At 42.4% G+C, this 576,716-nt stretch overlaps 1 protein-coding gene across 6 annotated transcripts; it reads right to left on the reverse strand.

The window, feature by feature from the left end:
• Positions 1–58,336: 58,336 nt before the first annotated feature.
• Positions 58,337–465,450, reverse strand: COL11A1 (collagen type XI alpha 1 chain). Of its 6 annotated transcripts, XM_085601921.1 has the most exons (68): positions 464,996–465,450; positions 430,739–430,906; positions 401,490–401,703; positions 381,328–381,490; positions 339,471–339,599; positions 328,028–328,144; positions 327,620–327,775; positions 327,307–327,417; positions 319,726–319,980; positions 309,742–309,804; positions 308,885–308,926; positions 307,365–307,427; positions 305,317–305,391; positions 302,021–302,104; positions 294,122–294,178; positions 280,993–281,046; positions 279,967–280,020; positions 279,805–279,858; positions 272,392–272,445; positions 265,477–265,530; positions 265,312–265,356; positions 260,160–260,213; positions 260,015–260,059; positions 258,941–258,994; positions 256,107–256,151; positions 247,208–247,261; positions 243,246–243,290; positions 239,865–239,918; positions 239,739–239,783; positions 211,547–211,600; positions 209,145–209,252; positions 207,338–207,391; positions 201,915–201,968; positions 196,344–196,388; positions 195,339–195,392; positions 195,163–195,207; positions 189,784–189,837; positions 188,008–188,061; positions 181,317–181,370; positions 178,948–179,055; positions 178,621–178,710; positions 177,876–177,929; positions 162,238–162,345; positions 159,258–159,365; positions 148,991–149,044; positions 146,727–146,780; positions 141,977–142,084; positions 136,497–136,550; positions 136,005–136,058; positions 135,855–135,908; positions 126,768–126,821; positions 126,373–126,480; positions 123,081–123,134; positions 122,437–122,490; positions 119,435–119,488; positions 106,829–106,882; positions 105,350–105,457; positions 105,207–105,260; positions 98,511–98,564; positions 96,849–96,956; positions 95,761–95,814; positions 95,641–95,676; positions 95,481–95,534; positions 92,519–92,768; positions 71,110–71,222; positions 68,183–68,251; positions 66,278–66,511; positions 58,337–59,842 (listed from the first exon to the last, which is right to left on the reverse strand). In XM_085601921.1, exons 1-68 carry the CDS (start codon positions 465,111–465,113, stop codon positions 59,696–59,698), a joined length of 5,607 nt encoding a protein of 1,868 aa, XP_085458047.1. In that variant the 5' UTR covers positions 465,114–465,450; the 3' UTR covers positions 58,337–59,695. The 6 variants fall into 6 exon arrangements, with proteins under 6 accessions (XP_085458047.1, XP_085458042.1, XP_085458043.1 ...); XM_085601916.1 differs by lacking the exon at positions 328,028–328,144 and having other exon boundaries at positions 464,996–465,425; XM_085601917.1 differs by lacking the exon at positions 327,620–327,775 and having other exon boundaries at positions 464,996–465,423.
• Positions 465,451–576,716: the final 111,266 nt, after the last annotated feature.

The raw sequence follows: 576,716 nt of genomic DNA on the forward strand, positions 1-576,716 counted from the left end.
TGATACAGGTTTTGTGACGAAAGTACTGTCACGTGTATTGTGTTTGATTCAATATGTTATTACGTCAGGGTGGGGCACGTTTTTGTGATGAATCTGCTGTATTGGGAGTGTCATCCTTTTTCTGATTGGACGGTAGGAGTGACGCAGCTACAGACAGGTAAGTGCGAATCTTTTATTCCTTTTTAGGTTCATTCTAAAATTACTTTGACGATAATTAGAATGTTGGAGAGTTATCGATGCTGTAATTTTTGGGGATGTGTTCACTTTTTTAAGGTTGTATGTTAGGCGGTTAATTTCTTTGGAATACAGGATTTGTAACGGAAGTACAGTCACGTGTATTGTGTGCAATTCAATATTTGCGTACGGTGAGGGTGGGGCACGTTTTTGGGTTGGATCTGATGTGGTGGGAGTGGCACTCTTTTCTAGATCTCACGGTAGGCGGGCGCAGCTACAGACAGCTAAATTGAATTATTAGAAACGTAATATGTTCAATGTAAAATTGCGTTTACTTTGATTGTAATGCTTGGGAGTTATCATAAGGGCACGTTTTTTAACATAATCTGCTATTGGGGGAGAGTGACAGTCTTTTGCAGATCGCATGGTAGGTGCTACGCAGTTATAAACGGGTCACTTGAAGTTTGTTCACCAATTGTAGGCATTACCTCAGGTTGTTATTGTAATAAATTACTTTCTGTTTGTTTTCCAGGTATGCCTCTCTCTGGCCCGTTCCCGGGAACCAACGTGCTTGCACTGCTTTCCATGGGTATGTATAATGCGTTTGCCGCCTCTGTAGTAAAGCATCTTGTCTGTCCCTTATCTAACGCTTGTATTTTTACTTTTTTTTTCACAGGGATTCACCGGGCCGATCCGTCCTTGGGAAGCGTCATGCAAAGATTACTTCAGCCGGTATGTATGCTGGTGTTTGCGGATCTTTCATAAGACATCTTGTCTGATTCGTATTTCACTAAGACATTTTTTGGGGGGGTTTTACAGGGACTTCCGCGGGCCTGACTATCCCGGGCAGCATCGTGCTTTAGGACCTTTACTCTGTAGGTATTAATCTTTTGGCGGGTCTAAGGTAAGGCATCTAAAGGTAAGTCTGTTTACTTATTTTCGTATTTTGCCTGTATTTAGAATGTTTTGTGTTCGTAAAGGAGGTTTAAGCTTTACAGCGCATTTGCGGTGAATTCTCTTTGATAAAAACTTTGAACGCGGTCAGACAGGTTGGAGCCGCGTTTCCTTTTGCTGGATCGCTATCTGTCTCATGCATGCTTTCACATTCAATTCACCAGGAATTCACACCTCCTCGCTAACGATAGCACACACTCTCAGGCAGACATTCCTTTCATCCAAGGAAGACCACCACCCAAACATTAGCATACGGCTAGACAACAAGAAGATTTCACACGCGTGCTGTTCGTAAACAAGTGTTACTTCTCTATTGTTATTCATTTCAAGTAACTCCCCTTTCCTCCGGTTTGACTGTACTTAAACTCGAAGAGCAGCCATTCGAAAACATTGCTTGGTTCCAGGTCATCCAGTACGAGCTAAACTATCTCTATTCCGAAAAGGTAAGCCACTTTATTTGTATTGCCGTTTTGTAAATATACGCATTGAACGTTTTGTATCGTGTTTTGCTAATGTAAAGTGCTGGTGTTTTACTATGTTAACCTTAGCCAACATGTTGGGCGCTTTTATTGTTAGCAAAGTCCGCTCAGTATCTTGATGCCTTTAAATTTTCAAAACCGCGCTTTTATTTACTATCGGCAACGGGAAAATTGACTAACTTATATTGGGCAGCATTTAGAAGGGGCACGCACCCCATATAACCTTAATGTTTATGCTTTTTCCGGGATTATTATATACATTACGGGGCCGCTTCGCCATCGTTTGGTATCTTGCTCCCTTTAATTGTCAATGCCGCGATTACTTGCATTTTAAAAAGAAAAACACTTGCTGATAAATATTTGACGGAATTTGTGAGGACCACGCACACACACCACATTACCTTGCATGCTTTTTGTGTCCGCCGCTATTAATAAATACATTACGGTACCGATTGGCTAGCGTTTCCCGTGTATTGCATACTTAGTGAAGCGCTCTCTGCATAATACACTTTTCCATGCTTTACATTTCAGACTTGCTATTGTTGTCAGGGATCGTACATTTATTAATTAAAATACAACTTGAAATGCCTTTTGCTTTCGAATCTATGGTTACATTTTTGAGATCCTTTATATTAAATACGCTTCATTTCTCTTTTCCTCGACCTGAACTGGAACAGCAGCCATTCTAGACATTACGTGGTTCATCCGGTACGAAGTATACTATCTCTATTGCAAAAAGGTAAGCAAATTCAATTGTATTGCCCTTTTTAAAATAAACTCAACGAACGTTTTCTATCGTGGATTGCTAATGACAAGTACAGTAAATTTCCAATGTTGACCTTTGCAAACATGTTATATGCTTTATTTATTAGCAAAGTTCACTGAGTGTCTTTATGGCTTTAAATTTTCAAAGCCGCACTTTTAGTTAAAAGCTGCAACGAAAAGATTTACTAGCATATGTTAGGCAGAATTTACAAGGGACACGCACACACACCACATTACATTAATGTTTTACCTTTCGCCGCGATTTATATATACATTACGGTACCGGCTCGCCATCGTTTGGTATCTTGCTGACTTTAAGTTTCGAAGCCGCGATTACAATCGTTGAAAAGAAATCACTTGCTAGGAAAGATTTAACACGGTTTATAAGGAGCACGCACGCACACCACGTTATTTTGCAGTTTTTGGGTGTTTGCCACTCTTACTATACACATTACGGTACGCGTGTTTTGCATACTTTGTGAGGCGCACACTGCATTACAAACGTTTCCCTGGATTGCATTGCACACTTGCTCTGTTGTCCAAAATCGTACAATTATTACTTAAAATACTACTTACAATGCATTTGCCTTTCGAATAGATGGCTAGATTTCAGAAAACATTTGAACTAACTCCCTTTTATTTCTCTTTTCCTTGACCTAAACTGGGAGAGCAGACATTCAAGACATTTCGTGGGTCATCCAGTACGACCAAAACGATCTCTATTGCTAAAAGGTAAGCAGCTTCTATTGTATTTCCGTTTACACAATGAACTCACTGAACGTTTTCTGTCGTGTTTGGCTAATGACAAGTGCAGTGGTTTTGCGATCTCAACCTTTGGCAACATGTTAGGCGCTTTGTAGTTACCACAGTGCGCTTCGTATCTGAATGCATTTAAACTTCCGACCCGCGCTTTTTTGTTTGTCAAGTTTGCAATAAAATATTTGGTGAGCGTAGATTGGGCAGAATTTAGAAGGGACACACATAGACAGCACATAACCTGGATGCTTTTGGCTTTCGCCGGTATTTCGGTATACATTACGGTACCGCTTCGCCATCGTTGGGTATCCTGCTTATTTTGATTTGTAAGCGTAACGTTTAGATGCCATCATTTTGTTTTTAGCTTAAAACCGAACAGCTTTCGAAACATATTAGGCCAACTTTAACGAATGCACATGCAGTACATTGACTTGCTCTTTTTGCTTGCACCACTAATGCTAGCCTTATTACGGTAACGTTTTGATTTAGTTTGCCACTTATTTCATCCTCACTGAAACACTCTATGCATAAGATACTTTAACATCGATTGCATTGCAAATTTGCGACTGTTGCCAGTCAACTGCAATTATATGCTAGTATACAATTTTCGCACCCGAGGAATATTAATGCGCTTGATACTTTTTACATGTCTTACGACTGTTTTACTTTTGTTGGCAAAATGTGTTTTCTGATGCGAAACATTTATGTGAAATGTTTTCATATGCATGCCTCCTTTTGGAAATGACTTTTGGCCTATGATTGCAGTTATGGTGCGCGCATTCTATAGATTTGGGTTTATTTCGATTCGTTTGGCTTGACATTTGAATACATTTACCATGTTCCGGTTGGGATTCTTTGCATATGCTTTTAAGGTACATTGTTTACGTATAGGTACCGTCTAAAACGCGTCTTTACCTTACTTAAATCTCTAACGCTTCTATGCTAATGTAACCAACTGAAACAAGTGTGTGATGAGGGGGGCGAAAAGGGGGGGAGGGGGGTTAACCTTATACTAGCGGTGCCATTTTGTCATGTGCACTAATGCTAGCCTTATTACGGTAACGTTTGGCTTTAGTTTGCCACTTATTTCCTCCTCACTGAAACACTCTATGCATAAGATACTTTAACATCGATTGCATTGCAAATTTGCGACTGTTGCAAGTCATCTGCAATTATATGCTATTATACAAATTTCGCACCAGTGGAATATTAATGCGCTTGCTACTTTTTACATGTCTTACGACTGTTTTACTTTTGTTGGAAAAATGTGTTTTGTGATGCGAAACATTTATGTGAAATGCTTTCATGTGCATGCCTCCTTTTGGAACTGACTTTTGGCCTATGATTGCACTTATGGTGCGCGCATTCTATAGATTTGGCTTTATTTCTATTCGTTTTTCTTGACATTTGAATACATTTACCATCTTCCGGTTGGAATTTTTTGCATATGCTTTCAAGGTGCATTGTTTACGTATAGGTACCGTCTAAAACGCGTCTTTACCTTACTTAAATCTCTAAGGCTTCTATGCTAATGGAACCAACTGAAACAAGTGTGTGATGAGGGGGGCGAAAAGGGGGGGAGGGGGGTTAAGCTTATACTAGCAGTGACATTTTGTCATGTGATGTTTGTTAGACTTTTGGAGGGGGTGGGAGGGGTTTCACAAAGTACGCTAGCGGGACGAGGTATCCTTTTCTAAATTATTTCATCGCTCCTCGAAGGTTACTTAATTTTAGTGTTTGCTGTACAAACATTGGCGTTCATGTATGTATTACCCGCAGTAATGCAGATACTACTGTGCAATTGTTTTTGGGGAATCACGCGTTGGAAAAAAATGAATTTTTTCATTCAGAACATATGGTTCATAGCTTAAAAATGCCATGCACTGTTTGGCATACATCTCTGCTGCCTTTATCTTCAATACTAACCTTTAATATTTGTATACTACATAAATTACTCCTCTCGCTACTCCTTTATGTTTATTACACACTTTATCTTCTTTAATCTTCTCTTTGTTTTCCATGATTTTTCATAATTTACAACTAAAAGTTGACAATAGCTAATGATGAGAAAGTGAGCATGCAGGTGAGAACCAATCTGCTAACTCAAATGGTGTGACTGACATGAGGCTTTGCAAACGTTTTGTACAAGTTTTACCTTTTGCTATTCCTATTTTCAGCAGTAATAGCGCACACTTTCCACCATGCATTTCACATCATGCATTCTCCAAAACACACGCTACACCACACACTCTTTAGCGCACATTGAAATTCACTCTCTTCTATCCACTCTCTACAGCACACTCATTGTGTGACTTAGTGAGTGTAACTTAGCGCGTGTAACTTAGTGCGTGTAACTTAGCGCAGGTAACTTAGCGCGGGTAACTTAGCGCGGGTAACTTAGCGCGTGTAACTTAGCGCGTGTAACTTAGCGCGTGTAACTTAGCGCATGTGACGCTCTGTTGCACGCGCTCTGTTGCACGCGCTCTGTTGCACGCGCTCTGTTGCACGCGCTCTGTTGCGCGCGCTCTGTTGCGCGCGCTCTGTTGCGCGCGGTCTGTTGCGTGCGCTTTGTTGCACGCACTGTGTCACACGCTCTCATGCACTATCATTTCACATACTCTTTAGCATACTACTTTTTGTACACATTTTTATATACATCCCCTCAACATGCACCACAGCAAATTTACATCTCTAATGCCTTTATCTTCACTACTATCCTTTATTATTTGTACACTGCATACATTATTCTTGCTCCTGTCGCTACTCCTTTATGTATGCTACACTATGCCTCTTCTTTATACTCCTCTTTGTTTCCCTTGCTTTTCTCATACTTTCAAACTATAAGTTGACAATAGCTGATGATGAGAAAGTGAGCATGCAGGTGAGAACCAATCTGCAAACTCCAATGGTGTTACTTACGTGAGGCTCTGACAACTTTTTCTGATTTTTTTTCATTTTCCTATCCCTGTTTTCAACAGTAATTGCTCACACTCCACACCATGCATTTTTCACCATGCATTCTCAAAAACACACTTCACACCACACAGTCTTTAGCACACATTCTCATTTACACTCTTTTATCCACTCTCTACAGTACACTCATTGTGTAACTTACCACATGTGGCTTAGCGCAGGTAACTTAGCGCATGTAACTTAGCGCATATGACAGCATGGTGCATATACTCTGTAGCACGCAGTTTAGTTACAGCCTCTATGGCACTCTCTGTACTACCAGCTCTTTACCACAGGCTCTCTGCCACACACTGTATGCCACACACTTTTCGACATGCTATCTTTTGGCAGGCGCTTTCACATACTACCTACTGTACACATTGTAATACACATCTCCTCTACATGCAGCATAGCTAATGCTTCCAACTACTACCATTATTATCCTCCTATCCTTTACTATCAGTCAAACACTACACACACTACTTTTACTGCTCAAAACTACTTCTTCATGTACAGTACATACTGTCTCTTCTTTATTCACACTTTCTATTCCCTTCTTTTTGGACACTTTCAGCCTATTTGTCAAAAAAAAATAATAAACAGAAAGTGAGCATGCACGTGACAACCAATCTGCACAATGCAATGGTGTTACTTATGTCACGCACTGTCAACTTTGTGGGCAACTATTTTCTTTAGCTAGCTGTGTTTTCACCATTAATACACTATTTTTTGATGCACACTCTTTCCCAAGCCCTCTTTTCCGCGCACTTTCCCACGCCCTCTTTCCCGCGCCCTCCTCCCCGCGCCGTCTTCCCCGCGCCCTCTTCCACACGTAGTCTCAATACACATACTTTACTGCACACCATTTTTAGCACACCTCTTAAATATCGTAGCTAATACTAGCTTTTTTTACTACATGCATAGCCCAAACAGCACCATACATCTCTAATGCCTTTATCTTCACTACTATCCTTTATTATTTGTGCACTGCATACATTACTCTTGCTCCTGTCGCTACTCCTTTATGTATACTACACTCTGCCTCTTCTTTATACTCCTCTTTGTTTCCCCTTGCTTTTCTCATACTTTCAAACTATAAGTTGACAATAGCTGATGATGAAAAAGTGAGCATGCAGGTGAGAACCAATCTGCAAACTCCAATGGTGTTACTTACGTGAGGCTCTGTCAACTTTTTCTGAAATTTTTTCTTTCTCCTATCCCTGTTTTCAACAGTAATTGCTCACACTCCACACCATGCATTTTGCACCATGCATTCTCAAAAACACACTTCACACCACACACTCTTTAGCACACACTCTCATTTACACTCTTTTATCCACTCTCTACAGTACTCTCATTGTGTAACTTACCACATGTGGCTTAGCGCAGGTAACTTAGCGCAGGTAAATTAGCGCATGTAACTTAGTGCATATGACAGCATGGTGCATATACTCTGTAGCACGCAGTTTAGTTACAGCCTCTATGGCACTCTCTGTACTACCAGCTCTTTACCACAGGCTCTCTGCCACACACTGTATGCCACACACTTTTCTACATGCTATCTTTTGGCAGGCGCTTTCACATACTACCTACTGTACACATTGCAATACACATCTCCTCTACATGCTGCATAGCTAATGCTTCCAACTACTACCTTTATTATCCTCCTATCCTTTACTATCAGTCAAACACTACACACAATACTTTTACTGCTCAAAACTACTTTTTCATGTATACTACATACTGTCTCTTCTTTATTCTCACCTTTTTTTCCACTTCTTTTTGGACACTTTCAGCCTATTTGTCAAAAAAAACAAATAAACAGAAAGTGAACATGCACGTGACAACCAATCTGCACAATGCAATGGTGTTACTTATGTAACGCACTGTCAACTTTGTGGGCAATTTTTCTTTAGCTAACTCAGTGTTTTCACCATTAATACACTATTTATTTATGCGCACTCTTTCCCGTGCCCTCTTTCCCGCGCCCTCTTTCCCGTGCCCTCTTTCCCGCACCCTCTTTCCCGCGCCCTCTTTCCCGCGCCCTCTTTCCCGTGCCCTCTTTCCCGCGCCCTCTTTCCCGCGCCCTCTTTCCCGCGCCCTCTTTCCCGCGCCCTCTTTCCCGCGCCCTCTTTCCCGCGCCCTCTTTCCCGCGCCCTCTTTCCCGCGCCCTCTTTCCCGCGCCCTCTTCCCCGCGCCCTCTTCCCTGCACCCTCTTCCCCGCGCCCTCTTCCCCGCGCCCTCTTTCCCGCGCCCTCTTTCCCGTGCCCTCTTTCCCGCGCCCTCTTTCCCGCGCCCTCTTTCCCGCGCCCTCTTTCCCGCGCCCTCTTTCCCGCGCCCTCTTTCCCGCGCCCTCTTTCCCGCGCCCTCTTTCCCGCGCCCTCTTTCCCGCGCCCTCTTTCCAGCGCCCTCCTTCCCGCGCCCTCCTTCCCGCGCCCTCCTCCCCGCGCCCTCCTCCCCACGCCCTCTTCCACACGTACTCTCAATACACATACTTTACTGCACACCATTTGTAGCACACCTCTTAAACATCGTAGCTAATGCTAGCTTTTTTTAATAGATGTATAGCCCAAACAGCACCATACATTTGGGGAAAGTGCTCCATGTAGGCATCTCCACCGTAGCACCCCAGAACGATGAAGCCCTGTAAACAAACAAAGATACACAGTTAGTTACAAAACATACAATATGCCTTACCTAAGTCCCGCAAACAACACCATACTTACAAAGGAAAAGCCTCCCTGCATGCCGCCGCACTGGAACGACCCTCACTGCTGAAGACCTGTAACGAAACAGAAAAAAAAAAAGAGTTACTTACAATATGCCTTACCTAAGTCCCACAAACAGCACCATACTTACCGAGGAAAGCACTCCCTGCACGCCGCTGCACCGGAATGACCCACACCGCTTAAGCTCGAGAAACAAAAAGTTAGATAAAAAGCAAGCAAACAACAAAACAGCCAAAAAACATAGCACATTGCTTGCCATACTGCTTCATGAAGAATTTGCCTCACAGCCATAAACATAAGCCGGAAAAGGCCAAAGATAAAATAGAAGAAACATGCCCACCATCAAATATGGGTCCGGCTGGGCAAAAGAGAAAAGTGGCAAAAAAAGACACCCATGATTCTGAAGAGCGTGGGGCAGGCTGAGGGAAACTTCCTCAACAAATGCTTGCTATGGGAAAGGGGAGAGAAAAGAGTTGGGCCCAAAAAAACAATACATAGATGGCTGTGCACAATCAAATAATGTATTATTGATTTTAAAGAATTTAGCAACATGGGAAGTTTGCATGGAGTACTTAAATTCACGATTGAATGAAGCAGTGTGTATGTGTAGGTTTATGTAAATGCCTGTGTGACATCGTGAAAATGTGAATATAAACCACATTTGGCATTAGCTGTTGATGGGGAAGTAAGCATGCACATGCCAAACAATCGGAAAACTCGAATGGTGTTAATAACATGAGGCGCTGGCAAATTTTACGTTAGAGCAGTTGAATTTATTAGATAGCAATATAGTTTAGTTTTCTACAAACAGTCTTGCGTTTGCACTGTTTACCATACAATCTTTAACATGCACTCTTTAACATGCTATATTGTACAGAATACAATTTAAAGCGCACTTTTTTAGAGACACCTCCTCTACATATATCATACTTAATGCCTACATTAAGACTACTGTTGGTCGTTAGACGCGCCTCTTTTTAATCCTTTCTTTGGGGAACTTTCAAGCTATATGCTGCCGAATTTTAACAATGAAGAAGTGAAGATACAAGTAAAGTATTTGGCAAACCTCAATAGTGTTACTGACATTAAACACTCAACAGTACCAGGGGATTTGGACTTTGCCTATGTCAATTTTTCCAGCAATAATATACTTTAATCCTCTACAAACACTCTTTTGCACGCACACTGTTGTACGCGCTCTATTGCACGCGCTCTGTTGCACGCACTCTGTTGCATGCACTTCTTAAATGCTCTCTGCCATACGCTCTATCATGCACTATGCTTTTACATACTCTTTACCATACTACCTGTTGCACACCTTTTTAAGTACATCTCCTCAACATACACCACATCTAATGCTTACATCACTACTGACCTTTATCCTCAACACTATCCTTTACAATTTAACACTACATACATTACTCTTACTCCTCTCGCTACTCCTTAACGTAAAAGACACACTGCCTCTTCTTTATTCTCCTCTTTGTTTTCGTTTCTTTTTCATATTTTAAACCTAAACGTTGACAATAGCTGATGATGAGAAAGTGAGCATGCAGGTGAGAACCAATGTGCAAACTACAATGGCGTTACTTACGCGATGCTCTGTCAACTTTTTATACAATTATTTCCTTTTACTAACCCTGTTTTCAACAGAAATTGCGCACACACCACAGCATGCATTTTACACCATGCATTCTCCAAAACACACTCCACAACACACACTCTTTAGTACACATTCTCATTCACACTCTTTTAGCCACTCTCTACAGTACTCTCATTGTGTAACTTGACACATGTGGCTTAGCAACTGTGACTTAGCGCAGGTAACTTAGCGCGTGTAACTTAGCGCATATGACAACATGGTGCATATACTCTGTAGCACGCACTATATTTACAGCCTCTATGGCACTATCTGTACTACCAGCTGTTCACCACAGCCTCTCTGCCACACGCTCTATGCAACCCACTTTCCTACACGCTGTCTTTTGGCATACACTTTAACATACTACCTATTGTGCAAATTGTAATACACATCTCCTCTACATGCACCCTAGCTAATGCTTATAACTCTACTACCTTTATTATCCTCCTATCCTTTACTATCAGGCAAACACTACACACACTACTCTTACTGCTCTTTCTACTCCATGTATACTACATACTGTCTCTTCTTTATTCTCACTTTATTTTCCCCTACATTTTTGACACTTTCAGCCTATTTGTTGGCAATAACTAATTTTGAGAAAGTGAGCATGCACATGACAACCAATCTGCACAATGCAATGATGTTACTTATGTAAGGCACTGTCAACTTTTTGGGAAAGTTTTTCCTTTACGTAGCTCAGTGTTTTCACCATTAATAGACTATTTCTTTATGCACCCTCTTCCCCGCACCCTCTTCCCCGCCCCCTCTTCCCCGCCCCCTCTTTCCCCGCGCCCTTTTTCCCGCGCCCTCTTTCCCGCGTCCTCTTTCCCGCAATCTCTTCCCCGCCCCCTCTTCCCCGCCTCCTCTTTCCCCGCCCCCTCTTTCCCGCCCCCTCTTTCCCCGCCCCCTCTTTCCCCGCCCCCTCTTTCCCCGCCCCCTCTTTCCCCGCCCACTCTTTCCCCGCCCCCTCTTTCCCCGCCCCCTCTTTCCCCGCGCCCTCTTTCCACGCGCCCTCTTTCCACGCGCCCTCTTTCCACGCGCCCTCTTTCCACGCGCCCTCTTTCCACGCGCCCTCTTTCCACGCGCCCTCTTTCCACGCGCCCTCTTTCCACGCACACTCTTTCCACGCACACTCTTTCCACGCACACTCTTTCCACGCACACTCTTTCCACGCGCCCTCTTTCCTTTGCCATGCACTCTGTTGCATGCATGCGCTCTCTTGCACGCGCTCTGTTGCACGCGCTCTGTTGCACGCGCTCTGTTGCACACACTCTGTTGCACACACTCTGTTGCACACACTCTGTTGCACACACTCTGTTGCACACACTCTTTTGCACATACTCTTTTGCACACACTCTTTTGCACACACTCTTTTGCACACACTCTGTTGCATGCACTTCTTAAATGCTCTCTGCCACACACACTCTCATGCACTATGATTTTACATAATCTTTAGCATACTACCTGTTGCACACATTTTTAGGTACATCTTCTCAACATGCACCACAGCTAATGCTTACATCTCCACTCTCTTTATCCTCACTACTATCCTTTAAAATTGTACTGTACATACATTACTCTTACTCCTCTTGCTACTCCTTGACGTATGACACACTGCCTCTTCTTTACTCTCCTCTTTGTTTTCCTGGCTTTTTCAAACTTTGAACATTTAAGTTGACAATAGCTGATGATGAGAAAGTGAGCATGCAGGTGAGCACCAATCTGCAAACTCCAATGGGGTTACTTACGTGAGGCTCTGTCAACTTTTTCTCAAAGTTTTTCAGTTTCCTATCCCTGTTTTTAATTGTAATAGCACACACTGCTTTTTACACCATGCATTCTCTATTATACATTCTGTACCACACATTCTTTAGCACACATTCTCATTCACACTCTTTTAGCCACTCTCTACAGTACTCTCATTGTGTAACTTGACACATGTGGCTTAGCAACTGTGACTTAGCGCAGGTAACTTAGCGCGTGTAACTTAGCGCATATAACAACATGGTGCATATACTCTATAGCACGCACTATATTTACAGCCTCTATGGCACTCTCTGTACTACCAGCTCTTTACCACAGCCTCTCTGCCACACGCTCTATGCAATACTACACGCTGTCTTTTGGTATGCACTTTAACATACTAGCTACTGTGCAAATTATAATACACATCTCCTCTACATGCACCCTAGCTAATGCTTACAACTCTACTACCTTTATTATCCTCCTAGCCTTTACTATCAAGCCAACACTACACACACTACTCTTACTGCTCTTTCTACTCCATGTATACTACATACTGGCTCTTCTTTATTCTCACTTTATTTTCCGCCAAATTTTTCACACTTCCAGCCTATTTGTTGGCAATAACTAATGATGAGAAAGTCAGAATGCACATGACAACCAATCTGCACAATGCAATGATGTTACTTATGTAAGGCACTGTCAAATTTTTAAGAAGGTTTATCCTTTAGATAGCTCAGTGTTTGCGCCATTAATAGACTATTTCTTTATGCACCCTCTTTCCCCGCGCCCTCTTTCCCCGCGCCCTCTTTCCCTGCGCCCTCTTTCCCTGCGCCCTCTTTCCCCGCGCCCTCTTTCCCCGCGCCCTCTTTCCCCGCGCCCTCTTTCCCCGCGCTCTCTTTCCCCGCGCCCTCTTTCCCCGCGCCCTCTTTCCCCGCGCCCTCTTTCCACGCGCCCTCTTTCCACGCGCCCTCTTTCCACGCGCCCTCTTTCCACGCGCCCTCTTTCCTTTCCATGCGCTCTGTTGCATGCGCTCTATTGCACGCGCTCTGTTGCACACTCTCATGCACTATGATTATACATAATGTTTACCATACTACCTGTTGCTCGCATTTTTATGTACATCTTCACAACATGCACCAGAGCTAATGGTTACATCTCTACTGTCTTTATCCTCACTACTATCCTTTAAAATTGTACTGTACATACATTACTCTTACTCCACTCGCTACTCCTTGACGTATAACACACTGCCTCTTCTTTACTCTCCTCTTTGTTTACCTAGCTTTTTTCAAACTTTAAACCTTTAAGTTGACAATAGCTGATGATGCGAAAGTGAGCATGCAGGTGAGAACCAATCTGCAAACTCCAATGGGGTTACTTACGTGAGGCTCTGTCAACTTTTTCTCAAAGTTTTTCAGTTTGCTGTCCCTGTTTTCAACTGTAATAGCACACACTGGCCACAATGCTTTTTACACCATGCATTCTCTATTACACATTCTGTACCACACACTCTTTAGCATACATTCTCATTCACAATTTCTTCCATCTACTCTTTACAGCACACACATTCTGTGACTTTACACATGTGGCATAACACGTGTTACTTTGCGCCTCTGCCTTAGCCCCTGTACCTTAGCGCATGCGCCAATATGTTGCATAATTCCGTGCTGCAGACTACCATGGGATGAATTATGTGAAGCACTGACAAGTTTTATTGCCTTTGTTTTTGTACCGTACTGTTTGTCTTTCTTAATGAAACTATTTAAATATTATACTCTAAGAAAAACACTCTACTACTCTTTTCTTCACATTCTGCTACACATTCTCGATGTACACTTTTTGGCTACACATTGTCTACACTATGCTACATTTTACAACACTTTTTCAACCATACTCGACAGAAACCTTACACTACAAACCATCTCCATATTATTACATCTGTATTGCTCTTTGGGATACAATTTCTACTTGTGTTTTCCCTCCATTACATCTACCAACTTTATGAGCCATGCAAAAATTACTTAATTTCGTTACTATTGACAACTTACTGTATATTACTATGCTAAATCAACATTAATACTTGTTTTTATTCTTCCATAGATAACTGTGAGAAGTTGCGCATTTTTTCAAGGCATCAAGGTGAAAGTATCTTAATTTATTGTTGATACACCAGCCTGTGGTTTATCAAATCAGTTGGGATCATTAGAATATATATATATATATATATATATATATATTTTGAAACATACTCATTGTTTTCAGCATGCATAATCTCGGTTAACGATACCTATAGGCTGTTGAGAAAGTCTAGTGCTTACAAATCCGTAAACATCATTCACAGACTATTTAAGAAACACTGACCTTTGCTTAAAGCACAACATTCGTGGAAACACTACAAGCGTATAGAAACACACAACAAATGCATGCTTAGAAGACACTTCTATTCATTTTAGAATCCTATGCATATAGCATAAATTTAATAAAGTATACATCTAACCTATCTCACCGAAATTAGTTTGCTGAACAGCATCTATTTATTACTTACTGTTATTAGCAGCACAAGGGAAGTTGCATGAACCTTGTATAGCTATACAAATAAATAGTAACTACTCAGAAAAGTTAGAAAGTGTATATAAATTTTAATATATGCTAGTTAGCATTATACTTGTATAGAAGCATACAGATATATAGTCCATACAAGAAACTTACAACACTAAAATACAGCATCCAAAGAACGCTACAATACAAACCTATAATAGGTAGTTTAATACTGGCAGTTTATTTGAACAATATTTTGGTGTCGCTATTAATATCATGGAAATACTGCAGGCAGCTTATCATCAAGGGCATAACAAATTTTCTCCTACTTCGCGGGGCAAACAATGTTTGCCAAACAGCACATTCGCAATCATACACAATAGCTACAAACCTGCTAATACATGGACTGTAGAAGATTTACATGCCATTATGGACTTAGGGGATGCTTTATATATAGATATGCATTCCATAAATCAAGAACAGCTTATGCATCCTGATGATTTACCAAATTATATCCAACACAATGACACTATCTATTCGCTTAAGCTTAAACAACCTTCTTATGGGGATATACTGAAACAGTTTGACCCATCTTCGCCAAATATGCAAACAGTATTGAGAGCTGCACTCAATTTGCATTGCGGTGTTTTACTTTGCATGGATATGTATGTTATAGCTATTATGCACAGTGAAAATTCATACTTTGTATTTGACTCGCATAGCCGCGACACCACAGGAATGCCTCACCCAAATGGGACATGTATTACCATACAAATATCATTTGAAGGGCTTATACAGTACATAACAAATCTGGCATATAGTCTAAAGCGACCCAATAGTAATTACCTACCATATGAATTAACTCCAATAGATATAATTCCAATTAAAAAAGATTCACTACATAAGGCAATGCTCATAGCAGAGAAAAATGCAAGTGCCATATTACACAAGCATATTTATGTGCATTCTACTAAAGCATGTACAGATTTATTCACACACACATTAAGAACTCGCATACAAAATGAAAGAGATTGCCTCCAAAGATCAAAGGCAGGTACTCTTCAGCCATCAGCATCATTAGCTAGTGATCAGCATATTCCCCCCTCACAAAATTGCATTGTGCCTATAACAGCTGCACAACTGACGCTACCTACCTGCACTAGCATAGATACAACAGAATATGCAAGTAACTCACATAATACTCCGACATACGCAAATATACTTAGAAATACACTTAGACACAACACAAGAGTCACGAGTTGTGATACAAAAAACATACAGACACAAAACATCACAGGCTCAACAAGTGATTTGCATAATAACGCATATATACAAAGCTCCCATCCTACAAACAAACATAACACTCAGGGTAACAAAATACTTAGCCCAAAAAATAACACCAAGACTATATTGTCAAAAATGCATATTAACATCAGGAACAACATAGAACAAACTTTTTGGCCACAAACACAACAACATATAAATGTCGTATATAGTACAGACAAACAGCAAACACAAACAAATCTTACACTACCATCAAGGTGTACACAATCTATACAAAATAGTCTATTTGCTATTCTACATAACTACTGTAAACCCGCACATAGTTGGGATAGTCAAGACTTGCAATCTATTATGGGACTTGGAAATGCACTATATATTGAAATGCAGTCAATTAATAAAGAAAATTGTATGCAACCACAATATTTACCCAATTACATAGAGCACAATGACGTTATATATGCAATTAAGCAAAAAAAGAGCATAACGTTGGAGGAAAAGCAAACAGAAATGCAAAATGCAAGGCTTTTGAGAACCCTTACTTCAATGCATTTGAACAGTGGTATATTGATTTGTTTTAATGCATACACTATTTCAATATTCAAAACGATTCATGCATACTTTGTATTTAATTCAAATAGCCAAAATGAGGAGATAATACCTCCTGCTAAGGGGACCTCTATTGCTTTACAAATCAAATCACCTGAGCAGGTTATTGGTTACATCAGAACGTTGGCTCTCCAGAACAAAGTACCACATTCGTTAAGTTTTAGTTTATACTTCACTCCAGTTACAGTACGCAAAATTAGCAAATTGTCACTTGAGACAACACAAAGAAAACATAGAGAGAAAAAAGTTACACCTATAAGAGACATGTATATCCATACTACTAAGTTAACTCTACATGCCTCTATACATATCACACCTATAGAGTTACAACTAGAAAATACAATTACAGAAACACTCGACAGCGATAGGCAAATGCATACAGAGAATTCCACAACCACAAGTCATATTGAATCTATCATAGCTATTAACAATCCCAATCCAATAACAAACACATTTACACATAATGCTGGGATACACAATGAACCAAATGCAATAGAAGTACAACCAAATAACTGTAACAGAAAAAGATTGCATGAACAAGAAACAGAAAATACACTTAATGCCACAAATATAACATCTTTGACAAATGCCACAATTAGTTCTTTCCATGCACAAATTAAATATGGCCCAGAGTATGCTTGCACTATTTGCAATCAGTTGTGGCATAAACAAAGTTTGCAAACAACGCACAAGTTAAAAAAAAGGGCTAAATTCATAGAATGTAACATTAGTCAATATCAAACAGAAGATATATGCCGGACATGTTACAACTATATTGCCAAGGACAAAATACCACCATGTTCTTTCTATAATGGGATGACATTTCCTGATATCCCACCTGAATTACACTTGCATAATTTAGAAGAGAGATTAGTATCGCCAAGAATACCTTTTTTACAAATCAGAACGCTGCCGCGAGGCTTCCAAAAATCTCTCTCAGGTGCAGTAGTTAACGTTCCTGCCGATGTTATGACAACTGTAACTGTTTTACCAAGACAAATTAATGATAACATGACGATTCCAATAAAATTAAAACGCAAATTAAGCTATAAATCCTATACCCATTTCGAAAATGTAAGGCCAAACAAAGTAAAGCGTGCAGCTCTATATTTAGCAACTACTAGCAGTATGTTCCAAGAATATGGAGTCACTGTTAATAAAGATTGGGAATATACACCAGAGAATATGCCACCTTGTAATGACACTTCTGATGCAAACAATACATCAGATTCATCAGACAACATTGCAGCTGGGAATTTAGATACTATGCTAACTAATGAAACTATAACTACAGAAAGCATTAACATTATTAACTTGGCACCTGCAGAATATAACACACCAAGGGGTCTATATGAAGACAAAGATTCTGAATATTTAGCTTTCCCCACTATTTTTTGTGGGAAGCGAAGGCCAACAAACAAAGAAAGGCATGTACCAATACATTACAGTACAATATGTCAATGGGAATTAAGAAGTTATGATTTAAGAGTAGCAAACTCCATGACAAATGTTTTCTTCAAATTGAAAAAGTTGCATATTAAGCAAATACAGAGCAAAATATACATCTCACTTAGAAAATATTTTACCAATGGTAACATTATTACAGCAAAAGACATCAAACAAAAATTAGATAGCATTTTCCAATTTAATGAGGGATATAAAATACTAAAAACAATACGTGGCTCACCACCATATTGGGAGCAATGCAAAAAAGACTTATTTGCTATGATAAGACAATTAGGGATACCAACATTTTTTTTAACATTATCAGCAGCAGAAACTAAATGGTATCATTTAATCAACATACTATTACGCACTGAGAAAAAAAAAGAATGTACAGAAGAAGAATTCAAAAAAATGTCATGGGAGGAAAAATGCAAATTAATACAGAGAAATCCCATTACTTGTGCCCGACATTTTGACTTTCAAGTTAGAAAATTCTTTAATTGTATATTACTGCATAAAAGTAACCCAATTGGCAAGGTGATAGATTACTTTTATAGAGTAGAATTTCAACAAAGAGGATCACCACATATACATGCTATAATATGGATTGAAAGAGCTCCACAGTATGAAACTTCAGAAGTTACTACTGTTACAGCTTTTATAGATAAATATATAACCTGTGCAAAACAACAAGATACAAATATCGAGCCTTTATTGCCACTACAAAAGCATGGACATACCAAAAATTGTCGTATTAAACATAAAAGAACATGCAAATACCAGTACCCAAAATATCCAATGCCAGAAACTTTTATACTGGAACCATTACCACTAGACAAAACTGATCAAGAGCTCTTACAGAAAATCGAACTAATCCACCTAACTATGAACACGCAAGAGTTCTCACATTATTCCTTTGAACAGTTTTTAGATACAATGAAACTAGATCTAAGTCAATATGTTAGATGTATACGCTGCATTATAGAAAAAAATACAATTTTCCTAAAAAGAACACCAGCTGAATGCTTTATTAATAACTACAATACGACAATTTTACAAGCATGGCAAGCAAACATTGATATACAATACATCTTAGACGCATATGCATGTGCCGTATATATAGTATCATATATTAGTAAATCACAGCGTGGAATGAGCAAGTTGATTGCACAAGCAGCAAAAGAAGTTTATCACAATCCAAGCATAAAAGAGCAGCTTAAGCATATAGGTAACAAATTCCTAAACTGTACAGAAATAAGCGCGCAAGAAGCAGCCTATCTTATACTTCAAATTCCTTTACGCAAAAGTTCTAGATCGTATGTTTTCATTAATACAAGCCCTCCAGAAAAGCGTACCTACTTATTAAAAGACATTGAGACTATAAATTTGTTACCTGATACATCCAATCAAATACAATATGATAATGTAATAGTAAAGTACAGCAAACGTCCTACAGATTTGGAAACGTGTACATTAGCTGACTATGCATCTATGTATCATGGAAATCATAAAAATAGAAAGCAGAAAAATGCAACAGACCATGATAATTTCCTCACCGAAAACAACTTTTATAGCTCGGATGAGGAAGAACTTGAAATTAATATACCAAATAAAACTGCAGAAACAGATTATACAAAGCGGGAAAAACAAAAAATAATTCGGTATTGCAGGTTTAATAAAAAAAATGACCCTGAAAATTATTACAGAGAATTGCTAATGCTTTATTATCCCTGGAGAGTAGAAAATCAAATCATTGGTAATAAGGAAACATATTATGAAAAATACCTAGAACTTCAAAATATAGTTGACGCTAATCATACTAAGTATAATAGGCATAATACCCCTTTAACACCTAATGCCAATGGAGACTGTACATTGGACGCATTACTTATACCTCCAATGGATATAGAAACTGACGAAAACATTTGTCCTGAAGTTCAAACAAATGAACCACTATTATATGACTTATCATTTGATTTAGGCATTAGAAGTACAAGTAATGATGAACTTTTAACCAATAATATAATGCCGGATGACCAATATCACAGTTTGATGCAAAATCTTACAGATGAGCAACTTAACTTTATATACCATCACTTGCATTGGATAAAAACCAAAGAAACACCTTGCTATACGTTTTGCACAGGTGGTGCAGGAGTAGGGAAAAGCTTCCTTATAACAGCCCTTTACCAAACATTACTACGCTATTACAATACCAAAGCAGGGGAAAATCCTGATAACATTTATGTATTGCTTACAGCTCCAACAGGCAAAGCAGCACATAACATCCATGGTAAAACGCTACATAGTACATTCAAAATACCAGTTTCGCAATCGCTGTCTCATAAACCACTCACTCATGAGAACAGGAGTGCACTTCAAAATGAATTATTGCATCTTAAATTGCTGATAATTGATGAAATATCAATGGTAGGGGCAAATCTTTTCAATTTTATACATAACAGGTTACAAGAAATTAAAATGTCCAAACTCCCTTTTGGTGGGATATCCATATTAGCTATTGGAGATTTTTATCAGTTAAAACCAGTATTTGACACATACATATTTGAAAATTCTAGGCATTCATACAGACCAGTAAGTACAAATTTATGGCAAACACACTTTAAGTTGTTTGAATTAACAAAAATTATGAGACAGCTAAACGACTTACCATTTGCTCAGTTACTAAATAGATTAAGAGAAGGAAAACAAACTAATGACGATATTATACAAATACAAACACGCGAGCAAGACCCACCCCAAAACATTACCAAAACCATCCCTTATATAATGGCAACAAACAAAGAGGTTAATAATATTAATAATGAAGTTTTGTTACAACATATAACAAAATACCCTGTATACACATCAACCGCAATAGATACAGTTGCATCTGACCTAAGCGAAATTGTAAAAAAAAAAATACTAATGCAATTACCTGCAGATGCAACTAAGACCATGGGCCTGCCATTTATATTGCATATTGCATTAAAATTACGATACGATCTAACATGCAATATCAATGTTAACGATGGCTTAACAAATGGTGCAACAGGTATAGTTGAATTAGTAGAAACTATCAATAGCATTCCAAATGTGATATGGATTCTTTTTGATAAAGAAAATGTTGGCAAATTAACAAGACAGGAAAATAGGCACATATATCACAGTAACATTTCACCTCATTGGACACCAATTCATGTTATCTCTAGACATTTTCAATTTACACAAAAATTTATAACAATAATACGCAAGCAATTCCCACTACGCCAATCATCTGCACGTACTATACATAGAACACAAGGAGAAACTATTGAACCACTTTACATCCATTTTAACAATAGTAAAATACATCATTTGCATTATGTTGCTTTAAGCAGAGCAAAATCATTAGAAAACATATATATTAAAAACTTTAAGCAGGACAAAATAGTTGTCCACCCAAAGGTTCATGAAGAAATGGCCCGCTTAAGGACAGATATGCTATTAGAAATATCAGTACCACAATTATGTAATTATCTGCTAAACTTTAATGTTATTGTACACAACATACGTTCACTACAAAAAAATCACAAAGCTATACAAGCCGACACAAATATCATGAAGGCAGATATTATATGTCTCAATGAAATAAACACAACTAGGGAAGGGAACAGTCATTCATTATATATTGACCACTATCATCTGATGCTATTTGATAAATTCCATAATCAAAATACCAAGCATGGGATTGCTGTTTATTACAAGAAAAATATTTGCCTTTTGCCAATTTATGAAACACAGCACGAAATTGACATTTTACATTTTACTTTATTTATAAAGAATTGTGATTACTTATTTGTGATAATATACAGGCCACCACATGTACAACTACAAAAACTTTTTCAAGTGTTAACTAGCGTATTGAGCTTTTACCCAAACTACAAATATATAATAATGGGCGACTTCAACATAGATTTAGCACAAGTATCACATAATGCAACACTACTTTTAGAATACATGCGAAACCAATTTCAATGTCACCAAAAAATACAAAACTACACAACAGACTACAATTCAACCTTAGACCATATATATGTTAATGAAGAGATAACTCACTTTGGTATACTAGAGTCCTACTATAGCGATCACAAAGCATTATGGGTAGCTATTTAATAGACTGAAATTATCAATTTGTATGTTATTTTGCTTTAGGAATTTCCTTTCTTTACATGCTAGATTCAGAAGGTCTACTTACATTATTTGTCTCGTTGCAGATGATTTCTATACAAGAAATTAAGGAAACCAAACACGAGGAAAGCAAACCGTATCAAAAAGCAATACGAGCAAACATAGTCAAATGCTCTGCAAAAACGCACTACAAAAACGCTAAGCAAGAAAATAAGATTTTATTCCACATTGCTCTTGCTGATGAAAGTGGGTCCATTAAAGGAACTTGCTACAATGACGATTTTTTCAAGCTAACAAAAGAAGGGAATGGACTTATAATTCGGAATTTTATAAACAAGAACAATGTCATCATCTTAACGAAACAAACAAAGATTTCGAGAATGCCACCATTAACGCTCCCGGAAACAATAACCCAAGAAGCAGTATATTTGCTACAGCCGCCTGCACCCCCAGTTTCTCCAATAAAAACTATAAGAAAAGCTAATTTACGGACATTGATGAGCATATTAGGGACAATATCAGAGGTACGTATCATAAAAAAATTAAGGTGCTTAACTATTGCATGTAGTAGTCTGTAAACTTACATACTATCAGCAACACTATCTGCCACACACACTTTGTAATCACACTCTTCAAACCACTATACCATACATTCAAAACCCATTTAGTAACTGCAACTCTTTAAAACACACACTATTAGCAGCACACTTTACTATAAACTATATACAACACTTACTCCAACACACATACTATCTACAAACATTTCAAGTAATAGCTGTTGCTTACTCCTTTTACACACACCACAAGGTTACAAATAGTTAAAAACGGACACTCTCCATCTCATTCATTGCTACTTAAACTTTGCCAATACTCTGTAGTACAATCTACTACAAGCATACAACAATTTTTTATAGAGAAATAACATCTAAAGGCTATATTTAGGACTAATCGATGTAGAAACTCAAATAGAATACACAACATTGCTGCTAATAGCACTATACTTACTGCACAACACATACAATATTCTAGCAACTCTACTCGCTCATTTTACAATCTAAATTATATTTAACTAATATAATTTACGAAAAAAAACATTAACATCTGTAAAAATACACATCGGACACTAAATGCACTGTAAAGTGTTGATTACATGGAACAGTCCCACAAGTTTCAAACATGTAAAGTATTTTTACTATTTATTTCAAACACTTGTAAAAATGATAGCTATACAAAATATCATCATCTACTCTTTTATGTGCACTCTCCTACAAATTATATCATATATATACTTCCATACAAAAGTCTCTAACGCACACTCTCTAACATACACACTGTAGCACACACTATTACACAACTAATACACCACAACAATCAACAAACTTTTCACTCGCATGTTCTCTCCAATAAACAAAGATACAGCACAAGTGTATACTATCTATGCAAGAACCAATAACAATGATTGTTTATCAAATTTGACAGGAGGAAGAAACAAAAACTGTATTCATTGGAGGGCAAGAAACAAAACTAAAATCAATAACAGTAAACGATGCAACAGACTCAGTGAAAATAACACTGTGGAGGGACGCAGCAGACTTTCCCATCGAACTTGGGAGCTACATAAAAATAACCCATCTGACAGTGCATGAATTTAACAACGAAAAAATATTAAATTCTACTCGGAATACACAATTGCAAGTAAGTACAAAGTAAAAATACAATGCGCAAAAACAAAAAATGTATTCTTTGCAAAGAAATTACTTACACATCTAGAACAGAAGACTCATTAAATTCACCATTTTTATATCACACGTAGTAACATCAGTTGCTCTTTTTTCAGCATACAATTTGGAATTCTACACATAAATCTCATACACATAGATGAAACACCAAAATACTATATCGCCTTTAAATACATGCATATACATTCATACAAAACACTCTCGAAATATCACAAACAACTTTTCTGTTTACCTTTCCTACAGCTCAACACCTAACGACAAACTTCAAAACATGTAGGTCAATACATTGCAAATCATACTACACCTTTCATTATAATTATTTGGCACACATTTTAAAATGCTAGTCCATAACCATGCCATATAAACTATTTTTGTCCATATCTACACCTTACCTACAAACACATGGAAACATAAAATATCTTACTTTATATATAGCACTAACTTACTATTAGAATAGCACCAGAATCATACATTACTACATCTCAAGCAAAACAACATCCAACTCTCTATCTATGTCTATATTTACCTTTTTGGAATACATACTAATCAAAAAGTGCCTTAAATGCACTTTTCGATTTTACATTACCTATTACTTAACTTGGAGTTTATTTGCACTCTCTCACTACTTTCCTGTGCATATTCGAATTCTATTGCAAATTTTTCACAAAATGTGCCATATAAACATACATTTCTATAAATATCTGACACCTTTACATCATCTTGCACTACATTTAGAAACACTCTGCATCAAAAACAATACAACACCGCCTTCATAAATTCCATAGGTAAGAACACATAAGTACGCACTTTGGGTCTTTGCCTTCAACTACATTTTTCACATTCTATGAACCGCGCTGAACAAATGCAATTCACAGAAAAATCTTGGAGAAATTCCTTCAGCATCTAAAGAAATTTTTTATTTCTCTGAAAAGCACGTTAAAATATAGAAAAAAAAAAAAAAAGTAAAAAATGGGTTTTATAACTGATGTTTTTTTCTATTTGCAGAAAATTGAGCCACCCCAAGAACAACTGCAGATAACTATATATGGACTCGAAAATACAACTCAGGAAAAAAGCACCATTACCATACAAATTCAAGATAATGAACATTTAAAATCGGTACAAATAAGCAATGCGCTTTTAATGGACCACCTACAAATTCCAGCAGATATTGAGGACTTTTCAGAGGCTCTTATGCCACATCTACCGAAAACACTAAATATAATATTTCAAAATGAACACATTGTCGAAATTCTTGACGAAGATTAAATTATGCAATCTGCAAAAATATAACTACTTTTGTAACTTTGAATAAAATGGATACATACAAAATAAATATTTTAGTTAATAAAAATCTTAAATCACATTTGACTTACTGTTTATTTTTTCTACGAAATAATGTTTGATATGTACTTGCATGTATTTATATGCGCCATTCGGATAAATAATTACACAATGACTTATGTATACATTTGGCAAAAATTGGGTACTAGTATTACTAAAAAAAAAATATATATAATTTCTAAATATTACTTAATGCACTTGGATAAGGATAATTACTCCTCCATTTAGAATATAGAACGTCCTATTCAAACCTTTCTCTTCACAACTAATAGTACACTATGTAAACAGTAGGTCACCCAACAATACTACTAGTGTTAAAGTTACAGCTATTCGAATTGCTAATAACATTATGGTTTGCTTATCTTTAGAAAACAGTACAAAAAAAACATTAGTATTTACTGTATCAATAGCTAACTCAATATATGTGTAGCTAACTCTGTCTGTAAGTACAAAGGCAATAAATATTGCATTTAACACTTATTAAGGTATTAACATTGGAAATAACAATACCTTTTGTTTAAATGTTTTAACAACAAAAACTTACCCAAAAACAATGTCATAAACAATGCCAATAGCTCTAACTTTACTAATGCCGAGACCATTGCATTGTAAATGCTTGTTCTTTGTTGGAGCTGCCCTGAACAGTAGGAAGATCCGAAGATTAACAAGAGTGGTAGAAGCTGTGACAAATCAGACTGCTGCTGCTCTTGGGAATCTTACGGAGGAATTGCAAATTACTAGAATTGTTGCATTGCAGAATCGTATGGTATTAGACGTTATGCTAGCTGACAGAGGAGGAGCATGTAAAATTATTGGAAGTAGCTGTTGTGTGTTTATCCCTGATCATACGCCATCAGTTTATAATGCCATCAATAAACTGCATAAAATTGCAGCTGAGATCCATACAGAAAACGGCACTTGGTCCTTTTCTGGATGGTTTTGGGCGTTAATTACTGCCTGGGGATGGAAGGTTCTAACTGGTCTCTGCATTATTGTAGCGGTTCTGTTTTCGTGCTGTATCTGCGTTCAATGTGGTCCCTTGCTCTGCTCATTATGTGTATCATTCTGTATCCCTGATAAGAAAGCTATTGCCGATGTTGCTCACCAAAAACGTTTAGCTAAAGAAGTTGAAGAAATGATGACAATTGACATACATGATGATTATCCTAACAAACCGGATGTCTTCAGTAAATGCTGAAAGGGTCGTCTGTTGTAAATTGAAACGACGATGTGATTAAGCATTTACTAAAGACATTAATTCCCTTCTCTAGATCATGTTTTCTCCGTTATGTTGACCGAAGTTCGGACTCCATTTTGTATTGTTATGCTTCCACGTGTTCCCCACGAGAAGAGTCCAACCTCTGTGTTAGTTGCTTTTGTAATCTGCCTAGTAACAGTCTATAAATAGCTCCTTTGTCCTTCTGGCACATGCCCAGACTTGACCACATCTGTTATCAGTTAGCCTTGCTTGACCATGTTTTCGCGGGCCCAAGGAGTGTGTTAGCTCCGCCCACATATTGATTCAGTATTGAAAATGACCATAAATGGTAATGTTCTTCGGCCTCATGTTGTATCCACCCACTTATGAGCCCCTCTATTGTGTATAAAAGGGGACCATGTACGTAAGTTCTTTGTGCTACTCTATGCAATACTGAAGAGTGTTGTGTGGATTGTAGGACCACCCTTAAGGGTTAATAAATGCTGTCTTTGTACTTTGCAGTTTCCGTGCCAACTTCCTTATAGATTCCATTACAGGAGAGCGAACCCTTGTGTCCTGCGGGCCTAGCTGGGGCCTGTATTCATCAGCTGTGCCTTCCCTCCACAATGCTGGCTCCACCTCCTGTGGTGTGTCTGATGTCTCTGCCCTGCACTCTGAAAGGAAAGAAGGAGTCATGTACACAAAGTGCTCCAGAACTGACCAGAACTGGTTTGGACTAGGCAAAGGCCTCTCTGCCTTCAGAGAACAAAGGAAAACTTAGTATAAATATTGGGTCCCCAACCCAAGAACTTTAGGTCACTTTGGGAAACAAGAAGAAACCTTTGCTGAGGAGTGGAACCAGAAGAAACTGAGGAGAGACTATCCCTAAGCTGAAGTGCTGCTTGGGGGATTGGTCTGCAGTGGTTGACTGACTGCCAACGAAAGGAGAAAGGACTTTGTGTACATTTTCATTCAACTTGTGTAAGGATCTCCAAGAGCTTGGAAAAGAGCTTGCCTCCTGCTGAAGTCTCAGGGACAAAAGACTTAAACCCCCAGCTCCCCAGAGTTCTTTGGAAGTGCCTGCTGCTGTTTTGGGCCTTCTGAGGGACTGCGTGTCGCAAGGAGGTGGAAGTGCGACTCACGGAGAAGAAGCGTGTCGCCGTCGCAGCCACTGCCGTTGCATCCCGGAACAAGGGTGACGCCGCTGTAGCTGACGCATTGCACCGCATCACGAGAAGTGTCCTGCAACACCAAAGAAGCGTGCCGCCGTCGCAGCCACTGGAGCTGTCGCATTGCACCGCATTGAGAGAAGTGTCTCGCATCGAAGAAGAAGGGTGTCGCCGTTGCAGCCGCTGCCATCGCATCTTGGATGTCGCCGCTGTAGCTGTCGCATTGCAATGCATCAAGAAATGTGCCTCGCATCCACGGAGAAGCGTGCCGCCGTCGGAGCTGCTGCCGTCGCCTAGAGCGGAAGCGCCTCGCAACGTCAGAGAAGAGTGCCGCCGCCAAGGCCTCTGTTATCGCATCACGGAACAATGGTGTCGCTGCTGCAGCTGACACTTCGAGACGAGTCTTCTCGCAACATTGGAGAAGCGTGCCACATCAGGAAGATCTTCACGTCTTTATTTCTTTGCACCAAACTTTCATTGCGTCACCATCATTGCAACACTTTCGTTGCCCTGCGTGTCACATGTAAAGGTACATTGACTCAAAGTGGCGCATTTAAGATCTAAGAGAGTACTGAGATAAAACTATCATTTTTAAGTACCAGTATTGTGGATTTTTGTTGGTTATGGTCTTGTGTTAAATCTATATAAAGAATACTTATTTTTGATATAAAACTTGTGTAGTGTCCATCTGTAGTGTTGTCACTTGATTAGTATGTGTTCACAAATGCTTTACACACTGCCTGTCTGCTCATGCCAAGCTACCAAGGGGGTGAGCAGGGGTTATTTTAGGAGTGTACCCCCTTACCCTGACTAGCGGCAAGGGTCCCTATTTGTCACAAGTACCTACCTGTGCCAACTAGAGACCCCTAAATTTAGCAATCCTTAACATTGTTATCTGAGAAAAAAACAAAAGACACTGTATAGTGAAAGGTGTAGAGACGGATTAAAAACAACTTATTAGAGATAAGCATTACCAAACCCAAACCTCTCAGAGAGAGGAGGGTGGGATAATGTTAGCCTCCGTTTGTCTTTAATGAAATCAAGATTCTCTCTGCATAATTATTGGAGAATAGTCATTTCATTACAAGACCGGAGGCTACCATTATGCATGTTTAAAGCCATGTAGAGCTACACTGCTAACATGCTCTATTGGCCTCAAGTAAAACTTTTGAGAAAGTACCTGCGTTAGACCAATCTGCAGCTTCAAGTATTTTGTGCAGGGATCCCCCAGCCCAAAATACTTTGCTAGCCATTGCACCCCTAGAGGAGTGAGTTCCAAACCTAGAGAGATCAACGCCAGCATCATGCATAAACAAACAGACCCATCTGGCAAAGGTCGCAGAGGAAACAGGTCTGAAAGGACTAACATATGATAAGAGAAGTGCCAACAGGTCTAAACGTTGAAATCTTATTTTCATAACACTTCATACAGTTCACAACATACAGTTTTTCGCACTCATGAGAAAAAGGGTAGAAGATAGACTCTGACATTGTTTTGGTTCTTTTCCAAATATCAAAATGAACGCCATCAGAGGAGTAAAACCTATTAGAAAGGACCAGGGCTTTTATGTCAGAGACACTTCTAAAGGAAATTAAACACAAAAGAGTCGCCAATTTCATGGAGATTCTTTTAAGGGATAGTAAGTCAATAAGCCAAGAAAGGAAGAGATTAAAGATAAGGTTAACATCCCAAAGGGATTCGTAATGAGCCTTGGGAGGTCTCCTTAACCTAATACCATTCATCATGCTTTTGATTAGGGGCTGCTACCAATAGCAAGGTTATTAATCAGGGAATGACCCAAAGAGAATGCTGATCTGTAGCAATTGATGGTTTTGAAAGAAAGACCTGAATCGAAGAGATGGGCAAGATAATTAGCTACCTGTTGTAGAGGGCACTGAACGGGATCCAAATCCCTTTCCAGGCACCAACAAGACCACTTTCTCCCAACACTCTTGTATCTTTTTCTGGTTCCTGGTGCCCATAAATCTTGCAGTAGGCTCTTAGCCTCTCCCGAAAGGTACATAGAATATCTGCCTGAATCCCTGATATCCTCCAAACAAGAAGGTTCATCCTCCCTTCTCGGACCAAAGGGTGTTCTTCTCCATCCGGACCCTGGAATAGGCCTAAGGATGATGGGATCAGCCGCGGTAAATCCACCGCTAATTCCATTACCCCGGGAAATAAAACCTGGGATCTCCAAAAGGGAGTTACAAGAATGATGGAGCACTTTCCACAGTAATCTCTGAATCATTGAGAAGGCGGGAAAAGCGTAACCCTTGATCCCCTCCCAAGACTGGAGAAAGGCATCTACCCCCGACGCATTCGGGTCTGGCTTCCAACTGAAGTATTGCTGGACTTGGTGAGTTAGTCTGCTGGCAAACATGAATTGGGCCCCAAAGCTTTTGGATCATGGAAAAGGCTTCGGGATTCAATTTCCAGTCGCTGGAATCGTGGAGAAAATGAGAATTCCAATCTGCTCTCAGAGTCTGAGTTCCCATAATGAATTCCGCCCTGAGAGAGATCTTTTGATACCAACAAAAATACCGTATGCGCTTGGCAATATTCAAGAGATTCTTGGATCTTGCACCCCCTAGGCGATTTATGTAAGAGACAGCCGAGAAATTGTCTAAGCAGATTAGGGGTATTTGATTTCTTTAGTAACTTTTTGAAGCTCATAAGCACGTTCAAGGCTGCTTGCATCTCCAGAGAGTTTATGTGAAGGTATTGCTCCTCTAAGGACCACCTCCCCCCGGTGTCTAAATTGTTTAATCGAGCACCCCAACCACGGTTGCTTGCATCTGATTCTAGGGTAAAATCTGGGGCGTTTCCGAAAATAGCTTTCCCATTCCATGCTTGAAGGTTTTTCAGCCACCAGTGAAGATCTTCTCGGGCGTCCTCCGAGAGGGGCAGTGAGTCTTCGTACCACAGGCCTTTTCTCTGGCCCAGAGCTTTTAGTCTTTGCAGGCCCCTGTAATGAAGGGGACTGGGAGAAATGGCCTGGATAGAGGACGAGAGGAGACCCAAGACCCTGGCTAGGTCTTTCAGATGGATAGAATCTTTTGAAAGAACAAGTGAGATGTGTTTTTTTATCTTAGTAACCTTCTTGTGGGGAAGGATTAGGTTGGAAAGAATAGTATTTACCTTGAAACCAAGGATATCCAACTCTTGTGTCGGAACCATATTAGATTTTTCCAAATTTGTGATGAAGCCTAGGTCCCGAAGGAGGTCTACGGTTATTTGTAGATGTTTCTGTAGTTCTAACTCGTCCTGGGACATAATGAGGATATAGTCTAGGGAGATTATTAGGCGAACCCCTCTCTCCCTGAGGTAGCTGACCACTAGCCGCAGGACCTTGGTGAAGCACCAAGGTAAGGAGTAAAGGCCAAAGGGGAGACACTAGAACTGATAAAGAGTTCCTTTCCATGTGAACCAAAGATAGTCCTCGTCCATGGGTCTCGTAAAATAGGCATCCTTGAGGCCCCGTTTTACAAGCCAATCCTTGGCTTGCAAAATGTCCCTCAAATGATGGATACCCTCCATCCTGAAGTGTCTGTACATTAGGAACATGTTTAAATATTTCAGATTTATGACGGGTTGCCAACCCTTGTCCTTTTTTGGACTAGAATGATGGTACTTAAAAAACCTTTTGAAATTTCTGATAAGGAGACTTTTATAATGGCCCCTTTGTCTAGCATTTGAGATATTTCCAGCTCTATCAGTTTCAAATTTTTCTTGTCTGGAGTCATCTCCCTTGGGATTTTTGCTTCGGACGGCTCTTCCCAAAAATCTATCTTGAACCCCACTACAGTTTCCAAGACCCACGGGTCTTGAGTAATTCAATACCAGTTGTGAGCAAAATGCTTCAGTTTCCCTGCCACCTTCAAGGCTAAGGGGGATTTTGGGCTTACCTTGATAGGATTGGCTGGAGGATCTTGATCTACCGCCATGGGCTCTTGAACCCCTTCCTCTCTGGGGGTAGAAGTTGGAGTTTGTACGGTAGCCTCTATAGGGGCGTGAGCCTCTTTCGTCTGGTGTGTAAAACTGGGACCTGAAGGAGCCGCGGCTGACAGGTTGTCCCCTCCTGTCAGCCCTTCCAAAAAGTGGTCGTCCCCCAAAAACTCTGCACATATTAAATTGTGCCTTGATGAAGGCGTTGAAGGTGGACAGGTACTTGCCCAAGGATTTAACAAAGTTATCACCGAATAAAAGCCCTTTTGCGTCGCACATGTCCTCCTTGGCAGATAGATCTGCAAGCTTAGGGTTCATTCTGAGGAGGACCGCCTTCCTCCGTTCGGTGATCAAATTGGCATTGGCATTTCCAACTAAACAAATGGCCCGTTGGGACAATCCTCGTATAAGTTCGGTATTGACCGATGTATTGTTGGATCTAGCCTCTTCGGTCATGTTGAGGATTTTGGACAGGGGTCCAAGAACGTCAAGAAGCTTGTCCTGACATTGTTTCTGGCATTTTTCAATTCCCTTCCTGGGTTCATCCCCGATTTGAAAAGAAAGGTGATAAGCTCGGGATCAAGATTGGTGGTGCTGTAAATCTTGTCCTCCTAAGAGGGGAGAGGACACTCGTTCCGCAGCAGGTTACGTGTCTTCCTATCCAGTGGTTTCCTCACTCACTTGGATACGTATTTACCCACATGATCCATGAGCCACCATTCGGTGCTGTGAGGGTGGCGGATGGCAGTAGGATTAAACATTTTCTAGCCGAGGGGGTCTTTGACAGAAAAAGATGAGGTGGAAGGATGGTCTAAGTCCTCATCAAGATCCTCATGGATATCTGGATCGAAAATAAACTTGTCCATGTCCTCATAGTCTGTACTTTGCTGATTAAATAGTAAGGAATCGTCAGTGAAATATTTTGTCCCGTAAAGGGTACCGCGTTCTATAATGCTGCTACGAGCACCTCCTCTCACTGTCCCAAGGAACTGGGCCCTCTCTATTGTGCTGCCATGAGCACCAACAGATTTTGTAGCGTGAGGGCTACCAATCTCTATTGCATGGGTGAATGCCTCTTTCATGTGTTTTCTTTTTTGGGGTACCTTAATCCTTTTTGGGGGACCAGAGGTAGAGGGGGAGTACCCGTCCAAAAGAGAAAAATAAATTCCCTCGACAGGGGACAGCCTCTTCCTCTTAGACAGAGCAGCGTCAACTGCTTCCCTGACGGAAGATTTAAGGGGCATATTTACAAGATGGCGATAGAAAATTATCGCCGTTTTTGCGGCCGTTTTCAGCTGAGAAGCTGCGATAATTTTATCGCCTAATTAGCAAGGTCCCGCTAACGCGTGAAACCTTGCATTAGCGCACGAATTCTTAACGCCCAGCTTTGCATCTCTAATGAGATGCAAAGTGGGCGTTCCTGACCTGACATGACAGGAGAAATGTCGCTAAGCGACATTTCTCCTATCATCAAGCCCCACGCTATGAAGCATAGCGGCAGGAAAAATAGCGATAACTCCTGTTATCGCTACTTTCCTTACGCCTGCTTCAGGACTGACTTAGCCATGATATCCTATGGAAGGTGGATATCATTGCTAAGTTTGTGGGGTCCTATCAACAAGCTAACGACAAATTTCGTGAGATTATCGCTGGGTTTCCAGCGATAATCTCACGTTAGGCAGTTAGCACTAGGATTTTTATCGCTTTTGAGATAAGCGTTGCTAATAGCACGCTATCTCAGCGATAAAAATCCACGCTAGCCGACGATAATTATCCTAGTGCTAAGTGCGCTTAGCGATGATTATCGCCGGTTGTTTCTGATATGCCCCCAAGCTCTTCCCCAATAAGCCTTTTCAGGCTATCTCTCAAAAGCTCCTTAGGGGGCTGTTGAGGGACATTTGCATCAGGGTCCATTTTAGAGTAGGTTAAAATGAGGTACAGTAATAGTCACAGTAGTGCAGGTAAGCACTCAAGATAAGTTGTGGTACAGTATATATATATCTTAATCAGTAAAAGGCCTTTATAAGGCTTACTCACAGAAGTGCCAGTAAAGCACTCAAGATCGGTGTCAACTTTGTTTGCAAGGCAGATTCCTCTGGCAGTATGAAAATTCGAGAGCAGGGTGAGAAGAGGCCAGCAGGTGGCAATCTTGCTCTAAATATTGAGTTTTGTTGAAAAAGAAGTGGGAAGAAGGAGGCTCCGGCTCGGTCAGGCACCGTTACGCTCTCGAGATTAGGAGGCGGAACAAAGGCAACCCGACGCCGAGCCGGAGGGGAGCATTACATGGTGCGCATCAATTGAAGCTATAAAGGCACGCTCTAGCGTCTGTCAACAGGTTGCTAGGAGACGCAGGAGTCAAAATGCGCAAGCTCCGGTTCGTTCCCAGTTTTTATTCTCTTTTTTTTGTTTTTACTGACGCTCGTAAGCTAAAGTGAATAAAAGGCAGAAAAACAACAAAAACAACTAAACGGGCTTAAAGTGGTAGAGAAGCCCAAGTGCCCGCAACTGCTCGCATGAGTATTACGAGCAGAGGGGTTTGATTAAGCAGACAAGACACACTTACCTGGATAAGGATTGCGAAGGATTGCGAAATGATCGGAAGGCATAAAATTAACTAAGAGACCATTCCCGGCCATAAATTGGACAGGGGAGTGCTGAGGATAAAAAGGGGGGTTAGCATTGGCCGGATAAGGGACACAAGTCCAATACATAGATCAAACAGTACATTCCTAGAAATGTAAAACTAAAAGATATCAATTAAATAATTATCAAATAAGAACAATTAAGTAAAAGTCATGCCACAAAAGAAAAAAATGTACTTAGCTGTGTCAGAGCAGTGAACAAAAGAGGAAGATTGGAGCGTGCACTGTCTCCTTGTTATGTTGCTAATGTTCTACTTATTGTGATGTAATTACATTCTTTAAAGGGCTGCATGTTTGGGCAGCAAATAAAAGTATTTGCATAATGGTAGCCTCCGGTCTTGTAATAAAATGACCTGACAAAGCAGACAGAAGTGCTAAGCGCTGCAAAGGAGGAATAAAGGTCCAAGGTTGTACAACTCAGAGAACAATTGTTCACCTGCCAAAAGATGAGACTGACCGTGTGACCCAAGACTTCTTCAGCGGACATGGATAAGAACCTTATGAGAAAATAATGAAATGCAACAAGAACTAAATTGTATGGACTGTCAAACATTATGTCATGTTAATGGATGTAGAACAATGAGTATGCAAAAATGTTAATGAAATCACGGTGATGTGATACACCAACCCCCAAACCGACCAATGGAAAGGCAGATCCTGTGAATTGTTTCAACTAATGTAGGTTGTACATGTAGGTTTAAGGGCACAACTGGGGTGCCTTTGGGGGTGTGGTTTAAGCATAGGTCGGATGGAAAGAGATAGATGGGAGATTTGTCGCTGTTGGTCGGTTTTCAGAAGGGTCCAGCTGTTCCTGTCCCTGTCCTGTTCCTGGTTCTTGGGAACTTTGGGGCATATTAACAAGCCAGGCGATAAAATTATCGCCGCTTTAGCGGCAGAAAACTGCTGCTAAAACAGCGATAATGGGATTGATAATATACTCTATGGAATTCCAATTGAAGCCCATGTTAGATGTCCTTCACATCTAACATGGGTTTCAATTGGAATTCCATAGAGCATATTATCAAGCCCATTATCGCCGTTTTAGCAGCAGTTTTCTGCCGTTAAAGCGGCGATAATTTTATCGCCTGGCTTTTTAATATGCCCCAAAGTTCCCTAACTTTATTTCAGGTGACCACCACTATCTCCTTGGCCAGGGGGGTGGTATTTCACAGATCCTTTGAGTTTGTATTATTTTTCTGACTCGTACTATGCATAATTAATTGCAAATGTATTTTTGTCTCTGAAACTTGTGCCTCTTCATCCATCCACTCCATCATATGTATATTGTTTTGCATTATTTTTGCTGAAACTTATGTCTCTTCATCTATCCACTTCTTCGTATGCATATCGTATAATTGACGATGAGTATGACACTGTTTGCATTTTGCTGAATTTGTTTCATTCCCTTTGTGATGTATGCAATGAGCATTAATTATACACCTGAGATAAAATTTATGAACCTCACCAAGAATCTGTGATTATTTAGCTAGTTAGACAGTTAGATAGTCCTATTATTACCATTAACTACTCAACTAATTGGTCCATCGACCAAGAAGAAAGAGTGTTGATATATTGATTGAATTGTATATTTAGAATTATTAAACATGAATCTGTGAAGGAAACAATGTTTCACGTCATTAAAACTTGACCCCCAGCGCAACAGTGATTTGTGTGTTGGGTGAATGTGTATGGGCCATTTGTATGAAATATCAATGAATATCAATCCCTGATAAGGTGTAGCGCTGGATCACTTTTCTCCCAAGGTTATTATGTGGATGTGAATGAAAAATTGGATCCTTGCTATGTATAAATCTGACAGAGCAGCTATCAAGTAAATGTATTGAGATCTAACACATTTAGCATGAATAGGTGTGCAAGACATAGCTGTGCACTCTTTCTTCTTGTTTTTACCCTTGCAGTATAGCCCTTCATGGTGATTTTTAGAGCCCAAAGACAAATCATGAACATTTAATTAGTGTGGAAGGTCTATAAGATCCGCCCCTTTGGAGACAATATGATGATAACCCTGATTAAAGCGATGAGCTTTTAACCAGTGGTGTTGGAGGAGCTAGATCAATTCAAAGCTGCCTCTGGCTTTAGAGTTAAAAAACTAGAGGGCATATTTGCAAGCCCCTCTCACCATGGGAATGTCACTTTTTGTGACGTTTCCGTTGTGATAGGGGCTTCGCCTTATTACAAGGCAGCGTTAAGCCACTTAACGTGGCTTAACTCTGCTTTGTAAATAAGGCCCCCTTTCACGCTACGCTTAGCGTGAAATGGGTGGGTAGTGGGTGTTGTGGTCGGCGTTCCACTGCAAACCCCATTTTGATGTTGCCCCCTATTTACAAGGCCAGTGTAAATAGGAGGCAATGCCAAAATTAAGACCAGGGAAAAACGGGTCTTAACTTGGCGAAACAAGGAGAAATGCTTTATTTCTCCTCGTTTTTGCTATTCCCATATGTGCTGCCTTGTGCAAAATACATGGAAAAAGCAAAACGCCTTGGATTTTTTATGTGTAGGAAGCTGACCCTTCCAGCACACAAACAATCTTTAAAAAATATTACATTTTGTAACTTCCATGTGTGCCACATTAAGCAGCAGACATAGAAGTGACAACATGGCATTTCAAGATTGTTTATGTGCAGGAAGGGGGACCTTCCTGTACATAAACAATCTTCCCCAGCACACAGACACCCTTGCCCTATGATGCAAGGGGGTCTGTGTTGGCTCTACACTACTAAGTGTAGCGCCAGTACAAAGGGAAACACAAGGCTGCACCATATTCTTGTTAATGGAACTATATGTTTGGTGGGCTTCAGACCTGCTTATTTGTGGCAGATTTTCATTCCACCAAATCATAAAAGACGCCATATTTGATGTTTGCTAACAGTTCTAATTATTGCAAAGATCTATTGCCAACAAAGCTCAGAGGAGAAGCACAACCAATGCAACTGGTAAGAATATGGTATTATAAGGATTGCAAAGAGCAAATGTTCCCAATGTTTTATAAATAAAGATCCTGTTTGAAAAAATACAGGATTCTATCTCTTACAAACAAAATGGAATTATTTTTGTCTTCTGGTTAAAGTAAATGATGTTTGGCAACCTAGCAGTTCACAAACTCTTAAATGGAGCAGGGGAAAGAAGCCACAGTATTATCAACAGTGTCAATGGTACAATCAAACCAGAATAAAAGAGTCTTGGGGGCATATCCTCAAGGACCTTTTGCTGATCTATCGGCACTTTAGCGCTGCAAAAGTAGCGATAGATTTATAGCCCTATTCCCAAGCTGGTGCAAACTGCGGACATCACCAGTTTTCCAGCGATAGCTGCCGCAAAAAACATCGCCACGGATGAGAGCGACAACTAAAGCTAATGATATGCAGAGTAGGCATTCCCGTGCAAAAACACATAAAAACACCACTTTGCGACATTATCAACGACCAGCCAGATCTGTGATGCGATCCAAAAACAGGCGATAAGGCGCGTTAGCAGCAGGTAACACCTGCCTTTTACTGGTGTTAAGCAGGATGACAACCTGCAGTATGAAAGGGAGCCCAGCCCAGAGCCACATCTGAAGACCAACACATGTGGTGGAGCCACTGATCATGCAGCTCGGACACCCAAGAGGGTCACGACACCCACCGCCACCACCCCCAGGACCCCCCCTCGGACCAACCCCCTGCCGGACTACCACCTAGGTAGCGCAGAACAAGACAGCAGACGTTCCTAAAACTCACCAGCCTTAGAGACTCACCGCCAGAGGATGCCATTGTCCACTACAGGCTCAAAAGGACAACCATCCTCTGCATCCTGACCCACATTGCCCACAAGCTGACAATACCAGCACAGCGGAGAAACAACATCCCTCCGCAGACAAAGCTGCTGGCTGTGCCGCACCTGTTGGCCCCTGGTACCTCCCAACCAACAACTGCCAGAGTCGGAGGAGTCTCACAGCCAGCCCTATCAAACTTCCTCACACATGTCCTGGATGCATGTCCACAAAAGCAACGGTGGGCCCCTGTATCTGCAACACACGCTAGTCAAACTCCATAGTGTTCCTGCACAACCAACCCCAATGCCAGCCGTTGCTTGACGCCTCTGTGCCCCAGATTCAAGATTGTAGTCATTGAAATGGGGGTGCGCCAGGTCATGAAGTCCAGTAGTCAACAGTAGTGTAAAAACAGTTATTTATTACAAATACATAAATCAACAATATGAAAAACTCAGCCAAAGCATTCCATTCCCAATGGGAAACTTCATCAGGGCAACGTGTAGATTCAATTAACTGCATATGCTGCGGGAACTCCCCAATACAATTCCATATTCTGAAAGTCAACATTCAGAAACCTGTTGGATAAATGGTGACAATGGTCAGGCGTACGTATAATCACAAACATAATCTGGTACAGTGCATTGCACTTGGACAGACCGGAATGCTCACAGGTATGATTCATCCTGCATAAAAAGACTGTAACAGAAGTTTGCGTGGTTGTAGCATTCGTAGGAAAGAAAAGGAAGGTTACGACCACACAAACTTCTGCTACAATCTTTTTATGCATGAATTATCCTACCTGTAAGCATCACAGTTTGCATCAGCTTGATACCCCTGCACCTTCACTTCCCCAACACTGCGCAGGAACAGCTGGAGACCAAGCAAGAGAACTACGCCATAGCCGCTTTCCCGCACGTGTTGGGGGCAATTGACTGCACACATGTACTACTTGTGTCCCCTGCCGACACTGCACACAATCACCGCAACAGAAATCACACACATTCCATCAATGTGCAGGCAAATCTGGACCACATGGGCCTGTACACCAATGTCGTCGCAAACTTCCCAGGCAGTGTGCATGATTCCTACATCTTCAGCAAGTCCATCACCAACCAGCGCTTTGAGGATGGCACCTATGGAAATGCACTGCTCGTCAGTAAGTACCAACTGAACACACCACACACCTCAACTCCACAATCATACAACTCACAACTGTGGGAATGCACACGTTACAAAATCACATACAACATGCCAATCAACATGACCAACTACCAGATAAAACAACACAATTAACTGTGGTAACCGTGGCCAGCCAAGTAGACAAACCATCCATGGCATGGCACCTCTGCCACACAATTGCAGAATGTTCGGAGTGGTGGGAACAAGTATGTGCGAAGAAGGCAAGTGACCCATCAATGAGAATGTACACAATGCCAAGTGGGGTGGTGATGTGCTGAACAGACTTCAGTATGTTGAGCACAGACATGTCCATGTGGACATATACTGCTGGTGTTTGTAGTGTAGTGGACAGCGGACGCAAACAGGTCACCTCAGGCAATGTGGAAGACCTTGGACATGTAGCTTCATCCCCCGCCCTGTAAGCATGAGCGGAGTGGCCTTGGCCGGCATATGTCATAAATACATAGCCCCGGGCTCTGGGCGTGGTTCAGTTCCAGGATGGCCACCAAAGTGACTACTATATGTGTCTCTGTGTCCACCATATCCTGTCCATAGGCCTAGACACTCGTGGCCGACCACTTTCAACGGCCATATTTACACTGGAGACAAGGTGGCTACGTCCCCAGCCAACCCGCCCACATCTCGTCATCGCATGCAGGGTCGTGTCTGCCAGGGCACCGCCCCCCCACCCAGCCACGAGCCCGCTGCCATGACTGGTGGTGCCTGCACGATCCTTTGCACCTGCTGCACCCCAAGCCCTAGTTCCCAGACCCGCCACAGCACAGTGATGACTGGCCGTCCCTGCACACCCAGGTCTCAATGCTCACCTGGCACCACCGGTGTGTCTCCAAGAGGGCCCACCATGTGCCAGTGCAACCTGCTCAGCCGATCGCTGAATTCAGCGCCGCAGGCCCCTAGCGCACCCTGCGGCAACGCACGGCGGAGTCATGTGTGTACTCACTGCTGCCTTCGGCGTACACTGTGGTCCAGCAGGGCTCTTAATTCAAATCGAATCTTGACTGGCAGGACGGCGTAATGAGGCCTACCCATCATCGCAGGCTGCACACACGCTCAGCTCTTCAGGTGCCCCTACCTCAGTGCACCGCAAGTCATCGTCCCATGGCGGTAGGCCCGTGCTGGCCGCAGTGCAACCGGTGCCACCAATTCTGTGCAACGCAACTCATCGTCCCGTGGCGGTAGGCCCCTGCCAGCCGCAGTGCATCAGGTGCCACCAACTCTGTGCAACGCAAATCATCGTCCCGTGGCAGTAGGCCCGTGCCGGCCGAAGTGCAACGGGTGCCACCAACCCAGTGCGCCACAGGTCATGAACCCTTTATGATTGAGTCTAGTGGTGCAGACGCCATCATGTCACCTCTGGCAGTGGGGAATGTGATGTGTTAGGCCAATTTTATTGGTAGTGTCACATGCCCTGTGACGCATGTGCTGGATGGGTGTAGTGTGGTTGTAAACCAGCCCTCAGGGAGTGGCTGTGGCATGCTCACAACTAAACCAGTGATCAGTAGTTCACTACTGGGAAGACCTGGGACATGTAGCTTTGTCGTCCCCCCCTGTAAGCATGAGCGGAGTGGGCTGGGCTGGCACATGCCAGTGTAGCGTAGGGGTGTGAACAATGAGCCTGGGGCTCTGGGCGTGGTTCAGTTCTGTGCTGGACAAGTACGTAACTAATGCGTGTGTCTCTGTTGTAGTGTCAGCGCCACCCGGACCACAATCGGCAATGTTGAACCCTGTGACTCAAGTCCCAAAACATGAGCAACATGGACGTAAGGAGGAATCACTGACCCTACATACATCCATAATTTCATACTTGAATGATCATAGACATGACACACCTGTGTGAATTTGAATGTTTATTCACATTCAGTGGAGTGTAGAAGCTGGAGCAGTACAGGGCCATGCAAACCCCACTTTACATTGTTGCCCCGTGGATGGCCAGCCAGAGTCCTTTAGGGAATGACAAGTTCATCGGAAGAGGAAGAGTTCAGTCCGCAGTCTAATTGCTGTGTCCTTGGTAACCAAACAGAATATGGCAGTCCATGTCGAGGTCCAAGGTGAGTGCCGCAGAGCGTATCGGGGAACAGTGGAAGGTGATGATGCAGAGGGCAGAATCAAGCAGGAAAAGGCCATATGGCGGAGATGAATTCTACTGCGTCCTTCTTACCACTGAGGCAAATTCATCTGCATCTTCGATCTCTGATGTATCATGTGCCTCACATATGGGTGGTGGTGTTTTGTCTGCATCACTATGTGGCAGTGACACATCAGTGGCCAGAGGTGGTATGTCTGCCGCACTGTGTTGCACTGACACTTCAGGGGGCGGAGATGTGGATGGAGTGGTAGTAGCAGCATTCATCTGCTCCAGGCTTTGCGGCAGCAATGCCATGATGAGGGTCTGCAGGGCATGGAAGAACCCAGCTACCTCTCACTGGTGTGCAGACGTGGCAGCCGCTCTTTCTGCTTGCTTCCGCTCCATGTTCTCCATGATCCTCAGCATGTGTCCCAACTCCCGGTTGACATCGCTGGAGCCACTCTGACTAGACAGTTGTCCTTGTCTCAGTCAGGACTCCAGCGATGTCAGCGATGGATCACTGGAGAACATGAAGTGGACTGTGTGTGTCCGTTAGGAACTGTGAGTGGTCCCTGATGGGACTTAGACACCCACGTATGGCATCTAGTTTGGCTGCCATGAGGTCGAACCCCACCCACACCTGTTGAGCCATCTTCTCCAGGCACCCCAACACACGGCGTGTGAAGGCCATGTGTTGTTCGTGGGGATCCTGGGAGGCAGCCGTGGTGGTGGGTGCTACCTGCTGTTTGGTCTGTGCAGGGGGTGAGGCCTCCTCAATGCAGCTTGGCTGCCCTGCTCCTGGAGGTGAGGTGCCAAGGCTGTCCATGATCTCTTGGAGGGCGTCGGTGTCGATGTTGGAGAGGTCCTCTTCGTCATCAGTGGAGATGTTCGGTCTGCTCTGCAGGAGGTGTTGATTTTCCCTCTGCAATGTGAAGGGGAGATGCAGTTTAACATTGTGTTCACATGTATGTTGACGCATTATACAAGTTTACATAGAGACGGCATGACAATGTACATTGTGATTGTTTGGGAGGAGCTGCCTATTTGATGCGAGACAGTGGACATTTCGACAACATCGCGGATGTGTGTTTGTACTTGTACATTATCATATCACAGTTTCCTGCTATGCCAAATATAGGCCAGTTTCTACAGATAAGCAGCACCGGTTGTGTCCTCTGTTCTGTTGTGAACGTGTTGCCGTTTGTACCACATTGCTGTCAATGTTGATGTGCTCTGCATGTTATGTGTGTGTGCTGCATTTTGGGAGAGTGGTCGCTGCAGCTCTGATTTTTCTGCCCCTTATACCTTTTAGGCGGTGTGACTTTGAATTCTGTGCTTATACAGTGCTGAGATGTTGCATACTTTGGTACATAGGGCACTTGGTGGGATTTGGGAGTCTGGGGCATGGTTTGTACGCAGATGTGTTGTTGACGTCAGGGGTTGTTTACGCACTTGGATGTGTCAGAGTGTGACCTGCCCCTTTACAGATGTGGTCCACACTCAGCCACCTCAGTGTTGTGGTATGCAACATGTCATGATCTAAGTACTGCAGCAATGCTAATCGTCATGCAGTGTCACTTGCATTGTCAGTTTTCAAAAAAGCAAATGTGCACCACTAAGTAAATAAGACAAGAAATAACTGGTCTACATCCATAAAGTGTTTCTTTAGATTCTTCTTTCATTCACACAAATTCTCCCCTCTGGGCACATTGTCGATGGGGGCCTACTTGCTGTTTCTAGGTGTGCTGCAGTGTGCCAAGGGGATCAGACACATGATCCAGAGTCATTGTGGGTTTGCACTGTGCTATACTTTATTGTGCATGTGTGCCATTGTACCCATCTCCCCCCTCCCCCCAGTCCCTAGTCGTTACTCACCCTGTTGCTGTTGTGTCAGGTCATGTTGAGCAATGTCCGGTCCCCAAACTCCTGTCACCGTCTCCACATTGATGACTGTGGACACCATTTCTTCCATCTCATCCAGCTCCTCCTGTGGCTCTGGACTCCCACCTCAAGTCTGCATTGCTGCCTTCTGGTTGTTGCCGAGTTTCTGCTTGGTTTTGTGCTTCACATCATTCCAGCACCTATTGACCTCTTCCATTGTCCTCCTCAGCACTCCGACTGTATTCAACTTGTCCACAATGGACTGCCATATTCCATTTTTTGTTGCCAATTACACAGTGGCGGTGACGAACAGTAGTTGATGGTGTTCTATCACCTCCGTTATCAGGATTCTGTTTTCCTGCGGACTGAACCGTGTCTTCTTCTTCTTGTTCTCCTTGCCCTTCCCTGACCCCGAGGTCCCAGGCTGGTCCTCCGTGGGGCTTGTGGGGTTCTGGTTGTCATCTGTACTTGCTCCAGCTATCTCCATTGTGCTTCGCAGTTGTTTTGGTTTTGTTTGTGTTTTTTTTTCTTCTACTTTTGCAGTGATTTTTCCCGCCTGATGTTTGTGAATTGCAGGCCTGGCGCAGATTTTCGCAGATTTTTTTATCGCGGTTGGCCACATCACAACTTTTTTCACATTTGAGTCTCGATTTTTATCACCTGGTGATTTTATCGCAGACATTTGACGCGTTATTGGGAATCTATCGCAAGTTACCGCCGTGTTGTGAATAGGACCTTAAAACAGAGTAATTTTCCCGCAATAGACGGCGATATGAAACATTGTGTTAGCCTATTTTGGCGATGATTATCGCACATTCTTGAGAATATCCCCCTTGGAAATTATACTTGCAAGTACCGGGTACAGTGGAGATATGATGACCTGAAAGGCACACAGAGGCAAGAGTCCTGGAATGCACCAGAAAGATCTCGGGAACTGGCCAGTTGATTGTATGAATGCCAAACAACCACAAAACAGCAGATCATAGGGATTTTTGATGACCATGATAAAAATAGGAAAAGTTGGTTTAAATAAGAGAGTGCTTGCAAGACTGAGTCACCACCATCACAAAACACTTGCAGTGTTTGATCTCTTTGCAGCTGATCTCCATCACTGATAAATGGTACAAGAACCATAGATAAGGGACACAATGGGATCAAGTGATCTTTAGGCTCTTTGTAGCTTTGGCAGGGTGGAGACATCCAGACTGGGCAGGAGCAGCAGGGCAGCCAAGCCGTCCTTCAGCATACTCAAGGCTTGGCCCCAGTCCGGAAAAAGTGGGAAGCATTTCATTTCTACACTCTTTTATGCAGTTCAAGAGCAAGGCATCCCCACCAAAAAAGGTCTCATTCCGCGAAAAGATCAGTGAGATGCTGGATCGCTCCTGTTTATCTTCACAAAGGTAAACAGATGGCAGAAGCCCCGCTCAGGCGGTCACTTCGGGGCACTCTGCAGACCGGCCGGCTCCCAATGCTCCAGTCTCTCTCCCACAGCACCGAACCAATGACTACCTTAACTTCATTTACGAACTTCCCTACACCGGCTATGGAGGCTTCATACCCTACAGCACCGAGCTACCCCACTTCCCATAGTTGGCGCCCAGCACAAGCTCAAGAACAGCCCCAGGCTCCAGCACGCTGCCTTCTCCCACCATCACCCAGGCTTCTACCCCTACGGCCATCACTAGCTTGGGAATCCCTCCAGGCCCTCTATCACTGTCCGTGAATGCAACAGCACCCCGAAGGCCTGGCTGAATGAGCACAGCAAAATCCCCAGCAACGGTGAGAAGATCTTGCTCTGTACATATGTGATATATTTTCGTCCAACCATAATCGTTGAACTTTTCTTAAAATGTAATCTTGAGTGAATTTGAAACTTGTATATATGTAACTCTAACCAATAGTATCTGTAGTAGAAGTATGTACTTGCTACCGCTCTTTTGTGAGTTTATCTGTTTCGTATCTTTTATGTAATTCCTGTACTCTGAAGTCCTTATGTAATGTTACTGGTTCTATTGTAAAGTGCTCATACACCTTCGGGTAAAGTTTGCGCTATATAAAAATGCATAAATAAATAAGCAAAAATTACAATCCCTGAAAAGGGCATTCCACAAATCCAAAGGGGCTGCCCATCAGTCTGCGGTCAGGATTCCTCTAGACTAACTGAAACAAAAACCGTGGGGGTGAGATTGTCCGTTGCTGAGAGCAGCCTTTTTCCTCCACCTTGGAACTTTCATTCACACAGTGTGGTAAATTCTCACAGTCACTTAAACTTAACTCCTCGAAAAGTAGTGCACTGTTTGTCATTGTGAACCTTTACCACAGCTCATGTACTCTAATGAAGAAGGGTTGACCAATGTAAATGATGACTGGTGAATGAATGGTCTGAGTGACTCAGAGGTTGTATTGAGTGACATTGGTGATTCCACTCATATGGTGGCACGAGTGGCTTGGTATAAATGGTTTTATAGGTGAGTTTAAGAGCAACTTGGTGCAAGTGACTGAAGTGTTGTGTTATGAGTGGTGTTGCAAACAACAGTGGCGAGTGGTACTGCAAGCGAGAGAGTTATGTTAAGTGTCTCAATTGAATATGCTGCAAGTGTGTGCTGTTGTGTGAGATAGAGACTGAGTGCTGCAAGTGGCCATGGGTACTTGAGTGGTGTGAGCGAATGTGGGTACATGCTGTAGCAATGGATAATCCTAAAAAAGCCTCTCTAGCCTGTACATATGTGTTAAGTTCTGTGGCATGTTTAGGTAGCAGTACTGATGGCGTGTCTGTTTCTGAGTGCTCTGTGTGATGTGGGGGAGCTATGCCACCTTTCCTTTGCATATATTCTCCCCGGCCATTATTTTTTTACCTTCAGTGAGCTTCATAATGAGGCGAGCTCACAGGAGGTACACATGTTTGCAGACTATGAGATACTGGCGCTGTCGTCTTATGTCAAGAGGCACCCAAATTTCACCTCACTTTGCTGCTCCATCTTCACGTGCTATAGGAAGCAGATGGTGATGGCGGCATAAGATTATATATACTTAGGCACATAGGGGCAAATTATCAAGCCAGGCGATAACATTATCGCCGCTTTTGCGGCAGAAAACTGCCGCTAAAACGGCGATAATGGGCTCGATAATATGCCCTATGGAATTCCAATTGAAACCCATGTTAAATGTGAAGGACGTCTAACATGGGCTTCAATTGGAATTCTATTGAGCGTATTATCAAGCCCATTATCGCCGTTTTAGCGGCAGTTTTTTGCCGCTAAAGCGGCGATAATTGTATCGCCTGGCTTGATAATATGCCCCATATGACTTATTATATGACCTCTTGTAGGGGGACTGGGGTTCCCTACTAAATACTACGGGCTTTCCCTTCTTGATGTGTGGTACATTTTTGGAAGCATCCAAAAATGTTGTCTGTTTCTTTGCGTGTTATAGGGCTGCGGATGTAGAATCCTTAATTAATAAAAGATTATCTTTTAGTTGCACATAATGGAGGAACAGTAAAAAACTGTCTAACTCCTTGCATTACTGGCTGAAATCCGTTACATTGCAAAAAAAGTAAAAAATAATCTAATGCCATTATTTATAGTATGGAGGAGCGGGAGTATTGCAGTACATTCGTGGTGCGTCATGGTTCCGTGCTCTATTTCGATTCGGGTTAGGTGCCAGCTTCATACTGACAGAGGCTCTGTTAGGTCCATGTGACATGTGTGCAAACATCTGGCCTGGAGACCCTTCTGCTAAAAAGGGGAAAAGGTCACAGCTATTGTATTAGTTGTTCACCCCAATTTATGGCAGTGTAACTGTAACTCATTTTCTCTCCTCATTTCTGCCAGGCTTCGTGGCAGACAGGGAAAGGGAAAATGTAGACAGGCCCCCAAATGCGGGGAGAAATCTCCCTGCATGTGGGGGGCGTTTCAGTTTTTTTACGTAGAAAACAAACTCTCACTTTGGTAGTATACTTTCTCCACACCAAAAATGTAGCCGACCCAATGCTTGTAACATGGTTTCGACTCAGAAACCTTCAGTGCAGTAAAAAGATCTGCTGCAAAAGTAGCTCCCTTCACTTCCCTGTTTTCTACATCAGCAAGGGTCTTTCTGTATAAGGCTGCTAATGATACTTCACCAGGTTGGTGGAGCGCTTGGTAGACCAGTGGACCATTCACCAGGATCTAACGTAGCCTCTAAATAATTTTAGATTAAATTCCATTGAACTCTAAATCAAAACTTCATAGCTTCCAACTAGTCAAAGCCTGTAAGAAGTTGGATGACATGACATTAGGCTAGTTAGCAGATATGCATTGACACACAGAAGCAAAAACCTATGCTCACATGACCTCAACAAACAACAATTTGACAGACACATCCAAACACACGTCTAAATAACCTCGTTGACTGTGAGAAAATTACTATTTCGGAGGGGATGTCCTTAACTACTTAATAAGAGGCTAGCTTTAAGCTTTTAACACAATTCACTGACAACGTTCTTCTCGACCTCAGGTACTTACAGCTCAAGAAGGATTTTGTCCCTAGAGAAATGTGTGACAGGTAATAATGGTAGCAAACAAAAATACAGCCAAAAAATATATGAAGTTCCCAGACAAATTTGGAAACATCAAAAAAACTTTAAAACAACAACTTGGTCCAGCACTCTATATTACAGCTTCTCACGTTATATCACATGGTTATACAAAAACATTGATTCAGAAGGTTTTATTCCAATTCTTCTTTATTCGCATACTCTTCCTCACAACAAGATAAAACCAGAGTCAACGTGTTTCTTCCTCTCTGACTTCTTCAGGGCAAGGGAAAAAGGTGTTGGCCTTTTTTTGAAGATGCTGTCTGTAACATACAATCCATTTTTCAAAGTAATGCTGAAAAGACCTTTTCAAGGTAAAATCTCTTCCTAGGTAAGTTTCTATCTTCCTGATAACCAGTCTTCTGTTTAGTTAAGAATGTTAGCCAAGGTCTGGCATAAGGTAATGGGTGTTATCCCATTCCAACTTTCAGAATGGTAGCGTGTAGCAAGCGTTGTATTCGTAAACCATCTTGAATAATACCTGCTGAATCAATGTTTTTGTATAACCATGTGATATAATGTGAGAAACTGTAATATAGAGTGCTGGACCAAATTGGTGTTGTGATATTTGTGGTTTCTTTTTAATCATTGGAGGTTTAAGGGTATTGAGCCTCAAGTCCTATGCATCAAAGGAGCAAATGCAATACATGACCTTACTATAGTGATAAGTGCAGTCTCAAATTGCCTCATACCCTGTGCTTTTGTTTTTTTATCAAAAAAACTTTAATACACAAAACTGCTAAAACGGAATTAAAGTGAATATGAGATATGATTTTTTTAAAGAACATGTCTAAAATGTCCATGTCAATGCCCATCACCAAAAAGGAACACCAAAACAGTCACACTATAGTTAGAAGCTGTTCTGCCTCACAGAGAGGGAGAATTGCGAGAAAGAATCAGTTATTTCCATGCTGGTATGCTCCAATGCTTCCAATCATCCTGGTACTCATCAATTGGATTCCATTGACTTCTTCAAGCCTAATACAGATCTCCCTGTCACTGTTTCTTAATCATTCACTCAAAAATAATTTGAATGCTTTGTATATGCGACAGGATCTCTCCAGTCTCTAGGACCTCAACTACTATTCACACCCTGTTCTGTTGAGCTTTCGTATTTTGTTTGATCATTCTCCATACTTTTCATTCATACCTGTAGGTGGTGTATTTAAACACTGCAGCCCACATCTGACATTTAACTTTCACAACAGTCATACATTTTCTGCGTCAACATACCATGGTCGTACTGGAAAGTTATAAAAGTCAGTTGAGTGCCGCCAGAGTTACGTCATGAGACTGAGCATGTGTACAGTGGCACTGAATGGCAGTGTCACCGTGCAGAGTCAAAGTGCCAATAAAAACCCGTCCTTGGCCTTCCAAATGTTTTATTTCGTTGAGAATTATTAGGTTCAAGGCCTGTGCGTCTGGGGATGATTTTCATAAAAATGCTTCTCTTGTTTTCATTAGATGTAATTCCTTCTTTCCGCTCAGGGGTGGATTATACTGTGTGGAACTTTGTATATCAGAAAGCTATGAATATTATAACCCATATTAGCAGATATCTCTGAACTTTCTTATCCATGCAAGTGAGCTTGGCCAACCCCAGACGTCTCAGAGAAGTGCACCGATGCAAATAATGAAATGTGTTGATTTGGCAATGAGTGGGGGATAAAAAATGTTGTCTCATCTTCTCACTCATTCCCTGATATATTCAACTGGATTCCGTTTCTTATGTGATAGTTATTGGGGCAGTGTGATGTATTTGGCATGGCTCAATTCCCATTATGCATTTGAGTTTGGCACAGGGATTTTCTTTTGATGCTGGTCATTCTGTAGAACCCCTCCTAAAGTAACAGGATTTCTTTAGAGGGTCTACTGTATCAGATAAGAATATGATAGTACAATTAGGCTGTTGGGATGATAGTTGCCATATCTGAGTTAGTGTTTTGCCAACAGGCACTGCAGTGGCACCCTCTGCATAAGGCATGTAGGAAAACTAACCAACATTAGGTTGAAATTGATAGTAAATCTTCTAGGGACTTGGGGGCATATGTATCAAGCAAATTTTTAGTCGCAAACGCTGCGATTCGCAAAATAAAGCGTTTGCGATTAAAAATTCGCAAAATGGGATGTATTAGGCAACATCCCAACGCAAAATTAAGGAATAGCTAATTTAGCGATTTCTTAAGTTTGCGTAAGCATTTAAGAAATCGCAAATTGCGATTTCTTAAATGAAATGTAACACTCACCAAAGGATTGCGATTAATCCTTAAGAAATCGCAAATTACCACCAACTACTAGTTGGTGTTAATTTGCGATTTCTTTTAAAAATGCACGTTTTGTAATTTTACAAAGGGCCACGTGACGCACATACATGCCCTTAGGGCATGTATGTGCGCCATATGACCACACATGCTAATTTCAGGGGTGTATCAGGGTGTCATCTTGACACCCTTGCACTTTTGAAATTATTCTCAAATTGCGATTAGCAAATTGCGATTCGCAATTTGAGAATTACTTCCCATACATTCCTATGGGTCTCCTGGCCCATAGGAATGAATGGGCAGGTATTCCTTAATTGCGATTTCGCAATTTGCTAATCGCAATTAAGGAATTTTAAGAAATCGCAAAAAGTTTGCAATTTTTTAAATACATCCCGTTTTGCAATTCTCAAATAGCGATTCCTTAAAAATCGCTATTTGAGAATCGCAAATGGTGATGTTGATACATATGCCCCTTGGTCTTTGCCGTGTACAGAGATCAGGTCTAGGGGTTGATTTATGGAGTTGGAACAGAATTCCAGCTTCATAATAGACATTCTCTCCTCCACCTGCCTCTTGCTTTGTTTCAACAAATGTTAGATCCTTTGCCTCTTTTTTCCCATTCCAGTTACTCATTTATGTCTTTTGCATCTTACATTCACTCCTTTTCGACCTGCTTATGCATCTGACGGAGGCTTATCACTATGCCAGCAATAATTTCAAAGTAGCCACATGCTGCAGAAAGCCACAACTAGCATGGAGCCAAGGGGCCATGGTAATATCATGGCAGACCCTCCAGCTCTGAACGGAGCCCTATAGCTTGCAGCCAACTGGGAATATTCTAGAGTGACAGATTTGTCAATCCAGTCCTGTTATATGCAATGACAGAAGACTGTAATTTGACTTGGTGCAAACTCTATAGCCAGCATTCAATTGGTGAGATCATCAAACACAGTGATATATCAGATTTGGGCTCCTACACTGGCGTCTTTCATTAGCACAGGGAAACACAGTGGTAGCATTCTTATTGCAAACATCACACCTTTCTGAGAAAAATTCATTTTAAACCAGTAGTAATAGCCAAGGTGTTTTGCGATCAAAAGGTTCAATAACATCTTTGATACATATCTTTTTCAAAGTCAGGCCACTGTTTTCATCTGGTAATCTGAGGAATGCTGATTGAAGTTTAAAACGGTGTGTCTCATATGGCCAGGGGATTTTGTTAAAAAAGAAAAGAAAAAAAGGGTTTCCGGTCTCTGTAATAGATTGGTGTATCCAGATTTTAAAGTTTGTGTAAGGAAACGGGCTTTTTGAAGGTTCAACCCCACTCTTTGCCCCCATTTTGACTACCAGGCGCTGGTATAATGGCTTTGAAATGCCCTGAGCCCTGCTAAACAGGAGTGCAGGTGCTCTAACCCTTTTTGAAATGGTGCTTATTTAATTGGCATAGCCTAACTTATTTGTAAATACCTAGTGTATGGTACCAGCCTTACACAGGACCTATAAATTAGAGTGTCCCCCAGGGACTGCAGCACTTGTTGTGCCACCTTGAGTGTAAAAAGGTAAAACATGGCTCGCAGTCTGCCAGTACAGACTGGAAGAGCAGCTTTAACCTGCTAACTCGACTTTGCCATTTAAGGTAATGGCAAAGCCCAAACCTCCCTTTTTGATAAATGAAGTCACCCCTAAAGTAGTCTCTAAAGCAGGGTGCTGTATGTTAAAAGGTGGAACATGAGCTTTTACATGCTCCAACAGTAAAAACCCTAAATTGTCATTTCTACTGCGGAAAGGCTAAGAGCCCCATTGGCAATTTTGAGTTGCAGGCTGGCACCCCGGCCCTGCTAAAGGCTGAATGCAGCTACTAGGGTTAGTACTGTTTGGTATCAAAAGTCTCAGAGCCTAAATCCGAGGTAATGATTAAATCGAATTTAATGTCACTGGTGGGCAAAGTGCTACTTTAGAAAGTGCCACCTTAGTTGTCCTAGGATTACAATGCCTGTTTATTGATGCACACTGAGCTTATCCTGCAGACAGCTTTCTGCCCTCATGGGGAAAGGTACTCATTACTCCCAGAATAGGGGCCTACATGAGAGAGAGGTGTTACCTCCCTCCTGCAGGAACCCACACAAGTTTTAGGCCAAAAGACAAGCTACAAAGGAGAAACTGCCTTTGAAGGGCAAATGGGTAACACATAGGACAGGGAAGTGGTCATCAGGAGGGAGGGAACCTGGTAGCCCATTGGCTACCAACCACATGCTTCCCCAGGGGGAATTATCTGAAGATAAATGGGGCAACCTTGGCATCAAGAACTCAGATCTTGACTGACTGCACCTGCCCTGCTGCACCGTGGGGCCTGCAAAGAGAGGCTTCACCATCCAAGACTGCACCCATGGCACCTGCTAGCCAGCGAGGAAGATGGACTGTACCTGTCATGCCCTGCTCAAAGAGAGGCTGTTTCCAGAGCCCAGTGAAGGCAAGAGACTCCCAGGGCCAGCTGGCTAACCTCCCGTTAGCAGTACAGGAACACAACAGCTGAAGAAATCAGATTGGGCAAGTCGTCAGTTTTAAGTCTTCAAGCCGCTACCACTGCTGCCATGCAGCACTAAGCACCAAGACCTGACACACAGATTTGCTAATTAGTTTGCCAAACCTGGGATGCTACCGGAGAGCTGCTGGAACCCTCAGAAGGTGAGTTATCAACCCAGGCAGGATTGGCCTGTGACTGCGACCCAAGACGAATGGTCGTCCAGTAGAAATTGGACTTTGGCCAGACCGGGAAAGACGTTGTGGGATGTGAATCCTGCAACCAGGAACCCCATTCCATCTTTATGGGCTGAGGAATCCCTGCAGGAAGACCCCTGTCTACTTCATCTCATTCACAGTATCCTCAGAGCATCTTCAGGATCCTTCACCCCTTGCATCAGGACCACTCCATAGGAATCCATTGTAACATAGATACAGTGCCTGAAACCACTGAGAAACTGCTTCTCCTGTGGAGGTAACTGTTTCTAAGGACCTTGCTGGTGCCCCTGACTACCTCCTGGTTGGTGTTGGTCACCCCAAGTACTTCTAACCAACCACATTGACACTTTCCTAAGTTTTGTTTGAGAACGTTTCTATTTGTCAAACTGGTTGAATTTGCCAAGGCATGTTCACAGTCAAGTGAATATGCTTTGATTTATTCATTCTTGTAAAATCCATATTTCCAGAACCCTACAGTGAATATTTTTCATTCTAGTTTCTAAAAATCTTATAAATCTTATAAACAAACATTCTATTTTTATAAATTTGGGTCAGATTTCGTGAGTGTTGTGGCAATTTCTTCTTTAATTGTTTTGGTGCTGTTTAAATGCTTTTCACTTGCTCCTCTGTGTAAGCCTTGCTACTCAATGCCACAGCTACCCAGGGTTGAGCTGAGGGTTTGATAGATGGAATCTCAGGTTCTTAAAGTTCGTAAGCATAGTACATGGTGAGGTTGCACAACCACACCATATAATACACCCCATGTCCTCACAGTTTGGGCCTGTTTGGTTGGGCTGTCAAGGCAATTGGTGTATTTAATGTTTTTATGCTTCAATGGCTCCCATATTTTCGATTGACATATAATATAATAGGAACATTGGCTACTTTGAAGTCAGAAAAATAGCATCATTCAAAACAAAGTTGTCTGTTTGTACGCAACACTTTATTATTTTAACTGAAAATATACAAAATGTAATACTCCTTTTAAAAAATGAATAGGATATGCACAGTTTATAAACTGACTTTCTATACTTAGGTCTTTTCTACAACTGTCCTGAGAAATGCTGGTATGTGTGGTCTTTCCTGTTACAAAAAAATACTAGAATTCTAAGATTTGTGGGAAACACCACACTCCGCAATTTTCTCCTGGTACATTTTTGTAAGTTAAACCTGCTGAAGTTTACTGATGGAAAATACCTGGGCAATCTATACAATGTACATGCTATGCCCCTTTTACAAGGGTAAATTCAGATGAGGTGATCATTATCACAGCTGTTAAATTTCTATCCTCAGGGTGTTGGATAATATCAGATCTGATAATTATTGCATCCTTAGCTCATCACTAAGAACCTGAGGGCCTCAAATAGGGTTTTGTAGAGATGAAGAAATTGGTACTCATCCTGCTCAGAAAAGGTGCAGTTTCCTCATTCCAATTACAGGTTGGGGGACCACAAATTTACTGTCAGCAGAGCCTTGCTGACTTCAAGGATGGTAACACCTGATCCAGAAGTTTGTCCAAAACAAGGCCGTTGGCAATAGTGAGTGTCATTCTTCCTTATTAAGAGTGGGATGACAATTGCTCCTTTTTATTTCGCCCAGTCCGCATTGGAGACATGGCAGGAATGGGAATGGCATAAAATCTTAAGTAGCCCTCATACACAGGAAAAAACCTCCCTATAAGCGGAAGCTATTGACTTTCGTTCAAAGAAAACACATTTTCTCTACCGGAATTAGTTTTCTCCGTAATGAAATTGCTGATTGGGCGCTTTAAATATAGTTGCTACTTGGCCCACCGTCTAAAGTATGAAGGAAGCCACTGTTGTGGAGGCTTTCTTCACTGCTTAGGGATTTCTCCCTGATGGGGGGGAGGGGAAGGTCTCTAAATATGACAGACTGTCCTCTGGCAGGATGGCTTAGGTTATGATACCTGCCACCCTAAGGATTGTATGATCCATCTCCAAAGGTGTAAATAAGGACCTTAGTTTTAAATAGACAACAAAGATATAAAAAATAATTAGGTTTGTGCGGAGTTCGTGGAGTTCAGCGTAAGTGACTGAAAACTCTGCCGTGCCACGCAGATTTCCACAAGCATTGGAGTGCGTTGGTTCATGCCATTTGCGCTGATTTTAGCACTGGGCATTTGTCCTGCAATGGACAATCAGTGCGAATGGCTCCATGTGCAGTGCAAGAGGGCGCTGCTTCTTTCTGCCGCTGGAATAGATGTTGTACTTGAGCGGCAGCTTCCTCAACGTGAACGGAAGGTTTCTCAAAGCGAGCGGTCGTGACCATCCGCGACAGCCCACTTTGAGAAATCTCGCTGGGAGGTGGTCTAACATTCGATTTTTCTTGCTTGTGCTTGCCAACTTAATATTGGTGAGAGAGGAAAAAACTCTGCTTCATGAAGCAGACTTTTTTGGAACTCTGAGTGCTCTGCGGAGTGCGGAAACTTTGCAAACTCACCGAACGGAGCAGAGTTCACCATCCAGACCTAAAAATAATGTCAATATCAAAATTTTGCTTGACTTCTGAAAATAAAATGTGTTTGCTTTGTCTCATTTCCTTTAGTGCTCATAAACCCTATCTTTCAAAATGTGGGACAGCAGCATTTGCACTGATATATGTTGTGTTTCTAAAAACAAAAAAGATTAACTCATCGTGAGAAGCTGAAGTAAAAATATCTGATCTCTAAAAAAGTTTTTTTTCAGATCTGTCAACAACTTGCACATAAGCTGTACCAGTCCCAATGGAAAGCACATCTTAAGGTACATATGCAAAAGAAACAATTGATGGACGGAATGCTAGACAATGCAAACATTCACCCCCAGTCACAAAGATCATTCTTTTGCTCACCACACCACCCCAGTTTGGACCCAGCCATATGCAAATCAGTCTTGACCCTGTTCCTTATGGGAACAGTCCAGCCCGAACTGCCAAGCCAGGTCCTCCCTGGACCGGAAACAAGCGTCCTGGGACCGGTTTCAGGGCATCACCCTTCATCAGCCAGGCTAGCTTGTATCCAGTGGTGTAGTGAGCACGGGACCCACGTCTGAGCATACCCTTCTCACTTAGGGTGGCATATGCAAAAGAAACAATTAATGGCCGGAATGCTAGACAATGCAAACATCCATGCCCAGTCACAAAGATCTGGGTTTAATCCATCATTCTTTTGCTCACCACACCACCCCAGTTTGGACCCAGCTCTATGCCTATCCGACTTAACCCTGTTCCTCGTGGGAACAGTCCAGCCCGGACTGCCAAGCCAGGTCCTTCCTGGACCGGAAACAAGCATTCTGGGACCGGCTTCAGGGCAGTTCGAGCTGGACTGTTCCCACAAGGAACAGGGTCAAGACAGGGTCAAGACTGATTTGCATATGACTGGGTCCAAACTGTGGTGGTGTGGTGAGCAAAAGAATGATGGATTAAACCCAGATCTTTGTGACAGGGGGTGAATGTTTCCGTTGTCCAGCATTCCGTCCATCAATTGTTTCTTTTGCATATGTAGCCCTAAGTGGTAAGGGTATGCCCAGACATGGGTCCCGTGCTCAATACACCACTGGATTCAAGCTAGCCTGGCTGATGAAGGGTGAAGACCTGAAACCGGTCCCAGGATGCTTGTTTCCGGTCCAGGGAGGACCTGGCTTGGCAGTTCGGGCTGGACTGTTCCCACAAGGAACAGGGTCAAGACTGATTTGCATATGGCTGGGTCCAAACTGGGGTGGTGTGGTGAGCAAAAGAATGAGATTAAACCCAGATCTTTTTGACTGGGGGTGAATGTTTGCCTTGTCCAGCATTCCGTCCATCAATTGTTTCTTTTGCATACATCTTATGGTACAACATTTTGGGTGAAGCATGTGTGTCTGACTGCTCCATCACAATGACTTTCATGATTGATCACTAGATTTTGGGAATAATAACTTTCCAGCAGAAATAGACCAGAGAATTGCTGTGTAGAAGAAATAAATAAATATGTAGTGTGCATCCAAGACTTACTAACAGCCTCCTCTCGACACTTGTTGGGAATCATGGAACTAAGGGCAAACTTATGATGAAAGTAAAACAATTAAGGACCTGATTTTGAGTTTGGCAGATGGGTTACTCTGTCACAAACGTGGCCGTTATCCTATCTGCCTTATTACAAGTGCCACAGAATAAAAAGTACTTGTAACAAGGCAGACGAGATATCCACCATGTTTGTAATGGAGTAATCCATTCACCAAATTCGAAATCAGGCCTTTAATCTTTTACCAGACATCTTTAGAATATGTGCCTCAGTGGTGTGTGGACATAAAGGGAGAGGGCCAACGTACATTTTTTATTGCCCAATTGATATAACGAGGATTCCATATTTTATCACGTAGCCAACACATTCATAACTAAAAAAGAGCAGCTTTCCATTACCTTACTCTTTTAAAGGCCTCCTGGTTGCTAATCTATGATTTACAACGTACATACCAACTTAAATAGTACATTGCAGTCAAACACACAACCAACCAAGAACAGCTGTTCATAACCTGCTTAAGAGGCCTCCTTATTAAATACCCACTTGCATTACCTGACCATCGTCTGACCAGTGTGTAATAGAAGCATATTTGAAAGAGAAGTTGTAGCCTTTTGAGAGGATTCCTTCTAGACACACCCACACCCACACACACACTCTCTCGATATCTCTCACTCTCAACCCCTGAGAATTACAGCTCTACTCTAAAAGCGTCATTACGTACTCCGTACTGATATACTTACCCATATTAGAACATTGGAATGTTGGGAGCTCCACTGAAAAAATGGAGTGCTCCAGGCTTCTAATGGCTGGTAGAGGCCGGGAGCATCAACATTGCAATGTTTAACAAAGGCCTCACAGAGCCTGAGGGGATTTCCATCCCCTCGGGCACCGTGTGGCCTTTGTTTTATTTTGTTAGAACATTCTACCCTCTAGTAGTGTAATGTTCTAATAGCCTTAGAGCCCTCCGGGGTGGGTTCTGCCAGCCATTAAAGACCCTCTCCCTTGTTAAAGGCTCGAGCTGACACTGGAGCAGGCCTTTAATGGCTGGTAGTGCCCGCTATGGTGGGTTCTAAGTCTATAATATAAACAGCATCCAGTGCTTTGAAGTATCTGTTGAGTGACTTGATTGGCACAACATAGACCACTAAAAAGAACAAATTCTGGTGCACTTGAAATTTTTTCTCTTTCTTTCAAAATGGGGTCAGTATACAGGAACCAGTTTGTGCCGCTGTTTCTGCATTCCTGTTACCAATAAGAAACATTGTGTGCAGTTGCATGTGAACCTAAGGAGTAAGCGATATGTTTTAAAATATTATGGTTATCTTACCATGAAGAAACAGAATTAACGTCCCAGTTAGACAAGACTTGACTTTATTTGTAAACTTTGTATTTCCTCTTTGAGGTGACAGGTACAGGTTTTGGTGTGAAAATAAAGAAAATCAGAGACAACACAAGGGGCACTTTCAGTCTAAATTGCACACGCATGTTCTTTCAAGTTCAAACACCAGTTGCAAATGAGCCAGCAGAAAAAAGAACCAATAAATTTACAAGTGATAAGAAAGAGAAACAAACATTTATTTTCAAGTCTCAAATATATTATGAAAAATAATTACAAAACGGATTTGTGTTGTAAAATAGAAATGTCATCTCTTGCTTCAAAAATTTAGAGTGAGGCTCAAATAATTTCTTTAATTCGGATGTAAATGGTATTGGTTACTTCGGCCTGAAACCGAATTTTGTAGTTAGCAGTCCCCCCTTAAGTGTTGCTTTGCAACTTGGTAGAATCACATGACCTAGACAACTTATTTGTCACTGGCTGTCATTTGGCATCATAAAATATTTCATATTAATGGGAAGGTCATATATCGATAGACATTTGCAATGGGCTCTGGCATCCAGTCGAGGAATTGCTTCCCCCTTCGTTAGTTAAACAAATCTAAGTAAATACTGCACAATTCCATAAATAATTGATAAAAATCCAGTTTTAATATTTATATGGATCAAATAAGCATATTAAAAGCAAATTCAAAGCGATACAAAAAGGGAAGCTGCATGTCTAGCTATTTACTTTACATAAACGTAGACAAATATATCTCATACATAACTATCTTTTTTTTAATACAAATTTCCCCCACCCAAAAATATAAAATTATTGATTTTAGGTATGTACAGTTTTTTTTAGGAGGTCCTGGAATCTGAGAAATATCTGAGGTATAGCACCGTGGAAAACTGCACCATAGCAGGTGCGTTTCCTTGCATACACTTGAAAAAAGCGTCATATCATTTGCAGCATTCAGTTTGCTGTCCAGGGTCTTCCAGAATTGCCACCTGAGCATTTGTTGTTGACTGCAAATAAAAGAGCTCTTCAAAATCAATATATACAACGGGAGTTTATTAGAACCGAGCAATGGAGTACGTGCCATCCAAAATGGCCGCCTACCTTTTTTATAATACACAAACAGCATTCACTGACAGCAAGTCTGCAGTTAATGGAAATAGCCAGATGCATTCCAGAGACACATGCAAGTTTGGGAGACGGACACACAATAGAAGTATAGTACACAGAATAATTACAGTTTGTTTAACGCGCCTTCTTAGCACCACTTTGTTGTAATTGAAGGAGCGCCATGACATTCATTCGTACAGCACCAAATGAATCCAAAAAGGGGGTGATCACAAAATAAACCCTATGTTGTCTTCCTTTGCCACAGCGTTTGATATCCTTCATGATTTGCCAAATAAGTTTAAGTCATGTGATTCTGGCCCTACAAGGGCAACACGTATTTTCTATTTATTGCATACACAGCAAGACTGATGCTCTACACCATCCTTATTGAAACCTTGCAGGTGGCATGAAGTGGGCTGGTGGCGCCAAGGCACAATTGGCTTCTTGGCCTGTCCTTTGCTTTAATATTATCCAAGGAAGCATGCAGGGCCTACTTCAAAGCCAAATTTCTGATTCTGGTCCCCAAAGTCATTGATCATGACATCAGCAATGGGCAGTTGGTCAATTTTAATTGTGTTGATTTCAATCACAGTCCTTCCGTATCCTTTTCTCGTCTGCAAAGGAAGAAACAAAAACACGTTACAACAATCCCCATTCTTTGTATGTAATCTGGTTTTCACTTCCAATATCTGCATCTCTAAACATTGGGTCTTCAACAGCAGCTATATCCCCCATTAAAAAGAAATTCAATCCTCTTACATCAGTAGCTCATTTGTAATACTTTCCAAATTCACAAATGTAGACAATTCTATCTGCTGTACTGCAAGAAACTCTTGTTTTTGACCGCCAATGGGGCCTGAGGACTGCCAACCTAAGATAAGAACTTCCTATGTGTTACGTGCACCCCTCTGTGGGGTCCAGGCTAGCCTACCAAGACACCAGGGGCCGTATTACAGTCAGTGCCCCAGGGTTGCAACGTGCACTTGTTTTCTGTGCCTCCAGGCACTGTTGCATTACTGAAGAGCTGTGGCCCTTCTGTAATAGTGATAGCACCAGCACACATACAGCACCAGCTCTGGCTTAAGAGGGTTTTTCATCATATGCATGTGGGCATAACCTCTGCACTTGTGCCTTGATATGAACTTGGACACAGAGGCAAAGAGGCCATCAGGAAGTGCACTGGCTGTGTACTAAAAAGAGGTGGTGCACAGTCTGTGTACCCCCAGAAAGTGCACCACTGGAAAGGCAAAAGGGGGGCTCCTGGATCGAACAGACATTCACATGGTGGGGGGGCCACAGTCACCACTGCCCCTGCTCGCGATTAAATCGCTCTCCTGCACAGTGAACTAAGGAATTACGGCTTCAAGCTGCCTCTCTGCCTTTCACTAATGTCATAGGACAGGCACAATTTCACTGCTTCCCTGAGGGCAGCACATTGTTGGTAGTATGGCACACTGCCCCAGTCTTCACCAAGTGTTCCTTGTTAAAGGTGCACCACATCTCAGACTGGGTAGTGCACCCTAACATAGTCACTGGTTGGCATGGAGAGATGTGGGTCTTCTCTGTAGTGTAAATACATGTCAGGCAGCTCTACAGATGATTAGTGTATGTTTAGGTCCAGTGCTATCCCAAAAACAGAAGCCAGTCCTTAATCAGGAATTAAGCTGAGTGGTGGGAGCTGAGTGGATAAGGAAAAGCATGACTAAGTGGCCTAAGGTAACACGCTTTACACTCTAATTGGCCATGACAGTTGTCATCTTTTCATCCAGGGGTAGGGAAGTAAGGACAGCATTACTCATTATATTAAGAAACATTTCTACTATAGCCACAGGGGCTCACTTCATCTTTCCTTGAGGCTCTCTGTCCTTAACCCGCTCAGGAATTTTAAAAGGATGTCATTCGAGGCCTTGCAGCAGAAGATATTCAATGTGTGGGTCAGCTCACACCACCACGATTGAGGAGTCACTTAGCTGACATGCTCGTATGGACAATCTAACCAGTGCATACCAGTAAAGGAAATGTAGTTTGGATTTAGTGATGGTAGGAGAGGAGATATGAAAGAGGCATTTGCCATAAGCCTCCAACAATAACATTTGGAGAGTTGTGGCTTTGTGAGCAGAGAGATGAGCAGCCACAGCCTGAGGTATAAGAGGTCCTGCCTCTACGTAAATACCTGCTAAAAAGATAAAAGTTCAGACAATCACATCAGGATATTTAGAGCCTACTAGTCTGAGGACAGCTGTTGTCTCCTTAGGGTAGAACTTGACTCCTGTAGATTCCAAAGGAGCGAAGGGCCTGAGAAGGTCATGATCTGTGTGTATCAATCGCCTGTGGAGTAATTCAGAGATGAATGGAAGTTGAAGAAAGATTGAGCATTCTCGTGGTGGCAGCTAGTGGAAGAGGCTTGTTTTTCTGAAGACTGTATGACCCTGGAGGGAATTTTGTATTCAAAATGTCTATGGGCTGAGAAAAGCCGGATAAGGACCGTTCGATAAGCATCGGAAGATGTCTGCTATTGCGTATGCTGAAAGCATCTTGTTTGTATATTCCAGGGATAAAATTATTTTTGAAACATTAGACCAATGAGCTGGCATGGAAACTTAGGAACCACATCTGAAGGAAATAAACTACAAGAAGAAAATGGAAAAGACACTCTCCATATGTTGGCACTGGCAGGCAGGTTTCAACTACTGAGGAGTGACTCTCCACAGATCAATCAGCATGTGTGTGAGGGTTGAGACTCACTCGGAATCCCAGGCAAACATACCTGACACCCTGCCATCCTACGGAGGCTGTTTTTATTAACAGACATTCTGGAGTTTGTTGTTATGCACAATGGCTACTTCAACCACAAATTAGTTTCTATCAGGTTTAATGACATTTCTTTAAAGCTTATAAATACCTTATTGATGTTCAATATATTTGTTTTTTTCTCATTAAACATCTTGCTTAACTTGGTACTTATTTGATTTTTTGCTAAACTCACACACAGTGCTTTGTGTGCTTCTCTGGCAACTGCCTTGAGTCTTTGGTTTGCCACCTAATGTGGCCAGGGTTATAACAAGTGAAACCTCTTTACCACACATGAGTTTCCGAACGTTTCCTCCACAAAACAGCGTGGAGACGGATTTACTCCTCCCATTGACAGGGGTAAATCTCAAATCATATCCAATGTGTGAAGGAGCCTTGCATGGTACATGAATACCAATTAAGTCACATTCAATGGTGTTTACATACAATTCAAGGCATTCCAGTCCCAGAATGCACACTTCTTCCACCTGAGAGAAGAGTTAATCTCAAGTAACTGTACACCACAGAAAATTGATGAAGTTATGTAAGTTCATGTTTTATGATTTGACACTGTGGGCCCGATTCACAGAACTAACTTAGGACAAAATCCTAAACTTACTACCATTTTGGTATTCACAGAAGGCACTTACTCATTTTGGTATTCACAGAAGGCACTTACTCATTTCGGTATTCACAGAAGTTAGGAGTCCTAACTTTAGGACTCCTAAATGCCTTCTGTGAATACCGAAAGTCTTAAAATTAGGATTTTTCTCAGTTTCGTAGTAGTATAGTTAGGACTCCTAACTTTAGGACTCGTAAATGCCTTCTGTGAATACCGAAAGTCTTAAAATAAGGATTTTTCTCAATTTAGTAGTAGTAAAGTTAGGACTCCTAACTTTAGGACTCCTAAATGCCTTCTGTGAATACCGAAAGCCTTAAAATTAGGATTTTTCTCAGTTTAGTAGTAGTATAGTTAGGACTCCTAAGTTTAGGACTCCTAAATGCCTTCTGTGAATACCAAAAGTCTTAAAATTAGGATTTTTCTCAATTTAGTAGTAGTAAAGTTAGGACTCCTAACTATAGGACTCCTAAATGCCTTCTGTGAATACCGAAAGCCTTAAAATTAGGATTTTTCTCAGTTTAGTAGTATAAAGTTAGGAGTCCTAACTTTAGGACTCCTGAACTGAGAAAAATCCTAATTTTAAGACTTTCGGTATTCACAGAAGGCATTTAGGAGTCCTAAACTTAGTACTCCTAACTTCTGTGAATACCGAAATGAGTAAGTGCCTTCTGTGAATACCAAAATGAGTAAGTGCCTTCTGTGAATACGAAAATGGTAGTAAGTTTAGGATTTTGTCTTAAGTTAGTTCTGTGAATCGGGCCCTGTAATTTTGCACTTGTGAATCATGCACAAATGGCTTTCATATTGAAATCGTCTACCTTAGCTACTAAAACGTGCCAGAAACATTCACCAGAGTACATTAAAATGCAAATGAGGAGGTGATGAAAATGGGAAAGTTTCTTTAGAAAAATAATAGTGTAAAACGCTGTTAGGGTTATAAACCCTTTCATGGACAAGGCAGGATGCAATTTACTTTTCATGAAGCTTCTCAAAAGCAGTGAGCACATTACTGCTCTATAGATTTATTGTGGATCACAAGGGCAATGGAGTGAAGATGTGTAATGGCGGTAATTTGCACTGCCCACATCATACTTTTATTTGATGTAAATAGCACTAAAATCTTCCTTTTATGAAGTTTAATTATATGATTTTCATTGACAAGATATGAAATAAAAGCAGCAGGTCATGGTCCTCTCTTACGTTTTATATTTATAGGTGCACTTTCTGCATGGTGCCTAATGCACCTTGAAATACATCTACACTGTTCAATGTTAGTTCATCAGAGAAATAGCTTGGATATAATGTGGAGTGTGCAGATGCCCTCAGTGACTAAGGGGCCTATTTACAAGGGAATGGGGAGGGTGGTATTAAGCACAAAATGCTAATGCCACCACACTCTGCCATTCCGAAACACAGTGATGCGCCGTATTTATAAAGATAAGATGCATCCCTGCTTTTTCCCTAGCGCTGGCGCTTAATTCAGCTGCCTAGGCCTGGGTTGAGGGAAATTTCTTTATGTCCCTTCCTGCACATAAACAATCACAAATGGTGATTTGTAACTTCTATGTGTGCAGCAGTTTGCAGCACACATAGAAGATGCAAATTGTAATTTTTTAATGATTATTTATGTGCAGGAAAGGACACCTTCTTACACATAAACAATAATTTATGGCCTTTTGCTGTTCACAGCAAAAACGAGGAGAAATAAAGCATTTCGCCTCATTTAGCCATGATAAGACCGGTTTTTGCCTGGCCTTAATTTAGGAGCTGCCTCCTATTTATGCCACCCTTGTAAAGAGGGGGCAGCATCAAAATCAATGGGTGTTGAGGCGGAATGCCCACCACAAAACCTATTGCCCACCCCTTTCACGCTAAGTATAGCATGAAAGGGTGCCTTATTTACAAGGTGGCTCTAAGTGGCTTAACGCTGCCTTGTAAATAAGGAGAAGCCCCTGTCGCCACAGGAACGTTGGTAAAAGTGATATTCGTGTGACGAAAGGGGCTTGTAAATATGCTCCTAAGTGAGCAGAATATTGATTAGGGAGATTAACAGCTAAATCTTACCAAGTGTCTACACTAGTAAGCTAGTCAGGCACTTCTATTAAGCAGCATCCGTAGCGTGACACCTGGACACTAAATGATTGCTAAAATTCGAAAAGTGGAGGAGTAATCCGATTCGCAAAAGGCTATTTTGCCTCCAATGCACTCAAATGCTCATGCTGTTGTTACTAGGAGGTGCAGTATTGAAATCACTTGGGTGCCTACATTGTAGCTCATTCACGCATCCTACCCCAAATGCTAAACAAGGTACAGGGCCGGACTGGCTGTAACGGGCACCGGGATATTCCCCGGTGCGCCGCACAGGTGGGGGCCGGTTTTGGGCCCCTGGAGGCCGTTTTTGCTACAGGGCCGTTTTTGCAGCATAGCTGCAAAATCGGCCCTGTAACAAAATCGGCCGAGAACCGGCCATGGCAAAGAGCTTGCTGGCACCCTCCACCCCCCCCAGGGGGAGGGGAGCCGGCCGAGCACCTTGCCAGGGCCGGTTGTGGTTCCCAGTCCGGCCCTGACAAGGTATTCCCACCAGTGGCAGAACAAAAGCACCCTGCAGCCCCCGTAGTGTTTCTTACTAGCACTCCCCCCCCCCCTCCTTCCGCTCCCAGGGCCGGTCGAGCAGCAATCTGGCAGGGCTGGTTGCTGTCCCCAGTCCGGCCTTGCCCAGGCCAGTATGAGCATTCCAGCAGCCGCACCGGCTGCTGGAAGCTTCAGCTGAAAATGCTACACTTTAAATTGTCCCAAGAATTCAAACTATGAGGATAATTTACAAGCCCCCTGTGCCGCCGGTGCAACACTTTTAATATGGGAAAAAGGGAGGTACCAGCGGCGCAAGGGGCTTGTAAATAAGCCCCTATGGCTTATGTCTTCAGTCTCGCAAGGAGCGAAATTTAAAACAGGAAATCTTGGAACTCAAATATTCATTCTTAAACTTTTATAAAAAATCGATAAAAGCTCATGCCATCCATACTGTAAAACTGTTCCTCCAGATTATTAATGGGCTCGATTAAGGAGCAATCATTTTGTACCAATCGATCTGTGCAAATGTAGGTGCAAAACTGAGGCAAAATTGCCCGACGCCAGCTCAAAGTTTCGAAATGTGGGTGCATTTAATGTGTTTCGGCCCCGATTTTTTCTCTTCTGTTCCCATCTACTGACGTGCCATCTCCGTATTGCTGCAAATACTAATAACAGAACAGGCTCTCTTAAAACGGCTTTTATGTGTACTTTTACAACCCCCATCGTTAAATGCCAACACATGCCCGGCTTCGTTCCCGACTTTTATTCCTGTCTAAATTGGTCTTCAAAACATTTTATGCTTTGGTTACACAAGGAATACATTACTGACTCGGCAGTACAAAGTCAACTCGGGGCTTTTTAGGGCCACTCTAGCGATTTCCTAAGCTGATGCTTTTCACGGATTTCTGAAATGTGAAGGGTAGAGTTTTTAAAACTTGTCTAAATGGAAAAACGAGTTTTCTATATCCACTTAGCTAAACCTTCAGATCTTTTCAGAGTACCATGGGGCCTTTCAGCGGATGTGACAAGCTGGAGAAAATAAAAAAGTGTCTGCGTTAATACTTACCGCGCAGCCGTCATGCAGGGCTTTGATGTAGGGATTATTGTCATACGCCATTTCTTCATCGTTTGACCCCAGGAACCGCAGCGCTTTGTCGTAGTTGTCGGCTGTCGCGTCGTGCCAAGCCACTGACAGGTGACAGTTGTAAGTGAAGTTTTGTCTTGCCGAGGCACTCAGGAGTTTAAGGAATGTCATTTGCACGCTATCAATCGAATTTCCCTCAACATCCACGTATGAGAGCTGAAAATAAACGTAAAGGGGTCAAGCCTTTGTACATCCTACGCCGGAAGGAACGCTACATAGCAGACGCACAATTTGTGTCAAATGTATACATTTCTGTGAGCTTTAAAAAGTTATAATTGTATAAATATATTGCAATCTAAAATACAGCTTTCCTGTAGTAAAAAGAGACTTTTCCTATTTACCCCTGATCGACATTGTTCAAGACACTCAAACATGGCGACCATAAGAGCTGTTTTTGCCCAACCCCTGGTTAAAGGCTAAAACTCAAGGCAAAACAATGGTCCACATAATGAGGGAAAGGGGCTGTTATCATCTGTTAAACATGGCAATCCATTTTCAATTTGACTTTAAGACTCATCCTCCCACCTCAAACCCATAATGCAGGCGTACACACATCTTTTCCGCTCTGCGATCTGGATCTTAATGGGACTTAGAATGTATGCTATCAAATAAGCATTATTGCCCAGAGCTACAGGCAATAGTGACTGTTTTTCGCCTGCCCTTGCGACTCGGGCGCAGAATGAGGGGATTTAGTGACTTGTTGTTATTGGCACAGAGGTGAGGGCAATGTGGCTCTTAATACCTCTCCCAAGAGTCATGAAGAAAAGTGTATGACTGTGTGGAGTCAGAACAGCATGTCCTTGCTTCTTTCTGCAGTAATAAATGGAGAGAAACAGGATCTATGCAGAAAAGAAACGCTTGGCTTCCTCAGCCCAGTGCTCTGGTTGTACCATCATCCTTGAAGCAAGCAATCATCAAGAAGGCCAGCCTGAGCCCAAACTGGTAGAGCCCAAACAGCACACCCGAGGGATGTTGGGAGCTGGCCATGAGCAGGACTATAACAAAAGTCATAGTATGCAAATAAAGGATCAGCTGGCCCTGTGCAGGCACATAACAGTACCAATAGCATACCAAATAGGATTCTGATTGGCTGGACAGCTACCAACGATGTATTCCATGTGTTCCAGGTGCTAATAGTAATTAATGCCTTTATTCGTAATCTTAATCCTGACATTTCATTCTGGAAGCCATTTAACACTCCACGCTTTAGCACGTTAATGCTTTATATTCACCGGTGCTCAATCTTAGCCATTTTTTCCGGAGAGAGATTTCAAGGGACAACTATATATCTCCTATTCCATGCAGATCCTGAACCCATCTGTAGAAATGAGGACACGCATTTTATTGTGCAGCCCCATACCTATCAGCTTTTAGGCTGAAAAGAAACATGCTTAGATCCAAGGAGCAGGATCTCTACTCTGCTTCCTTCCCTGTCCATGACGGCAGACAGACAACTACAAAATCCAGACAGAAACAAGCTTGCTATAAAGTCCTTCAGTACCTATCAAGAAACATCAGTGCTGTAATGTGCTGCAGTCGCATCATCAATCGTTGTATTCTCCTTCATTACATTATCGTGGTGTATTCTCAAAAAAGTCTGGACTTTTATGTTTTAATTGACCTAAATGCGCCTGCTGCAACTCTTGCTTGGATGAAAAGGGCTATTTATTTGTGACATAACCCCTACAGGGCAAATTCAGTCAAATTGAAGAACAGGAGCGTTGGTCACTCAACATCATACGAGCCTTATACATGTTTATTAATGACATAGAGTTGTTCACTCAATCACATGCAATGGAGGAGAGCATTAGTGAAGACTTATCTTACCAGTTTCCCTCTCTTAAATTCACTAAACCAAGTCCCTGGGTTTTCTTTTGGCCACGATGATATTCTGACCTGTGTGGAAATACATTTCTAAGTACATTTCTACATACAATATCAACGACATGCATCCACATCCTATGTAGACATAGGAAGAAATATAATTCAATTTGTTTACATTGCAAATGCCTTATATGAGAAATCACAGCCATTTTAAAGACTTTGCCAGTATGGAAGCGAAAAAAAAGCAAGTGGAAAGAATGATGTGTTTTACTGAAATTCGTTTCAAATGAGTTCATACAGGTGCAAAACAATTAACAGAAAAAGTGAATCTAGGCGTTACGACCTAGTTGAATTAATCTTCCCATCTCACGCCTCAAAAACACTTCAGACAAACTACCCAGACATGCGTGTAATTGGATTCAGTCCTTTGTTGGAGAATACAGATTTGCTCTATACATGGTCATCATTCACAATATTTATACCCTGCTGAGTACTGGTTGTTGCTGTATGTCCCCTTGGAATGGACGAAAGGTGTAGGGATCAAATGTTATAAATGATGCAGTCCTTGGCTGCCTTGGTCTTGTGGAAGACATCAGATTCACCTCAAAGGCAGCGGCGACTCCTTCGCTAAGGCGGGCAAGCGTCGCCCACTGCTCTCCGAGCAGTTCAAAAAGAAAATGATAATAACGCAACGTTATTATTTTATTTTTCCTACTGCAGTGGCTCAGTTTGTTTCATGCTAGCGGGGCTGGGTTCCGTGACACCAGAGCACTGCAGGTGGGGGTAGTGGTGGCATTCTCCAAGTGCGCATGATGGTTTGTCAGGCCGTCTTGGGCCGGCCAAACAGTCATGTGCACTTGGCATGTTCTCCACCGGCGTGGGTGGAGGACATGCCCAGGCTCCCACTCCCTCTCTGAGCACCGAACCACAGTGTTCAGACCAATCACAACACTGATTGGCTTAGGAATGACTGGGATCCCGGGTGTTTACTGCTGCCAGTTCTCAAGATAGGAAGAAGATGAAGAGATCGGAGGAGAGGGGGCGGCCAGCCGTACCCAGGTAAGTGGTTATTTTTGTCTTTTTCATTTCCCCACCCCCAAGCCCCACCCGTCCTCCTGCCCTACCACCCCCATCCGGTAGCAGCTGCTACTGTTCAAAGGCTAGAGATGACCACCAACACACATTTGTCGGCCATGCGTGGTGTGGCATCTTACTAGGTGGTGTCCCACCAGCTTAACATCATTTGGCCCAGATTCAGAAAGGTTTAGCATCAGGTTAGCGCTGCTTTTGAAATGCTAACCTGACACTAAACCTATTTGTGGATTAACAAACCAAAGCTAATTGGTATAAGCGTCGGTTTGAATGGAAAAGTAACGCAAAGCAGCTCAAAACTGTGCTTTGCATTACTTTATGTCAAGGATGGTTACATGGGTGGTACGTGGGTGTTCCCATGCTACCACCCATACGTTTTGATGCTAAACCCTATCTACTAACATTAGTAGACAAGGTTTAGCGCCAAAAATTAACGTTGCTTTAAAGCAGGCGTTAAAAGGAGACATTTTTTCATTTCTCCAGTATTTTCTGACTGTGCATGCATGCTGCACTGTGTAGCACATATACAAAATAGGAAAAGCTTTCAAGTGTGTCTATGCATAGTATTTTGTACAAGAAGGGTACCCGTCCTGTATAAAACCTAAGCTAGACTCAGGCACGCATCCTAGCACTATGACAGTAAGGTGTATGCCTAGCACACGGCAGCTGAAATCAGCGCCCGCGCTGGGGGGAGGGGAGGAGAGTGCCATATCTCTGTGAATATGGTGCTCTCCTGCTCCCTCCCTATCATGTAATGCAGTGCAGCCTCTTTGGGGGCTGCACTGTGTCCCATGACAGTTTTCCGAATCTGGGCCTCTATGTGTAGCAAGTGCGCAGTGGAGTAGTTGCTTAAAGGTGAGTAAAGCTTGGCATGTAAGGAATTTTTCTACACCAGTGTAATCGTGTAACCTCATATAACTCCCAAATTTTGCATTAAGCAAAATGTGAAAAATATTTCTTCATTTTACATAACATAACATTTTGCGTGAAGATCACCCAAGGGAGAATAGTTTCAGTACAAGATGTCTTGCCCGGAGAGATTTTCTCTTTGAACTATTCGCCAACTGTTATCTCATGTGGTATTTTTATGCAACGTATACCCTTGTAGAGAGAATTTGCATGAGATACTGTCAAAATATATCTCAAATAATATGCGTAGTATTATACATATTTTGCATTAAAACAACACATTTCTCAAACCCCTCGGTAAGAGAACGGGTTATGTTTTACATGAAGAGCGCTAGTTAATGCCAGCTAGATATGCTGGAAAAAATATATAAGGTAGGTATTTTGGGAGCACTGTGCATTGGGGTGAAGGCTGTGACAGAATTTCTGAATCAGACAGCCATTTTAGGCCTACTTAAGCATAGAAATATGAAAAGGATTTGAGGCCATATTATCAAGGAACGGCGATAACATTATCGCCGCTTTAGCGGCAGGAAACTGCAGCTAAAGCGGCGATAATGGGCTTGATAATATGCCATTGAGAATTCCCATAGAAGCCCAGGTTCTGGTGTGAACATGGGCTTCTATGGGAATTTCATAGGGCATATTATCAAGCCCATTATCGCCGCTTTAGCGGCAGTTTCCTGCCGCTAAAGCGGCGATAATGTTATCGCCGTTCCTTGATAATATGGCCTCAAATCCTTTTCATATTTCTATATAATGTTAGCACATCATCTAAAAGCTCCTTTGAAGCAAGCATGCAAAATACCGTGCTGTAGGGCGACCATGAATAGAGATAAACGAACCGATCAGTGTATAATTAGCTTGATTTGTTCCTGTGCAAACATTGCAAAGACTTTATGGCAGCTCGCCCAGTACAAATTCATACTTACTCCTTCTGACTTCTTGTCAGCATAGACGCAAGTTTCCCCACCGGAGGTGAAATTGCAGTAAACCTTGAAGGAATCTCCCGAACAACCCTGGTTAGGATCAATCCAATATTCACCTAGAGGGGCATTAGCAGACATGGTTCATTAGGTTCTGTGGCTTAAGTAAAGAATACCATCTCTTCCGCAAGAAGAGAACTATCTGTTCTGAAATTAGCCTTAAACTAGATTATAATTTGCAGTTAACCTCCAGTGACACATTGCTCTGTTATACTCACATACATTAACAGGAAAAAGAAACAAGTAGTGGCAAAGCCAAGAGGTCTGGCTTTGGGCACCAGCCTTCTGGCAATTCTTTTTTGTTTCTGATAGTCTTTGAAAAAATTTATTGTTTGGGAATATACCTGGCCCTCATGAAGCTAAAAAGGAACCATTTACTACAAGTAAAAGTCTTTTTTTTGGTCTCAAAAACACACACCACGATAGTACTCCCTGTCACACAGGGAACTACGATGTGTATAGACGCCTGCCTTGTGAAAGGATGGCATGCCTTAACTCATAGTGAAGTCAGCCAAGAGCTGAAGTGGGTTGATACCTTGAACCTTAATGCGTGTTGGTGTGGGTGAAAGAAAAATGTGAATGATAACAACCACAGAATAATGGAACACATCATTTTAGTAAACTCAAAATGTCTTGGCGAACACAGACCTAAAAAAGTCAATCAGTCTGGCTTTGGGTGCAAGCCTCTTTGGCAAAGAAAAAAAGTAAAAAGGGGATAACTTAATACAGAACAGATTCAAATGGACACAGACTGGTATGCTATGAAACAGCATCAATCAAAAAGCAAAACACTCCAAATTGAATTTACAAGAGCTTTGGTAGGAGATGGGATCTGATAAAGATGAAATGTGCATCAGAAGTGTCCTGCTATAACATCAGGATCTTAATAAAAAGGTAACACAAAAATCATTATAAAGTAAAACAAAAACCACTGACACTGAAGGGAACTAGCTTTGTGTGGATGAGCTCCCAGCAAAATACAGCTACTCAAAGTTCAGTTAACCAGTGGCTTAAAAGGATAACTCACTTCCCCATGCTATATGATGTAGTGGGTAGAAGCAAATGGGAATGACACAAAAACAGCTGTGCCGAGAGCTGGCTAAAAGCCCCTATATGTAAGTATATTATACACATTCTAGTAAACTCAAAAGATCTTGGCTAGCGTCAGACCTAAAAAGTACTGTATTTCAGTAAAATGCTGCGTCAAGTCAATAAAGAGTGGAACAGAAAGAGCAAGGTGTTACTTTTTACTACTATATTTATTACTATACCTATCACAATTGTAGGAAGCTGGCGTTTTGTATATGGGGGATCACAATGAGGTACACTGTGTAAAAAGTCCAGGAAAACCCCAATTGATTTACAGAGGCATAAAAGATTACCTAAATGCTTTCTTTTTGGGAGGCTGGGTGAGCAGTTAGGCTTATCAGAGGATAGTGCCAAGTATGTATTGCACACACAAAGGCAGTAAGTGAAACGCACACTCAATAAAGAAATCAGACACCAATTCATAAAAATAACACAGATTATTATATGAATTTAGATACCAAGATTATCAGAATCAGGTATGTACTTTTTGAGATATGAATTCTTATAGGTTTTCAAAAGTTCGCACTTAATACAATTTCTGGAGCAGTAATGATATCCTATGGGGGAAACACATATACTGCATTGTCAGTGACTTATGGGACCCTTCTCCTGGACTTAAGGTGAGTATGGGGCAAGGTCCAATCCAACACCAACAGGTCACCTCGGGCAGCACAGGGGCACCCGGGTGCAGAGGTGTGTTTCAGCGTTTGGTGCTCCATTCACTTCAATAAAGAACAGTCTGGTTGAAAAGAGGCTACATGCTGGGGCTGGGGGGCCAGCCTAGGTGAACCCACAGGGGGTCTCAGTCCTTGAGATGCTTGAGCACATAGGAACACCATTGGTCCACTTTTGCTCGGGCTATGGGGCTCGGGTGCAGTGGTGCTTTTAGGCGTTGAGTTTGTGCTGCAGGAGACACCCACAGTTGAGAGGACCTGTACAAAGGGGATGCAGGCGGTGATTGGGAGTTCCGTCAAGGCAAACCCAAGGGTGGGCTCAGCCTTTGAGGGTATCAGGGCCCCGTTGGCACCATCACCCACCTCAGACACGAGCTGTGGGGCGCGGGTGCAGAGGTACTTTGAGGTGTCGTGTGACTGCAGTCGGAAACTCTCTCTTTGTCTTGGTTCTGCAGAAAAGGGGCAAACAGGACAGCTGAGCAACTCTTGATATGGGTCTCACTTTCCCTGAAGTCCCTCGATGTACAGGTCGTTCTTCCTCGGTGTTGGTGTCTGGGCTGGACACAACAAGACTTGGTTGTTGCAAGGGGTCATGTACCATAGGGATTGGTATTGTGCTTCTCCAGTCAGTCCTGGCATTCCCACACTTGGAGGGAGTATGGAGCTGACCTGTGGGAGCACAATGGCCTCTTCCTGAGTGGCTGCAGTGTCAAGTGGAGTGGTGTGGCTCACTGGTTAGAGGCAGCAGACCCGGAAGCAGAGGACGGCCCGGGACCAGGGTTCAATTCCCGACGCGGCAGGGTCGTCGACCAGGGCCAGCGGACTCGATAATTCTCGCTCCGGTGCCTACTCTAACCAGGGATCACTCTGGGCATTAGCTTGCCTCATCTCCACAACAGCCCCCCACATTCACCGGGGATGCCTGGTTTCACCTTGGAGATACCCTGGAGGGACCATCTCACAGGAATAACCAGGACGGGTTCCCCAGTGGTCTACAGCGCCACGACGCCTCAGGGCAGCAGTGCGCTTTACAAGACACATACATTTACATTTAGTCCCGGTGCCCTGCAGGATGGTGAACCGGATCTTACTTCTTTGGTGCCTTTGGCTGCAGGAGAATAGCTCCCCTACTCCAAGGGAGTTCTCTGGTAATTTGCGAAGCACTGAGAGCTCTCCGGGTTGCTGGGAATCTGCACAAGATGAGACATTTTCTCCACTAGGATCCAGTGCAGCAGGCAGGCTGACAGGGTTGGTGCCAAGTCAGTAGTTGCTCCTTTGTTCTTGTGTCAGCAATATTCTTTGTCCACTACTTTTTTGTGTCAATTGAATTGAGGTCCTGACATCAAGGGTGCCACCTAAATACTGTATTTAGGGGTGTTACAGGGAGTGTCAGGTAATAGCCAATGGGCTACCTACCTTTAGGGTGACTACATCCTCTATGTGAACACTTCCTGTAGGGGGTGGGTAGAACCCTGACCCAGAGGACCTAATTTCACCAAAAACCAAGATGGTGGAATTGTCCTGGTCATCTTCGCTTCAGGTAGCCCACCTTAGGGTTGGTAATAGCCTGAGGGCGAACACAGCTCCTAACTAGCTAATTTTCTGATTTGTCCTGTTGCCAACTGGGCCCTGGGCAGAGGGTGGCATTTCTCCTGTCTGAGGGAAGCCATGGTCACATATCAAAGTCAGTGGAGGCATTTAAAGCCTCCTGCCTTGATATGCTGATTTCTAATCATCCTGATTGGAGGAGGTGATAACACCTCCTGCAAGAGCAGGCATTGTTTCTGACCTCAGACAGCGTGGGCTCTCAACAGGGGCGTAACACAGGCCCCCGCAGCCCCCACGGTGCGGGGGGGCCCAAGCTCCAGGGGGCCCCCTCAGCACAGCACTCTTGCCGGGGAGCTCTTGATTGAGCCTGGAAGGGGCCCCTTCACGTTCCTTGCAGGGAGGCCCCCTCAAGTTTCGTTACGCCAGTGGCTCTCACCTACAGGGGGTCAGAGATGTATCTGTGGTGGCAGGCTGGACAGGACAGTCAGCCAGTACACTAGAGGTCAGTAGGTTTTCTGGGGATACCTTCAAGGTGTCCTCTGGGTACATTTATTAATCAATTCCTCAGTGGAATTAGTGTGGGTTTATAAATACAATGTGTTTGATACCAAACACCATAGTTACTGTGATGCCATTATGTAGCTGGGAAACTCATTTTGACAAGTGCCCAGTACATACCTTAAGATGGCTTCCCTGTTCACTTGTACTGTCAGAAATTGAACTGGCCAGCACATGGGCATATCTACGTAGTCCTGCAGACATGTCTTCACATGTAATATAATGCGCCTTGTCTTATGGCTGTAAGGCCTGTTGTAGGGGTGACTTACAAATATTGCATGTAGTTCTAGGAAACATGGCTCACAAGATGCGTGCCATGTTGTGTTTTCCCTTTTTAGAGCACCTTGTCACACAGCCTACTGTGGAAATCTGATTGAGTTTGGCGCTGCGTCCCTTAGAGTGGAACAAGATAGGCGGCAGCTCCTCGGGGCCCTCTTTACTACCTATGCCCTAGGTACCAGGGACATCTATTAGGGTTCAACAGAGGTGCTAAAGGCCTGGTCAGTTGAGGATCAATTGACCAGTTACCTTTATTTGGGGAAAGAACATTGCAATGGGGACCTGGTTAGCAGGAGGAACCCAGTGCACTGCAGTCAAAGTTGCATCAAATACCAGGTAAAAAGTGTGGGGACTACTTCAACAGTTTTCTACACTATTACACTGTCTTATTTAATTTAGTGTGCACGTATAATGTGTAGCAATTACTTGCCAATTGTATCTCTGTGCAGTTGATCGTGGGCTGGTATAAATATACTTTTATCAGTTAGGGTGGATGAATAAATGTGATTTAAGTAGCTTGTGTAAGAAACAGTGATGTCCGGTGCTTTGAAAGTATAATGGCAAGGAGTTCCATCGTTGGGCACATGCATGTAAGATGAAAGTCACCGTTTTCCATCAATAAAATCTTTGAAGGTGACTTGCTGATTGAAGATAGGATTTGAGCGTCTTCTTTATACACTTTTGTGTCACAAAATGAGGGCCCCTATTGTGAAACGCTGAGTGGACCTCAGAGATTGACTTGGTTTAGCTTCTTGCGTCATCAAGCACTAATGCGAAGAGATGGAGGTACAACTGGGTGGATTAAGCGGTACTCGAACAGATCCTGCTTGCACCCTGTGATGTTTATTCAGACGCATTAGAAGCATGCTTTTATCATACTAGAGCCTACATTTTGCCAGAGTGAGAATATAAAACAAACCGAGAGAAATGCTGGCATTCAAAGGTATGTTTTAGCGTTTACAAGTGAAACCAACAATTCTGAACCACACCATTCGCATTGTGTGGAATGTGCTTTTTATCAATGTATTAAACTGAATTGCCTTGTCCTGGGCGTGAAGCGAACATGACTTATTATTGCTTCTGTTTCTTTTTTTTTTAAATCTAGCACATTGTGGCCTCTGATGATAATGTTTTAACAAGTTCTCCTCTAAGCCTCTCACCTCCCTCACTGCCAAGACGTCCGAGATACTACACTGTTGGACTGGACTGGTGATGTACGGGTCACATCACTTACCCATTCATTCACTAACCACTTGCTTTCACCACACCGGACAGGCAGCCCAAGCATGCAGGTGAAGGACGCAGAGTTTAATGGGGTCTTCCCATCGCAGTTCACTTGTTTAGTCATGAGCCTAAGCCTGGAAACTGCCTTTTGCCTAAACCATAGCCCACTGCATCATTTAACCTTTCTTTAAACCAAGAGGAATTCTTCTTCACATGCAGGATTTGATTTATATAATTAATTTACAACGTTTTAGCTAATTCGCAAAAAGTGGCGAATTGTTAAAGTATGCCAAAAACATTCGTGCATTTTTTTTAACTGCTATTTTATGTTATTGATTCTGCATTCTGGTTGTGTTTTTTACTGTGGCTGTTTGGGCTTATCTTCTCTTTTGCGCTCTCCCCACACCCAACGTTTTTCACAGTATTCCTCTATTTGGAGGGTAGTAACTCTACCCACTTAGCTGTTTAGCTTTTCTTTCCATACTGAGCATGTGCAGAAGTTCCTCAAAACATATGAGGCCATCCACTGAGGGACTGCGCAGTGGGGACGCGCCGATGGAGTGCCGACACAACCCCAAAGGCATGCCAAAGGCAGCACCGCCATAGAACAACTTCCTTCTGCTGCCGCCTCTCCAGAATTAGGTCATGCAGGAGACAAACACAGCAAATTACAAAATTATGAGGACTGAGAGAACCGGTTGTCCTGGGGAGGTGTGCAATTATCATCATAATTCTGACCTTTAAATTCTGCCTTTCCAAAACCCTGGCTCTCTACCTGGGAAAAACCTGGCGATTTCTTTGCACTGGAAGCATACATCTGTGCGGCTAATTCTGATATCTCATGAACCTAACTCTGCCATTTTAAGCTTCACCATCTATCAAATTGTTGGGTAATCCAACTATTAAGCATGGCAATATTATTGTCCTTTGGGGTCTTAGGTCTGGCTGAAATATTTTGCTGCAGTCAACGCAGCAGATCTTGAACTCCACTCACAACACCCAAAGCCCGACATGACACTGGACTGCTCGTGTCCAGGCCAGATCACATGGGTCATCTTCTGAAGCTCATATGTAGTACAGACAACTTGAGCACATTTAAAACAATCTCCCTGGTTACATCATCTTGTAATTACATCCAAACTCATTTTCCCCAAGTACCACTGAGTATATTTCTTGGGCCCTCCCTCTGTCAATATGTCTATCGGTATCTGGCTATAGGCCTGCCTATTTATAGCTCAATGAGCCGAACATTCATTGCTGCAACTAAGTAGTGATCTGCAAATCACATGTTTGAATCTAAGTATGGCCAACTCAGCCTTTCATCAAACAGGGAGAGTCTAACATCCGTTATTTGCAGCACTCACAAATGGCAGAAGAATGAGCTGAAGCATTATATTAATATCTCTATCGCTGTATCTTTCTAGCTAGCCCTCTCTTTTCTGTCTCTTTCTGCATCTGTCCATGTTTATCTACCTACCTATTTGTCCTTCCCCTCTTATCTCTATTCTAGTTGCCCGTCTGTCTCTTACTGTCCAGCTCCTCTCTTTGAGTGTCACGTTCTCTGACCCTCTTAGTCTTGCTTTCTCTCCCTGCCCTCTTCTTGTGCCCCTTGCTCTATCTTTCTAAATCCAAGTTTGTTTAAAACATAATCTTTCCCAGTCTCTGAGGGGACACGCTTCCATCTTGTGCACAATTTGTATTGTACGCTCATCAGCTGGAACCGAAGTGTATTCTGGGCACAATCGTACCTCTAATTCTGGGTACAATCTGAATTCAATCTCTCCAGGCATAGCAGTCTATGCCTACAAAAACAACCCAGGCTACATTGGACTGTGCCCAGGTTCATCGGGCAGCTGACCAATCAGAGTGTTGTGGTGACAGATCAGTCAATCATGTGGCACGAAGGGTAGGGCTGAGCATTTGTCATCATGAAAGCCCCAAGCATGGTGCTGAGAAATTGCGTTTGAGCAGTCGGAAGAAACAAATTCCCTGGTTAGTGATCTGTACTCACGAGGCCACCTTGAATGACGTTAGAGATTCGAATGAAGTTGTCATTGAACAACGGTCTCCCAGCATATAGGTCTCCTTATTGATGGGAGAATTTCTTGCCACCGTCCCAACTAAAACTAAACCTGGTCTCCTCTAGCTTCAACCGGCTGTCCTTCCACCCAGGCTTCAGGAGCAACCTGGTGCCACTTGTGTGATGCATGTTTGCAGTCGAATACAGCCGATCGGGCCATTTCTGACCATAAAAATGCTTTTACACATGTACATAACACAAATAGCGATTCAGTAACATGTTACCGAATCACAATTTGTGTTTGCAATTTGGTATTTTTGTAAGGCGCATGTTTAGTGCGTCCCTTTAAAATACTGAATCTGAATGAGATTTATAAATGTTTTGCGACCTAATTACGGTTGCAAAAGATTCATATTTAACTGACTCATTGAAGGAGGTGGGAACCCATTTGAAAATGGGAAGGGATCCCCAGGGGACCCCTTCCCCTTTGAGAATTGAAAACAAATACAAAAATGAAAAACAAGTATGGCAGTGATCCTACGGACCACTGCCTGCTCTTACAAATATGAAACTGCAAAGTTTTATTTTTAGTTTTAAACGCATCCCGTTTTAATTTAAGTAAAGCAGGAAAACATGGTGCATAAAAAAAAAAATGATTGCTTTATAAGCAATCACAGACATGGTGGTCTGCTGACCTTAGCAGGCCACCATCCCTGTGATGGCTACGATTCCTAATGGATTTCAAATTGCGACCTACCTCATTAATATGCATGAGGTGGGTCTATTTGCGACACACTAGGATTCGCTAATGAAACAGAAAAGAGTTTCATACATTAGGAACACTGATTTCCTAATTGTGATCCTGAGATAATCGTAATTAGGAAATCGGTGTTCCTAATGTTAGTAGAACTGGCTCCTGGATCTGAAACATGGCAGTTCAGCTATTTCACCACAGCCTCTCACACCTCCTCCACAGTTGGTTTTGAGGTGAGATGTCCAATTCCAGATTGGGTACTTTGAGTTTGTGCCTTGCCCTGACTGCCCGAGTCTTAAAGGGCTGGCCCCTCCTCACACCAAAGATTCGCGAGATCATGCTCGGGAAAACTAAGTGCAACGGTGGAATGGAGAAGCTGTGACAGAAATAGCAAAGCTACCCCGAGCTAGCCTTAGTCAACACCTGCTGGGGTTCTGTTTGCACACATGTATGGCTACACTGTATTTTGCCTCTTTCTTAGAAAACTTTCAGAATTCCACCGGGATGTGAATATGGAAGAGAGACATGCAGCATTTGGGCACAAGAGGAATGAAGCAAAAGGGGCACTTTGGGCCATTGGAGGTAGTGCCCGTGGAAAGGAGACACCTAAATAGGTGACTGCTGGGGCACACCAAGAGGCCATGGGGGGGGGATTACAGTGAAAACACAACGCCAGCCAGTGCCCCCCTCCATCATTTAACAGGACATCAGGCCGGGGGGGCGGGGGGGCTAACTCCTGAGTCATGGTGTGATTTACAGTGACGCCATCAACACAGCAAAGGGCATTTGATGTCATTTCTCGTGATGTCATCATTATGCTAATCATTATGCTAATGAATAATTGTGTGCTCTGAAAAATCATACCTTATTCTCATCACAGAATTTTGGCAAGTGTATCACATTGAGGCTCATCTAAAACCGAAATACCAATTACAAATGTAATTGCCTGATGCACTAATTAAAAATTCTCCAATTAGTAATGAGTACCCACAAATTATCTCCAGTGGGGAATAGTTCAGTCTTTCAAATAAATGCAGCACACTCTATGAACGCGGCATGCTCAGTGCTCCCGCCCCTCACTTATTTTCTTCCATACTTGTTTTGTAGATCTTCAAACTCGCCAAAAACATCATTTCTTTGTGCTGCAGAGATCTGAATTTGCCATTAATGGAAAAGAAGGATCTACAGAATGCACATCAATTCTGATTACTCTGGCATGGCAGAAGGGAACTCCCGAAACCGAGCGGGATTCAATATTCACAATTTTAGGCACTATTCCTAGGAATGCAGTTTCCATTTAGAGAAACAATAATCTAACTTTACAGTCGGCCATTTAAAGCACTTGTTTTGACCACTGTCAGATCAAGTAGGCACCTACATTCAATTTACTCTTTAACTTACACATTGTATTTTGACGAGAAGGTACATCTCACAATTTGAATACAATTCCGAAATGTTCAAACATCATGTGAAGAGATTATGTTTGCACCTTCATAGACATAATGCATATCACTAGCTCCGAGGGATTAAGTGGATTAAGTACAAAGTCCTGCACACTGTCCACATGGACTACTGACATAATAGACTAGGCCTGGATCTAATAATAATTGCGCTGGCAATTTTGTTTTTGAAATTTCGCATTTCTCTATTAAATATAATTATTTCCACATGAGAGGCGCAGAAATGATATTGCCGAGAGACATTTTTTTGCTTGAACAAGTCTCCTGCCGGTATCCTGCAAAACATTCCAACCCAGAGTACCATGCTGCTGAGGAAAAATTCACATGATATACCAACCCCACATTTCAAGCAAAAAGCGTAATGTTGCAAAATTGTGATGGAGGTTTATAAAATTCTGCTGGAATAAATACACAGATTTACCCATCGTTATAACTGACATGCTTACCCTCCAAAGCTAACATCACACTATGCACTTAGCGGGACACCTCATTAGCCAACAATCCATGGGGAGGCAGAAATAGGGAGGAAGGCTTTTGCCACTTTTGGGCCCTCAGGCTCATGAATGTACTACATGTATGCAAATTACTTGCGTGTGGAAAAGGTTTAAAAAGTGAAATGTTCCAGATAGCCTACATTTGAAGAAAGAACATCAGGATGGTGCTCTATTTTAATTGAGTTCTAACACAGGACAACATCCAGACGTATTTCTCATTCTTAGTACTCTGATGTTACTAAAAGTCAAGATACAGAGCCATCCAAATCTCATTAATACGTTATGAATTGCTTCAGTGGGGGACTGTTTAATTCAATAGTTATGATTAATTTCTATTGCTGCACATAATAATTAGCACCCATGGCACTTTAAGAATGAGACAGAGACCTTACTGTATACTATTATATTTTTACATTTGTATAGTACGTCATATTCATGATGAGGGTACGAAGTGACCAAATTACATCGGTATCCGGGTGTCCTTTCAGAGTGCATGATTGGAAGGATGTTAGATGTGGCTTGCCCCATGCGGGAAATGCTGATTGACATGCGTGAGTGTTAGACCTGGCATCATTGGCATGAGTCTCTCCTCCATTTTTTTCTGTTTGCCTCCTCTGTTTACGATGTTTTTGCTGGATTATTGCTTTGGGCACTGTGCCACTGCTGATCAGTGCCACAGTGCAAGTGCTCCCTATGTTAAATTGTTACATTGATTGGTGTTACCATGATTGGCTTGGTTGACTTACTGTTCAGACCCTAGTCTAGTGCACTGCGTGTGCCAAGGGCGTGTAAGTTAACTGCTGCTGGTGGGCTTGCAGCACTGGTTGTGCCACCCACAGAAGCAGCGTGTAAAATGTGTCTCAGGCCTGCCACCGCAGCGCCTGCGTGCAGTCCCTGACTGCCATGTCGACTTGGTAAGGAAACCTACTTACCAGTCTCTAAACCTTCACTTTGCCACATTTCAGACACCTCTATGGTAGGCCCTAGGGCAGGGTGCATTGTGGTAAAAGGTAGGTCATGCCCTGATGTGTGTGGCATGACCTAATAGTGAATTACAGCCATTTTCGTGTTTCACTATTGAAGGGCTACCTGCCTCCAATAGGCCAGACTGGGCAGACTGATTATTAACTCCATTATAATCTATCTGACTCAGGGAGCATGGTAGCATGTCGAGTTTAGTATCCCTGAACTCAGAATTTAATAACACACCCTTTAGGATGGATGGTTTTTAAATTCTATGTTTGAAAATAGCACTTTTAGAAAGTGGCTATTTTCTTGTCCAACTATCTACCGGTCTCTGCTGGTTTGGTGTGTGTGTCAGGGGCTGGGTGGCTCCAGAGGTCTGAGTGAGTCAGTGTGGGGTGAATGGGGCGTTTACACATAGAGTGAGGGAAGAGTAGCCTGCCCTGCCTGACACAATACTGGCTCCGCCTCCTGCTGGGCGACTGATAGCCCTGCTCCTGCCAGTGACAATACTGGCTCCGCCTCCTGCTGGGCGGCTGAGGACTCTGCCCTGCTCAGTGAATAGGCCAGGTGCCTCTGCCTGGCAACACCCACAACAAACCTGAGCTGGTGGGAATCTCCCTGCTTGGACAAAGGGAACAAAGGGAAAAAGGGGTATAAGAGAAGGACCCCTGAACCAAGAACTCAGATCACTTCTGACAAGGAAACCTGTACCAAGGACAAGAAGCCTGCTGATCTAAGGACTTGCCTCCCCTTTCTGCCAGAGTGCTGTTTTGCTGTGGAGGAACCTGAAAGCTGCTTCTTTATTTTTGCCAAGGAACAAGGAGAGAGGAACTTGGTGTGTACTCTCTGAACACTTGCTAGGAAATCTCCAAGGACTGGAAGAGTGCCAGTCTCCTGTTGAAGTCACAGGGCCAAAGGACTTCACCATCTACTGAATTGCTGAATTGCTGGAAAGTGTTGTTTCCAGTACACAAGGGAAAATCTGCAGTCTCGACGCCAGCAGCAACGCCAGTGAGCAGTGGGTATCGGCCCCGGCTCCAAGTGACCCCGTCTCGACGCCGGTATCGACGCCAGTGAGGAGTGAGTATCGGCTCTACCTCCAAGCGACCCCGTCCCGACGCCGCTGCTGACCGCATCGACTCAACGCCCTTCTCGACACCGTGAGCGCTACTCCGGCCCGACATCCCTCGACACCGCTGCGGATTGACCCGACTCCAAGGCACGATCGACGCCGACCTCGACGCCGACATCTCGACGCCGTGGATCATCGTTTTCTTCGTTTCTCAAGGTACTGTACTTGTGGGGTCTGTTGCAACTCCAGGCTCGACGTAGCGCTCCTCGCGGTCGACGCCGAACCTTGGGAATCTTGTAGACTCGACGTCGTGTGACTCCTGTAGGGGTTACATTGTTGCCAAAGAACTGTGCTCAGAAGAATACTTTGCTAAAGAACTATTTGCCAAGAAGAAACCTTACTTGAACTATTATTTTCCTTCCAAAGAGTATTTATTAAGACTGTGGTATATTTTTGTCGTTATTTGGTCTTGTGCTAAGCCTTATATAAAAATACTATTTTTTTATAATAACTTCTGTGTCGTGTCCATCTGTAGTGTATTCACTTTATTACTGTATGTGGTCATAAATGCTTAACACACGGCCTCTGAGATAAGCCTGTCTGCTCTGCCAAGCTACCAAGGGGGTAGCAGGGGTTATCTGAGTGTGTAATCCCCTTTCCCTGACTAGAGTTGGTTGGTCCCTATTTGTCAAAAGTGTATACCTCTGCCAACTAGAGACCGCCGGTTCTAACATTGGTGGTCAGCGGTGGGATTGAACTTTGCATTTATGACTCATGTGTAGTGATTAGTGTACGCTACATAGTGAAAGCAGACCATAACGCAGCCACAGTCTGTTTGGTAGGATATTCTATTTTTGTTCTCCGCTTTCCTGGAGCTTATTTTTTTTAAACACTGCCAGTTTTGACCATGGAGAATGCCGGAGCTACTACACCTGTGGAGATTGTTGTGGGGGAATTTGATAAGGAGAAGATAGATTCCTACACGCTAAAAGATCTAAAAGGATTTTGCAAGCAGTTTAAAGTTCCTACCACAGGTGTCTCAAAGAAAGAGGGCTTCCTCAAAGCGCTGAAGGCCTGGTTAGAGGCCAGAAATCCCTCTGATCCGGTGGTGGTACCGGAAGAGGAAGAAGAAGAGGAAGAGGAAGAGCCCACAGGTGGGCCAGTGTCATCCCCAGGCAGTAGTGCATCCTCTAGGAGCCTTTCCCCCGAAGAATTAGAAGACAGGGAGAAGGAGAGGGGGTACAAGTTGGAAATGGCAAAACTTAAATTAGGAGGGCAGTTGGAATTAGAGAATGCAAGAAGCAAGAGAGAAGCTGAAATGGAGAGCAAAAGATTAGATTTTGAGAGAGAGAAATTAGCGTTTGAACGTGAGAAGATGGTGAGGGAGATGGAGCTTAAAACTAAGAGTTTAGAGTTGAATCCCTCTGGTGGCAGCACTCCATCTGTGCCTGCAGAAAGTAGGTTTTATTTTCCTAAAGATGTGATCAAAGATTACAGTAAGAATGAAGATATTAGCCAATGGTTTAAAGCGTATGAGTTAGCATTGTTGGCCCACCGGGTCCCTGAGAAGGATTGGGGAACGGGGTTGTGGAGCCGCTTTACAAACGAGGGGAGAGATACCTTGTTGAGCCTTCTTGCTGAGGATAGGATGTCTTATACTCATATGAAAGATGCTTTAATGCTGAGATATGGCTTAACTCCAGAAAAGTACAGACTAACCTTTAGAGAATGTAAGAAGTTGCCTGGTACTACGTGGGTTGAATATGTGTCTTTTTTCTGCAGAACCATGGATGGTTGGATAAAGGGTAGCAAGGTTGATAGTTATGATGCTCTTTATGATTTGTTTGCTTGGGAGCACTTGTCTAATAACTGTTTTCCAGATCTACGCCAGCACCTTGTTGATAGCAAGCTATCTAACCCTAGAAAACTTGCTGAGGAGGCGGACCGCTGGGTCAGTACCAGGGTCCACAAGGGTCCAGTGGGAGACTCAGCCAAAGGTGGGCAGGATCCCCAGCAGAAGAGTGGGGGGGACAGGGGTAAACAGAGGGAGTTTCAGAAAGGGCCCCAAAGTAGTCCCCAAGGGAACCAAGGGAAGGGTTCCCAGCCTCCCCCTGTAAAGAAGCCAGAGGCCCCGACAGGTAAACCTGTTCACAGGGGCCCCATGACCTACTATGCCTGTAAGCAGGTGGGACACCGTTATTATGATCCCCAGTGTCCCATGAAGGATTCGAATGCACCGCCGCGTGCACCCCCTCGTCAGGTAGCGAGTGTAGCCCTGGGAGGGGATGAGATGGGTGCCCCCGGTGGGTGGGGTCCCGCAGAAATGTCCCTGGTCTCTTTAGGAGACGTGGAAATGGTCCCTCCAACCCCTCTGCCTAGTAACACTAAGAAATATAGGCAGTGGGTGACCATTAATGGCCATAGGGTGGAAGCTCTCAGAGACACCGGAGCGAGTGTGACAGCTGTCAAGTGTCACTTGGTGTCCAGAGAGCAGGTAGTCCCTCATGCATTCTACCCCGTTGTAGCTGCTGACAACTCACAGAGTCAGTGTGAGGTAGCTCAAGTTCCCTTTGAGTGGGGGGGGGGTCTCAGGTACTCTTCAGGTTGCTGTGAGGCCCGCCATGCCTGTTGATTGTCTCCTGGGCAATGATTTGGAGGACTCCCCTTGGGCTAAGGTGGAGAGAAAAGCGCATCTGGAAATGTTGGGTCTGCCTGAGTGGGTGTGTGCGACCACCCGGTCCATGTCAGTTAGTAAAGGTGTTGATGGGGGCCCGGAGCCTGAAAGTATGGCCCAGGTCCCAACCGTGAAGAGAAGAGGCAGGGGGCGCGGGAAACCGTCCCCCATCGTTCCCGCGGTCCAGGAGGGAGCAGACCCTGAGGGGGATGCCCTGGAACCGACAGGAGAACAAGTGGCCGAACTGGGAGACCTGCCCGAGCTGACCCATTGGCAGCAGGATGGTGGTCCCTCCAGGGAGGAATTTTGTGCTGAACAGAAAGTGTGCCCTTCTCTTGTGGGTATGAGGCAGCAGGCCTCAGCCCAAACGACAGGTGATCAGTCAGGATCACATTGGGTCTACTGGGAGAACGACCTCCTGTATAGCGAGCCTAAGGCTGCTGAACCTGGGTCAGCCCGTGTGCTGGTGGTACCCCAGCGCTTCAGAGCCTTCCTACTGGGGTTGGCTCATGACGTTCCGTTAGCTGGACATCTGGGGCAGGACAAGACCTATGACAGGCTTGTCACCCATTTTTATTGGCCCCAGATGAGAAGGGATTCAGATATCCATTGTAGGACCTGCCAAACTTGCCAGGCAAGTGGGAAAAGTGGGCGGAAGCAGAAGGCTCCCCTCCAACCTTTTCCCGTCGTCAGTACCCCCTTTGAGCGAGTGGGAATTGACATTGTGGGGCCACTGGACCCCAAGACAGCCATGGGCAACAGGTTTATCCTGGTCTTGGTGGACCATGCCACCCGGTACCCGGAAGCCATCCCTCTCCGCACAGTGACGGCCCCCGTGGTGGGACGGGCACTGATGGGTGTTTTCTCCCGCATGGGGTTCCCCAGAGAGGTGGTGTCAGACCGGGGCACCAACTTCATTTCGAATTATATGAAGTCTCTGTGGAAGGAGTGTGGGGTAACCTACAAGTTTACCACTCCTTACCACCCTCAAGGTAATGGGCTGGTTGAGAGATTCAACCGGACGCTAAAAGGCATGATCATGGGTCTTAAAGAACCAATGAGGCGTAAATGGGACGTCCTCTTGCCATGCCTGCTGTTTGCTTACCGTGAGGTGCCACAAAAGTCTCTAGGGTTCAGCCCCTTTGAGCTCTTGTATGGTCACCCGGTAAGAGGACCTTTGAGTCTGGTCAAAGAAGGCTGGGAGCAATCTCCCAGGAAACCTCCCCAGGATGTATATAGTTACATGCTGGCCTTTCGGAACCAGACTCGGCGCTTCAGAGATCTTGCTCAGGCAAATCTGGAGGCCAGCCAGGAAGAGATGAAGCGGTGGTACGATCAGAATGCCACTCTGGTTGAGCTTCAACCTGGTCAGAAAGTTTGGGTCATGGCCCCTGTGGAACCTTGTGCGCTCAAGGACAGGTGGACCGGACCATTTGAGGTTGTGGAGAAAAAGAGCGATGTCACCTACTTGGTGGACTTGAAGTCTCCCAGGAACCCCTTAAGGGTCCTGCATGTCAACCGGTTAAAGCCCCACTTAGAAAGGTCCGAAGTGGGCATGCTCCTTGCCACAGATGCTGGGATGGAGGAGGAGAGTGAGCCTCTTCCTGACCTCCTGTGTGCAAAAGAAAAAGATGGGTCAGTGGATGGTGTTGTCCTCTCTGACACACTGACCCCTGAGCAGCAGCAAGATTGTCGCCATCTGTTGGTACAATTCCCTGATCTGTTCTCCTTAAACCCTGGTGTCACTCAGTGGTGTGTCCATGATGTGGACACTGGGGACAGCACTCCTGTGAGGCACAAGGCCTACAGGGTGACTGAAAAGGTCAGAGCATATATCAAGGAGGAGGTCTCCAAGATGTTTGCCTTAGGGGTGGTTGAGTCCTCTAGCAGTCCTTGGGCCAGCCCAGTGGTCTTGGTCCCAAAGGCTGCAGCGCCTGGTGCTTCACCAGAACTTCGGTTCTGTGTGGATTACCGAGGACTCAATTCGGTCACCAAGACTGACGCGCACCCCATCCCCAGAGCTGATGAGCTCATCGATCGGTTGGGGGCTGCCCGGTACCTTAGTACGTTTGATCTAACGTCTGGGTACTGGCAGATCGCCTTGACTGATGGGGCAAAAGAGAGGTCTGCATTCTCCACACCAGATGGGCACTACCAGTTCCGTGTGATGCCCTTTGGGATGAAGAATGCCCCTGCCACATTCCAGAGGTTGGTTAACCAGGTATTGGCCGGGCTGGAAGATTTCAGCGCCGCCTACCTGGACGATATAGCAGTGTTCAGCGCCAGCTGGGAGGAACACTTGCGCCACCTCCAGGAAGTGTTGTTGGCCCTGCGCAGAGCAGGCCTCACAATCAAGGCTAGTAAGTGCCAGATTGGGCAGGGTTCAGTGGTGTACTTGGGGCACCAAGTAGGGAGCGGCAAGGTGGCCCCCCTGCAACCCAAGATAGATACCATCCTGGCTTGAGAACCGCCCAAAACCCAGACTCAGGTGAGAGCCTTCTTGGGTCTCACGGGTTACTACAGGAGGTTTGTCAAGGGGTATGGCAACATTGTGCACCCCTTGACCTCGCTGACTTCCAGGAAGCAGCCGAGACTTGTGATCTGGACTGACGCCTGTCAGAACGCCTTTGACACCCTGAAAACTGCAATGTGTACAGCACCGGTCCTCCAGGCACCCGACTTTTCAAAAGAATTCATTGTCCAGACAGACGCTTCAGAGCATGGTGTGGGGGCTGTTCTAGCACAGATGAATGAGGAGGGCCGAGACTTACCTGTAGCCTTCATCAGCCGGAGGTTACTTCCCAGGGAACAAAGGTGGAGTGCGATAGAGCGTGAGGCATTTGCTGTGGTCTGGGCGCTGAAGAAGCTAAGACCCTACCTGTTTGGGACTCACTTCCGGGTTCAGACAGACCACAGGCCCCTCAGATGGTTAATGCAGATGAGGGGTGAGAACCCAAAACTGTTGTGGTGGTCCATTTCCCTACAGGGGATGGACTTTACGGTGGAACACCGCCCTGGTACAGATCACGCCAATGCTGATGGTCTGTCCAGATTTTTCCGCCTTAGTGATGAGGACTCCCTGGGTGAAGGGTAGTTCTCCCCACATTTCAGCTGGAGGGGACACGTGTTAGACCTGGCATCATTGGCATGAGTCTCTCCTCCATTTTTTTCTGTTTGCCTCCTCTGTTTACGATGTTTTTGCTGGATTATTGCTTTGGGCACTGTGCCACTGCTGATCAGTGCCACAGTGCAAGTGCTCCCTATGTTAAATTGTTACATTGATTGGTGTTACCATGATTGGCTTGGTTGACTTACTGTTCAGACCCTAGTCTAGTGCACTGCGTGTGCCAAGGGCGTGTAAGTTAACTGCTGCTGGTGGGCTTGCAGCACTGGTTGTGCCACCCACAGAAGCAGCGTGTAAAATGTGTCTCAGGCCTGCCACCGCAGCGCCTGCGTGCAGTCCCTGACTGCCATGTCGACTTGGTAAGGAAACCTACTTACCAGTCTCTAAACCTTCACTTTGCCACATTTCAGACACCTCTATGGTAGGCCCTAGGGCAGGGTGCATTGTGGTAAAAGGTAGGTCATGCCCTGATGTGTGTGGCATGACCTAATAGTGAATTACAGCCATTTTCGTGTTTCACTATTGAAGGGCTACCTGCCTCCAATAGGCCAGACTGGGCAGACTGATTATTAACTCCATTATAATCTATCTGACTCAGGGAGCATGGTAGCATGTCGAGTTTAGTATCCCTGAACTCAGAATTTAATAACACACCCTTTAGGATGGATGGTTTTTAAATTCTATGTTTGAAAATAGCACTTTTAGAAAGTGGCTATTTTCTTGTCCAACTATCTACCGGTCTCTGCTGGTTTGGTGTGTGTGTCAGGGGCTGGGTGGCTCCAGAGGTCTGAGTGAGTCAGTGTGGGGTGAATGGGGCGTTTACACATAGAGTGAGGGAAGAGTAGCCTGCCCTGCCTGACACAATACTGGCTCCGCCTCCTGCTGGGCGACTGATAGCCCTGCTCCTGCCTGTGACAATACTGGCTCCGCCTCCTGCTGGGCGGCTGAGGACTCTGCCCTGCTCAGTGAATAGGCCAGGTGCCTCTGCCTGGCAACACCCACAACAAACCTGAGCTGGTGGGAATCTCCCTGCTTGGACAAAGGGAACAAAGGGAAAAAGGGGTATAAGAGAAGGACCCCTGAACCAAGAACTCAGATCACTTCTGACAAGGAAACCTGTACCAAGGACAAGAAGCCTGCTGATCTAAGGACTTGCCTCCCCTTTCTGCCAGAGTGCTGTTTTGATGTAGAGGAACCTGAAAGCTGCTTCTTTATTTTTGCCAAGGAACAATGAGAGAGGAACTTGGTGTGTACTCTCTGAACACTTGCTAGGAAATCTCCAAGGACTGGAAGAGTGCCAGTCTCCTGTTGAAGTCACAGGGCCAAAGGACTTCACCATCTACTGAATTGCTGAATTGCTGGAAAGTGTTGTTTCCAGTACACAAGGGAAAATCTGCAGTCTCGACGCCAGCAGCAACGCCAGTGAGCAGTGGGTATCGGCCCCGGCTCCAAGTGACCCCGTCTCGATGCCGGTATCGACGCCAGTGAGGAGTGAGTATCGGCTCTACCTCCAAGCGACCCCGTCCCGACGCCGCTGCTGACCGCATCGACTCGACGCCCTTCTCGACGCTGTGAGCGCTACTCCGGCCCGACATCCCTCGACACCGCTGCGGATTGACCCGACTCCGAGGCACGATCGACGCCGACCTCGACGCCGACATCTCGACGCCGTGGATCATCGTTTTCTTCGTTTCTCAAGGTACTGTACTTGTGGGGTCTGTTGCAACTCCAGGCTCGACGTAGCGCTCCTCGCGGTCGACGCCGAACCTTGGGAATCTTGTAGACTCGACGTCGTGTGACTCCTGTAGGGGTTACATTGTTGCCAAAGAACTGTGCTCAGAAGAATACTTTGCTAAAGAACTATTTGCCAAGAAGAAACCTTACTTGAACTATTATTTTCCTTCCAAAGAGTATTTATTAAGACTGTGGTATATTTTTGTCGTTATTTGGTCTTGTGCTAAGCCTTATATAAAAATACTATTTTTTTATAATAACTTCTGTGTCGTGTCCATCTGTAGTGTATTCACTTTATTACTGTATGTGGTCATAAATGCTTAACACACGGCCTCTGAGATAAGCCTGTCTGCTCTGCCAAGCTACCAAGGGGGTAGCAGGGGTTATCTGAGTGTGTAATCCCCTTTCCCTGACTAGAGTTGGTTGGTCCCTATTTGTCAGAAGTGTATACCTCTGCCAACTAGAGACCGCCGGTTCTAACAGTGAGGTTGAGAAACTTGCTTCAATCATGATGTGGCATAAATCATGATACATAAACATGATTGTTGTGTAGGACTCTGAGGAAAGATATCCATACATACTTACCAATTTAAATGTATGGATCTTTGTATCTTCTGGTTATAATATTGGAAAGAACCATATTTTAATAGTTCCAAGAAATGAAGATGGTTCCCAATTCCCATTATTTGAGCAGGCACAGCGTTCCAAAATTTGACTAACTGGACAAAGAAGGAGACACTACCGATTTTTTTAAATGGAGGTCCCGACATTAAGGGGGCAAGCCTTGAGCACAATTCTTTAGCTTGATGAGAGCGATGGAGTTTTGGTTGAAGTAAGAGTGGTCTAGTCCTGTGGAAGGATTGATGAGCTACACACAATGCTTTATGCGTGATTCGTCTGGCCACTTGGGAGCAATATTTAGATATGTCAACAGGTGTGGCATAGATTCTCGTTGGAAGGTTAAGAAGAGCAAGAAAGTATCCTGACAATTTTCCTCTTACTAATTCCAGTTCATATTTGCGATGTGTTTACCAGAAGTACCGGAAAGTATTTATTGGATGTATTCATAGAATTTTCAGTAAAAGTCAGCAATGGAGCTGTATGCTAGTCGATTTGTGGGTTGATACCAATTGAATTTTACTCAATTTGTTAAAGATAGCCTTTTGAGCAAAAAAAGATTCGGTAAGTAAGCATTTGAGGGACAATATGAACCAAACAGATTTGACAATCTGCTGAGGCCCAGAACTTTAGTTAAAGAGTTGAGACTTAAATCTGAGTCTGAAACTTTGCTGTCCACTGGCTTCATAAAACCTTGCAGGAACCACTACAAACACAGCTAAAAACATGTCAGCACAGCCACATATGCTACTACACAACCAGACAATTATTTTAAACTGTGCTTTCTCTCTCTCTCTTTTTCACTATCGCCTACCCAGAAGCCTGATTATGCATAATAGACTCCATAATCTAGAAAACGCGTAATCAATTGTCTAAGATAACCAACATGGAATGTCTTTGATTAATAACAGAAATAACCACCTAACAGCATTTTTGAGCAATTAAATATTACACTGAACGGTAATTGGTTTGTTTTGATCGGGATCACTCACTGTCATGTAAAACAAGGTTCACTCTATGAAAATACCTCCAACCAAATGCAAATTAATATAATGATAACAACATACCGTCTGGGAATTCTGGATGACAAAGCTGCAAGTCTTTGCATGTCCTGGCTGGGTTATTCTGTGTGCCCATTGGATATTTCATGCTCTCAATATCTTGTTTCAGAGAGTTCAGGGAGCCAAAGATCTCCTCCATGTCATCAGTATAATCAAGAATGTTATCTGCTGCATCAGCCTGCATGTCATCAGAAGACCGTCTTGTTTTCTTTGGCGATTGGATAGGCAGAGGCTGGATAATTTCCCCAGGGGGACCCTAAAAAGGAATTTGGGCATTTAAAATGCCATGCATTAGTCGATTTGACACATAATGTCTTTTGATTTTGTGATTTAGAAATCAAATGTGCATAATATGTTTTCTTTAGTTTTATATAGAACTGGCTAGACCCGAGGGTATCAGAGAGCTTTACAAGAGATGTGAATAAGTCCAATCGAACTACATGTGAAGATTCATGTGGGTCAAGTCAAGAAATGGTATAGCAATACAACAGTACAGTAGTGGTGTTAGCAAAAATTTTAATTCTGAATGAGTCTTGTGAGTGCTTAATATTTGGTCCCTTTTGCAAAATACAGGCTTTATTTTTGTTCCTAATTCCTAATTCCAGAAGTGGGTATTTGTAGGATTTTTTTCTTTTTCTGTATGGCCATCCTTTTTTGGGTACTATGTTTGATGGAATTATGACTTTTTGCACTGTCACACTACTATGCAGATCCATAGTGTTTGCATATTGACTTTAACATTGGTTTTACTCAATAGGTATACTTAACATTTTTGTAAGGCCATAAAAGATGGCACAGAAAATGTACCAATGGCATGGACAGTAGATGTCATATGTGAGCTGCAGTGTGTATTTGCATCAAAGGGAAATTGTCTTTGACATGTAATACAAACTATTTTATATCTATGTATAAGTCACCTCTAAAATGTAACTTGTAAGTCTATAGGGCTGAGTGCTTAATGTATAAAAATTAACACACTACAGATTTGATATAGCGTGTCCCCACAATGACTGAATGTGCACATGTTGGTTTCACTCTGCAGGTTTAGCTTCTCTATGAACAGTCCTAAGCACATAAAATATCTTTAATTTTTATCTTGACTTGGGAAAATATTAGTGAAATGAACCACAGTTTATTTTGTTTTGAAAATCTAATTTAATGATGAAATCAGATTTGTGAGAACTTTAGTGCAATAGTTTTTTATGCTGCCTGAGTCAAAACTGGCTTAGTACCAGTTTTGTCACTCTTCTTACTTGCAGAGGCTCAATATATATTTCAGACTGTATTTAACAACCCTTTACTCAAAGGGAAATAGCATGGCATCTGAGCTCAGGATTTCAGGGATCTTACAATTACTGGCCCCTTTACAGGAAATAACCATCTGAGAGGGGAATAGGAACAGGAACAGTTTGCAGAAAAAGTGCAGCCTTCCCACTACTTCTTTTGACTCAGAGAGCCCAAATGAGACTTACAGGATTTTGTCCAATTCATCCGCAGGTTCTTCCTAGACACTTTGTGGCTCTTGGCCCTTAGCTTGGGATGGAGCTAATCTAAATAGGTGGATGGCTTAGGGGGAGAGAGAGAGGGAGGGACAGAGAATGAGAAAGAGAGAAAGAAAGAGAGAGAGAGAGAGACTTCCAATGGATGAAGGAGTTAGAAATGTGGATTTTGGATATAGGGCTTCTGAGAATTTGGTACACTAAAGCACAGCAAAAGAGTTGCAAAAGAAGGTGAAAATAGGGTTGAAAAGTAGACAGGATTGGGTAAGGGAAATCACTGACTGGTGCAATCCTAGATCTGGTAACTCTATACCTGAAGAAGAAAATCCTGCTGGAAGAAAGAGACATATGGACTCCTAATTCTTGCTATCACCATGGGGCGGGAACTGCTAAATAAAAGTAACTCTTTAGTCACGCTCCTAGTGAGTTTGTTTGTTATTCAGTCCAAGCAGTCTGCTATTCTCGATATATATATATATATATATATATATATATATATATATATATATATATATATATATATATATATATATATAGAGAGAGAGAGAGAGAGAGAGGGGGGGGGGATATGTATATATATATACAGATAGATAGATAGATAGATAGATAGATAGATAGATAGATAGATAGATAGATAGATAGATAGATAGATAGATAGATAGATGGATGGATGGATAGATAGATAGATAGATAGATAGATAGATAGATAGATAGATAGATAGATAGATAGATAGATAGATAGATAGATAGATAGATAGATAGATAGATAGATAGATAGATAGATAGATAGATAGATAGATAGATAGATAGATAGATAGATAGATAGATAGATAGATAGATAGATAGATAGATAGATAGATAGATAGATAGATAGATAGATAGCGATAATTTTCCAAGTAAGTAATAACCAAGCATCCACCATTAAATGCTTGCCTCCAGGAATGCTGATTTCAGCCAAGTTCATTAAATAGATTGTGGTCCTCCACCAACAACTGAACAGACCATTCTTTTCTAATGTATTGTTGACTGATTGCTATTCATAGTTTTTGGGTTCTTTTCAAAATTGTCCATTGTTATGCTCCTAATTTCTATAACTTTATTGCACTGAACATCAGTTTCCGACCTCATTATTTAAAAGCCGGTCTTCTCAATATTGCTACATTTTCACCATAAATTTCAGCTGGTCTATTCACAAGCATTTTGAATTTTTGTGAGATAGCCCTACCATATTTACTCTCCATTATCTTTGTGTAATATCTTCCTTTTTTTCACACTATATTATTACTGTTAGAAACGTAATCCGTATATTTGTTACATCTTAAAACATTCCCAAATCTAAGCTTTTCTGCTTTATTTGTTGAGCTGTCTTTTTTTAGACCAACATTAATATTAAATTCTAAAATATGTCACTTAGTTGCCCAATAACACAACTGTCACATAGAAGGCTGTTTTCATACTCTCATACTTACAGGAGGACCAGGAGGACCAGGTAAGCCACCATCACCCTTTTGACCGGAAGGACCCTACAAGCAATGTAAAGATTATATTACGATCACTCATAAATGTCAACCAACATGTGCCTAAACATCGAGAAGCATTGCATACATTTTGCTAATTGAAAATACTCACTGTTGATCCCTTTACACCTTTTGGACCTTGAGGACCCTACAAAGATATAAAAAAAATAATCTGTTGCTATAACTTTTCATTGTATAATACACTCACATGATTATCTGTGGGGTTACTTACAGGTAAACCTGGAGGACCTGGTGGACCAAGAGGGCCAGCTGCACCACCAATACCCTAAATAAAGATAAACACAAGAAAATGTACTTAAATTTCTTTGGAAATTATATCAAAACTGTTAAATATATTAAGACAGTGATCTTTTCATGTTGTCTGTAAAAGTACGCATTAAAGAGTCTAGCATCTGAGGAGACAGTAAGATTTTTTGGTATTGGAGAGAAACTGTGAAGTTCATGAAAATCTATACCAAGCTTAATGTTGAACACAAAATGCTCCACAAAGTGCTGGCTAGATAAGCAGTTGGGTAATTTCCATCAACATCATAAAGAAAAGTAATTTTCCCTTTTCATATATGTGGTTTTACAATTCATTTACTATGCCACAAAGTATCGTTACACTTTTTGTGAGGCATAAAGTGCCGTAGAAAGTCTACTCAATCTTGGTAACCTCCAGGAAGGACTACTGCCAGGTAATTAAGGGTTTTGAGCAAAGAGTGTTACTTCTCTTTGTTGAAGGTGTTAACGACCTTTACTCTCAGTGTTAATGGTGATTAAGTAACTCCTCAGCAGTTGCAGTAAGTTGCTAGTGGCTCACCCCACATTATGGGTCTGAGTCAAAAGTGAGGGGACATAATATGTGAACAGGCGATTAACAGTTGTTAATACAGCTAACACTACTAGGATAGGGTGCCTCATTTCACACCAGCCAATAAATACACCGACTGGCACTATCTGCTTCATATAACAACAGAAGCTGGAATGCAAGCAGTGACTGTAATTAGTGCCAGCATTCTAAGCATATTGAGTGGTTGAGACAATCTGAGCACTCAGTACAATTCTTTCAAGCGTGAACTACTTTTGTTCCAGGGAAATAGAACTCTCAAAATGAATCCATGTCAACACATTCTAGTCTAGGTCATCAGTTTCCTTACCCCTGAAGAACCGACTGTCCGAATTGGTCGATACAGAGTTAGTCCTTGATAGATAGAGTTCACTATTGTATTTATTAAATCATATTATAAAATAATCCTATTTTCTTGAAAGATATGCATTTTAGTTAAGTATTAATGGAACAAGGTATGATTTACTTACACCGTCACCTTTAGCACCATGTGCTCCCTGCAAACCGGGAAGTCCTCTGTCACCCTTTTCACCCTGCTCACCGGGTGGTCCAATCAGACCAATCAAACCTGGATGTCCCTAGAAAAAGGAAGGATTGCGACAAGTTTGAATAATGGTTTAGCAAAGAGGATCTTTGTTTCTCTGCAATGAAAGTTGATTTATATGTTTTCTTCAGTTCAGTAGTGTATATTCTTGCACACACATATCAGCCACATACAATCATAAATCTGTAGTTAATACACTTGTAGAATACCCTACATTTCTTCACGCACAGGTTTGTCCACACCTCATCTGGATAACGCCTGTGATGAAGAAATGCAAACGTTTCCATGTGTCTTCGTGTGCACACACAGACACACACACACACACACCTACCTACCTCCCCCATTTGCAGGAAAAGTTCAAATTCCACTTTTTATTAGCTCTGCATAGTCTAGTTACATGGAGAAATAACTAAGTATTTACTCGCCGAGTCCTTGCTAAAAGCACATTATTGTGGAAAACAACTTGTCCCTTACTCACAAAGCCTGTTTAATTAGTTTTCATTTCTCTGCATAGATATCATTTGTGGTGTTCTGCTTCTAGCACAACACCTCTCTTTATGGGTTCTAAACTGTAAAAAGCCAGCATTCAGTAAGCAGAGTATGGCTCTGGAATAGCACAGCATGATTACCTATTCAGAAAACTGCTCAGGCCTCCCTTTTGTTCTGCTAACATATCTGGGTAGCTGGCTGTATGCCAGACTTCCTAAAAGCAGCACCATAATTACATATACATGACGCTAGCACTCTTTACACGGACTCCTGCAGCCATGCTGTGAAAAATGATGTTATAATATCTGATATCAGGGAAGGCTCAGACTTTATGAACACTCATGCCGTTCTCAAAGTGCAAAAGAATTTCAATATTTTATATTTTCAGGAATAAATAGTAACGGAAGAGCTAAATTATTCCTCAATAAAGCTTCGTTCAAGAAAACAAGTGTCATAAATAGTTTTCAGTTTTTTTCTTTAGTGCTCACATGAATACTGATTTTGTTGTACATGTATCCCAGTATTCATTTATTCAAGCGAAAACATGTCTTTCGCGGGTTCCTTGCTAGCATGTTTTGCTTATGGTCTTCAAAGTATACTGACAATACAAGTGAACATAACTTGCCCATTGACATCAGTTTGCCTATACCATGTTGTTTCTGAACACGAAAAGCGAGTAAAAGCTTTTTAGGTTTGGGTTTTTACAGCACAGCCATTGGAATTGAGGTTAAAAAAATATATAAACGGGAGTTCAATCCACCCCTTTTAACTATTGGTTTTCTTTGACTGGCCTCTTTCCGCCTTTGGCTTGAGACTTTGTCGATCAGATCATGGCTCAGACAAGTGGACTATGCTTCTCTCACCTAATTTTATTGGCTGCATGGATGTATTCTTCCACTTCTGCTTGAGTGCTTTTATAGAAGTGCTTGCGGGACTACTTTGAAACTATAGCCCTCACTGTGCGTTCCATGAACCTCTCTCCTGTGGGTCTTGCTATAATGTGCTAGCTCTATAGATGTCAGCAAATTAAATACAGCCCTAAAGGCTTTTCCAAAAGTGGTTGATCAAATTTAACAGTTTACATAAAAGAGTTACCTACCTTCTCTCCTTTAGTACCTGGATCGCCCTTCAGTCCAGGCAGGCCGGGTGGACCCTACAAACAAAACAAATAACAAATGCACTTTAAAAGTCATATAATATTCAGTTATGTGAATGTAACAATTAAAACACTACAGCACTGATTACGAATCAAGCAGAATTACTGTATGGAATTCTGGTCTGTCTGATAATATGACTTGATGAGTGTTCCCACACTATAACCAATTTTACTGTCCTGCAATGCCAGCAAGTAAAACTACATGAAGCTGTGGCTGCAACAGCAGCCAAGCCTTGCCTCACCAACCAACCAAACCAACACTTTTCTCTCGCTAAAGGGGAATTTAAATGCTCTCCAGTGCTAGAACTATTATTCCTAGTTGCCCTCTCCACTTTCCCTACCTCTCTTCCTCCCACCCTGCCCCACACAGAAGCCACTGCACACATTTACCACCCGCTAAATGCAGGTGATAAATGAGTGTGTTTAGTCCCTCGGTATAAGGATTACTATGCAGCATATTGCGTGATAATTTCATATCTGCATTCTGAGGAGACCAATTTGTAATAGGTGGAATTTCATGTATAGATCATTGAAAATAACAGTAATTCTGATCGCTGGGATTCTCAGCAAGGAATTCCACCTCACTTGTAATCAGAGCCTTAGGTGCCCGGTACAAGAAGGACAGTTTTTGGCTGAGAATTCCACCTACCCTGATCTATTGATGCAGTGGGAATCAGAAATCCAAGGAAGAGTGCTTACCCGTCATTACAAATTAGTGGGGCATAAGACGGAGGAATCAGTATTTATCACCAATTCCCCCATTTTTGTTTCATTCAACTTTTTACTATGAGATATTACCTGCATCCGCATGTGAAGTCTGAAGGTGAAAAACTCAGATTATAGTGTTCTTATTACCACCATTCTGGAGATCATCAGGGCACTCATTTTAAGATGTCAAGTAAGGCTAAACAAATGGAAAAAAGCGAACAAACTGCTCCTCCTACAAAAAGTACGTATGGCTCACTAAATGTTGAAAATTGAAAACTAGAGAATCATTGCAGACAAAAAATCAATGTTGCGTCCCTTTTGAAGGATGGTTGGAGTACATATTGTAAGGGGAGATCGTAATTAAGGTTTTTATGAGGTAATTTTATATTTGTTTCAAGAACTCCACAGAATATCTGTGCTTCCTGATCTTAACCTAGAATGGCTTTGTCTAAAAAGAAGCTGGGTGGAAGTTGACACAGCTGCTTTAAACAGCAAGGTCTTATGGATAGATCAAATTCTTCAGCATTTTATTCTCTGTGAATCCAGAATTTGGTTCTGTCTGTAGCATAATGATGACCACCCTTCTTCAATAAATTAATCAATAATGACTTGGAATGCGTGGCTAATCACATGTGAGGGTATCAAGGTGCTGCTGATCTTAGTACAGAGGGTCAGTCGAACAGCCAGCCAACTAGCCCTTGAAGTCACTCTGGTAGTCCTAGGTTTGAGAAGTGAAACAGGACTCAAGCAACAGAGCAGGCCTCTCAGGTTTAAGGCAGGCTTTAGGCAGCAAAGCAGTCCTTCCAGGTACAGCAAAGCCGTCTTCTGAAGTACTCAGCAGGCCACAGCAGCAGGAAGTCCTCTGAGGTTTCTTCCACAGGTCCAGAAAGTGAACTGAAGAGTGAGTCGGAGGGTCCAATTTTTATACGTGGGTCTTCTTTGAAGTAGGAGAAGTTTATGGAGAATTCCCTTTGAAGTGCTTGATGTTTCCAAATTCCCCTGCCCTGGCTGTCTGCATGAAGATTGCAGGGGTGACAACTCCTTTGCATGAAGGCAAGGCACAGCCTATTCAGTTGAAAGTGGGATCATGCCCATCTCTCCATTACACCCATCCTGCCTGTGATGGCCCAACCAGGCACGCCTAATCCTTGAATTCTATGGCTCTCTAGCAGGAAAAAACTGTCAAGTGTACCCAGTCATTTGACCCAGGAACAGGCTTCAGGCACCAAATAGCTAGGGCAGGAAAATGGCAACTTTCAAAAAGTGGTGTTTTCAAAATTGTATCTTAAAATCCGAGTTTTTCATTACAAAGGAATTTTAAATGCAATTACTCAGACACCAAACCTTAAACCTTCACCTGTTCTCATTCAAAAACTAGCTGTGGCCTAAAGGCTAGAGTGGTAAACCTAGAAGCTGGGGAACTAGGTTCAAGTCTCGCATGGGATGCTCAGCATCATGTGATTCTGAGCATATCACTTAATCTCCCCATGCCTAACAAAATGAATGTGTCCATTTGTAATGCAACTGGTGCTCATGTAAAGCACTCTGATACCTTTGGGTCACGTTCTTGCTATAGAAAACTACCCCTGGAAAAAAATGTAATAAGTCAACCAAAGGTTATGAAACGGCAGAGATAGGCCTCATAGTAGAGAAAAGCACATTTTGGTGTTTTTCTCTACCATCACATTTGAAACTTAAAAGTACTTGTCCATCTTTTTAATTGCAATGCACCCTGCTTAATAGGATACCTAGGGCCTACCTTAGGGGTGACATATGAAATAAAGGGGGAGTGTAAGGCATGGCAAGGGAGTTATACTTCCAGGTTGAACTGGCAGTTTAGAACTGCATTCAGGCTGCAGTGGCAGGCCTTTTCCATGTTTTAAGGGGCTACTTGAATGGGTGTCACAATCAGTGTTGCAGGCCCACTACTAGCATTTAATTTACAGGCCCCGGGTATATGATATACCAGTTTATTAGGGACTTACAAGTAAATTAAAACCAGGTGTAAGCCAACTTTACCATGTGAGAGAGCAAGCACAAGTACTTCAGCACTGGTTAACAGAGTCCTAAAGCCAACAAAAGCAAATTCATAAAAAATAGGAGCTTGAAGGCAAAGAGTTTGGGGGAAGACCATCCTAAGACTGACAGGTTGAACAGCCCTGAAGCAGTAGCAGTCTGTCTATTTTCCTAATTAGACTTGAGTGGCAGTAAGAATAGTTTATTGCTGCTGCAAAGTAAAACTTAAGCTGTTTTTTTTCAGTTTGATTGATTTGCTCGAGCAAAGTTTAAAAAAATGATGCAAAGTTGTGACTTACAGAAATTCACAACTTTCTATACCGCATACTGTCACAACAATATTAAACCCAATTGCTGTTGCTTGACTTGATTGTTATTATGATGTGTGGCATTATCTGACTCCTACGTTTAGAGCAAAAACTACGACAATACGTCCTTAACAATAAAAAGTAATCAGCCTGCCTTGTGATAGCATCACACTGGGTGTGCATAAAACATTTCTTATCCATATTTACACCATGATTTAATAAATAGTTATCATTAGGGGAGGCTTTGGAGCTTAGGCTGTTAGCCCAATTTTGTGAGTTATGGATGTATCGGGACCCTGTGTTCAACACTGCCATGAAATACTTATTTTAGAGATTAAAATGAAATGTCAGTATATAAGGCACATGTTATTCATCTTTATATTCCCACATATTGCTCCATGTATTTATATCCAACATTCCAAAATCAGAGAGAGTGGTCCTACTTGCCAAAGGGACAGGACACCAAGATAGAGACTTCTGTCAAAGACAAGATCCCTTTGGGCTCTTTTTTAAAAGCATACAGAAACTCCTTACTTCCATCCACTCAAGGCCCAATCACCAGCACCCAATAGAAACCAAAAACGTAATATAAATTCTATAATATACTTTTAATATTTTAGGATCCTCATCAATTCAAAATATATACAGAGAGATTAAAAAACATATGTATCATCAATACACAGTGTTAAAAACAATGAATCCACAATCAAATGTGAGAATTCCTCCAGCTACAAACTCATCAAAAAACCTGATAAATCCAATAGCCACTGCAACATTGACAAATAAGTAACATGCAACACTTTTCTCCAAGTATGGAGTCAGTGCAAATAAAACTGAAAATGAACTGCAATGCCACTGTACTTAAATAAGAAATCGCAATGTAATGCGGACTCACTCACAACATTAAAAAACCTTAGCAGCAAAAAGTTTAGCGAAAGCACAGAAGAAATTATAAAGTGTACGTTTTGTGTGCCTCATACTAAAGTGTTAGGGGTGTGAGGTTAATGGGAGAAAGACGTTGGCAACTCCAGGAAGAGGACAAGTTTGAAGTGATGGCAACCTCCTGACCTTGGCACATATTCAAAGGTGTCTCATCTCCTCGAGTACACAATATCAATCTTAGCAGTCTGCTTTCATTTCCATAATGACTAATAATTAAATACAAAGACCAGAAAAGATCCATAATTCATGAAGAAGGGGGAATATTAAAACAATGAAGCATTGTTTTTAAGCACCAAAATGTCTGATTTATATATAAATATATGGATACAGAAATGCCTCACTCAAGGAAAAGTCAACTACTAAACCAAATAATCATGCGATGCTTTTTTCATTCTGTAGGTGAAATATGGTTTAATTTAATGTGATGAAAATGCAATGCTGTTCTGTAGCCACCGAGTCTCATCAAAATTCAATACTTTAAAAGATGATATGGAATTATTCAGCCATCAGCAAGGTGGGCATACACAAGGCAGCTCATGTCTTAAATGGAGATTGTTTATAGGGAGGGAACCTTATAAATAAAAACAGAGACAGTAGAAAAGTGATGTAGAGAGAGGCAGACTGATAGATAGATTCAGAAAGACGGAGGTAAACAGACTTAAAGACGCGCAGGTATAAAAATATACAGGCAGACCACTAGAGATTAGTATAGCTGTAAATGCATTCATGCAGATAGAGACTAATAAAGCTATGGGTTGACACATTTGATGGATATTAAGAAGATAGGTCAATAAATATGGATTATAGTAATAACTTGTGTTCAGCGTACTATACCACATGTTCCCATTTCTTAGCATTGTGAATGTAAATTGAAAAAGGTGCAGATAAGCACATAGTTAGCGACAGATTCAGATATTGCATGCAGATAGATGGGTAGATGAAGATAAATGGCTATTATTATGCTTCATAAATATAAAGATCCAGACATGGTGCTACATGCTGTTAAATGAATGTAAAAGACACACACATTTGTCTTAGGTGAAAATCTGACACTCAATAACTCGCTGGATCTAAAGATCTCCATATCGAACCCACGTCTGAGGACGTGGAACCATATGCACGTTTCCACGCAGCAGCATCACTATCAATGTTTCACTGCTACTTGATATGGGCCTTTAACAAGGGAGCAGGCCTTTAGCGGCTGGTATAGCCCAACCATGGCGGGCTATAAAGCTATTTGAACATTCGGCCCCATCAGGGCAGAATGTTCTAATTAGTAAAACAAATGCCTCAAGGAGTCCGAGGGGGTTGAAATCAGAATTTGATCACAGCTGGTGCTGTGAATGTTCTACAACTAACAGCCGTGTGAAGGGCCATGGATGTTAGCTTTTGAACTATCGCAACAAGATCTGTGAACAAGGGCTGAAGTCAGCCCTTGGCTCTCCCCTGGCTTGGCTGGACTGCTTTCTGTAGTTCAGTCAAGCCAGGGACACCAAAGAGCTGAGAAGCATTCACCCCTTCTTCCATCTGGAGTCCTCGTACCACTGAGCTGCAGATGGAGGGAAGGGTGAAGGCTGCGTGTGTCCTCCTGCATGGCCTCTGCCTTTCTTCTTCCTCTGCCTAATTAATATATTTTGGAGAGGCAGGGGAAGAGAAAGGCAGGGGCTGTGTATTAGGACACTGAAATGTTGAAGCAGCAGCTCATAAAGGCTGCTCCAATGTTCCAATCATTGGTGTGATATTTATTAGGCCTGGGCAAAAATTTCGTTCCGTTCGCGGAAATTGCGATATTTTGACATTTTTGCGTTCCGCGGAGAGCGCGAAGATGTCAAAAATTCCGGTTTCCGCAGCTTGGCGATAATTTGTTTCTTGCTCGCGCTGTAAAATGATACATTCTCGCGCGCGCGCGATCGCCTTACCTGATTCCCTGCGTTCGCCGACAAGTTTTCTTGATCCGGTCGCGTTCTCCATGAGATGTTGTATTGTTTTTAGCCATTTGCGCTGTCTCGCGACAGTTCGCGCCCGCAGTGACGTCATGCGTCGCGCGATCACGTCTTTCTTCTCGCGATCATGCACCGCGAGAACAACTCAAAACAAGATGGCCGCGCCCGCAAGCAGCCACATGGGTAAGTTGGCGACCCGCAACCATGCAGAAAATCGCGCGAACATGCCGGAAAAAACCTTCCGCATCTTCGCGATATTTCTGCTTGTTTGCGATAATTTTAAACATTCTCGCGATAATTTGCGAAGGTTAATTCCGCAAATTCCGCCCACCCCTAATATTTATCACACATGATGAAATAAGACATCACCGACTCTGAATTTCTTGAGGGTGTTCTATCCAGCAAAGGGAGTGAGTGAAGACGGAACAAGGTAGACGCCTTAAGGTTAGGAATGTAGCAAAGTTTGGCTTGGTGAATCAGACATAACCTTTGTTAGTTATTGGTAATGCTCCAAGCCAGAGCATTTTACAGTGAATAATTACATTTGAGGTGGAATGGAATGGGGTGATGGAGACTATTTTAAGGCTGCATAATTGCTATGTCATGCAACTTCAACAGTTACGTTTCTTTGTATTCTTAAATTAAAATGCGCTATTATGTTGGGTAGATGTTTCAGCAATCTGGGTTTACTGGAAGACAATACTGGGAGAAATTGTACTTACCATAGGACCAGGTGGACCATCCTGGCCTGAAGCACCAGGTAGACCTTGTTCTCCCTATGGAAACACATCACACATATTTGTTAAGTGCAAGATACTCTTCATGTTAGAAGAAAATATATTTTAAATATGAATTAAGCACTCACCACTGGGCCAGGAATACCCCGAAGACCTTCTGGACCCGGTTTTCCTGAGGGACCTTGAGCCCCGACTGGTCCTGTTTTGCCTGGGGGTCCTTCAGAGCCAGGCTCTCCCTATGAGAATATAAGTTCCATTAATAAGCAATTTGTAAACCTGGATATGTTTGAACTGGCTGACAAACCTCACCAAAAGAAATCTATTAATGGTTAGAAACTAGTTCACCTACAGATTCAAACAATTCAGACCAGTCTTTATGCCCAGAATGTGTGTCAACTTTCAGATTGTGTGCCCCTGGGGCACTTTGGTATTACAGCAAGGGCTGCAGATGCTTGCATAGTCCCGTCTGTAATTTAGTAGTGCCTCAAAGCCAATTGGAAGGTGTTATTCTCTCATTTGTATAGGGGCATGGTCCTATGCAAATGGGGAAACCCTTTGCATCAGTGCCATAATAGAGATGTGGGTACAGAGGCAAAGAGGCCTCAGCAGTTTCCCTGATTGTGTGCTGCAGAGATTGCACACTGTGCACCCCTCCAAAGGTGCCCCATGTGAGCGGTCATGACATCCCGGAATCCCCAAAGCATACCCTTGTAGGTAGTGTACCGTCCCTCACCGTACCCGCCCACATGTTGATTCTATGCCCCATCCTCCGAACGAGGCCAGATCATCTGGAAGTGAAAGGCAGAGTCTCAGTTGAAATTGTGGCTCTGCTTTTCACAGATACTCTTCACCGCAGGTGTGACGTGTCGGAATTTGCACTTGCACTGAAGTGCGAACCTTTTCTTTTGTATTTGAGGACAATGTGCCTGTCTGCACCAGGGACACAAAGTTAAGGGATACATAGAATGTGCACCAAATCAGTAATACAACTCCATGAGATTGAGCGCCTACTGGTGAAAAAAGTTGAAAAATAATGAGACCCTCCTGGTTGTCTTCAGTGGCTACTGATGCAGAGATGAACATTATAAATGGCTCTCTGCAAAGGACACCGAGGGTATCATGACTTGTCCTCTGATTTAGACTTTTCAACTTATTTTACGACAGATATATCTCAGTTCAAGACCATACGTCATTCACAGAATGTCTTCTCCATGTTCTATAATTTTCAACGTGTCTTTTGAATGCTCTCTCTGTTTTGGCAGCAACTTTAAATTGTCTGCCATTTTGAACCCATCATCTGGACAGCCATCTTCAGTTCTAACCAGCAGCGAAGGCCTGCCAATTTCCCTATGAATCTCTCGCACTGTAACATGGCAGTCAAAGAAACTGTGTGTAAATAATAAGTTCTCAAAATATGAAAACATAGGATGGCTGAGACTAGCATGTTATTTGTGTCATTAGTAGCACAGCAATTTCTCCATGTGTAAAAAAAAAAAATACATTAAGCCATTTAATGTCAAACCTGTTGACAAGCTGTGCAGAACATGATCACATTAAACCATTTAGTCACAAATGTTTTGATTTGCTGCGCCCTCTCCTAACTGTACCTTTGTGCCCTTTTCACCTTGCCTTCCTTCTGCTCCAGCGGCTCCATTAGGACCCTATGGAATTCAAATAAAAAATAGATTAAGGTGAGATTTGATCTGCTAATTCTTCAAAGGAACAGTTTGCTTTGATGTATCAACTTGGCATGAGGATATATTATATAAAATGACATTATTTTGCTAATTAAAGTTTTCGCACGAGTTTTTGTGGAACATTCTGGCACTCTGCCCTGAACTCTATGTACAAGACGGGCGGAGGTTGAGAACACTTTAACCATTCTTCCCTTTCCCACTCTGCTTCCAGAGCTCAGGGATTATTCCGCGCTCACCTGCATACGCACATCACCGGTGTTGGATTGGAAGTGATGCTACGGTGGCCTCTAAGAGCCGCATTTATTTTGCAATATTTTCTCGTTAAAAGGTATTGCTACAAGATTACCCTCAATATTTGACTCTGCGCTATAAACTGAAAGGATTTTGATCATAGCTGGGTGACGATATACATGAGCTCAACAAAATATTGCTTTTGTGTGCCGAAAGACCTCAAATCTCCTGTTCACTAACTATATTTCAGCACCTTGTCACTTCTGCTCTATGTACATTATTTCCTACTTAGCCCCAGCCAATCACTGTCATGTTCCGCCTTCAATGTGAAGTATTTTCTATTGAGAAACATGTGTTTACTCCCTTTCATGTTGACCCAATAGTGGACCTGTTCAACCTGGGCGCAGTCTACAGTAAATCTGACAAAGAATCTTCATATATTTAGGCCTCATCCTTAAGTTCTTGTTTGTCTGCCTCCCCTACCCGTCCCTTTTATGTGAGTCATCCATATTTATATTAATATTCCATGTATACATTTTTTTCTGTGCATAATTTCTATATGGAAGAAGGAAACGTATAGTTTTCTGTTATTGTTTTAAGTGGGTTGTTGTGCATGTTAAGTACGTTTAGAATATTGGTGTATGTTTAAAACACTGCATATGAATTCATTAATGTTCACATTCGGTGCTTCCACTAAGACATCACCAACAGGTATATATAATTTACACCTGAAACCTACAAGGCAAGGGTGAGGTTTGAGGCATGCAATAGATAAGGGCAGTATGTCGATAGGATTGGCTGAAAAAGCAGTTAACAAAGAACTCTAGTAATAGAAAGTGACCCCTAGATGAAAAAGGGTGTTAATACAAACTACTGTTTCAGTGTTTCTGAACGTAATCAACCCCAAATCCTTTGCCATCACTGATTTCATTTTTCACTAAAATTCCTCAGTGAGCAGACTTATCGCTCAAGACAGCAGGCATTCTACAGCCTTGCAATATTTTTATTTAGACACATCTTTAATTTCCCTCATTTAGACCTACATACTGGACTGTTTCTCCTCCATGCCTTTGCCCTTATGTTACGTTATGTTATTGTTATATTTATTTATACAGAACTCATAATCAGCAGTTTATTTGGATGAAACGCATAATAAAAATCACATACCTTGAAAAAAGGTGGAAGAACAAAAGAAAAGGAAGGAGGGAAAGGATAAGCCCCGTGTGGTGCAGGCCAAAGGGATACAGAGTTACTAACCAAAAAGCCAGGGTTTCAGACCTTTAAGAATTTAAGTATATTTGGCTAATGATCATAGATAGTCAATTCCAAGTCTGGGCGCTCACTACAGAGAAGGCTCCGTCGCCAAAGGTTGGCATTCTAGTCTTTTGGCCATCCAGCAGGAAGAGTTCGGTGCAGGAAAAAGTGCACTAAGGATTGTACCAGCTGAATTACCCTCATGTCGCTCTTTTTTAGTTCTCTTTAATTATCCCACTTTTACTCAAAAGAAGCCATGGTCAGTTCATAAGCTGAAAGTGCATGACTGCTAAAATGAATAATAATAATACGAAATGCTCATTCTCCTAGAGGAATGGAGACCAAGTATCAATTAACAGATCTAACCCTCTGTGATCCAAAATAATTGATAAATTGAATGAATCATGATTGCTCTAGAAAGGGGGGTGAGGCCATTCATAAAACCCGCCAGTAATGCTTTAAGCAACAAGACCTCAAAAGAGCAGCTCTCTTTGAAATGGTTGCTGGCCAGGCGCAGATGGTTCATCTGCATAGAAAGCTTCCTAATTGTTATTAATCCCCCCTCCTACTCTTGAGTTGTAGTGTCTGCTGAATTTTAAGTGGCATTGGGGAATCGAGAAGCATCCCCCTCGTGGGCAGCTCTATTTGCAGTTCACTTTGTTTACAATTTGCATTGGCTGAACATTCATCCAATTTAACGTTGCTCGTGGGTACGAGATGGATGCATATAAAAGGCGCGCGCTCAGCTCAGGGAGGTGTTTAACTTTGCTCGGTTATAGCAGTTTGTTCCATTGTCGAGCTCTGTGCTGTCATTAAAACGTTAAACGATACAACTCAAGCCACAGTCTGCTTTTTAGAGGCTCTTACATTGTGCTTAACACTATGGCAATATCAAGGCATAAAAATGAAATGACATTAAGTTCAGATTCCTTGTTCGTTCACCAAACATGTTGAGAAAACAGAACTAACTGAAGAAAAAAGTACCTCCTTTTCCAACCAGTATGCAACTTGTGCCTGGAATTTGTTGGTTTATGCTTGTATTTTCGGTATAACATTTTCGCCTTTATTTCATTACAGGAAGGAGGTTTTGTAACTAATGCTATTGTTATTAATGTTATTATTATCATCAAAAAAAACCTTAACAACGGAATAGTAATAATAATATGCCTTGTTGTATTTCCTGTGGTACTTTTACTGTTTCTTTGCATTAAAAATAGGTGGTGTTCCCATTACTGAAAGAATGGAAAGTTCACCTTGTTAATATTTCAAACTCCTGACCCGCTGGTCACAGCAGATGTCAGTGGGCAGCATTTATCTCATAACACAATCCTGCCAGCATTCTCCTTTACTTCAACAACACAAGTTGTATAAAGGACCGCTTCGAAACATATTACCTTCACATTATTTATTATGTGTTCCAAAACGTAGCATGCTCTCATTTTATTCAAGCTGGACCTAAGTTTTAGATTACAGGATATCGTAGCTTACATTTGTGTTTGATTTTACTCATCACAAAAAACCCTTTACTTCCTCTACAGGAGAATCTCATATATTAGCATTAGAGCTAGAACGAGTATATCATTTGAATGGTTTGTAGTCTGTATAATGCAAAACACTCTTTCCACTGGCTGTCAGGAGGTACCCTTTCATAACTGCAGTGCCGTCTGAAAAGCAAGCACTGGCAAAGTCAATGCATCAGGCCTGAGTGCATGCTTGTTGTACACAGTCTTAGCCACAGAGAGGATCAATTACTACCAGCCATTTCATTGTAGGGTAAGAATGACCACATCAGTTTCCTTCTGCAACCCAGCCCTTCATCCAAATACCCATAGGCCCTAGTCACACAAGACGCACCCTGATGCCAACCTTAAGAACTCCTAAGAGGCGCCCCTACAGTAGGCTAGTCGCCTGTACCTAGATTACAATGACCAGTGCCAGGTGGGTACCAATGATGAAGCATGCCACCCATTGGGTGAGTGAGGGCTTTTCGTCCTGAACAGAAAAGTACCCATGTATGTTTTTTACAGCTACAGAGAAGTTCTACTTTTTAGTACCGAGTACTTTTTATACTTTAGATTAACTGAAGGGTGTTCCCCCTTGCTTTCTCTTTTCCTCTTTCCTTATTTGTGATATGATGAAGTCCGCATCACTGACACTTAATTCTCAGTGTGTGTGCATCTGCAATTTGCCATTGCTTGTATTGCAGTGTTCATGTCCCTAGCTTACAGCTGTCGTTAGCAAGATACTAACTATGCAGAGCATAATGTTACATGAGGAGCTCGGCAGATGTTCCTCAATCCACAATCATAATGTGTGGGACCAGCTGCGAGTACTTTGACGAGCAGATTTAGATCTGTGGTCTTGGTCACTCTAATCCTGTGTGAAGACCATCAACGTTGGCCATTGAAGTAGGCTTGATTGTTTGTAGTTTGAGGTGCACAGGGGAAAAAACAGCAAGGTTGCTTCTACCTATCCATCTCCAGGGACCTCCCATCCCTAGAGAATAGAATTTTTAGAACACTCAAAAATAACTGATGACATTAAATTAAAATAATATAAGGGCCTTTTTTTTAACATAACAATGCTATCCTTTAAGAGGGGAGGGAATTACACAAACACAATATTCAACGTCATAGCTTAAGGCAGTACTTCCATGGAGTCAGAATCAGTGGGAGGTAAGTTGCTGGGTGGATGGGCAATCAGCATCCTCTCTACACATCCAGTCAGTTGTGGCGACTGTAGAACTGCAGCTGAAAGCCAAGTTAGAGGCAGCAGTAGAAGTGAGGCAAGGTGCAATACCTGACCAGAGGCAGCAACCTGCACAGAGTGCCGCCTGTCATTGTCTTCATTGCAACTGATAAAGCGCTGAGAAGTCGTGGGCGGGGACTAATTACAGCACTATTTAATGTGGAGAGGAGGTGGAAGGGCGACAGGCAGTGATTTCACCTGGCATTTGTGAGAACTCTTTGTTATCAACTGAAAGGGCTTCCTTTTACTACTTGCAGGGTCGTGGAGAGAGGAGATGGGCGCTCTGAAACTGCAACAACGCTGTTTCTTATACATAAACACTAGCTGCTTGTAAAAAGTTATTATAAGCTAATGGCGAGAACATGTTCTTATTACAGATGTGTTCTAGTATCAAAAAGTGCCTTCAATAACAAAATAATTCCCGCATATTTATAGGAAAGAGAATATCACAGTTTATAATGCCATAGGGATACTGCATTTTGAAATACATCATTCATGCTTCTTTGTTATAACACTAAATATGAACTTGTAGTTTTTCTGATTGTTCTATTGGTCTTCAGCTGTGTTTTACTATCACCAACGTTGAAACTGGTGCAATCTATTGTTTTATTATTGGTAGAATATTTTTCGAACAAGATTTCTAAACAAAATGTGCCTATTCTATATGACATTCTCCCCCCCAAAATTGCATTTTAGATCTTTGGGGACAAAGTATAAAGGCAGATCTATATTACAATATCTGGGGAAACTAGACTTTGATAATGAGCTGCCACTGTATTTTTCATGCTGACAGAACGTTTTGTATCTGTAGAATCCCTAGGAAAGAGCAATTATTCCAAAGCATTAACATAGATCACAGGTTCTGTAAGTGCTGAAAATGACAACTTTATTTTGTTTTCTCTGTAGGAATGATTGTATTTCTGTATGGATTTTTCACCACTATCATAAAGAGTGCTCAATCAATATTCTATTAAAACCTACTCCTATAAGTCTTTTAGAAAAAACTGTGAAAGGAAGAAAAAAATGTTTCCTGAAAATGGGTTCTAATGCATCAACTCGATTAATTGAGAAATAGTAATTTCATTGTCTGCATCCTATATTACACAACTGCGTACTTTAGAGGTCCATTGGTGTTGCTAGAATGCAGGTTATAAAAAAAAAATTGTTGGAAATGTCTGTGATTTACAGCCATGTAAATGTGCTTCCGATATCAATGTGGGGATTTACGACTTTCTCTGGGGTTTACTTCAGGCGGTGCAGCTCCTGACTTCTAGACATATGTTCAGTATGGGCACAAAATAAATGTAATATGTGTCTACTATTGATGGGTTCCACCTTTTATCTACGTCTGTTGTGTTTTAATATTTACGTATTTATTTATTGGGTTTTATGAAGCGCCATTCTCTGCCTTCTGCCATTTTTCTGTCTCCTGCCACGGCAGAGTATTCGTAACCGCTACTGTTTTCATTGGAAGCGGCAAGTACGTCATTGCCCAGTTCTAGAGTGCGCGAGGGAACATGTTTTTAATCATACGAGCAGCACCATGAGAGAAAATTATGATCATTCATTAATTAGCATTCTGAATTTCAATGATTCAATTTAACCTGGTTAGATATTGGAAACGAATGCTTCCTTCGGTTGGCAGGGAGCAAGAATCCATAAGTGTAATTAATATTCAATTGATTATTCTTAAATGCTGAATACTTTTCAGGCCCTTAGTTTCAATGATGTATAATTAAATAACTCCTAGTTTTAATGATCTCTAATTAATTAACAATAGCTGCTCAGCCTATTTCACAGCAGGGAGAAACAGATTTTGCTCCCTTTTCTTAAGAAATTAGAGGGAGTCATGTTATTGACTGCTGGAAGTTATTCATGGCTGGGACAGAAATAGATTTTCTTTGGATGTTTCTTTCAATGTCTACGATTCTGAAAATGTGAGCATTAGTAACAGCTGAAAGCTAGTGTGACATTGGACCCCCAAAAAATTAGAGGATAATTTCTGAGTGTGTCTCTCAGATAGATTTGCACATTGCCACAGTTTGGCCTTGAAGGGGTGTGGAAAAGCCACCTTGTCAGTGCCATCAAGGTCAAAAGGGAACTGGTGTTTTCATAACTGTAAGGAGGCTGGCTATTAAACCGGCCAGCTATTACTTGCAGCGTGGCCAGGAGCTGAGACAGGATATCAGCATCTTGCACAAACCTTATTCTACACAATTTCTTTTACTGTTTATAGAGTAAAGGAGGCCCATTTTGTGAAAGATTTCAAGTCTCTGGTTTGCTTTGCTGTTCCTTGGAGATGTGGATTTATCCACCAGTTATTTATTTAGTCAAGAGTTTTTTAAGTGTTGTGTGTTGTCATTCTATATTTCAGAGTGCCAATAAATGTGCTGAGTAATCACATCTGCAATTTTTCATGTAAGACCTCTGGGATTTGTATCACAAAAAGTGCCCGTGGGGTAATTTCTGTAATGTTCTCTACGAATAAACTGCCAAAGAAGGAATTGGATTTTTCAGAGCAAAGTAACAACCCTGACGAACAGGGAGTTTTCTCCCTACCCATGACGTCAACTGAATGATTTCCCTGCCTGGAACCACCATGCCTCACGTTCCAAGATGGCTACCAGATGCTTCCACTCATGTGCATACACGGGTAGATGTTTCTAGGTGTTTCTGTCATGTGTATAAGACCTAAAAATAAGATAGCATTCTTAAAAGACAAGGTAGTGTAATGTTCTCCTTTTTTTCCTAAAAAACAAATGCTACGTTCATCTAACAAAAATGGAATCTCCCTACATTAGTGTTTTGTTTTTTCTAGTTCTTTTTCAACTGACACAATTGAATGTATATTGTGTGCAGTGCATCTACAAAAGAGAGGACTTGATTTTCAGTTTGTCAGCCAAGGAACACTGTCACAAAACTGGCAGAGTAGCCTGTCCACCACATTGTACCTCTGCCCTCTCTATTGTGAAGTGGGAAGGCTGTCATGTTTCTGACTGCAGTTCCCACACTGGCTCTACCATTGGAACCCAATTGCCCGACTGAGTAGGGGCTATCGGTGTAGATGCATCAGACCATCCACCTTATTCACAGCAATGTATTTTTAGCTAAGTTCGGAACTGCCAGGGAAACCCTAGTGGTCCCAAACTGAAAAATCCTCCCAGGAAGTCAGTGTCATTTATTTTTTATTTTTCACTTTCAGTGTTAGTTTTTTGGAAATAAATATGTTTGGTGAGTGGCCATCTAAAACATGGTGGCCACGCAGCAAACATTCAGAGCCTTCAGAGGGGACATTGAGACAGCGGCTCCCCTAAAGTTAAAAGATCCCCACAAGGCCGGTGGACATATCAGAATAGGGTGGGAAGTAGTGACTTTGTCACCCTGATGGACATCAAGCAGACCTCCATATTTAAAATCAGGTCCATAGTCTATTGATTTAGTAGTTATTTTCTGCATGGTCCTATCACCTACTAGCAATGCAACCTTTTGGCGTCCCCTGATCCTTATAGACGCAATTTAGGACCAATACCTCTCCTTGTCTCAATTTGTCTAATTATACATTATCAGCAATGTTATATTGAATAATATACAATCTGTTCATATTTCTTTTTTTATCAAGTTCTGAATGACTTATGAATATTCTGTTATGTTTACTCTTGTATTCCTCGACAACGTTATTTGTGCACCTCCCAGACACCTCATTGGTACAAAAACGGAGCAACTAAAAAGAAATAAAAATAATTCACAACCATTTGCCTCTGATTATTTTCCTGTGGAAAGGGTAACACAATATTCTTTAAGACTTAAATAATAAATAACACTTTGCAGCAATATTCAGTGAATCAGATGCCTAACTTTCTTTTTTTCACCAGCACTACTGTAGTTGTTTTTCATAAAAGATTGTTTCAGCACTGTTGTACTCTATGTAACATATTTGAATATTGAAACATTATTTTTTTCACTGACATGTATGCCATAGCTAAAATGCTGAATTTGTATTGTTTGTGAAGGCTTTATAATAAATGAGTTTGCGTACATGTTCAGTTTAGTTGCAAAGTTTAATCTCCTTTAACAAACAGTACAAAGTGTTTGTTTCTTAGCACACTAATTAATCACCATTAGAAGATAAACATTAGAGGTCCATTTGTATGTTTTCTTCAATGGACACTATGATAGATATGCTGCACGTTAAGTAAGTAAATAGATGTTCTTGTGAAATGCACAAACCAATTATGCATGCTATTTTATGCCCATGAAGGGGCAATTTAACACATACGCTTAAACAGCTGCCTACTGAAATTTAATGATGACATTGGTTTTAAAAAGTGTAAAACCAGCATCTAATTGCTCTCAGGGGCAGTGCTAAATGTTGATCTGTCTACAGCAATGTTTTGTTCTGGCATTGATGAATGGCATTGTTAATGGGAAAGGCTTACATAACCAGTGAAAGGATGCAGTAGTCACTGTAATGCAAGTAGCTGCTAGTGCTAATGTGCTGAAAAAGGAGATCCAAAACTAATCTTTATGGTCACTGTTTAGCATTCTACTTTTCAAAGGTTTAATTTTCCTGGTAAGATGTTGGAAAATGAATTCTGCCTTTGGGTAGCAGGGAGCAAAAGAATCCGTGTGTGTAATTAATATTCGATTGATTATTCTTCAATGCTGATTAAGTACTTTTCAGACCCTTAGTTTTAAGTATGTCTAATTAATTAGCAATAGTGACTGAGGAGTGAACAATCAATATGCTAGAGTGTTGTAGCCACTTTCTTTAATATAGATTAAAAATTAAATTAATCATATATGGTACTAAACTGATCAGCACTAATGTGTCTTTGATAGAAAAGAAGACTCTTGCCAAGGCTTTGGTCAGTAATGTGAGCACACTTACATTCCTATGCACTAACACTGAAATGTGTTGTTTAAGGATGTGTGTAGGTAGCTGGCTCTTTATGTGATATATCAAAAATCTATTATACCATGTAAAGAGTCCAGGTGTTGCCTTAAGCGTGGACAGGGGCTTGCTATGCAGTCGCAAAGTGCTCTGCTAGGGGGTAGTGTGGTCAAGCAATTTTAGGCTTAACACAGAGGAGGGTAAGATATTTGCAAATACACACTATGATCAATTAATGACACACACGGCTCAGGAAGGAGATCTATGCCACTTTATAAAAACAGCAAATATCTTTATATATGTTTAGGCATCAGAGGAAAATCGTTCAGGTAAGTACATTGTAAAATATAAATTTGTTTCACTTCAAAAAGTGAACACATTGCAATTTTTAAGTTCTGCAATGTTATCCTATGGAAGGAAGAAACATTTCTGCAAACAGGTACAGTGACTTACGGGTCCAATCTCCAGGAGTTAAGGTGAATGTTGGACAAGGTCCACGGAAGCACCAGAAGTACACCACCAGTGGCATGAGTGTGGCCAGGTGCAGGGTGCAAAATAGCATCAGGAGCCCATTGTTATTCTGTGGAGATTGGGCTCTGTGCATAGAGGCTGCAGGCTCTGGCTAGATGGCCAGCCTGGCTGAACCAACAGGGGTGCTCAGGCCTCACAATGCTCAGGGACATAGCAACACTTTGGGTCCTCTTCCCTACGTCCCTTGGAGTACAGGTGCAGCAGTGTCCTTAATCGTCAGATTTTTCCTTACTGTAGCAGTCACAGTAGAAAGGATCTGCGTGCAGAATCTTCAGGCGACATCGTAGGGTCCACAAAGGGTGAAATCATGATGGACTCAGGCTCTGGAGAGGGACCTTGATGACACCACTTTGACTTGGAGTGGCGGGTGCCGTGGTTGCTTCAGGTGTCGAGGTTTAGCGGTTCTGGAGTCCGCTGAGTCCTTTCTTTTGGAGTAGCTGCGAGATGCAGTTAGAGTTCCTCAGTCCCATTGGAGGTCTTGGTTCTTTATTGAAGGCAGGCAGCCATCCAGATTTTCTGGCATTAACAACTGCAGGACCAGTCGACTTTGACTCAGTTTTGCAAGGGATCCAGACAGACAGGCCGGCAGGGTCGGTACTAGGTCAGCTGCCTCTTCTTGCTTCTCTACTTTTGTGACTCTTCAGTGTCCTCTCTCTTCTTACGTCATCAGGATCCACTTCTCTGGTGCCACAGACTCCCCTAAATACTGAATTTAGGGGCAATAGGGGAGTGACCCTTGGGATCAAATTAGCCCCCCTAACGGATAGTACTAGCCTGGAGGTGCACGCCTACCTGACTAGCTAATTTACCCACCTTTCAGGTGCCAAAGGGGCCCTGGTCAAAGGGGTTGGCTTCCGCTCCAGTGAGAAGGAGTCAGATTTGCATTTCAAAGGTGGCAGCCCATTGAGGCTTGCTGCCCAAGGAACTAACCAGCAGGTCATCCTTCACTCTCTTCCTAGACAGCTTTTGTTCTGGGTCTCCTGAGAGCAGAGGCTCTCACCAAAGGAGGCCAGAACAGTGTCACTGGTGTCAGGCTGTCAGGAACCAGTCAGCAAGCACACCATAGGGTGGTAGGTTTTGAGGGGGCATCTCTAAGGTGCCCCCTGGGTGCATGTATTGGTAAATTCATCACTAAAATCAGCGTGGGATTACCAATATGACGTGTTTGATACCAATCATCACTATTTTTAGGAACTTGTTTTCACCTGTGTCCAGCACATGTTTTAAAATGGCTTCCCTGTCCATTTGCACTGGCAGTAATAGGACTGACCCGCACAGGGGCATATCTATTCATAAAGGCATGCACTCACATGTAATATTCTGCACCCTGACTTGGGGCTGTCAGGTCTGCCCTAGGGGTGACTTACAAATATCACATGCAGTGTTAGAGCACATGGCACACAGAGTATTTTCTTTTTAGCCTGCACCAAAACACGCAGACTGCAATGGCAGTCTTGCATGTGCTTGGTGAGGAGTCCCATTGGGTGGCACATTTCGTGCCAGCCCTTAGTGACCCTCTTTAGTACCTCAGGCCCTAGATACCAAAGTGCGATTTACTAGGGACTTAAAGAAGGTGCTAAAGGTTTTGCCAATTGGGGGAACAATTGTACACGTTTAGGAAAGATCTCTGGCACTGGGGATCTGGTGAGCAGGAACCCTGCGCCCTTTCAGTCAAAATCACATCACTAACCAGGCAAAAAGTGGGGGTGACCATGTCAAACAGGGGCACTTTACTACAGTGTGTGATGTAAATGATGAGAAGCAAAGGGAAATATTGGTGAGTGCATCAAGTGACGGCCAGAGTAACATTGCAGGTCATTCAGTTGTGAACTCTCTCACCTATATTGATGACTGATACTTCTTTGTCTCTGAAGGGTATTTCCTTATGCAAGTATATGTGAAATTGTATGTAAAATTCATGAAGTTAAGTTTCGTCATTCCCTACATTTGAAGAATTTAAGCCTTTTAAGTATGAGAATGGTTTATAAAAATATTTTTGTGTGTAGTAGATCTTCTGTTGTTTATTTCACAATATGCCATAATATCTGGAATTCGCTTGATGGAATTAATATTGATGTTTATTTCAATTTTAATTGCTAAATCTTCAAACTAAAAAAAGAACTGTTGGTCAATTCACCATCGGTTTTGGGCACCTAAGCTCAAAATAATACTAAACAAAATTTTTAATAGAGGTATGGATAGTCACAGAATCAGAATTGCTGATGTATTCATGTTTAACATTGTATTTGTGAATTTAGAAAGTACATCAATATGGTGGCATTTAAACATTCATAAATGTAATAATAGGAATATTTTTGTGGGTGTTGGTTGGTGGCTCAACATTTTACTCATAGCTATTCAACAATAATTGGCAAATAGTGTCTCACCCTGCAAATGTATGCACGTTTACTCTAATAAAGGGTTGAAATAAGTGTGTTTACAGGATTTAAATGGAGATGTAGCTATCCATACTAAGGGATTTGCTGCTGCCAACATTTCGCCATGGGGAAACAATACAATTCATGATGAAGAAATAAAAAATGCTACAGTGTGTTAATGCATGTTTTCATTACAGTCTCGTCGTCACAAATTTCCACCCAGTAAATTCTGCATGCATGATGATTACTAATGTGAGTCCTTATGGAAAATTATGACTATCATAGTTTTCTGAAGTACTCCTGAAATTCCTTGAGAATTCAAAAAAATTCAGACTTTTACTCGAAACATAGGGCAAATGCATTTCTAGTTGAGAAATTGGAACCAAGTGATTTATCTGTGAATATATAAACAAGTGTGCCGTCAACATTTCCTACTTCTCCCTGAGCCAATATTTAACAGTAAAATACAAATTCATTTCTTACTCTCTTGCCCGGAGGACCAGGTGGACCAGCCTCACCAGAAGGACCAGGAGGGCCCTGCAAAATTAAAGAAATAATTAATTAATCATGCTTGAATATGGTGCACATAAAATTATAATTTACTACTCTTTCCTAAAATATTTCTCTACAGACAATACTGTAAATAGGCTTAATAATTCATAGTTCCTTACTTTCCAACATTTCACAGCATTAAGTTCAATTTGATATTTAATGTCAGTGACAAATTGATTTTGGGCTGGCCAAAGAACAGGTGATGCTTAAAGGAGTTAATATTATATTTTATCCACAGCAACACAGCATTTTGTACGTGGGATTACATATGTTCTATGTTTTTGAATGATTGAGGTCATTGGTAATGCATCATTAATACATACAGCTTCATATGCTTTGCAAGCCCTGTTATTTCCCTGAGCTTGTATTAATGAGACACTCAGTAACAGTATATTTGGGTTAATAACAGGGTTAATACCAGTCACTTGTATTGGAGGACCTTTGCAGATGAGGCATCAGAAGACACCAAGAAGAGTGAATGCTGGAGTTTTACTTAATTAGCAGCACCACCAAGATATCATCAAGAGTTTAAAAAGACAAAGATGAAGTAATCCCATCATCTTCCTACCCAAAGAATCACTAGGATAACCAATAATCGTAAGACAAGTGTGGGGAAATAATGGGGATTAATCAGGATACTCAATTTGAGGGCCTTAGCAGTTGAGGTATATGATTACACCAACGGGGGAATGCTGGGGTTAATTCCAAAGAGCATTTTTCAGGCAGGTGCCATTGCTATTAAAATATCATCAAGAACACATGCACTCTAGTAAAAAAAAAAGGATTAGATATTTTTATGAGATAAGACTATTACGAATATTGAATTCCTGAGTATTGGCATCATTGTCCTCTAAAGTTGCATGAAGGTGTTTTCTCTGGGGTCAAAGTTCTCAGTGAACTATCTATCAGTCTTCAGAAAATGTATTTCTTCAAAAGCAATAATTAGTAAGGGTCATTTTGCTAGTAGTACATCAGGTCCAATGCATGCGAAAAAAGAGTGCCATGTTACATTTTAAATAAGGTTAAGAAGATTGGATCACCTCAAACATTGATCAGATCAATCATAACGGGATCTGCAAACACCATTTCAGGAGAGTTGGCTTCATGTCAACAATACAAGTCAATTCAGAAGACATGGAGCAGCGAGTATGACCATCAGGTTTTACAACTAGCAAATTGTATCTAATGTACAACTGTGTCTCAGACACTGTGATTTCCAAATGGGTTGCAGGGGACCTAACTCATTATTATTCATGAGGATCTTCACAATTTACGACACACTTGGAATGGTGGGCACTCACAGGGATGGAGGCCTGCTGGCTTCAGCAGACCACCATGTCTGTAAGCTTTTTAAAGAGGGTTTTTTTTAATGCAGCATGTTTTCCTTAAAGGAAAATGGGATGCATTTAAAAAATAATAATGAAAAGTTAAAAAAAGAAATCTTTACAGTGGACAGTGGTACGTGGGGCCACTGTCTGCTCTGATGAAATGTTGGCACCCCATTTGCTAATGGCTTACCACCATTTTGAAATTGGTGGTAATATGCAAATGTTTTGTGACTGCATTACCAGGCGCAAAACATTCATACTTACCAGTGTGACTCCCTATTAGGAAGGGACGCCCTTTACACACCTCTTCCTAATAACGACTTGCAAACCTTAGTTTGCGAGTCGGTAATAGGTGACCGACTCGTAAAATAGGCTTGTTACATAGGAAAATGCATTTTACTGGTCACAAATTGCATCATGGGCCATTTGCGACTTGTAAAATGAATCGCACATCTGGCCTTTAAAGTAAACTGTACTCTTTTATGTGCGAAGAATAATCTCCAGAGTCCTGACTTTAACTTTCTGATTTTTTTAAAATGTCTGTAGATTGTTTAAGGGCAATGAAGTGAATGGTGTGAAATGACTAGAAATAGGTCAAATCATTTGGCATTGAATATATTGTGTTTTCAATGTGTTTATCACACTGGTAACTCAGTGAAATGCCATTCCTAATTCAAAGAACAATCCTAACAGAAAAGAAAGACACTTGAGGAATACCAACAATTGTATGCAGGGTTTGTTCATTCCAGTGAGTAAAAGAACATAAACACTATGTTCAACAAAGAACAGGGGAAGAAGGATATTGAAGTTCCTTTGAAATCTTGCATTAATGCAAAAGATATTCTCATAGGTATATTTATTTGAGCATTCTGTGCACAAGTACATTTAAGCATGCTTTGTTAGCAGTAGAGCAGAGTTTAGATGCAGGATGGGTAGAACATTTTAAAATGAACCCAGGAATTATTTCTTTTAATAACTATTTTGATTTTTTAATGACCCTTGGTTGAATTATTTTCATTTGATTGTCGAATGTAGCAGGAAAGCAGCTCAGGCACAACACAGGATGAGAAAATATCATAAGGAATAAGAATGGGTAAGAAGTAGTGGAAATGCGATTCTGATGAGGATGTAAGACCCTTGTATACTGTGCCTTATTGAGTTTGAACCACCAGTCTGTGAAATTGTTTCAACTTCTACTGAGGTACACAGCTTTCCCTCAGGAAAAATGGGGCATAGTTTATTGAAATTATGCCATATAGAATGATTACCACTGTAATACGTCCAATGCTATTATAGTGTAAGATACACTCCATTAGTTCCCACTGCTAGGAAACATGTATGTCTCTGTCCTGTAAAGGGCAATACGTTTTGGTTGTTATCAATACAACAAACAAAAAAGATCTTGGTGCAAACAAATTGTTTATATATTCCAATTATTGAATTAATTTCCCTCTCTTCGAATGATTAAAGAGTGCCTCAATCTGTTGTAAAGCTTTAAAACTTGATTATGCTAAATTATGCTATCAAGGGTGTGTTATTTAAAACATGACTAGGTTGTATTCATTTATCACATCATGACACAATCATGTGAGTTTGAGTACTTACAGGCTGGCCAGGCTCCCCATCTTCACCCTTGTCACCGGACAACCCATCTTGTCCCTAGAAAATGAAAGGAAATCATATTTGAGAATTTAGTTCTTTTGCTTTCAAATATCATCTCATACATGCAAAGGAATGCATTTCCCTGATATGGAAGAACAAATTCATTTATCTGAATCTCCCCATGAGGCAGAGGAAATGGAGCAGCTCAATGAAGAATCATAAACAATATTTCTAGAAAAATAAAATGCTAATGTTCTCTCATTTAATTCGCAATAGTGGAAATAAGCTTTCACAACAAGAGTATCTATGTAATTACAACCTTCTCTGGAGTCATGGGAAAATGGGTACCTGGACAGACAAATAAAAATCTCTCTTCTCTATGCCAGAATTTCTTGGGAAACATCATGTTAATTGTTGCTCATTATAGTCAAAATTGGAACAGACATGCTTACTTTTTGAGTGAAAAATTATGTAAAAATAGAAAAGAAGACTGTAGTTTTAGTTCTGAATATGAGCAGCTCCCTATTTAAAAGGCCCTCAAATCATTTTATTTTTGTTTTATTTCTAATACTGCAAATTGATTATAATCAACACATCATTTTATTTCAGTTTCAATTATTGAACTTAGATGGATTCCACAAACTTACACCAGGACCAGGTTCTCCAGAAGGACCAGGATCACCAGGAAAGCCAACTGGACCCTAAAGACATAGGCAAAGAAAGTAGGTAAATAACATTATTTACATATGTGTAAGCAGTGTCCATAATATAGCAATCCATAATACATCTATGTGTTTAGGAATTAAGTAATTGATTACAAATAAAAAAAAAAACATATAGATAGCATCCACACCTGTGATACAAATGACTGTAATTTCACAACATGTTAAAATATTGTTTGGGGGATAATGGCTTATATGTGATTTATTGTGGAAGTGCCTCCAGAGAAGTTTTCTTTTGATGTTTCAGACTCTATATAATTTTACCCCATCCTATATCAGTACAGAGCATTTTTAAAGCTATTCAGAGAACCCTTTTCAAAGGGGGAATGGGGGCCTTTATTTGCAATATTTAATATTAACATTTTTGCTGGAAATGTTGCTCAGGGATATTTCCTGAGATCGTCTTTCGGTCAAGCAATGCAGTTTGAGGAAATCACCTATCTCTGTAAAGAGATGTAATTTAAGGATGTGACACAATTCAGTTGGGATCATCAGCAGCAACATGTATGCATTTGTTTGGTTTACCTCTTAAACATCCATGCTTTGCAAGGGTTATATGTAACTTTTTCAGTGCATTACAGAAAGGAAGCAGAAAGCAAGAAGTATAAGACAATCGGTCTATAAGCTCAAGGTACTCAGAATAATCGTGATGTACTTTAAGGAATGTGGCATTGGTTGTGGATAAGGGAAGAGGTCTGTCCAGTTGAATACCAAGTAGTATTAGGTAGCTTTTTCAGGTTAATGTCACAGAAATATCATTTGGATTGAGGATTTAGTCTCAGTAGGGGAATGTTCCAGTGATCAAGTGGCAACATAAAATACTATGTCATATATCATTCAGTACATTTGGTGGATATTGTAGGCATGTTATAATATTAGTAGAGGGAGGGCATAAGTTTGGGTTTGGTTTAGAGGTTGGATAGCAGCATACTCTTTTGCAAACAGTACCCTGTCTGCTACACCCCAGGCTTCATTTAGACTCAGGGGGACCATAAGTATTATATCAACAGAGACCTGTCGGCACCACCAACAGAAAACGTCCTCCAACAGCCTGACAAAGTAGGGGCTTTTAGAGGAAGGATTTTACACTGCCCATCCCATTTAGGTTCGATAGTATAAGATATGTTTTCACTCTCCGTCACCATCAGAAAAAACCTGGTGGTAAGGCAAAGGAACAAAGCAATAATGACTCAAACACACAGGGAGACAACTCCCAGAGTGTGTAAGCAATTAGTTTTTTATAAAACAATCTCCTGCTTTGGGAGTTTGTTGTTGAAAAACAATAAACCTTTGAAAAGTTTGGCGGGCAGCCATTATGACTGAGGGCACTGTCCATCAAAACTTTCCAATATTCACAAGAATCACCCTGATGGCTGTTCCCTTCAATCTAGAGAGTTATCTGCTGGTGCAGCAGATGACTATAAATTTGGCATGTGGACATCCCGTGAGATTGTGTAGAAGCCCTCCACCATCTCAATAGAGTAAACTCCATCTGCCAAATTATAAATCAAGCCCTTAGTATGGCAGAGTTAGGGAAGTTAAGGCTATGGATTTATCTTATTACTAGTGTAATGGCATTATAGAGGAACCTGTTGCATATGATGAGACAGCTTGTCATTAGAGAACGGCCATGAGAGGATTGAAAAGGTGGAACATGTTGTCAGTGTCCAATCTGAAGACATATTCCAGGGGTTGACAGGAGAAAAGCAGACATATTGTGAGATACATGATCCTCTATGTGTCCTTTTTGGGTTTAATATGTATTAATATGTGGTCTTCCAATAGCAGATGGTATAGAGATAGCCTGTTACATATGCCTATGTTTGGGCAATAAATGAGGTGAGGGAGAAGAGACAGTATATACGCCCATCTGAGGAAATGTTGTCATGTTTATGTAAGGTGAGTGGGGTAGAATGAGCACTTAAAGGGAGGGATATATTTGTAAAAGATGTGAATGGCCCGGGGGAGCAACAAAGAACCAAATAAAGTTGATCAATATAACAGGAGTATAACCTGATACATTTCTGGGTGAGTGATGCTTATACTTAACAAGGATGCCAAGAGTATGCAATGGTTGACTGTATAAAAGATTTACATAGATTTCAAATGATGAAGGAGGGTAGGGGATTGTGATGGGGAGTGGTATGAAGCCCAAAATATGCAGAGGCACTCACATCAGCTTGTGGTCTTCTCAAGCCTGACTGCAGGGTATTACAGATGGTATAGTAAATAGTGGTGCAGTCAATGGTAATTATTGAAGTAAGGAGGGGATTGTGTCACTCTTGAATTAATTAGGTAGACTTCAGTGAGTTGTAAGCAGTATAATAAGTGAGCTAAATGGAGGGTTACAGACAGGTAGATCACTGTATAGAGTTGTACAGAATGACCATCTCCTTGTTCCAATTGATTACTGACTCTGTAAACACTTACAACATTTTACGTTACATATGACACACTATATTTTCACAACCCTAAACAAACCCTATATTATAATCTGAGTCTTAACAAAACAATGGAAAGTGGGATGTAGCAGATTGTTTATTTTCTGTACCCCTTTAAAAAAACTCAGTATTGCATTTTCTAATGTTGATTTTTAGTGATATTGGTTGCTGTTGTCCCTCTTACATACAAAGAGCGCAAACACCTAAATAACCTATGGCTCCTCTCAATGGAGGAGTGGTAAGTGTAATTCTCTTGTCCTTAGTGACAGACGTCATATGCTTGAATAATATTGTAATCCAGCCCTGACCCTGACTAAAAGAAACATGCAGCAATTACTTCATCACTAAATGATAATCTGTCAGTTTCAACATCCTTAGCAATAACCAGCCTGTCCACTCCTGTCAGCTCTCCATCAAATATTCTGTGTTCAGTGAGCAAGTCAAGGAGCATAACATGGCTGATAACCTTTTACAAAACTAGAAGTCACCCTGTAGACAAAATCAGAAGAACACATTCTACACTTGCAAATATCGGCGAAGACTTTCTTTCTAATGGTGAAGAACATCATCCTGCAGATGTAATATTTGCCGTATTTATGGGCTCTTACAGGGATCAACTATATGACAATGATGTCCCTCACAGCTTCTAAATAAATATTCATTGACAAATACAAAATATATATTTGATTCAGTATCTTATTGATGTGAGAGCTTGTGTGTGGGCGGAGGTATGTGTGCATGATTGTCTTTAGATATGTGTGATCTTGTTCACTTACTGGATTTCCTTTGGGACCATCTTCACCAGGGGGTCCCTTGGGACCAGCAGGTCCAGCAGCTCCAGGTGGACCAGCCTCCCCTTTCTCTCCTCTTTCGCCTTTAGGGCCCTGCAAAATATAAATAATAAATAATGTATCAAAGTTTGCGACAAAACAAAATGTGGAACATTGATCATGCACTTCATGGTTTCTTACAAGTAAAATTTTGATTGTATCATAATAATCCTACTATAACATTTTCTGATTGCAAATCAGTTGCATTAATTATTTTACAAATAAGAATAATAGCAACACAAATGAAAAAAGAAGCACCGGAAATGCATTTATAAAAGCACTTCCATTTCTAATATCTTACATTTTAGCACCCATTTCAATTGCCAGTGCTGCATACTTACACCAATGCCCGTTTCTCCTGGAGGTCCTGGATTACCAGCTTCACCTGCCTCACCCTGATGGGAAAACATTAGATTGAATTAGTATCTAATCAATACATATGTTTTGTTTCCTTTCATCATTGCTATTATTTTAAACCTATTTCCAGATTCTGGATTTTGAAGTAATGGAAAGATTGATTGTGAAGGACCTACATGGGATATTTCAACAGCATAGAAGCACAAACGAATACAAATATGATTAAAGAACTCTAGATTTTAACTTCACAATTTAATTTATTAAGGAGCACGTTTGTCTTTGTAAGGTTCTCTAGAGGATTAACCCCTTCGATGCTCATGACGGAACGGTTCCGTCATGAGCATCGGTTGAGCTGTGCTCATGACGGAACCGTTCCGTCATGACCACGCCCGCGCTAGAACCCTTCAGCACCGCGGGGGAATCCGCGCAGCGCTGAAGGGGTTAAACACTCAAATCACATCATGTAAAGATCTTTTAAATGCACTGAATTGTGTGAATTCAGGTAGAGCTGTGAGCTACGAGAGAGTTTTGACTCTTCAGTATGTTTCCATTTGCAATGTGATCCTGTTCCCAAAAACACGTAGGAAAATTCTACATTATGATCCAAGGGATTGCACATTGAAATTGCAGTCCAAACAAAAAATTAAATGTTGAACCTTTTCAAATATTAACCCAGAGGAATATTTTTGTGATCCCTCTTGTGTCAAACAGGTGAAGGATTGGATTGCACTATATGCACATTTTCAGGTCCTTCGGAGATGTCTGAACAGGCTCCCTCATGTCTGCGGATAGTGTTCACCTATAATAACACAATCTTGCTTATCATGAAAGTAATTAACGTGGTAGGCAATTGAATGTCTAAATTATATACAGGAATAAATATGTTCCTTCAGAAATATGTTAAATGTGCAGTTGCAATTCTTTGGAGTATGAAAACCTTTTTCCTTGTACCATTTGCCATCCTATGTATAATTATCATTGGATTTAGTCAAATCTATTGCAACTTTCACTCATGTAAAGAGACTGTGTTGGAAACATTAGTTTCGTCCATATTATGTATCTAGTGCTATGATTGCTCAGAGGCCATCATTTTGAACATCAAAAGAACTTCAATGGAAAATGTGAGATTGTGTGTGGTTACAACTTTTATCGTTTACAATGTAATGCAAAGTTACACAGGTGCACAACCTTATACAACTATATGGTATTCTCCAGGTTTTCGTAAGGACATATTTTGTTGTTTTTATGCTTTCATTTAGGGATTTTTACAAAGAGATATTATTCACTGTATTCACATGGGTCTCATGAGACAACAATAAATTAGATTTGGGGTTCAATGTGCTAACAGTGCCCTAGCTGGAAGAGAAGGCATATTTGAGAGATTTTTCCTAGCTTATGAAATTCCATGGAGAGTTGTGTTTCTCATTTATTAATGGCATGACACTTGCGCTATGGGCCTGGCTTGGGAATTGATGATCACTGACATGTATGAGACAGTTTGTGCTGGACTGAGCTTGGAAGATTGTTTCCAAATATTTGCATCAGAGTTTCTGATTGTTGTAAAATTAAACAATGGAGAGTGGGTTGATGAATGCCTTGATAAAACATTGTCACCTTTTTTTAAATTTACTAATTAAACCATCTTAATTCACGTTATACATAAGCAAGCTGTGACACTCACATTGACTCCTCATTAGCAGCAATTTGATGAACTAGGAAGTGTTAAGCAATATCCTAATCTTTGTTTTGTTCCATCTATTACTAACAATTCTCATGGTTGTACAATGCAAATCAGAAGCTAAAAATTATGAGGATTTGCCTCTTATTGGTTGAGAATCTACGTGTCTCTTATAGGTGCATTTCACTTTCTCGGAAAGCTTTTAAAACATGCAAGAGAAGTAATAAAGCCTTACAATCCTTACAGGGAGGCTTATTCGTATGAGTAAGAATCATAAAGCAAAGATGGAGGGTTGTCCTTTGAGGGGGTATATCATGAAAATATCTTAAACCTACTCAGTGTTGGAGTGAGTGTAGTGATTGGGAAAAAAAGCATATCCAAGAAGATTCCATATTGGGGAACTAAATTTGGTAAATTCAGTGTACTCCAAAAATATAACAAACATGGACTCGTAGAATAGATGTTGTATGGTTTGAAATTGCGGGGTGGAGGGGCACATTACCAATATAAACCAATTGTGGTGCAATGGTAGAGATAAACCCACTAAATAATCAGCTTACTGACCAACCCTGCCATGAATAATAAGTGACTCACAGCATGTCTCATAGGATGTAATGTTACGGTGAAGCAGGGATCATGTGATATTGGAGAGAGTTGTTTAGAATTATTTTTCAGTTTTTCTCCTATAGAATGAATTCCATGTGCCACCGAAGATATTGTGCATTAGAGCACATAACTAGACATGCAGCTTACTAGTAACTTGTGAAAAAGAAAAAGGTTTACTTGCGAATCTATTCAAAATGGTAAATCTGTGTGCATATTTATATGTGATGCTCTCCTTAGTCATAGGAGATACAACTCTGAACTGCATAATTTGCTGACTCTTACTTTTATTACCTTATGGGCAAAGTCACAACACAAAAGAATTGAATGAAACGTTTAGTCTTGTGAAGTTTCAGCTACAGTGTTAGTCTGCTCACTAATATTTAGCTATGGTGTGCCTTGCTTGCCTCTGCTGTTTTTTCCAGTCAATTGTGTGAAATGTAACCACGCTTTACACAGAAGGTGTTTTGAGGGTGAGCTCAAAATGTAATTCTACAAAGTTTTTCCTTAAGTAACTACCAATTTCAGGTCCCTATAACTGTGTCAAATGTTAGCAGATTGGAACCTCAATTTGACTACTTGATGGGATTGGCAATTTGCATCTGAATGTGAAATTTAGTTACAATTTCCAAAACCATTATAATGTATGTGAGGGAAATACATTTCTCATGCACATCATACTTTATTATGTGATTGCTTGCAACTCAACAAGTTTAGAATCAATCAACATCATATTTTAATTTAACTAAGTCACTAGCGAGTAGTGTGCCATTACCTATAATGTGGTGAAAGTAGGTTTTATAATTTTTGGGACATTTTAATAAAAATCTAATTTATGGTTAATGGTTCATCTCGTCCTATTATCCTATTAACCCCTGCTAAACAGATTCTAACTATCAACACTAAGTTGAAAATATGACCCCTCACCATGATCCTTTTGCTGATGTAACATGTCAGTCATTGTTACCTCAAATTGCATGCAATTTATTTAAAGCTTTTTTAATGTATTCATTTAGTACCACTTATAAAAACGTCTTCTGAATAGTTGCTGACTATTTTCCCATTTTAATACTGCAAGACTGTTAGTTCCAACCTGTAAACTACCCCTTTTGCTAGTTTAGTTCTTCACCTCCATGTTTTTAGAACTCAATTGTGAGTGAACCTCCTAAATGGAGTGTCACTCAGTATGTGCTCTGTTAAAATGGTTGTGCTCAGTGACTGCAAGTACACATCTTTTAATATAAGGTGTGCTGCTCCCCAACCTGGTTAACGGGCTTTGTGCTGTGCCATTGATGTGACATTTTGTATATTTCTCTGGATCCCGAGAACATACATATTAACAGTTTGGATCAATATCCATCCTTTATCTGCTTTGACTTTTTAAATATTTCCCTGAACCCTCCTAGACTGGATTTGTATTTTTAACTATCCTATTATGTCATTTTAATTACTCTGTTTGCTAGCTCACAATTCCTCAATCATAACTTTATTTCACATTTAAAAAATGCATAAACGTACATAGGGTTTCATTTCATTAAGTTAATACAACACTAAAAACATATATTTTAAAAGGGCATCCAATTTGTATCAAGTAAATCATCCTTTCGTTAAAATCTTTAAAATATTTCACAAATGCTTATCAAATATTATGCTCCTGAGTTAAATGGCATCCATTGCCCTGGGTGATAGATAACATATATACAGCAAGATTTAATCACTTAAATATTACGTAGCAGCAAAGTATAAATAGACCTATCTAACTGTTTGAGGCACACATGATTACATCCATCTATTTCCAATAATGTCAAGTCAAGATAATGTTATATTGGCAATCTTCCTAGTTTTTAGATCAGCTTGTAAAAATGGTGTTTCTAATTGTAAAAGAACTGGACATGCTGAGGACTGATTAGTCAGAGTCAGCTTACGCAAAAGCGGCACAATAAACCTTTTCCTCTCTGTCAAGTATAAGGCACAGAAAAACAGGATATGGGAGATTGTTTGTTTCGGTAAGCCATCAAAAGGACATACAGGTAGATGGTTTAGTGAATATGTGTTTTATGGGAAGCCCAACATTAAGGGAACGTAATTTAATCTAAATCTTGTCAGTCAATAATGGTGCTGAGAATTCACAACAAAAGAAAGATAAGAAAATTGACCATGTAGCATAAGAAGTAGAGCCTGATAAGTAATTACTGTGCTTTTTGTTATATTCCTTTCTCTATCTTATCTGTTCACTTTTCGCTAAAAAGAGCTCTTTCACTCTTAATTTAGGATAGGTACGCAGCTGCTTGGAGTTTCATACAGATCCTCCAGTCCAATAGAAATAAGGTCTTTCTGACATAAGTTAACCAGGGGATAGTTGCGGAATTATCAAGTTTCATAATATCTCCTATGATGTGCTGAATAAGTTGGACCGTGTCTCTTTTTCAAATTGATAGCCACAGCATTAGCGGGGACATTTTGATCATATCACTAATGTACCGCAATCCTAATTCGTTATGAACAATAACTTTGCTGTAAGTACCTGGAATTGACAATAGCCTTTTGGCAAAGTTATCTCCAATAATTTGTAATTCTTCTAATTGTGTGGTTCCCCATATTGCAGCCCCATATGTGTCGACAGAGATTGTTTTTGCTAAATAAACTTTAATCAATTTCTCGATTGGTTTACTGCTCAAATTTATTGCAAATTTAAATAGGGCGCCTATGCTTTTTGTCATAAGAATCGCCATATTTGACACTATCTCACTCCATTTTAAGTTTGAATCAAATCGAATGCCTAAATAAACAACATTTTCCACACATTCTATGATTTTTCCCTCTATGTGAAGCTTCCTCAGTCTTTTCTTATCCCCAACAACTGTCAAAATGAAGGTCTTTGTTATATTCACTTGCAAATCTAAATCTGACATAAAGGCGAATATGTTGTTATACAACTTTGTGGGCCAACGGTGTTCTAGCCATCAATACTGCATCATCTGCTTATAGCAGGATTGGAAGAAGTGTACAAGCGGTATGAGGAACGTCATTACTTTTCTCAACCATAAACTTATTTAATTTATTTGTATACAAAGAGAAAAGTAATGGGGTGAGGACACACCCCTTCCTTACTCCTTTCTTAATTTTAAAAGGCTTAATGCACTCCCTCTGCTTTCCAAAGCATACCATTGCTACTGCCTGGGCATAAAGTTGTCTAATAAATAAAATTATCCCTGCATCAACTTCCATGGCCTCCATAATGGACCATAATTTATTGTGGGACATGCAGTAAAAAGCCGCTAAAAGATCCATGAAGACTGTGTGGAGTTGGCCTTCCTTTGCTATTGCATATTTAGATGCTATTAGGGTTAAATTCAGGCACTCACTAAGTGTCCCCGTGCCCTTTCGGAATCCATATTGGACCTCAGCAAAGATGCTTTTATCCTCTGGCCATTTTTCCAATCGATTGAGCAAAATTCTGCCTGTTAATTTTGCTGAACTGTCTATTAGAGGGATAGGGCAATAGTTAGCTGGGTTTGAAACATTCCCCTTCTTATATACCTGAATGATCACTGATAGCTTCCATGAGGGTAAAGGACCTGTTTTACTAATTTCATTAAATACAATTGTCAGCAGGGGAGGCCACAGGGTCCTATTAGCAAGAAAAAGATCTACTGGGACCCCATCCTTCATGGCTGAGGACTGGGAAAGAGCGAGTTCTATTTCTTTAATTCCAAAAATCAGCATGGGTGTTTCCTCTTGATCTAGATTATTGGCTTGCCCCTCGTTTTGAAGATTGTCTGTAAATAAGTTACCCAACGAGTCTAGTAATTGACCCCCCTCCTCCTGCAGGAAAGGGGAGTTAACCACCTTCCAAAATGCTCTGCTATCCTGGTAATTGATGCTTGCATTAAGTTCTCCCACACTTCTGCTTTGAGCTCATTCTTTTTTTTTATTCCGGCTAGCTTGTATGCCGTCCTACAGCCACTAATTAGATTTTAGTTCTTGGTTTGGTTTCTATTGCTTTTTTAAGATTAACCGCCGCTAGAGAACAGTTCATATCAAATCACCTATTTGGGTCAGAACTTTTTAGGAGTGGGTACAATTAAATGGAGTCGCGTGCATTCCAAGATCTTTACAAATGCTTAGATTGCCTGTTCTTCATTTGCTAGTGGGTCTAAACATAACAAAACCTCATTTTTATTGTTTAATACAATGTCACTAAGTAAGGTGTTCACCTCACCTTTATTCCATCTTAGAGTATACCCAGTCTTCCTATGTAGTATTGGTTTTAGGTCACGTTTGTCATTCCTTCTCTTATACTCTCCCCATTGGAATCTATAGGCCATTAGTGCATGGTCACTAAGACCTGTCATCATAACCTTTGTTTTTTTCGAGATACCAGTAAGAGTATCAGAGGAGATTATATAGTTAATAGAGGAACATGTCCCTGCCCTACAAAAGGTAGGGTCCAGCTCACCAGTACATACATTTAATTTATTTCTAATTTCAAGCTGCCAAGAGACCAGTAATTTGTTTAGGGCATTACCAGAACCTACATGATGTCTAATTTCCTCTCCATAATGTTCCATTATCCCGCCTAACTGGGGCTCAACTCTAGGGTGTCTGTTTGCATTAAAATCATCTACCCAGAGTTCGCAATTCAAATTTGTTCCTTAAACAATAGGATAATTTGGCAGAATTAGCTCACTCCTACACAAATAGGGGGCAGGGGAGGAATCACCATAAGATGATTAGCTACTTCCCTCTCACAAGTCTGGGAACATTATTCTCACAGAGACAAAGGGAGAACAGGCAGAAATCTGGCAACAGTCCTAACAGGGGTTCCCTTTGAAATATCGGATGCAAGAATTCAGTTTTGGAGGAATAGAGTCAGGCAAAGGATAGGTCTTCCAAACCCTTGGTTTATGCTGCCATTTTGAAGCTCACAATGCTGTGTAGGGTGGTGGACCAGCCTATGGGCTGTACCTGGAAATTATCAGTTTTTGGTAGAAGGGTGATGTGAATTCTCTAAACTGGGTAGGAGCACTCAAGAGCATGAATGTCTATTATGGATAGATCACGACAATATCCACCTTTGCTGCTTGTGGTCTCAAGAGTTTTAAGGCAGCAAATGGAACAAGAAGTAAATTGTGCTTTGTGTTTTTTTTGTCTTTCATTATTACTTCATACTCTTCCTCTAAACCTGAGCAAGAATACTATAGACGGGGCAGCGTGTCAAACAAGTGATGTCATATAGGTCAGAGAGTGTACGGTATTAATTCTGATACCCTTGTCATTCAGATGTTTTCACATCCATGGCAAATTTAATACATATATACACATAGTATATATACATAATCAGTATGGGCATTCACTGCAGTAAGCTTTACATGTAGTCTGAGTCATCTGTTATATGAATGAAAGTATTTTTATAATCTATAATCTATCATATCTAATGTCTGTATTTGTGACTGTCCTAATTTGTAACTGCCAATGATTTGGAAAACCATTATCTTTGTAAAAAGACGAAGATTTGTTTCATGAAGGGTGCCCTTTAATGAGCACATTACCCCAGGCTGTCTTACTTGGAAGGCTGAAAAAGAAAATTCTATCTTCCAATAATTACAATGGTATATCTTGTCATTACAAAAATTCTGCACCCTCTAAAAGAACCAAACCAACCATCCTGAGCACAAACTAGATTTTGTCCATCATGGAAGATTGAGACCTTTTCATATATTTTTTTAAGTAAATTGTACGCGACAATTATGAGCGATCTTGGTCTGACCTAGTGTGTAACTTTTCTGTGATCTACGAATGAGCCTTCAGTTAATTAAGTGTAGAACTTATCAATATGAATTATTGTTCATGGTATGTTAAAGATAACATGATCAAAGAACACATAAAATGCAGTTAGTATGTTCAAAATGGAATCTGACTATAAAAAGCTATGAAAAACTAGTGAATGAAGTAAACATTCTGAATACAAATGCTCTTCACAAACCAATCAGTGTTGCACAGTGGCGGACCGAACCTTGAGGGGCCCTTCCTGCAAGGTACATGGTGGGGCCACTCTGGGCTCAATCAGGAGCTCTCTGGCCAGAGTGCTGTGCTGAGGGGGCCCCCTGCAGCTTTGGGGCCCCCGCACTGAAGGGGATGTGGGGGTTTGTGTTACGCCTCTGGTGTTGCACATGCAGAGAAATAAGATGCACAGAGAACTTTGAAGAGCATGTGATGGTGTGACGTTGTGACTTGAGGCACAAATACCACCTGGACTCCATTATGTAGGATTTGCATATGTATATGACTTTGGAAATATCTAAATAACTTAATGCAAGTATTTTCAAAGTAAATGCACTAACCCTAATGGGAAATTGCAGGACCATTCTCAATCTAAAGGTCCTACGATGATACAGTTAATCTCTTAATCATTAAGCTCCACATTATAAGTGATGCTGAAAAACAAAATCAAGCCATTCTGTACTCACGCTTACTTATATTACAGATTCCCATACTTGTTGCTTGTGGAATTATCATATTGTTGCAAGATTACTCCTTGAGGGAATTGGAATTAACTGAGCAAATCAGCGATTCCACACCAATGTCTGCGTTTTTCCTATATTCTAATGAGATTTATACAGACATATTCCAACAGGATTTTCTGGGTGAAATGTGTCTATGGAAACATCTGAGGGGGCAGCCATACCACATTGTATAAGTCATGTGAGCAGTAATCGTGTGAATCGGTATTGTAAGCAAAATTAATTAAACTTCTAACTAGATTATTAATTTGCATAATTCAACGTACCTTCTCCCCAACACCTCCTTGTGAGCCAATTGAACCTGGGGGTCCTTGAGGGCCCTGAAACAAATATTATATTAGAAATGAGAAGTTCTCATGTGCAATCTAAACATGTTAAATGATATCCATTTCAAAGTAGCCGAATGTGTGTCTTACATCAGCTCCATTTGGACCTTGGGGACCTCTGGGGCCAGGAGGACCAGGAGGACCCTGTCAACAAGAATGAAAAATGACAAAAGAAATTGCATTAGATATATAGTGTCAAACACGACAAAGTAATGAACATACAAGAACATAGTACCCAAATTATAAAATATCACCAGTCAGCAAAATATCTGTCTATAGGTACGAAGTAATTAATCAGTAGCTTCACCCTTTTTAAAATATGAAATAATGCTACAATTAAAGGTATCCTAGCTTTTAATTTAGTTTTCCACTTTGCCAGGTGACTAAATGTTGAGTTCAATTTTAAGCCTGTTTTCAAATAATCGTTTGTTGTTACATTAAAACAATGGCATGCAATGAAATGGGGAAAATTTGGAACCTGCACAGATATTTTCAAATGAAATAAAAATAATATTTTAGACTGATGCATGTATAATTATTCACCAAAAATATCGAACATTTATTCTAAATCACTGTTCTTACCATTGGTCCAACATCACCATTTTCACCCTTTTCACCGGGTGGGCCAGGCAGACCCTGATGAAACATAAAACAAACAGGTTATTTTCCTTTGCTACATACAGCTTGATTACTAACAACAGGTGTGTACCATTTCAATGTAGGGGTAATAATGAACATAATATTTTGGGGAATGCAATTCAATGATGTAGGACATGTGTTGGTTTCAGTGATTAACATTTTATATAGAGGGCACAGAGTCCAAACCTGATGAATTCATATTGCTTCTTTGAAAGGTTGACATGGACTTTCTAATAACGTATTATGGCTTTTGAATGAAAATATTTAATATTGGGTTTTGTCTTTAGTTCTTCTTCATTTTTCAGATGACTGTCAATAAAGTGTGCACTATTAGGGGATATATGTGTAATCATGCATGTGCTGCACCCACTATCCTGACGAGCAAGGTACGATAGTTGTATCTCTCTCTGCTGCTTATGTTACAAAGAGAAGGAAGGGTGATGATGAGGTTCAAAAGGAAATTCATGGTTTCAGTTGTAGATTAACCTAATTATTAGAATATTTTAGCTTTTTTTGTATCTACACAGGTTCATACAAAATAAAGCTTGTCTTGAAAATAAGGAAATTAACGTGGAGATGAATTCTTCATTCTATGGGGCCCATTGAGATGTTGGTGGGACCTACATCGATGTCCCGTCGGTCACCGACATCTCTAACCGCAGTCAGACCACCATGTTAGGATGCGGTCAGACCGACACATCAGGATGCGGTCAGTCAGATGGCACTGGCCCAGGGACCGACCAAAAGCTTCAACGGGTTCAAGGAGCCTGTCGGGTGGTCGGTCCAATGGCATTCCCCACAATGGAGGCCGTGCCTTTCTCAGGCACCAACTTGGGGATTAAGATCCACTTTTCTGCCAGCCATTCCATGTTGGTTCTTCTGATGTGAAAAGGCTGGCCGAAAGGTTTTTTGGGGGCCCCAAGCTATGGGACATGGGGGGCACCTTTTGTATCCCCCTAAACATCCCTGAATCATGTGGCAGGCACCGCATTGTGCCTGCCAAAGGGTGCAAAGACGTTTACAAACTTTCCTATTGGCATGATTCCAACTGCCTCCATGGCTGTCAGATTGTTATTTTGATAGTGGAACCGCAGACTGCCTGTCGGCCGCTCCCATTTCCACAACAGTGGCGGTCGGACGCTCGTCTGACCACTATTGTAATCGGCCCCTTAGCATCATAATTTAAGACTAGTAATCTTTGTTCATAAATTCTTCTCCTATATTTGTCACACAATGTATGTTATAAATGCCAAAAAAAATGGGAGATTGTATTGCACCATTTATAACTTTGGATATTTGGATACAAGGAGATTTAACATATCCATATACATATGGAGGAGGTGAAAAGAATCGATAGTCAAGAAAGAGGTGAAATATTTCTTAGAACTATGGGGCATATATTATCAAGAAACAGAGTTAAAATTATCGCCGCTTGAGCTGCAGAAAACCGCCGCTAAAGCGGCGATAATGGGCTTGTTAGTATGCCCTTGAGAATTCCCATAGAAGCCCATGTTTTGGTGACAATTTGGCATCTATTGGAATTCTCAAGTGCATATTATCAAGCCCATTATCGCCGCTTTAACAGCAGTTTTCTGCCGCTAAAGCGGAGATAATTTTAACTCCATACTTGATAATATGCCCCCAAGTGTGATACCGGAACAAGGCAATGTTAGACAGACAGGAAGGGTACAAAGGAGCTTTTCAATTGCATTATTCTAATCTAGTCTATTCTATTCTTGAAGACTTGTATAGTGCATGACTACCCGTAGGTCTCACAGCGCTGCCATAGACACTGTGGATGGTCAGAAATAAAACTGATGGAGAGTTTCAAATGCCAGAAAGCCAGGTCTTCAAAGCCTTGCACAAAGGAATCTCACACTTCTGTTGGCGCAGTTCCAGAGATAGAGTGTTCCAAAGTCTGGGGGCCAAAAAGGAAGTGGATCAGCCACCCCCAGGGGGATCTGCAAATCCTGGGAACCTTCATTAGGTGGCCTACCGAAGATCAGAGAGATATGGGAAGGCAAAAGATGTAAACAAAGATGGGTCCTTTTTGTTGACTGGCCTGTGCATGATGCATAGGGTCTTAAGAGACAGAATGTAAGAAACTTCACATACACCTGAAATTAGTATCAATGCTTATGTGACACATGTAGATAGATTTAAGTAAACAATATGAAAGAATGGACAGGTGTAACCTTGGATATGCAAAGGAATAGGTTGTGGAATCAGCGGAATCTTCCAGCAAAAGTCACTGGCAAAAGAAGATTTATTTTGCAGACAAGAAAAATGAGTGGAAGGATGACTAGGCTGTGTGTTAGGAGGATGTGTAAGCAGACTTCATTCAGAAGCTTCAACACCCAAGAGCAGGGTTTGGAAGGGGAAGCTACTGCATAGGACATTGGATGTGCAAACATAGATTGTGGTAAGGAAAATAGACATCTTTGGGCAGACAGAGGTAGGGAGTTGACGTTTGGACACATACAAAGTGGGTAAGCTGTAAAAGGTCAGATGCATATAGCTGTGGAAGAGTATACATGACAGCAGAATATACACAATGCAGAAAAGGGTTTAGAAGGGAAGGCACAGGTGTATGTCAAAACGTGATGGGAATGTATTGTTTCAACATGCAGGAAGAGTAGCCATTTCTGGGGCCACAGCATTGCTGAAATCTGTCTGTCTTATCTGTGATTTGTAACCTAAAAAGTTTGAAGAAGAAGGTTGCATGATTTGATTTTGGAGTCTACGATCGTCAGAAAATGTATGCCATCATTACAACGAAGTAACAACATACTTATTCTGCTTAGATCCTGATGTTGCATAATCGTAAAGAGTGTGTTCTCAAATAATGATGACAGAAAATATCACTGATCATGCTTTATTGTAAAATACATCATCCTGTATCTACAGAGTTTGCAGTGGGTTGGTGTTTTATTTTTTTGCTTAGTAGCTCCGCGATGATTCTCACCTTGAATGACTTTGTGAAAGTTGAGAAATGTCATTCTAAGTCAATATCGTTTCATGTGAAGCCTGCTAAATAAATAATTACTGGGTTTGGCTCTGTTCTTGCTATTAAAGTGGCGACTATTTATCCTGTCTGCCATCGTATCTGATTGAGACACAGCCAGCACTCTGAGCATGAGGCATTTTCTTCAAGGCTGCACATTTTTCATCACACTAATTTCAAATTGGTTGGAATGAGGGAACTTTTTATATTTTGCTCTAATGCATTTCTATATCTAATACTGAGTAAGATTGACCAGGTATATACTTTTCAACAAATCAAAAAATCAGGAATTAAAAGTTGATGCCATACTACTATTACATATATACTATATACATCTTTTTGCAATTAATCTATTGTAGAGTCCCCAGTCATGAACTAAAAAATATATTTCTTTTACTTTTAGGGCCATATGTTTGAGGCCTTTTTGCAATTGAAAACTATGTGATTCACAAAATAACAATATGCGGCTGCAAAAAGACTTTCTGGTATGTTTAACTACATTTTGTGAGTTGGAAAAATATTCTCAACTCACAAAATGGGTTTATCAACCCATGCCAAATTGAAATTAGGAAGTGGTGTGAAAGGGGCATTCCTTACTAATTGCAACCCAGTATTTTATGTCTCAATTGTTTGCAACTGCAATTGTAGTTCTGAACTAGTTACTGACACCTCAATGGAGGTGGTAACTGATTCATTAAGGAGAAGAGGCCCTCTTGGGCACCTTCTCCTTTGTGAGTCAGATCAGCAGCATAAGAGGGGGCGTGCAATGGTCCAGGAAACACTCCCCCCCAAATTTTCTCATATGCAAAGCTTTTTTTAAAAACTGTATGGGTTCTTTTAAGAAGTTTTCAGGGTATTTTAAAGGTGTGTACCATGCATGTTTCTATAGGCCCTGCCTGTATTTCTCCTAATGAGATTGACAATCAAGGCCACTTATTAGAGACTCTGGGGCTCATTACGATGTCGGGCGGAAAGACTCCGCCCGACACCCACTCAGAATCGGGACTGACTGACTTGCTGTTGGCTGTTCCGGCCACCGGATTATGATGCGACCGAACACTCTTCAGTTGGAGTCCCATTGTTCGCTATGGGAGCTCGTGTTCCACCTGACAACCGGCTGTAACACTGGCTCCTTTGGGGAAATGGTATTTTTGCAGAGAACCCTGCACCCTGTTGCAGGCACCCCATGGTGCCTGCCACACAGTGCAAGGTTTAACAGCGGGGTCCCTTAGACTCCGTTGGGTATCAACCAAAGTCTTCAGGGCCAAGGAGGCCCTGCCAGGGGACCTCAAAGTCACTTTTCCGACAGCGTTTCCATGTCAGACATGCCGACGCAAAAAGGCTGTTGGAAAACGACATCGTAATCCCTTGGGCGGAAATGCTGTCCATAGGGGTGTACGAAGCGGTTCCGACCAAGAACATCGTAATCCGGCTGTTTGAATGTAAACTGACTGATTCGGTCAGAAGGGCTCTAACGCGGTCAAGGAGATTCAAACTGTCAGGAGAAGGCACCATAGTCGGCCCCTCTGGGTTTTGTCATCATCAGAGTTAGGCTCTGATTTCAAAGGTCATCCAAAGTGAACCCATTTTGTGATAGTGGTGATTGCCCTCCATAACAAGGCTCTGTGGTGGAGCGCAATTTCTAGTGTGTCAATCAGGACATTTCCTGGGGATGATTACTGACTACTGACTCTTCTGTAAAGTGCATGTTCATTCTCCTATACGGGGTTCCTTGCCCTTCACTTTTTTTGGAAAATAGACTGATATTTTTCCTACTACAAGCATTACTGACACCTGTGTTACTGGTAATTTCTAGGGTGGCGAGTATGTGGTCCGTTATGAGATGACCCTGATTTCCTATTAAGAAATGTGGAATTACTGTATTTGTCAATCTGATTCCTATACTTCCTCCTTTTGCTCTAGACTTTTATTGGGAGACTTTGACTACTCTCAGCAATAACATTTTCAGGAGAATGTTAGTAATCTGCCGTTTTCTTGCAGATATCATAATTCTGATGTGGCTAGTAACTGCTGCTACGATTCCCTTGTGATTAGGTGGCCATAATATCAAAAGCTGTAATATTTATCAAAATGTCTAACCAACTCATTACTGTTTGCTAAGAGAAGGTTTTACTTTAGGTATCTAGCAAGGCAAGGTACAAAAGTATATGGCATTCATATCTGGTTTGTTTTGTGGATTGTTTCTACTACAGAAACACACATATGAATTAGTGCATTATCAGGAATTCCAATATTACATAAATTCTTATGAGAACTTTCCTGCTGAAGCAACCTGATACTCATAAGAGATATATATTTTTATTGTACAGTTAATATTACAAATAATGTATCACTGTGAACGGAAGAAATGTAATAATGCAAGAAATGTGCACATCTACCAAACAGTGAAAAAGCTTACTTGAAGTCCAATGGGGCCAGGAGGACCTGGGAATCCACGTGAACCCTCGTCACCTTTCTGTCCAAACATTCCTTGCTGGCCTCTTGGACCAGGTTCTCCATCAGATCCCTACAAATCGTATCCCAAAAAATTATGGTACGTCAATACAAATTCCATAGCAAGAGAACATGCTTCATTGACATAAAGAAAACAAGAGACTAACATGAATATCTTAAAAAATGAGACCAAATAAACCTTCATCATAAATTGGTCCAAACATTAAGGTGATGTTTAAAAATGGGACAACCTGTGCCAACTAATAATACTATTATGCCGTCAGATATATTACACTTTCAGTGCTTTAAAATGATGATCCTTTAGTCATTCTATCAAGCATGCAATGGAATTCTTTACTGTCTTTCTGAAATGTGTAAACTACTATCACTTTAACATGAGTTAGCAATGTTCTTAAAAATGTTGGCTCATCCAAGCAATGGAAAATTAAATGTGCATATTTCAGTAGAGCATTTATTCTGTTTTCTACCACTAGTGATTTTCAATATGGCTTCAAAAGTGTTCAATATGACCAATCTGATCTGATAGCAAATGAGGCTACTCTGTCAATTGTTCCTACTGATTTAACTTTGTTGCGTCTCCATTGCATGAACACTTTGTGAAATAACCTCCACAAATTCCTATTACAAGGTTGCATGTCAGTTTGAAATATTTGGGTTCATTGTTAAAAATGGAGAATTCATATATTAAATAAAAACGTAGTGGTCGAAAGGTGGCTCATTTGCAAGTACTGTATTATCAGAAAATGCTGCGTGTCTGCACTCTGCTGTCAAGTCTTGCACCACAGTTACAGAGGGTGACTCTGGGTACTCCTCACAACAGGCTATCAATTATAGGGGATTGGCTTGGTTGCTGTGATATTGACCCTCTGGTGTGGCAGGGCACTAAGTGTCCCACATAACTCAGGGAGTCTGTGGCCCTATTTGAATGTCTACTTCTAATCAGGCCAACAGAAACCAGAACACGAAAACAAGGGCCAGTAGCCAAGTGCCCCCAGGGTGGGCCTAAAGATTCCAATAGAACTATGAGTGATGAATGATATGAATGAAGCATACGTTTTATGAAGTTTGTGCACACCCATGCAAAAAGACAGACATGGGATATATAGCAAATAAAGGCATGTCATACTGTGGCAGTAAAGTAATCTCTCCAGGTGCAACACATACACTGTCTTAAATGTTAACAGTGGTTGAAACTGAAATTCTAAATAGTATTGATCACTTGGGTGAAACACTACAGACCACCACTGAACAGATCCAGTGGAAGATCCGAAGCACAATATTTTCTAACATTCACAATCCTAAATATCTATAGCACAAATAAAGTATACTTTACAAATTACTTTGGATTTGTGAAGCACTTATGTTGTGCAAATCAATAAATGTGAAATAGCTACTTTTAATCAGCCTGTCATAGAAGATGTGAAGATTTAATGTCCCAAAAGTTTTCTATCATTGCAGCAAGATAGTGTGATATTCCAAAAAAACATAAATGTTAGATTATAAATAAGATGTAATCTTGTAATTGCTTTTCAATAAGGACAACTGCTCATTACCCATCATCATCCTTATTGTTATTCATCTTCTTATTAATACTACTACTTCTAATAATAATAATAATAATAATAATATCTGCAGTCTAGTTCTTCATAATCATTATTTGAACATTGCGTGCCATTCTATTTAACTATATTTTGCACTTGGTTGGCGATTCTGTTTAGGCATGGCATTGTGCCATTTGTCAGTCAGAATCTTTGGCATGTTTTGAAATGTAATCACTTCATGAACATATTGAATGCAATATGCCAAAAGGTTGGCAAGTATGAATCTTTATGTGTGAAATATTCTGATGTTAAATAAAGGAACATATGTTGTTGTTTTTCTTGAGCAATACAAGAAGATCTCTTGTAGTGTACACATTTTAATGTCCGTTACATTTGTTTTAGGGTTTCATGTTGACATCATTGGATAAAAGTGCAGTTTAGTAATAAATGTTCACCTTACTATCAAATCACTTTAAAATTCTTCTTTAAGTGGAATTCTCCCATTTCAACATAGTTTGTGAGCATTTGCTTTTGGAATGCGTATGCGATATGTAAAATCCACAACAGCCTGGAAAAGTGTTTTGTCTTTCTTCTATTGGAAAATAGATTTAGAAGTCTGGAATTTTGTTCATCTGGATTGGTTGGGTATTCAACCACAACTTTCCTCAAGTTACATATTGTGTATTTGTGCATACAAGTCGGAAAAGCAAATGGACTCAGCACTGTAATCCAATTTAGGCTCAGGCTTCACATCCACAGTTAAAAATTAATAGTGCTACCAGTCGACTACAGAATTGAAATATCTCTCATTTTGCCACAGTGATCAATCTCTTAGACTTGAACCTATCCCAGTCAGTATTTCTAATGATTTCTGAGACATCAGGGACTCTACGACAGTCTCAGAAGATCTCTCTTCAGTAAATTCTTCAACACCAGGAACCCTTTCTTCCACAAAACTGCTCGATCATCAGTTTCGGCATTCCAGACACATGATGTACAAGGTTACACAGTGCTCAATCATCCATATTATGCCGTTTGATTAGTCCACAGTTAAAGGAACCTCCTCCTCCTGAATTTTAAAACTTGTTGGATCTGTATTAGTTCTTACAAGAGCTTTGAAATGCTCCTAATATTGTTGATGTTTTTCTTAAACACATCTGAGGCAAACACACTAATTCTTTGATCTCTTTTTAATGTACTGTACAAATTTTAAGTCAGTGAAATTGTTTCTGTAGCGCCTGCTGCTGTACAAATGAATTTATTATTACACCACTTAAATTGAACATTTTCTGCATTTCCTCATGAGTGAATGAGGGCATACGGTGCAACTGTTTTTCCAAAGCACCTGTGGGCCACCACACCTGAAATTCAACCTCAACAGTATTCGACTGATTTCTAAAAATTCAGATCCTTTCATCCACGTTTGCACATGGACATTTGCCTCATGCATAAAGAGGCCTTTGAATACAAATATTTGTGAAAATCACAATTGTGTGTAGACAGGCCATGCTCAAACACTTGTGATTATCCATAAAAATGTTTGATGAAGAGTACGAAAACGCCTTTCTTCAAAATTCTTGACTGGCCAGAATAAACAATTAGGTATTTCATAGAACTAACTCTATGCACCCTAAAATATACATATGTACCAACTGGTGGCAGAGATTCCAGAATATGAGGTGAAAGCAAGTGGAATGCTCTGCCATTAACAATAATACATAAGTCAACCGTAGTAGGTTCAGAGATCTGGCAGTATTTATATGTGGATAAGAATGTAATATTGGTCTTCACGGTTGTTTCTTCTTTTCCGTTGTCACCAGTAACATATGGTTACATGAGCAAAATAAGTAAAACCTGACACAAAATTGCATTGTGATGCTATTTTTTATATTTAGTTCTTCAGTCTTTCTCTCCACTGTTTGTCCTCTCATGCGCACTTTCAGTAGAAAATGGACTGAATTATCATAACTACTACAAAAAAATAAGAATAGAAATTTGAAAGCCTAAAAAAGTAAGAGTGGATAAACAATGATATAAAAGGCAATCAAAGTTGCTGACACCTTATACTGTCCGACTAAGTATTACACTCTGTACATATTGGAAACACATCTTGGGAGGATCCGGATGACTTTTTGGGCACTATGACTTTATTGCTGATGGCACATCATTTTGGTGCATTTGTGGTTTCAAATTTTGTGTGGTAATACCAATGCCATCAGAGTGATAGCTCTACTTGGGCTATACAATGGTTTAGAATTAGGCCCTTTGAGGTTTACAGACTCTTTTATAATTGTAAACCTCTCTTAGAGGAGAGGTGTCCAAAATAGATTCGGGCCGATCTATGCTAGACTTTCAGGATATTTATATAAGATAGGCAATTAATCTACATACAATCGATTATATATCCAATGGTTATCCTCAAAATGTTGCATACATCTTGGTTCCGTTAACCTACATTGGACTCCCCTGTCTTAGAATGATGACAGTAATGGATTAGAAACCGCACTTCCCAAATATAAAAAAAAAACACTGAAAGTAGAAATATCTTTATATACATAGATACTTGTATTTGTCAAGTTTCCAACAAATTATCAACCCATTCTCAAATTCTTTAATGTTGGGGGAAAACATTTAAATACTATGTTTGTTAACCATTAACTAGTGCTCTTTTTAAACAAAGATACAAAGGGACTTATTTTGTGGCTATTTTTTCTAATAATCTTTACTAATCTTGTGACTTTATTTCTCTAGGGATCCCAAACGTCAGCGAGTGCATAAAAGGCTCTCTAGCAAGAAATGATTGGTGGCAAAAATGGCAATGCAAAAGTATCTATTTCATTCTCATAACAAGCTTTTGTTGGAGGTCATGGCTTTCTTTATAAGAAAGCTGTTCTGTATAGCTGGCAAATTGTATCAAATACAAATCTAATTCTAAAAAAGGTACAATAATACATGCTTCTCTCTGGCAACACAAAACACACCCGTTCAAATGTACAAGAAGACATAATATCAGATATTCACAACTATATGCATGTATTTTATTAGTAACATGGTGAGTAATACACTGAAACACTTGATCATAAATAAAACATTTGTGCCATTTCTTCATGTTAACAAATTAAGAAATTAGTAAAAACAAATATTATTACTTACAGCTGGACCAGGGGCACCAACTGGACCTTGCAGACCTGGTGGACCAGGGGGGCCCTTAAAGAGAGAATAATGTTACTGTAGAAAACATTTTAAAAGCCAGCATTTCAGGAGATCATATGGTTTATTTTCTAGCTGTGTTGGCCATTACGACATGTCTCCTCTGAGAACACTGTAGTCAAAAGCCTTTTGCCTTTCGCCAGTCAACCTTCCAGTTTGTTTAATGCTCAAAGATGGTCTTCCCCTATGTTATGATTCAATTTATGACTGACATTTTTTCAGAGCATGTCTCTTTCATATTACCACAGAATGATTACAGATTTGGGCTATGGGTTTATGGATATATTTTAGTGAATCATATTGCATTTAAAATCCAATGAAATGTTACAAGGTCCCACTCAAGACAAATGGATGTGTAATAGTTCTACCCTTGCCAGTACCATTCAAATTAGTTAGTCTTGGGTGCACATAATATAAACCGTGGACAGCCGACTTTTTCTCGCCATATATCTATATATTTATTTATTTACAGAGCTGTATACTAAGGTGCCTTTGTGTGTGTTGAATTATGGTCCTATAATTGTAAGTGCTTTCTTCAGGATTCTACTCCAATGTACAGCTACGTACGAGCTCTTGTGGACCAGGAAGAAGTTTTAAAGAAGAACATTTGGTTCTTTAGCCAATGAAAAATGTTATTATGTTGACAGACTTGCAAGAACTATATAATGCTCTTTTGACATTCTGAAATCAGAAACTAGAATGGGCAAAGTATGCATAAATAGTGCCCAATTGTTTTTCACTTGTATTTTTGATTCACCACAAACATTTATAGTTAATTTTGTTGATTACATCTTTGACAACTAGAAAATTATGTCTGGGTTCTAGGTAGGCATTATATAAAGATGGCGGATATGACCATGTCTACAGTGAGCAAGGACATACATTGCAAGTACGAATAATAGCCTTCATCCCATGAAAAATAAGTGCAACACATTTGATTTTCAAATGGCCAAATGGCATTGGAAAATATTTCAGACGGGATCCTGCATTTTGGTACTTTACATTGTTTGTGTATAGAGTAATTATTAGGGTTCATTTGTGTAATACAACAGAAACATATCTATTAAGTGATCTGCATTATATCAAGGAGCAGGGCACTAGGAGATAGACCAACACTACCATTATGACTGGGACTGATGGCTCTGCAAGGGGGGTAAGGGATGCTCTGCTTCTTCATAAAATCATGAAAAGAGGCACGCATTTCCCTAGGCCCTCTGTATGTAATCTCAATTGTGTTAGTGGCTCCAGGCACTAAATTGTGGAAAATCACCACGCTAATGCACCAGTACAATGTACATGCTTGTGCATTTCCTGCTGCAAATCAGGCCATATTAGCAAAGTACAGCATGTGCAGAAAAACTTGTGTAAATGAGGCACCAGCGGCACTTTAATTAATCTAGATCTATTTACTGGATCCTTTGCTCCAAGCAACACCCACGAATAATTATAATATTAAAAGGCAGAGGAACTTTAAACATGAATGGCCAGATTAGTCAGCTGTTACAGTTAGTCAATAACTACCAGATGTAATCTATTTTGAGACATTCCAGAATGGAGTAGTTGTAATTTCTCGAGAATAATAATGTAAAGAGAGTTACTGCAACCAACATCAATGATTTAATACATTGAAAAAAGTCACCCTCGTTAATTGCAAATTATAGAAGTAAATAACGTTTTACAGAGATTATCTAAATTTCTTCTGCAACCAGGAACACATTATTTTCCTCACACAAACCCAGTGTGTGTTTCCATTTGTCTATGTAAAGGCCAGTTCTTATTGATTCTAATCAAAATAATTTAATAATGCACAAGTCAAGAAATTAAATTTTTACTGCCGCTGCCTCTAGCCCAGACTGGCCATTATACCACTATGCCATTTTCCCAGTGGGCTCTAGGCAAGGGGGTGCTTTTAGAGCAAGGGCTGCCATTACCCCATCAATGAACTCACATGTGACCTACAGATGTTTTCTTGGAGCTGATTTTGCATTCCATTCTAGCGTTGCACCAACCCACAATCTCACAGCAGTTCAGAAACATTAAGTCTCACACCCAAAATAAAATGCAGCCACAGGTGGTGTTTTATCAATTCACTTGGAAAATGCATTCTTGTTGTATACACAAATTATGCAGATTCAAAGTGCATGCTAATATCATCACCTCATTACATCTAAACCAAACACAACAAAATATATAAGATTCAAACTTACTTGTTCTCCTTTGTCTGCTTTACTGCCTTTTTGACCAGGCTCACCAATTTCTCCCTGTAATTGGAAGACAGAGGTTAAAACTCTTTTTCAGAACATCCCGCCTTCCATTTAACTGTAGTCAATATCCAAGTATCTTCAAATGTCACCTTTCACATGATTAGCCCGGTTTCTTTAATAGTGTTGCTTCAAGTGTAAAGGCCTTAGGGGGTGTTTCTGCATCGATCAATCAGTTTGCGTTGACAGATTAATCCCGGTATTGACTCCTACGCTGGGAGTGACATGGCCTGGCTTTGAAGTAAACTACTGCTGAGTTTTAAATAAAGAGACTGGGCTAGTGTCATGTCATCTGCAGTGTGCACTGCTAATCACAGTACCTTAGTTTATGTACTAATTTGAAAGAACAGAACTAGGACGATGTTTCTCCTTCCTGCTTGTTGTCAGATATAACTCAGCATACATTATTCAATGCAAATGTCAGAATTCTTAGCTAAGAATAGCATAAAAAAGCAAGCATCTCTTTCTCTTCTCGTTTGAACATTGGTGATTGCTGGAAATTAAAACGTGCTGCTATTAGAAATTTAGCGCCCGGGTTTAGAATTTGACATGGGCATAACACAGGCCCCTGCAGCCCCCGCAGTGCGGGAGGGGGGGGGGCGAGCTGCAGGGGGCCCCCTCAGCACAGTACTCATGCCTGAGAGATCCAGATTAAATCCATAACGGGGGCCCCTCTGTGTTCCTTGCAGCAGGCCCCCTCAACTTTTGTTACACCACTGAATTTGGGGACGGGGTACTCCTGATTCCTCTCCCTTTGAACGATATCCTATATGCTGTATTACAAGTGCATAATAATCTATAGCACATGTACTGTGGTGGACGGTTTATTTGTCAGTGTGTGGCAGAATAACTGGTCTGCCAAACTCTAAATCAGACCCCTTTCTTTTATGTTAATAGCTTTGAGAAAATGAAATATATATGTTACTCTGTTAGTTGTTTCATGACTGTTTTTCTAAGCAGAAGATCGGGTTTTGATTCCATTTATTCTTGGGCTCATCTACGAATCAAATGTTTCCTGTAGCTGGCAACACAGAGCAGGGTAATGTCAGATGTGAATATTTCTCTGGATCCCTTCCTTTTTCTTGGCCCAGGTCATATGATAGAGGTGTGCATAATTCATGTAACTTTCTTTCACATACTTTTGTGAAATTTCAAAATAATTACACAAAATTACATGTAATTATATGAAATCCATAATTTAGCTCTATTTTGTAGTGTGAAATGCATTAATGTGTCAATTTTTGACATAAGGACAAGGATCAGCCTTGAACAATAGCACAAAAAGCACAACTGCTGTGAACAGCAGCGGCTCACATTCTGGATGTTCACTGTTTTCTAAGCTTTCACACTATAATGTTGCCATGGCGCAATGATTACATAATGGACATAATAACATAATTTGGGGAATTTCCTAAGCGTAACACGGAATTCCCAAAATTATGCCCGCATAATTATCAATACGTCTGTGGCTACTAAAATGTTTTCCTTGTGGTGTCTTGAGCAGAGTAGTCTCTCATTGATGAAGAAGGATTGGAAAGCAACCTATAAATATTCAGAATAATCAATGGTAAGGGAATTAAAATGCATTGAAAACCTTGGGATTTTGATAATCAAGGGGCAATCTGAAGGTAATATATTTCTTTTCATAGTAGGAGAGGACTACAATTTTGCAAGGAAACACTTGGATGGAAGATATAAAATCTCACTGTTTAGCAGATGGAAACAATAGTTTACAGGTAACTGATAATAGCTCTAATGAAATGAATTGAAATGAACTGTAACCACTCGAGATTCTCCAGACATATCAATTTTGTTTGTCCTAATTGTAAAAACCAAGGGTAGTACTTCTGCTGTTTTTGCTGTATGCAATTCTTCAAGATATCAAACTTTTAACATTTCTTTAAAAAAGAAACTGTACTGCACATTTATTCAGCAAATTTCTAAGAGTGAGAACTGCAAATAAAACAAGCAAGGTGAAATAAAGATAATTATAACAATTGTGTAGCCTCAGCAGTAACTCAGGAATTCCTTTGTGCTGCATGGGGATGTTGTGGGAACAGCTGTCGGATCTGAACTAGCTTTGTGAAACAAGTTGCAAATTAATTGCAGGTTGTGCCCTTAATGACTCCTCGTGTGACTTGTATTTCTTGCTTGATTTTGAAGTTAGTGGAAGTGCTACATGTTGAATCCACACATGATCTCCCCCTGCCATGTTACACCTACTTCACCTTCAATGTTAGCTGAGTGCTTTTTTGATAAATCGCTTTTTAGTGAGACATCTTTGAAGGTCTTTGGTGAAAGTTTGTTTCACCCGGTCCACAAATATAGCAATCAAAAGGTTTTACCTGCAGCGTTATGTTAAAATGATTTGCAAAGCGCTCGAATACCCTGAGGTGTCTTGGCACTGCTTCACCAGAACTGAAAACTCACACTGACCTAATAGGTTCTTTTTAATGGTCAAAAAGCCATGTTTTCAGAGATGTTGGGATAGGCCAGAAGTCTGAAATCAATTTAATGTTAATAGTAAGGGCATTCCAAAATTTGAATGAGTTTAAAAAAATGCTTCTTCCACCCCAAGAAGTATGTCTAAAATTAGGAACAATGAAATAAGCAGTGCAGCTGTCTCATTAGACAATACCAGATAAAACTCTGTTTCAGGTGTTTTAGTCCTGTACCATGGAGTGTCTTGTAGGTAATGCATTGTGCCTTGAGTGTGCTTAAAGCTTGTCTGGCTGGGATGCCCAGTAGCATATGCGTTGCTGAATTCTGAAGGACCAGAAGTTTAGAAAGGAACAGCTGTTGGATGATACAGGCTGTTACAATAATCTAGTTTGGACATGACTTTGGCTGTTATGTTTGTTTTCCATAAGGTCTCAGAAAGATAAGGGAGAATTTTCTTTATAATTTTGATGGCGTAGTAGGTAGAAGAGATGACGGCCTTAACCTGGTTGCCTTATGTCAACTTGCTGTGCACCTGAAATCCCAAGTTTTTACTTTCTTTGCTGGTTCCGGAAGATAGCTCAGTTCATGCAGTCACCACCTGGGGGACCAGAAGAAGGTATAAATGCCAAAGACGATAACTTCTGTTTTTCCTGAATTTAGTTTGAGGCAATTTGAGCTCATCCATTCACTGATGGCCAGCATGCAGTTGCTGAATCTGATGTTGGTGTTCTCTGTGTTACTAACTAAGGAAATGACAATCTGAATGTTATATGCATAAGAAGTGATAGAAAAACCAAAGGATTTGATCAGAGTTGTCAGAGGAGTAACGTACACGTCACATAAGGTAGCACTCAATGATGACCCTTGTGGAACTCTGCCAGGCAGAGAAAAGAGGTCAGATTCAAAATCTACAGTTGCAACTGATTGTTGTCACTCACTCATAAAAGAACTTAGGAGTTCTAACACTTTTCCTTTGACTACTATGTTAGTGAGACGATCAATCAAAGTTTTATGATTGACTGTTTCGAAAGTCACTGGGAGATCCAGCAAAATCAGTGCAGCTTTCCCCACTTTATTGAGGGTTGCTCTGGTCTCTTTGACGGTAACAATCAGTGTGGTTTCTGTACTGTGCCCACTTCAGAACCCAAACTAAGTTTGGTCAAGGAGTTGGTTGTTATGTATAAAAGCGGAGAGTTGCTAATTCATTTGTTTCTCTATTATTTTAACAGGGAAGGGTATCCTAGAAATAGAGCAATAGCTATTGGAATCCTGAAGGTTTGAGCTTGATTTTTTTATTAAAGGTAGTATGGTCACTTTTTCCTTTGTTTTAGGAATTCATTGGTGTTGAACAGATTGTCATCAGTTGATCAGGAATAATCCTTGTAGCCTTTTTGACAATGGCCGGGGGACAGGGATTTGTGGCGAGCATGATTTCACAGAATTTATGTGCTTGGCTACCTGTTCGATTTTATGAGGGTCCTTATGTTAAGAGTGACCTGCAGTGGTGTCAACTGACTCAGACTTCGTGTGGGTATGAACATTATTAAAAATCACTTCTACTTTATTAAGGAAGAACTTGGCTAGTATATTACAGAATGATTGGATATTTTCTGCCAAATTAGTCCCAGGTGGGGAGCAAAGTTTGTTGACTGTCAGTAATCGCTCCTTTGCAGAATTTTTGGCTAGCTCAATCTTATGTGTGAAATAGTGTGATTTTCCTTCCACTATTAATGCCTTGTATTCTGTGAGTTGTTGTTTATATTTTTCTTTTTCCAAGTGCATTCCTCATATACGTTCTTGTCTCTTACATTTATGGAGGATCTTAGTTTGACTGAAAACCAGGGTGCAGGTTATTTCCCTCCAAGGTACTTAATCTGCTTCGCAGGAGCCAGGGCTGAAACTGTTGAGCAGAGCCAGTTTGAATAACCAATAACTAGTTCTTCTATGTCACAAGTTTTAGGAAGTTGATGTTCCGTTAGATGCTGGTTTAGTTGTTGGGCCTGGAATGTGTGCCAAGCTTGGTGTGTTTGACATGTATGGGGCCTTGTAGACTTGATACTAATTTGAGCCGGCTTTAGATTGAAGAGAATTGCTCTGTGGTCAGACTATGTTAATAGTAAAATATTTAAGATATCTAAATAAGAATTATTTGCAAAATACCACCAACTGGATGCCCTGTCAAGTGGGTGGAGGCATTGACCATTTGGGTGAGACCAACACAGGCCTTCATCTCTGTTAAGGACTCAGTGTCTTTCTCTGTTATGACCTCCAAATAAAAACTGAAATCACCTAGAATGGTGTATTCTGGGTGGCGAAGACACCATTCTAGGAGAGTGGCAGCCTCCTGTATGAACTTGCTTCTAGGACCCAGAGGGCGATAAATGAGCATTCCTCTGCTGGTCTGGGTATTGGATAGTTCGATACTGCGAGTGCTGCACCCTCTAAGAAAGGAGCTGGTTGAAAAGAGGCTTGCATATGATCACTTTAGAGCATGGCAAGACCCCCGCCCCTTTTCTTCTCTATCTAATCTGAAAAGAGCATATCCAGTGGGAATAGCTGAGACTAGGTCAGAACCAGAGGCCTGATTTGTCTAAGTACATTGACAAAGATAATGTCTAAATTCTAGGCATCAATAAGGTCAGCAAACTAAGGATAAGAATACACTTGCTCCACAGAGGGGTGTGTGCCTCACTGGATGCATGCTGGAGACTGCTCATACTGATGATCTCAGTCAACAGGTTGCAATTAGGACGAGTTAGACTCACGCTTTTTGTAAGTGCAGTAGGGGAACATTTTGAGGAAGTATTGTCCTTACTTGTGCGGTTCAGTCTTATAAGAGCGTTGTGGGCGTACTTTCTCTTTTGCACTTTTTAGGAGCTGAGAACTTCAGAGGAACTTGCACTACATGCGGTCTGGGTCTGGAAGGGTGCAGACGGGCTTGCCTTTGGTGCACTCGCTGCAAGCATCCACTGTGTGGACGTCCTGGTATAAATGTTTAAATTTCCCACAAAGTGCGGGGGTGGCTACAGTTGACACCTATTACAGGAATGTGTCTAACCAGTGGGCAACTAAAAACACGTAACTGGGCTCCAGTGACCCCTTCAGTCCTTCAGTAGGCTCCATTACAGAGAGTTGATACTGGTAAAGTAAAGAGTTAACTTAATAAAACGTGTGAAAGATAAAATCATGAAATTAACAAACTAGGAAACAAACCATCTTTCAGATGGCACCCGACTAACAGGAATCAGGTAACTCCAAAAAAGGCATGTTTGTGCCGACAGGGAAAGAAAGGGCGCAGTCAAGTTAGATCCCCGATATGAAGCTGCATGGACACGCTGCAATAGATGTATAAATAGCCAGTGAACTGCGGGGAGGATGTGGCTGCAGTTGACACCTTTAACAGGCATGGGTCTAATCGGTGGGCAACTAAAAACACATAACTGGGGTCCAGCAACCCATTCAGTCCAACGGTCAGTTCCCCAACCGAAGTCTGATACTGGTAAAACAAAGATTTAACTTAATAAAATGAGTGAAAGATAAAATCATGAACTGAATAAAATAGGGAACAACCCCTCTTTATGATGGCACCCATCTAACGGGAGCCAGGTAACTCCACAAAAGGCAAGTTTGTGCATACAAGGAAAAGAAAAGGTGCAGTCAGGTCAGATCTCCAATATGAAGCTGCGTGGATCCGCTGACATAGATGTTTAAATAACCCGCCAACCGCGTAGGGTGTGTGGCTTAAGTTGACGCGTATTGCAGGCGTGTGTCCAACCAGTGGCAACTAAAAGCACATAACTGGGGTCCAGCACCCCTTCAGTTCTTCGGTAGGCTTCCCTACCCTGGGCTGATACTGGTAAATTAAAGCTTTAACTAAATAAAACGTGTGAAACCCTACCAATGTCATTCAACAGGTTTACATGTTCTTTCAGTGTTGCTGAAGGTTTCCAGGGAGCAAACTTGAAAGCATTGGCCTGTTTGGCAACAAATCCTCTGTATGTTCTAAATAGGTGTGACTTTTTGAAGTTGACTCTTGAAAAGATGAATAAATCCCTACCGTCTCAGATTACATTCTAGAGCATCCAGGCAAAAGGTTATTTCTACTCAAGGGCATAATCCAAGATGTCTTCAGGCAAGGTTCTTTTGGCTTTTGACTGCCAGAAGTGGATTTAATTTCTGCTTGAGCACAGTTTAGAGGCAGTGCTCATCAAAGTGATGACGTAAGACAGTAGCTGATAGATTGGAAATTATCTGGAAGTTACGGGGCACATACAAGGAGATAGGTAGACATTATATTTCAGAACGGCGATAGGTGTGGTTGACGCTACAATATTTGGGAGAACTCCATGGGCAAGTATTTGAGGAATGCAAATGAATAACTGACAGTCATAATGAGCTCACTTGAAATTACTGCATGAATTAAACTGGTCATTCCAGGTCACCTTTTATATAGAATTTTATTTTATGCAAAATTGTGGAGGTCACATTGCAGGATGATACATATATTGTTGGAAATTTCAACACCTTGGATCATACTGAAAGTTAGCGCTGGAAATATCCTGGTAAGGTAAGGTCTAATCTATATTCACTGAGTGACCTTAAAAAAAAAAATTATAAAGTGGACAAGCACCGAGGGAAATCGTTAGAAGAAGCATCTTTGCTGAATTCAGAGATGATGAAAGTGGTACCTGAGGAGAAGATAATATGTCCATTATGCAACTAGCGGAAAACGTTTACCTGGAAATGTTGATCATTCCTTCATTTTGTGAGAGATTTGTGACAGATTGAGCACGCAGCCATGAAGCAAAAGCTTGGGTGCTTAAAATGATGAGAGGTGTTCTGACAAATTGAGGTGATACTTGCACAGTGTGAGGCCTGCCAGAATGGGTGAACACGTTCTTGTGGTTGACTACTGTGGTAAATAATGTGTCTAAATAAAAAAGGGCTCAAATGGAACTACTAATAGGATAATGTGCAGATGTCCCATTGTAAAACATCATAATGATTTTATTCTTGTTTAATGTTTGCTTAGTGAGTGTTTACAGTAAAAACTCAATTCAATTCATTGCACAGCTTAAAAGATTACACCATCAACTCAATTGAAAATTGCAAAGGCATGAGGGTTTTAATAAGTATATTTGGAGCAGGGGTCTCCAACCTTTTCTGTAGTGAGGGCTACTTCTGCTCAAGGAAAGTCTTCCCGAGCTACTAGCAAATACTATACCTGTAAAATAGTGACTACACTATGACCACCCAAAGCAAGATTTTCAGTAGTTACCACCCAAGTATACCAAGTGCGGTTACCAGCAGATATGCTGGGAAAAAGTTCTTCAATATTAAATGCCTCCCCTTGACTTATGAAGTAATATTCAAATCTTGACATGCCCAGTGGCACAAAGGACATAAGCACAGCAGTACGTCTCCCCAGCTCAGCTTGAATTATCATTCACCAGTTTCTGAAAATGCACATTTTTCCTATCTAATACTACTTTCCACTGTGGGCAAACAAACTTAATTTTCCAGAAGAAACCCCATTTTTGAAAACTAAAACTGCCTTTAAAATATCTGTTTTCAGTTTTTGAGAAATGCACAGTCTCAAAACATCAGCTTGTCATTATCATCATGTACTCCCATGTGCAAATGCCTACTACTTTGAATTCCCAGGTATTAGTCATATGCCATGGATGCTCACCATTGGTATAGGAAACAATGGTCCTAGACTTCTTTAAAGCTACAATTCAGTTATGAAAAACATTCATTAGTCAAAGGGCATGAAGGTAATTTATATCCTCTGCAGACGGGCCTTCCTCAGGACGGGGGGAGGGGAGGCAACCTAGGGTGAGGTACAGTGAAGATACAGCCCCTGAGGAAGACCCGCCTGCAGAGGACATAAATTACCCTCAATGCACCAGGGTCGAAACATCGACACTCTTCCCCAGTGGGCCTGCACCTGATATCATCCCAGCCTGCCTTTTCACAGATGAATGTTCTCTGTGCATCATCAGAAAATCATGAAATATATATTTGTAATTCCATAAGGGACTGGCCTATCTGTAAAAGTGGTGCCACTATGAACCACGACCAGTTTCACTAAGGATACCACAATGTGTAATTGATTGGTTATTGAATTTGCCTTTTGGATTCCTCTCCTTTATATCTGTCGTACCTCACGAGCACTTTCCTTTTTAACACTCCTCTTGGAGCAACCTCTGATGGTACACTGTTCACACACATGTTGTAACTGTTAAAGGAGGGACTGCAACATGGTCAATCTCCTTGTGGCTTAATTATATTGAGATTGGATACAGACTGTCATGTAGCAGGTCCTATAAGCTGGCACAGTGTGTGTTTGAGTATTAGTATGAGTTACTGTGATAAGTTTGGCTGTCTGTCACTCTGAGGGTCTTGAGATGATCAGTGCTGCCTTCTTTAATAGGCACCTACTCTGAAATTGATACTTGGCTTGACTTCACCTCAGAGAGCTACTTTGAAGGTACTGGCGAGCTACCAGTAGCTCCCGAGCTACTCGTTGGAGACCCCTGATTTGGAGGTAAAAGTTGCTGATTGGAACTAATATAAAAATAAATGTTACTGAAAATGGTTGCTGTTTGCGCGTGGTTATTCAGAGTCATATTTGATTCAATTTAGAATGCATTCCTTTGCTTAGGGCCAAGATTTACAGGGCCAGCCCATAGTTTCACTCCTTCAGGGCTTGTCCCCATTGGGTTTCCTATGTGTGCCCAGTTGGAGGCGATCAGTGCAGGGTGTTGCTTCTGAACAGGACCTGCACAGAAATAACACAATTCTGGGCTGTAGTGGATACAACTTTGTTTGCTGACATGCCTTGGCTGCATTCTCCAAAGCTTGTGTTCTTCCTGTTACATGATATGGTTACAATACAAAGAATAATAAGTGATTGCCTGATGTTCTTACGTCACTGACAGAGAAGGTGGAACTAGGCTGGGGGGTCAGCCTCCATTAAATTTCAGATGGGGACCACTGCCTCCTACCACCCGTGTCAGAATTGTGACACACGTTTAGCTGGCACAAGTCATTTAAAGCAACCAATGCTCTGGAGGAACATATATGCTGCTTTAAAGTTGTGAACACATGAAAAGGCTTAATTCTCTCCATTTAGCTTGAAATTTGAGGTTACGTTTGTAGGATGAAAAATAAAACTATGTTTATTTTTGGAGAATATGAAAATCGTTCATTGTTTTTGTATCGTGTGTGTGAGTTTAGGACCCTGCATGCCATGTAACATGAGGAAGCGAATTTCTGGAGGTGTGAAAACAAATACGGTTGTGCTTCGAGTGCAGAACTTTGCCCACAAGTTTTAACAAATATGTGAAATTAACGATGGCATTTGTTAATTCAGTAGTTTAAACAGCTGTTTATTGGCAATATGAACACCTCCAATAACGAGACATGGTTAAATCTTCAGTGGGTATTACATTGTACTTTTAGCAGATGACAGGGCATTGAAAGTATCAGGCTGAAAGACTTAGTCAAGTACTTCTTCACTTCAATGTTTGTAAACTAGGTCAGTGCTGGAACTGTTGATTTAATGATCCATTTATTTACGACATATTGAATGTCCTGTCAGTCTAACCAAGCAATGCCTGAATCGCTCCCTACCACCTAAGTGTCAAAGGACTGCTGCTATACTGTCCGATTCTTTAATGAGATGGACGGATGACCATTCAGAAAAAAAGAAAGAATGCAGTGAAAATAACACAAATATTGACGAATTCCATGAAATACAATATACCTTGTCACCGTCTTCTCCTGGAGGTCCCTGTGGACCCGCAGGACCAGGAAGTCCTACAGGACCTTGTACTCCATCCCGTCCAGCTGGACCTTGAGGACCTTTTTCGCCCTGATATGAAGAAAGATAACATTGAGATGTTTTATAATGTTGTGAAGGTTCTGGATGAGACAGTCCATACACTTTCATTTATTCTACATTGTGCATAGTATAGCAACATTTGAGGAGCAACAAGCTATCTAGAAAAAACACTAGAAAGAACGCTAATTTACGATTTCAGAATATATTATTATTCAGTAGTTGTGATCGTTTTATGCATTTAGGTAAAATATTTCCAAATGTGTCCTTATTTGATACACAACTAAAACTGTATTGTAGTTCTTGGCATCACTTAACACAATTTTATTTTCCATCTACGACAATAACACGGTCTATTCGCTAAGTGTGTGTATGTGTATGTAGGTCAACAAAGCAAATATGGGACTACCTGTTAACACAGCCAACAAGAACATAGGTAGTTTCACATTCATCAAATAGCGTTGGAAAAATACCATATCATAACACCAGTGAAATGTACCTGTACATTCCCTAATATCATGCAGGCTTCTTGTTTGATAAGATAGGCCTGATGAAAAGTATATTTATTTTACCTGGTCTCATAGAACACTTTCATTATTCAGTTTGGGCAAGCTGCATGAAAGGCCTTTCCTAATGTGGTCAGTTTGTGCATGCACACATTCACAAACCATGTTTGGATCCAGTTACCAATCCCAGAGGAGCAGCAGTCACAGAATGGACAACATGCCTTATTCAAGGAGAGAGGCATCGAAACAAGTGACTCCTACATCCCTTTTCCCCTGGCAGCCCAGATCTAATGAAGAGCTTCCACGGAGAAAGGCACTATGCAGGCAGGGGACAAAGCTGTCCTCTATCTACATTGAAGACCTGGTAGTCTACCACTCATAAATGTCAAAAGTGATCTCTACCCCTCATTTTGCATAGAAACATAAATCTGAGCCCTAATATGTTCCAGGCCTTTAAGGTGAAACTTGTCAGCACAACTCCCTTGTGGGATGTGGATATGAGGCAGTAGTCAGTTCAGTACTTAATTTGTAAAAAAGGAAAATGATAGTCACAGCACAACTGCTAACCATCACACTCCTACAAATGTGACAGTTCGGACTATTTCAGGCCCCTAAAGCTATAAAAATGGATTGGACGGAAGGTAAAAGTCATTATTGATGTATATTGAATTGATAATTAACTATTGCTCTGGTCATATTAGCCAGACAGTGCCACAGTGTGGAAAACTGTCACAAGCACCAGTGTTGACAAATAAGTGCCAGAGCTGAGCACTGGAAACCATCAGCTCAAATTAAGCACTGAGTCAGTTGACATCAATGTGCCTCATCTTGCTGTTCCATGGCTTGTGGGCGGGTTGGTATAATAGAGCAAATGGCGACGCCCTCCCTTGGTTTTACAAGCAGGGCTGGGTAGCATGGGTGGGCACAAATAGTCTTACCACTGCTGCAACCCTTTTGTAAATTTAAACTAGCTCCAAAGGTGGCAGCTGTTCATAGTGAACAGGGATTTTGTCAATCACAAATGATCACCATCTTTTCTACTGATAAGGGTCCATCGTTCTTTATTTTGTGCATGCTTGGCAAGCACCTTGTGTTTCAATGGATAAAAATTAATTAAATATTGATGAAATGTAATCACTACATTAGATGATCTTTTATATACTTCTACCGCATTTGGACAATTTTGCTGGCAAATTTCACTTTCTTAGGCTTTTTTAAAGGCTTCTGACTCAAGGATGTAACTCATATTCAAACAATAGAGAAAAATATATAAATAAAATTGTGTTCAATTTTATTTCAAGCAAATGATTAGACTGAAAAATTAAAGAGGTCACAAATGAACAAGCAATTACTGTCCACTGTAAAAGTCAGCAGAATGTATGAATACAGGTATTTGTCATATGGGTTCTGCTATGTAAATATAAACATGCCAGGTTACAGATGCAACGCTGCCTCTTTGGCATCCAATACAAAACTGTGTATTCTATTTCATAAATTATTTAATGAGCAATGCATTAAATTCATTATATACTGGGTTGGAACCCTGTGTTTAATAGATAAACTTTATGTTTATTGGAATTATTTTGGAAAAGGGGACATCAAATTAAATATGATATTGCTGAGAATAGGGCCCGATTCACAGAACCAACTTAAGCCAAAATCCTAAACTTACTACCATTTTGGTATTCACAGAAGGCACTTACTCATTTTGGTATTCACAGAAGGCACTTACTCATCAATGAGTAAGTGCCTTCTGTGAATACCAAAATGAGTAAGTGTACTTACTCATTTTGGTATTCAAAATGGTAGTAAGTTTAGGATTTTGTCTTAAATCAGTTCTGTGAATCAGGCCCATAGATTTGAAGCATTTGGATGAGTCACAGTGGTAAAAATAATAGACATATAACTAGACATTATCGAGGCAGACTACACTGAAAACATAGATTAGACTAGTGGCACTGTGCTAGAAAAATTGATATTTAAATGTTTAATATGGGAACCAATTCCCCCACCATTGCAAATGAGAAGATTGCAAACTACCAAGGGATTCCGTGACCTTATAAAAAGGAAACATAAACTGCTTGTTGAAGGTCGAAAAACTCCAAATTCATATACTACTTAGTCACAAGATTTGGTTTGTATAATTTATTATACCTCCACATCTCTGGTAAAGAGAACATTTATGTGCTCCATATGGTGATGCTTTGCTCAATGGTCTAATATCATAGCTGTATAAATATGACAACCTCTGGAGATATTACAGTCCATTTGTGATATACCTTTCTTAAAGCAGACTAATTGAAGTGTTGCAACTAGTTCATTTTATGATACCTTTTTACCATTTTATTTGTGCATTATGCTAGAAATTTTTAAAAAACAAACTTCCAAAAATTACATACCGGAGCTCCCTTCTCGCCAGCTGGGCCAGGAGGACCTTGAGGACCAGGACGACCAGGTAGACCGATTGGACCAGCAGTTCCCGCAGCTCCTCGTTCACCAGCAGCCCCCTACAAACAAAAAGTAATTATCAGGACCAAATACACTTTCTTTTTTGTTTCTTTTTTTTATTGAGCAGAAACATACATTGACCAATACACTGATACACAAAGTTAATTTCATAATTGTACACCATTAATTTAAGTATTTGAATCTTCTTTTAACACAAACTGTTATGCCATCAAGGCTGTCCATTCATTTGTTGTCTAAAGTGCAATGTGCAGCTGAAATTCAATCTTTCATATTATATAATGCTTCTCATTTAAAACATTAAAACAATATAAAGTGTTGTCAATAAAATAATTTGTTTTATCTCCAATAAAGTGCATTTTCCTGTCATCTTTCCCAGTTTGCTCTAAATCTTCATAAAGTGAATTGTGCTCAAATAAACCAACCTATAAATACTTTGATACCTTTACCCTTGTCGACTTTCTATCTCATCCATATATTTCCATACGGAAATGTATCTTTTAGTAGCTCTGACCCTTTTGCAATAAGCTTCTTCAAATTTCTTATTTGAGTAATTTTTTTCAACCATTCTAGATATGTTAGAGATCCTGCCCATTTTTAAGAAGGGAGATCGCTCTTGCCTGGGAAACTATCGCCCAATCAGCCTTATTGACTCTGTACAAAAAATCATTGCACGAATGATCCTAGCAAGAATACAGGTTTGGATTGAGCAGGAGGACATCATCTCCCCCTTACAGGCTGGTTTTAGACCTCGTACCAGCACTATTGATCAGGCGTTTAAGTTCCAACTTATCGTCTGGAAAACAGTCTATCTCTGTGGTGGTACCCTTTATGCGGCCTTGGTAGATCTTCGGTCAGCATTTGACCTTGTTAATAGGACCAAACTCTGGGGGGCTTTAGCGGCATTGGGAATGCCTCAGGATCTTTTGAATCTAGTCATTAGGCTGCATGACAATAATTTCGCACAGGTCCGCTGGGGGAACCAAGGACAGGTCACTGATAGATTTAAGGTTGGTAGGGGTGTCAGGCAGGGGTGCGTCCTCGCGCCCACTCTATTTTTGTTATTTATAAATAGAGTGGTGCAGTATTTTGATTTAACACCTACAGACGCCCCCACGTTGGGTGGCACTAAAATTCCGCTCCTCATGTTTGCCGATGACACCCTGCTTCTTTCCCAGGCTTTGTCAGGCTTACAAGCAGCTTTGAATGTATTTTCTAATTTTTGCTGTGATTTTGACCTGTTAGTTAATGTTTCCAAAACCAAATACATGGTTTTTAACAAAGGACGATGTGTGAAAGGTCGTGTGTTCATGAATAATGATACACTTGAACGCACCAATATCATGACCTATTTGGGGGTAGTTTTTGAAAATAAGCTGAACTGGGGACCGCAAATCAATGCCCTCTTTCTTAAATTTGCACAGCTCTCTGGGTGTCTGGTAAAAGAACAAAGGCAATCCCAGACCAAAATGATTGGTCCCCCCATTAAAATTTATAATTCCAGGATCAACTCAGCGATCCTATATGGTGCTGAACTTTGGGGCCTTGCTAACCTTTCCCCTCTGGTTAAGGCGCAATATAAATTCCTTAGGAAGCTCACTGGTCTCCCCTGCTCCTCTCCTGTGACACCGCTCCTATTGGACCTCGGTTGTCATTCCTTTGATGATATGGCCAGATTTTGACCTCTGGCCTACTGGAGGAGATTATGGACGGTCCCAGAATTGGCCCCATATGCTAAGGCATTCATGGATGTCCGCTCTATCCTGGGAGCAGGTAACATCCATTGGTTTAGACAGATGAGCCAACTTTTGGACTCTATGGGTCTAGGCTCCCTTTGGACGAATCCGGCTACCAATCCTTTTCCCCCCAAAAAGTTGTATAAAAGTCTCTATTGGACAATGGTGCACCAAAAACAACAATCCCTAGTCTCTGCTGTGTCCTTGTCAGGCAGGTTTTTCGAGTTTAAAAATGCACCGCTCCTCAAAGCTTATTGGGATATCATCACAAGACCCAGTGACAGGAAACTCTACCACCAATTTAGGGTGGGCACTCTTCCAACTAATTTATTTACTAAAAAATGGAAGGGGAACTCCAGCGATTCATGTAGCTGGTGTTCTGATTGTGTTGACTCAGTAGGCCATATATTTTTTGCTTGCCCGGCTTATGCCGCTCCCCGGGCTAAATGGCTTAAACCCATTTGCCGTACACTGGGAACTAGATTAGGGTATGTAGCACTAAGAATACTGAGAACTGAAACTCGTGAATGTGTCGTAGTTGCTGTGGCCAAATTCTTGGGTTGGGCTTGGGTCATTCGATATAGGAGTTTTTAGATCAATGTAATTGTTTTTCTGATTTTATCTGTGCCCCTGATTCTATGTTATTACTCTTTCCGATTGTAATTCTTGTTCTTTTTAACAATGTCTTTTTTGATGAAATATTCGATAAATAAAGACAAATGAAATGAAATGTTAGTAGTTTTGTTGTCCTCCAGTTCTGGAGAATCAGGGAGTGTGCCACCAGGGAAATAATTACTACGGAAATTTCTTCTGCTCTCTTCATCGTCTGAGTTTGTCTCTGCTTTGATAAACCAAGAAGTTTTATTTCAGCCTCAGGTTCCAGTCTTATTTGCAAGCCATGGTTAAGCGCAGTGCAAACTTTCACTCAGAACTGTCTCAATATCGGGCATGTAAAAAAAACCATGAAGCCAGCCTCCCTCATCTAATCGCTGACAGCGACAGAATGTATTCTCGACTTCTGGAAGCATCTTGTGGAGCGCTTTAGGAGTGAAATATGCCATCCAGTGTGATATAAATGACATTCTTTTTCAAAATTTGAAGCTCTTAATGCCTTGCTGCTGCATTGCGAAATAACTTGCCAATCAAGATCACCAAAATGCTTTCATATTAAAGACTGAAAATATTTCAAATTCATAAATATGCTTTGAGCAGCGAGTTTGAAAAATTAGATGACCTAAGGTACCTGGTTCGCTAAAACCATGATTAAACAGGAACAAAAGCTTACTGGCTGTCAGGTCCTTACTCACTAACCTTGAGATAGTCAATCAAAAAATGAGGGGTTCTTTACAAATTGAATGACAGCAGGACCAAATATTAGCACTATACAGTTTTACTATACACTATCAATCCTTTTGGGCAGTTGCATTATGCTAAATGACCGGTCAGATAAAAATGTTTGGAGCTCCTAATATTTGTTCTGTGTGTGGTGTAACCAGAAGTCTTCCTTCACTTTGAACTGCATCAGGACTAAACAACTCAAGAGCATTTTAATAGCTTGAAAAAGGTTCCTAAGCTCAGGAAAAGAGTAACAAAGAAGGGAACAGTAAGAAAGAGGGTCAATAAAATCCTTCTTCTGAAAGTGCAAAGCCTCAAAATTTGACTTTAGACAATAGGCAGTTACACTATCAAAATGTTTAATGCATGTCCCTGTTGTATTGTAAAGGTTTAAGTCTTGACTGAGGATCTTCAGTATATAAAAATGGCAAAGCAATGCAGCGGTGTGAATCAATTTTTTTAACTATTGTATATATTTAATCGAATATAGGAGAGCGTTTACAGGGTCTGACTTCCATATAAAAATATATATATATTACTGTGTGCTTAGATCTGTGAAAGAAATTCACAGAGTATCTTTTTAGAATTTCTTTTGAATGCTTCTTTTGTAAATCAATTATTTTTGTTTTCTTTTATTGCATTTGTCATAGTTCTGGTTAAATGTCAATCAATAGTTTATTTGAGGGGCAAGGGTCTAATTACTCATCATAGAGGAGCCTATTCAGAAACTGTATTTTGTAATATGTTTTGTAATACTAGAAAAGTGCTACAAATGTACTACAAGATGACATTCACAAACCTATTTGCAGAGTTTCTACCCCTGTCTCCCTTAACTTTTTTTGTACTAAATGTGGGAGGAACAGGTGTGAGTGGTAGAAAAATGATGAATACTTACTACTAAAGAGAGGGAAATAGGGATTAAAGGGGAATAAGGAGTGGTTTAGGGAGGATCACCGAGGATTTTAAGGAGGGATCTCTGCCCACCCACAAAAGAATAAGTATATTTCTATTCACAAGCTGCATTTCTAAAGTTTCTACAGCAAGCAAGCTTTTGGCTTTGTCAGTATGTTTTAAACATGTTGCATACCAGTGTGGCTGCTGTTGAGCATGACTAAATGGTAGTAGAGTAAAGAAGAGTCGCGTGGAGTGGAGTGTTGTAAAGTAGAGTGGAGTGTTATGAAGTGGTTTGGAGTGGAGAAGAGTGGTGTAGAGTTTAGTGGCGTGGAGTGGCATGGAGTGGCATGGAGGGAGTAGAGTATTGTAGTGAGGAAGGGTGTAAAATGGAATATAGTTGAGCGCCTTTCAGTGTTGTCTTTAATAATTTACAGGGCTCTGGTCCTGTGCACCTGCAACAGAGCCTAAGGAGATACACACCAGGGTGGTGTCTCCTCTCAGCCTCAGCTAACCTTCTTTGCATCACAAGATTTCTCAAAACAAAACAAGGCAGTGAGACTTTATAGTTAAGGCAGCTCAATTTTGGAACATGCTTCCTACTGCCCTCAGATCCTCTACTGACCTACTTTGAAGGAAGGCTCTGAAGAACTGGCTATGCCCAAAGTAATCAACTGACTGCGCTTGTCTTTACCCTTCACTGCTGTCTCTGTATAGGTGAATGTGTGCAGCGCCAGGATACCTGTATAGTGACTGTTGCACTAAGTAAATACATGAAATAAATAAATAGAGTGTCAGAGTGGAGTAAAGTGACATAAAGTTGCATAAGGTGTTGCGGAGCGGTGTAGAGCAGAATACAATGGTGTAGAGGGTGTTGTGTAGAGTGGAGTAGAGTGTTGTAGAGTACAGCAATGTAGAGCAGAGTACATTATCATAAAAAAGAGCGGCATATAGAGGAGTACTGTAGGAGAGTATAAAGGCACAGAGGGGGGAGGGTTTTAGAGTTGAGCAACCTAGAGTAGAGTGGAATGGCATAGAGATGAGTGGCATAAAGTGGAGTGGAGTGGGGTAGAATGGAGTAGTGTGTCATGGAATAGAGTGGAGTAAAGTTGCATTGGAAAGGCATCGAGGAAGTTAGATAGCGTGTTGTAGAGCAGGGTAGTGTTGTAGAGTGGAGTGGAGTGTTGTAGAGTGGAGTACAGTGGAGTAGAGTTTAATGGAGTAGAGAATCATAGATGGAACATTGTACAGTGTATTGACATATAATGGAGTGACATAGAGTGGCCTAGAGTGAAGTGGCATAAAGTACAGTGGTGCAGAGTAGATTGGCATAGAGTGTAGTGTCACAGAGTGTAGTGGGATAGAGTGCAGTATAGTGGCACAGATTTGAGTGGTGTAGAGTAGAGTGCAGTGGCAAAGAGTAGAGTGCAGTAACAAAGAGTAGAGTGGTGCGGAGAGCAGTGGCATAGAGTACAACAGAGTCAAGAAGAGTCCTGTGACATAGGGATTAATAGGGCAGAGTGGCGTAGCTTGCAGTGGTACAGAGTAGAGAGGCATTGAGTTCAGTGGCCGAGAGTGCACTTTTCCAGAGAAGAGTGACATAGAGTGCAGAGGTGTAGAGGGGAGTGGTGCATAATAGAGCGGCATAGACTACAGTGGTGCAGAGTAAGAGTGGCATAACAGGCAGTAGTGTAGAGTGTTGCAGAGTAGTGGCATCGAGTGCAGTGGTGCAGAGTGTCGTAGTTTAGATTAGAGTGGCATAGACAGTGGCATTGAGTAGAGTGGTGCAGAGTAGCATAGTGCATTGTAGAGTGCAGTGGTGTAGAGTGGTGCAGAGTGGAGTAGTCGGGCATTGAGTGCAGTGGAATAGAGTAAATTGTTTCAGAGTAGAATGATTTGGCATACAGTGGAGTGGTGCAGGGTAGAGTGCAGTAACATACAGTAGTGGAGTAAAGCACACTGGCATAGAGTGGTGTAAAATGGAGTAGCACAGAGTGGAGCAGAGTGACGTAGAATGGCATAGAGTGCAGTGGCATATAGTAGATTGTTTCAAAGTAGAATTAAGTGGTGTAGAGTGGAGTAGTGCAGTGTAGAGTAGAGTGGTGCAGGATAGAGTGTACTGGCATAGAGTAGTGACATAGACTGCACCAGCTTAGAATGCAGTGTTGCAGAGTAGAGAGGCATAGTGTAGAGTGCAGCAGAGGAGAGTGGAGTGGAATAGACAAGACTGGTGGATAGTGCAGTGGCGAAGAGTACATAGTAGAGTGCATTGTCATAATATAGATAGGTTCAAATTAAAGTAGAGAAGCAAGGAGCGAAGTAGCATAAAGTATCACACCTGATGGTGGTGTTGTTTCAGTAGAACATGTTCACTGATTACATTGTTGACAACACACACACCCACCAAATAGTATAAAAACTATGTTTTGACATAGGCAGGATATTTAATGATGTAGTGTAAATAATGTAGTTGGATTTTCAAGCTCCTGTTTGTAGTTTTAGGGAAATCAGTAGTCTGTAATGTCTGGGCTATTGCTCAATAAGTGTAGTTGTATAGGCTTCACCTTTTGGTTTGCCAATGCATGTTATTATTGAACAAGTTACCTACCTTCGGTAATGCCTTATCTGGTACCGTAGGTAAGTAACGTGTTCATCTGACCTTGAGCCACAGATTCCTTACCTTAGAATAGATACCCAAGCAATACCTCCTTGAAGGTGGGTTTGCAAACCAATTTCATTAGAGGAAGTCATGCAGGACTGAACGGGTAAAGTGCCAATATCTACAGACCTGACTGTCCAGACCGAAGTTTTTAGCAAATATGTGCAGGGAAGTCCACGTTACTGCCTGGGAGATGTCCAGGACGAGAACACCACAAGCTAACACAGTTGTGGCAGCTTTAGCGCTGATGCAATGAGCATGCAAACATTCAGGGGGCTGCTTCTTATCCAATGCATAGCCGATTTTGGTGCAGAGAAGGATCCATTGTTCTTTTGTACATCCCGCTCTTCCCTTGCTCCGACATACACCAAAAAGAGTAGGTTATCTACCCGGAGCTCTGGTGTGTGGTCAAGGTAGAATGACATTGCACTGTTTGGGTCCAGACTGTGAAGTCGTTCCTCCTATTTGGAAGGGTGAGGCGGAGGAAAAAAGTAGGCAGAGCACTGGATTGGCCTACATGAAATGGAGTGACAACTTTCGGAAAAAGGAAGCTCTCGTATGAAGCAACATCTTGTCTGGGTAGATGTTAAGATAAGGAGGCTTGGATGACAAGGCCTGAAACTCATTGACTCGCCAGGCAGATGTTTTTGCTACCAGGAAGGATGTCTTGATGGTAACTCGCCTGAGAGGACAGTTATGTAAGAGCTCGAACAGACCACCTATCAGGAATGTCAGGACCAGATTACGGTCCCACCAAGGCATAATTACAATAAAGGGAGGATATGGTGCATACCCTCAAAAACCTATGTACAATAGTGGATTGGAAAAGGGAAGATTGGTCTGGCAACCGAAGAAAAGCAGTGCTTGCAGAAAGATATCCCTTAACAGTGTGCAGAGCAGAGCGCTACTAGGCAAGGTAAAGGACGAACAGGAGAACATGAGAAAGGGGGCAGAAAGGGGGATCAATTTATCTTTCTGTACATCATACCACAAATTTCCCCTAAAGGCAGGAGTAAACTGTCTTGGTGTTGGGACACCTGGCTGCCAAAATAGCATTACAGTCTTTGGAGGGAGGTTTAAAGCTGTCAACTGTTGCTGGTCAATGCCCACGCAAGAAGGTGGGGCATCGACAGGATTGGGTGAGGGGCTCTCCTTTGCTGTTGTGACAGTAGATCCTCCTGAAGGGGCAGCCTGATCGCAGGACGGATGGCCATGCTGAACAGATGTAGATGCCAGACTCCTCATGTTGAATTTGGAGCCACAAAGATGACTTGGGCTCGGTCGTTCCTTATCTTCCTGAGAACTCTTGGCATGAGTGCTATGGACAAAAAGGCATACAAGAGGCCTGAGCTCCACTCGAGATGAGAAGTGTCTCTGAGCAAGAGCCACCTTGGAAACCCCAGCACGCAGAACTGCTGACATTATGCATTCTCATTGGTGGTGCACAAATCTAACCAAGGTTCTCCCCACTGCTGAAAGAGACCTTGCACCGCCTCCGGGTAGAGAAGCCATTTATGATCCGTGAGGCATTGTTGACTGAGTTTATCAATTCAGAGAACTCGCCAGATGTTGCACCACCAGAGATATATCCTGCTGTTCCAGCCAAGTCCAGAGATGCAGGGCCTCTTGACAAAGGATTCAGGATCCCACACTGCCCTGTTTGTTGCAGTACCATATGGCAGGAGTGTTGTCTATGAACAGCTACACTAGCCTTCCCTGGATGGAGGGTAGTAAGGCTTTCAATGCCAATCGGATCACTTAGAGCTCCAACATGTTGTTGTGGAGTTTCGATTCTCTCAGAGGTCAGAGTCCTCTGATCTCCACCTCCCCCAGATGGCCACCCCAGCCCAGAATATATGCATCTATCACTGCTGTAAGATCTGGTTGGGGAAGGGACAAGGGTCTGCAGCTGACTCAATCACCGTTCACTAACTACCACTGTAAGACACTCCCTCCACTGTAAATCATGTCAGAGGGATTCCCCTGATGCTGCACCAACTGGACCTTCAGGTACCACTGCAGGACCTGCATATGCCAAACAAAATGTGTCCCCAGCAGGATTAGGGAGGCCATGAGAGCCAGCAGCCTCAGAGTCTGTCTCACCAAAATCCAGGACAGAGGCTGAAACCATGGTATCATAGCCTGAATGTCCTGGATATGTCATTCAGCAGGATAGGCCCAAAACTGCACTGTGTCCAGAACAGCTTGGATGAAAGGAAGCATCTGAGAGGGAGTCAGGTGTTTCTTTGGCATGTTGTGTGCCATAGTGAAGTTGGAAGATGACAGACTAGGGTGAAGTCGCCTTCAACAGCCAGGCTTTGAGATTTTGGAAGACTAGCCCTCATGATCTCCGAAGATGATCTGCAACCACCACCATCACGTGGTGATGACCAGAGGGGTGCTGATGAGGCCAAAGAGGAGCCCAGTGATCTGAAAATGCTTGTGGTCCACTGAGAACCACAGATAATGCCTGTGTGGCAGGCAAGACAGGAATGTGGAAATATGTGTCCTGCAAGTCCAACACTTCCATCCCGTCTCCTTGGTCCAGGGCAGATAGGATTGAGCTTCTCAATTTTGAGCAAGAAGTTGGGAGAGCCCAGGTCTAGGATAAGATGAAGGCCTGCGTCCTTCTTGGGCACCAGAAAGTAGTGGAAATAGTAGCCCCTTCAGACAAACTGCAAAACTCACCTGTCTGATGTCATGGACTGCCAGTGGGGGAGGTGATGGTGAATGCTGCTGCCCCTTGGGTGCCCATGATGGTAAATGGGTAGATTAGGAGGGTTTGGAGGCTGCAGCTAGTGGGAAGGTGGTGGACAGACCCGAGCGCTGGCCACCATTCCACAGGGTTGGTAGTTATTGTGTCCTCAGCCATGCAGGGGCTGGAAAGCATGCTTGCTGTGGTACCTGGGTGGATAAGGATATGACTGCATGCCCCTTTCATGGCCATTAAAGGAGCAAAAGGTGAATTGAGGGTGATGAGGGGCCATGGAGAGGCCCAAGGACCTGGCTGTAGCCCTACTGTACTTAAAGCACTCCAGCGGCAAATCCGCTTTGTCTCCGAAGATATGGAAGCCATCAAATGTCTGACATCCCCTGAAAAGCCAGTAGTCCTCACCCAGGCATGGCATTGCAGGGCCATTGTTGATGAAACTGCTCTACCTAGTGAGACGGTGGGATCCAGTCCATAGCGAACGGCGAATTAGCTGCATCCCTCCCATCGGCAACAGCCTGGGAGAACACAGCCCAGGCCTCCACCTGTCAAACCGTATCATACAAGGTGTGGAAATAGTGGCCCAGAACGCATGCAGTGTTCAGTGACAGCAATGCCAGGGTGGTGGAAAAATATCTTCTTGCCTAAATTGTCCAGCCTCTTGGATTCCCAATCCGGTGGGGTGTGGTGGTTGGGAATGCACCAGAATTTACATAAGTGGAGGCTTGAGCCACCAAGCTCTCTGGGGTAGTGTGTTCCGTGAGGAATTTTGGGTCCCCAGGAGCAGGGCAGTGGCGGCGGGCAACAGTCCTGTTCACAGCAGCCCCTGTGCTGGGCTTGTACAAGGTCCCAAGCATGACATCATTAAGTGTTTTATTAAATAGAAGAAGCAGTCTGGAAGGGGACATTCCCGGCTGGAGCACATGCGTCAGGACATTAGTCTTGACTGCCATGAGGGCAAGCTAAGGTCCAGGACCTCAGCTGTCCTCTTCACCACTATTGTGAATGATGCTCCCGGCTCCATTGCCTTGGTGGGGGAGAAAGTATGCCAATATCTGCAGAGTTATCCAGTCCCCTGGTTTCACCCAGGTACTCACACCAGTTCAAGGAATCATAAGGCTGATATTCCTCAGGGCCCCATGACCCCTTCCATTCTTTCACGAATCCTAGCCCATAGGAGTAGGGCTCAGTGTCCTGTCTGGATGGCATGGCTCCAGTCGGCACCGGAGCTGCCATCAGACGATGCGCCTCTGGCTCCGTGTTGGTGTTGGGAATGGGGATGGTGCCGCTGCTGGGTGCTGAGAGGGTCAGCTTTGGGGCCGATGCCAGGGAAGGTCAACATGGCATGACTAGCACCGATCTAGATCCATCTGTGGATCCTTGGGGCACAACTGGTGCTGAAGCCGCCAGTGTGTAAACCAGTAGAACCCGCAAAGCCAAATGTGTGCCAAAGGGAACAGGCAACTCATATATGAGGTACATGGCCTCATAAAATTCTTGTATTTGAGGACAGGTCATTCCGACTCCCAGAAAATGCGGGGAGGTGCAAAGTTGCCCCAGGCACTGGCTAAACCACAGAGCCAGGCCGCGAGAGACGTTCCTTTGTCTCTTCGGCCGATGGATGAAGTGAAGTTAAAGAACGCTTTGACTTCTTTTTTTTTCTGTGGGACAGAGATTTACCAAATGGCTAGATGACTTCTAGTGGGATGACATTCACTTGAAGGTCAAATCTAGCAAAAGCAGACACAGCTTTGATAGAAAAACCTCTACATCAATATTTGATGATGCAGGATGTGCATGTAAACCTCTTCCCTGCAAACCTGCTTTAAGGGTTATGTTGCAGCCTCGGAAACTGAAGCATAGGAGGAGCATGAGCAGGCTAAATGGGGAGAGTAATCTGCATTTCCCTTGGCTTCCTATAAGCGCCCTCACTTTGAAGTCACAGAAAAAAAGTAAACACCAGCTGCCTCAGAAGATGGAGCCTGACATTTGACCTTTGTGTTTAAATGCACAGTAAATGAGACAAGATAAGAACAAGATTTAAAGGTCTGTTTACAGAAAGAGAGATCTCGGAAGAATACAGTAAACATGGTTTGGGCAAGGGAAGGGGCAAACTCAAGCTGGACTGCCTAAAATAAATAAAGTCATCAAATAGAAAGCAAAGAAATGTTAGTCACAAACCACAAGGACAGTGGTAAGGAATGGGCAGGATGCATCCGCAGAGACCTTTTCTGAATGTTCCCAAAATGCCTTCAGCAAACCAGACAGCTATGGTGTCTAGTAGGCTTTGACCTGAAAAGGGACCCGATTCAGAAGTATATGACTCTGGCTCAGAGTTAAAGCAAGACCAGCACCACAGTTGGCCAGCCACTGGCATCGTAACACGCTCCTATGGAAAATAATGAAAGTAGAGACTTAAAAAAAATGCCCATAGGAAGTAATGTTTAAATAAATTATAATAAATGATATCAAATAGTAACACATATGATTTTAAGGTATACAAACAAGCAAAAAAATATTTTATATTGTATAATATTTAACAGATGTTTCATTTTAAAATTAATGTTAGATTACATTTAAATGAAATGAAAATAAAGTAACTACTCTATATTTTCTGTCAACTGTATCATATGGAGAACTCTGCAGTTGGGGTGGACATCTCCATATGGTACGGTAAAGGTAAAGGTTCCCTATACTTTATCATTAGGAGATGTCCACAGTTGGGGGCAGAGAGACAAAAATGGTAAAAGGGAACATTTATAAAATATGGAAAAGGTTAGTAGAAATAGTTTTATGTTAAATATGATTGTCAATTATTTTTATATAATTAAAGACATGCTAAAGCATTAATAACTTAATTTTGAATAAAATGTATAATTACTCTAAATGTACTAAATGAAATGTTTTTTGCTGAGGTTTAGATTAAAAAATACATTCCCACCTAAAGTAAAAATGATAATATGGTTTAATAATTATTAAACGTGGTGGTACAGAATTAATGAAAAGTAATTTTATTATATATCATTAAAATTAAATCTTATATTCAGATTTAAAATACAAAGCAAAAACATGGTATAATTGAATAAATATGTTTTATTTTATACTTGTTTAACATTAACTTATATTTATTAATAGTTTTAATTATTTAGAATAGTTATTTTAATGTAACTTTATTTTCCACTGGCCTTTACTTTAAATCCTATTTTCTATGCGAGGGTGTTTCAGTACCAATAGTTGGCCATTTGTGTTGCTGGACATACTACTTTTTTTTGTTGGAGGTAGTAACTTAAACTCATAAGTTTGGCTCCAAACCAGGGGTGTGAAGTGTACATTTACATGTTTGAGTAATTTTGTGACTAGCCAAAAGTTAGGAAGTTACTGAAAAGTGTTAGATTAACTGACACATGTAAATTATACACAAGTGTAAATTACCTTTGTGACTAGCTCCTCAAGTGTCCAAAGGATGTGTTGATCATGCATGCATAGAAGGAGTTATACTGCAGAATACTATAGTTAAAAATAAAATCTACACCTCAGCCCCAGTTCCAGGCTGGAATTAGGAAGAACATGTTCTCAGCACTTTGATAGGCCACAGTGTCTGAGAGTATCTCAGCATAATTGTGTTTAAATAAGCGCTTTTCCCTGATAAATGTTGACAGTATTTTGCGGTTAAATCAGTTTTAAAAACAGCAGAGTATGACAATGAGTGCATTACTCTTGTGTTTACACATGGATCAGAGCTTATCGCTTTAATTTTGGACTAAATGAGATAATGATATAATAATAACAATAATAATATTAATATTAATAATAATAATAATGATGATTTAAAAAATAGAAACACATATACATATTTGGACATGTGCAGAGTTTGATATGATATTGTTGAGTGTGAAGAGGGGCCATCACTCACAGGAACCCAGGTCCAGGGCTCCATTACTTGGTCAGCATGGTGTCAACAAAAACATTTTGCAAAATGCATCAGTAGCATTAGTTTGAGTTGCATGTTGAGTGCAATGTGTCTGTATACCTGCAGAGCTGCAAATACTTTTTTTTATGATAGGCCTAAAATTGGCCTAGCCCTTTGTAGTGATTAGTCAGGTCACTGCTGCCTACTTTAGGAATGTCCTTGATTAAATCAGACCCATGAGGGAATGGTTAATAAAATGTTAATACTGTAAAAATTAATTAAAAATTAAAGGGAACTTAAATTTTCAACAAAGTAAATTAAAAGGTATGCATGAGATCAACAACAGGATATGATTATGGTGTTGGTTGTCTCGCTGGGTGGATAGTAACACGGAGGTCTGAGCACGCAAATAATGCATTGTTGCAGACGTTCTGGAGGTTACCAATAGTGAAATTTGGAATGGGGAAGAAAAACACAAATACAACTTCACAATTGAAGATGCCTGCTAAGCAAAAGGAATGAAGTACAGTGTAAGATCAAGTGGTTTGTTTGACCTGAAGGACCACATCTTGGCTTGCATTATGTATAAATAAATTACAGTGCAAAAGTGTACCAAACGGCAACTACCAGGATAATGTTGCAAAAGTGCTTCAATGACAAAAATATGTTTCATTCATCAATGAAGGAACCGTTATCGGTAGGACTGAAAAACAGCAGATTTTCATAAGACAGAATGAGAGTAGGACTAAAGTTAGCAACAAAGGTTGCGTGCTGCTCGATAAGCCTAGTTATCTCATGATGAAAGGCTCCCTGAAGAAGGACCTTGAAGGTACTTCAGAAATGATTAAACAAGCTACTGTGAAGACATAGTAGTAAGTGGAGAAAATAACAAGAAGGATGAGCAAAGAATCTGAAGAAGGAACAAGTAAGCATCAGTAAATCCAGGATGGAACTTAGTATTAGATTACAAGTAATCCCCTGGGATCCTTTAATAAAATGGGGACTATTGTATGAAACGGGCGGCTTCACTTTAATTTCTGCATTTCATTGATGTATTCTAGACCATTTACATAGACTTATTACTTCAGATTTGTCATTGCAAGTTCAGCCCTGAAAGAACCCGTAGTTATTTCACTGGTGGTGAACAACATGTGCAAAGTTACTCCAGTACTTCGAAAAATTAGCTTGGTAAAAATTCCTGTTTCTGTCCAAAGTGGCAACTGGCCACTGAGAATGAGGGAAAATTATTACTTAAATGTTGCCACACACCAGTTGAATACAAACAAGCATTGGCAAAGCCAATAGGTCTCGCCCTTGGGACATATTGGCTTTTTAAGTGTTTCTAGCCAGCTGTCTATTATGGCATGGCTTTAAAAGAAAAACATTGATGACGTGACCTGCAGTCTTTTTTTATGCACACACACAAAATGATTCAAGCCCTTTTCTTCATTTTGTTTTCTTATGTGAGTTGGTTTAGTGAACAAATAGAATAAATAGCATGGCCGGTAGGGGAATGCAAAATGGAGGGGTCAGGAAGCCACAAAGAGGGGTAGTGGTCATGTGCAAACTTACAAAAAGGAGCGAGGAGGGGCAAAGCAACACAGAGTGTGGATGTGAGGGGGCAAGCAACATGGAGGGTGAAACAAAATAAAGGGTGGGGGAGGCTGCAACACTGAAATAGAGTACACATTTTATATATGCAAGATATTTATAGAGTGCATGTAAAGACATTCACTCTAGTTGAGTGCTAAAACAAAAAGAATGTTGCGCCAAATAACGGAGCTGGGGAATGACAGAAGTGCTTTGCCCATGCTCTTGGGGAGTAAAAAAGAGAAAGTGAATGCCACTCACACCAACATATGAAAAACAAGCAAATGAGAGTGAAAATGAAGCCAACCAATGACAGTTACATAAGGCCTCTTACTCCCCTATAAGTAATAATATTTCTTGAAAATGACAGCAAATGAGCTGTCTCGGTGAGACCTAAAAAGTGATGGATAATATGCTTGAATTAATCTCAGTCACCGGTAATTATTTGGGCCCCATTCATATCCAGGAATCTTTCTTTTGGAACAGAACCAAGACTGATTAGCAGAAGGCTGTCTAGATTAACAGAGTGGGTGAAAAAACGATAGTCTGGAATGAAACTGCAATAAAGCATTCCTTTCATCGCCCTGTTGATTTTGCAGTACACAGGAATAGAGAGGCAGCTTTTTAGAAACATGAAAACATTAACATGCTGTTTAATAAAACTGTATGAGAGCCACAATGTAAAATAATTGTGAAGAAAACATGGTTTTGGGGCAAAAAAGAATAATGAGATTACTTACGAGTGGGCCAGGGGGACCCTGTGGGCCTTCTCCTCCTTTGAGTCCAGCAGCACCCTGCAAAATTAATTGTATTTAACACATTGAAATTAAGCAGTTTCTTTAAATTTTGATTAAATATACTATACTTTTTATTCTTTGATAACATTTTGATCATTAATGATTAGAACACACATGAAACTTTGAATATTAGCCCCTCATTCTTAGAGGGACAGAAATATGAGGCAAAAAAATATTAGCTGTTCCATTACTACAAAATTAAGATATTAGCCCTGCAAATTCTGAATCCAAATTTTAGCTGTTAGAATTGCAATAATGTGGACTTTCACTGCTATAAACTGGTACAAAACCACAATATTATACTTTCTAAACTGTTTTAGATAACTAATTTCAGGTGATACATTTGCGGGTAACTCAGAAAGTCAATGTGTCGCAAAATCTGGATGTGAATACTTTCAATATTATAGCAAGATTCAGAATGAGTGTCTTTGAGAAGCATTGATGGAAACTAATTTTAAGACAATATATTTACCATTATTTAAATACAGTCTTTCTATGTGGCTGATTTGAAAGTAGTCTTTTTGGTAGCAACATATGTGCTAACAAAACAATACTGATTAGACACACTATTTTCCAACTCTCTTTTTTTGTTTATGGAGCCCAATAGTGATTTACTGAGAAGCACACTTATAAATGTCAGTAGAGGTAAGGATTCTGTGAGGGAGAGAGCATTCAAGCATGTCTGTACCTGAGCTCCTGGGAGACCTCTTTCTCCTGGGAAACCACGGAGTCCAGCAGGTCCATCTTTTCCAGATACACCTTGAGGACCTGGATCACCCTATGAGAATGATGACAATATGGTTATGAGAGGATATTTCCACAAGTCACCAGTACAATAGATTAATATTGACATTTATTAACCAGTTTTTTTGTTAAATTGAGTGATAAAAGCAGGATAATCTTCCAAAGCACCTTCTAGTGAAAATAATTAATACAGTGTAAAAATAATAATAATTGTTTACTTTTAAGAAACATGACCATTTTATGTCATTCTATGTACTATTTGAAACCTTACCTTTGCTCCTTCCTTTCCTGCAGAACCAGGCAGACCTTGTTCGCCAGGTGGGCCGGGAGGACCTGGATGGCCTCTTTCACCAATTGGGCCAGTTTCCCCAGTAGGGCCCTAAACACAAAAGACATAATCAGCAGTCAATGGACAGCGGTATGGACACTGTGATGTTTACTGTCTGGTCTGACAGAGATTGCCAATGAGTGTAAAACACAGTGCTTTAATACTCATTGTCTAGTTCCAAGCTAAAAAATAGAAAATAGAAATAGTGCACAAACAATTACTTCTGTCAACAAATAGGCACTAACTAAAATTCAATAAGTAGACTCCATCATCTGATATTGCACCCAACACAATAATATGTATTGTAATGCACAGCAAAAGATAACATGTGGTATCCTGTATAAAGAAATAAAACAAGAGATTGCAATGCCGTAAGTCTTGCATTCATGAAATGCCAAGCTATTGGTTTGCAAATGAATAAGAAATGAGATGTCCGCCTGCCTTTATTTTTTTATTTATTGACTTTTGTAGCAATGGCAGCACGCTGCGCTTTAGGTTTCTGATGTTTAAACCTAAAGCGTGGCGTACTGCCATTGCTAAAAATGTCAATAAATAGAAAAAAAAGTTGTGCGCCCACCTTTTTGTTTCTGTTTATGTGCTATTGTAGCAAACGTGACCCGCCACGCTTTAGCTTTAGATGTTTAAAGCTAAAGTGCAGCTACCACCATTGCTATAAATGTAAATAACTGGAGAAGAAATGCAGCATCCACCCGCCTGCTTTATGTTATTTATTGACTTTTGTAGCAAGGGTGTCACACTGTGCTTTACCCTTAGCTGTTTAAAGCTAAAGTGTGGCATGCCGCCTTTGTCACAAAGGTCAATGCAGTGTTGTGCAGAGGGGAAGGGCATGTTGCAGGAAGGACGGCAGCAACAAGAGGGAGGGGGTGCGAGCGAGGAGGCAACAGATGGCCAACCAAAAGAAAAACAATTGGTGATGTTCTCTGGGAGGGAACCAAGCACCCAAAGGTGGCACAGATGGATAGTATTGACCCACCAGAGTGTAGGAATTTAGAAAGGCAGCCCAACTAACCAACCAGAAGCACTTAGAGTGTTGAATGCCCATATCCTGAATACAACATGTCTCAAAGAGACAGCTCAATTGTTGCCAAGGCGAGAAGTAAAAGAATCACTGGTTGCAAAATACATCTTGGAATTGCTTGATCTAGCGTGTAACAAGATTGCTTTAAAATAACTTGAAAAACCTAATGCACCTTTTCATATAAAAGTTGTCATTAGTTGGAATAATTAAAAACGGTTAATATGTTATATTTATATCTATCGATAATCTCATTTCGGTGGTGAATGGAAGAGGATCTATCACCAGGGAAATTACTTTCCAAGCGAAAAAAAAGAGAAAAGTTAAAACACAGCCGCATCTTATTTGGGAGTGTGTACAGTTAGAAACTCTGGTGACTTGCAACTTTACTTAAAGTTTATAAATTTTAAAGCTTTTGATGTTTTAACAGACGGGCAGTGCTTTGGTGTCCTTTTCTGATTAGGTAAACTGTTCTGACTGCCATATTGGGCTACAGGTAGCAGTTGATAAACCTTGACTACTGATCCGTAGCCACGTTGAAGAATTCCCCCATCACCATAATGTTCACAATCACAATGCTCCTGAGTGACAGCTTTGTTTAGTCACTGCCCTCGTGACTAGTTAAAGCACAGAATGATAATACAAAGGGACATTTCCCATGCTTGTAGCACTATTCAGGCTCCACACACACACTGCTCAGTCTAATGCAATAGAATGTGCTGTCCTTCATGACCAGAACATCCTGAAATTGGAAGTCATTGTCAACAGAGGGATGGGTGACCTAAACTTTGTGTCAGGTGAATTCAGACATAGTCAGGAAATTTTGACCGATTTCACAAATGGGAAAGTGTCCTACCTTTACATGACGACTTTGGCCAAGGATTTAGCTTTGCACACCCGTAATCTCATTACTAACTGTAAACTACTACACTTTTCATGAGTGGAACACACATTCATTTAGAGTTAAGGTTATGCAAGTTAAGTTTAATCAAGGATTGCATTCCTTAATGTGTGGACCCTTGGGGATTTTTGATAATCAAAAAGGGTAACTTTATAAAAACGATAAGTGTACAGTTATTACAATCAGTCTTTTTCAGTGGCTCACACCTGCAAAAAGCAGTTTTAGACACTTGCATAGAAATGCTGGAATAGAAATCAGAAAGCACAAGAGAATGTAAATAAGCTTGACTGTACCACAACTTTCATGTTTGAAATATATTTTGAATATTTATAAACACACAACATCATACTGGCTAGGACTTGATGAAAATTGTACCTGTGGACCAACAACACCACCTGGACCTGGAGGGCCAGTTTTGCCTTGGAAACCCTGGAGGTTGAAACACATGATAAATAGTCAGAATTAGTTGCAATTAAAAGATAAGTTTAACAAATCAAATTGTTATTTAGATTAATCAGCTCCTCTGAACCCATTATCAAATGCCAAACATATTAACATTTACTGCAGTTCAAGCATACTAACAAGAGACGTCATTGTATACTATTAGACTTCTTTGAACAATAAATAAGAAATGACACATTTGTGGTAATAAGCAATGTAAATAATCTAATACAATGAAATGGGATTTTCAAAAGCACATCCTTTGTATGTTGCCTAACAGTCATGCTTTTTCAATGTCAATGAGAATGGAACAAGAGAATAACAGTATCCTGTTGCCTCATTTCATCCTCTCCTGCTTCTCCCCCACAGTCCTCTAAGACAACTTTATGTTAATATGAAACTCTATACATCTAATCAACAAAAAACAAAATAGACTCACTAGGGGATTTTAAATCCCCAGGTGTTGACAAATCCATTTCTATAAATGATTTTCGCTTTAGAACTAGTCTATGAAAATGTTCTAGATCTTATATTTTTCACTGCCATACATTTCAGTCACACACTAAATCAGTGATATGAATAATATGAGTAATCGTTGACCAATGTCAATAATAGATGTGCAGAAAATAAACAGTTAAGGTCATGCATGGAAAGTAGGGATGGAGGAGACATTTTGAACGGCCACATCAACATTTATCATGTTCTGCAAACGTTCAGGGACCATATGTGAAAACAGGTGTTCAGGAATTGGAAAAGGTTCAAATGAAAGTCAACAATAGATGGAAGAATTATAAAGAAACCCTCATTAAGTTGGAATTTCTTCTTTGGGAAAAGGTGACTAGAATAGGGGTACACCAGGACCGTAAAGAAGAAGGGATTTAATCAATGTACGGTTAAAAATTCATTCCATTGTGACAATTTACAGAGAGGAATAGACTCCCTTCAAACATACAAGTAAGATTATTTTGTAGAGTAGCAAGGCATTGGTGAGTTGTACCAAAATACTCTTAATGTTAGGGATAGGTAAAGTAAAAAGGTCCTGATTACCATAGCTTGGTTATTTTGCTTTTCTTTGTTAGGACAAGTTTGAAAAAATTAGATTAGACTTTGTGCTACCTATGTGACTTAAGGCCACACTATTTTTCAAATGCCGAAGAACTTCATGAACCTATGCTCAACATATTTTGTGCCTTGCTCTGACTATTTAAATGTGCACAGAGCGTACCCATCAAAGATATGTGATAGGTGGAACTAGTATTTTTCACACATAAATAGTAAATTATAAATAACATATGATTAGTGTCTTGTCATGTGTTAGGCTGTGTCTATGCTTTATCTGCATAAGGATCTGTTTGTTACGCGAATAAATCCCGGTGTAATTTATAGAGAAAGAATGACTAAACCACTCCAATCATTTTATGATATTGTATTTTCACTTTTTGGGCTTTCATTGTACTCAGTAGTTGACAGACTCCCCAGCCTTACCTTTCCATGCATTAACTTAATTTGTTAAGATTTTATCATGTGAGTATTTTCAAGCAAATGCCTGAGTAACTTGCATAATGTAACATACTGGATGTTTTGTTGTCAGAAGGGTTTCCTTATACTTACCAGTCTGGAAGCAGAGGCAAGTAACATTGATACTGTACATTACACAGAAGTAGCTGAAGCATGAATAGCTCCGGCAAAGCTGAAGCGTTTAATCTGGCTGGAAGTAATCAGGTTAGAGAAGCAGCAGGTATGCAGTGGAGCAGAAGTTAAACTGTGAATGTTTACGCGAATAGCTACTAACATTTTCTTTATAAGTCAAAGCAGATAACTCAATTAGTAATTAAAAGCAATAATCTCAATCCGTTAGCATTTCAATATGATACAAATGGTTTAAATGTGAAAAAACATTCATATCTTAACGTTTGCATCATGAACATATCATATTTAATACATGAGGGATTACAGTATGAATAATGATGGGGTCTGCAAAAGGGCTGTGAAACAGAACACATGATTCCTCAGGCAGACACAGCCCATTATTCTAAGTATGCCATGAAAGATATGCCAGTTTATGCTAATCCATGATATGGCAAGATGTGCATTATCCCTGATTCACTACACCTTGGTGAACTTTTAACATTTAAATGCATTGATGGTGTTTTATTAAGCACCAGCCCACTCTCAAATGTTGATGACAAGGTTTGAGAGTGTTTCCGAGAGCTGCTATGTAGGAAAAACAAATTCAGATCCTGAAACATGTTTCCTTTGCTTTCATTTGATAAGATTTGGCGTCCAACTATATCTCGCAGGTGATAAACTGCAGTGTTCTTTTTTAAAGAGATGCTGCCTTTAAATTAGACAAATATCAACTTTTCTAATGCAGTCATAATTATATGCTGCATTGACTGGTCTCGTTGACCTATATCACCTATTAAATTTGCATAAATAATGTTCTAAACAATTAAAACAAATCCTCTCTTGTTTAGTCAACTTTGATCAACAGCAGACCCCTGAACAAATATCTGAGCCAGATTTGATTAAACAAAGAAAATATGAATATGTGGTCACTGTCAATGTGTCTGGTTCACATCTAGTTTCCATTATCATGTATTAAGACAGGTCCAAGGCATGGTGCTTGATTTTATATGAAGTTGACCATCCTTATCATTTATTTGCAGAGTATTTCACGACTAATAGGTCTGCTACATTTTTGCACAAAACTTAATTCACCTGAATTTCTGGTGAATTGCTGTATGTTGGGGCGTGTTAAGAATAATGCACGCTTACTAACATTTTCAGATGCCCTGCAGCGATGGTTAGAACCCTCAAAGCAGGAAGAGTAGTAAAAAGAGCAGCCCAACATTCACCTTCCCTCTTGTCTCTTTGAGACATTTTAGTCTGTCTATTATGTCTATTAAGAAAGAGACATGGGATATGAAGTGCCCATGTCAAAGTTGTGTGACACACGAAATAATGCCTATTAGTATATCACTGGAAGGGCTTGCCGCTTTCTTAAAACTGAAGTATCATATTTTGTTCAAAAAAGCTCTATGTTATTGACTGATTTTTCCTCACAGTAAGCGAATATTCCACTAAAGACTAAATGAACACATTTACTGAATAGATTCATAGCTACCAAAGCATTAGAAAGCCTTTCTGATTATGCCCTGTTTATTAAACCAATTAAAACGACATAAGCAGAAGAAATAAAGTTTAAATAGATGAGTTGATTGCACAAGAGAGTCACACTGAGCGCTTACAATTTCTAAAAAGGCATAGGTCATAATAATTCTAAAGTGCAAAAAAAGCATAACATGAAAATGGGTATTTAGGGCAGCTAATGCATAAATTAAAGCATGGCGTGAAAGTTAGTTGTATTCAAAGCCAAAAAACAGTGACCTTCTAACGGACAGCAACAGAATGAGTGTCATATCACATGGCTGGTTGAGGAATGTCCCACTGCTTGCTTCATAATCAACAAGCAACTGCTGCTGTTTTTGAGCATGAATACATCAATAAATGATTGATTGATTGATTGATTGATTGATTGATTGATTGAATACTGCAAAGTTTTATTTCAGTACGAGAACCACAAATGAATACAAGGGTTGCTTCTGTATAACTTGATAAACCTCTGTCAATTATTTCCAAAGACAGGCTTTATTATGATTCAATAATTAAAGACAGGGCTGTCACTTTGCTTTCCAGTACAATTACTCAGGAACATAGGATCTCATGTGCAAACGTTGCATTTCAATAAAGTTTGTTGCAAATTGCGCACTGATTTTTTGCGAACGCAGTTTTATTTTGCGAACCAACTTATATTCAGCTAAGTCTGCTCACAAAATACTGAACTACATTGTTGCAAAACGACCTACCTAACAAATATTCATTACCAGGTAGCAATTTGCGATCCCCTGCGATTGGCTACAATCACAGGGATGGTGGCCTGCGAGGATTTGGAGACCACCATGACTAGAATTATGTTTAAATAAAGAGATTTTTTTTATGCAGCTCATTTTCCATAAAGGAAACAGGACTCCGTTTAAAAAATAAAAGTTTCCCAGTGGACTACTACCAACGTTTTTTCTAGGAAAAAATTCCTACGTTGTACGTCTTGCGCGTGCGCACGCGCAAGACTTAGAAGGTAGGGTTTTTTGATTGCAGAATGAATCGAGGAGCAGGAAGGAGAGCGGCCAGGCACGGGAGGCAGCAGACATGCAGGTAAGTGCCTTCTTTTTTAATTTTTTAATAATTTAGGAGGGAGGAGTGAGCGGCTGCCTCCGCTCCCCACAGAAGCAGTGTTTTGCCTACCTCCGCTTTCGCAATGGACCGTGGAGTAGGCAAATCTCCGCAAAACTAAGCTGGCGGAGCCGAGTTACCCGCCCAGTGTTACTTTTTTCAAGATTCCCAAAGGGGAAGGGACCCAAAATGTTATGACTCATGAGAAGGCATTTATAAATAAAGAAAGTCCCTTTTCCACTTGCAAACCTGGTGGTTTTGCAAATTGCAGGGATTGCAATCACAAAAACGGCTTTGTACAAGAGACCCATAAATCACTACATTTCTCAGATAGTTGTTGAATTTGATCCCAAACTAAACATTATTTTAATTTCTCATATGAAGGGGCCGTAATTTTTTTTACTAGTGTATATAGATAAGCCACTGAATGGATTGTCATTATTTGTCTTTCTTGGAAGTGTATATTTTAGTATTAAGTATTAACACGCCATTGTTATCTTACACACTGACTTCATGTTCATGCCTTAATAGGAAGAAATCTTTAGAAAACTCTATTATCCCCAATATCCACTCATTTTACCTGAGTCCATTTAATTTGTCTCAAAGCGCCCATAAGTGGATTTGAGGCGTTGTGCCTTGGTACAATACAAATGGTAATATTATGTAAATGAATAAATAGTTATCTATCAAGAATTCTGCTGCATTGTTATTTCTTGGGAAATTAACAGTATGAATTCAGAGAAATTCTCATTAAGATGTATTCATCTGTATTTACCTTTCACTTCTGCCTAGTGCTAAGAATCGTCAGTCTCGTGGTACCATTTCCTGTTGCTATAACAACACCAGGAACTAGTACTACAAGACTGAGTAATTTTAGAGCGAGAGAAAAGTGATAGGTAAATATAAATAAATGCATCCTATGCATATTCAGGGCATATGGCCACTTTATTTGTGGGCATTATCAAATACTGATCAACTACATAAAGCTTTACATGAATTTGGTACCATTAACTGGAAGCAGTAATGCCTTGATTTGGAGACATTATGAAGCTGACATTAGTGAACCAAACTGCCTTACAATATAAAGAGGAAAAATTGCCACCTTGGGATAAAACGGAAATGGTTTCAGAAAAATGTGTTTGGGGAGCATTGTTATTTATTTACAATGAGGAAAAGCATGAGGATTTTTAGAACTTTGGTAGATGGATGTAGGAGAAAATACAGAGTATTTAACATAAAAGGCTAGTACCTTAGGAATAAATGAGCGCATTTTAAAGAAAATTGCATAGTGATCTTTGGGGAAATGAATGAGCAAACTTTGATGGACGCGCTAATTGTTAAAATGTTGTCATTACTTCCTTGGCCTCACATTGCACTTGCTGCCATTACTGACCTTTCATGAATCGTATTTTCATTTTGTGCACCTTATTGGAGCTGTTGACGAATTATCTAAGCATTTGCCTGTGTAGGAATTTAGCTTACACACTCTGCCAAAGATGGTAACCTGCAACTACACAACGTGTCCTCTGGCCTGAATGCTTGTGGAACGTTTAGCCAGGCCATAGAGCAAGGGCGTTCTGTCATTGATCTGTTTTTTAGAGTTCAGAAAATGAACTAGAAAAAGTAATTTTTCCGTATGTGCTGAAGCTTCATTCAGACTATAAAAGACAAAAAATATATCATTTTTTTATTTTTCAAATGGCCATCAACATCGAAGGTGCCGTCTCTGAGCGCTACATGCATGACTATTGATGACGGAAAGCAATGTCATTGATTGGAAGTTTTCTTGAAGCCTTTTTTGAATCGAGAATGGCTATAATGCTTTTTGTGCCTGCAATTTATGGTGCCAGCATGGAGTGGCATGTGCCTTCCAACAGATGCCACCTAGTAAACTCCGACAATCTGCTCAGCCTTCCCGTAGAGTCCCTGCGGACCATGCTCATAGGGTCTTGGCTCTCAGAGCTGGCACGCAGAGCTGCGTTTTGCGCCAACGTGATATGACACTCATGGAGAAGGGCAAGCGATAATGTACATTTGCTGAAATGCCTCCTTCACCTGCTTTAATAGTCTGTTGTTTTGAATTGCATCGCATTCTTATGCTAAGTGCCAGGCTTTCCATTCTGGCACGCAATGAATAGGGTTTTTATCTTGCAGCCTAGGCACAATATTAAGCTGTTTGACACCTGCCCCGCTGAGCTTGAAAAGATGGCTGCTTTCGATAAACAAATTGACTCAGGTACGAAAACATGTATCTCTTTATGCTGCCATTCTGGGCTCAAAGCCTCGAAACATCTTCTCCCACCCGAGCATAAATGTTTACAAAAAGAAGCCCCTCAGTGAGGCGACCAGGTGTGCAACAACTTACATCCAAAGCTTGAACAGATATACTTACAGTTTCTCCTCGCTGCCCAGGGTGGCCAGGCAATCCATCCTTTCCAGGTGGTCCCTGAAATTACAGAGACAAACAGAATTACTCAGAGCTATTCTGGCTAGAAAATGACATTCTATTAGGATAAAAATACGTGAATTAGGTTTCACTCTGAGACATGAATTCATTAACTCTGAACAACATGCAATGTCTTCAATAGACGTTTCAGTCTGGTAAAGTTGTATGTAAGGGGCGATTTCATCAGGCTTAAGAGGAAAACAGATTTTTTAAACAGAGTCTCGATGGGCCCGAGAAAAGAAGTCAGAAATCTGGTCCAGGTGTTGTTACTCCTGCAATAGGGCATATACATGATTTTTTGGGAACTCAAAAATAATTCCAGGAGTGTTGTAGGAATCTGCAAAAATCAAACAGTTTCAAAAATACTAAAATATATAAGTGTTTCTGCATGCAGAACTCATTGGAAGACATGATCATTAGACTGCACATTTGACCCAAACTCTTTTAAGCAGATCTTAAATTTGTTTAAGCCCTGTGATGAGCCTTGGATGTTATAGTTTATATTGTCATAAAATATATATCACACACATGGCACAAGGGTGTGTGTGTTGGTGCATGGCAGCCTAAAGTGCCTCAGCACAGGCAGAGAAGAAATCTGTGCTACTCCTCAGCAGTTGAGGCTCCTCAAGGGAGTGCTGCGGGCGGTGAGGCGGGGCTGAGGAGGGGCAGGGTGGAGGGTAGTAAACTCCGGCATACGGCCGAACAGAGGTAAGTACATAAATAAATTAATAAAACTAATTACATTGCGCACGCTGCAACTCCAAATGGCGATGCAGCACGCGCAATGTAATTCGTTTTATTTAATTATTTATGTACTTACCTCCGTTCAACGGAATGCCGGAGTTTACTTCCCCCCGCCCCGCCCACCGCCCGCAGCACTCCCTCGAGGAGCCGCTACTGCTCCTCAGTAGATATGGCGGTGCCCTCCTCTCCCCCTTTCATACAATGCAGCACAGCATAATTAGTTGCTGCGCTGTTATACTTTGCCACACTATTTTAAAGATGGAGCCTGACTGCCCATTGTTTACTGTAGGCTGCTCTTTTTTTACTTCCTTAGCTACTTTGTCTTTCATTTCAAGCGAGTTTCTTTTGACCTCGCTCACAATCCCAACATCGCCTGAAGGTGCTTTGAACATAGACTTGGTGGTTAATACATTGAACCAGGCGCGGCCGGTATAGGTAAGAGTGCTGGGCGGGGCATGTCATGGTGGAGGGGGAAGTCGACAGATGACTGGATAGGAAAAATAAAATAAATAACTAAATAAAACCACTTACCTTGCGCTCGCCGCATCGGCAATCCGGTGAGCGCAAGGCAAGTGGTTTTATTTATTTCATTTTTCCTATCCCGCCATCTGTCGACTCAGCCACCGCCCCACCCCACCGCTGTTACCTGTACTGGCCACACCTGCAGTGAACACTCACTTTTTCAAAGACATTTCTTCAGATTCTCTCTAAAAACATTCGCCAAGGAAATAATGACCAAACTTTTCATTGTATTTTTCTCTGGGTTTGGTCACATGAAAGAGTTCTTGCTCTGATACCTCAAACGACTAAACCTATTGGGCTCGCTTTCAGTTGAGTAATAACCTAATCAACAAGACGTACTTTATTTGGAATTCAGTAAACCATCCATAAAGTTCCTGGACAATTCATCTGAAAATGTTCAAACAGTGTTATCTGAATTGGGTCATTCAATAAACGCAGGCAGTGCAATATACTTACAGGGGGGCCCTTCGGTCCAGGAAAGCCAACGGGGCCCTGAGGCCCTTGAGGTCCCTAAAATACAAACATATGCAAGGTAAGGACGCAGTTGGCATCGTGCAAACATTAACAGTGTACTTTAGGAACTTAAATATGACCATACATTCAACATGCTGCTTTGTCAGCAATTGTTATTACTAAAATGCATGAGGGGTTATGCTTAATGCCGCCCAGCAAACTAGCCTGTTGCACAGTTTAAGGACTGTCAATAATTTTACCCCCAGCATGTAGCATGGAAATACTCCCAGAAAAGCAAACAGCAATGACGTGGCAGAGCAGTAATATAGAAGCATATAATATACACGATTAGTGTAAGCGCTAACCCTAATTTAGTTGTTTTGCCAAGCGAACTTATGAATGGCCATGACTTGTAGTTCACATGTCTTAAAGTTTACAGGGGGCAAATATTCCAAGCTACCAACAACCAAATTGATGAATGGAGTGCATTTTTTGTACTTCTTCAGCTCTGCAAGACAAAATGTTGGTTTTCAAGAACAGTTGAAACTGCAGTTCGTTCTCGTCGTTTACAGGTGCAACCCTGTGATATTCCAGTGCATGTTTCAGAGATTTTACATTCCAGATTAAGTACCATGGACCTGACGAATGTTGGAACAGTTCTGGCTCTAATTTGTTCATGAGGAGTATTACGAATGCGTTGATTAGTAACATAACAAACATTCAATTACTATTTTCATCCCCAATAATTAACAACGTATTCAGTGCCATTTAGGAGAGACACAATCCATTTTGAAAGCACTTGGATGCGAATTAGCTATGAATTCAGGAATTGTTCTGCTCTCTTGGTCTGTGGGATGATATTAAGCATTGAATGGATGACTTTAAGAAGGCAACTGGGTCAAATGCAAAGGAAAAAGGTTAAACACATTTCATCCGAGTGCTAATGACTTTGCCTACCACAAGCATAACATCGGCAGTGCTAGGAATACATTGGAAATCAAATATTGTGTTTAATTTTACAATGATTAAGAACCTTTTTAGGTGGCACTGTGCAAACCTGCAAAACTTCGGCTGCTCTTAAAAGTAGGTATCTGCTCTAAAACTCAAGCCTGGCAATGCATTCTCTCAAGAAATGTGAATACTACTGGTGGATTTTTTTTATAATTCTTCTCAGTGTTCTCGTGTCCCATTTTATTTAATTGATATCTTAATGTGTGTTTACTAATAGCCAATGTGCTATGTTAGTGTAAAAGTGGGCAGCAACACCAATGACTGCATGGATAACATGTGGACTGAATACAACTGCTCGTCCTGCATTTTGCTATGACACTGTGGTCACAAGCTCTCTCTCAAACCGAGTCTTTGGCAGTGGCATATATCTTGCAGTACCTTCACTATGCCCCTTTTGGTATGGCTTCTAAAGACCTCTGCTGTAACATAACGTGCCAACTGCCCAGCATCACCACAAGCATATCAGCATGAAACTGGCTATTCATTTTAATCTGTAGTCCATACAGACAATTCTTCTCTTTGTCCCCTCCCCTGCCGGCATCTTCACAGCTCAGTTGAACTCCACTGGGGACATTCCTGATTTTGCCTGGCCAATGCAGAAGGTCAGCCAAGCTTTCAAGAGTTGAGCTGTGGGACAGGTGGGTGTGGACTTGCTATTCCTTGGATAGGAGTTGTGTTCCTTAAAGCAATAGGTAGTTTGTTCTCTTGTTCAAACAAGTAAAATGTGCTCTCCATTGGTAAGACATTATATAGTCTATCTTTTATGTCTAGCTATCGCTCACAGTTTGTGATCTATCATTGTCTTTTGCTCAGTGCTGCTTTACATCAATAAGTGATGGACAGATAACACATTGAAGCATATGGTGAGCAGAGTATCCCAGAACAAGGGTGCCACATGCTCTCTGATACACTGGGGCAACATGTGACATTAAAACCCCTGGTCTGTTTCCCTTTCTCATTTTCTCAGGTTTGCGTCTGGTGTAAGCTCCTAAATCTTAGTATGAGTAATGGAATAGGTTGCACGTGGTCAGTGTGGCCAACATTGCTTCTGTCACTACCATTACCTAAAGAGGCCGTTTATTTTAGCATCTGGTGGTTCATAAAGCATCAGGTACCTAGGCCTATTTGGAGTGTGCAAGCAGTGAGGCATTTTTATTGTTTTGTGTGGTACAGTGTCTCAATATCACCTTGTCAGAATGCAGCCTTACTGGGCTCACAGTTCGATCTCTGTATTACTTAGTATTGATATCTGAATGTAGATTCATTTAATTGTATAGAGTTTTGTGCAGAAATTGTATTTGCTTGTACTCTGTATATGTGCAACATATGTACAATCTGAACTTTTGAAATTACCCACAGCTTCTCTCTAATGACTTCACTAGAAATGATAAATACCACCAGCAGAATATAATGGGCTTCAAATATGATTGTATTGTAATTACTTTTTTATGTATTGCATCCAATAAATAACAGTATCCTGAGGTTCATTAGTTATTGGGTGCAATAAATAGTGACAATTTTCCTTGAAAATGTGCTATAATGTGATTTTTATGCCACAAAATGTGCATGCCCCGCTATTTCTTGCCAAGAAAATGCAAGTTTGACCTTCCGTGTTTTGGGTGAAAAATCGGACTGTTTTTTGTCTCTAACGCACTCATTTTCGCATCACCTGTAAAAAAAAGTGCTTTAAATGGGTGTCCCAATTTACCAAGGTGCTAATGTTTCATGCCAAAAAGTGGAAACTACTAGGTTGCTATGTTTCAGCCTGTAATAATAGACGTCCTCTGAGGAGATACAGCTGTACAGTCCTATCCTAAGGCTAGACACCCATAGCCATGAATTCATTTCAATCAGTTTAATTACTTTAAAAAAAGTATCATTTATTTTTACATCAAAAAAGGTTATTGAAATATTTTAGCATAAATTAATATGTATGAATTTAATATTTACATGTGTTAGCATTAAATTAAAAAGTGGTGTTTACTTTTATTTCTCTGACTTCGAAGTGAGAAGATTTATCTGAGAATCTAGGGGTGTGAAAGGAAAGTAGTTTTTTTCTAGCACACAACAAAATGTAAATGACTGTAAATGATCTTTCCAAATATTTCAGAAGATATCAGAATTAGAAAAGCACAAATGAAGCACATTTATTATAATTCTGAAGTGTGCTGGAAACAAATATTTTAATACGATTAAACCAAATCAATACACTAGGTGAGGCCATTTCCACCCAATATCGATTGTGAGCTGTATATGTTTAGCAATAAAACGGTATGTTTGTGCAAATGGAATGGACATTTCAATTGGTAATGTGTTGTCTATAATGGGATAGTACTACCACACCATGCTTACTCTACTCTGCACCACTCCACTCTATTACACTTTACTCCACTCAAGGCCACTGTACACCCCTGCACTCTATGACACTCTCTGTCACTCCACTCTATGCCACTCTACAATACTGTATGCCACTCTAACCCACTCTACACCACTATACCCCATTCTACACCCCTCTACTCCACTCTTTTATGCTTGACTCCACTCTACAACACTTTACTCTACTCTACACTGAACCACTCCACTCTACTCCACTTAATGCCACTCCACTCTACAACACTACATTCTACTCTATGACACTTCACTACACTACACACCACTACACTCTATGACACTCTACGATACAACACTGTTCTCTGCTCCATTCTATGCCACTCCACACTACAAGCCTCTACTCTACTACACTCTAATCCACTGTATGTCTCTCCACTTTACGACACTCTATTCCACTCCTTTCCCTTGCACTATATGCCCCTCCACTCTATGTCACTCTACCCCACACTATGCCACTCCTCTTTGCGACGTTACACCACTCTACGCAACTCCCTCTACATCACTCCATGACACTCTACTCTACAAAACTCTAATAAGCTGTATGCCACTTCACTTTACAACTCTCTATTCCTCTCTATTCCCCTCCACTCTCCACTCCTCCACTCTATGACACTCTACTCAAATCTATGTCACTCCTCTTTATGACACTACTCCACCCTACACAACTCCCTCTACACCACTCCATGCCACTTTACTCCACACTCTATGCCCGTCCACTGCACTCTACTCTACGACACACTGCTCCACCACTTCACTCTATACCACTCCACTCAATACCATCCCACTCTACTCCAATTTATGTCACTTCAATCTATGACACCCTACTCCACTCTATGCCTCTACTTTATGCCTCTCCACTTTACAACACTACACATCACTACACCCCACTCTAATCCACTCTACTCCACTCTTCTCCACTCCACTCTACTCCATGATACTTCACTTTGTGAGTCCCAACTCTATGACACTCCACGACAACCTTCTTGACTCTACCACATTCTACTCAACTGTATGCCACTCCACTCAACAACACTTTCCTCTATGCCACTAACTTTTAGCCATGCTGAACAGCAGCCACACTGGTGTACAACAAGGATAAATCAAATTAGCAAAGCCAACAGTTGCTCTTGCATAGATGAGATCTATTGGCTTTGCCAATGCTTGTTGTTAATAGTAACTATAGAAGTGATGTTTGTGAATAGTAATGGGCTTAGGTTTTTGTGGGTGGGTCCTATCCCCTCTCTCTTCTTAACCCTTCCTAAATCCCTACTTATTCAACCCTAAAATCCTGCCATTGTGGAAAATATTCCCATTGTCAAGCCACCCTTGTGCTCCCACATTTACTATTAAAACATAGACCTAAATGTGCGGAGACCTCTGCAATTGAGGTAGAGATCTTCGCACATAAAAGAAAGGAGAGGAGGAGACATAGACCTCAAGAAGTAGGTTGGTGAATATCATGTTAAGAATATAAGTACTAATATGGCAATGCTACTAAATGTACTCAAAAATGCAGTTTGTGAAAAGACCCCTAAATCTCTTGCAACATATTTGACAAGTAAAGGAAATTCTCAATAATAATTAACAACAATAAAAATTGTTGCTCTTTTAGGAAGTGTCCATTAATTATTCAAGTGTTGGAAGCCAATCCAAACTAAAGAAAAGTGGGTGTGCACATCAAAATATAATATTAGGGCAGTGTCTTTCATACGGTATAGTGAAGAGAAGTCATAAATTAACATAGACAAATATGTATTACATCACACTTGGAGTACAGGCTCAGGATTTTAACTATTAAAATGCAAAATGACAGTGTGCTTAAGTTAAAATCTCATTCAAATCACACAGGTATGAAGCATTTATTTCATGGCATTTACCCCAGGGCAGGCTTGAATGGGGTATGATTATCTACAGTGATAAAAACGCATACTGAAATCAATTCTAACAGCTTTTAAAAGACATGCACTTTTAGTTACTCACACTTTCACCAGGCGGGCCAGGAGGACCATCGTTGCCCGCAGTACCCTAAACAATGATAAACAGACAAAAGGATGGTGAGGTCTATGCACTCTGACCAGTATGATTAATTGAATCATAATATGCTGTCATGTGAGTTCGATCACTATCGCGAGTGTGTATAACTCCATAATATTTACCTTAGGGCCTGGTTTTCCGGTTGGACCTCTTGGACCTCTAGAACCACGTGGACCCTGTAGGTGAGACAAAGCAGTTGGTTACATCTGCACTTTAGCTGTGGATCGTAAACAAGTAATCCAATGTATTAATGAATATCAGAAATGTGGGCTTCCTTACTCATTGTCGTTAAGCGTTAGCTAAGACCTGTTACACAATGTCGAGCAAATCAGTGTCGTGTCATCTACCAGAAGGTTCAGCCGTCCAGAAAATAGCAACACTCAGCACCACCCTGTGAATGCTAACAGGCGAGGGTTTGCCCCTTGCAAATATACTACAATCCCTCCCTCTGCAGTCCTTTGGTGTTATGAGCCTGATGGGAGGGCTTTTACCAATAACATTTTCTATTCTAAATTTCGGACATGTGTCAGTGAGAGACAGGAAGAGCTCATCTGGGGTGTCATGACCTGGGGACTTCTGACATTGTTTGCAACAGGCCCCTTCACTGAGATCCCATGTAGAGACTACTCTGGGGGCGAATGAATAGGACACTTGGCCTGTTTTTCAACTTGCCTGATAGAAGATGGATTACTTTATGTGAGCATTCTCGGCTTTTCAAACAGAATACTATCTGTCCAAGTCAAAGGCTGTTCTTTGTTCACGAAAGATACATTGTTAAAAAAGAACCTCTAGCTTATCATGCTCATTTAGCTTTTGTAATACAGTATTAGGCACTGCATTAAAGTACACATTTCGCCAATGACCTTGGACCATTGCATGAATGACCTTGAACTGACCCCCCTTCAGGTGGCTAGAACTCATGTGGGCTGATAAAAGGAGACGGCAGCTGTCATTGTTTTAACCCTGCACCACTAGTGTTAGTATATTATATCTTCAATAAATCAGCTATTGAAAACACCCACTAAATATCAGTCTAATGGCACTGCCCTGCTCCCGTGCCCTTTGAAGGGCATTGAGGAGGGCAGATCAGCAACTGAAAAGCAAGCACAAAAGAAAATGTTACCCACCGTTGGACCTCGTTGTCCCCTTGGGCCTGGTTTGCCAGCAACACCCTATGGAAGAACATATAATAGTAAACTTAGTGACACAGAAAAATAAATAACACAATATTAATCATTTGCGGAGACGTTCAAGTGCTTCGCTAGCCTGAAGGGTTCACAATTTTATTTTCAAGATTAATGCTCATGAGGCTTCTGTCAACAGAGACACGGGTCGCATAAATGCAGTGGGGCGGGCAGCAATGAATTGCATATACACATTGCAGCATGGGCTATAGATAGGTTTCTAGCAATAGAGCAGTACCACAAATATCAGGATAATTCATATACCAAAGACATTTTATAACATATTCACATGACATCAATCTATATTTAAATGTGAATATAAAAATATGGTAAGATATTACAATAGTGTAGTACTTATGATCCCACAGACATTTTAAGAGCAATCTTAGATGTTAATCTTAGCCAAATTAAGTTGTCTAAGCCCTTTGGCAGAATGACAGGCGAGTCAGCATGCATTCACTTAAGCCTGCACATCAGAAGCGCGCTCGAGTCTTTCAAGCAGACCTCCTCCCTGCCGTCGAAATGCAACTTTAGCAAACCCCCCATGAGCATGTTACTCGGAAAAGAATGCTCTGGGCACTTGTCCTCTAACCAGCTCGAGGAGGCCGCTGCTTCCCTGATCTGCCTTGACAGCGCGCTCCAATGTCACCAAACAACGCGCTGCAGAACTCCAAGCAAGACGTGTGGGACCTGGCTCGCCCTGCGCCCTGCACGGCCAGGCCTCCTCTGCACTGCTGGTTGGGCTTGTCCCTGTGTGCTGCGGTGACCATGAAACGAGAAGAGCTTAGAACTGCCCTTGACGAATGTGTGCAGCTAAAAGGCATTGTAGCTAGAGTTCCCTCAACCACAAAGGTTCACTTTGTGTCGAAAAGGTGCTGGAATAGTGTGTGTGTATGTGTGTGTGTGAAGGTAGTGAGGGTACATGTGGGACCTGGCTCGCCCTGCGCCCTGCACGGCCAGGCCTCCTCTGCACTGCTGGTTGGGCTTGTCCCTGTGTGCTGCGGTGACCATGCAAAGAGAAGAGCTTAGAACTGCCCTTGACGAATGTGTGCAGCTAAAAGGCATTGTAGCTAGAGTTCCCTCAACCACAAAGGTTCACTTTGTGTCGAAAAGGTGCTGGAATAGTGTGTGTGTATGTGTGTGTGTGAAGGTAGTGAGGGTACATGTGGGACCTGGCTCGCCCTGCGCCCTGCACGGCCAGGCCTCCTCTGCACTGCTGGTTGGACGTGCCCCTGTGTGCTGCGGTGACCATGAAACGAGAAGAGCTTAGAACTGCCCTTGACAAATGTGTGCAGCTAAAAGGCATTGGAGCTAGAGTTCCCTCAACCACAAAGGTTCACATTGTGTCGAAAAGGTGCTGGAATAGTGTGTGTGTATGTGTGTGTGTGAAGGTAGTGAGGGTACATGTGGGACCTGGCTCGCCCTGCGCCCTGCACGGCCAGGCCTCCTCTGCACTGCTGGTTGGGCTTGTCCCTGTGTGCTGCGGTGACCATGAAACGAGAAGAGCTTAGAACTGCCCTTGACGAATGTGTGCAGCTAAAAGAGGCATTGAAGCTAGCGTTCCCTCAACCACAAAGGTTCACTTTGTGTCGAAAAGGTGCTGGAATAGTGTGTGTGTATGTGTGTGTGAGGGTAGTGAGGGTACATGGGGAGCGGGCTTTTATATGTAAAAGCGTGCATGTGGGTGAGTGCTTCATGTGGGCGCATGCGTGTCTGTATGAGCGCGGTTGTGGGAATTTAATTCCTTAAAAAGGAAAACGTCTTCATATCCATTGTCTAGAAATTGTTCACGCATGTGCAAGTCATGCATACAAGATGATGAGCAAGCTTCCACAAGATGCTTTTTTCCTACTCGGTGGCGTTTTAGTCTTTTTTAGGCTAGTTCTGCACAACAGTTGCTGTTTGTTGCCACAAGGCAGCCACCCATGAGGAGGGCATGGCTGGATTTCCGGAGTAATAAACATCTAGATTCGCAAATGTTGCCTCGGAATGGAATACAGCTTGGCAGCTTGGTTCGAGGGGAAAAAGGGCAAGCGAGCATGAAAAGAGGAAACGGGAGACAAGGAGACCAGAAGGCTGCTTGAGGCACCATGTCTCGCTGTCTGACTTGGTTAGCTCTCTCCCGGTCTCATGCTCAGGAGAGAAGTGTTTATTTATTTTTTAAAGAAAAATAGCGTGCCGGATTTAAGTTGCTGTATGGAAACGTTTTAGGAGAAGTTGATATTACTAATACCTTTTCAAAACATTACAGAAATTAATTTAAGTTATTCAGCATTCATTTTCTCAATCAATGCAGTACATTCCTTACCAGCATTTAGTCCAAAGGCCTTTGATGCATGAGTTAGTTTAACGCATCCGTCAATGATGGCCTAGGACAGCACAAGTAAAGCATTTCCGACCTGTTTTCCAAAATTGCCTCTTCCTTTAAGCAATGGTGACTGCTCATAAGCTGGAGGAAGTCGTAAAAGTCACTGGGAAAGAGTGAATGTTGTGCCTCAGCAGTGTGGTTTCACATTGGTTAATGAAGACTTTATCAGTTCTGCTTAAGAACAAACCACTGCTTGCCTTGCTCATGGCCTCTCATTGGTCTCAGGTCTGTTTCTACCTCCTTGTTGATGGTCAATGTCTTACCATGACTTCTCATGTGAGTTATGGAAGAACATATGAGTCTGTAATGGAAAGCAGACACAATCTGGATGATATAAAGCCCAGAGTGGCATATAATCATCATTTTTAACTGAGAACTCTATGGTGTGTTTCCTGCTCATATATGGTATTATTCTCATTGATAATATGTTTTCAGATTTTATTTCATTAGGGCTCTTTATATACTTTTTATGCCAATTGGCACTACTCTTCAGAGGTGTAGAGGTGAACGGGACTCAATGAAAATCCCAAACTGAGTGATAGGTTTAATAAAAAAAATAACCCAATGCAAGGTAGCTATCAAAGTAGTTGTGATGCGCTGCCCTAGTGGGAGATAGCAGTGCAGAGCCGTATTTAGTATATGGCCTACTGCGGACCTCTTGCCTTGTGCTGATGCACAGATTGCCTAGTGCCATTCATACACCTTTACACCATGGTCCAAGGGTGTGTGCATGGAGTCTGGCATAGGTTTTGAACTACAAGGGTAATCTTCCGTTGTGAAACCGTTTAGAGAAATGTTAAAACATTTCACCCTTCGATGTGTGCAGTGCACGTGACACATCTGAAATATTAGAAGAAATAAATACATTTCTCCTACTTGACACCTGTCTCAAGGAGCACTGTTATTTATGTAAAGCCTGAAGATACTTAAAGAGCTGGGGCCATATTTACAATGAAAGTGACACAGTGAGGGCCGCACGCCATTTGGCTGCGCCACACTGAGTCACTTACAAAGCACAGGGATGTGACATATTTACAACAGTATGTCGCATCCCTGTGCTTTCCCCTGCGCTAGCTCACAATTGGCTGCCAGGTGGCAGCGTCATGGGTAGATTGTTTTTGTGCAGGAGGGACACCTTCCTGCACAAAAAACAATCAATTTAGGTGAATTTCTCTTTACATGCGTGCTGTAGAATGCAGCACACATTGAAGAGGAAAGAAACTAGCAGAAATGTAAACCTTTCTCCTCATTGCGCCTCGCTACCCTTGGGGTGGCATAGCATTCTGACGCATTTTCAGGTTTACGATTTCTCATAAATCTGGCAATGCATGATAATACATGGGCGTTGCATGGGAACACCCACAGCAACAACCATGTCACGCCCCTTACACACAAAGTGTTGAGTTGGAAGGGGCGATATTTACAAGCACACGTAAAGCCACACAGGGTAGCTTTACGTGTCCTTGTAACTGTGCCGCCCATGTATCATTCAACGTGACGTACCGGCGGCACAAGGGGCTTGTAAATAAGCCCCATGGCTTTGAGCCAGAATCCTTGTGTGGTAGAACTGGCTCACCTAAGTACCATCCATGAACCGCCCCGTTGATGCAAGTTGGCAGATCTTAGCATAAAGCGCCACTTACGCTACTTTCAGGTCAACTTCCTAGCGCAGATTAAGTCGTTTAATGCAGGAAGGTTACTACTTTATCAAGACTTTGCAAAGCTTCAGATCAATGTGTGTGACTTTGCAGCAGTGTAATAGGTCTGCCCCTGAGTGTCTGTACTTCCAGGCCATATCATACCTGACAGCAGTGTGTCAACAGACAGGTGACTCTCCAGTCCCCTGCAGAGTCCACAGGCTCTGTGCAGCATAAGGGGACCAGAATGAAGAAACACAGGGCCTCTCTGTGTGGCGGTATCTTCCACTGAGGCATTGAATCCAGACGGCGGATAGGTGGTAGGGTGTAAATGATGACTCTGTGAGAGCAATTTGTTCCAGTCTGTTATGTTCTACAACATAATAATCTACTCATTGAGTGCCTGCGTTTCTTGAAGTCTATCACTGGACTCTTTATAAATTTTCCAAATTTGGATCTGAGTATATCTAAAAATTCGTCGTAGAGGGTCTCTATCACCGTTTTAATTTTTAACCCCTTCGCTGCGGCGCGAATTCCGCCGCAGCGCTGGGGGGTTTGGGGTCAGCGCGGCGCCGCCATGCTCATGACGGAACCACGCCGTCATGAGTCACGGGTGAGCTGTGCTCATGACGGCGTGGTTCCGTCATGACTCCACCCACTTGCGCTGATCGCCCGCACAGGCGGGGAAACAGCGCCGCGTGGGCGGAGCGGCCGCCAACGGCCGCGGTACAAAAAGGGGTGGTGATGGACGGCCGCAGCATGACGGAACCACTCCGTCATGAGCACACGGCGCCCGTGGCTCATGACGGAGTGGTTCTGTCAAGAGCATGCAAGGGGTTAAACGCCAGGATGTGTATCAAGGAGAACATTTTTTTCGTCTTTTTTAACAAAATAGTCTATCTTTTCTCCCCACCTTCTCTTTCTAGAGAATACTAATAAAATCCCACTCTCTTTCTCCCTTCCCTTGCCTCACCCAAAATAGAGTATGGAAGCACACAGTGGGGCATGAATGTTTGACGATTTCCGCTCAGCGCATATAACATATTAGCCTACATTACATCCACTCAGTTCAATTGCATGCCTTGCCTGTAATAAGTCTGGAATACCATTTAACTAAACGAACACACACAGTCACGCTCAAACATAGTATAAGACACTTGCATGTTTTTACAACCATGTGTGCATTAGCTCTGTCCACCAATCGCATTCACTTGTGCCACATAGCGGTGCAGTGACCTTTCCTGGCTCTACAACTCATTTACAGAATGAATAGAAGCCATGCATATTACATTTTCACCACCTGCGTGGTATAAACAAAGCAGAAGAAAGTCAGGTCTCGTCTTTGCATTTGATAAAATTGAGTTTTTCATTTTGTGCGTAACTCATTTTCCATTATCAAAGGCAGATAATGAAAGGCCTCTGGCGGACCTTGAAGGGCAGGACATGGCAATGCAACTCGTTAACATTTCAATAATAATAAGAGATTTCGTGGAACGCAGCGAGTCGTACCCGAGCACCTTTCTCTCCGTTGGCACCTGGGAATCCTGGGAAACCGGTGGAACCCTGGAGGGAAAAGGAGAGGGAAACAAATTGTGAAATGCAAGCCCTTAAGTTATTCAAAAAGTCACATGCGTCTGACAAAGATTAGCATATTGATGAGGCGGCGCGTGCTCTATCCAGGTCAGAGCAAATAGTCTTTAATATTGTTTTGCGGGCCTGGGGAAAATTAAAGAAAATAGCTTACCATAAAGCTTCAAATCCGGAGTGCATTAAAAACAGCGATAGAATAAGACACATTGGAGAATGTTATTTTATCTCTGAGCAATAAACAGCACAGCTCAAACTTCCATATAGATTGAACCATTAAATGAAATGACAGCTGGTATCAGACGGTGTGTCAATGCGGATCTCATCTTATGCGTAAATTGCAGTATGCCAACATTCTTTGTAATGGTATAATAGTCCTGGTGTAACAGTGTATTTTTTATATTTTCGCTTCTTTAGTGAGACACTATCTCTGTTTCCTCTCAGACAAAAGCTTCTATCATGAAGCCGCAGCGTGCATTAAGGCTCTGTCTTGGACACGTGGAAACAGAATACTGCACCCAATGAAGAATGCCCGATGCTTGGTTTATTCTACAGACCACCCACGGTCTCCTTCTGCACTGTGACCTTTCAGACCACTATCCTGATGAATTTGTTTCACGGCTTTTTTTTCATAGAACCCTGACATGTGATGACCTTAGAGAAAATGGAGGCAGGAAGCCAGCCCTTGACTTTGTTCAATGACAGTGAACAAACCGAGGTAGGTGAATACCTTAGCACATCACAGTAATGTTTTTGTTTGAGTCTGATGTATGAGGCAGAACCTCTCAAGGGGTTCTTCCCAGGGCTTAATCTGTAAAAGAATAAGTGATGCAGCCTAAAGTTCAGCTCAAAAGCCTGTGGACAGAACTTTTGAAAGGCAATAGGTTGAATGCGAAGGCAGCATAGCCCTGATTCCACATCTTGCCTCCTTCATCCACCACCAGACACTCCGTGTCCCTACATCTCACTATTGCAGGCTCTTTTTCACCCTTGCTTTCTTTGTCACCTTTTCAGCGTGTCTCTTCCGCCTCGTGTGCTTTTTGCGCTCTTGCTCTTGGTAAAATCTGATAAGGAAAAGTTAAGTGGTGGTCCCCAAAAATGAGTGCCTCCGGATCTCACCTTTAAACACCGGCTCAAATTAAGCACTGGTTCTGCCCCAAGAGCACAAAGAATAAATGAGGCTTTTAATGCTATAGCTATACGTCAGTGTGAGATAAGCTCACCATATCATTGCAAGATCTACATCCATGCTGCAAGGGGGCTGCATCCTTACTACTATGTGCTGGTGACAAAAATGCCTTCTTGCTCATGATTGTAGCAAGCCACTGTGCGACAGAATCACAAACTACTTCTGTGACTTCTGAGCAGCAAATTTACGCTAGTGAATTCTACTGATTCCTCTGATTTTACGACTGTAAAGTGAACTTAATATATAGAGAAATGAACCTGCATGTAACATTTTCAAATGTCATATATTTAGGACAGGGGCAAGGAGGAGTGAGGTAAACTAGTGGAAAGGTAGCTCTGCCAAAAGCAATGAGTACCCCACAAACGTGTAGTCACAAACATTTTTCAGGTAGTTGTACATCTTAGAAACATACACGTCAAAGGTAAGAGTCGTCTTTTCAGGCTGAAAAAAGGACAGGAACAAAAAGAACATAAAAAAAATTAAAGAGAAAAAAACGTGCTGTGGACCAATGTTGTTTCTTAGGACCCCAGAGGGAATTCTAAGGCAGCTTATTCTTGATGACACGGCATGCCTCTTTCCTCCACTAGCCTCTTCCTTTCTATGTATGTTACTGTTGCATGTATGTACACCCCTGTTTTCTCGCATTTTCACAATTTTCCTATCTTTCGCATATTTTTTTCAATTTTTTCCACCTTTCATTCTGTTGCGCTGAGTGAAAGGCTCAAGGTATAAAAATAAGTTTTGGTCGAGCAGGAATAGGGGGGAGTACCCCCCACCTGCTTTTAACCGTACAAAATAAGCGATGGGAACAAATCCATCTTACATCAATGGATTTATATCTTTAAAAAAAACATAGTTCCCATTAGCAATAATTACTTAGAAATGTCACGTGGGAAAATGCACCTTTCCACACTAATTAGACAAATGGGTTTTAAACCAAAGTGAACTTTTATGAATCGGGATTATTCATGAATATCCGACTTTGGTGGATTTGTAGGAACACTCCCGAGCTGTATTATATAGTGCCTGACTGGTGCAACCACCCCATGACAAAACCATTTGCACCATGGTCGGTGACTGTGTGATATGAACAAGAGCAAGGTCCAGCTATCTGCACCAAGGCAAACAAGACCTAAACTGATATTGACTTTTTTGCATTTGTTCTCATACTAAGAAGCGTAGAAATACGTGTTATCCACTTTCAAATGTGAAAGATGGGGTTATATTTGACACACTATTTTTAATTAAGAAAATAAATTATTTCACTAAAAACAAAGTATCTTTTGCGGACTATGGATTGTGCATTAAAATAATTATGACACACAGACATCGATTTATAAATAAATACAAGTGAGTTCTGCATCTTGTTACACAATCTTTTTTTTTTCTTTCATTTTTGCACTCAAAGAAAAACGTTACTGTGGTTAAAGTAATTTGCACAATTTTGTTCCACAAAGCAGTACACAATGATTTTGCAATCGTATTTTCTCTAGTGCAGAGTTTCCCTAATTTTGCCCCTGCAATTCTTTGCAGATGCCCGGAAGGTCACACATCTACTCAAAGGTAAGAGGAAACGCAAGAGAGTACACCTGTGACTTCCTAATTCAGGGCTTTGTGAATAGAATATGTCAATGGTATTATTCATCCATTTCACATTTTAATAAGATCTCTCGCGCTTACACTATGGGTCTGCGCATTTGGAATGAAACTCTGAAATCCTTTTCATTGAACACAATTTTATATTCAGTCTGGACTATGTGTGGCCTCTCATCCTGGCCTTGCCTCTGCAGTGTATGATGATTGACGAGGCAGACAGACCATGGCTGTCATATCTATTCAATGTCATTTTGCTTATAAGCTAGTAAACAGAAGCCGAGACAGCTGAAACTCCCCCTCATAATCGCATTTATTTATCATACCATGACTCAGACAAGTCCTGTACAATTCATCAGTGCTCACAAAGTGCTTCAGGCCGTAGCGCTCTACGAGCAGATGGATACATTAAATTCTGCTTTGCAACCTCCATATGTATGTGAGTCCCTCAACATATACAGGTGGATGGAAACATTACCTAACGTGTGTGCATCTGTTGCAAACAGATTTACCGAGGAGAATTGATCTGGAGAAACAAGTAGAAGGCACAAACATATGAAGCGTTTATCTAAATGAAAACATCCTAAAGCGAGGAATTTAGGAGTGTGTTGCGTGCAGCTTACACACTCGCTTTATAAACCTGGGATGGTCAGTTTAGATATGGCCTCCAGACGTTTTGTGGGCAAGTTTGGAAAGAAACCTAGACCTCAAATGTTCAATAAGTAGAAGGTGATAGATAAACAACTGCCACCTTGCTGAAGGTTGCCCCTTCTCTCCACTTGTGTTTGTTTTTCATTGGTTTAGCAATGAAAAACGAGTGGTTGAGTAGAATTAGAGGGAAGACTAACGAATGAGGTGCAGAAAATCGCAGGATCATACTAAATATGTGTATGTGTGTGTGCGCGCATGCCATTGGCGTAGCAGGAGAGGCGGGGCAGTCCGCCCTGGGCAGTACGAGTTTTGTGGGCGACGGCCTCCCCGCTCTTATCACACGTGTGGAGGTGTGGTTACTGCTAGTGATACTTGCAGTTGACTGTACAGTGTCGTAGCCCTCAAATGGGGTGTCCTATTTCAGCTATTGTCCTAACTGAGTTAAAACAGATGATTTCAGACATTTTCGAATTCAATGTCATTCAATGTATAACATTTCTGCCATCAACCCCAAACGTTTTACCTGAAGGTATAGTACATCTTCATGATAAGTGGCACATGTGAATTAAGTGCAGATTACATAAGTATTTGTTGCCAGCTTAGTTCATTGGAGATTTGAGTGACATACACTTAATTTGTGACAAGTTTTCCACTGGAGCACAGGGATGAAACGTGCCTGTTCAGCAGGGATGGGGCAGGTTTATAGATTTCGGCTCTCTGGGGAGTCTGATCTCTTAGAGGTGGTCAGATGGGTTCCCACACACTCTTGGGGAGAGGATGTGGTCTGACGGCTAGACTCCCGACTTTGGAGCTGGGAAACCAAGGTTCGAGCCTTGGGTCGACTCCACACCCTGTGATTCTGGGCAAATCACTTAATCTGCCCGTGCTTACAAAAAAAAATGAATGCGTCCTTGTGTAACGTAACTGGCTCTCATGTAAAGCGCTCCAATGCCTTCGGGTCGAGTATGTGCTATATAAATCTGCAAAAAAAAACTCTTGCTTTGTCTTTGCTGGTACAGTGGATGCTTAAGAGAAGTTGAGGAAAGATGTACTCTGATATAGACTATTTTCTCACAGGCTCTATGACAAAGTAGAGTTATATATTTGACATTATGGTTGAGGAAATTGACAATCAAGTTGACCTCCCACTGGTACACGTGCTTCCTTTACATAATGAGGGTCATTGAGTTTAACTTCACCTCTTTGAAGACTTGCTGCAATTTTGTTTCCATAAAGTTAGAAATCCAGCTATTTCGTGACCACTGGCATTCTTGCTACTGCTAGTTGATCAATATAATACTAGTGACTTGATCAAAGATCTTGGGTAATATAGCACGGCCAAGGAAGCCTTAGCTTTCCTTCATCCAAATGGGACATTACATTTCTTCTTAGAAGATACACACTTGCTCAAATTATTCACAATTTTTGTAATTTTATTGATGTGCCCTTTTGAAGAAGCTCCACTGATGTGTGGCAAACATGGCATGCTGTCTTTAGTGGATTGAAATTCAGCATGTCTGTGCTCGGGGTGAGCGAAATCGGTCAGCTTGGGCATTGGGAACAGATGAAAGCTAAGTGTAATTGGGCTCCTGCGTTCTCAAGTGTAAAATACCCACCAAGGAATCAAAAGTTGTTTGAGTGGGTTAAACAATATAAAACACTTTGAAAGTGTAGGTCAGATGGTGATGTGCCCCAGTGGAAATGCAAATGTATTATTTCCATCCTAGCTCTCGGTAGAATTTCAATTGAGGAAACGTACTCTAAAATTCTTTGTTTTGCAAGCTACATGAGCAATGTGATGTTTATTTCTATTCCTCTGGTACCGAGAAAGTGTATTTCATTGAGAGGTTGTTTTTTGAATCACGTAATATTGTCAACAAGAAAAATTTCCAAAAAGAGATAAGAAATGTACCTTTGGACCTTGTCTTCCTGGATATCCTGGCAATCCTGGAACACCTAGTTTGCCCTGCAGGTCAGTAAAAAGAAAGACAATTGTGAAACGCAATTTAATGGGACCACAGGGGAAAAAAATATGCAATATCATTTCCAATGTTTAATTTCTGAGCAGAGTAAACCTTCCTATAATGGAAACAATTATAGAACCATACTACATTAAATGGCCATCGTGCATAATTTTATTGGGTGTAGCACAATCTGTCCTTTGCAGAATACAATCATGCTCAAAGCCAATAATTGCATATATATTGTGCTGCCATTCTCAGGACTCATGGGCACTTCTACTGACAGGAGTATTGCAGGAGCAGTATTGGGCACCATGTTCACAGATGGATGCCTGGCAACACCTGAATGTTGCTCACTACAGAATAAGATGCAGTCTGAGACTTTCTTCTCGCAACCATTCTCGAGGGCCTTCCGACAAATGTGAGGGTCTTGTATGGGTGGATAACCGAAGAGCAAACAGCAAGACCTCCTGTAATTGAAGTGTTTGTTCTGGGGCACCCAAAGTATAGATTCTCAGTCCAGACCCACTAATAAAATTTGTTGTCTGTAAAAAACAGTCAATCAAGACTACACCTTTAGTACTATTAATTATACCTCAGACATGGCCAAATGGAAGCCATTTTATTTCCAGAAATTATATATTCAGAGTGCTTTTTCATTTTTACTCCTCTGTGCCCAAACCTGTACTGGAAAGTTAAAAATAACTTACTTGCATTTCAACATTAATTGTTATAAAACTCCCTGTCAGCTGAGAAGGCAAACATCTACAAATTAAATAGCCCATTTCGATAGACCGCCTCCCGGGGAGCAATCAGGGAGCATGCTTAGATAAAATATTATTGAGGCTCTAGGCTGAGGCACTCTTGAGGCCTTCATGACCATTGGGGAAGAGCTGAATATGGCCTCCGAGATATCTAAAGATAGTATAGTTAGTTATATTGGCTGAGGTGAAGGTGAATGATATACTCCATATAGAGACTCTATTGAGTTGTCCAAGCACTCAGTGAGACAGCATTGGATTATATTAACTATGGGTTTGCAAGAGTTCAAAAGGTTTGTATTAGACCTCTGAATTTTATCATCATTATTTTTTTGCAATTTCCTGTATGTCAAGTCACTTTGAGAAGTTGAATTTGCTTTTAGTTTCCCCAATTCTATTGTTTTACTTAGATGTGAATACTAAAATCAACCTCCATCTGCATTTGACTCATTTTGTTACCCTTTTTCCTTGTCCTAGTTCTTTTATATTATGTAAATGTATGAGTGACCTACCATTACTCTCCCAAGACAATTCCCTAGATAGGAATACTGACATGGATGTTTTGGCAACATTATCCACCAAACCATTTGCTGCACCCACAATCATCTCCTCTCAATCTTGAGACATGTAGAATTCTCATGTTTCTAGTATTCCAAAACCAGGAAAATGTGTTTTTTTTCTTCTGTCTCAATATACCGATAGAAATTTGGTTCCAATTCAATTTAATTGCCAAATTATCAATGACTAAACCACAGCTAGATGGACCGTCAGAAACACATCTAAATTAACAGATAATGCATGCTGACAATGGTCACTTTTTATGTGGTACTTAAATGCCAACGCCAGTGTCAAAAAAATGAAAGCACTTCTATCTTGTGACTTATGGGAGTACATAAATAGATTATCTCTCAGTGTGCTCCCATTAGCTGAACATGTTTTTTTTGTAAATCAGTATATTAATAAGGTACCGTGCATCAAATCATTTTAAATCACTTACCTTTTCCCCAGCAAGACCTGGACCACCAGCATCTCCAGTTGGGCCGGCTCTACCTTTAGGGCCCTCAGGACCATCTTCACCTCGTGGACCAAGTGTTCCAAGTTCACCCTTAAAAACACAACAGTGATCACCAACATCAGCTAAACCTACTCTTCAAGCAGGGTATATTAAGATAGGTTACTTAATATAGTAATGTCTTTATTTCAGACAACAGACACATAAATAAAACAGACCTACATATTCAGTAAGCACGGGTCATGTCTTAACTTGACAAAGCTAGTAGATCCTCTTATGCTTCATTGTGCAAGCCTTACATTGCCTTCATGCGCTCAAAACAAAGTAAAACGTTGACCTTTCATACAATAACAAAGAATAGAACTCATCTTCTTGAAATGTGAAATTAGAAATTGACCAGGCATTGTTATGTACCTACAAGCTACAACTAAAATGTATTAACTTGTACAGTAAGGAGTCTTTGTTTATGGAACATGCATAGAGTGTTCTAAAATGGTAGAGTTAACGTTATTCTTGAGATGAATACCTTATTTCCTTTTCATCTAAATAATTTCATATGTAGGCCGATAGCATCATATAACTGAGGCTTTCCTCCCTATACGAGCTGTATAAAATTAGTGTATTATAATTTTTCTGCACCAGTTATAGAACTGAATCTTATAAAAATATACTTGCCTTTTAGTTTCAGGCTATGGCACCTTAAAATACCTGAAGGGATTCAATGTATTACATAAATACTCTGATCTAGATAAAGAAGAACAGGTGGGGTCGGTTACCTGGTATAAAATTCCTCTGTTATGTTGGACTCTTGCTTAAACATGGATCTTTTTATTTGGAAATATAATTTTGAGCTCCTTGCTCTCGTATATTAAGCATCTACAACACTCATTTTATTGTGCTAGACCTAGCATTGCCCACTATGGTCTTGCAATTTAAATTATGCTTAGTTTTGTATCACTTGTTTGAGAACTGACATCATCTTCTGTGTGTTATTGTAATAAGGTGTACAGGAGATAAGGAGAAAATGTGAAGATGCATTACAAAGCTCCTTCCGGGCGAAACTCTTCTCTTATTATTCATACCATGAAGTTAGCATAGGCCCTAAGCTGCTCGCCTCTGCGTTTGTTGTTGATGGTTCTATAAATTACATTCATAATTTTGTTTCATGTTTAGAAGGTGTTACAGGCCAGGCAAAGCACCGTTTCTAAGATTGTTTAATATGCAGACTGGCAAAGACAAGTTCAGGTTAAGTAACTTTCAGGATATACCCAATGTACAAGATAACATTAAGTAATAGAGTTTTCTTGCTTGTGCAGTCCAGATCTTAGATGTAACCACCACCTCTCTTCTGGAATTTCCAGTGTAACTTAGACCTGGCATTTTATCTTATCTATGATTGTGAGCACTCATTCTTATAAATGATTGAGCCGGTATGGAGCTTAACCTGTCTTCAGTCAGTGTTCATGTATCTTCTAGGGTAATATGTTATGATCTTTAAAATAATAAGCTTAGTTCTACATTTATTATGCATTACTGCCAGAGAAAATTAAAAAAATGGTAATGGCAATACATGCCCAGTATAATACAATATAATATTTCAGTCTAGAAAGCTTTCTGTAGCAACTCTTTATTTTGTCCACCAGTCTGTTATTTCTCAGTAAAATACATGAACCTAGAAGTAATAGTTGTTCTGTAGATGGATGATTGCTAACAGATGAATAAGCTCTGCCCAAATTGTCTGTAAGACATCTCCCATGCCTACATCATCGACTCCATTGAGACATTATCTCTTTAGTATTGTGTGCTACTATTTAGTAACCATCCAGATTCACAGCAGCTGGCATCAATATCGAGATTGAATTTTGGCTTAAATTGGAAAATGTGCATCAAGTGATCCATCCTCCTAATACCAGTTCTAGTTTGTTTGTGAATTCCATTTACAGAAAGCACTGGTGTTCTTCGGTTGCTCTGATACAAGTGTAACCATCAATGAGCGAGCTGTATCTAAGTGACACTCTGCGTATACTACATATCAATGTAAATGAAGGTTATGAATGACAGGTCAAATATATTCCCAGACAGTAAACCACATTCCTTAGGAAAATGAACGTTGAAACGTGAAAATATGCATAATTTATCTAAACTTGACAAATCAAGGTCCAATCTATTGACTGGTCTCTTTAATGCCTGTTTATGAGATAGATCAGGGGTGCACCAAGGTGCAAAAATACTTTCCACACATAAGCAGACAGCACATATCATAGTTTTCACTACAACCATTGGTTCAATGCTTTCATAAATCGTTGAGTATGTACTGCTATATTTTGGACCCTGAATCAAATAGTTGGGTCGGGTAAATATAAAATATATCAGCTTGTTTCACTTACCCTGTCTCCTTTAATGCCCATATCTCCTTTAAATCCTGGGAAACCGTCTTCACCCTGTAAAAATTGTAAATTAAAACAGAATTGTTGTGTTTGAAATATATATATATCTAGTATGTACACAAGATGACTCTTATTAAATCAATGTTGCAGAAAGTAGGATTAAAAGTGCATGTAAAGAGGATGGTTATAAGGGCACACAAACATAGGCATTGTAGAAGAGATCAATAATACTATGTGTTCCTATATAATTATTTGTAAATATGAGCAATGGAAAGAATACCCAAAGTAGTGAAAGCCATTTTTATATTAGGTAACTATCAATGGTGAATGTTAAAACATTAGACTGGGAATACCTCGTGACTAGGGTGACATTGATCTGCTTAGGATCTCAAACAAACGTGGAATTGTTTCAAATTCACAAAACGATGCCACCTTTTAAACACTTGTAGAGGTAAACTATACATTAACAAAAAGTACTGTGCATTTTTGTAGTAGGAAAGGGAACTACATCACCTCAAATGTTCTGGGGGTGAAGGAGAAGAGGTTTCTCAAGAGGGAAAGTAAATGTTCTAGTGGAGAATGAAGGAACAATACAGTTCTAATGCACTGTTCCTTCTAATCTTAACCAAACATATTGTTCAGGGCAGATTTCCAATTGGCTTTGGATGAGGGTTTCCAGGAATGTCCTTTGGAATCCAAGATTGGCATATTGGCCTGGAAGCCATAAACAATTGGTGAATGTTGAGAAAATTGAAAATCTATGAATAGAGTAGACCTGTCTTCACTTACATTTATAATTTATGTGCTTGCTATGCCCTTAGCAATCTGCACAAAGTGATGCAGAAAAGAAGAACATGGATCTGGGGTCAATTCTTTCTATGGGCAGAGTATTGGTGCTTTCTAGGGGGATTGTATTAGGCATGTGTCTGGTGAAAGGATTGCTAATGTTTTGGAGGATCCTTAAATCGTTCTCTGATAAACTACAAGGTAGAAAATTATAGAATTTTAAGGCAAACAGTTCAGACACATGAGCATTCCTGGATAGTGCATGTTTGGTACATAGTAGTGCAAAATGTTATACAAAGGGTATAGAGTCATAAAATTAAATGCATATATAAATTATGTGTGTATTTTAAAGGCTTGTTGGCCAATCAATAGGCATGACTTGTAACTCACTTCTAAAATGGTAGTAAGTGAAAGGCTTGCAGGCATACATGAGTGAATATAGCACATTCTCTGTAATGCTTGTGCTGGTAGGAGAGCACTCTTTGTCTTACGTCATTCAACATAGCTTCACACTACTTCACTCTTTGTGGCATGTGAGCAGACAACAGTTGTTTAGCTGTCTCTGTCGTCTGCAATTGTAATGGTGCTTTGTGAGCATACATATCAGACTTCCCCCAAGGGCAGAACTCTCATAATAGTAAACACAACTAACAATTTGATACAGTTGCCAACTACTGAGAAACACATGATTGATTACAGGGAAAAAAATATATTTTCTTTGATGATTTCTGAGTAATGCCAACATATTTACCAATAATAAATACACATGTGAATAATGTTCCAGAAGATATACAATGTTATCCATGATAAGAATTCTTTTAATGACATGGAATCAATTAAAATGACATTGGATATTTAAAGTGTCTCACCTGTCAAACTAAAATAATTCAGCAATCCCCACTGAGAACTATAAATGAGAAGATGACTTTGGGTACAACATAGATTAGAAACTCAGTGGAAATGCAACAATGGAAAATGTGACTTTTCCATTGCTTGTCAATGAATGTATATCCAGTTCAGTTTTCCATGTTCTTGGACTACAGACTATTTGTGTACATATAGGAAACTGATGACAGTGGAAAATAAGAGGAGTGTGTGCAGTAGAGGCCGCTACCAGATGGGGTGGTGTGCAGTGGGGGTTAATTAACAAAACAAAAAAACACACTTACCTTCCTCGCCTCCCCTGCATCCTCTTCTTTTCTGCTGCCCGGCCGTTAGCAGTTAGCACCCGGCACACAGGCTCCTCTGATTGGTCTGAGCGCTGTGGATTGGCGCTGAGACTGGAACAGGAGCCTGTGCATGTTCCTGACCAGTCTGTGTAATGCAGCCTGGTAGGATCATGCAAAGTGCGCATGAACTGTTTGGTAAGCCATGGAGAGTCATCCAGACAGTTCATGCACACTTTGGGAGTGCAAGCCACTCCTCCCCTGCTCTAGCCAGCCCTGCCCAGCCCCACATAGGCCACTGATTGCATGCAATTGGAAAAATAAAATACCAATAACAATACATTATTGTCATTTTATTTTTCCTTTTTTGCGCAGAGGGGCAAAGCTCCTCCACCTTAGAGAAGAAGCCGCCACTGATTGTGTGGTGAGTTTGTAGGATATGATTAGACCAGGAACCTTTAATGTCTTGAAGTATGTGGTTGCCTTGGAAAATATATATCGAGGGGACTGGAAGAATAAAGAGTACATTAAAAGACTTGAGAGGGTGATGGCAAATATCCTGCGAAACAGAATGATGAGTGTAAATCTAAGGAGAAGAACGCCCCAGGGCGTAAACATGTTTACTGGAATACTTTAAATTATGCCAGTAGTTATACTGCATGAGGTTATGTCAGCTGGTAGTATGTGGTAAAGAAGAAAACAAATAATTATTCTTTACAATTGGTTAGATTACAAACCTAGGGCACAAATGTTGATTGAGGTAAGTTGTTTGGCTATTAAGTTGCAGGTGAGTAAAAGGTGATTGCATGGAAAAAGATCAACACATTTTTATATTTTATGAGAGTACAAATGGGAAATAAGTATAAAGGATGGAACAGCATAAAGAGTGGAAGGATCATCTACTTTCTGAGAGACTTCTGCATGCCCCTGTTAGAGCATGTTGCCAAAAAATGAATCTATATCGGACAAAGAATTAACACAGGTGAGCAAAGTTAATATCATTCTCAACAACAGTGAGAAGCATGATGTATGAGGGTTTAAATAAGTGGGCTTTTTTTTACAAGTGACCAACATATAGTAGCTTGTTTCTATGGACTCACATTCTGATAGATAAGGAAATCACTCAATTGAAATACAAATTGATTTACTTGCAATAAAACGCTTTCACCAAGCACATAAGCTAAGATTAAGCCTAAGTCATTAAGCATATAAGCTAAGATTGAAACCCAACCACTAGACTAGGTGTTGTCTCATGGCTGAGTAGGAAAGAGTATGCTGAATGATAACTGTGTTTCAGGCAGCCCCAATTTCATGTGTAGTCAGATACACTAAGGGCCAGGTTTATGAAAAAGTCACGCAATGCAGTAAAACAACCTGCTGCATTGCTCTGGTTAATAGGGAGATAGCAGGAATATGCCATATCTACTACAATATGACGCATTCCTGCTCTTTCCTTGCACCGGCGCACTGAGTGCTGCCTAGAGTCAATGCAGACACACTTGCACCATGGGGCAAGGGTGCCTGTGTTACAAACAGCATTGTTTTTGTGGATGGAGGAAGGCACATCTTCCTACACAAAATCAATCAGTTGACGCATTTTCCTCTTTCTGCATGTGCTTCAGAATGTAGCAAAAATGGAAAGAGGAAATAATGAGGAGAAACTCGTTACACCTCTGTTGGGAAGGTGTAAGGTTTTAACGCATTCTCAGGTTTACAAGTCTTTCTAAATTTGGGAATGCACCAAAATCCATGGGTGGATGCATGGGAATGCCCATGCTCCACCAATGGAAAGTCTTCCTAATGCAGAGTAATGCTAGATTTGTGCTACCTTGAGCTACTCTGGATTGACTAAGCCATGCAGAGCCACACAAGGTGGTTTTGCATAATTAGTAAATCTCAAGTAAGCCCGAGGGTAACGCAAGGGCTTTGCAAATCTGTCTCTACAGGCAGGTGAAAGTGAAAGTTTTCCCTTGTGTGGTAAGTGTAATTTTTGAGAAAACTGTGCAATTTTCATAAAAGTTACTAATAATATATGAAATCCATTTAATTGGTCAGTCTGAGTAAAAATTGTTCCTTTACATAAATGCCATGCAAGATACAAGAGGGAGGCTGGTTCAACTAGCAAATGTCTCATGGCCATGACACAGATCAGTTTCATAGTTCTTGCAAGACATTTTCTGCGACTTTCTCTGAGGGTGAAAATTATGCCAAAAAATGCGTAACTGAGAGAAAAAAAATAGCACTAGACATACAAGTCCTAAAAATGTGAAAATATTCAAGATTGGTCTGCCATAAACAAATTCATCTGGGCCTGTCAGGAACCATGATAGGATTATCACCGGGTTACTTTACTTTTTCATCTGCAGGGTAGATTCATAGTGTTATCGTAATTAACAGATGAGAAATGGCAGAGTGAGCATCAGCTCTTCATCTGACAGTTTAATGCACGGTAGCTGCAATGTGATGAATAGTATGAGATACAGATTTATGGGACTGTGATTTCAAAATTAGATAATACGAAATCTCTTGCTTCCAACTTTCCATTCAGTTCTCATGCTTGGCAGACACAGGCATCTGTTTCCGCTTACTTTAGTTTGTTATAGTCTGGGTACGGAACAGCTGTTTGTAATATCAACAAGTCACTGTGAATGTTTTTCTACTGCATTTGGCTGGCGGTCAACTTCATTATGCAAATTTCATCTGCGATGCATTCTGCTGGTGGTGTTGATTCTCCACTCAGGTTTGCATTCAGCGAGTATGTTCTCCTGATTCATGAAAAAGGCAGGTGGACAAATATCTCTCATATGCCTAGCCTCGACATTAGAGAATGTATCATATGACTTTGAACAATCACATCTTCTCATCCTGCAGACTGCGGAACTAGTTTGCACTCTTATGTCGATTTAATAATGCTGTGTGTGATACTGGCATTTGGTGCTATATTTTGGCATGAAATGCATCCATGCGTCCATTTTGGATGCTAGGGGCTGTATTATGGAAATTGCCCCGGGAGAGTAGCAGGCATGTGCACCCGCTTTGCGCGTCCCAGGGCACTTTGGTATTACAGAAAGGACCAGAGATGATTGTGTGGCCTTTCTGTAATACAGATAGCCCTGGTGCACAAATAGCGCCAGCACTATCACCAGAGGCCGTATTATTGACATGGGTGCAGAAACAAAGACGCTATCAGGAGGCGCACTGTCAGTGTGCCACAGTGAACCCTCTGATGGCAGCCCCCTGGAAGGGGTAAAGAGGGCTCAATGGACTCCCTAGACATCCCCTTGCAGGCAGGTGCAGGATCTCCCTCCCAGCCGCGGCCCGTGGAGGGAGTTCCGTGGGGCGGTAAGGCGGGGTGGGGGAGGGGCAGGGTGGGGGGTTCTAAAAACCGGAATATGGATAATTACAGGTAAGTAAACAATTAAATGAATAAAACGAATTTCGTAGCGCACGCTGCATCGCAAAATGCGATGCGGCGAGCGCTCTGAAATTCGTTTTATTTATTTAATTGTTTACTTACCTGTAATTATCCATATTCCGGTTTTTAGAACCCCCCACCCTGCCCCTCCCCCGCCCCGCCTTACCGCCCCACGGAACTCCCTCCACGGGCCGCGGCTGCTCCCTCCCCTCTTAAAAGTGCAGGGGGGTTGCAGACTGCACAGGGAAACACAAGGCAGCTGCTTCAAAACCGGTCTGTCTTTTACTTGAATGCACTACCCCAGGGTAGCACAACTTCGCAGCTGCCCTATGGACAGCACATTCAATGTAATAGGGCACAATTTATCAGTTTGCCCCTGGCACAACTGTTTTACGGTAAAGTGTGCCCTATGTATAGGAGGGCCCCAGGCCTCATTTTACACTCCAAGAAATTGTGCTAAAAATACAAGTGATGCAAGCAGAGACTGCTTGTGCTCTGGTCATTCCCTCTCTTCTTGTGTGCTTGCACAATTTTGTTTCTGCAAAAATAATAGGGTCATTTCAGGAATTTTGTGTTACAAGCTAAAAAACATTTGCAGAAATTACATGACATTATGCTGCTGTAGTAAATTTTGCCCAGGCCTAGTGAAAACCTGCTTCTAATTCACTGACAGAAAGCACAAGGGAAACCAGGCGGTGTAAGCGGCACAAAGACGACTTGTTCTTGGGGGTGGGGGAAAGGTGTTAGTCGACATGACTTCTCAGCCGCCCTCAAAAATAGTGCCACCTGGGGTGGAGTGCTTCCCCCCTCCCAGCTACGCTACTGGCAGTAGCCACTCATGGCAGCAGGTGAGCAACTGTTGCAGCTGTCATTCATTAACAGCCACCATGGTGGAAGGAGGGTTCTACGTGGGCTGTTGAGGGACCATATTCTTCTGGTGAATGTATGTCGATACTTCGCATACCATTACTTCACATGCTTTTAGTGCGATGTTTTTACTTAGCATAAACCATTATTTCGCAAGTTTTAACTGCGCATGCATTTATAACGCAAATGGTTATAAATGTACTATGGTTTATGCTAATTAAAAACATTGCACTAAAATCATGCTTACACTACACTATCTTACACTACTTAAACACCACTACACTACCCTAAACCCTAATACACTACCCCCTACACGACCTTCCCCCTTCTCCCTGCCTGGACCCTACACTCTAACACTACACTTCGTGACCCCTTCGACACTACCCTAAACCCTAAAACACTACCCTACACTACACAAACACCACACCTACTACCCTAAACCCTAAACCACTCCCCCCAGCATGACCCTGCCCCAACCCCTAAGCCGGTCCCTACACTAAAACACTACCCTACACAAACACCACAACGCTATCCTAAACCCTAAAACACTACCCTACGCTACACTAACACCACATCACTACCCTAAAACCTAATACACTACCCCCTACATGACCTTCCCCCTTCCCCCTGCCTGGACCCTACACTCTAACACTACACTTCATGACCCCCCGACACAACCCTAAAGCCTAAAACACTACCCTACACTACACAAACACCACAACTCTACCCTAAACCCTAAAACACTACCCCCAGCAAGACCCAGCCCCTACCCCCAGTCCTGTCCCTACTCCCAAACACTACCCTGCACAACCCCCCTGACACTACCCTACACCAAAATACACTACTCTACACTACAAAAACACAACTACACTACCCTAAAACCAAAAAGACTACCCCCTGCGCGACCCTCCCCTACCCTTAACCCTAAATACTACACAGCCCCTCTTACCTCTCCCTCCTCGGTTCCTCTCTTCTCCTTCAGCCGTGGTTCCTCTTCTCCGGGCTTCCAGCGTTAGTGGTGCACGTCTTTGTTTACACACAACGATGTTGACAGCCTTTGCTTAGCAAGGGTTACAACGCATGCGATGTTACAACTTGCGGAGTAAAGGCTACACGTTGTAACATCGCATGCGTTGTAACACTTGCGAAGTAATGGTACGCGGACTAACATCCGCGTACTAATGGCTGTTTACCTCTCCTGGTGGCTTATGATTGAGGGGGTCCCTTTTGCATAAGTGGCTGATACAACTAAATGTCACATTTACTCATTATACCACGGCTGCTTCTAATTTCTTTTTTACATCCTCTATATTTGGTTTCTGAAGCTGAGACTCTAGTAAGGATCACGTTGATGAAGGGTGTGCGTAAGAGCTTACTGAAAGCAACGTGCAATATATTTTTCCAAGTGCATTTGGCATTCCATGTAATGGGCTTGTATTTCAAGCTTTAAGTAGTCAAATCTTTCAGTTTTCAGAAGGCCAGCATAAACACTTCTCTGTGGTGAATTTATGGTGCAAGGCTTTCTATCAACAACTGCAGGGGGTCTGAGTCAGAGAGTGCATTCACTTTGCTCTCCATCACCATAAACATGGCACATTAAAGGAGTCATTTAAATGAGCTGAATTGTCTGAAACAAGGGGCTGTTGTGGATTGATTGTGCAGTTCACAGTAATCATAAGTGATAATTTACCACCGGATGAGCTTGTCCCACCAGCATATTCAGACAAACATGTCTATTTAATTAATGTATGCTTCTTACAATGCAGAATTACAGAAGCGGAATTTGGATTTCAAATGTCTCTCTTAAAGTATTGCCCTTCACAATGATAGCATTTTAATATTTAGTATTTAAAGAGTTTGATATGAAAAAAAAAATTCTAACCACAGGTACTATATAAAAATAAGCCACACTTCTAATTTAAATGCTGTTGCCATTATAAAGTTTCTGTTTATGCCCTGTACTACTGAGCCCTGTACTACTGAGCTTAAAACATAAGGCCCCTTATAGGAGCTAAATGCAGGCCTGTGCGGCACATACAGAGCAGGTGGGCCCCCAATCTCCCAACCAGAGGTCTCCCAACCATTCAGGCACCCCCGTTAAGTCGAAGGCCAATGAATATCTTTGGGGTTTTGGGGATTGGGTACTGGGGATTCTGTAGGGGATCCCAATCATTTTGTATTACACCACCACCACTGCCCCCTTCTCAAAGACGTTTTGCTTTAGATATGTGGGACATGCCCTTGAAGTAATCTGATCCTACTCCTAAATTCAAGGAGTAAAAGAGGAGTACGACAGCAGTACTACAAACGTAAGTCACTGATAAAAGTTTATGAACCAGGCTCAATAGGTCTATATATACTGAGAGTTTCTGAGGGTTAGTAACACACTCTTCTTCCAATGATATTCATAATGATGAAGCCTATGGCAATAAAAGTATTTTATATGAGGTGTGCTACAGACAAGAAAGCAGACAACCAAGGTGTGGCTGAATATAGAAAACCTGTTTAAGGGGCACTGGGAAATCCCTTAAGTTGACCTTGGTGAAATAAAGTATTGAACTCATGGCCTCCTGCACTAGGCGTAATGTATTTTTTGACAGTAATTACAGCTGCCTTCAGACATATACCATATACTATCTATAATTTAGAAAACTAAGGGTTAAGACATATTGCACTGATATTGTGTGGCACGTGGAGATCAAAAAAAGTTTTCATAGATGATAATCTCTCAATGAATGAGCATGAAAGCCATCTCCAGGACCTGTTTTGGCCTAATGCAAATGCTTAAAAAAGTCTTTCAATGGACCCCATTACAAACCAGGAAAGCCCTTCTTCAAGGCTTGATAAGTCATATTGACTATGGCAATGCCTTAATGGCAGGAATCAATGAAAACCTCCTAACTAGGCTGCAGATAGTGCAGAACTCAGCTGCATGCTTGGTCTTGAACCTTCCCCCTCGGTCTCCTTCGAAGCCCATCTTCCGTTCTCTCCATTGGCTTCCAATTAAAAAAAAAAATCCTCTTCAAAGTTCTCTGTCTGGTCTGTAAAACTCTCCAAGGTAATGGCCCTCTTTACCTTAGAAACAAACTTCAGTCTTACATCCCGGTCCGCTAGCTTAGATCCAGTGATCTATTACTGCTACGTCCCAAACGTATTCGAACAACTAGGTTTGGTAGTCGCTCTTTTCCCTATCTCCTCCCATATCACTGTAATCGGTTGCCTTTGTCTATCCGTGCATGCCCAGACTTCACTCTTTTTGAAAAACTCCTGGAAACTTTGCTATTCTCCCTATGATTTCTCGCGTACTGTGTAATATCCCAGCTGTAAAGGCGCCTGGAGATCCCCCCAGGGATGATTAGTGCACCTAATAAATTAATAAATATATATATATATGAAAAATGACGGCAGAAGGAATTCTGAGAACTCCCAGTCAACTATGCTGAAAGCACTATCTAATGGACCTGTGGACCCTTTCATTCAATTGAAGGTTCAGAATCCATTAAAGAGCTGTCCTTTTCAGGTAGTAACTCGCGTGCTTTATGCCAGTAGGACCACCTGGGGCTGGGACTAGAATCCCATTTTGTGATCAGACCTTCAGTAAAGTCGGCCTCGTGCTGGCACAGCATGCAACTTTCCTATGGGAGGGAACAATGAACCATCCTCTACCAAGAACCTTCTGGAACATTGATGTTTCACATGGAAGAACAGATGAGTACCAGCCTGGAGCTACCAGAGTGGATACATAGTTAATGTCAGTTTCCTGATTGGTAGCTTTAGGCTCTTAACACCTTCTTTAAAATACACCAATAAGTGACCTGTAGTAGCTGCAGATGTCCCAATTGGCTCTTTTTAGAACTATTGAAAATATATTTTGTGCATGAACATTTTTGGGTGAGTCAGGCACTCTTTGTAGCTTTATTATAATATTGTATTGCTCTTTTTTTCCTGCAGTTTGGTTTTCTTGTGTGGTGACATTTAGGGGCAAATTTACAAGCCCCTTACGCCAGATTTACGCCGCCGTTGCGTCACTTTTGTGCAAAACCAGCGCCATGCTGCGGGCTATTTACAACGTGCCGCATCTAGGGAGATGCGACACGTTGTAAAGCCCTGCGCCACATGTGGGCGTTCCTGCACAGGGGAGATCTACAAGATTTCACTCAGTCACTTTTACGGCCATGCTGCGTCAAAACCCTGCGCCTGCTTGAAGCAGGTGTAAGGATTGACGCAGCATGTTAGGGATAGGGGCACCCCGAGACTTGCTGGAGCTGCGTCGCGCTTGTGACGCAACTCCAGCAATGCGCTGCCTTTCCGCGGGGGTGATGCGACACGCATCTGCCCATCTGTGCGCCACATTGTAAATGTGGCGCATCAGTGGTGGCGCACGGGTGGGCAGATGCGTCGCAACTCTTCTGGCGCATCCCTGCTGATTAGCAGAGATGCACCAGAATTAGTAAATCTGCCCCTACGTGTACAAAATAGATCCTTCATGAAAAACATATAATTAGAAAAAAATATGAAACAGTCCTCAGTGATTCGTTATGAAACCAGTATAAACATATTAAATATTAATTGTTAATTAAAGTTTGCTGATTTTCCACCTTAAATTGGCCAGTTAATACATTATTATTATTGTGGATATTCGTGTATTTGTCACTGTAACATGAGTGCCAGCCGTCTCTATTTGTTTAGAGATTTTAACATAACATGGCTGAATTTGAAATTAAAGTTTAGGATCCTAAAACATACTCTACAACTCTGCCTCCTAATAATAGTATTTATGCTTGGGGTATTATAAAATACCTGAGTGTAAAGCTAAAGTTCATCTATTGTAGGAAACACTGTTTTATTTGGTACATGCTGTAAACAGTCTGCACATGGCTGACAAATAATGGCCTTTTCAGTTGTGTCAAATGCTGTTTGCCCTTGTTTTTTTTCTTAAATTGCCAGGGGCAGACAGAACGAATCCAGGTGGTTTCAAATGATTAACGAAAATGGTGTTTCAGATTGTGTGAAGTTGGTTTCCTGCAGCAATTCATGCCTTTAGTCCCTGGCCACATTCGGTCTCCGCTCGGTGTTTCAAGTTTCAACAGATCCCACAAGCCTGCAGGGGACGGGGGGCTGCATTGGCAGACCCTGCTCAAATTCCTTACAAGTCGCCTGAATGCTGCGACCAGGACACTTCACCGCAGTTAGGGATGTTATACAGACTTGTAGGGAAAACAATCTATCCAGGTTTCCTGCCATGTGTGAGACAAAGCTAAAAATAATGAGGTTTAAAAAGAAGATCCGATTGTCTGCCTTTATCACAGGGGGCTAAATCACATAACCATGTTTTTCAGGGGGTTTTCAATTGTACTAGTAAATTGAGTAGTATTTAATATTATCATTTAGTCACACGAAATCACACATTATTCCTTGCTGCAAATTCCGATATAGTGAAATATTTAGTCCCTCCAGTGCTTAATTTGTAAAAGAAATTAAAAAAAACATGTGTCAAGCCTCTCATCAGAAAGCCACTGCAAACTGCACCATCCATTGCCCCTGGTAGCGCTACAAATTATAGTACCAAACCAACAACTAACCATTAAACTCCTATAAGTGTGACAATTCAGAGTATTCCAGGCCCCCAAAGCTATACGAATAGCTTGGGCGGCAGGTATTAGTCATTTTAACGTATATTGAATTAATAAACAGCTGTTGTGCTCACTCTAAATCAGATAAACAGCGCCACTATGTGGCAGACTGTTATAAGTGCCGGCGCCGAGCACCTGAAACCATCGGCTCAAATTAAGTACTGAGTCCCTCTCAGCCTAACTAGTGTAAGAAAGGGAAAAAGATTTATGTACGGGATGAAACTCCTCTCACTTCTCTCATGGTGAATAGCATTGAAAAATATATTGTGAGAGTACCAAAAACAATCAATAAAAAACACAAGCTCGGAACAAATGGCTTTCTCACATTACCAAAACAAGAAACCTAAAGGCTTATGATAATACAACTGAGGCACACCTGAAACACACAAGTTGTGTGCAATTTGCAAAAACTGGATGTGCCATTCACCGCCAGGCATATCAGAAGTTCTGGCGGGGCCTGGGGAGGCAGACTGAAGCAGGGCCTTTCATAGGCGAAGGACCTGTTTTAAAGTTCTAAAAAAGTTCTCCAAGGAAAGAGGAAACAATAGATTTAGCATCTGCCACCATCTAGTGGCCTTAGTCGCGTTAGCTGCCTCATCATTTAGAAACAGGGCAGCCCTGCTCAAAAATGAATATATATATTTTGCATCATGGGTGCAGGGCCATCACAAAATGCTGGCCTTTGAAAGGGGCTTAGGGGAGTTTCCCACCATGAAAATTTGTCAAACAATGGTGCATTCTACTATACGTTTTGCATTATATATTTGATTGTATTCGTTCATAAAGCAAAGTAAATGATGACCTTACAGTGCAGCAGGATATTGCATCTTTATTGGGGTTCTTCCAAGATTTCCACACTATCATCCTCCAACAGTGCCTCTCATTGCTCCATATCCCCTCTCTCAGAAGTATTTCATTTGTTGTATAGTGCCTCGCATACAAGGGTGGGTTGTTGGAGCATTTTACATCACAGACACATACAGAGGCAATTAATCATTCATGTGTACATCAGTGTACAGAAAATGTTACAGAAGGGAAATGGGACTACACATTGGACAATCTATCCAGGTTTCCTGCCATGTGTGAGACAAAGCTAAAAATAATGAGGTTTAAAAAGAAGATCCGATTGTCTGCCTTTATCACAGGGGGCCAAATCACATAACCATGTTTTTCAGGGGATTTTAAATTGTACTAGTAAATTGAGTAGTATTTAATATTATCATCTAGTCACACGAAATCACACATTATTCCTTGCTGCCAGCAGTGTTTTATCAAATACAAATGTGTCCAATTGCATGCTGCAAATTCCGATATAGTGAAATATTTAGTCCCTCCAGTGCTTAATTTGTAAAAGAAATTAAAAAAAACAAGTGTCAAGCCTATCATCAGAAAGCCACTGCAACCTGCACCATCCATTGCCCCTGGTAGCGCTACAAATTATAGTACCAAGCCAACAACTAACCATTAAACTCCTATAAGTGTTACAATTCAGAGTATTCCAGGCCCCCAAAGCTATATGAATAGCTTGGGCGGCAGGTATTAGTCATTTTAACGTATATTGAATTAATAAACACCTGTTGTGCTCACTCTAAATCAGACAAACAGCGCCACTATGTGGCAGACTGTTATAAGTGCCGGCGCCGAGCACCTGAAACCATCGGCTCAAATTAAGCACTGAGTCCCTCTCAGCCTAACTAGTGTAATAAAGGGAAAAAAGATTTACCTTACGGAATGAAACTCCTCTCACTTCTCTCATGGTGAATAGCATTGAAAAATATATTGTGAGAGTACCAAAAACAATCAATAAAAAACACAAGCTCGGAACAAATGGCTTTCTCACATTACCAAAACAAGAAACCTAAAGGCTTATGATAATACAACTGAGGCACACCTGAAACACACAAGTTGTGTGCAATTTGCAAAAACTGGATGTGCCATTCACCGCCAGGCATATCAGAAGTTCTGGCGGGGCCTGGGGAGGCAGACTGAAGCAGGGCCTTTCATAGGCAAAGGACCTGTTTTAAAGTTCTGAAAAAGTTCTCCAAGGAAAGAGGAAACAATAGATTTAGCATCTGCCACCATCTAGTGGCCTTAGTCGTGTTAGCTGCCTCATCATTTAGAAACAGGGCAGCCCTGCTCAAAAATGAATATATAGCTTTGCATCATGGGTGCAGGGCCATCACAAAATGCTGGCCATTGAAAGGGGCTTAGGGGAGTTTCCCACCATGAAAATTTGCGAAAAAATGGTGCATTCTACTATACGTTTTGCATTATATATTTGATTGTATTCGTTCATAAAGCAAAGTAAATGATGACCTTACAGTGCAGCAGGATATTGCATCTTTATTGGGGTTCTTCCAAGATTTCCACACTATCATCCTCCAACAGTGCCTCTCATTGCTCCATATCCCCTCTCTCAGAAGTATTTCATTTGTTGTATAGTGCCTCGCATACAAGGGTGGGTTGTTGGAGCATTTTACATCACAGACACATACAGAGGCAATTAATCATTCATGTGTAAATCAGTGTACAGAAAATGTTACAGAAGGGAAATGGGACTACAAGGTGTAGGATTCACACATCATCCATTCTGGTGAGCATATTTTACCAGTGCTTGGTTGGGGAGGCACAAAACTCATGATTCAGTAAGTGACACAGTGGTTAGGGCTGACTTTAATAATAAGACGTTATTTCTACCAAAACAAGCTTTTTTTTTAGCAAAATTAGGCTAATAAAAGACTTGGATAAAAAACATAACTTTCTAAAGTAGAGTATGATGGTAAATATGAACTTCACAGTAACAAAAGGATCAGTGTAAGAAAAGCAGTAACCCACTGAGCTATGCACATAAAATACTGTTCTGTGATATGCATAGTACACAATGTTTGCAGCAGGCATATTAACCCTATGCACTAGCTTCCTTGAGCCAAAACTGCCATTAGACAATACTCCAGAGTTATATTGGCACTTTTATTGTTGCCTGAAAAGTGTTGGATATGCAAGGAACTCTGCAGTGCTTTGAAACTGCAACAAAGTGCCCCCAGTAAAAAAAAAGCCGCCCCCACCCTTCCAACCTCCTGGGGAAACGCCTGATGCCTGTACGGCCGGTCCAGCCTTGCACCGCACACATCTAAATTCTGCAAACAGAACACGCTTACAGTGTACGCGCATCTGCACATCTCATTTTCTACCCCATTAATGTAAAATTTCACTTACATGCTCAGTGTGCACTACGTTCTGCAGCAGAACGTGCATGAAATGCACACAGTTCTGAGTAGATCATTTTCTGCCTCACTGCTGCATATTTGTGCAGTACGTGTGGCACATATGTGGTACAGTGATGCACATTTTATTAGGTAGTCTGTGAGTACCTAATGATCTCACTCAGTAGTGCCAAATGGCATTGCACTTCCTTTTTGCTCATTAATTACAATGGCATTTAGGGCAGTGCATACCTCAAACTCTGCCACACATACTAGTGGAAAAGGGTGAAGGCTAATGAACATTGATGCATTTCACATGTACCAAATATCCTGAAATCTGATCGGTGTCCAACAATATAATTACAGCCAAATACACTTGGCGAACCAAATGTACTAAGTGACTGGCAAACCTAGACTCTAGGCAAGCATTTAGAATAATGAACAATTTGAAAGTTCACCTTCTACATCTGTTTCTGTCTTCAAAGTCTAAAGGCTAACTGAACCCTGCGGTATGAAATTCCAACAATAACGTTTATAGGTCTCCTGAGTGCTTGCAGAGTTGGCTGAACAGTCCAAGAAGTGTGAGGCAAAAACCTTCCAAAAAAGTAGAAGCAAGTGGTTTTTGAATCATTTACTTGAAGATGGACATTGATTGGCTCCACTTTGAAAACAAGACAGGTGCCAATTTGATGATGGAAAAGTTTTACTAGGAAACATATGCAAGCATGGCAAGGCAAACGACGTGCACGCAGATGGACTTTTCATCTTCATTTTCTATGCAAATGATGGTTTTCTTAGGGGAGGTAGGAGGAAGCATACGAACACAGTGGGTGGAGGCCATTGATGGATGTGGTAGGAGACTACATTAATAAAGATACTCCCTTCACATAGGGCATGCTGAATGCCTAGGGGCAGATTTACAAGCCCCTTGTGCTGCCAGTATGTCACTTTTTGTGATGCACAGGCAGCACATTTCCTTGCCCCATATTTACAAGGACAGGAAAAGCCAGCCTGCGTGGCTTTTCCTGTCCTTGTAAATTTGGCCCCTTTACATGCAGCACTTTGCGTGAAAGGGGCGTTCCATGGGTGTTGCTGTGGGTGTTCCCACACAACACCCATGGAACTAGACACATTTCCAGATTTACGAGAAATCCTAAACCTGGTAATGCATCAGTTTGCCATGCCACCCTAGGGGTGGCATAGCCAGGCGCAACGAGGAGAAATGTTTTCATTTATGGTTTTTCCTCTTTCAATTTGTGCTGCATTCTACAGCATGCATTGAAAGAGGAAAATGCCTGTAGTGATTGTTTTTGTGCAGGAAGGTGCCACTTCCTGCACAAAAACAATCTCCCCGTGGCGCAGGCATCCTTGCACCATGGTGCAAGGGTGCCTGCCTGCGCTGGCGCATTGCAGCTGTTTGTGCGCCAGCGCAGGGGAGAGCACAGGAATGCCACATGTCATTGTAGATATGTCGCATTCCTGTGCTCTGAATGTGCCGCAGTATGGCGCAGCCAAAGGGCTTGCGGTGCCACGCTGTGGCACATTCTTGTAGATCTGCCCCCTAGTTTCTCAGCAGGAAGGGGTTGTCTAGTAGTTGAACTCAGTGCCTGCATTGGGGGTGTCTTCAAAATAGATCTCGGTTCCAAGTCGAATGGCACAGACTCTTGATGCCAAAGTTCCTTATTTTAGCATTGAGGCCGGGGATCTGGAGTTTGAGGAGTCACCACTCCCAAATGTTGCTTTTTGAGGCTAAGGTCATTAGAAAATGTGGCTTACGCCAACTGTCGAAGTCTTTTTGGAGGATGTTCTGGGCATAAGACTTGGCTCTCTCAAGGTGGTTCCCTGCCGTGGCGCTTAGGCTCTGCTAGAGCTCTGGAGGTTCCCTGCACTGGAGCTTAGGCTCTGCTTGAGGTCGGGCGTTCTAGTGAAGATACTCGGTTTGTGTGGTGTTTGCAAAACTCTAGGAGTTAGTATTTGTCTTGGGTGCGGGTTTTCACCCAGTTCATAAAGATGAATGTTCTCTGAAGCTGGAGTCATTGGAGGATATCTACTCTGAACATACCCAAGCCATTTTAAGAGAGCTGGGCCTGAGTGTAACAGAGGACAACTGTGAGTTCTCTATCCTCTCTACATAGGATACCATTATCCATAAGTCCATATGTTATTTGTAGTACAGCGCCTATTGCATGAGCTCTTTTAACAGATTGCAGGTAATATCTTGGCCCCAGATTGTGCTTTAACATTCTCAACTATTTTATTGATGATTATCGTTTTAGTGGTTCTACATTTCCTGTGTGTAATAAACCTGTCTTTTAAAACATACTGCTCTGACTACAGATGAAAAAGTAATGTGTTTTATTACTCTGTCATGCTATAGTTGACTTTTAAACCTACTGCTATCGCCTGGACTAGGCCTTGACTGCTCGACCTAACTAGTTGTGGACTGTGATATAACCATAGACGTTTAGTGCAGTAGGTCCTAAGACACCATTGATTAATACCTATGCCTGCTAAAAATGCAATATTCTTTATTTCCAAGAAATAAATGTTTACGGAAATATTGCATAGTATTCAATTCATTGACATATATATTTACAGATATCATGAAATCAGCAGCACATGGCACTTAATTAAATCAATTTAACCAGCACATGTCATCGGCCTTTAATGAGTACACAACAGTACAAAAATTGAAATTTCTTCTCACTAAAACTCAGCAGGTGATCTGGAGCCCCTTAGCCCACACATATCAAAACATTTGAAAGAGTAAAAGAATAACTAGCAGCATGCAACTCATTTTGCCAATAGAAAGCATTATAAAATGCAATGTGCAAAACCAAATTGTGGCAATCACAAGGTTCTTGTTCAGTTTGGCCTAACTAACAAAGCCAGATTTCCCATATCAAGACCAGTGTCCTAATCAGGGCATCCTCCTAATAAAGTGGACATCAGGCTACCAGTTCGAGACACATCACTACCAATCTGAGAGGGCTGCTAACACAGGACGGAGACACTAAGAGGTAGAGGGCCTAGCATAAGATGTTATGATTTTGCATAGATATTGGCCAAAGGCAATGGCTACATCCCAAAATCTGAGGCCACATATCAGTGTTTGGCCCATTTCCCTTGACTGTATCGGTCTAGCCTGATGGTGTTCTTTCCCCAACTTTTTGCTTGCTTACCTCCACTTTTCGCTCTATCTTTTTGTTGGCCTTACGACTCTGAGCCCTTTACCACTGCTGACCAGTGCTAAGGTGCATGTGCTTCTCCCCAAAAACATGTTGACATTGGTATATATCTAATTGGCATATGTAGTTTACCTGTAAGTCCCTTGTAAAGGGGTATACCATATACCCAGGGCCTATAATTTAAATGCTACTAGTGGGCCTGCAGCACTGATTGTGCCACTCACACAAGTAGCCTTTCAAACCTGTCTCAGGCCTGCCATTCCAATGCCTGTGTGTGCAGTTTACTGCCACTTCGACTTGGCATTTAAAACCACTTTCCAAGCTTTAAACTCCCCTTTTATTACACATAGGCCACCCCTAAGGTAGGCCCTAGGTAGCCCTATGGGCAAGGTGCTGTGTAATTAAAAACTAGGACATATGCTTTCAAGTTTTATATGTCCTGGTAGTGACACACAGCTGCATTTGTTTTTAGGTTTCACCTGCACAGCACTTGCGCTGTCTTGTAAAATCTATTGTATTTTATATACTTAAAAGGGGCTTACATCCCACCCTTCCTTTTCATTTGCTCCTGTGCTTGAAGCTTATTTTTCCTCTGTTTCTATTGGTTTTCCTGCTGTTCTTTGTGTGCTCTTCCTATCAGCATCCCAATGCACAAGTACTCCTTTTAATCTGCATTGGTCGAACTTCTTTCTTATCTTATCTTATTTGTGAGCAAGCGTGTCAGCACCCCTGTTAGTTCACTTTTCAACATGTAGTTCCTCTCCTTCACACTGTAAAGAGTCTTCCAGACACAATCCAAGATGTTTAGTAATAACTTCAGTCTTAACATTCTTTTGGAACTAATGACATCATAGTGTCATTTACACATTACTACACACACCGCCCTCCTCCCTCTGTCCGTGGTGTCATCACCCTCCCACCTCATCGTTGTTTCATCCACACCCCCGCCCCACCTTCCTCCCGTTCAAAAATACAATTTGCTTGTGATTTATTCAATCGGCACCTCTACACATGCTCTAACAATGCTGCTTCGATATATGTATATAATTCTCTGAAAATGTTATGAAGCGCTCAGACATCTGTAACACATCACTATGTGCGTTCTATGGAAGACATCTGTGGGTAACTACAGTCCCTCACCTGTGCTCTGCCTCTGTTCACGCAGACAAGCTTCACCCTGTTCCTAGCTGGAGGTAATCGACCCTCTGTAGTGCAAAGTAAGCCCGGCGCACACCGGAATGCTCACTTTTGTTTCACCACCCCGCCTTCCTCCCGATCAGAAATAGAATTTGCATGTGATTTATTCAATCACCACTATTTCCATATGCTCTAACTATGCCTCCTCGATATATTCATTCAATTCTACAAATCGTTTATGTAGAGCTCGGACATCTGTAAAAAGGCACTATGTGCGTGCAATGGAAGACATCTGCAGGTAACTACAGCCCCTCACCTGTGTGCTGCCTCTGTTCATGCAGACACTCTTCACGCCGTTCCTAGCTGGAGGTAATCGACCCTCTGTAGCGCAAAGTAAGCCCGGCGCACATCGGAATACTCACTGTTGTTTCACCACCCCGCCTTCCTCCCAATCAGAAATACAATTTGCTTGTAATTTATTCCGTCTGCATTATTTCTGCATGTTCTACCAATGCCGCCTCGATATATGCATACAAATCACCAAAAAGGTTATGTAGCGCTCAGACATCTGTTACAAGGCACTATGTGCATGCTATGGAAGACAGCCGTGGGTAACTATAGCCCCTCAACTGTGCGCTGCCCCTGTTCATCCAGACGCTCTTCACACTGTTCCTAACTGGGCGAAATCAAGCCTCTGTAGTGCAAAGTGAGCCCAGTGCACGCCGGAATGTAGAGATTCACATGTGGGTCCCTCAGAGTAAACACCACAGGAGCCATTGTATGTGCTCTAATCTGGAGGCTGATGCTGTGTTTCCAAGCTAAAAATCAGTGATTCTCTGTGCTTATGGCTAAACTAGCAGAAAAGTATAAGAACAAAGTGAAAATTGAATATTGACTATTGTTCCGGAAAATGCGTTCCTTATCGTCCTTAATCCACTTGTCCCCAAGTAAAAAAAAAACAGCAACCGACAGCAGGAAAGAGTGAAAACCACAGCTTTCTCAAACAAAATAATGCTGCTGCAGTAGGCACATGGATAATTCTGCACTTCTTATTAAAATCAATAAATCGTTTTAGAGACTGCTCATATAGTTTTTTGGTATTTTAATGTGAGGATCAACAAACTTGTTTTCTTGGTTCCATCTTTTTGAAGTGTGCATGTATTGCATCTCTAAATTTCAGCAAGTGTGTCAAACAGAGTGCAATAAACAATGTATAAATAGTACTAAGAAAATAATTGTTAAATATATTTGAAAACTACAACAATGACTATTTAGCATCTTTTACAAATAAAATAATTTAAAATGAGAGCTCGGAAGATATAAGAAATTATTATTAAACAATAATAGTTTTATATGCTTCATCTCCCACAGTGTATTGTTTGAATGGTACTCTCATACTTCATTCATTTGCAATTCATGATATAAAAATGGCATATTATCGCAACCGTTGAGTTTACAACTCTGTGACTGAAGAGCGGGGGATTCTAACATCCCAAATATGTTTTTTTCACCCTTTCAATTTTTACCAGTCAAAATTCAGTTTTTCTTTCTGTGTGCAATTCTATCCTCGTATGCATTTGAGAGAGGAATAGAAGCACAGTAATTCATAAATTGACAAGGAGAATGAAAACTCACAACTGTGACTGCAAAAGTTTAACCAGCTACCAATGCTTTTTATACTGGCCATAAAAATATTTTAAAATAATTACATGTTAATAAATGTTAAATATATTATATCTACCAATCTTGTTTTTAAAAGAATGTCAGTTGACTTTAATTGCAAAAAAATCCAGAATGTATTGCAAATGTATATCTGAAGCACAGGAATGATGAACTGTCACTGATATTCTAAAACAATTGATTTTAGAGTATGGCAAGAATTAGGTCTACACCAGTGTACCAGTGTACTTCCTACAAAAAAAAGAAAGGTCTCACCCTCCTCCGAGTTGCTTATTTGTTGTGTCGGTGATAGCACTTAAAACATAAAAGTTTCTTTCGCACCCAGGACAAATACGTCATGACTTAAAGAACTATTTCATTAAGACTGCATAGGATTTGAGTGCTTTTCCACTACATTTTTTTAGTCTCTCCAACACTTTTAATTGAATCTACTTGTGTCAACACTTATTTCAAGAGTGCTTGTTAGCTGTATGATATTGTTTTTCTATGAAGCCTTTTAACTCATCTTCTTGTAGTATCTGCGGTGCCCCTTTTCACCCCCTAAACCATAACCGTATTCTTATTTGGAGAATGTTGTGGACTGAATTTCATTTTAGTTTAATGTAATCCTCTGCCCTTCAACTAATACCCTGCTTATATTACCACTAGGTACTGCACAATGTATTGCCTTCCTCATTAAACAAGTACTAACATGTTTACGCAGTTTCAGTAACTTATATTGCACAACTACTCACCAAACTAAAACTTACAACAAAAACTTCAAATTAATCACGTAGGTGAAACCTATTGCATTTACCAATGCATGCTCACTACTATGAGGCCTACTCCTTTCATAGGCTAGCATTGGGAATTCCTTCCCATACTTTTAAGATGTAATTTCTGATTAGGAAGGAATAGCTAAATCATGTTTCATATCTTTGGAATGATTATAATAAATTCTCTTTAGTCGTAAAGTTGGATTTGACATTATTATTTTAGAAATGCCACTTTTAGAAAGTGGACATTTCTCTTCTTCGAACTTTGCTCTGTGTGGCTGCAGCCTGTCTCCAGCACACATCTGGGCTGGGTGAGAGCTAAACTTTTTGCATTTGCTCTAGACAGCCACAAACCCATGAAGGTAAGGTTCATCTGCATTCTGAACAATCATCTGCATTCTGATGGGTATTCCTGAGCAGGAAGGTATGGGAGGGGCTGACACTTGCACTTCAATTAGTAGTGTCCTGTCCACACACAAAGCACTGATTCACCCCCCACAGTTAGCCTTGAAGACAAGACTGGTTTGAAAGGGATCATTGTGCACTTCAGAGAGCTCCTTTGAAGCCACCCACTACATCAACTGCACTTTTGGGTTTAAATACTGGGGCTCTGACCCTACCAAATCAGTACATTACTGGACTTGGGAAGAACTCTGCTGAAATAAAGACTGCTGTCCTGTAAGGATTGCCACTTTGCCTTGACTGACAGTTCTGAGGAACTGATTCTCTGCTTTGTTGAGCTGTTTTGCTTGCTGCTGATATCTGCCCTGCTGAGGGCAACGACTGGACCTATCTCACTTAAACCCAGAGTGACAGTAGGGCTTGCTCGTTTTCCTCCTGTCCTCTGAAGTATGAGGGACACAAAAGACTTCATGCAATCCGGCTGGTGCTGCTGGACTCTGCCATCTTGCTACCCTTGCCTGAGGAGCCCCTTCCAGTCCTGGGTCTCAGAAGTGGGTTCTAAGCTGATTTCTGAAGAATTTTGCACATGGCCCTTTGACACCGATTCAGTGGCCGCTCAAGGACAGCGGTTCCACAGAATGTGCGATTTGACGATGACGCTCTGCGTGGCTCGATGATGATGATGCACTGTATTCACTTCAAAGGAGCTTGATGATGATTGCGCAGTTCGACACAGTAAGCTCTCAGCAACAAAACTTTCTCCAGTCAAGGTATTTTTTCAGTGGGGTCTATCTGGGTCCTGTAGCCGACCTGCCCTCCATCATGGTCAGCCTGAACTTTGGATCTGTACTGGTCACTTGCGACCTCAAGTAACCTTTTGACTTCTAGTCACCCATTTTGGTTTATTCTTTAAAAAATCTTATCTTGACTTTTATTTATTTATTGGATTTTAGTTGTTTTGGTCTTGTTTTACTCATTTTGAACCTGTGTGGAGTCTTTTTGTGGTATTTTCATTGTGTTACTTTACACATTGCCTCTTAATTTAAGCCTGCCTGCTTTGTGCCAATCTTCCAGAGGGTGAGCACAGGTGAATTTAAAGTGTGTTTCTAGCTTACCCTGACTAGGATTGTGGTCCCTACTTGGACAGAGTGCAAACCTCTGCCAACTATAGACCCAATTTTTGACAGTATGCCATATTTTTTTTAACATGCAGGAGAATCTTCTTCCTTTCCTCAAGAAAGAATATACAGTCCATCTGCTACATATGCTGTTCATTTTTTCCCCCAATTTTTTTGTTGAGTTTATTGATTTTACATATTTATCACCAGTAATCCGTACATTTTGCTGTAACATGCAGCAACATCATCGTTTATACTTCTTGTATTAACAATGGTTATTACTTCATGTGCATTTGTTCAATAGGTGTGACAGTGTGGCAGTTGTCATGCGTTACATTTGCTTGACCACGCAGCACATGTCCAGTCAAATTGTTCCTCCTGCATGGTTGTCATATAACGGGTAATATATTAAGAACAGTTTTATTCCTGTAAACATGGTGCACTGCATATTCGATAATAACGAGGGGGCGGGGTATAGAACTTGGAGCTGAGTTGAAGTGACTTCATGTATATATTAATGTCTATGCGTGTGCGTGCTGCTGGGTGTGCCCTCATCTATTGTGTGCCGGTAGGCTTTTAGTGGATGTGCACAGTTAGGGACAACTAGTCTAATGCCTGTGAATGGTCTGAGGGCATTGGATGTGTGCGCGGAACACCGGGTCGGGTGTCTGCAGGGGCTGGTCTGGCTGGTCCGCACTAACCTGTAGCACTGCTAAAATCGCCTCCCAGCTTGTGGATATAGGCATTTTCCTGAGGCCTATGGTTTCCTCTTGCCGAATCGCTATGCCTTCGGCTCTAGCCCACACAATAACAGAACGCCTCCAAGCTTGTATTTGCAAGGGATCAGGTGCCTTCCACCTCTTTGTGATTAGTCTCTTAGCCGTCACCATACCCAGGTTTAGGAACCTGAAGTTGGCTTTGGTGGTTCGTGTCCTACGGAACATATGCAGTAGATATGTTGGTCAATCAAAGGGCATCTCTCTATCGGTGCAGGCATTGAGTGTGTCCACCCGCCCCGCTTCAGTATGCGCTCAAACTGGTACAACCCCAGAGCAAGTGTACAAAGTCTGTATCTGTAAGTGCATATCGGAGCCAGGCTGCGTCAGTGCATTGAAAGTATCTGTTGATGTTAGCTAGCGTGAGGTACGCCCTCTGCGTGATGTAGTATTGTATCTGTCTAAATCTCATGTTCCTAGGGATCGGAACTGGGCTGGCTAACACCCGTTCCCATCCTTTGTCTGAAAATTGTCGGCCCAAGTCCTGCTCCCACTTGTGTCTGAGGGCTACATATGCTGTTCACTAACCAGTGATTGCATTAGGTACAAGAGAAAAGGGTCACACATGTTTTCTGCTTGTACAAACACATAGATTCTCACAAAATGGTACCTTAGTGTGAAGGCTCAATATCACTTCTTACTCCCTTTGCTCTTTGATGCATGAAATAATTTAGGGATATGGAACTGCTATCCACTGACTGCCAAACGTTCCCCTTACACTCACCTTGCCATCCCTAGTCTCAGGGGTCTTGATTGCTATGGCAGGATGAAAAGGTTAATGGGTCTCCATACATTCTATGTTTAGCACTTATTGTCCATCCCTTAGCCCCTCAGCAGTAGAAGATTTACAGGACTGCATGTTTTCTATAGTTTGCTCTTCTTGCACATACTCTTGCACATGAGACAAGGGATCAACCCTTTGATGTCATCTGGGAGTAACAGTGTGTGATGGTATTTTCACATTGTCTGTTTGATTGGACTATCTTTCCACTTGATATATTAGGTATAAAACAGAACGTTTTCTTAAAATAACCATCACCCAGCAGGGTTTACCTTGGTGGCATGCTTTATCATAGGGTTCTTCCCTTCTCGCTGTGGAACTGAGCCTGCTGCAGCCGAAGAGTGTGTGGGAGCACTTTGATCATATACTATGAAAAAATACGTATTATATATGCAAAACCCAATTGGTAATGTTTCTTTTAGATATGTATTACACCAGATTTTGGCCTCATGAGCTAAGATGGGTGAAGGGATGCTTTTAGTCAGACTTTCTTCAAAGCTACTTCCTTGCCTGTCTGCTGCTCCACACCAATATTTTTTTATAGTCTTTGAAAATACTCACACAAGAGTTGTTTTCCAATAGGAGTGACACAAGGGATCATTAGGTGGTCCTGATGAAATACCTGGGTGTAGGGCTTGAAACATGTAGACCTTTGAAATACATGCACATAATCGTATGTCTTTCATTTTTTCTCCATTTTGAAGCATACCAGCTAGAAGTAAGAATAAATAATTTTCCCTACTTAGCCAGGCATTTTAAGCTTTTTTTCTCACTAGATAAGACCCTCCCACTCTTATACCTCCCAATTCTTCATAGTATATAATCAAAGTGCTCCCACGTACCCGTAGGTTGTCGCACGCCCCATTCTGCAGTGGCACGGGAAGAACCCTGTGATAAAGCATTCCACCAAGGAAAACCCTGGCGGGAGAGGGTTATTTTTAAAACACGTTTTGTTTTCGACCTAATATAACAAGTGGAAATATAGCCAATCAATCGGACAGACTCTCTTTGGATATTACAGTAAGTATAGAAGGCTGAGTCCTCTGTTTTTTTCTGACCTCTACCTCTCCCTCATTTTGATTGGTATTTTCACTTCATTTAGCAAGTTGTTGAATCGCCATCCTTGGTTCTACACCCCAGCCAGAGCATTTGAAGCAGAAAATGCAGTGAGGATTTCAGGAGTGGGATTGACGGTATGAATGCCTTAGAGATTTGGCAGAGCTCAGAAATAGTTCCCATTGACACCGGATCCCCCAAAAATGGTTTGCTTCCCATGATAAATCCACCAGCAAAGGTTTTTACTCAAATTCCAGTAAACATGTAAAACTTGTGTTGATCTAATTATATAATCAAGCTTTTTTAAACTGGCTTTAACACTGGAGTTCCTACACTTAATAACGCTATAGCTGTACCTTGTTGGTCCGAGATATTTTTCCTTATATGTGGTCGTTTGTTGATTTTAGCCTTTGATTTTGTAAATCGTTTGCTGCTGTGGTCTATAATGCTGAGCATGGGAATGCAAGGAAACAGTATTTTATCGAATGCAGCTAAAGGTACATGGACTTACATTTCACAATTTGCAACTTATTAAGATTCATCACTATTGAGAAATTCCTAAGGGACGTGTTTTTGGGCCCTAATTGTTTAAAATATCCCACATTGGCTTTGAGCTTGTGCTTGATTGAACTTCTCTTTATCCTCCACTTTAAGGCGCTAATATAATCTGAATGCTGTATCACGTATTATTTGCTAAACCTTTTTATGCATTAAAATAAATAATTCCTGAGAGCATTACAGGCAAAGTGTGAATTGTCATCTCCATGACAATTCTAAGGACATCCTGCCTTTCATTCAAAAGACAAGCGAGATACCAGCTAAATGGATGGTCCATAAACCTTCTAAAGTAACCCGAGGAATGATGCTAATGCAGCACATGCAGCTGCAGAAAACATCCAACACATGTCCAATTTCACAGTGTCCTTAAAGGTCATTTTGGTTCAAATAAAGGCCCCGATTTGCTATGATTTTGCACTGGGGGTGGTCACTTTTGTGGTGCAGCCCCAGGGCAAAAATCCTTTATGGCATTTACTAAGCGACACAAAGCCATTTCGCATGGTTTTGCTTGGTTTAGTAAATACAAAGTAATGCAACACCTTGCGGTACTCTGCATTGGGCATGCAATATATGTGTGAAGCATGGTCGTTCCCATGCATCCACTCATGCATTTTGACCTAACAAAGATTTACTAAGACTTGTAAACCTAGGTTTGCACCGAATGGTGACCTATCTGGCAGAGACGTAACCAGGAGAAATATTGCATTCTGCAGCAGAATAGAACGAGGAATATGATATGTCTCTTTGGATTGCTTTGTGCAGGAAGGTATCCTACCTGCACAAAAACAATCCTGCCGGTAATGCAGGCACCCTCACATTATGGTTGGCACACAATGCACCAACACAAGGAGAAAGCAGAAATGCTCATATCTTTGTAAATATAGAGAAGTTCTGCTCTCCCTTTCAGCGAGTCCCCTTGCTTCCCCACTTTGCGTGAAATATTAAAAGTTAAGTAAATATGCCTGCTGGTATTCAACAGTGAAAATTACAGTGTAAGAAACCTAGAAATTATGCGAAATAGAAAAAATCTAATAATCAGGATTGACACAAGATGTTAAAAAAAATGTGCATCCCTAATCGACACTGTACTGTTCTATGGTGAAACGTACTATGCAAAATGAGAAAAAAAATGTTTAGGCTAGAATTTCCTGAGAAAAGTTGTGTCAGCTGTTCAAAAAAACATAAAAGTCATAGAAGTTTCCAAAATAACATAATTTACTGCATGCAGTCTTTGTGATTTTACCAATGTGGTATGCACACAATTGGTAACGGCATAGCAATTCTTAAACAAAACGATGCCTGACACATTGTAAACATACTGAAGGAAATCTCAGCTTAATTTCTTGACTGATGTTGCCTGCACGCGAGTCCTAATTTGACTTTAAGAACTGGCGGTAACAGCACAAATGAACTGGGAGGGGGACGCCCCAGGGAATCACCTGCAACCTCCAAGTTCAAGAGACAGATTTTCACGGATGAAAAATCAGAGGAAGTGGGTGGAGTGTCATGGTCTGCTCGTCAGAATTTAGTTGCCATGGGAAAAGAAAGACAGAGACAGAGCACAACAAAGGTAAAAAAAACATAAGGCCACTCTAAAACACAAACGCAATGCATCACTGTTTAAAGAGAGCAATTCTTGACACACTGACGGTTAACCGATGACGCGCTTACCTTTTCACCTTTGCCGCCTTTAAGACCACGGACCCCATCGGCTCCCTGCACACAGAAAGACGGCAATGTTTGTCATATTAAGATACGAGAGTCATTAATTATGCCTGAATATTGTTTAATACTCACCTTCACCCCGCGAGGGCCAGGATATCCGATCGGACCTTGCGGACCAGAAGGCCCCTACAAATAAAACAAAAACCACACACCATAAGGTAAATTCACTATTTCTGTCGGGCCCAGGCAAGCGTTCATCCATTTCCATTCGGCTGACATCTCTTGCGGACATAAGCGTTATAGCATACAAAACTGACCGACAGTCGTTACATACTGTCCTTGGCGGAATGCCAGCTAGCAAAATAGATGCTGCAACTTAAAGACACCCGGGGAATGAATGCCTACGTGCAATCGTCATCGAGAAGCCTGAACCACAGAAAACGATTCCTGAAGAACCAACATAAGGATAAAAACTCATTGCGGTGGGACAACTCAGCAGTTTCTTAGAAAACCTAGACAGTGCAAGTGGTTACACAGTGGCGCGGTTCCATGACATCTGAACTGTTTTTGGAAAGAACTATGATGCAATGCCTCTATTAAAGGATGTATCAAAATAGAATGTCTATATGAGGCAAAATAAATCAGTGGTGTTCTTTCTGCAATACTGTGATGCTATTATTTCAAGATTATAGGCGCAACATAAAATTGCCATGAAGGAATATAAGATAGTTGGAACCACTAGTCGACAGGACAGAAGGATAGTAATGCGTTCTCTGGAGGGGGCATTGAATTCCGCAGTGCCTCTTTTCAATGTAAAACAGAAAAAATGTATATTTAAGGCAAAGTATATGTTAGTCTAACACAGCCTTATTAAATGGTTGACATAACCCTTTCGAGGCGAACGTTGCTATATAGAACTTGCTATTCAGCTCCAAAGTTATTGTTTTTCATGTAAACTACAAGTTCTGGATGCCCATTATAAGTCTCAAATTTCGACTATTAAAGAATAGTTTATAATAGAAACAAGTACTTCTGTCTGGGTTTATGAGGCACCGATAGGGACCAATCGGTAGTTAGCTCCTGAAATGACGTTCCATGCTGGTGTCTATTCATTTACCTAGGGGCACACGTGAGGCCTTATCGATTATCTACAGTGATGCATAGATCAGAAAACCTTCCCTCCTAAAGAAGGTGCATGATATCTATCTATCTATCTATCTATCTATCTATCTATCTATCTATCTATCTATCTATCTATCTATCTATCTATCTATCTATCTATCTATCTATCTATCTATCTATCTATCTATCTATCTATCTATCTATCTATCTATCTATCTATCTATCTATCTATCTATCTATCTATATCAATTTGCTAAAAAATAAAACAGAGGATAAAGTAGTTAGGTGAGAAAAAATATCTGTTTTTGTTAAAAAAAAACCTTGAAGGTTCACTGACAAAAACAAAGGTTGAAGTAAAATAGTTAGCTGAATATGCCAGCATTAACGTTTTGGAGTTAAAAAAATTCAAAAATTCACCAGTTATAGTTAGCAGAGCTTCACCACTCATGACATATTCTACAACATCATTTATGACATCACTAATCACATCTCAAAAACCTCAGTTTTTTTCAGTGAATTTCTAGGGTTCTATTTTAACACAAAGAAATATTTTATTACCATAAGTAAAGCCAACCCCTGCTGCACACATCCTTCGGCCATGTATAGCAGGTATGTTGGTCACACGGCCATATGTTTTTCAAAGGAGAGAAATCCAATCAACATTCATGCACCCACTCATCAGACTGCCACTCAGACACTGGCACATCCTCTCACAGGCCTACTCTGACAGTAACTCACCCACTCACACACCCATCCACTCATGTGCCCACTCAGAGACCCACACAGAGACTCATGCACTCGCTCACAGACCCGTCCAGACGCTCATGAACCAACTCACAGACTCACAAAGTCACCGATTCACCCATTCATAGAACCACTCACACACTCTCAGACCCACACAGACACTCAGGGACCCACTCAAAGGCCCACACAAACACTCACATACACACTCTCAAAGGTTACAGGTTACAATTAGGAAATAAAAATAAAAAACCTTTGAAATTCACTGAAAAAACACAGGTTACAGGGACGTTATGGTTATAAACAAAATAGCCTGCGCTGGGCTCTGTGGTGTATACTTTCACCCTTAATTGACAAGAAAGGCATAAAGGTTTATTTGTACATTGATTAATGATGCTATTTTGAAAGATAACTTGGGAGGTTACATTTATACGCAATGTATTGCCTTTAATATGTGCATTTAGCCAGTGTAATATGCCTTTACCTATGTCAGGTACTAGGGTGAAAATATTCACCACAACGCCTGGCGAAGAATAAGTCACAAGTCAGACCTTGGGCCATGTGACCAAGACCCGTTGTGGTCAAAACGCATCATCGGTTTGTTTTGTAGATAGGAATAAAGCAAACTATTTGATTCCGCTGGTCTAGAGTGGCTCGATTTCGCCATTACTTGTGGTGAAAACATTTTGTCTGGAATAAATATCTATATATGGAGGTGGCAGGGGAAAGCGAATGGCAGAGGCTGTGTTGCAGGACAAACAGGAGCATTTTCCCTCCCTCCTCCCTAGATCAGAGTCGCTTCGGAAGGAGGGAGGGGCAACGTTGCTCATCTCCTGAGTAGCCCTGGCTTGGCTGAACTACAAAAATGCAGTTCAGCCAAGCCGGGAAGAACCAGGAGCTGACTTCAGTGCCTTTTCACAGCTCTTGCTGTGAATGCTCAAAACCTAAATGCGGTGGCCCTGCGCATGGCTGTTAGCTGTAGAATATTCACAGCAACAGCTGTGCACAAAGGCCTCATGAAGCCTGAGGGGATTTTAACCTGCTCTGGCTCCATGAGGCCTTTGTTCTACTAATTTAAACAGTCTACCCTGATGGGGTACACCCGCCATTAAATGCCCTCACCCTTTTTAAAGGCCCACGTTTTTCGGCTCGGGTCTTTAACGGTAGAGTGGGCCTTTAATGACTGGTATAGCCCGCTACAATGGGCTATGAAGCTACATCAGAACTTTAGAATGTTGAAAGCTCCATTGAAGATAACAGAGTAGCTCAGGGCTACCAATCAGTGGTAGAGGCCTTCTGCTCTAACATTCCAATGTTTGCCTATGTGTCTCCTTTTTTAATTTAGAACATTTTACCCTCATTGGATGAAAGGTTCTTATAGCCTAATAGACCTTCTGCCTTTATTAATACTGGTTGTTAATGGCCCTCTCTCTTGATGCAGGACCTCGCCTGATGCTTGGACCTGTAACCTGGACTCAGGGCCTCTAACAACTGGTATGTCCCTTCACAACGAGCTAGAAGATTATAATGTGGAGTTCAAACTGTTCAAAATGTGCAATAGCGCAGATGAATCACTCAGCTGTTGTAGCAACATATAATAGGAATTCCACTGTATTTGGCGTGATTTGAGCTAACTGGTCTTAAGCTTACCTGGGCACCTTTCTCGCCAGATGGACCTTCTTTTCCAGGATGACCCTAAGCCAAGAAACACATTAAAACATGAGATCAGTATGTGATAATTATCAGAATACATGCTTTTAGAGCGACATTTGATCCACAGCAAAAAACCTTTTCTTGTACCCTGTGTGGAAAATCATGCTCTGCACTGTCTAAGTATGTCCTGGAGACGCATGCGAATGGGCAAAGTTGGCAATTGCCTCTCTCAAGAAGTCCAATACTATCCTAAAAATGTATCAATGGCAACTTGAAAGGAGGGACTGAATTCTTCACCACTACTCACGATGATGCAAATATGTTTAGCTTTTGCCCACATGCATAAGTATCTGTAGAAATGCATTTACTCGTCCTGTGTGTATGTCTATGCCAGTGGTACCCACATACATGTTGCAATAAATCCATAATGTAGCATTTTTCTTCTTGAAGTCTCTGTCAACCACAATACGCTTTCTATGTTCCATCTTCGCCTTTATTGTAAAACATTTATGAGCAAAATTGTATTGTTATACATACAAAGCTCAATAAACATTAAACAAATAAATACATAAATGAATAAATATATTGCCAAATTATCTAAAAACGTATTTTCTATCCCCTGGTGTCCTTACATTTTAGGATCTGAGTGCTCACACTTGCTTAATAACAGAAAGTCATTCAGTCAATCCGACTGTGAAATATGGGTGACTCAATGTTCGATTGAACATAGTTCCAAAGTAGAGTAGTGGGGGTCGATGGTATCTGTTTCCATAACAGGACATAGCTGGGATCCCTTATTGGTATCACTTTATTGACTGATGGGCGTTACATTGGCTTTACTTCTCATTTTTGGCTGTCCTCCTCAGTTATTCTAATGCAGGTTTTAGTACTCCCACCTGATGTTGAAAAAATCATATCGCAGTACTTTGACCTCATGTGCACGCACATACTTTTGTACCCAGGTAGAAGTAAGTGGGAAATACATATTTATTATCTTGAGACTATAAGCCATGATTTTATCGTCACCAATTTGAAGTCCCCTGTCAATTCCTGCTACATGTCAGTAGTGATGCGAAGGCAGTACAATGTGGCTAGGCAGGGTGAGAGAGACCTCTATGATTGCCTAGATTCGTGTTTGACCATCCTTTCTTACCCCCCTTCACTGAAAATGATATCTTATTTTGTTCAATGCGTTTGATTCAAGAAGCACTGCTGACAGGCATTTGTGTTACAACCTACTCCTTAATCAAATAACACACACACACTGCTGAACAGCTGCAGGCTAGTACATACTTTCAGGTGATGTGCACAAATACATGATAACTCATGAGAGAAATGCTCCCACTGACTTCCCATTTCATCACATTGGAATGTTCTTCAATTAATGTACGCCTGGTAATCTAAAAGGCATTTAAAATGTTATGACTGGGGAAAGAAAAGTATACATCTCCCAAAATAAATTAAATTAGAATCCATAAAGGAACGCTTGTAAAAGTATTCACGTTATCTATTTATTTATGTTCATTTGTTCTGAATATTGTTTCCTTTCATATCTGCTAGCATGACGGGAAGCAAAAAGTATCCCCTCTTTTGCAACTACGGCTAACTAAAACGAGGAAATCAGGAATCCGGGCTTCACTTCAGTCTTGAAATACTGAAAAACACTGCCATCCCCTGTATATTGTAAAGTGATGCATTAAAGATCCTTGAAAAGGAAGAAACACAAATATTTCTGAAGGAAACGGCTGATGTTTTAAAATCTTATGCTCAGCAGCTGATCAACAGATTCTGTGCAAAATGTGAAGATTCAATTATTTTGCAGAGTCCATAATAATAACCCTTTCCTACTTTCCTGCTCTTTTCAAGACAAATATCACCAGTGTGAAAACAATCTACACTTCGAAGAAGTCTCTTCTGCTTTAATGTTCCCTGGATCTTTATGATGACAATGGCCACTGACTTTACGACGTATTAGCTCACCTGCCAGTTTACTTATGCATGCATTCAAAATCTTTCCTTCTATCATTGACTTTACATGTTCTTGAATCCTTGCTTAACGGGTTGCTCATTGGCAGTGATGTCACAAAGCTTTGCTGATACCCAGGGAAAAATATTCAAGGGGGAACCCTACTACAAGAATTGTATCGACCTTAGAAGGATGAAAATCTGCATGGGCCTGTCAGGAATCAAATCTGAGCTATGAAGCCTGTACACAGACATAGAGTAGGTAATACTCAGTGCACACACGTAGAAAGAGTGTTTTTAGAAACAGATGAAACACTAGCTTCTCTTGACCCCACCTACAAAAAGGCCTCACAGTCAGTCTCCTTCAGTCACACAGCCTCTACTGAGGATGCAATCACAATGTCAGGGGTAGACCTCGTTTGTCTTCATTTTACTAGCAGAAATTAATCTTCCCATTATATGGTCTGTCCTTGTGAGATCCACCCTTCCTGTGTTTGGTGGCATTCCTCTTCCTGCTTCTGCATGCTCCTCCTACTTCCCATCTTTTTTATGGAAGGACGAATTCCCTTCGAAATAGATTTCAACTAGGAATAAAAAAATTGTAGATAGGGAATGCTTTTGTTTAAATCTGTGTCTAAGTGAATGCCTTTTTTATTGCACTGACTCCATGAGCGAGTAACTCTGTGTGTTTATTCCAAGACAGGATACACTCAATGAGTATTTCACAGTGCACCAAGTGCCCCTGCTTCAATCAAATTCAGAAGAGGCCTTTCATGCCAACCTAAGTACAGTAGAACATGCAACTGAAGCCGCACATTTGTAATTTTGGTACACAGGGGCGGACACCACCCTAATAAATATATTCCATACTAAATAGTTGGGTACAGGTGCTTAAAGACCGGTATGGTGAGGTGTTTGTAGATTTCACTTGGGATTTTTAATACACGCAGACAAAAACACACCCGCACACACACACTCAAAGACACTCTATTGTGTCTGTTTTAAAGGTCTTAAAAATTGTTATTTAGCAAAATATTGAGTTATCAGAACCCCTCACAATCCGCACTTCTCCTTTGTCCTACTACTCCTTCCCTCCTGCTTCTCGTATTATGTGTTTTATCTAGAGTGATTGATGGGAAATCTGAAGCTCACGCCCCCCCCCCACAGAATCTTACTGACCAGGCTACGCCCCTGTTGGTGCACCCATGTTGTTCCTTGGAAAATCTCATGTCAAGGGAAACAACATCAATCAACAACAATCAATGCCCGCTTTACATACTCAAAGCAAACTGGGTCCTCTAACTGCCCGACTGTGCACGTGATTAGTGCCTCATTGTTCCTGGTAATTATTGAAATACGTTTGAAGTATAAATCGTGACCAACATGTGTACAAGGTCATTAAAATGACATTAAAGAGTCTAAAAAGGAGCGAGCTGAAAATCTAGGTGTATTTAACTGATAATGTCCAATGTGAGAATTCCAATAGAAGCCCAGGTTCACACCAGAACACGGGCTTCTATTGGAATTCTCAAGGGCATATTATTAAGCCCATTATCGCCGCTTTAGCGGCAGTTTCCTGCCGGTAATGCGGCGATGATTTTATCGCCGTTCTTGATAATATGCCCCCTGGTGTCTATAATTGTAAAGAAAGCGAATGGTGGGTGGGCACATGGGATACTCACCCGCGGGCAGGGGGGTGGCTAGGCCTAATAAGTGAGTGCTTTAAAGCATTAACAATTTCGGCACAACAGTAGATTATGGTTACTAACAAATGTACCAGGCAATGCAATCCACATAAACCTTCTATGAAAAAAGAATGCATAGTGGCAGACTCCCATTGACACATAGTGTCCTCCTGGTGTCTGAGTTATCAGATGTGCTCTTGATCATGGCCATGGAGGATTGGTTCATTAACATATTCCCTGAGTGCTGACCCAGAATGTACTTGCCTTCTAAGTTGTCATTTCAAAATGTTTACAAGAGAAGCTACTTACAGGGGGGCCATCAGATCCGGCAAGTCCAGGAAGTCCAGGTTTTCCGTGTGGACCCTGAAAATACACAATATGGCTATGTGTTGTTAATTATTAATCCAATAAAAGGAAACATAATACAGTAACCCCCAGGTCATGTTCTTTCATCCCTAATAGCGATTCTAATTCAGGGGACGGCAGTGAAAGATGGCATGTCCTCTGAAAATACACATAAAAGCACTGTATGCATTATAAATGTGAAATACATAATATTACAAGGATTTCCTGTAGTCCTGAATCGGAGAAGGACACTGTAGTTCCAGAAGGGGAATGTCAGACTACGCAGAGAAATAAATAAGACACTTTATTTGTATTTAGTGGTCACAATATTTGCAGCTGCCCAGTCTTTACATGTATTCTTGCAGATAGGAAAGGATATGCACAATCTAATCTTTACAGCAAATAAAATCTAATATGATGATCTGTTATAATTGATTCTAGTTTGGCGTGATTTCATATTTCATTTTATTACATTCTGATCTGGTATTTCCACTACTGACAGCACTTGTCTGCTCTCTTTGCTTTCCAAACCTTCACACTTGACCAACTTTATCTTCTTTTTCCCTCGCTCATTGTCTGCTTTCTACCTTTAACATTATGGTATTTCCTCCTACTCTTAAATTAGTACATCGCTCTGCCCATGTTTGTACCATCCACCATCGCCTACCTGTGGTCCTCAAATCCCATTGTATCTCTGATCTATTTTTCCTTGTACATATAGCCGACATTTTCTCCAGCACTTTCCCATTTTGATCCATCTGCTCACTCCATGGAGCATTTTAGAGTACCATAAACCCTTCTTTCTACATATTACCATGCCTACTGGACTACATCTCTAAATTGTAATTTGCAGTAATGTAGCAAGAATCCTGCTTTCCAAAAGCCTCTCTGGTTCCATCCCTTGCTGCTGCTATCCACCCTATCTCTTAACTTTACAGTCAGAACATCTTAAGTGACTAGTTCATTTCCAGATGTTCTCCCTCATTACACTTCCCACTCAAGTCTGATTTTCATTGTGCTCTCTTCAAAGTGACTATGCTTCAATTTCCATAAAGCACATGGTGATTTGCTAGTCTCTGCAAACATTATTCATTTAATTATGCCCTCAACCTCACTCTACTTATCAGCATTGCTGATCTCCATATCCGCATTGAATTTCTATAATTACGCTGTCCTTAAGTAAATGTTTTTGTTTATACTCCTAACATTTATTTATATTATTCATATACTTGTTTGGCTCGTTATTTCTGCTTTTCCCATGGAGCTCATGATCTCTGTTTTATCATTGACCAATGTCTCATATTTCCTATGCAAATTTCTTCTCTACCCTACATATCTCAACGCTATGAACTTTAAAATGTTTCCATTCTTTAATGTATAAGCCAGCAAATACTTCATTCACATTATTCATTATCTGCCTACTTGTCTTTTTACCATTATCCATCAAATACTTTATTCACATTGATCATTGTCTCTTTACCTGTCTCTTCACCCTCCAGGTGACGGCTCCCCCTTTTTCCTTGCGGATCCATACTATCAAACAAGGGGTTCCACAGGGCTCAGCATTGAGCCCCACGCTGTTCAACCTTTATGTTCAACCGCTAGCAGCTGTGCTAGGAGCAGAGGGCTGACAATAGTATCGTATGCCGACGATACACAGCTGGTAGTGGCACTCTCTGGCAATTCCGTGCAGGATGTTTCCAAGTTTCAGAGCGATCTTGCAGCTATTGCTCAGTGGATGTCGGCCAACTGTTTGCAGCTCAACGCGAGTAAATCTGAAGTCCTGCTGGTTGGGAGAGATGTAGAGTTGTGGAGTGAGCGTTGGTGGCCTACAAGCTTGGGTTATGCTCCACCCCCAAACAGGTGGTAAGAAATGTGGGTGTCTGGGTGGACTCGGCCCTCAACTTTCAGGTCCAAACCAAGAAAGTGGCAGGGACCTGCTTCGGCATTCTGCAGGGGCTCAAACCACTGCTAGGTTACTTTTATCCGTCCACTCAACAGGTCATCATTCAGGCTGCCATTCTGTCCAGATTGGATTATGCCAGCTTGCTCTATTTAGGGATTAATAAATCTGAGACTTTGAGATTACAGAGGGTTCAGAATGCGGCAGTCAGAACTCCTCTTGGCCGTCCAAGAACTTGCTCTACCTCTAGTGCCATCCGCCGACTACACTGGTTGCCTATGGCCAGATGCGTAGAGTTTAAGTCCCTTTGCATCGCTTTTAAAATCTTGAACTCTTCTTCTCCTGGTATTTTGGCCACCCTGCTCTCACCTTATACTCCCTCCCCCCAACTTCGTTCCATGGGCCAACATTTGGCGGGTGTCCTTGGCGTAAGGAGAGTACGGGCTAGTGGGCATTCCTTCTGTACACTGGCAGCCAAACTGTGGAACACATCTCTTTCTATCACTGTAGGGTCCTTTGTTTTTTTATTGGTTCTTCTTTTAGCTGCTATTGGCACTGGGACGCCCCTTTGCTGGGGCAGCTGCGCGCATTATAAGCAATATAACATAACATATTGACCAGTAGTCGACTAAAGAGCATCAACTACCACAAAACTGATCTTGGGTTGCTTATGTTCCAGGTTAGAGAGGACATGGCTTGGCAGGTCAGGCTGGACTGTTCCTATTGAAGCAGGACCAAAGCTGATTTGCATAAAGGTGGGTCTAAACTGAGGTGGCATTGTGGGAAAAAAATAAAAAATGCTGAATTACTATGCAGTTCTGAGTAATTAACCGTTACCAAGAGTAATTCAAGCATCCATTGATTGCTTTTTTGGTTACTTCAGTGTGATGCCTTAAGAACGATGGATATGCCTTGACATGGGTCCCATGCTCACTTTGCCCCCTGAACCAAGGTGCACCCGCCTGAAAAGTCTCAACTAAGGTGAAACCCATCTTAGGTTGATGTGTTCTGGCTCTGAGAGGTCCTGGCTTGGCAGTTCCAGCTGGACTGATCCTACTACTGCAGGACCAAAGCTGATTTGCACATGGCTGGGACTAATGTGAGGTGCCATTGTGGGCAAAAAAGATGGTCTGGAATGTGGCCCAGAGTAATTACTGGTGGCTGAGATTAATTCCACTATTCCATCCATCACTTCTCCGTTCAATTTATTGGCCATAGTTAGTTTCTGTTTAATGGTCCACCTCTGCTATAGCTGCCTCCCTCCGTTGGATCCCCATTTCTTTATGCTTTGCTTTCTATGTAAATGCCATTTCTTTAAATCAACTTATGTATTTGGTCGCTTCTTTCTCTGGCTTCCAATCTCCTTTTACTAATTATACACTTTGCTATTTCCTAAATTCACTCCCTCTGACATTTGCTCCTATTTATTTCATTATAGCTTTAAATCTCATTTGAAACTCTTTATCCTTGATGATGCCTACACCGCCTACTAATCCCCCGAACCATGTATTTCTTTATTTGTCATTTGCATTGCAAGTACTGTTTGAAATTTGTACATTGCTTTGATAACATCAGAATACAAATCCAAGTAACAAAGTTTATAAAGCTATTGTCTTGCACAAAACGTTATCCACCCAGTACACTTAAAAAAATATGTATTAATTGGTAAGTAGTGTCATATATTACAGTTCCCTGAAGGCCATCTGGGAAGCAGAGAATGGTTTGTCTGAAAATTGCCTGCCTACACATAGGAATTAATTGATCAAGACTGTAATCAATTGGTGCTACTAATAAAAAAACATATTTGAAGTCAGTGGCATAGTGAACCCCCTGCTTTCACAGTTTAAGTGGGGGTGAATTATTTACGAGCCTTGTCTGTCTGTAACTGCAGACAGATGCTCTTAAGAAACAATGTCAGGGAAACTGTAACAGAGGAGGAGAGGAGAAAAAGAGGCCCAAATGAGGACATTATGAGGTAAACAGAGGAAAGAGGAAAAGAGTTTGCAGAGGCATAGCTTCCATAGGTGCAGACGTTGCAGTGCCACTGAGGCCCAGAGACCTAAGTGGCCCACTGAACTCTAATTGTTGCTGTATTTTATCATTTAAATACCAGCAGGGGCCAATTTTCCCCGTACAATAAGGGCCACAATACACTGGATATGCTACTGAGACTATGTGTGAGAGAGAGAGAGAGAGAGAGAGAGAGAAAGAGAGAGAGAGAGAGAGAGAGAGAGAGAGAGAGAGAGAGAGAGGGGACTGGAAGGAAGAGTGAAATTTACGACATATAAAAAAACAAACCCTTACAAGAATTAAGACAATATGCATGAAAAAAAGCATGCAAGGGTGAAAGGACTAATGGTTGTAAGTTGAAAACAATATTTGCATGGGTGGGTGAAAGAAGGCCTGGAATGATGAGTGAATGGACAAATGGAAGTCTGGATGGGTGGGTGAATTCATAAAAGTGGGTGAAATGAATGATGGATAGAAAATATCGATGTATGGATGAATAACTGGAAGTGGAACGACAGAACGATTGAAGGAAGAGAGTAATGATGAATGATGAATTGACAGAATGGTAATGGAATGGCAAAACGATATATGTATGGAAACATGAAAAGATTGATAGATGCATGGATGCATGAAAGTCTTGAAGGATGGAGAGATAGTTGGATGGAAGTTGTGATGAAGGGAGCTTATCTAGACTTTGCATGGCTCATTGCTTTGATGACCTGATGGCATTTGAGGTAATGATCAAAGTGAGAGGTGTTTCAAATTTCTGGCTGCTCCATTGTTTGAAGTAATAAACACTAAGAATACATTCTTCTCTTCTGCACTAAGGCTACTGAATAAAGATTTATGGAACATGGCAAATGGTGGCCACATTAAGGGCTGACAGAGCACCAAGTGGCACATATAGGGATCCAGCATGAAATCAGCAAAGACATATTAACAAGATTGGAAGCATTACTCTTCTGCTTAAGGGGATTTGGCAATAACACAACTACCTTGTTTAAATTATTTAAAAATCTAATAGGACATTTGTATAGTCCTGCTGTATTTCAATTGTGTGAGAAAAGTCCAACAAAACATGGAAGTGTTTTAGCCGGATAACCTTGTTCTTTATGGACCAAAAATCAACACTGCTCTGGGATCCTCTTCTTAGCCCTCATCATCTTCAGTTTAAACTGATTTTTCTCACTGGATTTCTTACCATTTTAGCCAATGCTGGGAACTTGCCGCCCTAGCTGTTTGGTTGAAAAAGACCTTAGTGAACATACCAAGAACTTACACAGGCTTTCAGCTCTCCCATTGCTTACCAATGGGTGGTCTTTTCATCATTCTCATTTCCTTGCTAATTTTGTGATGACTTTCCTCGTCCATCTTGTTTTTATTCATCCCCTCCTGCACAGCCTATTTACCCTTTGTCCTTCAAATACTCACTTTTAGGGAACTACATTTTTCTTTTTGGGTAAGGAGGACTCATGAAAGTCCATATGTTTTCCAGCTCTCTCCCTTGTTGGCCTCTTACGTGTGTGCTGCTTGCTCCTATGTACTCTCTCTCTATCTCTATGCTTCATCTCGGCCTGACTACCATGTTCTTCACATTAGCTCACTGATGTGCTTTTCTCCCTCCATCCCGTCATGCTCTAGGATTTTTCTACATTGTATATCTCTCCACTCACCCCTTTGAGTAACTTTGTGTCCATGCCATACTCACTGGGTCCTTTTCTTTAAAGGTTATCTTCCTGGTGTGTAATTTCAGAAAACACTGGACTTTTAATGTAGATTAGTGAGGCTAGCTGGATTTCTAAATGAAGGAATAGGGTTTGGGAACTGATCTCCTTTCTCAAATAGACTTATTAACTGTCATTTAGGATTTTGCTGCTAGGAACTTTGTTTTACAACATAAGATGATTTCCCAGAGCAGGAAATACATCGAACAGTATATAATAAGTGGGTGTGGGCATTACTTAGGGAACAGTTGACCATAAATACCAACAACATGCTCGTTTTTACACAATTTGAACTCCTCCCATGTGTGATTAACTTCCCATTTTACTGGATCTTAGGAAAAAGAGTGTCTGCTACTAAAAATATTCCATGCTTGACTGCTGGAAGACATACTGGTGAGCTGGCCGGCTTGAATGTCTGTGCCCAAGGACACAGTCCAGTGTTGCGCTAAGCCAATCTTTTTCAGAACATGTCTGCAAGTGCCTGAAATTCTGGGAAGCTTAGATGTTCAAGTTCCACAGGAAACAACTGACCAACTGAAAGATTTCACTCTTAACCTATCATTAGGAACGTATTTGCTCCTATGCCAAAATACAACAGACTGGACAAATTTTATGAGTAAGTAAAACCATCTAACTGTGTAAATTCATAGTTTGTGATGGGCATAACTATACTCTTGTAAATTAAGTTTTATGAGCATGTGAATTCAACCCAAGTACCAAAATGCCTTTCGGAATTGGTCCCTGTGACGTCAGTGAAATGATCTCACATTCTGAATCTGAAGGCCCTGATAATTTTGGAAAGAGGAGAGTCACATCGAGGATACAGTGACATTACATTTTTCTTTTATACATATGTTTTATAGTTTAGTCAATTGTGTGATGATGTCTGAAGCAATCCAGAGCCTTTGTCACCAACTGAGATGATGTGGGCTGGTTTCTTCTCATTGTTATCGGACCTACTGACTACATCTTATTAGCGAAGACAAAATATAATCCATTTCGAAACATTGGCCTTGAAAAGGCTACCCTATGATGAAGCATGTCACCCTTGGGTGAGTGAGGGTTCTCGTCTTAACACAGTAGGGTTCCTCAGTTCCTTTTCTCCTCCCCCCTTTTCCCTCACCCTTGTACATAGTGTGAGTTGAAGTATAGTGGAGTTGTATGTTTGGATTGGGTGGCAATAACTCCGACTAGACCCTCCCTTGTGTGAGATATGAAACATTGGCCTTGCCATCCCTCACTTTACACAGGTGACCAGTGGCGATTTTCTTGCGTTTAAATTTTCACTCAACGTGGTAAAGTTCTAGGGCCCAGTTTTCGAAAGACATGTCACATTTACTCCCACAGTTTTACTTGTAAGTTTGGAGCAAATATACCGTATTTTTGAAACTCTTTAAAAGTTTCATGAATACATCTGTAAAGTTGCGAAAGTCAAAGCGTCCCATGAGTCCTTGAATGCAAAAGCATTAACGTACATGTAAATGTATCAGGTGTAAATTATGTATGTGTAAATACATACAGATGTGCATTTGCACTTCAAAACTTTTTGTTGCTTTATTCCTATGTAAGAAAATAAATTCTCCAAGAGAAAATCGCTCCCTTATACCCACACCAATTTTGGGAGCGCTACCTTTCCAAGGGATTCCCTCCATAAAATGCTCACTCCTCTCCCTATCTGATTAACTAATGCTTACAATTTCACCACACTTTTGTAATATCACAAGGAAGTAAATCAATTTCTGAGTGAAAACTCGTATTTTGCAAATTTACACAGATAAAGTACAGTCAATTTGTTCAATTTGGGTGCACAAATGGCTTGAAGAATTGGGGTCCCTGTGGCCTATTCTTGGAACAGAGTAACTTCAGTGACAGTGAGAAAAGCTGAGGCCCCTCTAAGGGAGAATTAGGCTGATGTTTCTAAACCCTTAAAACTGTAGGCGATAAAACACAATAACATTTGAAAGACCCCTGTGGAGGCAGTCATGCCGTTTTCACATTTTTAGCTGTACCTTACATAGGACAAATTTATCAAAGCCAAGGAAATGGTCAAGAACAGGACATTGTAGCATTCTCCTTGCTGAAAACAAAAGCCAAAAATAATAGTGAAACTTTGTTTTTGTTTGAAGAAGAATGGCCATAGTTTTTTCCGCTCTCTTATGAACACTTTTTGACAGATTTCATCCACTCCAAAGCTTTGAATAAACCTCTAAAAAAATATATAAGTATATATGTTGTGTCAAAAAAGTGTGTGCCTGTCAAAATGTGCACTCTGAGATATGGGTCATTCTTTGTGAGTGACTCCATCTAAACCAAGTGGGACTGGGCAGTCGTTGTGAACATGAGCTGAACTAAACAGAGTTGACTTTAATAATTACTGGCAGCTGGAAGGTATGATTGATCGAGGAATGTGGGGCACACATTTAACCATCCTACAGCAGCGGCCCAGGAGGGAGGAAGAGCCGGGCTATAAAAGCGCTCAGTCTTCGGATTCCCCTGGAGCCAAAATATATGAAGCATCAGGAAAAGAAAGTATGCGCTCAAAGGGGCAGTGGAATGAACTACTCAGAAAGGGAACCGCCAACTCTGAGATGATTGAACCGTAGTTTGTAAAAAGCACGTCTCTGCTCACCCCAAAGACCGTGGAGGATGGAGGATAATGCATTATTAATGCACTGAGTACTGGAAAGAAATGGAAAAAGAAAGAAATATGGTGGCAGAAGAAAGAAAAGGAAAATACTGAAAGACAGAAAGACTGAAAAAACAAAATGAAAGAGAAGGAAAGCAGAAAAACACAGGAAACGAGATGATTATCAAACCAAGACGAGATGAATGAAGAGAGACATGCACAGGAAAACAGAATATAGGGATGATGAATGAAGAGAAAAGTACACAGGAAAAGAGAAGAAGAATAGAATGAGTAAAGAAAGACAGGATGAGAAGATATGCATGGGGAAGAGGCAGGCAAAGCAAATCCCCTCATTTAAAAACGTGCTATTCCACTAAATCATATTTAATACGCTTCTCTTCCTGCACTGTATTTTTGGTGTCAGTGTTGCCTTTCTGAATTTTCAAGCAGCATGTATTGTTAATCCTACAGTCATGAGTGCTTCTCTGATCTGTGCTACAGGTAGAAATACATCTCCCTATTTGAAAGCAAAGAGGGCGCATTACCGGAACACTATAGGGGCACTTCACTCAGCATGCATACATTGCACGTATAGCTTACTTTTTCCCCAGGTGGGCCAATGGAGCCTTGAGGACCAGGAAGCCCCTGTTAGGAAAAAAACAATATATTAGAAAGAGCAACCACAAGTGTACTTGCACGTTCAATAATTACAATATAACCTAACTGTAACATCACCGGTCCTGCAATAAACAGACAGTAAGTACCAACATCTGCATGCTGTTCCCCATTTCTGGGTATACATTCAGATTAGGTATGGGTGAAATACCCTCGCAGGAATCAAATCCCCGGAATGTTGCCTGTTTTTTTTTTCTTTTTCATCAGCAGAGTGGAATCGAGACTGACCTGCTGCTCCATGGGCGGCAAAAACACAAAAGGCATGGCTGCTAAATGCAACAAGACAAATACACTGCAGAGCTCATCACAGTGCACTTGAAGGCAACTTCCCCAGCAGGCAAGTGTGTGATCATTGCCTGCCTCAGAAAACCCCTGTCAGGCAGGTGCCACACTCAAGCTTCCCTACTGGAAAATAACTTCCCAAGCAGGCAGGTCTGCGAGCATTGTCTGCCTGCAGCAAACCCTTGTCAGGCAGGTGCCACACTCAAGCTTCCCTACTGGGAAATAACTTCCCAAGCAGGCAGGTCTGCGAGCATTGTCTGCCTGCAGCAAACCCTTGCAAGGCAGGTGCCGCACTCAAGCTTCCCTACTGGGAAGATGACTTCCTCAGCAGGCAAGTCTGTGAGCATTGTCTGCCTCAGCAAACCCCTGTCAGGCAGGTGCCACACTCAAGCTTCCCGACTGGGAAGATGACTTCCTCAGCAGGCAAGTCTGTGAGCATTGCCTGCCTGCAGCAAACGCTTGCTAGGCAGGTACCACACTCAAGCTTCCCTACTGGAAGGCAACTTTCCCAGCAGGCAAGTCTGTGAGCATTGCCTGCCTGCAGCAAACCCCTGTCAGGCAGGTGCCACACTCAAGTTTCCGTACTGGGAAGATGACTTCCTCAGCAGACAAGTCTGTGAGCATTGCCTGACTGCAGCAACCCTTTCCAGGCAGGTGCCACACTCAAGCTTCCCTACTGGGAAGATGACTTCCTCAGCAGGCAAGTCTGTGAGCATTGTCTGCCTGCAGCAAACCCTTGTCAGGTGTCACATTCAAGCTTCCCTACAGGAAGGCAACTTCCCCAGCAGGCAAGTCGATGAGCATTGCCTGCCTGCATCATACCCCTGTCAGGCAGGTGCCACACTCAAGCTTCCCTGCTGGGAAGATGGCTTCCTCAGCAGGCAAGTCTGTGAACATTGTCTGCCTGCAGCAAACCCTTGTCAGGCAGGTGCCACATTCATGCTTACCTACTAGAAGTCAGCTTCCCCAGCAGGCAAGTCTGTGATCATTGTCTGCCTCAGCAAACGACTGTCAGGCAGGTGCCACACTCAAGCTTTCCTAGTGGGAAGATGACTTCCTCAGCAGGCAAGTCTGTGAGCACTGCCTGCCTGCAGCAAACCCCTGTCAGGCAAGTTCTGCAATCAGGCTTCCCTACTGGGAAGATGACTTCCCTAGCAGGCAAGTCTTTGAAAATTGCCTGCCTGCAGCAAACGACTGTCAGGCAGGTGCCAAACTCAAGCTTCCCTACTTGGAAGATGACTTCCTCAGTAGGCAAGTCTGTGAGCACTGCCTGCCTGCAGCAACCCCCTGTCAGGCAAGTACAGCACTCAGGCTTCCCTACTGGGACGATGACTTCCCCAGCAGGCAAGTCTGTGAGCATTGCCTGCCTCAGCAATCCCCTGTCAGGCAAGTACCGCACTCAGGCTTCCCTACTGGGAAGATGACTTCCCCAGCAGGCAAGTCTGTGAGCATTGCCTGCCTCAGCAATCCCCTCTCAGGCAGTTCCCACAATCAATCTTCCCTACTGGGAAGATGAATTCCTCAGCAGGCAAGCCTGTTAGCATTGCCTTCCTGCAGCAAACGACTGTCAGGCAGGTGCCATACTCAAGCTTCCCTACTGGGAAGATGACTTCCTCAGCATGCAAGTCTGTGAGCATTGCCTGCCTGCATCATACCCCTGTCAGGCAAGTTCCGCACTCAGGCTTCCCGACTGGAAGGCAGCAACTCCAGCAGGCAAGTCGATGAGCATTGCCTGCCTGCATCATACCCCTGTCAGGCAGGTGCCACACTCAAGCTTACCTACTGGAAAGCTTCCTTTGTAGAGCGGTGGCATAGCACGGGGAGGGCACGGCGGCCTCGTCCCCCTCCGCCCACTGTTACCTGCAGCCATCGCAGGGCGGCAAAGGCAGGAATCACCAGCACCCCCCACCCCCTGGTTTGATATGGGCCCGCCACGGGCAGCAAACGCAGAGATCGCCAAGGGCGGCTATAGGTCTAGCTACACCACTGTTGAAGAGCAGTGTCAAGGGACAGACATTGTAGTGAACATATTGTGATTGCTATTATGTTCATTTCAAGGGCCTGTCTGTGGTGGTGCTGGGCTGCACAAGTATTCCTCGATCCTTGCATTCTTCAATGTCCTGAACGAAGAATCCTTGTTTTGCAGCGCATTTCCTCTGAACCCAACCCAAGAGAGGTGGATTTGAAAATTTTACAATACCTTTCATCTGCTTACTTTCGTGGGGAAAAAGGGGAACTTTTTTCACATACCCACTTAATTCCGACCCCTGCAGTGTTGGATTTTATCTGGTACGATAAATATTGTACCCTCTTCCGGGAACAATGAAAGCTAGTAATGAGACCCACCAACATACGCAGGTATCTTCATGCTTGTATTTTATCCACTAAACTTGAATTTCGTTACCAATTCTGCCCTCTACCAAGTAAAATAACACATGCTGTTTATGGTTAGAGAAGCAAAAAACTTTTAATCTTACTTGTGGGCCTGGAATTCCTTGTTGGCCAGAGGGCCCAGGTTCACCTTGAGGACCCTAGGGTGAAAAAACAGGCATATTATTGGACACAAATCTCCCAAAATACAGAGGTTTCACTTCTCATGCCTACTACACTTAGATTTAGATTCACAACCGCCTAAAGTGCTTACGTTTGTCGGATCTGTGAATAAGAAGCACTTCATTGCTGTAAATGTTGAATATTTGAGTGCATTCTAGCTCCAGAATGCATCACATTAAGGGAGCAATAATGAATCATCAGTTGTCTCCTCCTGAACTGAGCAAAGAGCTGCAACGCACAGCACTGTGGCTCAGATGTCTTTACTGTGCTCTTCTCCACCGCCCTCACTGCACAAAGCAGCAAAAACTGAACTATCAATCAAGTTTGCATGTTGCTGTGTTTGTTCTCACCACACAAAAGTTGAAGTGTGCTCACCACAACTGAGCTTTGTATTGTGTGGTGATAAACCCTTCTTAGACTATAAAAAAGGAGCCAAGTAGGCCCAAATTTGCAAAGATTTTGCGTATGGATTACATTTAGTTTTTTTGGCACAGCCCTAATGCAGAATCTATTTCGAGATCTACTAAGCCACGCAAAGCACAAAATGTGTGGCTTTGCATGGATTCGAAGAAAAAAAAAGTAGGACAACATAGAACTGCAATGCCGTACCTTGCGCCGTGGAGATCCCGTGATCACCCATGTATTCTGATGCAAACCCATATTTGCTAAAGTCAGTACACATGGGTCTTTGGCCAGAATAGTGTGCCGTCCCGAGGATAGTGTAACGAGGAGAAATATCTTCATTTCTCCTAGTTGCTTCCTCGTTGCATGTGTGCTGCATTGTGCATCTCACATAAAAAGAGGAATAAGTCTTGAAGGCCTCTAAGAATAGTGTCTCTGCATGAAGGCATCGCTTCCTGCACGAAAAATATTATGAGTACCTTTTGCGCAACACAGCACTACATTCTATCTCAGCCCAGAGCAAATTTGATGAAATCTCAGCCTCTAAATCAACGCAATTTATGTAGTAAACTTGTTTTTATTTTTCTTCTACGTGCCATGTTTCCTTTTGGTCCGGGTTGGCCATCTACTCCAGCGACACCCTATAATAAAAGGCATAAAAACAAAAGCATTAGTTAGTCAAAATGTTAAATAAAATATTAAATAAAAAAGTTCTCAAGTGTGCCCTCAAACAATACGTACAGGTTGTCCACTAGGGCCGGGAGATCCTCTTGGTCCAAGCAATCCTCTTTGCCCCTGAAACAAAAAAGAAAGTTTTAAAGTTAAAATGCTGTTGGCAATCATACAATGTCCCTGAAGGAAGTATGGAAGCGTAGGTTTGAATTAAGCAATCAAGACGTCAAACTCCATTGGTATTCATACAAAAATGCTGTTCTTGAAGATCTAAAGTTTCCTACTTACAGGAGGGTGGGGAGGGGGGGGGGTGGGGTTGTGGACTGTGCTTTAGGGAGCTGTGTACTGTAAGACGTGTCCATGAACGAGCCATAAAGGCTGACTTAATAGCGTGACAGATGCCAAAGCACAGATTGTATTCTAATATAAAATTTGCTCTAGGCAAAATGTATCAAACAATGAGTCTAAATTAAATTTAAAAGGAGCTGTGAAGTCAGTATTGAAAACTGTTTTACATTGGACATTTTTTTATTTTGATCTCTTCGTATTATTTAGCAGATATCTCCACCCCATGGGCACAATAAGTATTACATACAAACAACTCGTGAGAATCATTTTTTTCTCACAGTGCTTCCTCGCATACATATTATATTGGAAAGGGAGAAAATAAAAGAAACATTACATTATGGACCGCAGAAAAATAAATATGCATTTTGGCCAGCCTTACCGACCCGTCTAGATGTTATTCCACGGGAGGCAATACTTAGTTAATCTCACACAGTAAAATAGAGTTGATTACTCAAAGTGGATTTTTTTTTTTTTTTTTACATAGTGCTAATTGTCCGAACTCTTCGAGGAGCTCTATTTACAGATGTTCATATTATCCCCCCTCCCCCATTACAGTGTGTTTTTGATCCAATCGCTAGTGTAAAATCAGACGTAAACGGTAGTCGTGCCTCTTTTCACACTATGCCCTCTGAAGTGATTAGCATGTACTGCATGTACTCTTGTGACTTTTGTGAAAAACACCAAAAGGCTCTGCCTGCTGGTAAGTGAAAACCCAAAAAAGGACACTGTGCACGAAAGAAGTCAGTACAGGCGTAAATACAGTTTGTGTATGCTTTGCCTCATTATTGTGCAAATAGGCAAAAATAGGACGCTGACAGCACCAGCAAGCCGGTAGAAAGTGTAACTGTGACCGGGTGCTTTTGTGGTCCAAATTGAGACCTAGAGGAGGAAGACCCTTTTAGTGATTGATATGCATTTAATCAGCCTTGCAATGATCAAAGTCTATGACAGCACTGCAGGCGTTTGAAATGTTAATCTACAGTCTCCCCACAGATCAACGCCTCTGAGGCACTATCCTGCTGGGATACCTTACAAAGTGCATCTTTATGGTAAACAAAGTGCAGTAACCCCTGTTCAAATCAGAAATAAAACAAAGTTGTATGCAAAGTAAAAGCACAACAGTTATATTTGACTAAATAATTGAGTGGTGGTGATTGTATGGGGAGGTTAAATTAATGGCAGGGAAGAGGATGTGTTTAATTTACAGGAGCTGTGTTTTCCCTCCTAAATATTAGGTTTTGATGCCCTTCATAAACTAGGAAAGATTATCAGGATGGCAGCGAAAACACTGTACTGTACCCTGATGCAGTGCACTATATTTTAGTTTGTATTCACTGAAGCAAAATTATTGATTAAAGTTTCCTGCTCTTTTCTAATATAAATAACGATAATTAATTACATGTATTTGCGATATTTTAAAAGTGTGTGCACATTTCTAAAGCTTATACAGACCAGCAGTCTCAAGATACAGTTGAAATGTAAAGTGCTAAATTTCTATCCCACCTTTCCTTCAAAGGAGGCCACTGCTGCTTTAGAAATAAATATAGGCTTGCTGATGTAAAAATGATACTTTGTGCTAATTGGTCCAATTTCCTACAAAGTAGCATTGGTGCTGAAACTAACAATATAGTTAAACAACAAGGGATGTAAAGGAAAAATGCAGGCTAGGAGTGATGTAAATTACTAGTCATCGTGGGAAACTATCAAGCCCCGGTAAGGTTTAAGGGAAGTTCTCATAAAGTACCAATTTGATTTTTACTGCTGTTTTTGCTGGCTTGTTTTTACAGTGAACGGAGAGGGCTCTGCAGAGTAATAACTTTAGCTTTACAGTAGTCATCATAGCTAACACTATGTGCCTGACTATGAATCAGGCAGAGCAGAATTCCTTTCTTGAAGTCAGCGTCACCGGATCAGTCCTGGCCTAGTGTTCAGCGCGCGGCATTGACGTAGAGCCCAATTTTACCAGAAGGTAAGTCCGGCTGGTAAAAATGCATGTGGCTTTGACCGCTCGAACAACCAAGCCTCGACCTCTCCTCCACCTCAATTCTTTTCTCTGTCAAAGAATGCTTTGGAAATGGGAATATTGTGTGGAATACTGCTCAGTAACTCTGTGTTTACGTAGATATTCCACTTTTGGAGCAGATTAACTCATAATATGTGTAAACATGTTCACGGATACCTGTCAGAAACGTAATTCAGGCCACTTGAAATCTTCAGAGCTGTTTACTCCTAACTTGTGTTCAGGGCGTATGTATTACACGTGGACTAGCCTGGTACTCAATTTTATAGGCTCAACAGGATAAGACATACCAATCGTTTTGAATTGTGCCCAAGTAGCTCAAAATCCACACTGACATAACAACTGAGGAGCCTTGTGTGTTAGGATTACAAATACAAACGCAACAGTTGGTAATTTGTCATCTGAAGTGAATAAAAGGCAATACATCTCCTTTTATAAATCTCACTCGGTATATAAACTGAGACTCGTGTTAAAAGTAGCTCAGAATTCCAAATCTGGGTGGAAATGACCAAATGTGAGGTAATACGGCACCCAGTGGCGTAACAAAACTTGAGGGGGGCCCCCCATGCAAAGTACACAGAGGGGGGGTCCCTGGCCCATCACCTACCACTTTTGCTGAAGAGGGCCCCTGGAGCTTGGGGCCCCATCGCAGCACGGGTACTGCGGGGGCCTATGCTACACTATTGAAGGCACCCGCGGTATTTCCCATTACCACATTTTATGAAGTAAAACCTGGTGGTATGTGGGATCACTGACAGAATATCGGTAACAAAAATATCATGTGGGCAGAGCATCATGCCAAAAAATCGAGAAGGCAAGTGCAAATAGGTAAGTATAGATTTACTATTCCTAACTCCACAGCTATGTACCTTGAAGATATATATTTCAAGGTAGATATATGTGGAGTTATATATAGTAAAACTCTCCTTACCTATAGAAACTTACCTTCATGATATTTTTGTCCTTGATTTTATAGTATTGAATTAAAGTCCTCAATATTCTTGACTCAACATCTTGTCCACACAATATTTTTTTTCCAATGTGTTTTGGAGGCAGATGATGGGAGGGAGGTTTGCCCCCCCCTCCACGGTATATTGGGGGAATGGTTCAGCCCTTTTCTAGGCGGGCTATTTTGGGCTGCATGTTTGGCCTATAATTTAAGGCTACTTGTGCCCCATGTATGCTGCCATTTTCCCCCTTTATCCACTCCATTTTTGGTGAGGTCCCCCAGTGGCTGTAGTTTCCCAAATTACTTCACCCCCTTCCCACCCTTGGGTTTTTTCCAGTTTTGTTTCTGTTTATGTCAATTTTTTCCATTTGTTCTCGGCTATCTTGGTTTGCTTTCTGGTGCGCAGCTTTATTTTTCTTGGTTTGTGTTGTCGCTTGAAAGAGGTGTGAGGCGGTGGGTAGGGAAGTTAATATGATCATAGAGCAAAGGTTATTGCTTTCACATCGATGAGTAGGACACTTTGGGGGTGTCAACCAAAAGTTACATTTTGATAAAACAAGAAAAAAAAAATTGTGTTGTGGAATGTAGATCCTTAGATCTTGTTAGAGGTTAGGTTAAGTGGTAGGAGAAGTAAAGGGCAACATATCAAATAGCAGGGTAGGATTTAGGAAGTTGTAGGATAGAGATTTTGAAGGCGGCGGGTACTTTAGCGGTGGGGGTTGAGTGATCTTAGGAATTATCTGTATAGTGAGGTTCAGTTTTGTAAAGGCAGTGGCCTAAGATTTATGTTGTAACTCGCACCTGTTTTCAATAAAGCGGTCTTTTCTGCCTCAAAATTCGACTCTGTGGTACGAGCTGCCCCTTTTCACCCAATGTTTTGTCCAAACACCGAAAACGTGGATAGTGTGTTAATTCTGCACACAGGATTTACTGAAACCCATGGTGTCCTCATGACCGGTTGATATCCTTCATTCAGGATGCTATATTGTTGAGGTGGTGTTTCTTCATAGTTTATGGTGAGGGCTTGAGTACTTTTTCACTGTAGGCTAACAAGAGTACTCACGTCTCTTCACTGCTGCGTACATGTCAATATGATGTTTTTTTACAAAGCAAGCCACAAACGTCATCTTTTACGACAGCTTAATAAAAGCTCAGTAAGGCAATAAAATTGCTTAAACAGGTGGACTATGTTTCCAAGAAGATAGTTTACTACATATATCATCTCCTAGAGCATGCCAGGATCTGCAGAGTTGAAATACATAGAGTCTGGAATGTTCTAAACGCTCTTTCTTTTATTCACAACTCGGACCCGTGTCTTGATGCACAAAAGCATATATATCATTGTGTGTCTCCAGCCATGAGGCCTGTCTTACGAGCCATAAACCAGCAGCAAAAGTCATTCGATGGGGTTTAGGCTCGAAGTGGAGGCAAGAGGGTTTTTTTCTTTCTTTTTACGCCCTTTTGAGAAAATCTGTGTGTGCAGGTTCAGTGCTGTGTGCTTACATTACAGAGGTTGCACATTCCTGGAAAAAGTCAGGAGGGAATGGCATGCTGCGTGTGACTATTGACAGGAACTGTGATTTATCTACTGCAGAGGTCATAGTTGAACTGATGATATGTGTGACCCTGGGCAAGTCACTCTATCGCCTCACGAAAATCAATTGAAACTCTCTGTGAAAACGTTTTGTCAGAGGGTCGCAAAAGATACCCCTAACACTCATTTGATGACAACAAAATTTAAATTGAACTGTAAAGTGCAAAGCCACGTGGAGTGTGATTTTAACTAATCTGCAGTGTTTTTAGGGGTAAAGTACATCATTAGAATGTGACCTCTTTCCCAGCCCCAGACAAACTACTCTATACATTCGCATGCAACTCACTGTCAACATAAAAGCTCTACTTACAGGCTCACCGGGCAGACCTCTTGGCCCAACTTCTCCGTCTTCTCCCTGTGAAGCAAAGCAAGAAGAAAGGAAAGCTGTTCTTGTAAAAACAAGCGTTTCTCAGAAGCAAGGCACATTTATACACTCAAACAGAAGCTAAAAGTCGAAAAGTAATTGTTAACATACCCTTCCTCCGTCCTCACCCGGTGCTCCAGGGGGACCAGATGGGCCTAGTTCTCCCTGCACAAAAAACAAAAGTGTGGTTTTAAAATCCGGCGGTGAGCTCGTTTCACAGATAGGTTAGCAGACCGTGAGCTCAACAGTCAGTGGGCTCCAGTGCAAGTCTGTGTTAGGAAAACAATAAAGCAGACCTGGTTTTTGTTCACGATGATTAAGAACAAACTTAAGTTTCGCTTGCCAACTACATTAGTTTTCAACTTCATTTTTTATTTCATCTGCAAATCAAAATGTTTATACGTTTGGCTGTGGGTTTCATAATTGGGCAGTCCAATTATTAGTATTTGTTTGTTGGCAAAGTTTCCAGTCTAGCACTAAGCCTCGATTACAAGTTGCTCTTTAATTCTAAAGAGGGCGGTAACTCTTGTTAATGGCCCCTCAAGAATTTTCTCTGCAGGAAGTAAAATAGCAGACCCAGTGTCTTTCACCTGGAGTCCCCGGCTGCAGATTCTAGGAGAATCTGAGGAAATACAGCTAATCAGTATTGGAATCACAGCTTCCCCTAACAAATATTCATTTCGAGGTCCCGCTTCTATTTTGCTAGCGACTCCGCCCCCTTTGGGTTACCAGTATTACCCGTACTCTCTGTATCAGTAACTGTGGGGGAGGGGAGATTTGGTTGGTTATGAGGGCCACCGGAATGAGGTCAGGCAGATGAACTTAAAAAGGGGAGGGTCATATGAAGGGAAATAGCATAGTCCCCTCATTTACAATTTCCCTTTGCACACGTAAACATGTGTGCAAAGTGGAGTTGCACATAAGGAAATTATGCCACTGCGGCAGAATATCTACGTCTGCAAATGTAGGGTTGGGGTGGGATGTGGTGAATATATGAGAAAGAGCACAGACAAGAATGTAAGGTTGTGGGGTTTCACACACCATATTTTCTGTAGTTTCCCGTCTTGGGAACAAACACAAAATTATGTCTGTCAAGGGCAGGGTAATACCCAAGGACATTTTAAGGATTTTGGGGAGCCCTTTTCGGAAGTTTTGAGTGTATGATAAAATTTCAGCTCTTTCATGCCCTCTTTGGCCAGCAGGTCACTGACCGTGCACAGCGGCACTAGACCAAATAATTCTAAATGTGTTTACATCCAATATTCAGGGGTGCAGACGTGTGTTTTCAATTTTGTACCACAGCAGCTGCTCACAAATATCACTGAAAATAATTTCTATGACACCCTCCGATTTCTCATATATGAAGTCCTGTTTTGATCTAAAAGAAACTTTTTTATGGAGGTTGCATGTAACATAAACACAGCATTTCGTCTAGTGAATGTCTTGCACAGTGAGCGACAGCATTTTATCTGATCGCATGCACATGGTCAATCGAAAAGGAGTGGGCATTACAGCCAAGGCTGGTGTGGCTGGGCTGCTGATACACTAATGCACTCAGCACACTGTTTGCAAATAGACAAATACACATTCTGGACCACCTTTTTACCTCTTTCAATGACATCACAACCAACAAACCAACACCCGTTGCTTAGAGCTTCAAAATAAATATCCCACACCACAGAAAACAAGCCACTACATGCCCAACCTGCAGCTGCTGGCAAAATGTAGCAAAGAAGGATTAAGCTTCCGCCCTTTCAAAGAGCGACCCCATGCATATAGACAGCATACTAGTAGGCCTTACAAACTTCTATGACTGGATCAGCACCTGCACAACAGCATGGCCCCTCGCAAACAAGGCCAAGCTGCAAGAACACGAACTCAGGCCATCTGGTACTCAAAAGAACTTAAGAATGACCAGACGGCACTGCAAGCAACTGGAATACAGACGGAGATTGAGCCAAGAAGCCACAGACAAGGACAACTTCAAATTCGTCCTGAGATGCTACCACTAGCAAATCTGGAACACCAAGCAGAAGGCCTCAGCAGACCACATCAACCCCAGATCCAATAGCAGCAAATAAATCTTCTATTATCAAGGTCTAAACCACACCCACAGCCACTGCCGAAAACATCATCCCATTGCAAGAATTGGGCAGCAAACTTTCTTTACTTTTTCAGTAACAAAATTGCAGTCATATAATGACAACTCCAAATCTCAGCCTGACCCCAGCAACCTTGCAGCCAATCTGACAATCTTGGATGAAGAGCGCACCATGACCACTTGGAACGCAATCATGCTTCAACAAAGGTTTCACTCAAATCAGCAAAGGCCTCATCTGCAACTCCTCCATCAACATAGTCACATTGGCGGAAGTCTGGAACTATGCTGCTGCCAATCCCATGCTGAAGAAGCCCTTAGCAAAACTGTCCGAGTCCACAAACCACCAAACTGTGTCCCTCCTGCCCTACCCAGCAAAGGTGCTTGAAAGCTATCAACAGATGCCTTATCGAACACCTCATCAACCACTAGCTCCTCGACCCTAGGAGAGTATTCAGTCCCAACCACAGCACAGAGACAGCTCTTGCTGCAGCAACAGATGGCATCTGGATGATCCTTAACAGAGGGGAATCCGCAGCCCTCATTCTACTGGAGCTCCTAGTGGTACTTGACACAGTCTCCTACCACACCATGATCAGATGACTGCACCGGGCAAGCACGCAGGGACCTGCGCTTCCATGGATCGGCATATTCCCAAACGAAAGAACTCAGTCAACCTGCCAACGTTCAACTCCGAAGCATGGTAACTAATCTGCGAAGTACTTCAAGGCTCCTCACTAAGCTCCACCCTTTTCAACATCTAAAAGGCCCGTCTGACTGCGATTATCCTTGCCAGCAACATCAACATCCTCTCCTATGCCACTGACACAGAATTTATAATCTCCCTTTCAGACAATTCCCCCAACAGAAGGAACAAATTTACCACCTCCATGACAGAAGTCGCATCCTGGATGAAGTCCAACTGTCTCAAGTTGAACACCGACAACATAGAAGTGGTGATATTCAGAAATAATGCTTCAATGTGGGACTCCACTTGGTGCCCTACAGATCTCGGACCCAAGCCTTCCGGCCGCAAGCCCACATGCAAGAAACCTCGAGATCATCATTGATAACAAGCTGGACATGTCCATTCAAGACAGCACAGTCACTGCGTCATGCCTCCACATTCTGAGAACGCTGAGATAGATCTACAAGTGTCTCCCAAACAACACCAGGAAGACTGTCACCCAGGCTCTCGTAACCAGCAGGCTGGACTATGAGAACTCTCTCTATGCAGGGATCCCCAGTCATCTCACGAAGAGACCATTGAAAATGCAGCAGCCAGATTTGCGCTCAACCCCCCATGCTGGTTTAAAATAACACCACACATAAGGGAGCTCCACTGGCTCCCAATGCACAAGCGCACACAACTCAAACTCCTCACCCCCACATAAAGGACTACACGATACCTGGCCAGCCTACCGGAATAATAACATTCACTTTCACCAACCTTCCAGATACCTCCACTCAGCCAGCCTCGTACTAGCACACACCCCCATATTCATAAGAACAGATCCGGAGGTTGAACCTTCTCTTACATTATGACTAATGCAGGGAACAACCTTGTACAACACATTAGAGCCACCGCCTCTCTTCTTAAATTCCGCAAGAAGTTGAAAACCTGAGTCTTCAGATAAGTCCTCCCCTCCTGGGGCTAATATCTCACACCTGCACATTGCTAGGATACCTTTCAGGGATATGGTGTGTGCTATACAAAATACATATAACATAACGTAACTTAGTGAGGGATTTGACGTGGTCAAATGTATCCCCAGTATGGTTTACAACTACAAAGAAATGGAGGGCTGTACAACACTGAGGTAACATTGACAAGAGAAGGAGGATGGTGAGAGGGTCAGATAGAGATATCAGCTGGGACCTGCATGGACGACTGAAAAAGGGCCTGGAAGCAGAAAGAGGCATCAAAGGGCAGGGTTTAAGAGTGGCAGGGTGAGGATGAGGAGGTATGCCACAGAGACTATTGTGGCAGAGAGGACAAGGTGCTGCTTGAAAAGATGAGTCCTCCACCATCTGCCTTGAGGTTCTCCTCCTCAACATTTGTTTAAATCTACAGCAAGCTCTGTCTTCAGGCAGACAGCCCATACCATACTCAAACCAAGAAACCCAGGTGTTTGCTTTGGTTGCTTGCCTAAAAATGTGCGCCTGCAAGAGCCAGCCAGCCATACAGACTCTCAAATGTTTGAACAGTTTGGTGTTCTCCATGCGAAGTGACAATGTATTTTAATAAAACACGCAATAACAAAAACCTAGTGTGAACCATCTCCTTGTTTTATACCACCTGCCTTATGCTCATACTTGGGTTTGCATCAAATCAGTCTTTACTGCGGCCCAAGCACCATACATAATGACCTACACATTAACATCCGTCTATTTACTTTTATAATGGCAGTGCATTCCAAGAGTTTATGGACACATGTATATTTATGAGCCATAACAACACAGGCCTGCTTTGATAAGGCAAGCAGTCTGCTGCATCGCGGTTTGCTGGCAGGAAGCCTGGCGATGAAACCTTACTGCGCACTGTCTGCCTGCGAAGTGAGAGAAAGTGCGAGCTGTCTCCCTCTCTTGGTCGCACTCAGACGTTCTCCATTTCATCGTGTGGTTTTCAGGAAATGAATAATGGGCTGATTCACAGACATTTTTCCTAATCATAAATCAGGCCTACAACTGGAAAAAGCAACCGTGCACGCATGCGCACTTCATGAATGAATGTCAGAGGTATTATGGCTGCGCATGCTTGCCAGACATCTCGTAGTTGGTCTAAATCATCTGTACAACACATGCAGGTGAAATCCAGACAGGTGTAAAAAAAAGTGGTATTTTTATATCCTCATTAATCAGCTCAGCTGTGTCTACCAGCAAACCCAATTTCATTATTGTTGTCTGCAAATGATCTTGGTGAGGGGTGTAGCAGATAAACAGATGTTTTAATCTGTGTTTTTTGAGACATGTAACCTGTGCACTAGCGATTTTAAATCTTATGAGGCTGTATCACAGACATTTTAAATGTTGCCAACAACAGCAACCCCCCATTTTCAGAAATATTCCTAAATGTAGAATAAAGGGAACATATATTCCGCTTTTTGCTACGTATGTGCTAAAAATGGATCCAGATTTATAACCCCATTAATTATATTTCAAAGATCAATACAAGGACATATATTTTCTCCAATTCTGATTTTGTAAACACAGCTAAAAAGTGTGAGATCAGTGAGTGCCATTTTACCCCACTGCAAATACTGTTTGCTCCATTCCATATTACACAGGCAGCAAAACAGTGTGAAAAGATGTGCTTTTTGCAGGCAGCAGTATGAACGTTCTGCAAGATCTCTGCTTTTCGATAATCTACCGTCTGAATACTCTTGGCATTATGGATAAGGTGTTAGCATTGGGTTCCTCTTTTCTATCCGATAGGATACAATACAATCAGTTACCTTGGGCAACTACGTATCCCTGTCCTTCACTCTACCATGTGGGGTCCCTCAGGGATCATCTATGAGCCCTACACTTTTTAATGTATACGTATCTGAATTGGCTGCACTAATTAGATCCTTCGGGTTGGCATTAACATACACGCAGACAAAACTCAAATTGTCCTGTCCCTCTGTAAAAATATCATGCTGCCAGTAAAAAGATTTAGGGATTGCATGCTGGCAGTCGACTCATGGATGAGCGTGCACTGCCTCAAGCTTAACTTAACTCAGGAAAAACAGAGATAATCCTGTTCGGCAACTACTCCCCCAGCTGGTCTCAGATTTAGTAGCCGGACGAACTGGGAGCGGTACCTATCCCAGTCCCTAAAGCTAAAAATCTGGGAGTGATGATAGATAAAAGAATGAACTTCAAAGCTCAAGTCAACGCAGTTTCTTTGTCCAGTTTTTTTCTACTCAAGGCGATTAAGAAAATCTTACCTTTGATCCCAGCAGAGAGCAGGAAAACGGTAGTTACATCCTTAGTCCTTTACAAACTGGATTATTGCAATGGGCTCTATCTCAGTATACCCGAGAAGGGGTTACATAAGCTTCAGATGATCCAGAATGCGGCTGCAAGGCTCCTCCTGGGGATCCCCAAATTTCAATCAGTGGGAAAGCACCTTCGGAGATTGCATTGGCTTTCAGTCAAGAGTCGCATTAAGTTCAAGGCCTTATGTATCCCATAAAAGGTGCTGCACGGTACCGGTCCTCAGTTTTTGATGCGGGCACTGCATTGGTACTCTCCAAACAGATGCCTCCGGTCAGAAGGGGTGAAACTGATACTCTCTCAGAGATGTTGTAAGTCTAACTGGGGTGTCAGAAGCTTCACAGTGGGTGCTACGAAGCTCTGGAATTCCCTCCCCATTTTCATTAGCGTCTCCTTTCTTTGACATCATTCAGGAAAGCCCTTAAGACCGGGTTATTCAATGAATAGTGCTCCAGCTCGCTTGAAGGCTGTTAGGGCCAAGACACCGCTTGGTATTCGTGTGCTGTATAAACTTTAATAAGATGACCTAACATAACAATAATTCCAACAATTTACTGAACAAGGATTTGCAATGGTATTTATTATAGATAAAATGACACGTAAGCGCCAATGGTTGTGCCTGCATTTTGCATTTGAAATATGCTGAACTAGCACATTCTAATTTGTTACCATAGAGCAGAGTTATTGGGCAGACAGCCTTCTTTTAAAAGCATAGTTCGCAAGCACTAATACAAGTCTAGTGTCCTTCACAACGTAATGCGCCAAGCAAAAAATAGACATCTATCATCAAATTATATTTTACATATTGACTGAAGTATTAATTTCCTATTCATTCCTCTTTAATTAAGTCATAAGCAGCACAGAGCAGTCAACATAAATTACACTGATAATAATATTGCAATAAGACATCTAAAATAAACATATGTAGATATCATTTTGAAACTTACCCTATGACCTTTCTCGCCAGGTAGGCCAGGAAGGCCATCGAAACCCCTGTCACCCTGTAAAGCAAGAAAGACACATGTAAAGGCAATTTCCTGAGAAATTGAAAAAATATTGGAGATTTCTCTCGTTATCAACATTACAGCAAGTGTTGTCATTAACAGCATATTGCTGAAGAAATTAACATAAAGTGTATGCTGGAAGGTAAATTATGCATTTCACATGATGACCCGTAGGTAAGGTCATGTTTCTTAAAACAATTCTCAAATATAGTATCCTCTATGGCCACGAATCTGAGGGAGAAGAATGACATTTACTACATGACATTTTGCTCCACCTAAATCATTGTGGGTAGGTTTTTCCACACCTGTTTTTTCCAGGTGTGGGAACACCATGAAGAATCTCTTGGGAGTTTCAATACAGCAACAGCCAAGCTTCATTCCCTGTTTTTGGCAGGGGGGTCATAAAATGCTCCCTCGTGGCAGTAAATAAACCTTCCTATTCCCTCTTTTCTCCTCTCACACACTCCTGCATACTCCAGTCCACCCACAGGACACTGCATGCATTCCTCCAGTCAACTCACATGACCCTGCATGCATTCCTCCAGTCCACCCACAGGACCCTGAATGCATTCCTCCAGTCCACCCACAGGACACTGCCTGCATTCCTCCAGTCCACCCACAGGACTCTGGATGCATTCCTCCAGTCCACCCACAGGACCCTGCATGCATTCCTCCAGCTCACCCACAGGACCCTGCATGCATTCCTCCAGTACACCCACAGGACCCTGCATGCATTCCTCCAGCTCACCCACAGGACCCTGCATGCATTCCTCCAGTCCACCCACAGGACCCTGCATGCATTCCTCCAGTCAACCCACAGGACCCTGCATGCAGTCCTCCAGCTCACCTACAGGACCCTGCATGCATTTCTCCAGTCCACCCAGAGGACACTGCATGCATTCCTCCAGTCCACCCACAGGACCCTTCATGCATTCCTCCAGCTCACCCACAGGACCACGCATGCATTACTCCAGTCAACCCACAGGGCCCTGCATGCATTCCTCCAGTCCACCCACAGGACACTGCCTGCATTCCTCCAGTCCACCCACAGGACCCTGCATGCATTTCTCCGGTCCATCCACAGGACCCTGCATGCATTCCTCCAGTCCACCCACAGGACCCTGCGTGCATTCCTCCAGTCCACCCACAGGACCCTGCATGCATTCCTCCAGTCCACCCACAGGACACTACCTGCATTCCTCCAGTCCACCCACAGGACCCTGCATGCATTTCTCCGGTCCATCCACAGGACCCTGCATGCATTCCTTTAGTCCACCCACAGGACCCTGCATGCATTCCTCCAGTCCACCCACAGGACCATGCATGCATTTTTCCAGCTCACCCACAGGACCTTGCATGCATTCCTCCAGTCCACCCACAGGACACTGCCTGCATTCCTCCAGCTCACCCACAGGACCCTGCATGCATTCCTCCAGCTCACCCACAGGACCATGCATGCATTCCTCCAGTCCACCCACAGGACCCTGCATGCATTCCTCCAGCTCACCCACAGGACACTGCCTGCATTCCTCCAGTCCACCCACAGGACCATGCATGCATTCCTCTAGCTCACCCATAGGACACTGCCTGCATTCCCCCAGTCCACCCACAGGGCCCTGCATGCATTCCTCCAGCTCACCCACAGGACCCCGAATACATTCCTCCAGCTCACCCAGAGGACCCTGCATGCATTTCTCCAGCTCACCCACAGGACCTTGCATGCATATACTGCATTACAGGTGGAAGATGCATGCACCAAAACCTCATAGAGTAGGGAATTTTGGGTGGTTTTACAAGCAGAAAATTCGTTTTGGCAAATAGGATATTCCATCACAAAGGTGATAGTTGTCCCAGCCACCATATTACAAATGTATTATTGTCTACGGTGCTTGTAATATGGAGTCTGAATTATGTCTGCCAAGTTTTGACGGAGTATACCGTTATGAATAAAGCCCTAACTCAGACAAGTCAAAAACAAAATCCCATTACCAAGCATTCAAAGATTTCCGTCACAACCAGGAATATCCCTGCAGTTCTTAGTACTGTATATCTATGGAGCAAGTACATCAGGAGGAGCCACAAGTCATTTGGAGCAACAGTCCACCACATGCGCCAATCTATCTGGAGTTGTAATTGGTCAATTTGTGGGTTTCTATGGAGACTCTCTGGTGAATGTCCAGCTGGAGTAATGAGTGTAACGCATTAGGCGAAATGAGTCAACAGCAGGGCTCCACTAGGAGTGCTTAACAATCAATGCTTTAAATCTCCCCTCCATGGGGAGACAAAAAGCAAGTCCCATTGGAGCAAGTCCAATGGGAGCAACCACCACCCCCATACTTGCCGTCGCTTTCATAGTATGGCATCTTGTCACTCAGTTCTCAGAAACCATGAACATCAGAGATTAGGCCCTTCAGAACCCCTCAGTGAAGTGAAACCACTAACAATTGCTAACTAGGACAATGCAATAGCAGAACATCTATGAAAATATATCATCACAGTTACTGCAAAGCTCTTAAGAAGTGTCATTCCACTACTCAGACAATTTCTGAAAAAGTTCAACTGTTGTATCCAATTAGTTCATGTTTTATTTTCTTGTCCACAACAGTGTTCTTTTTAAGATATTTTGCCTTTCTCACCTGAAATATGCTGCAGCTAATGCATTCCTGCGACTCAAAAATTCAAAAGCAAACACCTTATCCAACCCCAGCTACTGAAACTGAGTAGGACTCTGCAATGAAAGAAGCATGGGCCGGATGTACCTAGGATGCATTCCGTCAAATTGATCGCAATTGGTGCAAAACATTTTACCGAATGCATTGGTATTTTACAAACAGTGCCATGTATAAATAGATCGGTTCACAAAATACTGAATAGTAGTGGGTCACAAGTCAGCATATCTCATTATAATAATGTATTGCCATCACAGAGATGGTGGCCTGTTCGGGTCAGCACACCACCATGTCTGTTTAACAAAAGCAATTATTTTTTTAATGCTCCTTGTTTTCGTTATAGTGAAATGGAAAGCATTTTTTTAATGAAAAGCTTCACAAACGTGATTTAGGAGTACACAGTATTCACAAAGGGGAAGATGTACCTTCAGAACCACTTCTCGTTTAGGAATCGCTTACCACGTCCTTTGAGGTAGTGGAAAAATATAAATGTTTTGCAACCAGATTTCAGGTCTAAAACATGAATACATACCATAAGAAATTGGTATTTGGCAGGGACACAAAAAATACGCCCTTTTGAATCCCAATTCGATATGATTTTGTTTTTCCAAATCCATTTAAAGATTCAGAAAAGATTTTTGGAATTGGTAATACATTTTAAAAAGGTTTTTATGGTTCACAAACCCTTCTGATTTACAGAATCTGAGGGTTTGTGAATCATAAAACCCTTTGATCATCTGGATGCAAGCAATCTACTTTCTGTAGAGTTACTCTAGCATACTCAATCTAGAGTTGAGCCCTGTAAACCATCTAGTTTATTTAGAGTTGAGCCCTAGTACAGTTTCAAGTTGGCTTCTTGTTCGCCCCACTCCTATAGATAATCAAACACAAATTAAAATTTCCCCAACGGTTGAAGAAAAACAAGAATCATTACTAGATAGGGATTGGGTTTATTTAAAACAACATCTGGTTATTGTTTTCTATTAGTCAGACAGAAAATCCTTTTGAATAAACGATGTCCACACTCCAGCTCCCACATCCCAACTAAGGACATCTTTTCATTTTCGTCTCAGTGGAGATTAAAAAAGATTCTGAGGTGCTTCTGGTCTATGTATTTTCATGTTCAGTTATTATGAAGCATGGCCCGCCAGAACCTCACGCCTTTTTGTGCGTCTGTTGAGGGTGCCTCAGGCTGGAGACACCCCTGCTGTGAGAAGCATTACTCCACACAAAGGCTATATCTTGAAAGCAGCCAGTAAAGGACAGTTGAAAGAAGTGCCGCCCTACACCAGCTCCGAAACTACTGACAATAGATACACATCTCCAGTCTCCTTTTGTTGTATGAAAGCGGGACTCCTCTGCCTCACTCGTTGATCCTCTAAGTCCACATCCTCTAAGTACAAGGAAGAGAGAGCTCTGCAGAGAACTCAGAGGGTTGCAGTTCAACCAGAGCTGTTGTCTATCTGAAAGTCAACTTCCCGGGGTTGAGTAGAGATCATCTGAGACTGACCCATTACTGGAAGAGGTGCACATCTCTTTCAGCCTGTCTGCTGAGAGAGGTAAGTAGAATGCCAACCCTGTAGGACAAGAAACTGTCCAGAAGGAGTGAGGTGCAGTGGGTTCGCATTGATGGTGTGATTTCTTGAAGAGTCATATATATTCTCCAGTGCACGAGGGCCTACAGTTTCTCCAGGAGTGTTTCCTGGTGATGGCTCATCCTTAGATCATCAAAGCCATGTCTGGGCTGCGATCAGAGCCAGAATCGGCCAGTGCATGGCCATATTGTCCAAAATAAGAACTGCCTTTGCATATTTCTGTTATCCAGTAAAAGATAGGTTTGTGTTTGACCAGAAGGAGATCGGTCAGTACTTGGCTGCAACACAGGAAGGAGATTTGCCTTTGCATGGATGCACTGATCCTGGAGAACTTGCCTGTAGAGAGCCTACCACTCCTGTGCCAGGATCAACCCTTTTGTCATGCAGTGACGTGTAGCAGCATGACCACTAAAGCAACGCCTGCCAGGAAGGCGAGTGGCAGAAACCAGTGAGAAGACCCCCAGACAGATCTGCCAGTGAGCGCACCTCTTTCCAGAAGTGGGCAGGAAATGCATGGGGGTCAATGCTGGATGGCTGCCTGAATGAACTATATGGGAACTAATGTTATTGAGCTGTATGAGACTGAGCACAAATACCTTAAGGGGTGCATCTATATCTGAGCTTTAATCACGCTATTGGCCTAATCCCAAGGGATAATTGCCAAGACCACAGAGGAGAGAACCAGAGAGAGATAGCAAACAGAGGTGCAGGCCTGCCAACCAGTACCCAGGACACTACATTGTGCTTAGGTGTAGTTTTCTATTACAGTGTGAACTAAAGTACTTTTCTTTCTTGAAAGATCAGCATGGGCTTGGCCATTCAGCTATTGAGGTGTTGAGTGATTGCTGCATACTGAGCTTGAGCACCACCAGACTCCCTCCGTGAGAAGCCTGCGACTGTTCATCATCACTACCACTGAGAGTCAAATGCCTGAGGGGTTGTACTTGGCTGACTGTGCAGAGCAATGGTAGGACAGACCCTGGGACTTCAGAAGCAAATGACCTCAGCCCCCTCGGTTTAGGCCCAGTAGCCCCTGCTTGCCCTGTGTCCCCTGAACAGCCTTTGACAGTCACTTTTTGTACGTTTGTCAACCTGCACATATGACTGTGGGTATTTAGCATGATTTTTCTTTTATCGTGTGTATCTTGTATGATCTGCCTTTGAAAGATCGAATAAAGACAATTGAATTGAATTGACTGTGGGTATATACTTTGGTGATAAGTTGGCTTGTAAAGCCTTTCAGTGCACTTTGCAATTCAAGGCTGGTGCATAACAGGTATAGTGGATAACACTGGCCAAAAACAAACGTTTTGGGATGTATTTACACAGGACTAGTATTTTTACTGAGAAAAAAATAGCTGTCAGATATACATCTGAAGGAAATGGTTGAAACAGACACACAAAAGTAGTACAATGCAATCTGATGAAATCTGTTGTGATTAGAATTACTTATATGTTATATACCTATTTCTGTACTTATCTATTTTAGTATGCTATATACACAAGGTGAATATTTATCTTTAATGCCTCATATTTTGTTTCACTTGGTTTGGCCTTGGTTTCCCTTACCTATTCCTTGCCTTGGAACATTCCTTTATCATAATGTTTATTCTTTGAGACAGTTGTCAGTTGATGTGGCACGAGGTTGTGACTAGAATCATTGAACTCCGCTTTGAAACTACTTTCACTATCTTGGAGTAATAACAAAATCAGTTTTAGTGGTACTACTTTCCATAGCTCCTATATCAGTGAGAGAATGTTTAGAAGCCAAGCCCATTGTACATCCTCCAATATCATAGCATGAAACTGCGAAAAGATGTAATGGTGTTTCACGATATTTACATCCTCATTAACTGAACAATACAGTATAGATTGGATGAGGAAGTCTCACCCACACATTTGTGGTGTGCTTCAGCATAGGCAACCTCATCCCACCCTGATAAGATGATAATATTTTGGTGGACTGAACCTCAGTAAGAGAGAGTTCTTGATAGGAAATACTGCATAGTATTGGTAGCCACATTAATATATATACATACCTCAAGGTTAACCCAAAGAGACTTTCCTTTATGGGTGGGTACCAGAGGTATGATTGAAAAGAAAGATGAGAAGCAGATGAATATGGGTATAATGAGCCAAACATCCTTAGTAGTGCCAACATGTTTCAGCTCATCATGTGCCAAGAGATGAGTCAAGGGCCTTCACAAGGATTTTTACCATTAGCTCTACCTAGAGCACTCTTATATGAATAAAAGAATTTCCTACATTTGAAATTGCACTGTGATACCCTAACTACAGGGTTCAACAGGTTTTCTGTCAACCTGGACTGGGCAAAAGTTTTATTCTGTGTAGTTACTAGCACTCTGGTGATCTCGTTTAAGGTCTGTTCAATTAAAGGTCTACTGGACTTGCAGGGGCCAATAAGGACAGGAAATGTTTCTTGCTCTACTTGATCCATTTCAAGTTACCCTTATCTGCCTATCTGTTGGCATCACGCCAGCCACAAACCTCATCCTATTGACGTTCTCCTCCTTTTCAAATAGAATCTCAAACATACATTTATGAAAAAATTAATTAATCATAGTGCCTAAAGTCTTTGAATGAGGTTGCCATCGTGGCCTTTGCCAAGTTAACCACAAAAAGATATGGCACAGAAGCACATTAGCTTTACAAGCAGACCAGTCATCCCCAGCTTTTAAGGAGGTTGGCATGGCACTTTTAACACATCTCCTGGTTAAAAGTGTTTAAAAAACAATACTAAGCTTTCTGATACTCTTTAAAGTACTTTTTAATTTCAAATATGAAAGCGACGCATCCCAAAGTCTGCCAATGTTTCCTCCTTTTCAATCATTTTACACGAATTATAGTGAAAACCAATGCGCACTTTAACTTTTAACGTTTTCTTTTCCTAGCGTGCTCTAACCAACTACCTATCCCCTTCAAAAGAGGTGCTTTCAAAGCAATATTTTTCCTCAAAAATTTTAACTTTGCATTTTATGTGCAACAATAATATGCTACGTTTTCTTAGTTCAGCCTTTCATTGCACGTGTGTTACACAGAGGAGAACACATTAGAAACCTAAAAATACTTACTTTCGATCCCGGTTCTCCTGGCATCCCTCTAGCTCCATCAGCGCCAGAGCGGCCCTAGGGAATAGAAAACATCGCCGTTTAGCTCGCCATGTGCTGCGGGAGGCGTGAAACTGCTGGCCACTGAGAAAGCCTTGTTTCCAAATAGATCTGCGGAACACATACCCTTTTGCCAGCTTTTCCAAGTGGACCAGGGGGGCCTTGAATGCCTCGAGGTCCCTTAATGCAAAGAGAATAACAGTTAGGAATATGTTAAATGCCTTTTTAACGAGTTATTCAAGAAAATAAAACAATTTGAAAAATGATAAAGCACTGTTAAAGGAAATTGATTGCAATTTAAAAAATGGCATGCATATATTTCCAAGCATGAAAATATGGATACATATGTATAGAAAGATATTCTACCTAAAAAAAAGTCAAAAAAATACTATGGACGAAGGGGACTTATTTTGCGTCGCCTGAATATTTTTAATGTGTCGTTTTGCTACTAACCACTGTTTACACTTCGTGATGAATAGTTTTTTTGACATATTTGGAAAAACGGATTTCGTTTGCAATATCCATATTCATTTTTCGCTGAAGCCATACTTTGACGTCCTGGTTTGAAATGTAAGCAATCTAACTGCCAGGAAATCCTACTCATCATTATTCATGGCATTTTTATTTTTAAAAAGGCAACCCGCAACTGTGCTGGTTCTGTTATTAGCAGGATCTAGTCGAACAAAAATATGAATAAATAAATACGTGTAGGGGTGCAAATATTTTCTTAGGCGCTTGCCTTCAGTGCATCTTTCTTCCAACAGCCTGTACTTCTCTTTCCCCACAGGTTGAATTTCATCCCTGCGTTATCATTTTGCCAGTGTTTCCGAGCTTTCTCTTCCTCCTTCTCTTTGCCTTTCTCTCGCTTGCACCGGGTCAAAGTCTAGTGTTGACAATAAGTCTTGGTCCTCAGAAAGGAGCGCCAGTGCCGCCATCTGCAGCATCAGCACCAATAAAACATGGTTAATCCTCCGGGGACAGATTTACAAGCCCCTTGCGCCACTTTTGCGTCACTTTTCCCATGTTAAAAGTGACGCAAAAGTGGCGCAGGGGGCTTGTAAATCTGCCCCCCGGATTTTAGACAACCTAAGAGTGACTTTCAATGCAAATACTAAAGAGAAGACCTAATCAATCATGAACGATGATACACACCTGTGGACCCCCTTCACCGCCATCTCCTTTGGCACCAGGAGCACCAGGTGAGCCCTGTATAAAAATGCAACATAAAAATATATTCATATATTAGCATATGAAGCTTTCTTTAGCTGCACAATATATCCCAGAAAGTGCACTCCAGTTAACTGAAGTGTATTAATAGTCGTACGAACTGCAAACATTAAAACAAATAAAATAAAACTATATTTCAAGCCAGATAGTCCTTAGCAATTCCGAAAAATTAAAATAGACCTTTTACTAGCTAAACATGACCTTGAAAATGCTTTACAGAATATGGCACTCTTTATAAAGATGCTAAAACTACTGTAGTACGTCCTCACCCCAACACCGAGCACCTAATCACCGAGCCAGTGTGTTACAGAACAGCAGCAAATGGCTCCCCAACATTCAGCAACAGTGAATCGTGCTTTAATTGTTTGCTTACTGTGATCACGTGACCAAGAGACATTTGTATTTCTAAAGTGCCCATCAAAGCCGATTCATGAGCCTCATGCCCACCCAGGGCATTTTAGTTTCATGTGGCTAATTACATAAACATTTTCAGGTGGCTCGGGCAGTTGCCAGATTTTTTTGGTCAGGGTGAAGGTTCAGTCAATATGAAGTTATGAGGCATCCTTGACGTTATTTACAGGGGGATCGTGCATCTGCTGTAGGGATGTCTATGGCTTGCAACAGGCTCATTGGGCGGGAAGAGTCTGGAGGTACAGTGGATTAATACATACACTCCAGAGATCTGTGTTTGACTTCATGGCCTCATGTTCATATTCTGTCAGGCTCAGTCAGACTTTCATCCTTCTGAGGTCGATAAAATGACTACCATTGAGTTGGGTAACAATAAACATCTGCTACTTTAGTGCTAAGAGGCCCAGTTGGTGAATGTGCTCCTTACAGTTATGTTATGGTGCTATGTGATGTTCCGAACAGACCCTGGATATTATCTGCGAAGATGTCGTAGCAGATACTCTGACCCGTACTTGTGGGTGATGGCATATTTCTGTGGCCAGTTCCTACATTATAGAGTGTGTCCGCTTATGGACGTGCACAGATATTGAATGGCATTGGCTCAAGGACTGTGTGTTTCTGTTAAACTTAAGTCAACTGAATATTTAGTTGAGGTGTATTCTCTGTTTCGTCTCCTTATGGACAGTGTCAGAATGCTGCTATTGGTGACAATTTCGAGCTCTATAAATACAGGAAAGATATGAACTAATCTTCTTCTGCTACCTGTAGGATATCAGAGAGAGATAGCTCAGTGGGATACTGCAGGTCTTAAAGACATGTTTTCTGCCAGTTTCGTGATAACTCGGCAACACGAGCATTGAGAGGTCAGTTGAACTCACTAAATCTGGTGCCAATGCAGCAAATGGTCTTTTGGCCCTGAATGACAGATTTTGCATTGAGCTCTACAAGGTGAAGCATTACTGCTTTCCCACGCCCAGTGGCATAGACGTCATCAAAGGAACAGCTCACCCTAGTCTTCATATAATGTAGAGGAGGGAAATCAGACTCAGTACACATGAGAGCAAAAACCCTTTGCTAATCATGCATGCGTGCTACTGAAAATGTAGGCAAGATTGGAAATGGGCCTGATGTTGGCGGACCATCAAAGACAGGTATGCCATCTTCCAGTTTTATTGTCTGACTTTTAAGTTAATACCGATCTATCCAGTATTTTAAATATGAGCATGGATATATGCCGTGAAGATGCAAGGGTAGAGATCAGTGATATGAGACCATCAGCAAGTCACTGTCTATCAACATATCAACATGGTCATGGAAGCAAATGCACTATTTAGTATTGCAAGCATGACTATTACCTTATTTTCTCTGGACGGTTATGGTATTCAACAATAGCTCTGTAAGCTCTCCCCTTATTGTGATGCAAGCCTTCTTTTGATTCAGGGTCTGTCTTTCAAAAACGTTCACTGTAGGTTGTAGATTTCCAGTTGGCGGTAATATTTTCAAATAATGGCCCGGGCATTTTGTTAGCTGGTTTGTTTGACTGTCCCCAACCAAAGTATGAACAATTGGAGATCAAGTACAAGCACACTATTTCTGGTTATAGCGGGTTTGGTCGTAAATGTCATTTTTATTGGCATACTATAATGGCCAACTTTGGTTTCAGGACATGTGGATAACTTGCTCAGATTAATCCAAGAAACGATGCAAATTGGTTATACAAGATAATTCAGCTGTGAATTGCATCTCATTAAATTAGTGTCTATATAATAAAATGGAAATGAGTGTTACAAGCAGTTGGTCACAGAACTCTGAGGTGACTTGCAATATCCTTATAATGTTGAATAAGGGGGTATTTTATCCCATATAATATGTGAGCTTTGCTTTGATCTTCTGAAAACACATTAAATGCCCAACAAGTGGGCATGTGTTACCTATAACACCTTCCTTTATTAGCCCAGAGCACTTTGCATTTTGGGATTTTCAATTATGGAAAAAAAAACGTAATGTCCCAAAATGCAATCTATTGCATTCTACAAAAGCAGACGTTGATGATGGTGTGGTACATAAAGTTATGCCCCTTAGCAACTATGCTTGGGCAGCCTCCTGGAATTACCAGCATTGGTCCATCCGAAAAACAAAACTTATTACTTTAATGGGTGAAAGGTAGAGGAGTAAATAAGAAGTTTCTTTAGCTTCCGCCCATGAAAGAAAAGGTTTTCGCTTCTTAGCTGGACCTGCTCCACACATTCCTGCAGGCTGCCTTAAACAGCCTGCATTCCTTTCCAGAGAAAATGAGGGAAGTTATAACATGGCCCCAAGCACTGTCTCTGTGAAGTGACAGTTTATGTAAAAAATAAACTGCTGTTACACACACAGTGCTTGTGCCAACGCGCACCACTTCCTTCAAACTGAGAGAAGGTCGCTCTCCCCCTTGCTCACAGGGACATCACGAGTCACTTGTAATAGCTTATCACGAGTGACTGGGTATATCATGTACATATTATAGGCTCATTCTGACATCAAAACACATCAATAATAAGAAAAGAAAATACAATACGTATTAGGTAGCAGGGCACCGGGCATTTCACCGGTGGGCTGCCAGAGTGGAAGCTGGCTTTAGTCGCCTAGGGGCCCGTTTTTAGGTCTCGCCTAGTGTTGCAGCGCGAATGCTGTGCGATCGCTTTGCGAGGCATGCAGTATATACTGTAGCGTGGAAGCTCCATGGAAGCTTCACCCACTCTCTGCCCATTGGCATTTTTCTTAAATGCTGCCTTCCGATTGATTTGAGGCTTGTTAGTCCCTCCTCATTCATCATTTGTATCCCTCTACGGCTCTTGGCTCCTTTACTCTTAACACTATCTTCTTCCCTGTCTCCCCCTACCCCTCCCTCAGTCTGTGAATTCTTGCCCCCACCCCCCACTCCCGTTCATGCCTCCGTGCCTGCCAGCACTTCAGTTTTCAATGCAATAGGTCTCGCGTAAATGTGAGTCCTATTGCATTGCCAATGTTTGTTTTTTATTTTTGTAAGCACTATTTCTGTAGACGTCACGGTGTGCTTTGCTTATGTTTAGCGCGCCGTGCGCACTTTCACTTTCTAAGCAGCCGGACAATCAAGAGCTTTATTCCTCTTCCGTTCCCTCATTGCAGTTGTTAAAGCCCCTTTCCCACTCCCTCTTCTAGTGTGCATTTCCCCTCATCCTTCAGCTCCCTCTCTCATCTCCCCACCCCTCCTCAGTCTCCTCTCTCTCCGCCGTCCTCTTCCCTCTCCCCCTTCCTCTTCTGTCTTCACGCCTTTCCCCCCTCCCTCGCCAAAGTGATTATGAGCCGGAGGCTTCGGCTGTTAGCTCTGAACCCAGCAGCCCCTGCTCCTCTGCCTGCATGGGAGAGAGGGGCTGAGGGAAGCGGATGAGGACAGGCGGAAGCCAGGGCTGCTGCACCTTCCGTGTCTACAGAGCAGCCGGGGAAGCAACAGGTACAGCCCCTCACAGGGACGGGAACTAGCCCCCCACACTACCCTCGCCAACACAGGTGAGCCCGTTCTTCCCCCGGAGAGGGGCCCACCACCCAACCCTGGCAGGAGACCCTACTGGGAGTCACGAGACCCCCCCACATAACCCTCTAAGTCACCCTCCCACTGAACCCCCAACAGGTACCAGGGAGATCCCTCCATGGGAGCCGGGCCGGCTCTCCTACGGGAGACTCCAATGGAATCCACCAGCAGCTCATTAGGAGATCCGGCACTCATCCCTGCTGCAGACTCCCAGCAGCTGACAGCACCAACCCCAGCAGCTTACAAGTGGAGGTGGTCGTTTTTTAATAGGGTGGTAATGATAACCTTGGCTCAAAGTTCAAGGACCCGCGAGAAAAAAGAGGCAGAGAGAAAATGGTTGTAGGACTTAACATATTTCAGGTGACTTCCGCTGACTGGCCAAAGAGGACACATATGGTACAGCCACCTGTGAAGTCGCAGAGCTGCTCCCCCTCTGCCCTCTCCCCCCCCAAACTCGAACCTTTAAACACACACCTCAAAGAACGCGTGCAGCAAACACTGCATGCAGGCCTATACACTCACACACACACCCATGACACACAGGTCACCTGCCCCTCTCCAAAATGCATATGTGTCAATTTTCTATTTTTAAAGTAACTCGCCGAGTAGAGCTTGACCACAGATACTTTTTGAGGGGTCGCAAAACACTTTGTGAGTGAACTTCCCTCCCTGGGATCGGGTATTTCTAGAATGTGGTTCCAGGCACGGCCTGAGCTGCCCTCCTGCAGGGCTCCTTCAGGTGTTCAACATCTTCAAGTGTGAACGGCTACCCCTGGAGATACGTGTCTTCTATAGGCACAGCATAATTGGAAGCCCTTTTCTATAATGAACAGCATGTCTGCCATTGGTGCCGCACAACTCCGAATCCCCCTATACACAGCTAACCGCTTGCCTGCTACAGATAGCATAGGGTTTAGCTATCAACAGTGCACAAGGTGCAGTTACACTGGGAAAAAGAGTTGTTTATATAGCGTTTGGTTTTAGTACCAAAACTGGAGAGGGGGCGCATTTTACTTGCTAGCATTAGGGCTAACGGCAGCTTTGCTATGTCATTCGGAAGAAAAGAGAAGATGCTGTTGCATTCCCAAAGCATTAACGCTGTCTGTCAGCGAGAAGCACTTTCCGCATACCTGACCCTTCCATATAGACAATAAACGTCCCCTCAAAATATAGCACAGCTCCAATCCTCCCCTAAAGAGAACCACCTGCCAGCTATAAGCACTACACAGACCGAACACACACCTAGAGATTGCTGCCTGCGCGCATTGGGAGTCACATATACACAGGCATTATGCTATAGAGGTAAGTCTCATTTAGAAAACAGCCTGCACGAACACAACTGCCCCAACGCCAGGTTATGTATACTGTGGGTAACACGCAGAGCAGAAGCCCGGGCACAGACTGGTGGCTAGTATGACCAGCTTACATTGGGTGTTGCAACTAGCTTTGGTTGACAGTGCCAACAAGACTGTAGGCACTGTCTGTAAGTACATACAGAAGACACGCAAAAAGGTGAAACTAGTGGAAAATGTGTAAACCATTGACTGGTCGATAGTGTTCGAAGCTCGCGCTGGTGGTGAATTCAGCTGGTGCACTCTCCTTCAAATTTGTGCAAGTCAACAAATTAACCTGGAGAGCCAGCCGAGCCAAGGGTGTGCTATGCCCCCCCAGGCCCGCGGGCGCCTAGACTGGAGCGGGCGGCTGGGGGCTCGTGTGGAGGGCCGCAGTGAGATTTCGGCCGAGCGGTGGAGCTCGGGCCGGGGCACCGGGACATCACTGCTGGCACGCAGAGTGCATCACGCACGCTACAGAGTGAGAGCTGGGACCGTTGGCAAATACTGAGCGGCGCTTGACCTGCGTGGTGGGGGCCCGATCTGTCGCCTAATGAGGGGATATTAAAATAGATTCCTGCTGCATGGGCCACGCAGCTGACGAAGATCTCAGGGACCTGCGCCAAATGTGTGGTTCTGCCTGTGCCTGCATGTGGGCAGGCTGCTGCCGATGAGGGTATTGACGGCGCCTGATAGCATGCTGAGAGGCCATCTGGCTAGCGGAGAGATAGGCGACTGCATGGTGCGGGAGAGGAGCATAACTAAGGAGAGGCAGCTCCCCGGTACAGAAACAGTGGATGTGCTTTCCAGGCTGCGACGCAGGCGGATGCACTAGTGCCTGGCAAGGCGCAATACGGCTGGCCGAGCTGTGCAGACAACCTGGCGTACACGGTCTGTCGAAGCGAGCATAATGGGGAAGGCGGAGGCGCGACAATCCCGACTGCCTTTCAAGCAGAAAAAAGCGAACACGCGCACAGCCGCTGCAGACCAGGATGATACCTCTGCGGAGTCATCGAGCCCCCCTGAAGCCTCCCCTTCTGGAGAATTGAAGGCCATGCTCACGACAATGCAGCAAAGTCTGAAAGCCCTCTCAGGCAAAATGGACACCATGAATACTCGCCTTGACTTTTTGGTGCTGAAGGTTGATAAGCATGATGAACAACTTAAAGAAGCGGAGAAGAGGATCTCCGACATAGAGGACAATGCCACCGACGCGGCTGGACAGCTGTCGCAGATGGACAAGCTGCTGACGGTAATAGCCGCAAAGAATGAGGACGTGGAAGCCCGTAGTCGACGGAATAACATCCGCCTTATTGGGATTCCGGAGACCACTGCCATGGGAAGAATGGAGGACTACGTGGAACGGCTTCTTACCTCTACGCTTGGGGTGGATTCCTTCTTGGCGCACTTAATAGTTGAGCGAGCGCATAGATCATTGGGCCCGCGGCCCCCGGCTGGGGCTCCGCCGAGACCCATAGTGGCTAGGTTGCTTAACTATCGGGATCGCGACGCTGCTCTGAGGAAAGCACGGGATGTCCCGACGCTGCAGTTTGAGGGGAACCAGTTCTCCAGTTATCCGGACTTCACGCTGGCTGTCCAGGAAGCGAGACGAAAATATGTGCCGGTGAAACAGATTTTGCGCAGGGCCAACGTCGAATACGCCCTGCTCTACCCGGCCAAACTGCGCATCCTTCACCACGACCGCACGATTATCTGCACCAACCCGCAACAGGCGGAGGACTTCCTCAAATCCCTGCGACGATCTTCTCCTGCGCAGGCCGGGAGGGACGGTCGCCCAGGATCCTGGTTGCCCATAGCGGATGAATGAGAGTAGAGCATCGCACTTATGCTTGTTCAGTTCAATCCTTGCCCTGGAAGGATTGTGCGTTGTAGGTGTGTCAAGGGTAGAAACATTCTGAAACTATTCTGCGACAGGGTGAACTTTATGAGGCTCTGTTGACTGCTGTCTCATACCCTCTGCCATGTTGAAGCTGCCTGCAGACGAGAGGCCTCACATCTACGGATCCAGGGACAGATAAGTACTACGGGCGGGGGCTAAACTGTTTTGTAGTAATGTTGGCTATATGAGTTTCCCACATGACTAGGCTTGTTATAAGCCATGGTGTCAGGGTCTGATTGGAATACTACGTGGATTGGGCTCGCAGGGATTCATTGTCTTAGGCTCGGGCACCCTCAAACCCTGACCTCCTCCATCCCAGATTAGTTGGGGAGGGTACAGGGAGCCCCCGCTTACTGAGGGGGGGCACGAGGGTTTAAGAGGCACCACAGCGCCCCCACTATGGGCGGTTCCCGATACCTGTAGATAAGTAGCCCTGAAAGTGTTCGGATTTAGAATGTGCTTTCTTCTCAGTTTATGTTATTTTAATCTGTCTGCTATTTATGTTCCGATGCCACTGTTGTGTTATGCATCTGCGCTATGGGTTGGAACAGGGGGGGAGGGATGAGAGATACCGGCGAATTTGGGGTGCTGATGTGGGAGGGTAAACTGGGAGCGAGGGGCATTGGAGAGCCTTACGGGAGAGTGGAAACATGTCATTATAAGTGTGTACGTGAGCGCGCTATTGGAACTACGCAACACTGCAGGCTGACAGCAGGGAATGCATTGCGGGACTGGCCACAGTGGGAGATTGTATTGTGTATTGCGTCTACAGGAATGACCGCCTCGGCTACTAGAACACAAGTATGGCAGACAACCCGCGTAGTTTGTTGAAATTCCTGTGTGGAATGTGCGAGGACTGCGGGACCCTAGGAAGAGAAGGCAGATCCTATCTTATTTAGATCGACGTGATATTAGCATTGCCGCACTGCAGGAAACACACACTGACCCCAGATGTACCTCGGCCTTTGGTAGCAGATGGGCGGCCAATAGGGTATTTTCAGCTTACTTCACGTATGCACGAGGCACGGCAATACTGATCACGTGAGGGACCCCCTTCAGATGCGCGGGAACACGAAGTGACGAGAATGGCAGATTCTGTATGATGTGGGGCACCCTCGGCGCACACTCAGTGGTAATCGTTAGCTATTATGGTCGCAACACGGATAGCCCTGATATTCTGAATGGTTTATGGGGACAGATACTGGACATTGGGGCCACTCACGTGCTGTGGGCGGGGGACTTTAACACGATCTGCGATCCTTCAAAGGACAGGTCTGCACACTTGCCTCAGCACTACACACGCAGCCAGGGTGCCTTGAGAGGGTTACTGGAAGATGGTGGCTTGGTGGATCTGTGGAGACATAGGCACGCAGAGAGGCGAGAGGGAACTTTTCACTCATCCATACATGCGTCCTGGTCGAGACTAGATTATTGGCTTGAGTCCCGGGGAATATGCTCCTGGGTGCGGGACATTGACCATTTGGCCCGGACCCTGTCCGATCATGCTCCGGTGTGCCTCGCCCTGGACATCCCCAGTGTGGCTGCCGGTGCGAGGAGCTGGAGGCTTGCCCCTGAGGCGCTGCTGGACGAGGTATTTAAGACGGAGCTAGGTGAGGTGATAGCTGACTTCTTTGAGCAGAATAGAGGGATGGTGGAGTGGGTGGGGACAATGTGGGAGGCGTTCAAAGCGACAATTTGGGGGGTCTGTATGTCCAAAAGTTTTGGAGTACTGAGGGACATCCGGCGGCGGCTGCGACGACTGGAGGGGGAACTCAAAGAATTAGAGACTACTATCTGGCAGGTGGAATCCGGAGAGGGACAAGCTAGGATGCGGGAGCTACTGACGGATTACTCTGACACGGCAGGCGCGTCGCTATGGAGAGGGCGGCAGACCTGGGAGAGCCCCGGCTCAGGACATTAGACTGCCCCGACATGCTAACTGCATTCTCAAGGTCGAGGATGGGGAAGGGAATTGTTACTATGACAATGTCCGGATTCTGCAGACCTTTACTGATTTCTACGCTGAGCTCTACAGCTCTAAGGGTGTCAACGCTGCCGACTACCCAAGCTTTTTCAGGGACATTACGCTGGGGTACCTAGAGGACAATCAGAGGGAGTTCCTTTGCGCACCATTTTCGAATGACGAACTAAGGGAGACGGTTCTTCAGCTACGGTCTAGGAAAGCACCACGACCGGATGGCCTGCCGTGCGACTTCTTTAAGGCTTACCTCGATCAGCTTGTCCCTGTCCTGCAGGAGGTATATGCTGAGGCACTGGAGACGCAATCGCTACCTCCCACAATGAGAGAGGCTCTTATTGTGTCGATCCTTAACCCAGGGAAACCGGCTAACAAGTTGGGATTCCTACCGTCCCTTGCCCCTCATCAACGTAGATAGCAAAATCCTCATAAAACTGTTAGCTAACCGTCTGAACCTACTGATGGATAAATTGGTCTTACCGGATCAGGCGAGATTTATTCCCGGGAGATCCACTTCCCACAATCTCCGTACCCTCTTTTCGATCATCCATCAGGTGGACCCGCAGTTGCCGTTGGCAGCTGTTTTCTTGGATGCTACCAAGGCGTTTGATTCGGTGGAGTGGGAGTATTTGCGCACGGTACTTCGCTGTATGGGGTTCCTGGTAGGATTCTCCGCATGGATTAAATTGATTTATTCTAGCCCGGTGGCTCACGTGCAAATCAATGGCCACACGTCTAAGGCTATACCGTTGTCGCGGGACACCAGGCAGGGGTGCCCGCTGTCGCCGCTGCTCTTTGCCCTGGCGATGGAGCCATTGGCTGCTAAGGTGCGACAATATCATCAGGAGAAGACCCTGAGATTCGTGTTACGCCCCATCCTGATTTTGTTGTATGCAGATGACGTTACCCTATATGTCAAGGACCCGATGCGCAACCTGGGTCCGCTCCTTCGGGAATTTGCGAGGTTTGGGGGACTCTCTGGCATACATATCAATTGGGCAAAATCGCCGATCCTTCCTCTTACACCGACGGTCATCCCATTTGTGCCTGACTACCCGTTGGAATGGTGCGATGTGTCTGTTCGCTACTTGGGTGGGACTGTTACGTTGGATCGGGAGGAGTTGCTCTGCGAAAATTATGGGCGCGCTATCGTCAAGCTGCGCGACACCATAACGAGATGGATAGCCATGGCCCTGTCCATTGCCGACCGGATTTCGCTGATCAAGATGATAGTGCTCCCCAGGTTCCTGTACTATTTTCTGTGTATCCCCTATTTTCCGGGACGCCCCTTCTTCACTACCTTGCGGACGGAACTCCTGCGGCTGGTATGGGGGGGTAAGCAGCCGCAGATCAAGTGGGAGACGCTGGCCAGTCCCTATGAGACGGGCGGGTTTGAGGTACCTAACTTTGAATTATACTATAGGTGTGCGCAGGCACACTACGCGCATTATTGGTTTAAGGGCCTGAAATATACTGCCCACTTGGCGACGGAGCATTGGCTGGCTGACCCTGTCCCGATAGAGGGAGCACTTTTGCTACAGACTTCGCGGCACGAGCGGGTCCCCACGACTGTGGACTGCACGGTCCGTGCTTGGCAGTGGATTGCGCGCAGGGTGCGAGCCCCAGTGCTATACTCCCCCCGCCTGCCCCTCGTCTTCTATCCCCAACTGTCCCTTCTGCAGGAGGGCATTTTCAAAAAATTCAAGCGGCAACGAGGTCTCCAGACTTGGGGAGACATGTACCCAGGAGGGAAGTTTGCTACGTTGCAACAGATCTGTGACGATCCCCCACCATCCGGCATGGAAACTTTCCTTTATGCTCGCCTAAGGGAGGGGATTCGGGGGTGCACCCCGGGTTACCCACAGGAGCCGCCGGCGCTCTCTCAGCTACACACACTATTGGGGTCAGAGAGCGTATCTCATTTGGTGTCCATCCTTTATAGATCTATCTATGCAGACATGGGCACATCGCAGAGCGATGCCAGGGCCAAATGGGTTCAGGAACTGGGACACGATATCTCGGATCAGGAGTGGCACTATTGTTGTGCGCAGACGGTGAAAGCATCTGCTAGTAGTAGGTTGCGGATCACCCATTTCAAATATCTGCAACGCTACTACTACACCCCCGCTCACCTGCGCCGGTTTGGACTGCGAAAGGACGCCAGATGCGATAGATGTCGAGCAGATGGCGCTGATTTGCTGCATCTGGCCTGGAGCTGCCCGGCTATCCAAGACTATTGGGAACAGGTATTCAGCGCGGTCGGGAAAATGCTGGGCACTGCGCTGCCGCCGTCTCCACTGATGGGTATTCTGGGTTACACGGAGCGGCTACCGGTGACGCACAGGAAATTCGCCTCGCTTTGCTTCCTCCTTGCTAAATGGAGGGTGGCCTGTAGATGGGGCAGGGGAAGGGCTCCTAAGTTTAAGGATTGGCTGGAGACGATGATTTTTTGGCAGGATCAGCTTGTCCTATACTCTGACCTTCTGCCAACGGCGTCCCGACCCTGAGATATATGGGGCCCATTGAAGGGTTACCTGCTGCTGACCCCGTTGGAGGCAGCTGTGGATCCACCTCCCCCCTCACCCGATTAGATGAGCTGCTTGCAACGCTGGTAGGGGGGGCCCGAGAACTGCCCAGAATGCGAGCTGCTACTGTATATGTCGGCCTTAACTTCTGGGCGGGGCGCGCTCTTGACCCCGAGGAAGGTTAGGTCGGGGCACCGGACCGCGAGAAAGAGCGCGCGGCTGTCTGGAGGGGCGGTTGGACTTGCTACTGTGGTCGGGGGGGCTTAGGCATTCTGGTGAGGCTTCCCCTGCTGGACCTGTGCGCTTCAACTGCGGTTGGGGGGCACTGGTCGTCCTTTAGATTGATATAATGCTATAATTATTGTTTCACTCTCACCGTGAGCCTAGTTGGGGCACGTTTGTGTTTCTGTTATGTTTTGCTGTTTTTTTTTTCCAACTAGATGAGGAAGGGACTAATTGTCCCACTAAATAGCGCAGCCTGCGTGGATATTTCCTTGATTATTGACGCGGCCGGCCCTTTTGGGTTGTTGGCGATACGCTGTGTATACCCATGATCCTCTCATACTGAAGCACGCTGCCGGTCTGAGATGGTTGTAGGCATCACTGCTGTGTACAACCCTTATATGCTAAATAAAGATTTTTGAAACTAAAAAAAAAGTATTCAACACAGAAATCCAAAACAGCAATCTTTTCGAAGGTACTCTGTTTCAAATCCTATTCGAATTACCAATTTTCAGGTGATAAAGGAATCTTGCAACATTAAGTTATAGTCACATTCTTGGATTTTACATTAGATTGACTCATACTTTGTCAATTGGATAAAATAGCACGCTAGACCACTGAAGGTGTTTCGGATCCCTGAGAAAAATTGCATTTTCCCATTCCGCCTCTACATTTTCGGTACCACTCATGACGTTTTTAAGTCAAATGATGCCGTCTGCCACCTTATTGTTGCCATTTGCATAGGTGGTAAAGGTGGATGTCTTCTACAGACTACCGCACTTGCCCTGAAACACCTGATTAGTTAACGATGGGAAGTATACATTGTGTGTGTCATTTAAAGTCAGAATTAGCATACTTACATAAACCTAAAATGAATGGCTATTAATGTATATTCAAAGACAGGTTACAGTATTATCATTCCAACAGGGGTGCAACAAACATTGATAAGACGATGGATATACAGATATTTGAAGTATGTTATCCAATCTAAAACGTTATGTAGGAATAACAAACTACAATTTCATTTATCAATTAGAGTAAGATAATAACAAACTGAATCAGTGTCAACTGTCAGTTTCTCGGAGGGTGTGTAGGATTGTAAAGTAGTTATTAGGGTTGCACACTGTTTCAACTTACCACAGGGCCTGATCTCCCAGTAAGTCCCATTGGTCCCGTTGGGCCCCGCATTGCAATCTGTAAAACAATGGCAATTAATCTATGCATATATTTTAAGAGACATCAGTGGTTATATGTCAGACTATTGCTAGCAAAAATATTGTCTGACAGAAATATTGTGTCCTAACTATTGTTTACAAAACTACCCACCGTTGAATGTTCTCTTAGTTACGCAAGTGAGCCCATATTTTTGTAAATGATCCATAGGACACAATATTTCCTATCAGGGATATATAGTTACAATATTGGGATACCATACCAATTTCGATACTGATGTTACTAACATGAGGCAATTGTTACTTTCACATTTAAGCATGTTTAGGATTAATCAAAACATTACAACTGAGATAATTACTTTGTAATTACAATATTTCCCGGCAGGGATATTTGATTACAATATTGTGGTACCATACCAATTTCTATATTAATGTTACTAACATAGGGCAATTGTTACTTTCAGACTTAAGCATGCTTAAGATTATTTAAAAACATTTCAACTGAGACAATTACTTTTATCTGAGATGGCTTAAGTAATTAAACAGGGAAATCTTATAATCAAAATGACTGTGTAGGTGTGGAAGTGTACTTGTAGGTCTGTCCTTTATGATAACTTTAACTTTCTCATGAACCTATAACGTTTAAAAAAAATCATACATAATATACATATATAGAGGTGCTTTTGGTCAGATGGTTTTATCCTTTGGTCTGTTGAACTGTCATTCACCTTTTGCTTTGTCCCATCATAGCATACATCATCGGCTCCTTTCACTTTGAGTGACCACATAAAGCCTTTGCACATTGTTCAAAGCCATCTAAAGATAGCTCCTTTTCTTCATTGGAAACGCTGGTTTAAATTGTAGTTAATTAGCAGCTATTCTTTCCGCACTTTGGGTACCAAGTATGAAAGCAATTTGTTTTCTGGCTCTTTCATTAAAGTTGCTAAAAAGTGGTATTGTAACTGCCTGCTGTTTGAGTCCTTGGTTAGGAGGTGATTTATTATTGTCCTCTTCACAAATAATAATATTTAAATAAATGGCACAACTGAATGGATTTTTAATTAAAAACAGCAAAATAAACAGCTGCATCAGTGAATGTTTTCTTAATTTTAAATGTTTTATTGAAAACATATGGTAGACATGTGTAGATGGAAGCATGTTTTCTTTTCTTTTCTGGTTTGCTATTCTTTTTGGCATATGCTATGGGCTGGTCTGGTCATAGTGGACAATGGGCCTGAGGGATGGGGGCCGTTTTTGTACCACTGCTGCAATATCGGTCCCCTGTAACAAAAGGGGAGCAGTGCTTCTCACTAGCCCCTCCCCATCCCCCGGGTATGGTAAGCAGCAAACTGCCAGGGCTGGTTGCTGTTCCCAGTCCAGCCGTGCATATGCTTGTAATGAAAGAATAATTATTGTGCCAGTTTGCCAGGCCAGATCTATTGGCTTTTTTTTGCTGGTGCTTTTTCTTGTGGCCATCTATTCAACAAGGGAAGATATTCATGGGCCATAAAGTGAGATAACTAAAGTAAATGCCAATAAAGAGTGTTTTGTGGAGGGTCTTTGTAAAGCAAGCTATTCTTTCTCTTTTACTGGATAAACAGTGCATCAATTATTAACACATTATATAAGCTGTGTTAATCAATTTAGCATGAACTTCTATTTGTTGCAGAAAAAGAGCATACTGAAAAGAATGCCTGCTAGTGATAAATTAATATGAATTAAGTGAAAAGCCAACAAAGGGGTCTGTAGTTAGAATATAAATTGGAGGAAGGAACATATCCACACTGCTGTTATCCAATTTTAAAAGGATGTGCCAGTCCTACTGGGAAGAATTTACTGATAGTTTGAATATTTATTTTATTGCAGAGTTCTTCATACTGCACTTCTATAATTTATTTACAGAGTAAATATGAGTGCCCTTTTTACCGACATTCAATAGAGAACCACAGGCATTTGCACCCATCTTTAACACCCCTGTAAGGTACTTTCTTTGAGAGAAGCGACCAATGGAGCTTGTAAGAATCTTTGCCTATACTATGGCAAGAGGGAAAGCCTTCATATGCATTGGACAAGGACCACTGAGATGAGGGAATGCTTGTGTCCCTCTCTCAATGTCTTATTCTTCTTCTAAGAGGAGAGTTAAACAGGCTCATGAGTGGTGCACTAATTGTGTGCCACCTAGGAAGGGGTGCACATTTAATTGCCCACCCAAGAGCACGCCTTGGTTGGGTGGTCAGAACTGACAGGACGTTTTTGGGCATATCCTTATAGACAGCTGGATCTCTGCCTACACATCTTTAAAATTAGGTTGACCATCTTTGAGTGAAAGTTAGACCAGCAATTTGGAACCATCAGCCCATGTTTCAATGCTGTGCTGTCCCCAGAGAAGGCTGGAGTGTATGCTTGCCCTGCGGTCAGCTCATTATTTTTTATATAGTTTATAACCCTTGTCCGCACTGGGCGTATCCATCGTGAATGAGCCCAATGCTTATGTATGCAGGACTTCATTTTATTTGATGCAGGACAGGTTTCCCTATTACCAAATTACAGGATGCTCAGTTTATGGTGCTGGAAAGAAGAATGGTTGAAATGTTCTTGCCATTCGAGCAGTCAGACCAATAAATGTCTACAATGAGTGCTTAACTCAGTAACTAATTTTTCACAATCCTTTCAAAGTAACATCTGAGAGTAATTAATGTATTAAACTATGCAAATTATAGTCCAAACCCTAGAATACCTTAGTCACACCTCTAAATGTCTAATTAATCATGTGCCACATGGCAGAAAATGGGCTTCACTCAAGTACTTTGAATTCATGCTTGTGACACTGTGTGCCATGTTATTCATTATCAATCTTTTTCATGTCTGAAAACAGTTGCAAATCTATATAGGCATAGACAATTATATGCTGACCACTATTTAAAAAGAGGATGTGACTCTAAATCTTCTTAAAGTGGTGCCTATTGAAAAGGAGTCACATTTTTCAAAAGCGCCTTTATTCACAGGGCATGAGTATTACTCTTTCTACTTTTCACATGCTGGATTGTCTCTACCTCTGTTTTCAAGCTTTCTTCTCAGGGCTTGAACGAGCCATGCTACATTTGACATAAACGAGGATCTCCTCCTTCAAAACACTGGTATTTTTTCACATTCAACAAAAATCTTTAACATAAATTAATTTTTACTAGCCCTTGATACTTCTATTTGGTTTATTTCACATATGGAAAGCCACAAACAAATGGTAGTTATTAACTAGTCTAAACCGCACTTCCTACTAAGACTGTTGTGAAGGTTCTCCAGTGACAGGCCTTGTTATAGGTATAATGCTGCTAGAATTGAAGGCAATAAGAATTGTGTTCATTATGTTGGTTTAACTCCCCGTGCTGAGGTATATATTGTTACACTCTGCTCCTCTAATGAGCAAATGTATAGTTTGTATGATTGCACTTGAGGATGTTCTTATTTAAGCAAGTGCTCTCTGAAAATTACAGACACTTTACCATCTAATGTTAGTAAGATGTATATACCAATATCTGTTACAACCATTTAGAATCTATATATTTCCTTTCTTACATATGCATGAAAATATGTATAATATTTCTTTCCAGGATTCCCATGTTGGAACATTTACATTAGTGACCAATCTCTCATGGCGCTCTGCAGAATTCTATCTTTGGATACACAAACATCTATATGGGTGATACATGTGGCAGGCTTTGTTGGATCAAGTAACCTGGGGCAGGGGTGGCCAACATTGATCCTTGCCACATTTTCAGTCTACCCACTGTCCATGTAAAATACCTTCAGATATAATGGTTAAAACTAAATTTATTTTTAGTGGATATCCTGAAATTCCATCAAGGACTCGATCCTTCTAGAAATGAATTGAAATGAAAAAGGGATTTGTAAAGCACACTACAGCCCAAAGGCGTCTAGGCGATAGTCTCAGATAGGTAAGCTGTATAAGAGAAGAGCACAAGATTAGAGGTTAAATAACCATGTTTTAAGTGCCTTACTGAAAGCTAACAGATTGGTAATCCCTTTCAGCATACAAGGTAGAGAGTTCCATAGTCCGGTGGTGCCTACAACAAAGCCTCTGCCACCGCGGTCAGATTTCCTGAATTGCAGCACAATAAGATTGTGTTCGGCAGGGAACCAAAGCGGTCTAGCTGGAACATACCATCGAAAGCAGTTTCTGAAATATTCAGGGCCATTGCCCTGAAGAGATTTGAAAGCAATGCGCAGTGCTTTAAAATCTATACACTTCTTAACTGGAAGATAACTAAGTGCAGAAGAAGCAGATTTATATTTCGGGATACCTAGGAGAAGGCGAGCAGCCACATTCTGTACAATTTGAATTCTAGTCAAGGATTTTCTTCCTGATGTTTATAATCAGGCCATCAGTCAGTAGTCAATCCTTGAATGTACTATGGCAGACATCAATGTTTTTGAAGCTCAGAAGGGAAAAAAGGAAATCTTTTTCTAAGGAATTTTCAGGTGAAAAAAGAGGCTGATGTGACAGCATTAACATTTCTCTCGAAGGATAGGTTATTATTAAAAACTATGCCACAATTCCTTACTCTGTCAACTGGAGTAGGTGAGGATCCTAGTTCCTGTGGCCATCAGGTAGGGGCCCAGAAGGTGGTGGTTTTTCAAAAGTATGACCTCAGTTTTCCTAGAATTAAGTTTTATCCAGTTTGAGGCCATCCATTTTCCCACTTGGAGCAAACAGTCCTGAAAGCGCAAGGCAGTTTCATCAGGGTTGCTGGCTACCGATATCACAGTTTGTGTGTCATCGACGTAGGATACCAAGGTGAATCCATAGGATTTGATCAGTTTGGCCAGCAGGGCCACATAAATATTAAAAAGAGTGAGACTCAGTGATGACCCCTGTGGTACGCTGCATGGTACGGAAAAGTTAGGGGAGAGATAACCTTCCAGAACCACAAACAGCTTATGATTCTCAAGAAAGGTAGTGAGTAGAGATAGTGCAAGACCTTTTATCCCAATAGCTGTGAGACGGTTCAAAAGTGTGCTGTGGTTGACCTTGTCGAACGCTGCTAATAAGTTCAGTAGGTCTATTGCTGCACTGCCTCCTACGATGACCGTTCATCTCACTTGTTCTGAAGCTGTAATCAAGGTGAGTTCAGTGCTATGTTAGCTTCTGAAGATGAACTATATTGACTTAAGACTTCCATGGGTTTCAATAAAAGCTGAAATCTCCACATACATTGCCCTCTAGACATTTTTTGCTGGAAAAGGGAGTCAAGAAAAAGGTCAGTAGCTGTTTGGATCTGAATGGTCCAAACATTTTTTTTTCAGGAGGGGAGAACAGTTGGCAATTTCCAATTATTAGGAAATATATCAAAGGTAAGATTTGTTTAAACATATCCACCAGACAGTTGCCGATAGGGTCTGGGGCTAGGTGCATTACCTTTGTGGAGCAGGGGTCAACTGGTGACCCCAACTTGGTTTGATGAATTAAGTTTGTGAAATTTGCAGCCATAAGTAGCAGGAAAGAAGCAAAAGAGGGGGCACAAAGTGGTTCACTTTCATGACTGGCCGTACATTGCGAAGGAAGGGTTCCAGGGTTCAGGTCAGAGTTCTTCAATGGAACCTTAGCAGGTGTTGCAGCAACTGTTGTCTTCTGTGAGAAATTATTATAAACTATTTTTATTTTATCCTGAAATAACATAGCAATGGAATCACAGAACAATTGACTCACATTGTATTTTTTATTTCTGGCAGCATGACAAGACTTTTTACTGTCAAAAATAGTTCTTTTGTTGAATTTATGGAGGCTTCAATTCTCTTAAAATAAAGGTAGGTTTTCTTAGTTTAAATTGATGCCTTATAAGTTGCTATGGATTGTTTGTACAACTCATTATAAGTAAGGCTATAATTAGTCTTCCACTTTCTTTCCAACCTGCGGCGGCGCTTTTTCTGGAGTCTAAGACCCTCTGTGAGCCAAGGTTGTGAAAGCATGGTTCTGGCCTTATTTCTATTATTTTGTACCGGTGCAATGTTAGGTAAGACCCATACTTTCTATTTTGCCAATTAGGATAAAGCATCCTTATAATTAGCGTCCTCTAAATGAATATTAAAATCACCCAAGATAGTGAAATCTGGTGACTGAACCCCAGTATCCAAAAGTTGGCTCAAATCATGTAAAGAGGCTGTTTTATGACCAGTGGGCCAATAGATAAGTAACCTATCAAACAAATTATTGTTAGTAAGCTGAATTGTGAAGAATAGTGCTTCATGATTGGTAGAGCAATAGTGAGTTCTAATCGTACTTTTCAATGTGCTGCAGTAAATGATGGCTAAACCTCTGCCTTTTTTGTCTGCCTGATCTTATCTTTATATAGAAAATCCTGTGAGAACTGCAATGGCCATTTCTGGGTCTGAGGTATTGTTTGTCCATGAATCCATTATGAAGGCAACGTCAATCTCCTGAGTTTGCACACTCCAGAGTGTGTTTGACTAAAGAGCATTCATTAATTAGTGTAAATGAAAAGTTTTTAAAATGGGTGTTGATTTTAGTGAAGAAGCTTCTCTCAGATTTTTTGAATCAGAGAGGTAAAGCCTCACCTAGAACATTGAAGCATCTCTTCGCAGTTCATGGGGCATGGTGTAGGACCAGGACCATGCTCACCTGGTGTGTTAAAACCATGAAGCTGATTTCTGGAATAGTGCAACTTGGAGCCAGATTCTGCGAATTCTACTGGAAAATGGACATGGTGGCTGGTGCTGAGCATGAGCCAAGCGCAGACGGGTGAAGATGACTTGCCTTAGGCGCGTCTTAGCTGCGCCAGTGGCACATCTGCACCCCAGAGCTCATTAAATAGCTGTCCTGGGCCGATAGTGATGGAGATGGAGCAACTACTAGTGCGCCAACCAAGATGGCAGTCGCAAATGGATAGCAGGTGAGCCACCGAACAAAGCCTAACCTGCTATCAAAAAAGGAGGACTCACATCTCTCCTTGCTTAGACCTGTATTGGTAGGTCTATATTGAACAAGCCTAACCCAAGGTATTTGAACATGTGAATATGCGTGGATTTAAAACAGAGTAAGTAGGGAAATTGAACACAAAAGAGCATGTGCAGATCTACAGGAAAGTGGTCTTCTTGAACATTTTAATGTTTGTTCACAGAATGTCATACCTATCCCCATGGAGTGAAGCCAATGTTCTTTCATAGGGAAGTGTAAATTAGAACAATAATAAATGTGGAACAGATTACAGTGGAATGTGGGACAATGGAAATCATACCATTATTATATAATGCTTACTTAGAATGTAATATTTTTAAGTATTCTGAAATCATGAATCAGTTGATCTTTCCTTTGAATTATGATAACATTTAATGTTAGTCATGCTCATAAATATGGCATATTTTGAAGTCGGATTCTGACAGTATATATCAGAAATCAGGTTAATAGGGTAGTTCTGAATTATGTCCCTTTGATTTTTAAGCATTGTGTAAGAGACAAAGGATTAGTTGATATAAGATGATTTAAATGAAATTTGTAACAAATCATAATAGAGGAAAGGCTGCCTCAAATAAACATGTATATCATTAGAATTCATATTCACCAAATTCAATGGATGACAGTAAAAACATATGAAATCAATTTTAAATTGTACCCCAACCTTCTCATACGAGGTTCACAGTAAAGGCATGAAAGATTTACCAACCCAAATCATGAAAACAATATACCATCCGTCCTACTGCTAAAAATACCGAAATATGTTATGCAGTATCAAGGCAGAACATGACTCCTGGTGTTGTCACAATAAATCTCCTACTTCCCTATAATGTTAATTGAATAGTGTCATAAGTATTATTTACAAGTGATTCTTACCCGTGCCTGTTGAAGGATAGCCTGGGCCTGGGCTTCTTGTGCAGAAACAACTGGACCTTTTTCACCATCACCTCCAAACCGGAACTATAAATAAAAACAATCAATGACATTTTGGATGCTCAAGGTATCTACATTGATGCGCAAACCTTGTTTTACTTAATTTGGCAAACTAAATCTTAAGATATACATAGCACAAAAGATGATTAGGAATTATTCTTTTGAAATATTATTGTGTATAAAATTCACCAGTACTCACACTTAAGATGAGGAAGATATACCTCACAGTTGTTTGATTGCAGTTATGTGTATCTCATGTAGAAACTTTCAACGTACCCATGCAGTCACATTGAATGTATGCATTTAAGAAAACCTCTGTGGTATTTCCAACAGTTTGCTTGAGTTGCAATACAGCTACAACTACAGACTTGAAAAAGGTTAGTCTGTTGTGTTTTTAAAAACAGATTTATGTTGAGTGATGAGTCTGGCAAAGCATGGCAGACATTACATCCACTCTTCAGTAGGAAGACATTGGACAGAAATAGATTAATTTATTTTCCAGTGATTCATTGCCATTGAAATAAAAAACTGGCAGTTATAGAAAAGCACATACATTCTGAAGGCATACAAATAAATAAACCCTGTCATTTTGGAAAATATTATGTAAGAGAAAAGGTGAGTTATACCCATAACATGAAATTATTTCTTTATAAAGAACTGTACACGGAATTACTGATCGTGGACAGTAAAATGGTGCTTACACTCTAGGCCAAAGAAAAACAACAACTGTCCTTTACTGAAGTGTCACTGATGTCTTTTTTAACTTGAGCTTTATAACAATTTGAGTGATGAATGCTGTTTTTAATCGGGTCTTTAAAATACAGTAATGAGCAGGAGTTCCCCTTGACGTTATCTAGAAACATATTAATTGATATGAAAATGGACTTTCAAATTCTAAAATCATTTTGCTGATTATAAAGAATTCCAGTCAAGTACAAATGCTGAGATTATCACCCATGCCACCATTAATATCCAGAGTGGGTAGGCAACAACTGGGAAAATATGGTATAGACATTTATTTCTAGTGATCAAATGGAACACATTATTTTGGACCCATTAGTAGAGTCAAGGAAAACATATTTTGGTTGGAGATTATGGTAGTAGAGGAACCAATATTAAATTACAACACTAACTATGATGGATCATTGAGAAGGAGAGAAAATGGGAGCCTGAAAAAACTTAAGATGACAAAAGCTGATACTCATCAAACCATCTATATTGTGGGTGAAGTGCAAAGAGTGTTATTTAACAAGAACTCCAGATTGTTAAATTTCAAGTGAGGTGAAAGGGATTGAGCATTAGTCAATAAAATAGGGACGGCAATCATTTGACTGGCATTTTCACAACTCAATCAGAATTTGAACATTATTGTAATCACTGACAAATATCAGGAGGACCTGGTTTCTGTCAGCTTATCCATAAACGGTAGAAATAAAAGAATAAGAACCAGATGCATGGTGCCATTAACCAGTCGCACACTATGTGATTCGAATCACAAATTGAGTTCAGAAGGGCCTAACAAATCGCTATTTGTAAGGGGTATGGTTAGGGAGTTCCTTCCAAATGGATATTGGCTAAAGTGTGTATCAATTTTTTGCAACCAAACTCCAGACACAAAACTTGTTCACAGAATGGAAGGGGTCCCCTTGGAGCTCTTCCTTCCCACAAATGTAAAGTAAAACCTTTTTTTGCAACCATTGTCTGCTCTCAAACACATTTTTATAAAGGTTCAGACTTTATTAAAAATAAAGCCCCATTTCTTTTAAGAAAAATGGGCCATTTTAAAAAGTGCCCATAGGCATAGCCATCATCCCTGTGATGGCCACCAATCATAGTGAGTTGCAATTTGTGAACTGCCTCATGTATAATATAAGGTAGCCAGATTGTGATCCACTATGATTTTGAATTTTTTATCTGTTAGTACACAGGTCGGTTTGCAAAGTTCCACACTGGTCACAAAAGTAATGGTTGCAATTTTTGACAAGTATTTTGCATTCGATGTTTCATACATCTGTCCCATAAAGATTGCTACCAAAGGATTTGAATGGAAGGTATACACACTTGGCATCATGATTGTCTTTTTGAATTTCACAAGTGGGAGCACTAGGTTTGGATGATAAAGGTGGCAAACCAGATGATAAACCTCTATCTTTCAAGAAGTAATTGATCTACTTATAGAACCCTATCCCTTCTAAACGTAACCATCTCCAAATGGCAGTGTTGCACAAACACATCTAACAATACCATGGGTGGAAGCAGTGGTGACATAATTCACTAATTTATTCATCTAACCCTAAGGCAGTCTGAAAGAGATCAAGTAAGGAGTTCAATTGTATCAGTTTTCAACCTTCATCCTTAACTACTCACTCCAAGACTTCTCTCACAAATGGCAGGTTTGAGATAGGTCTTTTGTTGGCTGGTTTTAAAGGCTTTCTTTGCTAAAATTAGCATCACAATTGCCTAACTTAACACTATATAGAATGCACAATTAGACAAGAATGATAACCATATAAATTCAAATATAATCGTTATTTATCATATGATACAATAATCATAACATTGAATAGACAGCAATTGATATTTCATTCATTAATTGAAAAAGAATGTTCTTAAAGCAAATTAAAATTATTTCCATGTATTGAAATCGACTTTAAGCAATTCAGTCTCCCCGTCATTCTCATTCCTTAAATCCTTTCTATAGAAGTAAGGTTCATCTTTAGTTTTGAGAGACTGTGGCATACAACTAGCGCTTGTTTATTTTATTGGGTATGACTCCAGTTTGTGAGTGTTGTATAAAAGGTGATGTGAATCATGGTAGGGCAAATGCTTTACTAGTGGAACTATAGCCCATTTTAAGGCTACTGCCCACTTTGCCAGACTATCAAACGCCTACGATGTTTGAAGTTGCAGCAATCTGTACCCCCTTGGTTTTCAGCCATATGAGTCAAGTTCCACATAATGTAGATATTGTTTTGAGCTCAGTTAACTTCTTTAATTGTAAACAGCTCCCCCAGACAAAAGAAACTCAGCAGTTCAAATGATCCCAGAGTTTCTTTGCCTTAAGAAAATTGTGTAGAACATTAAGACAGAAGAAAAGATGTTTAGAAAATACACCAAGTCTATAATGCTTTTTTCTTTGTTTGTTTGTCCTATTTTAAAGATTATGATCTCTTTAAAGGACTAGGAAATCTGATGGCAAATATTGTGAGCAACCATAGTACTGTAGAAATATTACTTACAGGTAACATAAGCATGGTACCGGGTGGGCCAGGCAATCCATCCGCACCTGGAAGACCAGAACGCCCTGGCGGACCCTAGAAATGAGGAAAAAATATGTTTAGATAAGAATCCAAGGCTAGGAAAAGTAAACTTATTTATATTATTTACTGTGTTTGGGCAAATATGAATAGCCTACAAATGGTCACTTTTTGTAGTGCCCATTAAGATGCTTTTTGACAATTCCTTGACTGAGGCACACTACATTTCATCACCAGTTTACAAATCAAGGTGGTAATGTGAAATGTAAACATTTTCTTTTGTTTAAATCTTTAAGTCTTTAAGGTTTGCTGCCACAAAGCATTAACTACTTTTAGCCCTTAAAACAACACCAATTCATAGTTACCATTAAAATGAACTGGTAAAATTCCTTGGCTTAATCACTTTAAAATAAATCAAAAGGGCGGCTAGCTACAGTAGTAAGACGATCGCAAATACACACTTGTCACTCAATTGCAAAAATTATGATCGCCAGTAAGCATAGGGATGGGGCACACTGAGATCCACGCATAGATCTGATTTACACAGGGACGTGCAAAGTCTGTGCCTATCTGCAACTCACTGATCTCAATTGAGTCTTGAAATTACTTAAGATTCATACAGTGAAAGACACAACTATATTTTCTATGTTCATACTTTTGGCAGTACTGAACTGAGTGTTGTCAAAGGGTGTTGCCTTCCTTTCCGCCCGCATTTCTTATGGAATCATTCTAATTGACTTAGCAAAATGATGTGTTAATGACACATTTGGAAAGATCAACTACACAGGGATTGGTTGTTCCCAAGTGCAGTATTGCAGCAGCACTATGCGTCCTATGGGTCAGAATGGAGAATACTTCAGTAATACTGCAATTTTTCCAAATTCTGAGATGTGATGTTAGGAATATTGGTATTTTCTTATACAAGCTGTCAATATTTTCACAAGAAAAAAATCCAGATTACCTCAAAGTTTGCACACAAATCATAATATCTATTTTGTCACAAACTTCTATTTGAGTCCAGATCAGGATCACTGGGCGGCCACTCATGAGTTCCTTGGTGTCATGCTTCCCCTTTCTAAATCTTTTTTGCTGTGGTTCACCCAGCTGAAGTTCATAGTGTTGTAGAACATCTCTTTAAATCCTAGTGTTATGTCCTACCCATAAAACCTGTGTGGTTATGCCCAATTTCAATCTCCTTCCAAAAATAAACAAATGACTAAATACCACTTAAAAAAGTAAAATAGTTTATATAAGTGGGGGAGCCAGGAATAATGTAATAAAATACATTCAATTTAATAAACTCAAAATCAATAAAATTCACCCATTTTCTAAGTCTGCCTGTGGAGCTTAATTGGAGCACAAAAACAACTAAGGGCTACATTTATATCTTGGCAGTAAGCAGACTATGTCACAATGGACACTTATTCCTAGATGTCTCTAAATCATGTTGTCTGTAAATCAAGATGTAGATAATCACTATTTATGGGACATTAAAGCTAGGGGTACTAGTGATGCAATGTGACAGAAATGCAGTGTGGCATTTACACAGCTAGCTATACAGGGTTAGTTTAGTGTTGGTTTTGGGTAATTGTACAGAAGATAAACATATGAGGGTTGACAGTTTGTTAAGGATTTGCAAGATTGAAAATGAAATTCTTCACTGGATATATGAGAGCTGAAACTCTTGCAACATTCCTGAGACTACATGGGTGGGAAATGCTTAGCATACCATTTGCAAACACTACAAGGCTAAGTCCAGACAGATATTCAAACATCTTTTTGAATAATTACAAAGGATACAATGGTTTGATATTGGAAGCAAAGAGAGGTGGAAATGCTACAACTCAAATTATAACAAATTATTTTCTTTATAAAATTGATAACTTGTGGCGTTTTGCTAAAAAAGAGCTGAACAATGTGTCATTGCATGCTGGTCTTAAGGTACATTTAGGTATATATTCTGGAGTTAATTTTTTTGCATTACGGAAAATTGCACTTATAAGTGAAATAAGTGTTAGGTTTCCACTTACCCTTTCACCAGGGTCACCAGAAATGCCAGCGGGTCCTTGCAAACCTGGAGGTCCCGTAAGACCCTAGGAAGAAGAGACATGAAGAAAATCCATACATTAATTTTCCCAAGAATTCACAAAAGCTAAGCAGACATACTAAGAACTGAGAAGTACATACCTTACAGGCTGTAGAAAATGACTTATCTAAATGTTTCACTTCAATAATGGTGCCTCTTTTGTCACAATAAAGTATCTGCACCCAAATGTAACCCATCACCCTTACAATGAGGTTGTCCTATTGCACCAATAATACAATTTAACAATATCACCTTTGGCTGCATTTGAGTCATGATGTGATACATTTTATGGACATTGGCTGCCTTTCGTCTGCCAAACATTTTAGCAATACATAATTTTTTATGTTAATTATTGCATGTGGTGTTTTAGTGTCATTATGCTTTTGAAGGCCACTTTGAAGCTCTTTACATTACAAAACAATATTATGGACCAGATTCTCTGGTACCTTTTGAACATTGTACACATTCTAAACTTGAACTTGAGCTTGAACAAAATGTGATGCCTGTGCACTAATTGGTTTGGATGTACTTATGTTCTGAATGCACAGATGTTGCACCTATGAGATATACCTTGGCATGTGCAATTTTCAGGACATTTTAATTCAAAGTGAGATGTGCTAGAATATGCATCTAGCAATTCAAGTATTCCCTCTGGCAGTCGTTGCATATCACAGCGCTTTCTCAAGAAAAAGCACAAGGGAGGCAGTGGACATAAATGGCTCACAAGTGCACTATAGATGTTACTTCAATAACTATGAGAGAGATAACATACTGAATTACATTCCCACCCCTAACATAGTCCTGGAAATTTAAATCTAAGTGTTAGTGGGAAGAGCCCTTTAAATCCTTTAGCTAATAATTCTACTACTGTGGGCAATGTCAATATTGGGTTGAAAGCTTGCTTACATCATCAGGCTAGCTTCACCATGTCCATATCGCTCATGGGAGGCAATGCCTAACAGAGAAGAGGGTATATTTTGAGTAGCTGGATAGTCAAGAATCCCCTTATCACAGGCCCTGTTGGTCAATTGGGAATTGCAGTGAAAGAAAATGTAGCTACAATATATACGTAGCAAACATTTGACAATATTGATGCAAAAATGTGCACAACACATCAGTGGCGATCATGTGTACTTTGCACTTTGGAGTAGAGATCCTGTAGAGGAAGGGTAGATATCCACTCTATGGAACAAGTGTCCATCCATTCTGGGTGTGTTTAATTTAGAGGCAAATACCTGTTGTAAATATCTGGTGAGCTTATATGCTGCAGACGAATTGTTACTACTACTTTTAATGTGCACAACTGTTATATATTTTGAAACTAAGTTATATTTCTCTACATTGGCATGATTAGAATTTGTATCTGACATGAGCTTTAATGGCTCAGCCAAGTGATTGGCACATGATCATCAATGACATATCTGACAACCAAATATAAGTTAAACTTCGTAAAGTTGCACGTACAACGGGTCCTGGTGCTCCTGGAGGGCCTTCTATAAGCATTCCCTGCAAGAAAAAAACAAGAGATTTAGTGAAATTAAAAGCAAAACTAAAACACCATCATCAATGGAGAGGTTTATGATAAAATTCATATATTTCTTCGTCCAGAGTAGATAATCAAAAACACAGCTATTGGTACTGCGGGGTTTATGATGGCTGTCCCAAAGGATTGATCTTGGTTGATGAAGATAAATTATTTTAATTAATTACATTGAATTTGCAAGGGAAAGCTGTTAGATGCAATATCTGGAAATATGCAGTAGAATGTACAGTCTTTGTTAAGTATGAAATTATGATAAGCTAAATTAATCAAACAGAGTGGCCATCTAAAGCCATGTAACAGTGCTGACATAATAGAGCTACAATTTGGTTTTACTGAAAATCTTTCACTTTCTTCTGTTCTTCAACCTCAGAACTTTTATAAAATCACCAATGAAGTTATCATGATTGCACTTTGTCTAATGATGAAATGCTCTGTACAGCTACATGTACACATAATGAGAAAATACAGCTGAAATTCTAAATAAGAGCTCAACCAGGACAAGTTGGTAACCTGCAAGCCCACGCAGTTGTAGTCTTGCATCTATTTGTATGTGATGTATCTTCGTAACTGACATATGGTAAAAAACAAGATGCAATAATTCAATCTCAAATAACACAACTATTTCGCACAGCATACAAAGCAAAAAGATGCAATTTGTATATAATTTTCAATCTCAATGAATTTTATTGCTTTCATTAATCCTTAAAAATGGTACTAGATTAAATGTGCTGTAAAACATCCTGAGTTTTAGATCCTAGCAAATGACAGATTTACTTACTGGCTCAATAACTGCTGGTTCTCCTTTATCTCCTTTCTCACCATATGCGCCATAACCATTCACCTGGAGTCATAAAAAAAGAACACTTTACCCGCAAATCTTCCTTTCATGATGTATGTAACCAAATCCATTTATAAAGGAACAACAGTTATATAATCAATACATATGTGAAATGTTGAAGTAAATATATGCTCTCAAAATAATACATTAAACTTCCACAGTTTATGAAAGTATTGGGTTAAAATTTGTCTTGTGAATTATGATGTGGATGTGATCTTCTTGTTTTAGAGTTATCTATGTAATACATGATTATACTGTTCATGTCTGGAAAAATAAAGACAATTCCTGTTTGGAAACAAGTGTATCATCGTTCATTTAAAAAATAGTGTGATGTTTGAACCATCTTTTCTGACAATGGAACAGACTACATCATGTGTTGTACTGTACAGGACCGTGGGGTCTTGAAGATCTTATTTACAGGGAAAAATGCTATACATTAGATTTCCCCCATTGTTTTCGCAACTTATCTTATACTTTATTAAACTATTCTAGCCGTACATCTAATGAAATTTGGACAAGATAAAAACAATGGTGATGCACTTGAATGTACACTGCCACATAGGCTCTACTTTTCAGTCACATACTTTTTTGTAATGTTTGGAGCTCCTTGAGGACAGCTTAAGTGACACAATTAAACAATGCAAAATTACATTGTTTGAACTGTAAACTAGAAGGTCTTTATTGTGTAGCATTACATATTGTTGCAGTTTGCCTAGCAGAAGAAAGCATTTCTTAAGCTATCTGTTCATTCTGCATGCAAACTTGATAAGATAAGTGCATAAATTATGCCCTGTAGATATCACTTTCAGTCTAAATTGGTAGTGTCTTTGAAAGTCCTACCTATCAATTCAAGCCACTTTTTATGATATTAAATCTCGAAAGTCAGGGTAATGTGTGTTGTGCATAGTTCTTTAATTCTTGGCTTGAATTCAATGTTATACTTAGGACTGGGTTGTGAACTCAGCTCCATTGGGGGAGTTTGCGGAGCTACAAATACAATCAAATAAGCTACAGTGACTAGATATGGTGCTTTAAAATTGAAAACTAAATTTACGGTGTTGACATAACAAGTAATTGTAGTATTTCATACAATTTCTCTATTTCGTTTTTATCATTTTGCAGTTTTGAAAAGTAAATTGTAATTTGTAACATACTAATTAGATGTTCCCATGCCATATTACTCAATTGTTTGAATAATGATATTTCTTTATATTATGTCCCTATATCATGGTACATGTCATACACAACCACTTACTCTGCAGAAACCATTGGCTTTTACACTAGCATTCTGTCTCCCTCCGTCCATACCAGCTGTTTTTGTTCAATGTCAAGGAGCATTCACTCAACGAAAAGTATGTGGGCATTCACTTTGACCCAGCAGACTGTTAGGCATTTGTAATACAAATCCAATGTCACTGAGGTGAGTAGAGAGAGCTAGTGAGGACTGTGTGTCAAAAACACATTCACAAGGCTATTTCCATTATCAACATTAGCTCAAGGAGGAACTGTTGTGTCAATTGTGTTTGCTTGAGAAAACTTTCTATTCTGAAATTAGTCTTGATTAACTAGATTCTTTTTTCTTGAGATCGTCAAGACTACAGTGTTTGTGTCTCTTGCATGAGAATCCCAATATAGCCTTAAAAGCCCCTGCCAACAATTACAGAAAGGTTAAAAGTTTTGGCCAGGCCTATAAAGAGGGAGAGTGATTTTAACAACTGGTATAGCCTCAGCAGAAGACTATAAGGCTAACAGATAATTCCGTCCACTCATGCTAGAATGTTCCAAATTCTAAAAGAAGAAAGAGGAAGACAAACATTGAAATGTTGGAGCAGCAGGCTTATACCAGTGATTATTAACCCTGAGCCACTTCCTTGTCTTCAAACATACTCCTAATATTACAATCAATGTGCCGGCATATTTCAAACTGAAGCAGTATCAAAGAACACTGAGTTTTTTGGGGTTTTTTTTAGGAAAAAGGATGTAGTGCCATTATAAAGTTTTGGCCCCTAGCTTTAACTTTTTTAACTTTAGAAAGAATCCATACTTGCCAATTGGGTCTGAATATCTGCTGTTAACCATGGCAATGTTTTGTGCATTAGACATGTCAAGAAAACAATATTGGTAGATGACCCTGGTCATTTTATTGCAAATACTGTAAATATATTATGGGTCTCATATATGTAAACTTTGATCATATAAAACAACTGCTTTTATGGGTAAATCATTATCATTTGTGTTCTTCTTTTTAATGATGAAACATTTGTTAAAATGCCTCAGTATCAAAGAAAATTTGCTCTTCATTTCGAAGTGTTCCAGTGCTGCCCGAACACAATAAAACTGAACCTAATGCTAGACCATGATTCTAAATATTTTGATACAAATATGATTGTATTACCTATAGTAATATCATAAATGAATGTTTGTCAGAGTTTGAATTGTAGTGACTAGCACTTGTCAAAGTGGGAATCTTTCATTAGAACTGTAGTTTGAAATTAATGTGTTGCATTTCTTAAACAATAAATTGTTGTAACATATCAGTCCTATCTCAAGTTTTATAAAGATGTCCATACACAAACCTCCATTCTACATAAAACTGCTATAAGGCTATAAGACTATCCTAGATATATGTTTCAAGTCAGGGTACAAGGCCAGGATGCTACATGTACTTGAAGAGGTTTTAAAAATACCAATCTTCAATAGCAACATCACAGTTTAATTGATATGCTAGGACTGAGTACAGCCAGTAAGAGGAAGAACAGTTACAAGAAGTCACACAAAAGAGATTTATTTGGGGGAGAAATATATAAATTGATCAGTTTATGCTTGATCTATGGTATTTAAATACATTCTGTGAAGTGGCATTTCTATATGATTTAAGCAGTTTGGACAATGTTGTATGCTGGCGGAAAATGCCTTAATCATGAGAGCCACTTTTCGTGGAACCAGAATTGGCCTCCAAACGAATGGGAGTTAATTAAATGGACTCAAAAACGGTCAAAGATCACAGAGAATGGGAAATAACTTCCCTCTCAATCCATGTATACCTGCACTGTTCCAATTCAGGGCGTTAAAGAATGTCTTTATGATCCTCAGTCCGAGAGTAGAGCAGGCCACATGGGTTCAGGAGAGGAACACATAAGCAAGAGTGATAGGTACTGGAACTAAATAGAATATTAAGATAAAGCTAAAAAGCTGCAATGTGGACGGTTGGATAACATCATTGAAGTTCGGAGCAAATATCAGTAGACCATTTTATGTTAGCTGAGACATCTAAACTGTAAAGACAAATGAGACACAGGGTGCAATACTGCCACAGATTGTGATTGTGGGTCCATTTCATTGACTCCCTGTCATTTTGAGGCCAATTCTGGTCCAACTAAAATCATTTGAACTGGTGAAGGCATTTTCCACCAAAACTAATGTTGAATAGAATAAACTCTATAGCCACTGAATGAGCATAAACTCTATAGCCACTGAACAAATGTATATTGTTTACAGTCATTAAAGTAAAGGTTAAGGAAAATGTACAAGAGTTATACATTGAGAAAGAACATATTGAAGTAATTGTATATTATAGCCACATTGATTCCTGCCAAATGAGATATGTGTTTTTACATAAGATGTATATGTTTTTATGAAAATGAAAGGATGAAAGGGAGGGGTAGTTGGTATGTTGGATTAATGGGAGTGAGTGTGATGTAGTAGTTTTAGAGAAACACATTTGCTGTAATGTGATCTGCGTGCCAAACAAAAATGAATGTGTCCACCTGTAGTGAAACTTGTGCTCATGTAAAGCGCTCTGATACCCGATTTCTCGGGTCTAGTTCACGCTACATAAAACTCTAAAAAAAGAGAAAAAAAATTACTAATAAGTATATACTGTGAGTATATTTTGAGACAAATTGCAATATTATGATACATATAATAAAATTTAAAGAATCATTAAATAAAAGTGATATGTAAAGAATCAGCTTACTGAGCACAAATAGTTTTTATGACTTAATGCATGAATATGTTATGGCAAGACAGGGTTTTTAGGTCTAGCCGGGCAGCACATGCGCTGCTCTGCGAGGCATGCTGTATTTGAGTATGGACTTGAAGCTCCGCCCACTCTCCGCCCATATTTTGTATTGGCTTTTGTCAGTGTCCTTTGCAAATGCAGACTTCTGATTCGTTAAGAAGCTTGTTAGTCCCTCCTTGGTACTGCCTTGTCTTCATTTGTAACCTCCCATGAGGACAGGCCCTTTTACTTTTGTTGTTACACGGTATGCCTTATTTAGTCTGTAGGCACTATTTTCTTTAATGCATTTCTACTACTGCAGGCATGACATGTTTTCCTGCAACATTCAGCACGCCATGCGCGCTTTCACTTTCCAAGCAGCCCGGGACAATGCCGACCGAGGTCTCATACTTACAAGAGTTTGAGCTATTGGCATTGTAAATGACAATGTCTTTAATTTATGTGTTAATTATCAAAACAGATAAATGAAAGGCATTGTCATTTACAATGCAATAGCTTAAACTCTCGCAATTGCGAGACCTATTGCATTGCAAATGCCTGTTTCTTTGGTAGGTAATCCAATTTTTTTAACCAGTGAGAATGTTGAAAATACATTCTATATTGGATCAAAAATATGAATTGTTCAAATTAAAGGAAGAGGTCTCTTTGTTAGTGATTTAAGAGAGTGAGCAACGTAGAAAGACATTTGTCTGAACACATTTAATATAGTACTGTATCTTTTATAGTCAATGACCACAGCTAAAATGCTTATAAACCTGAGAATTAATTAATTTCTGCACACTATACGTTGTTTGCCTACAAGTCTCCATTATGAACATACACATGATATTGATTGAAATTACTGGTTCTCTTTTAATTACATAACACTAAGTTCAAGATTTACTATGCTCTACGCATTACAGAGTTGCATGAAGCATTGCAGCACTGCATTGTGAGACGGACAACAAATAGTGGGTAAGCTGATTATGCCATTGTTGTCATGGAAAATTGTTATTCTGCATGAAGCTTTGCCTCACACTCTGCACACTCTGCCATAAATGTAAGCTAGCAGTGGCTATTCCAGGATTTCTAATTGTGATACAGCATCTAGTACAAATTCCTAAGTGTAGTGATACGAACAGGGGTAAAATGTGCAATGTGTTATTTGTTTTAAAGTGCATATGTTACATTTGGCTATGGCAACCAATATACTGCTTGATTCATTGGTTGCATCTGATCATCCATCCATCCATCTGATCATCCTGATCACTGCACTTTAGTAGATCTGGATATGTGCCAAAGCCCGTATATTTTGAGCTGTTCCACCCCTCCGTGTCATACATTACGAAGATGGAACAAAGCAGGTTTGGTGCTGCAGAAGGGTCATCTTTTGGCACAGAGGTTTATTCCAGGTGAAATTTGATCATTGCTGCAGTTTGTGCTCTTTGCATTACATTGCACTGAGCACCAGCACAAACCATTAACATTTCTGTCTTATTAGAATTGATTAACTAGACAACTTTCTCTGACAGATTGTGGTCTGCTTCTTATCATATGCTGTTTCCTGATCCTAACCTTACAAAGCAATGCCGTCTTATATGCTCATTTTTATCATATGCCCAGCTTTGAAATATTTGGTATGTAGTTATTGTGTATTTGCATTTTTTCTTTTTTCAGAACTATCTTAAACTGATGATTATATTCTTTATCACCTAAATGTATTGAATTGTGCATATTGATTCTGGCACCATCTACCAACTGTGCCAAGGTCACCACTTGTGTTTGGCTAAGCCATTTATTTAGAGATATCTAGGATATTAACTTGACATAGGGCAACCATATGTCTATATATAGATGCATGTCGGGTGCAATGGATGTTAAGCAGCACAGTAAACCAGTAGTTCCTGTTACACCTCTGCTCTTTCTGTGACTTCCTTACACAGACTATACAGTACTCTGTAGTACATATCATGAAATCATTTGTACGTCATTGGCCTTTAAAAATAAAAGCCAGTTCATTGCTTTTGAATCTGATATTGTAAAAGGATTAGTCATATATAGGTCTTTCTTGAAGAAATGGCTAGATAAAATGATTTTAAAATAATTTTACTATACCCAGTGTATGGACATGTCTTCTATTCTTAATACCTGCGCTACTGAATTCTGTTTAAACAAACTCTGTACTCTGAAAGCCTATATCCTCCCTCCAGCCACTGACTGTGCTCTGAATTGAGCATAAAATGGTGAACTGCTATATAAAAAGCAAATTAATTAAAGTCAAAGAGCCTTCAGCACAATTTTTAGGGTTAACCTAAAGTGATTTTAGGGTATCCACTAGGGAGAGAGCTATTCTTGACTGCATCACTGTTCTTTGGGTCCCCTTCCATTTGCTGATGTGCTCCCTGATCAAGCCTGGGCTCATAGTGCTGGCCACGCAGCCTACCAAACCCAATTTGACCATAGGCTTACTTTGAGAGGCCAACTGCTGCATATTTCAGTCCTCAGATGGCTGTTCAGCAGTGCATGTTCCATAATGGAAACACGTAATAGGCAAAGCTGGCATTCACTGCCTAACATGGAGTACAGCCCATCAGGTTATTCCTCTTTGTGATGCCTTGGTGCAAGAACACACCCTGTGCATACAAATTGATGCCTCTTCGTCAAACTATGGACATCCTTAAGCTTCCTTTGGCTTCGTAGTGCCATACTCATGCTAATTACAGTCTTTAATCATTCCCTTCTTGACTGTCTGACTCCATCCCTCACTTTCACACTTGAACATATGTGCACTTGCTCATTCCGTCGCTATCTAACTCAGTTGCTCACCTCATTTAGTCAATCAGAGTAGTGAGAATCTTTGTTTATGGGCTGGTATAACTGCATTCTTTTCTCATTAAGTTGACAGAAATTATGTTAAAACCCTTGCATATACACATTTGTAAAAACCAGCTACATTGCATAGTCATAATATACCATTTAGCACATTATTATACAGTATAATTGAAAAATTATATTTTTCAATTATTACCTATGTTGAGGGTAACTGTTAGACTTGGCATCTTTTGGCATGTTTCCCCTTCATTTTTGCTTTCTGGCCTCCAGGTTTTTGCTGCGTAGTGTGTCTGCGCACTTTTCTCACTGCTGATCAGTGGTAAAGTGTAAGTGCTCCTGTGGTAAATTGTGTTATGGATTTGTGTTTCCATGATTGGATATTTTATTTACTTGTTAGTCCCTAGTAAAGTGCACTGAGTATGCCAGGGCCTGTGAATCAAATACTACTAGTGGGCCTGCAGCACTGATTGTGCCACCCATGTGAGTAGCCCTGAAAAGGTAACTCAGACCCGCAATTGCGGAGTCTGCGCGCGGTTTGTAACTGCCATGTTGACTTGGCTAGTGCACCCACTTGCCAGTCCCTCACCTTTCATTTTCTTTCATGTCAGCCACCCCTAAGGTAAGCCTAAGGTACCCCAATGGGCCGGGTGCAGTCTATGTGAAAGGTAGGACATGCCCTGCTGTGTGTGGCATGTCCTGATAGCGAATTACGGCCAATTTCATTTTTCGCCATTGCAAGGTTAACTGTTCACCATAGGACAGAATGGGGAGTTTGTTTAGAACATCTTATAAACATAACTGGCACGGGGTATTAGGCAGGGAAATAAAGTTTAGTATGCCTGAACTCAGAATCTAAAGATGCATCTTTTAGTGAAGGTGATTTTTACATTCTGTGTTTGAAAATACTACTTTTAGAAAGTAGGTATGTTCTTACTCAGTCATCCTGTGTGCCTCTGCTGGAATGTGAATTGCCTGTCGGGGTTTTGGATGACAGAAGGCTGGGGAGCAGGAGTGGCTCCAGATAGTCTAGGTGGGTCAAGAAAGGGCTGAAGAGACCTGGGCTTCAATTGGGGAAGGGGGAGGAGATTACCTTGCACCTCAAAGGGCCTTGTCTGCCTCTGACCATGCCGTCTTTACCTCTTGCCAGGAAGTCACACCAGAGAAGGCAGAACTGGTTCTGGCTGGGCACAGACACTCTCTGCCTAAGAGATCAAAGGATTTTGGAATATAATTATTGGGGCCCAGACCCGTGACCCCTGACTTTTAGAACTCTTTTGGACCAAGAAGACTGCCAAGAAGAAGAGCCGGGTAAGCTGTGAGAAGGAACTACCACTTTGCTGTGTGCTTTGCTGTGTTGGCCTACAGTGGCTGCATCTGTCTTGGCCAGTGAAAGAACTGGACTGAACTTTCTGCAATCTACTTTGTGAGTTTCTCCAAGGGCTTGAGGTAGAGGTTTCCCCCTGTTCAAGAAGTCTCAGGAACAGCAAAGACTTCAAGCACTTCTGCCCTCAGCACTGGGGACTCTGTGTTTTGTGCAGCAACAGAAGAACAGCAACCCAACGACGTCTAGGACGCCGCTGCCGACTTCGTGTCCTGAAGGCACCACAGAGGGCACCGCCGCAACACCACACTGTAACCCTAGTCTCACCGACGATAACCACTGACTCCGCCACCGAGCCGCTGCTTGCACCGTGACCTGTAGGTACCACACTCCGCACCGCCTCGCTTCACAATGATGCATTGGTATCCCTGATGATGCCACTCCACGCCAAAATCTACACCGCTGCTTGCACTGTGGTTCAAGGGCGCCCCTCGTAAAGTTACACGACGCACCACCCTCATCCCGCACCGCAGTCTCGGCCTACCGATGACGGCGCCATCGACTCCAGTTCGTCAGCCGATGACAGCGCTTCAGCAACGATGATGCAGCTGCTTGCACCACGATCTGCCAGCACCGCGACGAGCACTGCATTCACTTCGCACCGCGACCCTGGTCTCACTGAGGACACCATCTGACGCCGCCACCGAGCCGCTGCTCACACCGCGACCTGAGGGCACCGCACCGCTGCACTTTGCACAGAAGCACCCGACGCCTGCCGACACCAGTGCTCCTGACTTCAACAGAGAGGAGACCGATCTGCAATGTGTGCGACTTCGAGGGCCCCGACAACTCCTGCACCGACCTCAGGAATCGACGCCTGTGGACATCGTGCTTTTGGAAGCTCATTGAGAGGCCACCGACACCCTGTATTTCTAAAAGGTACTGTTTGCGGGTCTTCCCGACATCGTAGCTGGCCCGCGACAGCGAGGTCAGCCTGGACTGTTTGGATTTGTGTGCTCACAACGCTGTGATAGCCCTGGACAGAGCTATCGACATCAAGGAACTATTTTTCAAGCATATTTTGATAACCGAAGATTTTTAAGTACTGTATTGTGGATTTTTATTGTTTTTGGTCATGTCTTAAGTATACAAAAATATTGAATATTTTTCTAAACTGGTGTGGTGTCCTTTTGTAGTGCTTACACTGTATTACTGTTGGTTATGTGCAAATGCTTTACACACTGCCTCTAAGATAAGCCAGGCTCCTCGTGCCAAGCTACCAAGGGAGTGAGCAGGGGTAATTTTAGGAGTGTAACTCCCTTATCCTGACTAGAGTGGTGGTTTCTGTGCAACTTTGGCACATGCCCTAGCCGACCAAAAATCCCATTTCTAAAAGTAACAAATAGACAATATAAAAAATACTGATGCTACAGATCAAGAGGTTTGACTTTCATGATTTGGGGAGGATTACTTGTTTGGGAGTCACTAACATCCAGAGTGTAAAACAAGTCTAGATATTTCTCTGCAATTATTTCAAAACAAATGATTTTATTTTGTTTAATCAGACTGTAGCGAAGGGAGTAATTATTTATATTAGTTACTGCAAATTGAAATGAACTTGTGCATGTAAGTACTAAATAAACATGAGCATCATTTTGAAGACTGTACTCCCTTAAGTATGTCATGCAGAAAGAAATACAAAGTTATTGTTAAAGAACTGGCAAACACAAATTTTGTTTCAATGTACACAGTGCAGGATTCTCACACTTACGTTTGTTTCTGTGATATCCGTTTCAGCCGGCACGCCAGGGCCAAACTCCTCCTTAGTGGGATTGGTTGGTTTTTCTTCATACTCTTTGTAGTCATAAAAATTATATTCTCCTAACTCTCCATCTACCAAAGGATCAGCCTCTGTTGGGTCTATGACTTTGCTTCCATATTCAGCTTCCTCAACGTTTGTTTTCCCAGAATCATAGTCCTCGCCAGTAACATATTCTTCAGCAAAGGCTTCTTCAACTGGGTTTTGCTATCACATAAGCAGCAAAGGTTGGGTGCATGGGAGGAATATGAGCATTAATGTTAGTCAAAGCAATGTAAGCTTACCATGGTCTGTAATTAAAAAGAAAAGCATCCTTAAAGCACATCATCTTTTAATAATATTCTGAAATACTGATTGTTCAGTCCTTCAAATATATTAATAGATAGAGATGTGCATGCATAGTGATGAATAAATATTTGTATGATATTTATTCACAAACAATCAAAATGAACAGAAGCATTTGATAGTCTTGTACTGGTTCCACACAAAATAGTGTGGGCTTATTCCACAAACAGTACTGGATACTGTATTGTGCACATAAGCCAGCTGTTTCTAAATTCCACATCAAGGTTTGCAGACCTGAGATATGTGGAAATTTAGAATGCTAAGATGCAGCTAGGATGGTGGAAAATTCGTTAACAGATCCGAACTTTCACCTTCCTTTAAGTTAAGGGTCAGAACATGGATGTTATCATAGAAGAGGCACATTAGTGGCTATTTGAAATATTGCAGACAACAGCAAAGTTGTAACTTTGTTGGTGTTTAGAATATTCAGGCAATTTTCCAACTGAGCCTTCACCTCATGAACATACCAGAAACCTCCAGTAAATTCTAATGTAAATGGGTTGGAAAAGTTCTTCTGTTTTTTCAAATAGTGTACTGGTAGAGTTTCTGCACAGAAAAAACATTGTGGGCCATATTATCAAGAACGTCGTTAAAATTATTGCTGCGTTAGCGGCAGGAAACTGCCTCTAAAGTGTTGATAATGGGCTTGATAATATGCTCTTGAGAATTCCAATAAAAGCCCATGTTCTGGTGTAAACATGGGCTTCTATTGGAATTCTCTAGGGCATATTATCAAGTCCATTATCGCCGCTTTAGCGTCAGTTTCCTGCCGCTAAAGCGGTGAAAAGTTTAACACCGTTCTTGATAATATGCCCCTGTATGTGCAAATGCACATTTATACCTTATTTACTCATGCATATTTTTTAGCCAGTGGAAAATGCACCTGAATACATATTGGCCATGAGGTGTAATCATGTAAAACAAGCTGCTGTAGAATACTTTGGAATCCCCAGAAATGTACTCGGCCCTTGCAGGAATACATTTTTTAAGTTTATATAATGGACGTTAGAGAATCCATCCTTCAGCAATTAAATGTGAGTTTTAAAAGTTTCATTAATATGTAAAATATTAATCAACTTTTAGTTGTTTTTTAAAATTATTTTGTTTGTACGTAGGAGCTACAAGAGGTTGTTCTATTTTTGTTAGCATAATAGGTGTTATGCTTATGAATAACACAACCCAAGATAATATCCACCTTTTAAATGCTTTTTTTCAAACATCCAACATCACAAGGCCGTCCAAATGCTGAATTATTTTGTCATTATTAATTTTGGTTCGAACGTTTGAGCATACAGAAAGTAGAACATGTCTAACCACAATGCATTGCTGACAATCTCCTTTAAATTTTGAGTACTGATATGTACAAGTACAATTTGTAAAAGCAAACTATTTCCCTCTTTTCCAGCATCTATTTAATATATTGTTGCAGCTTCTAATGTAATTTAAAAGGAACACAATGCATGATATGAAGACTGTACGACACCCACAATCGAAGTCAGTAGTTACACTGCAGTTGGCTGGCAATTCGTTTTAAAATAACACAATTAAATTAAGTACTATCAGGGTACATTAAAAGTCTTTTGAAGACACCCTCCCTGTGTGTGTATCTAAATGCATTCTATGGTAGTCATTGATGACTTTTGTTTTGCAAAACCAATCAAGGTCACAAATTCCAGAGATATCTAATGCTGCAAAATTATCTGAAAATCATTAGAACTATATCTGTCGTAAGCACAATCTACATGTGTGTTTGTAGTGAAAAGAAGATTTGTATAAGTATGTGTTTACCCGAATATATTTGAGCCAATACTGTATCATTTTTCCATTTTTCATAGTTGTGTTCATTTGCCTGGCTGTATGAATATTTAAAGATTACAATACAGTACATTTTGCTTCTTTCTGGAAGAACATATTTTAAGTGAGCAGGTACACTCTCAGTTTGCACACACTATTGACTCTCTAACAAAAGAAAGCTAGTATAAAAATCTCAAACTCAGTGACTAAAATTCTCCTAAATGTAATCATGAATAATAAAATATATTTAGAAAAAATGAAAAGGTGGTTCTACAGGTTATTATTAAATTGTTGAATGGACCCAAGAAGTAGTCAATGCCATTCCTTTACTTTTCCAAGTGATATGGATGTTGTAATATCAAACTGTTAAGAAGATCTCAAAATTTCAAACATTTTGCCTTTTGCAAAAGTTTGACAAGTGTGAGCTGTCTACTACAGTTATTCTTGATGCTTTTGATTACATTCTTTATGCAAGTTCAGCTTCTGCTCAGAATCTGAATGGGCAAACCAAGGGCACAGGAGGAGACATGGGTGAGATACTTAGTGAGTGGATAGAAAAATAAATAGTACACCTGTCTCCTTATTGAAATGAATATGAGAGATCTCCCATTAACTCTCATATGACGCACTCCAGCTGAGGAGAGGAGTACAGATTTTTCATAATTACCTGGTCAACATCTCACATCTTTTAGAAGTTAAAATTTAACTATCTAACTTTTGTGAAGTATATATGGTTAAAATAGAATATTGAAAGTAACCAGCTGGTACTTTATTTACTCCTAACGTGATTTTATCTTTTAAGATTTCCAAAAATAATGCTCATCTTTCTATAAAGGACACATGGAACAATATGTGATTGATTTACTCTTATGCATTTATTCTTGATTGTAATGAACCTGCATTTAACTAAAATATTGGATAATCATATCTGAAGGGAAATCACAATATTGCCTCTTTTCACAAAAGCAAACATGAAGACAATACAGTTTTTTAATTACGACGTTATCTCACAGGAAACTGTGCCCATACTTAAATAATATTGTCTCTCTCTTCTGTTTGATTGACATTAGTGCATAAGCCAGATGTAGACCTCAGTCACTCATTGCTGTGTTTCTGTAGCATATTAACTATTATTTGGCATAGTTGTAAATGCTACCCTCACCTCAACCCTCACAAGTAGTGTGCCTTAATGTTAATAATTATATTTGATTCTGCAATTTGGAAAAATCTATATCTAAGTCACTTGTGCTTCATTGATCACAGACACTTTACAACAATGGATGCCATTGGATGCCATTGTGACTTCAATTCAATGTCACTTATTATCTGAATCCAAGGGGTGAAAATATTGTGAAAGGTATTCACTATTGCGATTATCTGAGTGGGTGCTAGAGAAACAGAAAAAAGTGTTAAAGCCCTGAAAACTCAAGAAGATAAGGAAGTCATCCTAGCATTGTTTGCAGAAACCTGGTTCTAAAAAATAAAAAACCCAAATAACTTAGATTTAGGATGTTTTTGTTCATGCTCTCATTGAGTTGCCCTCATCAAACTTATTTTCCTAGCAGTTATTATTAAGTGTGTTCATCAAAGAATAATTTTTTCTTTGCATGGTTCAATACAACTAGAATATATTGGTTGACAAATTACAACTAAGCCAAATGTATAATTAGTCATCCAATGTATTTTTATTCTGTGTTGCAATTTACAAACCAATAACGTTTTGATATTCACTGGTACATCTTTAGGGCGGCAATATTTTAGGAACTGTTTATAGTTTATAAAGGCGTAAGAATGGCATGTTTTTGCAAAACATTTGTCTCTCCTGTGCCCATGCATGGTAAAGCAAAGCACTGGAGTAAGGTAGGTTTTCTTCTACCATTAAATAAACCATTTAAAGGCATCAATAAGTAGATTAAAAAAATATCTGACTCAAGTCCTTGCTTCACAATTAATTGTATCTTAACTAAATTGCCAGAAACTGACTTAAAGTTTCTGAACTAAACATAGTGTGTCCCCAAATACAAGAACAGAAAACTTGGACACTGTAAATAACTGAACTCTGTGATTTTAGAATCACAATGTGCTTACTTTTATGTATATGTCAGAGGAAGATGTGAGTCAGTCTGAATACATCATGGAAGACATACATGTGCTTTATCAATTTCTGCACCAATGGACTAATCTAGACATCATTTTAGTGATTATTCATCTTAAACATGTTATACTGACAATAAGAAATAATACAAATATACCAAAAAGCAACAAGGAGGATTTTAATCTTTACCTCTATTTCCCAAATGACACCAATTAAGGAATAAGGGTAAAAAACCGAAGGGCATGGACAGCTGACCACTCCACATGCTAATCGGGAAATATAATTTGAGAAGATAGCAGATATTCTCCTAAATCAATACTTATCTGGTCCAACCCTTTTTAGTCACTTTACAAACCCATACAGGAGACCGTTGTGTTTCTTAACCTACATATATTTTAGTACTTCCGGATGTACCATTTTAATTAATGTCCGACTTAGGAAAAGAAATCTAAATGTGTAAATGGGTTCTGTTTGATGTGACAGCCAATCTTTAAACTTTGTACATGTCAATAGTGATCAGATAAAGGAAAAGGGTTATGTTGTCTATGTTCAGTTTCCCTTTGTGCTTATTTGCCTCCATTATCTAGTTCATGCAACTATGGAGTTGCATGACCAGCACTTTCTGGCAATTATGCAATTCAATTGTACAAAGTGATTTGTGACTGTAACCCAATGTGTTTCACAATGCTAAAATCAAAAACTTTATGTTTTCTGTTTATTCTGACCTATGCTTTTAAACCGCAATACATTTACAGTTATTTTCATTGAATCAACATGAAAACCATGCTTATAGGAGATGACTACCTTTTTGCATGGTTTCAACCCAATTTGTGCCTTATCTGTTTTGCTGAAATTAGAACTCTGTGCGTTTTAAACCTACTAAACAGGAGTAAAGTGCCTGTGCTCCCCCTTCAAACATGCTGGAATTTGTTTAAACCTGATTGACTCAAATAACTTTCCTATAAAACCATAGTATATGATGCAGAATTACCCCCCTGGCATGGGAAGTTATATGCAACCTGTGGACTGCAGCGTCCATTGTGCTCAGCTACAGTGGCAACGGAAACATATCTTCAGGCATGCACTGTGTAGCTTAGCAGCAGCTCGCACCCTGCTGCACAGGCCTGTCATAATTGCGATTTTGAGAGGTAGAAAAACTGGATTTTAAATTTAAAATAAGTCACCCCAAGTGCATATTGCTGCCCACAAGGTAAGGTGCATAATATTTAAGAGTGGAACATATATAAGAACAGAACTATGATATTCCCCCAGTGACTAGGCCTAAAGCAAAGTTTTCATTAGTTGGTCTGTAACTGGCACATAAGAAAAATCAAAGTATTGATTATAATCTTTAAACTGTAATGTTTGACCTGTACCAACTACATAGTCCATCTGCAGACTTATTTTGATATTTAATAGAAATCCAAACTAATGCTGACATTTTATTTTTCTTGACTGGATTAGAAATTTAACTTTTTGAAAGCTACCTTTATTCTGCCTAGAAGTTAATTTGTATTAGCTCTACAGCAACTGCCCAGCATGTACTGTGCCTGACTGAGGTGTGAAAGAGATATGGAAACTGCTCCAAAAGGGGGGTCAATTGTCTGGGTGGGGAGGTGCCCACCTCTGACCAATAGTTGATGCTATGTGTAAATGTGGAATCCCCAAGGACCATCCTCAGATACATACTAGACCTGCAGAAGATCAGAAAAGAATTGGACCTGCTGTCTGTGACATAAGAAGATCCCTGATGGGTTGGGCATCCTCCCTCTTGTACCAATGAGAAGAAGGTTCAGGTGGCTGACCTCCTGTGTTTCTACAGAGACACAGGATACTGCAAGACGCTTTTTCTGAAAATTCCAAGCTCAGTGCAATTGGACCTGGACTTTGCTTTGCTATTAGCTTCTGCCTGACACTCTGAAAGTTCTATGTGCCTTCCCCTGAGGTCCTGTAGCCCTAATAGTGTACTCTTTTGGTTGTTTGGCTACTAGATGAAAGTGTGGAAACTTTTGAGAGCTTTTTCTCCAGAGCTCCAGAATTTCAAAAACATTACCTACAGACACTTTCACAGCAGCAGATTGAATTTTGGCTTTGTCTTTCTCAAATGCCCCCGCACACCTGAAAAATAACTAAGTCCCAGTCTGCGTTGGGACTTGAAACATTTTAAGCATAACATCTCCAAATCTCTAGAGTGACAGTGGGATCAATCTGCTTCAGGTATTCCACTTTTGGTTCCACAGCAGCAGCTACAACTTCAGTGGTGCCCCCCATGGGAAGATTTATCTTCTCAAAAAGTGACAAAGTCTCATTCTGAGCTGGAAACTTAGAAGAAATGTCAACATTTTTCTTCAAAAAAGTGACATCACTTTTTGAAGTGGGACTTATTAATTTCTTCAAACAAAATTAACTTCCATTGTGTTTATAAAATGTTACTTTCTTTTTCTAATTTGGTTAGGGATTTTTGTTGCTTGGTGTTTTTACTTTATTACCATTTTGGTTCTTTATGAATTCTTTGCACATTGCCCTAAGCATATCCTGTGCCATAGCTATCAGGGCGTTGAGCACAGTTTAATTTAGTGACTTGGAGGGTTCGCCTTGACAAGAAGTATTATTATTCCTTGAAGTGAGTAGTCACACAGCCCAAATAATAATCCATATTCGTACAATGTTTATCTAGTTTCTGACAGGGTTACAATATTTACAACACAAGAACCCAAAACAGTTTATTTGACTCAATAGATTTAAAAAACATACTTCACTTCCATATCATATGATGAACAGTACTCAAAATATACAAATGTACTATATTTTGTGCTAACATGCACCAGTGTTTGCAAAACTGGAAGTATCAGAAGCATGTTACTTTCTGGTTGATTTCTTTCCAATTCCAGACTACTAATTCATTTATACCTTTTAACTTGAATCTATTAAATGCAGCTATGACAGTCACAAGCAGTTATTGTATTAAATATGCATAGCTCTGCATTTCAAGGCCTGAAGTGTATGCTGTAGGCAGGAAACAAAGTTTCAAAGCACTTGCAGATGAGTGTTTAACTTTCCACAAGAATAAACTATTTCATTCCTCTTGGAAAAAAAGGAAAATTTAGCATCTACCTTGTTTTGTAGCTGCCAACAGTAATGAGAAGCAATATAATTTCAAGATCTCAAAATCAAAACAACATCTAAAAAGACTGAATAAATCTATAAGTCAAACATCATTAAATGTGACTAGTATGATGACTTAGAGATTTTGAAAAGTAATTCACCTGGATTTGGAGAAATACACTCTTATTCCTTACCTCATTTGGTCCAGTGGTCAAACGGGGAGTCTCTGTCTGATAAGCTTCTGAGATCCCATATTCAGTTTCATCTACATTATACTCTTCCTGGATGTCTTCAACAATGTTGGCCTAACGTCAATCAAAACAGTAATGTTCTATTAATGAGCGTAAAATAAGAAGTAAAATAATGTAGCAGATCAACATAGAGTTAGGTTATAGAATTAGCCAGAGAGGTGCAAATCTAGTGGGGTTAGGGCTATAGACATCTCAAGATCAGAGATCTTCCGCTCATGGGCTAAGAAAGATCTTGATTGCTTTGTGCTACTTTTACCCCTAGTCTGGCTCGTGCTGTAGCTCGATTATTGGCCACGCTTTTCTTCTTCTTAGCTGCAAATGATTCAGATTTTTTGGCTGTGACCTTTTTGGGTGTGTCCTTTGTGCTAGCTGACACTGCCTTCTTCTTCTTTTTGGAATTGGCTTTCTTCTTCTGAAAAATGCGTTGAAAGATGGAATGGAAGACATGAATGTAAGGAAAGGAAAATGCAGAAAGTATGATTGAAGAATCGAGAGCATGGTCAGAATGAAGGTAATCTTCCTTCACTTGCTCCACTACTAAATGAAAATGGATTCATAGAACAGGACTAAGCACAGGGAAAGAGATGAGATGATGAGCGTATGACAGGCCATGCAAACAGTAACAAAAGAACACCACGCAACACACAGCACAGGCTCGTTTTACCTCTGTTGTTGGTATAATCTCTTCAGTTTGTGTGGGTCCCTCTGTTATAAGGTCAGTCTCTTTATAATCTGCTTCACCATATTCATAGTCATATTCGATTAATTCCTCCGGTACATACTATACAACAATAGAGAAATACCAGGCATTTCTATGTTAGTAGCTGCAAACGAAAGTAGTAGATTTGGAACCCTTATTTCCAACATTTACATGTCAGTAAATGTTAAAGGAAATAAGGCAAAATACATAATGACATATCGATTGTCATTCATAAGAAAAGCATGAAACATTCATCATTGGGAATGTTCTATTTTTCTATGTTACTTTAAGTGCATAAGAATTGAAAAGCAAGGAGTGTTATTATAGTTTTAAACAGTTTAGGTTTGTTTTGTGATGAACTTTAATCTGTACGGTTATTTTGAAAATTAATATTCCATAGCACAAATGCATATGCTAGATCTCTTGAAGCTATACATATAGATGTGCCTAAAACTTAAGTAACAATAATTATGTGTAATTGACTTATTCTGTAAGAAAATAATTTCATGCACAAAGATAGAACATTATTAACTGGAGCTGATTCAAATTGTTGAAACTGATGAATGTGTTTCTCAAATTCATGTTGAAATAGACTCGAGGGGCCCAATTCACAGAACTAAATTAAGACAAAATCCTTATCTTACTACTAATGGTATTTACAGAATGCACTTATGACTGTCCTAAGTTTACGTTCTCACTCTGGCCGGAATTTCCGCACCCGGAGTGTAAGCTCCGCACCCAGAGTGGAAGCTCCACACCCGGAGTGGAAACTCCACACCCGGAGCGGAATTTCCACCTTCGGGCCAGAATCTCCGCTTCCGGGCCGGAATACCCACAATCTGGTGTTCATTGACTATATCTGAAGCACTGTGGGTATTCTGGCCTGGAAGCGGAGATTTCGGCCCAATGATGGAAATTCCGCTCCGGGTGTGGAGCTTCCACTTCGGGTGTGGAGCTTACACTCCGGGTGTGAAATCGCGTCCCAAGTGCGAACGTAAACTTAGGACAGTCATAAGTGCATTCTGTGACTACCATTAGTAGTAAGATTAGGATTTTGTCTTAAGTTAGTTCTATGAATCAGGCCCAAGATAGTTGACATGGCCTTCCTGCATATTTTTCCTGCATTGTCATTCAAGGAATTATAGCTGTTGCTTTTTAAAATTGTTTAAGCATATATGAGATTCTTATAATATATTTAATTTATTCTCAAAATACTATTAACTAAGGCAATTAGATATAAAGTGCATTCATAAAACATTTAAAACCAAAATGCAATTCATATAAATACAAATTGCACTACATATGGAGGGGAATTCACTTCGCTCTCTTTTCAAAAGATCTTCAGAGCTTTTTTTAAAGTTTGGTAGAGTGAAAACCCTGCTTTAAATTAACAGGGCCCCCGTTATACCAAGACTATGATCCTACTAGATCATAGTCTAATTCATTCAATTATTACTGGAGACATTAGTCTCCAGTAATAATTGAATGAATTAGAAAAGTAGGATTTCTATTGATAGTTTAGAAGTTCATCATTTTATACTCCATGGATGGAGTAATGCTGATAAGCAAAGAACTCATTACTGACTGAAGCTAGAAAATTCCAGTTGCCCAGTTCAGTAATGTAGTGGTTGAATCTCTTTGAAGGCAGGTCAATATTTTATCTCCACTGTTCAGCCATGGAGGTGAGTCCCATTAATTAGTGCTTATTAATTATCCTTATGGGAACTTAATTTGTGTTAATTGATTTCAGAAGCTATTTTTGCATACCTAATAAACATTTCATTGTTACTCTGCTGTTGTGCAGGTAGGCTCTAAATAAATGTTACTCTCTAAAAAGTCAGGTCATTCGCCACCTGGAGCAAGTGTCGTAGTGCCCCATTTGCCAGGTGAAGGGTGGCTCATTTCCATCAGATGACAAATATGCTGATGGACATATGCCAGCCAACTTCATCTGGATGTATTCCTTTCTCTACTTAACTGAAAAGTACTCAACAAACCTTCTACCTAATTTTCAGTGGGTTTTTGTGTGATGTTTATTCTAGTATTGTAATTCTTATTAAGCATTTCACACCTTGCACAGTGTGATGTTTCTACAATAGCAAGGGGTCATCTGCATTCTAATGCACATCTTGCCACCAGCATGCCAAATGCCAATCACATGCATGGACTGTAATGAGCATTTCCCTAACATGATTTGTTGAAACCAGTGTGACAACATGCATTTACCACAGCTGGATAGGGTAGAAAACATGTGTAACTAATAACCTGCAGAAAGGGGATATAATCTGAGGGCAGAAGAATGCAAGATATGATGCTCTCTTGGCATGTCGCTTATTTGAGAAAGCCACATGTATTGTATTTTGTATGTTTCCATGAAAGTCAGAAAACACATACAAAACATTTGTTTTAAACCATGAGGTTTGTCAAGAGAGATAGGTTATTTATGCAAAGGAAAAAGAAGTTTGATCAATAAGAAGTAATCCTGAACTTTGAAACTATTTCATGACAGCAAAAGAAATAATCCACATTCTTTGTTGTTAATTTTAATATTTCAACGTTCGGGTACATAAAAACTGAGTTAAAGTTAATGGAATGACCAGTAAAAGTAGATATAATACGAGAGGATGACATTACTGACTACTGCATGATACATTATATTGCAATTAAAATTACATCCTTGCACATTACAAATGGGACGGTAGTTTACCAATGTAGCTTGCACCGCAGCGCGGGGACACACTGGCTGAGTGTAACCAGGCGCTTTATAAATGTGCTAATAATAATAATTTTAAAGACAAGATGGTTAACAAACGTTTCCTAATTTGGGTAATCGATAATGGCAATAAAAGCATTGACATAAACATACAATGATTTCAAAACAATTAAAGTGACCATTACTTCCCTTGGAAAATAGCAGATTACTATAATTTATTAACATTTGAGGGAAACAACTAGTTCTTAACTATGCCTGAACTGTCAGTGATGTTGTGAAACTCTTGAAACATGTACTCTATGCAACTAATATTTGACCTTTAAACTGCACCCATAGATGGGTGAATGTTTGGGCATGATCAATGATTATATTTTTGTGTAAGTTTACTACATTTAGGATTCATAATATTTGCTCTTTTCTTGTACACCTGCACTATATGTGCGTATAGTTATGCAATGTGGCATAACAGCGTAATTTTGAGAACCGAGCACAACAAATGTAACACAAATTAACAGAAATTACATTTGGTGTGCTGGTCACTGGTTCCTACCCCAAGGGACTCACTGTCCCACAACAGGAGGATGGGCTGCCACCGATTCTCCTGTGAAACGTGCTGAAAAAAAACCTGTCTCTCTACCACGGTGCAGGGTGTTTGCTGTGCTGGCTTTTGCCCCGAGGGACTCACTGTCCCACAACACATTGCTGCTAAGAAGGAGGGGCTGACACTGATTCCCCTGCCTGTGAAATAGCCCATCCACCTACCGCGGGATGTGTGAGGGTCGCGCCTGGGCAAAGCCCGGGCCAAGGGCAGACGCATCTTGCACCCGTAAGCACCAGAAAGAGGCAGGACTGGCCACCCTCTTGGTCCCTTTATCAAGTTGGTGGTGTTTTCTCTGGTAAGCGCATTGACAGTCTTGATTTTAACCGAGAGCTCTAGCTCTCTGTGGACTGAGCAGGTGGAGAACTCCCTACGGATGCTTGGGCTCAGCAGACGACATTAAGCAGTACCTTCTTGTTTGCTCTACTTTCCCTTTAATCCGTCTGATTATTGTCTCCTATTGTAAATGAGGATGATTTTCATATACAGCCACATGGCTGGGAGCATTATATTAACAAATTATATTCAGTACAACCAGAACTTTTCAAAAGAAAATAGAATGGACAACTCCAACGTAGCTTGGGTACAGGACAGCATGATGCCAGTCACATTCACCATGGAGGAAACCCTTGCAGCTATCATAAGTATGGAAAGGGGGGAGGCACCAGGATTGGATAAAATCCCAGGAGATTTATACAGCTCAGAACCTATTGTCTGGGACTGCATATTAAACTGGATCACGAATGCCATAGCAAGGTGAGTCGAAAATCCAGACACTTGGAAAGGGGCGGAAAGCATCCCCATATATAAAGAAAGGGGGATAAAAGGGACCCAGACAATTACAGAACCATTAGCTTAATAAACAAAACACAAACCTTTTTTTAGCAAAAAGTTACAGGTGTGGAAGGAGGAGAACCACATTTTATCCCAATTACAAGCAGGGTTTAGGGCTCATACGAGTACCCTTTGACCAGGTAATTCGCTTTTTTGCTGTTTTCATGGAAATGGGTTCTAACCAATAAGGGGCACCTATATGTAGTGTTTGTGGACCTCAAATCTGCTTTTGACCGGATACCCCGGAAAAAACTGTGCACTGTATTAAAAAGAATGGGAATGCTCATGGAGCTGTTAAGTTTAGTAACTCGCCTGCAGAATGAGAATTATGCCCAAATAAGTTGGAGTGGAAAAGGTAAGCTAACTGAACATATCGCAGTCTCCCAGGGGGCTCATCAGGGCTGAGTACTAGCCTCCCACCTTATTTACGTTATACATGAATGGGCTTATAAACATGCTGTTTGATTGCAATGGTGATCCCCCCCAAACTCGCAGGTCAGCAAATTCCTGCTCTTCAATTGCAGATGATACGCTGCTTATTTCGAAAACTCCCATGGGCCTACACAACATTTTAAACTGACTCACAGAGGCATGCACGCTCTTGGCTAAGATATAAATGGGCTCAAAATAAAATTCATGACTTTTCCTCCCTATAAGTCATTTAAAGCGACGATTATCTAGCAGTAAGCCTGGCAAATAATCTATGATGGTCAGCTAAGGTGCTAAAGTGCCAAATGACCCTCCAGCATGTGGAGTCAGCAATCATAAAGAAAATTAATTGCTCGGTCCACTGACTGATCAACTCTGTGCTCGAAATATATTGTGGTAGGAGTCTTGGAGCTGCCCTTTATGGTGCAGAACTGTAGGGGACAGCCCAAGCAAAAGGACTGAAAAAAACTGAAAATACATTTAAGAGAGCTATATTATCTTTGCCACAGAGTACTCCACTTGTGCCTTGAATTAGGACTAAAATACATATCACACATTGCCGCATTAAAACCTCTAATCTATTGGGTTAAAATCTGCATGGTGAATTCTCAGATCCCCAACAAACAGGCTGCATTAGAGGTCAAAACACTGGATAAAGAGGAGTAGATCCTTGGTTCAGATATGTTGAGAGTTGATTACTCAAACTGGGCTTGGAAGTGTGGAATAACCCAAGTAACCAGAATAAAGGAATATTAACCAAATTGAAGTCAAGATATTGGGCCTGTACCATGAATAACTGGTTATTCTTAACAGCACATGGCACTTTAACAAATCATTTTATTGACATTAAGTGCACCTTAATGTATGAAGCATTTATGGATCGTATAGACCAGCCTTTGGCAAGGTCCTTGTTTTAAAAATTTAGATATGGGTTTTTACTGGTAAATTCCGTAAAAGCTAAATGGAGGCAAAGCCCAACTACACTACATAAGTAGCCTTGAATCCCTGATATGAACTCCTGTACATTTTAGGAACTGTACACAAGTTGTTATTCTTTTTTTAAGAGCTTAAAAGCACTGGGAATAACTCAATGGAACTAGTTATTGCACTTTACTCTATTCTGCCTCCTCGTCTCCATTACAATAAATGTATTGTATAATATATAATATAGATTATGCAATATATTTTATTGTATTTCTTTTATTGCTTACTGTTTTTATTTTATTGTATGGGTGTACATATGATCATATATTGATTGAATACATTCTACCACTACTACCACTGAAAGTATATTTGATTACTCCAGCATAGCATGAATTGCACCTGGTTGTAGTTAAAATATATTCAGCTTGGCTCCATGGAAGTTTAAACCACACAAATGCTGAACAAATTATCTTCATAAAATGTGAGTTTCTCACACAGTGGACCTGTGTCTCAAGATGATGCACTAAGGCATGTGCCAGATATGGGTAATAAATTGCTGTTTCATAGAATTTTTTTTTCATGAAGACAGACATAGGGTTATTCAGAAAATGTGCATTTGTCAAGTTTTTAATTTCCATAGGAACAAGTAATGTTTTGAATAAGGGTGGGTGGCAAACTCCGCTCTGCAGGAAGAGTTCCCAGAATTTTGGCACTTCCCACTCTGCTTGGAATGCAGAGTTGCAATGCGCATATGCCTGGGTTTAAGCTGGGGTGGCATGGTGAGCAAAAGAACAAGTGATTTAACCCAAATCTCTTGACTAGGGGTGAATATTTGATTTGTTCAGCATTCCATCCATCATTTGTTTGCAGAGCTTTTTTGCCCTAATTCGGATGGGTACGCCCAGGATTGGGTCCCTAGCTCTCTGTGCCACTGGATTCAAGCTAGCCTGGCTGATGAGGGGTGAAACCCTGAAAAGTGTCCCAGGATGCTTGTTTCTGATCCAGGGAGGACCTGGCTTGGCGGTTCGGGCTGGACTGTTCCCATGAAGAGCAGGGTCAAGACTGATTTGCATATGGCTGGGTCCAGGCTAGGGTAACATTATGAGTAAAAGAACGATGGATTTAACCTAGATCTCTTGACTGGGGGTGAATGTTTGATTTGTTTAGCATTCTGTGCATCTTTTGTTTGTGAAGCATGGAGTGCGGAATTTACAAAAACTCTGCCAGCCACAGCGTAGCGGAGTTTACCGGCACCCACCCATTTTTCCCACCCTTTTTACAAACCCTATCACAGCGCACAGGCTAATTCTGGTATTTCCTTTGCACTTCCATGTCTATGTAACACAAAGCAATGAATTCCAGAAGAGAACTATGATTCAGGGCATGCCATGGCCCGGCATGCCGATTTAGCTGCTGCACTCTGTGGGAGTGCGCATGCATTCTCAGACGCGGCAGCAGCATTCTGGCTCCTTTCAGGCACTGCTGGACTGGCTGCTGTAGGGTGAAAAGGCTACTGCTCATGTTGCTAGTGAGTATCCACTTTTCTGTCGTCCAACTTATAGCATTCAGATGCTATGGTTTGTCGGTGTGTTTATGAGTGTCAGGGTGCGCATCCTGGGCTTGCAGAAGGGGAGAAGCTTACAAGGCAGAGCTTGGCTGACAGCCCAGAAGAGGGAAGTAGCACCGCACACTGTCCTGGACATAAAAGTTGCTTCACATGTGCTTCCAAGGTTATGTGTTCATTTAAATCATTCTGCATCATAGTGGCTGCTATTTGAAGCTGTGATCAGTAGTTTCACAATAACTCACTGGGGATATTATATTATATACAATGTGCTGCTGATCCTCATTGCGAGCTTTACTTAGAAATTGATCACAGTTGATTGGGCAGGACAGGTCCACCCAATTGTCGGTCTTTCTATGAGCTGCAGTCATACAGTGCTCGGTTCCTGAGATTTCCAGTTACCACTGCGTGAAATGGGTTAGTTAATTAAGAAACGGGTTAGTTAATTAAACATTCTTCTTCAGTCAGCCAGTCACAATAACTTTATTTTTGCACTCTGGAGCCTTTTGTGTTTTCACTGTATATGGAAGTTTGAGTGAGCATTTACCATGCACACCTGGTGAATGTTTTTCATCAGGGTAAATTGGTAATTGTAATATTAGTTTGAAATATAACCAATGGTAACTTTATTCTTAATTATTATTTTCATTAACCGAGGTTATCCGTGCTGGCTTAGGCCTTACGCTGCTTTCAAATGCCTGAAATGACTCCTCTGATTGATATATTTCTAATTTATTTCACTCTCATACATTTTCTGTTAGAGACGCCTGCCATGTCCCAGCAATGTGACGGGCCTTGAACAACGTCAGACGAGCTGTCAGTGAAAGTAAATCACACAACATTTCTCATGTTATGTGTTCTTTTTCCTGAACGTGGGATGAACAAATACATTCCCTGCTTTTCCTTGTCACTGTCCACTGTACTGATATGAACATCGAGTCAGCTGCTAGCTGCTAAAGCCCTACTGCCAGCAGCTTTTCATATTCAACAGGCAATAGAGCATGTGTCGGTGCCCGCCGGATACCCCTGCCCCTGCTGCACGGACATCCTCCCTCCCCAATCCCTTCTCTTTGGTAGACGACGACGTTGCATTTAAAACCTGGGCGTTTAATGACCCAGCTGCATGTTTTAGGTCTCTTCAGGGGCGTGTCGACTCAAAGCCAATAGCCTTCTGCATAGATGGGAAAATTCTGCTAAACAGACTGTTTCAGTTCCGTAGCTCCACCCATGGGTGGAACTTCGCGGAATCTCTGGGAGAATTTATATCACTCCGTGGAATTTCACAGAGTGAAACTCCGCGAGCTCCGCCCAGGCCTAGTTTTGAATTTCTGACAAAGGTCTTTTCTTTGTTTCTAAAGTCCACCATAGAAACAAAAACTAGTTTGTTATGCAGGACACACTGTTAATGTTTTTAGGAATGGATTAATCACACAATCCTTAAAGTAAGAATTCTACTTAATTTACACCGCGTAGTGTTAAATATGTGTCATGCTTGTTACCTGATGAATAGCGGTGGGAGCCCCCTTTACCACAACAGATTTCTGAACTTACCTCTCAATCATTATGAATATAGCAACTAAGAAGATGGAATAGCCGGCAGGGAAGCATGTCATGAGGAGTATGAATCGGGATACAACATGGCTCGTGGAGAGTGCAGTATGTAGAGAGCAGTATAAATAACAAATGTGAATGAATATGGAGAGGCAGGACTTTTAGTATGAAACACGAAAGCGCATAGAATATGGAGGAGTGTATGTGATGATGCCTTTGGAATAGGAAGGAACATGGACTATGAAGGAGTAGCATGAGCAAAGGAGTATACATATGGGAAGTGCATGAAGTCTGAAGAGGGTGGTACTTGGAGTGGAGAATGAACGGGAAAGAGCATGGAATATGAAAGGGATGGATTTGGAAAAAAGAATTGATGAGAAAGAACCTAAAATGTTAAGTAAACATATGAGGATGAGTACTGATGATGAAGAAGCATTGTCTTTCAAGGGGCTGTATCTAGAGAGGATAATGAAGGTGGAAGGAATATGGAGTATTGAGAGGGCAGATGTGTGTAGAGGAGTTGGAATGGTGAAAAAGCATGAAATATGAAGGAGCAATATGTGGAGACAAGTAATTTTGGGAAAAGGGCATTACATATGAACAGGACTATGTGAGGATGACTGGATGATGAGGGAGCATTTAATATTTGGGGTAGTATGTCAAGTGTTATGAATGGGGAAAGAACATGGAATATGGAGAGAGGAGTAGGTGAAGAGTACTATGAAAAGGTAAAGAGCATGGTATGTAGAGGGGCACTACATGTAAGAAATGGATGAAAAGAGGACTATGAATAGGGAAAATGTGGAATGCCCAGATGGCAAGTCTGTGTATAGAAGTGTGACTGGGGAAACCGTTTATTGTCCAGAAAGGGGAAATATGAATAGGGAATAACCATGGAATATCCACAGTCTGTGGAGAGGGATATGAACAGAAATGCAATATAGTATTGAGAGGAAATCCTATGCGAATAGGACCACAGGACATGTAGCAAGTACACTATGGTAGAGTGTGCATAGTGGAATACCGTGAACAGGAGAATGAATGTGAGTGAAAGATCACAAGATATAAAGGAGATAGATTTGTATAGATGAGCATGAACAGGCAAAGAACACTGTATATACAAGAGGCAGGTCTGTGCTGAGGATTATGATTGTGAAAAGACCTTCTAATATCCAAGGCACAGTCTGCAACCCTTTGAGAAAAGAAGAATAAAATAATATATCCAGAAGGCGGACTGGTGATTTTAATTCTATTCTGGTAATATTAGCTGAATATAATATTTCTCATTCATATTATTACCATTCATATTATTATCATGTCTTTCTTCTCTTAAACCCTACACAAATTCTACTTTTCAAGTGTCGTCTTATATATTTGCTTTGGTTTGCAAATCTGTCAACGTCTACATGGCACCGCTCGCCAACATGGCACCGCTCACCAACATCGTCCGCTCACACAACCTCAACATCGTCTCCTACGCCAATGACACTCAGCTGATCCTCTCTCTCACCAAGAACCCCGCCACCACCAAAACCAACCTCCACGAAGGAATGAAGGCCGTCGCCTACTGGATGCAGAACAGCTGCCTGAAACTTAACTCAGACAAGACACAGGGCCTCATCCTGGGCTCCACCTGGGATGACTCCTGGTGGCCAGCCACCCTGGGAGCTGCACCCACACCCACCAACCACGCACGCAACCTGGGGTTCATCCTGGACTCATCGCTCTCAATGACCAAGCAAGTCAACGCCGACTCCTCCTCCTGCTTCAAAACCCTCCGCATGCTCCACAAGATCTACAGGTGGATCCCCACCGGAAACAGAAGGACGGTCACCCAGGCCCTCGTCAGCAGCAGACTGGACTACGGCAACGCCCTCTATGCAGGAACCACGGCCAAACTCCAGAAAAGACTCCAGCGCATACAGAACGCATCCGCACGCCTCATCCTCGACATTTCCCGCCACACCCACATTACTGCCCACCTGAAAGACCTGCACTGGCTCCCAGTCAACAAAAGGATCACCTTCAAGCTCCTCACCCATGCTCACAAAGCTCTCCACCACGTCGGACCAGCATACCTCAACAAACGTCTCACCTTGTACACCCCGAACCGCCAGCTTCGCTCCTCCGACCTCACCCTCGCCGCTGTCTCACGCATCCGCAGAACCTCCACCGGCAGCAGATCCTTCTCCCACCTCGCCTCCACGTCATGAAACACCCTATCCACACAGCTGTGTCAGACTCAGAACCTGCTGACCTTCAGGAGACTCCTCAAGACCTGGCTGTTCGAGCAGTAGCTGCACCCCCTCCCCCCCTCAGCACCTTAAGACCCTCACGGGTGATTAGTGGGCTTTACAAATGATTGATTGATTGAACCTATATCTGTCTATTCTTCACATGCTTCATCATCAACTGCTCAGATGATCAAAGTTTCACTAGTTACACTGCCCTGAAATTGCTAGCAAGTAGCAAATAATTATATTTAGTTTATTGTCACCTAAATCTAGCCACTGCAAAACATTGCTTTTTATATACCCAAACCAATTTGGGTCCGATTTCTGATGGAAATGTTAACCAAAGACACAAGTGGAGAAGAATAATAAATATAAACAGGGTACGAGAACACAGTGCCTTTAGTTCCATTTTATTTACAAATAATGCACATTGCAGCAGTCAGAATGTACAAAACATAAATCTGTGAAATGCAGAAGAGATGTTAAATGTTTTTTGGATGATCACTGCATGGTACTCACCATTGGGCTGCAAATGCAAAAATACATTATTATCTACTCACTTCATCCACTTCAGGTTCTTGGGCCTGAGCAGTATGAACGACAGGGGAATCACAGTCTCGGATATAATGCTCACAGTAGTCATTGGCTGCTCTGGGATCATCTACGATCAGAAGCTGCTGGATATCACCCTGTTGAAATACAAAGAAAGGAAGCATGTTGAACTGACACTGTCAACAGGAATATTAACTTAAAAATCATTACCTTTAATAAATGTCAATCAAAAATGGTCATATCACTGATGCCCAGATTTATCAAACTTTAACGCATCGCAACATCGCAACGCAGCAAGAAACCTTGGTGGCTTTGTGAAAAGTTGAGAACAGGAATGCCATATTTTTCATTATATGGCACATTCCTATCCTCTCCTTGTGCTGGAACACAATGAGCTTGCTTGCACCCACACAGGCCCTTTTGTGCCTGTGTTTGAAAGGCAGGATAGTTTTTGTGCAGGCAGTGTAGGAAGCTGGCTTTTTGTATGATATTGCCAATGTAAGGATACACCATACAAAAAGTAAAGACGACCCTTATTGGTTCACAGGGTCTATATTAATAATCTCAAGTGCTTTATTTTTCATAGTGTGGTCGAGAAGCTTAGGATTATCAAAGGGTTGTTTTAAGCGTTTATTGTACACACAAATCCAATAAATGAGACACACTCAAGAAGAAACTCGAGACCAATTTAAAAAAATAACACAGGTTTGCATATAATTTTAGACACCTTGGGCCAGATGTACGACCCGCCTACTAGCAAGTCGCAAATTGGGATGCACAACAGTTTCTGAGACACTGTTTGCGATTCCCAATGGGTTCGCAAATTGCATGCCTCATGTATATGAATGAGGCTGTCGCAATTTGCGACCCCATTGGGAATGGCTGGCACTCCGAGGGGTGGTTGCCTGCTAGGGTCAGGAGACCTCCATGCGTGGGACTGCTTTTAAATAAAGCAGTTTTTTTTAAATGCAGCCTGTTTTCCTTAACGGAAAACGGGATGCATTTAAAAAATAAAAATGACATTTTTCAGTTTAATTTTTTAAGGGCAAGAAGTGGTCCTTGGGACCACTGCCTGCCGTTAAAAAATGTTTGTGCATGCATTCACAAATTGGAATGGGTCCCCTGGGAAGGGTGGTAAACTGCAAGTGTTTAGCAACTGCAAACATTCTTACATAGCTTAAGGAGCCGCTATTAGGAAGGGACGCCCTGGGAAGGCCCCTTCCTAATTGTGAGTCGCTAATCCTATTTTGCGAGTCGCAAATTGATTTGTGACTCGAAAAATAGGATTAGTACATGGGCCACAAGTATTTTGCAGGTGCAAATGGGTCTCAATCCCATTTGCGCACGCAAAAAACCTTTGTACATCTGGTCCCAAGATGTTCAGGGTCAGGTAAGTACTTTAGACCTTATGCATTTTTAAAGGTGAAACGGTAGAAAAGCACAACTGCCAGATTGGAGGCATGAGCTTTGAATCGGGTGATGTTATCCTATGGGAGGAAAAGACATGTACTGCATTATTATAGTAGCAAACAGTTGTAGAAGGTACCCTTTAAGGTTTAAGGTGCTTAGGGCACAGGGTTCATGACACCACCAGTGGCTTGGGTTGCACTACCCTGGGTGTCCGGGTGCTGAGGTGCTGGTTGTATTGGTAGCCTCGAGTGCTATGAGGTAAAGTTTAAAGGAACCTGCCAAAACAACAGAGTATGCTAGGGGGGAAATGGGGACAAGTCTGGCAGAACCCAATGTAGGGCTCTGTTCGCAGTGACTCCCAGGCCAAGGGGATGCAGGCAGAAGTCGTGTACTTGGGCTATGAGGCTCAGATGCAGAGGTGCTGGCTGTCTGGCCACATAGCATTGGAGGCGTTCACGGTTCTTGCGGTGCCTGCAGAGGAGGGAAATCAAACACAGCATGCCACTCTCCGCATGGATCGCCTCTCTCCTGAAACAGATACATTTTTGCGGCAGTGGTGTTCAAATTGAACACAAACAAGCCTTGGTGTGTGTCTGTGCCCTGGTAGATAGGATATTGGTTCAGGGCGGTTCCTGGAGGGTCTAGTGTTTTAAAACTGGGAGAGAGAGAGGGATGACCTACTAGAGCCTCAGGGCAAGGCATTGTTTAGCACCAAGTAGTGGTAAACCCGCAGAACTCATGGTGACTGCTTTTCTTTCACAGGTTCACAGTAGACAAATCTAAGTTCCTGGTGTCAGGGGGCCACCTAAATACTGAATTTAGGGGAGTATAGGGGAGTATAATGGGCTACTTATCCGGGGGTTACTACACCCCGTATATGACCACTTCCTCCAGAGAGTGGGAGACACCTGACTTTCACCAAAAACAAGACGGTGAACCTATTCTTCAAGTGTCCACTTCAAGTGGCCCATGTTAGGGGTGTGCCTGATAGTGCAGCACACCTACTGACTAGCTAACCTTCCCGCCTGCCCTGGTGCCAAGAGGGTCAGGGGGTCGCATTCTCCAGGTCTGGAAGAAACCAGGGTCACATATGTAAGGCAGTAGAGGCTTTAAAACCTCTGGCATTGATATGCTAAATCATTAGCCATCCATCTAGAGGAGGTGTTAACACCTCCTACCAGAGCAGGCATTGTTTCTGACCTCTTGGAGCATTGCATCTCTTGGGCAGAGGGTCAGAAACTTGCCTGTAGTAGTACGCTGGAAAAGTCGAGTCAGCCATCAGACTAAAAGACTGGTAGGTTTCAGGGGGTACTTCTAAGGTGCCTTCTGGGTGCATGTCATAATAAATCCAACACTGGCATTAGTGTGGATTTATTAAGACGAGGAGTTTGATACCAAACACCATTATTTTTAGTAAAACTAGCACTCATAATCAGGAACTAAGTGGCTTAATTTGAAAAGAAACATATAAAAAATAAATAACACGAAGTAACATAAATCTGTTTCCAGAGTTACATCTATTGTACTATCTGAAGCAACTCACTAAATAACAGGGCCATGATATGAAACAGACCTACACACAAAAATTAATGTTTCTTTAGATAACTTACAAGCACCCAAACAACCCATTTTGAATACAAATTACGGTAAACTGCATTGTAAATGGAATTTTATAGTGACACTAAATTATGTAGGTGGAAAACTCAATATCCATAGATTAATTGGTTATTTGGGGCAATACAGCAAAAATGGAGATCCAGTTGTGGGCAGTGACACAGCTAATCCTCAAGGTGAACTAACAGAATTAACTTGGGAACAATGACAAATCAATATTCACATTTCTAAGCAAGACTACAGATTCAATTCACATGATTTATCATTCTAGAATTTACAACCCAGCCATCAGAAATTTCGTAAACTCCTAAAAACATGGCTTTTCTAAATTCTGCTCATCTTACATCTTACATCTGAGAGTCTGCTGGCGCTATGAGACCTTCGGGTGATATATGCGCCTTACAAATTCCAATACATAGACATAGACATAGACAAAACATATTTAGTCGCTTTAATATGATTGCTTATTTTTGTGTGTTCAGCGTGTAGACATTTTAGATCATCTACTTTTCTGAATATTTGCTTTCCCAATAACTACTTTGTCTAGTAACAAAGCAACAATTTTGCATAAAGATGTTTGTCATAGTACAGAATGCTGTTTATTTAAATATATTTCAGTGGTGAAATATGCATTGAATGTCTACATTTTTGCCTATGCCATCATATTGTAAGTATGAATGTTTCAATGAAGAAAAACACATATGGTGTAGTAGGAAACAGTATTCACCAGAACTTGTGCACTACATCACAAATGAAGTGAAATATAGAAAATGTATTCTAGAATGCATTTTTTCTTAATTTAAAAGAACAAAAACATAAAATGGCTTTGTGGCTTGTGTGTATCAGGTTCATACAGCTAGTACAGGGTCTTTTGTAAAAGTAAATAATATATTAGGAGGAATCAACATTCAATAAGAAAATAAATTAGCCCAGTATATGTTGCCGAAGTTTACAGTATTTAAATATATAGTGTAGCTTTATACCAAGGCAAATGGCTTTTTTTTATAGCTTATAAATAGGTTTGTTTGTCTTCTACAACCCAAACAGTAAATAACTCTGTGGGATTCATGGAGATTCAGTCTGCACTGATCTCATTGCCAAATTAGTAAACATTTTAAAAGTTAAAAGAGAAACAGTAGCAAATTGATGCTTTTGCTTTGTGAAAATGTACAGAACTTTTATGAATTATAGCTCTTCTGTACAAAGGACGGAAGCATCTATCGAAAAGCAAAAACAAGGAGAAATATTTATCATCAAATTGTGGAAATTTCATCATCGATAGTACTTGGATTTCAGTGTACTATTCATTGTAACGTTTGTGAGAGGACCACTTTTATTTAGTGACTTCATTGGTTGAATTGAAACCATCCAGAAATAACTTTTTTCTATCATGAAACTGCATAAATCTGCAGGTAGATATAGAATATTATATTTCATACTTTGCAGAACTTTATCTAGAAAGCAAAAGAGCTGCATCTGTACCACCAAGAATATGCACTAGAAACACAAAGGAGAGATATCCTAGGGATTCTCTGATACAAATGTAATTGAATTTACAGTTAGTGGAATGTGAGAAAAAAGTATCATTTGATTTGAAAAAGATCAGTGCATGTCTAACATTTTAGAATTTTTGTCGCTTGACAACTTCTGTCACTGCACAGGTATAGCAAAGAGATATGCAATGAGGGGATGGGACTGAGTTCCTCAGAAGAGAGTGAGAGTAGAACAGGCAACACTGATGGAAATAAAACGAATCCCAAAGAGAAATGATATAATGTCATGTACTTCTAACAACTTCACATCACATTAGCCAATCAACAATTTACTCAACGATTTTAAAAGTGATATCCCATGCCTGAATTCATGAAAATCTATTAATGTATTCATTAGTGAACATGGTAATCTCATATTCAATACAAGTATTGAACCACACCAAATAATTAAGAAAATATGCATATGTTATCTATTTTAATAATTTGTGTAGTACAGATCTCATCATATTAACAGCGGGTCATTCACTGCCTTAGAGCTGATGAGGAGCAACAAATACAGTAGCAGTGCATCACTAAATACAGAATACCTTCTTTTCTTGGAGTAGGATCAAAAATGAATTAATATGAGGCTGTATGTCTAATGTCTAGTCAAGTCAAAAGGATTGAGAAGACGTAGGTGTTGAAGACTTTATGGAAGATAGCAGATCGAAATTTATAATAAAGACTGTGGGGAAGTTGTCCCCAGATTCTGTGGAGGAGCAGAGTAAAGCCTGCTTCAAGATTTATGCATTTGTTTTTTTAACTGCTTGCATGCTGATGACGAGCCCAGCTCGTCATGAGGCACAGTGGAGCTGTGCTCATGACGAGCTGGGCTCGTCATAACGGTCACTGCCCCCCCACGCGCGATTAATTCCCCGCCTGTGTGGGAGAATCAATCAGTGGGCGGGGTTGTGACGAGCTCAGCTCGTCATGAGCACAGCTCCACTGTGCACATGATGAGCTGGCTCGTCACGAGCACCGCGACGCCGCGCGCGCCCCCCGCACCGTGGGGGAATTACCCCCACGGCGAAGGGGTTAATTTAATCAGGGCAAGTTAGAAGTTTTCTTTGATTAGCCTCCATCCCCTAGATTGTAGGTTGGTGAGTTTATTTTTAAGACTATGTTTTTTGGATGCCCTTCGGTGACAGAATCACTGTTTGTATAACATTGCTATAAATCTTCTTCATATGACAGAATCAAGTTATTGCCTGATATCACCCTCCATCAATAGCTTAGAGCCAAAAGTAAAACCTTATGACTTTGCTTGATGAACTAGTACTAGTAATTTATTTTATTTCGGCAACCAGGCCATAAAAAGTTTACAAGCATAAAATACAATAGCAGCAAATATATACAACATTATTGCACAAACAGAGATACAGAAAAACAGTTTTAAAAAAAGGAGGGAGCAGCAAGAAGTTAGTTATTATTATTACAATTCATATTCATGTCACTGCTTTGTGCTAGCTCTGTTTCTATTGTTAAAGGAGCGTATGTCCTGTAGTGCAAAGAGCGATTTAAAAGAAGTTTCATATAATTATATATAAAAACATGTGCAAATAGCAGTCTAAAAAGGTTCATATAATTATGTATATATAAAAAATATAAAAAAAGAGAGTGGACTCTAAGTGACCTGCTAGATCTTTCTCTGACAATTTGACTATCAGGGTTAGCAATTATCGAGGGCCTTCTTACTTTGATTCCAGGCACAATCCAAGTACCAAGATACTGCAAAGGCTAGTTGCTCTCTTGATAAGTCTCGCAGTTTCCCAATAGTGTCTCATCCCATACGCTTGCATACAGCTAGCCATTTCTTTCGCGCACTCCCATATAAGGGACAGAAAGACATAAAGTGGTCCTCCGATTCCTCAGTATTAGGGCAATTTGGGCGGAATTAGGAAAGGGAAGGTGCGTTAGCCCATTTTGAGGTGTGAACTCTCAAGGGTAGTAGCCCTCATCTGAATTACACATATAAACATTTGGACTAAAATGGGTACATTCTGTCCCTATAGAGCTCAAAACATGGTACACACCCGCGGTTCAGAAACTGGATTGTCAAGCTACCGTCCTGATAAACTTCCCACGTTTGCAACAGAACTTCCTCCAAATATAGCTGTTCAACTTTCTGTGCATCTCCTTTAGCAATGAACTCAGGGGATGTCCATAATTCATCCAAGCCTATTCTGTGTGATGTTTCTATAATGTTCTTCAGCCATGGGGCACTCTGGTCCCTGTCAAGGCCAAGCAGATCTTTTATGCAATCTCTATATATTCCTAGTTCTTGTGTGTACCATAGTCTAACCCAATATAGCAGAGGTTTTACTAGAACTGTCAGATGAATGGGGTTAAGGGCTAGATCTAATCTCAATGGTGTAAGAGGCGAACTAGGGGTATGTTTAAATAGGGTCTTAATTAACTTGCTTTCAATTTAAGTTAGAGTCTCTGCTGCGTATATCGCTGATGTTACCGCTGAGGCTCAATAATAGTGAAGTCTGGGGATGCAGCTCCTCCTGAGGCTGCCCTGTATTATCTCCCTATTGCAGAGGCTATCTGTTGGAGAATGGTTTTGCTTTCTTTCCAAATGGGGACCCCATGTTTGGCTATCATTTAGCCTCACACCAAGATAGTCAAAATGTGAGACTTTTTCAAGAGGGAGCCCCTCAATAGTCACATTACCTCTGTATTTTTTTATGGTATTAATAGTCATGACTTTGGATGTGGATGGATTTAATTCTAGTCCTCTTTCTTCACAGAAGTTAACAAAAGCATTCAGTTCTGATTGTAGCCCCATGGCCGTTCGCGAAATTAGCAAGGTGCTTCATGAACTATTATCACATGAAAGTGAAGGCTAGAGAAACTAGATTACTAGGGAAGGATCAAATATGATAAGAAAATAAAGAAGACATCAAAGAGAAACTCTGCTATTGTCATTTTTGTTTTAGATAATAGGCAATTTATTTTTCAATGGAGTCCAGAGAGCTTTTAAAGAAGAGGTGTCCACTAGCTACACCAGGTGACATCTGTATATTGAATGAACACTTTGCATCAAATCCCTTGGCGATCTTCTATATATAATGGATATAACAGTAGGTATGATGCAAACATGATAAGCTTAGAGCCACAGATCAATGGAGTCAATGTTTCAAAGCTTCCAAAAAAAGTAGACCTACTAGAGAGCCTCTGCCCTACATCATCCCAAGAGACAAGACATAACACAAAACACACTTGCCCTTTTTGTCAAACAGTGCAGAGAGATCTATCAGAATTAATAGATAAGCAGCTCCATTATCTTAAATTTGAAACCATAATTATGCTCTTCAAGAGTAACATATCTTTAATAAGTTTGGGGCCAGATTGAAAGGTGTTCTGTAGGCTGTGTTTGCCATTATTTTTGAAATGATCAAGACTCTTGGAGTGGAGATGAAGCTTCTAAACTCCAAAGACAAGTGTGTCCAGATTTTAAGGTCAGTGAAATAAGGCTCATATGTGGCTATATTATACTTTCCTTTGTGGGGATGTTTGTGAAGAATTTTCTTCAATGTTTAGCAAATAATGTGCAATTATTGTAACTGATTTTCTCTGAATAAGCAAGTGTAGGGTTCAAAGGTTTGTTCTGTCTTTGATCTTGGAGAAGAGTGCCCTAGGGGGACAAAAAACTGGATTTGAAAGTTACTTGTTTTAATGTGTTGTGCAAGCATGTATGGGATTGTTAGACATTTTAAGAATAGGAGAAATTCCAGAAAGTCTCCATAGTTTTATAGGCATTTTTATAAGGCATATTACCATCTCACTTCTGTATATTTCTGTATCTTCAAGCATATAGGTATAGTTTGTAGCCTTTCAACTCAACTAGTTCCAAATCATGGAGCACAGCCAGGGAACTCCGCTTTAATAAGTACAGTGAATCAATAATGCGCATGACATATAGATTTGTGTCCACTTGGTTTCAAATTTAAGAGAACAACTGAGATATCTTTAAGATTAATATCATTATATTCTCCTTTGAGAAATGTTTTGATTTAGACTGACTAGGGTCATGTTTTGAATGAGTATCCCAGCCGCCAAACTCTAAATCAGTTCTGATGTAGGGAATTTAAGGGACAGCAAGAGGTCTGACCCATGAAACAGCATAGGTTTATTAGCAGTTTGGATGCTAGCAGTGTCTAAAATAGGATTAAGATGTATGTTTAATTTGTGATTGGTAAGTTAGTCAACTTAATTAGATAATGAATAAAGTAAATGTTTTAAGTAATTTAATCAGTTGGATCAATCCATCAGATGTACAGATCAACCATCAGATGTTCAGGTCACCAAGGAATTTCAGTCATAAAAGTGAAGCATTTTGATTCTGATCAACTTATTGTGGTGTCCTGTCAAGATTGGATGGGGAACTGGATAGTGGATAGTGATGGGAAATATGGCAGCACGTGGTTTAGAAAGTAACATTTTAGAGATCTGGAGATGAGTTTGAAGCAATGTAATGATGAAGAGTAGGCAAAGACAAAGTATCGCTGTATAAGTGTGTAATGTGTAGCTCAGAGTGAAGACTTATTTCCACACATACTACTGTAGGCATTAATATTACTGTAAGCAGTTGATTTGGCTGTAATACTTTTTGCTTATTACATTGATTGTAATGTCTATTCACAACTGCATCATGATATAACAGCAAATAGAGTCCCTATCTTCTGGTAATGATGTATATCCTTTGCATGCATGTAAAAAATAGATCTTGCAAGGGATCTCTGATAAGTTGCATGCATCAACCACAGTATTTAGTGTTACAAATATAATGCTATCATCTCATCTGAGTGAATGCTACTGCATTGGATGCAGGGCATGAAAAGTGTTCTTGGTGCATTAATGTACCATATTTTATAATGTGAACTTGAATCATGTATGCTCACACATCTCTGTTGTTGCTTGCTTGATTCTTCACCCTCCCTAACTCACATCAGCACATGCTGGAAGAGGGTGTGATGCCTCATGCTATAATCCTATAGAGCAGATTCCCCAACACTGCTGTGTGTATGTGTGTGTGTGCGTGTTTGTGTACACACACATGTGCATGTGTGCTCATGCTCAGACATGCAAGAAGGTTGCAGACAATGCTGACTGTGGAGGGCATCCAGAGCAAGAGAGGACTTTCAAGACATAATGAGAAAGGCCTCCACCAGGGTGCAGTTGATGTAGACTGCCTCTGTTTTATTAAGTATGCCTCCAGAGTGAGAAGCATTGGCACCAGATCATCCTCAGCATTAGAGAGTGTGCTGCTGAAAGTAAGGGTCATTTGTCTCCGTCTGCAATGCTAAAGTATGTCATATGCACAAACAACAGCACAGTTGAAAGATTGTGCTAGTTTGTGAGCTGAGCGCATATTAAGTGATCTGGGCCAAAAAAGTCCTGTTTTCAATAAAAATGACTATCTGCAAATAAATTATGTTTTTTGATTGTGTTCACAATGGATGATTAAAAAGTAACCAAATATAAACTTAACTCATTTAAATGTGTGCTGCAGTGCTCTGTTTCAACAACAGACTAGCTGATATTCTGATTAACGGAGAACTATGTGAAAGCTCCGTGCCTTCACCTTTATGTTAATCCATATCATATCCTTCCTTTAACTGCCAAAAAACGCTGTCTTTCCAACCACCTATCCAAGCACTAGTCTCTGCTAATCTTGACTTCCTTACTGTTTTAAAACTCCCTGTGTCAATTCTCACTTTTGTGTATTCAATCTACTTGCCCCATCCTCTGGATTGTTTGTCTGTCTCTGATCTATGCAAACACTACATGTTCTATAACTATTCAAATATCACCTCTTCAAGCATGACTACATGCAGAACTGACAGATCTCCATAATGTTCCGACCAATTTTTTTCTACTTATTTGGTGGCATAGTATTCAATCTGAAGTGTATGAAATATATTAAATGCCCATATACTTTATCTCTTTTCATATTTTGCAACAATTCCTTCTAGTGGCAGAATACTAATACAAAAGTGCTTACATTTCATATTTAATAAGTGTTGTTTTTTTTTATTTGTGTCCTCAGTAAATCTATAACTAACTGTATTTTGAAGCACATATTGGCTGTTATGTATGCTTTCTTCTGTCCAGGGTTATACTGAATGGATCCCGTATTATCAGCTGTTTGCCAAAATTTTCCCTCTTGATTTTATGAAGACTCTCAAACCAAACTAAAGTATTCCCTTGGACAAATATTTCATTCGAAGAGCTAAGGACACTGTAGAACTCGTAGGTATGAATATAGACAAAGTACCGTCTAACTCCAAAATCATGCATAACCACATGGAAATCTATGCATTACAAATTGTCTGGTAGTTTATCTGCGATAGTAATGAAATTGGATAGTTTATGTTGGAGAGAACTGGTCCTACTCAGAAAAATGATGAATTGTCAAACAAATGTTACACTTTTTGTAAGACCGAAAACATTGTTTTGTAGCTAAACCTCTGCTGGCTTGGAAAACATTCGGTTAAAGCGATTACAGTTTTCAATGATACCCTGCATGAAATAAACTTAATGTGTCAATTTCCATATTAAAGCACACTACATTTATGTTGAGAGAAAGGAATCAATTTATTAGTGTTCAATTCTATACATAGGACACATTGAAATGCCAACTTAATAGTTTACTTGAGATCTTAACGTACACATACCATGCCAATATTATTTGTCTTTGTGACAATCGCTTTCCTGGGTCACCAGGGCAGTCAGGGGTTTCTGGGCCCCAGTTGTATAAATTGCAGTTGTTCACCACTGGTGTTCTGGTGCTACACTACTACTGAACCCCGTTACTAGATACAGAAGTACTCCTCTACAGCACTTGACTCTCTCAGGATAGCGAGACAGAGTTGTCCAAGGCTTACTCAAGGAGGTGAGGTGGGTTAGACATTCACAATACAGTTAACATCATTATGCCAGATAATAAGATCAATGTCCAGTCAGTGGTTTACTTTATAAAGGTAAAAGTATTTTGATACACACAATAAAAGTATACTACACATAAACATAAGATACACAGTGAAAATGAGATTTCTCTACAACCCTCTTGGCTAGAGTTCTGACCCCAACAAGTAATATATAGCGCCTAGACACTAAGCACTATAAAACACAGTTAACATTGCATCAAACAGACCATGTTGCACAGGATTTCTCTTCAACGCTAGAGACATTAGTACCAATACTTGTAATGCAGTGTTAGGGTTTCACAGTTGGTATCAAGTCAACTGTTCGAGGTCCACCCACTGTCCCATCACCGAATCACTAGAAGTGCCCACCATTCCTTGATGAGGATACTTCTCTGGTAGTGTCAGAGGTCCAGCGAGGGGTGTCTAGTCTCTTGGCACAGTTACTGAAGTCCTACTGGTCTTGGCTGCAGTAGGGTAGTGGATGGCTAGGGTGCCAGACCACCCTGATACCCTCAGATGACACAAAAGAGGTGGTGGCCTGTACTACAGATGCCACTGGTCACAGTCTAAATGCTAATAGCAAGACACTCTTGAGGCCAGTGATAACTGCTACTAGTGCAGGACAAGCAAGGACAAAGCAGGAGACTATGCAAGTCCTGGGGCAGTGACCAAGAATTTAAATGGTAAGCTCTTCAATCGGTCACCCCCAACTATGGAAGTAGTGGAAGGCACATACAAGCTCCCACAGAACAAGGAAGGGGGCAGGAGCAAAGCATTATCACCTTCAATGAACAACATGGACCTTACCTCATCTCCCTCAATGTTGATGTGCAGCATGTTTCCTTATATTGAGCAGCTGGCTGAAGTCTCCTTGTGTTACGAAGGACATAATAGCCTCCACAACCTGACAGCTCTGTCTCTGCTCTGAAGCCCTGACCGAGAAGCTGGAACCCAGGTCCGTCTGTCAGACTGTCAAATTTCTTTCATTGCTAATCTGTCACAGATACTCCTTCTCAAGTTCAAACCCTATCACGGGGTCTGAAAGGCAAAAGGCAATCCAATTTTCTGACTCCCTTTCTGGATTGCTGCTTACTCAGTGACCCCTTATGGGTGCCTCGTCAGAAAAGACAACAGCCTTGAACAACCAACTGGCCGATGGGTTAGACTTTTATCATTCCCTGAGTGGCAGGCTAATTGCATCCTGAGTGACCCTCTAGTTCCGGGGCATATTTGCTGCATATTCATGGCATGATCAATTCCTGTGAAGAGGGTTCTCCAGTCTCTGGGTACCTGTCTGTCCTATCCCCCAGAGAGAAATCTTAGTTAATTCCAGACCAGGAGGCCCTGATCATCACCCAGCAGAAAGGGAAGGGGTTGTCCCAGCAGAAGGAGTCTTAGCTAAATAAAGATGAGAGCAAGTGCCTACCCTAACCCACCAAGCTTTGTCTAAGCAAAGAATATGCAGGGGCACCTACAGCTTGAATGTCCAGCAGAAGAGATACAAGCTCGAAGGACATTAAGCAAAATGGCTCACCATCCTCAATCTTTGAACTCACTAGTTCTCAATACACACATGTCATATAGCAAAGAGGCATAAAGAACCCAGATAATGGACACTGCACAGTCTTCACCAGGAGGGAACTGGTAGGCAGCCCCTCCTAAAGGGTACAGGTCCCCTAGAGTATAGATTAATAGTGGCACCACTCTCAGTCTACCACAGCCTGGGTAAAGAAGGCAGTGCCACTGTCCGCAAAAGAGGGATGCACTATAAATGCCCTCTAGACCTCAGAGCCAAGCTCTAGGGTCTTCATCCATGTAAACAGGAAAACCCTAATGGGACATGTCTGATTGTCATGTTCCCTAAGCTGGACCTCAAGAAAGAGTACTTTCAAATAATCTTGCCATGAGATACACAGAGGACAGGGAAGCATGCTCTCCAGAGCCATGCATAAAACTCCCCGCCCAAACAGCCTTATCATAATCTCTACAGCTATCCATAGTAGCAAGAAAAACTTGATTCCAGTGATTGGGGAATTAGGGAACAGATGTACAATTCTCATTTGAGATCATGGACCATATTACAGTTCACAAAATCACAGGGTTTGCAACCTCAAATGAGATCTTCACATGTGCAAAAGTCAATTTGCAACTCACAAAAGGGCTTTTGTGACTCCTTCCAGATTGTTAATAGCATGACATAAAGAAGTGCACCTGCAAATTAGCAGTTTAGACAGTGATGTATACGTGGTTTGTAAATACAACTGCTATGTCAATCTACAAATTGTACTTATATTTATTTTGAAGCTTATTTTGAAGCTTAGACTAACCATCCAGAGCACAAAACATTATTGAAATATCTAGTGATGGTAGCATGCTAAGCCAAACTTGACCAAAGAAATGTTATCCGTAATTGGGGAAAATCTAGATGTCTAGTCTTCCTTAAGACAGAAATGGTCAAAGTCCTGAATATCAAAAAACTTCGGAGAAGGGATGACAACAATGAGGAAGCAAGAAGACTTTAGTAGCTTGTGCCACTTTGCAATAAGGGTCACCAGACATTAGTTTCAGCTGAAACTCCACATTCTTTTCTGATACAGTAGGGGCATGCAAAAAACACATGTGCTGTGTCAATAATTATATCCTGTGCACATGTGTAGCAGGGATGATGCATCTGTTTTCAACTAAATTAAGCTATCTACATCACATATACTATGTCAAGTTAGTCAATGCTACTGATGGAACAGACAAAATACAGCGTCTATCACTGGTCCATGGTTCTGATGTCTGTACTGAATCAATTGGGTACATGCACTGTGCACAGCATGATTTCTAGACCAAAGGATATTAACTCTTTTAACACAGAATACAGAAACAGGTATAACTCAACCAAACACACAAATTATGAAATATTTTAATTCACAGACAAAAAAAACAAACATTGGCATTTTAAGTTTAGCATATCTCTTTGTTTATTGTGCTATGAATGCATTTACTCTTTTTATCGGCACATATCAGTGCTTCAATTCAGGCCAGCAATCATCCATACTAGGTTATATTTGGTATACTTGTTCTACTCCCTCAAATCAATCAATGGATACCAACTTAATTTTTTACCTTCAGTGTCACTTTCCTTACCTTTTAGAGCTTTTAAAAATGTAAAATGTTCATTTTTTATGTAAATACATTTTATTAAAAGTCTCCAACTATTTAACTTTTTAAACAATCTAGCAATCATTCTAAGTAGGTTTCACTGACCCCAGAGGGTCTGTGGAACTTAGGTTAAGAATGCCTGCTCTAGACCAAAAGCTTGAGTTACAGGACATATCCAGTCAATGTGAAAAATGGTTTTATGATCCGGACCCATAACCAAGATTCTCTAGAGAGATATCATACAACTTGAATGTGTACATAACGGATTTCTCTTTAATCACACTATTAAAGTGTATTTTCTTTTGTGTGTTTTTACCTTGTGTCGTTTTTGGCTGCTACGCTTTTCACTAGTTCAGCTCCCCGGTCCACCACAGCCTTTGTGGCTGATTGTTGTGAAGGGTGCTTGAAACTTTGCCGCCGGAGTCCCCCATTTCCGGTCGGTCTCTCTCACCCGCCTTATTGGTGGGTGGCGGTCTAGTCTTTTTTGCTTCCTGCCTCTACCGGTATTTAACTGGGACATGGCGCGCGAGCGCAGTGGACGCACGCCGGCAGCGCACCAAAGGCGTGCCAAAGGCAAGCCCGTCTGCACCCGTCCGCGCCTGTATGTCACCTCTCACCAGAAATGCTGGCCGGAGCCCTTCAGGACTGCGCACCTATACCAGGGCAGAACTATTGGCAGTTAACTCTATGGTCAAGATATGCAGTGGGCCTCCATTAGGTCCTCTGGAAGGGCCCTTTGGCTGTCTTTGTTGTAGGTATGATTCCCCTATGCCACTGCTTCCCTTACCTCCCCCTCCTCAGCCCAGTTCTCTGGTGCGAATTCTCCATTTGAATGTTCGGTCACTGGCTAAGCATTACTTAGAAATGTATGATCTGGTTATGGAGGAATCTCTGGATGTGTTTTTTCTAACTGAGACCTGGCTTAATGAAGATATGGTGGCTGAACCTAATTTAGCGTTGCCTCCAGGTTATACCATTCTTACTGTTAATAGAGAGTTTAGGGGGGATGGCATTGCGGTCATTTTTAAATCCTGCTGCTCATGCCTATTTGTCAAAGAAGCAATTGAGGGCTGTGAATGTGCGCTTTTTAGTATTACCTTCAGCGCCCATTTGACTATTTCAGGGTTGTTAGTATATCGCCCTCCGGGACCTGCTACGAAATTTAAGTCTGCCCTGATGGAGTCCACCTGCACGCTCGCAATGGGTACAGCCAATTTCAGCATGCTGGGTGACCTTAATCTTCATTTTGATCTTGTGCAAGATAATACAATGTGCAGTCTGCTTGCTGATCTGGCAGCCTGCCAATTAAATCAGTTGGTCCTTGGCGCTACCCATATAGCTGGCCATCTGCTAGACCCATTTTTTCTAATATTCCCCTAGCAACGGTGGAGACACCTAAACCCGTAGGTTGGTCTGACCACTCTCTGATATCCATGTCCTTCCCTGCCCCCGAGCCCCCTGACAAGGCCGTTCAACAGCCCGTCTTTAGACGTCCTTGGCTCAAACTGAGGCTGGAGGATTTCCAAGCACTTCTTGCTGCTAATGCATCGGAACCACACAATGATGCAGATGTGGGCTATAGATCTTTTTGCAATTGGATTGTCCAAGCGTTGGATTCCCTCATTCCAGCTAAATGGTTTAAAGGTCGCACTCTGGACTCTAGCCCATGGTATATTCATTCTCTATCTACATTACGGAAAGCGTGTAAGAAATTAGAACGCGCGTGGAGAAAGGAATCTGACACCGCGGCTAAAAAATGTTATCTGGCCGCTATTCAAAACTATCATAGAACCATTTGTACTGTCCGAGCGACCTATTATGCCAATGAAATTAAGCTAAGCCCTAATCCGGCCAAATGCATTTTTAAGATTTCAAAGACCTCAGAGTAAGGAAAAACTCCTCTACTTCCGTGATTACATCTGAGTAACAGTGTGAGGACCTGGCAACTTTCTTTGTCGATAAAGTAGACACGATCTACCGGTCCTTCCCGTAAGGGTCTCCTCCTCCTGCGGCTCTTTGCGGATCTCCTCCACTGCAATCTTTGGTAGCGATTCCCAGTATCAAGCAGGAAGAGTTCACTCTATTGAGTAGGAAAATTAAATCCGGCTCTCCGGCTGATCCTTTAAAACCTGCCCAGTTCAGGGACTCACTTTCCTTCTTCCTGGCCTCTCTGTGCCAGGTTGTTAACACTTCTTTTTCTACAGCTGTGGTTCCTGGGCCGTGGAAACAGGCGAGGGTATCTCCTATACTTAAAAAACCTTCACTTGACCCGGCAAAACTGGAAAAATGTTGTCCAATATCCTTCCTTCCTTGGGTAGCTAAGATTGCTGAGGCTCATCTTTATAACATATTAATGAGGTTCCTGAATACTAATAACATCTTGGATCCCTCTCAGAATGGTTTCCGCTCCGGTCACAGCACGGAGACCACCCTCCTGGCTGTGACAGAACATCTGCGGACCATTCTCGATTCCGGTCACACGGTGGCACTGATCTTGCTCGAACTTAGTGCCGCATTTGACACGTTTTCGCATGAGATTCTGCTAGAGCGTCTGGAGGAAGCTGGTGTGGTGGGCCTAGCACTAGAATGGTTCAGATCGTTTCTGACAGAGAGATCATTCCGAGTGTCGACCCCCCCCGTTTCTCTCCCATGCTCATTCCATAGGGCTAGGGGTGCCTCAGGGCTCTGCGTTGAGTCCCGTATTGTTTAATTTATATGTTCAGCCTCTTGCAACGGTGGCCAGGAATATGGGCCTCACCATGGTCTCGTATGCAGATAATACGCAGCTGGTGGTGGCCCTTTCTGATGGTTCCATGCAGGATGCTTCTAGGTTTAGGAGTGGCCTGGCTGCCGTTGCAGAATGGATGACCACAAACTGCCTTCAGTTGAACGCAAGTAAAATGGAGGTATTGCTGGTGGGGAAGGACAGGAGTCGCTGGAGTGAGCAATGGTGGCCAACCGCTCTTGGTAGTACTCCCACCCCTAAGTCAGTGGTCAAGAACCTGGGGGTATGGATGGATTCTACCCTCAGTTTTCAAGATCACACAAAAAAGGTTGCTGGTACTTGTTTCGGCCTGCTCCAGGGACTTAGGCCTCTGCTGAGGTTCTTTGACCTGCCTACGCACCAGCTGATTGTTCAATCAGCCATTTTATCCAGACTAGACTATGCTAGTTCGCTCCTTCTTGGGGCTAATCAGGCTGAGGTCATGCGACTGCAGCGTGTTCAAAATGCTGCCGCTAGAGCCCCGCTGGGGCTTCCGCGTAATTGCCCCTCCTCTGGTGCCATCAGGAGGTTACATTGGCTGCCCATGGCCAAGCGGGTCCAATTTAAGTCTCTCTGCTTATCTTTTAAGATCTTGAAGCTTGCGTCGCCCAGCCTCCTAGTTAACCTGCTAGCCCCATATGTTCCAACTCACCAGCTGCACTCTTTGGGACAACTTCTGGTTAGAGTCCCCCGTGTAAAGCGCCTTCGGGCCGGGGGTCGATCCTTTCGTTGCTTGGCAGCCAAGCTATGGAATTCCTTGCCTCCCCAGATCCGTAGTATGGATCGCCTGCTGGACTTTAGGAAAGCTATCAAAACTTTTCTTTTTCCCTCTGCCTAGTCGCTTTTTGTCCTTTTGTATCTTCCTGGATTCTACCTGTTTTGTTTCTTAGCCCTGATCCTTCTGACGCTGGCAGCGCCTCTTTGCTGAGTGTGCTATAAAAACTCAGATAACATATAACATATCATGTAACATAACATAAAGTCAAATAGGAATAAACATTTTGTTTTTATTTTATGTTTTTTTAATAAAGATTAACACAGTGAAGGTGATTTCTGGCTACATAGAATATGATTCTGTTATTAAGTACAGATGGTTTTACATTCAGGAGCTCATTGAAGATAAATAATGTACTAACGTTGTTTAAGCTGACAAGGTATAAAATGTCAATGCACAGCTGTTCTATGCCTCACACGCCGTAAAAAGGGGTGTGGTACAGTACAGCATACTCTTCGAGACCAAGAGTTGTATTTTCATTTCCTAACTCCCCTACGCTCACAGGGAAATCTGGGCAAAAGCAACTACTTTCAGACTAAATCCATTAAATAATTCTAATTCATGGCAGCTCCTGAAAAATTGAAGCAGGCCATTTTAAAGTTAACCATGAGTTGGCTGCTTTAGCCATAGAGACTAAGAAGCCTCTAATTATGGACAGCCAGTGGGTTAATGAGAAAATACAATGTTTTGTAATTTCATTATTGAAAAAGTATATTGATTACACTGAATATGTCAAAGCACAGTTTGTACATAGGGTTTGATTCACATAGGGTTTGATTATGTCTCCATGAGTTCTTGTGATGTATTCCTAATAATTCAGGAGTACTAAAATGTGTAAGTTGGCTCATTGTGTCCAGAATTCACACATGCTTAACACACATCAGGCAGAATTGGATGAGCCTGGCGTAGATGCTAATTCATTAAAGTCAGCAACAGCTAAAGTGACCTTTAAGGCATTAGGCAATTTTATTTTCAAATTGAATCCAATTTTTGACCATGCACATTGTCAACTTTGCATGTTATGATTCAAATAAGAATGTTATTGCATTCCTAACAGCTAGCTCCTTCAATACAAAATGTTCCATATTTTGATGGTTCCAAATGACCATCAACACGTTTTAGAGAATGACGGTCTTAAACCGGAGTCTCCAGTTTGAGAAACTTCTAATAGCGGCTTCATGAATTTTTTTTATTTTATTTTGACTAATAAGGGGAAGTTATCAAACCAGCAATGCTGACTTCTGAACAGCAAAACCATCTTGGCCAAGAATGCTTGAAATATTATGGTTCTCAAAATGGTTCTTTAACCAAATTATACAGGTAGTACTATAATTAATGCTTTCAAAGTTCTATATTAACACTCATCATGCTTTAAATTTCTTAGAAACGGGTCAGCAGATTTGCCACAAGCCACAAAATGATCATTCAATGGGGTAAAAACCTTCTTTACCGACAAGTTTGTTTTAAGTATATTGCACAGGTTTCTGCTCTGTGCATGAATAAAGTTCCTTCTATACTACTAATAGTCAAGTTCAACTTAGTCAGAGCCCTATAACAACATTTAGTAAAACTTTTTTATGGTGGATAAACATTTTTTGAGAAAGATTCAATTGGACCAAAAGCTATTATCAATCAAATAAATGTTTTTCCTATGTAACTGAAACTCTATCATAACTTCACAGTCACTGTCACTGACACTGTTCACATATGTCTTTTTAAAATGAAAAGAAAAAAGTTATATCTCTAACCATGAATTATGATGTCACAAAGGCAATAATTATAATCTAATGAATAGTCGTTATCCCATTCTCTATGCAGAGTACTTCTTGGTGCCCTACACCCTGCAATAGCATACGTAACAAGCAGTTGCTAGAGGAAATTACTGCTTGAAGTAAAACGTCTCCACAGGGTATAATATAGTAAAGCATTCACTTTCACTTGATATTTGATAGACCGTTATTTTAGTAATATATCCTGAATTGTACATCAATGACTTATTTCAGGAGGTGAAAGAAGGAGGGAGTAAATTTAGAGTAGGAATTATTTTAACAATTTTACAGGAACCCAACACAGCAATCTGTGGACTGATATTGGGAAGCATTATTTGAAAAGTGTACCAAATATGAATTCTCCATGCTTACTGCATCATACCTGCACTCCATGCATTGAGCGCAGTGTGCGTAAGAGGTGGTTGATGTTGGATGGTGTGGACAAAATTGATTGTGGCCTGCGGCTGTCTCTATATTTACCACTCTGCACACTGTGGGATTATACATGTGCAGTCGGTGCACACTCACAATCTGTCAGTTACTGCTTCCCCTGGGTGGAACTGTGGAAGTAGAACAAATGGCCCGGCAGTGACTTGGAATTAGATTGATCAAAATGGCTGGGGTAGTTGGAGTGATAAATTGCACATTCTGACCACTGATGCCATTGCAGGGTTAACCTCTTGACCCATGCTTAGTCCCTAAACTGCTTTATATTTTCTTTTGAGGAGAGAGTAGCGAGCACAGGAATGGAAACAACAGAAGGTCCAGCCCCTGCTTTCATGGCCCTGAGACTCAGGATGGCAAGGTTAGTGCCAGGGGCACCAAAGACAAGCCGGGAACAGGATTTAATACTTCTGGTAATTGGTGTCCATGTTCAGGGCGAGCAGCTTCTAGACACTCCTTTGACTTTTTGAAATGGCATCATCTACTTGCACTGGATGTGCCTCTGGGCTAACGAAAAGCATCCCTCATTAATGTGGCAGTAGTCCCGACATATTTTCAATTGTAGGGTCAAGTAAAGGCCCAAAGTACCAAACTCTGCAAATGTAAAATTGTTATTTAGTCATTGTGCTAGTTCTTGGCCCACTATACAATATGTGCTGTAGGCCTTACTTTTTTTTTGATTATATATTGAAAAAGTCAATCACATTAGACAACTTCAGGAGTATAATGGGATTCTGGGTTTCATGAGAAAACACCTAGGAAATTCTAATGATATGTAGTCAGTACTTTAACCCATTCCCACACAAATAATATAGGTTGCAGCCACTGTCAGACACAAGTATAGATAATGGAAAGCACATTATAGTTATAAAGGCTTAAATATTGTCCAAAGTGTGTTAGTTCCCATATTATTTGAATTACCACTTTGTGCCAACATCTTTAAAGAAGCTTGTAACATCCATCCATCACAGCACAAGCATTATCCAAGAGAAAGCATTTCTCATTATTTTTATTTATTTATTTATTTAACAGGTTTTATATAGCGCCGACAAGACCCAGGGGTATCAGAGCGCTTTACAGGAGCTTGAGGCGGAATGGAAATATAACATTTGTAGAATGCAAAAGCAATCAGAACCATTAGAACTAACAAAAAGATTAATCCAGGGGCTATTAACACAGAAATAATGCATGAGCTTGTTTGATCAGTGAATAATTAGGTTAAGGTGGGGGGGTAGAGAAAAGAAAAAGGAAGGGGAAGAAGTTTAGGAGGCGGGAGAATGTGGATGGGGATGGTAGGGATAAGGTCCAGGAAGGAAGGGAGGGGAATAAGGGGGGAGGAGAGCAAGTATCAAGAGGGAGAGAAGTAGGGAGGGGGAATGGGGAGAAGTAAGACATGAGGTCAGAAGAGGAGATCCTGACAGAGAGAAGTTGTGAGAGTGTCAGTGGACAAGACAAGGATTAAGGACCTCAATATTTATTGAGGAGATGCAGTTTTAGCTCCGTTTTGACACTGAGGCCGGAGGGGTTACAACGCAGGTCTTTTGGGAGGCTATTCTAGATGCTAGGAGCATTACTGGAAAAGGAGCGAGATTGAGTGCGTTTCTTATGTAACAGGGGCGGAATGAGAACGAGGGCATTGGTACTTCTCGTTGGTCGGGAACAGCCAGCTTTGTGAAGTTTATCAGAGAGGTACGGCGGGGTGTTTTGATGCAGGTCTTTATGTGTCATGCATGCAATCTTGTAAGAGGATCTGCCTTTGACGTCCAGCCAATTGAAGGCTTTGATGGTAGGGGAGATGTGGTCAAAGCGTATGCAGTCAGAGATAAGCCTGGCAGCTGGGTTAAGCACAGTTTTGAGTGGTGATAAGTGGGCTTTAGGTGTTCCAGCGAGGATAGTGTTACCATAGTCGATTCTCAGCAGGGCCAGTGCTTGGAGCACTGATTTGAAGTCATCAGCAGGAATGAAGGGTTTAATTTTCTTGAGATGGCGGAGAGTGAAGAGAGCTCCTTTGACCGAATTTTTTAAGTGGGAAGTAAGTGTAAGGCTATTGTCAATAGTGATGCCTAAAGATTTAACTGAGTTGGATATGGTGAGCGGGCAGTTGAGAGCATTAAGGTCATGGATCCAGTCCTGGATGGGGAGCAGGTTATTTTTGGGAGAGAAGAGGATGATTTCAGTTTTCTTAGGGTTGAGTTTGAGATGATTATGGTGGAACCATCTTTGGATCTTAGTCAGTGTGTTGTTGAGGTGCAGAACATCAGAGCGGGATTTAATTAATCTTATAGTAAAGTTGCGTGTAGTCGGTATAGAGGTGGTAATTGATTCCTGCTTTTTTAAGAATGAGGGAGAGGGGTTCCATGAAGTGGTTAAAGAGAGGGAGAGAGAATAGAACCTTGGTGAACACCAAGGGAGACAGGTGTGGGGATAGAAAGGCAGTCCAAGATTTTAATTTGCTGAGTTCTGTGTTTGAAAAAGGAGGTGAACCATTTGAGAACAAGACCATTGAGGCCAAAGCGATCTTTAAGAGTGTTAAGTAAGGTAGAGTGGTTAACAGTATCAAATGCAGCAGAGAGGTCGAGGAGAATGAGTAGACAAGATTCGTCCTTGTTGAGGGAGTGATGGATGTCTTCATCTATGGACAGCATGGCGGTTTCTGTACTGCAGCCTTTTCTGAAGCCAGATTGCAGTGAGTCCAGAAGATTGAAAGAGTTGATGTGATTATCCAATTGGAGAAGGGCACATTTTTCAAGGGCTTTGGAGAGCAGAGAGAGGTTAGAGATAGGGTGGAGATTATTTGGGTCGTTAGGATTAGCCTTGGGATTTTGGAGAATGGGAGTGATTTGTCCGAGTTGATGGGAGACAGGGACAGGGACACACCCCGTGGCCAAAGAGGAGTTGATATTAGTGGTCCAGTATGGAGCAATGATATGTTTAAGATCTTTGGTAGGTGAGAATGGAGGGGGTCTTTGGTGCGGGAGGATGGTTTTAGTTTCGTGATGATGTTATAGACTTTGAGTTCAGAAACGGGGTGGAAATTATGCAATGAGGCATTATTTTTTTGCTGAGGGTAGTTGGGATTAGGTTTAGGAGATAGATGTGAGGACTCCAGGTGTATAGTTGGGACGGCAGGAGATTCAGGAGAAATGTTAATGGAAAATGGAGGGTTGGGTGAGAGGATTGATAAATGTTGGCGACTTTTTCCGAGGAGAAGTTTGCAATTTCTTCGCATTTCTCCATTGAGGCCTTCAACTTTGGGGGGGGAGGGGTTGTTTGGTTTTTGATGATGCTGAACAGTTCTCTGGGTCTATTTTTGGTCCGAACAAGTTGGGCACAGAAGAAAGAAGCCTTTTTGTTAAGGATGTGTTTCTTGTAGTTGGACCTAGCAGATCTGAGGAGGGCTAGATTGGAGGGGGAAGGGTATTGCCTCCATGTTCTTTCAATCAATCTAAGAGAGCGTCTTTCGTTGTTGAGATCTGGGTTGAACCAGGATTTGGAAGGGATGTTTCTTTGAGTTTTTAGCTCGGGTGGGGCAATTTGGTCAAGGACCACTGATTTATTAAAATGTTCGGTGAGGTTGTTAGCATTTTGGGAGGGAGGATTGAGCAGAAGTTGAGCTTGGAGTTTAGTCTCCAGTTCGCCAGGGGGGATAAGATGAAAGTTTCTGGTCAGTTTCTTGTGTTTAATGGTTTTTGAGGAGGGTTGTGGCCCTGGTAGAGATCGTGAAGAGAATGAGGTGGTGGTCAGACCAGTCGATGGGGATCAGGTTGAAAAGATGGCCAGATTGTTGTTTGAGATGATGGCGTCAAGAGTGGCCCCTTTGGTGTGAGTTGGGGAATGACAAAGTTGTTTAAGGTCACTAATCTCAAGAAGATTAGTGAGGAGGTTAACTGTGGGGCCCTTAGTATCATTCCAGCGGAGGTTGAAGTCATCAAGGAAGAGGTTTTTAGAGCTGGAAAGAGAAGATTGGGTGAGAAGGTCGGATAGTTCCTCTGCGAAGGGGAGATGGTCACCAGGGGGGTGGTAGATATTATGAAGACAAATTGATGGAGAACCCTTGTATTTAAGTTCCGCTCTAAGGTATTCGAAGGTGGTATGGTCAGAGTTCTTAACAAGAGAGAGTTGTCGTTCATTTTTAACGATTATAGCTAGACCACCTTCTATTCTGTCAGGTCTATCTTTTCTGAGGATGGAATAACCGGGGGAAGGAGAGCAAGTCAAGGATAGAAGTAGAGTGGTCCTTGAGCCAAGTTTCAGTAAGGAAGACGATGTCGATGGCTTCGCTAAGGATTTCAATTGCGTGTCGGACGGCCGATCAGCAGTTAACCAGCATGCAGGCTAGGGGTTTAGGGTAGTTTATGGGGGGCGAGCATGATTGGATAGCGGTACGTTGTGGTGGTGGTCTAGGTGATACGGGAAGGATGGAATTCTGCTAGTCCCCAGGATCACTGGAATGGTTGAGCAAGGGAAGGGAGGGTCGATACTAGGGGGGCAGGGGAGGTAAGGGCTACATAGGTCAAGGGGGTCAGTGGGGGAGGGATTGCTCAAGGCAGCTGTGGGTAGTGTTTAAACATTGAGGGTTAGAGGTGCTTTGTAAGCCAGGGCCAGGGGAATTAGTGCGATTAAGGAGGCTCCCGGAGGAGAGGGAGTTGAGGTCTTTTCTGAGTCCAGTGAGTTCCGCCGACAGGGTTATGAGATAACGTTCAATGTTAGATAGTGTCTGGGTTATGAGAGTGAAAGGGGTGGTGGGTGAGAGGTCGGGAGGGAAAAGAGGATGTTCCGTGTTGGCCATGGAAAGTGGTCTGGAGAGTGGGTGGGGAGGGAGGCCAGGAGGGCAGGAAGTGAGTGATCAGGCTGATGGACGAAGGGATGGCAGTGGGGCTGCAGAGGGCATTCCTAGAATCAGGATACATGTTATGAGATGGAAAGGAGTTGAGAAGAGTGAGAGAAGTCTGAGGAGAGGAAGAAAATTGGTTAGGGGGAGGAAGGCAATATAGAGAGGAGGATATTGGGGTTGGCAGAAGAACCGTAGGGAGTTCGGGGAGTGGGAGTTGGGAGGAAGTGGTGGGGAAAGGGGAGGGATTAGTGGTAGGCGGAGATATGTCATTAGGGAGAGAGTGAGTAAGGGTGACTGTGTATGCTGTTGAGAAGTTTGGAGGAGGGGAGGTCACTAGAGAGGGAGGGTGAGTGGGAGACTGGGGTTGGGGGACTTCAATATCAGTTGGCACAACTGGGGGAGGGAGGGTAAGAGGCAGGGAGGGCAAAAGGTTGTCTTGTGGTTGGGAAGATGAAGTGTAAGGGGGTGGTTTGGATACTAGGAAGGACAAGGTGCTGAAATGTTGTTCAAAGATGGTGCGGTGGTTTTCAGAATCCTGTATGAGGATGTTGCCGGATTTGAAGATGGAGATTTTGATTTCATCGGGGAAGGCAGGGGAAGGGGTGGTAGACAGTTTAAAACCATATGGGATTTTACATGATTTAGTGATGGGGAGGTGGTGTAGGAAGATGCTTTTCCATTTGGAGGGGTGTATGTAGTAGAAGATGTAGTTGGTTTTAATTAGGGAGGTGAGGCTGGTGTAGTTATCGACGAATAACGTTTCATGGTGACAAATTAGTAATTTATGTTTAAAGTTTTTCTTCGCATTTTTGGAAAGGTTAGGGGGGAAAGAATGGTCCATGAGGTGTGACCATGTCTAGTGATGGGGGAGTCCTGTGGTATGAGGGAGTGATTGAGGGGAGGCGTGATGGTTCAACTGCAAAGCATGGGCAGGAAGCTCAGTTACCATGAGAGATAATTGCACATAATGAAAGACCAAGACAAGCTTCATAAACACGTCAGAAATAAGGGAAGAGAGGGAGAACGGAACCAGGAGAAGAGAAGTGGTATAAACAGAGGGGATCAAAAAGTGAGTAACACACAGAAAGATAAATTACAGGGAGAGGACAGTATTGCAATTAACAAGTTTCGACAAGTAAACTCAACGTGTAGCAGGAGGAAAAACTGATAGGGGGAAATGAAGGATCAATGAAAGACAGAGGATGTTAGAGGTGTCAAATCATGAACAAAGTAAGAGAGCAGGAAAGAAATTACAATCACAATACAAAAATAGACAAAATAAGGGAATAGGTAACAGTTACAATCACAGGGAGATTAGGGAGTAAACAACTAAAAATATCAATACAATTGAGCCCTAAGAGTTAAAAACAGCTGTGAGAAAATCATTTGTGAACAATAAAAAACAGTATAAATAAGCACAAAGAGAATACTTGAGCACAAGGAAAGAAAATCCCCTGTGCTGCTTTGGAGGATACTCTGTCAGTAGGCAATGTGTAATACTAACGGAAACTGGGAAATCTAAACGAGGAAGGCCAGTGCAAATAAGGCCCAAAATGTGTTGCAGCTACTCAGATTAAGAGTACAGGAGCAGTCGAACAGCATGGGGGAGACAAAGGGAGGCAAGTTGGGTTTTCAGGGTGGGGCAAGCCATGATCCCCTGGGGTTGATGGACAGACAACAAGTGTAAGGTGCGGCAAGATTGAGGGAGACTGAATGTTGTGCAGTAGGGGGGGATACATCTCACACCCCGAGAGCTGGGAATGCATCATGCAGGAAGTGAGAGGTAACTCACCGTGTTGTGGGTTTGTGGGGACCGCCGTCAGCCATTTTGTGGAGGGAGATCGTATGCATTCTCACCATCTTGTGGAGCCAAAGAATGAACATAAAGTAATGGCCCGAGGAATAAGGAGAAGGGGACGCGAAACAGAAGGCACCTCCACTAGGACGGCGGGGCCAGCTAAACTGGGAGTCAGTGGCGAATACAGTCATAGTGCTCTTTCTGGTGGTGGAGCGAAGGAGTGTCGAAGGGGGAGACTGAAGGAAAGGGAACGGCGAGACAAGAGGCGGATATACACCGCATAGGTGTGTCGATTGGGGGGGAGAGGGGAGAGGCGTCAGCCATAGATCCAGAGCTACCCGTTGGACCAGCCCCAGCGTTTCCGACCGTAGTAAGCCTGTGTGGCTCCGATAGCAGGAGATATCATGCGGCTCACCAGAGCAAATGGGAAATCATCCGAACTGCGGCAGCCATGGGTTGCGACGATTGTTACCTTGGACTCTTTGTAGTTCCGAGCCAGCTCTCAAAGGGGGAGACTGAATGCAGGGCGATTGGCTGGAAGCAGGGCTAAAAAGTGTCAGGCTTCATATCCGATCAGGGACGGTGTCAGTGTGTGGGGGGAGGAGGAGCCAGCACCGGACCGGGATTGGGGTCAATGGGGGCATGGGCTGTGCAATTCGGAGGTGTGGTCCACTCCCAGTAGAATCGACAGTGGGTTGCGTAGAAAGCTCACCAGGGAAGGCCGAGAGCCAGCGGATGATCGTTTCATCAGTGGTCAAGGACCGGGGCAGTCGCCATTTTATGGGTCTGCACGGCTCAGCGTGCAGTGGAGCTGCACCACTGATGTTCGGCCGTGACAGTCTCGATGCTTCAAGGTGGAGGGAGAGTTAACATGCACAGCGCCCAAAGCCCGGGCTCCTTAACGTGAGGTCCAGGCTGGGTGTGGTGGAAAAACGCAGTGTCGCTGCCCGGACTCTACGGCCCAGCCCGTCTGGGACCGTGTTCAGTTCCCACCTATGGCTTCAATAGTAATCTCCTGTGTCGGGAGGCTAGGACCTGAAGGCTTGACACTCAGGGGAGTCAGATTGGGTGATCCAAGCTCACCAAAGGTCAGATCTAGAGACAATCAGTTGGCAAACTGGAGGATTCCCAATTAAGGATTCGGTTGGCACTAGACTTTATGCAGAGCAGCGAGGTGGACCCGGAGCGGGCTCGACAGGTCTTAGAGGATCGATCCCATCGAGACCAGGACCGTTGGCAAACCGGAGGTCACAGGAGTTCGAGGCGGTTAGTTTAAACTTGACGACGGGAGGAGCGGTGGACCCAGGGCGGGATCGATGGGTCTTTGAAGGTCACAGCAAACGGTAAGGGGTTAATCAGTTGATTGATTTGTCCGGTACAGTTGCATAGGAGTCAGGTGGACGACGGGGGGAGCGGTGGACCCAGGGGGGGACGACGGGTCTTTGGAGGTCACAGCAATCGGTAAGGAGTTAATCCGTTGTTGAATTGTCCAGTACTGTAGCATAGGAGTCATGTGTCCGGGTAAACAGGGAATAATTCCCGACTTGGTAATCCCCAACTCAGGAGCTCTTGGGACGAGCTCCTACACGGCGGCCATTTTGCAGGCCTTTTATAGCTTGCACAGTTGAAAACTGGCATGACAGCTTACATCAGGTAGTAACTTGCTTGCTCAAAAATTAAGATGCCCTGAATAGGGCAAAATGAACATGAAATATTGTTTTCTTATAGGCTATGTGTACAATCTTAACAGTAGCTCAAACCATTGGATGATAAGCTGCAATGTGGAATTTGAAGAATAGTAAAATATAATAGGAAGGAAAAATAAGGGATAGAAGTCCCCTCAGCATTATACAATGCTTGTTGTGATGTTTGAATGAGGTAGTACATTTTGCTGTTGAGGTATTACTGCAGATGATTTTACTATTTAACACACTTAGGGATAGATGACGATGGTCGCAATACCTCCTGCCTTTCATTTTGTAAATATTGTTACAATTAAAGTCAGGGTAATTGAGAACAGCAAAGACTGCTCAGTAGAATTGACGAAGATAAGTTAATGAAAGAGATAGTTGTGTCTGGGGATGTTGTTGTGGTCTTCACATAAATAAATACTGGTAAACTACTCCTTTAAATTCAAGTAGAATCTAACACTATTTAAGGTTATATATGTCCTGCTAGTTCTAATGAAAAAACATTCAGTAATAATTTAAACTGTCATTATGACTAAGATAGCGTATACTCGTTTTGGGTTGGTATGCATGTGTTGGTGAAAGAACCCACATCTGATGTCAATTGAAAATACTGGTGGTGTATTTTATGAATGAGCATTAAGGTGTAATCAATTTGAATGTTTATGTATGTGTTGCTGAGGGATATCAAAGAAATTGTCATCCCTGAAAAACAAGTAAATAGAACAACGCCCATAAAAAATAATATTTTCTAACATTTCTGGAATGGTGTCCATCATCTTTGGAGGCAGACAGATCGTTGCACAAAAAGGGGAAGACTATGAATATGAAGAATGATTTGCTTTGGAACAGATTACATTTGCAACAAGAATATAAAACATCTACATATTCCAATTGTATATTATCTAGTCTATCTTGGCAATTTGCAAGGCCATACATACCCGTATGAGTAGCATTTGAAATAACCCCAAAATGGGCACTTAGATGTTCAGCTCTATTGCACATAATACTGCCAAATTAGTGGATCTTATTGCACCCAGTATGTAGGTTTGTCTTTTATTGCCATTGTATTGTTATTTACCACTACTGATCTGTAGGAACTGTGTTGTCTCTCTTTCTTTTTGAGCAGCAGATGTGGGATTTATCCACAGAGGATCGAGGGGTGGTATTGAGGGAATAACAACCTGTGAGACTCAGCTAGTAAGGAACAGTGGGACCTACAGTGTTCCGAATAGAATAATTTCTATCTCTCTATAGAATAAATAGCTACATCTCTCTTATTAGATTTTGGCAATGTTCATTGCCTACAGGTTCTTGCCTTGAGGATGGCATCTCATGTGTAGTAAGCATAACTGATATGCTATGTTGCCTATACATTTTGGCTGTCAATTCATACAAATTCGGGAGGTACTGTGACAATTTGTCTCTTAGTCAAAAAGAGCTTTAAACAATGCAAGCACTTCCATGAGAAATGGCTAAAAGCCATATTTAGAGATTTACGGGTGGGATACCCTGTCACAATATGACAGATACCCTGTGCATCATATTACAAGTGTGGTAGGCTACAATGAACTTGCATTAGGTGACCACGTTTGTCACAGAGTAGCCTATCTGCCAAACACTAAATAAGGCCCATATTTCAAACCAGTAAAATATATCTTCATATGCAATTAAGCTGTAAAAATCTATGAATCCTTTATTGACAGATAAAACAATATTACTTGAGTACCTGATGGAGTAAATCTCCAAACTCAGTGGCCCCTACTCTGTTATTATCAGGTAAGGAACATCAACATCATAGTATTTTAAGATAGCAACTTTAAAGAGAGTCCCACTAATTCATCATACTAGTAAAATGCATTGCTTAAAAATATATAATAGTTTGTTACTACCTTTAATCACACTTGTTCATAGAGACAAAAACTGAAATTTGCAAAGAGAGGACACAAGAATTTCAAGTTATTTATCATGAAGCATGACAAACAAGTTACCAAGGCATGACTCAGTCTATAGTTTCTCCAGCCAACAAGGCACCTTGTCTAAGGCATACCCGCCTGAGGGGCTTTGGGTGGTCTGCTCTCCTACTCATTGTGGTTTTGGCAGGAACAAAACGCACAATATGTTAAACTCACAGTCAAAAAAAGGACAAAAAATTCTCAAGTCGACCGCTTTCTCGGTCTATTAAGTGGTTCGTCAAAAATTGCCCCCCTGTTTTGCAGTCCTGGCCGACATTCCCACTAAAAGCAGAGGATCTCAGCACCATCCCAGCGTTACTCTGTCTAACTTTTAGTTTGTTGGTTTGCAGTTAAACTCCACCTCATCAACTTATCAGTGATCAAATGTTAAAATAGAATCTACAGAGGGCTATCAGACAAGTGGAAAGGCAAGCTTCCATGGGTGGAAATCCATGACACTAACTTTGCCTGATGTTACAGACCATCTCAACGATTCTGCTGCCCCTAAACTAGTTTAATTTAAAATGTTATACTTTTGTGCATAAGGCTGTTCTCATATATGCTCCTTCTTAACTTTCCAACAGGCAAACCTTTACTGGCTAACCAGACTGCAACAATTAGCCTCCCAAAAGAGAGTCACCTGCACCCAGAGAGATATAAGCATTTTAAGGTAAAAATGTTCTGCGTACAATGCTGCTTCATTTGGTACTGCCCCAACTCATCTGGCATGAAGAGTCAGCAATGCCCTGAAAGTGCACCTGCTCTAACAGGCCTTTGCATTACACTCCCTCACTGTTCCCTGGAGCATCAATCCTCCAGGAGAAGATTCAAACTATGAGAATGTGAAGGTACCACACTAATTTGAGAAGCCTTCCTCTCTCCTCCACCTTAGCAATGCCCTTTTAAATGTCCTACAGGTGCCAGGAATGCTATACAGAAAAAAATAATACTACCAATAAATATTCTTCTGAAATAGACTAAAAAGAATGGCTGATGTTTGAAATGTCAGAGGTCATTCATATATTTTCCTCTATGAGTTCTCCCTAATTTACCATGACAGTTTGAGGCCAGAAATATGCCAAGAGTCTCCTACAATGAGATTCATAGTAATGTCTACATGATGCTTGAAATCGTACTTGAATAATATCTGACATTAAAAAAAGAGCAGTGAGAGCGAACCCTGATAGAAATGTTGGGATTAGAGGGGGGTATGGAGGCTTTTATCACCTTTCTTGGTAAGTGTAATATTGTGATAGCTAGAAAACAGATTCCACCTGTATTAGTCAATAGTAATATCAATTAATTTGAAAAGTTAAAACTGATCTAAAAAAGATTGAAACATCCGGATTTGTTGTGTAAACCAATATCAACAGCACTCATTGGTTCCAAATAATATATTCTACACCTCCCAGTGGAAAAGCATGCTTTGCTAGACAATTTATAATGCCTGGAATGGATTACAATGTGAGAGATTCCATGCATGATTAGATGGATCATTGTGCCATGACTCCACATTATTTTGTTAAATTTCTTTCCTTCAAAACACCTGATTGATGCACAATCTTGAAACGTCATTCGGAATTATTTGTGCATTTTTCAACATGTGTAAAACAGCTCTTAAATTAGAATGATCACTAAGTATGTACCAGCCTCTCACACATCTATACCTATCAATGGTTATTGGAGGAAGAGCTATCTAAAAATAAGAGTAACTGCCAAACTTCAAACAGATTGCATTATCTCAAAATATAAAAGAAGAAAATGTTGAAATAGCCCCATCACAGACAAAACATTACAGAATTTATGTCCGGAGGACATATAATATAATAGATATGTTGCCCAGCTTTCTTATACAATAGTGGGCAGACTTAATAAGAAACTGTAAATTTCCACTTGAGCAAGGTAACACGTACTCTTGCAGATATTTACAATCTAAAATTTAATTCACAAAAGCATAAGACACATTGCAGCCAAAGTTAAAAAAACAAAAAACTGTTTGAGACCATTTACTCAAGGAACATGTGGAGAGCAGTAACGTTTAACAACAAAAAACGGTTCTATAAAAAAAGAAAAAATATTTTTCATATCATACTGCAGTACTGGAATTTCAATGCACCATGTTATGCTTGAACATGTATACATCTAAGCATAGTTCCGGTTCTATAGATCACAAACATACAGCCGTTGATTGATGCCTTGTGAGAGATACTGTCCCTGTGATTAGAACTAAAATGACACTATAAATAACTATGGAAGTAATCCCTACTACTCAATACAGCACACCAGTAAATAAAAAACACCAGTTCAAAGGGAACCAAACTATGAAACAAAGCATGAAAGCCAGTACATATTTCAGATCAGCTTACAACTTTGAACATTATTTACATGACTGGAAACATCAGAACAATATCCCACACTTAATTACATCAAACAGTTCCTAATAAATTGCATATGTTGAATTATTTGGATGTGTGCCATGTGCAAAGCCCTTACTGTATGTCTACACATCAGCCCAGACTTTGAAGAGGTCAATTAATATGTGTTTACAAAGTCTGCCAGGCACTTGCTCCCACATAAAAAGCCTGAAGGGTAAACAAAAGGATTATAAACATTTGTTTATTCGAAGTGTGCTTTGTCTATTCTGGAGCTGCAAGAAAAGCTGTTGTTCTTCAAGTTTATTAAATAACTGCATATTAGGAGGCTTCTGTGCTACAGCATATTTAAATGAGGAGTAAGAAATGTATGCATGTATGTGTAAACATTATGTATTTTTCTCAAACTAGAAAAAGCTTACTGCTATGAACAAAGTTACCCTGTGTTGCAACCAGGGTAACGGACAGCTCCTTTGCTAACAAAAATGATTCATTCAGATTGACAATTCATTTAGTTTTGGTAGATGTGAATGTAATGAATCCTTCAAACAAACTCAGAGTTTGACTTCCATAGTCTAGTGAAGAGTTATGTGAAATGAACATTTAATATTATTCCCAAAGTCGAATTCTTCTTGTGTAAAACTAACTTCCAGAAATGCTTGCTATAACAACAAACAAGAATCGCTTTCAAATTTTTGGGAGGGAACATTTGGGCTACAGGAGTTTTTTTTTCATTTTTGAAACTGGTCTTTTCAAAGAGAAATACATTTACCACTTGCAATTTTCAAACACATCTTGGGGCGATTTAGCCAGTAAGAGTTTAAATCCCACAAGGCTAGATTTATATCCTTTTACTGTGAAGGTGTATGTTTGTTAGATACATTTCCTATTTTGGGTCCTAAAATAGTTCAGCACAGCCACTATTCAGTTATCTCAAGCCTTTACAAATAGGGGCCTATTTGAAGAAATTCCGGTTACACCTGTGGTGATAACATACTGAGCCCGATTTACTAAGGTAAACTTACACTTGCACAGTTGTGGCGGAGAACTCTGCACATAAAAAGGTAGGGCAGGCCTATATTTTTATATGCGGAGTCTCCACTACGAGTACAGACTTTTTGCAGTCGTAAATTTACTATTCGTAAAATTCAACTCAGAGTTTGTAAATACCAAAACAATGCAACTTACATAAAAGTGTAAGTTTATCTTTGTGAATCAGGCCCTTTGAGACATGCCAGTCACTCAAGCTTCAATTCTTCTGTTGATGAGGACTACTTCCAGAGTTTTAAAGAGTGAATCTATTTAACTGCACTTCCGGTAACTTTGAGGCCCAAATCTGCTGTAGACATTATGGGTCAAATCCCATCAAGGGAGAACTGAGAAGGCTATGTTGAACTCAGTCTCTGACAAAGTTTTGGCTGACTCATGTTTTAAATATTTGGAAGAACTAGAGCAGTGCTATTATGTCACCATATACAGTGGCAATTGGTTGCTTGTCAAAGGAATATGCAAGGCATGTGCTGCTCGCAGATGGAACTGCAGTCACATTTTTTGACATTCCTAAAACACCAAGCAACGTATTAACGCAATTTAAAGGCTAATATGGGAGATCACAACAAAACTTTCAAAAGAGAGTGCAATACAACAACTACAGTACATTAAAACAAAATGATATAGCAATAATGCAGCACAAAAACACAGCATCACAAAAAACAACAGAACACAAAACCACCACAAGATGCCACACAAAAAATATGCACTATGTTTTTGCCTCACATAACCACCTTCCCAGTTTTGTTTTAATAATACAACAGTAAAAGTTGTTTGGAACAAGCAATGCCTTAACCTGCCAATAAAGACATGAAAAAGCACTATTTAAAAATGTTTTGTGAGCCATATATCTGTCTACCCTCTGTGCACTTCTTCTTCTGGAAACTGTTATTTGAAAGAGGCTATACAATCCAGGCATGCTAGTTTCTTACTGTCCTCAAATATCAGCTTTGCTAATTTGTGAAAGAGCACTATTTTATCGGGGGTGTGAAGGTGTGTGTGTGTTGTTTGTGAATCTGACTTATTTCAAGGCTAGGCTGGAGTTCATGAAAGCCTGGTTTTTCACCATTACGGCTGTAGTAGAATTAAAAGTTTATTTTGTGAATATCAACTGTATTAATCTTATGGGAGTGTGTGTTTTTTATATTAGCATATTCATCCTAAACCCTACCTTTAATCGCATATTATAGTACCGAATTAGTACTACTAGAGTACGACTTGACCTACGCGAAAATGCCTTTTATTTGTGTATCAGGCAATATGTGCTTATGAGAAGAATGAGTTTATCATAAAAAGAAAACAAAATGAAAAAAAATGAATTCTTCAAAAATAAAAAAATAGAATTCCTCTTTTCAAAATGTTATATGTTTAAAGATAATGCCTCATGTTTCTGTACTGAGCATCTGGAAACACATGGCAGCAGTTCTAGAATGTTTGAATTTGGCGTGACATGAATTTTACAAGATGATCATTGGGGAATTGCAAACAGACTGCAACTGTTGTGAATAAGTCCATGCAATTCAGATCTGAGACAGTGCTGCTGTACTCAAGAAATTCACATGTCTGGGATGAAAATATAAGTACTAAGCAAGTGTTTTGCATTTTTCAGAGGTTGCTTTATTGGATTCTCATTCAGAAGTTGGCATGCACACCGCCAGTGCTGGTTCCAATTTGACTATTCAAAATAAATTGTTACTGATTATATGACAGGGACTGAATGTTCCATAAGCACAGAATAATTAGTGACATACTGATAACTCACTATTACTATATAAAAATGTTCCAACTACTGTTCACAGTTATGCCTAGAAGTATCCTATAGATCAAAAATTGCAAACAGATACCCAAGGAGGACTTGATATATCATTAACATTAAAGACCAGGTTCCTGGTTTCCGTTTATGCTGGCACACACCCTTACCAGGTGCACCAAGCGACGATTTGTTTCCAAGTACTTGTTATACAAAAAAATGTGCTCTTTCCTATACATGTGCAAATTCTCTACGTTAGTTATTTCAGGTGGCCGTGGTCTGCCTTTGTAATGAGTGCAAGCAATTGGGTGCGGTTTGTTATGACAAATCAAAGTGATGGAGTTTTGACAGCCCATGAGGTCCTTCAGAAAACCTCCAATGGTGTCCCCTTGAGTACAAATCACCTGTTGCTTCATGCCCTTGAATCTGTAATATGGTTGAGGCTCAAAGCAAATGCATTCCTTGATTTGCATTTGCTACACTGCCATACCTATGATAGAATGCCTTTTTCACATTGGACATGCACAGAATGTGCACTAGTACAATTGTGATGGCCGCTCCTGAATAGAGAAGGATGCTTGGAGTGCAGAAAGCAGGCACACATGCTTGCTGCACTTCCGGCCCCTTACAATCCAACCCCTGCATCATAAAACTTTATGAAATGTAATCAACACGGTGCCCAATCACCTTTCTTTATCCCACTTTGTTAATAAGCATCTCGGGTTGCATACTTTCCTTTTTCGCTCTAATTTCTGTCAGGATTGATTCCACTTTAGTTGGAATATCATCTAAATCTAGACTACTCAGTCTGTAATACTACTCATACCTGTTGGTTCTCATATTGTAAGTTGTTCTTTTTCAAATAGCTATTTTCGGGAGACTTCCTGGCAAACCACTTGGTGAGAACGTTGGACTTCTACTTTTTAAAATTGTTCCTCTCTCATGCGCCAAAACATTACGTTTGTGGACAGTTTTTTTTTCTAATTTGAATGATTATGGCTTTCTTTCGCTATATTTTCCTCCGATTTACTTCCCCTTCCAAACCTATTTAATGTGCAATAAGTTTTCTCTCTCTTTTCTCTATTTCTTTCTAGAGAGCCATCTTGCTTTTTAGAAATATGCGTTTATACAACTCGAACCTGTGGTAGTTAAAAGAGAGTGGCTTAGGACTCAGCACTTCTCAAATCACACTCCCCATGTCAGGGCTGTAGTTAATGCAGGCACCTTTGGAGAAATTTGTATCAGATTTTACACCAAATGTCTGACTCTTCGATGAATACTCCCAGTGATATTCAAGCGACTGTCTCGTCATTTTTCTATCAAACCGAGGGGACTATATAGAGTTTGGTGGATACAGTATGACTGGCAAGAACGGGTTGATGTCCCATCTGCCCTAGGAATAGGATATCCATTTTTGGAGTATTTTCTTCATCGCCCAAATGCAAAACACCTTCTAAGTCACTATCTGTTCACTGAGATGTACAAGAAAAAATATCACATGTAATTATTGAGTAATTGATGTTTTGAAACAAAGTGTGATAGTAGAAAGTATACAGCACCATTCAGTAAAATGTGCAAAATAAACAATGCTATACCTGAGACTTTGTTTAATAATTATCTTAAACATATGTAAAGGATTACATGATCTAACAGGGCTACTTATAAAAGTAAATTTACTATCTCGCAGAACATAACAGGACTTTTTCCAGGTATCACAAAAACCTAATTTCACTCAATATCTGCTTTGCTGCCTCAAAATGGCACACTAGATTCGATAATGTTAAAAACATCCACACAATTTAGCACTTTCTGGTAGGAATAACATTTAACTCTCTCAAAAGGATGGTCCAGTGCACCCTGAACTCATCGCAGAAGTGTTCTCCAACATTGTTATTTTGTAGAATCAACGTGCACCTAAAAGCAGAACATATTTCATGTAGCGCCTAAAATATTCAAACAGCCTGTTTCAGAAAAATCAAACTCCCTTAATCATTCGTCATGAACATGTCAAACATAATTTCCTAAAGGAGCATCCATTTATCACTAGAGTGTTATTTGAATCCCAGATTGAAGGGCATTAAAATTCCAAAATGGAGACACTTAAATCAGTGGTTTACACAAATGTGGATGAGTGGCAGCTGTTGCTAAGATTGAACATCCACATTTCTTTTCTGTTCATTGGTGACAGAGGAACAAATTGGCTTTATGCACTCATGATCAGCAGTGTCTTCCTTATACCACATCTTTTCTATTACTACAAAATGGAAGACAATAGGATAGGTGTGCTCGAGCAGACTTGGCTGCTTTCACTCGTAAACTACTCATGATTTCCCTCAGTACCCTCCTCCTCCATGCTGCTATCCTGATAAACCTAACTATTACTAAGGCCTCTTTATGAATGTCCACGGAATTTCCGATGGATCAGAGTTATCAACCCCATGTGAAATTACAAAGTCTGTAGATTAAGTGTGCTTGCAAAAGGAGGTTTCCTCTGCTTAAAGTAGGCAAAATATCCTGGAAAATATCCAAAGATAAATTAAAAATTGTAAGGGAAATCAGATGCTATAATCCCAATTTCTCAGTGGAACCCCATTGCCCCACCCGTAATACGCTGCCTAGTCTGCCCATCCTCATGACAACTGCTACTCTCAATATAGGTATGTTCTGTGCCAGATTTAACCAGGAGAAGCCCAAGTGTTGGACTTGACCCTTTTTGCAGGGTTATCCCAAAACTTTTTGCTTTTTGCCTCCTATTTTTCTGACCCTGTTTTTGTTGGCTATGGGACTCTGGGCACTTTACCAATGCTGATCAGTGCCAAAGTGCATATGCTCTCTGTGTAAATTGTGTTTATGATTGGTTATCCATCATTGGCATATTTGATTTACTGCTAAGTCCCTAGTAAAGTGCACAGTGAGTGCCAGGGCCTGTAAATCGAATGCTACTAGTGGGCTTGAAGCATTTGTTGTGCTACCCACATGGGTAGCCCTATAAATGAAGATGAGACCTGCCACTGCAATGTCAGTGAACTCAGTTTTTAACTGCCATGTTGACCTGGCTAGTGCTCCCACTGCCAGGCCCTAACCTTCCCTTTTCCTACATGTAAGGCACCCCTCAGGTAGGCCCAATGTACCCCTGTGGGCAGGGAGCAGTGTACGTGAAAGGTAGGACATGTGCTGGTGTGTTGTACATGTCCTGATAGTGAAATACAGTTTAGTTCGTTTTTCATTGTTGAAAGGCTGTCTGTCCCATAGGCTATCATTGGAGCTGCACTATAACATTTTGCATGAATAGCTTTCATTTGGGATAAGATGGGGAAATGGAGTTTAGGCTCTCTAAAGTGGGAAGCACTATCTCGGCTCACTGGCCCTTGATGTGCCCAGCACGTGGTGAGCACTACTCATGAGGAGAGGATCAGCGCTTGACTGATCCTCTGTGTATTTGCTAAATACTAGCACATGGTGAGCGCTTCCATTCCTTTGTATTTCTTTTCTGCATAGTGAAGTAGAAGCTGCAGAGGTGCGACTCCAGAAAGAGCTGATGATCTCCGTTTGTCTACGGTGGACAGGGCGCCCGTTTGTGCCTTTCATGGCTACGGGCCGTGCAACGGCGCTCGTGTTGCAGGCACCGCTGAACTGTTTGGCTCCCCTCGAAGGCAGTGCAATGCTGATGGCCGTGATTGGGCGCTGCCGAGGGAGCCAGAGGAAAAAGGAAGCCCTGTGCCGGAGACCCCTGGCTGCTAAGCTCCAGGGGGTGGGGCCCAGCCATCGGAGAGGACCCAAAGAAAAGAGCAAGGCCCAGGAGAGCCAAATGTTGGGGATCCCAAGGAAGGCTACGTAAAGAGTTTTGAGGAGCTGCGCCTCGTGGTGGCAAGCAGCTACTAAGGTAGAAGGTGGCTGAGGGGCACCCAGCGAGATCCCTCCCTTGATTCTGCCACTGGGAGCCTTGTTGGTTTCTCTACCGCACTTGCACTTGGCAGCTGCACCGTGTGTCTGTGAACAGCTGCTAGGGCCTCTACCCAGGCAGATGGGACTGAGTGAAGTCTCTCCGCCGACGGGTGGAAAGATGTGTGCCCTACGTGGTAAATGCAGACCTGGGGGGGCATTTGGTTGAACTTGCCATACGGGGTAAACATCGACAGAGGACTCCGTTGTATTAATGTGGTGTCTATCATTAGAGCTCTACAGGATTACCGTAATATCCATAGTAAGCGCACAGGTGCTCCTGTGGCCTATGTGTTATCACTGCATAACTTGCTTATTTACTGGTGATGTTTTGGGCAGATCTTTGTGGTTCTCCCCCTACCTAACTACTGCATTTCATGCCCAAATGTTATTATTTATGGCATTTATATCTGGCAATGATAGGATAACAAGTATCCTTTTCAGAAACTACATAAAATGTACAGTGATGGTGTAGGGTGTTGTTTTCACGGTGTTTTAATGACATGTACAACTTATAAGGATTTTCTTTATTGTACTAAATGTGGTGTTACGACAATTCCCTAGTTGGCAAAGTGATTTATGTGATTGTGTTTTGATGTGTTTATATACGATATAAATGATATATTTATATAACTTTGTGCGGAGTCTCTTTTGTGGTGTGTAGTGTGTCACTGGTGTGTGTGTGTTGCACACAAACTTTACACATTGCCTCTGGGATAAGCCTGACCGCTCGGCCAAGCTACCAAGAGGGTCAGCAGGGATTGTCTTGGGTGTGTAACTCCCTTACCGTGACTAGAGTGGTGGGTTCTGCCTGTCGTAGGTGCATACCTTAGCCAACCAGAAACCCTATTTCTAACACCACGTTCTTCACTATAAGGCCCTGTTTCTTCATTCTTGTCACATGCAATGTTAGCAAGACCGATTCTCATGACTTCCAGTGTCATTTTCTCATGTCATTAACATTAGGAATATTTAGGAAATTATTTCCTGGAATATTTAATATTTCATTCTCTGGGTTACTATTATCACTATTATAGTGAAAAGTTTATTATCATATCAAAAAGATACTATAAGAATGGGACTTTTTTGATCACAGTGAGTTATATAATGTATTTGTTTTATTCACCTTAAGGAACATAAGCTTTAAAGAGCATTTTGACTTCGGGATCTGAAGTGTCACATTGATCTTACAAATTATGGCAAATAGGATAGAAAGTCAAAACCCACTTTAGTTAGGAGATATACAGGTTATACCAGTGCTTAATTTGCAAAAAAGTAAGTGCCAGGGCTTGCTCCACCCATTGCCCCTGCCAGCGTATCACACTCTTGCAAGTGTGACAATGAATTCTAGGCCACACAAAGCTTTAATAATGGACTGTATGGATGGTATCATTAATCGTTTGCAAATATTGAATTATTAAACACACTTCTCTCCCATCAAAAATGGGCAAACAGCTCCATCATTCATGTGGGGTGCCGAGCACCGGCAAGCACTGGCTCAACTTAAGCTCTGATTTAAACAATAAAGGGACGAAGCATTTTGAGTCTCCATTCATTAGCAGACCATAAACTGTTATTTCTAACCATGATTATAAGGTACTTTGGAAACAATATATCAGAAAATAAGCGATCATCATGTGCTCCTACTACAGTTCTGAAATTATAGGACATTTTCCAAAGATGAGCTCCGGTTTTGTTTATTTATTTACCAAGGGCCAGTATTATCGTCTACGGTCTCAACTGGTCAAACCTGGAAGAACAACATTCTAGGGAGCTGTGATGTTTGTGTATGGATCTCACAAACAAGCACCAGATGAGAGCAGAGAAAAAAAACCATAAACAAGCACCAGATGAGAGCAGAGAAAAAACAATCATGCAACACAGGGTTGTGTTGCCAAGTACGCATATAGGCCCATCTCACCCATACAGCTCGACAAAATGATGAACTGAAAAACATAGGGAAACACAGGATGGAATACAAGGTATTGCATAAGGAAGGCTGTTGCCATCGCACCGCTCTCTGTTTTGCTGATGTATCTTGGATCTGTTATGACGAGCATTAAACCACGAGTGTGATGTTTACCTCATACACGTCCTCCTCCAGGATTCGTTTGCCAAAGACGGAGATTCCATGGGTGTTAAGCACAGGTTTGTCACTTCTCAGGAGCTCTTTCGTGATCTTCTTTTTGCAGTCGACAATCATGGTCACAGTTTTTTTCTCTACACTGATAGCCACCCGATGCCACCTGAAAACGAAGACCGAAGATTGCAGTTAAGACTTTAAATCCTACTGGTGATGTTGAAACTTAAAGGATTGTGGTGTAAACACAGTTACACAGCGGGCCGATTCACACAGATTTTTGTACTTGTGTGTTCATTAATCGAGGAAAAACCTTGGAGTAGGACAGGAGAACTCGGGTTTTCTCCTACAATTGAGGACTAACTCACTGACTCCTCGTACTAAAAACTTTGTGAAATGGGTCCTCTGCAATAAATGTATTGACCCACGCATTGAAATGCCTGTTTTCAACAACATGCTGACTTTAATCCTCTATGTATATACCACTGAACAAGTCGTTTGGAGGTTCTCACAAGCATTTTTGCTTCTATGCATTGCATTTCATTTATGTGTTTCTAGAGAACACTTCATGGAGTAAAACAAAAAACACATCAATGATTCTCCGGTATTGCATGTTTTTTAATACATTTGTGATATTTGCCACTGGGTGCAGGAACTAAGAGGCTTCATAACATGCGCTATACAAACATTTGCAATGCATTAGGTCTCGCATTTGCGAGAGTTTATGTTATTGGCAATGTAAATGACAATGCCTTTTATTTATCTGATTTACTAATTAACACATAAATAAAAGGCATTGTTAATTACAATGCCAATAGCTCAAAGTCTTGTAAATGCAAGACCTATTCAAAGAAGCGGCAGTCACTGTCCCGGGATAATTAGAAATTGAAGGTGCCCGTGGCGCGCTGAATGTTGCAGGAAAGCATGTTGTGGCCGTAGAAGAAACTCATTAAAGAAAATAGTGCCTACAGACTAAATAAGACATACCGTGTAACAACTGAAGTAAAAGGGCCATTCCTCATGGGAGGTTACAAATGAAGATAAGGCGGTACTAAGGAGGAACAAACTAGCCTATTAACGAATCAGAAGCCAGTATTTAGGAAGGGCGATGATGCAGGTCAATGACAAATATGGGTGGGGATTCTATTCCATACTCCAATACAGCATGCAGCCGAGCAGTGCATGCGCTGCCCAGGCTCGACCTAAAAAGGTCTCAATGAGTAATGTGTGCAGATTCTCCAATTTACCCAACTGCAGTGTGTAGGCTATAATGAAAGGACAGGGCTATGGGAAATGACAAGCAAGAGGATGAGTGTTGAATGTACTGTCAAGGACCTACTTTGTTTTGAAAAAGCAATTTCTTATATGTGTGGAAGAGGATTCTTTGTACGCACATCTTAACATGAAAACTTTGACACAATGAACATTATGGGCAAACGAAGTGGGAAGATGCATCTCCTTTTTGAAATATTGTGGTATAAATTAGACTTTTAATTAAAAAAAACATAGAATTATGTCATCTGCTATATTTCACAATCAAGAATCCCATGCCTGGGACCTTTTTGTAGTCTATTATTCAATCTGCCCTAAATACCGCACTAAGTTAGAAATTGGAAATGAAGGACCGTTGGTCTAGAAAGATGGATTTAGGCAATTTTTCAAGAATCACTTTTTAAAAAGAACTAATAAACCAACCAATGTTGATTCTAAAAGTAAGAAGACATACGAAACATGGGCTTCAAACTTTTTCTGTATGGCTAAAGTTTTCAATTTGCATTCAGTCAGTCCGTCCCCTAACTCTCTGCTGCCCTAGTTGATCCCTGTCCAGCCGAGCCTCGCTCTCAACTGGTCACTCACACTGGGGATAACCAGCATTTACAGAATCATAAGGCAGGTTTTCTAGGCAAGAGGAGAACAAAATGTTCTCCCACTCAATATTTCAGAGAAACGTCCTCCAAATGTGTTTTTTTTACCTGTAGCAATTATTTCGCAAGTTGATGTCTGTTCCAGAATCACAATTGATGCCCTCCTTAGAAAACCACTGAACATTTTAAAATTGTGATATCTGCAGTTAAAACAATTCCCGGGTCTGATAGTGTTTTATTGATGGAAACTTGTTAGAAGCATGCTTCGACAGCAAAATCTGTTTTAATTATTATATATGTTTTGCCATCAAATGGTATTCTGGTGCCTGTGACTATATATATATATCCATCCAAAGATCCAAAGATGAATACCACCAAACACAGATATCCTTCTGCTTTCTAGAAATATTTGGAGATAAATCATATGTTGAGGATTACGGTAACGATGAGGCCAATACTACAATGTGCGAATGGGTCTTTGTGGATAAGATTATACTAAATATTTATACACAGCATCTTTGTTCCGGACATCGTGTTTGGACCTGTAAACTTTAAACTTATAATAATTTCTTTTCCATTTTATTGACATATGCATGGGCCTTGTATGCTTATTTCAAAATCTCGCAAGGACAATTATAGATTTACCCACTAGATGGCAGGATAATATATATCATGTGAAACCGATTCATGAACATGATACGAGTCTCCTTAGCTTATTGGGGAATTCCTATCCACAGTATCATTCAGATATGTTGTATCCTGAAAGCTCAACTTCATAATTGTAATTTAAAATAGCGCTTATGTCACATTTTCTTAAAATATTGTCTGGTGCAAATAATTCGTGGGCATCATTACAAGAAATCCCCTGGTACATTTTTAGATGTGTTTTGGTTTAAATCAAAAACAAATTCTGCTCTGATATGATTGGGGTGTATATGGCTGTTTGGTACCAACAAAGTGCTAGCATTATGTATGGAGATATATTGAACGTGGCTGTAAATAGTTGGAACTCACCATGGGTATGCTTCTTTGGCAGCAGGGAAGTTAACATCACACGGATTTATTTCCCTTCAATAAAGCTGCTGTTCTATTTCAGGCAGCAGAGATGGGAGTAGCATGTTTCCGTCCCTTTCAGACTGTACTCAGATGTGGCTTGTCTAAGTCGCTTCATCGAGGCGTGCACGGAGCTGTGGTTTGTGCGTGTGGTTTTTCAGACAAAGCCAGAAGGTGTGGCGTATATTTCAGTGATTATTTTGGGTTGTGTCCAGGCTTGAGGCTTGTGCTACCAGATTAGGGAAGACGATGCTTCGCACTGCGGACTGTTTTAGCGGTTTACTGATGACCATGCCGTGGCCACTGCGTCTTTTTAATAGCGAATTGAGGTCTGCACCAAGAAGTGTGGCATGTTTCAGTAGTTCGGGTTAGGGCAGATGCTATGTCTACGTTTTTTCTTTAACTTCAACCAGACAGTGTCCAACAGTGCGGCCTCTCTCGGTGTTTTATGTCAAATTATGCCCAGAGGTGCAACTTGTTTCTGTATTTTTACATTATGCCCAGAGTTGTGATTTGCATCTGTATTTTTATTTCAGCCTACCGTCAACTTGAAGCTTTTTTAATGTGTTTAAATCAGAAAACAGACAACGTGTGACTTATTTCAGTAGTTTATATCACACCTCTCTGAAGTGTGGCTTGTTTCATTGGTTTATACCGCTAAGAGGCTCAGAAGTATGAGCATTTCTGAACTTTTTATCACATCAAGTAGAATATGTGGTCTGTTTAAGCCGTTTATATAACACCATGCTCAAGATGGGTGGATTTGCTTATTTCAAATTTTGAATCAGACCACACTCAGAGGTGTGACTGGTTTCAGAGTTCGTCATGCTGAGATGTGTTACTTGTTTCTTAATAGACCATGCTGAGAAGAGAGGCTTGTTTCAAAGTTTGTATAAGAAAATGCTCGGATGTGAGCCTTTTTCAGTAGGATAGATCAGCATATTCTCAGAGATATGTTTTTGTCAGTAGTCTATATACAATTATGCGTAGAGGTCTGACATTCTTTGTAGTGTATGTACGACCATGATCAGAGGTTTGACATGCTTTGTAGTGTATATACGACCATGCTCAGAGGTTTGACATTCTTTGTAGTGTGTGTACGACCATGCTCAGAGGTTTGACATTCTTTGTAGTGTATGTACGACCATGCTCAGAGGTTTGACATTCTTTGTGGTGTATATACGACCATGCTTAGAGGTTTGACATTCTTTGTGGTGTATATACGACCATGCTCAGAGGTCTTGACATTCTTTGTAGTGTATATACGACCATGCTCAGAGGTTTGACATTCTTTGTGGTGTAAATACGACCATACTCAGAGGTCTTGACATTCTTTGTAGTGTATATACGACCATGCTCAGAGGTTTGACATTCTTTGTAGTGTATGTACGGCCATGCTCAGAGGTTTGACATTCTTTGTAGTGTATGTACGGCCATGCTCAGAGTGTCTGACATTCTTTGTGGTGTATATACGACCATGCTCAGAGGTCTTGACATTCTTTGTAGTGTATGTACGACCATGCTCAGAGGTTTGACATTCTTTGTAGTGTATGTACGACCATGCTCAGAGGTCTTGACATTCTTTGTAGTGTATATACGACCATGCTTAGAGGTTTGACATTCTTTGTGGTGTATATACGACCATGCTCAGAGGTCTTGACATTCTTTGTAGTGTATATACGACCATGCTCAGAGGTTTGACATTCTTTGTGGTGTAAATACGACCATACTCAGAGGTCTTGACATTCTTTGTAGTGTATATACGACCATGCTCAGAGGTTTGACATTCTTTGTAGTGTATGTACGGCCATGCTCAGAGGTTTGACATTCTTTGTAGTGTATGTACGGCCATGCTCAGAGTGTCTGACATTCTTTGTAGTGTATATACGACCATGCTCAGAGGTTTGACATGCTTTGTAGTGTACGTACGGCCATGCTCAGAGGTTTGACATGCTTTGTAGTGTATGTACAGCCATGCTCAGAGTGTCTGACATGCTTTGTAGTGCATGTACGGCCATGCTCGGAGTGTCTGACATGCTTTGTAGTGTATATATAGGTCTGGCTTATTCTTCTAGCTTACGTCAGACAGTGCTCAGAGACAGATGTGTTACTTATCTCTGGAGTTTATATCGTACCATGTTCAGGGTTATGGCTCATTGATGGAGTTTACATAAGACAATGTACAAGGGTGTAGCTTGTCTCAATAGTGTATATCAGACATTGCACAGATACCCGGATTATTTCAACAGCGTCTATTAGACCATGGTGAAATATCCGGCTTGTGTCTCTAGTTTACATCAGACCTTCCTCAGAGGTTCTGGCTTGATTTTGAAGTTAATGTCAGTCCATGGTTGTGACGACTCATACTTTCCTATTTTGGATACTGGACATGGTTTGACATGATTAAATGTTTCTTATCAGCAGGGGTGGTTCGTTCACATTAGCGTTGGGGCCCCACCTCTCCCCCTTATTGTTAGCAAACTATTTTATCATAAATAGTAATATTCCCCTAACCTTAGAGGCAGCCTTGTCTCCTATTGACCCAGGCAGTCAGGCACTTTCACCGGCACATATGCTAGTGTGCATGTGCCTGCCATCACAGTTTTTACTGGGCTTACCTGTTGTTTACCAAATCCCATTGCTGTAGTTACAACATTATCCTTGATAAGTAGGTTGTCCAATATTAAAACAAATGCTGGTCCCTGTCTAGCCTCTACTGCAGCATTTTGTGTCCATTCATCCACTCATATAATGTACCCTGCATGTTTAGTAATGTTTCAGAACCATGCATGGAAGTGAGCTTGTGGGGATGAAGCACATTTTGACAATCAATGTAATTCTGCATATTCTAGGTCAGCCCATTCCTTTCCATAGCTACGTCAATAATTAGGCTAGTCCATTTTGTTTACAATTCTGTGACTTGAAGGCCATTTAACCTAATATAAAATCAGTACTACAAGTCACAGAATTCTAAGAAAAAACTAGGACTGGCCTATCCATTTATGCATGGACATGGGACACTTGGGAGCTACGCCCCTTCTTGCCACTCTCGGTGGGAATACAGCTATATGCCATGTGATCCATTGGGAAGGTAGGGTTGGTATTTATGTATTGTGCTTGTAATGTGCCTTAAACATGTGTTTTGGAAACTGCCCCAGAGCATTCTGGGTAGAGTAACCAAAGGATTGAAGTTCCATGAGTGGATCTTAAGGACAGAATATGAAGCTCCCTCACTTCACTGTGACTGGGTCTATAACCCATCTCTATAAACAGGAATTAATTCTGCACCGAGTATAAGGACCGGAGGCCTAACAGACACTGCGCTGTGCAGGTCAGAAGAGCATTTACATTCTTCAAAATGTGGAGCATGGAGTATTGCTATCAAGGCATTTTCCTAGTAGTATCTCTCTAAGTAGACTAGTGTCTTTGAAAAGAGACATCAGCATTTTATACATATGTCTCTTCATTCAATGAATTGGCTCAGTTGTTTCATCTGCCCGCTCCTTGTTGTTCCAGGTGGGTGTTTACTCCCCACCACTGTCATATTCCACTGCCAACCACTGAATATCAGACATAAATGGTGCATGATTTGTGAAAATAGCTTGTTTTAGACCTTGTTAGACTTGGCATCTTTTGACGTGTTTCCCCTGAGTTTTTGCTTTCTGACCTTCTTGTTTTTTGTTTTTTTTTTTGTTTTTTTTGAGAGACGGCTTTCTAACTGATATTTTATGTATTTATTTTTATATGCCGTATACAATCACAAATACTGTTACAGGGTTAGCCACGAATGGCAGAGAACATTCGTACAATGCGCATACGTGGTTACCCTATTACTGCTTAGATTTTGACAGTGAAGGAGATGTAAGGAGGAAAGGACAGAAAAGTTAGAGATAAAATAAAAAGGGGGATAGGACAGGCATAGAGAGGTACATTCTCTTGGCTTTACATTAGCGCTAGTTACACAAACTGCATTATGTCTTACAGCAAATCAGGGTTTTTGAGTCCGTCTGCGAGCCCACCCAGGCTCTGCATTGTGCTGTGCATTTGGTCTGACTCTGTTTGTGCTGGCTTAGTGTTTCTGCACACTTTTCTCACTGCTGATCAGTGGTAAAGTGCAAATGCTCCTGTGGTAAAATGTGTTATGGACTGGTGTTTCCATAATTGGCCTATTTGATTTATGTGCCAGTCCCTAGTAATGTTCACTGAGTGTGCGAGGGCCTATAAATCAAATGCTGTTAGTGGGCTGCAGCACTGGAATGTGCCACCCACACAAACAGCCCATAAATGTAACTCTGGCCTGCCACTGCAGAGCCTGTGTGCATTCTGGTACTGCAATGTCGACTTGGCAAGTGCACCCACTTGCCAGGCCCTAACCTTCCCTTTTCTTACATGTCAGTCACCCCTAAGGTAGGCCCAAGATACCTCTGTGGGCAGGGTGCAGTGTATGTGAAAGTTAGGACATGCCCTGTTATGTGTAGCATGTTCTGATAGTGAATTGCTACGAATTTCGTGTTTCACCATTGCAAGGCTACCTGTTCCCCATAGGACTGAATGGGGAGTTTGTTTATAACATTGTGTCAACATAACTGGCCCTGGGAACTAGCTAGGAAAATAACGTTTAGTATGCCTGAACTCAGAATCTAAAGATGCATCGCTGAGGGCACCACAGCAATGCCGCATTGCGACCCTGGTCTTACCGACAATGCCGTCTGATGCTGCATGCTGAGCCACTGCTTGCACTGCAACCTGAGGGCATCGCACGCCGCACCACTGCACTTCACACTGCAGCACCCGATGCCTGCCTACACCAGAGCTCCTGACTTCAACCGTTAGGAGTTCGATCTGCAACCCATGTGACTTCAAGGGCCCGATAACTCTTGCACCGACCCCCGGAACCGATGCCTGCGGATGCCATGCTTTCGGAAGCTCAACAAGAGGTCGCTAACTTCTGCATTTCTAAAGGTACTGTTTTGCGGGTCTTCCCGACACCGTAGCTGGCCCGCAACGCCACGGTCAGCCAGAACTGTTTGGATTTATTTGTTCACAACGCCGTGATGCCCCAGAGGGAGCTATCGACTTCGAGGAACTATTTTGCAAGGTCATTTTGATAACCGAAGATTTCTAAATACTGTATTGTGGATCTTTTATCGTTTTCGGTCTTGTCTTAAGTATATAAAAATATTCAATATTTTTCTAAACTGGTGTGGTGTCCTTTTGTAGTGCTTACACTGTATTACTATTGGTCATGTGCAAATACTTTATACACAGCCTCTAAGATAAGCCTGACTGCTCATGCCAAGCTACCATGGGGGTGAGCAGGTGGTATTTTAGGAGTGTAACTCCCTTATCCTGACTAGGAAGAAGGGTCTCTACTTGGACAAAGGTGCAAACCCTTGCCAACTAGAGACCCCGATTTCTAACAGACCTCGAATGAAAAGGAACTTTTTTCTAATAGTTTCCTGCAAACATTCTCAGAGGGTTTCATGTGTTAGCAGTTATGGTTTATAGAGTATGACATTTCGTGAAGAAGGCCATCTTTCAAAACCAGATAGCTTTGTGAAGTAAAAAATTTGAAAGTAATAAAAGAAAATGGCAGAAAGAAAATGTTTCTATGCTGCTCATTGCCACGAGAAGGCTACCGTTTCTGCTCTGCAGTCACATACTGGAGTTTTACTGCCACCAGAAGTCTCACCGTAGAAAGTGGGACTTCTGGAAGGAGGAAGTACCCAATGTATCACAGAGGAGCAGCATTGATTCGGTGGCTGATGGCTTTTTTCTGATGTTTGGCTCTGTTCGCGGTATAAAAATACCATACACATGCATACATACATCAGGGTTAGAGGCAACCTTAATTGGCAGTAAGGAAACCTTTCAAAATAACCAATTTCACCAGCAGGTTATCCCACTCTACCTGTTCAGAATATCTAGCTGCCTGAAAAAAGTTGCCACCTAGTCTTTGGTGAAGCTGAGAAACTTTGCATGACTTTGTGAAAGATGAAGATTCCTGACTTTGCGGGCATTTCATCAGTTTTTTTCTACAGAGAACGAATGTTTTAGCTGTTATGTATTTTTTTTCACTTTTTATATTGAACCATTCCCAGAAGCATGGAGTGCTTTACTAAAGTGAACCCTGCTATTGTTTTATCAACGCAGGAAATTTGTCCTGCTCCACTGGAGCACCACAAATTGTTTCTGATTGACCAGCAGGTAAGACACGTTTTAAAAAATATTCCCTTACTGGATTTTAGCCAAATCATAACGTAAAGACAACAAACATGACAGGTGCATGTTTGCACAGGGCCATCGGTGGTGGAGTCACACGTAAATAATCATATGTTGTATCGGGGTGGGCTGGAAACCCCTGTTCAGTAGTTGTCAGCCAGGGAACATAAAAAATCAGTGTAAACAAACTGTCCAAGAGTGCACATATGGTATGGGCATGCACATCGGGTGACACAGAGTAACAGTCAATGTGGGAAATGCCAGATATAATCATCACGGGGTGGGGATCACTTTTATGTACTGTGCCACATTCGTAACTGGTGAATTTTCACTGCTCAGGTTGAGCTCTCATCACTCTTCGCCTCCAGCTTTATGATAAACATGTCCCAACACATGCCCACTGCCCCCCTCCCCCACCCCCACCAGAGAGGCATGCTCTAGTGACTGCGTCTGACTCTGCCTTAGCCCATTTCAGGAGTTCCCGTAAACAGTGTTTCATGTCAGGCACCATCTTGGTCATTCAGGACATCGCAAACTACCTCCTGAACAGCACCAAGTGCAGGTTGATAAATCTACGAGTATATTTGCCCCCTTTCCTTTTAGGTGTCAGTCCCAGGAAGCAGTAGTCGGGAGTTAGTGGTATTGGGCAGGTGACCAAAGCAGGAAAAATTTCCACTGCCTATCCTCCAATTATGCAGTAGTACCTTGCAGTCCCAAACCATGTGAAAGAAGCTGGCATCCTGGTATCAATATCTAGGATATTCCAATGGGGCCCCGAGAACATACGGTGAATGAGTCGAGGTGTCAAGTAGGTCTAGTGTAGAAAGTTAAATTCTTTATATCTAAACCGTGGGTTCCTTGAGACCTCTTCCACTTGTGATTTGGCACCAATCCATTGTTTATCAGTCAGTACAGTGCCAAGGTTAAGCGATCACCTGTCTGTGGACGGCTGCTCTGACGCATACTGTTGTGCATGCAGGGAGTTGTATATTACAGTTATTGCTTTCCCTGCTTCGCCATAGAGACTGGGGGTCTCTAGTTGGCAGAGGTAGGTACCTTTGACTTCTAGTCAGGGTAAGGGTGTACACTTCTAAAATAACCCCTGCTCACCCCCTTGGTAGCTTGGCATAAGCAGACAGGCTTATCTTAGAGGCAGTATGTAAAGCATTTGTGAACACATAGAGTAATACAGTGAAAACACTACAGATGGACACCACACAGGTTTTATAAAAATACGTATTCTTTACATAGACTTAACGCAAGACCAAACAACAAAAATCCACAATACTGTAATCAAAAATATACTTTAAAATGGTAGAAATAGCTTAGTTCAATGTAGATGGTAACTACAACACTTTTCTCTCAAAGTATCTTGGCTGCGTCAATCAATACAAACAAAAGGTGTCACAGGGAAGGTGATGCATCGGTTCCTTGCTTCGGGGGAGGTGATGCGTCAGTTCCTTACTGCAACACAGGGGAGGTGATGCGTCAGTTCCTTACTGGAGAGGAGGTGATGCATCGGTTTCTTACTGTGATCCGGTGCGATGCGACAAGATGGCGCGTCGATGCGATGCGACGATCTGGTGCTATGGGAGAAAATAGCATCTTGATGCGATGCGACAACGTTGGATGCGATGCGTGCACGCCCGACGGCCGTGCGGCGAGCTTGGTAACTTCTGAGCTGAGACAGACCCTATGACACGCTTCTCCGGTTATGCGACGGCTAACTCTGTGGCGGCAACACGCTTCTCCGGTGAAGCGACGCGCTTCGTCGGTGATGCGACAGCAAACAGCTGCAGCGACAGCATGCTTCTTCGGTGATGCAACGGCAACTGCTGCAGTGGCGACAAACTTCTCCTCAATGTGTCGCTCTTCCAGCTCCCAGTGACTGGCAGTCTTTTCAGAGGGCCCAAACAACAGTAGGCACCTCTCTGCAGGCAGAATTCCTCAGCAAGGGAATTCAGGGGAGCTGGTGGTGAAGTCTTGTATCCCTGAGACTTCAGGCAGGAGGCAAGCACAGTTCAAGCCATTGGAGATTCTTCTTCAAGATTGCAAAAGTACACACAAAGTTCCTTTTCTCCTTTCCTTAGCAATAAAGTAACTACTGCAGGTCAACCCAACAGCACAGCACAGGGGCAGTGTCCTTGGTTCTTTTCCTTGGCTAAAGGTTGGCTTGATTCCCAGAAGTGATCTAAAGTTCTGGGGTCTGGGTCCCCCTTTTTATACACAAACATCCTTTCTCTCTGAAGGCAGAGAGTGTTGTACCTAGTCCAAACCAGTTCTGGGTGCATTCTGCCAGGGTACAACTTCTTCCTTTGTCAGTGTGGGCCAGGGTCATTAAACACACCACAGGAGGTGGAGTCAGCATTGTGGAAGGCAGGCACAGCCCCATTCAGGTCCAGGTGCTATTCCTCCCACCACTCCTCAAGCAGATAGGTCTATTTATCCTTGTGCTGACTCACCTTGTCTCGTGGAGCTGCCCCTGTCACTCACAAACCAGACATGGAATACACAACCTAGCAGAGAGAGGCTTGGATGGTTAGGCAAGAAAATACCTACTTTTTAAAAAGTGGTATTTTCAAACAAGGAATGTCAAAACCAACTTCACTAAAAAATGTATTTTATCATTCTGAGTTAAGGCATACTAAACTCGAATTTCTAACTAGTTCCCTGAGTCAGTTAGGATTATAAGATGTTATAATCAAACTGACCATTCTGGCCTATGGGAACAGGTAGCTTTTGCAATAGTGAAAAACAAAATTGGCTGTAATTCACAATCAGAACATGCCACACACATCAGGGCATGTCCTACCTTTTACATACAATTACCCTATCCTTGGGCCTACCTTAGGGGTGGGTAATATGTAGAAAAGGAAAGGTTTTGAGACTGGCAAGTGGGTGCACTTGCCAAGTCGACATGGCAGCCCCAAGATGCACACAGGCTCTGAATGGCAGGCCTGAGTCACATTTTACCAGCTGCTCCTGTGGGTGGCACAAGCAGTGCTGCAAGCCCACCAGCAGCATTTGATTTACAGGCCCTGGGCACACATGGTGCACTGTACTAGGGTCTGACAAGTAAATCAAATGAACCAATCTTGGAGTCACAATCCAACACAATACTTTACAATAGGGAGCACTTGCACTTTGGCACTGAATAGCAGTGGCAAAGTGCCCAAAGCATCTACACCAGCAAAACATATAGGAAAAATACAGGAGGAAACAGAAAAAAAATGGGAGGGAGACCCCCACCAATGGTGCCAGGTCTAACACCATGCATAGAGCAATTTACTAGGGTGGCGATATCGGTGACTCCATCCGTTCCTGCCCCCAGTGGGCAATGAATGGGTACTGTATTGTACTGTACTCCAGAAACCGACCCACCAGTATCCCATTTGTGTCCCTTAGGTCTTGAAAAGGTCTTTAATTCTCCCTCATCATAAAGATCCTCAGTAAGTAGTACCCCTGCTTCCCTCCAGTCATTATGTTGTCCCTGATTATCAGCAAGGTCCGAATTGGTAGATGAGGGGTTTAAGGTGGACTGCCCTCCACAACTTGCACGTATTTATGTCAGCAACTGTGAGTTACTGCCATTTGCCTGGTCTCAGGTGTGTGTGGATGTGCTTTACTGAGCATCCAGATGTTTTCACCTAGCAAAATGCACTTAGCTACTACTCTTTCTGCATTCGGGGTGGTCCCTAACAACTGCATCAGCCACTGCAGTTGTGCTACTGCATAATAAAGCTCATAATTAGGAGCCCCCTGTCCCCATCTAGTAAGTGTCATTGTGCCACCTGCTGTGCCACCTTTTTTTACCTGTCCCCAAAATCAAGTCTGACAGCAATCCCTGAAAGCCTTTAAAAAGATGCTTGAAAAAAGTTAATGGCAATGCTGCAGAAAGGTACAGTAGTCGGGGTAGCACCAACACCTTGGCCACAGCCACATGGCTCATCGGAAACAGGGGCAACTAGAGCCAGAAGGGGAGAGAGTGACGTGCTGTTGTTTTCGCACTGTCCAGGTTACCCTCTATTATGCTGGCATTGGAGTGTAAATATTAACCCCCAGATGTTTAAAGGTATCAAATTGACACACAAGCATGGTGGCCATCACTAACTTCCTCTGATGATCCTCTACCGGCTGGAGTGGCAACAGGCAGGACTTGGCCCAATTAAGTTTGAGGCTGTACACGTTCACAAACTTGTTGAGCATCTCCATCAGTAGCTGGTGGGATGTTTGTGCATAAATAAATAAACCAGAGCATCATCTCCATAGATAGATACTATATGCCATTTATTGAATGCCTGCACACCTCATATCTGGGCATTGGTGCGCAGCCAGCTTGCCGGGGGCTCCATCACTAGCACAAAAATGAGCTGAGACAATGGGCATCCCTGCATAGTGCCCCTATGTATTTCCTACCTGATTGAGTGTGTCTGGCCAGTCTTGACCATCGCCATTGGTTTTCTGTACAGTGTACAGTACAAGTAGGATGGCCCCATTCCCAGACTCTCCAGCACTTTAAAACAATATGCCCACCTTAGGGTGTCAAATGCTCTTTCTATGTCTAGTGACATCACCTGACAGGACTTCGGTTCCTCGGGGTTGGTCCCCATCAGATTTAGTAATTGATGAATATTCAGGAATGTGTTGTGCCCAGCGCTAAAACCATTCTGGTTTGCATGGAGCAGTTGTCCTACTACTGGCAACAATCTATTTGCCAGAATCTTCCCTAATATTTTATGATCCAGGTTTAGAAGCAAAAGTGGGTGATGCAATCATATGTCCATGCGTATAAGCTATGGTAATAATCGACAAAAGCAGAGTTAATAGTTGTTTGGGTATTGCATATTGCCCCATCACCAGTGTGAAGGGCTTCTATGTGGTAGTGCTGCTGTTCGCCCATAGTAACCATGCTAGCACAGCACTAGCCCGCTCTGCCTCCCCATGTTGGTGCACTAGGTGCTCATTATAGTCGAGGTACAATAAGCAGGATACCAGTTCACCTCCTTTTTTGTCTAAGAGCCTGTAGGCACTCGACGCTGCCGGGCTGGCGTTTCACTTTCCATGTCACGCATTTCACGCTCTGCCTCTGGTAATTCACTGCGTAGGGTCTGCCTTACCCCCCAAGTCGTAATAATGCAGTGGCTATGTATTATCACTTTATGGCCTCTCATTCAGAGTAGCTAACAGAGGTGAAGCCTGCGTTAATGTCAAATATTGCGCAATGTGTGACGCTATGATGTCCTGGTAGGGCACATCCTGCAACACCTCTGTGCACAACCAACAGGTTGGTATCTTTGCCTCGTCATTTCCAAAATGTAATGTAAGTAGCACTCAACAGTGGTAAGAAATGCTGCATGCAAGGTAATCGGAACTTAACATGTGTTCACAAACCATGTCGCTACAAAGGGACAGGCCCAGTCACATATGTAATTCATGCACCGGGGAGTTTTCTTGTGTTATTAGATGCATCAGTCTCTACACATCATGTATTCTCTTTTTTTTTTTTTTTTTGAAAATTTTTATTGAGATCAGGACAGGAGAACGGGACAACACATAATAAATAGCATAACAGGCAATTAAACATATTGATCAAATCGAACAGGCAATACAATACAGAGCATGTATATTCGGATCAGAAACCGTATCAATTGTATCAGAATCGACTCAATGGCATAAAAAAGAAAAAAAAGAAAAAAAAAAAAAAAGGGGGGCCCCCCTCAGTCTTTACTAAGAGTTGATGAGCCCCAGATTCTATTAGTTTTCTGTAAAAATTTACACATCATGTATTCTCAAGTGTTCCTCCCACTGATAGAAGTGTTGCATCAACCTGTTGCTCACTGTTCTGCCCAGAGGGGGGGGTGGACCTGTCCAGTTTTATGTCCAACTCTCAATTGCTTTTGCCTGCCCAGATAGTCGGTGCACTTAGGCAGTGGAGGATAGCGGCGTTCAATTGGTCTAAAAAGTCAGATTGATTTACATTGGGTGCCTAGATCGCTTTAAGTGTGAGTGGGTCCCAAACCAATAAATCCCCCCAAGGGCCATAAGCCTGTCCTCCCGATCTATTGTGTGTGATGACCCCACATAAGGGACCCATGAGGTCCAAATCGACACCCCTTTGGTGAAGGCGGAAAAGGATGTGCCATATACTTGTCCCCTCCACCTCACCCACAACTTCTGCAATTCCTTAGCCAGTAAGGGTGTGTTTCCTGTAGTATGGCTACAGGAATGTGGTGGGCTTAAGGAAGGCGTGTTTTGCAAGCTGTTTCCTGGGTGTTACCATACATTGCACATTACATGTTAGGAGGTTGCATGTTGAGGTCACTACCTTAGAGCTGTCACCTATCTATTCTGTGTTGTGTGTGCTTGTACTTCATTCCGTGTCCTCCTACAACATCCCCATGCATGCCTCGTAGAACATGTTATACGGTATACCACATGATGTAAACTCAAGTATAAAAACAGCAAATTAAACAGTTGTCCCATTTCCCTGCCCAAGGATAGACATCCAGTAGGCATCCAACCATCAAAGTCTATGAAGTAACTTTTTAGGCAAACAAACATTAACAGTGGGAACATATCCAGTTCAGAATCAATGGGTGCGTGGTAGGGGCTGTGGAATGGGCTGTCATGACCCTTTAACATCAGCAGGTCCCACATTCCCTTGGTGCCCCCTCCCCACATCGGCATATAAACATACCTGTACCCACCCATTTAAAACAGCCCCAGGGGCAGACCACTTCAGACTATATCATCGGCCGGGCAAAGAGTGAGGACCGGTCCTTCGGCCCCCCCCCTCATCTGACATGCTGATCTGTTTGTGCCGCTCTCAGTGTCCGAGCCATGATCCAACAACAAAATGGAGAAGGGGGTTTTACCATGAAGCAGTACATGTGCGATTACATGTTCTCTCTCCTAAGTTGCCTGTTCAGCCACTGGCTGGGACGGGAGTTTCCAGGCATGCCACCTCCTTGGTCTTTGCATTTCCCAGCTCTCTGGAAGAGATTCGCCATTTGCATGAACCGTCCATCCTTTTGTGTGTATCCAGTTTCAGGCCTACTCAGATGTTTGGAAGAAATGCGACAAGTTTTTCTCAATCGCTCACAATTTAGCAGGTAAGAGGAGAGCATATTTCGAGACCAACTGGCGCAATTGCTGTTTGACCATCATATAGGAACTGAGCCGCTGCTGTGTCATATGGGTAGGCTTTTATCATGGCCCTCTGCGATGTTAGACCTCATGAGCTGCATCTGGGACATGCAACATGTTTCTCTCAATCCCTCATAACTTAGTGGGGAAGAGGAACGCATATTTCAATCCCAATAGGCGCAATTGCGGTTTGACTGCCACCTAGGAATTGAGACGCTGCTGCCCCGCTGCTGTGTTATTCAGGTAGGCTGTTATCATGGACCCCTCAAAGTACCATTGTCCCTTGGCTCAGAATGTTTGCAGGATTAAATCTCTGTCTCTATAATTGAGAAAGCACATGACCACAGGGCGAGGGGCCGCTTCAAGCGGCGGGGCCTCCCCGTTACCCAGAGGGCATTCTCAATGGAGAAGAATTCAGGAGCCTTCCCAGCCAGGAGAGTATTAATCAGACCTTATTTCAGAAACAGTTCCATTTTTGGGCCCTGAGGTCGCTCAGGGAGGCCCTGAAAATGAACATTATTCCATTGCAAGCGTCCCTCTGTGTCCTCAGATCTCAGCTGCAGGCACGCGATGTTAGACCTCATCAGTTGTATCTGGGAGTGCAGCTTTTTCAAGTGGGGTGCATCTTAGTAATAGCAGATTCAGTGTCCTTAACCATCTTGGTTAACTTCCTGTGGTCAGCACGTAACAGGGACACTTTTAACTTAACATCAACGATCATCTTGGTCTCCAATGTAGTTTTGGTGTCTTGTATTACTTGCAGTATTTTGTCAAATTGCTTCGAGTGTTGCACCAAGGTGGTTTCCAGCTGTCTAAGGGGGCTCCCACTCTGAATTGTCAGGTCCATGTAGTCCATAATGCCTTTAAAGAAGGGGCTTCACCACCATGGAGAGAACGCCAACACCACCACAAACGCCATGCCGCAGGCATCACCATTTCCTCCAGGATGTGGAGGGTTTACACAGGGCGCATCACAGAGATAAGGAAGCATCCGCAGTGGCCATCATCTCGACCATGCCTCCCCCCACCAGCAGGTAAGACACTTACATGTGGCTGCCTATGGCTAATCACAAGCTGGTCTTTTTTAAACGAAATTGTAAGTAATGTGGAGCACATTTGCTGTGATAGTAAAAAGAGCGATGCATTTTAAATAATTTTGCCAAATTACCTTAGCATAGCATCACATATTTGAAAACCTATTCCCATCTCACAGCATGCATATTAGCTGATCATCAATTGTAATTTTGAAAGGCATTTACTAGTTTTTGAAAAAAAGATACATTGTGTCATTTGTTGCCCTTTAACAGTTAAGTCCAAGCATACATATGCAACAGAGGAAGTGCGTGCAACCACTTGATATGAGCTTTAACTTTTATAGACAAGTATATATAATCAGGGCAATTACTGTGTTTACTGGAGTTGCAATGTTTACCCACAACTTGAAACTAATTACTGGGTACAACCCAACTCATCTTTAGCACGTTACTTCTGTATACATAGAATGCTAGCAAAATACTCTTCTGTAACCATATATTTTCACTTTTATTTTCAGAAAACGTGCACACAGTGGTTGAATGGGGATGTCCTTTGTTTTCATGCATGACTCTTTGGTACTATAAATATTAATGTTGTCTTTAGTGGATAAGTGGCATTAAAATACCTGTGTGTCAGAATATCATACACAGAAATATCGCCTGACAGAAATATCTTATCCTAAAAATAATTTACGAAAAAATTGTTATATGGGTGTAGATGTACATTTATTATCGCCAAAGGGGTGATATATGTGTAGATGATCTTAAGGACACAATAGTTTACCACACCTTCTGGGCTTTGTTTATGAGGCAGTAATAGTGACAAGATCATATGTGTAGATCGTGAAAACATGCATTTTGGTATTTCTAAAGTGCAAAAGATGAAAGTCATTCATATTATAAATTACCTCCAATAACATTTGATTGAGTGTGTGCATAGCACCATCATTCTCACATTGCACAAGGTAAACAGTGTCAGTGGAAGAGAAAGTAAGGCTTTGGAGTTCAAGACTGATTAATTCTGCTAGTAGACACAGGAATATGTTGTTGAAATATAATGTGAAATATTTATATATATTGCATCAATACATTGCACTTTTGTTTAAACTTATAACTGTGCATATTTGGTGTAGACCTTTAATTTATTTGTGAAAAATACTTTAGGGGCAGCAAACATTGGGCTTAAAATCTCAATTTGCCTCAGGTAGATTTTATCAAAAAGTGAATATAAATGTGTTCCATAGTCACAACAGATGATGATAGCAAAGGGTTTTCTGGTTGCAGACAAGTAAGGTGAATGGTAGCCATTTACAAATAGAAGAGACATGAATTTGCTTTCACGAAAATGTCAGTGGTATCATGTATATCCAAAAACTCAGGGCATTAACAAGGGGGTTCTAGGCGCCTTCCAAAAGCATGCTGAGGTTGGCCTGGTGTTAAGAAACAAAGTTACAGCAGGGATGCTGTTATAAGCATTTGTGCTATTATTCTATATGCTAATTTTGCATTAAAAACTTTGATGTTCTTTATTGTAAAGTGGAATCTTAATTGTGTTTTTTACCAAACAAATTTCAAGACTTTTATTTCCCTCTTCCATTCTTCTGACTTCACTGCTCTTCCCCTAAATGTTCAAAATTATATATATTTTTTTTCACTATCAAAGTTGAATTTCAATTGTCCATTTAAAGATGATAAAATGTGTTGTACAGGATACAGTTGTAGCATATGGGTTTTTGGATATTCAGCTACGTATTATTCAAAGGATAAGAACACATTATTTAAGTTGTAAAAAAAAGCTGCTTTCGATGATTGGGGCATCTTACTCTGATGCTCCCATCTGAGTCCTCCAGTATGATTCTAGCCATCTCTATTTCGGAGAGTGGCTAATAAACTACTTTATCTGAATGTATCCCACTCATTGTAGTCCAGTGAGCAGTGTTATCAAGTGCCTAGAAGCCGTGTGTGTTTAATTAGTCACACTCAGTAACACATGCGGAACTAAGCGAAGTGACCAAAAGACTCCTCCAAGCTCCAAGGAGTTCCACAATCGGCGGAGTGCATTATGTCATGCCGTTCGTGCTGACTTTTAGCGCTGGGTGTTTGTCATGCGCTGAAAAATCAGTGCAAACTGCACCATGTGCAGTTCAAGAGGGCACCATGTGCAGCACAAGAGGGCGCTGCTGCTTTGTGCTGCTCGAGTAAATGTTCTCCTCGAATGACAGCTACCTCCGTGCAAACAGATGGTTTCTCAACGCGAGCAGTCGCGACCATCTGTGACTGCGATGCATCGAGAAATCTCACTGGGAGGTAGTCTAGCGTTGGATTTTCCTCCCTCGCACTTGCCAACTTAACATTGGTGAGCACAAGCAAGGAAAAACACTCCGCTTTGTGGAGCAGAGTTTTTCGGAACTCCGCATGCTCCATGGGGCGCGGAGTGGGGAAAACTCCGCAACCTCTGCGAACGGATTGGAGTTCACCACCCAGGCCTAACAATGTCCACTCAAAAACTAACACATCAGTAGCTCGGTCCAGTAGGAAACAATCATAAATGCTTAGCTTTAGTATACACCAGGCTAAATAGAGTGATACATTCTGTACCTTAAGCCAAATAAAACTGAAAATGAAACTGTGCTTAAAGGCCATGCTCTGATAAACAATATTAAAGCATTGTCTTTGCACATGCTATGTATTCTAAAGGAGAAAATCATTGTTTGATGCTTGTATATTTTGCACAGGTTACTGTGTTTCCATTCATACTAGTATCTACAACATTCATGGAACAGACTATTCTTCTGTCAAGGTATGTGGAGCTGCTGGTTGCCATCACAGGCTTCTTTGTACTTACTTGCCATCAGCTATGTTGACCGTCATAAAAAGAGGATATTCTTCTGGGGTGGGTTTTCCATTCTGATCTTCATATAAGAACACTGGGGATCTACCAACCTCAACGCCCAACTGTTGAGTCCCTTTTTCATCATAAATAGATAGGAGGAAGGATTGGATTCCCTTCTTAGGCTTTACCGTAAACAAGATGGAAAAATCCTCAGGAAAAACACCACCTGAAACAACACAAAATAAAGTGTGATATTTCTTATAGAACATTGAATTTTAATTATTGATCTAAAAAAAAAATTGTGTGAGCTTTGTTCATTTATTTACCTCCACCAAAAATGGATGGCTGGGTGTGTATGAACACAAGATGGACATTTCTAACATGAAGTGGAAGGAAATCGAGAAACGTAATTTAGGCACCTACCTTCCGATCACCTATTACAATGGTGTATGTCTTTGGCCTGTCATAGCAGCACTTAGTGAACAAATCAACATCACAGCAAAGCCCGCAACCCCATAATGCAGTTCTTGCCTCAATTCATTTCCCCATAATCATGTATTGTAGAAACCCATTAGGATAAACATGTAAATTATGTGGAGAACATTTACAAATATAACCTTGAAAAGGTTATGGAAAGGGTTTAAACAGTTATTATAGCGAAATACCTTTTATTGTTAATTATTTGCAATAGATTTTCTTTGCAGACTAATTGTGTCAATTGAGATGCAAACTCATTGGAAGTTCCTGTATAAGTTTGCAATGCGAATCATGTGCACTGACTGTTCATTGCTATCCTTCCTAACTGACTTTAATTTGAGGTAGGCACTCTCTTGGATGTATTGAAGGTGTCACATAACACAACAGCATTTACTAAAGCCCAGTTGTTACAATAACCTACTTATTTGGTTTTATTTTAGTTTCAATGCATAATTAATAAGACATTAAGGATAGGTGCAACAAAGTGCCATTAAGCGAATAGGCAAGCAGGGTGCATCCATGTCTGGTTTGGTATAAATCCACTTCAGAAGCTAAGTGGTCATTTGAGGGATATCTGCTTACTATAAAGCTGGCTACTTGCAAGTATGTGTGTGCATCTCCCATTTCGATAAAATATAGGTTAACCTTGGAAGTGGCTACTGTGTCAAATGTTGGGTTGGTTCATAGAAATAGGAAAATGACAGTTCAGTGATAGTTCCTGAACGCTATATAGCCGATTTGCATATAATTATTCTTTCTCTTTCTACTCCTCAGTGGCATCTCATTGACAAGGTAACACATGTATGAAACAATCGACTTGAGGTGGCAAGAAAAGCATGGTTTTAGGTCCAGTGCTCTGGAAAGCACTTCCAGTCACACTGAAGGGCTAAGTCAAATAGAAAAGGGAGAATCTCCTTATAGACAGTATTTCAAAATGTATGTTCTTATTCTGTCCCAATTGCATTAAATTATAAAAAATATTTCTTCTGGAAAATGCATAGTTTTCGTAAACATAATTCGTAGTAAGTGAACTATGCCTGATAGCTGCACGAGACTCTACGGAGGGTTTTTCCCTTACAGTTTCTAGGGTAAGGCAGTAATATTGCTCAAGCAGCACATGACCATTTGCGCTCTTTCCGTTAGATATTTTCTGCTCATGTCAATTTCCCGAGAGTGAAAATTAAGCAGAAAGCATAAGTTGGAGAAGATGAAAAAAACACACAAAACCCATTGATGGTGTTTACGCTGAACTTGCATGATAAAAGTTTGCCTGAGCACATTCTATACAAACAATTGCCTAGCTCTTTCCATGGTAGAGTCTATGCGAAACATTCGGGGTTTCAGTACAATGTGCATGCAAATAACCAGGTCAGGGGGCCAAATTACATACCGATTTTCACGGATCTTTATTTAGATTGTGAGATATTTTCTAATTTGAAAAGTGATTTAGTAGGTGAGGTAAAACACAAGAATAAAAGTATGATCACCTGGGTAGATATTTTTGTTTAAACTGTTGATCATGATGTCAAATGATTTTGCGAGGCTAGTAGCAAAGCAAACGTAACAAGCATTGGCAAAGCCAATAGGTCTCACCTAAACAAGAGCTATTGGCTATGGCAATGTGGTTTTGCCATGTTTTCACCAGTGTCACAGCTGTTCAGTGTGGCTGAAAGTTAGGGACGCGGAGTGTCCTACAGTGGAGTGGGAGGAGTAGATTCTTGTGGACTGGATTTTTTGGAGTAAAGTTAGGGAAGCAGAGTGTCCTACAGTGGAGTGGGGGGGAGTAGAGTGTTGTGGACTAGATTTTGTGGAGTAGAGTTTTGTAGTGTTGAGTAGAGGGGAGTACAGTTCAGTGGTTCTAGAGAGTGTTATAGAGTGGAGTGGCATACCGTGGAGTGGAATAGGGTAGAGGGGGTTGGGGAGGATTGAGGCAGATGGGTGGATTGGACTGGAGTAGATTGGGGTGGATTTGATTGGGGTAGACTAGGTTGGATTGAGTGAAGTGGAGCGGGGTGGACTGAAATGGTGTGAAGTGGATTGGATTGGGGTGGATATACATTGATTTGGAGTGGGGTGGATTAGATTGGGGTGGGGTGGATTGGATTGGATTAGAGAAGGGTGATTTGGAGTGGGGTTAGTTAGAGTGGAGTGGAGAGGGTGGATTGGACTGGAATGGAGTGGGGTGGATTGGACAGGAGTAGGGTGGAATGGGTTGGGGTGGATTAAACCAGAGTGGAGTGGATTGGAGTGTGGTAGGCAGGATGGATTGAACTTAGTGGAGTGGACTGAACTGCGATGGATAGGATTTGGGTAGAGTGGGATGGATTAGAGTGGGGTGGACTGGATGGGGTAGAGTAGATTGAAGTGGGGTGGAATGAAATAGGGTGGGGTGGATAGGATTGGAGTGGGTGGGTGGGGTAGATTATAGTGGGATAGAGAGGAGTGGGGTTGATCTGAGTGAGTTGGATTGGTTTGGAGTGGAGTGGACTGGAGTGCAGTGTGGTGGGGTGGAGTGGAATGATGTGAGGCGAGGTGGGATTGAGTGGGGTGGAATTGAGTGGGGTATTATGAGATGGATTGGATTTGTGTGGGGGTGAGGAGGACTGGAGAGGATACGATTGTATTGCAGTGGGTGGATAGGATTTGATTGAGGTGAATTGGATTGGATGGATTGGCGTGATGTGGATTGATTGGGGTGGGGTTGGGTGGGCTGGGGGGATTGTAGTGGGGTAAATTGGATTTGGATGGGTTGGGGTGGATCAGTGTGGGTGGAATGGAGTGGATTGGGGCAGATTGTTTTGGATTGGAGTGGTGCAGATTGGAATGGGGCAGATTATTTTGGATTAGCATGGGGCTGATTGGAGTGGGACCGATTGTTTTGGATTGGAGTAGGGCAGATTGTTTTGGATTGGAGTGGAGCAGATTGCTTTCTATTGAGTGGATGAAACCTTTTACATTCCCAGGGATGGGCTCCTTAAGGCCTCTCCAGGAATGTGTGATTTCTGAACTCAGACTACATGGATTATTGGGGTGATCAGTGTTACAGCTGAGGGTGCACACCCAGCATTTTAGTATTTACAGGGGATTGTGCATCATCAGCTCTTGAGTTGCAAGACCAGCACGCCACTTTCACACAGGTTCTGGGGATCTGTGTTCAGTTAGTACGTACTCATACATCTAAAAAACAGTTTGCTGACTGCAAATGTGCAAGAGTAGATGTGCGAATCAAACCCTTAATGTTGGAGGAGTGGACATAATATATAATAAGGAAGTATTCTTGGCTCTGCATTGGTAGAATAAAAAAGTTAAGGATTTAATGTAATTGCTGAATGGAAGCGGTCTATTGTGCACTAGTCACTGTACTACAGATACGTTGAATAGTTTTCAAAATAAGATTTCATTGGAATGCAGACTCATAAATCACATCAATTTGATCAAGGAAAGGCCTTTGAATATTCCTCATGTATTGGTTGTTTCAACTTGACAAACACTTATGACTGAACGGTCTTGTGCATAAGTGAGCACCAAATGTAAGATATAAAATGAAAGAAATGGGCTTCAAATAATTTGTAAAAGACGCAATCTATGCAGCATATTATATGTTCGATCATGGCTATTGTCACATTATTTATTAGTCACTCTCCACCTCCTCAATTAAAAACATTTTCTACATTTTCTCGAGCCAGAAAATGTTTACATCCCATGCAGACAGATCAAAAAAGTAAGTATAAGCAATTTCCATGATAACTGCAATCCAGTCACATTAACACCAAAAGACAACCCACACTTTTGGTCTATGAAAGTACTTCACTACAAAATCACGCACACTCTCGACCTACCATTTACGCCCACAATAGAAAATAAGTAACTAAAATTGTTCACAAAAGAGCTCAGCAATCTGCCAAGAACAGACAAGAACAATGAACCTCAGTTCACTAGTGATGCAGTCACGTTATGGTGTTGAATTTATGCTTTAATTGTGCCAACAAAGTAGATGAACAGTCAAAGCAAACTGCGATTGTTTTCAGAGGGCACGCAGAATCTAAGAAAAATATTCCCCTAAATGATTTATTATCCAAAGTAGGAAATGTTGGTAGGCCATAAAGGATAAGCATGAACTATGCTAATGCTTTCTTCTTCGGCCTGTCCCTTCTGCAGTCTGTCTGCGACCTATGACGCTATAAACCTTGACATATTGCTCACATGCTCAAGAGGGGAAGCAACTAAAGTTACTGCCGTTGAACGAACCCAATATGTCCTTCAAAACTACATCTAACCATTCGCAAACGGTTTGTTTAAATACCACAAATAGGATTGCTTCCGTATCTTCCCTTTGCCCACCTTGGCGTAGTCTGTCTGTTTATACAGTGCCTGTGTGTGCCAAACGCACAGGGAAAAGAACAGAACTATTTGCAGATGTATCGAAAGGAAACCCACATACCAATTCGTCTATAAAGAGACTTAGGGGTATAATCACAAGAAAGTGTTATGACTACCGCAAGAGTAGCATAACGCAACTTCCAATATCGCAGCCCATCGCACGAAAATGTGGAATTCACAAGATGGTACCATGCGATAGTCCGCCAACACCGCGGACAATGTCCGCGATACAACCAACATGATGGAGGTAAAACCACAAACCACAACACCAAAAAACACGCGATGGGCCGAAACTCAATGAGGAAATCAGCGATAAGCAGCACCAGGCCTGCAACACACACCTGGCAGGGCCGAAAAAATCACCATGAAAGTAGAAAAAACACCCACACCCAAACTGACCTACACCCAAGCACCATGGAGGCAGCCGGAGCAGGCGCAGAAGACGAGCGCAACCCCAAAAGCACCCCGGACGACCAGCCCGGGACATCGGGGACAGGGAAGGGCAAGGACAAGAAGACGAGGAAGATGAACTTCAGTCCGCAGGCGAACAGGATCATAGTCACGGAGGTGATGTGTTGGACTTGGCCCTTTTTGCAGGGTCATCCCTGAACTTTTTGCCTTCCTCCTATATTTTCTCTGACCTGCTTTTGTTGGTTTTATGACTCTGGGCACTTTACCACTGCTGATCAGTGCTAAAGTGCATATGCTGTCTTGTGTAAATTCATGTATTGATTAGTGACTCCATGATTGGGTTATTTGATTTACTTGTCAGACCCTAGTACAGTGCACCATGTGTGCCCAGGGCTTGTAAATCAAATGCTGCTGGTGGGCTTGCAGCACTGGTTGTGCCACCCACAAAAGCAGCTTGTGAAATGTGTCTCAGGCCTGCCACTGCAGAGCCTGTGTGCAGTCTCTGACTGCCATGTTGACTGACCAAGTGCACCCACTTGCCAGTCCCTAAACCTTCCCTTTTCTTCATATCAGACACCCCTATGGTAGGCCCAAGAGCAGGGTGCATTGTAAGTATAAGGTAGGACATGCCCTGGTGTGTGTGGCATGTCCTAATCGTGAATCACAGCCATTTTCGTTTTTCACTATTGCAAGGCTACCTGTTCCCCATAGGCCAGAATGGACAGTTTTATTATTACATCTTATAATCCTAACTGACTCAGGGAACATGGTAGAAGTTCGAGTTTAGTATGCCTGAACTCAGAATGATAAAATACATATTTTAGTGAAGTTGGTTTTAACATTCTGTGTTTGAAAATACCACTTTTAGAAAGAAGGTTGCCGTCGCATCATCGGAGAAGTGTGTAGCAGGGCCTGTCACGGCTCCAAAGTACAGAGTTCGCCGCACGGCTGCTTGGGCGTGCACACATCGTCGCATCAAGGGCGACATCTTGCCACATTGCAAGCGGGCCGCAGTACGAGAATCTACGCATCACCTCCTCTCCAGTAAGGATCAAGACACATGCCCTACTCTGCGCAAGCATTGAGGCGCGACGCATCATCTCCCCCGAAGCAAGGAACCAACGCATCTCCAACGCTGCGAGCCTTTTGTTTATTTTGCGTTACACATCCAGGTACTTTAGTGAGAACTTTGTCGGATTTACCATCAACTTGAACTAAGTTAATTCTACCATCTTTAAGTCAATTTGGAGTACAGTATTGTGGATTTTTGTCATGTGTGGTCTTGTGTTAAGTCTATATAAAGAATACTTATTTTTATAAAGCCTGTGTGGTGTCCATCTGTAGTGTTTTCACTGTATTACTGTATGTGTTCACAAATGCTTAACACACTGCCTCTGAGATAAGCCTGTCTGCTCGTGCCAAGCTACCAAGGGGGTGAGCAGGGGTTATCCAGTAGTTTTATCCCCTTTCCCTGACTTGGAAGCAAGGGTCCCTATTTGGTCAAAGGTACCTACCTACCTCTGCCAATTAGAGACCCCCAGTTCTAACATGATGGAACACCATCAACAACTCTTCGTCACCTCCAACGTGTCATTGGGCACCAAAACTGGAATATGGCGGGACATCGTCGACAAGGTGAATGCCGTCGGAGAGCACAAGCGGACAATGGACGAGGTCAAGAGGTGATGGAATGACATCAAGCGGAAGACCAAGGAGAAACTCTCTGCCAACCAGAAGGCAGCAACGCAGACTGGAGGTGGAGGCCCAGCGCCACAGCTCGTGCTGGATGACATGGAGGAGTTGGTGTCGACAGTCATCAGTGTGGATACTGTGGCCGGAGTCGGGGGACCGGACACTGCTCAACAGGACACAACACAACAGCAACAGGGTGAGTGACCACCAGGTACTGGGGGGATGGGTGGAGATGGGCACGATGGCACACATGCACAATCAAGCAGGGCACAGTACACACCCACAATGACCCTGGCTCCTCGCATAGACACACAGACTGTCACAATGTATAATGCCATGCTGTCGGAATGTCAACCTGTAGCATGCGGTTATGTACATGTGGACTCATTGTAATACACCATCTCCCCTTCACATCGCAAGGGCATCGTCAACACCTCCTGCAGAGCAGTTCCAGCCACTCTTCACTGATGACGAGGAGGACAACACCAGCATCGATGCACAAACCCTCCTAGACATCATTGACCTCATCCGCGACTCACCTCCAGGATCAGGGCAGCCCAGCTACATCGAGGAGACCCCACCCACCACCCAAACCACCGAGCAGGAGGCACCCACAGCCCCGGCACCCTCCAACAAATGGCCTTCCAACACTGTGTGCTGGTTGGCCAGAGGGATGCGGCTGAGCAGGTGCAGGTGCAGGTGGGGTTCGAAATCATGGCTGCCAAACTGGACGCCATCCTTGGGTGTCTATGTCTGCCACGTGGTCTCCAACGAGCCCTGACTGACATTGCTGGAGTCATGACGCGGAGAGTAGAAAAGTTGTCCGCTCAGAGTGGCTCCAGTGATACCAGCCATGAGCTGGCACACATGCGGAGGCTCATGGAGGACATGATGCCTATGGAGGTGGAAAGATGGCAGCCACCGCTGCATATCATTGAAATGTAGCTGGGATCTATCATGCCCTGCAGACCTCCATCATGGCATTGTCGCCACAAGGCGTGGCGCTGATGAATGCTGCTGCCCCCACATCATCCACCTCCCCGCCCCCTGGTGTGTCAGTGCCTCACAGTGCGGCAGACTTATCCACTCAGGCCCCTGATGTGTCAGTGGCACACAGTGCCACAGCCGTTACTGCAACACCCACAGGGAGGGCAGGGCACACTTCCGGGGATGAGGACATGGATGGGTTTGTGATCAGGAGGCACTAGCATTCATATCTGCCACCTGGCCTGTTTCTGCTTGGTGCCACACATGGCCTCATGACCTTCCACTGACCCCCGATACACTCCGATGCACTTACCTTGGACAGAGACATGGACTGCCATATCCTGTTTGATGACCAATGACACGGCGACCAGACTGCGGACTGTACCCTTCCTCTTCCGCAGTACTTGTCATCTCCGGATGGACTCTGGCTGGCCCTCCATGGGCCCATATTGTGTAGTTTGCTCGGCATTGCCCTGTACCGCTCCAGCTACATAACTGCACTGGATGTGCAAATAAACATCCAGTGACGCACTGCTGTGTCATGTCTTTCATCATTAATGTATGAATGTGTGAATGAATGTAGGGACAGTGATTTCCCTTGCGTCAATGATGCTCATCCTGTGGGATGCCAGTCAGAGGTTGCCACATTGCATATTGTGTACCGGGTCCCGTACGGCAGGCCAGACCACTCCGATGACGCACCGAGGGGGGGCCATCATTGCTACCCATCACAGGCATACTCGCTGGTGGTGTGCAGGTCACTGTTTTAGTCGTCAGCATGTCACAGCCAATCCCTGAGAGCAGGTTTGCACACACGCCACACCCATCCGGCACAGGCGTCACTGGCCATGTGACTCCGCCAACATAAGGGGCCGACGACATCACATTCCCCTTTTCCGGTGGTGACTGGATGACGGCCACTCCACGCTTCTCATTTATAAAGGGCCCATGACTTGTTGCGCACAGGGTTGGTGGTATCCGAGGCCAGGCGCACGGCACGGGTCTACCACCACATGGCGCAGACTGAGGTTGCACAGGGTTAGTGGCATCCGAGGCCTTGCGGACGGCACAGGCACCCCGCCACATGACGGTGACTTTGGGTGCACTGAGTCAGTGGCACTTTGAGGTTCTGAGCGGGTGTGCAGCCTGCGATGGTGACGGGTGCACTGGTATGTCCTCTGCCATGGAGTAATCAAGACCCAGCACCAAACGTGAGGCCTGTTGGCTTGCGGAGCATGGCTGCATGGTGTAGATGGTGCCATGTCCGTGGGCCCCGGGCTTGTGGCTTGCAGCGGCACGTGGTGGGACCTCCCGTCTACCCGCCGGTGGCGGAAGGTGAGCAGTGAGGCCTGGGTGTGCATGGGCGGGCATGCTCCGTTGAGTGGCGGTTGGGATGCCTCTGCCTGGGTGTGCATGGACGGGCACGCGATGTTGTCTTGTGCAGGTGTGTGTACTGTGCCAGTCATGTATCTGGACTCTGATTCAGCTGACGGCTCTGACTCAGATGTGTAACCTGGTGAACTGCGATACATACAGGCACGTGGTTGGAGACCAGGGCCGGACTGACTACCGGGCGTTTTGGAATGCTGCTGAGCTGGGGGCTGATTTCGTTGATGGGGACCTGCGTGTACTGAACGAAATTCGTTTTGCTTTAGTTATTTCGAAGTACACGCAGGTCTCCATGAACGAAATCAGCCCCCACCCCAGTGAAATCAGCCCCCTGCTCGGAAGAATTCAAAAACGCCCGGTAGTCAGTCCGGCCCTGTTGGAGACACACTGGTGGCAGCAGGTGAGCAGTGTGGCCTGGGTGCGCAGGGACAGCACTCTCTCTCTCTCTCTCTCTCCCCCTCTATTCTTCTCTCTCTATCTCTCTCTCTCTCCCTCTCTTATTCTCTCTCTCTCTCTTCTCTCTTTCCCCCTCTCTTCTTCTCTCTCTCTCTCTCTCTCTTCTTCTCTCTCTTTCTCTCTTTCTCTCCCCCTCTCTTCTTCTCTCTCTCTCTCTCTTCTCTCTCGCCCTCTCTCTTCTTCTCTCCCTCTCTCTTCTTCTCTCTTCCCTCTCTTCTTCTCTCTCTCTCCCTCTCTTCTTCTCTCTCCCCCGCTCTTCTTCTATCTCTCTTCTTCTCTCTCTCTCCCTCTCTTCTTCTCTCTCTCTCTTTCTCTCTCTTCTTCTCTCTCTCCCCCGCTCTTCTTCTCTCGCTCTCTCTCTCTTCTTCTGTCTCTCCCTCTCTCTTCTTCTCTCTCTCTCCCCTCTCTTCTTCTCTCTCTCCCTTTCTTCTTCTCTCTCTCTCTCTCACTCTCCCCCTCTCTTTGCTCTCTCTCTCTCTCACCCTCTCTTCTTCTTTCTCTCTCTCTCTCTCCCCCTCTCTTCTTCTCTCTCTCTTCCTCTCTTCCACTATCTCCCCTTCGCTCTCTCTCTGTCCTTTGATGTGCACAGGACACACCTTCTCATCATGTTTTTTGTCTTGCAGGCTAGGACCTACGGATTGTCCCGAGGAGAGCGGCCATGTGTCTTTATTTCATTTCAGTGTTCATTTTAATAAAGTTTCATTTGTTGCTTCGTGAATGTGTGCTGCTCATTTCTGTGTCGACACATGCATGTCACCAGTTGTGATTGTGCGACGTAAGGCGGATTATTTTGTGCATGTTTATATGTAGCTGATGTGGCATGTCTTTGGTCGGGGGGTGCCAGGGACGGTACGCCAGGGAGGGTACTGGGGGTGGTGTCGTGGGTGTTGTGGCCCTCTTGGGTGGCCGGGCTGCATGATGGGTGGCTCCATGGCATCTGTTGCCCTTCCGATGTGGCCCTGGGCTGTGCTCCCTTTTGCTGTGCAGGCTGCCGTCCGACTTTACACCAGGTCAGAGCAGGTGTAGATTTCCTGGTGCTAACGCGCCTTATCGCCTGTTTTGTGTTTCTTTCGCAGTTCTGTCTGGTTGTGAATGTTGAGGTGTGATGTTGTCACGGCTTTTGGCACGGGAACCCCCACCCTGCATCTCATTAGCGATAGTTGCGGGGGCCTCTGTGGCGATGTTTTTGGTGGCTGTTATCGCGGGTAAACTGGTGCTGTGGGCTGTTAACACCAGCTTGTGAATGGGGCGATAGATTTATCGCAACTTTGGCTGCAATAAAGTGCCATTGACTCGGCGATAGTTCCTAGTGAATATGCCCCTTAGAGTGGAGGGTAAGACCACTACTTTCTGGTGGTGCTCTGTGCTGAGGAGTGTAGGCAAACACAGGTACACTGTGGGCCTGGACTCCAGGCCATAGCTGGTCAACAGCCAGTTATGTTTGTGGGAAATTCATGTAATTTGGTTCCAGATATATGTTCAAAATTTTTGTAAATGTATGCAAAATTATGCTTAGTTCGCAAAATGAAAATCTTTCAGTTAGCACTATTTTTCAGCAGGAAATTCAGTTTTGCTTCCATTCTGGGTGCGAGAAAATATATTGCCCTGAAAAAACGGCAAAAGCGCAGGACTGTGAACAGTTACTCATGTTCTGGTCGTTCCCGTTGTTTTCCACGCTCATGTGCTAACATTTTGCTGTGAATGTAGCACAATTACGCAATGTGCTGAGTCATTTCAGGAATCTCGCATAACGAGTAAGATGTGATATTCCCAAAATTACACGAATTCCATTTGCATAATTGAAATTTCGCCTGGACCTGCAGCTGGCAGCGCCTCATTTAGCGACGGTGCGCAACAATGAGCTCCTTTTTAGGTCTCGCCTGACCCAGCGCATGCGCTGGTCTGGTGAGACTTATTGAGAGGGCTCCAAAAAGTGCTACCAGGCCAGCCTAGAGCTACAGTGCATGTACGCGGGCACGCGCGCCACGCTTTACCACGATTACTTTCACTTTCGCGGCCGCACGGCCGCTTGGCATAGCCAATAGGTTTCGCTTTTGGGACTTTATAAGTATTTAGTTATGCAACTGTTGCATGGCTAAATACTTATAAGGTCCCAAAGGCGAGACCTATTGGCTATGCCAATGCTTGTTCTGTGTCTGACGTGGCCTTCCATCAGCGCTCAAGGATGTAATATAGCTCATGGTGTACTGTGCTTGTTCATTTGTGGTCGCAGTCCAGGCTAAGGCATGGAAGTTTCAGGCTACGACAAATTTGAGGTTGGAACAGTCAACAAGGAACATCTTCCTATGTGGGTGTCTGAGAGAAAGTTGCTAAGGGAGAACCAGACATACTTCAGAGGGGTCTAGTCGCCATCAATATATAGAATTCCATAAAAAATCCTGAGACGAGAGGGTTATGCACGAGTCAAGTAGTCATGGCCTGAAGAAGGGCAAATGAAACAGAGGAATATGCAGCGAAGGAGAGGCAGGCTGTGGCTACTTAGGGAAGAAACCTGAAACGTGTAGGCGGGCAGACCTTTGGAGGTCAGGCTTTTTAATAATAAACAGACATTCGACCCACATGCCTTGCTTCTGAGTTCATGCTTAAGGCAGAAGGGTAGTGCTAATCACCCCTCTAAAATTGCCCTTTTGTTCTTTGCCTGCCATGTTTCCGTTTCTGTAATTTAAGCTGACCACTCGATAAAATTCAAGTTCAAAAGAATTTCAAGTCTAAACGTCTGGACACCAACATTATTAGAGATGGGAATCAGGCGAGGATGAAAGTGCTCGGCTAGTTGTGATTGTGTAAAGGTGATGGGTATATTAAAAACATGACGAAAACTATTTCTGACAGAGAGGGAACTGACTGTACTGTGCACCAGATGAAACGCAGTACAATGAAACTGAGAACAGAGTGCAGACTGTGAGGCAGAGCCTAACAACGTGATATAAAGTTTCATTTCTGAAAAAAAGTGGCACTGAAGTAATGCAGATCCTAGTAAAATCAAGCTAAATGTGTGAGAAAAGAAAAAGAAAGGTAGCTGCTCTGTTTGACACCGTCTTAGGACCTGCATGTGCTCTGACAAGCAGAGCAAAAATCTCACGCAGCTGCATGTTTAGAATAAAGATAGAGAAGGCCAGTTTGAAAAGGTCAGTATCGGAAACTCCTTGTGGGTGGCACATATATGCGACTAGAAAGGTATACAAACTTTGTGGGAGCACAAACGGAGAAACACACATTGTCCCAAAATGTGCACAAGCGCTCTTGCCCCCCTAAACAATACAGCATCATAATTACCCACTGCCTTGAGCTCCCTCTTCCTACCGGCAGCAGACCAGAGGGAGCCCAGAAGACACGAGAAGGCGCTTCTTGCACCTTTTCACCATGATCCACTTGGGATGCCCAAACCCGAGTTATAAGGGTGTCACAATTTAATTTCATGTCTTAGGGAGTCCAAACGGCACTCCCATGAGTTTGGCCAGGTCAACTTTTATTTGTAGGTGCACATATATCAGAGCAGTGTCTCTGCATTATGAAGACGTTAGCAAAAAGCAGAAAACATTTGAGACTTAGGAGCAAATCCAGGTTGTAAGGTCTCTTACCGAACGGCAAGGGGAATGTAACAGATTAAAGTTGAAAAACAACAGGGTTGTATACAGAAGAAACAGGTGTGGGTGGATTGTGGCCTCCAAAGTGGGCACAATGGAATGACAATAAGAAGAGAAACAGTAAGATCCAGGCCTCAATGACAGCTACTAATGAAAAGTAGTGAGTGTCCATACATGGCCTGAGGAGCTGTAAAGAGCCCCTTGCTTGTCAGACAGTACATAATGGGTAGCCACGGCGGGGTATAGAAAAGGAGGTGAGTGAGGCAAAAATGATTGCCCTGCTGTATCGGGCAGGCACTGTGGTTTTGTGCCACTGGGAGGACCCGAGGGAGGAATATAGAGAGAACCGAGTAGAGTGTGTTAACATAAAGAGGGCAAGAGTCAGAGCTGTGAGTCTCCTTAGGAAAAGGCAAGTCGTAGAAATGAAAAGTGCAGGTGGATACAGTGGTGGAAATAATGAGGGTTATGAGAGAGGCAAGCATTAAAAATATGACTCGTTATAAAGTTGTGTTTAGACATTTGTTCTGGACCTAGAGGGAAACTTAATTTGCATTTTTTGATAACTATGGGGTTGTATCTCTTTCACGCTTTCAAAAGTTCATTGATTTTACCTTCTCACTTTACGGTCATGCTAAATGGTGAGTTGAGTGCCATCAATATTCAAGTAATAGCCGAAACTGGAGGAGTAGAGCTATTCTGCCAATGGAGATGGAGAAGTTGAGGCAGACTCCACACTTAAGATCAGAGGTGGAAGAAGTAAGAGGCTTGAAAGTTGTGGCGAAAGAATGAGCTGAAGGATAAGAAAGCCCATCCTGAGAACCCCGCTGCAACAGAACAGAGGAATAGATGGAGTCAAATGCCACAGAAGGATCAATGAATAAAAACTGAGGGCCGCGTGGAGGCCTGTCTCGGTGTAATGGCCTGAGTGGAATCCAGCATGTTCACTGCCTAGAATGAAGCATGGTTCAAGAAGTGAGCAGAGGTGCTTGGAAACAGGGAAACATAGACCTCAAGAACTTTAGCTGCTGCAGGAAGAAGATAGTTTGGGTGGTGGTTCCCCGGGATTGCCACATCAGCACCAGATATTTTTAGGAGGAGGAGCAACTTTGACAAATTTGAATTAGTGTGAAAGAGTACAATACAATATAGAGAGATTAATGAGTTATCTGGTTAATTCTGTAGATGCAGGGTAAAGATGTTTTCCTACTCAGTGGACATAGGCCAGCTAGTAAACCCAATTTGACTTTAGACACAGCATCTTCCAAAAATGCTCATCATAAGAGGAGAAAACAATAGTAAAAATTACAGACTTAGTCTGCAGGATGCAAGTGCCCTTATGCTCTTTAATAGTGTCTTGCACAATAACAGTTGTATAATGGAACCTGGTACTAATAGTATCACTGACTTGCTCAAAAGGAGCAATGATTACAAAGAGAAGCAGAGGGGCCAGCATTAGACTATATTTTTTAAAACATATTTTTGTTTTGTTTTGCACAGAGAAGATTTCTCCTGGAACAGAATTCTCCAAAAGTCTGTGAGAAAAGGGACAGAAAGAGGACAGGATGGCAAAATATTGGGCGACAAGAGACTAGAATTGAATAAGAGGATACACATGTTCAACAGAACTAGGACTCTTGAACACTCTTCACCTTGTGGGCAGAAGTAAAATTTGACATTTCCACAAAAGACTAAAAACTTACATTTTATGAGCAATAAGATGTATAGTCTGAGACTAGGAAAAACTGCTTGACATATTGACCGCTTACAAAATGTGAAAGGCATGCACGGAAAAAACAAATCCCTCCTAAACGCAACTGAAGCAAAAAGTGAAATGTTTCACTAGCGCTCATCAAGTGCAAAGACAAATGATGCACGTCTGGAGCAGCGGCTGACGAGAGTCAGCCGAACAAGAGTGTTCGCTTATATATAACAGTGGGTATTATGTTCAACCCATGAACATAAAACATTTTTCAGAGTAGCTTTATTCACTTTTCACATTCTTAACCACGATGATTGCACTATTCCAATCCATATTTTTATTTATTTATTGATTCATATTTAGAGGAACCCTTTTCCCTATATCCCTTACAGTACTATGACATTCCAGTATGTCGAGGTAAAACGTGTTTTTATATTGAAGTCACTTCTAGGAAATGGTTACTCCTCATGGGTCTGTTTTTTATTTTTCGTTTTCTGATGCTCTTCTTAAGGTGAACACAAAATAAGTAAAGCAATTGACAGGATATGTCATTTTATTTTCCTCATACTAGTGTTTAATCAATCGCAGCTATTGGTACCCTGTATCCACTTTGCAGGTACTCGTACAAGATGTGTGCCACATAATATACACTGCTTCAAGGTTTCCTTTTCAGTGGCATCCCATTTCACTTTTGCCCTAAGTGCTGCTTCGATTCTAAGCACATGTCGAACACAATAAGAGTTGCTGTAAAATTGAAGGGACCAAGAGATAACTATGTTGTAGCTAAATTGCACAATGTGAAACCAGGAAACCTTGCATCTATCCCGACTTCCACTCGACTGCATGTGTGATCTTAGGCATCTACTTCTTTCACAGTGCCTTGTCTTTCATCATCACATGAGAGCACCTGTGAATACACCAGTTCAGGGTGTTTGCTGCACAGAAACAAACTACTGTAATGTTATTCCAACTCTAGTTATACCCTATGCATAGATAGTGAGCAAAAGATAACTGACTTTCCTCTTGCTTGACTAATAATGTCATTGTTAAGGGAGTTGTAAAAAAGTTTGAATGTTTCTAATTTTATGATTAGAATCACTTCTAACAATTGTCACTCAATGCAATGGAAATATTTAATATAGTAAACTGAAATTGATTTCAATGGCTACGTTATCAAGACTCACTGTTTTGAATTTTGAAGTGTCATAATCATATATGCACGGGACTCTCTGAGCCAAGCATCAGCAGACCCCTAACACCCCCTTCCCCTTGAATGTCAGTGCTGCTCAGGGCGACCCTACAGGAAACAGGAACCAAACTAATGCAAAAGAAATTAGGGGCTTTAGGGGCGTTAAAATGATCGCCGCTTTAACGGCAGAAAACTGCTGTTAAAGCGGCAATAATGGGCTTGATAATATGCCGCAGATAATTCCCATAGAAGCCCATGTTGACACCAGAACATGGGCTTCTATGTGAATTCTCAAGGGCATATTATCTAGCCCATTATCGCCGTTTTAGCGGCAGTTTTCTACCGCTAAAGCGGCGATAATTTTAATGCCGTTTCTTGATAATATGCCCCCATTTTTGTAGGATGCACACTTTAAAACCATTTGATTAGCACTGTTTGTTTGTAAAGAGCTGCAGGCAGAAAAAATGGCCTGCCTGGACCCCAACGAGAAAAGTGAACACGCCTGCCACCCAGCAAGCCTTCCGGTAAAACATCCAATGCTTGGTATGGCCAGTGCAAGCCTGATTACATGCAGCCATGCACAAACAATACCACTGTACTTGAAACACTAATAAAGTATTTCACACATTAGGAGTTTAACTAATCTCTTTAACCTTGAACCAGTCTAAAGACATTTTCAGTTCTTGTCCCTTCTATATAATAAAAAATTTATGATGACTATTTATATTGTATTGATATTGTGTAACCAAAGTAGGCGGTATCAGTGTGCTGTACATTATAACAACTTAATATTTCTGTCATTGTTATAGCAACAAATTGTTTCTTGATAATTCAATGGTCGAGAAAAGGTGTGCGTGTACAGGAAGGAAGGAAATTGGGATTGGGACACTAGTTTGATTCAGGAGTCAGAAATACTTTGATCAGATGAGAAGATTCAAATGTCTCCGGTATGGCATTCCAGAGTGAGGGATCTAGACCAGTGATTGCTTTAGCCGAAGTTTTTACTTTTAAAGCCCTGGGTGCTTTTAGAATTAGGCAGCATTTACTTCATGTTTTGTTTGAACCCCTCCATGTTTCTTGTATTGTATATGTATATGACATTTATAAAGCGCAACAAACACCCTACGGGTACCCTGGCGCTGTGGTAGAAGACCCAACCCAACAGAACGTGAAGTGGGGAGAAACCGATTGGACAGCACTTAAACAGGAGATCATTTTCTAGGGAACAGCCATGTTTTAATCTGTTTCCTAAACAAAGACAAGATGTTGCATTGTCTAATTTCTAGTGGTAGCTACATTATTTTCACTTGGAGCCTATGCTTTAAATGTGTACCATAGTATTTTTAAGGTTAGTCTCAACTTTATTGTGAGCTGATTGTTGCTTTTTATACTTTGTGGAGCTATAGGTGTGTTGGAAAGGTGCACTAGAAATCTGTCCCATTGAGAGATTACTATTGTTTTCCCTACTTCACAGTAGCAGTATTGCTGGTTTTATTTTATTTTTATTGGCTGTAGTTGAAATAGTGGCTTTCGCAATCTCGTTTACACCCAAAGCCTGTCATCTGTGCTGGAGAAATGAGTGTCAAATGTAACACAACCGTTTTTCGGTTATTGAACCTTGTTCTGTGACTTATGTTTTTTCCTGAGAAAGCAATAATAAAAGTGACACAGACTACACATTGTGGCATGGGTCTGAGATTTTGAGTGATGATTCTCTAGATAGACAGATGTGCCTTCATTCTAGTGACAAATTCTTCGATAAGGAACGGAGGGATATATTCATAAGTGTGAAGTTTTATAAATAATATCTCTTTGCCATGGAGTATTTTTCCTGTTACATTTGTTTGGTATCATTTTAATGAGGGTGTGTGAACAAAATGTAAAGAGAAGGATAAAACCGACATGATGTATTTTGGTTTATTAAGATGTTACTTCTTAGCCGCCTTGAGGGTTACGCTAGAAAGACAACGGAGAGTCCTTTGGTAGAATGCCACCATGTGTATGTATCTGGCCTTCCTGCATGGCATTTCCTATGGTCTGGCATCTGACAGTCCCATTAATCCATCTAGAGGATGCACCATTAAGAGTCGAGCTTAGCTGATATGGTTGTGACCTTGAAGCTCTGAATAACCCAGCTCTGTCACATTGCATTTTATTGAGGGCTTTGGGATTGATTGATGCAGTTTTATAAACCATGAGAACACTAAACAAGAACGCCATGGGCATTAAAATGACACCACCTTAGTAGAAGGTCACTTGTAGTTTCCGAGTAATTCCTAAGGAGTACCCCAAATGCCTTTGCCAAATATACTATACAAAAGAGTTTTCTAAAAAGATAGTGGTTCTCTCCACCTGTTGACAGGGTGCATGTACTGTGCAGTCGCTTTTAATTTGCACGAGTTTTATTTTTGCTAATATGTTGAACAAGATCTCTTAAATAACTCCAGCATTGCATACCTCTGTGTGCCTGGAGCTTCGAACGCCAGCCTTTATGTCCAAATAGCAGAGCAGCCATTAATGATTTAGCACTGCAGACGACCCAAGGCAACATAGGGCAAGCTAGCAAAACACATTGTGTCATGTGTTGGAGGGTTATTAATTACAAAGGGTTAAGAATGAAACCTTAGGTGGGGCCCCAGAAACTTAAGCCAGAGGGCTTCATATCTCTATTTTATTCTTGTGAAGACTTGACATATACCGTTTTCTTTTCAAAGGTAAAGAGTGTCATATTTCTTTCAAATAAACAGCGCCTTAGAAAACTTAAACTTGGGAAAGCGTCACACCCAATAAAGGCACAGCACTTTAAATCATGTTTAGCGTCCAGGTGTTTCTCCGCTTGCTTTAATTCGAGTCACTTTAGCAACAATTTCAAAGTTCGCCTTGTTTCAGAAACAGGATGCACTCAGATGCACAAGAAAATCAGGCATTTGTTTTCTCGAGAGATTAGATGCCCATTTCATGTTTTATATATATAATTGGGAGTCTTGTAATGTGCCACATCTTTATTTCTCGTTTCTTTACAAGATTGGGTGAACATTACCACAGTATAGCTAGGGTATGGTCCAGACTAATATTGATTAACCGTGTCTAAAATTGCTTGTTGTCAAATCCTAATCTAGTTCGAAGTCAGTTAAAGACAAGTCTCAATAGTTCAACAATCAGAATGTTCCTGACTGCATGCTGCTAGGTTTATGTCTCAAGAGTAAGCTGAGAGAATTATGTTATGAAGTATTTAGTTCTGATATTTGCATATGTTCTGTGGTATCATTCTATCATAGACTGTAAGGCGGAGGGAATTCCATAGGGGTCAGTTGCTGCTGACGCCTGGGGACGACTGATGCCAGGTTGTGATCTCAATAAAAGTTACATTCAAAGAATCCTGCTGTACCGCACTGCGTTGCTTTCTTCACAACATTTTGTCGATGAGGATGGGATGATTGATCAAGTGAAAGGTTGGGTAGAGGGTTGTTATATTTGCAAGGAGAGCGAAAAGAGGCTGAAGGTAGGGTGCAAAGATGAGGGAGGACACTTTTATAATCCAGGGAGGCCGTGGCATACCATCTGTCTTGATTTTATTGGGCCCATGATGGAGTTGCCTATTGAGTTAAGGATTGCTGTGGTTGTGCTGGACGTCCATTCCAAATGGATTATTGTGAAGTTCATGAAGGATGTGACGACAAAAACTACCATCACGATTATGGAGGAAATATTCAGGGAAGAAGGGGTTCCCGTGGTGTTGATCATTGACAATGATACACAATTTACTTCACAGATGATGGCAGACTTTTTGCTTAAAAATGGCATCAGACACATACGCACATCACTTTACAATCCAAAGGACAATGGTCTGGCGGAAAAAGTCAAACGTTTGGTCAAAGGCACTATTCAACTTGCTCTGACAAATCAGTGTAATGTGGAGAGAATGTTGGATGCCATGGTGTGGGCTTATGGTACCACCATGCATGGTGCCACACAGAAAATTCCATTTCAGGTAATGTGCAGGCACATGCCAGCGACGAAGTTGGTGCCTGCTTGGCTCAGAGATAGGGTTGACAATAGCGAAAGCAAGGAGGACCCATCAAGCGATACCAGAAAGCACAAAGCCAAGTTTAACGCAGGTGAATGGGTTAAGGTGAGATCTAGGTGAATTGAGAGAGGCATTTCAAAATGCAAAGGTCCATTTTGCGTTGTTGGGAAGTACATTGTCACATTGGAGAATGGTGAAAAGTGGAATTATAGGAACATTGCGCTATTTCAAAGGGGAGGAGAGTGTTCGAGACAGGGGGATGATGGAAGTTCAGCGGCCATGTTTATGAAAGATGTAGAGGCTAGTACCAAATGCAGGGGTCATGGTGGAAGAACTTCCACAGAGAGAATGTGGCTGGTACTGTTTTCAGAAGCAGTTCCAGATTATGCAGGACACCTTCTTGTCTTGAGGATTACGTTAGGTAATTATGGTAGTTCTTACCTTAACTTCAGTTTTCAGTTCTCTTGGGCTTCTTTTCTTTCTTACTTTAGGTATTTTTGCAGGGAACAGAGGGGGATATGTTATGAAGTGTTTAGATCTGATATTTGTATATGTTCTGTGGTATCATTCTATCATAGATTGTAAGGTGGAGGGAATTCCATAGGGGTCTCTTGCTGCTGACCCCTGGGGAGGACTGATGCCAGGTTGTGATCTCAATAAGAGTCTTTCTGGAACGAATTAATATAATAAATAGTCCATAATTCTGATAAGACTGGGCATGTTTGTACCCACATTACATATAGATGTACAAATGGCCTGTTTTATTAGTGTCAATTCATAATTTGCTTTCACAAAACATGAAGATACCTTCAGAAATGGATTTACTCAAATATCAAATTCTACCAGTTTGGTGTAATCTTATGTGTGAGCAAACCTTAACCTCTTGAGTGCCCCGCCCTTTCCACGCCCTGTGCCGGGCGTTTCATTAGCGGGCGGGGCTCATGACGAGATAGTCTCGTCATGGGCACAGCGCAACCGCGGCCCATGACGAGACCATCTCGTCATGGGCACTCAAGGGGTTAAAGGGACAGGAATGTGTGTTGAAGCACAAAGATGCCTTCAAAATCTGGGGGACACAAACATACCTACAAGTTTTTGGGAATTTACAAAGGGGCATATTATCAAGGTCCAGCGATAAATATCGCAAAGCGCGCTTAGCGCTTGCATATTTATCGCCGGCTATCTGTGGAATTTATCGCCCGGTTAGCGCGTTATCAACAACGCACATCGCCGAGGCGATAAAAATTCCAGAGATAGTGGGGATATCGCCGTTTTCCATGGTGGAAAACGGCGATATCCTAGATGATAGGGCCTGTGGTCTTAGCCACACAATCCACCCCCCATGTTAGATATGCCTTAGTCAGGAATTTAACAGACGTTAAATTCCTGCGTTAAGGCATACTTAACGTGATTTTAAATATCGCTAACCCTCCTTGTCAATATGACGAAGCAGGGTTAGAGATATTTTCCCGACTGAGTCTTGTCAGGCACGCCTCCTTTGCATCTCATTAGCGATGCGATGGGAGGCGTGCTGACAAGGGGAGCTATTGCCAGTAAACTGTCGCTAACGGCTGTTAGCGACAGCTTGCTGATAGGGCGATAAAAATATCGCCGCTTTAGCGGCAAAAAGTGCCGCTAAAGCGGCGATATTGCCCTTGATGATATGCCCCAAAGTTTCTAAGGATAATTCCCACCCTGAATAGGATCCAAGTTTCGCTCCTGCCAAATGCAGTAGTAAGTGTCTATCCTTGGAAGAAATAGGTCCATCTAGGGCAACTTTGGCATGAGACAGAGTTGTGTGCATGTCCCTCCCCTCTTCAATATATATCAGCAATTTAGCTAGGGAAGAGGAGGGGTGATGCTTTCTTCCAACATGAGAGAGCAAGCTTGTTCCAGCTGTGTTCTTTGGCAATGACATGATATTGTTCATTGTCATCCAGATGGGGCTGCTGCTTGGACTGGGCTATGCAGCCTTATGCCTAAATAAATAAATAATCAATTGGATGACATAAGCAACACAAAAATTATGCTTTCTGGGATGTGAAGAACGAATCGCAATTCGAATTTAAGAGGAATCAAGTTGGAAATAACCCCTAGGCCTAATTATTATTCAGGCACCCATCATAAATTCATCTGAAGCCCATTAGTTGCTGCCTAAAGGTGCAAAATGTTATAAACAGGTCTGGGACTAACAGCACAATGTTGCCTATTCAGTAGGCTTATGAGGCAAAGGTCCTTCCAAGTACTGGTGCATGAGGCAGCTGTATGAATGTTGGAATTTGACAAAATTGGAGGTCCGAATTGGAGGGTGGGTGCCCTCTGTTGAGGAGCTTTCAAACCATTCCAAGCTTTGCACCTCAGGTCACCTTGGCTCAATTTGATTTCATGTTGACATAGCAGAAGAGCACATCAGAGTTAGAGGGTGATTGGTAGGTGGGCTGCTAAGAAAACTGCATAACGCTCTTGATTAGGGTGCACCTCAGGCTCAGCTTTAAGCTGTGGAACATTCCCATTTTGTTGCTTGTTCTGCAAGTACAGAAAAAATGTTGATGCCAAAGAAAACCTTCTATATAAGCCATTTTTATAAACTGAAGAAAATAAATATTACATTTTTGCCTACAAATGACCTCATCACGTATTGTTTGAATAGCATATATGTTATTCAGGCTGGGTATGCTGCCATTCTTACACATTAGTAGTTCATGGCAGAGAATACACAGAAAAGTGTCAGGAACAGAATTTATCATCTGCGTATAAATAATATATTTATTGATTATTCACCCCCGGAGTGTTTCTTAATGATGGTGGGCAACCAGTTGTTGATGTATCTGAAAGTTTGATAGAGATGAAGGATTTTGTAATCGCAGCAGATTATTTTTAAAGAAGGCACTCCCAATAACAAAAAAATTGTCTGTTAGGGGCCAAATGTTTTAAATAAATATCAGCATGATTGTTCACACAATTATTTTATTTTGTTTTTATTCTTTTATGTGTATGGATCTTTTATAGTATTGTAGAGTTTCATGATTTCTAGGACATTATGTTTTTTTTAATGTATTGATGTCAGTACTTAATTTAAGCCAGTGGTTTCCTTGCTCAGCATCAGTACTTAATTGACAACACCAGAGCTTGTGACAGTCTGCCACAGGGTGGCGCTGTCTTGCTAATATCGAGATAACCACAACAACAGTTAATTATTAATTTAATATACATAAATGACTTTACTTGCCCCTCCCCAAGCCCTTTTTATAGCTTTGGGGGCCTGAAATAATCCGAATTGTCACACTTGTAGGAGTATGATGGTTAGTAGTGGTGTTGTTACTATCATTGTTTGCATGGCAGGGTCAATGTGTGGTGCAAGCTGCAGTGACCTCATGATGAGAGCCCTGGCACTTTTTTTTAATTTATTTTTTATAAATCACGCAGTGATTGATGTAATGTTAATATACTTTTTCTAGACCGATGACACACTGAAAATAAAAACATATATTTATTACAAAGTTAATGAATAAACCTATGCCCACATTTTCCCTTTCTTTTAAAATCAAGCGCTTCGACTTTAAGAGAAACATTTTCTTCGCACACAAAGCCAGCTCTTTCATCTCTAATTTGCCTTGTTGTTGTTGCTTTGCATGCCGAGGACAACAATAGAACAGTCTGACCGGCAGATTGCTGGCGATCAGAAGTATATACAAATGCTGCTGCTCTGAACTTGTCAATGGCGGCATGGAGGGAGGCCTGGGAGCAGTGATGGATTAGGAACCGAACACCTGCCATGTCTGAACCTGAGAGATATGTCTGAAAGGCTTAAGGCCAATGCGCGTGGCCCGTGTTCGTCTAGTCTGTGCTTGCAGGATTTCCATCTCCTTCATCAGATAAGAGACTTTGAAAAATACACCGTGTCTGCTTTCTGCAAGAGGCCGCAGACGGTTTGCGGATTCATTTTTCAGTGAATTTCATATGTTTGAAGAAATCTGAATCTGTATGTATGCAGACCTTGCTTTCTAGTTAGTTTGAAACAATGCAAAGATTTCGTTCATAAAAGAACAGTGAAATTATAAAATCCAGCGCACAGAAAACGGTCTTTGGGAAAAACGATTGGGAGAGCACCTGTCAGAAACTGTTTATGTAAGGCCACCTTGCGTTCAAGAACCGACAAGCAACAGCCACGTGACTGATGCTTGTTAACCAATGAATGGCATCACAATGATGTGACATTAATTGTGGAAATAACTTCAGACAGGTTTGTCACCATCTGTGTCTGTCTATCCGTATGTCAGTTTGCCTGTCTTCTTGTGCTTATCCGTGTGTCTCTAGCAGTCTCTTTGAGACTCTACGCCTGTCTCTCTGTCTCAGACAGCAAAAAAGTGATGACTGGAAATGCTTAAACAACTTTCATCCTCTGGTTACCATGGTAGAGGAATTCCATCCAATGAGTTTTTACCTCCCTTTCGCATTATGATCCTCTCCGAACCCACGGAAACCAACTGCGGAGTACCCCAGGGTTCATCACTCAGCCCAACCCTTTTCAACATCTACAAGGCCCCTCTCGCCGCCATTGTCAGAAATCATGGCCTCAACATAGTATCCTACGCCAACGGCACCCAGCTCATCCTCTTCCTCACCAAGGACCCCATCGCCACCAGACTCAACTTCTAGGAAGGAATGCAGGCCGTCGCAACCTGGATGAGCAACAGCTGCCTGAAGCTCAACTCTAAGAAGACAGAAGTCCACGTACTCTGAACCATCCCATCACCATGGAACAACACCTGGTGGCCCACTGCATTCAGCAGCCCTCCAACCCCCACGGACCACACCAAAAACCTTGGCATCGTACTCGACTCCTCCCTCTCCATGAACAAGCAGGTTAACGCTGTCGCATACAGCTGCTTCAACACCTCTCGCATCCTACGAAAGACCTTCAAATGGATCCCCCCGTATCAAGGAAGACAGTCACCCATGCACTCATAACCAGCAGACTGGACTACGGAAACGCCCTCTACACCGGCATCAACAATTCTCTACTACACAAGCTCCAGACGATACAGAACACCGCAGCCAGGCATGTCCTCGGCATCCCCAGACACGAGCACATCGGGCAACACCTACGGAACCTCCATTGGCTCACCGTCGAGAAGAGAGTCACTTTCAAAATACTGAAACACGCCTACAAATGCCTCCACAACACAGGATCCCAACAACTCAATGAGAGAATCGCCTTCCATGCACCCAAAAGAAACCTCAGATCCGCCGACTTCGCCAATCTGCTGACTTCGCCGAAATGCTGCGCTTCTGCAGAGAGAGAACAGGGGTAAGAGTCTTCTCCTACATCACAGCAAAGACCTGGAATGAGCTCCCTGTCAACATCAGACACGACCCCTCCCTGGACACCTTCAGAAAGGCCCTCAAGACCTGGCTCTTCGACTGATCGGAGCTGCTGTCCCCCCTAGTGTCTTGAGACCCTCACGGGTGAGTAGTGCACTTGAAGCCTCCTGATTGATTGATTGAATAGCGATAACCACCTTGGTTATGACATTGTAGCACTTTCTCCACTTTGCAACCAGACCTAAATAGTAGTTAGACCAGCCTAGCCCCCATCTGTAGGGGGATAGTTCATCACAAGCTGGTAACACCCCACTGAAAGGATCACGTGTATTCCCAGAAGTGCCTCTGGCTTGTTGGGCCTTATCAATGAGCAACAGTGTAAGAATGTATGGAACTGAAAGCGTGGAACCCACCTACCTACCTACCTCCCTGCCTGTCTGATCACACATTTTTAGGTCTCGCCTGACACAGCGCATGCGCTGGTCTGGCGAGACTTATTGAGAGGGCTCCAAAAAGTGCTACCAGGCCAGCCTAGAGCTACAGTGCATGTGCGCGGGCACGCGCGCCGTGCTTTACCGTGATTACTTCCAAGTTCGCGGCTGCACGGCCGCTTTGATGTTTGATCGCGATCTCTTTCGCGGCCACGTGGAATAGCCAATAGGTCTTGCTTTGGGGACCTTATAAGTATTTAGTTATGCAACTGTTGCATGGCTAAACACTTATAAGGTCCCAAAGGCGAGACCTATTGGCTATGCCAATGCTTGTTAATCCTGCCAGCCTGTCCATCTTTCTGTCCATTTGCCATCTTGTTGTCCATCGCTCCTACTAGAGCTCATTGAGCTAATACACCCACTGCTAGATTTGTGTAAATATGGGTACACAGTGTGTACAATTGTGCACTGAGGAAATGCAGCTGGATATATAAATGAACTGTTTTTCTTTTGGTTTTTTTTTTCCTCCTGGGAAGGGGGGGGGATATTTCCCAATCGAAAAACATCTTTCCCTCATTATCTTTGAGTTTGGAGGTGTCTCGCCCACCTTCAAACCTGGAAAGGATAGTTATGTCATCCTTTGCTGGTGTAAAGCTCTGACCACTTCAAAAATGGGAATGCACAATATCCGAGGTTGTTAATACTCTAAATGCACATGTGTGAGTGTTCACAAGCTGACAAGGCTAACCACGCCTTCTTCCACCCACCCTCTTTCCTTTTCATCCAGCTGACTACTGTACAATTCTGTGCACTCATGTGGTAGATTTATGCAGCATTAAAACTGTTTATATCTGTCCAGAATTCATCTGGGATTTGTTGTCGTGTAAAAGAAACCACTTTTTAAGCTTAAACACAGGTCTAGGGCTGAAAATACCTTTTTGAATGAGGCCCAATGGATTTCAGAACTCCATATGCCTGCATCAACCATGTAATGCACAGAGAGAACGAGCATGATTTCCAGAGGTTGACAATTTATTTACAGAATGTGTTTTCTAGTGCAAATGTTTCCCCAGTGAAACAGACTAATGAAATGATCCCATACGTGTGTAAGTCAAGCATTCATTTCTCCATTATCAGTGCTGTGTATATAGTTTCCAATGTTATATCAGTTCAGTGAATTGGAATCATCCACCTTCTTTAGAAGTGAAGTTTGAATAAGGTTAGGCACACAATGCATGCTGTGTCTTGAAGAGGAGACATCAGGCCCACACTCATGATAGACCATGTCAGGCGAAGCACTAAATTCAAGTTTATTGCAATAATTCCAAGGCTCTTCGCCTGGTTCAAAGCCCCTCAGCAGCAGAGGAAGGCATCCATCCAGCCTCGCCAAAAATTCCCCGAGGGGCACAAATGAGTTGAGGCAGATCCTGCGCCGTGTGAAGAGATGGAATGTACACCTCGGCTCACGCTTGGACTTTTCATGGACCCTGGGTTTGAACTTCCCTGCAAACACACCATGTGGCAGCCGGGCAGGTCAGTAAGAAAGCCCACTGCAAAAGACCCCTGCAGCTTCACAAGGCAGACTTCAAGTCTCATAACCCTGCACCTTCATTCAGAGAACGTAATATTTATAGTTGCAATTATTTTGCATCCATTCAAATCGTAGGTTCGCATTGAGTGCGTCTGTGGGTCAGGGCGTGGATTCCTATAGGGTGCATACTGGGACTCTGCAGCAGTCAATGGGGCGTGGATTTTCACCTCCACCTGCTACAAGGTGCTGCACATACAGTGATATCTAATGTTGTGTCCCCCAACAATGCTATTCTAGTGGGCTTTAAGAAAGATTCGTGATTTACAAAGTAGCACAATAGACCACTTCCAGCTGCGCAGCGCTAGAATCATCTCCTGTATGAATAACCGCGGCCAGAAAGGGTCATCTGCATTAAAGGTGGGCAAGTGTCTTGTTTTTGGAGAAATGCAGTTGCGCCACAACCCACCACTTTTCGCAGTTTCCTCAAACGGGAAAACCTATGAAATGTTGCCAGTTAATGGTGTTTTGTGTCCGTTTGTGAGATTTGCTAGTGTTTTGTATAGGGAGGTCATGAGTATGAAAATTCCACGACTAACACTATATATCACCCAAGGGGTCAATTTCCCGAAACACTGACCGTTTCTACCTGGGTGTCAAATTGTGCCGTGTGTGGATTGCTTGTGTTGGTGCAGTGAGATGCTAAACTCTGATCTGCATAGGCCACTCAAGTGGCGAAATTGATTCAAACCTGCAGAATTCCACGACAATATTTAGGGCCCATTCTCTGCATTACAATAAGGAGAATGCTTCATGTGGTTGTTAATCATGTGAAATGGAAAATCCCTGGTTGGTGAAGAGTTTTTCGTTAATAGAAGATGCCCTGGGTGAACCCAGCTGAAAGGCTGGGTGCAGAATAGGATATCATGTTTTCTTGTAAAGTCAATTTTACACCAATAGTGCCCCCTTAATGCTGGAAAAAGGGTTGGTGGATTCATTAAGAGAAGTGTATTACAAGACACTAACGTGATAGGTCTTCAGGCTTCTAAGAAATCGCAAAGCTCTTGGATTGGTTGTATGCCCCTGAGAAGGGCAATCCATAGGGTGGTAGTCTGCACAGAGAATGTACCCCCATTACATCACGTACAAAATTAAAGAATATTCGGAGTGAAGCCTTTGGTAGAGCAAACGTGATGTTTAGACAAGCTTTCGCAGCCTTTTATTTTAGTTGTAACACCTGAGCCTGTGCTATAGAATCAGCTATAGTACGTTCACGCTCTTTAGCAAAACTTTAGATCTGCCTTGACAGCACTGGTGTCTGATAGACCTGTTCTTGGCTGGCTTCAATTAGTGTGCAAGCTATTTTTCTTTGTAGTGAAATATTTCTTGAAAAGTGCAGAAAATCTTTGAATGGGCGAAAGCAAGGCTAAATCAGCAAACTTAGCAAAGGGTTAAAATCATGGAGTTCACGAGATCTAATCAGTGAAGGTTTCCTTGTTATGTGAAGGACAAGAATTTGGTGAAACTCACATATGTAAGTGGACTTGTGAAGTCTTTCTGCAGTTCAAAGTCTGCTACTGACCTTGTCCACAACATCTACATCATTATTTATACACATGTTGTGATGTAATAATCCATTTAGTGCAGCCACATGCAACTCACCTGGATATAACTGATTTGTTGGAGCACTCAGTTGTGCAAGTTTGTTCACTTTGTAGGCAATATCCGATCCTCTTGTGTCTTTCCTGTTTGTGCAAAATCCTGTTGTTTTCGATACTCCTTCCGGAGACGTGTGGAATTCTAATGCTTTTAGTACATCAACTGGTCCTGCTGGAGAAAATAAAACACAGAGTGTTACAGGAAACCCAGATAAGCTAAGAAATGTCAGTCATTTCATGGTACTGAATATGAAAGACAATAACACAAGAATGTGTGTGAGTTTGCTTAATATGAATCATGTTATTTTCAATCAAATATTTAATAAATTAATTTTCATTTAGGAGGCCATGCCTTTCACTCATAAGTGAAAATCTCTGATTGGAAACATAGCAGTGCTGGTTGTTTGACATACAAAAGAGCAGACTGCTGTGATCATAATATTTATTGACCTCCTCTCCATTAGGGAATGGGAAGCATACATGCACACTTGACTTGTGGTGAATTAATGGGACTAACATATTAAAATAGACAAGAACCGCTCATGAATGTGTCTACAGTAACGAAACACATAACATTTGAGGCATTAGGAAGAAATACCACAACCTAGTTTGATACATTGGCTGAGTCACTGCCTAAAATATGGAGTGCAAATACAACTACTGAAAGAATCTTGTGATGACCTATGAACATTTTCTGGATTATTGTCTTGGGATTTACAAGTCTGCTGAGCTCCTGGGCCCTAACTACTGGGCCCTAAGCCATGCAATATTTTTAAACCTCCCTATAAGGAAATGATCTGCACAATAACCAATAGGAAATTTAGTAGATGGCTAACGCATAGTGATCAAAATAATTGTCATGTGTGTTCCATCTTATATGCTCTACATAGATCTGCAAATATGCAATAGCAAAATTATGCAAGTGGGTGTTTCAGTTCTCGAGGGATTTTAAAGTTGAAAAGAAAAAAACTCTTTGCAGTTCTTTTAGAGATGGTTTGACATAAATCATGGAGATTAATGCTGTCATAAATCCCCAGTCAAATCATGAATCAACATGTAAATGCACCAGTCAACGGGGGCGGGGGGGGAGGCAATGCATTCCACGCTATTGGTTGAAAGATGGTACAGGTGTATGTTAGAGAAAACAATGTCAATGTGAGCACAGAACTAAAAGATCACACTGTGAAAGGAGCAGGTAAGGGCATCCTGGCCTAAGGCCTGTGACCGAGATTCACCCAGCGATATATTGGAACACGCATTTGAGGTTGATTTCAGCCATGTTCTGTTTTTGGAAAGTTTCCTTATGCATGTCAACTGAGGCACACAATATAATATTTTGACAGGGTTTATGCCTGGATCTAGTAATCTAAAACTAGATTAACTAAAAGGCACACTTTTGACATACTGAATGGAACTCAGTTTATTGCTGATAGCATTTATCAAAGTATCATTCATGGAAGCATTCTTGAAATCATTTTTCAGCCTTCCTGGTCTGTTTAATAACATTTAACTCAATTTTATGTTATGATATTCACACTTAACTTTCTTGCTTCCTTGCATTCCACATTGTCGGCTCCCCTTTCTTTTTAGTTCTGGCTCTACAGCGCAGATGTCTTTAGAACGTATTGTAACAATTCTTTAAAATGTATACAGATAGGGCTTTGGCTCCATTCGTAGGAGTATTTTTCTCCCAACTTATGCTATTTGTTGTTTGGAGTATCATTCAGCCCTCTATGGGGTGCTTAGATTGCAATGTATGAGGGACTTTTGTACATCTCAAAAGACACTGATTATTCACATACTAATTTTTTAACTCATAGTCCTGTACACAGAATCAATCATTTTCTCATTGCATCGGGCATGTATTTTATTTTTTAGTCAAGACTTTAAGTTCAAGCCATATCTATTGTCTTTGCCCATACTTGTTTGATTTTTTTTTCCCCTTTGAAACTTTGGAATAAAGAAGCATACCTCCAGATCTTTTTCTAAATAAAAAAAACAAAAAAAACAAAAAAAACAATCACACAGCATTATTTCAGTTTTTTAGTATCATTCTCTGTAGAACCACCCACAACACACCTTCTACCAACAATGCTTTCTCATCTCTGCTTTATGTGAACCCATACTTTAACACAGTGCTTTTTTCTAGGTGGCACTTCATACTTGCTAATTTGCTAGACCCACACTGAGACTCTGGATTAAATAGTGCATTCTTGTATTCATATGTATAGTTTCTCCTTCAGTAAATTTGGAATATTCACAATTAATTAGGCTTACTCGTATATCTCACTCCTAATCTATAGACTGCTATCCAGCTGCTTAGTGTTCTTTCTTTTTTTTCCATTCAATAATTATCCCTTTATTTGTATTATCAAATGCCTCAGAGTTGTGCATTGCTTCCTTGTACACATCCACTCATTGACACCATATGTTATTTCTACTGGTACTTGAAATGCCAGCACTTTCACTATTGCTCCGTTCTTAGTGATATCCTTTGGACAGTGGCTAGCATCGTTTTGACATGCAAATTATGCATTGCGTCATTATCTTACAATCAATCGACTTATACTCTTCTATATGTGACCTCCCTTCAGCCGCGGCCGCTGCAGGTATGAGCGGTGGGAATGTGGGGCTGGGTTGGGGAGGGTGATTTCGAGAGATGACCACGAGGGAAAGTTAATTATTTATTTAATTTTCCCCCGTGGTCATCCCTCGAAATCCCCCCACCTGGACCCACTGCCCCACCGCTCTTACTGGTACCAACTGCCTCCCTTTCTCTTTTTACTTTCTCATGTGTTGCTTTATTTTTACAGATGTCGAAGTATGTTGGTTACTTTTCTACTGTCTTGTTATTTATGAAGGTGTAATGCATAATTGTCCTCTGTTAAAAAAACACCTCTATCAGCCTCTTTTAACCACCTACATCTTCGTCTTATTCTTTAGCATATAGTTGTTCAGACTGTTCCCTTTTAATGGGTCTAACACATCAACAAGTTCTTGCTCTGTTCAAGAGCCTATTCTTCACCCACCATTTATAAATATTTTCTTATTCCGGCACTCTCTAGAAAAGATGAAACCATGAATGATTCGTTCACACTAAGGCTCCTTAAACACTTTTTTTGTATTAGCACCCCATTTGCCCTCACTAATCACCTTTGATGCTGTGCACTATTTTTGATTGTGAAGTTATAGATTAGGCAAATCTGTAGTTCAGTTATCTTAATGAAAATGTTATTTCCAAAATCACTAACTCCTGTTACTGTTCATGAAAGGGTGTACTTCGAGCATATATTGTTTCCCTACTGTTTTGCCTTCATGCTTAGGTTTCTACTATTTTTTTTATTGGTTTCCATTTAAAACTTCGAAATATTCTACTTTTAATTCCTCTCATTCTTCACTCCTAGTCTGAGATGGATGTTGGCTCACAGTTCTTCAAGGGTTTACCTTTCTACCGCTAACATTCTTACTTACAATACTTGGAAAGTACTGGCACTATATTCTCTCCTGTCAATCTTCCCACATAAGTCTTAATGTATAGGTGCTTCTCAAAGCAACTAATTTCTATAGTAATCATTCTTGGCTTCTTTTCCATATCACCTGTTTTAATTGTATTTCTTTTTAAATATAAATTTCTCTCCATCCTCCTCTCCCTTAAATTTCCTAGCCTATGTGATCTACTATCATACTCTTTTCTCTCATTTCAATCCTTCCCGGATTTTCTTATTTTCACCTTGCTATCCTAGTCTATTTCATCTAGCAAACAATCTACGGGCTAACTTTTAGTAAATTTATTTAACACCCGACTCTAACTTGAATTGGCATTATTTTTCCTCATTCCACAATATATTAAGAATCTGGCCATTAGCTGTGTTTGTCTTTTCACTTCCTTATAGAAAAAGGCCACTTTCTGGCAAGTATCATTTACTTCATCATATGCATCTGAAACTCTGGAAAAGGATGTTCATTAGATATAATTCATTAAATAGTCTTTGGGCGAACGTACTATGAGATTTGAAAATGTAAGTGTTTTTGTTGTGCTTTATGATTTGCTAAAGAAATGAAGAAGATTATTAATATTATGTTGCGGAATGTAAAGAAAAAACTACATACAACACTTCCTGCTTGCTTGTCTGGTCCATACAGCTATCCAGTGGCTCACCTCTTAATAATTGACACTACAACATTTGTGTCATAAATTGAAAACTAGTAAGTTCCCTTTTATCTAGCGATTGAAGTGTGTTTTGCTACTTCATGCTCATACCGTTCATGCGATAGTCAAGTTTAAAAGGGCACTTTCACCTTTTAAAAGTATTTTAAGAATTTATGAAAAATTATGGTACTTCAATTTAAAAATAAAGTTATTGTGTTTGCTACTAAAATATGTAATTTAATAGCAATACAACATCCTTGATACTAATTTTCTTATTACCCCCAGGCCCCTTATGTCCTCGTCCCATTCATTACAAAGTGGAGATAATCAACTCCCGACAGAAAAAAAGAACAAAGGAATGCTGGGACCCTAACCCCATCCCCTCCCACTGGGAGTACATAAGCAGTACTTACCCAGCATTCCACCTGTTCTTTTTTTCTGTCTGTCGACATAATTGGGACGAGGTGCTGGTGCTGTTCTTGCTGGGCTTGAGTGGCTTTCATCTTTGGGATTCCCCATCCGGCTGCCTGACTGTGTGGTCGGGGTGTCTGGTGGTGTGCCTCCCTGCCTGCCGGGCTGGCTGGGAGGCTTAGATTTCCCGTCCAGTTCTTGCCGGCCGGATGTGCATGCTTTGCAGCCCCGGGTTTCTTTCCCGGCATCTTCAGGCTCCTCCGTTGCTTGTCTGGTTTGCTCTGGATGGCTGCTGCTCTACTTGTGAACTGAGTCTAGTCTGCTATGTAGGCATCTGCGGCTGTACTGTCAATTGATGGTCCTTCATCATCTATAGGATATTCTTCAGGCTCCCCTTTGCCATTGACGCAGTCAGACCGTGGATATCTGGTGGAGGGCATCAGCCTCACTACCCTCACTTGCCCTGGACCGACAGCTGTGCTGAGCGATGGATGCTGGGTTTGGCTTTCACATTTCCGCCTCTCTGGCATTTTTTGCACTGGTGCGGGTTGTGCTGTTGCTTCCTGTTGTGCAGCATGGCTGGGGGTCTGTCTCTGTTGTCTGTTATGGCCTTTGGAGCTCCGGGCCCCCTTGCGCCCTGGTTCTGGTTTTCTACTCCTGGGGTGCCTGGCACCCGGGCTGGTTCCTCCTCCTGCCTGGACTTGGTTGCCGGTGGTGGGCTGGCTGGGAGGAGGGCCTTGTTCGTTTCACCCGGCCCCCGTGTGTGTACTGCATTGTGGTTGGGATGTTTTCCTCCTCTTTGCGCCACTGGCGTTGTAGTTCAGTGACGCTGTTTTTGTTCTTTGGTGTCCAGGCCTGAAGACAGAACGCCCTGTTCTGTCCTGCTCTCGTATGTTTCAGTGTTTGAGCTGGGCTGGGCCTGGTTTTCCCTGGCTGAGTGTCTGTCTGGGTCTGGCAGGTGCTGTGGGCTTTCCTGGCGGCCTGGGGGAGGGGTGGGGGGGGGGTCTTGTTCCTGTTTTCCGGCCCTCCCCGGTGTATTACGAGTAGTGGTCGCTGTTTCCTCGGTGCGCTGTTACTGCCCTGTTCTGCCCCTTGGGTTGCCTTGTTCTTCTTCTGTGGTTCATGTTTTAGCCTCTTTCTTTTTTCCCCTCTTGCGGTGTTCATCTCTTCGTGGGACAGGGGGGTCCTGGTTCGCTGTCTGCGGGACTGCCTCCTCCGGGTGCGTGCACATGGCGGATTTGGCCTTTTTTTCTCCGGTGCTGGGTGGGGTTGTCCATCTGTGTTCCCTGCTGGAATTCCTTTCCATTGCTCTGTTTATCCTGGTTGGGGGTCCTCCTGGGATGGCTGGGTGCTGTGGGGTTTAGCATCTTTTGTCTTGCCTTTGGTCCGTTGATCCTCCCTACTTTGGTCGCTCCTGTGCTTCAGCTTGTTCTTCCCCGGTGGTTTCCTGACTGACTACCTACCTGGGTTTGCGGGGGCTTTGGGGTTGTGCCTCTGCACCCTGTTGGGCCCTGCTCTTGCCTCTTGCTTATGTTTTCACGCTGGCTTTCTATGGGGCTCCAGTCTTCTGGGCTGTTGCTCTGTTCTTGGGGTCTCTGGCCCCTCTTTGTCTGGTTTTGGGCTTCGTCCTTGCGGCTTTGTCCATCCCCGGTTCTTGCCTGGTTTCTGGATGTTGTGCTGGGTTGGATCTGGTCCTTCCCTGTTTGCGTGTCTGCCTGGGGTTGCAACAGGCTATGGTGCTTGTTCCTCCTGTGGTAGAGCCTCTGGGTGTCTTTTTCGTCAGGCCCTCCCTGACTCCGGCTGGGTTTGCCTGCTGGGCCCTGGTCTGCTCTGGTCTCAACCCTTTTTGGTGGGTCGGTGCTTGTTGGTGGCCGGCTTGTGCCAGCCTGGATGGTCAGGTGCACTTGGTTTCTGCCGCCGGCTTTTGCCCTCCGCTCTCTGCCGTTCGGTGAGGTCAGGCCTGGTTGTTTCCTGGTTGGGTGTCACCCTGGCTTGTGGCTGTGCTGTGTTGTCTCCCAGCTCTCTTCTGCTCTGATGTGTTTTGGCTTTTGGGCAGGTCTTGTGGTCTCTGGCTGTCTGGTCTCCGCCTGTGAGTGGCTGTCCCCTTGGCGGTCGTTTCCTGGTCCTTGTGGGGGTGGGGTGGTCCTGCCCTTTGTGGCCTGAGCCCCCTTTTCCAGCTGCACCGGTCTTCTGCCTGGTCTGCCGCTCCTGTCTTCCCTGCATGACCCCCTCCCCTTTTGGGCCCACTCTCATTGGCAGTGTCGGTCGTTATGTGCCCCCCTCTGTTGGGGGGTGGTCACAGGGTGTTTGTCTTACCCCCTGGGGTGCCTGCCTGCCTGGCTGCTGGTTTCCTGGGGCTTGCTGATGTGGTTTGGTGGGGTGGGTGAGGTCCTTGTGCTCCTCTGGCCTTCCCTGGCCTTTGATTTTGCCTGTGCCCTGCTGGGGACTTTCCCGTTTTGGGCCTTTCCTGGTTGGGGGTTGGGCCATTGGGTCCTTCTGGTCAGGCGGGTTGCTTGGCTTTGGCCCAGGCTTCCCGTCTGCTTGGCGCTCTGTTGTCTTGGTTCTGCCCTGGGGTTTTTCCCCCTGCTCCTGCCCTCCCTTGGTGGTTGCTGGGCCAAGGAGTTTGTGGTCCTGGGCGGACAGCTTGGCTTCCGCCCTGGCTTCTGTTGCCTCAATGGCTTAGCTATTTTGGGAGGTTTTGTTTCCCTCCCCTCAGGGTTGAGGGTTTCGGGATTGTGGCCGTTAGCCTTGTTCCACCACTTCTGGGCCTGTGCGGTTTCTGGATTGTTGGTCCCCGGTCTTTGTTGGCCTGTCTGTTGTTTGGTCAACTGTCTGCCCGGTCTCATTGGGGGTGTCTCTGGCTGGGTTGTTCTTCTGCCTTTTCTGTTTGCCCTGGTCTTTGCTGCCTTGGGGGTTGGCCTCGCCTGCACCTGCTGCTCTGGCATTTCATGTCGCACCCTGGTTCAGTTGGGGCCTTGGTCCATATGCAGCATTTTGTCTCCTGGGTTCTGGTCTCTGGCTCTTCCCCTACCCTTTTTCAGTTTGGTTGGGGTCTGACTGTCTGGTCCTCCTGGTTAGTCTTTTGTTCTTTTGGAGTCTGGTTTTTTGTTAGGGGCTCTGGCCTGCTCGGTTTGGCACTGTGGGCCTTGTGGAGTGGCGTTCCGGGGTGGTGTTCCTTGTTTCCCCGGCGTTATTGTGTGTGCCTTTTCCTTGCTGCCTCTTTACCTGTTCCACGGATCTCACCGTGCCTCCTCCTCCCGGACTGGGTGCTTGGTGTGGTGGCTCTGGTGGTTGGTTCTGGTCATTCGATCTTGGAGCCTGGTCCTCGCCGGTGGGGTTTTGGGAGCTTTGTCCTCTGGGCTCTCTGGGGGCTGGGTCCTTGGGGGGGGGGCTGGTGCTTGTCCGCTGCTTCCCCCCTTCCTTTGTGTTGTATGGGTGGTCCTGCACTTGGGTGGTCCTTTGGGTTTGTGCCTTTGCCCTTTTGCCTGTTCCTGTCCTCTTTCCTGTTTCCCTTCTCTGGTGTGGCTGTCCAGTGCTGTTGGGGTTTGTCCTCTGGTAGGCATGTTCACCCTTTCGTGCCCGGTTGCGTCGGGGTCTGTGGGGCTTTCCTATCTACCCCTCATGTTTTTGGGGTGGCTTGTGTGTCAGTTTGCCTGTCGGGGCTTCCCTTCTGTCTTGGTGGGGCTCGCTCTCTGTCTTGCTGCTGTCTCACCTGTGTGCCTGCCTGGTGGTGCTGGGCTTGTTGACCTTTGTCCAGTGTGCGCCCTTGATCATGTCCTGTTAGGGGCTTCACCTTCTCTGGTCCGCTGCATTCCTGGGTGTTGGTTGCTTTGGCGGCTGTTGACCTTTTGGGGCTTTGCCTTTGTGGTCTCTTTGGGGTGCCTCCTTTTCTGCTCTCATTTTGGCATGCTCCCCTCCGCTTGTTGGGTTGGGGGTTCCCTTTGGTTGGCCTGGGTGATCTGTTTTCCATTTCTCTGGTTGGCTGTCTCCTTGCTGTCACTGTGGCATTGTGTTTGCCTTGGTTCCGGTTTCTAGTTCTTGGTTGTGTCCCTGCTGGCCTGTTCTGGTGTGCTGGCAGGTTGGGGCCGTTGGGGGTCTTTTTCATGTTTGTCCTCCTCACTGTACTTTGTTGTGGGCGGCTTCTGTTTCCCCTTTTGCTTTCCTTTGGATACTGCCTTTTGGTGTGGTTTCTGGGGTGTGCTTCTGGGTTTTGGTAGGGCAGGTTGTCTGTTTTGGTATTCTCCACTTTCTAATGAATGGGACGAGGATATAACGGACCTGGGGGTAATGCTCTATCACTTAACGGTAATCTTCATTACTCCGGGTCCCGTTGTCCTTGTCCCGTTCCTATGCCCCGCTCTCCCTCCCGAACGGCTGGCCTTCCTGTTGGGGGAATGGTAGTTCGGGCGGAATGCTGGGTAAGAACTGCTTATGTACTCCCAGTAGGATGGGCTGGGGTTAACGTCCGACCATTCCTTTGTTCTTTTTTTCTGTCGAGAGATGATTACTTCCACTTTGTAATGAATGGGACAAGGGTAACGGGACCCGGAGTAATGAAGATTATAGAAGTAATAGAGCATCACATTCTCTTGATTATGCTAAAGATAGCTCAGTTCTCAGTAATGCTGCAGAAGATGCCACATTATTAGAAAAATCAGGAAACTAGTGGTTTACAACCTAGGATTACCTGCAATTGTGATAGGAATAAACCGAGAATAAATGTATTACCATCAACTAACATGTAGGCATAAAGAGCCTCAGAATTGAGAAATTGGGTCAAAGAAGAAGACTGTAATTTGAACAAGATTAAATTGCTTGCATGTGGGAAGGTTGTAACATGTTTAATACAGCTATTGACTCCCAAACACTGCACAGCACACACATTTAGGGAAGATCTTACTATTTTCACAGAGAGCACTATTGCAGCACTACTGGAGTATTAGTAACTGGTATCACTACTATGCATTGTGACATTTTATCACCAATCAACAACAGAAACATGTTTGTACAGATACATTCATTGACAAACACTGACATTTTAAGCATTCTAAATCTATATTTTCATTAAAAAAAGTCTCTTAATCTGCCAGTTATGAGTAACCATAACTTCCTCTTCCTAACTCATGGCTCCTAACTGAACATTTTTTCATAAACTGTATCACAAACTTCATCATCAGTGGCATTGCATTATGATGAACAGTCCCTAAAAATGGTTTAAGGGACTATGACATTCCTGTCTCCTGAGGAGTAATTGGTCCACTGCAAGCAATGCAACAGATTTACATAGAATTTTAGTTAAGAAGGGTCACTGTGAATGTAGTTTGATATATGCAATTAAAGGATATGCTGGAGGTCTTTGTTAGGTCCCTGTGTGAAGTTCTTAAATAATTCCTGAATTTCAGCGGGCCTAGATAAATGTGCAGTACAAGAAGCAATTAACCAGTCGTGGCTCCCTTTCATAACAAGTGGTGGGTGGGGCGTAGGGTGTGAGGGGTATGGGGAATAATAAATAAAAATAGGAAACACTTACCTGCTGCTGCACGGCAGGCCGCCGTCTGGGGATTTTTCTGCTTGGGGTCCCTGCACACTGCGCAGGCTCCTAGACACCAATCAAGACACTGCTTTCATGAGAGCAGCTCCATGATTGGCCTGAGCATGCTTGTGGAATGCTCGCTTAGGTCCTAGGAGCCTGTGCCTCTACTCCACCCAGCTGTACATCACAGCTCGGGTGGAGAGAGATCAAAGTGTGCATGACGGTTTGGACAGCCTTAGACAGCTGACCAAACCGTCATGCGCACTTTACAGTGTGCACTTCTCCTCTCCCTGCACTCATCATGGCCCCGCCCCACCCAGACGTGGCTGCCTGGAGCAGAAAGAAAAATAAAATGATAATAAAATGGTTTTATTATCATTTTATTTTCCCGTTTCTGTCTTCTGCCTGGCACTCAGCGGGGGGGGGGGGGGGGGTGATGCTCCTCTGCCATAGCGGAGGAGCCGCCGCTGCAATGAACACAGCAATTTATTTAAGAGAGACACAATGTGTTTAACAACATATATGAGTTCCAAATTATGTTTTGTTCATTTGTTAGGTTGGTGAGAAAGCAGGCGAGATATATGTTTAGGTATACAGACCAGAGAACGCCAAGGCCTTCTCTCTCACTCTTGCTTTCTCTCCCTAGGCAGCACCTGCACTCGGTTATTAAATTTAAATGGAGACTTAAGAGATGGGTAAGAAGTGACATAGATGTAGCGGGAAGAAGGAAGAAAGGAAGGAGGCAAGAAGGGTAAGTTGGAAGGAAGAGGGGGTAGACCTTGGCCTCCTAGGTCAAGCACGTCGCTCCCCCGCTTATGCGCCTGATAGCCTAGAGGAACTGTGACGCTGACACAGTCCTCGAGCTCGCCTCAAACCCGCTGTTTGGGTGACTGTTTTTCCTGCATTCAGCACCTTGAGACCCTCACGGGTGATATGCTGTGCTTTATAGGCGATTGATTGATTGATTGATTGATTGATTGATTGAAAAAAGAAAGAAGGGGTGAAGGTACACGGAGAGAGAGACAGAAACACATGGTTGTTTGACACCTAACTCTTGAACAAGCAATGTTCAAACAGAATGGGTCTTCTGCTTTGTAGCCGGTATATCATGATGATGGATGAATTAGAGCGGGGTCCAAAGTTTTTCTTAGGACCCAACAGTTGGTGCTGCCAAAGGCCAGTGTTGCTGAAAGCCAAGGCTGCCCAGTCTTGATTCTGACCCATGCCTGTTTCTCCTCTCTACAATTCCGTCCTCTTGATTTCACTCTTACAGGTTCTTTTCAATCACTCTGTTCCTTTCTTTCTCTTTCTACTTCACCCTTTTCTGCTTTTGTCTGTCTTGATCTAGGCAAAGATCTGATGACGAAAATTAAGTCCTACCACCCAAAATAAGTGGTTGACCTCTCCATCTGCTATCAAAAACATAAACTAAGCACTGTTTTTAGGCAAACATTGCATAAGGTAAAAAAGAACTATTCATTAAAGACACTTATATGATATTAATGTAAGAAATAATTGGCTTTGTTGATTATAGACTAGGCTATTTTAGATGTCTAAGCTTTGCACAATGGTCATGAAGAAAATATTTGTGTAGATATTTAACACAGTGCCAACACGTTGCCTCGTGGCACTTGTGCTGCACAGTGACATGCAAATGCAGTCTAAAGGTAATTAAAGTGGAATATTTATATTTCTTCAATACGATTCATGTGGTCCGTAACAATATTTACCACAGGACAAAATAAATGTACATATTTAGATGTTGTTTTTAATTTTAAATGTAGAATTTGAGACTTATACTGCTATTCGTAAGAATACATATGTAGCATAAGAAAACCTTTTACGTATTTTATCTTCTACTGTAGCTCAAACTTCTACATCAAGTTCAAGAATGTGCAAAACTTCCAGTGTGTGATTGTGACCCTTCTCCCTCTATAAATCTGTGTCACAGGTGTTCCACTGAACTACAAAGTTCACAGTCCCGGTATTTTTGTAGCAGAATAGACAAACATCTTTGCCTGTGTGTCACGAGCTGTAAACGGTTTCAGTTGCCATGGCAATTCGTGCATTCCAATGGTCATTATGGGACTCCCGTTAAAACAGTTGTGTAATAAACGTCTGAACAAAAGCGCTTATTGGTTTAAAGGAGTGACCCTTTCCCTGCCATCCGACAAAGAGCAAAGGTCATAGTTGAGGTCGCGCTTCCTTCGACTATAAATATTTTGCTGGCGTCAAAGACAACATCTCTTTTGTGAAGAGGTTTCATGACCTACTATATAAAATTGCTTCTATGTGCTCTATCTTAACAGGTTCAGCAAAAAATCAATTTTGGGGTACTAGAATATTGACAAGTTCTATTTATTCAGTGTTTCCTAAAATGTATCCTTATGACCCATTCAAGGTGCCCGGTACAATTTGCAGAAATTGGAGTTTTGACGGGACAGCAATGGTCCAGCCCTTTGAAATATCGTTTTCTCTAATTACCAGTTCATGTTATGACATTAACTGATCCGTTTTAATGAAATGAACTAATTGGTGCATGAGAGCATTGATAGAATTTGATCCTAGATGGTGTTTTTTGTTTCCACATGATGAGATTATAAATTATCAGGAGCCTTTTATGCAAGTATACAAGAATTTCAATTCAGTTTACTATATTTTACAACATAGTAAACTGGTGGAGTATTCCAGATTATGTGTGCTTTTTTGTTAATCAATTGACTACTGGGATCCAAAATCAGCATCATAGTGGAAGAAACATAATTTAAAATTAGAATGTCATTTTAACCTGTTGAGGATGGCTTGACCAGACTTCCTATTTGCACTCCATCCAGGACCCGGCTGTCACATTTTCTTTGTCCTGAAGAAGACCCACCGTGATGACCTTAGAAAACAGGCATTTTGGGTCAAAAACGTCAACATACTGTTCTCTCATGTCCTAATACAGCGTATCCATAATAAGTTGAATCTTTAGGCTACTACTGGAGTCATACATTTGGACAGAGATTTCAATTTATTGGCCGCTAATCTGTGTTTTTTATGTATTGTTGTTCTTCATTTTCAAATTCCATTTTTAGTTCTTGCACCTTTATCACCTCATGTCACTAGAGTCACTACTGAACCACTGACTTGTGTATTGTATGACAGCCTGTTATTCACAAAAATAAGTTGACATATATATGTAAAAAAAGAATAATATAGATATATATTGATATAAAATCCGGTGTTGTGCGTTTTTTTGCGTAAACATCATCCATGAAATTACTATATGACTCTTGCATGTCTAAAGGAATTAGGCGCTACTCGACGGAACTATTTTTGTAGACTGTAACAACCTGGACAGGACATCAGGCTTAAAAGAATTTTGTTTTCCTGCTGTGACCAGAGTTGCTGGGGGAATGCAATTGCTTTCACTTGGCTGCAAGCTCTTCTTTCCTTGCTCTTGAAGGTCCTACTCCAGTCCCTGTTGAAGCAGGGAAAGGAGATGGAGCGCTCTGCCACTGAAAAAAAAGATAAGCGGCTGCTACTACCAACCCTACATGGCTGCAAATCAAAGATTCTTTTAAGGTCAGTGGCAGCAGTAATGCTCCTGCTGTGAAGCAAAGCCTCTTTTTAAATCTTGATATATGATTTCCTTTCAAACTCTGCCAGCTTTGCGATTCGCAGTGCTGGAACAGATACAAGTTTACAACTTGCGACTGTGAAGTTTAGCTCACCCCTAGTTACAAACATTTTGCAGAGAAAAACACTGGGGCCCAGATTGAGGCCCGGATTTAGATCTTGGTGGATGGGTTACTCCATCACAACGGTGACGGATATCGTGTCCGCCGAAATACAAATCCCAGTATATCCTATGGGATTTATATTTTGGCGGACGGGATTTCCGCCATTGATGTGACGGAGTAACCCGTCCGCCAGCGATCAAAATCAGGCCCTTAGTATTATTAAGCATACATTTTCACATAATGATAACCGATTCTTTGTGATGCAAAGAAGCTCAACCTTAGGTGCCAATCATTTTTCATGCTCAAAATATATTTTCACTGAAAAGGTGATGCAGACACAAACAAAATCACGTTGTGCCGCGAAGAATCAACCCCTTCACTTCTTTGCACGGGGATGTTATGAATCTATATCTGTGCAAGCACCAATAGGTTTTCCCACAATGTATGATCTAAACATTTAGCATGAACTGACCTGCTGCACACAAGGGACAAGCAGAATACTGTCTGCTAAGATGTGTAATTATGACAAAATTGCACTTTACTTAATTTAACCTTTATTACCTATCATCACATAGAAGTGTGTACTGGACCATATAAATCAAGTGCACATCTCACAAAAGATACCGGTGCTTCACATTAAGGCCATAGTCCAACGCTTAGCATTGCACTAAGTAAATCAAGTGAAGATCTACTCAATATCTACTATTAACGCATTGAACAATTGCAGATTTTCATGCAGCACTGTATTGCATTGATGTTAATATATCTGGGTCCTTTCCCAAATTATGATGGCATATTTAATGTAATTTCATCTCACTTTGTGGGGTTGAACTCTTCTTCTTCTCGGTTCTGGGTTAATAATTTTAGGTATAACTTCAACACTTGAAAAAACAGCATCACCTAAACTATAACTGATGATGCAACAAATCTGGCATTTATTACCATTTTTGAGAGAGAAGAGAGGCTTCATGACCCCTAACGATAACATCTTGCTCACAAATATAATGAGAACTGCAGGAGGTTCTCCTGCTACTCTATAAACATGCCATGTAATGGGACAGAAATTCAGTGGTCTCTTCTGGCAAAAAGGTAGAAGTGAATGCAAAACATCTACAGAAACTTTAGATTTCAAGGACCTTTAAACTGAAAAACTAGTATAGTAATAAAGTAAGAGGGGTGGAGTCCGATATGAGATTATTAATTTGGGACTGACTACCTATACTAATTCAATAAACCCGCTTTTGTTAAGTCAAAATATGATTCCGATAGAATCATTACCCAGCCCCTGGTAGCTATGGCACAAGCAGTAGGCAATCCCCAGGGAATGTGCAATTTAAGCTCAACCAGTACTAACTATTTCAAAGTAAAGTAGACAACACAATAGAATTCCTTAACCACTTTAGACACCTAGAACATTAAAATAGTGTTAGAGGAACCAGAGATATGTATTGTAAAATGTATAGGTGAAAAAGAGCCAAGACAAAGTACACCACAATTCAAAAACAACATTTTGTGGTTGTATGGCATTTAAGGACTGATTTAGAGGCTGGCGAATGGGTTGCTCTTTCATATACATGATGAATATCTCATACACCTTATTCCTAATGCATTATATCTTATGAAGTCTGTAATATGGTATATGCTATGTTTTGCATGTTGTGACAAAGTAACCCATCATCCAAATTCTAAATAAGACCCTACATGCATGATTTCACGTTGTTTACGATGCAGCAGGGGTCAAATACACTAAGTGGGTTTTCCTGGTGAATGTTTTTAACTTGGGACTTCGTTTCTGAAATTCAAGTCACTATCTTGCAGATGGCAAGGTCCAAGACTGTGGCTGGCAAGGGTCCCACAAAGCTGATTATGCCATTATCAAGCTCTTGCTGAAGCCACTGATTTTTGTTCCAAGAGCTTCGAGTTGGACAAATCTGGATTTTGTAGCCATCGGGGTTAGTTTGCTGGTTGCATAGCTGTGCTGCTTCGCCTCACTCCAAGCTTTTAAATTCAGACTTATTCACTTTTGTGGAAGTTAAAATTCTCCAGTTTGACAAGGCTTTCAAGCCATGGCCAGGCAATTGTCCATGAACCTGGATATCTTTGCTGTGATGCCCTGCTGAACCAGTTTTCAGCACAACAAAACGATCCAAGGAGGACAAACTTGGTTTTCTTCTCCACCTTAATTTCAACCTCTCAGGGCAAACCTCAGCACTCAACCCCAGTCCTCTAGCCTTAGAAACAAAGTACGAAATCCAACTTTTCCAAGTGCTGGAATTGTCCTTTCTGGACAGTCCTTCACCCACTAACACTTCAAAGCATGTTTATGGGGCCAATGTCTATCTTCAGAATGGACATGTGCAAGTTCCAGGACTCTGTGGTTGGCTGGGCCTTCTTGGAGAGAGGAATATTTCTACATTTTGTGTCCTTGAAGCAAGAAAACTGGAGGCCAGCCACTTTACCCTTGAAGAGAAGTTCCATTCTGTGGGTGCCAGCAGGATCCATGAGTTAATGAGTCCTTGAGTGAGTACTCTTCTTCCAACAGAAGAAAGAGGAGACTTCTTCCACTAGGGACTTCTTCTTCAGATGGAGTCTTCCCTGTTCCAGGAACATACTTAGGAGGTGGTGGTTGAGGTGACAGATTGTTCCTGTGCACCTGCCAGTGCCTGGAAATAGTCTACCCCAATCCTAGATATTTCCTTGCAGTCTCCCAACTCCTTGTGCAGCACTTCCTCTTTGCCATAATGTAAAATGGCATTGGAGCCCCATTGCCAAGTTGTCAGAACTCAGCAACCACTAAGCAGGCCTGTCTTAAGCTCCTACAACACTCCTCTATTTAGATGAGGTCTCCTACTCTCCTCCCATCTGACAGAGTCAAAACTGGTTTTCTCCCGTACCTTGACTGGAGCCACGTTGTCTAGCAGGGTCCTGGAAATGAGTTGTAGAAGCCATCATTGGCATCTCCAAGTCAAAAGAGGTAGAGTTAAAAATGTGTTTGTTCTGCCAACAGTGCCTTTCTTTTCCCAGATAGCTAGCACTGGCTAAATGGTCGGCAGGTAACGCACATTTGCTTTTCTTGGGCTCAAAGGTAAGCTCTTGCCCTCTGAGCTACCACAGTTTTCTCTCCAAGTCCATGGTATGTATTCCAGCTCTTGGGGTGTGATGATCCCAGCACTAGGTTAAACTCCTCCAAAATGGACTATGGTGACTTTGCCCAAATTGTTTAGGTCAAATCATAAAAGCCTTAAACCCAAATGATTTATATAACACCAGTCATGCCTAATAGAGAACTCTTGTCTACCTAGCCCTTGACAACTCTTGTCTACCTAGCCCTTGTGTATCTAGTTGTAGAACACATACATGCTGATAATACCCAACTTACAAACATAACAAATGTGGAAGAAAGTTACTAAAAATCTAAAATTCTCCAAAAAGACATGGAGGTTAAACAAAAACCTATACTCAACTGCCCCAAATTCATGGTCACTGGCTAGACATCTTTTTCACTGTTTCATAAAAAATGCAAGCTGTGATGTATAATAACAGCCTGCCACTTATTTCTCAAATGAAAGATGTCATTAAAGTACTCAATGTCAATTATCAATAACCAGTCTGAATGTTTAAGTTTTATTCAAGACATCCAGCTCAATGCCCAGATTACATTACGGTAATGCCTTTGTTCAAATTGTCTAGCACCACACAACTAGGTTTATTTAACATTCAACAAGCTGAGAACACATTTAGTTTTGTAAAACAAGCTGCTGTGACTTCTGTCAGAACCAGGATCACATTTAAGATCGCCTTCATTTTCTGCAGAGACTTTTGAAATCAGATCCATCTCAGATACAAACCACAGTCCATGACTTCATGTCTGTGAGAATGCTATGCTCAGTTTCTCATGCACATCTATTAATTCCACCAATCAAAAAGAATAATTAAATGCCCACCAAGTGCCAACCAAGGTCATTTGATAAGATCTTCAAGGCACAAGTTCAATTACTAGAAAGGCCAAATCAGTCTTCTTCCCTTCCCAGTAAACTGAGTAACATCCAATTGGACAACAGTAACACGTGATTTACACTATTTTAAAATTGCAGATGTGTAGAGAAGCACTATAACAGTTTTTTTAAATGCTTTCTTGTCCATTTAATGGGATGACTTCAAGATCATGCATTATCATTTTAAGACAAAATCAGGAGCAAAGCTTTTTATTTGAGTGGGATATCTGATTATTTGTCCAGTGGGCAGTGCCTCTATGTCGTCCATTCCCCACGCCCTCTCTATTTTTAGGTCATTTGCTTGCCTCCTGGAATCCCCTAATTATGTTATATTTCGAAGTTGCATTTATGCATGAACAAGGACTTTTAACTAAAAGTGTTATCTTCAAAATTGGATTAAACTGGACGGTGTGTATATGACAATGAATGCTTAGGAGAACTTTGGGTAATTAGCATACTGCCAACTTTTTCCTTGAATAATTGTTGCCACTTCACCTGCTAGGATTGACCTTTTGTTGATCAGCCAATATGGCTGCCAAACCTCCTCTTCTGTTAGTTGAGTTATTATTTATATATTTTTTGTCTTCTGCAGTAAGGACAGTAGAGAGAAGAACACTTTTAGAAAAGAAAAAAAACATGCAAATTGAAATTAGGATTCTAGTCAGGAAAGAAATCCAGTAATCTTGCAAAGCAGAAGATACGGAAGTTCCTTGAATGGAGAGAGCAGAAAGACAATCTGAAGGAGAAGGAGAAAAAAGACGAGACTACAAATCTCAGTATCGACAGAGTTAGTGATAGAGATTATATCCTTGATTTCCCTGAGAAAACCCCTGGTACCCTCTTACAATGACGCTCATTGATGTAATTGAGAACAGTCAGCATGTTGGTGATGTGAAAAGCCCATCACAGCCAGCAGGTCTCCCAGTTGATCCATGTAGATATTGAACAATGTGCTGCTAACACTGAAACTTGGGACACTCCAGCTCCAGTTGTTTATGGGGAGCAGGGAGGTCTGGATCGGTTGTGTGCATTTGGGGACTGCAAATGTATATGTGCAATTTGTAGCCCTGTGTCCAATGACTGCACCTCAGAATATAAGTATTTTATAAATTTAGGCACTGATAGTTTAGTTTATCTCCTTTATATCCATACAATGATCTATAATCGTTCACAGCGTTGTTGAGGTGGCAATGAAAGGCATTTATGGCTGATGCATTTATAGGATACTTTTTGTTTTGCTTTGACACTCTACATAGAATTGTTTTGATTCAAATCCTTCCTAGCTCAAAATTTACAAGAAAAAAGGTCTGTTGTTTGCCATGAAATCTTTACACGGCAAACATGTCTTTGTTAGAACACTTACTATAAGATTGTGGGTAGTGATTGTTTTTTCCCATTTGTGGTTAATATTTCATTCAGATTTTATCATCTGCAAAGTGATAAAAATAATTTGCAAATCTGAAGAATATTCTGAAAAACATGCGAGCCCAGTGTGATGTGTGGGCACATTTTAAATGACTTTGCTTGCTGAAACTGTAAATTGGTCAGACTCACTTTCATTGGTACCCCTGTGGACAACACAACTTCATGCCCTATACCTATTTGAGAAACTGAGTATGTTGTCTGATAACTAGATGTTTTCTGATAGGGGATCATGATGTAATAAAGATTGGTGAGTGGTGAATATCATGAATAAAATAGTCTCTTTGAGGGACCTTAAAGTATTTTACCCAGAAACATGGAAATGAACACCTGCCTAGACTTTACCCATTACTTCCCATGTTCTAGTAAGCTTTATCTGATCTACTGCCTCCAAATGTATTTTTTGTCTCTTGTCCATCTTAAAAGAGGTTATCAAACGGCAAGCTTCATATTTTTGGGGAAATATGAGTTACAATGCTGCTCCTTGGCCTGGCTCCATCCAAACACTTGTGGAAGTTTCAATTGGAGATGTTGATAGAAAATATGCAACAATTGGTTATAAATATGCATGACTGAGTGTGAGAGGTGAGGATATGCTGAACAGTTCTTTGCACATCGAAATGCGAACCAAGTTCATGGCATATTATATAGCATGGGGAACAGGATTATTATACAGAGAGTGGGTGGTAACAACGACGACAGGAGGGGAACTTTACATGCATGGAAGACATTTGAGGTGGCACTTCTAGAAGACCTGGGAGAGACAAGTGTAGTGCCATAAAAAAGAGTGGATTATGTGGAATAAACTATTGACAGAAAAGCATAATTGGAAAAGACAGCAGCTGACCAGGTTCGAATTTATAAGTGTGATATGTACAATAGTAATCAGACAGGAACAGCAGTGAAACAAAAAAGAGAACCGAACACACAAGACCAACAGTTGCTCAGTTTCACATGTATAAGGAGGATATGAAGAATAGTAATCTCAATTATTACTGCTAAAATAGACATGCTAATCATGTAGCTTTTTGGTTTCAGTTGGAAAGGAGAGCACTCTGGGTTAGATCTCTAGATTAATAATATTAATCCCAGAACATCACAGAGCATTGATCCTCATGTAATCCATTCAATACTTTTACCAATGTATCATTTTTGTATTCAGTCTTTGTTCTTCATAACTCAATAAAACACTATAGAAATATTTGTTCCTGGTGATATATTTACAGAAGGTGAGCGAGGCTTCCGTTGCATAACACAATGCATGGGTAAGAGAATGGTCATTGTAGTACATCACAAATAAACACAAACCACGCTGTTGACTTCTGACTAACAATCATCCACCGCCTAAATTGAGTAAAAAGTAACCAGAGCAACTAAAGGACTTTGGTCAAAATCCTCAGCACCTCCAAAAACATATCACTAGTAGGGTTTGAGCAGGAGGTGCCAGAGTCAGTAAATGTTACTGAAAATGTCATTGCTTTAAAATCAGGAAAATGTATTACCCATTTCTCCAATATATCCAGATACTTACACACAGCTATAACTTCGGAGAGCATCAAATAATGAGACAGAAGGATCCTGACTAGGTTCCCTAGTAGCTCGATTAAGCAGCCTTAGATATTTGCTTTGACGTTTGATGAAGAAGGAGGGCTCTAAACTCATGAAACATGCCTTCTGAGGTATTCAAGATATTACGATATGATTAGCGCAGTATATCTAATGATAGTTTACCTCGTTATGGTGTATTAAACGGCTCAAGATCCCCGATTGTGTTTAGTACGACAAAAAGAGCCGAGAAACCGAACCGCCTCCATCTTGGATTGCGGCTCTCTCTCTCACTTGGGAGTCACGTGGTCTTTTCCGCACACCCTCTGCTTTCCCCTTTCCTTGCATTTAATTAGAAGACAGGCTGAGTTGCTGAGAAGCAAGGTCACATCTGCTAAAAGGGAGTATCAGGCGAATTCCTCTAGGCCTGGGACGAGAAGGGAGTTACCCTTTCGACCTTCTCTGTAAAGATAGTAACCCTTTGTAAGTGTAACCGAAACTAGGAATGGGCATGAGCTCATTAGGGGCGCCAGGACTAACTGGTACTTTTCCACATATATGGTTTTGTATGCTGTACTGATAATGTATAAAAGTGTGTTACTGTCAAGGAGCCAGCAGTCTTCCTCGGCGCACCTGATGGGTGAGGATCGACGAGGCTCCTCTATATAGAGTTCTGTGGTGGCTAATAAACGTTTGAACCTTCCACGTTGCCAACTGCTCCTTCTTACCTAATATTGCGGGCCAATGGTAAGTGTGGCCCTTGGGATAATTATTTTGGACACAACACTACCTACCATATAAACAACTTTGCCTAATAGATATTGAGCCATGTCATGAAAGCAGATGGCTACTAGGCTGGTAGAGTAAAAGAGCCTTCTGGGCCATGTCCAGGGATCCTTGTGTTCCACACTGGGAAGGGAAATGTTATTGCATGAGTGCTACACCCCAGAAATATTTAGGAGAGTTCTTATCTTCTTTGTTAATAACAGCTTCACTCATTTGTAGGAGTTTAAAGAATGCCTAGGTTTCTACATCTACTTGGATAGATATTATAGATTTCTAATACACTTAACATGATGATTGAAAATGTGGTATTTGCCCTCTAAGAAATGATGCGGATGTTGAAAGAAATAGTGAGCAGAAATTAACAGGGTTTTTCACTACAAGCGGTATTATGGGAAGGGCCTGTCCAGCACACCAAAAGTGTGCAAAGCCAAGTGTGGGATATTGGAAATCAGTGAAATTGGACATTCAAATGTTTTTCTTCCAAACTAATTTAAGCAATTTTGAGTCCACACATAAGAGATTTTTACACAGCACTCACTCATTTACAGGAGAGTGGAGACATTATCTAGGACATACTAAATGTGGAGATTGTTTGAGAAGGTGTGCCAGTCTTCCAGTGCTGAAGAAATTGCTCTTACTTGGCATTCTTAGACCTTGAATACAATTTTGAAACCTAAAATACAAACTGAATTTATTTTAGTGGTGTCTCAATTTCTTGAGTATTAATTCCAAAAGTCGCACTCAAAAATACCTCAGAAAAATTGATTCACTATGAGCGGAAATGGAAAATGTTGCTATAAATTCACGTCGATCTAGTTCAATACAGGAAAGCGAAACATAATTTAATTTAAACTTATTTTAATATTATTTTCAAAATGTTGATTCAAGTGAAGAACAATATTGTTCAAGGGGGTTCGCCTTGGCTTAACCATAACTATTGACTGTGTGGCAAAAAGTGTCATAATTCAGAGTCTTTTTCGCAATAATAGGTATGACTTTTTTCAAATTTTGCATGTTCTGTCATAGATATGTTTAACATAAAACATAAATAAAATGTCTAAAATACTGTATAAAGCCATTACTATGCCTGACAAAACGAGTAGCACTCGTTTTTGCAGTTCATGTGTAGGCAGTGCTTTAATTGGCCAGGCACTCTCCTGTACTGAGTGGCTGCACTCCCCGGTACTGAGTATGTGAAGTAAACCGGTCCTCTGGATAGTGAGTACCAGCACTTCTACCTGTCCATTTTAAGCTCAAAATGTCAGGGATAAGTGTAATACTGGGTTGTATTAAACACAACATTAGTTTGAGTTTGAACTTCACCGCCAGAACAACTCACACAACTTAAGTCCTTTCCAATGTGACTTTCAAGTGTAGTTACACAAAAAAGTAGGCACGTGTTAGTTTCTGTAATGATCCTAGTCTGGGAAAGATGCCCGTGTGAGATTTTGCTACATGGACTCACAACAGATCATTCTCATCGCCACAGCACATATGTTGATCTCTGGACATGCCCTGGTGCCAATAATGCTTGCTGCCCTGGGAAGACACTGATGCTGGCAACTAAGAAGCAAGGAAAGCCATATGTGATCTAATTTGATGTGTCATTTGCAAAGTCACTTGTGATGCCTTCTGCAATGCAATATATAGTCAAGAGAGACTTATGTTATGTGACGTTCTCTGCGCACCATATTTGATTTTAGATTTGAACTTTTTTTCACACACTTTTCCTGAATTAATATTATTCTGTCTACTATGCTCTGAGATGCATTTGCCAAATTCCAATTGCTAAGTTTGCATTAGGTGAGTTCCCCTGCAATTTTCTGTGGCATATTCCGTTTTTAGATTTTTCTTTCATGTTAATGTTATATTAAATAAAGAATGTTAAACATGTTGCAGTATTATATTTCAAAATTTTAAACAAAAACGTGGAAATGACTAGGAGTAAAGATGTCAGTGTGTGGTCACTCCGGGCTAACTCAAAGAGACTGAATTGAAATAGAAACTCTCTGAACCCATGACCAGATGAGGTTAGCAAGTTAGCAAATTTCTAGCCTCCCTCTTTGCAGTACATTGAATCAAGAGGCTAGTGTGTGTTCTGCCATCTGTGCCTTAGGAGTCTTGCAGCCACATCACACAATCCAATTTGTGGCCATACGTATGTGCACAATGGCAACTTGAAACGTGGGGGAAAGAGGCTACCGCATAACCTCTTCCATATGCTCCTTAATGGGTGAAGCGGTGTTTTAATACAAGCAGCAGAGGGCCATTAAGGGTCCTCTTGCCCACTACTATTGTGTTCCACTAGCGTAACAAAACTTGAGGGCCCCCCTTTGCAAACTGCATGGAGGGCCCCCCCTCCGAACTCAGTCAGGAGCTGTCACACCAGGGTACTATGCTGAGAGGGCCTCTGGAGCTCTGGGCCCCCTACATCACTGGGGCTGCGGGGGCCTTTGTTATGCCACTATTGTGTTCTTTTTTGTAGTAACAAGGAATGGACACATCATGCCTGTCAGGACAGGCACAGAATAATTGCAATGAAGGGGCTGTGTGCCAAACTATGGTCTCTCCACTCTGGACATTGTTGATGGTAGCATCAGAGGAAAGATGCCTAGATGACATTTATCATCTGTACTTCTCTATATAGTTGGTGGATTATAAAATCTGCTGCATAGCGTCGGCACATGATAACCAAAGTAACAGGAATAGTACAGAAGTAGAGAAGATGCCTTCCTCCTTTTATCTAGTTCTAACTCGGTTCTAAGTGAAGGAGTCAGTGGGTCAGGAGACAGCTTTGATTGTTGCCTTCTTACTCAGCATAGGTGCTAATAATGGAGCAGGCATGACCTCCTGCCTCTGAACTCTACAGGGATATGGGAGGGGAGGTTTGAAGGGTGCAGTGGATGCTAGTCTTCAATTCAATGTACCAACTTCCAAATATCAACTAATCGGTGAGGTTATGAATGCAAGACCGAGAGCAATTTTTACAAGGCTTACAATCTTCACTTCCCACAAATTTTCTGTGCTCTAGTATTTTGCATCCCCTTTTGTCACGTAAGAGGTCAGGAATTTTGAACTATATATTGAATTGTATCTATCACATACATTATTTAAAGCAATGTGGTTCACAACTGTCTCATGTTTGTGTTTTTTCATTCTGCTATTTTGTTTGCCATGACATGCCTTGTTCCACTTTTTTCTTTGTTGGGATAAATTCCCATGATCCCGATAGAGCATTGCACATCTTAGTGATGTTCGTTTTGCTTGTTTCATATGTTGTATCTCTTAGTGATTCTTTATTTGAATTTTCTGGTATACACCTCCTTGCACTTTTCTCTATGAGGACACGTTTATTGAATGTTCTAAATCTCTCTTCTGTGATAAGAGTAGTTCCAGTGTAGAGATTCTTCTTCCTTTTTAAACTATGGTGTACCGTTTTTTCAGGTCCCATATGATAACATAAAACACAGCAACCCAAGTCTCATCAGGTCTTTAGTAAGTTCTCTTTGCCATTATATTGATTTTTTGGTCTCTGAGGCTGTGTTCCTTCCAAACTCACACTTGTAACATAATTATCTGTTGAAGATTTTCCACACGGGCATTTATGTTTGGTAATCCTGACTCTAGCTGTCAAAAGACCCACGCTGAATAATCTTTCACTCATCATGTCTTTCCCATAACTAAAAGGGGACATTTCACAAAAGTGCTTTTATGTAAAATTAATGTAATCAAATACACTGAGATGGATTACACTAGCCGGACCAATTTTGTTTTGGTGAACGTTATCATCACAACTATGACATATTGAGGACTATGGATGGATATTAAGTGACATACTCAAGTTCATTAATGAACCATCATATAACCTTTGGAGATATTTTAGACGTCCTAAAAGGCAGCACCTTCTAAAAGATGTCAAAATTCCACGTGCAAGCATAGTTATCAACACCACAACATTAGTAACATTGCGTGAGTATGATGTGACTTGATACAGCATTTCCAGGTAGTAGCAGTGAGAGAATTGTGCTTCCTTCCCCATATTTTATGCATCTATAAACATGTTTATCAAAAATATTGAGAAACTTTGATTAAGATAATGTTTTTGAGGTATAATTGCTTTTTGTGCTGACCCACAATTTGATAGATCCAGACGATATTTTGCACTGCATTGATGGCTTTAATCATTTTTAAGGACAACATGTTGTAGCATGTGAAAGGTTAGACCCAGAGGGAATAACTGTGCATATCCTGCAGGCACACTCTGTTAATCAGTCATTATTGTGGCGCAGTTGTGGGCAAACTGCCTGATAATCTTGCCAATGACATGGCAATGTTTTCTCAGAACTGAGAAATTCATATGTGTGCTCAACACCATATCATGTTATGTTATATTGATTTTCATAGTGCACTAAACACCCAAGAGGGTATCCAGGCACTTGGACAGATGTGTAGGTGTGAGGTCCCCAAGGTTCTTGTGCGAAGAGCCAGGTCTTCAGCCTCTTGTGGAATTCAAGAAATGATAACGGGGCTTTGATTGTTTCATGGAGATCGTTTCATGTCTTGGGTGTGTTGTAGGAGAATGAACGGCCTCCAGTTTTGCTTTCATGCAGGGAATGTGTGTGAATGAGATTAAAGCAGAGCAGAGGGCTACGGTGGGTTAGTGAAAGTGTATGCTGGTGTTCAGCTAGTCTGGTCTTGTGTTGTGTAGGATTTTTTATATGTGAGTTAGAAGTTTGAGTTGACTGTGCTCCTGAATTGGGAGCCAGTAAGGCTTCTTGTGGTGCAGTGAGATGTGGGTGCTGCCTGGGAGGTCAAGTGTGAGTCTTGCAGCGGTTTTCTGGATGGTCTGGAGTCTGTGTAGGTCTGTTTGGAGATTCCGGCGTCAAGACAGTTACCAGTCTGCTGGTGGCAAGTGCTTGCATGATGGTTTGTCTGCTGTTCTGAGGCAACCATTTGAAGATCTTTTGTACCATGCGTAGGATCTGAAAGTGGAAGGTGCACACCGCATTGACTTGAGCTGTCTTGTTCAGCTTGCCATCTAGAATGATCTCTAGATTTCTTGCATGGTCTGTGGGTGTGGGTGTTGGCCCTAGCTCTGACAGACACCAGGTGGAGTCCCATGGGGAGGTCTTATAGCCAAAGACCAGTACTTCTGTCTTGTCGGATTAGATCTGCAGGCAGTTGGTTTGCATTAAGTCTGGTACCATGGTCATGCAGTTGGTGAAGTTGGGCCTGATGGTGGTTGTCTTGTCCGTCAGGGAGAGGGTGCGATGGTTGTCACTGGCATAGAAGATGACGGTGGTGTCTTGTGATTGGATGATGTTTGCAAACGGTGTTATGGATATGTTGAAAAGGGTGGGACAAAGGGACGATCCGTGTGAGACACCGCATATCAGTCTCTCTGTCTCTGATATGAAGGGTGACAGCCTGACCCTATGGGTTCTTCCCATAAGGAAGAAACAGATCCCTTTGAGAGCAGATCCTTGTATGCAATCTCATGGTGTCTTCTGATGAGGATGTTATGGAACACAGTGTCAAAGGCCATGGAGAGGTCGAGCAAGATGAGGGCCACTGTTTCACCTCGGATCAGGTTGATTCAAATGCCACCAGTGACCGCAATGAGTGCTGTTTTCACGCTGTGATTCTTTCTAAATCCTAATTGAGTATTTCCTAGAATATAGTGAAGTAAGAGGTGGATTGTAAGTTGCTTGTTGATGGCCTTCTCAACCACTTTGGCTGGATAGGGGATAAGGGAGATGGATCGGAAGTTGCTCATTTGATTAAGGTCAACTGTGGGCTTCTTCTTCATGAAATTTCAGTGAAGAACCTCTATGTTCCATCATATTGTTGTTAGTCTCCCTTTTCTGCTACAACGTGCTCCATTGTACAATTCAATTTCATCCCCTCAGGCAACCATAATATTATAAAATAGCCATTGATTTTAGTTATGGAATTGAATGCTATAACACTTCATTATCACACACCACCCATACAATTCTGAATTAAATTCACAAGAGGATCACCAGCTATGCTTTCAGACCATTTTTCAGATTCCTTGTGATGATGCAGTAGAAATAATGGATGCAAGGCCACTAGAGGGCCCTGTCTTTCTCAAAACTTCATTCGTTTTCACTGTTTGTAACTCAGCACCTCCTCGAGGACATTTGTGTCTGTCAAAGAAGTGTGATGAAAAGTAGTGTTGAGGAGGGGATAGAGATTAATGCAAACACAGTTCAGATTTGTGAGAAAATATTCAAAATCCTATTGGCCAATCCCAACGTGATCTCATCTTTGGGTAATGATTCGGTCATGGTTGACTAGGCCATTAGTAAACAAACAACATAATGTTATAGGAGAGTTCCAATTAGCCATAACTATAGTCAATGGTATGAGTGAGAACAACACAGATACACATTGAAGCATCCACACATGGGATGATGCATGTTAGTGTATGATGTTACTGTCTCTCAATTTGGCTTGCTCTCCTTTGGAATCTACGTGTATTATTTTGCCATACTCTGTCTCCCTTACAGGATTTAGAGAATGTGCTAGTTATTGGCGAAAGGATTATTAAACGAGTTGTGGAACAAAAACCTAACCAATCATGAAGGTGGCATAGATTGCCAAATACAAACTGTACAACATCGCAGGGAAAGGCATACACTTTGACATCAAACTCAAAACCAGTAGTCTCATAGAGGAACAATCGCCAGCGGGGAGACAAATTCAGGAAAATCATGAACATATGTCTGCACCACACTTTCCATACATTCGTCTCTAGACTATCGTGTAACATCTGTAAAGCTCTTTTGTGACTCCTACCCGGTTCCTTCCGGGAGGAGGGGTGGGTGGTCTCAGACTGTCTGGAATGTGCAATGAGTCAAAATCTTTCCAGTGGCCCAGGTTTTAAATCCATAATAGCTCAGCAATTAAAACTAAAAATAGATCACTTTTTTTTAATAAAAAATCAGTAAGAAATATACAGGTAAAGGGATGGAAAATCTAAGAGTGTGAATAGAAATATATATTATCTATGAGTTTGTGTACAGAAAAGTTACGTGTTGTTGTACTTGCAGTGGATGATGTGATGTTATGTGACATGAAATTAACGATAATGCATGTGGTTCTTTGTACGCAGATCACCGTGAAATCTATAAATCGAATGTATTACATGTGCTTATGTGACAAAGCCTCAGAACAAACGCAAAGATGTATTTTAATATTTACTAGAAGACAGTTTGATTGGCACCACTGTGCTGCCCAAAGGCAGGGCTTTCAACGTATGTGAACTCCAGGGTAGCTATTGTAAATAAATTCCTTGTCTAATCTATGTCAACCTTAGGGTATTATCACCAAATTCATAAGAAGGCCCTATGATCAATTGCTGGAGTTTGTTGATAAATACAGGAGAAGTTCAACAAAAACAACTAAAACTGCTAAAGCAAGTGAGGGTGGCTGTCTATTTCACCAGCCGATTGACCACAGACCACTGCAGTCATCACAACATGCATTGCTTAGTTTTGTTTTTACCAAACTGGACAGCAGACCCCCTAATTCACAAACCACGGTGAAGTGTGTAGTACACCACGTCTGTGGTCACTGGTGGGTCAACCCCACTTTGGTTTTACCAGTACTCCACGCAGAAGCTGCCTGCAGCTCTCTGGGCAGAGCGCAGGCGGGGGTCGCTATCACTCCACACATCCCATCCCTGACATCATTGTTCGGTATCAGGGCTTGGCTCTGTTGCTCCAAAAGCCTGTTGAAGTATTCTGGCCATAAGTCAGTGAAACAAATAGCTCTTTGCCAAGTGTAACGCTGCTCCACATCTGGGGCTCGCAGTGCACAGTAGCTGACAGCAGTAGGTGCTGGCTAGCATCAGTACACATAACCAAGACTTGGAAGCCATTCAGTAGCCAGTCATGGTTGAGTAAGTAGATGGAATAGTAAGCCTGGCGAAAGGAGGTTTCATCAGTGCGAGCCACAATGTGTGTTATGTTCCTGTTTACTTTGGGCCCCATACATGAAGGGGCTTACGTGTCGTAAAGTTACGAGTGCGGAGTCCAGCCGGAGGGGATAGTGGTGGGGGGGGGGTTATTTATCTCTGCGCTGCAGTTCTCAGTGCGGAGATTCCGCACTAGTAACTTTACTCTTCATTGAGACCAAAGTGCTTTGCGTGCCTGGAATTGTCTGCCTGGTGATCTACATGTGTAGGTGTATAGCAGGACACCTGCCTCTCTACTTGGACATCTCCAATATCCTCTAGCCCTGCGTTCTCGCTTCTTGTTGCTTTTCCTGCCTGCTTTCGGGCTTTCTTCCCTCAGAGCCTGTCGAACTGCCTTCTTCTTCCCTTGATAGTGTGCCTGCTTAATGCCTGTCTCCCCTGAGCTTTGCCTGTCTGATTCCCGTTCTAGCTCCCTGTCATCCCTGTGTGCCTGACTGCCTGGCGGCCTCTTCTCCTGCCTACGCTGCCTTCACTCTAGCAGCAGCAGTGTTTGTTCTGCGGCAGGGCGGACCGGCCCTCTGCCTGCAGCCTTTGTGTGGCTCTTCGCGTCTCCTCTCAGAATGAAATGTAGATGCTCTCTGCCGCATACCAGTCATAGTTCAGTGTCAGATGTATACCACGGCCTGTCTTTAGCACGGCCCTGCTACAAAGGGCGGCAGTAATCTCTTAAATAAGACGCCCTGTTCGCGCTACTGTCTCTGCAGCCCGCAGAGAATGTGCTTTGCAGACAGAACCCTTTCACCTGCTGCTCCTTGGGACTCAGACAACCCCCTCAGCAGGGACCACCGGCAGCTCTCCGGGCGCGCGGGCCTCCCGGTGAATCACGAGGGATTCTTCTGAGCTCTCTATTTTAACAAAAGCCTTGCTTCTTTTAACAGGAAGAGGAACACTCGCGTTACAGTAAAGATGAAATATCATCAGATTATGGTAGGTTTGAATGATGACGTAACACCGTCTGGCCTCTAAAAGAACTATTTAGATTAACGTAAACAGCAGAAGCCAGTGTTGCCCAATAATCGTATCGGACATTACAGCATCATTAATAAGGCGGGAAGGGGCGGAGTGAAGGGGGGGGGGGGGAGTATTTAAGACAAGGAAGCTTTTGAGGCACATCTCCCACCAACACACACACAGATGACCCCCTTCCTTCGTTTCTACAGTACTTGCACGAATTTGATTACCTTTATTTCCTTATTTCCATAGCATTATTGAGCGTGATTTTATATAAAACGCACCTTCTACGAGGAACCGATTGTAAGTCACAAAATATACATATGTTGTACTATTGACCCTGTGGGTTATTAAAGTATTATTTGCGCTCAAAAAATAGAAACTAGAAAAGTGTACGGGCTATTTTTTGTGTTAGTAAAAAGGTAAATTGTACAGCAGTGTCGCTGGTCCACAGCCCGCCGGTCCAGATATATTGAAATGCCGCCTCTCCCACCGGGTGGGGAACCCGAGGGGCCTCGGGGCACCATGAGACATTCTTTCCCATCCCCTCAGGGTACATTTGGTATGTGGTGAGGTGGGTGGGGGCTCATACGGTGGACAGGCTGGTGTGCAAACAATGAACAGTGGTCTGTTGTTAGGGGGCAGCACCAATTCAATGACCTGAGGGCAACGATTGAAGCCAAGTTTGTCTCTCATTCATCAACGGACTCTGTCATTGCCAGCTGCAGTGGGGTGCGCTTAGGCTCCCTTTCAGCGCCTAGAAGCCACCGTGCCTCCTATACAAGATCCGGAGATACACGCCTTACTCCTGCCTCCCGCTGATAGGGGGACTCACTTTTTCCCCACATCAACTTTTAGTTTTCTTCAAGTTTGTGGAGTACGTCACGAGCCATTCGCACCCACAATTTTCAGCGTCTTTATGGTGCCCCCTCGGCGCTCAGCCTTTTATCCTACCCTTTCAAGGCGCCTTAATGACAGGGGCTGCGCGCAAAGGGCGTTTAAATGAGTAGCTAGCCCAGGCTGTGTGAACTGATCACCGTGAGCCTCCTGTCTGAGGAGAAAGGCGATATGTTTTATAAGGAAATTGTCCAATTGAAGAATGAGAAGTGGTATTTGCAGCCACCAAGAAGCCGACCCCACCCCTTCCACCTCTTGGTTGTTAAAACTGTGTTCACGCCTGGCTGTCTGAAATATGTGAAAATTAACAAAACGTACTAAAAGTACAAATTGAAAACTCTATAGCCTGTGTTGGATAGTGCTTGCAACCTCTATACTGCCATTGTATAGCACTGCAAAGACTGAGTGTTACTATAACCCAGCCCAGGGAACAACTTAATTAACCTGGGAATGATAAAAGCCTGAGACGGCCCCCCGCCCCCTTCGAACTTGCGGCAAGCAGCGAGTAATTAAATCACGGATTGGACAAAATAAGTCCCAGGCAGCACCGTGACCAGGTGTACCTCCCACCTCTTGGTGGTGTCTGCGTTTTCAAACCTAACGTTGCAACCGGACAGGGTATTTAGGGAACGTCCGGTACTGGGCACAGGCTCGTCTTCTGTGTGAGGGCATTGATGCTGCTGCTTAGAAAGCTGGCATTATCGGGAAATGCCTAATCCTCGAGTGCCTCCACCACAGAGAACCCATGACCAAATCTAACTCTCCACCCTCGCAGAGGCGGCAGCCTGTGACTACCGTGCCAGCATGGCCCAAATCACCATGCTTGCCTCACACCACAGCCAATACATGCAACACACTATCAGGGAGCCGCACTTCTCTGCTCTCTCTTTTCAGGAGACCTGTCATGGGCACGCGCTGTGCGGGGCTTAAAGAAGTGCATTCTCTAAAGCTGTAAATACTTCGCCTTAAAGTGGTAGTGCTCACACTAAAGTCAGGGCCAGAGGAATCATGCGATTCTGCGACCGTGGCAATTTCCGCATAATTATGGTTGGCGCATTTGCACATCATCCAACACCTGCCACTTAATGAGCAAATTTTAACCCCAAAAAATGTGGCCCTGCTCAAAGGGATCACAAGTTACAAAAATATGGCAATTCGAGTTCCTGCGCCCCGAGGTTTTTTTTTTCAAAGGTTGACTGGTCATCTTTCAGTTGTAAATTGTTGCACTTGGGTGTTAAATTGGTACTATTTAAGGTGAACTCTTTCCCCAAACACTGTTACCAGGTGTAAAATTGACAAAATAATGAAATACTACTATCACAAAATGTGCCGCATTATGACGCATACATTGCCCTTTCTTGCCCTATAATTTAGCCCTCCTCTGCCGCATAATTCCAGTGGCCCTGACTGTGGTGTACTCACACAGCAGCACATGCTGTGAAGCCGCAAGCACTATGTTTTAAAGTGGTGTCGGAGAGCACATTACGTGTGCCAACCCGTTACCACGTGATCTGAATCTACACTCTCCACGGCTGGGGGGCGGGGGGGGGGGGTCAGATAGGTTGCACCCGATTGTGATCCGTACAGTGCCGGCTCTAACGCCGGTGCACGTGCCGGGACGGGGATGGCCAGGGAGTTCGCTGCTCCTTGTTCCGGAGCTAGCCGTCTCTTCAGCGCTCGGTCCTCTTGGGCAAGCTGAGTGGACGGATTTAGCCCTGGGCTGAGACTGCTGAGGTAGTTACTCCCCTGCCCCCTCCCTTCCCACAGACACGTCTGAATGTGACAGCCCACTCCCCTGCAGGGCAGGAATCCGCCTATGAGGGCGATCGTCAAACTCCTAGGAATGCCATCCTGGTAACCGTGTCCACAGACACCTAACGGACCACTGGTCCCAGAGGGCAGTGCTCTGGAGAGAGAGAGAGGAAAAAAAGAGTTCAGCTTTTTTTTTCTCTCTGGACAAATCATCTGGTGCTGTGCTCTGCTGGTTGCATCAAGTTACCTAGACTGCCACGTACCAGCCTTCCGTGTCCCTCACTGCTTCCACAATCATCCGATTCATCCCCCAGCTCTAAGGCGCTGTTAGAAAATGCCGCCGCCACCTGCGCGTGCAGCTCTGAGCCAACTCAGCCGGGCTGCGGGTCCGCGGCACGTCCCCTTCCGCTCTGCCAGTATAGTGTGCTTCTACTTATTGCTCTTAAGAGGCCACCTGCTCTGTGAGACGCACTCATACATTACTTCCGATAGAATCTCCGTATATTACAAATTAAAGACCATTCCACAGGTTTGCCCGGCGGTCTTTTTTGGGATGTCCAGTAGCGTAGCAAGAGTGCCTTGGGACCCTGTGCAAGGAAGGAGAATGGACTCTTTAGCCTCGTTTGGGATCAGAAGACAGATATATTTAAGGTTCAGTCAGCCCCTCATAGCTTAGGGTTGCGGTGCCACTGCACCTGTTGCACTATTGATAGCTATGCCCATTGGTTTACCCTTGCATAGAGGGGAACTGCGCATGATTGAGTAGGCAGCACAGCAGCAGATTGGAGATAAGGCAAGTACAGTCGCACAGTTATCCTAAAAGCTACCTCCTTTCTCTGCAGGATTTGTGGACCGAGAGGACTCCCAGGCTCCCTAGCGCCTAGCGACACAGAGCACAGTGCCGAGAGTGGGCGGCTGGCCGGATACGGGCACTTACGCAGTAGTAGCTACTCTTTGAAAGGCTGGTGAAGCCCAGACTTCAGTCGGATGTCTGACACTGTCAGCATCTGCACCGTGTTTGCTCTCAGCCTCTTTGGGCTTTCGCTAGCCCATGCACCAGATGAGTCTGCTGCGTGCGTCCCACTCTCTTACCTCCTCTGACCTCTGCAGCCTGCAGCAACAAGGGAAGGGTGATGAGCAGTGCAGTGAGAGCCGAGTCCCAGGGCCACCTTTTCGTTTTCCACCTTGTGGACCACCGCTGCATCTCCATGGTGAAAGCCCACAACTGTGAAGGGAAGCGCGCAGCACCGGCTCGTGCCCGTCAACAATCCAAGTTCCAGGTCTAGACTGCCATAGGTGAGGAGGAAAGTTGCGCTGACAGGGTGGAGGGGTGGGCGGGAGCGGGGAGCTCGAGTCTGGATCTGCTGCTCTCTCGTGTCGGTGGTGCCCAGCCGCTGCAGGCCCTGGCGCGATGCGTCCTCCCTGGTGCCCTGGCTCCAGACTGAAGGAGTGTTGCCGGATTTAATCAAAAGGCAAAAGTGTCTTTGGTCCTCCTTAGAGCCCCACCGTCAGAGGGCCGGCCCATGGCGAACAGAAGCCCCCCGCCCTAGAGAAGAGTGACAACCTGGCCCCTCCCCCGGAGGAGACTTCTAGCCCAGGCAGGACCCTCACCGACTGCAAGGGCAGCGCCCGCCAGCCCCGCAAAGACACTCCCCTGCCATGGCAAGACCCTCCCCAGGACTGCAGCCGAGCCCCCTACCTCGAGTAGCGAGCCCAGCCCCCGCCCCCTCCCCAAAAGCAGTCCCCAGACAGCACCGCACAGCACTCGGGGAATGAAAGGAATGGCAGGAGAGTGTGAGGCGGAGACAAATGGCTCTTCTTCCAGATGTCAGCTCCTGGCTCCACGGACAGTGACTTGTGTAATAGTGTGCATCCTTGGTCGTTATTGTCATGTAGACATTTCATCTTACCCTCTGTGACTGGGAGAGGGATGATACTCATTTACAGTGTGAATTTTTCTCTACTAATATCTAATCATAATTTTCTCTTTTTTATATGTAGGTGCAGGTCTCGTGCAGAAGCGCTAGCAGGAGTCTGTAGCGACTGGGCGCAGTGGGATTTTACACACAGGTACCAGATCTGGAGTTGTCCTGTCAAAACAAATAAATGAACCATCGAGGACGACGGTGATGACTTTTAGAAAGTTTGCCGCACCGCGTGCATGGTGGCTTCTCCTAGATTGCGAAAGCGCAGCGACTTTAAGGACCAGTCCCATTAATATAATTAATCCCGTGAATACTTTCACACGCCTGTGTTATGAGCGAACCAACAGTAAATAAGAAAGCACGTGGTGCTGCAGGTTTTCATGTATGTGGTTGTTGCAGGCACTGAATTTGAAGTATAATGTATGTGCGTCACAGCCTCTGCTGCACCTTTGGCTTGCCGTATCCCCCTGACGCACTAATGCCCCCAGTGTCCTTGCACGCACTGTAAAGGAGTCACTGCAAACCGTGTTATGGCTTGCAGCAAATTCCTTGTCGTGGTATATTAGCATGACCGGATTATGAGATTGGAAATGTGGTCACTGCACGTCCGTCTCCTGTGTACACAGATGGGCCTTTGTTACACTTATGGCCAGCAAGGGAGGGGTTAAGCAGGGCTCCGAAGAGAAAGGGACTCTTCAGGAGAACCTGATCTGACTCACACGAAACCCACAAGGGCTCTTCCATATTCCTGTCAGCCAGCTAGCCCCCATTCATATCTCCATTATGTATTCATGGATCCTGCAAAGGATACCTTTTGAAACTGTCCAGCTTGCCTAAATCTCCCACCCACAACAGAATTGAAAGAGCTCTTGTGATATTTATTAAAGGCAAAATGTTCTTGTCTTTCGGAAAGTGGGGGATACATCCAACGTTCAGTCTTTTTGTTGACACAATAATGTCTGTGAGAGGCAAAACAGAGACATAGGCCCTCACTCCATGTCTTGTGGGAGAATCAAAGGCAAAACACCCCGTGAAACACCATTTGTGCACAGTATCGGCTTTGTTTTAGTACAGGTTACATTTTTGATGAACGCCATGGGAATATTTGGTGAAAACAGTTTTGCGATCATTTTTAGGTGTCACCTGCTAGACACCGCAATCTGTCTGTTTGTGAAATACCTCTTGTCCTCTTATAGTAGAATTAGAGCCTGCCCATTGCTTACCATTGGCTGGTGTTAGAAATTGGGTCTCTAGTTGGCAGAGGTATGCACCATGTCCAAGAAGGGATTACAATCCTAGTCAGGGTAAGTCACAACATGCTCTAAATGATCCTGTGCTCACCCTCTGGTAGCTTGGCACAGAGCAGTAAGACATAATTTAGGAGGCAATGTGTAAAGTATTTTTTCAACACTTAGTGAAACAACACAGTGAAAACACTACAAAAAGACTCCATACCAGGTTAGAAAAATAGATTATGATTTTACAAATAAAACATAGACCAAAATGACAAAAGTCCATCCAGCAGAAGTTGAGAGGTGAATTTTTAAAGATGAAATGCAAAAATTGCACCTAAAAGCAAATAGTGCTCAATTTGTTAATTGGCCAAGCTGGCCCGGTACAAAGTCTAGAGGGCAAGCCGGCTACAGGACCCAAGCAGGGCCCACTGAGCAAAAGTACCACCATCCTTGTCTCAGCACAAAAATGTGCTGATGAGCCCTATGCGGTAGAGGTGTTGCATCAGAGTTCTCCATGCTACTGCATCGATGCGTCGGGTCAGTGAGCGATGCGTCAGTTCCAAAGGCAATGCACCAGGTTTCTACACGCGCTAGAGGTGATGCGTTGATCTTCTCTATGCAGTGGCAGCGATGTGTCGGTTCCAGATGTGAAGCTGCTGTTCCGAGTGTGATGAACCGGGCTGGTTCCCACAACAGTGGCGAGGCATTGATTCTGCTCTTCCAGTAGAGGTTATGTCGTTTCCACTGGAGCAGACCCCTAGACCCAATTGCAAGGGTCTAGGATTAGTGTGGCACCACTTGGCAGGACAGGCTCAGAAGCAGATGAGCCCAAGGGGTGGAACAGGAAGGTCCTAAGTCTTTTGTGTCCCTGAGACTTAGGCAACAGGAGGCAAGCCAGCAAGCCCTTGGAGTCACTCTGGGTTCAAGTGATGCAGGTCCAGTCCTTCTCACCCCGGCAGGGGAACAGCAGGCAGCTAGGCAGCTCAGCAAGGCAAAAACACAGCAAGGCAGAGTCCCTCAAATCAGCATTCCAGCAGCGTGGCAGTCCTTTCAGCAGCAAAGGAGTACTTCTTCCTGGCAGAGTAGCCACTGGTCCATAAGTGTTCTGATTTTGTAGTACCAGGGGTCCAGTACTTATACCCAGTGGTGCCTTTGAAGTGCACAGAGGCCCTCCTTTTTACCCTAGCTCCAGGCAAACTACAGGGGGTAATCTATCTTTTGTGTGGGGACAAGACCTAGCCCTTTCAGGTGCAAGTGTCCGTTCCCCCCTCCCATCCTGCTTCAGGATGGCCCATCTCCATGCAGATGACTACTCAGGCATACCTATCCTTTTGTGTGTGGCTGTCTAGAGGTAAAGCAGGAATCCAGCTGTCACCCACCCAGGCATGTATTCCAGAGACAGGCAGAAGGCACCCAATAGCTAAAGTAAGTAAATGCCAAATGTCTAAAAGTGGTATTTCCTAAACTGGAATTTAAAATCCAACTTCACCATGAGTTGTGAATTTAAATTGTGAGTTCAGTGACATTAAACATGAAAAGTCTATCTCTTCACAATTGGGAGTTACACTTAAAAGATGTAATAAGGTAATCACAATGATATCCTATCGGAGAGATAGGCCCTGCAGAAATGGAAGACTAAAGGGGGAGATTTTCACTACCAAGACATGTCAAGGTTAAACGTACATTTCCTGCCTTTTTAATACAATGCACCTTGCCATGTGGGTTATACAGGGCCTACCTTAGGGGTGACGTATAGGTATAAAAAGGAAAGGTTTAGGCCTGGTAAGAGGGATTCCTTGCCAGGTCAGCATGGCAAGGTGAAACTGCACCCACAGGCCATGCAGTGCCAAGCCTGAGACATGGTTAAGGGGCTACTTACGTGGGTGTCACAATCACTGCTACAAGCTAGTAGCATTTCATTTACAGGCCCTGGGCACATTTAGTGCCCTTTTCTAGGGACTTATAAGTAAATTAAATATTCCAATTGACAATGAACTAATATTACCATGTGTAAGGGAGAGAGCATAAGCATGTTAGCACTGGTTAGCAGTGATAACATGTGCAGAGTTCTAAAGCCATCAAAATGAGGTAAAAAAAATGAAGGGAGGCAGACAGAAAGTTGAGGAAAGACCACCATAAGACTGTCTAACAGCCGGCTTTATTGCCATTTGCATTTGCTTTCTTTTTATTTGCCAGCTTCTATGGGTTTTCCTTCTTCTTCTTTTATTTGGCCCTATCTTGGAGCATGACCTCATTACTCGAGTGCTTCCACTGCTTAATTCTCCAGTGCTACGTTTTTTAGGTCTCGCCTACGCGGCACGCATAGGCTGCATAGGGGGGACACCTTGTAATCGATCCACTTTTTTCCCCAAAACATGCACACATTACATTGCTTTCAAAGGCAACGTGTGCACGTTTGGTGATTCCCTTGCTGGAGCAAGCTTTGCAAGATGGTTCCTGCTCGCTCCCGCAAGGGAAACAGGTGCAGGCCCCCTCCTCTCTCCCCTCCCCCTGCTGCCTCCTCCTCTCCTCGTCATTTTTTGTTGTTGTACTTTTAGCGCTAGGCGCTCGCGCTTGTTCTGTCTGTGCGGGGTGAGATTGTGTAAGGGTGCTGACAGCTTTATTGTCGAATAGGGGTCACTCGAGTTGTGGGTGGGGGGTTTAAGAGCGGGATGACATCTTTTATTTGCCCGTCCCTTGTTTGGCACCCTCAAGTTTAATTCAGGCCCATAATTTTGCTAGCAGGAAATTAACGGTGATTAACAACCTCTGCAGAAGGGATTGCCTGTTGTCAATGCCATAAAGAAAGGACAATAACGTTTGGTTAATCTGAGAATGTGTAGCCTTACTGTGCAACTCAGTACAAACTCATGCATATGCTTTTCATCTGTTTCTGTTGTAGTTTTTACTTCGACGAATTAGCTGCAGGTACATTTGAGTTGGTTCTTTCCTTCAGATGTGTCACAAAGGTGACTGCCCTCGCACATCTGTAGGAAAGGTAAAGCTTTTATCCCAAATGCAGGTTCAAGTAATATAACACTGTGAGGGACACACAACCACTTACTCATAGCTACAGGCAAGGTGTGAGGGCAAAAAAAACACAGCAGCATTCCTCCGCCTGATATAATACCTGTGCCTCTGTGGTTGTGCAGAACATAATAATAATAACTTATTAGCTTCATTTAAAATGCAAATACCCTATTGGCTGCATCTGGCAAATGCCAGATAAAAAGATTCCTATTTCTAACAAGCAGCTATTAGATAGATTCACACCCGCAAAGCTGTGTCACGGGGAGTTCTCTCTGAATGACAGAAACAGCCGTGGATCGTGTGCATTTTTAACTTGGAAGAAAACGTGTTTGTTTTGTGTTTTTTTTCCAGAAGGTGTCATTTCTTCAGCCTGTTGCCTTCCCATCAAGCCAGTCACACACGTCATTATTAAATAGAGAATTGTGGCATATGGCCGAACTCAATTTCGCAGTCTCCCTAGGTTACACACGAACTGCACCAGTATGTCATATATTAATTTATTTTGAGCATATCCCTAAAATACTGTAATTCAAGAATATTGTGTTCATTTTGTGTCCACTCTTAACAGAAACGAAACATAAGCCACATCAACCTGCAACAGCAGGTCAAACACAGGCAGTCATCTTGGCAGTAAAGACACCGAAATAGTAAACAAGCATTGGCAAAGCCAATAGGTCTGCCATTGGCTGCCTGTTTTGGGGATTGGTCATTGCTTGCGTTGTTCTGTCATGGATTTTGTAAAATTTTATTTTTGATGAGCTGCCAATCTAAAAATTTAAACATTGGCTCTAGGCAAAAATATTATATTAGCTTCACAAAACACAGTTTGCCATGGCAGTCGTTGGAAGAGAAGGGAACTGCTTTGTGAGGGTGTGCTTTTTGTGAAAGATATGAACGCCATCACTGGCAGTGAAGTTAGCTAATAGCAGAAGTGGGCTGACCCATTGCTCCTACTGTATGCTGCAGTGGTTGGAAGGAAAATATGACTGACATAACAACAGACCAATGGATGAAGTGGGCAGGCTGAAAGCATGTTATATATATATAACTTTAGTAATATCAGAATATCCTGGCTAACATCAGACCTAAAATGACTGTATTTGTCATGTTTTTTTACTTCATGTTCAGGAAAGAGAGAGCTTTTATGGAGCACCTGGGTGACTGCTGTACAAATTAGGCTAATGTAGCACTGTGTCTTTTTGTTACATTTAATAGTTAAATTAAGAGCAGTCTAGAAACAGAAAATGGGCGTACATGTACCTTTTCTGTCACAAACCGCTGCTGAAAGATATACTTCATAAATCTGCCTATTATGACTCAACCAAATCTGTTTTCCATAAAATAAATTAAACAAGCATTGGCATAGCCGATAGGTCTCGCCTTTGGGACCTTATAAGTGTTTAACCATGCAAAAGTTGATGTTGTTGCACCAAGGATATTGTGCTGGCTAGCTAAACACTTATAAGGTCCCAAAGGCGAGACCTATTGGCTATGCCAGTGCTTGTTCTTCTTCTACCTTCGATCCTTCTTCATGTTGCTGTCTCTCGCCTGTATGCTTCTCTCTCACGTGTTGTGCTCACCTTTGAGTACTTCTCCCATGCGTTGCTTACTCATCATTGTGCTCCTCCTCCAGGTCCATATCCTGCTCTTTAGCCCATGTGCTTCTCTTTCGCTCTCACTTCACGTTCCTCTCTCATCAGTGTTGTTTCTTCCATGTTTCCCCCACCCATACCCTTCGTATTGCTTTTGCCACCACCATCCACGTTGCTTTCAACCACTTGGTGTTGTTTTGGCCCCCGTTGCTTACTTCCGTCAAGCCCTTCCCCCCCCCCCCGCAAATAGAAAAAAGAAAAAATGCTTTTGAAATGCTTATTATTTTTTTTCCTGAACCAAACCTGATCAGCAAATGAAAAGAAATAAAGCAGTTGAGTCATTTTGAAGGTGCACGCATGTGTGCACCTACAAAATGGCGCAGTGTTGTCATAGTGCCTTTTTACATTGCTTGTTTCCTCTTTAGCCAAATGGCACAACATTGGGGATGCTGTACAGCCTCTCAAAAACATTGGAAAAGCCAATAGGTACCAAAGGTGAGACCAATTTGCTTTGCCAGTGCTTGTTTCAAGAGTTATCCCCCTTCCCACAGTTTTGACCATTCAGTTTCCTCTAAGTAGAGCCAGGGGGAAACTGCACATGCAGAAATCCAGGATTGAGAACAACTTGGATGCAGATAAACTAAGGCTCAGTGTATAATCATATTAACAAGACAAGGCAATGCACCACTTATATTTTCAGAGTTGGGGTGTGTAAAGTGGGCAAGCTTTTGTTTTTGAGAAGTTGAGGAATTCTTATTTGTTATTGTATCCACACACATGGTGATCTCGATGATGATGATGGTGACGTTTTTTTTTAAAAGAAGGAAGGTGAAAAAATCTGAAAATTATGCAGAACCAACACTACAGACCAGGTCAATAAATAAAGCATCTTGCCTCCTAACAATTGATCACACATATTTTAATTGATTTTCTAAATGGTAACTCTATTATTTCAATCAACATGTATAATGAGACATGTATTACGCCTACTGTTTTACATTTTATTAATTGGGTTCTATTTCAAAATATTCACCACAAAAATATCGAGCGACAATCTATACCTATAATTAAAATGAGATAAATAGCGACAATAAAAAAAGTACTTTTAGAAATATCCACAAATAAAATGCCTACTATAAGTATGCTCTATCTATAAAAACATAATATTTCAAAAATAATTATAAACTTAACAAAAACATCCCCTACAAAATGTATTGGTCAAAATATTGATAAAATAATGAAGACATATATTTCTATTTAATACTAGAGTTACAAAATAAACATGTAATTATATAAAAATATATCTAAATTTATCTAACATTTAAATAAGCTTTTTTATGTAAACTTAAAAGTACATATCTGTAATTTTTAGAAAATGTTTTAGAGAAATATAATAAAAATAAAATAAATATGGTTCATATTTAAAAAACCTAAATGAAAAATTGATTTACTAAAACATATATTTGTATTTAATACATGATCAGTCAATATGTATAGAATTAAAGTTTTAGAATTGATATGAATAATGATAAAATAAAAAAATACTAATATTACATAAAATGTATAATATTTTTTTAAAACGTCAGCAACAATATAGAAGCTTTTATTTTTAATAAAAATAACATTTGAAAATCTTTCAAAAACATTGCTGGAAATTGGGCTTCTTGTTGACTGGGGTGGGAGCCCCGGTCAAGCAGTAACCGCAGTGCTATTCAGGATAAGGCACCAGCAATGCCCAAATTAACATGTGCTCACCCTCTGGTAGCTTGGCACAGTGCATTCACTGTTAGCTTGAAGGCAATGTGTAAAGTATTTGTGCAACACTTCAAACAGTAGAAATAGTGAAAACACCCCACAAAATGATCCCACACCAGCTTAAAAAAATAGATAATATTGTAATAAATTAAACAAGACAATAACGAGAAAAATCCAATAAGTACATATTGAGATATTAATTTTTAAAGGTTTTAAATAAAGCGCTACCCTAGGATATCTAGTCACACTGGACCAGGGCAAAGTCAAAAGTTCAAGCCAACTGCAATAGAGTGCGGGTTGGATACAGGTACTCAATGAAGTCCATGGAACAGAAGTGCCTTAATCCTGGTTGGGTCAATTTCAAGGATGTGTGGTACACATGAGGCAATGTACCTGTGCCGCTCCATGCAGTGGTGGTGATGCATTGGTCCTGATCGGTGCAGCAGCGGTGATGTGTTGGCCCTGATGTGCGAGGTGCTGCAATGCGAAGATTTGGCGTCATCTTTGAGGCTTCTGTCGACAGAGATGTGAGGACCCTCCACCAGAAAGAGTGTCACACAGTGGTAGTTCCGAAGGCAATGCTTCAAGTTTAATCCACACACAGGCAGCAATGCGTTGGTGTTGATCTCCGCAGCAGAGGCGATGCTCTGGTTTTGATCTGTGCAACAGGGGCGATGTGACGGTTCTGATCTGTGCAGCAGTGGTGATGCTTTGGGTTGACAGATGATGCGTCCGTTCTGCTGAAGCATGCACCTAAGGCCCACTTCCAAGGGTCCAGGACTGAGGTGGCACCACTTGGATGGGCAGACTCACAGATGGCAGAGTCCAGGTGCATAAGCAGGGTGGTTGGAAGTCATTTATGTTTCCGAGACCTCAGATCAAGAGGCCTGCCAACTAGCCCTTGGAGTCACTCCGGGTTCTGGGAGCCAATAATGCAGGTCCAGCCCTTCTTACCCAGGCAAAGAGGGAAGCAGGCACTAGCTCAGCACAGCAAGGCAACAGTTCTTCCAAAGCAACAGTCAAGCAGAGAGACAGTCCTTCAGCAGCCCAGCAGTCCTTCATCCTGACAGATTATACACAGGTCCAGAAGTATACATAACTAGTGGTGTCTGAGGCCCAGTACCTATACCAAGTAGTGCCTTTTTTCAGTGGGGGAGACTTCAAAGACAAACATTTGAAGTGCTTAGATGTCCTGCCCTGGCTCCAGACTCACTAAAGGGGGGTATACAACACGTTGTGTGGGAACAGGACACAGCCTAATCAGGTGTAAGTGAGGCTGGGTCCAGCACCTCCATCCCATCCTGCCAGGATGGCCTATCCAGTCACACCTAGACTCCCCCAGTGTGTGACTGTCGAGGGGGAAAACACAAAGGCCAGCTGTCACCCACCCCAGACATGTGATCAGAGACAGGCAGCAAGCACCAAATGGCTAAAGCAAGAAAATGCCAACTTTCTAAAAGTAGAAAAGAAAAACTAGGGCCTATGCCCTAGACACAAGGTGCACTACTATTATTTACTTGAAGAGTGTGTACCAGATTATGTTCTAATAGTGAACTGATTTAAACACTGCTTTACAAAATTCAAAACATGAGAAACATTCCAATATTCAAAATTCCATCAATAAATCATCCCTGAGACGCTGAGTATGACTCCTTCATCATTTATTATGCAAACGCAGGTGCTTCATAGGAAATCCATTCCACATGATTTTAGACGATGTTCAAATAGTTCCTGTGTAGATTACACAAGTGACATTTTCAGAATTGCAATTTTAAAATCAGACCTCACCATAAAATAGTATTTTAGATTGTGATTCCAGAGAAACCAAACTTGAAGGGGTCACCTCTTTCCATTTGGAAATAACTCTTATAACACGTAATAAGGCAACTCCAATGATATCCTATGGGAGAGATAGGCCTTTCAGTAGTGAAAAATGAATTTAAGAGTTTTTCAATACCAGGACATGTAAAACTTAAAAGTCCATGTCCACCTTTTAAATTGTCAGTCTCAAATGATTTCCCTTGGAGATCACTAATCACACAACAGCAATAACTAGTTGATTCGCTCACCACACATACATACACCCAGTCGTGAAAGAGCCAAGTATTGAAAAACCACTTTAAATCACCAAATTTAATAATGAATAAAATCTCACATCAATGAGTCAATAAAATCCAAAATGTCAAAATTCATCTAAGTGTTATAATCAAAAAGAGAGAGGAGAACTAGAGAGGCTAGTCCGTTTCCCCAGTTTATGTGTTAGTAATCAATGAGAACTAGCTCTGGTTTAAATTGTTTGTATGTGTGCGGGTGGAAAAAAAAAAAAACCATTAGGTTTTTTATGAAGGCCCTCACCCACCAACCTAGTTGGTGGCATGCTTCATCATTGGGCCCCACCCGAGGTACCGAGTGTACCTCAGGTGTGCTTCGACGCCAGATTACTGCGGAGCGGGTATTTTGGTTTGTGAGGGTGCTGTGAGTGTGCTCTGAGTGAGGTTTAAAATACTGTCCTGGGTGTCCCAAAGACTGTTTTAAAGGTGGGCCCCAGACAGTCTCACAGAGCCTCTGCCCGGACAACAGGTTCATTGAGAGTCCAGCGACATCGCGCAAGTGCACATGGTCCTGGCCCCCGGCTGAGCTCGATGCTGAGTTGTTCGCTACAATCAGGTGTACAACCCGAGAGGAAACACCTCTTGCACATATAAGCACTGTAGCGTGTGCTTTACACACAGGGCACTGACAAACTCATAACTACCCCGTAATACCCCACACATATAAGGTCCTGACGAAAGCCAGTAGAAGAAAAGGCCTGGCTGAAACTAGTTGATCGCACAGGATGTCGGAGGCCATAAGCCTACCGTGCACGTCCCACAGCCTTTGTTTTTATCGACTGCCTGGGGCCCACCTTTAAAACAGTCTTTGGGACACCCAGGACAGTATTTTAAACCTCACTCAGAGCACACTCACAGCACCCTCACAAACCAAAAAACCCGCTCCGCAGTAATCTGGCGTCGAAGCACACCTGAGGTACACTCGGAACCTCGGGTGGGGCCCACTGATGAAGCATGCCACCAACTAGGTTGGTGGGTGAGGGCCTTCATTAAAAACCTAATGGTTTTCTTTCTTTTCCACCCGCAGACATACAAACAATTTAAAACAGAGCTAGTTCTCATTGATTACTAACAAAATTCATCTAAGAACAAATACATAAAAGAAAAAGAAAAGGAGAGACGACACATAAGACATTCACATTTGTCATTAAATTGTGTTAATTTGTAGGAATCAATACAAGTAACAGATTGTGGAAACAAATTTCTTTTCAAATATGAGAAACTATATTCCCCAAGTTTAACAATCACTAAGTGTTGACGCTTTTCAGTGAATAGTACAGGATAAAACTACCTTATTCAGGACAATAAGAATAATCCAATCCTATCGATATTCTACCATAAAAACCGGTGCTAGCCCTCAGGTGAACAAGAAACCCTTATCTTGGTCTGTTGTTCAATCCTAAAATCCCAGCTAGAGTACCTCTATGTATATTATGCAGCTACTATAATTAATATTAAGATAATTCAGTGGCATACATTGTTTTAAAGAGTCACTATTGGATCGCCATATCAATGTAGTTGGACTTCAATGAGTAATCGTTCTCACTGCGGCAGTTGCAGGGGGCTCTCCGAATGCCGCAGGGTGCTGGCTGTGAGTCCAGCAGCAGTGATCCTGGCCCAGCTCTTGGACAGTTGCCGATCATGCCCCATTTCAAGTAAGAGTCCGGTTGCACCGCTCAGTGATAGTGATTACTCAACGGACCAAGTGAGGTGTTTCTGGTTGTTATGATAGAATATCAATAGGAGGGGATTATTCTTATTGTCCTGAAGAAGGTGGTTTTATCCTGTACCATCCACTAAAACACGTTGACGCCTAGTGATTGTTAAATTTGGGGAACATAGTTTCACATGTTTGAAAAGAAATTTGTTTCCACACTGTGTTAATTGTATTGATTCCTACAAATTAACAAAATTTAATGACAAATGTGAATGTCTTGTGTCATCTCTCCCTTTCTTTTTCTTTTAGATACTTGTTCTTAGATGAATTTTGACATTTTGGATTCTATTGACTCATTTATGTGAGATTTTATTCATTATTAAATTTAGTGATTTAAAGTGTTTTTTCAATACTTGGCTCTTTCAAGACTGGGTGTATGTATGTGTGGTGAGCGAATCAGCTAGTGATTGCTGCTGTGTGATTTTTGATCTCCAAGGGAAATCATTTAAGAATGACAGTCTAAGACCGAACCCTGTCTCTTGGAGTAGTGGGGCCTCTCTCTTTGCATTTACGTGCACAACTTTTTAAATACACTCCACCTTGCACTTGGGGATGTCCAGCGCTTAACCAAGGAGTGACTTATGTGTATTAAAAAGGAAGGTTTTAGCCTGTCAAGAGGTTTATCTAGCCATGTTGAAATGGCAGTGTAAACTGTACACACAGGCTCTGCAATGGCAGGCTTATGCCATGGTGAAAGCTACTTAAGTGGGCGGCCCACACGTGCTGCAGGCCCACTGATAGCATTTAATTTACAGGCCCTGTGCACACATAGTGCACTTCACTAAGGATTTATCAGTAAATGAAATATGCAATTGGGGATAAGACAATATTACCAAGTTTAAGGGGAGGGTACATGCACTTTAGCACTGGTTAGCAATGGTAAAGTGCTCAGAGTCCTAAGGCCAGCAAATACGAGGTCAGTAGGGCTGCGGGTAGAATAGTACATATGACCCGCTCCAAATATATGCACTTTTTCCAATATTTGTGAGACTGAAGTTAAAATAGTTAATCTGATCTGACATCTACTCGAAGCATATGCACTCTCTCCAGTGACTGCAGGACTGAAGGTATAATTAGAATAGCAAATCATACTATTGATATGTATGCATTTTCCTAAATCTTTGTATCACTGGAGTTAAAATAGCAAATCTGCCCTCCCCTCCCAAATATATGCACTTTCCCTAATGCTAGCATAAGTGGAATTCAAATAATAAATCAGACACCCCCTTTCCAATGCGCTTTCCCCAGTGTTCATGGGACTTGTGTTGGAATGGTGAATCTACACAATCAATCCCCTAATAAAAACCCAAATCCCCAAAATTTCATATATATATTTTTTTAGTATTATAAAACAATAATTAAAGGAATATTTCTGCACAATAAAGCAATATTATATAACCGAATATTTTAATAAAGAATAATTTAAACATCAATCATACTGTTAACAATTATGTACCTACCCTAACTATCTTGTTTCTCAACATTTTACAGTCACAATATTTTGATAATGAGAATATGGACATACAATATTCTGGATCGATATACAGTAGCAATACTGATAGAAATGGGGTGTCTAGTTGGCAGAGGTATGCACGCTCTCCAATTAGGGACCACCATCCTAGTCAAGGTAAGTCAGATACATACCCTAAATTAACCTGTACTCACCCTCTGGTAGCTTGGCACAGAGCGGTCAGGCTCAACTTAAGAGGCAATGTGTAAAGTAATTGTGGAATGCTTAATTCAGTAAAACAGTGAAAACACTACACACAAATGATCCATGCCAGGTTAGAAAAATAAAGCTTAAAATAATGAACAAAACAAGACCAAAATAACAAAAATCCAATAGGTAGAACCGGAGTTATGAATTTGTAAACAAAATTGTTAGATTTGGGGGTCTCTAGTTGGCAGAGGTAGGTACCTTTGACCAAATAGGGGCCCTTGCGTCTAGTCAGGGTAAGGGGTTACACTCCTAAAATAACCCCTGCTCACCCCCTTGGTAGCTTGGCACGAGTAGACAGGCTTATCTCAGAGGCAGTGTGTAAAGCATTTGTGAACACGCACAGTAATTCAGTGACAACACTACAGATGGACACCACATAGGCTGTATTATAAAAATAAGCATTTTTATATAGACTTAACACAAGATCACAAACGACAAAAATCCACAATACTGTACTTTAGAATGGTAGAAATAGCTTAATTCTCTTTAGATGGTAAATGCGACACTTCAAGTTCAATGTACCTTTGGATGCGTAACGCTATACAACGAAAGAGTTGCAGGGAAGGTGATGCGTCGGTTCCTTACACGCAAGAACGGTGATGCGTCGGTTCCCTACTGCTGCGTAGAGGATGGGGATGTGTTGGTTCTTCTCTGCATGGGGAGGTGATGCGTGGGTTTCTTACTATGCTTCCGTGCCGATGCGACCCGCAACGCCGTGATGCGATGAAGATCCGGTGCAATGAAACAAAATGGCGTCTTCTTCTTGTTTTTTTCAGCCACAATCTAGCACCTGAAAGCATAGATTGGACAGCCTTCTCCTTGCTTGGTTTTCAAATGAGATATGGAAGGTTCCCAATGGACTATTAGAATAGCCCAGGGCTCTTTGCTGCATGCATAATGTCAATTCTTCAAGATATTGACACAGACTTAGCCAGAGTTGATCTCATTATATTGGGATTTGCTAAACTTGTCTATAAGTTAAACTTCAAAAGATCGAATATTGCTTTTCTGAGCGTCTTTTTTCTAGGATATGAACTTACACATGAGGAAAAGAGCCTTTATCTATTTTTTTTTTAGAAGGGTGCACAACTGCAACATCCAAATACTTCGAAGAAATTACATGCCCTGCTAGGATTTCTTAATTTTAGCAGAGCATATATACCAGATTCTGCACAACACATCAAACCACTTTATGAGTTAATATCACCTTATTTTCCACTACATGTTGGACATCAGAACACTCACATACAATCAGACCTACTATCCACACGTTACTTACATGCACATGTAAATACTATGAACCTAATCACCTGGTGCAATTACCGGGTGCAATTGGTTTTTACCTATATCACTTTTAATGAAGGTGAAGCAGTGCAGATTGCAATTAAATCACAATCATATTCCAGTGCACTAATGCATTATGTCAGCAAGCCAAAAAATATGGCTTGTGTTGTGACATTTGTCAACTGATTTAAGTTTCGCCTGTGGCATGCCCACGGCAAATACACCGGTTGATTTCCAACAAGTCTTTTTGCTGCATTTGCAGTTGCAGTTGATTCTTGCTTCAGGTTCCTCTGAGTTTGGCCACAGCGTCTGGCTCATGCTTAAACTGTTATTAAAGACATACAAGACTTTATCAGAACATGTTCAAGCAGTGCACTCCACACGGACCAGGGTCTGGCTTTCGTGTCTAAAGCGTACTGGGATTCTATGGCATTCTTGGGTGTACAGGTGCATTATTCTTCTCCATATTGGCTTAAGGGTTATTCTGGAGATGATGAACTGTGATTTAAAGCAGTCCTTAACAGCTAGCATATTAGGCACTGGGCATAGTTGGATCCATCACCTATCCAGGGTTCAAAGGGCTGTTAATAAACTCCCTAAAAGATTTCTGGTTGGACGCACCCCATATAAAGTACTTTTTGGAATCAAAATGTATGTTTCAGACCTTGATGGTCCAGACATTGTGGTGGCAGCCTCGACCTTTGATGCAGATAACCGTTGTGCTATCCTACAGGATCTACAAAAGTTCAGTGACACCCACTCCAACAAACTTTTCCAGACGTCTCCCAACTCGAGTGTCGACATGAAACCACAACCGTCCTGCTGGATTCTGAAACTTGGGGTTGTTGTTTGAGATAAAGTCTCAATCAAAAAGCAGTTTGGCCCATCATACAGGACACCATGTTCCTGTCCTTTACATTCAGGGAACAAGAATTGTTATCCTGCTACCACTTCCTGGTTCCAAAGACTATTGTTTTATCTCCATTGAACATGTTAAATTATACCATGTGGCCAATTCTAAACAATAGACCAAGAGGAACCCTCGCTACCATATTGGAAATTCCTCTGCCGCTAGTGAGCACAACCAAAGCTGTTTCTCCCCAACTGGGGGGGGGGGGGGGATGCAGAACAATTAATTTGTGCAGCTGTAACCGGCACCATGACTAAAGTAAATATGGCAGTTAATACTGTGTCTTCTGCAGTTGACGATTTTTATACAGATCCACCATTGGTGGATCTATCTCTCTTCGATTTTTTGAGTCCTGTTACAGAGCCAGAGCCACTAGTTTTTCAACTAAGTACTTCTGCGTATTGTATGGACCAGGATGATTCTTTCTCTGACACTTTTTCTGTTTTACACATGCCTACACGGATCTGTGTTTTACTTTCATGGTTGAAACACACTTATTTGGTCCTATCTTGGATATATGTTTAGATAACACTCTCCTTGGTTTTCCTTTTTCTGTGGAATGGATTTGTTACAGTCTTTGTCCTGCTTATTAATGGCCATTATCTTCCAGAACGTTCTGCTATGGAACTGGTCGACGGGGTACTGGTCCTCCACTCTTCTTCCCATAAAATGAAAAGAGACTTGTCCCTCATGAACATTGCAGCAGTTCCAGTAACTGATGGAATTGTTTGGGATAAAGTTCCTTTCAACATATTCTGTCCTATGGAGATCCTGCAGATACCATATGTGTTTAAAGTTTGCATGGAGATGTAATAGTACCGGAGTTACATTCAGATGATTAGGCTGTTGAAACAGTAAACTCCATGCTCTCAGAGCTGGAATATTATACTGTTTTCGAATCAGATGACCTGTACCTTAATTCTGCTAATTATGTTGATATGTTCTGTTATCACCATTACAACCATCATTTTCTACATCGGGCCAGTGTTCAACTTACACTTTTTAGTTACACACAATGGGAACATTGTCTGACTACTGCGCAAGTGAGGTCCAAAACATACAAAGATAAATTCCCATATTTTTCAGGATATGACACCTCAGACACTTTATCATATTATTTCAAATTAGTTCCTACACCACCCAAAAAATATATGTTGACACAAACTAAGCTAATATATACAGCTTCATTTATTACCCACTTAGCTCTTAAAGGCTATGATTATTGGAAGGATACAATTGAACTGAATTCAATTTGGGGAACCAAACCATGGCAAGTTCAGGGGACAGAAACCTTGTTTCAAGCATGTCTAATCCCAACACAAATGATCTTCCTGAACGACACCGTCCAACAGACTACATGTCTGGGACAGGCTAAAACTAAAGAAATGAATGCCCCGGATATTCCTTCCATTGCTCGCTTCGATAATTGACAAACTTTGACAAATTATACTGAAGAACAACTCTATGCCATGGTGCAGAATGGTACATTTACATCCACACTTTCAGGTTCTCATGGGTGGTTACTGTGGCCAGTAGGCAAAAATGTTTGTCATGCTTGTTTTCCTAACTCCACACTGGGGGTTTAAAACAAGCTGACCTGACCCCCACTATTCCCACTTACAACATTCAGGTATTGATACCACCTATTCGGTGGACAAATTGTGTCAACAATGGTTGGAACATTCCACACTGTCTGCAGTGAAACAACATATTTCTCTCCTGTCCAACGACATGGATTTATCAGATTTTTTATTAGGCCCTAGGTCCCAACGTTCTAAAAGATGTATTTATGCTACCTATAATGACATTTTCAAATTATCACAAATAGAAGCTGCCGCACGTTTAAGACAAATTGATCAAGATGATTTAGATAAAGTGCTTTCTGTTGCTGATGGTAGAATTAATATGCTATCTTCCCTCATTTATAATTTGAATACAATTGTGGTGTCATCTGTTATTGATATTGTGCAAAATGACATGTCAACATTGTACCATGGGCAGAGTAAGCTTAGATCTATCATGCAATTTAGCTTGACACTTTAAAACCTTAAGAATGGACACATACCAGGGCATTGTCTGAATTCCAGTAGCTTATTTTTGCCTTTTAATTTAACATTCAAACAACAACTGATGGCAAAGAAAGATGCCACCTATACAATGTTGCATGTAGAGACTTTAGAACAGCTCCCATTCACAATAGCTGAAGCACATTCAGCTTTCTGGTTAATACACAGTGTAATATCTTTGTCCATTTCAACCTTTCAGTATATGGTTTGCATGAAACATTTCCCTGTCGGTAGATATGAACCCCTAGGAAGCAGCTTCATTCATGAATTATGGTCAATTACCTTTTCCTAAGGTTGCGAACGTGCCGGCAAAGAAGTTTTCCTTACTGAAAAACATGAAACTCTTCTGTCGGGCACTCCCTCATTTGCAAACACCTGACCTTCCATGGTGCATGCAAATTTGGCCTGTTTTTTAAAAGGAATACCAGCTCCTGCAATACTTTCACTTATTACTGTCCTTTTAAATGGAAGTTATTTAATGTTAAGCAGTGGAATGCTAGCTGGGATCCCATACATTTTATTGGTTTCTCAAACTGTCACATGTTGTAATAATGTCCTGATCCCCCTACACCAGGAGTCTTGGATAGCTCATTATGGTCTTCATTTCAACCTTGAAGGCTGATTCCAACAAACTAAGCAGACTCAAAGCATTAGTGTTTCAAAAAGAAGCGTTAGAAATGTTTAAATTATGGATTGCAAGGACATTGAGTGGGATACAGTCCTTATTAGACACCAACCTCCGCCTACATTTTAGCAAATTAGTTTATCATATTTTTAAAGCATCTAGTACTGCCAGCCTTGTACATTTCTTTAAGATGATAGGCTCCGGCCTGGTCAGTCCATTCCAAACTATCTTTGGAATAATATCAGCTTTTATTAATTCCCTTTTTTTTCTACTTTGTTTGGAGGATTCCCACTGCTCTTGTTCCTCATTTGTGGCATTTTGGTAATATTTTTGGATTTTCCATTTGCAAGCCCACTGGAACTACAACCATTCCAGCTGTGACATGAACATATGCTTTGATACTTTGGAATTTTCTTGCTTCAGGAACTGGACCTTGATTGGTTGCTAACATTCCGACCTGCCTGGTTTACCTGTGTGCAACTGGTGTTTCACCGCCTCTGGTCCCTCTTCTAATGGGCACTAAATATTTGCTGAGCTTTGCAGACACCTGCTCCCTAGATATTGAGCTGCTGATGAGTCCATTAGTGACCCATTTTCAGAGTTGTTCCTTGGGCTTGTGACTTTTCCACAATGCAAAGTATAAATCATTCCTTCCAGAGGAGATGTGTGCATTGGCATATTGAACGCTGAATACTAGCTCTAATAACATGGATGCAGGTTGCCTAGCTACTTTCTCAGCATTGGCTGAGACCGAGAATCATGTTTGTTCTCTGGATCTTGTAGAATCGGCTGCCGATCAATCGTCTTCTATGGAGACTGAATCCTTTTTGGATTCCCTGGCCTTTGAATTTATAAATGACATCATAGATACCTTAATTTGGTTATTTTTTCCAAAATTACATGTTTGCTTTTTATTATGATAATCTTTTTTATAACATGCTATGTAGAAATGCTTCTAATTTGCTTATTAATGTATTCATATTTTTTAGTTAGTTGTCACGCTATTGGCTTGACCAAAGGGAGGGTGTCATGTGTTCCCTATGGAGCCCATTGTCATTTTCCCTACGTTAGCAAAACCATGCAAGTTGTAGGCTGCTTTTGCTTGGCACATATTACAAAATATCACCCTTGGCTTTGTGCCACATTATATTTTTATACATAGGCTGCACATGTTTTTGTTCTTCTCCTGGAATTCAGTCAGAACATCTCATTCAATCAAACAACACTGCTCCTTGTTATTTGCTGTGGTCGGACACTAGCACCTAGATAATAGCATAATCCAGCAGCTGTTTTGAAGCACACTAGTTTTATTTAAACTGGGACTTGTCATTTTTTAAAACACACAGAGTGGAGAATTTAACACAGAGCAAAGGTTCTGAGATGAGAGGGCTGTGCCAGCTGAGATGTAGCACAGCTATTTATGTATGCCAAGGTATGGGGTTCGCCACTAGTCCCAGAGATTTATAATATAACACTTTGCTTTAGTAGTGTGTGTGGGCTAACACAGATCTGTCTGCTGATAGGACACAGCCCTTTATTGTGTATGGTCTCTTAATTATGCTAATCACATTGTCAACCTACGTATTTCTTCTAATTGTAGTGCAGTTATTGCATACTAAAGCATGATAGTTTCAATAAATATTGTAAGCTTCACTTGTGTCTCTTTTTCATTTATTGTGAGCATGTATGAGTGAGAAAATGAAAGGTGATGACCTGCTACCACGATCTCTAAGATAGTCCAGATTGTTGTGTACTGGGGTGCCAAATCACTTGTCTCTCTGGGAAGGTTAGGAAGGCAAGCGAGGTACTATTGGCGATTCACATTTGGGCCCATAGGTTCTGATGTGGTATGTTGACTCAGTCCCTACATACCGATGTTCTATGGTTCCAGGCATAGTTCTGTTTCTGAGCAGAAGCCCTGGAGCATTACAGTCTGTGGCCCCAGAATAGGGGAGAAGCCACACAAAAATATAAGAGTAAAAAGAAAGTTTGCAAATCATTGATTAAGAATATAATAAAAGGTGTGACACATCAAAATCAAATGGACAATAATAGTGAGCGGGCTGTTCCGCCACAAACTGAAAAGCTCCCCTTTGCTCCCCTTCAGTTACAGTTTATGGGCCAAATGGGCACTGACAAGTTAGTCATTGTGAGAGTATGAAATTTGGCATGGGAGATACTTGGTGTCTTGCTGACAGGCAAGTAAAGTAACTGCAGCTTTCGTGAATTTCACAAAGCGGGCAGCTAACTCTGCAGATTCACCCCTCAGACATGCTTCCATGGCATCACAGCAGATCTGGACATTAAAAATGTGCCAGAACGGATGAAGAAAAAACTTCCTTAGCAGGAGCAGCACATCACAGAGACAGAATACATGGGTCAGTGATTCCTCTCCCTTTGTGCAGAGGTGAAATTGTATGTCAGTGTCATCCAGGTTTCTTCAGCCATACCAATAGGACTTTAAAGGAACTAACCTGAAGTGCAAGCCCATTATCTGACGTTTCATAGTCCAGTTGAAGGGCAAAGAATGTTAGAATGGGAGGGAACCTGGCTCGTAAAACATAGAGGCTAACTATGGGCCAATTTCTTCACAGCTTGTACATCACGATCCATTGATATTAGCTTAGCTTGCATAATCAGCAGTTTAGCCACTAAGGGTCCCAGCAGGCCGCTTGTTCAGATTGCACATGCTTTAAGGGCCTCAAGAGCATGATTTATGTACTTGTTCCAACATTTTGTTGAGTTACTTATCAGTTCCCCAGATAATGCTTTTTAACACGCGACCATCACCTGCTTGCTTTTCAGGCTAAAGGCAAGGAACTTTGATTTTAATATGAAGTGCTGTGAGGTGAACTCAAACTCTTGCTGGACATGAGCATGTGATGTGCAATTTGGATGCAAAAATACTATTCGTCGCAAGAAGATTGTGCCCTGTTGAACCAATTGGCCAATTTATCTCTGTATGCCAAGGCCCTGTAGGCAAAGGTGGGGAGGAGTTTCCACCCTATTACCTTCAGAAGAGGGGCTAGATATGGATTCTTCAGTGATTTGTGCGCTTTACAGAAATCACATTCTAAGGAGTTTACTGCCCCCTGTTGGGCATTGATGTGTGTTGACTAACGGCGTCTGTGGTCCAGCCAACCCCCCAGATATTTGAAAGCGTCCACCACCTCAAAGACCTTCCTCGCGATGGCCCTTATCCCCCTTTTTACCAGTTTGTGGGATGTTATCATTCCCTTTGTTTTCAGTACATTCACTTTTAAATGATTGGCCTTGCAGTAGGCAGTGAGTGCATTAAAGAGCCTCTGGGAGCCAATCGCCGGTTGGTCCAAAAAGACTGTGTGATCAGCATACTGGAGTGATTGAATTTTGAGACTGGACAATTTAGATGGAAATTTCCTTACTGCTGCCAGGTTGTTTGGAAGGTCAGCCAGACACAGATTAAATAAGAGTGGTCCATATTGGTCCATAAGGTGCTGATTCTTATCTTTACCCAGGTGTCAAAGTAAAGGATAATGATGGCTTTAAATACATTTTGTGGAATGCCTCAGATGTTAAGTTTTGCTCAGAACCTAGGTTGTGATACACATTTGAATGTTGTTTGAAAATTGATGAACCTGGCATAGAGGGCCTTGCCCTTGGCTGCCATTGTGGCTTCAACCAAGTGAGCGATGCAGATGAGGTTGTCTTCAATGTGAAAGCCGGTTTGAGTCAAGGGGATAAGCTTCCTTTCCTCCGCCCAGACTTGGAGCTCCTGGTTTAATATGCTAGCGTAGCACTTCCCTTCGGAGTTGAGGAGCGTGATCAGCCAATAGTTTCCTGGGCACGATTGTGAGCCTTTCAGGGACCAAAAGTGTGCCCCTCCATGTTTCAGGAATGCCTGCCCCCAATAAATACTCCTGGAATAAAGAGACCATTACTGAGGCATATTGGGATGGGGCCCGGTTGTATACCACGTCTGGGATACCACTTAGGCCAGGAGCACCACTTGCTTGCATTGACCTGGTGGCTAATGCTATTTGGGCCGAGCTTATTGATCACGTATCTGAGGAGTCAGGGCCAGGCCATGCCATAAGACGCTTAGGGCCCTTCACTTGTGTCTTGAGCAGGCTGCTGTCCACTGTGAGATCTACATAGAGATCTTTGATGTAGGATTCCCATTCTCAAGATGTAATGTAGGTAACAGTCATCTGACAATTTGAGTTGGAGCATTTGTTGATCCATAGCCAGAATTTCCCTGGATTTTCTTACCTCATGTGAATCAACCCACCTCTGAGCTTCCTCTTCCCTCCTTTGGACATAGAGGACGTTTGCGGAATTTTAGGCGAATTGTAGCAACCTGAGTTCGCAGCCGTTTCTTTACTCCCGTTGTCTCTATTGAGCTTCCTCAAGACTTTATTTAAGCTTAGTTTTAAGGTCACTGTTTGATTTTTTGTATTAGCTGCAGAGTTGGTGTTCACAGAAATCTTGCCATGTTCTAGCCTTTCCAAGATTCCTAGATGTTTCCTTAGATGGTCAGCCAGGATCTCCCAGAGGTTTGCTGTAGTGGCTTCACTGCTTGCTCGCTGAGTCATATCCAGGAAATGGTCCACGATTGCCCCTTGCCCGTCATGATTTGTCACATACCATTTTATTTTCCCAACAAGCTCGAGTTCTTCTTGGTTGCCCAGGGCTTTGTTTTAGGGCAGGTGGGCCATGGAGCCTGGACTTCACAAGTGAGAAAGCGTGAACAAAGGCCAAGGAGGGGGTGACATAAAACTTGGTTATGCACTGGAAATGGGCCAGAGGAACCAAGATGTAATCAAGGGCAGCCATCCTAAAGCAGGTGGTTTATATGTAGGCTGTGCTCGAATCTGTGCTGAATCTCACATTTAATGAGTGCAGTCCTAGTAGGTTTAGGAACCAATCAGGGTCCCGTATTTGATCATCAAGGACCACAAATGGGCTGATCAGCTCTGTGGGCATAAGGTTCACGTTAAAGTCTCCCATCATAACTCACATATCATCTGAGTGAAAAGCTGATAGGTCTTTCCAAATTGGAAGCAGTGAGACCATAATATCCTCCCTTTTTACCTTTGCTGGGTGGAGATAGATACACCCTAGGATAAGGGTGTGCCTGGGCCTTACATTAATGGTTTTGGCCAGTGAAACCTCAAGAAAGATGTAGTCGTTATTCTTTGGGCAGAGTCCCATGGCAGATATAGATTTTTAAGTAAAACGTAAATCTCAGCTGATGCTGGGGAGGCTGGATGCTGAGGATTCTGAAAGATGCCCTAGGTACTGTGTGGTCACCAGGGGTGTCCTTGTGGTTATTCTTCAGCCCACAGGTAAGGTGGGTCAACTTTGGCCACGGGCGACGGTGTCCCTTGAAGTCCTCTTTGAGCCAGTAGAAGGCCATCTGCTGCTAGGCTACGGATCTCCATACACAATATCCTTCGGTGAAGGCTGGTGTCCATCTTTGGTGACCAATCTGGACTCAGACAATACTCTGCGGTCTTGCAGGCTCAGGCTCCACTTTTTTCTGTCGAGGATCAGTCTCTTGGGTTTCCCGTTGGTGGTCAGTGGTGATTTGACAATGAGGGTACTGACTTGCTTTAATGGACTACTTCAGCTTTGTTGGCAGGTGCTGGTTTTAGGGGGTCAGCTGACATACTCTTGGAGTCACTTCTTTGGTCTGGGGCTTGAGAGCAATGAGCTGGGAGCCACAGGTACAGTCATCTCTTTGCTAAGCCAAGGAGCGACAGGTGAAGACCAGGAGTTGATGCAGCCTCTCTTTGCCGGATACAGTGGTCACTCTCTTTGCCAGATCCAGTGGTCAGCAGTGCAGTCCTTCTTTGGTACTTTTTCCAGGACATCGTAATATGAGGTTCAGGATGCCAAGGGTGCCATATTTGTGCCCAAAAAGTGCCCTGGGGGATGATACTGTCACCAGCCAATCAGCTACCAGTATCCATCTCGCCCTGTGAACTCTTTAGGCTGTATGTGGCATCTGTCAATCTCAGAGTGTAATATTCTGCCAACTCTTAGGCTGTCTGAACCCTTCCTTGGATGTTAAGAGCTTGGTAGCTCACCCTTGAGGTGTGGCTACATGTGAGGTACACGCCGATGGGAAAACCGGTTTGGCCATTGGTCTTCTCTCTCTTCCTGACGTCCCTCTATAGAAGGCTACTATTGTTCCAGACCCTAGGAGTCTTTCGCACTACTCCCCAGGAGAGCAGAAGGCTGTCTGGTAGCCAGCAACTGTGCGGGCCACTGGACAAACTGGGCAAACTGGGCAACAGAGGGGCAACTTTCCAAAAATTGCCTTTCCTAAAAAGTGACATTAAATTAAATTTGGGCATCAAGTCAGATTTAATGCCACAACTAATTTGATACCTTAAAGTGCCCATTTTAGTAGTCCCCTACAGAAGTTAGGCAGACTGAGAGGTCAACAGGTAACTCTATGTTAGCCAATGGAGCTACTAACTATTCCATAGCAAAATGAAAATTTCTGATTTTTCTGGTTTGGACATATCTAAAGTATATGTTCTGCTTAATAAGATGCAGCTCTCCCCCTTAAGTATTTATAGGCCTTCCCTAGGGGGAAACATATATATTGTTAAGTGAAGTGGGGACTTTGCCATTGGTTTATATGGCATAGTAGAACTAGCACTTTTAAATCTGCTCTTTCAGGCTGCAGTGGCAGGCTGGGAGCCATTTTGTACGATGTCACACACAGGGTGTCACAATCAGTACTACAGCCCTTGGTTGGCACTTGAACTTGCATGCCCTGGGTTATGGGGTTACTGGGGACATATAAGTAAGTCAGCTTGTGGTAATTTGGGGGAGCTAATTGAACATACACTTATAATCAGTTAGAACACTGTCACTAAGGTCTGGTTAGCAGGCCTCAGTGCACTCTCAAAACAAGCAGCATCAGTCTAAAACTTGGAGGTGACAATGCAAAAAGAGACATTTCCTTACCCACAGAAAACAAAGGATAAAAGAAGAGTAGAAAGGAGAAAAGGAAATTAAAAAGAAAGCAGAAGAGAAGGAGATCAAGGATAAGCATTCATACCTGAGTAGTCAACAAGTAAATATTGGCATGAGACGTGTCAACGCCATATCAAGATTGTGACAGACCATAAATAAAAGAAGTAGAGAAAATTGAAAGGCATTATAAGAAAAGATAAAAAAACAAAAAATCTTCAGGCTTCCATTTCATGGGAAATAATGTTCTGGAGAAACATTTTCAGTTTTAACAAGATCATCAAAAGATTTAGTTGTGCCCTCTTAGGTTATCTTACATAAGCTGGGATGAAGAATGCCATACCATATATTTAGGAGTCTCATTGGGGCCTCAGGGTACGAAATTCCTTACTTCTGACATTAGTTAAATCAGAAATAGCTCGAGATATGGATATATATATGATCAGACAAGTCACCTTTTGTCTTTAGTCACTTTCAAGATACGAAGAAGGTCTGTTAAGTCTAGAAAAAGCATAATGATGTCTCGAGGTTTGGAGAAGTGAGGATTTAGTTGACCTAAATGATGCACCGATTGCAAATTAAGAGGAGGAACAATAGGAAATGTGAGCGGGTCTGAAAGGAATTTCTTTAAGAATTCAAGAAGATTAAGAGTAACAAGAGCTTCAGGCAGACCATGCATATGAAGACAATTGTGACAATTCCTGTTCTCCAAAAGTGTGAAGTTTGAGTTTCCAGATCTCTTGTTCCAGTAGTTGAATTTTTGTAGACAGATTCTGAAGATAACTATCACTCTGTTCCATTTCAACCATTTTGTCCTCCATAATAATTAATCTATCTTCAATCTATTGCAGATTCTTATTAGCGGCACTCATAAAAGGCTAAAGGCACCACACCTCATCAAGTATAGTATCCAAAACTGGATTGCTAGAGGATATGATAGGTGGCGGAAGATAATTTTTTAGCCCCCATGGATTTCGTACCAGATGAGATAGTCTTAGACCCGGTGAGTAAATTGCTTGCCATCTTGATGTAGAGATAACTTCTTTCAGGATTTTATTCTGCCCATAAAATGTGGACCAGAACACAAAACAATATTTCAACAGGATATTAAAGTAGCTCAGCAAAAACAACCAAATATGATAAAAGTAGGAAACTTTGCTGTAAGAGGAAAGTGGAAGACGCAATCATGTGGGGTACATGCATCATTCAAACTGTCAGTCATACAATAATTTCATGATGAAAAGCATACATACAGGAAAATAAATTCTAATTGGGCAAAAGGAATACAGAAGGAGCATTAGAAGACCAACAGTGAAAAAAGATACCTTGTAGCAATGTGAATCTCTCCATTTAGAAAACGCAAGTGATGCACTGCACAAAATGGAACCTGCTTCTGAATAGACCAGAAAGCACCTCACCAGTCTACCAAGAAAATAATGTTACGCATCACTGGAGGGAATCCCATGAAATTATAAACATCCAGAAGTAGGAAAAAAAAGAAAAGAAGTAAGCCCATGTAATACTGGTAAAAATTGAATAATTCCAGGAAAATAAAAGTAGAAGTGGCTATAGGAATTCAGAAGGATCATTTAGAGGACCAACTGTGATAGAGGACCAACTGTGAGAGAAAATATTGTGAGGTGTTCCTGAATCTCTCCATGTGGAAAACACGAGAGATGTACTGCACAAAATGATGCCCGCTCACATAGTGACCAGGAAAAACCTCACTGGTCTGCCAAAAAGAGGACATCAGAAATCACTGGAGGGAGTCCCATAGAAGTGCCATCATGCTGCGAGGTTAAGCAGGACCAAAGAGAGCCTCCAGAAGTAGGGAGAAAGGCTTTTTTGAAACAGAAGCAAGCACTGTGCAATGACAGACCTCACATATCAGTCACTGCCGTCATCGGCATGAAAGCCATGTTTCCCTACCAGTCTAGTTTTGAAAGTAAGTTAAAAAAGGAAACAGAAGAAGTAAAAGAACCACCTTCAGAGATTTAAAGACTGTTAAATTTGAGTTTTGCCTAAATAAATCAAAGTAAGAAAGTTGTTGAGAGCATGAACTAAAACATTTCTAAAAGAAAAAGAGATTATTTTTGAGATTGTTTTGATTATTGCTTTAAAGAAATAGGAAGAAAAGTAATAGTTAAATGGTTCTCTATGAGGGAACCCACCCCAAATGTTTTGCCTTTTTCCACCTCTTTTTCTGAACTCGCTTTTCTTGGCTTTAGGACTCTGAGCACTTTACCACTGCCTTCCAGTGCTAATTTCCATGTGCTCTCTCCTCTATACATGGTAACATTGGGCTTTTAGCCAATTGGCATTTTTAATTTACTTATACGTCCCTAGTGAAGTGCATTACATGTGCCCAAGGCCTGTAAGTTAAATGGTACTAGTGGGCCTGCAGCACTGATTGTGCGACCCACTTAAGTAGCCCCCTCAACCATGTCTCAGGCCTGCCACTGCAGAGCACGTGTGTAGAGTTTTAAACTGCCATGTCGACCTGGCAAGTTAAACCTCTTGTCATGCCTAAGCATTTCTTTTTACTACGTATAAGGCACCCCTAAAGTAGGCCTTGGAGAACCCAAAGGCAGAGTGCAGTGTATTTAGAAAGTAGGACATGTACTTTTTAGTTTTACATGTCCTGATAGTGAAAAACTCTTACATTTGCTTTTCACTACTGCAAGGCCTATCTCTCTAATAGGATAACATTGTGATTACATTATTACATTTCATAAGTGTAATTCAATTCCCAATTGTGAGATAGTCTTTTCAAGTTCGGGGTCTCTGGACTCCCAATTCTAAATCACAACCTATGGTAAAGTCTTATTTTAAATTGTTTTTCTGAAAATGGCACTTTTAGAAAGTTTGCTTTTTTTCACTTTAGCCAATTGGTGCCTGCTGTCTGTCTCTGAATACATGTCTGGGGTATGTGATAGCTGGGCTTTTAGCATTCCCTCTGGACAGCCACACATAATAGGAGCTTAAGTGTGACTTAATGGGCCTTAATGGGCCATTACCTGGCTTATTTGGGGTGGTCAGAGCTGAGCACCGCCTCACTTACAAGTGAATATGCCGTGTCCTGTCCACAAGTAAAGCGCTGAATACCCCCCTGGAGTGATTCTCAAGCCAGGGCAGGAAGGGAGGACCTCTGTGCACTTAAAATATTTCTTTGAAATATCCTCAACTTCAAAGGCACAACTGGGTATAAGTACTGGACCTCTGACACCATGACTTCAGTACACTTCTGGACCTGTGACCCCTGTGCAAGGGAGAAGAAGAATTTCTGTGTTGCACGTAGTACTGCCACTGTGCTGGACTGCTGCTTTGCTGGACTGTTGCCTACCTGTGCTCTTGCCTTGCTGAGCTGCCCTGCTGCCTGCTGTTCTCCTGCCTGGGTGAGAAGGACTGGACCTGCATCACTTGAACCCAGACTGACTCCAAAGGGTAGTAGGCTTGCCTCCTGTTCTAAGTGTCAGGGATATCAACGACTTCAACTACCTGCATCTGCATCTGGACTCTACAAGCTGTGAGTCTGCCCTGCCAAGTGGTGCCACCCCAGTCCAGGCCACTTAGAAGTAAGGCCGAAGGTGCTTCTACATCCAGAACCCACACATCCTCATCGTAACTGGTGCATTTTCACCTTTGCATGAGTCGGAACCAGTGCTTCCTTGCCGTGGCACGGACCAGACCGGCTGCATCACCTTCGGAACCAGTACATCACCTTTCGAATCAATGCATTGCCTACTGTGGGATCAGTAGCCATACAACGATTTTGGAACCAGTGCGTCGCACACTGAACCAATGCATCACTGCAGTTGCGTGGAGAAAATTGATGCATCTCTTCCACTGTGAGGCTCAATAACTACGCATCGCTTCAGCTGCACTTTGCATCTTCATCGACGACGACATATCCCGGATCAAGGAAGTTTGTTCAGTGGGTCCAAGTTTGTCCCTGTATCTGGCCCATGCTCCTTCATGGTTAGCCTGAACTTTTGTCTTTTGTCCAGCGTGACAAGATAAACCATTAAAGTGCTTATTGCTTCTAAGGGCTAGTTTTTCATTTATTCTTTAAAAACTCATATCTCGACTTCTACTTGTTGGATGTTTGTCATTTTAGTCCTGTTTTATTTATAAAATTGTCCTCTATTTGTCTAACCTGGCATGGAGCCTTTTTGTGGTGTTTTCACTGTGTTACTGTTTAAACTGTTGCTTAACTACTTTACAAATTCCCTCTTAAGTTACGCCTAACTGGTCTGTGCCAAGCTTGTCAGAGGGTGAGCACAGGTTAATTTATGCTGTGTCTGTGACTTACCCTGATTAGGACTGGGGTTCCTGCTTGGACAGGGTGCATACCTCTGCCAATCAGAAATCAAATTTGAAACAAAACATCTTATTGTTTTAAAGACATTTTTTGTTAATTTTGAATATTTTAGCTTCACGATCATCATTACTGCTTCTAGTTAGCCTGTTGTTTTGTTTACTATTTCCAGTAGGAAATGCTTCCACAAGGTTTGAATTAACTACAATATATAATGAAGTAAAAAATAACATGATTAATCATAGGGAAAGTTTAGTTAGTGGATTTCAAGATAACATGTATTATCTGTCTTGTGCTCACAAATTGTATTATACTGTGGATCCCTGTTGGACTTGCATGTCCTTGTATCTTTGCTGATTTTGTGTGCTTTATTTCTGCCAATAAAAATAATTGCTACAAACAAAGATAACGGATTCTACAATAGTACATGCATATTCAGATATTATGCAGGTTAGGAATTGTTTTGTGTGTACTTTTCTTCCTACTATATTTAATATTCATGAACCAATCAAGGTATTAAACAATGTAGTTTTTAAAGAATAATTGCACAAATCAAGCATGAGATGAAAACTGTTAAACAGGGGTATGTGTGCAGTCTGTGTGCATTAGGTGCTGCAGGAGCACTAACTCAAATAAATACAGAATTAATGGCTATTAGGGCTATAGGAATGCAAAGCCGCTTAGCATTAGATATCCTTCTTGAGAAGGAAGGCAATGCTTACAAAGTACTAAAAGATAATACATTCTGAAAATAGTCTCATAATATCATGAATCTAACTAACATTTATCGTGGGGTTCGTGAGGTTCAATCTTTTAAACAGCATGGCTTATGGAAAGGTGTAGGATCATGGATAAGATAGGGTTTTTAGAAAGGTTGGTGAGTGAATTAACAATTTTTAAACACTACACGATCACTAGATATAGAGCCTCCTAAAGGAAATGTTACAATTGAGGTGATCCAATCCTTTGATTGCCCAAGAGAGGGGACATCCCGCTGTCCTGGTCGTAAATGTAAAGAAAAAACTAAACATATTACGAAATCATTTATAAAAAAAAGTAAAGGACAGGTACTGTCTCAGGAGAAGGGGAATCAGGGTAAGCCCACTGAGGATGATATTGTATCTGAAAATGTTCAACCCGAGTGGGTCACTGCATTGATGATGAATCTGCAATTACAGATAAGACTCATCATCAAAGAAGAACTAACCCCTGTATTAGCAAGGTTGGATAGCTTGTCATCAACATGGGATGCACGGGCACAAAACAAAGAAACGCCGACCATTATAAATAAAGAAAGGAATATGGCAAATGCCCCGACTCAAACGAGTAATAAGCATTGTGGATTGACTCTAGCAACTAAGGCCCCGTCTTCTGTGATCTCACAGGGAACAACTGCTGCCGACAGGGTGAGTTCTGTCTTAAATGCGGCCTGTAACTTGGCCCCAGTTAATCTCGCGTCTCAGGCTCGACCGCAATTACCATTAGAGGCTACATGTAAACGGGAGCTGGTTGAAACTCTCCCAAATCAGGATTATAATGATTTTGTACCAAACTATCAACCTACCACCAGAATCTGCACCCTATGTTTTGATATTAGCAGGAACTCCTGCTTTAAGGGAGGGTATACGGGAACCGCATGAAGAGCTAAAACATAAAACCATTCATTGGCTAGCTAATCATAGTGATTTTAGCTATGAGTATACCCATGAGATTTTGACTACAAGAAGGGTAGGTTGGATTGGTAAACAACAAAAGGATATTCAAGGGGACTGTGTAATAATCAATTTTAGAAATTCATGTATCATTGAGCACATTTTAGCGACAGAGTATGGAAAAAATAGGGGGTCCATTATCTTACTCCCTCTGGGATATTTTTATCCCCCGTTAAGGCCTCTCTACCAAAATCATTTACCCCAGTGGAAAAGGAGAACGCCTTTTACAAAGATGGCTCTACCCAAACCGGATCAATTGTTTTATAACCATCCAATTTTTAATATCCCTACCAGCAATAGGTATAGTTCACTTGAAGGCATAGATTGACATGGGGACCCAGACAATACTTCCAAAGTGGGAACTGTTACGATTATATCTGATCTTGAGCTCCAGGATAGGATAAAAGGGACGATGTCCAAGACTAGGGAAGAACTAGTTGGAGTAAGTCAGATCGGCATCAGCAACACAAGTCTTTCTTCTCTGTGTTCTGATCTCCCAGAATCCACAGACCATTCGAGTGACCTTGTTTGTAATCCTATCGCAAGTATAGACCCATTAAATGCTTCCCCGCACTATAAATTAGTCACGCCACCGTATAAGAACTCATCTATAACTGAAATTACTAGGGTTTTATCTTGGAACGTAGCGGGATTGAACAGTAAACTTGATGATCCTGAGTGGGGCACGTTCATTGATGGATTTGAAATCTGCATGTTCCAAGAAACCTGGGCAAGAAAAGAGGTTCTTAAATCAGGATATGCCAGTTTCCACATCCTGGCATCTTCGAGGGGAAAAGGAAGACCCTCTGGGGGTCTTATCATTTGGGTATGCTTGCATCTGGGGTGTTCTGTATCCCAAATAGATACAGGCTCTAATGATATTCTATGTGTCAGGTTACAGTTTTTGTCTAGGCCCCCTGTTGTTTTAATAAATGTATATTCACGGCCGACTCCAAAAGGTATTGAATCCACCACCTTGGAAGAATTAACTATCTTCCTCGGTACCATTGATACTAACCAGTTGATTATGTTAGGTGGGGATTTTAATTGTCAATTTGAACCGTTGGAAGGTTTACCACTGGACGGTTTGCACGATGAGGACCAGTTTTTAAAAATCCAGGAGTCAGGTTGCCCCAAAGTTAAAATTTGGTCCCCTTTGGCGATCCAGATGAGTTGTCTCACCATGAGGCACAGTCTTTGTGCCTGTAATGGGAGAGCATCATCTGTGACCTCAAATAGCCACACATTCTACAGTAAGAACAAGGGGTCCATATTAGATTATATTTTAATTAATTCACATTTTTGGGACATGATGGTGGACTTTAAGATAATTCCTCGTACTGATAGCGATCACTCCGCCCTTATGGTGGATCTTAAAGCACTGAACGTAGGGAGTCTGCCGGATATGAGCAACCCCCTTGACCCTAGGCTTGTGGTTTCTTATTGTAGAAAGAGAGTGAAATGGTCTAATTTAGTTGAATCAGAAATGAAAATGGCCACTTTATATGATGCCTTGCTTCCGGTTTTTATAGATGCATCCAACTTGTCTAACTTGGTTAATGAAAGCCTGGACCTCCAGTTGGCCCAATTAAATTTTGATGAACTGGGTAAAATTACCTATGATTTCTTTTTCCCAACAAAAAAACGGAAAAAAGATAAACAGCCCATCCATCCTTGGTATAATAGCTTGTGCCGTAAGGTAAAAAAGGAACTGGTAACAGCTATTAAAAATCGAGACCGCTCTACAATAAGGATGGCAAGAGCACAATACAAATCTGTTATAAATAAAACAAAACAAAATTGGGAAGTTGAAAATTGGGCTACTATGAAAATTGCATTGGGTGATAGAGACATGAGGACTTTTTGGGGAATAGCCAATTCAGGTACAACTACTTTACGCAGTGCGGTCGAACCAAATTTAGATGAACAGACTTGGCGGACCCACTTCGAAACCCTGTACGCCAAGGAACCTGAAGTTGCTCATACCCATGCCTGTGATTCACTAATTTCTGGTACAGTGATTAGTGAAGATTTAGATCCTTTATCTGAAGATGATTTGACATTAATCATCTCTATAAAGGAAATAAATACTGCACTAGCCAGTATAGCTCCGGGCAAAGCCCCAGGGCTGGATAAGATACCCGGTGATCTTTTTAAAAGTGAACCCGCTATCTGGGCTCCTTATCTTTGGATGCTTTTTAATGCAATTATGCAAGGCATGAAGATTCCTAAAAGTTGGTTAGGTGCGGAGATAATTCCGATTTTTAAAAAGGGTTCCCCACTTCTTCCGACCAATTACAGACCTATAAGTCTGATAGACATCCCCCAAAAGATTTTTGCGAGAGTTCTCCTCCTCAGACTACAGTCATGGATGGAGGAGAGGGATATTTTGTCTATACTACAGGCTGGTTTCAGAGAAAAACTATCAACTCTGGACCAAGTCCTAAGACTGCAATTATTATATTGGAAAACTGTCTGTCTACAGGGGGGTAGTCTTTTTCTAATATTTGTTGATCTTAGATCAGCATTCGACTTGGTTCCGAGAGAGAAACTATGGTCTGTTTTAGGTAGGATGGGGGTTCCTGTTTATTTAATACATCTTTTTAAACGTTTACACAAATGCAATTACGCCATGATGTTTGCCGACGACACCCTTTTGGTTGCTAAATCAGCCATGGGGATACAAAAGGTTTTGGATAAATTTGAAGAGTTTTGTAGGGTTCGTGGCTTAGAAATAAACCTTGAGAAAACCAAATTTATGGCATTTAATTGCCCAAAAAGTACACGTCCCAACCCATGCCTAAATGGTAAACCGCTCGAAAGGGTGTCATCTTTTGTGTATCTGGGACTTACAATCACTGAGTCTATGGATTGGGGGGCCCACATTACAAAATCTACTCTAAAACTAGCACAAACTTCAGGAGGGATTATGAAGGTTTTCAACATTTCCAGTAAAAGAAATGTTAGTCCAGCTGTGGAAATTTATAGGGCTCAGGCAAGGGGTGGAGCATTGTATGGTGCAGAATTATGGGGCCACCTAAACACGTTAAAATTATTGCAGGTGGAGAACCAATATCTAAGACAATTATTTAGACTCCCTCGTAGTACCCCTTTGGTCCCGCTATGCCTAGACACAGGCATAATGCCAATAGATGAAGTCGCAGGACTTAAACCTATTATGTATTGGCGACGTCTGTGGACAACTCCCGAGCTTATACCTTAAAGGGAGGAGCTCACAGAGGTACTATGGTCTTGTGGTTCTCTGAAAATTCCATGGTTTGACCATATAAGACTTCTCCTAACTAGCTTGGGTCTTGGAGATTGTTGGCTTCATCCCGAGTCTGCTTGTTTGGCAATATCAAAGGGTCAAATGAAGGCTTGCTTCAGTGATCACAGATTAGCACAATTTCATAATTCCTCTGGGATTGGGAAATGTACTAGTGCCTTTTTAGAAATCAAAGCATTTTTTTACTTTGAACCGGCAATTGATCTCATTACTCCACCTGCAGCCAGGAAGCTCTTCTTACAATTCAGATACGGGGTACTCCCATTACGTTGTTTTACATCTAAATGGAGTAAACAAAATCCGATCCATTGTCCTATGTGTGATTACCCCGAGGAAACAGAGCTGCACGTTTTTTTCTGTTGCCCTGGATACCAGAAGGCAAGGAGTCGCTGGTTGGTTCAGATCTGCAGGAATCTTGGCGCCAGGTCTTGTTCTGAAGCATTTAGGATACTGAAATCTGATACTGGTATCCCAATAGTTTATTCGGTTGCCAGTTTTTTATTTTTGGCATGGTGCACTAGAAGGGCCCATTTGAGATCCCAAAATGTAATTTGATTGTGTAAATCTATGCTGTAACCGTATTTTTTTTATCTATTATTCATGTATTAGTTTTAAATATAGGATTTTTCTTCTTCCTATTTTTATTGAAGAATGCTTTTTAGCCTAATTTATATATTTATTGTTCCATGAACTCTCTAACAAAAATCGTGTTATCTCTGTCCAAATTTTATGACTCAATGATTCGATGATTTTCTAAATTTGAAACTGCATGTATAACTCTATTGTTTTATTTATTTGTATGCACTTTCTAGGACATTCTGTCCGAAATAAAGTTTTTTTTTACTTGAATTAAAAATTTGGGAGTGGGGACTCTTTGCCTAATGCTAACTTCAGTAATATTTATAAAGATTTGCGTAATTATTTTGTTCTCTTGAGAAAAGAATTTCTAGGTGTCTAAACATTTCAAATATAAAATCAAAATCATTAAAGAGAAAAATGTCTGAAACCAGTGAGATGGAGAATATCAAGTATTGTGTCTACAACCAGCTAAAGATGGTGGATGAAAATTCCAGAAAAAGGCAAAAAGTTATGTTGAAGAAACAAGTTTGTGAATAATTAAGTTTTATGAAATATTTTAGTAATTATAGCATAATCAGAGGGAGGAATTGTGAGATTGTTTTTTTGGGTTTATATTTTGTGCATTATTAATGACAACAAATATGACTTTTTACATTTGATTCAGCAGATATAGGCTAAATTAGTGCTTTCAGTTCAAACAAATTTTAAATGATGAATAGAAGTGTGTTTGTTAATGTGTCATAATTATGTCCCATTCTCTCTTAAATGCCAACTAAGACAAGATGGATGCCATCACTCCTGATTCACACTCACCTCCTGCATGCAACTTCTTCCCACTGGCTCCCCAGTGCGCAGTCAGTCAGATGTACCCTACATGTTTGGATAGCTCGAAAGTGCTTGACATGTGTCTTTAGGCTTACAAAACGTACATTCCCTTTCTCTCCAGTCATGCCATTACAAGGCCTACCAGGACCCCAGGGACACTTTACTCCTGATCAATTAGCAACCTGGTATGAGCATTCCATTGACGTAGTGGGGGATTTTTTCAGAATGGCCACTTACTTACATTTGATCAGATACGTCAGGAAAATAGCATTTCTCCAACTCAACTTCTACTACATGAGCATTAGGAGCCCTCAGGAGGCTGTGGCATGCGGTGGACACAGAACCATGAACACACGCAGTGATACATGCATTACACACCTTGGGAACAGGTCGACACCTAATCATGTGGTTTTACAGAGATATTAGGGATCATACCGGGATCTTTCTCAGCCAACTCCGTCAGGAATAGAAGGTGGATCTAGTGTGGCCACTACATGATGTAGAATTGATGCTAGCACTCATACTTTCTCTAGAAACACACGATTTGAGAACAGATTCTTCATTGGGCTTATCTCACACCCTCACGAATTAACAGTATGTTCTCATCAGCTGAATGCACTTGCCCTAGACGCTGAGTGCTGTCGGCTGACCTTCGGCACAAGTTTTGGGTGTGCCTGGATATTTCCAGTTTCTGGCAATCGGTACATGCCCTTTTAGCTACAGGTACAGAGCTAACAATACTCAACTACAGCGCTGGGGATTTTTCCAAGGAAGAAAAGTTTCAAGGTGCGGATACACTTTGCTAATTTAGCTCTTCTTTTTGCCACAAGCATACTAACTATGCATTGCCATGCACAACAGCCCAAAACCTTTCTTTTTTTTGTTTTCTTGTTGGGCTAGTTGCGTCACTCTTTAAGCCATGTGTTTAGCCCAACCAACAATATCTAGTAGTCTCGATGGGACCAGATGGGGTACAGAAGAAAAGAAGGTGCTCTCCTTTCATGTTGGGTGCAGAGAGCGACTAGCATCAAAGAGCCGATGATCAGCCATTAAGGCCGAGAGGTGTTTGGTGGCCTGCGGGTGAGCGAGCAAATGTGGGTGGGAACGGTCCACCTCTGGCTCTATCGCCAAATTAAAATCCCCGCCTCATAAAATAAATGTGGATCCTGCCTCTAGTATATGTCACCACAGCTGGGTGAAGTAGTGTGCATCATCAGTGTTGGGTGCGTAGCAGTTTACCAGGGTTACCGAATGGTCCGCCAATCTACCCCACATTATACTGAATCTCCCCTGAGGGTCCTGTATGGAACCCAGTGGACAGTACCCCAGACCTTTCTTAATCAGGATTGCGGTGCCTCTGGTATTTGTAGAGTATGCAGAGAAACAGCTGTGTGCAGCCCATTTCTTGCTGAACGTTGGCAGCGCTCCAGGGGCCAGATGCGTCTCTTGGAGCATAGCCACCTGCACGTGGTGCCTGTCAAGATAGTGTATGACCTGCTGGCGCTTCCAAGGATCCTGGAGGCCCCGCACATTCCACATTATGCAATTAATGGTGGGCTTGCTAATCTGTGGTTGGCTGGCCATTCAGTGTTTTGTGAGCATGGAAGTGGCCATTATCGGGCAATTTGTTCAAGAGGTGTATGTGCCAAGCACTATGTGTGCTGTTAGAAGGTGTACAGCAAGAAGTGGTACCATGCAAGTCCAAGCGATATAACATTCAAATTAAGCAACCCCTCCCCCCACCCACTCCTGCGGCCCAATCCTGCAGAGAATAAAATCCCCCAACCCAAAAACCAACAGCACAAGCATTGTAAATGGCGTACAGTATCTATTGTACCCCATAGTCCAAATCTGTTTTGCTATAGACAATAGGAAGAGAGGGAGTTCCAGGCTTTTAAGTGCTGCATTGACCATAACAAATTAACAATTATTAACATCCCGTACATCATGTACAGCCTTCGTATGGGGAATTCCCACTGGGGGGTGGAGGCCAGAGAGGCCATCAGGGCACCTCGCATATGCGAGGGAGCCCAGGAGCAAAAGTCACAGAAAGCGTCACAGGGCCTAGTCATTTGGGCAAGGGGCTCAGGAGCCCAAATATAGTTTCAGAGTTCCAGAGGTGGACTTCATCCCACTCCAGTTCCCGATATAGTAGAGTAAAGGAACAGTCTTACCAGATTCACAGCGGCGTCAGCTTTCTTCAGGGGTACGGTGCTACAGTTCCCTTATGCTCAGGCGTAGAGCGGCCGGAATCAGGATCCTCAGCTAGTGGATTGGGCAAGCGATTCGTTCAGGTCTTTAGGAAGTCTTGCATGCATTGAGGGTTGGCAAAGATGTGTGTCTTCCCACAATGTTGAACTCGCAGCCTCGCTGGATACAGCATGGCATAGGGAATGCCAGGCCGTTGAAGCTTTTTCTTTGCTGGAAGAAATTGTTTCTGCGCCTCCATCACCGCCATTGTGAAATCCTGATAGAGTGAAATTTTCGCTCTGTCATAAATCAGTTCTTGCTTCTCGCGTGCAAGCCTCAGTGCAGTGTCCCGGTCCTTGTAATTTAAAATGCACGCAAGGATAGGGCACGGCCGCGCACCAGATGGCGGTCTTGCCGTGAGTGATCGATGGGCTCATTCTATTATCAGCACTTTGAAGAAAGCGTCAGCTCTGAAGAGACCCAAGAGCATGTGCTCCACATAGTCCTCCATGCGGCCCGTGGCAGCAGACTCTGGGACGCACACGATGGGTAAGTTGTTACTGCACGAGCGCGCCTCCAAGTATTTGTTTTTTGCCGCTATGACCTGGAGCATCTTCTCCATCCCCAGCAGTTTGAAGCTGTTAGTGCCTGTGGTGTCTTCGAGGGCAGATACGGGGTGTTCAGTCTCAGAGATGCGGCCATCATGTTTTTCCAGCTTTTGGGCCAGGAAGTCCTTGCGCAGGTTCATAGAGCCCATCTTAGATTCGATGGAGGTTAGATTGTGGCGTATGGTGAGGAGGATGGCTTTGAAATCCTCATCCTGTGCGGGAGCAGGAGGAGGCTGATCGTCGTCTCTTTGTGAGTCCGCGTCGTCACTGGGGGCATGCTTGCGCACTGTAAATTGTAGTTTTGCTTGCTTGCCTTCAGTGCGACCCATTGTGACCCCCCACTCCAGCCAGTGCCCCCCCCCCCAGTATCGCGTGCAGCTCTCAGCACAGGCCCCAGCAGTGGCAGGTAGTGGCAAGTTCAGGGCTCAAAGCGCTAGGGAGTCCTGGGGGCAACACCGGGGCCATTTCTAAGTCCGTCTCCAGTGTCTCTGCAGTTTCGCATAGCACCCTTCGCCTCACCAAGCTGAGCGCCCTCTCAAGTCTGAGGGGGTGTCTTAAGCATCCTAGAGTACATACACCGTAAAGCGTTGCAGTTAAATTGTGTAAGAGCTCAGTTCAGACTGACAGCATTGTGGGCCGATGGCATTCAATCAAGCCTCCAGCATGCTACATATGGATTTTCCTTACTGGGCACAACAAGCAGCTGGTGTTCTCCCAGCAGCAGATCACAGGGCCTCCCAGTATACGCCAGCTAGTGCAAACCTGCAATCCACCTTCCTGCAGGATAGTATTATCGGAGTTACATGCCAGACGTAGCTTGGGGCTTCAGGCCGGTCCGACAAGCAGGCTGTTGATCTAGAGCTGAGTAATGGCGTGCCTCCCTTGTTGTGGTGGAGAGCCCCACCAAGTCCAGAGATCACCCCCCTGGGCTGAGGATCTCACTCTTCTTTTGTGGCCCAGTGCAAGACGCCCATATTGGGGGACCACAGCACCATTTTATGCGCACCCATCACTCAGGCAGTTCAATGCAGCACATTCTTTGCACCGAGGTGCAGCAAGGCGCCCGCGACCTCCTCACAGCACCACGGGTAGCTCGGCCGCACGTACCCTGTCGCGGGGAGGGCTGTGTGTTCCCGGTGCCTCCACGTGGCTCCATCTCGCCATGCGGGCCGCGGCTTCACTAGGTTGCTGCAGGGTAATTGGGCCACACTAGAATTTGTCACCGCAGGTCTGACGAGCAGGTGCCAGCATTTAGCAGATACGGCGCTCTCCTCCCAGGATTGTCCAGCCGCAGGTCACCGACTGCCTGATCTGTCGGGTCGTCTCCCTCAGGATATGGGCTCTGCCATCTTACAGATCGCCGCACTGCCTCAGACCACACTCGGGGGGAAGCAGCTGCGGTCACATCAACAGCCCGCTGGCTGCTAACGAGTAGTTCCCCAAATGTGCGCCGTGTTTACAAGGTGAATGCTGTAATTTGGGAGCTTGTAGGTGACCTGTGAAAGCAGGATTGTGGCGGATGATGCCTCTAGGCTGACAGAGCCTCACTAGGGTGCGGCCATCTTGTCCACCGGCTCTCTAGCTCCCCCAGCCCCAAACCTTTATAAAATGGTATCGAGCTTTGCTCCGTAAGGGTGAAGCAGAAAGTACTGTGCTCCATTGTGATAAACCCCTAAGAAAAAGAAAACGTCACATAGCAGCAGCCTGGGACACCATGCTAATACAATTCAAAGAACATACATTAGAGTACCCCTCTGTGATCTCATATCAGTCTACTCCTCCTGTGTACTCCTCTGACAGAGAAAAACAAGACAAATAGTTGATCTGGGCCAACATTAGGATCTGGCCTCATACTATTTACGCATGCCCCCCTAGCAGCACCCTCTCTATCCCCTCATTCGTCTAATTATGTTTTCCACTTGCATATTCCTCTTTCCTTCACCGCTTCCAAATGGACTTCCCCAAGATGAACCCAACTAGTTAATACCAAATGTTATCTTTTTTAAAGTTTAATGATGCTGAATCAATCTCTCATAATGTATGTAGTGCAAAAAAAATGTTGCATTATAATACTGCATTTAATATTTGTTTTTAAAAAAACGAATAAAAATAATTTAACTAATGTTGCAGTGTTTAGCACACCCATAGGAACACCACTTCTTCTACCAACCTAGCTACTTCTTCACCCAGGAAAATGTTGTTCAATGGCAGATTATTCACAGTAGTGTATGCATACTTCGATCCTGTGTTTCGTGATCTGTCTTCGGTGGCTGCAGGCGTCTCTTTTTATGCAACTATGGGGCAGATTTACAAGCCCCTTGTGCCACTTTTGCGTCACTTTTAACATCGGAAAAGTGGCGCAAAAGTGGTGCACGGGGCTTGTAAATCTGCCCCTATGTGTCAGTTAGTTGCACGTACATTTCTGTCTACTGGCCCCATTAAGAACAAAAGTGCAATAGAAAAGAGCTAGTTCAGTTATTTTTTGTAAACATGCTACAGCTCTTCTGAATTGTTCCTATTAGCGTTTTTATTTACTCTTGTCAATTTTTCCCTCATGAAAGTCGTCATCTTTTCTGGAAGGATGTGAAAAGTGCACGTTTACAAAGCAAAGACAACTGTCCAAACCATGCTGCCTGCAGAGTGCCAAAAAATCTATAATAATCAATTCCATATCTAGATGTCTTTACCGAACAAAGACATAATATGTCAGAGTGAATGAGAAAAAGAGACTTGCTAAACAGATGAGAAAACAAATCTCCATCTTAAATGAATTGTTGTGTGTCGATTTAGATACCGTATATAGGTTTCACGATGTATGTCCTTATATAGGCACAATTTGCATTGCCCATATTTATGCATAGAAATCCTACCCTTATTTAGGCATTATCCATGCTAACCAAATACAGGCATGGCCACCTACATCCGTTCATCTACGTCACAACGAGTTCTTGGAATACCAGACTCTTAAGCCTTTAGGACTTCCCCTTGCTTGGATATTGATTTCTCCAAGAACTAATTTATTATGCATGAACATCTATTCCTTAGGGGTTCATTTATGATGTTCTTCTGCCCAACTTTTACGTCAATACTGGCATTCCTAAACACCTTCAAGGTATAAATATACCTTCACTTACCATGGCAAACCACGGTTCGGCTGCCTACTTGCACGACACGCCTCGCCTCGGCAGGTTCGGAAGGAAGTCAAGTCCCCGCCTGACGCATTAACCATACGCTGTCATCCTCCTCGCAGAGAATCCAGCTCCAGTGTTTCTGACTCCCCTTGCGGGGTGTTAGAGATCAAAACTCGGAAAGAGATTCCAACCTCACTCATTCTAAGGCATGGAGCGGACTAGAACCTAGAGGGACTTTTGGCAAATCTTGGCAACTATAGCTAAACTAGACTACAGACAAACAGCACCTACTTCTTACCTCGTACTACACTTAGGTTAGGTACACTGGGGTAGAACTAACTAGAAAGATCAGATGAGTTTTAACATTTTAGCCTGTTATGTATGTATGTATTTTTATGAATATCTGTCATAGCTACAGAGCATGCTATTGCAGTATTATTTTATCTTACTGCTAACGCTGTACATATTTTACTTCGCATTCTGTCTTACGATTGTAGCAGTTCATATCTCTTGCAAGAGAAATAAGACTGTTCAATAAACCCATTTTATTGAAACGCCGGTCTATCTATTTTTGTGCAACTCTGTAGAAACGAAGCATGCACGATTGACTGAGTGAAACTGTTATCAATTATTTCCACGATTCTGAGATTGTTCCGATTCTAAGGGAAACAAAGTTGTCATGTTTATGCAGTTGTCAGAAACGAATCCCTTCTTGTTTATTCGAGAAGTTTTCTAGTGACCTCTGAGTTAGCTGGGACACACAAGTAATTAAGTTTAATGTACTCGATAGAGACATACTGACCTCAGTCCTATGTCAAAACTATAGTGTATATTATTCCAATGCGCAGAGCCTATCAGGGATATAGGAACTACACCACAGAATAATTCCAATTAAATAGTTTCAGGAGTTTGCTACCCGGCAGCCCCTGTTTATGTGCTTTATGCATTTTAAGTGCGTTCTAAAAACACTCCTGCACTCTGCATTCTATCATATGTCCTGTTCATCAAGTGTGGGTGGGTCCTCAGGCTGAGATTGTCTGCTGTAAAGATGTTCATGGGGCCAAATTAAACAAGGACTGCAGTAATGTGACATTGGAGAAAAACCTTCTTTTTGTAGTTTTTCTGTTTACTTTTTTAAAATTATTTTTTATTCAGTGGAGGAAAGTGAACACATTTTATTTTTGCTGTGCTTACTTTCTAAAGAACGGGGCAAGTATATTATTTGTCACGTTCAAAAATGCGTTCCAGACATAATCTGAGATTTCTCAAGGTTTACCTTTCATCCTCAACCTCTGTGAAGGTGAGCAAATTATGCTGACTTGTCACTGCCATGTTAAGGTGAAGTTCAATAATCTGGGCCACAAACTGAGCTGTACCTCCTGCTGCTGGGCACACCAATTCAAAGAATAGCAGGGTACAGGGGCTGGCTATGGGGAATCCCCCATAGCCAGACCCTTTCCCCTGCTATTCTTTGACCGGGGGTGATATGGGGTGCTAAGCGAAAGGGACCATGCAGGAAAGAGGACTCACAATGCAGGGGACAATAAAGGAGCTTTAGATAGGGCATGAACTGGAAATCGCTTATGGCTACTCATGGCAGTGGTAGCACTTTCTGCTGCTGTGAAGTGTTGCTGAAGGTAAAATGTATCATAAGTATTTCTAAAGCACACTCACTAGAGCATCTTGGCGCTGAACCAGATGTCTGTGGTTACTCAACTGAATGACACTTATATTATCAGTCTCAGAATGATGACATACTGAATTGGTCCTCCATGATTTGAACCTGTGGCCATGAGATCAAACAGAGATTTCGGCAATTTTTTTAAAAGTAAAAAGCAATGACAGTGAAAGAGAATATGCTAGATGCATGTAACATGTCCTAGGTATTTATGTGCTATTTAAGATCCTTTGCAAGTTTTCAATGCATACACCTTTTTCCCAGATTTGCAAAAGTGTCCCGCAATGCAGCACATCACTCAAAGTTGCTGTGATGTGTTGTACGGCAGGGAGAGAGCAGAAAAATGCCATATCTACACAATTATGGCTCTATCCTGCTCTCCACCGAGTGTCAGCACAGAATTATGCTGCCAAGCACCACACACACACACACACCTTTGCACCACAGTGCAGGGTATGTGAGTTAAATCTAGCATAACTTTTGTACTGGAAGGGCACCCTTCCATTTCAAAATACTATGCTTAGACTAACTTTAAATATTTTCCCACATTGAATGTGTTCTGTACAGTGCATCACACATGCAAAGTGCAAAAAGTTAGGAGAAATAAAAGCATGTCTCCTTTTTTTAATCATCAAACAAAAAGGAGTAAAAGAGGGAAAGTAGCGAGGTTGCCCTCCACTCATGAAACCACAAAACACAAGACCTGGTTACTAGAGAACACTATTCTTCTTTAAGATAACAGGGCAGTCTGAAACTAACTCTGCCCAGAAAAGCTGGCTTCGCCAGAATGCCAGTCATATCTCATTCACAGTCCTCAAACTTTTAAATTGATTGTCAAAACACCAAAGGAAACTGGAGACAGGTGAAAAAGGTGTGAAAGGTCAGAAAGTACCTCTCGTAAGCATCACCAAGGGAGCTACTGGTTGGTACTCATTAGTTTGCTCACGCTATCATCACTGGTAACTTTCATGACCAGAACAAAACACAGTGTCCTAATTTTGAAGGCGAAGAAAAAAAAAAGCGGTGAAGGGTGAAAGAGAAAGCAGTATTATTATTACTGTCATTCTTAATCAGTCAGACCCATAGTGAAAAAGAAAGAGTTGCTTCTCCAAGTTAGAATGAGTTGTGACTCACTTGCAGGTGTACCTACTAAATTGATCGCAGTGATCACACTCATATTAAAAGAACGGCATGTGTTAGACCATTTCACTTAGAAATGCCCTGCTTCAAAGAGCTTTTACTATTTGTGCAAAACCATGCCTCAAATTGTTAGGAGATAGGGTTCTGCATGAAGAACCATAAATGATTGCACGAGAACGCCAATGTATCCCCCCATGGAAAGCCCACTTGACGCAGAGCAACACAAAGTTTACTTTTTCGTTGCTTTTTTTACTGACCAATGGAAATACCAATGTGCATTGGTTTGTAAATCCCAAAATGGATTCTGCAATGCATACCTAACACAAAACTTTGAAAACCGGGCCTGTGTTTTTGAACTTGGCAAAAACTTAATTTTTTCAATTTTTTTAGAATAGGATGTATTTGAAAATGACTTTTGCTTTGCAGTACATGCCTCATAGCCTCTTTAGCAATAATACTGGTATTAGGAGGCAGATTAAATCATTCACATACCATTTGTGTTCCACCATGCCTTTTCCAGGACCCACTCCAGTGTTGTAAATTGTCTTAATAGGGCTATAAATTCATTTTTAGTGAGATATGAATTATCTGAATTTACTTCTCAATCATCAGCTAATTTCATTCATTCAGAGTGATGTAGCTCTGCAATAGGCCTGAAATTTAAAGAAAAAGTATGCATCACTTTGAAGTTTAAAAACCGTTGTCAAAAGCAGCATTGATTTGACCATTTTCTGACCTGGTGATTTTCAGCCATTGCATGTTTTATTTTGGCAGATAGGGTAAAGGACTAATTTTGCCGTGGTTTATAGGTGCTCTTTAAATCTTTTGAATTGAAATACTCCCACAAAAACAAACCTGTTACTAAATTTTCAAGTAGTTTCATCACTGTTTGGAGACAGTACAGTACTTCAAGTTTGTGAGAAATTGTGTTGTTGGTTGAGGGAGGTGTGAGCCCTTCTCAAGCAACAACCACAGTCCTTGTCAAGGTGACCCACAAATGTCACTTATTAGCCTATGTTTAATTCTCTGGTAGCTTTGAAAAAAAGCATTCAGGCTTAACTTAGAAGCAATTTGTTAAGAATGTATGCATCACTCAAACTGAATTAAAGTGAAAACACATCACAAGAGAAATCCCACACCAATTTGGAAAAATGGAGTACATGTTAATAAATTATTTGGCACCAAAAATATAGTCAGAAGAACCAGTTATTATTTTTTTAAGTTTTAAGTAAAATCTAGTGCCTAAAAAATCAAAGTACCAACTGCAGATATTTAGTCACATGAGACTGGGCCAAAGTCGAATGTTATTGCCAACCCTAATGGACTGTGGTTCAGATACACAAAGTGGAATGGGCCAGTTTTCCTTTTACTTTTGGACTTAGATGAAATTTCAAACAAAAATGTCTGAGAAGTTAAAGTTTAGTGGTGTAAGGCAGCCAGCAGGGTACGAGGAGGAGGGATTATTGTTGAGGAGCCGCTAGATGAAGTCACAATGAAGAATTCTATGTTTGGACTCAGTCTCTTTTTTGGAATTCGAAAATCTCAAGCGGGATGAGACAGCAGGTTTTATTCGATGAGGGCACCAGGAGGCCAGATACCATTCCAGAGAGGAGCTGCTGAATATGATTTGCTGCTGCAGAGAAGAACATAGCATGAACTACCGCAAATTCAGACTGACCGGCGATGTACCATGGGCGGATTGGTGAGCAGGTAGGGTCTGGCCTCCTCTCAGTTCTCAGAGCACTTTTTGGGAGAACCTCCGAGGATCCAGGACTGGAGAGGCATCACTTGCAGTGTCAGGACTTATTCAGGCTGGGGCCAGGTGTGAGTTCAAGATGGTTAGAGCCTTTTCTGTCCTTGAGGATTTGAACAGGAGACCAGCTAAATAACCCTTGGAGTCACTCTGGAAGTCCTGGGTTCAAGCAGGAGTACAGGCCTTAAGCAGCAGGGCAATCATTTGTGAGCACAGGGCAGGCTTCAGGCAGAACACCAGTCCTCTTGGAACAGCAGGGCAGTCCTCTGAAGTACCCAGCAGGCTACAGGCAGAAGGGCACTCCTCTGAGAATTCTTCCACAGGTCCAGAATTGAACTAAATTGTGGGGCTGGGGGTCCTATTTTTGTAATTGACATCAACTTTGAAGTGAAAGGAACTTCTGGAGTTTTCCCCCCAACAGAAGTGTCTGGAATTTCCTTCCTTCCTGCCCTGGTCTCAGAATGTCTGGAGTCACAAAAGCCTAGTGTGAAGTTCTTTCCGTGTGTGATGAGGCAGTGTCTTTGAAGTGCAAGTAGGGCTGTGCACAGCTCTGCCAACCCACATCCTGCCGGAGGGATCAATCCTGCACCATCCATTCCCTCTATTATGCAGTGGTCTCGGCTAACTGCCACTCCCACCTATTTATGTGACCAAGGAATAGGCTGCAGGTACCAAGTGGTTAGGACAAGAAAATGCCCACTTTCTAAAAGTGGCACTATACCTGTCATCCTTAGGGTGGTCTTTCCCCAGTCTTTTCACCTTTTACCTCCTGTTTCTGCTAATTCTTTTTGTTGGCCTTAGGACTCTGGGCACTTTACCACTGCTAACCAGTGCTAAAGTGCATGAGCTTCCCCCTTAAACTTGGTGACATTGGCAAATATCTGATTGGCCTATTTGATTTACTAGTACGTCCCTTCTAAAGTGATATAACATATACCCAGGGCCTGTAAGTCAAATGCAACTAGTGGGCCTGCAGAATTGATTGTGTCACCCACATCAGAAACCTTTCAAACCTGTCTCATGCCTGCCACTGAAGGGCCTGTGTGTGCAGTTTACTACCACTTCAACTTGGTATTTAAAACTACTTACCAAGCCTTAAACCCCCTTTCATTACATTTAATTGATCCCTAAGGTGGACACTAAGTAATTCTAATGGCAGGGTGCAATGTAAGTAAAAGGTAGGACATGGTGTTCAATCTTTACATGAGCTGGTAATGACAACCAACTTTGTTTCTTTACTACTGCGAGGCATATCCCTCTCAAAGACTAGCATTGGGAATTCCTTAATACACTTTTAATCTGTAATTCCTGATCAGAGAGGAGTTGCTTTTTCATGTTTCATGTCTTTGGAAAGGGAATGATAAATCCTTCTCACTGGTAAAGTTTGATTTAACATTGCTGTTTAAGAAATGCCAATTTTAGAAAGTGTAAATGTTTTTGCACTTACTGCTCTGTGTGCCTGACAGCCTGTCTCCGATACATGTCTGGGGTGGGAGACAGCTACACTTTGTACATTCCCTTTAGACAGCCACAACACAGGAAGGCTATGTGTGTCTGAGAACCCATCTACATACATCTGCATTCTGATGGCCTTGTCTGGGCAGGGTGGAAGGGAGAGGTTGACACTTTACTTGAATAAGCAGTATCATGTCCCCACACAAAGAACTGATAACCCCCCACACATAGCCTGGCGGAAAGGACTGGGTTTAAAGAATACTTGTGCACTTCAGAGAGCTGCTTGGAAGCCACCCCCACATCAAAGGCTCTTTTGGGTATACGTACTGGGTCTCTGACCCCCTAAAAACAGACACTAATGGACTGTAACTGAAACTCTGCCAGAAGAACTGCTGTGCTGCTGGAAGTACTCAACTGGACGGCTGATCTGGAAGGCTTGCTTTTCTGTTTCTTGTCCTGCTGCCTGCCGCTCTCTGACTTTGCAGAAGGAGAGCTGGACTCTGCCTTCACTCCAAGTGATCTCCAAGGGCTTGTTTGCTTGCCTCCTGTTACTTGAGACTCAAGGATATCAAGGTCTCAACCCCTTCTCCTATGCCTGGCTCACTGGAAGTGGCTCAAATACTTACAACATGGATTACGATGCATTCCCTGTCTGCATTTAGCAGAACCAGCACAACAACCCAGTTGCTTGAGTAATATCAGAGCATCGTCCAGCGTATCGCTGCCACTGCAGTTTGGTGAGATCGGCACATCCCCTCAACATAGTGACAGAATCTGGTGCATTGCTTCATGCCTCTCGACTCCGGCACCTGTGTTTTGAACTGACGCATCGACTTCACTGCATGGAGAAGATTGACATATCCTTCACCTGGGGGCCATCTCTCTGTTTGCAACCAGAAAATGTGCTTTGTTCACAGGGGCCTGGTTGGGTCTTGTAGCTGGCAGTCACTCCACCGTGGTCGGCCCAAACTTTGAATTTGTCCCGGTCCAGTGCGACCTAAAGTAACCTTTTTAGTGCTACTTGCTTCAAAGTGTGTTACTGCATTTATTCTCAACATCTATACATTTGTTTTTTGTCATTTTGGTCTTGTTTTGATGAGAATACAGCAATCTAGTTTCTAAACTGGGGTGGAGGCTTTTTGTGGTGTATTCGTTGTGTTGCTGTGTGTTTGTTGCACAATACCTTACACAATGCCTCTTTAGATAAGCCTGACTACTCGAATACAGCAATCTATTTTTCTAAACTGGGGTGGAGTCTTTTTGTGGTGTATTCATTGTGTTGCTGTGTGTTTGTTGCACAATACCTTACACACTGCCTCTTTAGATAAGCCTGACTACTCTGTGCCAAGCCACCAGAGGGTGAGCACAGTTTATCTTTTAGTGTGTATCTAGTTTACCCTGACTAGAGTGGTGGTTCCTGTCTGGCCTGGGAGCATACCTCAGCCAACCAGGAATCCCATTTCCTACTTATCATTTTCAGAATTGTGATTAAAAACCCAACCCTACCATTAAATAGGATTTTAAATTACAAATCTTTAGACAACAAACATGATATTTCTACCTCTCCCCAAAAAAACCTTAGCACTTATTATATAAAGAAGCCCAATGTTACCGTATTGGAGAGGTAGGCCGCACAGTAGTGATACAGTAAGTTAGGATTTTTTACCAGTACATTTAAAAAGTAAAAGATGTCCTATTTGTTATATACAATACACAGTTTTAGGCTTTGCAAAGGGTTATTTTGACAAGTTGAATTTACTGTTTAACTGACCCTAGACATGTTTAAAAGGCTACTTAAGTGGGGGCACAATAAGTAATGCAGACCCACTAGCAGCATTTCATTTACAGGCCCTGGATATATGGTATAACATGTTTTTAGGGACTAATAAGTAAATTAAATGTGCCAATTGGCTTACACCCAATTCTACCACACTTTAGGGAGAGAGCACAATCACTTTAGCACTGGGCAGCAGTGGTAAAGTGTGCAGACTCTTAAAAAATAACAAAACTGTTTCAGAAGATAGAAAAAGTGATGACAACAGTTTAGGGTGACCCTGCAGAGAGAGAAAAGTGCAACAAAATTAATATCTCTTATAAATGTGCTATGGGAAATTTAGAACTGAAATGTCTTGGCTAAAGACAACTTCTGTTGGTCAGACTTACTGTTTCGAATATACATATAGTTGGCTTTGGGTCTGTCCTTGCACAATTGAATTACTTTGTTGTCTACTTCCCTCTGTGCTCCAGATTCAAAGGCTTTCTGTTATAACCTATTGTTGTTGGTGCAACTTCCTTATTATTGTTCTGTCCCTTGCTGCTCAGCCATGAGTGATGTCACTTGGAATGTTGAGTGTGTGGGACTGGAGGAGTTGGCAGTTGGAAGAGATGGGCTGAGCAGCAAGGAGGCTGCTCCTGGTGGGGCTTTACTAGAGATCTAAAGGGCTTTACAGGAGCTCTACATGGGCTTTACATGGACTTTGTAACTTGATGAATAAACCTATAACTTGTTCTAAGTGACCTGTCTACGAGACATCTTTCATTATTACACTGGCGACGATTTGGAAGGACTTACGCGTGTGCTACTTCAAAGGATAATGGTTTCTGAAGCCTAAAGGAAGGATTTACAAGTAAAACTTCAAGAGAACTTACAAGCTGGTATTTGAGGAACCTGTGTGTTGCTGATAGAAACTGTACTGGAACTAAGGATCTGAGTAAAGATATTTAAACTTATGAACTGGAACTAACTGTGCATTTGAGGAAGCTGACACTTAAGAGCCCCACCAGTGACCACTCCATCGGTCGCCCTAATGGTGAGTGTCAGTTTTTTTTTTTTTCTGTACAAGACTTTCTAGTTCTCTCCACGTTAAAGAGAACCTACAGGTTGTGGAGAGATGGTTGTGAATAACCTTTTCACCTTCTATTACTTGTCAGCGAAAAGTAAATTAAGATTGCTGCCATCGAAGAAGGAAGAATTGCTTTGCCCCAGCTATCTGTTTTGGGTGTGGCGATGGACACCCTGTTTTGAAGTAAATACTTAAGTTGGGAATTGTTTGCTCCACGACTCTTCAGGGGAAGCAGTGATGTATGCTGGTTAAAACTGACACAAGCTGTGTATATGTGCCTCGGCGATCCTGAGGAACGCGCTGTGGAAGAAATCTGCACTACACATGCGCTCCTGTGAAAAGCTATTGGAGGGGTATTATACACAATCTGTGTGTACTGTTGCTCGGTTTTAGTTGTCTTTTGGGCCCCTGGGGGGGCGAAGACATGGTGGAAGGCTTCTATAAGTGTCATCTTGCCGGACTGGATTTGCTGTCCTCTGTTGCTGCGCTGTGACGGGGCCGTTGGTGCGAGAGGTGTTCGTTGGTGCGAGAGATGTTTCTCCTTCGTTTCCATCCTGGGAGTGATGACGCAATGGAATCCTCTTCCTGACTCAGCGACCAAGATCAAGTACGTAATGCGATGCGCACGGTGCGCGCTGCATTGTTCTACTTTCGTCATCTACGAGATGATCTGCGAGACGTCAGCTCATGCATCAGCTCACGCGTATTTTTGGCATCCATTTTGGGTTGGGAGATTTCTGAGGGATCACTCACATTCTCGCTGCGTGTTCGTGGAAGCGCATGTTTCGTTTTCATGCCAAATGTCCTGATCTTCTCAAGCCAGCATTTGGGGTTGGTAACATGACATTACTTGGATAGTATAATTTTGAGACATTTTTTTTTTTGTATAAAGTGCTGGAGGACAGTTTTTCAAGTACTTTCACAGGTTTATTCTTTGCGCGGGGAAGTGCACAGTGCACAGTTGAGGAGCAGTTCTTAACAATGACTGGGGTGAACTTGCTGCGCAGCAGCGAATAGGAGGGCGGCAGTTTCATGCAGCTCTTTAAAAGGTTTTCTGTTCGTGTCAAGACCTCGGGTGAGAGTTCGCTCACCGGTGTTCGCTATATCTTCTCTTGCTTTTGTGTTCTTTGTTTTTTTCTCTCTTATAGCAGTGTTAATACTTATTTTATGCTCTAAATGTTTAACGTGCAATCTTCAAGCCTATTATGGTGTTTCTTACGAAAGGATTTTGATGTTCTGTTTCTAAGGGAGGTGTATAGGGAGACGTTTTTTCCCCTATTACAGTGGTCAGAATATCATAGGGAGGTGTATTTTCCCTATTGCAAGTTCGGTGAGTTTTTGGGAGGTGTTTTCCCCTATAGGGAGGTGTTTTTCCCCTATTACAGTGGTCAGAGTTTCATAGGGAGGTGTATTTTCCCTATTACAAGTTCGGTGAGTTTTTGGGAGGTGTTTTCCCCTATAGGGAGGTGTTTTTCCCCTATTACAGTGTTCAGAGTTTCATAGGGAGGTGTTTTTCCCCTATTACAGTGGTCAGAGTATCATAGGAAGGTGTATTTTCCCTATTACAAGTTCGGTGAGTTTTTGGGAGGTGATTTCCCCTATAGGGAGGTGGTTTTTTTTCCCTATTACAAAGTTTTGGAGTATCATAGGGAGGTGTATTTTCCCTATTACTATGTTCAGTGAGTCTTTGGGAGGTGTTTTCCTCTATAGGGAGGTGTTTTTCCCCTATTACGGTGTTCAGAGTTTCATAGGGAGGTGCGTTTCCCTATTACAATGTTCTGTGTGTCTAAGAGAGGTGTATTCCTCTATGGGGTGGTGTGTTTACCCTATTATTGTTAATTTGTTGGTGGTGTGTACCCATCTTATTAGTTTCCCTAGGGGGGGGGGATGGGGTTCATTATTCTTTTGCTATAGATATTTTCTGGTGAGTATTTGCTGATTTGTTGTATATTTTATTTGTATAATGTATTTTCTTATTAATTCCTGTTTATGTAAGCAAGGGTATTTTGTGCTATCTTGACTTGATGCATTTATATCTTTATGCTTAGTTTTCATAAGGAAGGGAGATGTGTTATAACCTATTGTTGTTGGTGCATCTTCCTTATTATTGTTCTGTCCCTTGCTGCTCAGCCATGAGTGATGTCACTTGGAATGTTGAGTGTGTGGGACTGGAGGAGTTGGCAGTTGGAAGAGATGGGCTGAGCAGTAGGGAGGCTGCTCCTGGTGGGGCTTTACTAGAGATCTAAAGGGCTTTACAGGAGCTCTACATGGGCTTTACATGGACTTTGTAACTTGATGAATAAACCTATAACTTGTTCTAAGTGACCTGTTTACAAGACATCTTTCATTATTACACTTTCCTTTGTATTTATGTCTATACCCTGCCCAGGAACATTTTGGCTTCAATGTGTTCTGATTTGTTAACAGGTATCCTTCCACCGCTGACATTGCTGGCACTCAGGGAACTACTTTTTTGAGTGTAAGCAATTCAATGGAATTGCATGTGTTTTCTTACTCTTGTGCTACTTCCCCCTTCAACTTTCCCCCACTGATGCACCTCTCCGAGTTGCTTCCCCTGCCTTCCCTATCCCAGTCATCTTTTGTTTTTAATTGACCACCCTTTCAAAGTCTCTTTTCTTCCACCTCACTACTGCTTCCCAGTGCTGGCTAAACATCCTCCCATGATTTTTTTTAATGTTGTGATTTTAAAGAGGGCCCGGACACTGCATGTGCTAATCTAACATTGGTGTCCACCATCTTAGATTTGTGACTGAAAAATAGTCAATTAAAAGTGATCTCCGGTGTCACAAGGCATTAGTGCTCAAAAAGGTGAAAATGCTGAACTGTGGTCTATTTGTGGCTGCAAACAATCTGGTTCATGCACAGAAGCTCTGGTGGGGTCTGCTGTTTGTAGTAACATTGACCATCCTCAACAATCGGCAATTTGAGACTAGCACTTCAGGCTGACAGCGACCATCCACAGCGATCAACCAACGTGAGGCTCCACAATGACCGTCTCTTTGCGCTACAGCAATGAGTATCCGTGACACATGACATGCTCCTTGGTTTGAAAGCCTTCTCTATGCTGCCTCCTCCAACGTAAATGGAGCTCTTCGCACCAGTCTTGAGAAGGTAAATCTCCAGCAGTACTAACCTGGTCCCTTTACCGACCCACAATCCATCATGGTCCGCTTGAACTTGTGACTTTCCCACCCAGTGGTGTGCAACTAGATACCCATGAGTGGCTCTATCTGCTTCTAGGTGCTATTTTCACTAAAAACTCAATATTTCTCATTCTACTTAGTGGATATTTGCTATTCTGGTATGACTTTATTTATTGAAAATTACTCTATATTTCTAAATAGGTTTATGATTATTCTTGTGATGAGTCTTAACTTTTTACTGTTTGTGTGATGCATAATTAATTTACACATTGCCTCCAACTTAAGCCTAACTGCTTTTATGCCAAGCTACCAGAGGGTTAAGAACAGTTTAATTTAGTGAATTAATAATGTGGTTCACCCTGACAAAGATTGTAGTTGTTGCCTGAGTGGGGCTTCCAAGCTTTCTCAGCCAATTTCTCAATTTCTTATACAGAACATTTTGCCTAGCAAAATATTCATATCTAAAGTCTAAAATCACTAATCTAATGCTGAGGAAACCTGAGATTGTATTGAAGACAGGGAGGGGGATGTTAGATGCATATCTCGTTAATTCACTATTCCCTCAGCAGCATCAAAGGTAATATTGTTATGTCCCATGATGTTCCATGCAGTCCTCCCTCAAATAATGAAAGTCTTCAATACCTACTTCAGTACCTATTCACACAGTCCTCATGTTCACCAGAAAATAGAAAAGTGGTCTCAATTGATGATGAAGGACAGAGCAAAACACAGACTCCTCATGATATTTGAGGAATAGGGTCCGAGTTGTCCAGCTTCTGGGTGAACTAGAATGTGACTTACATCAAGAATGAGAAAGGCCTACTTGGGCGTTCTTAGAAACAGGTGGGATCAAAACTAAAGAAAAATGAAAGATAACAATGCAATGCAGATCAGGCATAAGAGCACCAATTTGGGGTGTAAAAATTAGGGCAATGAGAGGATATAAATCCCATAAATAGATTAGATAAAAGAGAGGTGAGGAAATGAGAGAAGAAATGAGGAATCAGGGAATAAAAGTGAATTAGAAAACAGACAAAAAATGAAACGGAACAAGAATGGACAAAATATGCTACTAATTACAGAAAAAGAATGGAAACAACAATAAAAGTTTCAATTTTTATTATTATTATTACAAATTAAGTTCTGGTGTTTCAGCTTTATTTGGCAAAAGTGGTAGATGAAAAAATTGAGGATGCAGAGGTTTGGAAATTTAATTAAAATACGGGGGTAAGTAAAGTTGAAAAAGTATTTCCTCTGCAGTTCTTTTATGAGCTACTTTAAGTTTGTGATTTTTTTTAAGTTGAGTAACAGGAAGCACAACAGCTTAATTCATACCATAAAAAAAGTTTGCACACATCTTTTTAGTCACATAATTTCCATACAACAAAGTTCTTTTAGAAGAATTCTTTTCAATGTTTAAATGGATAACTCAGCTAAATATACAAGTTGGTTTGAGTGCGCAGCCAGCCATCTATGCCAAACCTCAAAAGTAGCGTATGGAATTATACTTTCATTTTTCCTCCCTCTTCAATCACGTCCTCAAAAATCAATTTTATTTTAACATTAAGTCAAAAAGATTTTCGTGTGTAAAAGTGCTACTGTTGAGTGCAATATTAGCACATGCACGAGTAGAGAGGTGACCTGGAGATTGATACGCAAATGGCATGGGTATTCACGTATTATTAACTATGTGGATAGTCACAAATGTTCCAATGCCTTTCCCATGCTTATCTGCACTTCTAAACCTACACTGGAATGAACCAGACAGAACTGATAATTTGCAGTTTCGATTGATTCATCTTATGGTTAACCACAATATCTATGGATATCTTACAGGAAGATCTATGCAAGGCAGACCAAATACTTGCATCCGTTTTCCAAAAGGGCCAATACCCAAGCGAACCTTGGATGTTCTGAACTCTTACATCATTTAGGATGGTGGGATTAACTGGTCCGTTTCATTCAGATGTACTTGCGGAATGGACCTTTTGATATAGGAACTAGCAATGCCCAATTGATTATATTTTTATATCAGCCCGGCCTGTCAGATTTTAAGCTTTTAAAGCATGAGGGGAGCGATCATTGTCCTCCACATGCTGAAACTGAATTCTAATGCAGAATAGTAGAAAAGAAATTTCTTCGTCTCAGACTAGACTACCTACGCCGCCTTACCACTAGTTTGGATTCTTCTTATCTGAGTTATTTAAATAGTGGGTCAGCCCAACAATTGAGATGTGAAACGACTGACAGGTATAATGAAGTGATGAAAGAGGTAGAGAAGTAGTTTAAGGGAAGTCACACTTAACAAAAAGCTCTAGCTTAAAATGTGAAGAGACATGCAGAAAGATTCTCTCTTTCATGTAGTTACCTAAAGCATGGGCAAATAAAGATAGTTCAATAAATATCTCCTTTATTCTGATCACTGCTCATTTAGAAAAAAAGACCAGAAGAAGGAAAATGCACGTTTCATTTTCGTTGTTTAAACTGGAACTGCAATTATGCTGCCTGAACTGCCTTTCACTGTGACTGCTGGCTCTGGCATCAGGCTTTGTGTTACCACAACACATCTATAATTTATTACAGTTGAGAAGGTATGTCATTTCGTTATTAAAGACAACTAGAAACATTACAAGTCACCCGTAATAGGGAAAGTAGAGACTGGCTGTTACATGTGGAATGCAGGCTCCCATGTATTATAAGAATTTAATTTGGACATGAAATAAGAGCATCGTATCATTGAAATAAAATATCAGATGCCATTATTTTGTAGGATAGCATAGAATTCTAGATATTACTGTTGCATGGTACCCAAAAGAGTCAACAATCCCTTGCTTGTGAAATTCCAGAGGAAGCATGCACATTCTTTCTAGGTGAAGGCTATGGTCTACCACTCCATCCCTGCCAACTCTGGAATACATTACTGACACTTCCCTAGCAAACCTATTTACTTCAGAATCAATAAAGCATACCATTAGCTTTTTAGACCTAATCAGAGAAGAATCCCAAACAATCTTCCCACAGTTATTCTTAAAATGGATACACTGGTGGGCAAAAACATATGTTCCTATTTTTCACTAGCTAGATGGAGACAGTGTTTAAATTAATTCATAAAAAAGATTCCCAAAGAACTCTCATTTGATTAGCTGGATTGATGTAGGTAAGCAAGCCATAAAGATTGAATTGAGGATAACTACACCGTCTTAGTTGGACAAGAGTTGAAATACATTTGGAGGGTGTAAGAAACTAATTCTTTACATGGTATCCCAAAAAAGGTATACTGTGTAGAGTCCAGGTATTCCCTTATTATTGGACAGGAACTAACTCTAGGAATCCCAAGGTGCTCTTCTAGGGGGTAGTGTAGACGAGCAGCCTTAGGCTTATCAGAGAGGAGTGTTAGCCATCCTCTGCACACACACAGCCAATAAATGATATGCTCGCCTGTTCATTTGGGTAATCACTGCAACAACCTACTGACCTGCTTAACGTGCCGCTGTCTCCGTTGTCATCCCTCCCGCTGCCGCAACCTGCCACATAGCGGCCGCAGAGAGGAGGGAGACTTCATCCCCCAGCCTGCCCTGCTCGACGTGACGCTGTTCCCGCGCCCAGAGGCGTTTGAAAAGACCGCGAGGGCCGGTGGAGTGGGTGCTCGCCTGTTCATTTGGGTAATCACTGCAACAACCTACTGACCTGCTTAACGTGCCGCTGTCTCCGTTGTCATCCCTCCCGCTGCCGCAACCTGCCACATAGCGGCCGCAGAGAGGAGGGAGACTTCATCCCCCAGCCTGCCCTGCTCGACGTGACGCTGTTCCCGCACCCAGAGGCGTTTGAAAAGACCGCAAGGGCCCGCGTCGCGGGATCGCGCGCGGGGCGCGTCGAGCGAAGCCCGGGCAAAGGGCGGGCCGTCTCAGGCCGTCGGAGGACGAAGGAGGTCGGGCCGGGCCACCCCCCTTGATGTGGGCAGATAACGCACTGCAGGAACGTATAGTACTGTGTCACCCATTGTGTATTCAGACCGTATGTATTGTGAACTATATGACTGTGTTGTAGTATAAGTATTAATCAGGGTAAAGGAGGAATGCTCACTATAACATCAGTCATGGTTAGACGAGGAGCTAAAGCATCAGCAGATTTAGCCTGTAATACTATTGACACTTACCTGGTAAAAGCAGTTAGTGCTGTTACCCAGGAAATAGACCGCACAGAAAAAAGACTGTCTATGGGATCAAGCGCACTACCTCCAATTAACCAAGGTAACCAAAGCAACCTAGGTAATAACGAAGCACCTACAGCCTTGACTATCACCGAAGGAGATGTCGTAAATGATAGCATTCCCTCGAATATTTCTAATTCCCCTAGACTGTTTGCTACAGAAGCCAGTCCGGTTTCAATAATATCCCCACTGGGAAACAAAAAAGGGGCACGGAGAAAAACCACGGGGCCGGGCATAGGGCCAAAGAAAAGAGGGAAAAAATTAACATCTACTGAGAATAAGGTTATTACACGTACAAGGGCTAACCAAAGCGCCCTGGAAACCTTTAACTCAGAAGCTATTTGCGATAAACTTGCTGAACTTATTAGACCATTATATGAAAAAGTGGATAATTTAGCCAGGGAGGTTGATGAATTAAGAGGAGCCATTAATAAAGTTGGGATGCGTGACTCACAAAAAATAGGAATAGAAGCTCCTATTATATCAATGGGTACTGATGAAAGGAACATAGATGCCCTTAATACCATCAAAGGAAAGACCCCCACAAGATAGCTGCAGGGAGGTTTACTTAACAACCCTCTTTTACCGGTGGGTGGGAATCTAACAGAAAGAGTCAATCAGAGAGGACAATCTAATGGTAATATTGCACCTACGGAACAAGCATGTTTGGAGAAAGAAGTCTATACGACTTCAACAAATGCTGGAAAGATGCCACCTTGCATTAACTTGCCCCCGGAATGCAGTCCATATGTAGAAGTACTTGTGAATATTCCCAAGCTAAGAAACGGGCAAGTGGAGAACAATGATACACTGAAGAATAAAACGCTCCACTGGTTGGCCAACAAATGTAACTTCCCTATGGAAGGGGCCAGTCAGATTATATTAGCACAAAGAGTAAGTTGGATAGGTCCCCTTAGAAATTTTTTTGAGGGAGATTGTGTCGTAATAAACTTTAAAACCTGCTCCTGGGCCAGAAACACTCTTAAAAATGCTCCGTTACCCTCTGCATGGGAATGTAATACTACTTTACTACCGTTAGGCTATTTTTACAGGCATTTATTGGAACCCAGCTATCCAATGAATCCCAATCTTACAAATATGGCGAGACGATGCTATAATTCTTCCATCCCCACATATAATAGATTTAAAGTTATCGAATCTATGGAGGACATTGATTGACACATTCCTGCCAAAGGCTCTGCTTTTGATAGTAATCCTCTGACCCCCATAATAAATGAAGCTCTTAATGATGAGAAGGGAGAGATGTGTTGTGATAACCAGGTTACCTTTCACACACCTAATACAGCAGAAGTCGTACAGTTACCTACTATTCTTGAATTAATTTCAGTAGAAGCTGGTAGTGTAACTAACAGTTTTAAATCTACTTGTACTAAAAGGAATGGAAATATGGATGTTATTCCCTCTAATTCCGATGAAGGACAGAGCAAAACACAGACTCCTCATGATATTTGAGGAATAGGGTCCGAGTTGTCCAGCTTCTGGGTGAACTAGAATGTGACTTACATCAAGAATGAGAAAGGCCTACTTGGGCGTTCTTAGAAACAGGTGGGATCAAAACTAAAGAAAAATGAAAGATAACAATGCAATGCAGATCAGGCATAAGAGCACCAATTTGGGGTGTAAAAATTAGGGCAATGAGAGGATATAAATCCCATAAATAGATTAGATAAAAGAGAGGTGAGGAAATGAGAGAAGAAATGAGGAATCAGGGAATAAAAGTGAATTAGAAAACAGACAAAAAATGAAACGGAACAAGAATGGACAAAATATGCTACTAATTACAGAAAAAGAATGGAAACAACAATACAAGTTTCAATTTTTATTATTATTATTACAAATTAAGTTCTGGTGTTTCAGCTTTATTTGGCAAAAGTGGTAGATGAAAAAATTGAGGATGCAGAGGTTTGGAAATTTAATTAAAATACGGGGGTAAGTAAAGTTGAAAAAGTATTTCCTCTGCAGTTCTTTTATGAGCTACTTTAAGTTTGTGATTTTTTTAAGTTGAGTAACAGGAAGCACAACAGCTTAATTCATACCATAAAAAAAGTTTGCACACATCTTTTTAGTCACATAATTTCCATACAACAAAGTTCTTTTAGAAGAATTCTTTTCAATGTGTAAATGGATAACTCAGCTAAATATACAAGTTGGTTTGAGTGCGCAGCCAGCCATCTATGCCAAACCTCAAAAGTAGCGTATGGAATTATACTTTCATTTCTCCTCCCTCTTCAATCACGTCCTCAAAAATCAATTTTATTTTAACATTAAGTCAAAAAGATTTTCGTGTGTAAAAGTGCTACTGTTGAGTGCAATATTAGCACATGCACGAGTAGAGAGGTGACCTGGAGATTGATACGCAAATGGCATGGGTATTCACGTATTATTAACTATGTGGATAGTCACAAATGTTCCAATGCCTTTCCCATGCTTATCTGCACTTCTAAACCTACACTGGAATGAACCAGACAGAACTGATAATTTGCAGTTTCGATTGATTCATCTTATGGTTAACCACAATATCTATGGATATCTTACAGGAAGATCTATGCAAGGCAGACCAAATACTTGCATCCGTTTTCCAAAAGGGCCAATACCCAAGCGAACCTTGGATGTTCTGAACTCTTACATCATTTAGGATGGTGGGATTAACTGGTCCGTTTCATTCAGATGTACTTGCGGAATGGACCTTTTGATATAGGAACTAGCAATGCCCAATTGATTATATTTTTATATCAGCCCGGCCTGTCAGATTTTAAGCTTTTAAAGCATGAGTGGAGCGATCATTGTCCTCCACATGCTGAAACTGAATTCTAATGCAGAATAGTAGAAAAGAAATTTCTTCGTCTCAGACTAGACTACCTACGCCGCCTTACCACTAGTTTGGATTCTTCTTATCTGAGTTATTTAAATAGTGGGTCAGCCCAACAATTGAGATGTGAAACGACTGACAGGTATAATGAAGTGATGAAAGAGGTAGAGAAGTAGTTTAAGGGAAGTCACACTTAACAAAAAGCTCTAGCTTAAAATGTGAAGAGACATGCAGAAAGATTCTCTCTTTCATGTAGTTACCTAAAGCATGGGCAAATAAAGATAGTTCAATAAATATCTCCTTTATTCTGATCACTGCTCATTTAGAAAAAAAGACCAGAAGAAGGAAAATGCACGTTTCATTTTCGTTGTTTAAACTGGAACTGCAATTATGCTGCCTGAACTGCCTTTCACTGTGACTGCTGGCTCTGGCATCAGGCTTTGTGTTACCACAACACATCTATAATTTATTACAGTTGAGAAGGTATGTCATTTCGTTATTAAAGACAACTAGAAACATTACAAGTCACCCGTAATAGGGAAAGTAGAGACTGGCTGTTACATGTGGAATGCAGGCTCCCATGTATTATAAGAATTTAATTTGGACATGAAATAAGAGCATCGTATCATTGAAATAAAATATCAGATGCCATTATTTTGTAGGATAGCATAGAATTCTAGATATTACTGTTGCATGGTACCCAAAAGAGTCAACAATCCCTTGCTTGTGAAATTCCAGAGGAAGCATGCACATTCTTTCTAGGTGAAGGCTATGGTCTACCACTCCATCCCTGCCAACTCTGGAATACATTACTGACACTTCCCTAGCAAACCTATTTACTTCAGAATCAATAAAGCATACCATTAGCTTTTTAGACCTAATCAGAGAAGAATCCCAAACAATCTTCCCACAGTTATTCTTAAAATGGATACACTGGTGGGCAAAAACATATGTTCCTATTTTTCACTAGCTAGATGGAGACAGTGTTTAAATTAATTCATAAAAAAGATTCCCAAAGAACTCTCATTTGATTAGCTGGATTGATGTAGGTAAGCAAGCCATAAAGATTGAATTGAGGATAACTACACCGTCTTAGTTGGACAAGAGTTGAAATACATTTGGAGGGTGTAAGAAACTAATTCTTTACATGGTATCCCAAAAAAGGTATACTGTGTAGAGTCCAGGTATTCCCTTATTATTGGACAGGAACTAACTCTAGGAATCCCAAGGTGCTCTTCTAGGGGGTAGTGTAGACGAGCAGCCTTAGGCTTATCAGAGAGGAGTGTTAGCCATCCTCTGCACACACATAGCCAATAAATGATATGCTCGCCTGTTCATTTGGGGAATCACTGCAACAACCTACTGACCTGCTTAACGTGCCGCTGTCTCCGTTGTCATCCCTCCCGCTGCCGCAACCTGCCACATAGCGGCCGCAGAGAGGAGGGAGACTTCATCCCCCAGCCTGCCCTGCTCGACGTGACGCTGTTCCCGCGCCCAGAGGCGTTTGAAAAGACCGCGAGGGCCGGTGGAGTGGGTGCTCGCCTGTTCATTTGGGGAATCACTGCAACAACCTACTGACCTGATTAACGTGCCGCTGTCTCCGTTGTCATCCCTCCCGCTGCCGCAACCTGCCACATAGCGGCCGCAGAGAGGAGGGAGACTTCATCCCCCAGCCTGCCCTGCTCGACGTGACGCTTTTCCCGCGCCCAGAGGCGTTTGAAAAGACCGCAAGGGCCCGCGTCGCGGGATCGCGCGCGGGGCGCGTCGAGCGAAGCCCGGGCAAAGGGCGGGCCGTCTCAGGCCGTCGGAGGACGAAGGAGGTCGGGCCGGGCCACCCCCCTTGATGTGGGCAGATAACGCACTGCAGGAACGTATAGTACTGTGCCACCCATTGTGTATTCAGACCGTATGTATTGTGAACTATATGACTGTGTTGTAGTATAAGTATTAATCAGGGTAAAGGAGGAATGCTCACTATAACATCAGTCATGGTTAGACGAGGAGCTAAAGCATCAGCAGATTTAGCCTGTAATACTATTGACACTTACCTGGTAAAAGCAGTTAGTGCTGTTACCCAGGAAATAGACCGCACAGAAAAAAGACTGTCTATGGGATCAAGCGCACTACCTCCAATTAACCAAGGTAACCAAAGCAACCTAGGTAATAACGAAGCACCTACAGCCTTGACTATCACCGAAGGAGATGTCGTAAATGATAGCATTCCCTCGAATATTTCTAATTCCCCTAGACTGTTTGCTACAGAAGCCAGTCCGGTTTCAATAATATCCCCACTGGGAAACAAAAAAGGGGCACGGAGAAAAACCACGGGGCCGGGCATAGGGCCAAAGAAAAGAGGGAAAAAATTAACATCTACTGAGAATAAGGTTATTACACGTACAAGGGCTAACCAAAGCGCCCTGGAAACCTTTAACTCAGAAGCTATTTGCGATAAACTTGCTGAACTTATTAGACCATTATATGAAAAAGTGGATAATTTAGCCAGGGAGGTTGATGAATTAAGAGGAGCCATTAATAAAGTTGGGATGCGTGACTCACAAAAAATAGGAATAGAAGCTCCTATTATATCAATGGGTACTGATGAAAGGAACATAGATGCCCTTAATACCATCAAAGGAAAGACCCCCACAAGCCAGCTGCAGGGAGGTTTACTTAACAACCCTCTTTTACCGGTGGGTGGGAATCTAACAGAAAGAGTCAATCAGAGAGGACAACCTAATGGTAATATTGCACCTACGGAACAAGCATGTTTGGAGAAAGAAGTCTATACGACTTCAACAAATGCTGGAAAGATGCCACCTTGCATTAACTTGCCCCCGGAATGCAGTCCGTATGTAGAAGTACTTGTGAATATTCCCAAGCTAAGAAACGGGCAAGTGGAGAACAATGATACACTGAAGAATAAAACGCTCCACTGGTTGGCCAACAAATGTAACTTCCCTATGGAAGGGGCCAGTCAGATTATATTAGCACAAAGAGTAAGTTGGATAGGTCCCCTTAGAAATTTTTTTGAGGGAGATTGTGTCGTAATAAACTTTAAAACCTGCTCCTGGGCCAGAAACACTCTTAAAAATGCTCCGTTACCCTCTGCATGGGAATGTAATACTACTTTACTACCGTTAGGCTATTTTTACAGGCATTTATTGGAACCCAGCTATCTAATGAATCTCAATCTTACAAATATGGCGAGACGATGCTATAATTCTTCCATCCCCACATATAATAGATTTAAAGTTCTCGAATCTATGAAGGACATTGATTGACACATTCCTGCCAAAGGCTCTGCTTTTGATAGTAATCCTCTGACCCCCTTAATAAATGAAGCTCTTAATGATGAGAAGGGAGAGATGTGTTGTGATAACCAGGTTACCTTTCACACACCTAATACAGCAGAAGTCGTACAGTTACCTACTATTCTTGAATTAATTTCAGTAGAAGCTGGTAGTGTAACTAACAGTTTTAAATCTACTTGTACTAAAAGGAATGGAAATATGGATGTTATTCCCTCTAATTCCGCAACCAATGAAGATATGATAAATGGCAGTACAATCGCCAATCCCGATTTGGTTGTAGGTCTCAGTGTAGTCACCTGGAATATAGCAGGTATAAACAGGAAACTGGACACTCCCTTTTGGAAAGATTTTATTAACATAGGCTATGACATAATATGCCTTCAAGAAACCTGGAGAGAGGAGCCTATTTTTATTGAGGGTTATTCCTCATACTGTTTGAATGCAGTGAGCTCCACTATTGGCAGGGCAAAGGGAGGTCTTCTATTGTTGATATCTACTAAACTCAACTCCTGCAAAATTAGAAGCTGCATCTCAGTGGATGTCCACTCTCAGGTGTTATGTCTTGAGTTTGACAAAGGCAAAAATTTAGTTCTGATTAACTATTATAATAACATTTTTACCGCAGAGAGAGGTAAAATCTTGACCCCATTGGATATGGAATTAGAGAGGGCACTGGAGCTCCTAGGCAATCAGTCGTTTATTTTATGGGTGGGCGATTTCAACATAAGCCCGTGTACGTTTGCCATGAGTGATTTGTGTGGGTTAAGAAGGGAGAGTGGAAATAAACAGGATGCTGACTACTTACATTTTCCACATTGTACGTATGGCATGGCCTTAAATAATATGATAACAAAACACGATTTGGATATGTTAAGTTGTACAAAAAATAGAGAAAATGCCAGTTGTCCTACTTTTACAGGAAGAGATGCTAATACTTATATTGATCATATTTTGCTCTCCAACAACATTGCTTATTCTAATTTATGGGTCAGCGAACAAGTATTGAGCGATCATAACAGCATTTCTATATCGTTGCACTGTTGGGGTAATAAATTAAGAAACGATAGCAACTGCATTAACTCTGTTGAAGCTGTAAGACCAAATGGAATGAGGATCAGGTGGTCAAGGATTGTCCCACATAAACTACTCAAGGAGCTGCTGGATAAATGCAGCAAGGAAATAGAGTACTGATTTGGCGAGGAAGTCAATTCACATATTATATTAAATAACGTACTTTTGATTAATGAAATGATAGATAGTTTATTGACTAGGAAATATAAGGGGGGAAAAGAAACTAATTCAGGTTGGTTCGATAAAAGTTGTACTCGCGCTTTGCATGATCTAAAAGTAGCTTTGAGTGGCAAACCTCGTAACCCCACTAATGTCAAAAGCTGTAGAGTTAATTATAAACTATCCCTTGCCAAGAGGAAAAGAGAACTTCAAGAAGAGGCTTGGGATAACCTCAATTTAGCCGCAGACACAAAAAATAGCAAACTTTATTGGGAGACTATCAATAGCTCCTTTTTAAAAAATGACAGAGTTCCAGAGTTATCTTCACATGTAGATTGTAATTCATGGATGGAACAATTTTAATTTTTTTTTAATACAGGTGGGATTGTTTTAGATTTAATACTGGATAAGGACCTTTCTTGGCCCAGGCTACCATTGAATATAAGCCTTGAGTAGGTTTATGAGGGATTAAACAATAGCAAAGGAGGTAAAGCCCCCGGCCCAGACGGGGTCCCGTTGGATCTCTATAAATCTGAACCGCATTTGTGGGCCCCTCTTTTAACCAGATTTTTTAATGCAACTGCAGAGGGTCAGTTGCCCATTTCATTGGGGCCAGTCTTTAATTATTCCTCTTTTTAAAAAAGGCTCTAAGTCTGAGGCGGGCAACTACCGCCCAATTTCTTTACTGGACTCCTCTATCAAAATTCTGAGTAGAATAATGCTAAAAAGACTAGAAAAATGGGCCATAGACAATTCAATTTTATCAAAGGCACAATATGGCTTCAGGAAAGGCCTGGGTACTTTGGAGCAGTGCGTTAACCTCGACCTTTTGGTCAATAAATACACTGTTGCCAAGGAAGGGAACCTGTTCCTCTGCTTCGCAGACCTGAGCAGCGCTTTTGATCTGGTGGATTATGAAATTTTGTGGGACATCTTGTTAGAACTTGACGCCCCAAAGGAGTGCGTTTATTTCCTGGCGCGGCTCTATTCACAATTATCTTGTAAGGTCCGTTATGGCCCCCAGGGTGAGTGCACACCTTTTTTTAAAGTTGCAAGAGGCATCCGACAGGGTTGCGTATTAGCACCATTTTTATTTTCACTATTTATTAATCAAATTGACTCAATTTTATGTAAGCTACCCTCGGATGCCCCTATCATAGATGGGAGCGTAACCCCAATTCTATTGTACGCTGATGACGCCGTACTTTTATCAAGAACACAGGTTGGGTTACAACGCCTTATAGATAGATTCGTGTCATTTATCAACAATAGAAAATTGGTAGTTAACAAGACCAAGACTTTTGCAATGGCTTGTGGTAGGAAAGTCAAATCAACCACCACCACCTTTTATATTTATTTATTATTTATTTTGCGATTTGTAGAGCGCCTGGTGACCCGTAGGCATCCCCGCGCTATTAACCTGTAGAGATCCAGAAGGTGGAAAAGGGAGTGTTTTATTTGGGGAACAGGAAGGTTTTGAGTTTTTTACGGAAGACCATGTAGGAGGGTTCCAGGCGAAGACTGAGAGCGAGAGAGTTCCAAGCTGTAGCGGCTTTAACCGAAAATCGGCGACCGCCAGTGCGAGCCTTCCTGAATTTGGGCACCCTAGCGAGATGTTCGGAGTCAGAGCGAAGGGGTCTTGAGGCTTTGTAGGGGGTAACCATATTTTTAAGCACGGCGGGACCAGCTCCATTGATGAGCTTGTGGGTGGTGCATAGGGCCTTGAACTCTACACGTTGGCGGACCGGGAGCCAGTGTAGGGTTTTGAGGGCAGGCTTAGCTGACGCTCGAGGGGAGAGATTCATGATGGTCCTGGCAGCCGCATTCTGGGTGCGTTGAAGTTTGTTCAGGGTGTACTCCGGGGCCCCCAGATAGATGGCATTACTATAATCGAGCCGGGCCAGGACAAGACCCTGAACAAGTAGTTTCCTGGAAGGGAAGGGTAGAAGGGGCAATATCTTGCGTACGGACCGTAAGAGGCCGAAGCAGGTGCCTGCTGTCTTAGCTGCCTGTGTTTTCATGGACAGGTCGGGTTCCAGCCAGACTCCTAGAGTTTTGATTTCCTTTCTAGGAGAGGGGATTTCGCCGAAAGTATCGGGCCAAGATGTGGATGGGAAAGCAGTCCATTTATTACCCAGGAGCATGATCTCGGTCTTAGCGCCGTTAAGCTTCAGGGCCGAGTCACACATCCAGGTATGAATGTCCTGGAGGCAGAGCAGCAGGCTGTCAGGATGGTTGTCCAGGTGGGACAGGGAGACGACCAGTTGGGTGTCGTCAGCGTAGTTGATTATTTTTATATCGTAGGGGGCCACTACGTCTTCCAGGGGAGCCATATATACATTAAACAGGGTGGGGCTAAGCGAAGACCCCTGGGGAACTCCATTCTTCAGTGGGAGAGGATCTGACCTGGAGTTGCCGTCCCACACCTGAAAGGATCGATGGGAGAGAAAGGATTCGATCCACGCTCGCGCTGTACCCACAATTCCTGCCTTGGCCAGGCGGTGTAAAAGGACGCGGTGGTTCACCGTGTCAAAGGCGGCGCTCAGATCCAGGAGGATCACTGCCACTGATCCCCCTGAGTCTAAGATACACCTTGCCTCCTCGATAACAGAGAGGAGTGCAGTGTCCGTGCCATGGCCGGGTCGGAACCCGGTTTGAGATTGGCGCAAGATGTTGTTTGTCTCGAGGAATTGTGATAGTTGAGAATTAACTAATTTTTCAGCCATCTTGCTGATGCAAGGGAGTAGTGAGATCGGTCTATAGTTGGACATGTCGTCCGGGTTCAGTTGGGGCTTTTTCAGTAAAGCCTTTACGACTGCGTTCTTCCAGTTGGGTGGAACCGTTCCACCAGCAAGAGAGGAGTTGATAAGGTCCCTTATGATAGGGGCTATGGTGGAGGAGGCCTGTTTGAGCAGTCTAACTGGGGCTGGGTCAAGGGGGGAACCGCTTTTCATTTTTCCTAGTGTGGATGTGACTTCGGTGAGGGAAACTGATCTAAAAGTCTTCAGCTGTGGGATGTTGTTTTCGTCCACTGAGGCCAGGGTGTGTGGGGGACTGACAGTAGGAAGGGAGTCCAGAATCCGCAGGACTTTGGACTCAAAATAATTGGCCAGATCCTTGCTTCTGTCTGGGGGGGGGGAGAGAGTGGGAGGCGCTGTTGGGATATTGAGTAGTTCTTTAACTATCTGATAGGACTCTTTGGCTGAGGTGGACGCGGTTTGTATTCTATTGTCGTAGAACGTGGATTTGGCTGATTTCAGGGCAGTTTTATATTGTCTTACCGCGTTGTGATATAAATCCTTGTTGCTGTGTAGCCAGTCTTTCCTCCATGCTCTTTCCGCCCTTTTACATACTTTACGGAGCGCTCTAAGTTCGGGATTATACCAGGGGGCGTTGCGCTTGATCTTGTTTTTCACCTCCCGATTCTTGATGGGTATGAGGCTGTCGAGGGATAAAGAAATCCAGTCTCTGAACTGGCTGTCCGCCATGGTGGGGTCGGCTGCGAGCCTGGGGATTGAAGCCTCCAGCGCCGAGACCCAGTTGTCCGTCGAGAGTCTGGCCCAGGATCTGTCCCTGGTAAAAATAGGGGGGTTGTGGGGTTTCTTAAAGGTCCCTGGGAGATGGGTTAAGACCAAGAAGTGGTCCGTCCACGGAAGGGGGAGGGAATTGGTGAACTGGAGTGAAGAGATATTCGAGAATACAGGATCGAGCAGATGACCTTTCACGTGCGTGGCTCCTGAGTTAATCAAGGAGAGACCAAGGGCACCCAGTTCGCTGATGAGGTCAGATGAACCTGTATCAGTTAGATCGTCGAAATGGATGTTGAGGTCGCCTGTAATCAGGAAATTAGATGTTAAGTGGGCCAGGGATGAGACGGCTTCTAGAAAAGCGGCGGAGAAGGGGCCGAAGTGTCCAGGGGGTCTATAGACCAAAAGGCCTGATAGGGAATAGGTCGGCGAGAGTGACAATGTGAACATACAGCTCTCTGATTCCTTGCTCTCGATCTCGGTAGATCGGCAGGAGAAGTCGTCACGGTAAATGATGGCAATACCACCACCTCGACCTAGAGGGCGAGGTTGGGACATGATGAGAAAGCCCGGGGGGAGGGCCGAGACTATATCGGAATTGGAGTGGTCGGTGATCCAAGTTTCAGTTAAGAAAAGTATGTCCAGCTCGTGATCGACGATTAAGTGGTTTATGAGAAGGGCGTGTTTTGGCAGCGATCTACAGTTAAGGGTTGCTAATTTGAGGCCGGGGAGAGGGGCGGTGGTCCTGGAAAGAAGTAGGTTGCCAGGTTTGCAGATGATACACCCCGTGAAGGGGACATTAGGGTCATGTATGGCCTGACAGGAGGTACTTTTCGAGGTTCTGAGGCTGAGGAGGTCTCGTCGAGAGTAGGCTATCCTAATGGAGGTAGGATCCGGCATGGGGGCAGGCCCTAGGCCCGGTCGTGCACGGACGGGCACAGACGGGCACAGACGGGCACAGACGGGCACAGACGGGCACAGACGGGCTTGACTTTGGCTCGACTTCGGCGCGATGCCGGCGCTCCCGCTGCGCTCAGCCGCTGCGCGTCCGAAAGTGGCACATTGGTAGAGGGCGGAGGGGCGTGTCCTCTCTGGGGGCGTGTCAGCAGTTGCGGCGCGCGCGAAGGGCTCAGCGCGTTCCTCGCTGTGACCACGCTGGGAATGGCAGAGTGGAGCTAGGCGAGTAGGTGCTCAGGGTGAGTGCACAATTTTAAAAGCTAAACCAAACAAAGTAATTTTAAAAAGGTACAACACAGACCTCCCGGCTTCCGCCTCAGGAGTGCTTTACAGAGTACTGGCGCTTGTCAGTCAGCGCGTATTTGTAGGCGGCGAGAAGGGGGCGTGGCCTAAGTGGGCGTGTCCTCTCTGGGGGCGTGTCAGCAGTTGCGGCGCGCACGAAGGGCTCAGCGCGTTCCTCGCTGTGACCACGCTGGGAATGGCAGAATTGATAAAGCCAAGATTGAAACGGTCAAATGGTTTTGCTACCTAGGAATAACATTTTCAGGAGACGGGAAATGGATACAAGAGGATGAAAATGTTAGATCAAAGATGAGTAGAAATACCAATAGTATTTTTAGATTTGCCGCTAAATTGGGTCAAAGGGGGATAAAAGAAATGATGACAATCTATAACGCCAGGTGTATTTCATCGGCACTATATGGGGCGGGCGTGTGGGGTCACCATAGTGTGAATGCACTACAGAATGATGAAAATAAGTTTTTAAAAAAACTTTTATGTGTTTCCCCATCAGCATCTACCCTGTTAATTCACAAGGAAGTAGGCATTATTACTTTGGCGCTCTATCTGGTCTAAAAACAAAGCGATTTTTACGCAATCAATTATCAAAGACTGTCTGAGGCTTGATAACTCATCATGTATACCCTGGCTGAGCTATATCTATTATTGGTTTAACCTTTTATTCGACTGTAATATCTGTCTGAACCCTGAGGCTTCAGGACTGATACCTAAGAAAGACTTAAAATCGAAGTTTCTCTCATACAAGAATGCGGCCAGAGAGAAGCAGTCTAGAAATTTAACAACTACTGTACTTTATAGTGATTTGAATCTGAGAAAAGGTTTCCAGGCCTACCTTTCTTTTGTCACACGTAATTCTCATCGCTTTGTTTTAACGCGCATAAGGCTGGGGATTGTCCACCCTTTAGTTTCATTCCCCCATATGAAAATCAGATCCGATAATATGTGCCCCTCCGACAATGTTTCGAAACAAAGCTGCTGCCATTTTTTACTGTTTTGTAAATTTTATAGTCATTTTAGGAGGTTTTATCTTAAACCCATCTTTTTAAAATATAATGTTCGGTCCACCAAATCTGCATTGAAGTTATTAACAACTCTGGAAAGCCCTGACATTTGTTTCTCAACCGCAACTTACGTGTTAAAATGTGTATTTATAAGGAAGTCTATAATTGTTCCTGTATAGCTCCCGTTGATTTGCGTATTTTGCACATTTATCTTGTACTGTTAGTAATTTTCCATGTACTACAAACCTTGAGCTCTGTTTTAGATGCATATCGCACTTTAATATTATTTCTTTTCGCCTCTATGCACTTTACATGTAAGTTTTTTTAGCACATTTGTCATTTTATGCGAAATTTGCACTTTATCTCTGAAGGCTTCTCTGCTTTGCATGGAAAATGGTCAAATCCATACATAAAAATACAGTGTGTATTTTGAAGAAGGTTTTTTCACATGCTATGTAATTTCATTTAATGTTTTATTGTTTGCTTGCTTATATGGTTGTATTCTTCCAACCGAATAAAAGCTTTTGAAATTGAATTGATACGCACAACTCAATGTGGAGATCCACACCAATTTATACAAATATCACTTATCTTTATATATTTTAGGCACCAAGAACATCAAAAGAAGATAAGTACTTTTTAAATAGCAGGTTTGAAGAAAACAGGTTTTTGATTCTTCAAATATTAATTGAAGCACTTCACGGCAATGTTAACTTAGGAAGAAAACATATGCTGCTTATCGTCACTTTACAAAGACTAACGGGACCCTTACCTGGGTCTTAACATGATTATGGGTAAGGTCCAAGGCAACACCAACAGGATACCTCAGGGGGCACCGGGGCATCCGGGTTCAGAGGTGTGTTTTTCGCCATCGGGTGATTTTGATATTTTAAATCATCATTGAAGCACTGTGGTAACGCTAACCTCTGGAGGAAAAACATGTATTGCATTCGGCCACTAAACAGCGACTCACGGGATCAATCTTCTGGAGATAAGGTGATTATGGGCAAGGTCCAAGGGAACACCAATAGGTCATGTTGGGCAGCACTGGGGCATCCAGGTGCAGATGTGCCTTACAGCATTGGGTTCGCCATTGACATCTATGAAGATCGGTCTGTCGGAAAAGAGGCTGCAGACTTGGACATGGGGACCAGTTGGCCTGAACCAACAAGGGGGCTTTACTCTTGCAATACTCAGGGATGTGGCAACACCTTTGGTCCTCTTCTCCAGGGGCTTGGGGTGACGGATGAAGAGTTGTCTTCAGGTGTCGAACTTTCTTCATAGGGAGCACTTGCAGTAGAGGGGGCCTGCAAACAGAGGCTGCAGGTGGCATCAGGAAGTCCACAGTGGGCAATTCCAAAGTGGGCTTTATTTCTGGAGGGTTGTGGGACCATGCTGGCACCATTGACCCACTTCAGCTTGGGCTAGGAAGCATAGGCGCAGTGGTGCTTGGCAGTATCGGGTTTTTGTGGCTGGAGCACTCACAGTCTTTTTTGGGGTGCCTGCAGGGTGCACAGAAGCAGCTCCGCTGCTCCATGGGAGTTCTTGAGTCTTTATTCAAGGCAGGCCATCCTCCTAGGCTCTGGAGGCACAACAGCTGCAGGATGAGATGTCCTTGGTGCACTTTCAACAGGGAGCAGCAGACAGGACAGCACGGCTGGTACTAAATCAGCTGCTCTTCTTCAGTCTGCTGCTTCCACGGCTCTTCAGTGTCCTTCATCTTCGCAGGTCGTCTGGATCTGGGGACAATGTTGTTTCCCAGTCAACCTCACAGCTCAGTCTTTGGTACCTGCAAGAGGTACCAAAGGTGCAAGAGGAAAGAGGCAGGAAAACAGCTCTGCTGTTCCACTGGAGTTCCTGAGTCTTTGGAGAAGTGCTGGCAGTTCTCCCAGGCTTTGGAAGATCAGCAGCTTGCAGGGCAAGACGACTTTGGCACAATTGTGAGATGTTGTGTTTTCATTTTTGTCTTCATGAAGACACGCAGCCTGCCATGGCAGTTTTGCACAATCTTAGTGGGGAGTCCTTACGGGTGGCACAATTTGTGCTGCTGCCTTTGTGGACCCTCTTTACTACCTAAGGCCCTAGGTACCAGGAGTACCCTCTACTAGGGACGTTTAGAGGGTGCTAAAGGTATTGCCATTTTGGGGAAACAATTGTGCAGTTGTGGGAAAGAGATCTGGCACTGAGGACCTGCTTAGCAGGAACCTGGTGTACTTCCAGTCAAATTCACATCAAATACCAGGCAAAAGGTGGGGGTGACCAGGTCAACAAGCATTTGCTATGCAATAGCTCTCGCATTTGCGAGATTTAGAGCTATTGGTGCTGTAAATGACAATGTCTTTTACCCATGTGTTTTGGTTTGGAGTGGAGTGGAGTGGATGTATAAACAAGTAGTTGCAATGCAATCGGTTTCGCATTTGTGAAAGTTAGAGTTCTTGGCATTGGTATTGACAATGCTTTTTACTTTAGTGTTTTTGCAGGCAGTGGAGTGATGATATTTGCATAGCGTTATTGCCATTCGTATGACTTCGCACTGCTGAAGAATGAGAAAATGGGAAAAGACATGGGGAGACAAGAGTAATGTGCTGGCTGAATAAAAACATCCTGGAAATAGCAAACACTCATAGGGAATGCAAGATTAAGTAAAGCATGTGATATGTAGGCAAGAACAACATAGTTTACCTTAACACTTTTACACTTATTCAGAAATCAATGAGTGTTTCTGCCTGAAAAGTTAAAAACATGATTACAGGGCCATAAGGTACCTGTTTCAATGTCCATTGCTTATAAGCTTACAAAATGTAAGCAGTATGGTTTAAAAAGACCACATCCCTGAACATAAAGCCACGGTACACATTTTAGTAGCTAAAATAAGAAAAAACACTGAGAAGGATCACATTAAACCTTTTCCACTTTATGCATCAACGAGGTTTTGCAGTACCTCTAGGAATGGGGCACTTCCCCACTAGGGGAAAACAATGTTGTTCAAAGAAAGAGAAGAAAACTAAGAAGTGCTTCACTGGTTAACTCTATAAAGTGGTGCTAATGTGTGTGGTTGTGAATATAAACACTTGGCAACCACTCCGTATTGCTTTATTAAATTTTTTGGGGTTTCGTATTTTTAACCTTTTTTTTCTCCATTCCCAGAGGCTGCTCTCTGAAATAGAAAAATGTCAGAGAAAGACGACATTTGCAGCCTAAGTGTTTCTTTCTTTTTTGGATCCATTTCACAGGGCAACAAGTAAAGAAAAGGAGAGGAAAGAGAGGGCAAGAGCTATTTGTTGATGTCGTGGTTTTCAGCATGTTTTTTTGTGGTGGTGGGTGGGGTACATCATATTTAGAAGAGGGCCCCTACATGTGGTGAGGCAGATAAATCTATGCAATCGGTTGGTTTTATTGCGATTGGACCAAAGAAGAGCCAAGGAGCAAATTTTGACATTTTACATTGTAGCATCAACAAGGTATTGCAGAACATCCAGGAATGCTGTCCTACCCTACCCAGGAAAAACAATGTTGTTCAAAGAAAGACGAGAAAATAAAAGTAGCTCTTCACTGGCAAACTCTATAATGGGGTGCTAATGTGTGTGGTTGTGAACAAAACTAAACTTTACGACCTCTCTGTCTTACTTTATTTAGTATTTATTTTTTATGTTTCGTATTTTAAGCCTTATATTTTCTTTCCATCTCGAGGCTGCACTTTTGAATAGAAAAATGTCTGAAAAATACATTTGCAGCCAAAGTGTTTTTTGATTTGTTTTTTGAGTCCATTTCATAGGGGAACAAATAAAGGAAATAAGAGGTAAGACAGGGCAAGAGACATTTGATGAAGTCATAGTTTTTAGCATGTGAGGAGGAGCGAGATAGAGACAGAAAGCGAGGAAATAAGAGGAAGTAGAAGAAAGGGAGAGGGGGGGCAGCGGCAGAGCAGGAGAAGTGAACACTATTGAAAGAAGAGAACATGAAAGTAGCACTTCACTGGCATACTCTGTCAAGTGGGGCTAATGTGTTTTCGTACTTTGAATCTTTTTTCCCTCTCCGTTCTGAAGCTGCACTTTGGAATAGAAAAATGTCAGAAAAGGCGATATTTGCATCCAATCCAAAGTGTTTCTTTCTTTTTGGATATATTTCTCAGGGGAACAAATCAAGGAATGGAGAGAGAGGGTAAGAGCCATTTGTTTAAATCATGGGTTTCAGCAAGTGAGCCAAAGAGCAAACCTAATGACATCAAATGTCCTCATTTGAAAGCAGAAGTATGATAGGAGGCAATACATTCTTACATTTTGGATTGTCCTAAATGACCTCTATTCAATCAACATACCAGTCCATAAATGACCCCTGGCGGTGCTACTTGTGTCCTATTAGCGCTAAATTTACATGTGCACACATTTTATTAGATTGTACCTTTGGCCCTTCCAGAGACATTTATTCAGACCAATATTTATAAAATATGGCACTAAGGGGCATATGTATCAAACTCCCCTTTAGCGAATCCTAATTTGCGATATATTGTGATTCGCAAATTCAGATTCGCTAAACATGATGTAAAAAATAAATCGCTAATCATTTGCGATTACTTAAAAGTCGCAAATAAATCGCAGAATCCCGTTTTGCGATTTCTTAATAGCGAAATTCGCAAATTAAGAAATCGCAAAAACGGGAATCTGCAAGCCTGGTGCAGCCTGATGACATCACAAACAGGAAACTGGAGTGATTTCCTGCACCTGCTCACCTGAGCCACTCCCAGAGGCTGCTTGTGGAGTGTGAGGTGGCTTTCCTGGAGACAGCAACCAGCAATGGATCCCACCCAAAAACAGCAGGCCAAGGATGCTGAGAAAAGAAAGCGAAAACACAAGTTTTCTGAAAAGGAGCAGGAGGTCCTCTTTGAGGAGATGGTCTGCAGCCATGAGCTCCTCTTCGGGAAGAAGGCACTGCATGTCCCGGGAGGCCAGGAAGAGGAAAATCTGGCAAGAAATACAGAGCAAGGTGAATGCTGTTGTAGTCACCACACGTACCATCGAGGAGCTGCGCAGGCGGTGGTACGACATGCGCCAGAGGTCCAAGGAGAGGGTGGCAGCCAGACTGAAGGATGCCAATCAGACTGGAGGAGGACCATCCACTGCAGAGCAGCCAACCCCCCATGAGGAGCTCGTGGAGTCTACCCTCCTGCCTGAGAGCGTTGGTGGTGTGGCTGCAATAGACAGCTCTGACCCCTCATCCAGCAGACAAGGTAAGATGCATGCTAAATCAACCTGCACTCCTCCCCATCCCTTGCACACTTCCCCAAATGCGCATAGTAAACTCCCTAAATGTCAATCCAGGCCAGGTCTCACAGCACACCCAGCAATGCTCGTAGTACTGTGTCTGACTGTGTGTCCATGACACCATCAAAATTAAAAGCAACATGTGTGTTTTGGGGATAAGTGAATGAAACTGTGTCAGAGGTTAGCCTTTAAAGAATTGTAACTTTATTGAGTGCCACATGCAGACAGTAACACAAACTCATGTAGTCCCCTTTACATCCACAGCACATTGCATGCCACAAGAAGACAGCGCAGAGTGAGAGGAGCCTGCAGACCCTGCGGACTCCAGCGATGACACAGACCAGCAGCCAATTCAGCGCAGGAAGCGCGCACATGTGCCCCCACTGCCTCCATTTGAGGAGGAATTCCCAGCAACAGGGGATGACACCGACAGGAGAGAGGGGAGTCAGGGTGTGACAGAAATGCTCTGTCATGACGCACAAACACCAAGGCGAAGGGCACAGGCGACATCCAGATCAAGGCCCAGGAGCAGCACTGCAACAGAAGCAGAAGGGTCCGTGTTCTCCGGCTTGGAAGAGAGCATTCTGCAGGAACAGCGCCTGCAAAGTGAGGCACTGCGGTCAATAAATCGCCAGCTATGCCGCATACATAAGGACAATAGGAACATGGCAGCGGCAATCCATGAGCTCTGTGCCACTTTGAGGGACACCCAAGCTGCCAATGACAGGGCTGGACGACGTGCCAATGCATGCCTACACAATTATACGAAGGCAGTGAACCGCCTCTGCACCACCACCAGCGCACTCACACGCAGAAGCGTAACAATGCAGTTAGACATGGCACATTGCTGCCAGGACATTCCACGAGGGCTTGCGCAGGTAACCACTGCTGTGGAGCAGCTGCAGACAGCCAATGCTGGTGGCAGCGCACTAATGGCCTCTGCTGAGAGTGAGGACACATCAAGTCGCAGCAGCATCACTCCAACCTTGCCAGGTGAAAGACGCCGCAGTGCCAGACAGGTTGCAGGCCAAGGGAGCACCATGGGGGGCACTCACCCTGGACGGCACCGACGGAGGTGATCATCTGCAGGGACACTGACTGCAACACGGGTGCATTAACCCGAAAACGCTGTTTGCACTATTACTTGTGCCTTCTCTGCACTGTGTGTACAACATGTGCTGGGGACAATTACTATTTCTTGCATGTGAAGTGTGATTAAACACTTGACACATCATCAAGCTTTGTTGTCTCATTTCATTATTACTCACCTAGAAGTAGTTTTGTGTGATCTCAGTCCGTCTCTGGCGTCCAGCAGCTGCCCCAACTCCTGCTGCTGGTCTGGCAGGGGGAGCAGGGCGCTCGTCATCCGATGTGTCTGTGTCGGTCACATCAATTGTGGTGCCTTTCCTCATTGCCATGTTATGTAGCATTGCACAGCTTGCCACCATTTTACAGCAGGTCTCAGGGCTGTATTGCAGTGCGCCTCCACTTTTATGCAGGCACCTGAAGCGGCTCTTCAGGATTCCAAAGGTTCGCTCAATGACGCAGCGTGTAGATCTGTGTGCCCTGTTGTAGCTCCTCTCACTTGCATTTGCAGGATCCAGGTATGGGGTCAGGATGAAGTCGCGCACTGCATAGGCACTGTCACCTGCATGGAAAAAAACACAATAGGTAAGTCAATGTCCCCCCCTCAAGTGATGTAGTGGATGTATTGATGTGTGCAATGTATTTACCAAGCAGGTACCCCTCCCCAAAGTCTCCCGCACTCAGACGTCTGTGTATTTCACTGTGTCGGAAGATGAAAGAGTCATGTGTACTGCCGGGGTATTTGGCTACGATGTCTGTGATGAGATACTTAGCGTTGCACACAATCTGTATGTTGAGGGAATGGTAGCATTTCCGATTCCTGTAGATATATTCAGTTTCTGCTGGGGGTGTGATGGCCACATGGGTCCCGTCAATGCAGCCAATGACGTGGGGGAAACGTGCAATCTGGTAGAAGTCCAGTATTGTTTGCTGTAATGCCTGTTGGGAGGTGGGGAAGTAAATGTGATGTGAGAGCCGCAGTAGCATTGCATCTAGGAAGGCATGGAAGAAGCGCGAAAGTGCACTCTGTGACACCCTACCAACCTCCGCTATCACCCGTTGAAAACTCACTGACGCCAGGAGGTGCAGGGAGCACAGGACCTGCACATGTATGGGAATTGTTTGTGTCCTGCATGTAGGGTGCTCCAAGTGGGGTTTCAGCTCCTCAATCAGGTCCATTATGGTCTGTGGGTGCAGTCTGTTCTTGTCATAGATGTCCTCTTCAGTGTTCTGGAACAGGGTGATGCGCAGCCTGAATATACGTTCCTGTCTCATTCTCCTGTGAGCAAGGGCCCGAATACGCAGCCTCCTGGCTATCACGTACATTGCAGCCATTGTGGGTGTGTCTGTTGCATCGTGGGGTGGTTTATATACCTTGCACCAGTTTACCACCTGCAAGCAATTGGTGTTAATAGCGATTTCTTAAAATGCGAATTCTGTGGATTCGCAATTTGCGACTTTTTCATACATGAGATTGCGATTTCTTAGTTTGCGATTTCTTGTTTGCGATTTTCGCTGACCTAAGAAATCACAAAATTAGGAATTTGCAACATTATTCGCAGTTTTGATGTTTCGCAGCCTAAGGAATCGCTAAATTAGCGATTTCTTATTTTTCAATGTGGAAGTGTGTCATACATCTGAAATAGCGAAAAATCAGTCGCAAACGCTGGTTTTTGCGATTCGCAGCGTTTGCGTCTAATTTTTCCTTTCATACATATGCCCCCAAGACTTGTAAATTAGTTGCAAATCTTTTGCATCTCAAAAGAGTTTTGAATATGGCATGTGCCCTGGGTCATTTTTTAATAGGGGCAAAACAATTTAAATTACAATTATAATGGCTCTTTATGTGTTTTTATGAGGTGCATATGATTTTAGGGAGATTACGTTTCTTTTTAACATAAGAGAAGATTTATGGTTCCAAGATTATGAACAGTGTTTTAATATGTATATTTATACCAGCTTTGATAGACTGTTATCTTAATATATTAGTTTTAAATTAATAAATTCATAGACAGAATTGATAGTAAATGACCTCTCCCACATTTTGCAGGCTGTGCACCTAGAAGGTAAGATAAACACTAAGTGAAACTGTCTGTGGTTTGGGATCCAGCAGTCTGGGCTCTCTTTTCAGAAAAAGGACACTTGATTATATTGTGTTTCCTTCTAATGTTTAACTATGCTCTGGTGCAACCTTCTTTACTACTTCGACACTTAGCATTTCTGACCCACTCCATGTGATCAACAAATATTGCAGTGTATTGTATTGTAGATGTATTTATGTTGTGCTTCATACCCATGGTGAGGCACTGTTGGAAAATGGCCCTCAGTGAAGGGTCACCCCAAACTATTCACCTTCCTCTTTTTCTGACCTTATTTTTGTTCGCCTTAGGACTCTGAGCACTTTACCACTGCTGACCAGCCGAGCTAAAGGGCATGTTCTTCTCCCATAAACATTGTTACCTTTGCTATATCCACAATTGAGATATTTAATTTATCTGCAAGTCTGTAGTAGAGTGCCCAGGCCATGTAAATTAAATACTGCTTGTGACCCTGAATCACTGATTGTGCCATCCACACAAGTGCCACTGCAGATCCTGTGTGTGCAGTTTTGCTGCCATTTCGGCTTGGCATTTAAAACCCTCTGTCAAGCATTAACCCCCCTTTTTTACACATGTCACCCTATGATAGGCCCTAGGTAGCCCATAGGGCAGGGTGCAGTGTAAGTAAAATGTTGGACATGTACTTTAAAATTTTGCCAGCCTGGTAGTGATAAACACCTAAATTCGTGTTTTACTACTGTGAGGCCTACTCCTCTCATAGATTAACATTGGGAATTGTTTATTACACTTTTAAGCTGTAATTCCTGATTAGAAAGGAGTAGCTCCAGCGTGTTTTGTATCTTTGGAATAGAATGACAAATCCTCTTTACTGGCAAAGTTGGATTGTATATTATTATTTTATAAATGGCACTTTTAGAAAGTGAGCATTTGTGTGTGCCTGTAGCCTGTCGTCAATACACGTCTGGGGTGGGTGACAGCTTGACTTTGTGCATTCCTTCTAGACAGACACATGCAAAGGAATGTTAGGTGTGTTTAAGTGTCCATTCGCTTCCTGATGGCTCATCCTGTGCAGGATGGGAGGTAGGAGCTGGCACTTAAACCTGAATAGGCTGTGTCCTGTCCCCACACCAAGGACCTATTCCCCCCCTGTAGTATGTCTGAAGCCAGGGCTCGAAAGAAAGGGCCTCTGTGCACTCCAGAGACCCTTCTTTGAAGTCATCCCCACTTCAGGCGCAACTAGATAAGTAAGTACTAGGTCTCTGACCCCACCAAATCAGACACTTCTGGACCTGTAAAGAATCTCTTTTCAGAAGAACTGTTGTGCTACTAAAAGGACTGCCACTCTGCGGGACTGCTTCTCTGAATGAACCAATTTTCTGCTGTGCTGCCCTTCTGCCTGCTGCTCTCTGACCCTGCTGAGGGACAGCTTGACTCTGCCTTGAACCCAGAGTGATCTCCAAGCGCTTGTTGGCTTGCCTTCTGTTACTTGTGACTCAGGGATATCAAAGTCTCCTCACCTGCTTCTGTGCCTGGTCCATTGGAATCAGACCCAGGTGCTTGCTCCAGTGAAATTGAGGCATCTCCAGTCTACGTGTTACAGAACAGGCCCATCGACCCTGTTGCAGGAGCAGAATCGGCACATCGCAGTTGGAAGCAGCTCATCACCTTAACAAACCGACACATCAGAACAAACTCATTGCCGCTGCTGCAGTGTGGGAATTGTGGTCATTGTCTCCAGGACAGACACATCACTATCATTGCATGAAGAAAACTGATGCATCATCTTTTCTGCTGGATCGACATCGACTTATCGCTTGCTGCACCCCACTTCTTGCTATTGTGATCTGTTGTGTGTCGATTTAGATACCGTATATAGGTTTCTCGATTTATGTTCTTATATAGGCAAAATTCGCATTGCTCATATTTAGGCATAGAAATCCTACACTTATTTAGGCATTATCCATGCTAACCAAATACAGGCATGGCCACCTACATCCGTTCATCTACGTCACAACGAGTTCTTGGAAAACCAAACTCTTAAGCCTTTAGGACTTCCCCTTGCTTGGATATTGATTTCTCCAAGAACTCATTTATTATGCATGAACATATATTCCTTAGGGGTTCATTCATGACGTTCTTCTGCCCGACTTTTACGTCAATACTGGCATTCCTAAACACCTTCAAGGTATAAATATACCTTCACTTACCATGACAAACCACGGTTCGACTGCCTACTTGCACGACGCGGCTCTCCACGGTAAGTTCGGTAGGAAGTCAAGTCCCCGCCTGACGCACTGACCAGACACTGTCATCCTCCTCACAGAGAATCCAGCTCCAGTGTTTCTGACTCCCCTTATGGGGTGTTAGAGATCGAGACTCGGAAAGAGATTCCAACCTCACTCATTCTAAGGTATGGAGCGGACTAGAACCTAGAGGGACATTTGGCAAATCTTGGCAACTATAGCTAAACTAGACTATAGACAAACAGCACCTACTTCTTACCTCGTACTACACTTAGGTTAGATACACTGGGGTAGAACTAGCTAGAAGCACCAGATGAGTATTAAAATGTTAGCCTGTGTTATTTATGTATGTATTTTTATGAATATCTGTCATAGCTACACAAACCATGCTATTGCAGAATCATTTTATCTTACTGCTATCGCTGTACATATTTTACTTCGCATTCTGTCTTAGGATTGTAGTAGTTCATATCTCTTGCACGAGAAATAAGACTGTTCAATAAACCCTTTTTATTGAAACGACCGTCTATCTATTTCTGTGTAACTCTGTAGAAATGAAGCATCCACGATTGACTGAGTGAAACTGTTATCTATTGTTTCCACGATTCTGAGATTGTTCCGATTCTAAGGGAAACAAAGTTGTCATGTTTATGCGGTTGTCAGAAACGAATCCCATCTTGATAATTTGAGAAGTTTTCTAGTGACCTTTGAGTTAGCTGGCACACACAAGTAATTAAGTTTAATGTACTCGATAGAGACATACTGACCTCAGTCCTATGTCAAAACTATAGTGTATATTATTCCAATGCGCAGAGCCTATCAGGGATATAGGAACTACACTACAGATCAAAGTACTGTGTTAAGCGGGCCTGCATGGCTCTTGTGTTTCCTGTGTCGGCACACCCTCCATCATGGTTAGCCTGAACTCTTGACTTTGCCCTGGTCCAGCGCAACCAGAAAACCCCCATAGGCACTTATTACTTCTAAGCGATATTTTAAGTTTGATTTTTTGAACATTTATCTCTTGACTTCAATCACTGGATTTTAGTTTTTTGGGTCTTGCTTTATTTATGAAATTCATATCTATTTGTCTAACCTGGTGTGGAGTCCTTTTGTGGTGTTTTCATTGTGTTACTGTGTTTTGCATTGCACAAATACTTTACACATGGCCTCCTAAGGTAAGCCTGCCTGCTCTGTGCCAAGCTACCAGAGGGTGAGCACAGGGTAATTTATGGTATGTGACTGACATACCCTACCTAGGACTGGTGTCCCTACTTGGACAGGGTGCTTACCTCTGCCAACCAGAGACTCAGTTTCTGACAACTCCTCTTTTATTAAATATAAGTCACCCTTAAGGTAGACTCTACGTAGCAAATAGGGCAGGGTACTGTGTAATTAAAAGGTTAGACATGTACATGTCTTGGTAGTGAAACACTCCTCAATTTGTTTTTCACTTCTCTGAGGCCTACCCCTCCCCTCTGATAACATTGGGGGTTCCTTATGACATTTTCTAAGCTGTAATTCATAGTGGGGAGCATGTAGATATAGCATCTTTGGTACCTATGAAATTGCAATTATAAATCCTTTTTAATGGTGAAGTCAGCATTTTCTTTACAGTTTTGAAAAAGCCACTTTTAGAAAGTTGGCATTTTACAGCCCCAGGCCTTTGTGCCTGCAGCCTGTCTGCAGTCACATTATTGGGTGTAGCTGACAGTTAGACTTTGTGAATTCCTTCCAGACAGTCAAACAATAAAGGGATTAAGTGTGCCTCAACTGGCAATCTGATGACAAGATGGGGGACGGTGCTGAGCACAGCCCCACTTACACCTGAATAACCCTTGCTCTGCCATCACACAAAGGGCCTAACAATCCTTTATTGTCACTGCAGCAAGCTTGGAGCCAGGGCAGGGGAGTTAGGATATTCCATGCACTTCAAAGACCTTTTCCAGAAGCTTCTCCTACCTTCCAGAAAAAGAGCACCAAGGAATAGAAATTAGACCTTCAGTCCCACTCTTCAGTTCAAAGCTGGACCTGCGGAAGAACTCTCAGAGGGATGCCTGCGGAAGAACTTTCAGAGGACTGCCTGCTGCTGTGACCTGCCTTGCACTGTGCCAGATTGCTGCTGTCCCTAGAAGGAATGCTTTTCTGCCTGGAGCATGCCTTAATCCTCAGAGACCAGCCCTGTTTTTGAGCCCATCTACACCCAGGACCACCAGAAGTGACCCCAAGGGCTTGTTTGCTGGCCTCCTATTCAGAGTCACAGGGACATTAAAGGCTCCCACCGTCTTGAACCCACACCTGGACCCAGCCTGAGTGAGTCCTGAACCCCCGGAGATGTCCCACCAGTCCTGGGCCCTTGATTGTGGTGCTAAAACTGCACAGATGGCCAAAAACGACGACAGACAAATGTTGGCTCAAAATATATGGATGCAAGAAAAATCTAATTGAACTGATGAAACAGGGCATCAAGTTATAGGAACATTCACTGTTTTTATTGATAACCTTTGTGAAATACTTGCTATTATGAGGTTTTCTTCAGGATGGGAGGTACTTTACCATGCCAGTTGTCCTTCGTCACTGTTAATGTATAAATGTTTAAATACCTAAAATGTGACTACCCACATATAAGCATAAGACTCGTGTGGAGTTGAAACACATTACGCAGTTTGCTGTGCCAGACTTAAAGAACTGTTAATAATGGACTGGCTGGTAGGCCTGATTTCACTGTACCATAAGGTGATAGATGTGGTTTTTCGTTTGGAATATTAAGGGAGTGACTATCCTAACAGGCCCAACCCGATATATATATATATTCACTGACAAAAACAAAGGTTACAGGTTAGTTATAGTTAGAAATTGGCCTTTAAAAAACCTTAGAAATTCATTGGAAAAAAACAAACGTTACAGGGACGTTATAGTTAGGAAATAGAATTAAAAAAAACCTTAGAAAGTCACTAAAAAAACAAAGGTTACAGGGATGTTACAGTTAGGGTCAGATTTCACTTGTAGAAAACCAGTGAAATTTGGCGGTTATAGTTACCTGAGCCAACTATAACTTACCCCCTCCAATGCACTGCTTATGACCTCTCAATTACATCACTCATAACATGGTCAGTGACATTACTGATGACATCGCTGAAGGGTCCTGGGGTGGATGCCTTCCCGTCCTGGGTGTTTTTCTCCGGCCCACCACATGGCAAAGCACCCAGAATGGGGTCCCATGAGCCCAGTGAGGCATTCCCTTCATGTCTGCACCCAAGAGCTCCAACCGGGCCCCAGAGCCCTGCTGGGCCTCAGGGCGGGCACTCTCCCCTGGGCTCCATCCCCCAGACTGCCCCAAGGCCAAGGTCCTGGGTTGGGTCCACCGGGCCTGGGGAGGCCTCCCCCTGCTTCTCCAGCTTGTGAAGGTGGCTTGGGGCCCTGGGTGGGAGGCCCGTGTGGGCACCCTTTGCAGCCCCATGCCTGAGGCCCAGGTGGGGCTCTGAGCCCCGGGCCTAAAGAACCAGAACCAATTGGGCCTGGCGGCGCAGGGTACGCCTTAATCTCCTGGTTTTCTCCTGCTCAGCTACACAGAGACACGGGACACTCTGTCGGCGTTAGAAGATTAGATTTATTTAGCTGCAGCTAGTACAGTTATCCTAGAAGTACACAAAGTAGGTTCTCAGGAGACTGCCACTTCACTCTGTGGCGCATCAGGTTAAATACTATTGTTAGAAGGCGACCTCAGAGGAGCCCGGAGGGGGCCCTGACTATTCTGAGACCTACCCTTGAGGTATCGTAGCAGGTCACTGGCGGGAGATTCCTCAGGGGAGGAATCTCGTATCTAGGATTGTACTCTCGGCACCCCACGACAAAGAGAAGCCACACCGTGAGTTCTTAAGAACAAATCTTTATCAAATCGGAGTCGTAGGATCTTTATGATCAGCAAGGCAAATATATACAAGTAGAGCACGGGCTCACAGAGTCTCGGGGGGGGTAGGAGGTAGCGGGACAGTCTGTGGGGATATGGATCAAATGCAGGGGCGTACCCGGCGCACAGCTCACAATCCTCGAGCTGGGGGACACGCTTGTCGTCGTCGGGGTCCGGCGGGACCAGGAGAGTCTGTGGGAGCCGTGAGTCACTCAGCCGGGCTCAAGTACAAGTTCAGAGGTCTTACGATCTTCAGGGAGCCACGAGTCACTCAGCAGGGCTCAAGCACAGTTCGGAGGTCTTATGATCTTCGGGGAGCCGCGAGTCACTCAGCAGGGCTCAAGCACAAGTTCGGAGGTCTTACGATCTTCGGGGAGCCGCGAGTTACTCAGCAGGGCTCAAGCACAAGTTCGGAGGTCTTACGATCTTCAGGGAGCCGCGAGTCACTCAGCAGAGCTCAAGCACAAGTTCGGAGGTCTTACGATCTTCAGGGAGCCGCGAGTCACTCAGCAGGGCTCAGGTGTTTCCAAAGGCGAATCTGCCGGATAGTCCCAGAGCACCCCTTGTTATAGGTCGACTCCTCTTTGATGTCCGGAGTCTGTGCAGGCAGCGGTCTTGTCACCTGGGGGTCGCTTGTCGGGATTTCCTGCCATTGTCTTTTGATCCTTTCAGGGCCGGGTCGGGAGGAGTCCCAGACACCCAGCAGGCGTGGAGCCAGCCCTCGGGGAGGCCGGAGGGCCGATCGAAACCTACCTTCCCAGGGGAGCTCAGAGGTGCGATGGAAACTGCTCCTCCCTCTCTCATCCCAATGGAAGCGCGATGTCCTCCAGCCGGAGTGGCGCCTCTAGGCCAGGGTCGCGCTGGGGCCGGGCGGCCATCAGGGTGCATGAAGTGGGCACGCGTGCCCGGTGTGGCCGAAAGGAGGAAGGCCACGGACGGGGAAGTTAGGGTCGGGTGTGTGTGTGTTCTGGTGGGAAGGATCGGCTAGGCCGAGTGCTCGGGGGCTGCATGGGTCAGGATATGTGGTGCGGGGACAGGGATGGCCATGCCACGAGGCCGGGTCTAACACGCGTCCCCCCCAGCTGAAAGCTGGAGAGAACTACCCATATTCTTGGGGGTTCTCTTCGCTGAGGCGGAAGAACCGGGAGAGGCCATCGGCGTTGGCGTGGTCAGTACCAGGGCGATGTTCCACGGTGAAATCCATCCCCTGGAGGGAGATTGACCACCGCAGTAGTTTGGGGTTTTCTCCTCACATCTGCATGAGCCATCGCAAGGGGCGATGGTCGGTTTGGACTTTGAAATGGGTGCCGAACAGATAGGGGCGTAACTTCTTGAGGGCCCAGAATACGGCGAACGCCTCGCGCTCGATGGTGCTCCATTTCTGTTCTCTGGGCAACAGCCTTCGGCTGAGGAAGGCTACGGGCTGGTATAGGCCTTGGTCATTCACCTGGGACAGGACGGCCCCAATGCCATGCTCAGAGGCGTCCGTTTGTACCACAAACTCCTTGGAGTAGTCAGGGGCCTGGAGGACGGGGGCAGTGCACATGGCCGCTTTCAGGGCATCGAACGCCTCTTGGCAGGCAGAGGTCCACTGCACTTTCTTGGGTTGTTTCTTGGACGTGAGTTCCGTGAGGGGACCGACCAGGCTGCCGTACCCCCGGATGAATCTCCGGTAGTAGCCCGTGAGGCCCAGAAAGGCTCGGACCTCCGTTTGGGTAGTGGGTGGTTCCCAGGCTAGGATGGCGTTGATCTTGGGCTGTAGAGGGGCGACCTGGCCGTTTCCGACCTGGTGCCCCAGGTAGACTACCGACCCTTGCCCAATCTGGCACTTGCTAGCTTTCACGGTGAGGCCTGCCTGGCGCAGGGCGGTTAGCACCCTCCGGAGGTGCTGGAGGTGCTCGCTCCATTCGGAACTGAAAACTGCGATATCGTCTAGATAGGCAGTGCTGAACTTTTCCAGCCCGGCCAGGACTCTATTTACCAGTTGCTGGAAGGTGGCCGGGGCATTTTTCATCCCGAAGGGCATCACGCGAAAGCGATAGTGCCCATCCGGGGTGGAGAAGGCGGACCGCTCCTTGGCTCCTTCTGTGAGCGCAATTTGCCAATAGCCGCAGGTGAGATCGAATGTGCTGAGGAACCGAGCAGCCCCGAGTCGGTCAATGAGCTCGTCGGCCCGGGGAATGGGGTGGGCATCAGCTCGGGTACCTTCATTGAGTCCCCGGTAGTCCACGCAGAAGCGGAGTTCTGGGGCGACACCGGGGGCAGCTGCCTTCGGGACCAGGACCACGGGGCTGGCCCAGGGACTGTCTGAGGGTTCGATCACTCCCAAGGTCAACATCTTCGAGACCTCGGCTTGAATGCAGGACCGGACCCGATCAGGGACTCGGTAGGCTCGGTGTTTCACCGGTGGGCTGTCTCCGGTGTCCACGTCATGGGTACACCAGTCGGTGACTTGGGGGACCAGAGAGAATAGGTCGGAAAACTGCCATAGGAGCTGGCCGCAATCCTCACGTTGCTGGGAAGTGAGGGATGGGGAGAGGTTCACTCCCTCTACGGAGCCATCCTTCTCTTTGGTACACAGGAGATCAGGGAGGGGATCCGACTCCTCTTCGGCCCTGTCATCGGTGGCCAGCAGGAGGCTCAGTTCCGTCTGCACAAAGTGAGGCTTGAGGCGGTTCACGTGAAGGACCCGGAGGGGGTCCCGTGGTGACTGGACGTCCACCAAGTACGTGACCTGGCTCTTCCGCTCAATCACTTTGAAGGGCCCGGTCCATTTATCCTGGAGGGCGCAAGGTTTCACGGGGGCCATGACCCATACTTGCTGGCCCGGATGGAACTCGACCAGAGTCGCATTTTGGTCGTACCAGCGCTTCATCTCTTCCTGGCTCGCCTCCAGGTTGGCCTCGGCCAGCTCTCGGAACTTCCTAGTCTGGTTCCGGAGGGTCAGGACGTATCGGAACACATCTCGTGGGGTGTTTCAGGGCAACGCCTCCCACCCTTCATTGACCAGGCTGAGGGGCCCCCAGACGGGGTGCCCATAGAGTAATTCAAACGGGCTGAACCCCAAGGATTTCTGGGGGACTTCCCGGTAGGCGAACAGGAGGCAGGGGAGCAGGACGTCCCACTTACGCCGGAGTGGTTCTTCCAGGCCCGCGATCATCCCCTTCAGAGTCTGGTTAAACCGCTCTACCAGGCCATTTCCTTGGGGGTGGTACGGGGTGGTGAACTTATAGGACACTCCACATTGTTGCCACAGGGACGTCATGTATTTGGAGATGAAGTTCGTACCGCGATCGCTCACGACCTCGCGGGGAAAACCCATACGGGAAAAGATTCCCATCAACGCCCAGCCCACCACGGGGGCTGTGACGGTGTGCAGGGGTACGGCCTCAGGGTATCGGGTGGCATGATCCACCAGGACGAGGATAAAGCGGTGACCTTGGGAGGTTGGGGGGTCCAGGGGCCCCACAATGTCGATCCCGACTCGTTCAAAAGGGGTACTGACGACAGGGAAGGGTTGGAGGGGAGCCTTGCGCTTTCCTCCGCTCTTCCCACTAGCCTGGCACGTGGGACAGGACTTGCAGTGGGCTTCTACATCCGCTTTCATCCTTGGCCAGTAGAAGTGAGTCACAAGGCGGCTGTAGGTTTTGTCCTGGCCCAAGTGGCCTGCGAGGGGGACGTCGTGGGCCAAGCCCAGGAGGAGGTCTCGGAAGCGTAGGGGTACCACCAGCACCCGGGCGGATCCTAGGTCCACCGACTTCTGCTCGCTGTACAAAAGGTCATTTTCCCAATACACTCGGTGCGTTCCAGTTTGGTCGCCCGCGGCCTGGGCCTCTGTTTGTTGCCCGGGCCCAACCAGGGAAGGACAGGTAGCTTGCTCCCGGCAGAACTCCTCTCGGGAGGGGCCCCCCTCGTGGCGCCACTGGGCCAACTCGGGCAGATCGCCTAACTCAGTGACCTGTGCGGAGTCGGAAGGTGGGGGTTCGTCGCTGGCGACCGACCCTCCTTGTGGGGGGATGTGGGGACCCTCGGCGGGGACCATCCTGTCTTCTGTGACCGGGGCGTCTTCGACTTCCCCAAGGGGGGTCAGTCGGGCTGCCATAGATCGGGTGGTGGTGCACACCCACTCAGGGAGACCCATCATCCCTAGGTGGGTCTTGCGCTCGACTTGTTTCCAGGGGGAACTTTCCAGGTCGTTCCCCAGGAGACAGTTGACTGGCTGGGAGGTTCTCACTGCGACTTTCAGTTTACCGACCACCCCTCCCCATTCAAAAGGCACCAGGGCTACCTTACACAGACTTTCCATATTATCAGCGGAAATTACCGGGCAAAAGACGTTGGGGAGGACCTGGTCTTTGTTGACTAAATGACTGAGGACACCGGTGATGCTGGCCCCGGTGTCACGAAGGGCCTCTACTTGGTGGCCATTGATCGTTACGAGCTGCCCATATTTCTTCGTGTTGGAGGGCAGGAGGCTTCCAGGGACCATTTCTCTATCTCCTAATAATACTAGGGCCATGGCGGCGGGTTCCCACTCTACGGTCTCCTCAACCTCCTCCCCCAGTGCTACATTGGCTATTTGTCTAGCGGGGGGTGCTGTCAGGGTGATGTGTGGGGCCATGGGGCATTCAGGGTCATTGGCGTAATGCCCGGGCTTCTGACAACGGAAACAAGTGATGGTCACCCGGTGCCCCCGTCTCACGGGTGGGCCGGATACAGCTGGTGGGGGCGCCGGGAAAGGCAGAGGTTGGGTTTTCGGGGGACTGGGCTGGGACTCTCTCTGCCCTCCCTGGTTCCCCCCCCTCTCTGGCGGGGTGGTCCCTGACTGGCTCGGGGGGTACTCTCCTACGGGGCCCCGGGAGACCCGGGTCTTGGCCCAGCGATCCGCCTCGACAGCCAGCTTTCTCGGATCCGTGAGCTTGCTGTCGAGCAGATGCTGGCATAGTTCCACAAAGCAGTTCGCAGCCAGGTGTTCCCACAACATGAGGTTGGTTAGTTCTTCTAGGGTGGTTACCTTGCTGCCCTTGATCCACCCATCGAATGCACGGCTGAAGAAGTTTACATACTCCACCCAGGTGGTGCCCGGGATCTTCCTGCAGTCCCGGAACCGCTGGCGGTACATCTCCGGGGTGAGGCCGTATATTGTGAGGAGGGCCTCTTTCATGTGGTTGTAGGAGGTCTGCATGGAGGTTGGTAGGTCGAGCAGGGTGTCTCTCCCTTCACTCAGAAATCGTCCCCACAACCCGGCCCCCCAATCCTTCTGCGGGACCCGATGGGAGGTCATGGCGACCTCGTATGCCCTGAACCACTGTTGGATGTCATCGTTTTTGTAATATTCCTTGACCACATCCTTGGGAATGTGGACCTTCTGCTCCGCCGGGGAGGCCGCCTCTCGGTTTCCCGGGGGCCGCGCTTCTTCGCTTTTTGCTTTTAGCTCGATTTCCTTCAAGCTGCGTTCGTGCTCCAGTTGAAGTCTCCTTCCTTCGTGTTCCTGTTGGAGTTTCTTCTCTTCTAGTTCTCCTTGTACTCGCATCTGTTCCACTGCTAGCTTTTTCTCGGCTAATTTCAACTCGCCCTCGATTTTAAGTTTGGCCAACTCGAGTTCGTGATGGTGACTTCTCTCTCTGTCTGCGAGTTCCTCCGGGGATAGGCCCCCGTCTGGTACGAAGCTTCGCACCTGGTTGTTGCTGCGTTCTCCTTGGGAGGGTCCAGCTTCATCGTGGAGCTCCACTGCTCCTTCTGGGCGGGGGGCTCCAGAATCCACTCAAGCTTTCAGCGCCTTCTGCATATCTTCTTTGGTGTTGAGACCAGTGGTAGCGATTTTTAGTTCTTTGCAGAATTGCTTCAGTTCTCTGTGCGTGTACTCTTCCAGTTGTTCCGCCTGGAACACGGTACTGGTGTCGTTTTCTGTGAGACTCATGGCGTTTCCTTCTGCCATCTTTGTCGGTAGTGCGTCAGCCGTTCACGGTACGATCTCTAGATTATGGGCCCGAATCCCACCGCTGCCACCAATGTTAGAAGGCGACCTCAGAGGAGCCCGGAGGGGGCCCTGACTATCCTGAGACCCACCCTCGAGGTATCGTAGCCGGGCACTGGCGGGGGATTCCTCAGGGGAGGAATCTCGTATCTGGGATCGTACTCTCGGCACCCCACGACAAAGAGAAGCCACACCGTGAGGTCTTAAGAACAAATCTTTATCAAACCGGAGTCGTAGGATCTTTATGATCAGCAAGGCAAATATATACAAGTAGAGCACGGGCTCACAGAGTCTCGGGGGGGTAGGAGGTAGCGGGACAGTCTGTGGGGATATGGATCAAATGCAGGGGCGTACCCGGCGCACAGCTCACAATCCTCGAGCTGGGGGATACGCTTGTCGTCGTCGGGGTCCGGCGGGACCAGGAGAGTCTGTGGGAGCCGCGAGTCACTCAGCCGGGCTCAAGTACAAATTCGGAGGTCTTACGATCTTCAGGGAGCCGCGAGTCACTCAGCAGGGCTCAAGCACAGTTCGGAGGTTTTACGATCTTCGGGGAGCCGCGAGTCACTTAGCAGGGCTCAAGCACAAGTTCGGAGGTCTTACGATCTTCGGGGAGCCGCGAGTCACTCAGCAGGGCTCAAGCACAAGTTCGGAGGTCTTACGATCTTCAGGGAGCCGCGAGTCAGTCAGCAGAGCTCAAGCACAAGTTCGGAGGTCTTACGATCTTCAGGGAGCCGCGAGTCACTCAGCAGGGCTCAGGTGTTTCCAAAGGCGAATCTGCCGGATAGTCCCAGAGCACCCCTTGTTATAGGTCGACTCCTCTTTGATGTCCAGAGTCTGTGCAGGCAGGGGTCTTGTCACCTGGGGGTCGCTTGTCGGGGTTTCTTGCCATTGTCTTTTGATCCTTTCAGGGCCGGGTCGGGAGGAGTCCCAGACATCCAGCAGGCGTGGAGCCAGCCCTCGGGGAGGCCGCAGGGCCGATCGAAACCCACCTTCCCAGGGGAGCTCAGAGGTGCGATGGAAACTGCTCCTCCCTCTCTCATCCCAATGGGAGCGCGATGTCCTCCAGCCGGAGTGGCGCCTCTAGGCCAGGGTTGCGCTGGGGCCGGGCGGCCATCAGGGTGCATGAAATGGGCACGCGGGCCCGGTGTGGCCGAAAGGAGGAAGGCCACGGACGGGGAAGTCAGGGTCGGGTGTGTGTGTGTTCTGGTGGGAAGGATCGGCTAGGCCGAGTGCTCGGGGGCTACATGGGTCAGGATATGTGGTGCGGGGACAGGGATGGCCATGCCACGAGGCCGAGTCTAACAACTATACAATGTTATAAACATTAACAAAAGGTACTCCCAGAGCATACAGGAAGGAGCCAATAAGGAAAGTTGGAAAACATTATAGAACCAATAGGAGAGATTGGAAAACAAAAGTGTCAGATGACTCGAAGAAACCTCTCCTCCAATCATGTCTGTCACCCCTCCCTCAAGCTAATTAATTAACAGATTCATAACTAACTTGCAGGTGGCGAGATTCGTTTGTGTGTGTTGGAGGCCAGTTGTGAAACGAGAGAATGCTAGCAGAAGGCAGTGAAGGACAGGGGACAAGATAAAGTCAGGAAAGAATGGTGTGAATCAATAGATGGTTGAGACAGGGATTAGGAAGGCCAGACAGGGATTAGTGTACTCGGCCAGCTTTGTAAATAGAGGCAGAAAATGTATTGTGACACCAGGGTGCAGAAAAAGACAGAATAGACTTTGCTCGCCCCGCTGCCTGAGTGATGGCAACACAAAATGGCGGTGGAGCACAAAATGGCGGGTCGATTCGATCGCAATCGAAAAACAAAGTTCCTCAGACCCTCCTTTTGCCAGAACTCAGGCAATATAGACTCATGCTAATCTGAGTCAATGTCGATAGACATGAGGTCATCGAGTTGTTGCTGTAACATCATTCTTATGTTTTCTGTTACTTGTGGTTTGGGTTTTGGAATGCACATAGTAGCACAAAGGTCACAGATAGCGGGACCACAGTGCATACAAAGGCAACAGGAGAAAATAATGGTCAGGATTATACCAAGGAATGTCAATGCTTTCCAACCCCATTTGGTCAGTAGTCCCCAAAACCACTCCGTAAAAGACCAATCTCCTTCGTCCTGGTGAATAGACTCGGAGATTATGTGCAACTTGGAGATAGCTTGGTATACCGTCGGAGAGTCATTAGGTATGAAAATACAACAACTTGACCCAATCCATTTGCACACTCCACCACGATCTGCGAGAACAAAATCTAAGGCAACTCGATTCTGTAAGGTCATAAGACGATCCGCCTATAGTTCTGCCGTGATGTTACTCAAGGCTCCTACAGTGATGTCTATTGTGGTTTCTACGACACGAACCAGTTGCCTTATATTTCTGCTGTTGGCCATTGGACCCCAGAAAGGAAGAAATCCTTTGAGGAAATCTCCTCCCTCTTGTCCTGCTGTGTCCTTTGAATCGATAATTCCTCTGCCGTATCTGGTTCGATGATGGTTTGCGGAAGCGGTGTAAGTAGGGGGAAGAAGAAAGGCTATATAACAAGTACCGGAGAAACCCATTGGTAACCATGTATAAGCTCTGTTATAGCAAATGAAATAGGTGCCTTGAGACGGTACTAGAGGAGGCGAGTTCTGAGAGGAATAAACGTACGTGTAGGAGCAGTTATTCCTTCGTATAGTGTCAGAAAAGCGATTGTTTATCTGTAAACAGAAGTTGCCCAGTAGTTGGCATGACTAATATAAAACTATACGCCGATGACATTGCCCTCTTTTTAGACTCTAAACCCTCTAGTCAATTGAAAATTTTAAAAATATTCTCGGATTTCCAAAAACTAGGGGGTTATAAAATTAATGTTAACAAGACAGAAATTATTTTAGTAAACTGCACTGTAGACACTTTAATACCAGAATTCAGGCAAATATACAACCCAACCCCGAAGAGATATTTGGGAATATTTATATCGGATAATTTGGAAGATCTGTTTTTATTGAACTTTTCACCTCTGTTAAAAAAGGTTGGGTCTCTTTTAGATCGCTGGAATTTATTACCCCTGACCTTAATGGGACGAGCAGCATTAATACGAATGTCGGTTTTACCTCTATTTAATTTTTTGTTCGACGCCGCACCTTGCGCAATCCAGGTCTCCTTTTTTAATAAAGTTGACGCCCTGATCTCCTCCTTTCTCTGGGCTAAAAAATCTCCTAGGCTTGCACGCAACACTTTATACCTTCCTTTTGCACAAGGAGGGTTGTCCCTTCCAAATATTAGAGAATATTATTTTGCACACCACAGTTTTAGGTTTTTTTTTTCAGACACTAACGTGGCAGACAATTTTTTTATGAGGAAGATGCTGTCAGAAGTAAAAATAATTGATCCGATTAGAATCACAAAAGACCCAAAGAAAGTTCGTTACAAGTTCCTTCAGTGGATTTTCAAACAGAAAACTCAGTTTTTAAAATTTTACTCTATTCCTAGAATAAGTAATACAACGGATTTGAACAACCCTAACTTTGGAGAAGAGGGAGGTATGGATAGTAAAATATTAAATCTCTGGAAAGAAAATGGCTTTGTGAAGATTGAAGACTTCCTCACCGGAAATAGGTGGAAGTCATGGGATGAAATCTCCAGGCAGGTACATCATTCTTATTCCACCTTGAATTGGTCTTTCTGTATGTTTAATTCAAGGCTTAGAGAGTTGGATATAGGAAATCTATACCACAAGAAAGTATCTCGACAGCTTTGAATAATAAAATTCAAAAAAAGATGAGTATCTGGATTAAATTATTAAAAGAGGACAAAGGGCAGATATTCTCCAGTAGGATCATTGAGAGGTGGAAAAAGAGAGAAAATATTGAAATCAACAAGCTTGTATGGGATAAGATAAATAAATTTAATAAAACAATTTTTCGTGGCGCGAATTTTAGACGCATGCAATTTTACAATAAATGGTTGATTTATAGAACTCCCTCCTATCTCCATAGCATCTTCCCCCTAGTTGCTGATAAATGTTTCCGGTGTGAGGAGAAAGGGAACTGGAAACATATTGTCTGGAAATGCCCTAATATCCAGCCATTTTGGAAGGAAATTGAAAAATACCTCTCTTTTGAGCTCAAAGCCATTATAATATTTGATGACTTAATTCCTGTACTAGGCTGCTCTGTGAACCATACTCCATATGACGAGTCCCTTTTCATAGCCTCTTTAATAGCCAAATCCCTTATTCTGCAGTCCTGGAAAACCGATCAAATACCAACTTTTCAGGCTTGGAAGGCAAAATTACTACGAATCCAGGGCAGGAAAAGAAAATACGCATTGAGATCAGGGGCACTTAAGAAATATGAGAAGTTTTGGAGTGTGTTTGAAACTTAGTCTTTTCTATTGTATTTTCTGACAGCATTCAATTTTAAATATATTATCTTAACTAATAGTCTGCTAGACTGGTTCCCATTATGCATTTTGCGCTTTACAATTGCACATTGCACTTTACAATTAAGATCTGAATTGTGGTAACTTTTTTTTTTGTTTTTACACGTTGCACTTTATAATCAAGCTCCGAATTGATGAAATTGGAAAATGTTTTTGTACCTACGTGCCTAGTACCGTATTAATTCTATACAATTGCGTTTTATATCATTTATTCTGTTTTTATGAACTCTCAATAAAAAGAATTTAAAAAAAAAAAAGAGGGGGGGGGAGCCTAGCGCGTACCCAAGATGGCCGCGTAGGTGCGAGGCTCCTGAGGACCTCCGCGACCTCCTACATTTATCCTGTCTTCATCCTGATTCGGTTGAGGGGACTGTGTTGGTGAACCTGAGCCGAGGTGGTACCCGTTTTCCGTATTTCAATCGGACCCCGTGTGCCGTGATGGGCGTCGATTGAAGTTTGCGGCCTGCTCCTCTCCTGACCCCGGACCTGAGTTGGGGGGTGATCCGGTGGAGAAGTGAATAACAACGGCGGGACGAGCCTAGCGAGACGCGTACCCCACACTTTCACTTTCACTTTTGAGCCCTCTTGCCATTGTCGCGAGTGGGATCACGGCGCTTCTGTGTATGGTGGTTGCCTCGCTGGGGGACCCTGCCTGCCCTGCGGGGACCTGCTCCGCCTTTCTGAGGCGACCTCTGGGGTCCTCGGCCTCGATTGTTCGCTCTCCGCGGCAGGACTCGTGGGTGTACGGGATACAGTACGATGGCGACGAAGCAGGATGGAGAGAGGCCGAAGGCCAAATCGACCCGGCGTGGCGCTGCAACTCAAGCCAACGTCATGGATCGCTACACCCTGCCGAAGGGTTCTCCCGGCGGGTCGCATAAGTCTCCTGAGTGCCCCGCGGATGGCCCGGATTTGCCGACGGATCTGACTTTGCAGGACGTCATGGGCGCCATAGCGGAGATGAAGACCTCGGTGGGTCAACAATTTGATACCCTGGCGCACAAACTCGACGCGGTTCTCATCGATGTTAACCTTGTTAGGGCAGATCTTTCCAAGACAAATGACCGGGTGGATTCTTTGGCCCACACCGCGTCGGGCCTCACGACTGAGGTGGCGGCCCTCCAGACGGAGGTACGTCGGCTCCGGCAGGCCAGTGCGCTCACGGATCGGCGACTGGAGGATTCCGAGAGTCGGGCCCGGAGGAACAACGTTCGCATTATCGGCGTGCCAGAGGGACTGGAGGATTCGGCGGCGGATCTCTTTGTGGAGGATCTGATTTCTAATCGTCTGCAGCCTCGAGGTTTGAGTAAATTCTTTGCGGTGGAGAGGGCCCATAGAGTTCCTGGTGGCAAGCCGAAGGTCGGAGCTCCCCCGCGGCCTCTTATTGCCCGTATCTTCAACTTTCGGGACAGGGATGCGATTTTACAAGCTTCTAGAGTGCAGGGGCCGCTTAAGCTGGAGAACGTGGAGGTGAACTTCTATCCTGACTTTACGCAAGCGGTCCAGAAGCAGAGGCTGGGTTTCATGGGCGTCAAGCAGCGGCTCCGAGATATGAACTTGAAATACGCCATGCTTTTCCCGGCCAGGCTGCGTGTGGAGTCCGAGGGTCGCTCTCATTTCTTTGACCGTCCGGAGACGGCCGGGGACTGGTTGGACACTTTGCCTAGGGGACATGATCGAGAGGGTGTGGGTGCCGCGGGAGGTGAGTGCCCACTGGATCGGGCCAGCGGTATTGACACTGGGGCTAATTCCTGATGATGCCACTTTTTGGCTGTGCTCAGGGTTTCTTGACTGTCGTGCTTTGCTCCCCCTCCCTTGGAGGTGGTGGTGTGTCTCAAGGGGGTTCTCTTTCCTCCTCTAGGGGGTCTTTGTAGTTTAGTTCATGCAGGGGCGACAGGCACACTGCAAGTTGGGGGGGCTGTTTGGGCTCATGCAGGGGTGCAGGGAGGGGGGAGTTTTGTTTGGAATGTTGGGTTGGGGTTGGGTATTGTTTGTTTGTACCACAAGGCAGACATATTGTTGTGTTCTATTCAAGGTGCTCTCTGGGAGGGGACTGATTGGTTTTGGCTGTGATGGGGGGTAGGGGACTGAGATTTCTTTCCTGGAATGTTAACGGACTGGGGGACAGGATAAAACGGGGGGTGGTCCTGCAGTTTTTAAAACGGATTTAACCTGATATTGTGTTCTTGCAAGAAACACACCTTATTGGTAATTCCTTCTGTGCTATGAATAGGCGGGGCTATCGCCTTGTGGCTCATTCGGGCTTCACCTCTGGTTCGAGGGGTGTGGGCATTATGGTTAAAACCTCGCTCCCGTTGGAGGTTGATGAGGTGCTCCATGATGACAGGGGGCGATATACGGCTCTGGTGGGTAGATGGGAGGGTAAAGTGGTTGTTTTGGTTTCTGTTTATGTCCCACCGGGGTTGCAGACGACTACTTTTGCTGATTTGGGGCGCCTTCTTCTTGGGCTGCCGGAGGGGATCCTAGTGGTTGGAGGGGATTTTAATGCTGTGGTCTCCGGAACTGAGGATCGTCACCCACCCAGGGATCTCCCCCGGGCCCAAACTTGGTTGTCTGGCCTCTTAGATACCCTGGGTCTGGTGGATTGTTGGCGGCTAAAACATCCTGCGCAGGTACAATACACCTTTCATTCCGGGGCCCATGGTAGTCTCTCGAGACTTGATTATGTTCTGATGCCAGCGGCACAGGCGGGGAGGGTCGGGGAGGTGCGGCATCTTGCTCGGGGTATTTCAGACCACTCCCCGCTCTTGTTACACTTTGATATTGTCCCGGGGATGGAGGGGAGGGTGGTCCCGATCAACCCCTGGTACCTGCGTAATCCTGCAATTCGCGCAGATTTGAATAAATCCCTTGAGCAATATTTTGGAGATAATGTGGGCTCAGTGTCGTCTGCTGTTTCTCTGTGGGAGGCGTTCAAAACGGTACTCCGGGGGGAAACCCTGTCCCTCATTTCCCATTCCAAGAGGTGTGAGCGGGAGGAGGTGACCCGTACCGAGTCTGAGATAACTGAGTTGGAGGGAGACCTGGATTGTGGTGTCACGGACGACAAACTGCATGCTCTTAGGATCAAACAAGCGGACTACAAGGCCCTAGTCACCGAAGCGGCCAGGGGCCTGAGCAGGGAGCAGCAGGGGTGGCTGTATGATATGGGTGATAAGGCTGGAAAACTGATTGCGTGGCTGGATAAAAAGGAGAGAGCGAGTCGAGTTGTTCCGCTGGTTGAGAGAGTGGAGGGTGTGTATGTCACTGATCCGGGTGAAATTGTTGATTGCTTCGCTGAGTATTTCCGCAGGGTGTATTCCCCGGTATCTTCTCGCTCGGAAGAGGATTCCCGCGACTTGCTTAAAGATATTGCTTTGCCTTCCCTTTCGGAGGAGGATAAATCGTTGATGGACGCGACTCCGACATCTGAGGAGATCGCCCTGGCCATACGTTCAGTCGCCTCTGGCAAGGCCATGGGTCCTAACGGCCTTCCCATTGAATTGTACAAATTGCGGCCGGATACATTGGCGCCGCACCTTCGTGATATGTTCCTCGCGGCCCGGGCGGCGGGTTCCCTCCCGCTGGACCAGCGTCTAGCCACTATTGTGGTTATTCACAAGGAGGGGAGGCCGCGTGATCGGGTCACTTCTTACAGGCCCATTTCGCTTTTGAATGCGGAACCGAAAATTCTGGCCAAGGTGCTGGCTAATTGGCTGGTCAGCGTGGTGTGCGATCTGATCCATCAGGATCAGTCCGGTTTTATCCCTCATCGCAACACCGCGCTTAACCTGCGGCGTTTGCATGGGGTGCTCTCGAGGGTTCCGTTCATACGTGAGCCAGCCATTTTGGCGTCCCTGGACGCCACTATGGCATTCGACACGCTTGAGTGGCCATATATCTGGGCGACGCTGGAGAAGTTTGGGTTTGGCCCGGGATTCATTGGCTGGGTGAAATTGTTGTATTCCGGACCGCTAGCCCAGGTGGTGGTGAATGGTAGAGTATCGGCTCCTTTCGAATTGGGTAGAGGTACGCGACAGGGTTGCCCGCTGTCGCCTCTCCTCTTTGCGCTCGCCTTGGACCCCTGGCGGAGTGGCTGCGGTGGCACCCTTCGATTCATGGTCTCCGATGGACTCCTGAGTATGAGGATCGAGTCTCTCTCTACGCGGACGATATTCTTTTGTATCTTGCTTCCCCGCGTGAATCGTAGATTGTGTTAGTTGATGTGCTGTGTTCCTTTGGCCGGAACTCAGGCCTAGTCATCAACTGGGCTAAGTCCTGTGTATATGTCCTCTCAGGGGAGGCTCCCATCCTCCCACGGGGTTGTCCTATCCAGGTTGCTCAACAGGGATTTAAGTATCTGGGTATTTTTATCACCCTGGACTCCGCGGCCCGATACACACAGAACCTACTCCCCCCCTCCAACGTTTGAAGGCGGATGTGGCGCGTTGGAGGCGCTTGCCGCTCTCGCCGCTCGGCCGGGCGGCGCTGTTTAAGATGATGTCGTTGCCACGGTTTTTATATGCCTTACAAAACACAATGGATGTCGTTCCGGCTAGTTACTTTCGGGAGGTGGAGGGTCTGCAACGCCAACTGTTTTGGGATGGGAGGCCACGGATCGCCCTCGCGAAGCTGACGCTCCCGTGGTACGATGGGGGGGTCGCCCTCCCCGACATCAAATGTTATTACTGGGCCTCCCAGCTGGCTGCGATAAACCACGGGCTTTATGGGCCCGCCCTTAATCCGGCTTTTGAAATGGACAAATTGTTGTTGCCGGGTGGCGACTACAATCGTGTGCTCTACTCTAGATCGCTCGACGCACGTTTGATGGGTCCGACACGGGTCGGGGTACGGGTGTGGCATGCGGCAAACTCGGCGATGGGGGTGGAAGGATCGGTTGACCCGGGCGACGCCATTGTATGCTTCTGAGCGACTGGGTTGTTTGTGAACGACGAAGGGCTTCGAGAAGTGGGACACGATTGGCATCAGCAGGGTGGGCGATCTTTGGACGAAGGGGGGATTTAAGGCATTTGATGTGCTGAAAGCGGAATACCAGTTGCATGACAGGGAGTACTTCCGGTATGTACAGGTTCGCCACGCGTTGTCTTCCGTGTTCCCGGAGGTCGCGTCCATCCCGGAGTGCTCCCCCTTGGAAGATAGAGTGCTTGACGGGCATGTACCGGATGGCACTATCTCATTGATCTATAAAAAGCTCATTAACGATCGCTCGGGACTGCTGGCCGCCCTCCGTGAGGCATGGGTCGCTGATGGATTGGAGCTGGACGACGAGGATTGGTTATCTGCGGTGGCCTCCCCGAAAGAGGTGGCCATACCGGCCCGCCTTCGTTTCGTCCAGCTCAAAGTACTCCACAGGGTTTACGGTACGGGACCGGGCCTGATGCGTATGGGATATGCGGTGGATGGGATGTGCAAGCGTGGGTGTGGCATGTTAGGGACCTTCTTCCACATTTTGTGGGAATGTCCGGAGGTGACTCGATTCTGGCGTGGTGTGCATGCGGTGTTGCAAGCGGTCACGCATGTTGCGCTGTTCCCCGAGGCTAGGAGGTGTCTGTTGAATGTGTGGGAGCCGACTGATTACACGGCGATGCAAACGTGGTGGGTGACATTGGGATATATGGTGGCCAAGCGTGACATAGCACAATTGTGGGGCTCCCAGAGGTCACCCACGATTTCGGTATGGAAGGAAAATATGGATTGGTGTATGTTCCGAGAAAAGGTTGTGTATGTGGCGAGAGGTAAGCCTGGGAAATGGGTAAAGGTGTGGGGCCCCTGGAACTCCTATCGCGGCGGGATCTGTACCCCGCCACTGACGCCCGACTCGGCGGCGGCCCTGTCTCCCTAGTCTGCACAGTCTCTTGACTCTGTGTTATCATGATCACTTTGTCTCTGCCCCTGCCCTTCCCCCCCTCCTATTCTTGTAGGTCGGTAGAGCCCTCCCGAGGGGAGCACATACTGTTGCCTAGACTTTTGCCGCCTTGTGGGTTTGTTTTTCGTTTCTCATTTAAAATGAAACCGCCATTTGGAATGTTTGGGCAATGTGGCCGCAAATGGTATTTTTGATCTGTGGGACTTTTTACTGCTTGCTGCTTGTGTTTATGAATGTGTTTCATGGTCTCACTGTCTACTAGCGGCCGGCCTGAAGGTTGTAGGCCCATACTTGTATATCTCTTGAACTTTGTAATAAAGGTTTCCCAAAAAAAAAAAAAAAAAAAAAAAGAAGTTGCCCTGATGTGGTATAGTCCAAATCGGTGAAGACTTCCCTTTCTTAACTTTATCACTAAGACTGGACATATATTGGGTGACATTCCAATTGGTGTATGCCTTTCTTTCATCAATGGAGATTTTACTATTTTCCATGATTTTAGCCATAGCTACCATTCCCTTAATCAAAGAACTATGACTAAAATCAAGATCGCTAACATGTGAATTAATAGATCGTCTGAATTTGCTTTGATATGCATTGGAGAAGATGACGACATAAGCCCGAGCAGAACCCTCATAAGAAAACGGGAGAACTAAATATGGCATTCCTTTCTCTGTGGTGTGTGGCATAAGTCCACACACCCAACAATCAGTCGTATTGACCACTAACTGATGCTGATGTAGTAACTGAATAAAGGAGTTGTTATAATATTCAGTTCTTCTGATGAGTTCATGTTGAGGAAGAGTATGAAAGAGATGTGGAGAGACAGTTGAAGAAGACGAAGAAGAAGAAGGAGATAAAACTTTGGGCTGCAGAGCATAAATAATCCAACTTATAAACGCCAAAACAATACACAATAATATAATAACACATAAAGTTATACTGAAACGACTGTACATTATTTTACAGGATTCTTTCTTCATTTCATCTTTTCTTTCTTTATTACCTAGTGTAGTTTCCATTTTACTAAAGGATGCTCACGGCAATCTTCCTCAATCACTTAAGTCACGATGTACTACCGTCCTATGACACTGAAGATCCTGCAGGCCTATTGCCACTTACTCAGGTCGTGACTCAGACTCCTACCGTGACCCTGCAACCGGGACAGAATACTACACAAGAGAAAAGAGTTTAAATGTTCTTTGATCTAGGTCTTAAGTAATAACGTTCTTTCCCTGGAACATTCTGGTCTTGGAACAATGTTCGTGGTTCAGTCATATCCAAGCGACGATAGGATGGAATTGCTTCCTGTAAAATGTCGTCGTCCTCTTTCTCAGACAGTGTCCCACTCAGGTGTGCATCGCTGAAGGGTACAAATCGTGGAACTCTTTCGCTTTCACAGTCACCAACACCTCTGCGTACCCATTGGTCGTATGGCAAAGGCAAAGGCACTTTCTTACAATGCACACCGTGAATCCAATTCTTCTTCCCTTCGACCTTAACTGCTGTTCTCGTGGTCAATAGGACCATCCGGGGCTCCCGCCATCTGGGTTCCAAATTGCTGGACCTCTGGAAATTCTTCACGCAGACCCAGTCACCTGGTCGGAGGATGTATGACGTTACAACGCACACTATTACAACGCATGCACTTACAACGCATTTTTTACAACGCATAATCCATTACAACGCATGACATTACAACGCATGACACTACAACGCATTTTTAAAAAATACCTTTACAACGCACTACCATTACAACGCATACTACCTTTACAACGCATACCATTACAACGCATAATATTAAATTACATTTAAGGTAAGTATTAGATAGTATAGGGGGTAAAAATTACTATTCTAACTCCAGGGGGTGCAACAGTAGGGTAAGTGTTGGATAGTGTAGGGGTAAAAATTACTATTCTAACTCCAGGGGGTGCAACAGTAGGGTAAGTGTTGGATAGTGTAGGGGTAAAAATTACTATTCTAACTCCAGGGGGTGCAACAGTAGGGTAAGTGTTGGATAGTGTAGGGGTAAAAATTACTATTCTAACTCCAGGGGGTGCAACAGTAGGGAAAGTGTTGGATAGTATAGGGGTAAAAATTACTATTCTAACTCCAGGGGGTGCATCAGTAGGGTAAGTGTTGGATAGTATAGGGGTAAAAATTACTATTCTAACTCCAGGGGGTGCATCAGTAGGGAAAGTGTTGGATAGTATAGGGGTAAAAATTACTATTCTAACTCCAGGGGGTGCATCAGTAGGGTAAGTGTTGGATAGTATAGGGGTAAAAATTACTATTCTAACTCCAGGGGGTGCATCAGTAGGGAAAGTGTTGGATAGTATAGGGGTAAAAATTACTATTCTAACTCCAGGGGGCGCATCAGTAGGGTAAGTGTTGGATAGTATAGGGGTAAAAATTACTATTCTAACTCCAGGGGGTGCATCAGTAGGGTAAGTGTTGGATAGTATAGGGGTAAAAATTACTATTCTAACTCCAGGGGGTGCATCAGTAGGGTAAGTGTTGGATAGTATAGGGGTAAAAATTACTATTCTAACTCCAGGGGGTGCATCAGTAAGGTAAGTGTTGGATAGTATAGGGGTAAAAATTACTATTCTAACTCCAGGGGGTGCATCAGTAGGGTAAGTGTTGGATAGTATAGGGGTAAAAATTACTATTCTAACTCCAGGGGGTGCATCAGTAGGGTAAGTGTTGGATAGTATAGTGTAATATTATGCGTTGTAATGGTATGCGTTGTAATGGTAGTATGCGTTGTAATGGAATGCGTTGTAAAGGTAGTTTTTAAAAATGCGTTGTAGTGTCATGCGTTGTAATATCATGCGTTGTAATGGATTATGCGTTGTAAAAAATGCGTTGTAATGGTAGTGCGTTGTAAAAGGTGCGTTGTAAAGGTTGTTCCCCCTGGTCGGATGGAATGACCTGTATCTGTGGAAGCCTCCGGCAAAGCACTCTGAACCTGTTGATGGAGAACGCGCAATTTAGTCGTGAGATCATGCAGATAATCAATCAACATAGGATACGGCAAGTCTGAATATTTCTTAGGGCGAGGGACTCCCCATACATTAGCTGGGCGACCAAAAACCACTTCGTAAGGGCTAAGTCCCAAACGAGAGTGTACTGCAGTTCTGGTGGATAGCAAGGCTAATGGCAAAGCATCAGGCCAGTTGAGTCCTGTACTTGCTTGAACCTTTGCTAATTTCAACTTCAAGGTTCCATTGTAACATTCTACTAAACCCACTGATTGTGGATGATTTGCCGCATGGAACTTTTGCTTGATACCAAGACCTGCACAAACTTTCTGCATACCTTGGCCAACAAATTCGCTCCCATTGTCACTCCAGACAATGCGCGGCAAACCAAACCTGGGGAAAAATTCTTTTAATAGAACTTTAGCTATTGATAAGGCTGTGTTATCTTTTAGGGGGTATGCTTCTATCCATCTTGAAAAGGCACATACTACCACCAGAACATATTTGAGGTTGTTGCATCGTTCCATGTGAATATAATCGATCTGCAACACCTCAAATGGATATGTCGGAGGGGCAAAGTGACCTGCTGGAGTTGGGGTTCCCTTTCCCGGATTGTACATCAGACAAACAATACAATGTTTCACTACATTGTCTGCGCATTTTGGGATTGTGCTATTTTGCCACACTGGAGCCAGAAGCTTGCATATGCCTTTTGCACTTAAGTGGGCTGGACCATGTGCCATAGTAACCACTGGAAGTACATAGGCATCTGGTAACAGCCAACGTTGATATTCAGATAGTTCTATCCAACAACCCATTTCATCTAACATTCCTGTACTTTCTTTCCACTTGCTCAATTCCTTCTCCGAAACCTCTTTCTGAATCGCTTTTACGCTTTCTACTGTATTCTCATACATTCCTTTTTCTCTGACCCAATTTGCAGGACCTGCCACATACATTCGACTTGTAAAATCTCTTGCTGTCTTTTTCGCTGTTTCATCTGCAAATGCATTTCCTCGACCAACGTCATCTGTAATCTTTTTGTGTGCACTACACTTCACGATCGCTATTTGGGTGGGTAAGGCAAGTGATTCGAGGAGATCAGTCACTAACTGACCATGTAGTATTTTGGTGCCATGTGAGGTGAGGAAACCCCTTTCCTTCCAGAGACGCCCAAAGTTGAACGCTACACCAAAAGCATATTGGCTGTCAGTGTACACGTTCACTCTCTTCCCTTTTGACAATACACAAGCTCTTGTTAAAGCTATCAATTCTGCTCCTTGTGCTGAATTATGTCTAATACGCGCAGCTTCCACCACTGTGTGCAAAGTAGTCACAGCATAGGCTGAAACTGTATCTCCATTAGGCATTTTAAAACAGGAACCATCTACCCATAGAGTTCCATCCGGATTCTCTAGTGGTGCATCTTTCAGGTCAATCCTTCCTTTCGTCTCTTCCTCAGTACGGAAGAAGCAATCATGCCGTTCTTCAACACTTTCCTCATTTGGAAGGGGCAACAGAGTGGCTGGATTCAGGGTATTACATCGTTTGATGTGTACGTGGCTGGACAACAGCGTCAGCTCATATCCAGTTAGACGTGCACTCGTAAGATGCTGTGTTTTTGTTCTGTTTAGTAAGGTATCCACTGCATGTGGTACCATGACAATGAGAGTGTTATCCAACACTACTCCAGCAGACTGTCGGATGGAAATTGCTGCTGCTGCTGTCGCTTTGAGACAACTGGGCAATGCTTTAGCTACAGGATCTAACGTAGTCGAAAAATAGGCACATGGCCGCTGTTTGTCTCCAAATTGCTGTGTTAGAACTGACAATGCACAACCTTCTCTCTCATGAGCATAGAGCGTAAAAGGTTTAGTGTAATTGGGGGTACCCAATACAGGAGCAGAACACAGAGCGGTACGTAAATCAGTGAAACTCTTTTGGCACTCATCAGTCCATGGTAGGGGCTGAGGCGTATCTTTTAAAGTGAGTGCCAACAAAGGCTTGGCTATCAGAGAGAAGTTAGGGATCCACTGTCTACAATAAGAGGTGATACCCAAAAAGGCACGTACCTCCCTTTGTGTGGATGGCACAGACATTCGTGTAATCGCCTGAATTCGTTCTGGTGTCAATCGCCGTCCCTCCTTTGATAGGAGATGACCCAAATAGGTAACCTCTCGACAGACATATTGTAATTTGGAAGGTGAAACCTTATGATTCAGATTAAACAAATGGCGTAATAATGCAACAGTGACATTTTTACAAATCTCTTCTGAATCAGCGGCTACTAACAAGTCAGCCATATACTGGATGAGAGCAGCACCAGACGGCAAATGAAAAGTATCAAGATGACATTTTAAAGCTTGGCTGTAAATGGAGGGACTTTCAAAATAGCCTTGGGGTGCGCGCTTAAACCGGAAGCTTCGGCCTCCAAGAGAGAAGCCATAAATATCCCTACTCTCTTCTGCAATAGGGATACTAAAGAAGGCATTCTTCAGATCGATAACAGAGAACCAAGTCGCTGTGGAAGGTATCATTGACAACAGAACAGTGATATCTGGAACAACAGGAAATTGTGGGACAACAATTTTGTTTACCTCCCGCAGATCAATTACAAAACGATATACAGGTGGTTGAGAAGGATCAGTGTGTTTGAGAACAGGAAGAATAGGACTATTGCATATGTTACCTCTTGTTTCTTCAACTACACCCTTCTGGATCAAATCATGAATAATTTCCAAAAGCGTTTTTTCACCTTCAGTGGAAATTTTATACTGCGGGATACGCGGTAATTCAACATTAGGCTTGAGAGTAACAACATAAGGTGGAATCTCAAGACAACCCACATCATTTGGACCCGTGGCCCAAAGTGTTGCTGGAAGGGAAAGTAATTCAGGTGGAAACTGATCTTTGGACAAATACATTGGAGAGATCGATTTCTGTCCCAAAGTAAGATGTACACCAGAAGGAGAACAATATATCGTAGAATGCATTCTTTTCAATAGGTCTAAACCCAACAGATTCTCACCGCAACCATTCGTTAACAGAAGTGGAGCTTCCAAATCATAGGGGCCAACTGAATTAGGCAAAGGGCAAGAAACTGGGTTGCGAACAGGGGCGCCAGAGAAACCTACAGAAACATTCGTTAAGCCAGACAAAGGTGCCCCAAGGAGTTAAGAATGAATGTTAGAACTTCTCATCGCCCGAGTATCTAAAAGAAATGGCTCTGAAACACCCATCGTAGTGACGTTAACATAAGGTCCATTCTGATCTACTGGAATCGACACAACTCCCTCACTTTGTCCATGGCTGTCCTAGTTGGCATGAAGACTCTCATTTCCGTTTTCAACATAATAATATTCATTATAATATTGCGTAGACCTAACATTTTGCTGATCAAAACAGTTCACAGAATTGGGAGAAGGAAGGGTACGCTGTTCTTGAGTCAACACACCTCGACCTCTACCTCTGTTTGCTGACTGGAGGCCAGCACGACCTGGTGGAGCAAACAACGCTCCATTGCGCTGCAATAAAACTGGACAACTATTCTTAAAATGACCTTGTGCAGTAGACAATATCTGGGCAGAAGAAGAAACGGCCCATGAACTTTCAGAATCTTTTAATTTGTGTGACAGCTCGGGAAGCAAATTGAATACGAATTTGTCCACAAATAATCGCTGTCCCCCTTCTGTAGCCATATCTTGACCACTGTGATCAATAAAGGTCTCTTCAAAACGAGCGAAGAAATCAGAAACACTTTCATCTTTCTTTTGCTTGCATGCTGCTAATTTATCCCAATTAACTCTCAATGCAGGCATCATAGTTTTCATTAATGTAATAATCCTACCAGGGAGTTCTGAATTCAAAGCTTCAGGTTTTGCACCACCCACTTGATCTCTATCTATATTAGTTATAACATCCCAAGTAGCACCTAGTTCCTGCGCGTGATCCTCTCTACGAATCTTAGCCCATTTTGTCTGTGGGACTACATTTCCCATTAACATGTCGATATCAGCTAAATTCATTATGCAAGCATCAACTGTCTGTGATAATTCTTTGTAATAACCTGCAGGGTTCTTATGGGGATCTGGTAGAGTCTGTTTAAGAGCCAAGACTTCATACCGTTTCCATGGAACATGTACCCATATACGCTGAAAATGAGCAGGAATAGCTGCATTAGCACCTGCTGCTGCAACCTCTTCCTTCCATACTGGAGGAACCTCTCTCATGGGATAGTTTCTCGACGTCAGTTTAACCGACGGATCAGAATCAAGAAGAATCTGAGAGAACAACAAGGATCTATAAGAAATAAGTGTCCTTATAGCTCTTTCAACCTTAGAACCCGCAATAAGTCCCTTCTCAAAATCAGCCTGAACATCTAACAGGTCTTGTGGGATCAGACTCAAACTCACATCTTCCCATTCTTTAATGAGAGTATCGCACATCAGATTAAAAACATATCTTTGCGTAGGCGCATTCCATTGCGAGAAGGTACGCTTAATATCAAGCACACTGTATTGTGGACCCTTCTTGATCCATTTTCGTGCGAGAGAGTCCAACTTCTCTCGTTCTTCAAAATATGGGAACTGACTACGAGACTGTCTTCGAGCAAAAGCCGGAGACACACTTAAAGCTCCAAAGAAAGGAGATAGAATACCAGTAACAGTGTCTGTGAGACGCTTACGCACAGACGGAGAATTAGACATAAGAATTGGAGATAAAGTATTAGGAGAACTGACAGGAGAAGAATCGATAATTGCAGGAGGAGCAGAAGGCAAAGGAGATCTAAGATCAGGAGATGAGGGAAAAGAAGTCGAAGTTAATGGTAAAACCGACAAGGGCAGTAATACTGGAGAAGTCAAATGCGGAAGAGCCGGAACAGGCGGAGGTACCGCTGGTGGCTGGGCAGGCTGTAAAGGCTGAGGTGCATTGGCACTTTGTACATAGGGCGGAGACAACCTCAATAAATGGGACATTAGGGAATCTTCTTCTATATCTTTCTTTTTATCAGAAGGAGAAACCGGCAACACCGGATAGCATTTATCTATTGCCATGCGATGCTGTCTCTCTGAAATTTCAGTTACTTTATCAATTTCATCATCTTTGACTTGTTGGGCAGCCTGTACAATTGTCATACCCTATGCTTTTCTATCTCGTTTTGCTTGTTTAATTTCTTTCTGTTAGGCTTCCTTTCGCTAAAGGCGAAGAGAGTCAAACATTGCCGGCCGGGCTTTTCTTTTGAATAAAACTGCTTCCAAATTATCTAACACATCAGGATCAAAGCTACCATTTTCTGGCCATTTTAGAACACCATCTTTCTTTGTGTATCGGGTCCATGTCTCGTTAAAGGCAATGGGGCCAATACCAAATTTTGAATAGAGCTCATATGTGGGAGTTCCAACCGAAGCAATCGGACAAGAGTCCTCAAGTCGGGAATCCCTATTACAACCAAAGCAACCAAATTTTCCAAACTTAGTCAGACCAGGCATCTCACGATATTTCCTGTCTGTTCACAAACTTCAAGGGAGTAAAACTCAGTTTACGCAGCACAAATGCACTTACCCTCGGTTTTGGCTGTTGCAACAGTCAAAGACTAAGGACTACAATTACTAAGAAAACAAAGGACAAAAATTGTGGGCGCAACCCACGAAGATACTTAACTAAGGACGTCTTCTCACACCAACAGAGGCCCGTCTATCGTCTCGCCTTACCATACATCATCAAAGGAGGGGCCAAAGCAGGGCGGCAGTCAGGGCAGCGGTCGTCAGTAGCCGTCAGGAAGGAGTAACCGTGCTGCAAAAGACCTTCGGACCACTTTCGACATATAGGGGTCGCTTAATGTGGCTCGCGAACCCTCCGGAATTTTCTTGCGGGGTTCCTCACAACCTTTAGGCATAACCGGTACCACTGAAGCCGCCCCACGTTGGGCGCCCGTTGAAGAACCAGAACCAATTGGGCCTGGCGGCGCAGGGTACG

The sequence above is a fragment of the Triturus cristatus genome, chromosome 4_2 (assembly GCF_964204655.1).
Source record: "Triturus cristatus chromosome 4_2, aTriCri1.1, whole genome shotgun sequence".
NCBI classification, from domain to species: domain Eukaryota; kingdom Metazoa; phylum Chordata; class Amphibia; order Caudata; family Salamandridae; genus Triturus; species Triturus cristatus.

What these genes read in the sequence shown, in the direction of transcription:
- COL11A1 (XM_085601921.1), bottom strand. Translation starts at nt 465,113, where the DNA reads ATGGAGATGCAGCGGTGGTCCACAAGGTGGAAAACGAAAAGGTGGCCC. An exon ending in AAGGTCCAAATGGAGCTGAT is followed by an intron (nt 135,909 to 136,004) that starts GTAAGACACACA and finishes TATTTGTTTCAG; the next exon opens with GGCCCTCAAGGACCCCCAGG. An exon ending in TCATCCAGAATTCCCAGACG is followed by an intron (nt 71,223 to 92,518) that starts GTATGTTGTTAT and finishes ATGCCCCTCTAG; the next exon opens with GTGAATATTGGATTGATCCT.